Source organism: Sciurus vulgaris, assembly GCF_902686455.1.
Source record: "Sciurus vulgaris genome assembly, chromosome: 1".
Classification (NCBI taxonomy): Eukaryota; Metazoa; Chordata; class Mammalia; order Rodentia; family Sciuridae; genus Sciurus; species Sciurus vulgaris.
This window is the reverse complement of record NC_136461.1, coordinates 3,657,125-4,191,522: the sequence shown is the minus strand read 5'-3', so window position 1 is coordinate 4,191,522 and position 534,398 is coordinate 3,657,125. Positions and strand designations below refer to the sequence as shown.

At 57.6% G+C, this 534,398-nt stretch overlaps 13 protein-coding genes and 2 long non-coding RNA genes across 69 annotated transcripts; 11 read left to right on the top strand and 4 right to left on the bottom strand.

Moving 5' to 3' along the window:
- Positions 1 to 4,291: 4,291 nt before the first annotated feature.
- On the top strand, positions 4,292 to 38,045 carry PLEKHG5 (pleckstrin homology and RhoGEF domain containing G5). Of its 7 annotated transcripts, none has more exons than XM_079121127.1 (22): positions 4,292 to 4,505; positions 14,788 to 14,861; positions 28,501 to 28,630; positions 29,354 to 29,456; positions 29,765 to 29,825; positions 30,167 to 30,258; positions 30,595 to 30,731; positions 31,008 to 31,153; positions 31,692 to 31,901; positions 31,979 to 32,170; positions 32,740 to 32,835; positions 33,499 to 33,549; positions 33,707 to 33,856; positions 34,221 to 34,331; positions 34,422 to 34,571; positions 34,655 to 34,792; positions 34,920 to 35,039; positions 35,567 to 35,699; positions 35,792 to 35,907; positions 36,002 to 36,177; positions 36,626 to 37,312; positions 37,585 to 38,045. In XM_079121127.1, exons 1-22 carry the CDS (start codon positions 4,307 to 4,309, stop codon positions 37,592 to 37,594), a joined length of 3,282 nt encoding a protein of 1,093 aa, XP_078977253.1. In that variant the 5' UTR covers positions 4,292 to 4,306; the 3' UTR covers positions 37,595 to 38,045. The 7 variants fall into 7 exon arrangements, with proteins under 7 accessions (XP_078977253.1, XP_078977250.1, XP_078977251.1 ...); XM_079121124.1 differs by having other exon boundaries at positions 36,536 to 37,312; XM_079121126.1 differs by lacking the exon at positions 4,292 to 4,505 and adding an exon at positions 6,427 to 7,165 and having other exon boundaries at positions 36,536 to 37,312.
- Positions 38,046 to 38,109: 64 nt separating this feature from the next.
- On the top strand, positions 38,110 to 43,576 carry TNFRSF25 (TNF receptor superfamily member 25). 7 transcript variants are annotated; one of them, XM_079121776.1, is made up of 10 exons: positions 38,110 to 38,383; positions 39,228 to 39,345; positions 39,538 to 39,672; positions 40,017 to 40,178; positions 40,272 to 40,350; positions 41,489 to 41,544; positions 41,626 to 41,733; positions 41,866 to 41,981; positions 42,592 to 42,772; positions 42,973 to 43,576. In XM_079121776.1, the coding sequence occupies exons 1-10, from the start codon at positions 38,183 to 38,185 to the stop codon at positions 43,302 to 43,304; spliced, it is 1,488 nt and encodes a 495-aa protein (XP_078977902.1). In that variant the 5' UTR covers positions 38,110 to 38,182; the 3' UTR covers positions 43,305 to 43,576. The 7 variants fall into 7 exon arrangements, with proteins under 7 accessions (XP_078977902.1, XP_078977904.1, XP_078977901.1 ...); XM_079121778.1 differs by having other exon boundaries at positions 38,111 to 38,383; positions 41,947 to 41,981; positions 42,973 to 43,574; XM_079121777.1 differs by having other exon boundaries at positions 38,112 to 38,383; positions 41,944 to 41,981; positions 42,973 to 43,571.
- Positions 43,577 to 43,786: 210 nt separating this feature from the next.
- On the bottom strand, positions 43,787 to 73,633 carry ESPN (espin). 14 transcript variants are annotated; one of them, XM_079119990.1, is made up of 17 exons: positions 73,193 to 73,633; positions 70,246 to 70,439; positions 60,745 to 60,931; positions 60,471 to 60,653; positions 60,180 to 60,311; positions 57,385 to 57,586; positions 56,228 to 56,499; positions 55,804 to 55,899; positions 53,531 to 53,692; positions 53,251 to 53,443; positions 51,812 to 51,838; positions 50,541 to 50,686; positions 50,202 to 50,465; positions 45,924 to 46,003; positions 45,814 to 45,825; positions 44,513 to 44,699; positions 43,787 to 44,393 (listed from the first exon to the last, which is right to left on the bottom strand). In XM_079119990.1, the coding sequence occupies exons 1-16, from the start codon at positions 73,484 to 73,486 to the stop codon at positions 44,555 to 44,557; spliced, it is 2,589 nt and encodes an 862-aa protein (XP_078976116.1). In that variant the 5' UTR covers positions 73,487 to 73,633; the 3' UTR covers positions 43,787 to 44,393; positions 44,513 to 44,554. The 14 variants fall into 14 exon arrangements, with proteins under 14 accessions (XP_078976116.1, XP_078976117.1, XP_078976119.1 ...); XM_079119991.1 differs by lacking the exon at positions 45,814 to 45,825 and having other exon boundaries at positions 43,788 to 44,393; XM_079119992.1 differs by lacking the exon at positions 51,812 to 51,838 and having other exon boundaries at positions 43,789 to 44,393.
- Positions 73,634 to 77,128: 3,495 nt separating this feature from the next.
- On the top strand, positions 77,129 to 79,094 carry HES2 (hes family bHLH transcription factor 2). Its single transcript, XM_079136252.1, has 4 exons — positions 77,129 to 77,901; positions 77,992 to 78,087; positions 78,349 to 78,448; positions 78,542 to 79,094. Exons 1-4 carry the CDS (start codon positions 77,857 to 77,859, stop codon positions 78,802 to 78,804), a joined length of 504 nt encoding a protein of 167 aa, XP_078992378.1. The 5' UTR covers positions 77,129 to 77,856; the 3' UTR covers positions 78,805 to 79,094.
- Positions 79,095 to 81,366: 2,272 nt separating this feature from the next.
- On the top strand, positions 81,367 to 87,860 carry LOC306648206. The gene is made up of 3 exons (XR_013760330.1): positions 81,367 to 81,747; positions 84,999 to 85,080; positions 87,733 to 87,860. It is a non-coding gene; the product is annotated as an uncharacterized lncRNA (long non-coding RNA).
- A 3,915-nt stretch (positions 87,861 to 91,775) lies between these two features.
- Positions 91,776 to 170,354, top strand: ACOT7 (acyl-CoA thioesterase 7). 5 transcript variants are annotated; one of them, XM_079118043.1, is made up of 9 exons: positions 91,776 to 91,834; positions 115,530 to 115,647; positions 125,477 to 125,633; positions 129,541 to 129,632; positions 130,368 to 130,482; positions 133,453 to 133,539; positions 146,773 to 146,889; positions 157,361 to 157,545; positions 169,942 to 170,354. In XM_079118043.1, the coding sequence occupies exons 1-9, from the start codon at positions 91,791 to 91,793 to the stop codon at positions 170,038 to 170,040; spliced, it is 1,014 nt and encodes a 337-aa protein (XP_078974169.1). In that variant the 5' UTR covers positions 91,776 to 91,790; the 3' UTR covers positions 170,041 to 170,354. The 5 variants fall into 5 exon arrangements, with proteins under 5 accessions (XP_078974169.1, XP_078974167.1, XP_078974168.1 ...); XM_079118041.1 differs by lacking the exon at positions 91,776 to 91,834 and adding an exon at positions 93,722 to 94,202; XM_079118042.1 differs by lacking the exon at positions 91,776 to 91,834 and adding an exon at positions 98,819 to 99,187.
- Positions 170,355 to 172,944: 2,590 nt separating this feature from the next.
- GPR153 (G protein-coupled receptor 153) lies at positions 172,945 to 181,931 on the top strand. 2 transcript variants are annotated; one of them, XM_079138397.1, is made up of 6 exons: positions 172,945 to 173,277; positions 176,926 to 177,392; positions 177,765 to 178,194; positions 179,693 to 179,885; positions 180,465 to 180,649; positions 180,736 to 181,213. In XM_079138397.1, exons 1-6 carry the CDS (start codon positions 173,005 to 173,007, stop codon positions 181,006 to 181,008), a joined length of 1,821 nt encoding a protein of 606 aa, XP_078994523.1. In that variant the 5' UTR covers positions 172,945 to 173,004; the 3' UTR covers positions 181,009 to 181,213. The 2 variants fall into 2 exon arrangements, with proteins under 2 accessions (XP_078994523.1, XP_078994522.1); XM_079138396.1 differs by having other exon boundaries at positions 172,979 to 173,277; positions 181,090 to 181,931.
- A 1,970-nt stretch (positions 181,932 to 183,901) lies between these two features.
- HES3 (hes family bHLH transcription factor 3) lies at positions 183,902 to 194,274 on the bottom strand. Of its 7 annotated transcripts, none has more exons than XR_013763593.1 (5): positions 186,390 to 186,929; positions 186,191 to 186,286; positions 186,014 to 186,095; positions 184,661 to 185,663; positions 183,902 to 184,591 (listed from the first exon to the last, which is right to left on the bottom strand). XR_013763593.1 is itself a non-coding variant. In XM_079138420.1 (5 exons), exons 1-4 carry the CDS (start codon positions 186,447 to 186,449, stop codon positions 185,293 to 185,295), a joined length of 609 nt encoding a protein of 202 aa, XP_078994546.1. In that variant the 5' UTR covers positions 186,450 to 186,931; the 3' UTR covers positions 183,906 to 184,592; positions 185,259 to 185,292. The 7 variants fall into 7 exon arrangements, 6 of the variants coding, with proteins under 6 accessions (XP_078994546.1, XP_078994549.1, XP_078994550.1 ...); XM_079138420.1 differs by having other exon boundaries at positions 183,906 to 184,592; positions 185,259 to 185,663; positions 186,390 to 186,931; XM_079138423.1 differs by lacking the exon at positions 186,390 to 186,929 and adding an exon at positions 194,146 to 194,274 and having other exon boundaries at positions 183,907 to 184,591; positions 185,297 to 185,663.
- A 63-nt stretch (positions 194,275 to 194,337) lies between these two features.
- On the top strand, positions 194,338 to 203,044 carry ICMT (isoprenylcysteine carboxyl methyltransferase). 2 transcript variants are annotated; one of them, XR_013763591.1, is made up of 6 exons: positions 194,338 to 194,640; positions 195,377 to 195,465; positions 196,603 to 196,772; positions 197,734 to 197,951; positions 198,092 to 198,191; positions 199,750 to 199,885. XR_013763591.1 is itself a non-coding variant. In XM_079138409.1 (5 exons), the coding sequence occupies exons 1-5, from the start codon at positions 194,446 to 194,448 to the stop codon at positions 199,930 to 199,932; spliced, it is 855 nt and encodes a 284-aa protein (XP_078994535.1). In that variant the 5' UTR covers positions 194,345 to 194,445; the 3' UTR covers positions 199,933 to 203,044. The 2 variants fall into 2 exon arrangements, 1 of the variants encoding a protein (XP_078994535.1); XM_079138409.1 differs by lacking the exon at positions 198,092 to 198,191 and having other exon boundaries at positions 194,345 to 194,640; positions 199,750 to 203,044.
- A 522-nt stretch (positions 203,045 to 203,566) lies between these two features.
- RNF207 (ring finger protein 207) lies at positions 203,567 to 220,736 on the bottom strand. Of its 5 annotated transcripts, none has more exons than XM_079138402.1 (18): positions 220,489 to 220,736; positions 214,940 to 215,772; positions 214,204 to 214,336; positions 212,945 to 213,089; positions 212,766 to 212,847; positions 212,605 to 212,680; positions 212,399 to 212,524; positions 211,951 to 211,997; positions 211,647 to 211,719; positions 211,491 to 211,559; positions 210,633 to 210,701; positions 210,459 to 210,547; positions 209,446 to 209,632; positions 209,163 to 209,348; positions 208,866 to 208,917; positions 208,459 to 208,576; positions 204,928 to 205,005; positions 203,567 to 204,153 (listed from the first exon to the last, which is right to left on the bottom strand). In XM_079138402.1, the coding sequence occupies exons 2-18, from the start codon at positions 215,128 to 215,130 to the stop codon at positions 203,982 to 203,984; spliced, it is 1,893 nt and encodes a 630-aa protein (XP_078994528.1). In that variant the 5' UTR covers positions 215,131 to 215,772; positions 220,489 to 220,736; the 3' UTR covers positions 203,567 to 203,981. The 5 variants fall into 5 exon arrangements, 3 of the variants coding, with proteins under 3 accessions (XP_078994528.1, XP_078994529.1, XP_078994530.1); XR_013763589.1 differs by having other exon boundaries at positions 204,017 to 204,153; positions 208,459 to 208,553; XM_079138403.1 differs by lacking the exon at positions 211,647 to 211,719 and having other exon boundaries at positions 211,491 to 211,527.
- RPL22 (ribosomal protein L22) lies at positions 219,982 to 229,463 on the top strand. 3 transcript variants are annotated; one of them, XM_079138477.1, is made up of 5 exons: positions 219,982 to 220,123; positions 222,692 to 222,796; positions 223,835 to 223,885; positions 224,865 to 224,989; positions 227,546 to 229,463. In XM_079138477.1, the coding sequence occupies exons 1-5, from the start codon at positions 220,073 to 220,075 to the stop codon at positions 227,688 to 227,690; spliced, it is 477 nt and encodes a 158-aa protein (XP_078994603.1). In that variant the 5' UTR covers positions 219,982 to 220,072; the 3' UTR covers positions 227,691 to 229,463. The 3 variants fall into 3 exon arrangements, with proteins under 3 accessions (XP_078994603.1, XP_078994601.1, XP_078994602.1); XM_079138475.1 differs by lacking the exon at positions 219,982 to 220,123 and adding an exon at positions 220,895 to 221,031; XM_079138476.1 differs by lacking the exons at positions 219,982 to 220,123; positions 223,835 to 223,885 and adding an exon at positions 220,903 to 221,031.
- Positions 229,464 to 233,890: 4,427 nt separating this feature from the next.
- Positions 233,891 to 292,944, top strand: CHD5 (chromodomain helicase DNA binding protein 5). The gene is made up of 41 exons (XM_079147942.1): positions 233,891 to 234,085; positions 243,502 to 243,629; positions 250,769 to 250,948; positions 253,301 to 253,419; positions 253,863 to 254,101; positions 255,868 to 255,992; positions 257,286 to 257,409; positions 258,040 to 258,206; positions 258,371 to 258,592; positions 260,570 to 260,776; positions 261,015 to 261,226; positions 263,600 to 263,731; positions 263,823 to 263,931; positions 264,616 to 264,807; positions 264,887 to 265,087; positions 268,209 to 268,346; positions 268,430 to 268,551; positions 269,291 to 269,464; positions 269,828 to 269,969; positions 271,184 to 271,315; positions 273,335 to 273,452; positions 274,399 to 274,523; positions 275,074 to 275,305; positions 275,528 to 275,638; positions 275,909 to 276,081; positions 276,898 to 277,072; positions 277,495 to 277,587; positions 277,763 to 277,851; positions 278,077 to 278,210; positions 278,631 to 278,775; positions 279,161 to 279,320; positions 281,113 to 281,192; positions 281,425 to 281,557; positions 286,706 to 286,795; positions 287,281 to 287,418; positions 287,676 to 287,784; positions 288,339 to 288,471; positions 288,853 to 289,048; positions 289,804 to 289,967; positions 290,076 to 290,190; positions 291,115 to 292,944. The coding sequence occupies exons 1-41, from the start codon at positions 234,007 to 234,009 to the stop codon at positions 291,138 to 291,140; spliced, it is 5,883 nt and encodes a 1,960-aa protein (XP_079004068.1). The 5' UTR covers positions 233,891 to 234,006; the 3' UTR covers positions 291,141 to 292,944.
- A 6-nt stretch (positions 292,945 to 292,950) lies between these two features.
- LOC306666160 lies at positions 292,951 to 294,629 on the top strand. Its single transcript, XR_013765220.1, has 2 exons — positions 292,951 to 293,697; positions 293,730 to 294,629. It is a non-coding gene; the product is annotated as an uncharacterized lncRNA (long non-coding RNA).
- A 1,179-nt stretch (positions 294,630 to 295,808) lies between these two features.
- KCNAB2 (potassium voltage-gated channel subfamily A regulatory beta subunit 2) lies at positions 295,809 to 376,738 on the bottom strand. Of its 8 annotated transcripts, none has more exons than XM_079148005.1 (16): positions 376,602 to 376,738; positions 342,049 to 342,177; positions 340,972 to 341,013; positions 317,635 to 317,678; positions 316,886 to 316,923; positions 310,998 to 311,077; positions 308,419 to 308,463; positions 307,425 to 307,469; positions 306,727 to 306,770; positions 305,837 to 305,923; positions 301,899 to 301,984; positions 300,130 to 300,250; positions 299,957 to 300,051; positions 299,282 to 299,402; positions 298,696 to 298,784; positions 295,809 to 297,696 (listed from the first exon to the last, which is right to left on the bottom strand). In XM_079148005.1, the coding sequence occupies exons 2-16, from the start codon at positions 342,123 to 342,125 to the stop codon at positions 297,607 to 297,609; spliced, it is 1,104 nt and encodes a 367-aa protein (XP_079004131.1). In that variant the 5' UTR covers positions 342,126 to 342,177; positions 376,602 to 376,738; the 3' UTR covers positions 295,809 to 297,606. The 8 variants fall into 8 exon arrangements, with proteins under 8 accessions (XP_079004131.1, XP_079004132.1, XP_079004130.1 ...); XM_079148006.1 differs by lacking the exon at positions 376,602 to 376,738 and adding an exon at positions 352,673 to 352,989 and having other exon boundaries at positions 340,972 to 341,007; XM_079148004.1 differs by lacking the exon at positions 376,602 to 376,738 and adding an exon at positions 352,673 to 352,986.
- A 329-nt stretch (positions 376,739 to 377,067) lies between these two features.
- Positions 377,068 to 480,856, top strand: NPHP4 (nephrocystin 4). 5 transcript variants are annotated; one of them, XM_079147958.1, is made up of 31 exons: positions 377,068 to 377,129; positions 381,320 to 381,396; positions 381,829 to 381,997; positions 387,883 to 388,035; positions 394,930 to 395,102; positions 396,130 to 396,194; positions 397,802 to 397,957; positions 404,574 to 404,710; positions 407,800 to 407,981; positions 408,662 to 408,788; positions 424,306 to 424,488; positions 428,475 to 428,613; positions 440,848 to 440,909; positions 442,660 to 442,758; positions 443,956 to 444,104; positions 444,239 to 444,430; positions 445,032 to 445,219; positions 459,574 to 459,734; positions 462,685 to 462,865; positions 467,639 to 467,764; positions 469,829 to 470,037; positions 473,563 to 473,789; positions 473,929 to 474,115; positions 474,650 to 474,733; positions 476,190 to 476,346; positions 476,888 to 476,973; positions 477,463 to 477,548; positions 478,466 to 478,637; positions 479,064 to 479,243; positions 479,427 to 479,570; positions 480,244 to 480,855. In XM_079147958.1, the coding sequence occupies exons 3-31, from the start codon at positions 381,863 to 381,865 to the stop codon at positions 480,382 to 480,384; spliced, it is 4,281 nt and encodes a 1,426-aa protein (XP_079004084.1). In that variant the 5' UTR covers positions 377,068 to 377,129; positions 381,320 to 381,396; positions 381,829 to 381,862; the 3' UTR covers positions 480,385 to 480,855. The 5 variants fall into 5 exon arrangements, with proteins under 5 accessions (XP_079004084.1, XP_079004083.1, XP_079004085.1 ...); XM_079147957.1 differs by having other exon boundaries at positions 443,953 to 444,104; XM_079147959.1 differs by lacking the exons at positions 377,068 to 377,129; positions 381,320 to 381,396; positions 381,829 to 381,997; positions 396,130 to 396,194 and having other exon boundaries at positions 387,918 to 388,035; positions 443,953 to 444,104; positions 480,244 to 480,856.
- The last annotated feature ends 53,542 nt before the right edge of the window (positions 480,857 to 534,398 follow it).

The following is a 534,398-nucleotide window of genomic DNA, read 5'->3' as shown; positions in this document are numbered from 1 at the left end:
CTCCGTTAACTCAGGATAGAGGTCAAAGTCCTCACAGGCCCTGGTGCCATCACCTCTTTGTCCTTGCTTATTCTACTCCAGTCACTTGGGCCTCCTGGTGTTTCTCTCGTTAGGGTGACCAACTCACCCTGATTTTCTATCTGAGGTCCTGTGTTCTGGAACCCCTGTCAGTCCGGGGCAGACTGCAACAGTGGTCACCTTCATTCAAACACAACATACAGCTCTGCCTCAGGGCCTTTGCACACACTCTTTTTGCAGTCTGAGGTGCTTTTCCCAGATATATGCATTGCTGGCTCCCTCATGTCATTTCAGGCTCTGCCAAAGTCACCGCCCAGAGAAGGAGTATGTAGAATAATATGCAAGTACACATGCACACAAGCTCATTCTGTCCTGCTAACCTGCTTTATATCTCTTGAGGTATAAATGAAAAGCACCCAGGCAGAACCTCTCAGAATCTGGCCTGAGGCCATCAGGGGCCAGACTGCATTGCAATGCCAAGACAGGCTGAGGCCCAGCAGCTGCCCTGCCCAGAAACTACCTCAAAAGCCAGACCTGGGCTTGGGGCAAGGAGAGGCCTTTGACTTCCGTGGGCCAACGGGAAGACAAGGCCTACCTGAGGCAGTGTCGTGAGCAGTGAGTAAGAGAGGAATCAAGTTCCTCTCTTGGTTCCAACAAGTGGATTTTATTCACGCAATGCATGCTCAACATTCCTAATAATATCAAGTCACAAATACACTGAAGACTCACTCCCGTGTTCACCTAGAGTCCAGTCCCCATGGACTTACTCAATGCAACGTCTCTTAGCAAAGAAGTCAGTCAACAAGACCGAGGGGATTCTTCTCAGCCGTAGCCTCTCTCAGCTCCTTGGATGTCTTTGGATGTCCTCGGGGGTCCCATAAGCCAGAGGCTGGGTGGCAGTCATCGCGGGAGAAGTGGTTAGTCATTTGGTCTCGGTGACAGTGGTCAATCAGCAATCAGCGATAGAGTGGACAGCAGCCAGGGCAGTCAAGAGACAGAATGACGCGGAGTCCTCTGGTCACGGTGCTGCTGACAGTTTTCTCCAAAAGTCCAGGGGTTTAAGTAGTGATTTTCACTGATAAAGACCAGAGCACGACTAGACCGGGAGCCACCAATCAAATCATAGATAAAGGTTCATGTCAGCTTTGTTCCGGAGTGTCATCCTGCCACACAGCAAGTTTGTCACCAGGCGCCTTTTATGATTTTAGTTTTACAAGTTCAGACAAATACCAAATACAGCTTATTATTACTGTATGACACAAACTATAGCAATTCCTATTATTTCCTTCTCTCATTACAGGCAGCCTGGGTCTCTACTGGGCAAATCCAGGGGGACAGTAGTGATGGTTTCCAACCAATGAGACCGGTACTCCAACAGCGGGTGGATGCTTTGAAATCCCAGCTGTCCTAAGGTCTGGCCTGTCTTTTCTGTGGTTGGGAGCCTGGCCCAGAAGCCTTTGTTCCTTGGACTGACTTGGCCTCCCGAGGTCCCAGCCTCTCAGTCTGTCTGGCCAGGTTTTAGTCTGCGTGGCTAGAAGCCGGCAGCAAGACTGGAATGAGGCCCTCCCGCGTGCGCCACAGACAGCCCGGGGGCAGGGTCAGTGGCCTCCTCTCCTCCACTCAAGCTGAGAAAATTCCTGGCGCCCCAAGGATTTCTCCCCGATGCTGGGTCTTGGCTCTCCCTCAGGGAGTTGCCAGACCTGGGCCAGGCTGGGTGTCTTAGGCCCACAAGATGCCCTCTGCCCAGGGTCGTCCCTGGAGGTCAGAGAGCCCTGCCACCTTCACCCACAAGGGTGGGGCAGAGCCCAGTTGGACCAAGCCTTGAGGAATTTGGAAGTCAGCCCAGCGAGACTTGATTGTGAACAGATTCAAGTGCAAGTCAACTCGCATCTGCTCCAGGCCAGACGACCTGGGCCCTACTTCCAGGGGAGCAGGAAGCCAGGAGGTGCCTTCATGGGGCCCCAGACCAGATGGAGCCAGCATGACCCTCTTCACTGTTTTATCCTCTGTAGCAGAGGGACCAGGGGCTTCCCAGTGACTGGCGGGAGCAGCCATCGCCTCCACTCAGGGGCCCTCCACCTCTACCCCAAACTTTTTTTTTTTTTGAGACAGCATCTTGTTAAGTTGTAGAGGCTGACCTCAAACTTGTGATCCTCTTGTCTCAGCCTCTTGAGTAGCTATGATTGCCAGTGTGCGCCACCACACCTGGCAAGGAGCAGGTTCTAAACCAAAGCTCTGGTGTTCTCAGATTTGCATTCTGCCCTTGCTCTGATTATTGTCTTGTCCCTGGAGCCTCCATCATGAGTGTCCATGAGTATGGAGGTCACTCTTCTGTATTAAATCACTCACTTCCCAGCATCATTCTGAAGTGGCATTGTGAGTACCTCCACTGAACAGATGAGGAAACTGAGGCCCAGGGAAGTTAAGCTGTTTGCCCAACGTGGCGTAGTCAGTGGGAGGTGGGGGTTGAGCCCAGGTGATCGGGCTGGTTCTGGAGGCTGTGGGGAGAAGATGGGAGTGAGGCAGTGGTATCCTGAACCTGGGCCAGGGCCAGCCAGCAGCTGGAGTGGAGGCATTGTGGAAGCAGAGCTCAGCATGCGTGGGCAGCTGGTGCCCAGCCAGCCTGCCCCAGGCTATACTTGTCCCCAGGCTGTGGTGGGTGGATGGGTGGGTGACGATGGTCAGGCCAGCTGCTGGGCCGTGACTGGACTGCCTGCCCTACTGCCTCTGGGGAGCCCCCAGGGTCTGAGGGATCTGTTGTATGGCTGCCCTACCCTCACGCCCATTCGGGGGTCCAGAGAGGGGTCTGCCTTCCTTGAAGCGCTTGGCCAGTGGACTCAAAGTTCAGGAAGTTTCTTGAAGCCTACAGTGTTCCCAGAATCCAAGGCAGCAGTGCACCCAGGGAAGGAAGGAGCCATCTGAGCCTCAGGCCTCTGGGCACAGGGAGCCCAGCAGGGAGGGGCAGGAAGGGCCATTGACTGAGCCTGGGAGGGACCCCGCAGGTCTGTAGGACTCCAGTATCTCAGCTATGGAGGGCACTGGAGGGGCCACCCACTGTGGTCCCAGCTGTACCCCACTCCCAGCTGACCTGGTCCCTCAGCCTCAGCTTCCTGCTCTGTAGGATGGGGTGATAGTCTCACAAGTAAAGGAACATCAGTAACTTAAAGAGATGCCCCTCAAAGGCTTTAGGTCCAGGGCCTGACTTGGAAGGTATTAGTGTCCCTGGCATGTGCCCAGCTAGGAGTCAAGAAAGAGGACACACAGGGCCCCTGGCTGAGCAGGAACCCCTGCTTTTGAGGGAACACACGGGCAGCACTGTCAAGGAGCAGAAGGCTGGCCTGTCCCCCCGGCCTGCACTCCCTGCCAGCAGGACCCCCACCTGCTCCTCTCCTATGGGTGCCAAGCCTGGGCACACTGCCAGCTGGATGGGGTTGGCCTCTACCCACCGACCCTCCCCAGGCCTCCAGAAGGTGGAGGTGGAGTTGTCTTTTACCTGGAGCTGGGGGTCTGTGTGGGGGCTTGAGGAGGCCTGGCCAAGGGGCAGGAGCAGAGCGCCAGAGGTGGGTGGCTAGCACCCGTTCTTGCCAGATTACATAAGAGGGCTCTGGGGTGGGGGGCGTGATCCCTAACACTGGGCCGCCAGCCTGGAGCCGCGCCGAGGCCGCCCACTGACGCTTGCGCAGCTGGCTTGTCTCAGCTGCCCTGGGGGTCCAGACGGGCCTCCTCAGACACTGAGAGGGGAGGAAGACACATGGTCGCCTGCCCCCCCGGGTTTGGGGGACCACGAACCGTAGGTGGGCCTTACTTAGGAAGGTGGGGCCACTCGGAAAGACGCAGGGATCCCCAAGTCTCCACCCCTTATAGTGAGCCATCGCCTCCTGCCAGGCTGCCTGCACGCCCTGTGCAGCGTCTCGCAGAGCTGACGTCAGGGGCCCCAACCATTTCACAGGTGCGGAATCTGTGGCTCCAAGACACGAGGCTCCCAGTTAGTGGGACGGAGGCAGAACTCTGAGCCAATTCTTACCCCGAGTGGAACTCCTTCAGGGGGCCTGGGGCCACCCATATGGCGGAGGGGAGAAAGAAGGTCCCAGGTGCCCAAGCCCGTGAACTCAGGCAGGACGGGTAGTTTCCGTCAGCCGAAGCTTTCTGGGGGACGGCGGGTGTGTCATGGGCCAGCTCCTGCCACCTGCTCCTCTTCCTCCTTTGGCTCCTTACTCAGCAGGACCTTGCAGTGGCACTGGGCGGGGGCCTGCTCGGGCCACAAGCACTTCTGCTCTCCAGGAAACAGATGTGGTTGGCAGAGGACTCGACCCCTCCCCATGTCCAGAAACGCTGCCAGGCACCAAGTGGGGCCACCCATCTCCAACTCCCCAGGCTGGCAGGTGTCACTGGAGCACCAGCGGCTCCAGAAGTGGAAACGAGGCAAACCTTTGGGGTCTCTGCCAGGGCCAAGGCTTCCGGCCCCAGAAGGGCAGCCCAAGGGGAAGGCATGAGCCAGCTGGTCTCTGCTCCCCTGGAATCTTCCCTCCCAGTGACTGTGGAGAACGGGCTTCCAGCTCAGGGCTGCCTGCCTGCCTCTGCCCCCACTTCCCCATCTGTGTTCTTGTTGGGTGAGGGTGTGGGACCTGGGCCAGTCTCAGAGTGTAGCAGGTCACCTGGATTCAGCCGGGCTCCCCCTCTTCCCAGCACTGCATGGCCTGGGACAAGTCACAACTCTGTGCCCTTCTTGTCTCTGTCTCTGTCATGGGGATGACGGAGGCGAGTGGTCAGTGTGCCCTCTGACCCTGCTGTCCTCGTTGCCCTTCCCCGTGCCTGCCCAGGCCTGGGACGGCAGAGGCAAGACAGACAAGCCCAGCCCAGCCGTCAGAAGGATGTGGAGCTTCCCCATGTCTGTCGGCAGCAAGCCTGGGCTCCATGGCTGCTGAGACTTTGCCCTTGAGCATTGCTGGGGGAGCCAGCCTGCTGCCCTCCTGGGTGGGGAGACTTTTTTGGACAGAATGAAAGTGGGAGAGGGAGGAGGCAGCAGGGAGGTGGGAACAGGAGGCACATTTGGGGACAGAAGGCTACACGTAGGGTGAGGTCAGGGCCCTCTGAGTCGGAAGTGTGGCCTGCCTGCTCCGAGCCCCCGGGGAGGCCTGCTCTCAGGGGCCCAGGATCCAGGCCCCAGACAGGCCCTGGGAGTTGGGTCTTCTGAGGGGAGCTCCTGGCGTTCACCCCAAAGCTGAGAAGTAGAAAGAAACCTTTGGCCTCTCAGGTGGAGCTGCTCTGGGACTGGCTGTCCTTGGCTTCTGCCAGATGAGGAGGGGTCCGGTTGGGTCATGCCCCCCATTCTGCAGCCCTGGCCTCTGCTGGCAGTGGATGGTCTCATTCCCCAAGCCTCAGTCTGACACCCACGCTGGACACAAGCCTGGGCACCCCTCCCATCCCATGGGCTCGGGCCCATGGAGCCTGTGCTTATCCTCCCAGCCCCGTGCCGCTGGAGGTGGGGTGGCGGGCATGTGTTCCAGTGACTCCAGACGCTGCTTAGCATCCCATCCTGCCACCGGAGCCCCCACCACAGCCCTGGGGTGACCCAGGTGTCTGGCGGGAGGTGCTGGCTGCGCCCTGCCCTGCCCCTATCCAGGCCAGCTCCTTCAGCCTCAAAGGCTGCGGATGCTCCCACCGGGTCATACGGAGGAGCTGGCCACAGGGCGGAGGCTGGCAGGGAGCTCATGGCAGGGCGCCCTCAGGCCCATTCAAGTCTGAATTTCCAAGGGGCCACCTCCGCGCCCTCTGATCCCCTGGCCCTCCTCTGCAGGTGGCATTCCGGGTCTTCTAGTCAGCTTGAAGTGAGATGGTCCTGGGTCCAAACATGAGCTCTACCCTGAAGCTGAGCCTCAGCATCCTCCTCTGAATCTCCAGAACACTGTCCCCCTCCCCGGGGAGAGTCACAATAACTGGGCAGGGCAAAGGTCACTTGGATGCAGAAGTGCCTGCACCCCAGACCTGCTGGAGGCTCTTGGTTGTTATTTTCAGCTTGAAAAATGTGTAATTTCCCCAAGGCCCCAGGATAGATGTGCCAGCCGTGCTGGCTTCCATTTTTCTCAGTTTTTTATTCATGTTTAGTTGTGGAGGGCATCGTGCCTCTATTTTCTTTCTTTCTGTGGTGCTGAGGATCGAACCCAGTGCCTCACGCATGCGAGGCGAGCACTCCACGGCTTCGCCCCGACCCCAGCCCTTCCTGGCCTCCTGTCCCCTGTGCAGAACACAGGGAGGCTCCCTAACAAGGCCAGAGGCCCTTTGCCCAGGCTCAGCCCACTCAGGGGTTGGTGCACGACACTGCCATTGGTGCGGGTGACAGTCAGAGGAGGGAGGCAGAGGGTGAGCGACCTGGTGAAGAGGGACCAGCCCAGGGAGGGTGAGTCCAGAGCAAGCCTCCCAGGCAGCTGGAAGGCAAGACCTGGCCAGCAGTTCTTGCCCTCTGACCCCCTGAAGGCCCTCGTGGGGACTTGGCCCAGCAGAGCTGGGGGACCTGCCTGAGCTTCCTGGGGAGGAGCTGGAAGCTGCCCGGGGGCCTTCCCTACAGGTGCTTCCATTCTCCGAGGGACCTGCGGGCCCAGCTGGACTGGCAGGTCAGAGGTCAGGTAGGAGCTGGAATTGCTCCTGGGGCAGCACATTTTTCTCCTCTGAAAACTTATCTTAGCAAAGTGACCACCAAACAATTGCACTCTTTTCCTGGCTTGCGCTGTCCCCAGACAGCCAGCCCATCTCCCCGGTGGGGGCTCTGAGGGGGCCGGGAAGGCGAAATTTATAAAATGTCTGTGGGAGGGGAAGAAAGGCGCTTTGTGTGGGGCAGGGGCCCTGGCCATTGGTCAGCTGCAAGGCCCCCGGCTGCTCCCAGCATGCTCCCCTCCCTGGGGAGGGCCGCGCTTGCCTGCCCGAGGCCAGCTCCGGTGGTCCCAGCGGCCCCTCTGTGCCCCAGCACTTGCTGCTTCCGGGCCTCAGGCAGGTCAGGCCAGGAGCCCCCGCCTCAGCATGTTTCTCTACTGGAGGAAGCGGGGCGCCTACGAGCTGGAGGCCCTGCCCAGCGACCTGGCCCAGCTGGAGCTGGGTGCTGTGGAGCGTTTCTCCTGGAGCTCCAGCCTGGACATCATCGAGGACCTCGGGGGTAAGTGTGGGTCACGTCCGGGAGGCCTTCCAAGAGGTTGGCAGTCCCCCGGCCACAGCCTGCAGCCCACTCGCATGTCACCATGGCGACATGGGGCCAGGGCCCTCCTGAAAGCTGCTGCTGAGGGGAGAGGGGCCCCCAAGTGCAGACCCCGCGTGCGGAGGGCGGTGAGGGCAGCCCGGGAGCTGTCCCTCCTCAAGATGGTCTGCCGGGCTCCTGGCCCTGCCCAGGCTTGAGACTAGCGGGACTAGCAGCTGGAGGCCAGCGGCAGCAGCGGCCAGCTCTGGGCTTGGGGCCTGGACTCTGCCTCTGCCCGCCCCACCTCCGAGATCAGACCACAGGGTTCCCTCAGGGCTCGGTGGTGGGAAGAGCCCTTCTGGAATGTTCATGTTCCAGCCCCAGGGCGTGGGGCATTTCTGCTATTATCTGCATTTTACAGACGAGGGACTCGTGGTGGCAGCCAGCCCCTGTGAGGAAGGCAGGACAAGGCTGTGGGGCCGTTTCCAGCAGAGTGGAGTAAACGGGAATGACTCCCCAGAGGGGCCAAGACACCTCCTCCAGGGCTCCCTGGGAGTCAGACCCCCTATCTGACCAGACGGGCGGAGAGGGAGAGCCCTGCCCATGCCAGCTCTGCTGCTGATCCTGGCTCAGCTGAGCTGCGCTGGGCCCAGCTGTTGGCATTGCTCTGGTGCAGTGAGGGCAACCAAGCCTGGCCTGCATGGGCCGAGCGGAGTGCAGATCACAGGTCACAGCGCCTCAGGGCCCTGTGCCGCCGGGCCTGGCCTCCTCTCCCTTCTCTGAGGCTCATGCTAAGGCCGGTGCTGGCCTTCCCAGGGCTGCCAGCCCAGGGGAGCAGCAGCCTCTCCGGATGGAGCTTCCCCAGCCTGACATAGGCCCTTCCCCCAACCCCTCCTGTGGCCACCCTGAGAGGGAGTGGCCTGGAGTCCCCAGACTAAAGGGGGCTGTTCTGGGAAGGGAGATGGGAAACGCTGTTTCCAGCAAGGAGAATGGTTTCTGGGGCATGAACAGCAGGTGCCTCTGTTGGACGCACCCCTGGCTGTGGTGGACTGGGGATGTGGCTGCTGGCAGGGAGGGACAGGCACGGTGCCCACTTGTTGGCCTTGAGCTTTGGGCACTGTTCTAGGTGCGGGCAGGGGAGCAGGGCTCTGTGAGGAAGTGGCCCAATTGCCGGCCCACATGAAGCCTGGCCCGGGGAGAGGTAGCGTGTCACAGGAGTCCTGCCTGCTTCTGCCACTTCAACTGGCAGCTTCCTGCCTGCCCGAGGCAGGTGAAGTGGCAGAGGTTCCAGCAGGGTCAGAGACTTGCCTCAGTTCATTTAGCCAGTCCCAGCTAAAGCTGGAGAGGCCCACTGGGAGCCGTGTCCCTTCGTGCCTGGAGTGCTGCCCTCCCCTGGGGTGTGTGCAAGACGGCTATCTGCAGAGCCCCCTCCTCAGGGCTGCCCTGTTTATTTCCTACCTGGGAATCCTCGCCAGTCCCTGTGGAGCTACCTCTGAGAAGCGCCGTCCCTTCTGCCTCTGGGGTTCCACAGTGACTGGCCAGCTTTGGCTCTGGGGCCTTGGGTTACACAGGCCCAGCAGCCAACATGCAGAGTGGACCCTACGCCCTGGCTCCTGGAACCTTCATGTCCCCCGTCTGAGGCAGGGCCTTTCTTGTGTCCCCTTTATTCTAGCAAGGCTTGGTGGGAGGGTGAATGGAGGCACTCAGATACAGCTTCTGTCTGAGGCTCCGCCCACTTTCATGTGCCCATGCCTAGCTCTCCCCAGGCTGGCGGAGAGGCCCTGGGGTGGCACAGGGCCTTTGGGAAACAGCACGTGAGCAGATCCCAGAGGAGCTGAGGCGGCCAGTGGGTGAGCCAGAGGACGCAGCTGTCTGTGTGGGCTCGGTCCTCTGCTGCCGGCCAGCCCCTGGCCTGGGCCCATGCAGGGGGGGTGTTGGGCCACCCCACCAGCCTAACCCACGGTGGGAGTGGGCTCCTGTGGAGAGTGTGACCGGCCAGAGTTGGATTCTCAAACCCACTTCTGCTCTTCCCTTGGCCACTCTCGGTTCCTCTGAGGAGCCCTGGGAGGAAGCCATGGCAGGCAGATAGACAGATGGGCAGGCGCCCACGGTGGCCTCCGTCAGAGGAAGTGGCTGACTGGCCCCAGGCTGTGCGCAGGAACTGTGTGGACAGTTTCTCTGGCCCCAGGAAGGAATTCTGAATGTGTCCTCCCACCTCTTCTCACTGAGCCTGAGGGGCGTGGGTAGGCAGGGCAGGGTCAGGATCTCTAGGCCCCAAGGAACAATATGGGCGATGGTTCTGGGGGGCAGCAAGAGCAGCGTTCGGGGCCAAGGCTCATGGCCTTTCTCCGGCCAGGGCTCCTCTTAACTGTCCTGCCCTAGAGTGCCCCTTTTCTGTCCCAGGTCTCCTGGGTGCTCCAGCCAGTGTCTGGTACAGGGAGTGGCAAACGTCCCAGGACCAGCAGCCATTTGACTAGGATGTGCCCCTCTGGTTCGTGGCCAGGTTTGGACCAAATTTTGCCCTTCCTCAGGCCACCCGTGAGGGGGTCCAGCCCCAGCAGAGCGTAGGGCAGCTGCCCAAGGTTGGACAGGCTCCCAGGAGGGCTGGGCTCACGTGGGAGGGGGCCTCCAAGGCTACAGCTGCTTCCTGGGAGGGGCAGCATTTCTGTGGCCAGGCCCGGGGCTGGGAGGCAGTGAGCAGGAAGGCCCCAGAGGGGGTCATCTGAGTGGGACATTCTCAGGTGAAGGGCACCCCTGGGAAGTGTGAGGGCAGGCGGTTTCCCATCACTCATATCTGTCAGGCCTGCTGGGAAAGGGCGCACTTATATTACGATGGGCAGGATTGATTCATGTTATTGTGCCAGGCACCATGGGGGTGCTGTAGCCTGGTGGTTAGGGACACAGCCTTGGAGCCTGATGGATCTGGGATCCTGTTCCGGTCCTGTCCCTCACTATCTGTGTGCCTCTCTCCTCCGAGACTCAGCTTCCTTAGCTATAAAATGTGGACAGTGGTGGTGGGAAGGGTGGAGTGTGCCTGTAATCCAGGTACACAGGAGGATCCCAAGTTCAAGGCCAGTTGCAGCACCTGAGCCAGACCCTGTCTCAAAAGAAACAATAAAAAGGGCCGGGATGTAGATCAGCGGTAGAGCTTTCCAGGCCCACAAGGTAAAATAAGAGAATAAAACAGGAACAAGAATTGTTTAGAACGGTTCTGCTTATAGATCTTTTGTTATTCCTTTTTTTTTTTTAATATTTTTAATTATCAATGGACCTTTATTTAATTTATTTATATGTGGTGCCAAGAGTCAAACCCAGTGCCTCACACATGCCAGGCAAGTGTCCTAACACCCCAGCTCCGGTCTTTTATTTTAGCTTTTCTAAGTAGCCACATTAAGCAAAAAACTAAAACAAGCAGGTGAAATGAATTTAATAATTATTTTATTAAACCCAACATTTCACATGTTCCCATTTCAACTTGTGATTAGTGTAAAAAATAAATATATATGTCAGTGAGGACGGGGGGTGGATAGCTCGTGGTACGGCACTTGCCTAGCATTCATGAGGCCCTGGGCTCAAGTCGGTTAAAAAAAAAATCACTGAGTTATTTTACGCTGTTTTCCCCACACTAAGTCCCTGGGGTCAGGTGTGAATGCTACTCACACAGCATCCGGCACACTCGGGATCAGCCACCTTGCCAGGGTTCTAGTGGCAGTGACCAGTGACGGCCGTCTGGGGTTGGACACTGCTGCCCAGGGTGTGGAGGTGACATGAGACCAGCTGTGGAAAGCAGAGTTCTCAGCAAGTGAGAGCTCTGGTTATCACCTGTCCCTGAAGCCATCTGCACTGAAAATGATAGGTCAGTTCAAAGGCCTGTCCCAGGATGAGGGGGTGGAGCAGGCGGTGCATCTGGGATCTGGACATGTTGCAACAGGGAGGCCTTTCAGAAGGAAGCAGCATCTGAACTTGGGACTGGAAGAGAGGGTAAGATGGGGAGGGTGTCTTCAGGAACAGATCCTGGAAGGGCTGGGTTGGTGTTAGAGACTCAACCGTTTCTGGGGTTGGTGCGAGACGGTAGGGAGTGGTGGAGACTGTGGCTTTGTGCTGCTCTAAGGCAGACACTGCTCAGAAGCGGGAACTTTCAGGAACACAGTTCCAGAGCCCCCGGCTCCTCTGGTTTGTTAAGAGAAGCCAGAAATCTGGATTTTTATGTAAAATCTCCTAACTTTCCAAAGTTGGCAACCCATTCAAATTCTTTTAAACACTGTGCTCAGCCAAACAAAACATGTGTGCGGGCTCCTGCCGCCGAGTTTGGTAGAAAGGGTGTTGGGGAGGAAGCCAAAGGGAGTCCAGCGACTACGATGGGGGCGGGACAGCCCTGGTCAGGGGGCTCCACCTGGCTAAGGACCCCAGCCTTCCCCAGCAGTGGAGGCCAGGGAACCAGGCCAGCTGGGCCGTCTCAGACCCAGGGAGACGGCCTGTGGCACGGGGCTGGGTAGCGGGAGGGCCAGCTCAGGCTGTGGGTCTGCCTGGCCTGGCTGAGGTGGAGCAGCAGACAGAGCAGAGGGAAGATCCAGGGGGAACCCAGGCAGGCAGGGGAGCCCTTCACATGGGGTGCTGCCTGCTCCTGCCCTCCTGCTCTGCTCTGGGGTCCTCTCCAGCGACTGGTTGCTTCTGCAGGTCCCCTTGTCCCTGTGCCCCAACGAGCTCGAGGCTTTGCATCCACTCACTGACTCTCCATGACCTCAGGCCCCATAGGTGCTGCTGCCTCGATCCAAACTCTCAGGACAGCAAATCTGATTGGCGAAGCTGGGCTGGGTGGCCACCTCCGGCCCAGCTGGCTACATCCAGAGTGTGACACCACCTGAATGTACGTCCCCCACACCAGGCCCACCCTTTCTGTGAGGGCTGTGGGCAGATTGCCTGGAGGGGAGCTCATGACTGGCTGTGGTGGGGGTCAACTGTGCTGGAACCTGTCCCCACACCCTGGTCCTGAACCCTGAGATCTGCCAGGGTCCCCACCAACTCTTCTGGATTTGCAGTCTCCAGGAGACAGGGGCTCTCTCGCGAGACCCAGGAAGTCATAGCCGTGGAGCAGAGCTCGGAGAGATGTCCTCTGGGGAGTGAGGACCAAGCAGCCAGGAGCCTGGATCAGGCTTGTGGACACAAGCATGCCGAAGTTAAGGGCCGAGAGACCACAGGGTTCAGACCGGTAGACCTCAGCACCTGGAAGGACTGTGATAAAGAACTCCAGGGCCAGTGTCCGTAGCCCTGGGGCCACTGAGAACAATCTGGTCTTCTGGTGGCTGTGGATCCAGAGGGCTGCTGTTCCAGGTGGACCCCAGTGCGGAGGAATCTCCTGGAGCCTGCAGAATATGGAGCCAGAACTCTGAGGTCTTGGGGCAGAGGAGCTAGGACCTGAGTTTTGAGGACTCAGGGACCTGGCACGTTCTTGGAGCCAAGAGCAGACATTTCCAGGTGAAGGCCATGGGAAACTCCCCCAAAGGCAGCTAAGGGTTCCAGATCCCCGTGGAGACTCAGATGGCAGAGGAGGGGGCTGCTGGCGTTGAGGAGAACGAGAGCCCATCCACCCTCCTGTCACCTACCTCCTGGCAGGCAGGACCAGCAGGACCACTGAACCCAGGAACCTGGCCAGGTCCTTGCAGGGCTGTCTCCCCGCTTGGCCATCCCTGCCTCTGCTGTCCCTCCTGTTGGCTTGTTGGACAGCTGAGGAACAGAGATCCGAGAGGGAAGTCCGTCCTGTTGGGGGTGAGGCTGGAGCAGGCTGAGCAGTGTCCTGCAGGTGCCCACGGGTAGGTGCTAGCCTCATCTCTGGCTATGTCACAGTGTCACAGTGAAAGACAGCTGCACAAAGGTCCTGCCAAGGGACACTGTGCAACCGCTTGCCTCCTAGCCCAAAACCTCCGGATGCCTGTGCCAGCCCTGGTGCAGACACTCCAGAACAGCCCCTTCCCCTCAAGACCCTCCTCGGGGAGCACAGATGTGCTGCTCCGAAGGGCCGTCTTGCTGTGCCGGCCCATTGCAAGCTCCCCAAGGTGTCAGGGTCACCCTCGGCTTCTTGCACCCAGCCCAGGGGTTGGCACACGGGAGCCTTTCGTCGGATCTTCCATGTGTGATCCCTGAAGCCAGGGAGCCCAGAAGGCCCAGGACCCACCCCAGTTCCCTCTGCCAAGAGTCTCAGGGACAGGGCCTGGGCTCTGGTCATCCCTGAGGGCTCAGCCCACATAAGGAATCCATGCAGGCATCCTGCTCCAGGTGAGAGGTCTCCAGGGGAAGGGCCGGGAAGCCCACCCTCTGCCTTTGGGGGCTGGATGCTGAGGTCTGTTTCCTGGAGCCTCCTGGCACCCCCGCGCAGGGTGGGGTGGGCTAAAGGCAGGCAGGCTCAGGAGCAGAGTCCCTTGGGGAGTCCTGGCCACCCCTCCTAGGCGATTTCTGTATTGCAAAGGTTCCAAGTACTGAGAGACCAGGCAAAACTCAGCCCTGCCGTGAGAAGTCAGGGCAGGGCACCCCTGGGGCAGCAGCTGGCAGGCGGGGCCTCCTGGGGGTCTGGGGATGCTGGGTGCTGATTATTTTGTGAAAATGAGGTTTGTGGGAACGGGCTGAGCTGTGTGCCCAGCCCGCTGCGGAGCAGCCAGCCCTGGCGCGCCGACCTCCGCCAGTCGCTGGACTCCAGCGGCGGCTGGCGGCGCCCGAGTGGGGGTGGGGCAGCGGCAGCGGGCGGGGGTCCCTGACCTGCAGCCGGGGTCCGGGGGGCTCCCGCCCCGCGAGGCCGCTCCGGGCCTGGGGCGGCCGCGCGGGAACGGCCTGCGCCGCTGTGCGGCGGCGGCCGGGAGGGGTGGGAGGGACGGCACCTGGACACACCCCGTGGTTCCGGGGAGGCGCGGCGCGGGTCCCCGCGGCTCCTCCCGCCGCCACCTGCCCCGCCCCGCCTCCGCCAGCGCCGCCGAGGCGCTCGGCCTCCGCTCCCGCCGCGCTCGGCTCGGGCTCCCGGCGCCCCGGCGCGGCGCCTGCTCAATGGGTGAGTGCGGGGCGCGGAGGCGCTGGGCCCGCGCGCAGGCCGGCGAGGGGCGGGCGCGGGCGGCCTGCTCCACGGCGGCGGCCCGCGCGGCCCGGCGCCCGCGGTCCCTCCCCCGGCGCCCCGCCGCCCGGCCCGGAGGAGCGGCGCTGGCGGGCCAAGTTCAGGGCAGAGATGGAGCGGGGAGAGGGCCGAGCCCGGGCTCCGGGGGTGGCCGGCCGAGCGAGCGGCGCGGGGCGGGGCGAGAGGGCATCTCGGACCCCTGGCGCCCCCTCCCCAGGCTGCTGGCTCCCTTAGGGCGCCTGGGGGCCCCGAGGTCACTGAGCCGCCCCCAGCGGTGGGACGGGGGGCGCTTCCTTCCAAAGACATCTCTCCCCGTGGAATCTGGACAGTTTCCCTGGGGAGCCGCGGCAAGAGCCGGGCGGCAGCAGATTCCAGGCAGATAAGTTGGCATTTAAAAGAGAAAAGGACACTGACCTCCTTTGAAGGGAGGAGAGGAGACCGCCCCTCCCGTCCCCTGGAGCGCCTGGGTGTCCCCTCCTGACCGATGCCCTCTGCTCCTCCTCCCCAGACGACCAGAGCCCATCCGAGAAGGGACTGCGCTGCCAGAACCCGGCCTGCATGGACAAGGGGCGGGCCGCCAAGGTAGGGAGGCTGGACGCTGCGGGGCCTGGGGCCGAGGGGACGGGGCTCTCGCGGCCCTCCTTATCAAAGGCCCGGATGTCCGTGGAGCCCTTGCAAGGGCATGGCTGGCGGGGCAGCAGTGTCCTCTGGATTCAGAGGCGGGTAGGGCCACAGGGCCCGCTAGGAGGGCAGAGGGGCGGCCAGGGAGGAACAGCAGAGTGGGGTTCTCCTGCCACAGCAGAGCAGCTGTGGGCAACCCCCTAGCACAGATGAAGAAGCCGAGGCTCAGGAGGGGACGTGGTCCCCAAGGTTTGGTTCCAGTGACCACTGTGGGGCTTGAGGAGCCTGACTGTGGCCATGGGAGGAGGCAAGGAAGAGGGGCCAACTAGGCTCGGAGTTTGAGGGCTCAGGAGGGGTGCATCAGGGAGAAGGGGGCCAGGAAGAGGGTGAACAGCGAGAACATTGCCTGGGTATTTCTGCTTATGACATACTAGGCTCTGTGCCACGTGCTTTCTGTGCCTTATGCACTGCTGGGGCAGCTCTGCAGGGAAGGTATTGTCACCCCCTTTTGCAGATGAAGATACCAAGGTTCAGAGAGGTCCTGTGGCTTGGCTCAAGCCCCACAGCTCATGAGAGATGGAACCAGGGTTTGAACCGTGTTGTACGCACCCCCTCCCCCACACGTTTTGATGACAATCAATACTAATAATTGCTGCAACTCACTGTGCTGGGCCCGGGCTCTAAGGACGCACTGAATTTTCTCTTCTGAGATGGGTTCTAACCGTATCCCACATATAGATGGGGAGACTGAGGCTCGGGGGACAAAGTGGCTACCCATGGTCAGCAAGCAAGAATGTGGGATTTGAACCCAGTGCCTAGTCGAGCCCATGTGCCTAACTACTCTGCAGCTTAGCCCTGCCAGCTGCAGGAAGTTTAAAATGCCACCCCTGCCCCCAGCTCCCCCTCCCCCCAGACACATGCAGAGGAGGACCATGGTTTGGAGGACTGTTCTGGGGGCGGGAGAGGAGGGGGCTGCTTCAGTTGCCGTGGTCACCAGGCATGGGGGCGGCTGTGATGTCAGATACAATCTGCTGGCTGGGATGGTGCCTGGCATTGGGCTCTGGTGCTGGCTGGCTGCCTCTCCCCCAGATGGGGGCTCCTGGCAACAGACTAGCCCCTGCTCCCCACAGCAGACCTCCTGCCAGGGGCTCCAAAGCCCTGAGGCCTCTGCCGGACCTGAGCGTGGGGCCAAGGCACAATGCCCCAGTCCCTCCCCAGGGCCCCTGCTTCCAGGGCAGGTCCCCACGCTGCCATGCACAGGGTAAGGGTGGGAGGCCCAGGCTCGGAAGAGATGAGTCCTGAGAGAAGAGAGCTGATCTGAGAAGCTCAGGAGGTGCTCTGCAGCCTCTAGACCCCAGCCTTAGGACATGGGTCATCCAGCCTGCCGCGGGGAGTCAGAGCCCTGCCACTGCGGGGACCCCCACGAGGCAAGTGGAACAGACTTACTTCGAGGACAGAGATGCCTGAGCGATCAGAATCAGGGGGCCAGTCAGGGAGGACATCTTGGAGGAGGTGGCCTCTGGTGGTAGTGGAAACACGGGTAGGCAGAGCAGAATGAGGGGAGGGGAGCTGCCGCAGAATGCAGAGGTGCAGGGTGAGAGGAGGCGAGGTCGCAGGTTTTGTGGCGAGCAAAGAACAATAATAATTGTGAGTTCAAGGCCAGTCTCAGCAACCTAGTGAGACCTCGTAAATGAAGGAGGGAAGGGACTGGGGACGTGGCTCAGTGGTAGAACATTCCTGGGCCCAATCCCCAGTACAAAAAATAAACATATACATCAGTGTCATTGTTAACAGAAGCCGTTACCGATCCCGCGCGTTTCCACGCCAGGCAGGGTGGTGGGCCCTTGCGCGGGTCTCAGTGAACCTCACGACAGCCTTATTGCCTCCTACGTGTGAGGAAACCAAGGCCCAGAGAAGGGAAGGGACTCGCCCACCCCTCACAGCATGGCTGGCAGGGCCCACCCCTGTGAGACTGTCAATCATCAACTTCTTAATGCCCTCCGGTCACTCCAGGAATGGTTAGTGGGAAGGCCGTCTGCAAGCAGGGTGGGACTGGAGAGGTTCTGTTGGACCCTCTTGGGTGTCTGCACTTCTCTGATGAATTAGCTGTCATACCCCTTCCTGAGGTTCACATGGGGGTGGGACGGACAACCAGGATGGGCTTCCAGGATGGAGGCGGCTAGATTCCTGGGGAAAAGGAGGTAAAGAGGCGGAGGAAAGCAGAATGAGCAGGGGAGGGGGACTGGAAGCCATGGGGAGCAGGGGGGGCGGGGTCTTGGAGAGAGGGAGGCAGGCTGGACCAGGAGCACTCTGTATGTCCAGGTGAGGGGTCTGAACTGCATGCTACAGAGACCCCAGGAGAAAAGTGGTGTCCCTACCCCTCTCCAGGATGCAGATGTGTACAGCAAGTCACACCTGTGAACTCCAGGATCAAATCTATACCTTTGCAGCTGTGTGACCCTAGGCAAGTCACTATACCTCTCTGAGCCTCAGTTTCATCTGGAAAAGGGCATCTAAAGTTTGTGTTGAGGATTAAAAGAGACCCGTATATAAAGTGCTTTGCACAGAGCTCATCATGCCATAGCTATTCACAGAGCGCCAACCATGAGTAAGAGTTCATCTTCAGCATGGGAGAGAGTTGCCCCTAGACTTCGGGGGTGCCCTGTGTACCTCCCTGAGAACTGAGTTCTCCTGGGACTCCATTCCAGACCCTACGCAACACCCCCATTCAGCCTGTCCTGTTCCCAGGGCAGGTGGAGCTCAGAGTGTGGGGGAGTCACACAATGCCAGGGTGTGACTGAGGCAGGTGACAGTGTGCCAGGTGTCCCCTGGCCTGCAAAGTAGCTCGAGTGTCTGGACTCCCCGTCTCCTTCCTGGGCTCCTTTGTGCTGCTCACTCTGATTAAAGTCTCCTCAGGGTACCCCAGACCACAAAGGGACCTGGGTGAGGGCTGACACAGGTCACGGGAACCCTGGGCCACCACATTTGAGGGGACAAGAGACTTGAGGGTGTCGGTCCTGGCAGGGCTTAGTCCTCCAACAGAGGTGAGGGTCCGAGCAGCCATGGTTTGTTCAGTGCTCGCCATGAGCCACTGGAGGAGTGCCTCCAGTCCTCCACGCCCCAGGCGGGAGGCACCGTGCCACCACCACATTATCAGGGGCACCCCAGCAGCAGAGGTGGGCTGCCCCACTGCCAGGCCTTCTGTGTTCCCCTTTCCAAGGAGCGGTGGGGGAAAGGGAGGTGGCTTCCTACTTGGCTCCCGAAGGCGCAGACAGGGAGGCCAGTTTTGGCTGGCTTAGGGAGAGTCCCCAGCATCTGGCGCTGCCGCCGAGGCCCAGGCACGGTCAAGCCTGTGGAACCCAGGCTGGGCGTTGCCTTGACAGTGCAGTGGCAGACTGAGCGGGGTCCATGGGAAGTCAGACGAAGGCCAGCGGGCTCCGGCAGAGGGAGGAGCGGGCAGGTGGCACCAAGTAACAGAACTGGCCTCTTGTCCTGGCAGTGCTTTGCCGGGAGAAGCCAGAGCTTGCCCTGGGGATGGCCAGGTGTGGGAGCATTGGGGGTGCCCGGTCCCACAGACGCCCAGGCTGTGGGCTTCTCTGCATCCGAAGGGGCAGGACCGAGAAGCAGTGGAGCAGACTGCCTGGGCTTTGCCTATGTAATTTTGGGGACTAGGGAACAAAGGAAGGCCTGGGGCACCTGGCTCAGCAAGTGGGACAGAGGAGAGGCGCTGCCCTTCTGGGGTCCAGCCTGAGGTCCTGAACTGGGAAGGGGCCGGAGGGACGGCTGCGCAGAGGCTGCAAAGCGCAGGAAAAAGGGGACCTGAGCCCCGGCCCTCTCCAGGATGGGGAGCAGTGTGGGGAGAGCCTGCACCCCAGTCCTGAGCCCAGTTATTCTGAACTCTGGCTGCTGGGAGGGTGGAGCTTCGAAGGACAGACTGGCCCCCTTGCCAGCCATGCCAGGGAGGGTCGTTAAAAAGGAAGGGCCCAGAGGAAGACGCATTTCTGGGGCATCCCGAGGGCCAGTTCAGAGTGTAGCTCTTGATGATGGAGCAGAAGGAGCCCGGCCTGGCCTGCAGGTTCCTTCCCTGACCAGCTGGGGACTCCTCGTCGCTGGCCCTCATCCCTGGCCTTCGCTCCTGCACGGGTGACCACCTGTCTTCAAGTCCAGTGATGACCAGGGACCTCACGTTTTGGAGTTCTGTGAAGGGCCGGCCCCCTCAGGGACAGCGGTGCCTCCTGCCACTCCCCTAAGCCTGGACCCCAGATCACCTGCCCAATCCACAGCTGGCCTCCTGCCACCGTGGCGAGGTTCAGGCCCCTGGCCTTCCAGGGGCCCCATGCTCCCCTAGCCCCACCTGTGGGTGCGGGGTACCACCGCCAACCCAGGTGGCAGCCCCGCGCAGCCCGCCTCCTGTGCCAGCGCCCCCAGCCCTGCAGCCCCTCCGGCCCCCTCGCCCGGCCCCAGCCCCAGGGATGTGACCCGTGGCTCTAGGTGAATCTCCCCGGCAGTTGGAGGAGTCTGGACACCACGACCCCCGAGTTAATAGTCAGAATCCCGCGTGGAGGGCCCCACGGGGCACAGGCTGCCCGGGGTAAAGGGGGGCTGCGGGCTCCACCTCCATTTACCTGAGTTCCCAAGAGGCTCCAGTGCCACTCCTGCCCCACTGACTCTAGGGCTCTGCCTAGCGGTGTGGACTTGAGTTGCGGTGGGACTGTGGCCCTGGGCCGTCTTTTCTGGGGTCTAGTCCCACCCGCCCAGCTCCATCAGGAGTCCCCGGCCGTCTGCTCGAGGCCAGCAGGGGGCGCAAGAGCCTGCGCCTCAGACAGTTTGGGGAAGGGAGGGGCATCCATGACTCAAGGCTGGTGGAAGATGGGGAAATGGGGGCCAGAAGGGTCCCTGGCCCTACAATGCCCAATAACCTTTCTCCTCTTTGGGGTGGCGGTTCCCTGGTGTGCAGTTCTAGTCCCTGTCCTTTGGCCAGGCACATCCTAGGATCTGTCAGTCATCCTTAGGTGTACATTCTGGAAAAATGGCCAGTGTTCTGGTGGAGATTGTTGCCCAGTGTGGAAGGGCAGGGTAGGGGGGCCCCAGAACCCCTCTTCAGTTCCCTCCCAAGAAGCCTTCTATGTGGCGCTGGGGAAACGGTACCAAGAGTTCAGGGGCTCCCTTGTTGCTATGTGGGGTCTGGCACAGTCGTGCAGGGCTCAGCAGAAGGCAGGTTCACAGCCCCTTCCTCTCCCCTTGCGCCCAGGTCCACACTGGGACCTCCCCAGAAGACAGGCCCAAGTGCCACCCAAGTGCAGAAGACAGGCCTATCTTGCAGAGAGGTCTTCGGGACCCCCGCCTCCCACCTCTGCCTCCCAGTGGGTATTGGGACCCAAAGGACAGAGGCCCCGGCTGAGGGGAAGGGAGGAGCCCCCTGTGCCTTCTGCAGTGAAGAGAGCTGCCTGGCAGGATTGCCCCGCCCTGCTTGGCCTGCCCATGCATGCGAGCTCCACCCTTGGATTTCTGAGGTGCTGGGTGGGCCTTGGGGCCAGCTGGCTCCCAGGGGAGTTTAGCGCTGCTGGAGAACCCCTGGACAGGGGCAGTCCTCCACCCAGGGAGCCCCAGCTCCTGCTCGTAGGCCCGTTTTCTGTGGGCAGTGAGGAGCTGGTGTGGGCCTCCACCCATGGACCAGGCTCCAATCCCGACAATGTGGGGTAGGGGTGCCCTGGGGCGCCCTTTGCTTTTTTGGGGCTGGGGAGGTGGTGCTATGGGAGAGTGGCCTGGGGCGAGGGGTGCCTTGGAGACCAGCATCCATCAGCTTCAGCATCTGGTTTCTGAGTATCAGTTTCAGCAAGCCAGCCCTGACTTCTGAGCATGGAGCTGGCCTGGGCCGGGCTGGGGGGACCCTCCCCAGGGAGTCGGGGCCTGGACTTCTTGGGTCTGCTCAGGCACCCATTTCCCTGCGTAGGTGCTGCTGACCTTGGGGCAGGTCACATACCCTCTCCCTAGCTGTTAAGTAACAGTGTCTTCTTGGAGTCTGCCCAAATTCTGCACGGGCGTGGTGGCACTTGGGAGCGTTCAGTGGAAGGTACCCGTCTGCCTGTGAGGCAGGGGCAGGAGGCTGGGGCAAGAGCACCCGAATTTGAAGTGGAATTTGCCTGCCAGGCCCAGCAGGCCAAGGTCCCAGATCCTAGGAGGGAGAGACCCTTTGGTCTAGCAGTGGGGATGCTCTGTTGACTCTTGGTCAGAAAGTGATGTCCTGGTTGAGATGTCCCCTGTCCCCAGGTTCTGCTGTGGCTGAAGACACCGCCTCTGCCTTCATTTATCCATTCACTGATCTCATCTACATGGAGAACACCACTGTGAACCAGTGCCACTGTAAGGGCTGAGGACACAGTGAGCCATACAGCCTCTGTCAAGGACATCCTAGTGTGCAGTGGTACATGCCTGTAATCCCATTGATTTAGGAGGCTGAGGCAGGAGGATGCAAGTTTGGGGCCAGCCTCAGCAATTTAACAAGGCCCTGTGCAACTTAGGGAGACCCTGTGTCAAAACAAAATAGAAAGGGCTAGGGATGTGGTTCAGTGGTGAAGCACCTCTGGGTTCAATCCCTGGTATAGGGAAAAAAATAAAGTAAAAGGCTAGGAAGGAAGGAATTCAACTTCAGGTGACAGGGAGAAGGAAGGTGACAATGTTTTTTAAATTTATTTTTATTGTAAACAAATGGGATCCATGTCGTTTCTGTTTGTACATGGAGTAACAGCATACCGTTTGCGGAATCATACCTTTACATAGGGTAATGATGTTTGATTCATTCTGTTATTTTTTCCTTCCCCCCCACCCCTCCCACCCCTCTTTTCCCTCTATACAGTCCCTCCTTCCTCCATTCTTTCCCCCCTCCCATCCCCCATTATCTATCATCATCCACTTATCAGCGAGATCATTCGTCCTTTGGTTTTTTGAGATTGGCTTATCTCACTTAGCATGATATTCTCCAATTTCATCCATTTGCCTGCAAATGCCATAATTTTATTATCTTTATAGCTGAGTAATATTCCATTGTATTTACATATACCACAGTTTCTTTATCCATCCATTCATCAATCGAAGGACATCTAGATTGGTTCCACAGTCTGGCTATTGTGAATTGAGCAGCTATGAACATTGATGTGGCTGTGTCACTGTAGTGTGTTGATTTTAAGTCCTTTGGGTATAGGCCGAGGAGTGGGATAGATGGGTCAAATGGTGGGTCCATTCCAAGTTTTCTAAGGAATCTCCACACTGCTTTCCAGAGTGGCTGCACTAATTTGCAGCCTGGAAGATGACAATTTTTTTTGTGTGTGTGTGTGTGGAAGAGCCACCTTGGGGAGGTAGCATTTAAGTTGGAGCCCAGTGCCAGCCATTCAAGGACCAGGGGTGCCTGGAGTTCTAATCAGAGCATGCAGGGGCAGAGGCCCTGAGTTTGGTGAGTTATTAGGGCCCAGCAGCAGGAAGGCCAGCCAGCGGGCTGTCCCCTGGGCTCACCTGGGAGGCAAGGTGGGAGACAAGCCATGGTGGGATTTTATTCTAAGCAATTCAAAAGCTCTGCCTGGCTGGGCACAGTGGCACATGCCTGTAATCCCAGCTAGCTGGGAAGCTGAGGCAGGAGGGTTGCGAGTTCTAGTCCAGCCCCGACACCTTAGCAAGACCCTGCCTCAAACTACAATTTTTAAAAAGGCTGAGGATGCAGCTCAGAGGTAGGCCACTTGCCTAGCATGTGCAGGGGCCTAGGTTCAACCCACAGGAAGAAACCCTCACGCACACAGACCTGCCTGTGGTGTGCGCCGTGGATGACGGCCTTTCGGAGTGGGGGTGGCTCTTGAAGCCCCCGGCCCCTGATCAACTGCTGCCCCTGAAAGCCACCTCAAAGACCCCAGCTCCCCACTGCATGCAGCCAGATGGAGGAGCTGTCTCGGTGGCGGGTGGGCTGAGGAAAGATCGCAGGTGGCCCTGCCGGGTCCTGAGGCCTCCTAGGCGGCCATGCCAGGAGCGGAGTCGGAAGGCAGGTTTAGGTGCACTTTCAGGTCTCTTTAGGTCACCTTCTCCCCGTGCGATGATCCGCGATAATGGTGCCCACGCGCGCTCCTGACTGAGCGTAAAAGCGCCCTGGCAGCCACCCCGTGCAGACCCCTGCACCCCAGTCCGCGGCGCTGCCCCGCGCCCCCTGGCGGTGGGGAGCCAGCCTGGAGCGGCAGGGACCTCGCGCTGGGCTGTGGGTTTCCTGACCGTGCGGCCGGCGACCCGCCCGCCCCTCGGCGCCCTCCCTCCGCCAGCCGGCCTGCCACCCGCAGCGGTGGCCGGGGCGCCGGGGCGGGGGTCCCCGGGCTCGGGCCCGGGGGGCGGTGGGCAGCAGCGGGCGCAGGGCCGGGGCGACCCTCGCGCAGGCCTCTGGGCGCGGGCGTGTGGCCGCGGGGGGACGCTGGAGTCGGAGCGCGCATTCCCGGAGCCGCTGGCGGACGGGGGCGGCGACTCGGGGACAAAGGCGGGAGGCGGAGGTGGCCGTGCGCGGGGCGCGTCCCGGGCGGGGCGGGGGCCGCGGGGGCGTCACCGGCCCGGGTCCCCGCGTCCCGCGCTCGGCCGGGGGCGGGCGCGGCCGCACAATGGCAGGAAGCGGGGCCCGGCGCTTTGTCCGGCGGGCGGCGCAGACCGCCGCTTCCTCCGGCCGCCATGGGGACCGGACCCGGCGTCTCCGGGCGCCGAGCGGCCTCCGGGCCGGGCCCCGCGCTGCCCTCTCGGGACCCCGAGCCCCCGTGCGCCGGGGGTCGCGCCCGCGCCAGCGCAGGCCAGGTAGGGGCGCCCGGGCGCCGAGCGCGGCCCCCACCCTGCGGCCCGGGGTCGCCGTGGCCGTGGCCCCTGGCCCGTCCTGCGTGCGGACACCCCTGCGCCCCGGGCCCTGGCGGGCCGCCGTCCCCCTTCTGCCCCCGGCCCGGCCTCCCACGCCTCCTCGGCCACAGGCCTCCCCTCGGCGGGGCCGCGTCCTGTGTGGCGAGGAAGCCTGGCTTCCGGTGCCCACGCGCCTGGGCGGCCTTGGCCGTGCGCCCAGCGCCCCCCACCCACCTCCGCTTGCTAGTTGTAAGGTCTTCGGAGGGGTGTGTGACCTGCCGGTCCCGTGGGTTCCAAGGGCTGCGCTCGCCCCTCCCTGGCACTAGTGCTGGGGATGTCTGGCACCCCACCTGGGGCTCCTCCTGGGCTGGCACGGGTGCCTGGCCTCAGAGGTGTTGGTGGGCAGGCAGGAAGGCTGGGGAGGGGCGCCCAGGTCTGAGAGAAGCGTCCAAGAATCTCGCTTTGGAACAAGGCCACTCTACTTAAGTTTTGGGGAGACCCCTGCCCCTTATGGAGCTGGGGAGACCCTGTGGTGTGGGCATGGGCTTGAGAAGTGGGGAGGGTAAATGACCAAGGGGACTCCGCCCACCCCGCCCCTCGGCTGTGCTCCTCATTCTCCCTGGGGGGTTTCTACAACTTGCAACTTCATCCTCAGCCAGACCTGCTTGGTTAAGTCGGGGCGCACCTGGTTCAGATCCCGGTCCTGACCTTCCTGGTGAGGCTGGTGTTTATTAGCCTGGGGACACCAGCAGGACCAGAGGGGGTGAGGTTTTGGTCAGCTGTAGCTCCAGTTTACCAAACTGGTGGTGTTTACCAAAGCTGGTCGTAGCAGGGCTGGGGAGTGAATCTCCAGGCCCTCAAGGGAGCCCAGTGTTTCAACAGGGTGGGCACATAGTAGGTGCTCAATAAACATTTGTTGATCACTGAATCTGCTGTAAGGAGTGAATCTTTGCGTGCAAGCTGCTTTTGTTGGATTGCTTTAAAACCCTGATTGTGGCACAGAATCAGAGACGTGGGCTGGAAGGACCGGGACCCTCCTCAGGACTCTACAGCCTAGCAAGGGACTTGCCAAGCCATCCCCTACCCCCGCACGGTCACTGTGGGACCCGGGCCTGGTTGGTCTGGAGCGCCATCCACACTGGCTAACTGAGCTGCCAGGGTTGGGAGAGGTTAGAGGGGGCACCTGTGCCAGGCTAGCTGCCCAGGCTGGAGGCAGTGCAGGGGCTGCTGACCTGGGAGGCTGGGGCCTCCTGGGGAGAGGAGACACTGGGAGCCTGGCTCTTCCCAGCAGTGCCCCGATGCTGGGGCGGGTGGGTGGAGGTGGAGCCCTGGCTGTGGGTAGTGTCGCGGTTTTCTTTTCTTTTTTCAGCAATGGGTTACACACAGGAGCCAGGAACAGCCGTAGAGTTGAGGGGAGACCCTCTCTCCTGCCTCAGGCCCTGACAACCACTGGTGAGGGGCCTGGGAGTGGGGGGCATCTGGCGCTTGGGCTGCCAGCAGCAGTCTGAGTCAGTGTCCCGCTGCCTGCCCAGGACCCAGCTCCACAAAAGGTGGACCCTTAAGCAGGACCACCCAGTGACTCCTGTTTCCGTGCCCTGTACCCTTTCCTGTCTGATGGAGGAGTGGAGGAACGTGGGGTGAAACAATGAGCTTCAAATGAGGATTAATTTCCTCTTGTCCCCAAACCCTAGGGCTAACATGTGTCCTGTTTCCCCCACTCATTTCTCCAATCAAATACCTGAGATAGTGTGAGTGCGTCTAAAATCTGGGATCTGGAGTCACATACATTGGCTTCAAGTCCTGACTCCATTGGCTGTGTGACTTAAGGTAAATTACTTAACTTCTCTGAACCTTACTCTTCTCTTATGTAAAATAGGTCCATAAAAACCTGTCTCCCAGGATGAGAGAATGACACATGTAAGACCCTCCATGCAGACCCAGGCACATGAGGACCGAATTACCAGTGGACCTCAGCCTCCCCTCACGTCGCCTCCTCCTGACCTCCCCACTCTTTCCTGGGGTCAGTCTCTCTGCTGTCCAGGCCACCTTTGCCCTGTCTGTTGTCTTGGAAATCTCTGATCTGGCTCCCCCCAGCCAAAACCTCCTCAGTGCCTCTCCGCTGTCCTAATTAATAAAGTAAACAGGGTTCGGTGAGGCTGGGGGCAGGACTCTGACCCACACAGGTTAGAACTTGAGAGCTGAGTGGGTGTGGAGGCAACAGAGGGGACGATGGAGATTGTCAGGTGGCAGGAAGTGCCAGGGAGAGAAGGGGAGCAGCGTCAGGCAGAAGGGCAAGAGGTGGCTTTGCGGTGGAGACGTGCAGCAGGGGAGGCAGGGGTGGGCGCTTTGCCATCTGCGGGGACAGCATCTCAGGCCAGGGACCAGCAGATGCCAGGTCAGAGGACAGGCAGGAGGGGCAAGGTAGGTCAGGACGGAAGAGCAGGACTGGGCACGTCTGGCTTTTGGCGGCCGTGGGATGGGAGCCATCGGGCGGTTTGCAGTGGACGGAACGGGACTCCTCTGTGCAGCGTCCACTCTGGCTGCCCGTGGAGAATTGGTGGGCCAGGCTGGGGAGATCAGTTAGGGGGCCACTGATGCCATCTGGCTAAGTGACAGGGGCCTGGGTGGGTGTCGAGGCTACGGAAACTAAGAATACAGCCAACAGAGTTTTCAGACTGACGCGGTGGGGGTGGGAGAGAGTCGAGTAACCCCAGGGCTTTTGGCCCAATGCATTAGTTTCCTGCAGCTGCTGTAACAGACTAGCACAGCTGGTTTAGAACAAGAGAAGTTCATTTAGTGGTTGTTTTTGTACTTTGAGACAGGGTCTGGCTGCGTCACCCAGGCTGGCCGTGAGCTTACGGTCATCCTGCCTTGGCCTCCCAAGTGGCTGGGGTCGAAAGTGTGTACCAACATGTCCGGCAGGGAAAGGGACTTGAGGGATCAGCAAGATTCCCGTGATCAGTTCCCAGGGCACATTGAGCAGTACTGCCCCAGTCCCGATGCTCAGCCTGAAACCTGCTAGGGACAGCCAGCAGCGACCAGCTGGACACTGCCAAAATGTCAGGGTCATGAAGACCCCTTCTCCCCCCAAAACCCCCTGGAGAATTCACTGGTAAGGGAGCGAACAGACACAACCAGGCCCTGTGCGAACCTCAGCTGGATTCTGGTGGGGAAAGCCCCATAAAGGACTGCCTTAGACAGCTGGGAACGTGAGGACAGGACTCAGAAGGAACATCCCTACCAGGCTTGGCTGTTTATTTGTTTTTTTAAATTTAAAAAAAAATTTTTTTTTAGTTGTCAATGGACCTTTGTTTATTTACATGCAGTTCTGAGAATTGAACCCAGTGCCTCACGCGTGCTAGGCAAGCGCTGTGCCACTGAGCCCCAGCCCCAGCCCCGAGGGCTGGGCTTTCCAGTGTGACCACCATGTGGGGTTTTGCAGGAAGATGCCCTTGGCAGGCCCGGTAGTGGATCACTGTAGTCCCAGCTACTTGGGAGGCCGAGGCAGGAGGATTACTTGAGTGCAGGGTTCAAGACCATCAGGGGCAGCATACTGAGGGCCTGTTTTTAAAAAAAATCTTATTCTCAGACCAGAGCAGGGGGTGATGAGTGAGCAGGCAGATGTGACAGTGACTGACACTTGTGTGGACTTGTGTTCTTATGACTTTTAGGAGGCTTGAGAAAAAAATGTCTTTCATCCCGGGGACTGAACCCAGGGCGCTTTACCACAGGGCCACGTCCCCAGCCCTTTTTATTTTTTATTTTGAGACAGGGACTCACTTAAGTTGCTTAGGACCTCACTAAGTTGCTGAGGCTGGCCTTGATCTGTGATCCTCCTGCCTCAGCCTCCCTTGGCACTGGATTACAGGCCTGAGCCATTGCGCCCTACAAGGTTCGAAATGTCTAAAAATGAAAACTGGGACCCAGAGTGGGATGCAGGGACCCGGCAGTGGCCGGTGCGGACGAAGATACCGTGTGTGGCTTTGGTGTGCCCGGGGCGAGCCCATGACGGTGGAGGAGAGAGGACGATCCGAGCGGCATCCCTGCGTCCGGCTGGGGGCGGGCCCGGAGGACAGGCTGCCTGAGATGGGAGAGGATCAGTCCCCACAGAACGCCCTGCTACTGCCGGCAGGTGACCGGACACGTGGGGCCTCCTGCTGGCTTCCGTTTCCCTGGAAAGGCAGGAAGCATAGTGACCACCTACCCAGTAGGTTAGGGCTGGGCCTTTGGAGGTTAGAGGGCAGAGACATGGCGGAGTCATCTGGAGGATGGGGGCAGGCACAGTAAATCCCGGCGCACGTTGGCAGCACGTTGGCAGCACGTTGGCAGCAGGCGGTGTGTGTGCCCCAGGCGATACCCACAGCACCCCCGGGACTCCTGCACAGCTCTGCCCTGCGCCCTTAGGGACCTGGGTGGGGTCTGCTCCTCAGAATGAAGAGCCGAAGGCGGATAGGCAGAGGGCTTTGCCAGCACCAAAGAGCTGGCCAAACCAGAGAGCAGCTCCGCTCCCTCTTGGGGGGCTTCCTGCCTGTGCCCCAGGGGGAGGCCGGGCCTCAGCCTCGGTTGCTGACTGGAAGTCTCCCCCACGGCGGCTTGCTGTTCTCTGCCCTCCTAGGAATGGCACCCGGTGGGGCTCAGGAAAGGTCCTCCCGATGAACCAGCGCAGGCGGAGCAGCAGGCGCCTGTGGAAATGGCTGGCTGGTGGGAGGGACGGCGGCCCTGGAGCCCCATCCATCCCTGTCATCCCCTGCAGGTGTGCCATCATGCAGACTGCCAGCAGCTGCACCGCCGGGGGCCCCTCCGCCTCTGCGAGGCCTGCGACAGCGAGTTCCACAGCGCCCTGCACTATGACGGGCATGTCCGCTTCGACCTGCCCCTCCAAGGTCAGCAGGACAGGGCCCATGCTGGCCCCTAGAGTTTTGGACAGCTCTGAAACCCCGGCTGGGGTGGGGACAGTGTCTTGGAAACCATTAGGAGGGGTGTCGTCTGTGGGTAATGGAGCCCCCTAGGAGGCAGTTCCTTTTGTTTGACAAGTGTTTTAGCAGGCACCCTCGGACCGGCCTGTGCGGGCCCCCTTTCTCCTTCTGCCACCCTCGGGGGAGGGGACTTCTGGGCAGATCCTCCAGGCAGAAGCGGGTGAGGTGGGAGCAGGTCGGAAGAAACCCCTCCAGGCCTGCTGGGCAGTGCTACCCTGCTCATTGGCCCCAGTGACCACAGGGCCAAGAGAGATCCCCGGGACCACAGGTGCTGTTGACGCAGTGGGGTGAGGGGAGGCCTGGAAGGAGGAGCCGTGGACTTTGGTCCCTGCCTGCAAAACCCCCAGAGTCGGGGCTTCATTACCCTTATTTTATGGAAGGATAAACTGAGGCCACAGGTGGTTGTATTTGGGGTGGGACAGCACTGGGGTGTCATCCTGGGGTACATGCTTTGTGTCCAAGGGATAGATGATAATGAGCGCTCCATCTTCTCGAAGACCTGAAGGGGCCTAGCAACTTGGTGGGGATTCCAGGGGTCACAGACTGTCCCTCTGAGGTGGCCACTTTCAAGGGCTCAGGAGGTCAGGGAGGGAGAAGGCATAACCCTCTACCTACCCCTTTTCTTCAAAGGCTCTGTCCTCGCCCGGAATGTGTCCACCCGGTCGTGCCCCCCACGGACCAGCCCTGCGGTGGACCTGGACGAGGAGGAGGAAAGCTCTGTGGATGGCAGGGGGTAGGCGAGGGGCAGGTGGGCAGAGCAGAGGCCATGCAGGAGAGCCCAGGCCCCAGCTGCTTTGGCACCTTTCCCCAGGAGGGCTGAGTAGCGAACTCCTCCTGCTGCTGTGGATGCCCTGGTCCCAGCTTGGGCCAGCCTGCAGGGTGTCCGGGAGCCTATTCCCATGCTCACTGGGTACCATTGTGTGAGCCTGTGTTGACCACCAGAGGGCGCACGATCCCACGTGGTACCTGCCCCGGCCGCTCACATCCCATCCTGGTGAGGGCCTGCTGCACCCCCAATCTGCCCTCACTTTTTCCCTGAAGGGACCGGAAGAGCACAGGACTGAAACTCTCTAAGAAGAAAGCAAGGCGGAGACACACAGATGTAAGGAGCCCCCAGGGCTGGCAGATGAGGGTTCCCAGACAGCCTTGGCTGCTCCCAGGCCCTGTCCTTTCACCTTGGCTGGGCCTCCCCGCTGTGAACCCAGGATGAGGGATGGGGTCTGGAGTTAGCGTGTCCCTCCCTTGTCACTGTACCCTAGCTCTGGCTGGGGTTTCCAGGAGCTCCTTGGGCGGGAGGGCACTTGTGGCCTCCCAGGGACAGAGGAGGCCAGGAGACCCCTGCTCTTCACTTGCCTACTGGGGTTTCCATCTTGGACCATGGGATGGGACTGGTGGGAGATGAAGGCTGGCTGTGGAGAAGCTGACAGACCCTTGTCATCTCAGGACCCGAGCAAGGAGTGCTTCACCTTGAAATTTGACCTGAACGTGGACATTGAGACAGAGATCGTACCTGCTCTGAAGAAGAAGTCGCTGGGGTAGGCTCAGTGGGGCTGGGGGCAGCTGAGGCCTCCCTAGCTGGAGGCTCCAGGTCTGTGTGTGTGTGTGTGAGATGGCCTGTGAGTCTCCACCTCTGGGTGGTCCTGTGTGGATGTACACACCTGTGCAAGAGACCAGGACAGGGCCCGCGCCTCTGTGCCTTCCAGTCCTGGTGCAGGGCCTGGCCAGAGCGCAGCGTGCCTGTGAAGGCACGGGTGAGCTGGCCTGCGGGCCAACTGGGCCAGGAGTCTGCACGTGCCCCCTTTTCCACCGGGGAGATGGGTGGAGTGGGGCTTTCGGGATGGTCCCGACACACACCTCCTTTCTGGGGACAGGGAGGTGCTGCTGCCCGTGTTTGAAAGAAAGGGCATCGCGCTGGGCAAAGTGGATATCTACCTCGACCAGTCCAACACTGCCCTGTCCCTCACCTTCGAGGCCTACAGGTTCGGTGGACACTACCTGCGGGTCAAAGGTGAGCAGCGGGCTTCACAGGCAGCAGGGTTGCTAGGGACCCGCGGTGCCTCCTCCTGGAGATGGGAGCCCTTCCCAGGCTCAGGTTCCCATTGGCCATGGCCCTGAGTGGCTCATTACCATACAGGTGTCTCTGCGGCCTGGTGGCGGGAGCTGGCAGGGTGGGGCTGTGGGGGGAGGGCAGCCAGGCCTGGGCTCAGAGCCTCTGGGCATAGAGGACCGGGGCTCCACCTCCCCCAGACCCAGGCACTGCAGACCTCTTTTTGCCCCCACACAGCCAAGCCCGGGGATGAGGGCAAGGTGGAGCAGGGCGTGAAGGACTCCAAGTCCCTGAGCCTGCCGATCCTGCGGCCAGCTGGGGCTGGGTCCCCTGCACTGGAGCGTGTGGACCCCCAGAGTCGCCGGGAGAGCCTTGACATTTTGGTGAGGAGGGGCTGTCAGCGCTGGGAGCAGGGCAGGCTGGCCGTGGGGGCTCCTGCTTAGGGGGAAGTCACCTGCCTCCCTCACCATCCACTCTTGGGGTTTAACTTCCCCTTCTGGAAAATGGAGCTGGTTGTGAGCATGGGGCACCCTCTCTAAATCTAGCCATATCCCAAGGTGCTAGGTCTGATCTCTGAGTCTTCTGTTGCCCAGCGTGTCAGAGTGCACATGTGCGTGTGTTCACAAACCCACCTGTGCTCAGGAGTGAGACTGTGCTTTGTGGAGCTGTATGTGTTGATGTCTTTGAGTGTGTCTGTTTCTCCCCACCTGCTCTCTGCTTGTGGCTGGGCAATGACAGTTCAGGACAATCCATCTGGACCTTCCAGCCCTCTGAGCACATCCAGGTCTCAGGAGAGTTGACACCCCAGGGCTGGGTGTAGAGACCCTCCCACCTCCCGAGCTGGCTGGAGGTCCTGGAAATCCTCATGAGATGGGGTCATGGGGCTGGTTGAGCTGGCTTTGACCTCTGCACTCTCCTCAGGCACCTGGACGCCGACGCAAGAACATGTCAGAGTTCCTGGGGGAGTCCAGCATCCCGGGGCAGGAGCCCCCCACGCCCTCCAGCTGCTCTCTACCCAGTAGCCACAGTAGTGGCACGAGCAGTGGGGGCAGCGACAGCTGGAAGAATCGGGCAGCCAGCCGCTTCAGTGGCTTCTTCAGCTCAGGCCCTAGCACCAGTGCCTTCGGCCGGGTACGTGGCCCCGTGGGCTCCAGGGACAGGGCAGCTGCTGGCCCTGACCCTGACCCTGGGTCTGGGTCTCCTCCTAGGAGGTGGACAAGATGGAGCAGCTGGAGGGCAAGCTGCATGCCTATGGCCTCTTTGGGCTGCCCCGGCTGCCCCGGAGGCTGCGCTTTGACCACGACTCCTGGGAGGAGGAAGAGGAGGACGAGGATGAGGACGAGGGCACCGCCTGCCTCAGGCTGGAGGACAGCTGGCGGGAGCTCATCGATGGGCATGAGGTGGGGGCAGCGCAGCCTCCCCGTCCCTCCCAGTGTGAGAAACGGGGATAGTCCTTGTGAGGACCCAGTGACAGGGTCTTCTGTGGGATGGCCCCAAGAGGCTCTCCCCACTTTGGGGGACATAAGCGGTGTGAAAACAGTGTGTTGCATGGCTGTGTAGCTGCAGAGGAAGACCCAGATCTGGGGTGCCTTTTTTCATAGTTGTAGTTGGACAGATGCCCTTGTTTTGTTTTTGTGGTGCTGGGGATCGAACCCAGGGCCTTGTGCTTGTAAGGCAAGCACTCTGCCGACTGAGCTATCTCCCAGCCCCATTGTTTTATTTTCGTGTGGCGCTAAGGATGGAACCCTGTGCCTCACACGTACCAGGCAAGCACTCTACTGCGGAGCCACAACTCCCATCCCCTTGGGTATCTTGATTGTGATAATCCATGGGATGGTGGGGGCGGCCTGCCTCCTCCAAGGTCTCTGGGTCCTCGTCAGGAAGTTGAGGACATGCCATGCACGTGGCCCACCCCACCTTCCCGTGCCTGTCCTGGGGCTCCTGGCTGACTTGCCTGCCTTCTCTGCAGAAGCTGACCCGGCGGCAGTGCCACCAGCAGGAGGCGGTGTGGGAGCTTCTGCACACAGAGGCCTCCTATATCAGGAAGCTGCGAGTGATCACCAATGTACGAGTGGGGCCCCCTCCTACTGTCTACCCTCTCACCTGGCCCCCTCATCTCTTTCTGGGTGGGCTTTCAGCTGAATCTGGGTCTGTGCAGAAAGAGCAGGTACCCAACAACCAGGGGCTGCGTCCCCCAGGAAGGGCTGCGTCCCCCAGGAACAGGTGATTCCACAGCACCTGGGGGGGCTTCAGGCAAGTTGGCGGGTTAAGCTCCGTGAACACAGGCGAGGCCCCATTCTCTCATTCAACACTGCCTCTGAACGCTGGTGTGTGCCAGGAGCCAGGAGCCCACACCCTACATGAGACGGGTGCGTAGGCGCTGTGGGGATTTCAACTCAGGGAGGGGAGCAGTTGCCCAGTGCCTGGAGGTTCGAGAAGTCTCCCTGGAGGGAGGATTCATACCTGAATACCTGAGGCTGAGCCAGCACAGAGGCAGAGGCAGAGGAGAGGATTCCAGGAGATGCTGTAGGGCGTGTCCCGCCCCCCCCCCCCCGCTTTCCTCCAGGTGGGGCCAGGGCAGGTTGACCCCCAGGTGGCCCTTGGGGGCTTGGAGCTCCCAAGTGTGAAGACCACTGACTGATCTGGCCTCTGTGGAAGGGGAAGAGGTGGAGGGAGCCTGAGTCTGGGTGGGGCTTCACGTCCGCTGCAGTGTCCCCTGTCCCCACAGTTGTTCCTGTGCTGCCTGCTGAACCTGCAAGAGTCAGGGCTGCTGTGCGAGGTATGGCCGGATCTGGGAGTGGCGGGGGCGGTACTAAGAAGGAGGGGGGCGGCCCTGGGGGCGGGGCCCGGGAGAGGGGCGGGGCCTTCCGGGAGTAGTGGGCGGGCGAGGCCGACCCACGTCCGCCCCACGTCCGCCCCGCGCCCACCCCGCGCAGGTGGAGGCCGAGCGTCTGTTCAGCAACATCCCGGAGATCGCGCGGCTGCACCGCGTGCTGTGGGGCAGCGTGATGGCGCCCGTGCTGGAGAAGGCGCGGCGCACGCGAGCCCTGCTGCAGCCCGGGGACTTCCTCAAAGGCTTCAAGATGGTACGCAGGGCCAGACGCAGGCGAGGCCACCAGGGCAGGGTTGGGGCGTCGAGAAGACCCCGAGGCCTAGTCCCGCCTGCTTGTCGCCCTCCATTCCCTAACCAGTGACCCCAGCTGACCCCTGGGCCACAGCCGAGGAAGTACGTGTCGGGCGCCCGGGTTTGAACCCCCCTTGGCCATCCACCCGTGCGCCTGGCCGCGGGAGTCACTCAGTAGTCAGTCTCGCCGAAGCTCCGGGGCTAATACGCTTGCCATCCCCCCGGGTGGTCCCGAAAGCCCTGTAAGGAATGATGTGAGGCCTGGGGCGACTGGTCTGCGGGGAGCACGGGGTCACCTGTGCTGTGGTCGTTCTTCCCTGGGCCAGTTCGGCTCGCTCTTCAAGCCATACATCCGATACTGCATGGAGGAGGAAGGCTGCATGGAGTACATGCGCGGTCTGCTCCGTGACAACGACCTGTTCCGTGCCTACGTCACGGTGAGGCAGGCGAGGGAGCAGGGCTCGGGCCTTGGGCCGCCGACTGGCTGGGCGGGGCCTGATTTGAGCCCCTCTGGTCTCCCCCTGCAGTGGGCGGAGAAGCACCAGCAGTGCCAGCGGCTGAAACTGAGTGACATGCTTGCCAAGCCCCACCAACGGCTCACCAAGTACCCACTGCTGCTCAAGTCGGTGCTGCGAAAAACGGAAGAGCCCCGCGACAGGGAGGCCATCGCCACCATGGTAACCTGGACAGTGGGTGGGGTCTCCTCCAGCTGTCTGTCCCTCCCTGTCTCGGGGCCTGAAGCCCCCCTGCCTGTCCCCAGATCAGCTCGGTGGAGCACTTCATCCACCACGTGAACACATGCATGCGGCAGCGACAGGAGCAGCAGCGGCTGGCGGCAGTGGTGAGCCGCATCGATGCCTATGAGGTGGTGGAGGGCAGTAACGACGAGGTGGACAAGGTGGGCACCTGTGTCTTTGGGGAGGGACCTCAGCCCTGCCGGGAAGGAGGAAGGGCCAAATGGCAGACTGGGGCAAAGCTGGCCTCCTGGACCCTGACCTTCCCTGCACCCATGCCCCCATCCCCAGCTGCTGAAGGAGTTTCTGCATCTGGACCTGACAGCACCCATCCCCGGCGCTTCCCCGGAGGAGACTCGGCAGCTGCTGCTGGAGGGCAGCCTAAAGATGAAGGAGGGGAAGGACAGCAAGGTGACTCGGGGCCACCCAGACCCAGGGCTCTGTCCCACCCACTCTTGCCCTTTGGTTTGGATCACCCTTCTTGGGGACCTCCTAGGTCTCAGCCAGTGGTTTTCAGCCGCATGGTCAGTTCAGTGGTGACTCAAGAACTAGTGACTTGTAGTTAACAGTGATGGCTGGTTGTCTGCTAGCAGTTTACTGTTCACAAATCCAGCGGCAGGGTCAAGCTGTGGAGGTGGCAGGAGGGGTGTGGTCTGTAAAGGTCAGGAAATGCCCTGGCCTTGACCACCATGCTGCTTAGGCTTCAGGCACTGGGTAGCTGAGCTGCCATTGTGATTTAAAAATCATCTTCCTTTTCTTCACTTTAGTGAAAACTGGTTGAAATCATTCACACTGTATCTCAGAGAAAATCGTCTTCCTCTGAATTTTAGTTTTAAAGATTTGGGGCTGGGGTGTGCAGAGGTATTTGAGAAAAACTGAGTGCTCCCAGTGCACCACAGTAGCCAGGGACCCTGACCCTCCCCTGTCCCCCACCCCAGATGGACGTGTACTGCTTCCTCTTCACTGATCTGCTCTTAGTGACCAAGGCAGTGAAGAAGGCTGAGAGGACCAAGGTCATCAGGCCACCACTGCTGGTGGACAAGATCGTGTGCCGTGAGCTGCGGGACCCTGGTGAGGAGCGCTGGCCCCTGCTCCTGGGCTGGGGCTGCAGTGCGCAGGGGCTCTGGCCTTGACCAGCACTGACATGGGCCTTCCCTGACCAGGCTCCTTCCTCCTCATCTACCTGAACGAGTTCCACAGTGCCGTGGGGGCCTACACGTTCCAGGCCAGTGGCCAGGCCCTGTGCCGTGGCTGGGTGGATGCCATTTACAATGCTCAGGTGAGGGCAAAGTGGTGCTGGGGTGGGCGGGGCAGGCTGGAGCTTGTCGATCACAGTTCTTTCTGCCCCTGTGCCTACCCACTCCCACCTGTAGAACCAGCTGCAGCAGTTGCGTGCGCAGGAGCACCCAGGCAACCAGCAACCCCTGCAAAGACTGGAAGAGGAGGAAGAGGAGGAGGAGGAGGAGGAGGAAGATGAGAGCAGCACCTCGGCTGCCAGCTCCCCCACCATCCTGCGCAAGAGCAGCAACAGCCTCAACTCCCAGCACTGGTATGTTTGCCCAAGACCACGCAGCAGGTCGTGTGCCCCAGCCGAGGACTCCTGCTCTCAGGCCACTGACACTGAGCAGGGCCCAGCCCTGTCCCCTTCTGAAGAGCCTCATGTTGTAAACGTGGTGGGGGGTGGGTGGAGGCAGCTCTCTTCCACCAGGGTCCAGGCAGGGTGTCAGCTTTGATTTGTTGGTGGCTGCCGGGAGCCCTGTGCTGAAGATTCTTAGACCAGGAAAGAGTGTTGGGATCCATTACTGTCTGTTGTGGGCACAGGAGCTTGAAGATCTCTGAGCCTGGAGATCTGTCCCAGGCCTTCTAGGCTTCCTCTGGTTGGGCTGACACTCCTTCTGGCCCTATAGTGCCTCGGATGGCTCCACCGAGACTCTGGCCATGGTTGTGGTGGAACCTGGGGAGACGCTCTCCTCCGAGTTTGATGGCGGCCCCTTTAGCTCCCTGTCAGACGAGGCCTCTCTCAGCACCACTGCTTCATCGATCACGCCCACCAGCGAACTGCTGCCCCTGGGCCCAGTGGACGGCCGCTCCTGCTCCATGGACTCCGCCTATGGCACCCTGTCCCCCACCTCCCTGCAAGACTTTTCAGCTCCAGCCCCTGTGCTCCAGCCAATGTCCCAGCCCCCAGAGTTACCACAAACCCCTTCGCCCCCACCCTCGCCCCGCCTCCGCCGCCGCACCCCTGTCCAGCTGCTGCCCCGCCTGCCTCACCTGCTCAAGTCTAAATCTGAGGCCAGCCTCTTCCAGCTGCTGTCAGGGGCTGCCACCTGTGGAGGACCCCCCGCTCCCAGCCGCAGCCTGTCAGAGCTCTGCCTGGCCACTGTAGCCCCTGGCACTAGGACTCAAGGCTCTGCTCAGAAAGCTGGACCTGGCTGGGATTGCCAGGAGGCATGCATACCTGGTAGCAGCCGGGAGCCTCCAGAGCCTGGGGACAGAGCCAGTTGTCTGCTTGGGGAGCCTGCAGGCCCTGCCCGCAGGAGGTCCAGAGAACTTCCCTCTGGGGCTTCTCCCAGGGTCCAACCTGAGCCCCCCCCAGGGATCTCTGTCCAGCACAGGAAGTTGACTCTGGCCCAGCTCTACCGGATCAGGACCACCTTGCTGCTTAATTCCACGCTCACTGCCTCGTGAGTGGCCTGGCTGGGGTATGGGACAGGTGGCTTAGTGTGCTGATGTTGGTGGTACCGAGTTCTGGAGGTGGGAAGGGGCATGGTGATGATGGGGAGCATCAGCATTTGGGGATGGAATGGAGGGAAGGCTTAGACTTAACCTGTTGCCTGGGTGCAGGTGCCTACGGCAGGCAGCAGTGAAGGAATGGAAGGATCACGCTGGGAAGAGAGGGTGGCCAGAGCCACTCCAAATGGCAGCAGCCAAGCAAATTGTCTCCCCACCCTTGCAGGGAGGTCTGAGCAGAGGGAGGCTCCCAAGGGTGCCACTGACCAAGGGACAGCAGACGGCATGCTTCTGGGGTTGCGGTACCTGCTTCAGCTGCTGCCTCGTGTGTGCATGAGCCAGAGTGCTGGATAGGACCCCAGCCACAACCCCAGGGCCGACTTGCACTTTGCCAGACCGGATGAAGTGGAGGAGGGCTCAGCAGAGCCTCAGGCCTGGGCTCCAGGACCCTCTCCACACACCTGCCCAGGAAATCCCTTGTCCCTTATTCCCAAAGTTACCAACTCTGGGCTCCTAGGCGGCCCTTCCCATGGCCACCCTCATCTGGCCTCAAATGGGATGCACCCCAGCCCCCACCCCCTCTCTGCCTCCTTCCCAGTCCTGCTGGCCACCACAGGCTTGGGCTGACTCTGTAAAGCTGCGTATTTATTGAGCTTTGTTCTTTTATAAAGACTTGTATATACTCCCTGGGAAGAGTCCTGTGCTTCTGGAGCCCACTTCCTCCTGCCGTGAGCTCTGGGGTGGGTCCTCTGTGTTCTGGGCCAGTGGGGGCCCTATGGAAGTCACTGTGGGAAGCAGCCTTGCAGTAATGGGGTGGGGGTGTCATGAGGCAACCCTGGAGACAAGGCCTGTTCCCTGCCACAGCCAGGAAGCCTACCATTACAGTCCTCCTGAGATGTTTCAGGGCCTTGCCCTCCGCCCTGCCTGTGAGCTTACGTCAGGGCAGGTGGCCCACCTCAGGCTCAGTTCCCTGGGACTCAGGACTGAGTCATCACCTAGACCCACACCCAGGTGCTCTGGGAAAGGTGGGTCTCCCGTCTGTGTCCCTTCAGGTGCTTTTGGCCCAACCCCTGCCATGGCCCAGAGGCTCAGAGAGGGGAAGTCGGTTCTGGGGGCGGGTGGGGTGCGGCCTGTCGAGGCGCGCAGCTCAGGTGAGCGCAGGTGCGCCGGCCCGAGGGCGCCCAGCCCGCTGCGCTTCCCGGGAACCGCGGCCCCGCCCCAGGCGGGCTCCTCGCCGGGCGCGGGGCGGGCTTTGCCGGCTGCGCTGAGCGCCCCACGCCGGCGCGGGCGGAGCGGGGAAGCCCCGGGCCGCGTACGCCCGTCGGAGGGCCCAGCGCGGCGCGACCGCCATGGAGCCGCGGCCTGGGGGCTGCGTGGCAGCGGTGGCTGCGGTGAGTGGGGACGCCGGAGGCCGGGGACAGCCGAGACGCCCTGCAGCCCCGGCGGGCGCCGAGTGCCTCGAGCGAGGGGCCGCAGGGCGTCTCCTCCCGCCTCGCCGGGCGGCCCCTCTGACCTAGTTAGCGCTCGGGCGGGGCCGGGCCCTTCCGCCGGGAGGAAGCACCCCGCCCCGGGCCGCAGGGGTCTGGGGGCCCGCAGGCGACGATCGGCGACCCACCGCACCGAAAGCACCGGTGGGGCGGCCGATTCCCGCCCTGGTGGAGGGAAGTGTGTAAGGCAGGGCCCCGTCTCACCCCTCCCAAGCTTGGCCCTGCACGGGGGGAAGGAAGCTAGTCCCACCGCCACCCATGGGCACCCCTTCTGCCCAGGAGCCTGAGAAGCGGGCCGCTCTCAGGGCAAATGCTGGGGCCTCTGAAATGGAGGAGCCTGGGCAAGGAGGGGCCTCCTCATGGGACAACCACAATCCTCCAGGCTGTCCTGCTGCTGCTGGGTGTCCCGGGCCAGGGCAGCATTCCTGGCCCCAGGTGTGACTGCACTAGTGACTTCCAGAGGAGGAATGGTCCCCCTTGTTGCAGGGGCTGTCCTGTGGGTAAGTGGTGGCAGGAGGAGGGGGAGTGAAGGGAGGAGAGGGTCAGGCAGGCTGGGAATGTGGTGGGGGTCTGGGGTGGCAGCTAAGGGTGGGCCAGGAGGCAAGTAGGGAGCTGGGAAGGGAGGGAGGGAATGGCAGGAGCAAGCTGCGAGGTGCCAGGCTGTGCCTTGACGGACCCTCTGGGTTCCACAGGGCACTACATGAAGGCCAGCTGCACAGAGCCCTGCGGGAACGCCACCTGCCTTCCCTGTCCCCGGGGCTCCTTCTTGGCCAGGGACGACCACTTTAAGGATCAGTGCACCCGTTGCCAGGCCTGCGATGAGGAGGGTGAGGGCTGCCAGGTGCTCAGTGGGCGGGGTGACAAGCCATGGCCAGGGTCTTTCTGAAGGAAAGTGGCTGGCCTGGGCCCAACCTTTGGGTGTGAGGATCCTGTGCCCACCCTCCCCACCCCTCCAACCTGATCCTGCCTCAGGATGCCTCTGCTTCTCTCTCTTCCTGGTGATCTTGTTGCCATGACCATTGGCCTCCAGTCTGCTGTGATGGGCCAACTTGTCTCCCTTTGGGGACAGCCCCCCTTCTCTCTGGCCTATCCCTGTCTCTATTCTGGGGGTCTCTGACTTCTCTCTGGGGGTCCCTAACCATCTCTGTCCTATCTCCCTGCACCCTGCCAGCCTTCCAAGTGGCCTTGGAGAACTGCTCGGCAGTGGCAGACACCCGCTGTGGCTGCAAGCCCGGCTGGCTGATGGACTGCTCCGTCAAGCCTTGTAGGGAAAGTTCACCCTTCCACTGCCGCCCCTGCTCGGACTGCGAGGACTTGTACACAGAGCTGCCCTGTGAGTATCCCCCTCCTGGGCTCTCTCCCCCAAGTCCCCTTCGTCCAGCCCCCTCCTCTCCCATACTGACCCGTGCCATCTCTTGGACTGCAGGTTCCAGCAGAGACACTGACTGTGGGCCCTGCCTGCCTGGCTTCTATGAATATGGCGATGGCTGCATATCCTGCCCCACGTAACTTCCTAGCTGTCCTGGGCCAGAGGGGTAGACTGGGAGCAGGGTGGAGGCTTTGGGGGCAGGTGCTGCTGGTTTAGAGATAGGAAAGGACAGGAAGGGGGGAGCGTGGCCCCCACTTTAGGCAAAGAGGACAGTAAAGGAGTCTAGATTCACCTTATGCCAGATAAATAAGGGAATATGTCTTCACTTTCTGCCCGAATTTTTCTTAGTAATTCCTCCATTTGAGTATGAAGTGTGAATCTGTTTTGGGGCTGGAGTTGTGGCTCAGCAGTAGAGCACTTACCTGGCATGTGTGAGGCCCTGGGTTCGATTCTCAGCACCACATATAAATAAATAAAAGATCCACTGACAACTAAAAAAAATATCTAAAAATATGAATCTGTTACAAGGTCAGGTGCAGTGGCACAGGCCTGTAATCCCAGCAGCTTGGGAGGCTGAGGCAGGAGGATCATGAGTTCAGAGCCAGCCTCTGCAACAGTGAGGTGCTAAGCAACTCAATGAGATCCTGTCTCTAAGTAAAATACAAAAAAGGGGCTGGGGATGTGGCTCAGTGCTTAAGTACCCTGAGTTCAATCCCTGGTACAAAAAAAAAAAAAAAAAAAAAATCTTTTACTTTGAGAGAGCCCCATGAGCCCCATGGCTAGAGCTTAAGAACTTGGTCTTCAATTCAATTCAGGATTTGCTGCTAGTTCTTGGGCAAGTCAGAGAAACAGCCTCTCTGATCTGGGGTTTTCCATCTGATCTGGGGGGTGCAGTAGATTCTTTTCAGGGCTGGGATCAGGGGAAAGGCGCCTTCATTTATCCACCAAGTCTTTCCATTGAGCATCTACCAGTTCCCAGATATTGTTCTAGGGGCCAGGGCCACACAAGGAATCAAAGAGGCAAAAATCCCTGTCCTTATGGAATTGACCTTCTAGTGACCCTTCATCTAGTCTAAAGGCTTAAAAAACAGTAGTGCTTGTTATTGCTTTGGGGGACACAGGTGACATTTCAGCAGTACTTTGGGAACTTTCTTGAGATGAGTGTGGCTCGTAGGAGGGAGGCTAGGGAAGGGAGGTCTCCGGGGTGGGCAGGTCGTTGGGCAGCCGGTGGCCCCTGCTGGTGTGTGCTCCCTCAGCCCATTCCCTCCTTACAGGAGCATCCTGGGGACCTGTCCTGAGCCCTGTGCTGCTGTTTGTGGCTGGAGGCAGAGTACGCACGTGGGGGAGTGGGGAGGGGACGAGGGGTGCTGTGAAGTGGCTGCCACCCAGTACCCACCAGCTGTTCTTTCAGTGTTCTGGGCGCAGGTGCTGATGGCTGGCCTGGTGGTCCTGTTCCTACTCGGGGCCACCCTGATCTACACGTATCGCCGCTGCCAGACTCGCACACCAGTGGTTCCTGGTAAGTCTACACATACAACACACACACACGCACACACACACACACAATTTCCAGGGCCTGGGGTCAGGACGGGTATTCTAGATGCTTCTCAACCCTGTAGAGAAAATGAGGCAGGGAATATGGGGTGTGTAGGAACTCAAGAGGAGCTGGAGCAGCACCCAGGCAGGGGCCCTATTTGGTTGCTGACCAGATCCTCTGTGTCTCCATCAGCAGAAAAAGCTGGGACTGAGGCCCTGACCCCACCGCAGGTAAGCATCACCTCCCAGCATGCGCTGGGAGGAAGGTTGCCTTCTGGAACTGGGAGGATAAGTCCTGATCTCTGGCACTGGGCATCATGGGCACGGCACCCAGCACAGACTGGAATCAATGGACAAATGTGCTGATAGTAGCCAGGTGTGGTGGGACACATGTGTAATCCCAGGAGGCTCACAGGTTCAAAGCCAGCCTCAGCAACTTAGTGAGGCCCTAAGCAACTTAGCAACCCTGTCTCTAAAAAAAATATAAAAAGGGCTCAGTGGTTAAGCGTCCCTGGGTTCAATCCTTGATACCAAGAATAAAAAGTGCTGAGAGCTGTTATCAGTGGGTGAGGCCAGCACAGTGCCCACTTTCCAGTGGCTGTCTGCTGAGGTCTGGAGGCGTGCATGTGGGCACGGTGCTGGGGGAACAAGAAGATGGCAGCAGGGCAAGGTATTCCAGGCAGCGGCCATAGCTCTTCTGCTGGGCTATACCGAAAGGTCAGGGGCTCTGGGGCAGGCAGCACTGCTAATGGCAGGGAATGTCTGCTCTCAACCAGAGATGGCAGTAAAGAGGGCATTTCCAGGCAGGCAGGACTGACCTAGGTCCTTTCTTGATTTCCAGGCCACCCACCTCTCCTCCTGTGAAAGCGCCCACACCCTTCTGGTGCTCCCTGGCAGCAGTGGGAAGGTCTGCCCCGTCCAGTTGGTAGGCAACAGCTGGACCCCTGATGCCCCTCAGACCCAGGAGGTACCCTACCAGCAGATGCCACAGTCCTGGGCCCAGCAGCCCGGCAGAGAGCTTGGTAAGTGGCCTTAGACTTGAATGCATTCTTCTAAGTCCAAGATGGGAATTTTGGGGTTTCACTTGACCATTTCCACTTTCCTAACTGACTGGGATGGGTCAGTGAGATGCAGCAAGCCTGGGGGGGAGGTCTGAAAGCACCTGACCCCATCTCCTGGCCAGAGCTTTATTCCGCCTTGTCTCTCTCTGGCTCCACCCCAGGCCCTCCTCTGGCGCCTCCGCTTTCGCCAGCGCCCTATGCAGGTTCGCCTGCTGCAGTGCTCCAGCCTGGCCCACAACTATACGACGTGATGGACGCTGTCCCAGCACGGCGCTGGAAGGAGTTTGTGCGTACTTTGGGGCTGCGCGAGGCAGAGATTGAGGCTGTGGAGGTGGAGATTGGCCGCTTCCGGGACCAGCAGTATGAGATGCTCAAGCGCTGGCGCCAGCAGCAGCCTGCGGGTCTGGGCGCAGTCTACGCGGCCCTAGAGCGCATGGGGCTGGACGGCTGCGCCGAGGACCTACGCAGCCGCCTGCAGCAGCGAGGCTCATGACACAGGGCCCACCGGCCACTTTAACATTCTGGTGACCCTTGCAGAAGCCTTAAGTACGGTTACTTATGCGTGTAGACATTTTATGTCACTTACTAAGCCCTTGGCATGGCCCTGTATAGCAGCGCCAGCCGGCCTCCCCCCCTGTTCACCGGCAGAGCTTGGGTTAAGGTGAAGAAGGGTGAACGACGGTCAGGAGGGGGAAGCGTTTCTTGGTCTGAGTTTGGCTGGGGCCTTCGTATTAAATCCCTAAGAAAAGCAGCTTCTGGATAATTCCGTGGGGCTGGGGATGTTAAATGGCTTGGGCTTCGTTTCCTGGGGGTGTCAAAGGCTCTGGGAGTCTCGCCACTCGGCAGTGCAGGCACCTATGGTGGAGACCAGTGCAGCTCTGAGCTCCCAAGCCTGCCCCTCCCATGTCCGCTCTGGCCCAGTGACTCGCAGAAAGAGAGAAAGTCGCGGCGTCGGCGGCGAGTGAGAGTAAACGGGAGCCCCAGGCGGCGGAGAGAGCTTTAATGGGCCAGCGAGCGGCGGGACGGGTCGGGAGCAGTTGGAGCCAGCAGTACAGGGCTCCTCGCCCTCCACTCACTCCACCAGGGCGGTGAAAGGGTCTGGGGGGCGAGGGGCCTGGCTGGGGACCGGGCGCAGACTTAACTGGAGGGAGGTGGGGCCCCGGGAAGCGGCAACTCCGCCCCCAGCTCTGCCCCGACGGGCAGTTTTCACCGGATTCTGGTAAACACATGACTGTGAGGAAACCCTGGGGAGGGGGGTGATGAGAAATGCGGCCTGGGCCCCGCCGATCTGGGTCGAGGAGGGAGGAAAACCCCTTCCCCGAGCTCGGGGCCTGCCTCCGCCCAGGATGCGCCAGCGGCCCAGGTTCCGGGGTGCGGGGGAGGGGGCTGCATCTGAGCGCGCGCCCCGCAGGAAAACAGGAGCCACCCACGGGGCTGGGGAGAGCTCTGCACACGTTGACGTTCAACGAACATGCAAATATATGTAAGTCGGCATGCAAATAAGCAGCATCTTTTTGCGTCAGCAGCTTGGGCACTTTTTCCCGGCGACTGTGGCGGCGCGCGCGCTCCAGCGTTGGCGGGGCTGGGGATGCGGGACCAGGGTGGGGGTTAGGGAGGATTCTGGCGCGGAAGGGGAGGGCTGCGGCGCCCAGCCCTTCCGCACCCGCAGGCCAAGTAGGGCAGGGGCTAGGGGACCCCCACCTCTCGGAGCTCCGGAGGCTGCGGGCAGGGGCCCGCAACGTATTACTTAGGGATGTCCCCCTTCTTCAGGATGACCTGTCGCTGCCAGGGCGCCAGCTTGCTCTCATCATAGCCCAGTGTCCGCAGCTTCTCCGACTGCTCTTTTTCCCGCTGTATCTCCTCCTGCTTTTGCCGTTCCTCCTCTTTTCTGCAGATGGGGTGAGGGCAGAACCCAGTGAAGCCTGGGGCCAGAAACTAGGGCGAACCAGGCGCCACGACGGGTGTGGAAGAGTGGGCTATTAAGGACACGGACTAGACTTGGGGCAGTTGGGGGTCGTTGGGCCACACAGAGAAGCTGGATGAGTGGGAGGCTGAGGTTGGGTTATTGTGGGCTTCCGTGTTACTGGAAACAGGTGCTGGGTCAGGTGTGGCACTGTGTGAAGAGGGGAGTTACAGGGTCCAAAAGGGAGATTATTGGGGGCCAGGACTTGGTTGTCCAGAACTGTCAATGTGAATTATTGAAGAATGGGGTTGGGCAGCTAGACACCCCATTACTGAGAGACAGAGGCTGGGGAATTAGGAACAGGTGATTAGAACAGGGGTAGGGGCTGCAGATGCAGTTCAGTGGTAGAAGGCTTGCCTAGCATGCTCAGGCCTCTGGGTTCAACCTCCAGGACCACATGTGTAAGGGTGGGTCTGATCTGCTGACCAGTGGGCCTTAAGCATGGGGGGCTGTGGTGCATTTGAAATGGGGCTGATCCATACTGGTCTGAATTATAGGTGTAAAATGCACCTATTTTGAAAACTTTTTTAAAAGAGGAGTATAAAACACTTCATTAATAACATCAATTATATGTTGACATATTTTTGATATATTGGGTTACATTTTATTAAAATGAATTTCACCTGTACCTTTTTATTTTCTCAAGGTGACTACTAGAAAAACTTAAAGTACATGTATAGCTCAAATTATATGTCTAATGGACAGCACTGGCTAGATTACTAGGGGAAGAAACTTAAGTTTTGAGGGACATATGATCAAGGTATTGATCGTGGGGTTGGGCTAACTGTAGGTTGGAAAGGCTGGGTGAGTGGGAGATGGGGCCTGGGTTATTTCAGAACAAGGTTATCAGGACATGAGAGCTAGACATTAGGGGACAGGTGTGCAGTTATTGGGAGAGGGGTCTGGCGGCATTATCAGAAGCAAAGAAGTCATGCTATAAGAACTGAATGACAGGGTATGTGCTAGATGAAGAGGCAAAAGACTAAACCACTGTAACTGGGTAGAAAGGGTGGCAGGTCCAGGCCAGCCTTGCACTTACCGCTTCTGCTCCCTGAAAGGAGAAAGAGACAGTGTTAGTTGATGCCACCACCACAAAAGGACAGTCAAGACACCCAGCCAGGTCGGCCTCCTCCATGACCCCTGGCTCACCTCTCCTCTTCCATCTTCTTCCGCAGGAGGTCTCGCCTCCAGGCAGGCAAGCTGGCCAGCCGGGCCTCCTCCTCCTCCTCCTGAAACAACCACAAAGCTTCAGGATCAGAGTGGCTAGGAGAGATGGGTCAGGGGGGTTCACCCCCAACCCAGGGCACCTGAAGGGATCCAGGGACAACAGAACACAGATGTGGATGCCCGTCTAAGGGATGAATGAAGGAGGGTGCCTCCTGCCCCGTTCTCTACACGACCCACCCCCGCCCCACTGGGACTCAGCCCAGTGAACTAAAGGTGTGGTGCCAGAGAGATCAAAGTTGAGTGAAGGAGAACAGAACAGAGGGCCTGAGCCTGATTCCCAGGGGGGCAGGTGGACACATGGTACCCGGTCCATCTTCCAGAATCTCTGTACAAAAGACTTGCCCCGCTCCAACCACTACCACCTGGCTAGCTCCGGGACTCAGATTGTCCTGGTGTCCCTGTGAGGTACCTTCTGACTCACGCTTGCCCTTTCCCCAAAGGAGTAGACACTGGCTCCACATTGTGGGGCTGCAATGACATTGTATGTGAGGGGCGTCCAACACAGGCAGCTTACAGCAAAGTGTTTTATTCCTTCATGTCACAGGGGAGAGTCTGTACACATCACACATCACACAGAACACCACAGGCGTCCAAGGAGGTAGCTGTAAACCCTATTGAAAAGCCAGAGACAGAGCCACAGTGCCCCAGGGAGGCCGTGGTCCCTCCCTGGAGGGACTGATTCTGCTGCTTGGCTCCCCACAGAGCTCAGTGAGGCCATGGGCTACAGGGGAACACCCGGTTTGCCATGTGCCATGCCCTGCCTACATAGGCAAATGCCCATGTCCCCTTTGAGGGGACCTCAAAGGTTGAGGCAGCCTGGTCCTGAGCACAGGGGTCCTGGGTTCTTCCTGCCCCTGCTGGCTTCTGGACGGCATCAAGCAGGCCTCCAGACCCAGGTTAAGATCCTTGAGAGTAAATTCTGGATTCACTGCTCAGATGTCAAACATCTCTGCCTCCTTCTCTTTCCAGAAGGAGAAGCTCCGGTCGATGTAGCGACAGATGTCCTCATTGCTGAACTCGCCCATTTCAGACACCAGTTCCAAAGGGTCTTCGGCAGGGGCTTGGAGACAAGCAGGGTCCGAGGCGGGGGGAGGCGTGGCAGAAGGGGACTGTGGCGCAGGGGCCGGGGCCTCCGGCTGCTCCTCTGTAAGGTCCTCCGTGTCAGCTGCCACGGCCTCTTCCAGGGACTCCTCCTCCTCCTCCTCCTTTTCTTTCTCTTTCTCTTCTTCCTTCTCTTCTTCCCTGGCCGGTTCACCTTCTGGGCTGTCTCCAAAGAACTGGCGCCTTAGGTCCTCAAAGCCGTCACTCCAGCTGCGCCGGCCGGCCTCCACCTCCTCGAGCACAACGCGGTGGAAGAGTCGGATGAGCTCCCACGGGTGGCTGCCCAGCCGGTCGAACATCTCGTAGCACAGCAGGTGGCGGAACTTGCGCTCCTCGCGGCTGAGGCCCATCTCCAGCAGCTGGAAGTAGCCAAGCATGAAGAGGTCGAGCGTGAGGCTGTCGTAGCGCCGAGGGGCACCTCCGTCGAGGGGTGGCAGGAAGTGCTGCGGCCAGTAGAGGCCATGCGCCAGGCCCTGCCTTCGCGGTTGCCGCGCGGGTACCTGCTGTAGCAGACTCCGCCAGTGACCCAGCAACTTGCCCACCACTTGCCGCTGTTTCAGCAGGTGCAGCAGCCGCTCGTCCGGGCTGTGGTTCTCGCTGTCGCTCGCCAGGGGCTGGGGCGCGCCGGCTTCGTCCGGGACATCGCCAGCGCCAGCGGCCACAACGCGAGGCAGAAGTCTGCGCAGGCGCGCCTGGGCGTGGCGCCCAGGGCCCCGGAAGGTCCACTTGCGCCAATGCTCCAGGAAAAGGTAGACGATGCGCTCTTTGCGCATGTCGATGTAGTCCTGGACGCCGGGCAGCTCGGTGGAGAGCGGCGGCCTGCGCGCCAGCTGCTCGGGCTCTGGCAGTGTTACCTGAGGGTCCCGTGCCTCGGGCAGGCCCAAGGTACCCAAGGGCTCCTCAGAGGCCAGTCGTCCGTTTGCCACCGCTGCGCACGGCTCTTCGGAGCCGGCTGCCACGTAGTCCTCCTCCAGGATGGGCTCACGGCCCGGGGTGCTGGTCGGCTGCAGGAGCTTGCGGTGCTGGCAGCTTGCGGGCGCCGCGCCCTGGGCACGCAGCTCATAGATGGCTCGGAGTTGCTGCACCGAAACTCCGCACTCGAGGATCTCGCGGGCCACCGCCTCCCGACACCAGCTGAGCGAGTGCGAGCGGCCCAGGCAGAGCGGCCCGGGCCGTGAGGGCGCATCGGGCAGCGGCTCCAGCGGCTGGCCAGTCTCAGCGGTCAGCAGCTCCGCCAGGTGTGCCGGCCGGCCGCCCAGCGCTGCCAGCAGAGTGGCCATGCTCTTGAGCAGCGTGGAGATCTTGCTGCACCAAGCGGGCAGGCTGGCGGCGCGGCCGTGCACGCGGCGCGGGTCAATGGTGAAACGCGGGGCCGACAGGGCGGCTGAGATGGGCAGCAGCTGCTCCAGCTCCAGCTCCAGCTGCTCCAGGCGCGCTTCCAGCTTCTGCGCCTTGTGTAGGACTTGCAGGTTCTCGATTTGCTGCTCGATGCGGAGGATGTCGGCCTCGGTCATGAGCTCGCCGAAGGGCCCGAGGATGGCGTTGTGCTCGCGGGAGTACCTCCAGCCCTCCGGGGGGTAGCAGCACGAGCTGGCAGATGTCAGCTAAGGCGGGGAAGACAAGAGAGGGGAGGGAGGCGCGTCTCCCTCTGGCCCAGCTCCCGCAGCGGCGGCGCCGGGGGAACCTTTTGCATGTCCCGGGTGGTGTAATGGCTTCGCGGGGCTCTGTGTGCAGGAACAGGCCGCGCCTGGCTGGCGGAGAGGCTTCGGCTCCTGGCTCTGGACAGTGTCCACTTTGGTTGCTGGAGGGGGGCACAGCCGGTCGCAGGGCGCTGTTGCAAGGTGGGGAGGGCAGGCGGGCAGAGGGGATCTCCATGCCTGGCTTGGCTGCTCATTACACCACTCAGGGAACATGCGAAAGGCTTCGAGGCTGAGAGGCAAGGTGGCGCTTCACGCCCCATCCAAACCCTAGTTTCAAGCTAGATCCCAGAGAAGCCTCTCATGCCAGACGGCTGATGCATCTCAGGCTCTCCTTTGTCCCAAGCTCTCTCTGTCCTGGTGGCAGAGTTTTCCATGCTCAATGGCAGGCCACACCACTCTACCCAGCTCCTACAGAGGTTAACGCTGCAGCTCCCCCTGTGGCTCCCACCCCTTCCCTCACCCCACTGGACTAACACGATATTTGGGACTCTTCCCATTCACTCCTCCCTTTCCTCTACCTCTTGGTCAGCCCTCTGGTGGCCAGCTTTTCCATGCTGGGGGCTGACCTTACCTCTCACAGGCCTCCTGATCCTCCTGAGCCACCAGTTTCCCTCACACTGGCATGATGGGCAGTTGCCCAATTAACCAGCCCAGGCCCCCACTGCTCCAGGAGAATGCCCGTTCTCTTCCAGGTAGTGGCCCGGCCTCACAGTGCCGGGTGCCATCACTGCTCTGTATCCCCAGTAGTCACTGTATCACACCATCCTGTTTTGTCTCCTTGGGGACATTTATTTATTTGCTTGTTGATTCACACATGCACATGCACACACCCACACCCATAGCTCCCTGGGAAGCAGGCCTTGGCATATTTGCCATGAACTTCCAGAGTTCACGTGACACTGTCTGTGGGCCATGTAGTTGGCACTCGGGGAACATTCGTTGTGTGAATGATGGTAACTATCAGCTAGTGCTAATTAACCCACCCCACAGGTGTCACACTGAGACTGGGCAAAGCTAAGTGTCAGCAGCTGGAGAGTGGCAGTGCTGAGCAGAGCTGGAGTCAGCTTGGCTGGGCCCAGAGCCTTCTACACCCCACAGCGTGACCTTGCACAATCAGACCTAGTTGCTTGTTAGAAATGCAGAATCTCAATACCCCCAAGATGTCCGGAAGCAGAATATCAAGGTCCCAAGTGACTGGAGGGCACATGGGAGTTTGGTAAACACTGCCATCTTTCTTCAAAGAACAGGCTGCCAGGGTGGGGAGACTGGGATAGGTTCTGGGAGTCCTGCAACCTCATTCTTCTCCAAAGGCCTTGGGCATTGCCCGAGGCTGAAGGGCCCCTGCAGGTGGAGGGGTGGCATGGGGAATGGGTTGTAGGCTCAGCGCTGCCCCACCCACCTTCCGCTTCTGCTCCTCCTCCTCCTGCATCTTCACCAGCAGCTTGCGCACCATCACCTGGCGCTTCCACTCGGGGATGGGCCGGCCCTGCTCGTCATGCGTGGGAACAAGTGTCTCCACATTGAGCTGCACACCTGGCGCAGGGATGGCGGGTGGTGCGGGCACTATGCTGCCATTGAGCAGTGGTTGAGGTCCCACGGCTGGTGGAGTGGGGCTCCGGGCCCGAGATGGGGCAGGTGACACGGGCGGCACCTGAGTGTCAGGCTGCAAGGAGAAGCAGTGGGGCTGAGTGTTGGGTAGGCAAGGGGATCCAGGACCGGGCACCTGTCAGTCTCCTACCTGGGTTGCTGGCTGCCGGCTGCCTGAGAAAACTGTGGTGAGGCCCTTGCTCTGCGGTGTTGGCTTCAGGCTCTTGCCTGCCTTGATCTCAGCCAGTAGCTCCGAGTTGTCACCCGTTGGGGACATCATGTTGAAAGACTTGGTGCCTGCCCACAGGAGGAGAATCACTGATTGGGGGCAGGACTATGACCCCACCATCCTCCACCTTTCCCTCTGCAGCCCCCAGCTCCAAACTAGGACAGGTGGGGCCCTCCCTGGGGCCGAGCAGGAGCTCTCTAGATCCCAGGGTACCTCAGGCAGCTGTCAGGCCACCCAGAAGTGGGCCCTCAGTCCCCAGCCCCGGTGGCCCCACCATTCTCCCAGTCCTACTCACGGGGCGTAGAGGCCCCACCTGGAGGCCCCTGGGAGTTCATGGTGGCTGTTGGCTGGCCCTGGAGACTCTGGTGTATGTCTCCGCCCAGCCACCGCCTTCCCAGTTCCAAAACACTACCTAGGGCCAGCTACCTGACCTTTGTCCCGGGTTCCCTAGCTCAGCCCCACCAGGGTGGAGTCTCTCTCTGGCCCTCTCCCTGCATCAGCAAAGCCCAGTGACCCTTGGACTGAGCCGGCTGGGCTTCCATAGCCATAAGAACTCGGGACCCTGCAGTGCCAGCACCCAGCCAGTCCATCCTCCCTGTCCCCACACCCACAGACAGATGAGCAGATATACTGATTGCAAGCAGGGAGCACACTGATGACAATATACTGCTCAGCTCTGGGGGACCCTGGAAGGAGGTGCTTCCTGAGGACATGGGAGAGGGCACCGAGGAAGAAGGCCAGGCAGATGGCATGCAAATGCTTGGGCAGAGTTTGCATTTTCCAGCGTGGCTGGCAGAGGTGAATGGGGATTTTGGAGCCCTGAGGAAGGGGTCAGATCTGGGGGTGCGGGTGAACAAAACAGGCCAGAAGCTCTCGGCTGCCTGGGTCGGGGATCCCAGAGTGCATCACAAGCAGAGGAAAAGAGAGACGAGCTTACAGCCTGCTTTTTTTTTTTTTTTTTTTTTTTTTTTTCAAAACTGTTAGCCAGGCACAGAATGCTTGGACCCATATGTGGGTGTGGTGGGGTGCCAGGGTAGGCATGGGGTGCAAGGGCCCCTGTGACATGGAGGTCCCCGTTGCCTACTGGCCCCTGGTCTGCCCTTTCCTCAAGTCCCAGCCCGTCTGTCTCGTTTCTCCTGGGTGAGCCTCCTCCCCACCCTCGCCTCGGCCAGGAACCGCGCGCAGCTACTCACTCTTCCTGTGCCTCAGGACTGTCACTTCTAGGAACCGAGAGAAGAGAAGTGACAGCGAAGTTAGGAGGGAGAGGGGGCAGGGCAAGAGGGAACAGCAAGAGGACCAGGCAGGGCAGGAGGGGCGAGAAGAGAGGAGGAGCTTTCCTGTCCTTGTGACCCTGGCTCAGTCCACTATGGGGCCCCACCAGGGTGGTATGTCCAGTTCCCTGAGTGCTGCACAGGTCACCACTGGTCCTGGTCCCTTCACAAGGCCTCCACCTTGGCATTGGCCTGGGCTAGGGCACCCAGCCCAGGCTCTGCTAGGAGGGGTGTCTGGGGCAGCCCCAAGTCCATTTCTCTGGTATTTTTTCTAAATATTTTTTTGGTTGTCAAAGGACCTTATTTACTTATTTTTATGTGGTGCTGAGAGTTGAACCCAGTGCCTCACACATGCCAGGCAAGCACTCTACCACTGAGCCACAACCCCAGCCCCCTTTTCTCTTTTATTCCTAGATGTGTCCTTGCTGCAGGATGCAGAGGGATGGAGAAGCTGACTGTAGAGCTAGGGTGGACTGGGGATGTTCCGGAGGCTCAGCCAGTAGTGACATGTTCCCCTGGGGCATGCTGCACGGACTGGGGCTCCATATGAGCCACACTCCTAGTCAAAGAGATGAAGCTTAGGATGGGGCCACAGACCATGGTCTCTGCCTTGAGTAAGTGGGTGAGGAAGCCACCTGCTGGTCTGTGGTGGGGGCACCTCCCAGGAAGTCTGTCAGGCAGAGCAGTGCCCCATCCTATAGGACAGAGGACCTGGAATCCTGGTCATCAGTCTAGCTCTTGATAAAGGATGCCCGGGAGCTGGTGTAGCTCAGTGCAGAGTATGTGCTTAGCACACACGATGCCCAGGGGGCAGCCAGAGGGAGAAGGGGAAACATGATGGTCACTGATTTTGTGCCCCTAGCCAGGTCCTGAGTGGCCCAGGGCTCCTGGAGGAATCTGGTTAGGAAGAATTCCTGTAGTATGTGAGAGGGCGCAAGTCTGTGCTAGTTTGGAAGAACCAGAGGAAGAGGTGGAGGGGAACTGAGGATGGACAGGGGCAGGAAGAAGGCCTGTGAGCGGTGCTGCCTCCTTGAAACTAGTCCACTCATAGCTACCCGCGGGCCGGGTTCATCAGAAACAGCAGCCACCGAGCTGAGAGACCTTCTTAGCCGAAGGGAGAGGGTCTAGAGAAGAGAGGCGACTTGCCTGAGGCCACCTAGCCCAGACCCGCCCTGGCAGGAACGAAGGCAACTCGGAGCCTTCGCTTTGCGTCGAGTCTTCAGTGGGACAGGGGCCTTCGGGAAGAAGCAGGCGGAAAGGAGGGCGGCCGGGCAGTCGCAGCTGGGGAGGGGGCGGTGTCTAGCTCTCCCTCCCCGCGTGGGGCTGGCGCCGCCCCCACCCCGCAACCCGCCCCTACTCACTGCCGGTGGACGACGAGGAGCGGCGCTGCCCGGAGCCCGCGCCCTCCAGGGGCAGAGGCGGGGCAGGCGGCAGCGAGCTCTGGGCCTCGGGCAGGGGCGGCGGCGGCGGAGGCGGCGGCGGGGGCAGCTCCCTGGACGCTTTGGGGTCCGCGGCGCAGCCGTTCTGCACGTGGTTCCCCGGGAGCAGCGCCGCCTGCGGGGGAGCGGAGGGGCCAGCGAGTGAGGCGCGGGCCGCAGGGCGGGTTCCCGGGCGGCCGGCGGGTGCCGGCTGGGCACGCACCTCCTCGCTGTGCGCCATGCCCGGGCGTGCTGCCAGCGGCTCCCCGGGGCAGCGGCCCAGCTGGCGGTAGTAGTCCCCCGTGCTGGGCTGCTTGCTGAAGGTGCGGGGCTTGCGGCCGGAGTCCTGTCTCCGCAGCCCGTTGTGGTGGTCGCGGGAGCTCGGCTGCGGGAAGACCGATGCGCTTTGGCCACTTGCCCCCAACGTCCCCCAAGCCCCTCCCCAGCCCTTCGCCTCCCCGGGGCTCGCGGCCAGCGGCCGTCGAGTGGCGCAGCCGGCCGCGTCCCTAGGTCCCCCTGTTCTCAGGGCAGCATGGGGTCAAGGGGCCTCGGCGGCAGGGCAGTCTCGACCGCCCTACAGGGAGGGGTTCTGGGCGGAGGCCAAGGGCACAGGGGCCCCCACTGAGGCCAGAAGGGGCGGGTCCAGGGGCGGGGTGGCCCAGCCCTGACGCCAGGGGGAGCCGGCGAAGGGTAGCTCTCAGCTTAGCCGGCCCTGCGGCCCGGGCCGCACCCTGCAGCCCGCTGTCCGGCCAACCGCGCGTCCCCAAGGCTCTGCGGAACTTTTTCTAGGGGTCTTGGCCCCTAGGGAGCCCTGTCCAGAGCCGGTGCCCTGTTAGACTCCTGCTTGCCCAGGGTTCCCGGCCGAGCGGCCCCGGGTCTGTTCCTACCTGCGACTGTGCCGGTGGCCCCCGCTGTGCACCTGGCGGCGGGGGCGGCACGGATCCGACACCTGCGTTACCTGATCCTTCCTCTCAGGTTACAGCCCGGCCTGCCGCCCGGTCGCGGCCGGCCTATGGGCTCTGTCGGCCTGACATCACCTAGGACCCGCCAATCCCAGGCCGAACCCCCGCAGCAGTCAGGGATGCTACCGGGGCCCAACTGCTCCTCCACACCTGGCGGGTGTGCTGCGCCTGTCGCACCCGCCAGGCAGGGCCCCGCCCCCTGGGCCTCTCTTCGTGAACACGGTGCTGGCACCCCGACCTTCATGTCCCTACTCATTTGCCAGAGACAGGTTATGGGTCTGAACGCTGGTGGTCTCATATTTGGCTCCCGGGTTCTGGGTCGCGCCCCCACCTTCCCCTCCTGCATCTGGAAACCATTGCCATCCTCGTAAGTGACACCCACACCCGCGCACAAGTCTCGGGTTTCAGGGGCAGCAAGGCGGGCTCAGGTGACAACGCAGGATGCCGCCGGTCACGGCTGCCCCCCGCTAAGCCCAGATCAGGGAGAAGGGCATGAGGTGGTGGGGCCAAAGACTGAATGGTCAGGCGGGGGCTGTCCCCTGCCCCACCCTCCCAGCCTGTGCGTCCCTGAGGTGGCCTCGGACCCTCTGTACCCCGCCCATCCAGGCTCACGTTGCAGGAAACGCGACACGCTGGATTTGTTTTCTGGGCCAGCCAGCCCCCTCCACACCCCCTGCAGCCCCAGAGGCACGACCCTGTTCCCTCCGGCAGCTTGGGCACCCGTGCAGGGCGCAGCGGCGCACAAAGGTTTCTTTGTGGAGCAGACCCAGTGCCTGCAGCTCTGCACGCACACACCCCAGAGGAGTGTGGGGAAGACTCCGATCCTGGCCCTTGGCTCAGGCCTGGGGAGTGGGTGCTGGTCAGACCACCTGTCCCAGGCTTTGGGCAGGGCCCCCATGCCAGGCCAGCCTGTGAAAGTTGACTGGGCCCAGGTCCCTTGCAGTGCCCCCTAGAACTCCCTCCAGAGTCGGAAGGGGGATCTGGTGTTCTAGCTTGGTCTGGGGCGGCATGAAGGGGTGGCAGTTGGAGTCCTTGTGGAGGCTCAATGTCCCTCCCATGCCTCTCTGACAGTGGCCTTGTGACCCGTTTCACCAGTGCAAACTGACTGTCCAGCTTCGTCCTGGAGTGGCCTGCCTTGGGTTGGGGAGAGAACGGCAAGGTGGGCCCTGACAGGACCCTGGGGAGCTGCCACCGCACACCTGGCCCCCTGCTGTCTCATGTTGTTCTGTTTTGTTTTTGCTTTTCACCTCTCAGAGCAGCTTTGCTGGTCTGCATTCCAGGGCCCCCTCAACCTCTGTGCCAGGACCCCCAGAGCCGCCCAGGCAGGACCTCTGCCCGCTTCCCTGCAGGCCCTGGTGACACAATCATTGTGTCCTCCCTCACCCCCACTCCTGAGATCACATGCTTGCTTCTCCACCAGGGCACCCACCTGGGTACTGGCTGCTCCCCCCACGGAAGCTCGAGCCCCAGCAGGAGCCAGCCTCAGCTTCTTGGCCACTCGGACAGCCAGTGCTGGGCCCTGCTGGTCACTCACCTGCCACACCCTCCTCCTGGCCCTCACCTCAAGCTGTGACATGGCATCTACCACCTGGAAGACATCTAGGGTTCTATTCTTCACTTGAGCCCATGACTGTGGGTGTGGGCATGTCAGTGGAGAGACCATCTGTACATGTCCTCTGCCCACTCAGTGAAAACCCTGCCACTCCATGCAAGAGGCAGCACAGAACCAGCTCCTGGTGAGGCGCAGCCATCTGGGTCTGAAGTTTTTCACCCCAACTTGGCATGGAGGGAGATATCTTTGTCTAATTCACCTCCCTGTCCCCAGGGCAGCCTTGAGCCCTCGCGGAACTGATCAAGAGCTTTGACTCCTGAACACGCCTTGGACCCAGGGACCCCAACTGGGTCTACCAGCGAGGCCAGTCCCACCCCTGGGAGGCAGCGGGGGGAGGGCTCACTACCTCCTTCTTGAGTGGCTCTGTCTCCACGTGGCGGAGCTTGTTCTTGGTCTGCATGTAGATGTCAGCTGCATGTAGCCCCACAGGGGGGGTGGGGGCTGGGTAGCCCGGTGGAGGTGGGGGCAGCTGGGTGCCTGGGGGTGGGGGTGGTGGAGGGAAGCTGGGTGGCGGTGGCGGAGGCACGGGTCTCCCCATCTTGCCCTGAGGCAGGCCCAGCTCCGGGTTCAGCATATCCATGTAGTTCTGTATGTCTGCAGCTCTCGTGCTGGAGAGCCCTGCGGAGGTAGCAGGGAAGGCCGGGTTTGGGGTTTTGCAGAGGGGCTGTTCCCCAGAACTCACCCGACTTCCCACCACCTAGAAACAGCTTGCTGAGAGGCAAGTTCTGGGGTGCTGTTCTGTGTGGCCCAGTGTGGCCTCTGGCAGTGCTGGATGGTTCCTGCTCCCCAGCCCTGCACTAAGGTTGGAAGACAGTGTGCTCAGGTTTGGAGGGGAAGCAGCAGGGGGCTTTGGGCTCCAGGTGTGCCTGCAGGGCTGGGCCACCTGGACAGGGGAGGGGCAGCTCTTCACAGAAGACCTGGCAGGGCAGGTGGCAGAAGTCTGGGTGGCCACGCCCAACCTTTGCAGGGCACCCAGTCCACCACCTGGTGACGGGAAGCAGGCATTGCAGGTGGACCACGTTCATGCAGAGGGCGTGGCCAGTGTGTGTACACAGGCCTGGCATGGCCCAAGGTGTGTGCAATTGTGTGTGTGTGAGCCTGTCACCTGTGTGCACACAACTCTATTTGGGAATGTGTCTGCGTTGGTCCATAGGCACTGTGTGTGTGCGTGTGTCTCTCCAGTGGAAACTGAGGCTTGAGTCCTTGTGTTACATAGGTGTGTGCATACACCTGCACCTGCCTGTGTGCCTGTGTGTTCCTGCATGTGTGCTGTGTGTACAGACATAAATGTGCACTTTTGAGTGAACCATGGTGGGGTGCATGTGAGTTTTGGGGGGAATCCATGTGGCTGTACATGGGGTTGTGTGGTGGGCACACAGGACCCTGGGAGTCCCCTCTGGGTGTTAGGACTGTGAGTGAAGAGGGCAGCCTCTGGCGGACCGTGGGCAGGGTGCCCTGAGCAATCTGCTCTCCCTCTTCCCTCTTCCCACCCGGCCCACTCACCGCGAGTAGGGCGCTGGCCTTTGATGCTGGAGTGGCTGGAAGAGCAGGAGTCGTAATTGGAGAGGGTGCTGGTAGGTGAGCTGAGGTCAAAGTTCGGTGGCTGGACTGACATGGTGGTGTTGGGTGAGGACATGCCCGAGTCTGGTTGCTTTGCCTCCAGCTCAGCAGACGAATCCTGGGCCAGTACTCGGTGCTCCACACTCTGAGGAGAAGGCGGTGCCGCTGTGAGGGCAAGCCCACTCCACAGACCTGCGCTTTCTGGGCCAGGGTCCTGTTCAGGCATGCCCTTGCTGTGTGACTTCAGTCAAGCCACATCCCTCTCTGAGATCCTTTCCCCATTGCAAAAGGGTCTTGGGTTTGTCTGAGGCTAAGATTCGAGTCCAGCCTCCTAACAGGACCTGGCGTTCCAAAGAAACTCCCACCCTGGCCCTTGCCTGCTCAGGAGAGTGGAAGCCAGCCGAGAAGGGGCCCTGGGCTGCACCCCAGGGAGAGTTGCCAGGCACCAGCCTTCCCTTGTCAGTGGGCAGAGGGCCTGGGCTCTCGTGTGTCTGCAGGAGGGGGCTTGGGCTAGGGCTACAGGGAGAGCCACCCCGCTTATCTGGATGAAAACCCCTGTTCTCCTTTCCCAACCTGTCAACTCCCAACACCAGCCCAGCCAGTCTCCTGATGGGGCTCTGGGGGTGGGGAAGGGTGGGGCCTTGGTGGCCCAGCTGAGCTGGGATGGGCAGCCCCAGCTCAGGCTCCCAAGCCTGTCACCGTCCCTCCCTGGTCAGTGCCTCTGATCTCAGGCTGGGATTGGGCAGGGGTGGGGGTCCCGCTTACATTGCCCATGCTGTCCCTGCTGCCGTCAAGCCCGCTCTCTCTGCCGCCTCCTGCCCAGACCTACTCCTCCCTGCCCCATGCCCCCTCCCTGCCTGAGAAGTGTCACAGGCCCCCTGGGAGAGGGAGGCAGCCTGGCACCAGGTAACAGCTCAGCAGCCACGCTCATTGGCCCTGTAATTAGGGGCTCTTCGGGAGTGTTTGTCTTTTCTGGGCCAGTATCCTTGGTGGCTTGGAGCTGTCACTGCTGCAGCTGGGCCTGCCTGGGTGAGAGGGTCAGGCCCTGCTACCCATATTCAGAGGGTCCAGCCGCTGCTGCCTATCCTAAGAGCCAAAGCAGAGCCCCAGATACTGGCTTTGAGGGATGGCCTGAAGTTGCTCTTCTTTTAAAAAACATTTTTAGTTGTAGGCAGACACATGCTTTATTTATTTATTCAGGTATTTATGTATGTGGTGGTGAGAATTGAACCCAGGGCCTCACCTGTGCTAGACAAGCGCTCTACCACTGAGCCACAACCCCAGCCCTGAGGTGCTCTTCTCTTGGCCGGCAATAGTGCGTACCAAGGGCACCAAGGGTTGCAGAACTCAGAGGCTGGGACACAGGCTCTGCAGCCTGAGAGGATGGCCTTCAAGAGCCCCTCCCCCACCCCACTTACTAGCTGTGTGAAGTTGGGCACATCCCCTGACCTTTCGGTGCCAGTTTCTTCATCTGTAAATGGACTCCCTCCCTAGTAGGTGGCCAAAAAGCCTTTAAAAGTTAGAGAAGTGCCATGCATGATATCTAGTAGATGCCATATGTGCCAACTACTACTATGACTGTAAGATGAACTGAGATGACACCTGCCAAGCACTCAGCAGGGTCACCTGTCAGAGTCAAAATTCAATAAATTGTGTACTATCAGCAGCACAGCAGCAGCAGGGCAGGCTCTCAGGAGGACTGGAGGGTCCTGGGCTCTGCCGCTACACCCACAGCCCCACAACAGACAGACTGTCGCGGCTGGAAGGAATGACCTTTGATGCAGAAAGGCACTTGACAGTGTCTACCCCTGCTCTATGCCCCCATGATAGGGTTCTCAGCAGCTTCAGGGCCACCTGCACTCTGGGAGGGCCTTTCCAGGGAGGAGTTTATCCCCTTGTCTACCTGCAGTCTGACCCTGGGCCTTGCTGCTCTTTGCAGACTCCAGGACTGGGGAAGACCGGGCCAGGGGCCATCCACTGTCCCTCTTCCAGGCTTCCTTTGGAAACCCCTGTCATGGCCTGGCTATCCTCTGGAACTGGTCAGTATATTTCTGCAGACGTCAGTGAGGCCCACCCTCTTTCCGACCTCATTTTTCCAATGAAGCAGGTGGGCAGGGCCATAGAGTTGGTGACATCCACACCTGAGCCCAAGCCCTAGAGGGTAACTTCATGGCTGAGCAACCATAATAAAATAATTTACAAGAGTCACATGAGCAGCCCACTATGAATTAACTAGGAATGCACAAACATGTGGTATTGTGGTCAAGAAAAAGAGAGTCCTCCGCCACCTACTGTCTGCTGACCTTGGGTCTCCAGGAGACTCAGTTTACTCATCTGTGACAAGGAGACACTAGCATTACCTACCTCAGAGCTGGCTGTGCTTACATGAGCTGATACACTTGGGCGTGTACACGTGGGCTTGCGAATGAACTCGGCTGGCCCCTGCTCTGTGTTTTCTGACCTTTCCTAGCCCTACCTCTTGTTAGGATGACTCTCGGTCCCCCTTCCCTTGACCTTTTGTCCTCTTGCATCTCACTGTCCCTTTCTCCCCAATGGGCAGTGCATCTGGGCTCAGAGGTAGTTCTGACAGCGGACAAGGGCACTTACTCCTTGTGTCACCTTGGGCAAGGGACTTCATGTCCCTGAACCTCAGCTCCCTCCTTAGTAGAAGGAGGAAGACCTCTAGCCCTGGGGTGGGGCCCGGATGAGATGACAGGAGAGCTGCGAGCCGGTCATACCAGGTTCTCCACCGTGCGCAGGTAGCGGGTGCAGTGGCTGTGGCCGTTGTAGTCCGACAGGTCGGCGGCCGTGTACCCGTCACGGTCGCGGACGTCCAGCTCCGCGCCGTTCACTACCAGGATCTGGCAGCACTGCAGGGGCATGGGGTGAGCACCCGGCGGCGAGGGGCGCCCCGCGCCCGGGCGGGGCTGTGCTGAGAGCGCGGCGCCAGCAGAGGGCGCGCGCCCCGCCCGGGCCCCGCCCCGGGCCCCGCCCGCCCCTAGGCCCCGCCCCGCTCGGGCCGCCCTGACCTCCAGCTCGCCGTTCTCGGCGGCGTCGTGCAGCGGGGTCCCGCCCCACAGGTCGGCCGAGATCTCGCCGCCGTGCAGCAGGAGCCAGCTGAGCACTTTGGCGTGGCCGCGGCTTGCGGCGAAGTGCATGGCTGTGGCGCCGTCTTTGTCCTGCTCCGACAGGCTCACGTCGGTGCAGCTCACCTGGAGAGAGGGGCGGAGAAAAGGGCGGGACTGGGCACAAGGCCCCTCCTGGCTGGGCTCCGGGCCCCCTCCCTCCCTGTGTCCAGCTCACCAGCCACACGATGACCGAGCTGTGGCCCATCTGCGCTGCGGCGTGCAGCGGAGTCATGCCATCGTGGGCGCGCGCGTGCGGGTCCGCGCCGCACTCCTGCACCAGGTACTGCGTCACCTCCAGGTGGCCCTCCTGGCACGCCAGGTACAGGGGCGTGGCACCGTTCTTGGTTTGGGCATTCACTCCCCTGTGAATAGGCAACACCCACCATGGACTTTCAGTCCCTGCCGTCCTCCAAAACCTTCTTAGAGTCCTTGCCTCAATCTTGGGGGCCCTGGAGGGCGGGGAGAGTAGGTTGGACAAGGCCCCGGCCCCCTCAAGACTCGGTCCTACGGCACCTTCCCTCAGGGAGCCCCTCAGCTGTGATTCCACCAACAGCAGCCTGGTTTTTATAAAGAATCTGACAGCACATCCTGCTCTTAGTAAACAGTCCTGCCTTTACCAATGTCCACTAGGACATGCCTGTTCTGCCACACTCCCTGTCACGGCATGTCCCCAAACGTTGTCTGACCTCTGTGCCTTTGATCGTATCCTCCTCCACCTGGAATGCCCTTCAGTTTCCTCCCTCTTTAAGACTGGGGACAGACCTCTCCTCCATCAGGCCTGCCATTTACCTGGACAGAGTGGCCCTTGCTCGTCTCTGTGCCTCTGGACCCCTCCTGCCATGATGGACTGTCATGCGCGGTTAGCCATAACTACTTCTGGCCTAGGCCTGCCCCAGAGGAGTGAGTTCCCAGAGGTCAGGGAGGTAGGGTTGCCACATAAAACACAAGATGTCCCTGAAATCTGAATTTCAGATAAACACCAATAATGTTTTAGCATGTTCCAAATATTGTATGGAACATACTTATACTAAAAGTATTTATTTGAAGTGAGTTGACATCTGGGTTTTGTTGTTCTTTTTAACCTGAAAACCTTATGGAATGGCCACCATAGACTGAGCACTTCCTGTGTTAGGCTATTAGCACTAAGGTGCTTATTGTTATTCTCCCTTTTTTTGTTATTTCTTAAGCCCAGGGGTACTCTATACTGATCTACATTCCCAGCCATTTTTATTATTTTATTGAGTCAGGGACTCATCAAGTTGCCTAAGATGGCCTTGAACCTGGAATGCTCCTGCCTGGGGCTCCCAAGCAGCTGGGATTACAGGGGTGCACCACCATACTCTGCTAGGAAGCTTCATCTTAAGTCCTACTGTCATTCTCATCTTGCAGAGGGGCAACTGAGGCTGGGTCCAAGTGTTGCCACAGGCCACTCAGCTGGTGAGTGGCACGGGAACACCTGTCTGTCTGGGATGCAGGGCCTCCCCCCAAGTAGACGTGCAGGTACTGAAGAGACAGTGGGGGAGGGGCCCCATGCCCCAGGAGCTTCCTTCCACTACAGCTTGCCTTTCAGCTGTCACTGCCCTTCATCCTTGCTACTCCACCCAGCTCACTGTCCTAACTGGGGAACATGAGTCAGCCCCATTGGTGAGGGGCTACTAGGGAACACAAGCCAGCCTGGCCACTAGGGCTGATGGTGAATACAGTCCAGAGTGCAGTTACCACAATGGGGCACTAGGTGGAGCTACAACCTACCCTCAGAGCCCCCTTCTCCCCAACAAGTCTGGAAGCTCAAGGTGGGGGCTCTGTCCTGTTGTGCTCTGATCAGACCTTGGTGCCCTAGGAACATAATTCTTCACATCCTTACCTCAACTGCCTCCCCATATCTATACACCCACAGTGCCAATCACATGCACAGTCTGCACCCCTCCAGCCTCTCACTCATCCAATCACCTGTCCATCTGCCCATCAGCTCCTGCCCCAAGCCCTTCCCACCTCCTCCATCTGCTCATTCACCCACCTTCTGGTCACCCCAACATGATTCAGCCCCTCCTCTGACCTAGCCATGCGTGCTGTCTCCTCCTCCTCACACATGCCTCTCAGTAGACTTCCTGTCCCCAGAGCCCTGGTTCTCTGTCTGCTTGCTTCCCTGTCCCTGGAGTCCCCCAGGTCATCTCAGCCTGCACTGGGCACCACTGTCTGGTTTCTCCTTCTGCCGTGGCCTGTGCAGCCCCCTTCCCTGACAGCTCGGTCAGTGCTGGGGCTGAAGCACAGCTTGCTGCTTTGTGAGGTAGAGAGGACAGGTGCTATGCCTGCTGTCCTCCAGCAGAGTGGGTCCTGCCGGTCCAGCACAGGGCAGGCAGCGGCCTAGCCACTCACCTCTCCTCAGAAACACGCTGGCCAGCTGCCCTGGCCTCTACGCCCCAGTGCCAGCGTCGCCCCCACACATATGCACGCTGGTGCGCCAGGAACAGCCTGTTGAATATTTCATGACTGACACTCAGCAGCCTGAATTATTCACCCTGTCACCAAGGCATGGCAAGTGCTGGGGTCGTGGGGCTCCGGGCCTTCTCTGGGGTGGGGGGAAGCACAAGGCAGTGTACACAACCGAGGGGACCAGGTCTGTGTTGACCTCTGCTCTCCCAGGACCCCCATGTGGCAGGTGGCCATTGCCCAAGGGTGCCCAACCAGCCTGAGGAGGAGCTGGACAGCAGGGGGCAGTGGTGCCCACTGGCTGCCACTCCCAGCAGAGTCCCTGGCACTCCATAGACTACAGCCTGTCCCTATTACTAGTAGCATTTTAGCCATGATCCCCATTCTGCAGTCAGAGCCTCCTGCCCAGGAACCCCAGGACATGGGGTACGTATGCTTGATGGACCACAGTGGAGCCTTGGGGACCAGCCTAATTCTCTTCTTGCTTGACCTGGAGGCAAAAGGAAATAGGGGCTCCCTCCCATTCACTGGGGAGAGTTACAAAAATATGGATTGGCATAAGGAACAAGAGAACTCCCCACCTGGGGAGACAAATGAATAATTGTAGTAATAAAAAGAGGAATAATAAAAGGAAGAATTAGTAACAGCGACAGCAGCTACTGTTTATTGAGTGATTGCTTGCTCCAAGCACTGCGACACGCACATTCTCTTCTCTAGTCCTCATAACTGTCTTATGGGGTGGTCGTTAGCGTTGTTCCCCTTCTACAGATGAGAAAACGAGGCCTGGAGAGCTAAGATCACTTAATGTGGAAAGGCAGAGCCACCCACGTGAGTCTGGCCCAACGGGGAGCCTGAGGTGGGACTCCAGTTGAGCTGTGTGCCCAGCACTCCTGTCTCTGTCTGTCTGTCTGTCTCCCTCGTTCTGCACAAACAACTGTCCTCTGCAGAGCTCACTGCTGGGAACTCGAGAATCTCTTTGCCAGTGGGCTCGCCCTACGTGGGACTGGGACACGATGAGAACGCCACAGGAAGGCCCAGGCTCTGGCAGGAAGAGGACCTGGTGTGAGGCCTATACCCGCAAACTGTGCTGCAGTGTCACCTCCTCCTTCTTGGCATTCCAGAACCCATCCAGGAAGTGGTAGCCACTATGTGCCAGGACTTCTTGTACCAGGAGCATCAGCCACCAAGGGCCCTCACAGCTGTCCTGGGGTATCCAGGTCAAGCACAGGTTGGGCTAGACGTCATTTCTTTTCCCTTTTCTTCTCTTCCTCCTCCTCCTCTTCTTCTTCCTCTTCCTCTTCCTCTCCCCCACCTCTCCTCCTAGGAAATTGAACTCAGGGGTACTCTATGTCCCCAGTCTTGCCCAGTGTTTTTTAAAGAGTTGAGACAGCATCTTGCTAAGTTTCTGAGGCTGGCCTTGAATTTGCAATCCTTCTGTCGCAGCCTCCCAAGTCACTGGGATTACAGGCATATCACATCTGGTTCCACCCTCCTTCTTGATCCCAAACTTTGGAGTCTTCAAAGACCCTGAGCCAAGCCCTCTTCATAGGTTTGAAGCTTCCTGGTAGTGATCATGTAAATCATGTTTTCCTTTTTTCTTGGGGGAAAAAAGCTGATCTGGACAAACTGTAACTATTAAGCAAGCCACCTTCTGACCACTAAAGCAATGTGGAATGCTCGTAAGGGTCTGTTGGAACCTCTGTCCACATTCGTGCCGGCTTGCTGTTCATGCTGGCCCAGGGAACAAGGAGTGATCAGTCCCCCACAGATTCAGACTCAGGTCAAAGTGCAAAACTTCCAGTGGCCTTCCCAGCTGCTGGGAGAATTCTGCTCCGAGAGAATCAGAAAGGGGCTGAGACCCCAAGGACCAGAACTTGCTGAGGCTGGGGCTGTTCTGAATAGTCACTCAGCCTTCTGGGCTCTACATTTCTTGGTGTTCACCAATCATACTTCCTGCTTATGGTAAAGGATCCTAAATCAGGCTTGGCTCAGGGAAGAAACACAGCACTGCTTTTTGTCCCCACCCTGTCTGAAGGTCTCTGGGGATTCGAACCATGGTCCTTGTGCATGCTAGGTGAGCGGTCTCCAAGAGGAGCTATCTCTTCAGCTTCCACAGTGCTGTTTTGAGGAAGGTTTTAGAACAGTCCATCGGTGCCTGAATTCCTAGCAAGCCTGGAATATTTCCGGAGGCCAGCACTTCCCTGCCATTCTTCTAGCCTTCCAGACCTTCTTTCTGACCTGCCATTTAGCCAGACTGGACTCTGCCTCTGGCCTCTGCACCTGCCAGGACTCTGGCAAGGCCCCCAGGGCAGAGCTCGGCATGGCTGACCGCCTCTAGCTCAGGTGCTCACTCTCAGTGCCTGGCAAAGGCCTTCCCAGCCCCTCAACTTGGAGACCTTCTCCCCAACTCTCCTGTCACTCTATTTCATTCTTCTCCCAGACACAGACTTCAGGGCACCACACGCTGGGCAGGCGGAGCCACCAACACCACAGATCCCTTGCCTTCTGGGAGCCCTGTCCTGGGACAGCCAGCTGGGAACAGAAAACGCACACATCTGAACGGGCTGCCTGCTCCCAGCCACCAGGACTGTGTCCCCAGGGCAGATGAGCTGGAAGGTCAGATAGCTTGTTCGGTCGTTGTTGAAAAAGTAGGTGCGTCAGTGAGCAAGACGGGCGGTGGGTCAGGTGCGGCATGACGCCTGCTCACTGCAGCAGCCTGGTAGGGCAGAGACGGGCCGCCTGCCAGAGGGGCACATGGAGGCTCGGCAAGGGTGTTCCACCTAGGTCACAGGTGGTGCCTTAGGCTGAGGATTCCAGACCCCTCCATTCGACAAGCGTGCACTGCCTGTCAGGCGCGGGGCAGAGTGAGCCTCGTTAGTTAAGGGGGCAGAGAGGAGGAAAACAGGCACCTGGCATACAATGCCAGCTCACAGCAAGGGTCACAGGGAAAAAGAGCCAGGCGGCGATGCGTTGTGGGGGCGGGTAACCATCTGAACAGGCTCAGTGCTGGCCTTGCGGAGAAGGTGACAACGGAGCCACGATTGAAGGAGGGATGGGCAGGCGTGGGCTCTCTGGGGAGGAGCTCCAGGCAGAGGGACCCGCCCGCACACAGCAGAGGTTGCTGGTCCCCAGGAGGGGCAGTGAGGCCAGGGAGGAGCACGGCGAGTTACGGGGAGGGGGCAGCTGAGGTGAGAGGGGACCAGAGCCAGGTGGGAGGGCCACTCTCAGAGGGCCGGGAGCCTGTCAGCAGCCTCCCAGTTTGATCTGCATCTTCAACGGCTGCAGATGGAGCTGGCCTGGTAGGGGTCAGGATCAAGGTGGGGAGACCAGTCAGGGGGCTGCTGGTGGAGCCCCAGTTAGGTAAGAGGCCAGGGCCAGGAGCTGGGGGCGCCTCCCTCTCCACTGCCACCAGGCCCCTCCTTTCTCAGAGCCTCTACCTGGCTTGGGGTGAGGCTGGCTGCTACCCTTCCTAGTCGGGACCAGCCAGCACAAGCACTGCCCCCGGCCCTGCTGCCCAGGTGACCTCACCGAATACCAGGAGCAGGTCTGGGGGGGTGATTAAGAATGAGAGTCCATGCTGCCTGTGGCAGAAACAGGTGCCCAGCAGGTAGGGGGCAGCCTCATCCCAGTGGCCTCGCAAAGGGGAGGAGCACCCTAAGAGGTAAGTCCCAGGGAAGCCCCTCTCAGGAAGCCTCTTTCTACTCACCCCCGTGGGGGCTGCCTGAAGCTTTGAGAGCAGCCAGACTCCATGAGGTTTTTCACTAAAGAAGGAGCAAAGGGAAGTCCTTGGCAAACTTGGAAGGCACTGAGAGATTAGGACCTGGACCAGGAGTGGAGATAGATCCAGAGAGGGGATATAGTTTGCCCAAGGCCACAGCAAACCAGTGGTGCCACAATTGGTCAATAAGCCTCTCTGAAGCACCCTGTCTACCAGCTCCATGAGGCAGAGAGGTCTGCCTGGTTCACTAACGTATCACTGGCACTTAGAATTTTGCCCATAGTAGATGCTCAATAAACATTAGTCAAAACTGGGGGCGATGCCACATGCCTATAATCCCAGCAACTTGGGAAGCTGAGACAGGAGGATCAAAAGTTTTGGCCCAGCCTGGGTAACTTAGTGAGATCCTATCTCACAATAAAAAATAAAAAGGGGCTGGGGATGTAGCCCAGTAGAAGAACACCCTTGCATTCAATCGCCAGTACCCAAAATAAATAAATGAACATTACTTATTTGAATGAGTTGAATGAGTCCATCTATAAAATGAACTGATTACAGAGCTACTGTCTAGGGTGGTTGTGAAGCTCAGACAATGCCACCTGGTGCCATGCCCCAGGAGGCACTCAGCAGGCAGGAGCTGTTTCGGGTTTACTCTGACTCCTGGCCAGGACACTTGTCAATCCCCGCCCAGTGTCAGGTCTGAGAGGCCTCAAGGCAGGAGGCACCTGCAGGGAGCTGGAGTAGATGAGAATCTTTGGGCCAAATGATGTTTCAGTTTGCCCTGACTGTAGAGCCCAGGAGCCCAAGGGGAAGAACCTGGATCCTCCCCCGTCTCCTGGGTCTCAGAGCTCAGGCCTCAAGTTCTGGGCTGAGCCTGGAGTGTCCCTCCAGCTGGTCAGTCCCTAGGGAAGCCAAAGCAGACATGGTGGAGGCAGAGAGAGCAGCAGGTGGTTCCTGGGGGTCAGAGGAGGTGAGGTCTACCTGCTCCCTGCCCCTTCCCAGGCAGCCCCAACTGGGGATGTAGACACCTCATCCCCCTCACCAGCCACTCATGTTCCTGCCCAGGAGGGTCTGCAGCTCTCTCCATGTCCCTCAGACTCAGGGCCTGGGACAGCCCTAGTCAGCTCTGCCAGGCCCCAGGTCTCCCAGATCAGGGGCTCCCTGTCAGCCGGCGCTCAGAGGGAGGCTTGGCAGCCTGCCCTGAGGTCGCTGTGGCCCACTTTCTGCTTCTGGTAAGATTCAGCTCAATGAACTGGGCTAGACTGGAGGAAGAGGCGTAGGTGCAGGATGTCCCTACAGTCGCAAGCCCTTTCTAATGTCCCCAGCATCAGTGGGGCCCTCCCACAGGCTGTCACCGTCACAGCCCAGAGCTGCCTCCCCCGGCAGTATCGGGTTTCCACTGCTGGTTCTGGGCGTCCTTCCTCCCTCACGGGCTCATGGGCCCAGGAAGAGAGCTGAGCCCTCGTGAATAATTCAGAGCCCTTCACAGCAGGCCCAGGAGACTCACGAGAGTACAGAGCCACCGCCTTCAGATCCATGCTACCTGGGTCCTGGATTGGGCCTGTGGTCAGGGGCACCTCAGTCTCTGCCCTCCCCAGCCCTGGTGTCCACAGTCCTGGGCAGCAAGAGTCTCCAGCACCAAGACAGGAGCCTACATGGGCACACCGGCCCCCAATCCCAGTCCCCAGCCATCCCCTCCTGCCTGAGCCCAGCCTGGCAACCACACAAAGGCGCCTCCTTATCAGCCAGGTCACACACCGCTGCAGGGAACAGAGCCCAAGCCCTGTGTCCACCTCCCTGAGATTCATGGTGACACCTGGGGCTGCTGGCAGCTTATCAGCCCAAGGCATCTGGCTACAGAGTTGGGCACCGCAGCCCAATCATGCCCAGACCTGGAGTGGCCTGGGAGAGGGTCAGGGTCCCCAAGGCCTGGAGCCCACAAGGGTATTCTGTGGCTCAGCCAAAGTCTCCCCAACACCTGGGATCCCAGCCCCCAGAGGGCCCAGGAGACCGCAGGTCTCATCAGTTCTTGCAGAGACAGGCTTGGCACCCTCTCAGTTCACACTGCTGGGTTCAGTGGCCCCACTGTCACCTGGCTCTCTGGGCACCTCAGGTGTGACTGGCAGGCTGGCAGGTGTGGCAGTGCTTCCTTGCTGCACGACCTTCCTCCTTGGGACCTGAGGGTCACCTGCTTGAAGCAAGGGGGTGGGAGACGCATGGGAAGTGTAGCTGTGGAGGTGGAGCATCACTTCACAGGTATGGCTGGCTCCCCAGGGCCCCAGCCTGGAGGGTCTAACAGGAGTCTGGGCCAAAACCCAGTGAGGACACCAGGTGGGACCCTGCCTGTGAGGTCTCTGGGGTCTCCTACTCTAAATTCCACTGACTTCGACATGACCCAAGCCTTCACTTTTCAGGACACAGATTTGCCACCAAATGGCTGTGAGGAGAAAGTCTATCCCAGGTAGAGCCTGCTGGTCTCCCACTAGCCGGACAAGAAGCCCCTGCCTAGGATGATGGAAGCAGGCTTGACCTGCCTGTCCTGGGTTGAGGGGACCACTAGAGCCCAGCCACCCTCCAGCCAGGTCAGTGTGCCTGGGCCTGACAGGCTGCCAGCTTTGGATACCTTGCAGTGTTGTCCCATGGCCTGCTCCCTGCTGGCCAGTGGCCCTGAAGTCACCCTCAGGCATGGGCAGACCCTTTTACCTCACAGCTGCTCTCCTCCTGAGTTTGGGTCCACTTTTTGTTTCCTACACCAGGCACCCATCAGAGGACAAGAGTCATTGGCCAGAATCACCACCCCTGGCTCAGGTCACCATGGCCACTGCTATTCCGCCCCTGCAGGGCCTGTGACTTTCGCCAGGACCCCTGCCCCTCCGGCACACCTAAGACCTGGCTCCTGCCCTCCGCCAGCTTCTCCTATGACTGGCTCTGCAGTGCACCCCCTTTCTTCCACACGCCCTGCCCCACCTCGGGGCCCCCAGCTCAACACCAGCTGCGTTCTCAGACCAGCCACCCAAGCCTGGGACCCTGGGAGGTTTGGGAGTCTCGTGCCCTTGGTAGTGGGAACGGGTAAGGGGCCACGGTGAAGGTGCCCTCTGGATAACTGGGCCGCGGGACGGGGCGAGGAGGGGGCTGGTTCCCTGAGATGCCGACTGACGAGGTCCAGGAGGCGCTCCTGCCTCCCGCCACCCCGTTTATAAACAGTCTGCCGAATGAAGGCAGGCCAGCGCTGAGGAGCCACCTGCTGCGGGCTGGTACCACTCTGGAGCGGAGCAGGGGGCCTCGGGCCGCACGCCCAGCTCCCCAGGTCCAGTTGCTGCCCGGGGCTGAGGAGGGTGGGAGGTGAAGAGGAGGAAGAGGAGTAGAGCAGACCTGGGACGTGCCCTGGAGCCATGGCTGCCCCAGCACAGGCCCCGGTAAGAGGGAGGACCTGGCCTGGGGGCGCAGCTCAGAGGAGAGCACTTGCCTGACATGCAAGGCCATGGGTTCCATCCCTAGCACCACAAGAAAAAAAAGGGGGGTCCTTACTCAGGGTAGTGGCCGACAAGAAGCCTCAGGGAGGGGAAGTCTCCTTTGGCGGCGGCATAGTGGACAGGCAAGGCGCCTGTGTCTGTGGCCACGGTGGGTTCCCCACCGCCATAACGCAGCAGCCAGTTCACCACCTCAGGGTGGCCGAAGCGGGCGGCCAGATGCAGGACTGTGGCACCAGAATTGTCTTTGTCCTGTGGGAGGAGAGGTGGTTAAAGTTCTCCGGCCTGGCACCGCCCCCGCCGCAGCTTGGGTCACGGCCAGCCTCCCACTGGCCCCGGGGCAGTGCAGCCTCTCCGCTCTCCCTGGCATGGGGTCGGGCCTCCCTCAGCATGGGGAGGTGGGGTAGAGCTGATCCCAAGAGTCCGAATCCTGCTTCTGTCTTTGGAAAACTAAATGGCCTGCTTTGACCACAGTAGCAGCACCGTGGTCTTCAGAGGCCTGCAGGATGTGACTGAGACGCCTGCACGCGGGTTCGCAGGACATGGCCCCTGGCAGGACGGCAGGAGCCTGGCTGCAGGGCCGCAGCACTGACACCCACCTAAGGCCTGAACGAGCTCGTGTGTGGCTCGGCTGAGGCAGGGCCAGGAAGGGAGGGCTGTTGGGTTGCGCCCGCTGGCACTGCGATTGGGGGCCACCCCTGCAGCCACCCTCTCCCCCCGCTTCTCGCTGCTTCACAGGTCTTACACAGAACAGAGGCCCCACTTGGCACACCTCTGACAGCCCAACCTCAGGGCAGGAAGTGCCTCCTGCAGACTCCCCTGGGCTGGGCCATAGGAACGGGCTGCGTTCTTGGTCCCGTGGGGCAGTCAGCCAGCAGCGTACGTGTGAGCAATGGTGACTCCTAGGAGGGACCGGGCAAGACCCCCACAGGAGCCCCAGAACCTCCACACGTACCCACTGTGTGTCTGTTGGGAAGGGGCTGCTCACAGCCCCTGGACTCAGAGGTTGACACACTGGGAAGAGCAGGCACCATACTAGGATCAACACATCAGGCACATGTGACAATGGGGAGGTGGGCTGGACAGGGAAGGGTTGGGACGCAGTGACAGGTGAGTACAGTCCACTAGGAGCAGGAAAGTGAGGCCTCTCTGCCACTCCTTGCCCAGGGAGAGGGCACTGTGGGGATAGATGTGGCCAAGGTAGGAGGAATTGGCCAGAGACCCTGAGGAAGGCGAATCTCAGTGGGAAGAGGACCGCTGAGGCTTCCGTAAGGCAAGGAGCGCGTGGGCACTGGGGAGCATGGGTACTGCCAAGTCCTTGGTCAGGTCATGGGGTGGGAGGGACAGACTGGCCGTCCCACTGAGGAGGTGGCGAGGGTTGTGGGGCAGGGAATGAATGGCCTGCAGGAAGCCGAGGAAGATGCTGAGGCCCCTCTGGTCCGCTGTGGGTGTGAGGAGACTGGTCCAGTCTGTCCCCCTGAGCCCAGAGGACGGGGCCGGCTAGAGGTGACCCGAGTAGGACCATGGTGAAGGATGTCCTGATATCAAATCTTGAGAAAGGCCATCCCTGTCCACTGCCCTGGGAACTAAAGGTCTGGTGCTCCAGGGGGTCCTGATGGCGCAGGGTTTCTGGGTGGTGGTGGCAGTACAGAGACAGTACAGAGTGCCACCAACTGCCCGGCCTCGGGACTCTCCTGTGCTGTGGCCCACGCCCTAAGCTGCTTATCTTCTGGGGTGGACAGGACCAGGGATCGAGGTCATCCCCTCCTCCCACTTCCACCCCTAGCACTGCAGTCTGCTGGGGCTGGGGGGCAGGAGACTTGATAAGCTGGGCACAAGGCCACTCGCTCCTTCCACCTCCTCTGCAGTGGTAAGGGAGGCTTCCGGCCAAGGCTGGACCCTGGGATCAGGGAGGAGAGGGAGGCTTCCAGCAAAGCCTGGACACCAGGATCAGGGAGGCAGGCACCTCCCAAAAGAGTGGGCATGGGCCACATGGCCAGGAACCCTTGATAGCAGGGCCAGTCAGGAGATAAGGGGCTGGCCACCTCCCAGGAAGGACGGGAAGGGGGGCCTTGCCCTCTGAGGACATGAGACCGGGTGGGTTTGGCCTTCATTAGGGCACAACAAACCAGCTTGGAGTTGCCCCCGCCCCTTCCTCCACAGCTCACCCAGTGTTCTATGTAAGTGGAATATCAGTACTGTCCCGTCCACTGGCTGTCCCCAACCAGAGCACCATCCACACCCCACACTCCAGCCCAGAGACCCTCCGGCCTGCTGGGTGGCCTCTGCCCTCTTCCCACCCCAGCACTCCACTCCCTGCTGTTCCGCCAGCAGAAGAATGTGCACACCTGAGAGCTTTGCACTTCCTGTCCCCTCTGCTCAGAACTCCCTGATCCTCACCCAGCTAGTTTCTTCTCACCAGCCAGGACTCCCCTGGGAGGTCACTCTGAGGAGTGACCAGTGGGGCCTGGGGACAAGAAGACCCAGACTGGGCTGAGAAGTGACTTAGAGCTGGGAGGCCCAAACGCACTGATGTTGTCGGCCCTGCCGAGGCCCTGGGGAGACCCCATTCTCATGTCCCACACCCTAGCCCCACGCCCTGTCCTAGGGACGTCTGCATCTCAACCTGAAGTGGGCTGTGGGACTTTGCCCACCCCCACTTCCAAATCGGATCCTGGAGGGCAAGGGCTTCTGGTTCTGCCACCCAAGCCCTTTGTCCCCACCCCCAGGACTCCAGGATCAGTGCTTTGTCTCTCCCAGGAAACACCAGTCCCACTGAGCCCAATTCCCCTGTGGTGCTGATACTACTACAAGGAGGGGCCAGGGCTAGACAGGACACCTGCCCAAGGACTCCATCTGGGAGCCCGCCTCACCCTAAGCCCTCTGGAAGGAGCGTTCTGCTGGACCTGGAGGATCCAATCCCTCCTACCCTCTGGCCAGGGGGCCTGGGAGGGAACCTCTCCTGGGGAGGAAGCCCCAGTGTGCTCTGCGAGCAGCGGACCCACCTGCACCCTGCAGCCGCCCTGCGAGAGCAGCCATTGCAGGCAGGCGAGGTGGCCGGTGGCTGCGGCGTCGTGGGCCGGTGTGGCGCCGTTGCGTGCGCGGGCCGCGGCAGGCAGGGCTGCCTCCTCCACCAAGAAGCGCAGACAGTGCAGCTTTCCCGCACGGGCCGCGTGGTGCACAGGCAAGGCGTCCAGAGGGTCGCGCAGCGAGGGCCCCAGCAGGTTGGTGGCATGCAGGGACCTTAGCACATCCAGATCTCCCTGCCGGGCCGCCTGCAGCGCCTGCTCCAGGGCCATGGTACAGCCCGCGGCGCTGCGACCCCGCGCTCAGTGCGTTTCCCGGGGTGCCATGCGCGTGGCTGGGCCGTCGGGGCTGCGGGGACCCGGAAGGCGGAGCGGCTTCTGCCTGGCCTTGGCTCCGCACCGCTTAACGCTCCGCTCCGCCTCGGCCGACTCTGGGGCGGGGACCCCGCGGGCGCCCAGCTTAAGCCTCGGGCCCGCCCCCGTCCCGCCCCCTTTTCGCCCCGCCTCCGCCGCCCAGAGTCGCCCGCGGGGACCACTCAGGCGACAGGGACAAGTGCATCCAGGGGCTTCTTTCCTAATTTGCCCCACGTAAAAATCGAGGACCCAAAGGACCGCAAAACGGCTAGAATTCGAGAGCGGTCCGGGCACAGACGAATTCATTCCGCTACCCACCTGGCCACTAGCTGTTCCGGGCGCTGGGAACACAAGCCAGCAATGATTACAGTTCCAGGCGATGACACGTGTCTTTAGAACAGGAAAATGGGGGCAATAGGAAGTGATTTGTCGGGGCTACTTGGGCGGCCAGGGAAAGAGGCATCTGAAGGAGCCGTCAGAGTTCGGGGTGCTAAGAAGGGGCATTCATTCCAGGCGGAGGGGAGAGGTCCGAAAGAGCAAAGGCCCTGAAGCAGGGCCCTCGAGGGCTCTGGGTCCATGTCCCCGGGGAGTGCCGAGAGTGCTAGGCCTTCAGACCTACGAACTGCCCTCAGATCCTCTTGCAGGGAGAAAGGGAAGGAGGAAAGGCCCCGCGGGACCAGTGCGCTCGGAACTGTGGGTCTAGACCCCGCGGATTCAGATCTCCCAGGGCCGCTGTCCCGAGTGGGGGGAGTCCACCACGGGCTTGAAGGCCTGGGGCTGCCAAGCCAGACGAGAAAGTGGGGATGGGAGGGCTGGGGCCAGTGGGGAGACGCACCAGCGCCGTCACCTGGAAGGAAGATGCCGCGACCCCGCGCTAGGACGCAGGAAGGCGCCCCAGGGCGGGCGGCTAAGCGCATGTGCGCCAAACCACCCTGCGGGCGTGGCTAGAAACCGGTTGTGGGAGCTGGAGGAGGCAAGGACCTCTAGACCCGAGCAGAAATGCCAGAAAGTGGGGGCTGCGGAGCCGTAGGAGCGCAATGAGCATATCGAGCGACCTTGATACAGCCTGTGCCCTTCCTTTCTCTTCGCACCCCACCCACCCCATTGGAGACCAGTGAGAGCCCGCCCCTGTCGGCCGCTTTCACCCAGGGCCAAGCACCTGCCCGCCCAAGGCGGCTCTGGATATGCTGTAGAATGAAGCTGCTTCCAGGAACACTGGGAGTCTTGGTGCTGACGTCTGCGGTTGCCTCCGATACCATTCCCCGGAGCCACCACCTGATGGCACCATGCGTGGTGGCTTTTAGAGGCTCCCTGGTGCCCTAAACCCCAGAGCCACTGTGCCCTGCATGACCAGGCGGCTTTCTAACGACTTCAACCCAGTCGGACCTGCCTCACTCTCTCCGTGGGACCTGGGTCGTTGGGATCTGGGACATTTTCCCAGCAGTTTCCGGATTCCTGACAGCCTCACTTCTGTCTGTCATGGCAAGAGCAGTGAGCTCGCTGCCTAGGCACTGCCACCTCCAGCATACCCAGAGAGGCAGGGACACCCTCGGCCAGCAAGTAGCAGGAGTGAGGCAACTAAAATGACTTGTCTTGGGCTCTGTTCCCCTGGGACTCCTTCATGACTACAAATCCCTGCAGTTCATGTCCTCCACCCCCTACGTGCCCTTCCCCAGCCATGGACACCTCATCTATTACACGCACTGCTACTATTCCTCTGAGTAAGGCAGATGCCCCTGGGCCCTTCCCACTGCTGCTAGTGACATCTACACAAAAGCCAGCCATGAGCACCCCCACCCTCCCTGACCAGTTTCTCAGATTCCCTTGAAGACACTGCCTTAACCCAGACAGGGAGCCTGGCTCTTTCTGCCAAGTCTTTTTGTCCTCTCTGGGCTCTTTTCCAGCAGTAAGATGTGACCCATGCACGGACCTCTTACCACTTATCAGGCTCTGTTCCAAGCCTCACCTGGATATTAATTCACACAGGGAAGCTGAGGGAGGTATAGCTATTATCCCCATTTCACAGCAGGGGAAACTGAGGCATGGGGCGCTTGTTTCATTTTAAAGCATCTCTCCCAAGGTGATGCATATGGGAAGTGGCAAAGCACACTCTCCACTCCCCACTGTGCTCTTCTTCCCTCTGTACTGAAGTTCTCTGGCCAGAGCACCCCACTGTCTCCCACCCTCAAGATGTCAGCTTAGGGACTCCCTCCTCTCACCTCTCTGCTGGGATCACCCATCCCACCTACCCCTATTGGGTGGGAAGAAACTGTTCAGGCACCTCTCCCACCCAAGGGCCAATGGACTTCCCAAGAGCGTGTCCCCATGGTACTGTAGGTGGCCCCAGCTCACCTAAAGCCTGCACCCTACATTCTGCCCACCCAGCTGTCTCACCTAAGTTCCTCTGATTCTAAAGGACTCCTTCCAATAAGCAACAAGATCCCACAATCCTTTGAAGCAAACTTTGGGGCAATCCTTTGAAGCAAACTTTGGGGACCTGGTCAAAGTCCTTTATAGTCATGGGGGAGGGGGAGGGAGAGATTTAAATTCAGGGGTAACTGACATTGCAAAAGGGTTTTTGTTCCTCTGTGGCCCCACCCCAATCTTCAAGTGATGTCCCTAGTCCTGGAGGGGGATGTCCCAGAGGAACTGCCTTCCCCCGCCCCTTCCCCTCAGTATGCGTCTCTCAGGTTCTGGTGCAGGGTGAGACAGCGTATGCAGCCTCGGGTGTGTGAGTGGAAAGGCCTGCAAAGCTCTTAAATAATAATTAATTCCCTCGGAGGGGACTGGCTCATAGGCATCTGGACTCAACCATGAGTGAGGGACAGGGGTTCAGGCACCGCCAAGCCTTGCAAGGTCACAGGTGATGAATGCTTTGTTCTCATAATTGGAGCTGTATGAGGGTTAGTGGAAGTTAGGGTCAAAAAGGGTTTGGCCCTGAGCTTAGCACACAGGAAGTCCTCCTGGAAGCCCTGAGCTTAGCACACAGGAAGTCCACCAGTGGTCCTCTGTGCGGCAAAGACAGGAGTGGCCTAGCTCCCTTTGTCCAGGCTCCGGTCCCCTTTCTGATGGGGAGCTGGTCTTCTTGCACCCTGTTGGAGGAGCACTGCAGGGGGTGGGGGGGGAACCTGGGCTAGAAGTGGGGGTTGGGCTCCGCTGGAGAAAGGAGGGGTCCGTGCAGCACCCTGGACAGAGTCTGCCTTGATTGAACCCCGTGGCACTTCCTCCTGGCTTTGGTTTGGTAAGTCCAACAATCTGCCCCGCAGTTTGCAGTGTGGTCCGCGGGGGTGGCCGTTGCCCCACCAGCCCATCAGGGGAAGGGAGCCCGCAGCAGATGGGCGGGGGACGCCTGCCAGTTTGCAGCAGCAACGGCCACGCGTCGCGGAGGCGTGCCCTGGCGCGCCGCTGGGCCCCCACACTCCCAGAGGAGGGCGGCGGAGAACCGGCACCTAGGACGCTCCGCCTGCGGGTCACGTGAGCTCCGACTGTCCCGCGGGTGGAGAATCTGGAGCCCAGAGTCTGGTGAAATAAAATGAGCTCTAGGTGGTCCTGGGTTGCCTCCTTTGAGGTTCAATGTCCCATCCAAAACCGCGGGTGGGGGAACCAGCTGATCCCTGGTTCGGTGAGCCTCGGAGGAGCTTACGGAGGAGTCTAATCCCCGGGCCCTGTCCTGACTCGTAGCCTGTGCCAACGGCTAGGGCAGGACCAGACGCGACCTCTCTCCCTCTCTCCGGGCCTCAGGTTCCCCGCCCAGGTCGGAGCAGCTGGTGGCAGGAGTCTCTCTAGTAATCCTCATGGGATCTCCCCGAGACCCTGGCCTTGGCACTCCTGCAGCCTCTGGGTCCCGGCCCGGGCTCGTCGAACGCGGGGTCCTCACGCAGGGGATGAATGGAGAAGGGCTGCTGGAGACGAGGGAGGCAGCCAGAGTCAGGGCGGGCCTGCTCCACCCGCCCTCTCTTCCGCCGGGTCGGCGGTGCTAGGAGCCCAATGACGCCCACGGATTCCGTGCGACCCCCCGCGGCCCTGTTGGAAGGCTGGGAGCGAGATCCCTGGGGACACCACGGTCTCCTCCTTTAGCCCCATCCTCAGCGGGAACAAAGACCAGAGTGGGAGGGGCGGGGCGGGGCGGCGACGCCGCCTACTTAAAGCCGGGCTGCCGGCGCCGCTCACTTCTTTGGCGCGGGCTCCCGCCGCGCCCCGGACTTGGCCCCTGGTCTCCGCCTCTGCTCCTCCTGCAGACGCAGGTCACCCCCGCGCCGGACCGCAGCGACCGCCGCTTTCCTCCGAGCATGGGACTGCCTCGCAGGGCAGGGGACGCGGCGGAGCTGCGCAAGGTAGGAACTGGGAACTAGGGACTGGAGGCGGGAGGGATCCGGCACCGCCACCCGCCTAACCGCAGCCTCTGCCTCAACCCTGCGCCGCAGACCCTGAAGCCGCTGCTGGAGAAGCGCAGGCGCGCGCGCATCAACGAGAGCCTGAGCCAGCTCAAGGGGCTCATCCTGCCTCTGCTGGGCAGGGAGGTGAGTCCCCAGCGGTTCGTGCGGCTCGGCGAACCGGGAGGCGGAGGCGGAGGGCCATGGGGCGCCGAGGGCGGGCAGTGCTCCAGCCTGAGGAACAGGCGAGGGGGATCCCAAGGCCAAGCTGCGGGACAGGCATCGAGGAGCCGAGCCACCGAGGACCTGGCGCTCCTGTCATGGCAAGAGCGCGGCGCTCTCGGTGGCTGCTGTCAGAGGTCTGTTTTGTTTGTTGGTCTCTGTTCCCCGCTTCGCGGCCTGGTGCAGAACTCGCGCTTCTCAAAGTTGGAGAAGGCCGACATTCTGGAAATGACCGTGCGCTTCCTGCAGGAGTTGCCTGCGTCCCCCTATCCCCCCGAAGTGCCACGTGAGTGACTCTGCTCCCACTCCCCGCCCACCCCGCCCTGCGCCCTGAACCGCTCACCCTGCCCGGTTGTCTCACACCTCTCTCCTCCCGCAGCGCCACGCGACAGCTATCTAGAGGGCTATAGAGCCTGTGTGGCGCGCCTGACTAGTGTTCTGCCGGCCTGTCGCGTCCTGGAGCCCGCCGTGAGCTCGCGCCTGCTGGAGCACCTGCGGCGGAGGGCTTGCTGCGTCAGCCCTGACCGCCGGCGGGCTGGGGACTCCGGTGGTGCCACCTCGCCAGCAACACCACCTGAGCCGGCTCCCATGCCCTCTCCACCTGCACCTCCCAGTGGCCCTGGCCTCTGGCGGCCATGGTAGCACCTGGTAGGTCCATGGACCATGGTGACTGCAAGGGACCTGGAAGGCCCCAGGCAGACCAAGGAAGCTCTCGGTGGTGGCCACTGTTCCCAAAATGAAGGACCAGCCAAGTACCCACGTGGGGTCTGGAAATGGATGTTTGAAACCCGTGTGGAAGACTGAAGACCTCAAGGGCTCAGCTGGAACAAATAAGGGGAGCTGCCCTGCCTCACCCCCAGGACAGAGGCGTCTAGGCAGAAGGAAAGGGGGCAAGTGGCTGCAGGGCGAAGAACAAGCCCCCATCCCAGCCAGCTCTGAATGCACATATATATATATATATATATATATATATATATTTTTTTTTTTTTTTTTTTTTTTTTTTTTGGGGGGGGGGGTGCTGGGGATCGAACCCAGGGCCTTGTGCTTACAAGGCAAGCACTCTACGGACTGAGCTATCTCCCCAGCATTTTTCTATCTCCCCAGCCCAGCCGGCTCTGGAACTGGGCGAGCCACAAACTACCTAGGCAATGACACACCTGCCATGGGGCTGGCGTCAGACCAAGACCTGGGCTAGGCACTCACCTGGCCAGATGAAGCCATCTGTTCTGATTGAGCACTGCCTGCCCAGTCCTGCTTGGCTACTTCCTGCCCAGCTGGGCTTGGGGCCTTTGGGGCTTTGGCCACTGCTATGGCACTACAGAGCATCAAAGAAGGATAACAGGACATGTAGGGCCAGAGAGCCCTTACCTCCACTCCCAGGCTGTCCTGCCCGATGGCCTGTGTTGCTGGCCATGGGGGCTTCATAAGGTGGTCTTGAGAAGGTTTTATTTCTCCAAGCATAAGGTGCTCTTGGGGTGTGCGGAAGGGGTGGCCTGAGAAGGAAGTGTGTCTCTGAGCCCAGCACAGCTGGAAGCCAGCGTGAGCGGAGCAGGGTCCACGCCACAGGACAACAGGAATTCAAGAGACGGCAGCGTTAGGGGACGGACGGGAGACACCCCTGCCTGCTTTCTCTTGCAAACCGCTCCCTACAGCTCATGGGGACTGGTTACTGGCATTGACTTAATCTTAAGAACAGGTTTCTTTCTTTCTTCCCTGAGAAAGGCAGGAGGCTCCCTGGGAGGACTCCGGCTGGGGCCTGTGGATCCCCAGAGTGGTGCCTGGAGGGGGTGGGAGGACTTGCTGCCCACTCTCAGTCGTCCTCATCATTTCCTGGGGACTTGCTGGGCACTGCTGGGAGACAGGGAATTCTCCCCAGCCCCCAGACGGACAGCCTGTGCTAGAGACCCAGGCACAAGAGGAAGACTGAACTGATGGGAAGGGACAGTCCTAAATCAGCCTATGCCACACAACCCTTGATGATCTAGGTACCGGTTTGGGCGAGAGGATGTGGGGGAAGCTGTGGGCATTACTGAAAGAAGAAATAAACATCAAGACAACAGGGCGAGGTGCCCCCAAAGGCTGAGATGGGCCCAACTGGCTAGATTGTAAACCCCCAGAGGGCAGGGCTGGGGCTGAGTGTCCCCGTGTCCCCAAGGCACCGGGTGCACAGTGGGTGCTCAATAAACTTGGTGAACTAGAGAAGAGGGTGTGAGTGAACACAGTGTGCTGGACCCCGCCCAGCTGGGTGGACTTCACTCCCACCCCAGGCCCCTGGGTTCACTTTTGAATATTTATTCCATGACAGCCGGTGCTTCTCAGAAAGACAAATGTGGCCGGCGTTCCAGAGCGGCCAGGAGCAGGCAGAGGAGGAGAGGCAGGAAGCCCCCGGCTCATGCCCACCCTGTCAGCTCCAGGTTCCTCCTCGTCTCCAGAGCTTGGCATCAGACACAGAGGACAGGTTTCTTGTTCCCACAAACAAGGACTTTCAGGACAGGTTTAAACCAGGTGGGAAATGGCAGAGGCCCCTCTCTTGCCTCTTCTTGCATCTGAACACCATCTTGGTCCCCAGGTCTATGACATGTGCTGGACTGGTCCCCATCCAGTTGCAGGGCAAGCAGTTGGGAAGAAGGGTGAGGAGTGGACAGACCAGTGACTCACAGGGGCAGGTGCTCTGGGGGACCTGATTTGGGCGGTCAGCTGGGAGCTGGCATGCTAAGGCACGAGCGCCTCTGGGCCTGAGGCAGAAGCCAGAGGTTCTCAGCTGGGATGAGTAGGAGGTGCCAGGGGCTTGGCTGGGGCCTTGGCTAGGGCTCCCCACGGCCTCCTCCATAAGCCGCGCAGGCACCTCCTCCTGGCAGCTCAGGACCCTCCCATGGCCCAAAGTGAGCAGGCAGTGGCTCTGTGTGGGAGGAAGGCCTTTTTCCTTCCAGGACTGGGGGTTGAGCCACCGCCTCGAGCGTGGTAGGCAAGGGCCCTCTGGAGCTCACATGGGGGCATTTTATGGTCCCTAACAAGTCCCACATGTCGCTCAACAGTCAGCCTTAAGATGTCTGTTCCAAGGTGGTTCCATGACTGGATCTAGTTCCTGATCTGAAGGAAAGGCCCCCATGTCTTCCTCACATAAAACCAGTGGGTGAAACGATTCTGTGACCCAAGGACCAACAGAGCACCGAGCTGTCTGGGAACCATCTTTGCTGGAACGTGCACTTCTGAGGAGACAGGCCCCCACCTGTTCCTCTGGCACTAGGTAACTGGGAGAGGTCAAGTCCCATCTCCACAGGCATGAGGACAAACAGTGGGTTGCTGAGAAGAACTCCTCCCACAGGCATTGACAAGCTTGGCTGCCAATCCGTGCATGGAGGCTCCTGCCGGAGAGTCTCCCGGTGGTTCACCTGGGACCAGAGCAGAGTGAACCTCGTCCGCTGGAAAATCTGGAAGAAACTAAGACCTTGTGGCATACCTAAGCCCTACCTGTGCATTGGGATGTCCCCTCTGGAGGTGACGGTGGCAGAGAGTGGGCCGTCTCATCTCATGTGCAGCATCTGTAGCACCTGTGGCCATGGCTAGATTGGCAGAGTGGGAAAGGTCAGTGGTCTCGGTCAGGGAGGGTCCAGGGGTGGCCTTGCCATTCTCAGGGGTCTGGAGGCCTCTGCCCAGGCACACCCCCAACATCAAGGCCGCTTTTATTTTGTTACGTTGTCACTTGTCGGAAGCACACCAGGCTGGCAGAGCTATTCTAGAGAACTAATCCCGCCATGCCATTACTTCCCTGGTGCTGGGGATGGAATTCGGGCCTGGCACAGGCTAGGCAAGAGCTCTGCCCCTGAGCTGCATCCTCTGCCCCCTGGCTTTAGTTCTGAAGTGGGTCCCTAGGCTGTGGCTGTGTGTCTGGGAGCAGAGTGTGCCTGGGTGAGCGCGTCCCTCAGGCTGGAACGGCCTTTCCGAAAGCTGCCCGGGCATGCGGTGTGGGAAGAAGGCCGCCACCCGCCGGGGTTCCCGGTGAGTAACAGTTTCGCTCAGGGTTTCAGAGGCCCTGGCAAGGCCCCAGGCGCTTAGAGTAGCTCCAATAAAACAGGAAGAATGGTTTCAGGAGCGTGAGAAATGCGCCCGGGGACGCGCCCTGTGCGCAGTGTCTTGTCACCAGAGTCCCACTGGGAGGCAGCAGGGAGCAGGGGCCTGATCACTGGTGGCGTGAATGAGGGGTCCCCTGGCCCAGGAACTCGGCGGTAAAGCAAGAAAATTCCAAACTGAACTACAGAGCTGCCCTCTTGCTGTTGGGTATGTTAGGATTTTTGAGGAAGCTCCGGGAGCATAGGACAGGGTGATCTTAGAGAACGAAGAAGCAGCCCGTGCTGGTGGCGCCCACCCGCAGTCCTGACTGCTCGCGAGGCTGAGGCAGGAGGCTGAGAGCCCAGGAGCTCTAGGCCAGACTTAAAGAAAACAAATCTAGAACCATCCCAGGCCCCAAAACTCAAAGGCAGCTCCAGGTTTTGTGGGAACTAAATTGTGAAGTCCTCTGTAAGGAAATCTAACATAAAACGATGGCTATAAACTCCTAAGTGTGAAAATGAATATTCAGAATGAAAGGAATGTGTCACATGAAATGGGCAGTGCTTGGCGATGCACGTCCCATCCGCTTGGTTTCCCTTTGAGCAACTGACCAGGCTCCTTTCCACGGGAATTCTTCCTGGTGACATGCCTGGTCTCCCCTCTGCCCCAGAACATTCTGTACTCTACGTCTGTGCTCCTGGGTGGCCCCGGCTCTTCATCAACAGCCACAGGATAAGGGCCTTCCGGCGGCCTCCCCTCAGGCTGTGACCACATGTTCACAAACGTCCCCATCCTGGGCAGTGATGTTTTGGTTTGTGTTATTCCTTGTCCTTTCTATCTGGTCAGCTTGATAAATTCAGGTTTCCAGAACTGCCGGGGGTTCTCCTGTCCTGCATCTGAGTCAATAGGGGGATCTACACACCTGAGGCCAGGTGAGCCTGCTTAGCGAAGATCCACCTGGGAACCAGGGTTGCAGGGTCCGGGGCTGCGGGCAGGGGGAGCTTGCTGCTAACAGGAACTGAGTTTCCCTTTTGCAAAAGGAAGAGTTCTGGAGATGGGTGGATGTGATGGCAGCACAAGGAGGCGGGTGCGCTCAATGCCACAGTACCAGACACTTTAAGGTGCCATGACGAGCTGGGCGTGGTGTGTACCCTGTCATCCCAGCAGTGCGGGAGGCTGAGGCAGGAGGATTGCGAGTTCAAAGCCAGCCTCTGCAACAGTGAGGCCCTAAGCAACTCAGAGAGACCCTGTCTCTAAATAAAATACATAGGGAGGGGGGCAAGTATGGAGGAAGGAAGTACTGTATAGAGGGTAAAGAGGGGTGGGAGGGGTGGGGGGAAGGGAAAAAATAACAGAATGAATCAAACAACATTACTGTATGTAAATTTATGATTACACAAATGGCATGCCTTTATGCCATGTACAAGCAGAGAAACAACATGTATCCCATTTGTTTACAATAAAAAAAAAATCTATCACAAAAAATAAATAAATAAATAAATAAATAAATAAAATACAAAACAGGGCTGGGGAATGTGGCTCAGTTGAATGCCCCACTTAAAAAAGTAGATGAAGAAAACTTGCCTAGTATAGTTGAGAAAGGAAGGGATGTTTTAAGAATCTTTTTCAGTGAACTTCAGATATTTTTCTTGGCTACCACCGTGAGCTCAGTTAGTCCTAGTTCCTCACCTTTGCTTTTTGCAGCACTGGAGCTTGAGCCCAGGACCTTGGCCCTGGTGGGTAAGGACCCTACCTCGGAGCTACATCCCCCGCCCTTTATTTTATTCTTTTTATTTTACTTTGAGACAGAGTCTTGTAAGTTTCTGTGGCTGACCTTGAACTTGTGATCCTCCTTCCTGGCCCCAAGTCTCTGGGATTACAGCACCCAGCAAGAACTAGTTTGTCAAAGATTAGCAACAGAGCGGAATAGGACACTGTATTGGTGCATTTTTATGCGCTATTACATTAAACTCCATTGATCTACCTTGCCTTTTTGTTTTCTTTGGGGTGCCGGGGATCAAATCCAGGGCCGGGAACCCAGGGCCTCATGCACACTAGGCAGATGCTCTATCCCCCAATCCCTACCTGGCATTTCGCATTGTCATTTAACCCACACGTGACTGCACTGTAACAGCCTACACCGATCATCTGGAAGAGACTGGCTCACAACATTTTATATTACACAGATCTTCCAAACATCATTATTTCATCTTATACGTTTGCCATACATCAGGTCGCAGCTGGTAAGCCACTGTATGCTGAATGAAAAAGGAAAATGGCATTTTAGTGTAATTAGAAAACCATTTTGACCCCACGGACCCCTGAAAGGTTGTCTGGAACTCCACTGGTCCATGGAGGACATGTTGGGAACCACAGACACAGTACAGGTATAGCTAAGGTGCCAGAATGTACACACAAGCCAAAAAAAGGGAGCAGAAGAGGAAAAAGGAACAGAGGATGGAGTGGGGTGCCATGACACTTGTGATCCCAGCAACTCAGGAGGCTGAGGCAGGAGGATCACAAGTTGGAGGCCAGCCTCAGAACTTAGGGACACCTTGTCTTGAAATAAAAAGGGCTGGGGGTGGAGCTCGGATGTAGAGTGCCCAGGGTTCCATCCCCAGTACACACACACACAAGTACATGTAATATGATTCCATTTACAAAAAGTTTTTGAAAGCAGACAACGTGAGTAGCACTGGAGGTCTGAGGGCTGCCTCTTGGTCAGGGAGACAGGCATGAAGCCAAGCGGTGCTGGCAACGTTCTGAATTTCTTTTCTCTTTTGCAGAGCTGGAGATGGAGCCCAGAGACCTGCACAGGCGAGCAGGCGCCTGCCACTGAGCTGCCCCTCCAGCCTGGCTCTTCCTAAGGTGGGAGCTCCTTACATGTGTCGGCTCGCTTCCTGAAACCCTCGAGCGCCTGCGAGAGGCGCCCTTCCCTGTGTGAATGCTGTACTTCAGGAAAAGGGTTTAAAACGAGTCTGCGCAGACTCCCCTGCACCGCGTTCTGGGGCTGGAGCCCTGGGCCTCGTGCCTGCTGGGCAAGCCCCTACCTTGGAGCCGCAGCGCATGCGGTGTTGGTGCCTCTCTCCACTTGGGTCAGCGCAGAGCTGCAGGCACGGCTTCAACCGGGCTGGCCTTTCATGGAGCCAATAGTGCCAAGCGGGAGGGGACGGGGACTTGAGGGTGTATGTCCAGGAACGCGGGGTGACTGTCGTGGAGCTGGGCGGGGGAGAGAAGAGAGCATGGGGGGCGCTGGGCCGGTGGGAGGGGCGGGCTCAGACAGCCACCTGGCCACTGGCTTCGGAGAGGCTGCAGTTACTGGCAATGACAGGGTCGAGGAGATGCGGGACACAGGGCTCTGGCGATGTCGATGACCGCAGCCAGGCGCGGGAACATGCACCACGACGTCGGGCGGGCTCCCTGGACTGAGCAGCCAACTGGTCGGGAATGTTGGTGGCGCTCGGCTCAGGCCCTTCCCGGCTGGAGCTTAGTTACCGCAGCTGCCCAAGAGCAGGCGGGCAGGGCCCCAGCAGCTGACCCGGTGGAGGGCGGCGCTCACCCAGCTCCCGGGGCCGCTGACAGCGTGAGCCAGAGCCCCGAGGTGAAGTGCATTCGCCTCTGTCCCCAAGCTGAGACCAAGGGCGTGCCCAGGAGATCAACCGGAGAAGCCCCGCGGCGGGAGGGTCCTCGGGTGGACACCAGCCGGCCAGGAGGGCCGCGTGAGCCGGAGCGTGCTTCCACCAGGGTCTCGGCCTCGGGCACAAGACTGAACCCAGCAGAATAACGGGGCATTCTGCGGCAGGAGACTGAAGCTGGGCTTGCGCTGGGACAGGGGTCAGGGGTCAGGTGCGGAGAGCGCCTCCTCCTGGAGGCGCCTGGAAAGGGGCCGCCCTCGCCCACGCAAAGGACGTGCGTGGGGAACCTGGCGCTGACCCACTCGCAGACCGCCTGCTTGTGGGTGGGGGTTTCCTGTGCAGCAGAACAGCTCCCTCGCAGGGTTTGTAAAGAAGGAAGAAAACAAAGCAGAGAGAGGTGCAAAATGCTCTAGAAGATTAAGGAAGAATGAGGACACCGTTTCTGGGAAAAAAACTGGTTAGAAATGCAAAGAATGGGCTGGGGAGATAGCTCAGCTGGTAGAGTGCTTGCCTTGCAAGCACAAGGCCCTGAGTTCGATTCCCCAGTACCGAAAAAAAAAAATATATATATATATGGGCCGAAGAGTGTAGCTAAGTGGTGACACATGAGCTTAGTATGCATGAGGTTCTGGTTCACTCTCCACCACCAAGGAAAAAAAGAAAAGAAAGGCAGAGAGTCTCATATTCCTACAGTGGAATACTATACAGCAATAAACATAAACAAATAACAGCTGTCTGCCACACCACTAACATGGCTAGTGAGTGGTCAGCTTTAGGGAGGAGGAGGCTGTGTCCAGGAGGGGCAGCAGGGGCACGTGGAGTGATGCTGTTTTTCTTCATTTGGGGAGGTAATTTTATTTTTTTTATTTATTTACTTTTTGGTACTGGGGATTGGACCCAGGGGTGCTTAACACTTAGCCACATCCCCAGCCCTTTTTTATATTTTATTTTGAGACAATGTCTTGCTACGTTGCTTAGGGCCTTGCTAAGTTCCTGAGGCTGGCTTTGAACTCAGAATCCTCCTGCCTCAGCCTGCAGAGCAAGTAGGATTACAGGCAGGAGCACTGGGTCCAGCATAAGGCAGTCATTTGAATGAATGAATTCATTTTCTGGTAACTGATTGAATCATGATTTGCACAGTTTTTTTGCTTGTTTGCTTCACTACAAATACTGTGTGTAGTTAAGATGCTAGCGCCTAGCACAGGACATGGTCTAGAAGATGCTCAGCAGCATGTGCACAGGAGTGTTAGCCATTCAGTGGTCACAGGTCAGCTGCCGTTTGCACTGGGGATTGAACTCAGGGGCACTTGACCAGTGAGCCACATCCCCAGTCCTATTTTGTATTTTATTTAGAGACAGGGTATCACTGAGTTGCTTAGCACCTTGCTTTTGCTGAGGCTGGCTTTGAACTCGCCATCCCCCTGCCTCCTGAGCCGTGCACCACTGTGCCCGGCTAAAGTGTTAACTTATTTAATCCCCATGAAAACCCTGTGAGGAGCACCTGTAAGCCTAGCTACTTGGGAGGCTGAGGCAGGAGGACTGCAAACTTGAGGCCAGCCTCAGCAACTTAGTGAGACCCTTTTACAAAAATAAGAATAGTAATAATAACAATAAAAAGCCGGGGATGTAACTCAGTGGTAGAGCAATCTGCAAACTAGACTAGACTGCAAACAAAACAAAACAAAACAAAACTACTTCTGTGAAGTAGTTACTATACTGATCCTCATTTTGCATATGAGGAAACTGAAGCCCAGAGCAGTCAAGGCACTTACCTAAGGACACAAAGCTTGGAGGTGGGTTTGTGCTACCCTACTGCTGAGGGAGAGGGTAGCTGGGCGAGCCTGACCGTGGGATGGACACCTGAGGTCTCACCCCAATCACGCAGGATTCTGGCTAGAAAGGAGACCTTCCTTCCCAGGGCTCCCTGGGCTGCGGGACCGGTGGCTCAGGCTCCCGCCCCTGCGTGGGGCTTGCTCTGCACACCAAGCTCTCAGCACCTGGGCGGACTCAGTGAAGCCTCTGGCAAACCCGGCCCTTAACGAGGAGCTGCGTGGAGCCCGGTCCTCCAGTCCTTGAGCAACAGCCGCACCCCGCGGTCTGTCATCTGATGTGGTCTCTGTGGTTTTTGTCGTGATCGCGGAGTTCCCGCTGGAATGCCAGCAAGGCGGGCGGGAGCGCGGCTGGAGCCCGGCTGCGCCAGGCCCTGGGTCGACCACCAGCTCCGCCCCCGCCCAAACCAGCAAGGCGGGAACCATCCCGCTCGGGAACAAGCCGGAGCCCCGAAGGTGGAGCGGGTGGACATTTACTTCGCCCCTAGGTGGCGCCACAGGGCCACAGTCTCGGCCCAGCGCCCGGCAGCTCACAGGAGAGAAGCCCAGTGTGCAGGGCAAGGGGCGCCCTGAGGCTCTCCTCCCACCACCCCATTACCCTGCAGGTGCCAGGGCGTGGCTGTAATTCCAGACTTAGAGTCTGACCTGCTCAAAGTCAAGCCGTGCTTTCTAAACGCCTCTTCCGGAGAATGGAAGAGCCTCTACCCCTGCCCTCCACTCCTGGCGTTTTCCTCCCCCACGGAACGACCCGGTTATCCTTGGCCTTTCCTCTTGGGTTACAGGTCCTGCTTTCAAGTGGATCTTTTATTAGTTTTAGATTTCTTTGAGGTGGTTCCTGCTGGGGGCAGAGCACGTGACTCTGAACGTCAAGGTCGGAACCAGCCAGGTAACAGGAGGTCAGGGTTCCTTCTCCAAGCAGTGCTTGTGTTGGGCCCTGAAATGTCCTTCATCCCTTTGGAATGGAGGGCTACCCTGCTGCATTCACACAGGTTTCCAGCAGGCAACCGACTCAGGGTTTGGTGCATTGGGTTCTATGGACGGGGGCCATCATTGCCAGCATCCGCCAACTCTGGAGTGGAAGAGTGCCGTGTTAAAGACGAGCTATGTGAACGGAGGGACCGGCCCCTCCTGCTGGCTGCATCCTCTGCCTGGCCTTTGGGGGCACTGGGCAGGCCCTGTGGAACCCTGCAGTGTCCTTCTCTCCCGTGACTCTGGGCTTGAACTCCTCCGTCTTCCAGGGTTGAGGCCATCTGAATTCCTTGATCAACCCTTCCCTGCAGCCTCCAGACCCCAAGGCAGCCAGGACTCACTCCTGGGATCACAAAGTCTTTTCTCTGTGCTGGGTCCTGTTCCAAATGTGCTCATTTGTTCATTCTTTTGTACGATATCATTTTTTTGGCAAGATTTTCGTGAGCTCTAATTCACATACCACATGGTCCACCCTCCGAGCACTCTAGAACATCAGCCTACTTACTCCTTAAGCCCAGCCATGGACAGGTGCTAGGGGCTCCCCATTTCTCCCAGCAAGGGAACCAAGGTACAGACAATTGAGTGCTAACCTGGGGCCACACTGCCCTGTGTGGGGCTCTAGTCCAGCACTGGGCCACCCCTCTCTCTGGTTAGCACACCTCAGTCTAGAAGGACTCCTGACCCCACAGGCTGGCTGAGGCTGCCCAAGGCTGCCCAACGGATGACCTTGAAGGGATGTTGATGTAGGTGGCTGGATGTCCCTCTCTGTGCTCAGAGGCCCTGCTCTCCATGACAGAGCAGCAGCAAGCCCTGAGATAGGCTCTGTACCTGGGAGCCCTGCTCAGCACCTGGAGCTCTCCTGTCACCTACCTTCTGCCTCACCCCATGCCCGGGCCTGGGTCACCCTGACAGTGCTCAACTCCAGGCTGACCATTCTTGGGGCACATGCCCCAGGTTCATTAGGCCTTTTCTCTCTCTTTTTTTGGTACCTGGGATTGTACCCAGGGGAGCTTAACCACTGAGCTGCATCCCCAGTCCTTTTTTATATTTTTAAATTTAGAGACATGGTCTCGCTGAGTTCCTTAGGGCCTTGCTAAATTGCTGAGGCTGGCTTTGAACTTGCGATCCTCCTGCCCCAGCCTCCTGAGTCACTGGGATTATAGGCCTGGGCCACAGTGCCCAGGTTATTACAGTATTTTGCGAAACCCTTTTGAAAGCATATCTGGGTGTATCTATACAATATACACTACACATACCTAATTGTGGAATTGCAGATCAAATGGAGTGACCATTATTCACTTTAGTAATTCTTTTCAACTGTTTCGCAAAGAGGATATGCTGGCATTTTAAATCTGCTCATGATATTTTATTATGTTCAAGACAAAAGTACGTACTTTTAAGCACTGCCCAACTAACACGCCCAATTATAAACGTATGCATTCTATCTCCTTGATTTTTTTTTTTTTTTGTACCAGGGATTGAACTCAGGGGCACTCGACCACTTAGCCACATCCCCAGCCCTATTTTGTATTTTATTTAGAGACAGGGGCTTGCTGAGTGGCTTAGCTCCTCACTTTTGCTGAGGCTGGCTTTGAACTCTCGATCCTCCTGCCTCAGCCTCCCGAGCCCCTGGGTTTACAGGTGTGCCACTGCGCTCAGCCTCTTTCTTTCCCGCATTTTTATTGGTGCTTTACAGTTGTATGAATTGATGGGACTTGTTCCATATCTGTACATGCAGACCATATAACAATATCATCTGGCCAATATCCCTCCCCAGCACTTCCCCCTCCCTCCCTCCCTCCCTCTCATCCCTTGGTCCCTTTTCTTTACTGCTCTCCCTTTGATTTTTAGGAGATCCACCCATCTCTCTTTTTCTTTTCCCTCTCCGGCTTCACATATGGGAGAAAACATACAAGCCCTAACCTGAGTTTGACTCATTTCGCTTAACGTGATTGTCCTAGGTCCATCAATTTTCCCGCAAATGTCATAATTTCATTTTTCGTGACTGAATAAAACTCCATTGTGGATATGCCGACTTTTATTCCCACCATCTGTGCACGAGTTCCCATTGCTTCATATTCTATACTCAATACTGACATGAAAAAAATACTAAAATAAATGACCAGATGATAATGGTACAAAAGTATACAAAGTGAAAGTAAAAACCTTTTCCCCGAAGTTTACCATTATCAACAATTTTATAAGTATCCTTTCATAAAAAATTAGAAAAGATTATTTAAACAATACATTCAAAGTGTTTTCTAAATTTTAATTTAGTTTTATTTATATAACTTTTTTGAGATGGGATCTTGCTGTGTTGCCCAAGCTGGTCCTAAACTCATGGGCTTGAGATCCTCCTGTGTCAGCCTCCTGGATAGCTGGGACTACAGGAGCACTCTCTCTTTCTCCATTAGGCTGTTCATAACATTTTTATTGAGCACCATGAGCGAGACACTCTTCTGGGAGCCTAGAGGGGCAGGAGCAAAGGTCCTGAGGCATGCCTGGCATACTCAAGGGAGGCCAGAGTGGCTGAGCAGTAGGTGAAGTGGGCAGGGACAGTCTTGAACCCCGCAGTGAGAAGCCATCAGTTCTAGATGTATTTTGAACGTAGAGCTTGCAGGATTTACTGATGGTTTGCACGAGGGACAGGCAAGAAGGGAGTCTGGGAGGGCTCCTGGGCTCTTGGCCTCAGCAAGTGGAAAGAAGGAGCTGCGAGGCTTGGAGCTGGAGAAGACCAGAGGGGAGCCAGCTCTGGGGCAGGTCAGGACCCGAGGAGGAGCTGGGGGAAGACCAGAGGGGAGCCAGCTCTGGGGCAGGTCAGGACCCGAGGAGGAGCTGGGGGAAGACCAGAGGGGAGCCAGCTCTGGGGCAGCTCAGGACCCGAGGAGGAGCTGGGGGAAGGCCAGGGGGAGCCAGCTCTGGGGCAGGCAGGACCCGAGGAGCAGGAAGTGGCGATTACAAGGCTGGAGTGGGAACCGGTGCAGGCAGAGTACGTGCATCTGAGCTCAGGCCCAGGCTGGGCTGCCCGAGCTAATTATTGTGTAGATGGGAATTAAATCACGAGACAGGGTGGGACCTGGAGAGTCCAGGCACTGCTGGGCCTTTCCAAAGTCCTGAGAGAAGAGGGCAGGGGAGAGAGGCAGCCATGCAGAGCAGACTGAGCAGCACGGTCAGCAAGAGGGAGGAAAAGTGAGTGGGGGGTCCTGGAAGCAAGGGAGAAGTGCTTCCAACAGAGGGGGCAATGTGGCTGAAGGCTGCCAATCAAGGAAGGTGACTAGTCTCTAACAAGGGATTACTGGGTTGAGCAACTGGGAAGGAATTAGAGACCTTGTTAAGTGGAGCAGTAGAGACAGAAATCAAGATGGCACCGGATCAGAGGGGCCTGGGAGGAAAGGAGGACAGGAGGTGTGGGCACAAGCAGCTTTTTTGAGAAGTGTTGCTCAAAGTGAGGGACAGACATGACCCAGTACCTTAGGGAGAGAGCAGAAAACAATCCGAAGGTGCAGGTGAGAGACTGTGGGAAGAGAAATCAGGGTAAACCCATTAGTACTGTAGCTAAAATGACTCACAGAGTTTTAGCTGAGGGACCCCCCCCACCATGCTATCCTTGAAGGCAGGGCAATCTCAGAAATAATCGTCCCAGGGCATGGTTTTCTCTCTGTGCAATCAATTCCTGGGGCTGAACTGATTTAAAAAAACAAACAAACAAACAAACAAAATACCAAAAAAACTTCTTTTTTGTAGTTCTAGATGGACAGAATGCCTTTGTTTATTTTTATGTGGTGCTGGGGATGGAACCCTCGACTACCTGCTATCTGTAAAATGAATAGGGTAGAAGTACTGTCATGGGCCAAAGGATAGCAGCACCCTTCCCTAAATGCACAGGGGTTGTTTGTTTGAGATCTTTTTTGCCCTCTGATGAGGGCCAGGCTCTTTAATCCTGAACCACACAACCCATCACTCTGATCTAGGAATTGCTCTAGTCCAGTGTGTGGCCAAGTCAGGCTTTTGTCTCTCAATAAAGCGTTTAACTTTCTGAGGAATTCTCTCCTGGCCTGCACACCTGCATTAACAGGGTAGGGCTTCAGTACATCCCTGCTACTTTGCATTTATTGCCTGGGAAGGGCGGGGGAGTTAAGAGAAGTTAGAGAAGGGAAGAGAACCAAGAGGAGGAAGATCCTAGTTTCGCCTGCTATGTGCAGTGCACGAATCACATTTAATGCTCATGAAGGTCAGGGAGGCGCATGTTATTACTCCCAGATGTCAGATAAGGAAAGTGCCTTCTGACTCAGGGCTCTTAATGGGAAGTGGTATTTAAACAGGTTGATGGCCCTTGATGTTTGAGTCACCTTAACTCACCCTGGAACAGATGTGTTTCCGGCATGCCAGGCAAGGCTTCTACTACTGAGCTACATTTCCAGCCCTGAAGTGTACTCTTCGGGACTGGGAGCTCAGTCCCTGGGAGTTGCCGATCATGCCCATGGGCTGCCTTCACGCTCTGGAACTGCTGGAGCCACCAGGATGAGGCACATCTCTTCCAGAGCTCCTGGTTTGGCATATATGGGCTGTTCAACTCGTTCTTGGGAGCTTGAGTTTTGTGGGCTTTGTTTTCTTAACTATGACTACAAATCTATGTTCAGCGTAAACGTGGAGGAAGGCAGCTGCACAGGAAGTAAAGGCGCTATGCTAGTATAAAGGGGTGACCGCCTTTCCCTCCTTCGGTATCGGTCCACAAGCTGCGGGCTGCTCAGTGCAGCACGTGCATCCCAAGTTGTTGCTGGGAGCCTCCAGGATGCCTTTCTGGAGTCCGGCCGGGCGTGGGGTCCGCCGCGCCCTCGGGTCGGTGGCCCGGCGGGACACTCCGTGCTGCTGCAGCAAAGGCCCGTCCCGGCTAGGAAAAGGCCTTCCGCGACCTCACGCTCTTCTGGGGGCACCGTGGGGCGCGGGGGCAGGGCAGGCAGCTCTCGGCCGCGTGCCGGCGCTCCGGGCCCTCCCCGCTGACCTCACCCGGAGCCCGGCCCGGCGCGGGCAGCGAATCGCCGCGAGGCGCAGGGAACGCCCCGCACTCGCTCGGCCGCTGCGCAGGCAGGCAGCGCCCGCGCCCGCGGGGCTCCGCGACTTGCCTACCGGCCGGCGCGCTCGAGCCGCCTGCCGCTCGCGTGCCCGCCCCGCACCGGCGCCGCGCAACCGCCCCCGAACCTTCTGGAAGCGGCGCCCCCCGGCCGCCCCCGCCGCCGCCGGAACCGCCGCCTGCGCCGGCGCCAGCGGCCTTGGCGGCCCGCGGGGCGGGGCCAGCGCGGGGGCGGGGCCCGCGCGGGGCGGTGGCGCGCGATTCGCCCCCGGCGCGCAGGGCCCGCCTCGCCGGCCCCATGGCTCCGCCCCCGCCCTCCCCCTCCATGGCGCCGCCCGGGCTCATTCATTCAGCGCCCGGCCCGCCGGACACCTGCGCTCTGCTCCCGCTGCCTCCGGCCGCCCCCGCCGCCGCTCTCGCCGCCGCCGCCGCCGCCGGCATGTCGGGCCCCGCCGCCGAGACGCCGTCCGCCATCCAGATCTGCCGGTAAGACGGCGGCGCGCGGCCCACCCGCCGCGGCCGCCCCCAGCCCGGCCCGGCCCCCGCCCGCCGCTGCCGCCCTGCCCCGCCGGCCACCGGCCCTCGCCCCCGACGCCCCCACCCACACCCGGTGCGGGCCGGGCGGTGGTCAGCCCTCGCCTCCCGCGCCGCCGCCCGGAACCCCCTCCCAGGCGGGGATGCTCTTCGCGATGCTGCGGAACCGGGCGGCGCCGTCGGCTCCTCCCACCGGCCTCCGGGCCGCATCCCAAGGGCGGCGTCCGCGGTCACCCGGCTGTAGGGTGGAGGAAGCGGGACAGGACCGGCCGGCGGCCGGCGAGGGCGGCGGCAGCCCTGGGGCCCGGCCCGTCTCGCCGCGCCCTGGGCCCGGCGCCTCAGCCCGGGCTCCTGCAGGATTCGGGAACTTCCCCGGCCGTGGTGCAGTGCCGAGCGAACCTAAGCCCTCAGAGGTGCATGCAGGTGCTCGGCCGTTCGAGCCCCTGTGGGAGGGGGCTGCAGATCTACCGTTTCTCAAGTGCACTGCCTTGGTTGTGGGGAGAGCAGGTGTTAAAAGGAAGAACAGATAATGCTCTTTATTTCCAACAGTTCACTGCTCAGGAAGGAATGAGTGGTGCATGGGCCTGGAAGCATCTTACACAATAGGGGCAAGGATTGTTGGCATAATGCTCCATTCCCCATCCTTCCCCCACGGGGTCCAGCGGAGACAAATGCTGAGCCCCCAGAGGAAGTTGGAGATCATGAACGAGCTGGTTTTCCCATAGGAGGTGGGGAGGGCAGCTTCAAGGTTACTCTGCGCCTGGCGGAATTGAAGCAGAGGAAAGCTGGCATTTGTGCGTTAGCTAAGTAAGAACCAGGAGTCTCGGCACTGTGGCGTCCTGCATGCACCACCTAGTGAGAATTTTGGGGGTGAGTGCCTCAAATGCAGAGGTTGGGCATTGCACTGACCTTGGGCCCAAGTGGTGCCCACGTGGGGCAGGTTACTTTCCCTGTGAATGTTACTATTTCCCTGGAAGCTGGGCATACAGCAAGTGCTAGGTAAGTGGAGCTTCTTGCTCCCAGTTGGGTCTTCTGTCCTGGCTGAGGTTCTTTTCTGATCTCAAGGTTAGTTTTTTGATTTTTCTAGAGGGGGGAGATATTTGGGGGAGCCCTGATTAATTTTCTTTGTTATGGGCTATGTGACTGTCCTGGTCCCACTCACTCCAGCCCTCTGGGGCAAAGGTGATAGCAATTACTGATATTTGGACGTCCTGGACCTGGAATCAGGTCTTCTTATCAGACTGACGATTGGGGACGAGGGGGACCTTGGGCTTCATTGTTTACAGAGCGCCTTTAGCTGTCTCTTCTCACTTAGTTTGCCCAGCTTCTCTGGGAGGTAGGGTGGTAGGGATCTCCACCCCTCCTGCTGTGTAGAGGAGGAAATTGAGTAACTCAATAAAGTCATCCAGCTCCACAGCTCTGGAGGCAGGTCCCACCCAGGTCTTCTGATTGCAGATCAGTGTTCTTTCCACTACTCTCTCAAATAAAATACTGATCTAAATCTACCCAAGAAGGGCTGGGCTTTTATTTACTTCATCAGGGTGATGACTCGCAGACAATGGTACTTTTTTTCAACTAGCTTCTAACAGCTGATGGGTTTTTCTGTAGCATTAGACGCTTGCATAAATTGACAGGCATATGCGTGTACCTTTTCTTACCCATTGCTCCTACAAAGTTGCCTTTTACTGCCTCAGAATGACAGATGCATATTGTCCCTAAGTGGCAGCCTTGGTGGAGGGATATAGGAACAGGATCCCGGCTGAGGTGAGCCTCAGGCAAAGAACATGAATGCCAAGGGAAGGGAGCTGTGGAAAGGGTGGCGATCACTGACTTGACCCATCGAGACCCCAGGACACTGGAGAGTGGGTATAGCTGGGTAGGGAGCCCTTTAAGGACATCTGAGCTGGTACCTGAGTTGAAAGAGGAGCCACCTGGCCTAGCTCATTCAAGCCATGAATTTTAACAAGACTTCACTGGACACCATGAGGACAAAGCCCTGGGACGGAAGCCGAGGAGTGGAAAATTTAGTCTGCCTGCCTTGCACGTGGTCATGGCCCAGAAGGGCAGGATGCCAGAGTCCCCACCAGCCTAGAAACCGGGTTGATTATGTGCTCTCAGAAACTGTTGAAGGAATGGGGGCCTCAAAGGCAGGTGCGGGCAGGGGTTGTAGGCAGTTCTGCACCCTAGACCTGAAGGAGGGGTGGATTTGGCCTCTGCCCCATGGAAGCCAAGTGGCCGGAAGCTTGCTGCTTAACCTTTGAGCCCCCGACTCCTTGTGAGTAGTTTTGAGTGCCTGCTGCTGGCACCTTGCAAATCAGTGCAAGCTCTTTATGTGAAAGGAGGGATACTAGCTCAGGAGGCTGATGGTGAGTTCCGTGCCCACCTTTACCTCTAGCAGGCACACTCTGAACCTCATTGGACATCAGTGTTCTTATCTATAAATTGGAAATCGAGTAGTGCCTATCTTGTAAGTATTGTGAGAAGTGATTTCTGGTCCTTACAAACATGAACTCACGCAGGAGAGAACCACAGCTTTGTCCCCTCCTCATTTTGAGCCAGCCCAGAGAGATGACAGTCAGCCCTCCCACAGCCATGCCAGAGGAGAGGCGCTTGGTACAAGGGCCCAGCAGGCACTTCACCTCGGAGCCTGTTTGTGGGGAGGGGCGTGACTCTGCGGGTTGTTTTGCTTATCCTACTCTCATGAAGATCTACAGGCAGCACCCAAGAGCGACTGAGTACCTGCCCTGGAGCCTGGGTGTCTCAGACATGCCCATGGACGTAGTTGAGTGGTCACTTTCAATGTGTTGTGGGGTTGGAATATTTCCTCTTGGGCTCTGTCTTTGGCTTTACAGTGGAATTAGTGAAAACAGAATGTGATTTACAGAGATCACACTCAGCTAATATATTCTGGAACATTCCATAAAATAGTGCACAGAACTGGCTCCCTTCCTGTCAGGAAGTGGGGACCCTGGCGAAGATGCAGTCTTTTGTCTGCAATCCCAGGACTCTGGAGGCCAGCCTGGGCAACTTAGCACGACCCTGCCTCAAAAAAAACAAAAACAAAAAAAATTCTGGAGCTGAAGCTCAGTATAGAGTGATTATCTGGCATCATGGGCCCTTGAGTTCAGTCCCCGGCACTGCACAGACACCACCACCACTGCCGCCAACCGTGAGGTGTAATGTGCCTGCATTAAAACAGCCATTTTAAACAGGCAGTTCTCTGAACTGGGACATGTGTACACCTGTATGATAGCCACCTGCTTGTAATAATATTTCCATTACCCTGGAAAGTCCCTGTCTGCCCCATGGCAGTCAGTTCCTTCCCCATCACTGGCCCCTGCAAACAGATCCGTTTTCTCTCCCTCCAGTTTTGTCTTTTCTAGAATTTCATATTGGCGGGCTCATGCTGAGCACCGTGTCTGTGACCTCACCTGTGTGCATGTAGCTCTTTCTCTGTGTTCCCGGTAGCCTTCCATTCCCTGGGTGTTGAAGCTGATTGCTCTCCTCCCCAGGCAAGGAGCATTTGGGCTTTCTCAGCTTTCAATGGTGAATGAGGTTCACAAATTAGACTTCAGAAAGTTTAGGACATAATGGAGAAAGTATGAAGCGTTCCTGGATGGTGGATGATATTAGGGACTTTGCATTATGTATTTTAGGTGGGATCATTCTTTTGCGCTGTGTGCATGTATGTATGTATGTATGTATTTTTAAGACATGGTCTCACTGTGTTTCCCAGGTTGGCCTCTAACTCCTGAGCCCAAGAGACCTTCCTACCTCAGGCTTCTGAGTAGCCGGGACTGCAGGTGTGCACCTGCAGCCTGTCTGTGAGCGCAGGCACGCCTGTAATCCCAGCCACTTGGCAGGCTGAAGCAGAAGGATCACGAGTTTGAGGCCAGGCTGGGCCGTCTTAAAATAAAAAATGGAAAGGACTGGGGGTACAGTTTGGTGGCAGAGCCTCCTGGGTCCAGTGTCATTGTTTAGAGGGAATGCTGAGATGTTTACAGATGCCAAGCTCTGAGGTCGGGGGTCTGCCATGCAATTCCTGCGTGGAAGAGTGAGTGGGAGCAGAGAGGAAACCAGGGGGACTGGTCGGTTGTTTTAGGAGTGTAGGATGGGGACACAGCTCGCTCCCCCCTCCCCCTCTCCTATAAGCCTTTGATGCTTTCTACAATAAAGGGTTAAAAAAAAAGAACAGATTCTGAGTCCTCACCCCAGACTAGAATGGGATGGGTTGGAGGGTGGACTCTGCCTTTCCCCCACCCTCCAGGACCTGCCACACTTTCTCAGCTTCCCTGCCAGACCAGGACCTCTGCACTACTTGGCAGCATGCCAGGCCTGCTGTCACCTGTGGTACCCATGCACTGAGGGCTTTTGACCCAGGTGGAACCTGTACTTCTGCTTGACAGAGGCCAGGCCAGGCCAGGTGGAGTCTGGAAGATGGAGCTGTGGAGGGTGACTCCCCTGTCCTGTCCCGCAGATGGGCGGTGCCCTCTCCCTGTCTCCTCCTCCTCATTTGCTCATGACAGAGCCTGGGCTGTGTGACTTCAGGCCGAGTCACAAATTCCTTGTATCACTGGGCTCTGGAAGCTGATCCGCCAGTTGGGCCACCTACCGGTGGTGGAGGAAGAGGGAGCCCAGCCAGATTTCCTTTGGGAGCCCTGTGGGATCAGGGCGCTCACTACTAAGCCGGCCGGTGGACGAGGAGCTAAGCTCTGCCCAGGGGATGCTGGGTAAACCGTGGAGCCTACTCACTGCAAAATGAAGCTGCTGGCTAGGGCCCTTTACCTCCGGCAGCTTGGGAGGCAGGCTTCCTTCTGGAGACTGGTGACAGGCCAGAAGTGTGTGTGGCCTAGGGAAAGATGCTGGGCTTCTGTCCCGGCTTTTGGAACCAGGATTGATTTTCTGCGGTCCCGACCTTGCATCACCAGAATGGGAAGGTAGGATGACTGGCAATATTTCATGTCCAGGAAGTGTCCTGTGCCCACCCACCCCATCCCCGCAGAGATGGAGAGTCTGATCCCTGGGAGTGAACGGCCCGGACTGGGTGTTGGTGAGTTGCCTGCTTTGTGTCTTAGGCTGTCATCCTTAGTTGAGACCTGACCTGCTCTTCCTCCAGGGACCAGTGGAGGTCCCTGGGCTCCAGACCCAGCAGCCCCGAGGCTGAAGGAAGCTGGACCTTTCCCCCTGCGCTGGTGTCCACATCTGCACTCTTCAAGCAGCTGGCCCAGGCGTCTGGGCCGCCTGTGTCTGCTCCCCCTGCCCCCAGGTGGCCCCAGAGGTTGAGCTGTGACTGAGGCCAGAGGCCGTGGGAGCAGGGGCGCTGTTCTTGCCTCCAGGCTGATCCTCAGTAGCATACCAGCGGCTTACAAAGGGCTTTTGCATGTTTTATTTCTCTTAAGCTTTGCAAAACTTTGCCCAGTCGCGTGTGGATGCTCTGGGGTCAGCCGCTGCTGAGCAGCTGAGGTGGTGTTTCTGTGTGAACATGCCCTCAGTCAAGTTTGCACGGGGGTGATAGTCTTTTGTTCTCTGGCATGGAGCATCTGTGACCCCCACACCCCAGTCTCCAGAGTGACAAGCGTGTCTTTGTATGCTAATGAACGACAGTGGCCGTGCCCTAGGCAGGGTTAGAGGATTGGAACTCCCCCTCCCCCCGAGGTCGGGCCTAGGGTTGAGTTAGTCACCCGTGGTCAGTGATTTGGTCATGAAATCTTCATTCATAAGAAGCCCTAAACTGGGACTGGGGTCAGGCAGGCTCAGAGAGGCAGGAAGCTCTGTGCCCTTACCTTGCCTCTGAGTCTTCCCTTTGTCTGGTTTCTGGGTTTTGTCCTTTTTAATAAACCTGAGATAGGAAAGCGCTGTCCTCATCTGTGAGCTGGAAAACACCGTGGTGCTCTCAGGCAGCAATGCTAGCAAAACAGCTCCAAGAGCACGGTCGAGCCTGAGGACGTGCTCCTGGGAACCCCTCGGAACAAAGGGTGTCACCCTGGACTTGGGACAGGTGTCCGGGGGTCTGCACTGACTCTGGGATTTAGTGTTGGCAGTGAACTAACTTGTAGGATCCTGGAGTCCCTGACCCACTTCTGGTGTTTGTTATCAGAAGTGTGGTGGCTTGGAACAGCTGTCCTAGGAGTGGCCGTGCCGGGTGACACTGGCTATTCACCTTTCCACGTGCCCGCTGGTCATTTTCTTTTCTTTGGGAATGTTCTAGTCAGGCCGTTGCCTGCTTTCCCACTGGCTGATTTGTTTGTAAGAGTTCGTTACATATTCTAGGTACAAGTCCCCTTCCCACATACGACATTTTTCAGTTTTTTCCAGTTTTTAAAAATTGCACTGGGTTGATATTAGAGCCCTGCCCAGCATGTGAAGATGCTGGGTTCCGTCCTCAGCACCTTCACTTGGTGAGGGTGCTTCTGTCCCTGTCTTGCTCCCCAGGTCCTGGTGGCCCCCATGCTGCTTTTGACTCTGAATTGACTAGACTAGGGATTTCATGTAGGTGGGACCATGTGGTACCTGTCAGTCGGTGAGGGCTCATCTCACCGTGCATGATGTCCCCGAGGTTCACCTGTGTGTAGCATGTCGAGTGTCCTTACCTGGGAAGGCTGAAGAGCATCCACACGGACTGCCTTTCACTCATCGTCGCGAGCAGTAAGAGAGGAATTGAGTTTGGTTCCAACAAGTGGATTTTATTCATGCAATGCACACACAACATTCCTTAAAATAGCAAATCACAAATGCGTTGAAGACTCACTCCCGTGTTCACCTAGAGTCCAGTCCCCATGGACTTACTCAATGCAACGTCTCTTAGCCAAGAAGTCAGTCAACAAGACCGAGGGGACTCTTCTCAGCCGTAGCCTCTCTCAGCTCCTCAGATGTCTTTGGATGGCCTCGGGTGTCCCAAAAGCCAGAGCCTGGGTGGCAGTCGTGTGACGGGAGAGGTGGTCAGTCGTCTGGCCTCGGTGACAAAGGTCCATCAGCAATCAGTGATAGAGTGGACGGCAGCCGGGCAGTCAGACAGAGCAACATGGAGTCCTCTGGTCACAGTGCTGCTGACAGTTTTCTCCAAAAGTCCAGGGGTTTAAGTAGTGGCTTTTCAGCTGAGTCGTGCTCTGGTCTTCACTGATAAAGACCAGAACAGGACTGTACTAGGAGCCCCAGCTCACATCATAGATAAAGGTTCATGTCGGCGTCGTTCAGGAGCGTCATCCTGCCTCACAGCAAGTTTGTCACCAGGCGCCTTTGTTCTAGTTTTACAAGTCCAGGCAAATACCAAATACAGCTTTTTATTACTACATGACACAATTACAGCAGTTCCTGTTATTTCCTTGTCTCATTATGCTCATCCCCTCCTGTGGCTGGACATGTGCGTTGCCCCCGTTTTAGCCACTGTGAACTTGAACACTCATCGGGACCTCTCTGCTGAGACCCAGTTCGGTTCTTTAGGGTGTACACCCAGGAAAGAAATCCTGTGGCCAGGGCTGGGCTGGGCTCAGTGGTGGAGCACTTGCCTGTCACGTGTGAGGCCCTGCTCTTGAGCCTGCCCCATGGCCCTGCAGTCTGGATGGGCATCTGAGGCCTTGGCAGATCAGTTTGAAACCAGCTGGAGAGTTAGCTCTCAGAGGGGAGTGAATGATCCGGGAGAAAGAATTTTTTTTTAATTCCCAGTGCTGGGATGGAACCCCATGGTAGGCAGGCGCTCTACTTCTGAGCTATACTCAAGTCTCTTTTTATTTTTTATCTTGAGACAAGGTCTTGCTAAGTTCTGGAGGCTGGACTTGAATTTGCCATCCTCCTTCCTCAGCCTCCTGAGTCTCCTGCAAGAATATGTGCCTGGCTAATATGTTTTGTGTTTGCAAAACAAATCTCCCACCCTCTCTATGGGCTGTGAAGCCAGGTGCCCTGGTGCCCTGGGGGGCTGCAGCCCGGCCCACCTTCCCACAGTGCTCATCTCCAGGATGCACAGCGATCGCACCTTTTTTTTTGGTCCTGGGGTTTGACTCCAGTGGTGCTTAACCACTGAGCCACATCCCAAGCCCTTTTTAAATTTTGAGACAGGATCTTACCAAGTTGCTCAGGGCCTCACTAAATTGCTGAGCCTGGCTTTGAACTCGATATCCTCCTGTGTCAGCCTCCGGAGACATGGGGATCACAGGTGTGTGTAGTCGCCCACCTTTTACAGATGGGGAAACTGAAGCAGAAGTAGCCAGCCCGGGTCAGTAAGATGACCGGAGCCCAGCTCCCTGGAGCTGAACTCTCTGGGCCTCGGCGCCTGTCTTGACCCCGGGCAGAGGCAGCCCAGGTCTCTGCGCGGATGAAGGGTGAAGAAAGCGGGGCACATGCACACAGCGGAGTTTTGTTCAGTCACGACAGTGAGATTGTCATTTGCAGGAAAATGGAACTAGAGACCATCACGTTAAGTGGAATACGCCAACTCCGAAGGTCACAGGTCGTGTTTTCTGTCAGGGGTGGAAACTGGAAAGGAAAAGAAGGGGGCGTGGAGCTCATGAAAATCAAAGGGGAGTCACGGCGGCCGGCCTGGCGGGGTGTGGGCCGCCTTGCCTTGCTCTGGTGTGCAGGCCTGGCTGTGCAGGAACAGGTCCCATCCTGCGCACAACTGCAGGGCACCTGTAAACGTGGGAAGAGGAAGAAAAGAATTATGAGAAGAAAACATAAAGGGGACAGGTGGTGGCGAGTTCTGGCCCTCCGGGCGCAGCGAGGAAGGGTCCAGGGCTGGGAAGAGACTGGACACCCAGCTCTGGCTCTCAGTGGCCGGGCTTGGTCAGAGGTGTCATGTGGCCTCTCCACTGGGTGTCAGCCTGAAGCAAGCGCAGCCCTGGCCTGGGGGAGGCCCTGCGGTACCTGTACCCCCAGAACCAGTCTCCTGGAGCCGGGGGAGGCGCGCTGTGTGCCCTGCTGTCCGCCCTGCTGTCCCCAGGGAGAGGCCTGGACTTCCACCTTGTCCTGGTGCGTGTCATGGGGGAATGTTGACAGAAGACGCTCCATCTGTTGACAGTGCCCAGACTTCATTTTCTTTCTTATTTTTAGTTGTAGATGTACGATATCTTTATTTTTATGTGGTGCCAAGAATCGAACTCAGTGCCTCACACACACTAGCCAAGAGCTCCGCCACTCAGCTCAGCCCCAGCCCCAATCTTCTTTCTTTTAAAAGACACGTGCACAGGGTCTCACCATATGGCCCAGGCTGACCTTGAACTCCTGGCACAGGAGTTTGGGATTCTCCTGCCTCAGCTTTCCAAGGAGCTGGGACTCTAGGTGCCTGCCACCGTGTTCAGCCTGTCCCCAGGCCGAAGATTTCATTGCCTCTTGGGTCCCCAGGCGCTGCATGGGCAGACTTTGGCCCGCGGGGAGGGGGAGTGCTGTAGCTGGTGGCCCTCGCCCCCGCAGGACCCAGGCTCTGCGTGTTCCTGTGCGACCTCGCTGCTCTGCTGGCCAGGTGTAGCTGTGTGGATCTCGGCTCTGGTGCCGAGTGGCCCTTGATGCCCAGTGCCCCAGGAGGCCAGGCCCCGGTGGCTGATGCTCTGTGCTTGGGTGACAACAGGCCCCGCCGACTCATAAAAGCCAGCCCCTTAGAAGTGGCGGCACTCAACCGCCGCGGGAAGAGTGGAGCCCTTGGGAGCTGGCTGCCGCTGCTGTGACTCAGCACGTCCTCCCAGAACTTTTTACTAGACTCTGCTATAGTGGCTTCCACGAACTACTGAGTTTGGCATGTGTTTTTATGTATTTAATAGAACATAGAATGGAGCTAATGAAAGAGTGTGTGTAGTTTTGTAGAAAGTGCCGGGCTGCCTTCCCGGGTGGCGGTACCATTTTGCATTCCCATCCGTAGAGGTAGAATTCCTGTGGCCCACACCGCCAGCGTTTGGTGCTGACCCTGGGTTTAGACCTTCCTAACAGGCGTGCTGTGGCGTCTGTTGATTGCGCCATCCGGTGACATAAGACGCGGGACCTCTTATATGTGCTTAACCACCTGTGTACTTTCTTTCCTGAGGTGTTCCTTCAGGTCTTCAGCTAAATATTGTTTTTTTGGTACTGGGGGTTGAGCCCAGAGGCCCTTTACTGCTGAGCCACATCCCCAGTCCTTTTTTTTTTTTTTTTTGAGACAGGGTCTTGCTAAGTTGGTGAGGCTGACCTTAAACTTGATCTGCCTGGGGCTGGGACTGTAGCTCAGTTGGTAGAGTGCTTGCCTAGCATGCACAAGGCCCTGAGTTCAATTCCCAGGACCACCAAAAAAACAAACAAACTTACTTGATCTGCCTGCCTCAGCCTCCCAAGTCACTGGGATGACACGTGTGCATCTGGCTCTGACCAGATTTTAACGGGCTATTGGTTTTCTTTTCCTTTCTTCGCATGCTGGGGATGGTACCGGGGGCCTGAGCAGCCTAGGCAAGTGCTCTGCCACTGTGCTACATCCCCACCCTGGCTTATTCATTTTTTTATTGCTCAGCTTTAAGAGTGCTTTGTAACTGGGTTCAGTGACACACCCTTGTGATCCCAGAGACTGAGGAGACTGGGGCAGGAGCGCCGAAAGTTTGAGGCCAGCCTCAGCAACTTTGGTGAGGCCCTCAGCCACTTAGCCAGGCCCTGTCTCAAAATGATGTGGCCCAGGGGTAAAGTGCCCTGGGTTCAATCCCCAGTACTAAAAGAGGGGAGGGCAGAGGGCAGAGGGCAGAGGCGAGAGCTTTATGTGTCTTATATATTCTATATCTTTTGGATGCAGGGTGTTTATTGGACGTGTTTTGCCGGTGTTTTCTCCCGGTCCCTGGCTTGACTCTCCTCTTACCAGCGTCCTTCTCAGGGTCGAAGCTCTAACCTGGGCAATGTTGACACGTGGGCCTTGCGCCTGATGGGGACCAGTGAGGAGAAGCTACCCTTCTTGGCCCGTGTCACACTCAGTTCTGGAAGGGCTGCTCTGGCTGCGGTGGCCCCTAAGGGCAGCGGTGGGAGTGGCGGGGAGGCTAGGGTTCAGCTGCCTTATTGGGGTGTAGTTTATCTACAGAGATAAGGTGCCGTCTCATCAACTGTCCTGTGCCTGTGAATGTGAAGCCATCGCCCCATCAAGATAAGCCTGGGCCTGGGACCCCAGCGGGCTCCTCCTAGTCCTCCGCCCCTCCCGCCTTCCTGCCCCCACCCGGCAGCTGCTGTCTGCCGTCCTTGGCGCTAGTTTGCATTTTCTAGGGTTCTGTAACCACAGGCTGGACGCGGGGCAGCCTGGCCTCTAGCACTCAGTCCTTTGCCTCAGCCCTGGGGGAGGCAGCTGCTGCTGTTGGTGCGTGTGGGTCACCGCGAGGAGCGCGGGGCCGTGTGTGGCAGGTGTGTGCCGAACCAGTTAGGAACTGCCTGCTGTTTCTGCAGTGCTTGTGCCATTTTGTATTTCCGGCCTCCAGGGAGGAGAGCCCGGTCCTCACTGGCTCTTGGTTCAGTCCTTGGCTTTGTCCGTTCAGATGGGGGTGCAGGGTCTCTCTGGGGTTTGTGTGTTCCTATCGTCTAATGGTGGTGGGTCCTCACATGCACATTTGCTACCTATGTTTTCCCATCTGAGTCTTTTGACCATTTTAGAAAATTGCGTGATTTGTTCTCTTTGGGTTTTGGTGCTTGTTTGGCACCAGGGATTGAACCTGCGTCACTTAACCATGGAGCCACATCCCCTTTTTATTTTTTATTCTGAGACACACTCGTATAAGTTGCTCAGGGCCTTGCTAAGTCGCCGAGGCTGGCTTTGAACTCGCAATCCTCCTGCCTCAGCCTCCTGAGCTGCTGGGATGCCGGGCGTGCGCCCCCACCGCTCCTGGCCATCATTCGTTTTCCCTATTGAGTTCCGAGAGGTCTTCATGGAGCTGGACCTAAGTTGCCGCCCTGTCAGCTTCCTCAGGGATGAGGGGCGTTTCCGAGGAGGAATGTGGCCTCCACTTCCAGCGGGACTTGGTTGCAGAATCGCCCTGGAACCCCCAGTGCCCTCTGCCAGCCTGGCTCCGGGTCTCTGGAGTTGAGCTGCCTGTCCCCATTTCCTGCCTCTCCCTGGGCTCTAATCCCTGGTACTCAGGTGAGATCTCCTGCTCTTTGGCCAGGTGTGGGGGACGGGAAGAGCTGTTGCCATCTCTGGTGTGTTGAGTGCTACAGGAACTGGTGCCCGTGCCCAGCAGTGCGCTTCTCTAGGTGGTGTTGGGAACGCCTTTCGGGGACAAGGGCGTGGTGTTTCGTGGGCTGCCACGTGGGACCGACGCAGCCTCCTCCGGAGCCCGGGGAGCCTGCCGTTGCCCGCAGCTTCCTGCATCCAGCCGCTCTGTGTGGCGCCTGAGTTGGGCTGTGACTCCCAGACAGATGGACACCCTCTGGGCTGCAGGACTCAGTGGTGGCTAGGAGATGCCCAAGGTGGTGCGGCTGCCACCACCGTTGATTCCAGAACATTCTCTCCACCCCACAGCAAACCTGCAACCTCAGCAATCGCTGCCATGCCCCTGGCCAGCCCCAGCGCCACCCTGGCCTGCCTCTGCCTCTGCCTCTGCAGATCGGCCTCTTCCGTATCTTGTGTGCACGGCATCATTCAGTGTGCGATGCACGTTTTCAGGGCCCATCCATGTTCTCAGAGGCACTGGCAGCCACGTCAGTCCTTCTCACTGTCCAGCCATATTCCGATGTGGATCCACCATAATTGCTTCTTTCCCTGTCAGTGATGAAACAGGGTTGCTTCCTCCTCCTGGTGGCTGCAAAGCACTGCAGTGGACATCTCAGTCTGTTGCTCGAAATGGCTTTTGTTCAACTTAGAAGGGAAACAGCACCGCATGGTCATGATATGACAGGCCGTCCTGTGCTGATGGCTTGGGCCTCCGCCTCCGTTACCATGGAGGCCCATTTGGGGTGCGCTGGGGCCAGGGGAGGGAAGCCAGGGTTGCTTAGGGAGGTGGCAATGCCCGTTTGGATGGATGGGGCCAAGTCCAAAGGGCATAGCACGGGGGGCCTCAGCCTGTCCCTGTGTTCTGCTTGGCTGCAGCTTGGGGAAGAGCAGCAGCGGCCTGGGAAGACCATGCTCACGCTGTGCCGAGCCTTGTCCCTCCAGGTCCTCAGGAAGGGAGGCAGTGAAGCCTGTCTCGGGGAGAAGGTCAAGCAGTGAGTTGGCTGTCGAGAGGGTCCTTGGGATTGCTGGGGTGGTGGAGGCGTGTTTGGGTAAGACATGCTCTGTGCACCGGGCGGGCAGAGCTGTGGTTTCTAGGCCCTGGGCCTGGGGACTCTGGTCACTAAAGGCCCCAGGGCCTTAGGGACCTTTTGTCTGTCTTGAAGAAGGAGATAGACTGGCTGGACCCAGCATGGGACCTTGGGTACCTAGAGTTGTGGACAAAACGCTTCAGGGTTCTTGGACCAGGGAAGGGGCAGTGGCCTGCACCTGGATTTCTGGAGCCTGCAGCTAGGAGGCTGAGGCAAGAGGATCGCACGTTTGAGGCCAGCCTCAGTAATTTATTGAGACCCTGTCTCAAAATAAAAAATAAAAGGACTGGGGATGTGGCTCAGTGGTAAAGCACCTCTGGGTTCACCAGTAGCAAAACCAAAATAAAATAACAAAGTGACCTGGTGGGCAGCTGAGGGCAGTGACCCCTGTCAGGATGGACCAGGCTCTCGGGGAAGGCCAAGGTGCCCTGAATCTCCTCTGCCCAGTTCCAGGCATGCAGCATCCCTGGACTGGTGGGGCTGAGGACAGTCAGGGCAGCCTGGCACTTCCCACTGTGACCAGGGAGGGCTGGGGGCCTGGGAAGCCCCCGCCCTGTAGGACCCAGTGCGGATGCCGCTCATGTCTAGAGCTTCCTCTTCCCTCGTTTCGCGAACAGGTGAGAGGGGCTGCTGGCAGCATCGCTCGTGCCGCTAGAATAACTCACCTGGACTGCTTCCACGGGAGTGGCCCCAGTTGGGAAGGCCTCCAGGGCTGTTGGCACTGAGTGGCAGCGGAAGCCACGCCTCGATAAGAGGCTGTCAGCTTGTCTGGCCTTGGGCCCTCCCTGCCTCCCGTTCCCTTGTGACAGCAGGCCTGGGAGACTGACCCAGAGGTGTCAGGGGCCGAGCGGAAGCCTGCTCAGGAGGGACACCTCCGAGTCACCTGGCTGGACTGACTGTCTGGCATGGCCCCATCTGGTGGCACCTCTCCGTGCCGCCGCCCCTCTGCCTGGGGGTTCCATCCCAGTCGCTGGTTGCAGGATTCCTGGGAAAGCTGCCCTGCACAGGGTGGCTCCAGGGCAAGGTCCTGGGGTGAGGTCGTGGTGGCGACACAGCGGGCCCTCCCCTGGGCCCAGCCACTGCACCTGCCGGGCCACTGTGACTGACTTCTCCTCCTAACACCCAGCGAACCGGGGAGGCGGAGTGGGGAAATGCAGGCCAGGTGGGCGGCGGAGCCCTCGGGGTGCTTGGCAGTGGGAGGGCGCAGGGCGGAGGGCAGGGGTGGGATTGCGCCTTCTACGGCCAGCTCCAGGCCCTGGCACACAGGGAGGTGGCCCAGGGGCGGGTTTGGAGCCCCAGGAGGTGGGCTCGGGTCTGGCGTGCCCTGGCAGCAGCCTGTGACTCCCCTCTCCTGCCTGCTTGCCGGAGCTTCGGAAGGCTGGCCTGGGCCTAGGAGGCGGTGGGCAGCCTCCCCGGGCACACAGAGGCTCCAGAGGTTGCCCTGAGGCTGCCCCCTGCCTTCCTGCCCTCCTGCCTCCTGGCAGGGCAGCCAGGAGGGCTTGCAGAATCACGTCAGTCGTGGCGGCTTCTGTGACCACTGGCTTTTGGGGACGCAGCCTCTTCCTGTTTAGGTTGGGCAGCCCAGGAAGCCAGCCGGTGCTCCCACCAGGCTGGCCCAGGTCAGGCAGGCTGACCTCACCCTGCATGGTGGGGAGGGTGAGTGGCCACGTGACCACTGCCGCTGCCGCCTGGCCTTGCTCTGGACCTGAGCCCGGGGTGTCCCGGCTGCCATGGCTTCCCAGCTGAGCAGGTGCTGCCAGTCACAGCCCCACCCAGGCTGTGGGGCCCACTGTGGGAAGATGGTGTGTCTGGGAGACCCTGGGGTGGGAGGGATGTGACCCCTGTGCCTGGCAGACTGACTGGCTTCATGCGGCCAGGAGGGTCAGCAGTGCACCTACCTGGCCCTGTGCTTGTGGCTTCTGGACGTACAGATGGTCACCCAAAGCTGGGACAGGAAGTCCAGCCCCTGTGGCCTGGGGGGGTCAAGTCCCTGGGACATGGCGGCTGCCTGTCCTTGCAGCCTCTAGGTGCTCCTTTCCCTGCTGGCTTGCGCAGTGTCCCAAGGTCTGCAGAGCCCTGCTGCGCTTCCCACACGTGACCCCTGTCCCTGAGAGCTCTGGGTCCTGGGGTTAGGGTGCTGGTCCCTCCTCCCCTGCCCTGACCAAAGTGTGAGGCTGGAAAAAAAAACCGTGGTGAGTTGTCTACCCCTGTTCTTCCCTGGGCCCTAAAACTTCTTTCCTCTCCTCCCTCCCCTCCCCACTCTTTCCCCTCCCCTCCCTTCTTCCAGGAATTGAACCCAGGGGTGTTTAACTGCTGAGCCACATCCCCAGCCCTTTTTATGTTTTATTTAGAGACAGTGTCTCACTGAGTTGCTTAGGGCCTTGCTTTTGCTGAGGCTGACTTTGAACTCCATCCTCCTGCCTCAGCCTCCCGTGCTGCGGGGATTACAGACTGCGCCAGGCTGGAAATTTGCTTAACTCGTCTGTTTCTCTTGCCCCTGTCCTATTCTGGGGCTTGGAGTAAGTCTCTGAGGGTTGGAGGAACATTGCAGAAACTTCTTAGGCAATCTGTTGAAGCAGAGTCCCATAGAAGATGAGGTGTTCACCTGTGTCCGACTGGCCCTCCAGGTCCAGCAGTTGGCCACATGCTGCTTTGTCCCTCCTGCTGCGAAGCCCTAGCCCTTCTTCCAGGAGTGGCCACCCTGCCTCCCAGGCCTGGGCAGCTGCCCTGGAACCGCAGGTTCTGCAGCCCCCAGAGCGTGGGCACAGCCTCTGCGGCCATCACCCTGACAGCCACCTGCAGCGCCACAAGGGGGGACAGTCATCAAGATTTGTCCAGAAACCTCCATCCTGACCGTGGCTCTGTTTGCAGGAGGTCAGAGCCCAGCACCCGCTTGTCCTCAGGCCACCTGCTGGGGCCTGTGGGTGTCCGTGTAGCTGGTTGCCGGCCGGCACGGGCAGCGGCCAGTCCTGCCTGTCTGGTGCCACAGAGCCCTGGAGCGGATGTTGTCCTGGTAAAGCCGCTTGCTTGGCTGCCCTTCCTGCTTCAGAGCAGAGGAAGCCGCGCTGTTCCGCCCCGGTTGCCATGGTTTTCAGGCAGCCGTGTTGTAATTTTAGCACTGACATTTTGGAGGCAGAGTCAGAGACCCTGGCCACACTCCCAGCATGCTGTGGGAGGGGCGGGCAAGGGGTCAGCCACCTCGGAGCTCAGCTGTGTGGCCACCGTGGCCATGTGGGCCTACCTGTGCCACTCATTGCTGCCTCCGTGGGAGGAGCAGGGACCTCTGGGCAGGGGCTCCCATGAGCAGTGACCACAAACAGGTGGCTTAAACCAGCAGGGATGGCTGGGTCGGGGCTCGGTGGTGGAGCACTTGCCTGGCGTGCAAGCACCGCTGAAAATGAATCAATGAGATAAAAGTATTATGTGCATCTACAGCAAAACAACCAAGCAGCAGGGGCTTGTCTTCTCTGCTGGAGGGTAAGTCTGGAGGCTGGAGTCTAGCTGGCATCCTCAGGGCCACGCTCCCTCTAGGGACTTTAGGGAGGTGTCTTAGCTTCTGGTGACTTTGGACTATCCCTGGAGGTCCTTGGCTGGTGGCCATGTCATTTCAGTCTCTGCCTGTTTGCACAGCCTCCTCCCTGTGGGTCTCGGGTCAGTTTCCCTGTAAGGACGTCAGTCACTGCATTGGGCCACCCTGGCAGAGTGGCTGCCTCGTACCTGAGCCACATCAGCAAGGACAATTCGAAACAAGATCATTTGTAGTCACGGGGTTTAGGCCACCGGCTCCACCTTGAGGGGCTCAGCCGCTAGGACTCCTGCATGAGCCGGGGACAAGTGGCTCCTCCTGGTGTTCCACGGTCTCGTTGCTTGTCCTGGCCTCTACCCTTTCCCCCTGGAGAAAGGGACAGGCATGAGAGCGCCACTGCTGCAGGGCACTCCTGGGATGGGCTGGCCAGTCCGTGTATAACGACGAGGTGGCCAAGGCCACACAGAGGATGAGTGTCTCGAGCTGTGCCTTCGTTTTAGGTTGCAAGCTCCCTGAGCCCTCGTCCAGGTGCTGTTCCCTCCCCAGGAGCAGCAGAAGCTTCCCGAGGTACTCCCAGGCCACTGTCCCCACTGGTCTGTGCCTGGCCGTGTTGTACCTGACAGTGCACCTCAGTCCTCCCTGCCTCCTGCTCAAGCTGAGCGTGACTCCGCCATGCAAAGACGGCTGCGGTGCCTTGGTGGGGACATCGGGGAGTGGCCAGCCTCCACATCACAGATGGCTTTGCATCAGCTGCTGGGTCCGCACTTGGTTTATGTCAGGCAGAGGTACCTGTGGGGCAGCTGCCTGCGGTGGAACTGCTGGGCTCTCGAGGGCTGAGGCCGTCTCCCTCCGAGGCGGCATCTGAATCACCCCATTCTTAGGTGGTCCTTTTCCTTCAGCTGAGTGAGGTGAGCAGTGGGGAAGCTGGGTGTGCCGGTCATAGCAGGGGTTTGGCAGGGGTAGCTAGGAAGCTCCCCAGGGCAGATGGCGATGAGGTGAAAGTGCTGGATGTCTCAGGGCTTCAAGTGCCTTACGAGGGAGCCGAGTCTGTTCTGCAGACAGGATGGGCCCTGGAGAGTCTCAGCAGACCTCCCAGATGTCCTTGGGGGTAGCCAGGTGAGGGGTGAGTCGGGACCTGGGCAGATACCAGGGCCATCTTCCCAGACACCCATCTGAGTGTGAGTCCCCTACTTGAGTGTCCCCTGAGGGCCCCTCCTTCCAGAGGGGAGTCCAGCCTGTCCCCAGCCTTGTGTGGCACCATGGGTCTGTGACTGCAGCCCGTCTTGTCCTCACCCCCATGTGGGCCTCATGTCAGCTTCCTGGGGTTGCTTTGTTTCCGGAACACATTGCTGGTCTTGGGGTGGGGCCCCTCTTGAAGCCCCCCTTCTCCCTGGAATGTTGCTCTATCCCTGCCCCTGGCTCCGCCTCCTGGTCTAGGAAGTTTCCCGGAGCCTGGGGTGGCTCCTTGACCTGTGTTTGCTCAGCTTCCTGAGGGTTCTTGTCATCGGCCTGCTGCTCACGTCAGAGGGGACACTGCTAAGGGGGGTGGCCGTGGGGCTAGCCTTGGGCCCTGCCTGGCCTGTTCATCCCACGCCAATTGGACAGATGCTCTGACCTGGAGAGGAGCAGCTGGGACAAGGGGGGGGGGCGGAGTGAGTCAGCAGCCCCGCCAGGCTGGCTTCCAGGGCAGCGGCCAGGCCTGGTGGAGGGGAGGTGGCTGTGCGGGAGCCTGTCCCTGGGGTTCTGGGCTCAGTAGAGGGCAGGGAGTGCAGGGTTGGCATGGGCTGGCTGGGCCCCAGCAGCCCCAGGCCTGGGTGGGCATGTCAGGTAGGCGGTGCACCTGGGACCTGGAGCCTCGGGGGACGTGTGGAAGCCTGGCCTCCCTGATGTGTCTGTGGGCCGCCCCAGTGTGCATCTCCAGACCCTGGCCTGGAGCCCTGCCTGCCCACGCTGGCACTGGTCTGCCAGGACCTCTTGTCTTCCCTTTGCTGAGAGCGCAGAGAACACGGGGCCCTTCTCCTGCCGTATCTTTACTAAAACTGAGAGCCGAGAGCTGGATGGGGGCCGTGGGTCTGGGCTCCCTCGTGCCCCCCGCACCTGCCTGCAGGAGGGGAGGCACTTCCTGGTCAGCCAGGGTGGAGGCTCAGGAGGGAGGGAGGGCAGATGCTGGAGCAGGCCTGGAGTGGGTGAAGGAAGGCCTGGCGTCCAGGCTGCGCTGTGGGGAGTCCGTTGGGGGCAGGGGCGTGAGCTGGGTTTCAGGCCTCGTGGAGGAGGCGATAGCAGAGTCCTCAGTCAGGAACAAGGTGTTTTGTGCCTGGCCTGGCCCGGGAGGCCAGTTCATCTGGAGAGTTAGGACAGCCTTTGATGCAGGACCCAGGGCCAGAGGGAAGGCGGCCAGGCTGGGGGTGGGCCAGTTCTGACATTTGGCATCCCCAGTGCTTATTCTTATGGGGTAGCACCAAGGGCCAGAGTCCCTGGGGTGGGCAGCGGGGCGGTGGTGGCTCAGTGTCCCTCAGCAGGCAGCCAGTCCCTCCCTTTGAACCTCTGTTTCTCAGGGCTGGGCAACTCCAGGCCCTGTTTTGGTCCCTGTGCTGTCCTTGGCCACCTGTCTGAAAGGCTCCCCCTGACTGCCTCTTTCCTGGTTGCTGGCTGGGTTCCTTTCCTCCTTGGCTCTGCGGCCCCTGGTCTGTCCTTCCTCTTTGGCCAGCAGCATTGCTTTTGGCCAGCCGGCATCGTCGGCCTCCCTGTACAGGCAGGCTAAGCGTGGCTTGCAGCAACGGACCAGGTTGCCCTGGGCGCAGGTGCTCCTGTGGAGAAATGGGCGGTTTTCCTCCCTGCCCTGCTCAGGAGGGTTCTGTTTCCCCAGCCAGTCTCAGCTGTCCTGTGCCTGAAGCAGTGCAGGCTGGGTGTGGAAAGGGACCACCTGCCTGGTGCAGCCAGAGGCGGGAGGCCCCTCCTGCTGAGTTAGAAACAGAATCAGGTTGGGGATTTAGCTCTGCAGCAGAGCATCTGCCTAGCGCGGGCAAGGCCCTGGAAAAAAAACCCCAAAAGACAAAACAAACAAACAAAAAAAACAGAATCAAAGGAGATCAGTTGTGGACTGCTTTTTAACTCAGACTTTAAAAATCTCAAAAACCCTTACTAGCAGAAACTCAGTTTTTAAAAATACGAAATACTTCCAGGTGAACATTAGAAGCAGGTGAAGTTGCTTTGTGCTCTGGGGTTCTCTGGTGCCCATTACACACGTCACTGCCTTTTGCACACCATGCACTGCCTTGACCCTTGGTAGCCTTTGGGTCCTACCTGGTACCAAGGCCAGAAGTTGCTGAGTGGACCCTGGTTCCCACCCTGACATCTCACCCAGGGTGAAGGGTGACTTGGTGGGGGCGGATGCAGGCAGCTGCCGGTCGCTCGAGGGGATCTGCCTTCATTTGCTCTAGAAAGTGGGCCCTTCTAGATTCTCGCAGTAGAGAGAATGTGCTGCTGGTTCCATTTATAGAACTTCTCCTGTGCGCAGGCCGTGGCTGAGGGCGTGCTTTACCTTGCCGTGGTCAGGTGAGGCCAGACTGTTGTAGTGCCTGGTTTATAGTGAGAAATGAGGGACATGCCTGGCAGCTGGCCCGGGACACCCAGCTGCTGGGGAGGGGCTGGGGGTGCTTGGAGCGTGCTGATCTGAGGCCCCTGGCCAGGTCAGAGCCCCTCAGCACGCGCCCACTGCCCACCCCGACTCCGGGTCCCAGAGACGGGTGTCGTTGGCCTGCAGTTGTCTGAGGCGCACAGGCTCCTTGAGAGGTGCCCGTGGTGGGTCTGTCACACTGGCATGTTGGGTGCCTGGACATTTCGTGATACCCCTGCTGCTGGGCACAGCAGGGATGGTCTTCACCGACCTTGGGAAGCTGCAGCTCTCAGCTGGCCTGGACCCCACCTCGGGCTCCCTCAGGAGCCCCTCACCCCATGGCAGGTGAGGAGCAGCAGTCCCCTGCTGACGGGCCCCAGGGGGCTTGAAGGTGTGGCTTGTGTCCAGTTCTCAGGTTAGTCATGGCTACCTAGCGGCTCTGGGACTGCTAACTGGGGCGGTGGCCCCTGGATAAGCTTTGGAGTGCAGGTCTTTGTCCTGGATGCCTGACATGGGCTCTTTGGGCACATCAGCCATTGAGCTGCCACCTGCTTCTGGCTCAGCTGAAGGTCCCCGCTGATACTGCTGTTTAAGGAGCACCACCTATGTGCACGCCAGGCCCAGCGCTGGCGCTGCCCGCCCTGCCTCGTGGGTTACCTTCCAGTCAGGGCCAATAGGGCTTTTGTGGTACCCAGTTGGCAGGGTGGGGTTCTCCTCGAGGCAGGCTGGGTGCCCTGGCTCCCAAAAGTAAAGAGGACGTAGAGCCACCTCCGCGGCCTCTCAGTTTGGCACTCGGCTCTGACGAGCATGGCGTGGGGGAGACCCTAGACCCGCAGGGAGTTCCTCTCCGTCCTTGGGGAGCCTTTGAGCCCTCTGCAGGGCCTCCTGCACTCACCTCACGTCTTCTCTCCCGTCCTAGGATCATGCGGCCAGATGATGCCAATGTGGCCGGCAACGTCCACGGAGGAACCATCCTGAAGATGATTGAGGAGGCCGGGGCCATCATCAGCACCCGGCACTGCAACAGCCAGAATGGGGTAGGTGCCGTCTGGGCCGTGGCCAGGCCCCTGCTCTGCACCCCGAAGGCCACGCCAGTGTGGAACCCGAGTCTGAAGCCTTCCCTGTCCTTTGCCAGCAGGCCTGGTGGGACCCCTTGGGATCATGTTTGGCTTGGGAAGTGCTGGAGACAAGCTTCCATGCAGCTGGCAGGATGTTGTAGGTCAGCGTTTTCATCGCTGTGAGGACAGTGCAGAGGAGGAAGGTGTTTTGGGCTTCCTGGTTTCGGAGGTCTCCGTCCATAGGTGGCTGACTCCCTTGCGCTGGGCCCAGGCGCGGCAGCACGTCCTGGCAGAAGGGCCCATCGGAGGGAAGCTGTTCCCCTCCTGGCACGAAGGAAGCAGAGAGAGAGGTGTAGGGAAGACACCTGCCCAGGGCAGCCCCAGTGACCCTGCAGGTAGCAGCCGTCCATTCTGATGGGGATGGGCCGACGCGGTCACACTCAGTCCAGTCGTCGCACCTCTGAACGTCCCTGCATTAGCGGGGGAGCTGGGACTCGAGGGCTCTCACCACCTTGCCTCCTTCGCCAGGAGGCGTGTCTCTAGCCCCATTGGCTCAATTCTGTCTGAAGCCCAGCGGGCCCTGTGGGTGGGAGTTTGTCGCAGCCGTCAAGGGCCGAAATGCCGGATCTCACCTTGGCTGGTGACCAGCCCTGGTGGCCCTGGGCAGTGCTGTGGCTCTCTGGGCCTCAGCCACTTCCTATTGCCCTGAAGCTCAACAGGTCTACACAGCTGTGCCCATGACAGGACCAGCCCATGTCCACCCCTGCAGCGGCACAGCGAGAGACACGTGTGGCCAGGACTGGATGGGCAGGCTCTGCAGCTGGGTATCCCTCACCTCGGGGACCTGACGTTTTCTCTGAAGACTGGCCAGGGGGAGAGAGACAGGGAGCAAAGGAGAAGATTGTCCTAGCCTTGGGGCCAGGCAGAAAGGTGGCACCACGGGGAGCCCATGGCCACAGGCTTGGGCCTTGCCAGCACTCCTGGGCAGAAGGGGAGAGACCATAGGACCCGCTGGGGCCTGGCTTGGGCTCGTGATCAGTCCGCCCCACCACGGGCTGAGTGGAGGTGAGGTCGAGGCCTGGGGCCCACAGGGGCACTGCTAGTTCTGTGGGGGCAGGTGGCATGATGGAGGGAGGACATGCTGGCCGAGCCCATCCGGCTGTGCAGAGCTGGGCCTCTGCGCCCCACAGGTGCCCTGCTCGGCGACTCCGTGGAGCTCGCCTGAGGATCCTTTGTTTGGACGGAACGTACGCACTGTGTCACGTTGTGGTGGTTCTTGAAATATTTCAAGTTTTTATTCTTTTATCTGCTCTTGTGATCTGTGGTCAGTGATCAGTGGCCTTTTTTTTTTTCTGAGTGGGGCGGTGCTGGGGATGGAACCCCGGGCTCGTGTGTGCCAGGCAAGTGCTCTGCTGCCGAGCCACAGCCCGGCGCTGGTCAGTGACACACACACACACACACACACACACACACACACGTATGTACGTGCATGTACGTGTTCGGTACCAGGATTGAACCTGTTCGCACAAGAAGACCGGGCAGGATGCAGCCCTCACAGTCCTCTCAGCTGTTTATTTGGGGTGCAGGAGGGATAAAATGGTGCCTGTGGACCCACTTCCCTAAGAATGAGCCACTGAACAAAGAAAGGGACTGGGTGTATGCAGGTCATGCTGAGGAGCGGTCTAGGGCGCCTTCAGTTTTCTTGGGCGCTCAGGAATTTGAGGTCTGTGGGCAGCGACAGGAGAGGATTTACCCTGGGAGAGACGAACGCCTCCTAGGGACTGTTTCTTTTAAAGATGATAAAATGCCTCCTCCCTGCCTGCGCCGGCACCTGGAAGACGAAGGCTGTCAGTGCATGACCTTCATTTTTACTTCTTTTTCTCAGGCCTCATTATCCTGGGAATTTCTCCTTCTCCATATCTATGAGGACCCATGTATGCTTAACCACTGAGCCATATCCCCAGACCTTTCTGTAGCCCAGCCCGATCAGCACCTGCTCTTTGGTGTCATTTTGCAGTTGTTTTGGGGCGCCATGAACTGCACCCCTATAAGTGGGTAAGCTTAATCAGAAATGGTGTGTGTGCTGACTGTTCTACCGGCTCTGTTTCCCTGTCGTGGGCTTTCCTGGTTCCTGAGACATAATGACCCTGAAATCAGGACATCTGATACCTCTACGGTGGCCCCTGCAAGTTCACCTGAGAGAAAGAGCCATACACCTCTCACTTTAAATCAAGCTAGAAATGGCTAAGCTTGGTGAGGACGGTGTGGCGAGCCTGCCAGAGAGCCTGAGAGCTGAGCCTGGCAGTGCCGGTGGGAGTAAAGGGGATGCCATGCTCTGCTCTCGAGAGCTCCCTTGTGAGAGGTGACATGGCCTGTCCTAGCTGTCCCTGTGGCAGACACTTGAGAAAAGCATCTTAGAGGAGGACAGGTTCATGTTGGCTCAGTTTCAGAGGTTCCAGCCCAAAGTCGGCTGGCTCAGTCACTTTGGGCCTCAGGTGAGGCAGAACATCATAGGGACTGGAGGGTGTGGTGGGGGCTGCTCAGCCCACGGCAGTCAGGAAGCAGAGAGAGAGTGGGAGGACCCAGGGGCAGGATAGGCCGCTTGGAGGACCAGCCACAAACGTTCCCTTCAGCCAGGCGTAATCCAGAGCCAGGCCCTCACTCTCCTCCCTCCTAGGAGGGCCCCGAGGGGAGGCCCCTGCAGGAGGAAAGGGGAGGCCGGCAGGGGTCGCTCAGGAGGTTGAAGGGCAGATGCCAGCCCCACCGGTTGCAGTGCAGGTGAAGCAGCAAGGGCCGCGTGGAAGCTGCAGCGCTGTCCCCGAGGTCCAGCTGGGATGGCCACGGAGCTGCTGCCCTCAGCAGCAGTTTCCAGCGTGGACCCGACGGCCTTCTGTTGGAAGAAGACGGGCCTCCATGGCAACGCCTGACCAGACGCCCTTGTTCGGGCTAAGGCGGCGGTGACTTCAAGGTGACGGTGAAGCTCGCTGGGCTTTCTGCGAACGCCAGGGCCCTTCAGACGACACTACCCTGCGGTGCCTGTGCTCTGCCAACGGGGCAGCGCAGGCTGGTGGCACCGCGGGTTGGAACAGGGCCTGCTGACGCGTCCACGGTCAGGGCGCTGCTCACCTCCCGCGCCTGCTTTCCCAGGAGCTCCGCGGGCCGCAGCGAGATTCGCGTCGCTCTCACCCTGCCAGCCGCCTCCACTGCGCGGCCTCTGGATTAGGAGTGACTTAGACTTCCGAGCCCTGTTGTCAGGCTGCGGCGATTCACGGAGGAGGTCAGAACAGCCACACGTAGGCAGGCGTTTGGACGGAGTTGACCTGGTGGCGGGGACCACCCTGAGGGTTCAGGGCCTCTGTGGAGGAGGAGCTGCGGGTGTGGGGGAGCAGGACTGGAAGAGGAGCCGGGAGTGGGGCCCGGTGGCTGCCCTCCCAAGGGACAAGAAGCTGCCTTGCACGGATGTGCCCAGAAAGTGGAGTCTGGAGATGGAATCTACTCCCCAGGGCGCCCTGGACACTGCTGAGTGGCCACAGAGGCTGTGGAGTATCACATAAACGAAGCTGATAAAGTGGCTGCAGGGATTCAGATGATCGACGCCTACTTTAAAAGTTCTGTGAGTGAGTGCCATCAACAGCGTCCAGTGCTGCAGAGATCCGTGGAAGGCAGCCGGCTGATGTGGTGAATTTCAGTCTTGTTTTAAGAAATTGCTGGGTTGGGGCGGAGCTCAGTGGGAGAGCCTGTGCATAGGAGTGGTTTCATCCCCAGGACCGCCCAAAAAACAGTGAAGACGAAATTGCCACACCCTCCCCAGCCAGCACCACCCTGACGGTCCGCAGCCAGCAACCACAGGCAGGACCCTCCACCAGCAAAAAGGTTCTGACTGCCCAGGCTCAGATGGTCATGAGCACTCTTGAGCATTAAAGTTTGTTTGCGGTGCTGTGGGTGGAGCCTCGGGCCTCACGCATGCTGGGCAGGTGCTCTACCCTGACTGCAGCCCCAGTCGCACGATAAGGTATCTTTTAATAAGGTGTATACATTGATCTTAAGACACGATGCTGTTGCACTTAATATGTACAAGGTAGGGCAAGCAGTTTTTCTAAAAAAATGTTTTAGATATTGATAGACCTTTATTTTATTTGTTTATTTATATGCAGTGTTAAGAATCAAATCTGGTGCCTCACACATGCCAAGCAAGCGCTCCACCACTGAGCCACAGCCTCAGGCCCTGCAGGCAGCTTCCTGTGCCCTAGGAAACCTACTCTCATGTCCCTTGCCTGATTGTGACATTTGCCTTGGGCAGTAGTCTGGGGCCATACCTGCCTCACCCCCTCCTCTGCCTAGATGGACAGGCCTAGAAACCAGAGAGGGCTCTCCCACCTCTCCACTGCCTTTCCTGGTGGACGCTGTGCACAACCTCTCTGGGGTTGCTTTTAACTTCATTCCCGAGGGCTCCACCCTCAGGATCTGATCCCGCCCCCAGAGCCCCACTTCCTAAAACATGGATTTCAACACATGCATTGTGGGACACAGACATGGAGACCACAGTGGACTCATTCAGCCCTCTGCCGTGAGCCAAGGAGGGTGGAGGAGGCGCCTGCCCGGCCACTTGGCTTTGTTCTATCCAGGGGGCCAGGAGAAGCTCAGCTGCCACCCATCACATCAGAGCGCCCTCTGGTGGCTGCGGGAGGATGGGCCTGAGCCTCGGAGGCCAGGAGTTGAGTGGGCGGAGGCCCTGATAGACCTTGCAGAGAAAGACCCAGAAAGGGTCCCGGGTAGGCCTGGCAAGAGGGGGTGACAAGGGAAAGGAAAGCCCTCCGGACTGGGGTGGCGTGGCTTGGGAGACCAGGGGCAGCGTGCTGCTGAGGACTGTGGAAGCCACGTGGCCAGCTGTACCCGCAAGATTGGAAGTGCTTCAGCTTGTGCTCCTCAGGGCACCGGAGGCATGGTGGCTTTGCTGTTCCTGTCACCCTGTTGCCTCACAGATGAGGCAACTGAGCTCCCGGGAGAGGTGGAGGCCCCCCAAGGGGCCTTGGGATAGGTCTGGGCCAAGAGTCCAGGCCTGGAACTCCTGCTTTGAGTCCCTGTTCCCCTGGGCCTGAGCTGTGGAAGGGACAGTTCAGGCACCTGGGCAGGTGGACCCCTAGAGGCTCCAGGCTCAGGAGGGGTCTCAGTTCAGGCAGCCCCTGCACCTGAGGTGCTGGTCACAGGTGGCAGATGCTGACCACTGGGGACCTTCACTGGGCCTTGGTGGTGTTATCGCCTGCGACTTTAATACCACAGTGCCAGCCCTCTGAGCCCCTCCCCAGGCTTCATTGGCTCTGGGCCTCCATGCCTTCCTGTGTCCCAGGCTCATGTCTCTGCAGGCTCCTTCCCTCGTGAATGACCCTTGTAAGCCCTTGTTGCTCAGGCCAAACCCGGGGTCCCCTTGACCCCTCCCTTCTCACTCTCATGACACTGGAGGCACATCCTGCTGGCTGGCCTTCCTGGTGTCACCTGATCTGAGCACTCCAGCCCGCTCCAAGTCACTGCCTCCCTGAGCCGCCCTGGCTGGTCCAGTTGGTACGAGCCTCCTGACAGGTCACCCCAACAGTCCGTGCCCACCTCCCCCTTATCTGTGCTCCAACAGTAGCCAGTCCCTTTACCTGTGGAGTCAGAGGACACACTGCAGGGCGGGTCCCTTCTCACTCCGAGTCAAGCCCAAGTCCCTGTCCCTGCCTCGCCCAGCTCTGGGACCTCACCTGCAGCTCTCCTGCCTCAGGGCCTTTGCTCTGGCCCTCTCTGCCTGAGGTCCTCTTCCGCAGGTACTCTCAGGGCTCTTCCCACCGCCGTCTCCAGTCTCTGGGGCGACCCAGCCTGCAGTCTGGCCTCCCATGACCTGGTCCCCTGGGAGGGCAGGCATGCGCCTCCTGCGCCTCTGGGTTCCCACTGGATGCTCGGCCCAGAGGCTGAGGTGGCAATGGATGCCCTGGGCTCCTGGCCTGGAAGGCGTCTGCAGGAAGCCAGTTTCTAATGTTCCTTCGTGACGTGCCGCTGCCCTCCTGTGCTTGTCCTTCCTCACCCTGCGTGCCTGTTCCAGCTGTCAACTGAGAGAGGCTCGGTCCTATTATTTCTTTATCGTTGTAGATGGACTCAATACCTTTATTCTATTTATTTATGTTTTGTGGCACTGAGACTCAAACCCACGCCTCGCGGGTGCTAGGCAAGCTCGCCCACGGAGCCCAGCCCCAGCCTGAGGCTTGGTTCTTAACCCCAGTTTACCAGTGAGAACGCCAAGGCCTAGAAAAGTCCCGGGCCTTCCCGGCAGGCACACAGCCACAGGGACGCAGGGGCAGGAGAGACAAACGGTAGCGGTGGTAGGAACCAGCCCTTCTGGGCGCAGAGCTGGTACCGTGTGGCCAGCGCCCCCACATCTGGGCCTTTCATTAGCACTGCGTCCTCCCACCCAGTATCCACTGGAACCTGTGCAGCGGCCTGTGAAGAGGCCAAGGCTCAGACGTCCCGGAGCTGGTAGGCAGCGGAGCCGGGACTTGAACCCGGGGCCCTGGGCTGTTCTTTTGGGCTCTGTCTCCGAAGCTGCTGCCCTCTTGCAGCCCTGAGACAGATCAGAACTCCGTCCAGAGCTTCCCAGTGGACACTGAGGCACGGATTGACTTCTGGAGTGCCGCGAGGGTCCTTCTGGGGCAGATGCTGATCAGACTGCCCAGGGCTCCTTCCCGGGGCCGGGCTGCCCTTGCCCGGAGGTCCTGGAGCCGCGAGGCACGGGCACATCTGACACCAGCTCGAGGGCTCCGTGCTGAGTGTGAAGGGGCACGTGTCCAATTTGTGGGTCTCCTCGTCTGGAAGTCTGGACTGGCCCGGCCCCCTGCTAGGTCCTGGGAGACCGCCCCTCAGCCACGTCAGGGCTGTCCTGAAACCTCTCCTGCCACCTGCACCCATCAGATGCAGTCATAGCAGCCCAACTGCTAAACAGAACAGCCGCCCCATCCCAGGGTCTCATGAGAAAGGAGGTGTGGCGAGGCTCCACGTGGCCCTCGAGCGCCTTCCGGCTGCTCTTCAGTCCAGAGAGAAGAAAGGCCAAGGTTCACAGGTGGCCTCCCAACCTGGGGAGACCAGGCCCCAGGCGTCCCCACACCCGGGCCTGGTGTAGCTGTGTGGAAGACTCGCAGGGGCCCATCCCTGGGGACAGTGCAGAGGAGCTCTGGGTTTTCCTCCTGCCACAAGTCACTCCATCTGCACCCTGGCTTCTGGAGGGATCCTGGACCTCCTTGCTGAGAGTTCTTGCAGCTGACGGAGGAGGACTACCCAGAGCAGCAGCCCTTGCTTCTCTGCCCCTCCCAGGTGCCCTGGCCCTGCTCCCTGGAATCCCTCCATCTCCCTGCCGACGCCTGGTCGTTTGGATCTCAGCATCTCCTCATCTGATGTCCTCTCCCACTGTGTCCCCGTGGGGTTTCCTGAGCCCTTTACCCAACTGGACTTGTGTGGTGTTGGCTGGGTGGCCACCCTCACCCTGGAGCCCAGGTGCTCTGATGCTCGCCCCAGGGGCCCGCAGAGGGCAGTGGCTGGCTCTGACCACTGCTGACGGAGGCTGCAGCCCACCCAGGTTCAGGTGTGCAGAAGGCTGCAGTGTCTACAGGTCATCCAGCCATGTAGAGCGGGAGGCGCGAGGCCTGTCACCAGGCCCACGCGTATGCATGCATGTCATCCATGTGAGCAAGTCTGTGCCGCCATCTAGTTCCACACTGCTGGTAAAGGCCACTCACTTCTGGTTCGCCAGCTTGGGTTGTTGAAGAGGCAGAGCTCCCAGGCCCAGAGGTGGGGCCGCCCTGCGGGGTCAGGCAGCCCTTGTCTTTTCAGCTTTTGGCCAGCGGGTGGCGCCACAGCCACGCGGATGTTCCAGGCCCAGTCTGACTCCTGCCACTGCATTCGCTTGCGGGGCTGTGGGAGGGTGTCAGGTGCCCCTGCTGTCAGAGTCTGGAGGCCTCTCTCCCTGCCAGCCTGGCTCAGGACTTCATCCCGTTAGCCTTGGTTGCCTTGCGAGAGCAGTCTTGGCGATGTTTATAGCGTCTGCAGCAGCAGACACGGTCACGGACTGCCCCCGAGTGCGAGGAGTCACCTGGCAGAGGGTTCCGTTCAGGGTTCCCTGACGCGGTGGGCCTTGGGCAGGCGAGAGAGCTGCGCCTCCTGCTGCGGGTGCTGGCAGGCAGCTGGGTGACACGTTGTGACTACCTGCTCCTCACCTGTGACCATGGCAGCTTGCGGGGTCTCAGCCTTGGAAAGGGGTGCTGTGGTGATCGCTTGGCCTGTCCCACCCGCTCCGCCGACAGCGTCCTGAGGAAGGCGGTAGCTTCCCGCAGGAGGTGGGGCAGCGCCGAGTAACCCCCTGGAAGATGAAGGCCCACAGTGCCACAACTCAGACACAGACCCCCTGTGTTGTTCCACTAGCAGAGCTGAACATAAGCTGATTCTTGGTGCCTGCGAGGACGTGCTGTGGTGCCAGAGGCCAGTGGATCACTGCTGGCATTTTTTGGTGGGAAGGGTACCAGGGATTGAACTCAGGGATACTTGACCACTGAGCCACATCCCCAGCCTTATTTTGTGTTTTATTTAGAGACAGGGTCTCACTGAGTTGCTTAGTGCCTCACTTTCTCTGAGGCCGGCTTTGAACTTGTGATCTTCCCGGGTCAGCCTCCCACGCTGCTGGGATTACAGGTGTGCCTCACTGTGCCCAGCCCGCTACTGGCCTTTTGAAAAGGCTTTGGGAATGGCTCTTAAGATCTGGGTTCACTGGGCCCAGAAGATAATTGCAAGCACAGACACTGTTTTAGGTGAAATGAGTCTATCACAGCATCATTTATAGTGGGTCAACTGAGGCCCTCTCTGATCTCTAGTAAAAGAGGTCCCCTCAGTTTGGCCATGACAGATCATTTTGCAGTGGGGTGTCAGATAGGCTTAGGAAGCCTGTCAGGTTCTGCTGTGGGCTGAATGTTTGTGTCCCCCAAAGCTCCTCTACTGGCATCCCAGCCTTCAAGGTGATGGTCCCAGAAGGTGGAGCTGCTGGAAGTGATCAGGTCATGAGGGCAGCGCTTTCGTGAAGATCAATGTCCCTGGAATAAGACACCCTGAATGGACCGTGACGGGTACCCATGGGACCACCCTCAAAGCAGATGAAGAAAGAGGTGCAGGGGCTCGGGGATCCACCATGTGGTGTAGAGGCTGCGTCTGTTCCGACACATGAGATCTGACAGCACAGGCTCCTCAGGGCCCCCAGGGGGCTAGGACAGGTGGCACTGGGGTGCCCTTTAATTCCTTCCGAATTTTGAATTGTGAGAAGGGGCCACCTGTTTGAAAAAATAGAATGTAAATGAGATAAGAGTAGTGATTGCAAAGAGCTGCCAGGGCAGGGCGGAGTGGCCACTCCGAGTCGAGCGAGAAAGACCATGTGAAAGGGACGCTGGGTTTCCCACAGACACTGAGGCTGAGGGTGTGGAGCCAGAGCCCAGCCCGGCCAGCGAGGCCCTGTTTGTAGGGGGAGCCTTGGGAAGGGGGGCAGGTCCCCCATTTTCTGCTTTTTCCATTTTCCAAATCTCCTGGGAGTATGTCTGCTTTGTGTTACCAAGTGATGTGCGTTTATGGTAGAGCAGTCAGACGTGGCTGGCCATCACCTGCTCTGGCCAGCAGCTGCTCTGGGTGTCCTGGGTGGCCTTCCCACGGTCCTGTGCTGTGGGGACGTGTGCTCCAGCGCCTCCCACGGTACGGCAGGCTACAGTCCCGGTTGGGCTGGCTGACGGGCTGTCTCTGGTCTCCGCAGGAGCGCTGTGTGGCCGCGCTGGCCCGCGTGGAGCGCACCGACTTCCTGTCGCCCATGTGCATTGGAGAGGTGGCACACGTCAGTGCGGAGATCACCTACACCTCCAAGCACTCCGTGGAGGTCCAGGTCAACGTGATGTCTGAGAACATCCTCACAGGTAATGCGCGGTGTTTCTCGCCAAGCCACCTGGATGGGCACGGTTGACAATGCCTCCAGCCATGGCCACGATGGCTCAGGAGGCTGGCCACTCTCCCTAAATGACTCCCAGGTCCCATGTTCCCATTATGCAGATGGGGGTTCAGACCACAAAGCCAGAGCAGGATGCAAACCCTGGTCCCTGCCTTCCCGTGCCAGCTTGTCTGGCCTGGGCGCTGGAGTGGTCTGGGGGCCTTTACCTGCCCTGCATCCTACTTGTCCTTCTGGGACGTGGAGGACTGGCTCTGTGGAGGGTGTTACTTGCCCCTGGGAGGGTCAGCCCAGCCTGGGTGGAAATCAGGCCTAGAGAGGAGCTCATGGTGTGAACCTTTGCCTCGGGTTCAGCAGAGCATTCTCTTGGCCTTGGTAACCATGGAAACCCCTTTCCTCTTCTCTCAGCCCTCCACAGCCCTCACATGCTCTCATGCTTCCTTTTATAACTGGCTGGTGATGGGGAGGGCAGCCTCTTCATCCCCTCTGGCCTGTGTGCTGGCACTGTGTGGCCTCTGGCCACCTCAAGGTTCCCTGAGGGTTAGAGGCCCCACCCCTGTTTCCTGGCAGCAGAGGCCCTGCAGAATGTGGTGTGGGGTTGTCTCAGGATCTCCAGTGCCCTTCCTTCAAAGGTCCAGGAGCTACTGACCTCAGCAGGGCTGGCCATCAGAACAGGGTGCGTCAGAGCAGCGATCGCACAGCAAGGGCTAGCAGAGCAGGGCCTGGGGAGGAGCAGAGTCCTCCAGCCTGATCCACACTTGGGCAGAGCCCTGCTGCAGTGGGCACCTCTGGCCTCTGGGGCCCTGGGGTGCTGGTCTCGGGCTGTGGCACAGGAAGGCCTGTGCAGGGTGGGGCCCTGTCTTCCCCACTGGGTGGCCCAGCCCTTGCTCGCCTGGACCCATCCTACAGAGGGGTCGGCCACCCTCACCTGAGCCTCTGGGTCCTCAGGCTTCCTCATGGGTGGTGGTGGGAATCCCTGGCTCAGAAATGGAGGGCAGGGCAAGGCTGTCTCGGAAACGTCAGCAGCCCAGCCCTGGGCCTGTGAACAGGACGGTCCCTATTTGGGATGGGGAGCGGGGCAGGTGAGGACTGTCCCCTGCTGAGAATGGTCCTGCTCCAGGTCAGTGGTGCTGAGGCTGGGCATCTGCCCTGGGTGATGAACTCCTGGCAGCTCTGCTGGCTCAGCATGGAGGGCACCTGACCTGACATGTACCTAAGGATCAGGGGTGAGAATGGACAGAGAGCAGGGGGCTCTTGCCAAGAGCCCACGTTGGTGAGTTCAGCCCACCCTCTGTCCCCAGCCCTGTACGGATGCTTCTCCTTTTCCCTTCCCTGGTGTCCCCACCATCCTGCCCCTGGACTTCTCCTGCCTTGAGGCATGGGCACAGAGAGCCAGGGCTGGCCTTGGGAACAGGAGGGGTGCTGGGCACTGCTGCGGAGTTCTCCCTTTGGGACGGGCAGGCGAGAAAATGAGGCTTGGAGGAGGCTGGCCACACTTGGGAGCTTTTCTGGATGGGTGGCCGTGACCTCAGTGCCCCTTCCCAAGCTCATCTTCCCTGCACCACAGGACCGGGGCAGTGTGGCCCCGCAGCTGGAGGGGCTTGCCTTCCCTCCACACCTTGGTCGTCTTGCCCTGGGGCCCTGGCAGACTGGGCCCCTCCTATTCTGTGACATGGAGCCCCTCCCTCCCTCTCCAGGCCTCTCCACCTTTGGACCCCAAGCGGGCCCCTCTTGTCCCTCTAGACCTTTTTCTCTGTCCTTATGTGTTTCTGCCCAAGTGTCCACTGGAAGGTGAGCCTGTGAGCCCTTGCCTGGGCTGCCTGGTCTGCACTGTCCTCCAACACCACCCAGAACACTCGGGGCACATGGCAGCATTCCTGGCTGCGTGGGCAAGTGGCCCTGAGGAATGGGGACACCGAGGCCGGGGGGCAGGGCTGCACATGAGTGGTGCCTGGCAAGGCTGACACCCTGTCAGCGTGACCTTTGTGGCCTTCCTCACCCTGGAGGGAGAACCTTGTGTTCCAGCCCCAGACCTCTGCCTTGGGACACCCACTCGTTCCTTCCCAGCACCTGTCAAAATATTAAGCTCACAGGGACCTGATGGCTGCAGATTGCTCCGAGAGTGGCTGAGGGCTGTTACGGTTTAGAAAGGGATGTTTGCAAGCCCTGGATCTGGCGGTGGTTCTGTTATGTGGTGGCAAATGTACAATTAGCGGATTTGCCTCCTTTTGCTCTGTGGTGTTCATTTAGGTTTATCGGGCCGCTCGGGTTTCCATGGCAACCAGCTCAGCAGGCTGGCTCTGGCAAGACCAACAGGAAATCTTTATTCCCAAAAGCAGGTTGTCAGATTCATTCTCAGTCAGAGCGTGATGGAAATATTTTCCCATAGCATTTGCCTGGTTCCAGGCCTGGGGAGTGCTTGTCCCGTGTGTGGGTGTGTCGGGGCGCTGGGGATGCGATGGCTGTGTGGAGCAGGGCTGGCCTTGGGCCTGACTTGGAGCCTAGCGGAGCCTTGGAAGCCCCGGTTCCTGCTGGGGAGGCGGTCAGAGGGCAGGGGCAGGCTGTGAGCTCCTGCGCGCCTTCTCCCGGTCCTGCCCTCCACCAGAGCCTCCAGAACCTCCTTTTTACTCTGTTTTGAGGTGCTGGGGATGGGACCTGGGGTCTCACGTGTGCTCGGCAAGCGCTCCGCCTCTGAGCCCAGCCCCAGCCCCAGCCCAGCCGCTACTTTTTTTTTTTTGGCAGTGCTGGGCATTGAACCCAGGGCCTGTGCTTGTGAGGAAAGCACTCTACCAACTGAGCTATATCCCCAGCCCAGGAGCTACTTTTTCAAAAGGCATCCTTACAAATACTGAGATAGCTGGACCTGGGAGCCCTGGGTTTGCACTCAGACACCCAGTCGCCTTGTGACCCTGGCTCAGCTGCTTAACATCTCTGGGTTTCTTTTGTATAAATGAGGGACGTGGACCAGTGGTCTCCAAACTCGACATCAGCAGGCCACGAGCCACAGTGTTCGGCTCAGCTGGGCTGCCTGCCCTGGGGCTTTTCTGCTCCATGGCTGGCCTCAGTGCCCTGAGGGCGTCCACAGCCCACAGTCATGTTGGGCACCAGGAAGCTCTGGATTGGAGCGTTGAGTCGGCCAGCAGCAATGCCAGGTCAGCATGCAGGAGAGCGTTGGGGGCGCCCTGGGGTGGCAGCGTCAGGCGAGCTGCCTACTGGCCTCTGGGCTCCCCGCCTGCCCCTCCGTGGGGCACTTGGCCTGCTGCAGGGTCCTTCCCAAGCCTTGCAGCACGCCTGAGTGAGCCACCTGTCTTTCTGGGCTCCCTGGCTGGCAGGAGTCCTCAGCGTGTTGGGACAGGTGGACAGTGTTCAGAAGATGCAGCTTATTCAGGCATTGGGACGTTGAGCTCCTCAATGGGCTTTGACACTTCGTGTCGGCAGTGTCCCCTGGTGGGTGAGTCAGCCCAGCCTGGCTCCTCTGCCTCCGTGCTGGTGGAAGGCGGGGCCCACCTACACCCGGCAGGCCCTTCCTTCGCTGGGGGGCTCCCGGCAGCTCCTGACAAGTCTTTGTAACGGACTCCCTTTCTCCAAAACACCAGCGTGACCCTGTGTAGAAAGCTGGCAGCCCCGGGACCGCCCAGGTTTAAGCACGTGGGCGGACGTCCCGCCAGCAGCCTCTGGAGAGGAGGCTCCCAGAGGGGGTGCGAGGCAGGGGCTGAGGTTATGGCTCGTGATGGCGTGGCCAGCCAGGAGGCTCAGAAAGAGCGCGGGGACTGGGGCAGCGAGGTGGCCTTGTGGCTCCTGCATGCCCAGTGCTGGTGGCGGCACCTGTCCACGAAGCCCCCTCCCGGGCGTCACTCACGTGCTTCTCTTCTCTTAAGGTACCAAAAAGCTGACCAATAAGGCCACCCTGTGGTATGTGCCCCTGTCGCTGAAGAACGTGGACAAGGTCCTCGAGGTGCCGCCTGTCGTGGTAGGTGGGGTGCTGCAGAGTGAGGCCCTCGTGTGATGGGGAGGGCTACAGCAGCCAGGGCCTGGGCCTGGGGGACGCCAGGCTCTTACTCAGGCAGCGGCGTGGGGAGGAGGCCAGGGTGCGGGCGCTGGTGTTTCCCTCACCTGGGAACGTGGGTGCCAGTGTCCCCGTCCCTCAAGCCACACTTGCTACCAGAGAAGAGGCTGGTGATGGGACAGGAGGAGCTGTGTGTCCTGCCAAGAGTCAGGACCTGCGGGCAGCCCTCTATGCGTGGCCATCGTGTCCTGCACACTTGAATTTTTACTTCAGGGTCAGAACCCATGATCCATTAAGAGCCTGGGGTCTGTCAGCCCGGTGCCCTGCGGGAGTCGGCCACAGGAGCTGCCCGGGCCGGGCACAGTCCTGGAGCACGGCAGGGGGAGGGCGAGGCGTGGCGAGGGGGCTTGGCCGAGCACAGTAGCCCCGCTACAAAACCGTGGCACCGCTGCAGCGGGGTGATGCCACCTGCCATGACTGCTTTTTCCAGGAGAGACCTCAGCCGCGCGTCTCTGGGGTGGGGGCTGGTGGGGGCTGCTTAAGATTCACACCTGTTCGTTGTTCCTTATCAAATACGTGTTATCAGAAAACACAAAAGGCCAGGTAACCCTCAGCCCCGAGCCTGGAGGCTGTGGCTGTGCCAGAGAGGCAGAAAGGCCCCTGTCCCCTCCCCAGGCCTGACCTCCCTGTTTCCCACAGTATTCCCGGCAGGAGCAGGAGGAGGAAGGCCGGAAGCGGTATGAAGCCCAGAAATTGGAGCGCATGGAGACCAAGTGGAGGAATGGGGACATCGTCCAGCCTGTCCTTAACCCGGGTAGGAGCTGGGGAGGGGTGGCATCTCGGGAAAATTCAGCACAATAGACAGTGAGTTTCTCCACAGCAGAGATGCCCAGACTCTGTCTCTGCTCCTGGGAGGGGGACCAGCAGGCAGCTCAGACAGGCCCTGGGGACCGAAAGAGGCAGCCTGGTGTGCAGGATGTTCCTGGGGCAGGAAGCTGGCAAGGGATGGGTGGTGTTCCAGAAGGTGTGTGCACACCCACGCCCCTGGATCCTGGGAGCAGGAGCTCACGTGGGGGACGCCTTGGCCAGTGGGGTCGAGTTAAGGTCGAGATGAGCACATCCTGAGTTACCCAGAGGAGATAGTGGCTGGCCCTGGTGGCTCAAGCCTGTAATTCTAGCCACTCTGGAGGCTGAGGCAGGATTGCAAGACCCCGTCTCAGAATCGCAAACAAAACAGGGCTGGGGATGTAGCTCCCTGACAGAGCGCCCCTGGGTTCGATCCCAGTACCAAATAAAAGAACAGAAGACTGCCTGGCCTGCCAGCCGGCGGACAGGGGAGGATGGGCAGGGCTGGGGGTTCTGGACCACCTCTCCTTCTGGGGAGAGCTTGGAGTGGGAACCAGACCCCCAGTGGGGAGTGGGCAGCAGGACAGCCTGTCTCCATGACAACCATGGGAGTAGATCCTCGCTCCATACACTGACGTCTGGGCAGCTAAAATCAGGGTTTTCAGTGGATTTCAACATTTCACTCATGAGATCCTTTTCCACTCACTGTCCTCTAATAGTAAACCTACTGTGTGGCATTTTCCGGAATCTGTTATTCTCTTGCTGTATTAGTCAAAGGTGGCATTCTGAGTCTCAGGATTTCTTGGTAGATTTTTTTTCCCCTGTGGTGCTGGGGAGTGGACCCAGGACCTTGTGCATGCGAGGCCAGCACTCCACCAACTGAGCTTCATCCCCAGCCCATTTTTGATAGATTTTTACCTGCCTTTGGTTTGCTATTCTGTCCCACGAGAGCCAGAGGCTGGGCTCTGGCCTCCTCAGAGCCTGACTTCTCGTCTCAGGAGTGTTTCCGGGTGTGAAGGTACCCTGAAGCCTCAGGTGGTCCTGGATCCGGGTGTGAAGGTACCCTGAAGCCTCAGGTGGTCCTGGATCTGGGTGTGAAGGTACCCTGAAGCCCCAGGTGGTCCTGGATCTGGGTGTGAAGGTACCCTGAAGCCCCAGGTGGTCCTGGAGGCCGCCAGGTCCCGGAGGCCAACTCGGGTAGCATCAGGAGAGGCACCTCCTCCTCAGATCAAAGCTGCAGGTCACCTGAAGTGAGTGTGACCCAGCGGACACGTGGGACACCGAGGAGCTCCTGGCTAGGAGTTTTCTGTTGGTGGTCAGGGCAGGACTGAGGGGCCTCATGTGGAGGGGTGGTCTTCGGAGACCCTGGACGTCAGAGACTGACTCAGGGAACTCGGATCTGTCCCAGAGCTGGAGCTGAGAGGTTCCTAAGTGTGGAAGTACATCTCTAAGGCCCAGCTCGCCTGCCTTCTGGTTTGGGCCCTTGGCAGCTTCCGGCAGTGAAAGGCAGAGCACATTTGCTCCAGCCCCGCGAGGAGGCGCCCCAGCCCTGGAGCAGCACAGCAGCAGCGTGGACAGGGCAGTTCCTTCTGGGCTCTCTGGGCTCTGGGTGTCTCTCCGCTGTGTCTTCACGTGCCTTCCCTCTGTGTGATCTCTTTTATTTTTTGTGTTCTGGTAGTGGGGATTGAACTGGGGGTGCTTTACTCCTATAACACATCCCCAGACCTTTTTGTTTTTTTCTTTTGATACAAAGTCTCACTAGGTTGCTTAGGGGCTCGTTAACTTACCGAGGCTGACCTTGAACTTGCCATCCTCCTGCCTCAGCCTCCTGATTCTCTGGGATTAGAGATGTGCACACCATGCCTGGGTTTAACTTTATCTCCTTAAAGACCCTGCCTCTGAGTGGGTCTCAGGACTGAGCATCAGGACGCAGGAGTTGTGAATAGGCATAGTTCTGTCCATGGCCTGGAGGACCATCAACCCAGCGGTGAAGGTCGACACCTAGGTCAGAAGTGTCACGGGCCTGAGGTCAGCCATGGCAGGTGCCATTCTGTGTCTGGCATGTGCCAGGCCTTGGTGGCTCAGCGGCCCCTTCAGCAGTGGAGGCCTCGTGGGGCAGGAGTGGGCTCCCTCCTGAGCCTGGCTGGATGGAGGAGGCTGGTCCCTGTGCAGAGGGTCATGCGCGGAGCTGTGTTGGTCTTCTCTACCCTCCTGAGGAAGAGCGTGGAGGACTGACGTCTCCCTCTGGGAGATAGGACTTCGTTTTGATTTTTCAAAACAATCACAGCTCTGGTTACACGTAGCGGTTGGGCTCATCCCAGCAAACATGGGAGCCGGTTTCGGTTCATGATCCCCCTTCCCTCCCGCTGTTGACTGTTTTTTGTGTGGTCCCTTAGGGGTACTTCAGTAGCAGCGCTGAATGACTGAAGTTTTGCCAAGGCATTTGCTACTCTCTGAGGTGTTTTGGTGACGGGGCCAGGCATGGTGGAGGACAGGAGGGTGGCAGGGCTGGCCTGGCAGATGGGACTGCATCTTCCTGGGCCAGTTCTGGGTCTGGGGCTGGCAAAGTAGATTACAGGTACTGCTGTTGGCGCTTTTTATAAAATTGGAAATGACAGGTGACTGCATCCCAGGCGAGGCCCACGTGCAACCCAGGACCTTACAGCCAAGGCATTTGGTGGCTGTGTGTGGACAGGGCCACGTGGGGCTCTGCCATCCCCAGAGATGTCTTATGAGCCACTGACAAGGTGGCTGCTTGGTCCTGGAGAGCCTTCCCTCCCACAGATGTGGCCTGTTGGGGACCCCACTTCCCCTTGGAGAAATCGCATCTGGGTTGATGCAGTTGGGTGCCTTCAGTGACATGCAGATGTTGGGCAGCTGCAGAATTGGGATGGGGGGTCATTCCCCCCACTGTTAATCTCCATCTTTGCTGTTTCAGAGCCAAACACCGTGAGCTACAGCCAGTCCAGCCTGATCCACTTGGTGGGGCCTTCGGATTGCACCCTGCATGGCTTCGTGCACGGAGGTAGGAGAGTCACTCTGGTTGCACCCCCTCTTCCCCACCGCAGCCCCGGAGAGTCCCCTGGGTGGCTGGGCTGCCGTCTGACCCATTTTAGGCTCTTGTGTTTAGTGAAGTGTGAATTTAAACTTCTAGGAGGTTGCATAAGAGATCACTGAAATACCGTGGTGCCTGTTTTAGAATTGGAAATGAAGGACGGTTGTCTAGAGCCCAGCAGTCGGTCGCACACCCTGCGACGTCAGAGTCGCGAAGTATTTTTAATGGTGCTTGTTGGCTGGGGCAGGGCCTTGCAGGTTTGTGACGTCCCCAAGAAGAGTGCTGTGACAGCAGGTAAAAATGCTTTTGCCTCTGATGTCCATGTTTGTTTCAAGTGAGTGCAGATTCCCCCCCACGATGCAGGGCCCAGGTCCTCGCCCAGGTTTCCCCAAGAGTAGGAACCACCGCTGGAACCCCAGCAGGGAACCCCAGCAGACTTGGCTCCAGGTCTGTGGAGGGACATTTTTTCACTTCATAGTGTGTATGTGTGTGATTTTAAGCAAATGTCGTAACACATCAGCCTCAGAAATGGACGTTGTCATTTTGGCTGGGACTAAAGTGAACTTTAAAAAACAAGTTGATCTGGAAAACTCGGGGAAAGCCGTGGTCAGGTGGTACAGGCGGCGGCAGCAGTCGAAGGACAGGTGTGGGGACCCGGTGGGCGCGGCCGTCCTGGGTGTGCGAGGGTCCACGTCCTCGGGCTTTGCAGGCTCCGCAGCTCTCCATGCTCTTCTGCGGCTTTCTTCTTTCTTGCTGCCCACGACACCAAGTTCTCCTTTCTTTTCTCAGAGAACTCCTGTTCATCCTGCAAAACCCAGTTCCCGTGGCCCCGCTCTATGCAGGTTTACACTGGTGTTTCGGCCAAGAATTCCCAGGAGCCGGGGGCGGGGTGTGGGGGCCTTTGCATTGGCTCTGGTGCCCACTCTGAGGCGGGAGGCACTTGGCAGGTCCTCCTTCCATGAACAAGCAGCACAGGTTCCTTTCAGGTTGAGGGGTAAGGGTCCTAGGCCTGTCGGAGAGTGGGCCTGGGTTTGAGAGAATTTTTCAAGTTTCTTTTCTTTTTTTTTTTTTGCTGATCTTACTCTTTTGTGTTCTTTTTCTCAGTTTTGTGGTGCTTGCCTCTTGCCACACTTGGGTGGCAGTCTGTAGGTCTGATTAGCGGGCCTTGCCCCGGAGCTCAGTGAGCAGGTGTGCGCCAGGCCTGCGTGCTCTGCCTGGAGACACGCCCTGGCCTCGTGGGCCTCCTTAGCCTCGGTCCTCACACCCCGCCTCCCTCCCCTTCTGCACCACGTGGGCAGCCATCCTGGCCCCAGCTTGTCCCTGAGTTCCTGTCCTGTGTCGTACCTGAGGTTCGCGAGCCTCGGGCCAAGACGCTGGCTTGCCTTGTGTGGTGTTGGCCTTTTCACTGAGGGTGACGTCCACCCTCACCATCCGGTCAGGGCCTGCGTCCTGAGCCAGTCTCTGCCTCCCATGCCCCGTAGCACTGGTGTTCCTTCCTGGCCAGTGGGTGGCCTGGTGGGGCTGGCCTGGGCTCCTCCTCACGGTGTCCTGCAGGCCTGGGGTTTGCGCTGTGTGGTGCATAAAGGCCCCTGGTCACCACCAAAGGGAAGACTCACCCAGGACGTCCTCTGAGCTTTGCATGTCTGGCAGTGTCTGGCTGAGTGTGGCATTTTAGGGAGCCCTTCTCCCCACAGGGCTGCATTGCCCTGTCTGTGTCCTGTGACTGCCACAGTTTCTGCTGGGAAGTCCGGGGACTAGATTCAGCTCTGAGCTTTCTGGCCTCTGCCTCTGCCAGCTGGGCCTCTCTCACTCGAGCCTGTCACCCCAGTCCAGCACTCTTGTTACTTCATGTGACATCCGTGCCTTGGGCGCACTGCTGCCGCCTGAGGTGTGCTCACCTGGAGGGCCACGGCGGCTCACCAGGCCTCACCAGTGGTCAGCAGGGCCAAGGGCCCCGGAGCTGTGCAGCGCTCCTGCTGCTGTCCAGAGACTTCCTGGGGGACTGCTGCCCTGGAGGACTGTCCCCCGCATTCGTCACGGATCCCTCTGAAGTTGTTCAGGTCTGGTGGCCAGGCTCACCTGTTCACCGTGAGGAAACTCCTGACTGCGCCCTCACTCGGGTTCCTTCCTCCTCACCTCTGCTCAGGGTGGAGTGTCCCTCCTCTGTGTGGAGCTGGCCCTTCCTCTGCCCTCCTCGCCCCTTGTGTTTTGTGTCCTCCGGTCCCTCAGATCCGTCGCGTCTCTGTTGACTCGGGTGGAGGTTGTGTGTGTCTCTCCCAGACGGTCGGAATCTGCAGCCTCCTCCAGGCCTGCTGGGGAACTCGGGCCTGGAGCCCTTGGCCCGGGTGTTGGGGTGCTGGTCGTGAACCAGCGCTCTGGAGACCTCAGCCCAGGGAGCAGGGAATGGAGGACTCCTGTTGGGTCAGTGTTTCCTGATTCTGGACCTTCATCCTGCTGACAGCTGACGGTGCCCTTCTCATGTGAACTGTTTGGAAGGGGCTGGAAGGGTGGGAACCGGGTCCCTACAGCTGCCCATTGTGGCCTTCCCTTAACGACACTAAGAAGGACCCTGAAACTAGGGCAGGAGAGGAGTTTAGAGTTTTAGTTGGGAATAAACTGGGCATGGCGGCCCTGTTCCTAATGTGGATGCTGCTGCCCCCAGGACCACCCTGGTGGGGCCTGGGCCCAGCCATTGCACTCCTGTGGGGGCTTCGACCACGTCTGTTTCAGCCAGGATGAGGACAGTCGATCCTCATCCCAGGGACCATCTGGGTCCTTCTGGTGGTACCTGGCTCTGGTCCTGGTCTTAGAGTGTGGGAGGATGCAGGGGTCCTTCCTGGTCTTAGGGAGGATCCTCAGCGTTACTGGTCACCTTGGGTCCCGGGTCAGACCGGCTGTGCTCAGAGATGCACACCCAGCCAGAGCCTCCTGGGGAGCGGTCTGCTCTGCCCCGTGGGGCTGGGACGCACGGGGGGCTTGTGGCAGTGATCTGGGGCCCCAGCGGCTTCCAGTGTCCTCTGCCCTCGGCGTCGCCTCCTGCTTTGGGAACACAGGCTCCAGCCCTTGCATCTTCAGTCTGGAGCGTCCTGCTGGCCCTGATGACTTGGGCCTTGGACGCCCACAGGTCAAACCAGCGATGCTGTCCTCACCCTTTTGCCCTGTCTCTTGAGAGTGCTGGACGCCCACCTGGAGGTCCTCCACAGTTATCTGCCACCACACTGCAGATCTGCTGCCCTCCACTCAGGCGGGCATCAGATGGCCCAGCAGGGAGAAGCTGGGCACCTGTGCGTGGCATGTGTTCAAATGGTACTGCCCCCACGTGAAGGACGAGGACCTCAGCCTCTCTGTCCCCAGCCCTCTTCGCTCCCATTCCCACCCTTCGCCCCTGGGCTCTCCCAGCACAGCACTCCAGTCACCTCCTTCCAGTGGCAGCTGGTGGTGTCCCCAGCTTGGATGTCTGTCCCCAGCTCTGGCAACGCGAGGGCCCCTCGGCCGTCTCCGCATCTCCTTGCCTGCCCATTCCTCTCCTGACCTCCGAAGCGGCTGTGCACAGGCACATGTGTCCTGGCTTCCTGCTCCCTGGGCCTCCATTTCCTTTTCTGTAAGGGAGCTCTGCGGGGGCCAAGAGGGTGATGCAGGGAAATGGAGACAGGGTCTCCCTGCATTGCCAAGCTCTAATCCTAGGCTCTGGGGATCCTCCTGTCTCAGCCTGGATGCCTGGGACTGCGGGTGGCACTGCTGAGGGCCTCAGAGAGCCTTGGGTCGCTGTGTCCCCCGGTGGGACCTTCGAAGCTTGAGCACCCAGCAAGAAGCAGCACCTAGGATCGAGAGACCCTCCTCGCAGCCACTGGTCCAGGAGAAAGTAGGAGCTGGACTCGGGGTGTTCTGGAAACAAGGACATCTGGGAGGACGGCTGAGATGTTCCCAGAGGAAAAGTGGGAGGCGTTCAGCTGTTCACTTAAAAGGGAAAATTAAAAATACCCAAGCGTTGGAACCCGGAAAAGATTTAAAAAGTCCACCCACAGGAGGGACAAGGGAGGACGGGGCCTGGGAAGCTGCCTTTCCACCTGCCTTGCCACTCAGGTCCCTGCTGTCCCGCGCCCTGGCCTGTGCTGGGTCCCCACCTCCTCCATGCCATCGTGGATGGGTGCGTGCTCCCCCACTGTGATGCCACCTCTGGGGCTCCCCTCCCTGTAGCAGCCCAGCGGGCGCCCAGTCCAGAAGATGTGTGCAAGGTTGTCCCTGACCCCATAAAGGGGTGAGTCCGCCTGCACCACCGAGCCTCAGGACGCAGTCCGTTTAGATCGCCTGTGTCTCCAGCCCAGAATCACCCCGGGGACCTCGTCAGGAGAGTAAATGAGGACGCTCACGTGGAGAGTGGTCTCTGACCAGCCCCTGGGTCTGCAGAATGGGGCGCTGGCTTGAGGCCACAGCATGTATGGGCAGAGGACAGCCCAGCTCTCCTGGTAGGCAGTGCCCAGGTGGTCCTGCTGACCCAAGGGGCTCTTGGCTCTGCAGCTAACTTGCTTTCGCAGGAGTGATGGGACAGTGACTGTCACAAAGCCTTTCATCAAGCAGGGTCCTGGAGCTCTGTCTGTGGAACTGTCCTTGATCTGTGCCAACCAGCAGGGCCCTGCCCAGGTGGACACAGGCCCTGAAGGGCAGCAGTGGAAGGCTGGTCTGCTTTTCACCAATAGGGTGGGTCAGACGTTTAATGTCGGGGTCGCCTCTGGCCATCTCCAGCAGCCAAAGCTGGGGCAGGTGCAGGGCCTGTGTTCACAGCCCCTGCCTCCGAACTTCCCCACCTCCCCACCTACCCCTTGGCCTGCTGTGGCCCTTCAGTCCCCTGCCCGTTCCTCCACTTCCCAGCCGCGTCAGGGCTGCAGGGCCCCGTCCTCCACCCTTTCCCTCCCTCCTCCTGATTGCATGCGACAGCCCTAGCCCCTTCCCTGGACTCCACGGGCCTCGTCAGGGCCTCCCTGGGGTAATGGTGGACACAGCTCCTTGGCCCCTACCCCTTGCCTCCAGGGGTGATGGTGATGGTCACCATCCTTACTGGTGTTGGACAGGGTCCTATGGGCCTCACTGGCTCGGCTCTTTCCTGGGGCCCTCCTCTCACCTGTCCTTCTGCCTTGGCTTCCCCTCACAACAGGTCGGAATCTTACCTCATGCCCTGTTGCCTCCTGTTCCAGACCGCAAGGCAACTGCCCTGTGCTCCTTCTGGTCTCCCCTCTCCCCTGGCTGGAAGTCTCTGAACCAGGTGACCTGTGCCACCTTGCCTGTGGACTCAGCTCCAGACCCCAGCCAGAGTCACAAGTCCTTCGTTGGGGCCACTTTTGCTCGGGAACCCTCGGGAGCCTGTCTGGGATAACGTCCACCATCCTGGGGCACAGAGACCTGTAGACTGTGCCTGCGGTCCCTCTGCCGCCAGACCTCTGCACAGCTGTCTCTTCCTTCAGAACTGAGGAAAAGAAAGGAGTCTGAAATTACCTGACACTGCAATAGACTGACCCCTCGCCACTCCCTGGCCCTCTTACTTTTGTTCAGGGCACGTGGCACAGAAGGGATGCCCACGTGGGTGGGGCTCCTGTCTTGTTCGCTGCTGTGTCCCACTTAGAGCAGGCCTGGCATGGAGCAGGCCCCATTGGCTGAATGAGGATAGGACTAACCTGTGACAGCCCTGCTGGTTGGTCCCGCAGAGGAGCGTGCCCGCTGTGCCCAGCCTGTGTAGCCCAGTCTCGGAGGAGCCAGCCCCAGGGCATCAGGAGCAGGCTTTCCCAGCCAGGGGCAGAGGTCCCCAGCCCTGGAACCTGAGGCGAGGAGCAGCGGCCCCTCGGAAGAGGGCAGTACCAGGGCAGGGCATGCGCGAGGGGGCCTCCTGCGGAGCAGCTGCCAGCGGGACTCTGACTCGGGCAGTTGCGTGGACCGAAAGTGCCTTTCCCTGGGAAGGATAGGGCGCTGATTTGTCCAGTTCTGTGCCTCCTTGAACCGGAGCCCGTGTGGAAGACCACGCGTGAGCCTCGGCTGCGGGAGGAGGAGGGAGCCGGCGGGTGGGCGTGCCGTCTGCTCTTCTGGTCTGGGGGTCCAGAGGCGATTGGCAGACGCTGGCCTGGGCATCACTTTCCTCGAGGTGTGACCAGAGCGACGATGGCAAGAGCAGCGTCCCAGGTTCCCGCTGACCCTTGGATTCTGAAAACATGTCTGCACTGGAGCTCTGACGAGCAGCTTCGGGGCCGTTCGGACCAGGGGCGGGAGGGGGACCCCCGAGCTGGGCCCTCCACCCTCTGGCTGGGTTGGGCCGAGGCTCCCGCCCAGGAACTGCTCCTCCCTGCTCTGAGGCCTCCCAGCAGGTCCCTGTGGACCAGCAAGCGCGTCCTCCCTCTGTAGTCATGGCACAGACTGGCCTCCGGACAGGCAGAGTGCGCTGAGGTCCGGGCCAGGCCTGCAGCCAGCACGGCCTCCAGTGCTGGTACTGGCTGTGTTCCTCAGGGACTGGGGCAAGTGCCCTTTCCTAACACACCTGTCCAGCCTGGCCAACAGTCACTCTGAAACGTCAGCTTTGCCCACCTAGCCTAGGCTCCAGAGGGAAGTTGGCACCCCACCAAGACGGTTCCTGGCCTTTGGAGAAGTGCCCTTGCCTTGTGGGCTCCAGGCTGAGGCCACAGTGCCCTGCTGGCCCATCCTTCCCAGGACTGGGCATGGGGCTCAAGCATACCTGCTGCCCGTCTCGCCCAGGCCTCTGGCCGTGGGGAGCCAGCTGTCCTCTCTGCTGCCTTGTTGTGGCCTCTCCAGTTCAGAACGTGTGCAAGGCCAGGAGAGAAGCGTGCCTGGCAGCCCTTCGCCCCTCTCTCCAGGCCTGCCATGCTCCTGGGCGTGTGGAACGCAGTTCACCTCCACTGGGAACTTTGCCTGTGTTCCCACTTCCTGACGTTTTGGTTCTGTCTTCATGAACGCTTCATCTTTACTACGCTGTGCATTAATTGCCAAAAGTAGTTTTTATTAATGACCTTAATTAAGATTGCTGTGCCAGGACTTGCTTGGTCCCAGTTCAGACATGCTGGTGGTTGGACCGAGCGGGAAGCCAGAGCTGTCTGGGAGCGCACACTCACCTGGGTCTTTTAATAACCCTTGTCGTCACCACGGGGTGGGATGTGTCAGTAAGATGAAGTTACTACCGTTTCTTAATATAGGAGGCCGGCCCCCGGCTCCGACAGTCGAGGTTAAATATAGAAATGGGGGCATCTCGGTCCCCGCCCACGGAGCAGGCCGGCTCTGGGCTCTGCGCTGCTGCTGTTGCTGGGGTGTAGGCAGGCCTGGCCCAGCCAGCCAGCAGGCTTCGAGAAAATAAAGCAAAACCTCTATTTTTAAGCCAGTGAGCATGTTGTCAATACTTAAAACAAAAATCTGTAAGCAGTTAAATGTTAGATTCAAAAATATCTCTGGTGCCCAGTATTTGTATATCGCAGCCAAGCAAGTCCGTTTTTTTTCCCTCTGTAGTTCCTGAAACGATGCAGTCTCCAAGGACAGCAGATCCTACAATCTTGTTGTCATCTCTTAAATTACAAATCTTGGGAAATAAGAACAGCCACAACAGACTTTGTGATTGCCCAAGTCACTTCCCCGTGTTGGAAGCAGTCGTGCCTGAGTGGGAGCACGGCGACCAGGCCTCCGGGGCTTGGAGGAGCGCTGTGGGGAGGCTCAGCCCCGCTTACGTTAGTGGGATGCGGCCTCCCCTGGGAGAGGGCGCCCCGCGGGGCAGCACTGGCAGCACCGGCAGCTACAGCTTTTGTGGCTCCAGGGACATGCTGTAACGTGTCCTGTGTACCATGTCACATGAGGGTGTCCTGAGGGGATGAGACTAGCTCTGCGGTGACCTCCTTCCTGCACAGCCACTTGACCTCATCATCCACGGGTGGCAGGCAGGCAGACGCACCGCAGCACGCCAGGGCTGTTGCCCACCAGGCAGAGGGCAGAGAGCGCTGTGCTCAGCACGTGGTGGTCCTCTCGACAGTTCAGAAACCAGCTCCCTTCTGCCCAGGTGGCCTCCAGATCTCAGCTCTGCCCAGGACTCCAGAGCACCAGACCTGTCCTCCGTTCTTCTCCCAGACTCGGGGGTGGGCAGGTTCCGCTTTTCCCTCTGATCTCTACTTCTGCTTGAGCGCTGGCAGGGCCAGGACCCCGCCTTTGTGAAGCCCAGCGTGTTTCTTGGATGGTCTGACTTTTCCCCCAAGACACATTTCTACCTAGTGAGCCCTAGAAGGTTCTGCCTCCTCTTCTGCCCGTGGATCCCTCCCCGGCTTCCTGAGGCGTGCCTGTTAACTGAAGTGGACAGATTCGTCCAGCTGAGAGCCCCCGGAAGCCCAGAGCTCTGTCTGCTGCCCAGGCTGTTGCCTGTGAGGCAGACCCATTTTGAAGACTCCTCATCTGGCAGAATGGGGACACCTCGCTGTTCTGGTCACCCACCTGGCTCCTGCAGTCAAGCCCCGGATTTGGGGTGTGACCTGACGATCGACACGCAGCGGGAGTGTGCCCAGGGCCCTGAGGCCGAGCGGTGGGACTGCATGACCTCAGCCGCCCGCCTTGGCCATTTGTCTCACATTTTCCTCTGACCTCGGTTCTCCCGCCGGAGTCCCAGCTCCGGTACCGGTGCTGGCATTAGGGTTGGGAGGGGGCTGTCCCTGATGTCTTTGTCCGTGGTGGCAGAGTGTTCTCTTGGTCTTCTGACACCCACCTGGCCCAGTGCTTCAGGTTTCTGTGGACCGGATGAGCGTGCCCTGTTGGCTTAGTGGGACTAATTGGTGGACCAAGCTGGGTGCCACGTTTGGAGCCCCACACCTGACTCCTGGGCTGCTGCCTGGGTTGACTTGTGGGCAGTCTCTCCGTTTGTTCTTATGCCCTGCTGTCTCCCCCTACCCCTGCCAGCCATCTTGGCTGTGTGTGCCTTGGATCCTGTGGCCTTTAGTGACAGCAGAGCCCTGTGGGATCTGTACTGGCAAGGTGGCATTTTGGACATTTGAAGGAGCTGATGTCAGCACTTTGCACTTTGTTCTTCTGTTCTTAACAAGTCCTGCTTTCCAGGACATACAGGCCGGGGCTAGCTGTCAGTACTTCTGAACGTCGATCCCAGCGCACAGCTTCCTTTCCCTTCGTTTCCCACCTGAACCACCCTGTGGCCAGCATGGGTGCTGTGGGCCGTAACCTGCCACCCAAGTACACCCCTTGATTTTGCCATCTGCCCACCTCTCACCATGATCTTGGGTTTTCATTTCCATACTGGTCTGAAATTCCGCTCTGAACTCTTGAGTCTTACAGCCTAGGCCAAAAGGCAGTGAAGCTGTCCCTCCTGTGCCCTTGGGCAGGTGCTGGACCCACACCCAGTCACATGACTGACCAGTGACTCCCTGCGTCTCCACGTCCACCGGCCTCATGGGATTGCTTCCAGGGAGGTTCCACATGCTGAGAGGAGCCGGCAGGGGGCTCTGAGTCCCTCTTGTGATGTGCCACTGAGTCTCAGTTCCCTGGTCACTGAGTGTCCCTGTGCCCACCTCCTCCCAGCTGCTGATGCTGGGCTTTGGCATCTCCTTGCTTTTCTTTCTCCCGCACCCTGTGTGTCGGCTGTTCTCAGCAGGACCCTGACTGGCTGGTGTGCTGGTGGGCTGGCGACTTGCCTCCCTTCGGAGGAGAGACCCCTGAGCGTGCGTCGCCCCAGCCATTGGCTTGGCTCCTGGTCCTGTCTCGGTCACCCTGTGCTGTCATCGTGTGTGTTCTAAATGCCGATGGGCACTTTCTTAGTGTGGACCATCAGCCATCTGCACAGGAACCCCAGTTGCCGAGGACCTTGCCTGTGGAGCTGAGAGTCCGCAGGAAGTGCTTCTGCTCCCCGCCACCTCCCACCAGCCCTTCTTGAGCAGGACCACGCGTCCAGCTGCTGTTGTGACCAGGTTCTGTGAGGATAATCAACCTGGAAGACCCTGGCCCTCGGGCTCCCCCTCCCTCCCGCCTCTGAACTGCATAAATAAGTGCAGGAGCACATGCATGTGTACGCACACTCAGGCCACAGCCCAGGCAGAGGTGGCAGTGTGACCGGGGCCTGCCTCACGCCACGTTTGCCAGTTGAGGTGACAGACCTGTGTACTGCCGTGGCCCATGGGCACCCAGAGCTCGGGTTTGTTTTCATTTCATAGAGTAGGGTCTTGGCTAGACAGGCCTTCTCCAAGCCTGGGCTGGCTGCAGCCTTCTTGGGGCAGCTCCTCACAGGCCAGGTGAGGAGCACGCAGCTTTTGGACCCTGATCCGTCGTCAGACCTGGCCCTCCATGTGCCTTTGGGCCCCACTGTTGGTTTGAGAAGTGGGGCTCCTGACCCTGCCCATGCGGGTGAGCAGAGCTGACGCTGTCCATCCAGGTACTCTTGACGAGGTGTGTTGGCCTACTGTACCCACCCCTGCTCCTTGCTCATGTTGTGGCTTCCTTGGGAAGCGGCTCATTCCCTCTGGAGCAGTTCAGAGCCACCCACAATATCATTATCACCCTCCCAAATGAGTTTACAAAAAAGTCCTTAGTGGCCAGTAGCCACTTGGTGTTCTGATTCCGCTGTTGCTCATATATATATTTATTGATATATTCATACACATATTTAATCAAAAAAATTATACGTATATATGTATATATGATATGTATATACATATGTATATATATATATATATGTGTATGATTTTTTTGATTGAATGAGTCAGAAACCAGACCAGACATGGATTATATGTGACTGCTGTGCTTCCTGAAGAAATGGGGACCCTCACGTGTCACAGGGAACAGTAGCTGAGACCCAGAGAGCCTTGGCCGACCACTTGCCCACTTTCCAGCATCATCTACTGACCCTACAGGTATCTGAGTTTGCAGCTTCTACCTTAAGAGAGAGCCTGACTCGCGGGTGCGATGGAGTCTCTGAAGTTTTAGAAATCATTCTGTGTCCTAAGGCAAATGTGCACATAGCTTTCTAAAAGTCCTGATAGCTACTGGATTGATCAGTGTCACGTTGATGCTTTTATAGGTCAGAATGGTTGAACGCAGGCAATTTCACATTGTTCAAGTGAAAGACGTGGTTTAATTTTTACAAGCGGGTTGTGTGTGTGTGTCATACTAAGGAATGAGACCGGTGGTGAGGGGCTGGTGCAACCCAAGCCAGCGTCTGCAGCCTGAGGCTCAGGCGCTCCACGCCCTCACTGTGTTCTGTGCGGAAACATTGAGATAGAACTTGATTGCATACAGCTCACCTGTGCAAAGTATGCGTGCTCTTGGGTTTCAGGACAATCCCAGAGGTGTGCATCTGCCACCATGGTTGGAGCAGCCCTTATCCAAAATGCATGTGATGGAAGGTTGCAGCCTGAGTTTTCTGGGTTTGGAGATATTTGCCTATTCTTAATGAGTGTCCTGGACATGGGACCCAAGTCTCCAGAGGACATTGACTTGTCTCCTACATGGCTCACACACACGGCTGCGAGTTACACTTCATACAGTGTTGCTCAAGAAGTATTTTTTGTTTTTCTGTTGTAGTTGTAGGTAGACACAATACCTTTTTTTTTTTTTTTTTTTTAATTTTTATGTGGTGCTGAGGATGGAACCCAGCGCCCCACCTGTGCTAGGCAAGTGCTCTGCCACTGAGTCACACCCCAGCCCGTCAAGACCTATCTCTGCACTGATGTGTAGCAGTGCGTGTGTGTGGTGTGCTGAGGTGGTGACAGCACGTCTCCACCCCGCCATGTGTCTTGTGTCACAGCCTCTCCAGCTCCCCCCAGGTTCTGCATGGACTACAGAAGGGGTGCTGTGAACCCCGGGTGAGGACGCAGGCCAGTTGTCTTTCCTTGCCTGGCTTATTCCGGCACGGGTCCTCCGGTTCTAGCCAAGCTGCTACCCATGGCAGGGTTCTATTCTTGTCTGTTGTGTGGATGCTGCATTTCCTCTGTCCATGTGCCTGATGGTGGACGTCTCTCTTGATTCCACCCCGTGGCTCTCTGAATGGTGCTGCGGGCTCTGCAGACTGACTGGTTCCTGGGCTGTCCGCCGGCAGTGGGTGCTGAGTCACATGGCGGCTTTTTCAACTGGTGGTTTGGTTTGGTTTGGTTTGGTTTCTACACCGTGTTCCACAGTGGTGGAACTAATGTATATCTCGTCATGTAGCAGTCTTAGTAATTTTGTGAATGAAACAAAAACTTCTTGGTGTGGAATTTTCTTCCTGTGGCATCATCAGGGCTCAGAAAGTGTTGGATTTTGGAGCGTGTCAGATTTTAGACTCTTGGATTGGGAAACCTGCTCGGCCCGTCCAGTCCATTTTGAAACATTTTCATTACCCTCAGCTTGCCCTCCCACGTCCCCGACCCTCCTGGGGACCCACCAGCCTGCCGCCCTCTCCCCACAGTGGCCTCTTCTGGAGAGCTCACGTGGATGTGCTGGAGAACCAGTGCCTGGTTCTCCCACTGGGCGGTGTTCGATGGTGCGTGGACCTCTGGGGCAGGTGACAAGGACACAGACAACGCGGTTGTTTCCAGTTTAGGGCTGTTACGTGAAACACTGCTGTGAAATGCACACGGGTTTCCGAATGTGTTTACGTTTCTGTGCTCTTGGGTGTTTGTGTACGTAGGTGGGGCTTTGCTCAGTCACATGTTTCCTTCCAAGAAACTCCAGTGGCCGCACTTCACTGCCCACTGGGGTGCATGAGGATCTGAGGTCTCTACATCTTTACCAGCTTGTTCTTACCTGACTTTGGATATTGTAATAAAGCTTTGGCAGGATGAGACATCTCTGAGGAATAGGAAGAGGGCTGTCATTCTGTCAGTGGTCTAGAATGGCACCTGGGATTGTTTTAATGACATACCTGTGATCCCAGCAACTCAGGAGGTTGAGGCAGGAGGATCGCAAGTTCAAGGCCAGCCTCAGCACCTTAGCAAGACCGTGTTTCGAAATTTAAAAAAAAAAAAGGGAGTGGAGATGTGGCTTGGTGGCAGAGTGGTCCTGGGTTCAATCACTAAAAGCAGCAGTGCCTGGAGAAGCCAGGTTTAAAATGGAGCTACAGCAGACGGCCTCTGAGCGTCCCTGCACCCCTGGCCGACTGCACCCCTTGCTGGTGGTGGTGGTGGGTGGGGTCAGATCAGGATGTGCAGTGATCCCGCTCTCCATGTCTCACCTGCCATGTGCCCCTTCTCTGCACAGGCGTCACCATGAAGCTCATGGACGAGGTGGCTGGGATTGTAGCTGCACGCCACTGCAAGACCAACATAGTCACTGCCTCCGTGGATGCCATTAATTTTCACGACAAGATCCGGAAAGGTAACAGAACCCTTCTGATGCAGCTAAGCGGGGAGCAGCCCTCGGGCCCCTGATCCCATTATGCTTAGTGTTCACACCCGATGTCTGCCCGTGTGCCCCCAGAAACAGGAGGGCCACACTGTGCTTTTGCCTTCGGTGCATCCATGAGGTTACTGTTGACAGGTTTGATGCTTCAACCTGGCAAAATCTGAAATTCAGATGTGGTGGGGTTCTTTATCCTCCTGGAGACCAGCACGGATACATCTTTCAGTGCCCCTCGAACAGAGCACAGTGGCCCTGACTGTGCCAGCAGACCTCGTGGCAGTCATGTTGGATTGTGAGAGGAATGACTCATCTGTGACCTAGGTAGTGGCAGGGTCACCTCAGGGGCCCACAGGTGCCACCGCCTCGGCCAGGGCAGCCTCACTGTTAGGGGTTTTTCCATGACAGAAGTCCAGTCCCAGGGATGTGCGCCCACCAGGAACGTGGCCTGCAGTGGGTGCAGGAGGCTGGGCCTCTGCAGCTGCGGAGCACAGCACACAGCCTGCCTCAGGTTACTGATCCTTGGTAGACGCAGTCCGACACCCTCCCAGCACGCGACAGTTTCTGTCTGCGACCTGGCTCCTGAGATGAGCCGCGGCCTGAGAGCAACCCTGCTGTGCCCACTGCAGTGCCTGGGTCCGAGTCTCTGGGAGCAGCCCTGCTGTGCCCACTGCAGTGCCTGGGTCCGAGTCTCTGGGAGCAGCCCTGCTGTGCCCACTGTAGTGCCTGGGTCCGAGTCTCTGGGAGCAGCCCTGCTGTGCCCGCTGTAGTGCCTGGGTCTGAGTCGGTTCTGGAGATGCCATGCCACTGAGGCAGCTCCGTGGAAGACTGGGAGGAGGCCTGGCCTGGCCACGGAAGTGACCAGACAGGAGAAGCGCAGCTTGCTCCTCTGCGCTGCAGACCCTGCTGCAGACCCTCCGCGCTGTGCAGCCCAGCCCTGGGGCTTCCGAAGCCTCTGCCACGTGCTGTCAGAAGCAGCCTGAGACTTGGAGGGTGCGGTGCTGCCGCCGATCACGGGCACGGAGGGCAGACGGTCTGTGGCAGGCTCCCCTCTCCTGGCATTCTCCTCAGAGCTGGGGGGTGCTTTCCACAAATGTTGACTCCAGGGTCATTGTTAGAATTTGCCCAAAACAAGTGGGTCTCGTCTGCTTCGGCTTGTCCTCCAGGGCCGTGCTTGTCCCCTGCTGGGAGTATCGTGCCCGGCGGTGGCATGAACCGTGAGAAAGCCAGGACCCCACTGAGGCGTGGTGTCACACCTCTCTTCCTTGGGGAAGTCACTACGATGAGGGCCACCTTGTTAAAACAGCGTCAGAATCCATAGAGGAGGACGTGCCTCTGTCCCGTGGAGCTTGCTCTGTGGCGTGTCCCTGAGTGTCATGGAGAAGACCAGGATTCTCCCAGCCAGCAGCCCCCGATGGCCAGGCAGGCTGCGCGGCTCGGCTCCTGGGATGGACAGCCAGCCTTGAGGAGCACGGGAGCGTCGGAGGCCCCACGCTGCTGCTCGGCCGCTCACACGGTGGGGAGTTGCTATGGCGGAGGTGCAGGGGCCGCGTGGGGCTCCTGGTCAGGAGGACGCACCCTATGGCTGGAGTAGGTGGTCTCCCTGGGTTTGCCGCTGCCAGTCGTTGGCAGCCTGGCCAGGCTTTCCTTTCTCAATGTTGCTTTTAGCTGGAATGCAGGGAAGCTGCGGGGGCTGGGCGTGTCACACAGCTCTGAGGCTGCCTGGCTGCACCTGTGAGGAGCCACGCCAGCTGACACAGCACTCCCTCCGGCCCCGGCCTGTCCCACGTGCTGCCGCAGCCTTGGGCTTGGGCCTCGTGTCCTCCTGGCCTGGGGACCCCTGAGAAGAATGCAGGGTTCCTGGGGCAGCCAAGTGTTGCTGCTTCTTAGGTGACATCCTGTTTATGGAGTCTGGCCTACTTCTCAGGCGGCGTCCTCAGGGCCATTGGACGCTGTCACATCAAGTCTCGTGTTCCAGAAGAGTGTCCCCAGTGAGGTGGTGGGTGCGCTTCCTTCTGCTCAGGACCTCGGGTGTTTCTGGGAGGCTGAGGCTGCCGTCCAGACAGAGGGCACGGGCACTGCCACCGAGGCTGGCGTTGCCCTCCCGTTGTGGTCCTTCGCGGGGCAGTGCGGAGTGGGCCTGGCGAGTCCCCGCTGGCCCTGGGTTCCTGAGGACACACTCGCAGTGTGTCGGACGCTGTCGGGAGGGGTTCTGCCTTCCCCTGGCCTCGGCTTTGGCTCTGACACACATCTCACTGCACAGATGAGGCAGTGTCAGCAGCCAGGAGCCACTGGTGGCTCTGGAACCTGCCTGAGAGACGTCAGGCGCCTGGCGGGGTCCGAACCGCGGGTGGCTTGTTCCTGGGGCCGCTGCTCTAAGTAGCCACAAACTGGGGCCTCGCAGCAGCAGAAACGTGTTCTCTCCCAGCCCCGGGGGTGTGGACAGCCCCAGCCCCCTCGTCCAGCTCCCAGCGCGTCCGGTTCCCCTGGCGTGTGGCCTGTGGCCGCATCGCTCCCACCCCCGCCTTCCTGGTCAGAGCTGTCCCCTCACAGGCGTGTCTCTGGTAAGAACTCCTGGAGAATCCAGCAGGTCTTATCCCGAGACTCTAAATGAGTCCCCCTGCTCGTGAGGACTGAGTTCAGAGCAGGCTGGGGCTGCGGACCCACTGCGCTGCCTCCTCCCACCACGTTCTTCCTCACAGACCAGAGCTCCCTTCCAGCTTCGTCAAATCGGCAGGGTGGTAGAACCTTCGGTGCCCCGAGTCCTCTCCTGTGCCCTCTGTCCACACGAGGTGGACGTCCAGCCTGGGGAAGGAGCTGCTCCTTGGGGCTCCTGTTTTGAGAAGTGCTGTCATCGAGCACTGATGGGGGACCAGCCCTGGTGACAGGCCCCGCGGAGGCCTCACAGACCTGGGTGCTGATGAGGAGCCAGGTCTTTCCTCTGAGTGGCAGAGAGAACTAACTGGTCAGCGTCAGAGAGGAGCTGGTCAGGATTGTCACAGACGGACTGGTGCAGCTCTTGCTGGGACTTGGTGGTCGATCATCTTGTGTGAACTTTAATAAGCGTAAGGGTTATTTTTCATAGAAGGGGGCGGGGAACATCCAGGTAGATGGTGCCCGCGGTGCTACCCATGGCCAGCACCTGCAGCATGCTACCCTGACTGTGTCCCCAGCCACATCCCACCCCTCAGGCCCGGCTGGGAGGGGAGCCCCTCCAGAGGCTGATCTGTCACCGGGGTCCCCTGACACAGGACACGTTGTGGCCACGCAGGCCACGCAGGCTGGCTCTGTCACTTCAGATAAGCTTCCTCCTCTTCCCTGTGCAGGGATCAGAGTCCAGTGGGTCCGTGGGGCTGGTTCTCCCTGGAGGCCCCCTGCCCTCGCCAGCTTCTGCCTCAGCCTGCGGCTCTGTCCATCCTCCACCTTTAAAGCTCAGCCCCTTCCTCCAGCCTCTCCTCCATTACTCCAGCTCCTCCTCACTCTGCCCCTCCTGTGTCCATCTTACAAGGACCCTAGTTGATGACCTCAGGACCCCTCACTTGATCCAGGGCACGCCCACCTCAAGGTCCTTCCCTCCATCCATCTGCAAGGTCCTTTTTGCCACGTGAGGTTACACATGCACAGGGCCCAGGATAGAGGATGAAGCATCTTCAGGAGTCATTACTCTGCCTCAGCAGATGGTGACAGGCTTTGTGTTGCCGGTTTGGGTCTCCGAGCGTTTTGTCACGGCCCAGCTTCGAGCAGGCCGTTGTGCAGCAGTGCCTGTCAGGATGTCCGTCAGAGTCACACCACGTGCTCACGCTATCGGCGCTGCCCCAGAAGGTTGAAGTCCTGGAGTTGTAGCTGGAGCTGCTGGTGCTGAGCAGCACCCACGCTCACCCAGCGGGCCAGGACGGCCTCCCATGGTCACTGCAGCTGCTGGTCACCCTGGCTCTAGCAGGGTAGCACATTTACTGTGTACCAATGCCCCCTTGCCTAGACCACAGACGGCCACCTGTGTTAAACCCTTGCCCTGCCAGCCCATCCTAGCACCGCCAACACGGTCACTAGGCACCAGTGACCTGCTGCTTCTCAACTCACAGCCCCCTTGACTGCCTCCATGTCCCACGCTCCGAGCCCCTTGCCTGGTTTTCCAAGCCCACGAGGGCAGGCTGTCACCTGTCAGGGCCTGCAGGTAGGGGGCTGCCGGCCCAGGAACACCGCACGCCTGGGGCACGCCACAAAGTTCCACGAGCTTCCCCTTTCCCAGTCACTTGTGCCCTTGTTTTCCTCGCTTGAGACGTTAAAGTGCCCTGAGACTGAGGAGGTAGGGGATAAGGGGTCACCTTGAGTGTGGTTTTGGAAGCATTAGGCAGGAAAACCTCAAGCGAAAGTTTTCTCATGGAGGAATGATCTCCCAGACATTAGGACGGAAACGGGAACCTGCTGGAAGAGACTCAGGTGTTACCTCAGAAGTAGCAGCGTTGACTCACCATCTGCACTGCTCTTCAGGGCGCCAATGCCGAGCTGCTGGTAAACTTCGAACACTTGGCAACCTTCAGGCTTGGTGACAGCTCCTTTTCGTTATCTTTTCTTTTCCAAATCCTGGCTGCTGCTGGATTCTGGCTGTTACCATCCCGGGAAAGACACCATCTGTGGGGGAGTCAGGCCGTGCCACCCCAGGCGGGCTGGCAGCTGTTTAAAGCAGGAGCTGCACTTCACAGTTGGCTGGCGGACGTGCCCAGCTCTGCCTGCGGTGCTCCCACCACCCAGCAAGATATCTCCAGGGGCCGAGGGAGCACCCGGCCACAGAGCTCCCTGGTGCTGGTATCACCTGTGACCCGGCCATCCCTGTGACATCTAGGGCTGCACAGGTGATGAGACAGGCCTGTCCTTGATGCTCGTGCTGCGCTGTGGATGGGCAAGACCAGCAGCCCGTGTCTAGTCCCACAGCTGCTGGGGCAGCTGTGGCAGAGGCTCGTGTGAGCCCTGAAGTCTTGAGTCCAGCCTGTGCACCTGGCAAGAGCCCGTTCTCAAAAAGCAACAGCAAGTGTTGTTCCAGGACCTTTGTGAAATCATAGTTAAGTATGAAAACAATGAACTAGGTTGGACTTACCCGCTTAGCCTCCACGAAGGCGTCTGTTTGTTCTCTGGCTGCTGTAACCAGTTACCACGATCTTAGTGACTTGGAACAGCACAAACCGATGGTAGTTTGGGAGGGCAGAAGTCCGACATGGTTCTCAGGGTATGGCAAGACGGGTCCCTTCTGCAGGCTCCAGGGGGAGAATCCATTCCTCTGACTTGTCCGCTCTCTAGAGGCTCCAGTGTCCCTTAGCAGGTGGCCTGCCCAGCATCTCTCTGGTCATCCTTCTGTCTTCCCTTCCCTGACTGTCCTCTGCTTCTCCCTTCTGCTGGCACAACCCTTCCAGCAACTTCAGGCAGGCCTGGAGAGTCCAGGCCCACCGCCCATCTTGATCACATCTGCTGAGTCCCTGTTGCCATGTAAGACCACATTTCCCAGGATCCAGGGGTCGGGACGTGGATGTCTTTGGGGGCCATTCTGCTGACCAGTTGTTCGTTCCCCCTCCCCACACAGAAGCAGCCTGAACATGGGCTCTGCTTTTTCCTGACTTTCCCACCCCAACAAGCCTTATCCACTGGGTGCTGGCAGAGGCCTGGGAGAGAGGACGTCTCCTTGGCCCTTGGTGGCTCCCTGGCTCTGTCCTCGGCCTCTTCAGCTGTGGATTTGGGTTCTGTGAGGCCTGGGGGATTAGCAACACTGCAATAGAGGCCATGAGCCTTCTTGGCTTGTCCCGGCCTCCTGGGCGGTGCTTGTTGGGACTCGGGCCTGGGAGTGCCATTAGGATGGGGTCCCTGTGAGCATTCCAGGCTCATGTATCTGGTGTGCTGAGCTGTGGCCCAGCTTGAGACTTCCCCGGGCCCCCACAGATGCACTCACGCCCCAGTGTCACGCTTGGTGTGGCTGCTGATCTCTGGGGCCCAGGGGGAGAGGCCGGTTTTCGTCTTTGTGACGCCACGTTCTTCACAGGCTGGGACATGAGAAAGCCCTTGAGATGCGACAGTTCGTTTGAAGGGTGGAGGAGCCACTTCCTGCTTGCAGCGTGTCTGCTGCAGGAAGAGCTCAGGGAGGGAGTGCTGCAGTGCCACTGGGTGCCACCTTGCTCTGGCTCTGCACCTGCAGGCCCTGCACAGGGCTCAGGGACACACTGTCCCCAGAGGAGTGCTATGCAGAGAGGCTCTTGGGCCCCACCCCAGTGTCACTGTTCTGGGCCTGTATGGCATCAGGTGGCCTCAGAGCAAGGGTAGAACCACTTGGGGTGACAGTGTCTCCTTTGAAACTGTGGAGGAAGTCCCCCCACCATGCCAGGGACAACTGGAGCCCTCGATGGAGATCATAGTCACGCCGCTCCCCCCCATGGAGGCCACCCTTATGCTCATTTGCACATAGGAAACGTAGGCACGGTCTCCAGAGCAGCGGACAGGCTCGGACAGGAACCGCGGGCTCCCTGCAGGGCAGCGCAGCCTGAGGAAGCCTGCACCTGGCTGCGCGCCAGCCCAGGAGCCCTGCCTGCCTGTCCGCCTCTCGAGGCGATTTCTTGATTCTAGTCCCATTTAAGAGGTTCAGAGAGCACTGGGCACCCTCTCCAGACCTCCTTCCCGGGCAATGCTCCATGCCAGCTTTGAGTGCCCCCAACCCCTGCATCTGTCTCTAGTGGCCCCCTGCCCAGCGCAGTGGGAGATGATGTTCTCCAGGGGGCTGTTTTCTTGCGACCCCTCCTGCCTTTAAAAAAAAGGGTGCTGGTCCTTGGATGCATGGGAATGGTGGCCTGGTGGAAACCTCTGGCAGTGCCTCTGCTCTGGGCATCAGGACAGGTGTCCATCTGCTACCCATGGGCCCACGATGCTTTCCGCTGCCTGGTCGCGGCAGGGCCTAGCTTCGTCTGGGGTGTTGCTTTTCTGTTGCTGAGGCAGCCACATTGAAATGGACTCAGGTTCTTGCTTCTCAGAAGGGCCTCCTGATACCAAGGACACAGCAAGACGTAGACAGCCAGCACTAGGGCTGAAAGTGGCATATGAACCACGCTTGCTACTGCCTGGGCCTTGAGGGAGGGAGGCTGGGAGATCCTTGCACATCCTGGCCTTGCATGATGACCAGGTCGGCAGGCTGTGCTTAGACTCCCCTGGCCCTTGGGGCAGGCCCAGCATACAAGCCATGTGGACATGATAGCCTTCAGCTCTGCATGACTCTAGGCTGGCCTCCCTGGCCTCCACACATGGTGATGGGGTCTGCAGACACCTGGTACCAACACAGCTGGCAGGCTGGACAATCAAGGCTCTGGACCGCAGGCGCTCACCACCACCCAGACACCCTTTGGGGGTGGGCATCGAGCTTGGTGGCACCTCAGGCAGAGTAGAAGAGCTGGAGAGCTCCTCCCTGGGCAGGTGGGGGTGGGGCTGGCCTCGGACCCCATGGCCCTCCTGCTGTTCCTGCTGTCCCCAGCCCAGGCCCAGGGTGCGCTCCTCGGCCTGAGCTGACTCTCCATTTGTCCCCTGCCTTGCCACAGCACTGCAGGACCTCAGGTCACAGGTAGAGCAGTTGGCCGGAGGCCCTGGGAGGATGTGGCACGGCCAGGCAGCCACAGCAGGGCTTGCTCAAGCCGCACCGCTTGCACTGCTGTGGACACTGAGGCCCGCCTGGCTCCTCCTCTTCAGAATGTGCCCACGGAGTTACCAGAAACCTTTTCCTTTGAGCACCAGCCTTCCACAGGGCTGGGGCTGAGGCCTGTTTGCCAACAAGCATGTCCACTCTCGCCAGCAATGTGGGCCACTCTGAACCCAACGTTTACCCATCCACGTGTTTGGCATTGTAGGCACTTGGGCATGGTGTGGGGCAAAGAAAGGTCCTGTTCTGGTGCCCTTCCCTCTTCCCGGCAGAGGCAGGAGGGTGGGCAGGTGAAGGGTGGTAGGGCTGCAGGGCAGTTGCTCCGAGCGCAGCATTTAAGTGACAGCTAGCGAGGCTTTGGAGGCCAGCAGGGTGCTGGGTTCCTGTGGGCTGGGGATGTCCACATGTGAGCTGCCCCCTTCCCCAAGCCCTTGGAAGCCATGTGTTGGTTCAGCACACCTGAGGGACACCTACCCTGCCCTTGTGGGGCCTTCAGACTGGGAGGGCATGGATGTCAGTCAAACAGAATATGGGTACAGACAGGACAGAAGACTGTTCTAGAAAGTCTTAGAGAAGGGATGCTTGTGCTGAGGAGGAAAGGGTGAGCCAGACCGGGGTGGAGGGGGCACATCCAGAGCCACAGGGAGGCCCTGTGGCCAAGTGAGGGTCAGGATGGGGGCATCTGGAGCTGAGCCCCATTAACCCCACCCACCGCAATGCACCTGGGTCCCCAGGGAGACCTTGGTACTACGGGGCCCAGAAGCATTGGGTTCTCTGCTGACAACTGGGACTCGGGATTCGTCTTTCAACCCTGGGTTTCAAGTTTTCTCAGCCTGTTGGGGACCAGATGGGGCCTGATTCCTGTCTGTGCTTGTCTGTGTCCAGCCTGCCAGAGTCAAGCTTCCATCCTGTGCAGCATGGTGACATTGCTCTCACCAAGTGGGGACCATGAGGTGCCATTAGTGCCTCTGGGCACTGCTCTCTGCTCTCCTTGTCTGGTCCAGTGCACACACAGGCAGCCCCCTGTGCCCTTTTGAACTTGTTTCTTCAGGCTTCTAGCACAGAAATGAACCCACCAGCAGGCGGGAGGTGCCTTGGCAGGAGCTGGTAGGAAGGGATTTTCGTGGGCAGAATCCACAGTTGGTGCTCAGGGGCCCCAAGAATTCACCGTCGCCATAGGTGATCTGTCTTGGGCCTTTGACGAAGTTCTTGCTGGTTTCCGCTCCTGGAGGGGCATCCCTGTTTCTTGGCCCCACCCTCTTATCTTACCTGCGGTCACTGGTATGAAGGTCACTGGTTGGCTGGGCACTTGGGGAGGTGGCAAGGAGGCTGCCTGGATTCCAGGATGACCTGCTTAACTTTCTAGCCCCTCCCCTGACAGGGGTGTTCCAGGGGTGTGCTGGGGACTGTGGTGGGCTGCTTGCATGGGACTGCACCTCACAGCCACATCCTGCCCTCTCTCACTGACCTGGTGGCTCCTTCCCTCTCTCCCAGAATTGGCCACATCCAGCATGAAGCGCCCCTGTAAGTATGAGGTGAACGTGGCATGGAGTGATCTGGGACTTTTTAACATAGAATAGCCCGTGCTGTCCCTACTGTCTCTCTTGGTCTCTAAACATTTCTTGTGGGCCTGTCTCAGTGAAGCCAGGACACCAGGGATGTGTGGAAGGGCCCCACAGACAGCGCTGGTTCCTGTGGAGCAGGACCCGGTAATCCACGTGGTCAGGACTTCCTGGAGCCTGGCTCAGGGTGTGCACCATGGCGGGTCAGTGAGAAGCAGCAGCAGCCAGGTGCTAGCCTCCCCTTGAAGCCCCCACAAGTCAGTGCAGCCTGTGGCCAGAAGGAGCGTGGGCCAGGCCCCAGGCTCAACACTTCTTTCCGTTCCTCTCGTAGGAGCCCGGCAGACAGGTTCTCTTGTGCCCATCAGAGGAAAGCTGGGCTCTGTGAGACGGAGGGGCAGGTGGAGGGGCTGTGCCCAAGAGGGCAGGGGGCAGAAGAGAAGCTCCCAGTCCAGAAGCAGCTGCCAGGAGGAACACCATGAGCCCAAGGGAATAGAAGTTCAGAGAGGTTGGCTTAGGGTTAGCGGGTGGGGGACACCAGGGATGATGTCACAGCAGTGGTGACTCTGAACTTGTCATGGTCACAGACACTGCTGGTGTGGGGAAGCAGTGGGTCTCTGGAGGGGCCCTGGCGGGCAGCTCAGGACAGCAGCTCAGGGTTAAGGAGGAAGGCCGCCTGCAGTCACAGTGGTGGGGGTGGCCTGGGCTGCTTGGACTGGAGCACAGAGGTGGAGGTAGCTCACGAGGGACCTAGGACCAGTGGCCTGGGTTAGTACAGCATAAAGATACAAGGCTCTGGAAAGTTCTCCTGGTGCTCAGAGCGTGTGGTGGGGCACCTGTGGTCCATGGGCACTAGCAAGGCCTCAGCATAGGCAGGCCATGCACAGGCTTGATGGATCTCAAACTGACTGGAGCCAGCCCACACCAGAGCCTGGAGCAGGGTGGCTCAGAAGCGTCCGGGCAGCTCTTCCCCTCCTGGTGGGGGCTGTCTGGTGGCCACCAAGATCCTTAAGCGCAGCAGTAAAGCCTGCTCGAGAGACAGATAACAAACATGGGCTACTAATGGCATGTCCTAATAGTTGTCATTTTCCTGACCCTGTAGCTGTCGCCGCTCCTGTCGCCTAACCATGTCTTTTAACTGTTCTTGGTAACACGGTTTCTCCTGGCCCTGCCCTGCCGGCCCCTGCCACCCAGTGTCCGCTCCCCTGACTGTGTCCCCACTCCACAGGCTGTGTCATCACCATCTCTGGGCGCATGACCTTTACGAGCAATAAGTCCATGGAAATCGAGGTGCTGGTGGACGCCGACCCCGTGGTGGACAACTCCCAGAAGCACTACCGGGCAGCCAGTGCCTTCTTCACCTACGTGTCCCTGAGCCAGGAGGGCAAGTCGCTGCCTGTGCCGCAGCTCGTGGTGAGTGTGTGTCCGGGGGGCTATCCCACCCCAGGCCTGGCCACTCTCTGGACCTGCCATGGTACCCATCAGGTTGTGGGAACAAAGGCCTTATAAGCTGCAGGAAGTCCTTCTGGCTCTGCCCTGCAGGCTGTGGGGATGAGCCTGGGCAGACAGGATAGACCCCTTGAGCACGTGGGCAGCCTGGGGTACAGGTCACCTGGAGCGCAGAGCGGGGGTCCTTGGTGGTGTGTTCCGTGGGTTGGAGTGGGGATGAGGGCAGTGCTCAGACCTGCTGGAACTGGAGGGTGGGCTCTCCCAAGGTGGCTCTGCCCGCATGTCCTGCCTGATATGGATTGAGCCAGACCCTTGGACTGCAGAGTGGGGGTCCAGACACCTAGGCCTTTCTCTGCCTCTGGTCCTCAGACTTGGTTCTGCCCTTGGCGTGCAGAGGTGGGTGCAGGGCCAGTGGGTTGGTGTGCACCTGTCCACACACCCCCTTGTCTCACCTGCAGCCCACGCCCTCTGAGCTCTGCCCATCTTGAGAGCTGTGGGGCTCAGCCCCAGGCACATGGCCTGGAGGGTCACAAGCAGGGCAGGTTTAGCATGGCCCAGAGGCAGCTTCTGTCTCTTCGTGGGAGTGGAGGTTTCCATCCTGCCCTGCACCCGGGGCTGCCTTCAGGCCAGTCCTGATTCTTCTGTGAACAGATCTCGTGCAGGTCTCTAAGTGGACTGATCTTCTGCAACCAAGAGGAAACCAATTGGTGTTTCCTGCCCCCCACAGGGCAAAGGCCTGGGACAGGGGAACCTGGGCAGGGCGGGCCTGGCCTCCAGGCAACAGGGCCCCCTGCCAGTCTGAGCCATTTCCAGAAGTGCTGGCAAGCCCCCAGCACCCCCTGGTGTCTGTCCCCAGCTGTCCTGCATGTGCTCGCTGCTCGCCTGGGAGGACAGTATGGGCTGAGTCAGCATGGTCTTCTTCCCTCCCAGAGGCCACGAGGGGGCTGGTTGCTTCTTCCTGTGACAGGAGGGGGTCTTGGCTGGTGGGCCATGCCCTAGGATAGCTCTTGTCTTGGTTGAGGCTGAGACCCCACCACCCACCTGCTCCTTCCTGGATGCTCAGGTCCAGCGAGGCCACTGTGGTAATGAGTGGTAGCCAGAGTCTCAACTATCCACAGATTCCCCATCTTCCCACCTTCCTCCTCCTCTCTGCTGAGATCAGGTTGTGGGTGCTCTGGTGAGTCAAGCAGGTCATGAGTCCCCTCGGGGCAGTGTGGTCTCCATGAGGTAGGTAGGGGTAGGGGGGTGAGATGGCAAGCCTGGACTTGCTGGGTGAGTTCCCAGTCGGGTCGAGAGAAAGGAAAGCAAGGGCTGGGCCAGAGCCTTCCTAGGGCAGGAGGCCCCTGTGCAGTATTGACCAGGTGCCTGTGACCTCCCGTGACCACTCAAGGCCGAGCCCTGTGACCAGGCCAGCTGGGGCAGCACCTGTCCTACTTGACTCACCTGTCAGGCTGGGATGTCCCCTCAGCCCCCTTCCCTTTGGTGGACAACCTGCCCCCTTCTGGCAGAGGCTGCTGGCTGTCCCCAGGGGCCACCTTGCCAGAGCTGCTGCTTTGCTGCTGGCATTCGTAGAAGTAACACAAGCTGACAGTGCGAAGCGGGGAGGGGCATCCCGTCCCTGTCTCTACCCACGAGCCCAGCCTCCAGAACCCACGCCTGGGTCTTCTTTCCCCATACTGGGGATTGAGCCCAGGGATCTCTACCTCTGAGCTGCATCCACAACCCTTTTTGAGACAAGGGTCTCACTAATTTGCTGAGGGTCTCGCTAAGTTTCTGAGCTTGGCTGGGAACTTGTGATCCTCCTGCGCCAACCTCCTGTGGGGGCTTGTGTGGATGGGGAGCAGCGCCTGCTACCTGGAGTCCTAGTCAGGGTCCTAAAACGGACAAGGTGCACTAGTGACCTTGAGCACGTGCTTCCTGTGCACCTCAGGCGGGCCATCGAGTGAGGCAGGTGAGGAACCGACCACTTCTGGGTCGCCTGCTGCTGTTCCCCTGCTCCTCAGGAGCCTCCTCACCAGCACTTACCCACTTGAAGGGGTCTAGCCTGGGAATATCTGGGCCTGACGGTGGGGGGGTTCTGCAGGACTTACCCAAATGGGCATGTGACCAGGGGACCAAGGGGTATGACAGTTTGCATCTTGAAAAGGCTTTGATGCAAATTGGCAGGGTGCTCTGGCCTGCTGTGCCAGCTGTCACCAGTCCTGCTGCGGGCATGGCCAGTGCGTACCCCCTGAGGCGTGTGTCCTCCTTCACCAGCCGCTAGTCAAGCACACCCCCATGGCCCCTCCTCTCGGCTTCTTGTGGAGACCAGCACTGACCAGGAGGGGCTCTGGCGGAGGACTTTGGCGCCCCGTGTCCTCTACACCCTGTGGAGTCCAACCCTGAGGGGGTCTGAGACAGGGAGGGGCCTGCAGTCGAGGAGGCCTTTGGGGCTGAACCTGTGACCTTCAGAAGCAGGCCTGGGTGTCCTTTTCTAGAAACCCGGATCCGGGTCATAGGGGAGGAGGAGCCCGTCCCAGGAGAGGAGGCCCTGAGCTGTCACGGGCTGCGCGGGGTGAGGGAGGGACCCCTGCCTGGATGGAGGGCCGTGATGACCTCCCTAACCTTGGGGACTGCACATGGCTGATGTCACGTGGACCTGGACTGATTCGCTGAGTGAAGGTGGTCTCCGGCTCTTCGGTGCGGTTTCCACAGTGTTGATGAATAGTCGCTGGAGGGGCGGGCAGGGCAGACTCCCGAGGGGGACCGTGAGCTCTCACCAGGCCTCCGCGGTGCTCACCCGGGCACCTCCGATGTGGGAGTGAGTCCTGGGCCTGGGCCCTCACGTGTGCTGCCCACGGCTCCCTGCGTGCGGCGCCCTCCCCCGCCGCCTCCCCGCCCCCCTTGCCAGCGCCGCTTCAGCCTCCCGTCTATTTTTATCTCCCTTCCCCAGGGCCCTGCTGACACAGGCGCAGCCTCTGCCCGCAGTTGTTTCTGGGTGGTGCTTGGTGCTGGGGAGGGCCTGCGCGCCCCAGCAGCTGTCGCCCTCGTGCTGGGAGTCCTGCAGTTGGTCTAGATGCCAGGCCTCCCTGTGGCAGTGCCCTCTGACCTTGGGGAGTAGAGGACAACTCCAGACCCTGGGCCAGAACCGGGAAAGTGGCCTGTGGGAAGGGGCAGCAGGGAAACCACCTCCTGCACTCGGCCGGTTGCTTCTGGGGACCAGCACTGTGGCGGCTTGGTGCTGCCAATGGGCGGGTTTTTTCCGGGCAGGGTGTAGGAAGCATATTCCATCTCGAGGAGGAAGAGGACCAAATTCTGTGTTGGAGCCAGAGAAGGCTCCTGATTTCTGTGCGTAGACAGCACTTGCCACCAGTTCTTTGTCCCCATGTGTCGTCTGCCAAAGAACTTGGCCATGCCAACCCTTGAGGAGGCAGAGTCCCTGCAGAGCAGACTTGGTGTCTCGCAGAAAGCCCAGAGCCAGAGCTCGGATGCCGGAGCCCGCTGCCCCTGCGGCGGAGGGTCTGGGCCGGGCTGTGGATGCTCATCTGCAGCCTCACACCCGAGAACTGCGGAGGGCAGGCGGGCCCAAGTGGGGTTCAGTGGTCAGCCTTGAGTGTCTGGTAGGTTAGAAGGGGGTTAGGAGGCCCAGGACTCGGCCACCTCCTCCTGGAGCAGGGCTCTCGGCGGGTCTTCTCCACTGTCACGTGCCCCACCCAGGGGCCCCTTAGCAAGGTGAGGCCAGCATGATGCTGCGGCCATTCCCTGCCCCTGGGGAAGGTGGGAATGGAGGGGCAGGTCCTTCTTGGGGCTGGCCATGGGGAGCTGGGGCCTGCAGCAAGCGCCAGCCGCTTTCGTGTGACTGATCGCATCCCATCCGTGTGGCACATCTGGAGTTGGGGCGGGTCGTGCCCTCGTGACAGGAGAACTGTGAGGAAGGGGGACTGCCAGGACCCAGCCCCTGCCGGCGTGGCTCTGGGAGTGGCCCTTCTCAGCTCAGGCCCGTGAGGAGGGTCAGCGCAGGGCCTGCGTCATCCCAGGTGACCTCGGGAAGCCGGCTCTGTGTTCAGGAAGCACTGCCATGTCCAGGCAGCCTGCTGGGCCTGGCCAGGCTGCTTGCTGAGCAGGCCTCCGTGATTCCACAGGGTCAGGTGCTTTTAGGTCCCATAGCTGAGTCTTCGTTCTCTCCTAAGGCCTCACCTCTGTCACTGCCCTGAGACTCATTCTGCCTCTTCGTCTCCCAGCCTCAGTGGACACACCCGTGCAGGGGATGCAGAGCCCTAGGGCCACTCGGTCCACCACAGCTGGTCAGGAAGATGGCGCAGTGGGCACAGGAGCATCTGGCCCTGGGCACCATCTGACGTGCTGCCCCAGCCTTAGCGCAGGATACCAGCCTGAGGGCGGCTGGAGAGCCCCCCAGTGGTCAGGGCTGTGGCTCCCCCTCCAGGAGCCTTGCTTTCCTGGCTTGAGCCCACAGGCTGGCCACTCTGCAGGAGCTGCCTCTGCAGTTTCAGGGATGATCTCACTGGAAGGCCCTTGAGGAGGCGGCACAGTGCCGAGCTTTCCATGCTCCTGTGGGCCCTTCCCCTGGAGGACAGCAGCGGTACAGGTGGCCGCCACCTTTCCTGCTTGGGAAGAAGAGGGGGACTGCTCTCTGTGACCTGGCGTGGCAGGAGGGACGCCCCCGAATATGGGAAGCAGAGGTCCTCACATGGGTGGGTCCCTGGTTATGGAGCAGGGGCCCAGGGGTTCCAGTTTGGTGGACACTTTGGTGTCATGGACACCACAGGGCCACAAGCTCCTGCAGGCTGAGGGACCACACCTAGTCCTAGGGAATTCCACAACCAGAGGAGCCCTCCAGCACTCTGGCCTTCTGTCAGCCCCTGTGACCCTGCCGGGAATGGACAGTTCCACGCTGGTCACTGGGCAGTCCTTACCTCTTCCATTGTCCTTGCCTGTTTAGCCAGGCGTAAACTCGGGGGCACCTTTAGTTGTTGGCCAGGCTGGGAGTGCAGCAGGCTTGGTGTCAGTCTCAGCAGGCGCAGGCGCCGTTTGCCTCCGAGGGAACCTGTCCCCAGCTGGCTGCCAACGCACAGGTGGGTGTCCCAGACTGGAGCCCATGGAGCCCTGGTGTAGTGGCATGTTCGCCAGCTTCCTGCCGGGTATCAGGACAGCGACAGGTCATGAAGCCACCCCTGCTGCCTGACTGGCCAGTGCTCGGGAACTTGGTGAGCCCCCTCCCCCAGAACCAGCACTGGGCGCCACACACGAGGTCAGCAGGGGTGAGGGCGCCATGCCCCTGCCAGCCCCGCCTCAAGCCTGGCTCTTCTCCTGCCACCTTTGGTTCTGCATTCTACATGGGGCTATCCGTGACCCGGCAGCCGTGTCCCTGCCTCTTTGCCAGCACTGGCCACAGGTCTGGGGGGGACATAGCAGTGAGGGTGCCTCTCCGCCCGCTCCACTCACAGTCCACGAGAGGACTGGCCACTGAGACAGTGGCACAAGGATGCCATGCTGTTGCAGGGTGTGGGCTGGGAGGGAACCGAGAGGCCCATGGCAGGGTTCCACAGGGCACGTGGGATGGCCAGCGTGCCCCAGGTTCCGCCAAGGCTGCTGTGGAAGGCAGGAGAGGCCAGGAGAGGTCTTTGGACCCAGATGAGACCAGGGCACCGGGTCCAAGGTTTCCTAGGTGTCACTCCTGGTGTGTCCTAGGGCAGGGTAAGGCCCACCTGACCCAAGCACCGAGAACCGTGCTGTTACTGGATGACCCACTGCTCTGTCCTCAAGGGGCACAAGGGCCCTGGTGGAGGCCAGATGCACTTCACAGAGATGCCAGGAAGGACAGGCCCTGGGACCCCTCCGTGGAGAAGGCAGAGGCTACAGTGAGGACGTGGCCTGGCCGGGCCTGGCTGGTACCGAGCACTTGGCAGCTGGCAGTTGTGGTCTGTTGTTGCTGGTGAGGACAGTGGTGTCCAGGAACCCAACTGCAGGGCTACCCAGCCCCCACCCCCAGAGACAAGGCCTGAGCCGACTGCTCTTCCCCCTCTGCACCCCCCACCTCTGCCTGTGACCTTCCATTAGCCTCTGCATGGGGGTTTCTCAGCCACACATGGGACCAGCGTTTACAGGGTCTGAGTGGAGGCTGCAGGTGAGGCAGCCCGGGAGGTGTTCAGGACTCCCTCGTGCCATCTTCGTTGGAGACTTAGGCGCAGGGGCAGAGAGGTCAGCCCAGGTGTGCAGGGGCAGTGGGTGCGTCCTGCTGCCTGGTACCTGACTCTGCCCTGCCCAGGTGGGGTCCTCGGTGGAGCCGGACCCTGGGAGGCAGGGATCTGGGAGGGCAGTGGGTGCCGGTACAGAGGTCGCCCTTGCCTGGTCTCTTCTCCACACAGTGGCCCTTGGCAGGCCATGCTGAGTGTCCCTAATAACCAGAAGATGTTTTCATTGCTTTTGGGACTGTCCTAAGACCCCTCTGGTCTCCATCAGATCGTGGCAGAGGCTGCCACGTGGCTGCCTAGTTGAGGAGGTCTGTGTCCCTCAGGCTTGCGGGAAGCAATTCTGGCGCCCTGGAGCCCTCCTCGCACCAGACGCTTGCTGGTTGCAGAAAGGACAAGCTATTGATCGTACCGAGGGTAGTCACTCGACCTCTGTGCCACGTTCCCAATGTGTGTTCTCGAAGCACAGAAAATGCAAAGTGGAAAACATTTGGTTTGCAACACTAGGCTGGAAAGCCACAGGCTTCCCCTCCGGTGGAAATGCGCCCAGAAGACAGCACTTGGCAGGAGACGCAGAGGAGAGGGAAAGACACAGGTCCCGGCCCAGGAGACACCAGGCAGGCACAGCTGGGGCCCGGCACTTAGTGCTGGGCAGAGACCTTGGCACAGAGGAGGCAGTGTGCCTTTGACCTGCTGCAGAGGGACCCTCCCTCAGCCCCTGTTCCCGTGGGTGGGCACAGTGCCCTAAAGGCCTGGCTGCCGTGATGTCCCTGGGGCCATCTGGCTCTCCTCCCAGGCAGTGCCTCAAGTGGGCAGATGTACAGCAGCAGGGCATGTCCTTGGAGCTGCTGCCAGCTCCTCACAAGATGGTCTCCAAGGTCATGTGCCTGCACCCCAGCAAGCACGCCCGTGTCACCTCCTCGCATCCTTCCCTGTTCCGCAGGTGAGAGAAACGGACCCCTCTGGTGAACAGTGCACCTCATGCCTCCAGCCAGGTCCACCTGGCCCAGGGTCATGCCCTCTCTCCCTTCCACTAGCCAGGTGCCCTGGGTTCACAGGGTCACCATGTCCCAATTTGCCCAAAGTTCCCTTTGCCTCCACCTTTTTCCTCTGGCATGTGCAGAGAGGCCTGGAAGGAGGCTGCAAGTAGGTGCTGTGGCCTAAGGTCACCAGCCCCCGTCCCACAGCCTCGGATTTGTGAAGGAGACTTGGATTGCCCTGGAGAAGCCTTTTCCTCCCTCCCTTCTGAGGGACACAAAGCCCTGTGTATTTATTTGCTTTGTTTATGGAAGGGGCCCGCTGTGAAGAGGTGGTAGCTGTCGGGGACGGGGGCTGTGCTCAGTGAGCCATCTGTCTCTTTATGCCAGCCCCACACCTACCAGGGACATGGCAGTCCCCTTAGTCACTTGTGTGGGGGAGCTGTTGATTGGAGCTCGTGGCCTGGGGTGGCTGAATACCCACAGCCGGGCCCAGGGACCCTGCTCCCACACAGGGCAGATGCCGCACTGCCCCCCTGGCTGGGTGCCTGGGACCTCGCTGTCTCTGTGGACCTCTGCCCGGGCGGGACACCCCTCCAGGGGCCTAGGTTGTCGGTGGGTCAGTGCTCATAGGTGGCTGCTCGATGCAGAGGTTTGAGGCTAACGAGACAAGCTCAGCTCTTAGGCCTGCCCTGGACCGTCGCAGAACTGGGACATCCAGCACTTGCCACTGGCCAGAGATAGCAGAGTGCTGAGGCCGTCCTCCAGCCTCATCCTCCCAGGCTCCTGCGGAGTCTTGGCCACATTCCCTGGCAGCTTTCTGCACGTCCATCAGCAGACATCGGTTTCCACGGAGGGCAGATCCTGGCTGATGAGTTTGCTCTGAGAATTCAACATGGAAGAGACGCTGGAGCAGCGCTGGCTTCACCCTGCACCCTGGCTGGCTGCTAGGATTCCTGCACCTCAGCCTGTGCCCTCCTCAGGACCCACGCTGAAGGACTAGTGAGTTAGGTGTCCGGAGCCTTTGATATACGCCTTCTGGAACCACCTAATGGGCTGATGGCTGCCGAGATCATAGGCGTCTGCCACCGTTTGGAGTGATAGGCTGGAGGGTGTCCACAGGTCTGAGAGAGGTCAACTGAGGAAAGCTCCCCCGGCTGCGCTGTCACCGCTGCAGGAGAGCTGGGGAGGGACTAGGGAAGGTGAGCAAGGCCTGTCCTGAATGTGTGGGACCTACGCCCCCTTAGGGCGGGCATCAGGGCACCTTACCCGCCTCCCGGTCCCCGCCCTGATGAGGACCCAACCCAGTGTTGCCACGCACTCGTTCCGGGCACGTGCAGTGCTCCCATATGAGTGCTCGTCCTCCTCACCCCAGACCCGGTCATCCGGGTTGACCCCTCTGGCAGCCCCTGCACACGCCAGCCTAGGAGGAGGCTGAGGAGGAGCTGGCCTGAGGGCCCACCCCGGCTCCCTCTGTGGCAGACCAGGCCACTCTCTGTTGCCCGGTGCTCTGCAGTCCAATGGGATGACCTTCAGTGGCGGAGCTGACTCTGCCATTTAGTAGGTCTGCCCAGGGGGCTAGTGGCAGCTGTTGGCAGATGGTCTGGGTGCCTTGTAGGTTGGGGGGGGGTCCATGCCAGGCTTCTTCCACCGCGGCTGGCCTCCCCAAATCATCTGCCCCTGCTCAGTGCCACTCAGCTGCTCCCTGGCCCTCCCCAGGCCTGCTGTCCCCAGGGTGCAGCTTGCCCCTCGCGGCACCCAGCAGCGCCCTCTCCCTGCTCTGCCATTCTTTTGCCACACAGTTGTCACTTGTCTGCGAACTACATTATTTTCCTACTTTTCTGTATATTATCAGTTCCCGAGGACAGGGTCCCCAGCTCCTAGCAGAACTCAGGGGGACCGAATGAAAGGAGACTTCGTCACTGCTGCAGAGAAGGCATTTGGTTCTAACAGCGAGTGTCTCCTCCACCCTTGCCCCTGATGTGCCAGGATCTGGGTGGGGCGCCTGCCTCACTGACCTGTGATCCCCGTGCTGGCTTTCCACGCGCCCAGGGTGCACAGCCTCGCCACTGTCCTTTTTAGGACGTCCCCAGCCCCTCTGTCATCCCGCCCCTGGTCACTTTGCCTCTGTATTGTTTATTGTGAGTGTTTCATACAAACAGGCTCCGTTGACAAGGCCGCCGTGAGGGACCTCTGCGGGGTTGAACGTGGACTGTTGGGGGCCTGGAGCTTGGCCTGTGTCATGGGGAGCAGTGCTGGGAGGTTCACAGGGCTAGTGACGCCAAGGCCGGGATTAGAGCAAGCAGCCGCCTGCCTGCCCTCCCCCGTCCGTGGGGGAGGTGGTGCTGGCTTCTGGGCGCAGGAAGAGGCCTGCAGGAGCCTGAGAGCCTGCATGCAGTGGGGTGGGCCTGAGGTGGCAGCCTGCGTCCTCACAGGGAGCACCTGGATGCAGGCTGTCAGGCCAGCTCTGAGGGCACTCGGGGCAAGCTGATGGCAGCAGAGTGGAGGCCAAACCCAGGCTGCGGGGTGGTCCTTAGCAAGGGCCTGGCCAAACGAGCTGGGAGAAACAAACGGATATTTTTTAGTTGCAGATGGACACAATACCTTTATTTTATTGACTGGTTTTTATGTGGTGCCAAGGCTCGAACCCAGTGCCTCACGTGGGCTAGGCAAGCACTCCTCCACCAAGCTACAGCCCCAGCGCAACAAACCAGTCGTACTTTGGGATCTCACAGGCTTGGTGCCAGTGTGCATCATTCAAGGGTGCAGGCTCCCAAATCCGTCCGGCCCAGGCCAAGGGGGCAGGAACAGGCATCATCCAGGAGAGGACCAGGGTCCCAGTGTGCACAGCCCAGGGGAATCCACAGACAGGCCTCTCCTGGGCCCAGCAGCCTCCTTCACCTACCCCAGCCTTGGGTGGGCCAATCCTGGTGGCCTTCAGGGATGCCTGTGGTAGCCCCTGAGCTCGTGCTCTCAATTCTGCAGAGTCATTTGCTCCTTCCTGGCTCCTTGAGCTGTAAGAGCACTTGGCTGGCGACCCAGGCACTTGGGGACCAGGTGCCTGGCCAGTGTGGTACATGGCAGCACTTCCCAGGAGTACCAGGGAAACAGCAGGAAGTCCCCCCCACATCAGGCAGGCCCATTTTCAGCAGCAGAGGGCCCAGGCGAACGTGCCCTGGTCCAGCCATCTTTCACAGGCACTGCACACGCTCTGGAAGGTTTCCTCATGTCCAAGCCTCCTGCTCCTTTCCTCTCTCAGGCGGGGGGCAGGGGCAGGTGTTCCTCCAGGTAGAGGGGAGGGCCGCTGCAAAGAGTGGGGCTTTTACGCTAGAAGCAGCTTATGTGTGTGGTCCAGCATACCTGGCCCCTTCGGCTCTCCTGCCAACCCAGGAGGCACCCCCATGCTCCACCTTGTCTCCCAGCTCCAGGACACCCACGAACTCCATGGTACTCGTTCTGCCCGCAACGAGGTCCCCTGAGAGGTAGACCAGAAGCTCCCCGCATTGGGCAGGCCTCAGCCACACCAAGAGACTCCATGGGCAGGGGATGGAAAGGCCCCACTATTCTAGCCTGACCTTGCATTTTTGCCACTTCAGATGTCAGTGGCTCTGACCTTGCATTTTTGGCCACTTCAGATGTCTCCCATTTGAGGCAGGACTGGATGAAGATGGGACCATACAAAACGAGGTCCCTGCCCAGCAGCATCACGCCACTTAGGAGCCTGCAAGAACTGAGTCTCAGCCTCAGTCCTAGACCCACCCCATCAGACCCTGCATGGATGAGATCCCCAGATGATTCTTAAATACATTAAAGTGTGGGAAGCCCATGCACATCCCTGTGGGGCCCACCAGCCCCCAGGAAGCTCAGGGGTCTTGCCCTCTTAGAACTTGTGCTAACCTGAGAAAGAACTTTTTCTCTTCCCTGGGCTGTTTCAAGTCACATTGTATAGCTTGGAGTTTTCTTTTCCTAAGTCAACCAGAGACCAAACCAGAACAGCAGAGGGATTTCTTCTATAAAACATCCTAGAGAAGCCACCATTGTCGTGTGTGTCCAAGACTCCTCAAACGGGACTCAGCCCCCGTGGGGGCCTGCGCCTGGGTCTTTCAACTCCCTTGTGTCCCACCGACATCACACTGGCAGGGTTTGGACAGTGTACACCTGGTGACATTTTGGGAGCAATTTTGGAGAAGGCTGAGGGGAGAAAGTATTTGGTGTGACTTGACGTTACGTCCTCTGCCCGTAGTTCTCTCTTCTGCCAATATACCATTTGTCTGTAAAGCACCGAGGCCTAAAAATAGCTCCTGGGCTTGGAGTCACAGTGGATGAAGGACAGCAGCCCCGTTTCCTTGGCTTTCAGACACCCTCAAAATGTTGCCATGAAATGGCATCCCAGGGGAATTAGCACGGCTCATTAAACCTGAATCCTAGCCAGGGCAATGCCAGATGGAACCTGGTGGTGGCACGGATGAGGCCTCAGAAGTGACCACCTAATGCTTCTGCCATGCATCTTCCCCGGGTTCATGGCAAGTCAGATGGTGCCAGCCCCCCAGCAGGCATAAACCGTCCTGGGCAGAACCCAGCCTTAACCAAAGAATCCCACAGTCAGCCTGCTGTACCCACTAAGGACGCGGGTGCAGCCTCTTAAGTTGTTCAGAGGAAGGAACAAGTACAAGGGGTGCCTTAGGTCCAATAGGCCGCTTTCTAAGCATCTGCTTGGCCAGAGCAGGTGACAGGGTCATCTCCCCACAAAGCAGGCACTGTTGCACCTGGGTCAGAGCAGTGGCCTTCTCAAGGTCACAGCTAGATCAGTGTCCCTGCCTTCCCTTAGGAGCACACGCCACAGGCTGCTGGCTTTCCGTGGCAGTGGGATAAACGCAGGGTTCCTCTTTCCTTGCTCTCTGCTCACACTCGGCTCTAGTGTCACCTGCCCACCTTTCATTTTCAAGTGCGTTTTCAGCTGAAGCGCATTACCAAAGGGACACTTGGGCTTGGAATTCCACCCATGTGAAAGGTAAGGGAGGCATGTCTGTGGGGCTCAGCCAGTCTGTGACAGGTTGGGAGGATGTGGCAGGAGCCCTTGCCTGGGACAGTGCAGACACAGGTGGGGGAAGGGCAGGCCCCAGCACCAGGTCACCTCGCCTGCCTTGGCGGTTCTACATCCGGTCTAACCTCTGCTCTTTCTGTGTGGCCCACAGCCCGAGACTGAGGATGAGAAAAAGCGCTTTGAAGAAGGCAAAGGACGGTACCTCCAGATGAAGGCAAAGCGACAGGGCCACACAGAGTCACAGCCCTAGACCCTCTTCTGCCACTGGGGCCTGAGCATCTGCAGTGAAAGCCCCAGTTCCAGTCACTTAGAAGTTATCCCCTTGGCCAAAACCCCCACTCCTGTTGAAAGCTGGTGCTGTGTGACGTATCCACGTGGCAGTGTTAACCTGCGCCCTGTCCCGAGAGCCTGTGCACCAAAGCTTTATTTATATCCTTCCAGTATAAATGCTACACAGTATTGTCCCAAATGCTGGAGGCATCCACAGGCACCCTAGGGATGCTTCCGAGCACATTAAGGTATGTGAAGAATTCAGTGCCCTAATAAAGCTGCTGTTTGGCTGGACCTGTGAAGCCTGGGTGGTCTTTTGTCAAGAGTCTGCTCTCCCACTGGACTGTGGCACGGGGGCTCCTATGTGCAGCCTCAGCCTTCTGTTCCTCTGAGCTTGCGTCTTCCTCCTGGGCTCCACCCCTCCTGGCCCCAGCACCTGCGTGTGCCCCAGGCCTCAGGCATAGCAGCACCCACCCATTCCTGTCCGGCTGTAGAGGATTTGCAGCCTGGCTCCAGAGGTCACATCCTGGCAGGAACCTGGGAGGGAGTTGACTCAGGGCCACATCCTTCATGTTGCTGTCTCCAAGTGTACGTGTGTGGTGCATGAGCATCTGTGTCTGGGTTTGTGTGTGCATCGGGTCCGCCGCCCCAGAGAGTAGATAAACCACCAAGGCCTCTGCAGAGGGCCAGACCCCACCCTCCACCACAGTCCACCAGACACCCTTGGGGGTGGCGCCTGACCTTGTCCCTGAAGCCCATGGAATCTGTCCCACTGCCTGGAGAAGAGACTGGCCCACCAACAGTTGCAGCCTCGCATGAGGCTCCCTTGGGCCCCTAGAGAGAGAACCCAGCTCCAGATGGAGAAACACCCGCCAAGAGATTTGGAATCTGTCTCAGGCCTGAGTCCCGACTGAGGGGGTTATTTCCTGCTGGGAGCAAAGGGAGAGAACAAACTCAAACCTTGTGAAGCCACAGCAACCCTGCCCTACCCCTCAGCCCCTGGAGGGTGCTCAGGCCACATTGACTCACCTGTCCCCCTGCAGCCCACCCACAACCCATGCCATGAGGCTCTGAGCTCAGGGTGATGAGAAGCCACCAAGGGCAAGCAGAAAGCTAGCTGAGGCCAGCAAGCTGTGCTCCAAGCCAGAGCCGGACACACTGGGCTCACTGAGGGGGCAGGACCTAGGCATCTGCATCCTTCCCAATAAGGTGGGCCAGGCTTCAGACTCCCGAGTCTGTCCCACCTTGGGCACTAACACCTGACTTTGCACAAGTCAGGTACCTAAAACCTGCCACACAGGTGCACAAAGCACTAAGTATCAGGCACAAGACAGCATGGAATAAGTAAAGCCAGGGCAGCCATTAGGGTCCCATCTGCCACATGCCCCAAACCCAGCTAAGGTGGACAGAGGCATCCATAACTGAGCGAGCCTGGCGGTGGAAGGGAGTCAGGCCCATGGGCAGAGGCATGGCTCAGAATCTGAGAAATGCCATGCTTGGGGCTGGGGGTGTAGCTCAGTTGTGGAACCTGCTTAGCATGCTCAAGGGGCTGAGTTCAATCCCAGCACCCCCCCCCCAAAAAAAAAAGAAAGAAATGCCACATTTGATTACAGCTGTCCTGTCCCTGCCTTCCACTGCTGGCAATCTGTTTATAACCAGGGCCTCCTGGATGGGAAGCCAGCCTGTCCATGGAGGATTCCCAGGGGATACTTAGGCTCTGAGCACCCCAGAAGTCACAGGGAGTGTGGGAGAGGGCATGGCCCAGTTCCCCACTCCCCAAGGGCCCCTGCATGATATTGTGGAGACTTTCTTTACAAATACCTTAACTTCTGTCCAGACTGGCCCTAAGGCCTACCATGGCCCCCAAAAGTTGCTCAGGGACCTGGGTTGTATGGGTTAAAGTGGGCACAAAAGCCATGCTGCCCAGTTCTAGGCAGACCTGCCTGACCAGGCAGTTGCCAGGTGGCTCTATGCTGCAGTTGGTTTGGGTCTCATCCTGGCCAGGTGCCTGCCCACCCTGCAGACACAGGGTTGCCTGCCCAGGGAGGCTTCCCCTGTGCCCAGAAAGGACAGTACTGTGCCAGGCAGCCGTGGGCCTGGTACCCACTATGTGTGGTCAATGGGTTTCTTAGAAGGTAACACAGGTACCACGCTCACCTACATAGGAGGCTAAGATACCAGCTCTACTCTTTGGAGGGGTCTTCAGACATCCCCACTGAGGAGTGGGACGGTTTCCAGCAGATGAAATAAACTTAGGCTGTCAGTCTATAGGTGACCGACTGTATCCTACCAGGCTAACAGCAGGAGGACATGAGAGAGAAGGAAGGAGATGTGGGGATCAGGCTGCTGACCTGGACATGTCCCAGCTGCAAGGGGAGGAGCATGGCTTGACAGGTCATTTCTGAGCCCACGTGGAAAGGGCTGGTCACGGGGACCATTATTCCTTTAATGGGTCCACAGGGCCCAGGGATAAATTGGAATCCTCAGCTGGCATAACCTCAACTTTGGCTGCTCTGGCTCTGGACCAAGCAACTCCGGGTTCCTAGAAACCGCCGATCCTCAGGCGGGCCGGTCCTGTCCACACCCCGCCACGCTTGCTCACCTTAGACGTGGCTGCCCCTGGGAAGGCCTCCCTGGGCCTCCCACCCCAGCCCCAGGTTCTCACTGTCCTCCCGGTCCCAGCTCCCTCTGGCCCGCGGGCCCCGCCAGCCCCAGGCCTGGGTCTTTCCAGGCGGCTCGGAGGCGGCCGCGGCGTGTGGACTGACCCCGGACCTAGCGCGGGGCTCGGGCGTGGGCGGGATGCGCCGCTCGCCGCGCTGGCCTGAAGCCCCACTGCGGGGGAGGGGCAGACGGCGGACGGACAGACCGACCGCGCTGCGGGCCGCGCCTGGGAGCAGGCGGGGCGGGGCGGGCCGAGGGGCGGCGCGGAGGCCCCGGCGGAGGCATGCGCCCTGGTCCGCCCCCCGCCCCCGGGCCCAGCGCAGCCAGGCGAGCGGCGGGAGCACCGCGCGGCCGCGGCGGAGGCGGCGCCGAGGGAGGGCGGCGGGCCGAGCGGAGCGCCCCGGCCATCCGTGTCCGCCGCCAGGATGCCCCGGCCGGCGGGCCGCTCCGCCGCCAGCTGCCCCCGGCGGCCCGCGCTGGGTCCCGGGGCGTGGGCACCGCAGCCCGAGCCGGAGGCGGGAACGGCGAGCAGGAGCCCCGGGAGCCCCCAAACAGGGTGAGCGTCGCCGCCCTGACCCGGGGGCGGCCGGGCGGGAAATTCCCGCGGGAGGATTCGGAGGGGAGGGGACCGTCGGCGCTCCGTCGTCGTAGGGGTGGGTCGGAGGGGCAGCCGGCACCGCTTAGGGCTGGAACCTCCCCAACTTGGGGACCTTCAGGGTAACTTCCCCGGAGCTTCGGTTCCCCCATCCTCAGGCCTGGCAGCTCCGCCCCAGTGGCCCGCGGAGGGCGAGGGTGGCCACTCTGGGGGTCCAGGGCCCGCCCCTTCCCCCGCGCAACCCTGAGAGTGCCCGGGAGCCGCGGTCCGGCCAGCTTTCGACTCCCCAGGCGGTCGCCCGGACGCGCCCTCGGGGCTGGGCAGGACAAGAGGGACCTATTGGGGACGAGCAGGAGGGGGAGCGCCTGTTGGAGACGTGGAGGGGTGACCCGAGCCCCGGGGCTGGGATCGCAGGGGTGGGGCCTTGGGGGGAGGTGTGAACTGCGTGCCCCGCCCCCGAGCGGCTGCAGGGCCGGGCTCTGCAGGACCATTGGCGCAGCACCCGCGGAAGCCAACGTGGGGGCAGGAGCCCGGGGAGCAGGCCCGCGCGATCCGGGCGGGAGCAGCTAGAGCCCGGGCAATCCTTTCAAGTTCTGGGTTCTCTTTGTTGCGCAATAGAGCCCTGGGGCCGCGCGGCCTCATTGGCCCGGGTCTGTGACGTCACTCCCGGGCCCCGCCCGCAGACCCTGCTGAGGGAGGCTTCAGGGTCTGGGGTCCTTGGACCGAGCTGTGGCACCTGCAGTCTGCCCTGAGCTGGGGAGGGTGTAGGAAGCCTAGTCCTGGAAATGCTTGGGGATGCTGAGTGCAGTGCAGGAGGAGCTTGCTAGCAGGGCGGCGACACGCCTCAGGACCTCATCCTGGGGTTTGGACCCCAGTGGCCGCTGCTCCCTGTGAAGAATTGTAGGTCTGTGATCAGTGGATCTGCGGTCATCAGTATGGAGGGAGGACACGCTGTTCTCACAGCCAGTCCCCTGTCACTCTTCTCCTGAAGACCTGTCTACCCCCATCACCACCCCAGGACATTACTCCCCCACACCAGACCACGGTGTCCAGGAATGCAGGGCTCCAACGCAGCCCTGCCACTTTCCTCCGTTGCTCCCAGCTCAGAGCAGTGGTGTTCCCACAGGAGGCTCTGCCCTATGAGGACAGGCGGCAATAACAGTAACAGCACAAATGCCCGGCTCCCAGGCATTTTAGGGTTTGAGAGGTCGAGACTTTGGTACATGGAGTTTGGATCTTGACTCTGGCATATAATGGCATGGGTACATAGTTTTGCTTCTCTCTGCCTCTACTGGTCATCTTTAAAGTGGGGTTGGCAGCATTGTTCACCACACAAAATTGCTGGGGATACTAAGTGGGAGGAGTGTAGCGGTTTGCAGTAGGACACTTCCTTCCTTGCCCAGCGGACACTGTTCCCTGCCCACAGACCTAAAGCTTTCCCTTCAGCAAGGCACTATTAGGCTAGATAAGGGAAAGAACGGGCACTGTGAAGCGTGCAACTGGCAGTCTGTGGTGCCTTCCTCACTACTGTACCAGTCATCAACACATGGGCAGGGTAGACCACACAGGCCAAAGTCACAAGGGTCAGACAGAGCATACTTGGGCATCTGACAGCCAAGGCAGAAAATAGTTAGAAATAGATCCTGGCCCACCACGTGCATGCCGAGTCCGCTTACCTATTTGATACCCTAGAGGTGGCTGGTGTCTGCAGTCTCTGGCCCACAGTGGTGGTCCACCACCACTGCCAGGCGAACCAAAGGCTGGATGCAGTCCTGTGGCCGCCTCATCCCCAGGCTGGTCTGGGTGAATGTATGTCTGCCTGCAGGTCTGAGGCTTACCGACACCAACCTCAGTGTCTTGGCCCTTGGCAGGCATTTACTAAGCACTTGCTACGTGCCTAGCTCCACTCCTGGCACCCCCTCCCCCAGCATAGGTCACCCTCAACACTTCAAGATAGGCACTGTCTTATCTGATGATAAAAGGGAGGCACAGAGGCATCAGGTAACAAGCTGGGAGCTGGGGCTGTGTCCAGCGGTCTGCCAAACCTACACTTACTCCCTCACCTTGGGGCCTCTGCACCATGGCCAGAGAGCTTTGCTGGACACAAGAATGGAGGAGGAGGGTCACACTGCCTCCCACACTAGTCTGGGTGCTGGAGGGAAGGCTGCCGTGTTTGGGAAGGAATTTCCTGGCCGTAGCTGCCTCGTCTCGTGGGTCCAGGGTCTCAGCAGATCTGGGGCAAGGACCCAGAAATGAATGAGACACATTGCTTGGGGTTCCCTGAGTGTCCTGGGAGTGGGCCACAGACATACCAAAGAGCTTCACACAACTTCTGGGGGCCTGTGACTCCAGCAGCCTGGAAGGCTAAGGCAAGAGAATCACAAGTTCAAGGCCAGCCTGGGTAACTAAGTGTCCCTGTCTCAAATTTTAACAAATAAGGTCTGGGGATATAGCTCAGTGGTAGAGTGCCTCTGGGTTCAGTCCCTAATACAGAAAAAAAATGCTGACCAGGACAACATTGCTTTCCCTGCCTGAGAGCCAGGTGATTTGGCTAAGGCTTCAGTGGCCCCTCCATCCCAGCTGCAGACACGCCATTCCCGGGGAATGGTGGCTGGTGCTGGTGCCTAGCAGTGCTCTGCACAGGGAGGTGGCCCAGGGCTGCCAGGCTGGGAAGGGGGAGGGAGGGACCTGTCACCCAGCCCTCTGGCAGGATGGGGCACCTCCCTGATACACAGCCCCTGCCCAACATCCTGTGTCCCTGGCTCACATCCAAAGGCAGTTGGCAGTTCCTCTGCAGAGTCAAGGTCTGGCTCTGGGCTGTCCCCAGGCCAATGCTGCCCATGTCATCGGAACATAATACTGACCGCCACCACATAGCATTTATTATATGTAAGACCCAGGTTTAGGGCTTTAGAGGTGCAATGTCTGTCCACTGTAGCTCCCATGGAAGAAGCAGGGCAGTCCTTGTCAGAGGAGGACATGGCTCAGGGACCTTTCCTGAGCCAGACGCCAAGGGTGCTGGAGCTTTATCCCCTGCCTGCAGTTGGACTGGGACCACCCTCAACCCTCAAGTGATGGGCATCACCCGTGGAAGGCCAACTGGGGTGTGACCGGTGAAGCAGCTGCCCGTTCCAGGGTGGGCTGAAAGTGGTCGCCAGTTCACCCCTGCCCCACGGGTCACTGGGTGAACCGGGAAGGGACGGGCATCACTGGGCCAACCGAGGTGGGAACCCTGAGCTCTGGGGAGACCAAGGGGGCCGTGGGAGGTCTTTGGAACACTGACGGAGAGAGGGTTTGTTCTGGGACAGGACCAGGATGCACTTGGGGCAAGAATGTCTATTGGCCTGTGGATGCAGATGACCTGAAAGAAAGCCCAGGTGCTAAGCCTTGATCAGGAGTGGGCAGCAGTGAGGACACATGCAGTGACTGGGCACCCCTGTGTACAGTCCTTGGGTGCCCAGCTCATGGGCAAAAGGCCAGGGGTAGTGAGCAGGGCCTGGAATCCTGGTGTGAGACAGGACCAGACAGATGGGACTCCCCTCTCCCACAGCCCAGAACTCCAATGCTGTGGTCAGAGGGGAGTCACTGAGTGCTTGCCCCTCCCCCCAGCTGCTCGCGGTTCCTGGTGTCCCTGAGCCACCGCCTGTGAGGGCTGCTGCCCATGCCAAGGTCTGGCTCCAAGGAGGATGCCTCGGCCGCTTGCCAGCTCCCGTTTGCACCATGAGTGATGAGCGGCGACTGCCTGGCAGTGCGGTAGGCTGGTTGGCATGTGGAGGCCTCTCCCTGCTGGCCAATGCCTGGGGCATCCTCAGTGTGGGTGCCAAGCAGAAGAAGTGGAAGCCCCTGGAGTTCCTGCTGTGCACTCTCGCGGCCACCCACATGCTCAACGTGGCCGTGCCCATCACCACCTACGCCGTGGTGCAGCTGCGACGGCAGCGCCCCGACTACGAGTGGAACGAGGGCCTCTGCAAGGTCTTCGTGTCCACCTTCTACACCCTCACCCTGGCCACCTGCTTCTCCGTCACCTCCCTCTCCTATCACCGCATGTGGATGGTCCGCTGGCCTGTCAACTACCGGTGAGTGTGTGGGCGTTGTGCCTCCACCAGGGGCTGCGCGCGACCGACGCGCCTAGTGTATCTGGGCACACCTGCGAGGTTCCTGGGTGGCTGTGCCACACGCGCCTGTGCTGGAGTGGGCGGGGAAGTCGGGAAGGTGGCTCGGGGCTGCTGGGGACACGCACCTATGGCGTGAGTGTGCAGGTGCCCAGTGGAGGAACCCCTGGCGAGAGGGATGTGGGCAGTGTGCACAGGCCCCTCCCATGAGGGACAAGGCCCCACACTGCCTGAGCCATGACTGTGACACAGGCGGGGCAGCCAGGCGCGGTCAGGACCCTCTGCAGGTCCTGTGAGTGACGCTGGTTTCCTTTGTCCTGCCCTGCCCCACGCCAGGCTGAGCAATGCCAAGAAGCAGGCTGTGCACACCGTCATGGGCATCTGGATGGTGTCCTTCATCCTGTCAGCTCTGCCCGCTGTCGGCTGGCACGACACCAGTGAACGCTTCTATACCCACGGCTGCCGCTTCATTGTGGCCGAGATCGGCCTGGGCTTCGGCGTCTGCTTCTTGCTGCTGGTGGGCGGCAGTGTGGCCATGGGGGTGGTCTGCACGGCCATTGCCCTTTTCCAGACGCTGGCTGTGCAGGGGGGACGCCAGGTTGACCACCGTACCTTCACTGTGCCCACCATCGTAGTGGAGGATGCACAGGGCAAACGCCGCTCTTCCATCGATGGCTCAGAGCCAGCCAAAACCTCGCTGCAGATCACAGGCCTGGTGGCCACCATCGTGGTCATCTACGACTGCCTCATGGGTGTCCCCGTACTGGTGGGTGAGGGTGTTAGGTGGGGAGCCTGTCAGGGGCCGTGGGCTTGGGGCAGTGGGAGGCTGGGCATCAGGTGGTTGAAGCCTCAGACCCCACCCTTTGAGACGCACATTATCGTACCCATTTACAGGTTTGAAAAGCATGGTTCAGAGAGGTATAGAACTTCTTCCAAAAATCAGGGCAGCCTTGATGGGACTTGACCCATCTCTTCTGCCACACTGCAGAGGAAATTCCTCCCTCACCAGAGGCCACTTAGATGCAGAGGGTAAGGAAGGTGAGGTGACATGCCCACAGGCTTCCAGTAGGCCCAGGGCCCAAGATGTGGCAGGTCAGTAACCAGGAGTTAGACTGGGACAGGGCTAGGCCAGGGCAGGCCACGCGTGTGCTGGGAAGTCATGCTGATCCTAAGGGCTCAGGAAGGTCAAGGTGAGGGCTGGTCTAGGGAAGGCCTTGATAATGAGGGTCTGAGATCCAGTGGGACTGCCTGGACCCTCTGCAGCTGGTCGCCAAACCCTCCAGCCATGGAGCTGCAGCCTCAGAGTGTGTGGAATGGCACAGGGAAGGGAATCGCAGCCAGGCCCCTGAGAGCCTTCATCCAAGCAGCCCCTGGAGTCATGGTGGGACAGGTCCAGAAAGGGGGTGGGCAGCTTCAGGGTTGGGGGCTTGCTTGGGATGCAGCCCCTGCTCACCTGCTGCTACACCCAGCTGCAGGGTCCTTAGGTGTCAATGGGCCTGGCATCCAGTCCCCATGCTGAGGGCAGGAAGGAGCCATGAAACTGTAAATCGCCGTAGGAACAGAGTGGGGCCTGGCAGGAGGAAGGGGTCCGTTCTGGCTTCTCTTCAGAACAGGGAAGTTCCACTTACGGAAACCGTCTCTGGCCTGTTACAGACAGTATCTGAAACCTATACCTCATCCTCGGTAGTGTGGGGTGCTCTTAGCCCATTTCACTGACGAAGGAATCAAGCTCCAGAGAGGTTGAGTGGTTTTCAGAGGGTCACACAGCTCATAAATGGCAGAATTCCCATGAGGTCTGCAGTATGCACACTTCCACTCTGTTGTGGAAATTGTTAAATGTCATTCTTTCCAGATGGGGAGGACAATGAGGGCTCTCCTGGGACAGGAGAAATGAGGGGGGCCCTGGGAACTGACCCAGAGGCCACTGGGGGTGTGAGCCCTAGATGCCTGCCATAGGGGCAGCATTGAGGAGGCCACTGGCCAAGAAGGAGCAGGGGACGGGGGTTAGCAGAAAAGTGCAGGCTGGCTCCCAGGCCTGCTCCTCACCTGCAATGACTGCGGCAAGCCATGGGCACATGGGGACAGTGAGCAGTGCTTGGTGGGCAGGACACCCTTGCCCTTTCCTCCCCAAGGGCCTAGAATTCTGTTTGTGACCACCACCTCCTTCTCTGGCCAGTGGGTTATGGGACCTGCTATATGAAGGGGCAGCAGAGGCTGGGAGGGAGGCTGGGGTCCTGCCGTCAGGCCTAGCCCTGTGCCCACAGGTGGTGAGCTTCAGCAGCCTGCGGGCTGACGCCTCGGCACCCTGGATGGCGCTCTGTGTACTGTGGTGCTCTGTGGCCCAGGCCCTGCTGCTGCCTGTCTTCCTCTGGGCCTGTGACCGCTACCGGGCAGACCTCAAGGCCGTCTGGGAGAAGTGCATGGCCCTCATGGCCAACGATGCAGACTCAGATGATGGTAAGGGTGACCTGTGAGTTGTCCCTGGGAAGGGTGACGTGGGTGAGGTCCCTGGGGTCAGTGGGAAAACAGCTGCCTTGCAGACTCCCCATGGCACTCAGGTGACCCCATTCTCAACTGCAGATACTCCCTGTGTCAGCCCCAAGCTGAGCACCCCGCGGGCAGTGTTCCTGTCTTGCTCTGCTGCCCTGGGGTTCCAATGAATCAACACTCTGCTTAACCGAGTGGTTGTGGACCCCGGGCTGGATGTTCCACTGAGTTCATAGGCTCACCCCCACCCACAACCTTAGAGTGAACTGCCCCGAGGGCTCTTGCAGCAATCCTGTGACACCTTAGGCTGCGCCCTCGTTATGTGCAGGCACTCCAGTAACCTTAGGTCCCCCCCATATCCTAGGTGAGGAAAGTTCCAGATTCAACTGAGGGCTGGCATAGCCAGGATTTGGACCAGGACCTCACTCAGCCTTGCTCTTTTCAGCTAACCAGTCCCTGCCTTGTGTGTGTGAGAGGTGGGGGATCCCCTGGACTCCCTCCCATAGGTCCCACAGTTTCTATGGCCCATGCCTCCGTCCTCCTCTGTAGAGAGCAGCCTGGAAGGCAGCACCCCTCCAGACCTGGAGTTGGAGCGCCCCCTTGACTACAGCTGTGGAGGTGACTCTGTGGACCTGGACAGGATGGCCAAGTGTGAGCTCTCTGCTCTGGAGGAGGGTCTGCCCCAGCTCTACCCACTGCGGCCCTTGCAGGAAGACAAGATGCAGTACCTCCAGGTAGGGGGGCGGGGTGGGAGGTGGGCCAGTCCGACCCCACGCCCCTCCCTTTTCTCTGAGCTCATCTCAGGCTCATGGCACCTCAGGGGAATAGCATCACCCTCTGGGCTGGCCTGAGGTCACAGAGCCTGTGTGCATGGGCTCAGGAGAGGCACCCTGTCCCCTACCCCGTGTTTCCTGTGTTTTGGAAGAATGGTCCACCTGATGTCTGCTGTTTGCTTCCGGCTCACTGCTCCGTTCAGGAGCCTTCTCCCCAACCCATCCAAGCTACAGAGGACAACACTGAGGTTCAGAGAGGCTGTCATTTGCTCCAAAACTCACAGCTCCAAACCAGGCAGCCCTGGTCTCCGACCCACTGACTGCCCTGCCTGAGCGCAGGGAGGTGTCGATCCAGGTTTTCCAGGAGGGCAATTCCTGGTTAAATCCCGCCCCGTCCTCAGGTCCCACCCACACGGCGCTTCTCCCATGATGACTCCGATGTGTGGGCTGCCGTCCCCCTGTCCTCCTTCCTGCCACGCTGGGGCTCCGGCGAGGACCTGGCCGCCCTGGCACACCTGGTGCTGCCCTCGGGGCCCGACCGGCGCCGCGGCAGCTTGCTGGCCTTCGCTGAGGACGCACCCCGCTTCCGCCCTCGCCGCTGCTCGGCTGAGAGCTTGCTGTCGCTGCGCCCCCCGGCCCTGGACTGCAGCCTGCGCCGCGCCCACGACTCGTCCCCCGGCAGCCCTCGCCGCCGGCCTGGGCCTGGCGCCCGCTCCGCCTCGGCCTCACTGTTGCCCGAGGCCTTCGCCCTGACCGCCTTCGAGCATGAGCCGCAGGCCCTGCGCCGCCCACCGGCCCCGGCCCTGCCCTTCCCCACTTTGCGCTCAGAGTTGGGTGAAGCCCCGACGCCCCCTGGCGGCGCGCGGAGGAGCCCAGGGCCGCGCGGGGCTGCACGTGCGCACACCGGGCACCTGCAGACCAGCCTGAGTGTGTCGTGGGGCGAGCCCGGCGGCCTGCACGCTGTGGGCGGCGGTGGCGGCAGCGGTGGCAGTACCAGCAGCTTCCTGAGTTCGCCCTCTGAGTCCTCGGGCTACGTTACACTGCACTCGGACTCGCTGGGCTCAGCATCCTAGGGTTCGCAGGTGCCTCCTAAGAACACTTGGCGGGCAGAGTCGCCTGCGAGGACCCCAGCACCAAAGATGCCACTTGTGTCCCGCGTAGACAACGTGCCACCCCTCTCGGTGGTAAGGAAGTACCCGCCACAGCACCTCTGTTCTGGCTCCTCCCTGCTGGTGTTACCTGGGGGCACCTGCGCTGGGCATGGCATCTCCTGGGACCAGTGAGGCTAGGCTTGGGTAGTGAGCAACGTCTGCACATGGACTGCACCAGCCCTCTGCATCTGGACTAGGTGCAGGGACCCTGAGACAGGGCCACCATCAGAACAAAGTCCCAGTCTTGGAAAAGCTGGAACCAGAAACACTGAATTGCAGACCACCCTCCAGTCTGCACTGCAACTGCCACACCTCAGGGGCATGGATTGCAGAGGGTCTCTCTAAGCACAGGGGTCTTCAGAGCCCACATAAGCTCTCTGAGCAGGTCTCCCAGTCTGTGACCTGTTCTGCCTCAGTTTTCCTATCTATGATGAACAGGTGACCATGTTCTCTCTCAGGGCTGTTTGAAGTCTCCTGGTCAGTGTGCCCTGGCCACTCAGTGGACCAGGTGTGAGAAGAAGTCAGGGCCCTCTTGGGGTCCTTTGTGAGGGTCAGGCTTCAGCATGTGGCCCCCAGGCCTGAGGCCTCCCACTCTCAGTGCCCCCGCCCTCTTGGAAACTGACATTCCACCCTAGCTAAGCACAACACTTCTGCACCATCACCATTAGCACCACAGCCACCTTAGCCACCATTAGTGTCCCCGTGCTCATTATTCCACCATAGTTACCTGTCCCCCACCACGTTGGCCACCTCTGACTCCCACCATGAAAGATGTGGACTCATGGTTCAAAGGACTGAAGCAAAGGGGAAGTGGGCTTCTTACCCAGTGCCCATCCCCAGCCTCACCCCTACCTACCCTGAAAAGGACCCTCCCCCACCCTGGGACAGGGCTTCTCTTTGCTCTCCTTCCTTGCAGGCCAGGGCTCTGCCAGAGCCCAGGTCTTCCTAGGTGAAGGAGAGGCTCAGGAATAGCTGTGACCTCGTGGAGGGATATCACTGACATCACGCAGTGACCCCTCAAAGTGGAGACCTGAAGCCTGTTTCAAGGCCAGCACAGAGCCAGCCTGTGTCCTGTTTCCTCTGCCTCTTAGGTGGCTAGGCCCATTTCCTAACCTTCCAGACAGGGTTCCAGCTCCAGAAGGGCCACTGAGGGTAGGGGCAGATGACTGCCCGACTTGACTTCAGAGGCCTCTCTTGTCCCTAGCATAGGATAATGGGCATGGGCCAGACACAGGTGAGCAAGGGTCAGGGGGGACGGCAGCTCAGCCCCAGCCACAAGAGGAGTCATCTCTGGCCTGCTGCTGTGCCTTCAAGAACAGATGTGTCACCTGGGGACAGAGGCCACCAGCTAGCCACTGTCCCCCCAAAAACTTACCTATCTTTCACCTTGTGGTTTCACTGAAAAATTTCATATCCAATGGCAATACTTGCAGTGGGGACATGGTCCTCCCAAATCACTCCAGTCCTGGTTGTTGCAAAATTTCAGGAAGGACCCCCAAGCGGAGGACCCTGGGGCTCTCTCCCGCACGTTGTCTAGCCTCCGGGCCTGTTTACTGTGTTTGAGCTGGACCCTGGGCTTGGCTGGGGAGGGAGCTCTGTCTACGGACCACATCCATCCCAGAGCCAGGACTCCGTTTGTAGTTTTTTTGTTTTGTTTTGACAACTGAGCATTTCTCTTCTGTACAGGACCCAATAAAAACTTCTGTATGATTTGCATCTGGGAGTCCAAATCTGGTTACATGGAAACACCCTTTCAGAACCTAATGGCAGGGCTGACCAGCAGCCCCCAAACGTCTCTGCCTCTGAAACTTGAATTCCTTCGCTAATGTGCCCTTTTGTGGGGTTGGACTTGCGCCTTTTCTCTAAGAGCTCTCTGGTCCCGCCCATCAAGGGAGAGGGACATGGAGCAGCAACAGCATGAAGCAATGGGTGGGCACTAAAACCCGCCAGTCACTGAGCTTTTCAGGAGAGCGTGCAGGACAGGGCCGTCAGAGGCTAGTTTGGGGCTTTTGAACATGTTCTGCCTGGCTTCACTGCCGCAGAACCCCCGCTGGAATTTGGAGGCCGCCCCTTTGGGTCCGTGGTGAGAGGCCGCCCCCTGGTGACCAATAGAGGGATTCGTCCCGGCCCCTCTCCCACCCAGCAGTAGGAAGCCGAGACTAAAGAGAGGCTCCTACCTCCGCCCACGTCCTCGCACCAGTGAGCTCGCTGGATGCGTAGGGAGAACCCGGCCGTCCAGGCACCGTGAGTCCTTCTTTCCGAGATCGGACAGGACGAGGTGGAGCACGGGCAGGACAGGAGCAGTCCCCGGAAGAAATGAGTCTATAGAAGCTGATACTTGCAGTTCAGAAAGCACACCCAAATAGGCATCGGGGAAGATGTTGCAATCCTGGCCTCTTTATACCCATGACAGGGGTTCGCCTTATCTTTATTACGAATTACAACCTGGGAGGAGAAGGTGCCAGATCTCTGACCCCACCCCCAGGAAGTCCCTCGCTAGAAGCCCAGGGGAAGAAAAACTGACTTGGAAGTCTCCCACCACCCAAGTCCGAGCGCAACAATGACCTCATTATAGACCAGCAAACTGGCACAGACCTCCGAGGGCCGTGGAGGGTTGTGGGCTCTGTGAACGTCCTAGAGGTCGGGAGGTACGGTCTCTGCAGGATCTGGGTCCAGAATGCTGCCCTTGGGTCTTTGCCCAGTGCACCGCTCCCACGAGAGACATTCGGGTTAGCTCTTGCCAGTCTTCACGCTGGCGAGAAAAAGCAATGGGTCCCTCCCAGGACTGGAGCAGGGCGGGGCGTCTGGGTGGGCGGCGCACCATAGGGGCCGGGCCAGGGTTCAGAGTCTGCGGCCCGCAGGCAGTTGGGGGGGTTCCGAGATCCGCTGGCCTTGGCTGGAGCGCCTGCCGGGTGGTGCGGAAGGGGTGGGGATCGGTGATAGCGGAGAGGGTCCCGGGTGGGGGTGGGTCGGGAGCCCCTTGCCGGCGGGGCGGGGCTCAGCGTGCTTTGTGCCGGTGGGAACTTGGCGCCCGCAGCAGGCTGAATGGGCCGGGGCGGGGCAGCGATTCTCCTCGCTGCGAGGGGTCCGCTCTGCGCCACTGCGGACTGCGACCTTCCCACCACGGAGCGGCCGTGGGGTGGGGGTGGGGGCGGCCTCCCTGTCCGAAGTCCCTGGGAAAGGGGCGCAGACCCACTAGAGGGTGGGAGGAGAGAGCGGTTCCGGCCTAAGTAGATGGGGCTGGAGTGAGGGTGGATTCTGCCTAGATGTGCAGACCTGGTCCGCACGTGACTGTGTATTTCCCCGCGTTCACGGGGGCACCGCGCCCACTAGGTCACCCCCACCCCAGGACCAGAACGGGCGTCTGAGGTGTCCCTTCAGTCATTATGGGTGCATCCAAAATATTGTCTCTGCGTCCCCAGACCAGACGGGGCCCCCTTTGAGTCCAAGGCCTCACCAGGGCCGCCACACGCGCAGCCCAGGCCCCGGGTTCTCGGCCCGGCGGCACGACGCTGGCAGAGGCGCTGAGACGCTGGTGGAGGAGCTAGGGACACCTCCGGGGAAGAGGAGCCTGGGTGGTGGGGACCGCCGGCCACCGGCAGTCGGAGCAGGAGCCCAGACAGCAGGACCACTGGGGCCGCCCAGAGCGGGAGCCTCCGGGCCAGAGGTGGTGCTGTCCGTGGTGCTGCCACCTGCGAGCTCCCGCACCAGGGGGCAGCGCAGGCAGCAGCCCTCCTCTCCGCGCCGTAGGAGTTGGCTCACGCCGGGTAGGCAGCCCCGGAAGCTCGTCGGGTACTCGGCTCCGCTGCCTACCGGCCAGAGCCCTGCAAAAAGGGGAGCAAAAGATAGAGAAATGGGGGGGGGGATAGTAGAGGGGAAAGCAGAGGCATGGAGAGAGAAGAGGAGGGAGGGAAAGTGAGACGCCCGGAATGTCTGTCCCCGGGTGCAGACCTCTGCCCACACAGATTAGAACCCCACGACCAGCCAGATCTTTGTTGCCTGCCCCTCCCCAGTCCCCAAGTCGAACTGGGGCCAGGGCGTCCTCCCCTAAGCAGCCCACCTGCTGCCCACCTTCCCCTGAGCTCTGCTCTCCAACCATTCCTTCTTTTCCTGGCTTTGTCTATTCACGGCTCAGATCCCACTCCAGTCCCTTCAAAGCCTCCCCTCTCTGTACCTTGCAAGGAGTTCTGAAGGCTTTTCATGTACTTGACGCTCAACTCCAGAATGTCGGCCTTTTCCAGCTTGCGTTTCCGGATCTGCCGATCAGGAGAAAGGGCTCTAAGCCAGGCAGGTGGAGGTGGAATAGTAAGGGTAGGGAGCGGTCGTTCTCCTCCTCCTCCCCGGGTCTCACCTGGTGCGAGTAGTGTTTCTCCAGCAACGACTTGAGCTGCTCTAAGGACACGTTGATGCGCGCACGGCGCTTCTTCTCCATCAGCGGTTTGGATATCTGTGGATCAGCAGTCTTTAGAGGGCAGGGCTAGGCCTTCCCGCCCTCTGCTCCCGCCAGTAGGGGGAAGGGCCCCCACCCCGCACCCTTCAGGACCCCAGACCTTGCGGAAGCTGCTAGCAGGTACTCCAGGGCTGCCCCGGGTGGCAGGTTCTGTGCCCATGTTGTGGTATCCGTGCCAGCAGAGCAATGCACTGCCTTTATAGGGGACCCTCGTTTACATGTCAATGAGACACTTGGAACTCAAGAAACCCCAAGGGGGAGGGGATAGAAGGGGAGCATAGAGTGGTAAACCCCCACCTCCCTTCTTGAAGCCCCCTTCAATAGCCCAGGCTGCCTCTCTCCTTCAGGACACCTCCTCCCTCCCTGGGGATCCCCTTTCTTTCTTTTTTCTTTTTTTCTCTTTGCTGAGGATTGAACCCAGGACCTTGGGCAAGTTAGTGGGGCAAGCCTCTACCATTGAGCTACACACCCCCAGCCCTCTTTTTTGTTTGTTGGTTGGTTGGTTGGTTTTTAATTTTGAGACAGGGTCTGACTAAGTTGCCAGGCTGGCTTCAGATTTGGAATCCTGCCTCAGTCTTCAGAGTAGCTGGGATTACAGTCATGCAATGCAGCACTGAACCTGGCTTGTCTTTATCTCCCCCACCCCTACCACTTCTGGACTCTGGGGACCCTTCCCAGGTCCATTTTGTTCATGCCATATTGGTCCCAGTCACCATAGGTTCTAGACCTCACCACTGGGTCAGTCTGACAAGTTCTCACTGCCTTGTGTCCCCAAGCATTCTAGGTGTGGCTCACAGGGAAGGGAGGTCTGTGTGCTGCAGGCCACACAATGCCTGAGAGAGTCCTGGGCTTCCTCCAGCCTGATGAAGACGCTGAAGCAAGGAATGCGGGCCAGTGACGCCTTTCTGCTCACTTCACGCTCTGGCCACACGGCGACGCCGCATTAGTTGCCCTAATGTCGGGACAATGCAGCAATTTTCTGCCTGTGGCTGCTCAAAGCCAGTCGCAGGCAGGGCCCGCTGGGGCCATGCAGCAACATGTGTCCCATTAAAGCGTGCAGCCCGCCCGCAGGGCCACAGCAGGCCTCCCCCTTGCTGGGGTCCAACACTCTTAGGACCCAACTGAGATGTGAGATGTTTCCAGTTGGGAGACGACAGGCAGGGTGAGCCAAACTGCCACCCTCTCCCCCAGCCCTGGGCTTCCAGCCTGGGCAAGTCAGGTGGAGGACCATTCCCCCCACAGGGAAGGATGGATTCTACCCAGGTGGGCCTTCTCAAAGATCCAAGAATGGGCAAAGGATATGGAAAAGATCTCTGATATTCTGGGGAGTGTTCTAGCCTGCACTTGAAGAGGTCCAGGTCCCTGAACCCCTTTCCATTATTCAGGTTACTGGGGACCCAGGGAGCCCAGTGGAGGAGGGACCTGGGAGGCTCGGCCCTAGAGGAGGCTCTGGAGCACCCGGCCAAGTTGGTCCTTGGAAGCTAAACTCCTGTAACTGTAGCCCACAGTAAGGCTGACCTCGGGAGAACTTCCTGGATCCAGACCTACACACTATCTTTTATTGGGCTCTTCTGACCTTAAGTTTTGGGGTTTGTTAAGTGAGGATCGGGCCAAGGCATCCCTCATGGCTGCTTGTGAGGCCAAGAACGAAGTCGTAGCAATTAAGGGGTTAAGCCCTGTGGCTGGGAAATGGACAAACTTGCCTCTGTGGGGCCTCAGTGTGGGGCAGGGGAAATTGCTGGGTCGCGAGTGCCCCCCCCCCAACAGCTCCATCGCGCCGGGGCATCTTCCCCTCCAATCGGTCTGCACCCAGGGTATTGATGGGCCTCGCCGGAGCAGCAGCGTTCCCAGGCGCCAAGCAGCGTGGAGAATCGCGCCCCGCCCTCCCCCTTTCAGGCTGAGGCAGCGGCGACAGCAGTTCTGGAGCGCTGTCCTGCCCGGGCCATAGCGCCCGCGGGCCAGATCCGGGCCCATCTGGGCCCCGGGAGGGCGGCGGGGCCCAGGTCCTGCCGCGGGCGCTGGCACGCGCCCGGCAGCTTTGAAGCGCCTGGGCCAGCCTGGCCCGGGTTGCCTTCGTGCGACTCACTCTGGGCTTGGGGAGGTGGCGGCTGGTACAAAGGCGCCGCGGGGCGGGAGTGCTGCGCAGCCGGGCACAAAGGGGGCAGCCGAGTGTTAAGGGCATTGTGTAGGCCCCACAAAGAGGCGTCCGCGCCCGCCCCCTCGGGGCCAAACTCCGGGCGCCCCGCCGCGCTCGGGCTTCCAGCTGCTGCACATCTGCACTGAGACCCGGCGCGCGCCTCACCCCGGAGGATCCCCAGCCCCCTCGACACGCCCAGTCCTCGAGCCGCGCGGGTAGCGGGGCAATTTGTCTTCTAATTACAATCCTTCTCCATAAACCGCCGCCCCAGCCTTTCAAACCGTCGCATTAGCAAACCAATGGTCCTGTGCGCAGCTCTCGCGGCCCGCTGCGGGGCGCCTGGCCCGCCCCCTCTCCAAAGTTAGGGCCGCCATAAAGCTGCCAGGCCCTCCCCTCCCGCACCCGGGACCCCGCCGTTCCGGGGGCCACCACCCTTCCCAAGCCGGTGCCCAGGAATCCCAGCAGCGTTGGGTGGGGCCGTTCACGTGGGCGGCTTAGTGTCTCTCGGGCAGTGGAAAATTGACCGCAAAATGCGCTAATTCGCAATGTTCTGCTTTGGCTGCGCGAGGCTGGGCGGGATTCTCAGCGGTCGCGCTCCGCCCGAGTCCACTTAATGGGCTTTCACCTTTGCAGCCCCACCTCCACCCCAGCACCTCCCGCTGCACCCTCTCCTCTGTGGGAGAGGTCTCCCCGCCTGGGCCAATGTCCTCTACTACCCGAACCTCCCCGTCCCACCATAAGCAGCAGCCCCCTTGCCCGACTCCTCCACCCGGAGAGGGCTGAAGGCTGTGCAGGAGCAAGTCCAGAAAGTCCCTCCCCGCCCCCAATGTAATTTTATCCTTGCTTTTCCTGGAACTCTGAGACAGCTTCTTTCCTACCACCTCCCTTTAAACCCCAGTTCCAGGTCCTCCTTCTGGGTAGCTGCTTCCCCCAATAAATTAAAGCCAGATCTTTGCATGGGCAAGGTCACTAGAAAAGCCCCTTCCCAGAGACCCAGACTGAGGACTCATGTTCCATCTCCCCACTCTGCAAGTCCTGCTTCTGGACATCCTACCTACACCCTCAGGCAGGCCCGGCTCCAAACGGATGTGGAGACAGAACAGGCATTTTCAGAGACGGGGAATGAGGCAGCGGTTCACCCTTGTCCTCTCAGAGCAAGCAGGACGAAATGCTCTCTCGGGCTGCTGGGAAGGTCATGGACCAACTTAGAAACCAGACTTACGCAAACCAGGATGTAGGCCACTAACTACCTTTCCATCTTTAGCACCCAGCGTCCCCAAGGTGCCTGGAAAGGAGCACAATCCAAGAGGAGCTTGGAGAAAACCCAGGTCCCCCTGCTCAACCAAGGAGAAAAGTTCCTTCTATAACTCCTGAGGGTTCTCAGGGCCTCAGTGGATTCTGGGGGACCCTTCTTTTCTCAAGCTGGGGAATTCTAGGCAAAAAGTAGCTTGTGTCTTTGTGCCCTCCTGAATTTGGTTTTCTTGAGTTTGCCAAGTCTGGAAACCCAGGAAGAAGGGGGTTTGCAGACTACAGGACAAGAATCCTAGTAGACATCCCACCTCCCAACCCAGTGACAGCCCCACATAGCCTCTGAACCTGGGTAGGAAGCCTTTCCTTCCTGCACTTCCAGGTATTTAAACCAATATTAATCAACTGGTGAGTCCTGTGCAGGCACTGTGGGTGCTGGTAACTGGAGGGAGAAATGTGTTGTTCTCCTCTGCAGATGCATTTCAAAGCAGAATAAAGTGATTGCGCCATGTAATTAACTATTGGGACACAGCAGAGCCCTGCAATGATGCAGCCAATTGTCTCCAGATGGAGTTGGAGAGGCTGCGATTGTTTAACTCTCTTTAGCTGTATTGGAACTCGGAATAGCCCAGCAGTCAAAGGCCCTTCAGGAGACAAAGCCTGGGACTCCAGTGAGTACATCAGCGCTGACCGGGCTGGCCCAGCTCAGGAAGAGTGAATTCAGAGAGACCCCCATTGTCCCAGTCTTTTATGTGTTCTCCCAGCTGGCTCTAATCTTTAAATATTTACCCGGTCCCTTTGTGCACATATGACTTATGCACTTCGGGCTGATGTGCTCATAAATCACGCATCATTTACCCGTTTCCAGACCAGAGAGAAGGGGCTTTCATTCCTCATGCTGGGAATGGCCAGAGGAGGGGAGAGAAAACTTTTGGAAGACCAGGGCCGTCTCCTGGGGAGAGCGACAGCCACACTGGACAGGCCCCTCCCTGATGCCCTTCTGGCCTCCACGTGGACACTGGACAGACCAGAGGCCTGTGAATGACTAGGAGCTGCAGGAGGCCTGCTCTCTAAAAATGACTGTTGAGGCACCCATCTGCAAGCAAGAAAGAGAGAACCTCCTGGACTATTTTCCTCCTTGGTTTGGGGCTTGGATAACCCTTAGGGCAGGAGTGAACTTTCATCCTGGGAAGTTTGTAAATGGGTGAGGTGTTTGTTGTCCACCTCTGAGAACAAAAATGCTTTGCTTCGTCGTGTACCTGTCTCCTGCTTGCTCTGGACCATCCTCCCTTCTATATTCTTTCTTGCTCAAAAAAGCAACCCTGTCTAACAAACAGAAGCTGCTCTCTCCTCTGTTCTTTCTCTTTTCTCTCCTTCTTCCCTCTCTCTCTTCTTTATTCTTTCTCCTTTCTTTTTCTTTCCCTTCTTTCTCCTCTTTGTCTTTCTGAAAAACAGAAAGGAGGAAAGAAAGAAAAAGAAACAGAAACCTAATTTCATCACAATCTGTGGTTTAACTTGGAAATGTAAAGGTAATTCTTAGGGTTGTCTAAATCAAGAGGGATCCCAACTTGGGCGGGGGGTGAGAGGGAAGCCACTTTGTGGTGGGATCAGAGAAAGGGGGGCGCTGCAAAGAGACCCTCCTGTTGCATGAGAAAGAACTCCCTTTGTGCTTGACTAGGGGCTTCTAGAACAAAACACATTCAAATGCTTATTTACAAGGAAAAAAAAAAAAAAAAAAAAAAAAAACACACCAGCAATGCACCCCAGGGTTAGCCTTCCCTTTCTTTATTTCTGTGTGTTTGTCAGCCTTTTTAATCTTATATATATTTTTTGTAGGTTTGTCTGGAGAGCAGGGTGCACAGTGGGTTGGATCAGATTGCTTTCCTCTGGAGTAGGAAAGCAGTTGTGTGTGTTTGCATACGTCTGTGTGACCTAGGCAAGCATAGGTGTGTACAGATTTGTTTACTTGAGCCTTCCTCATTCCTTCCCCATGAGCCCTAGGTCCTGACAGATCCAGCAACTTCTAAAAATTCCCTTCTTGCTGGGCATGGCGGTGGCACATGCCTCTGATTCTAGCTATTCAGGAGGCGGAGGCAGGAAGTTCTCAAGTTTGAGGCCAGTCTTAGCAACTTAGTGAGACTATCCAAAAAAAAAAAAAAAAAAAAAAAAAAAAGGACTGGTGATGTAGCTGAATAGTACAGCACCCCTGGAATCAATCTCCAATACCAGGAAAAAATTTCCCTTCCCTGTTCCCACCTGCAAGGGGATTGCCTCCCTTTTCTTTCTTTCATCTCCAAGTTGGGACTGATGAAGGCTCAGTCTGAGGAGAGGTGATGGGCAGAGTGTTGCTGAGGCTTTCTTTAAGTTGCAAGTTGCTCTAAGCACCCAGAGTGACAACAGTAAGTCCTTGGGGATAAATCAGCCCCCTTAGACAGAGTGGAGAGCAAATGCCCAGAGCCAGAGGAGGAGCTTCCCCAGCCTGAGAGATGTTTCCCAGGGGACCCAGTTCCTTCCCTCAAGGGAAGGTGCTGTGAGCACCCTCTAGTGGCCCCTAGGTGTCCTGGCACAGAGGAGAGGTTCTGAGTCTGGGGGAGACCATGAGAAACAGGACAACAGTGGCAGTTCCCACTCAGTCTCCAGTAACTGTAGCACACAGCTCTCCTTCCCATATGACACAGCAACTCCGTGACTTTAGTTTTTAAAGCACTGTTATCTCTTTCCAATTCCCATCAACCAGCAAATGTCTCCTGAGCATCATTTCAACGTGGTACTACTGAGCTTTAATAGAATTAAGATCAATCAATGACAGTGAAATCAGGAAACTGAATTCATAGGATTGTCTTGCACAAGATCAGAGTGCTGGGGCCTGGGATGCTGGCCCAGGCTCTCCATCCACATGCCCCAACCCCAGGGCTCTTACCAGGATCTGTAGGGACAGAGGAGAGGTAGAGGGCTCAGAGGCAGGGTTCACTGCCCGCTGACCTTGATGCTTTCTTACCACCACCCTGGGCTCCAGCCTCCCCGAGGGCCTGTCCCCAGTCTGCCTCAGGCTATCTCCTGCCTCTGCCATTCCTCCCTCCCTCCCTGCCTGGTTGCTCTCATTTTCAGCAGCAGGCAGGCACTGCCAGTTCCTGAGGGCCATAAGGCTTAACCCCAGCACCTTTTCCTTGTGGCTTCCCCATCCCGCAGCCCTCCCACCAACAGGTCTCCCCCAGGGCTCACTCTCTCTCCATCCTTACCTTGCTTCTATCTCACGCCCACCCCTGCACTGTTTATCCTAACCATTTACTTGCTTGCCTTTCTCCTCCATTGCCACTCTCTGAGCTCCCCAGGGACAAAAGCATTTAGTCTTTTAAAAAATGAAGTGCAAGCCAGGCCACAATGGTGCCTTTCTGTAATCCCAACTATCTCCGAGGCTGAGGCAGAAGAATGAAAAGTATAAGGCCAGCTGGGTGTTACGTCTTTAGGCCAAAGTAACTCCATTTTGAAAATCAGCACCTGCCCACCCAGGCATGACCTTCCCAGCAGGCCCACCCCAAAGAGTCCCTAACTACTGATACCACAGCAAAGATGTCAAGTGACAGTCACAGGGCCAGATCGGTTATTTTTAACTACTCCATTGTACATGACTATATAGTTTAGAAGTTTTTTCTGCAGTCTGCTGCTCCTTGCAGAGGGGTAGCCTGGTAGACTGTGTCAATAAACCTTTGCTTGAACTTAGAGCTGCATCTCGTGGATTTTTGCGCCATTTACCCTAACGCTGGGCAACTCAGTGAGACCCCTGTGAAAATAAAAAGGCCTCAGTGGTAGAGTGCTTGCTTAGCACACCTGAGAGCCTGAGTTCACCCCCCACTCCAAAGGGGAGGTGGTCGATGGGTATTGCCACTGTTGGAGAGGAGTAATTCCTGTGTTCTATGGCATAGCAGGGTGAATGTACTGAACACACCACATAACCTCAAAATGGAAGAGAGGAATTGGAATCGATAAAAGTTTAGGCACGGATATGCTAATCACCTTGAGTCGCTCGCTACCAAGGGTGGACAAGAACTGAAACACTGCACCCAATCTCAAACATGTGCAAGTATGATGTGTCGATCAAACGTAACAAAACGTGAAGGGCAATTGCGGACTACAGCAGTAACTTAGGGTCATCGTGGACAGGATCGAAGCTAGGAAAACCTACAAAGGCAAGAGAAACAGCCCAGAGCGCGAGCACGTGAGGGCGTTTGCTGTCACAGGAGGCTAGCTTCCCCTCCATCGCGCCCCCAGGCTCCCGCACGTGCTGCTCTTTTCCCCAGGTGAGTCAGGATCACACGGTCAGGTTTTGCACTGTGCTTCCTAAACTCCTAGGCACACGCTGAGCGTCCCCACCACCGCAGGGTGGAGCGGGCGCCGCGCCGAGGTGGGTCTGGGGACCACGCGGGCGGGCGGGCTACTTTCCAATTACAAGTTGGCTTTGGGGGCGGACTACCTTCTAGCAGACTCTGCGGCACCTGCGACCCGCTCCGCAGCCGCTCGGCCAGGGCCACGAAGGCCTTGTGGGGCCGGCAGGGCGGGGCCGGCGGGGCGGGGTGCTCCCGCCAAATTCGGGCCACGGGCCGCTCGGGGCGGTGTTCTCGCGAGAACTCGCGGCAGGCGCGCAGCTCCGGGCAGTGCCCTTCCCGGGCCGGCGTCGGCGGCGCAGTGCGCAGGCGCGGCCGGCGGGTTTCCCCGGCTACTGTCGGCGCCGCTGCCCGCTCGACCGCCGCCGGCTCGTCCGCCGCCCTGCGCCATGGCGGGCTGCGCGGCGCGGGCTCCGCCGGGCTCCGAGGCGCGCCTCAGCCTCGCCACCTTCCTGCTGGGCGCCTCGGTGCTCGCGCTGCCGCTGCTCACGCGCGCCGGCCTGCAGGGCCGCACCGGGCTGGCGCTCTACGTGGCCGGGCTCAACGCGCTGCTGCTGCTGCTCTACCGGCCGCCGCGGTACCAGGTGCGGCTGGGTCGGGGCCGGGGCCGGCGGGCGGTGGTCTGGGCGGGGCCGGGTCGCGGCACGGCGACAGGGCCCGGGCACCGGCTCCCGGTGGGGCCTGCCTCCCGCGGGCGTGTTCCTCGGCAGCGCCTTCAGGTCACCCCTCCTCGCCCGGCCGTGGGTGTTAAATTGCAGTTCCTGCCATTCGCACCTGCCGCGGCTGCACGCGGGGTGGGGAGCGAGCGAGCCCACGGTTCTTTTATGTAATGCGAGGTGTGGAGTCTTCCCTGCTGCCAAGTCTGAGGTCAAAGGACCCCGAAGGGGCTAGGCTCAGGGTCCCGCTGGCCTGACCAGAGTGAGACTTGGAAACATCGGCCGATAAACTAGGTTTTAAGCACTTTTCCAGGAGTCCAGAATAATAGTAGCAGTAATAGAAATAGTAACGGTAGCTAAACTGTGTGTACCAGTTACGCTAAGGTAGGTAAGCTCACTGTAGTCCTCCGTGGCAGGTACTAGTGCCATCCCTTTGATATAAAGAGGGAAACTGAGGTCCAGAGACCACATTGGTTGCTCAAAGCCACATAGCCAGAGGGGACAGGTGCGGGATTTGAACCCAGGTGGCCCCACTTCGCCCCCTTAACCTCTGAGCAAGTGGGCCCTCCATCTCACTGGTGGCTTGCTTATCTCAGGAAGGTGGGCAGCCTGGGTCTGGGCTCTGAGACAGCCAGTGACTGAGCTTCTTTTGGGTCCTTTTCAGATAGCCATCCGAGCTTGTTTCCTTGGCTTTGTGTTTGGCTGCGGTGTGCTGCTAAGTTTTAGCCAGTCTTCCTGGAATCACTTTGGCTGGTAAGAAGTACTTTGGGAATGGTGGTGTTGAGGCAAGGATCAACAGAATACAGGGTCAGTAGTGGCCTTTCCTCAGCCATGCCTCACCTCTGGAAGAAGGCTATTTGGAGTTCTTGAAAATGAAGCCTCTGGCTTCCACCTAGATCCCCAGGTTTCAGACCTCAGAAGCAGCACACATTGGTTGATTCTGCTGCAGCAGAAACAGGTACCCTGGCACCCTCCCCAGAACTGTCTTCACCCACACTTGCTGCTGCTGGGAGGACACTGAGTGAGGCAACAAGCCCTTCCTGGAAGAGGTACAGGTCCTTGGTGATGGAAGGGGCAGGGCTCCAGCTGGACTTCCTAAGCCTTTTCCAGCTCAGTTTCTGTTAGGTCACATCTAATGCATCCTATAGCCAGTGTTCTCTCTTTCCCTACACTATCAGTCCCTTGAGCCTTCTAGTCTCTGACCTGGATATGAACCCTAGCTTCAGGGTAAAAAGCTTTATCTCCTCTTACCACTATGCTGATCCATCTAATCCTTCTTTGCTGGAATTAATTTAGTTTTGTTGAATTTAATTTCCAGTATACATAACTACTTTCTGTTGATATTTCCCTTTTTCATTTTAAAATGGGTATTGTCATTTTGAAAGAACAGAAGGGCCCATAATACCTCCTTCACCTATGGATTTCTTGTTTGATATTCCAAAACAACAGCAGGTATGGTGGCCACACTGTAATCCCAGCTATTCAGGAGGCTGAGGCCAGCCTCAGCTACTTAGTGAGCTCCTAAGCAATTTAGTTAGACCCTGTGTCAAAATAAAAAATAGAAAGGATAGGGAATGTGACTCAGTGGTAAAGCACCCCTGGGTTCAATCCCTAGTACCCAAACAAACAAAAAACATCTAGATTTGGTGGTTACACCTGTAATCCCAGTGACTCAGGAGGCTAAGGCAGGAGGATCACAAATTCAAGGCCAGCCTCAGCAATTTAGCAAGACCCTGTCCAAAAAATGAAAAAATAAAGGGGGGGTGGGACGCAGATGTAGCTCAATGATAGAATTAGGGACAGCTTAGCAGAACCAAATCTGTACTTTTACTTAATGCTAACTTAGTTCTCTTGCCCCAATTTCCTCTTTTTTTTTTTTTTTTTAAATAGGTACGTGTGCTCGCTGTCATTATTCCACTATTCTGAATACTTAGTGACAGCTGTCAATAATCCCAAAAGTCTGTCGTTGGATTCCTTTCTCCTGAATCACAGTCTGGAGTACACAGTGGCTGCTCTTTCTTCTTGGATAGAGTTCACACTTGAAAATATCTTTTGGCCAGGTTAGTGTGCCCTACTTTCCCTGCTGGAGGGGAGAAGGTTAGCTTCTCTGTGGGCCAAGGACAGTGACATTGGTTCACCTTTCAGGTCTAATCTCCCCTGAGCGATTCTCCCCAGCCCTCTGTCCTCACTAAGCTATTTATAAGGACAAGCTCTGCTTGTGAATTCTGCTTCTGGATTTTGAATCGGGTTGTGCTGACCTTTTGCTTTAAACCTTGCATAACGTAGTGCGCCATCTAAAACGACATTCCCCACCTTAATGACTTAATCCTAACTTTGCAGTCAGGTGAGATTTGGATCTGTTCATTTTCTGTGGCATGAGAAGTTTCACACGGACACTGTGTTAGCAAAACCTCCCCATCCAGAGCCGCCTCTGAAACTGAAATCCCGCAGCTGATGGAGGGAACTGTGTGTGATTCTCAAAGTCAGGCTGTGTACTGGACCCTTCTCTGCTTCTCCCAGCTGTACTTGTCCCCAAGAGAGGATAGGAGCAAGTGAGAGCCCCCATAGTTTATTAACCTAGGAGGGGAGAACTGCCTCACAACTCATTTGTTGGCACGCCAAACAGGTGAATAGTAGTTTAGGGGCGCGCGTTTTCTTATCACTCACTCACCCATTCATTCATTGCTGTACTATAGCTTGCACCCAGGGGTGTGCTACTATTGAGCTACGTTTATAGCCCCTTTTAAAAATTTTTTCATGTTGAGGCAGGGTCTTGCTGAGTTGTGGAGGCTTGAACCTGCAATCCCGCTGCCTCAGCTTCCCAAGGAGCTGGGCTACAGATGGGTGCCACCAGGCCAACTCATTCACTTTTACTGTGATGACAAGTGCTAGTTGCCCAAGGGCGTATTTTCCAGTGTGTCTGTCTTTAGGAAATAGGTTGATTTTAAGCAGCAAAAAGAGCTCAGCACCGTCTCAGCACCACCGTCTCATTCCCAGTTGGTACCCCATGTCTCCCTGCAGAACTGAAGCAGATCACCTGGCTCAGTGCCACAGGGCTGCTGATGGTGGTCTTTGGAGAATGCCTGAGGAAAGCTGCCATGTTTACAGCTGGCTCCAACTTCAACCACGTGGTGCAGAACGAGAAGTCGGATACCCATACTCTGGTGACAAGTGGCGTGTATGCTTGGTTCCGGCACCCTTCCTATGTGGGATGGTTTTATTGGAGTATTGGAACCCAGGTAGGTATAGTATCAAATATGAGACTGATTTCCTTCAATTTACTTTTTTTTTTTTCTTTTTGGTACTGAGAATTGAACTGAGGGGCACTTTACCACTGAACTATATATATTTCCAGCCCTTTTTATTTTCTTATTTTCAGATAGGATCTCAAGAAGTTGCTTGGGTCTTACTAAGTTGCTGAGGCTGGCTTTGAACTTGCAATCCTCCTGCCTTGGCCTCCTGAGTTGCTGGAATTACAGGTGTGGGCCAGCACGCCCCGCCTTTAATTACGTTTTTACATTTAAATGTTAAAATATAATTGACGTTCTATAAAACCCATCATTCAGAAGCATAGAGCTCACTGTTTAGTGTATTCACAAGGTGGTCTGTCTCCTTTAACATGTGCTCCCTGACTTGTTATAAGTGGTAATAAATAAAAGTCAAGAGAACTAATTTAGTCCATAGTAGGGCTTTTAACCATGTACTAAAATCTGAGCATTATAAACCCTTCCTGACTCTTGATCCCCCCTGACCACCACCACCATAACCCCTTCTCTGTCTCTGTAACCTAGATTTGGAGTCCCCAGGGGGTGAGAAGAAGAGGGATTTGTGGAGGGAGTGACCTCGGCCATTCATGGCAGCTCAGAGGGTTTTCACCAGAAGTAGGTCTTAATGAGGCCAAGGTCCTGTGTTACACTGATGAGAGCCAGGGAGGTTTATTCCATCTCAGGATGCAGACTGAGTGCCCTGCCAGCTTTCTCTTGATTCTGCACTTTTGGTTCTAGAAAAACTTGGCCAGATGAAGAGAACAGCGCTTGGACCATCATTCTGTCTGGGGAATTGCAGTCAGGGCCCCCAGGCGTCTCCTTGGCAACGTGTGGTCAAAGGGAGCTCTGGTGGCTCCCGGGGTACAGATAGTAGGGGCAGGTAGCCCTGCAGCATTTCTCTTAAAAATTTGTATTTCTGGCCAGGTGTGGTATGATATCCATCATCGTGGCTTGAGTATCAAAATCCAAGAGGTTGATCTTTCCTTGTAACTTTTAGATTTCATCATCTAAGAGAAGCAATAGAAAAGCGTGTGTAGAACACTGCAGTGAGGAGTGTTGGATTTATTTTGTGTGTTTGTGTGTGGTGTGGGGATTGAACTCAGGACACTCTACGATTGAGCTATATCCTCAGCCTTTTTATTTTATTTGGAGACAGGGCCTTGCTAAGTTACCCAGGCTGGCCTCAAACTTGGAATCCTCCTCCTTCAGCCTCCTGAGTAGTTGGCATGTGTCACCATGTTCACCTAATGACTGTCAGTTCTAATGTGAAAGTATGCTTAATTTCTGTTAACAATACCCTGACTCTCTGAGACCCTAACAGTATTTAAAGAGTCTCCTGGGGTGAAAGTAGAAAGTTTGGAAGCTGGAACCTGCCCCTTACCCAGTCATTCAATAGATAAGATCACTACTGCAAAAGGGTCTATTTCTTTACCTTTGTGCTATAACAACAGAGTTTTGTTAGCAGGGAGCTAGTTAACAAGACTACCTAGGGGGCGGCTCCTGTAATCCCAACTACTCAGGAGGCTGACACAGGAGGATCGGAAGTTCAAAGCTACCTGGGCAACTTAGATCCTGTCTCAAAAAATAGAAATGGCGTGGGATGTAGCTCAGTGGCAGAACACTTGCCTAGCAGTTGCCAGGTCCTGGGTTCAAACCTCAGTACCACCAAAATAAAAACACGAGTTTCCTGGGCCCTTGGTGAGAGATTCTGTGGGTATTATCTGGGGTGTAGGACCGCTAACCCTGAACACATTGGTGTTTCCTCTACCAGGTGATGCTGTGTAACCCCATCTGTGGTGTTGTCTACGCCCTGACAGTGTGGCGATTCTTCCGCGATCGAACAGAGGAAGAAGAAATATCCCTGATTCACTTCTTTGGAGAGGAGTACCTGGAGTATAAGAAGAGGGTGCCTACAGGTCTGCCTTTCATAAAGGGAGTCAAGGTGGAGCTATGATGGGCGGGGGCCTCAAGGGACCCAGGGCCTCTGGCCCCATGTAGCCCAGGACAAAACTGCTTTCAGTTGGCCACTGAGGAATGAATTTTCTTAGTCATTTTATATGTCACTAATTACTCTTCTGGAATGTCACCCCAAGACCAAATGGTCAGAAGGCCTTAGGACCAAAGGACCCACGGGAGCAATCTGTTCTCGTGCTGAATCAAGGTAGACGTAGATTAACAATGAACAAGAAACAAACTACAGCAATATTCATCAGTGCCCCTTCTACAGTGACCTGGTGAGAATCCAGGCCACAGTTCAGTGCCCCTGAGGCCACAGTGTATTTGCATTGTCCCAGGACTCCTCAGGAGAGGTAGACGCTGCTTGCAGCAGAGCTTCTGCCGCAGCCACAGTGGTGGGTGTTGCCGCATTAAAAAATGCATTGAAAATCTTTAACTGAAAAACAACAGCACAGCTTTAACCTCTTTATTCTGTCCTTAATGCATGAACATCTACTAATTCTAAGGATACTTCCTTATATGACACTTTGGCTTAGTCGTATTTACACAGCTATTTTTTATAAATAGCAGCATAAATTTAAAGGCGCTCACTTGGTATTTTGAGCTCCAGCTTTGATTTGGCAGCAAGTAAGCACAGCCCCCTCTGATTTGGCTGTGTAGCATTGTGTGACCATGGGCACCCCAGGCCAGGGGACTGTGGGCCCTTGGCTCTCCTGGGGTTTTGTTCCTGCTCTCCTGTTATCGTGGCAGGCAAGTCAAAGATGTGTTTATTTTTCCCTTCTCCAGGAAGTGCTTACTGAATGCCTGCTCCATGCAAGGCATCATGAAACACTGAGAAATATTGGTCCATTTATTTGGGGTTTTATTCTCATTTTAATAGCTTATATATTTTTGTGTTTCAATGTAAATCTATGAAGCAATTTTTTTTTTTTTTTTTTTCTCTCCCAAAATTACGTTCTCCCCCTGTGCTGCGTCAGGCAATCTTTTCTAAAGGGGTTGCAGCACGTACAACTGCAAGTTCAGGCAAAGCAACTCAAACATCTTCCGTAAAGCATATCCTCACAACTGAGGTTCAGTCAGCATTTTTGTTTTGCATTCTGGGGAGAGCAGTTGGCTTTTTGAGTCAAGCCTCAAAGCCTTAAGAGGCGAGGCCTTTGCCTGGTCCTGGGCTGGACAGGAACTTGGTCTCCTTGTGAAATCCTTCCTGGCAGTTTGTAGTGGCACAAATGAAGCACGAATGTGAAGGTGGCCTTGGTGTGTGCCCAGAGCACTGCTCGGTCACTACCATGCCTCGTGGCTTTGGAGGAGCCACTGAACCCATGCTCAGAACTCCCCATCTGCAGAATGGGGTCGATACCACCTACCTCACAGGGCTGGTGTGAGGACGTAGACAAAGGTGTTGAACATTCTTCATACTTGATGAGAGGGATGACACGATGAACTCACACAGTGAGCTACACGGAGGTGGACTGAACCTGGTTAGCTGTGCACATGCCTAAAGTGTATGTTTGACAGAGCATTTTCCCAGCTCAGAAATATGGCTTATTTCTAGATCTCATGGCTTAATATTTTGTTGTTATGTATACCAAAGAGGCTTATGGGTTTGTCGACTACCAGCACAATGCTTGCTGGTCTGAGAGCCGTGTACCTCACAAGGGGCTTGCAGGGCGTTCTGGCAAGTCCATGGCTGCAGCAGCACTGAGTTCCTGTGGCAGGAACCGTGTCTGCTGGGACACAGCTCAAACGCACTCACTCTGGGACCGAGTCAGGTCAGTCAGTGTTTCCAGACCTCACTTACCTGAAGCGAACTTCCCTTACCAGGACTGCAGACTGACAGAGGGCGTGGTTGGGTTTTTGGCAGCCATCCCCAGCTTTTTGAGGTAAAATTGTTTCTCACTGTATCTAAGCAAGACTGGACCCAGCCTCCATTCCCCCTGGGGGCCATGAAGTTGTTTTTGATGGATGGAGAGCAGCTAATGATGGCCCCTGGTATATGGGTGGTAAGGCTGGGTGTTGGCATTTGATGTCAACATCCATCTGCTGCAGGCCAATAAGCTTACCTTCTTTCCAGGCCCAGGAGCAAAGGATCCTGTCTTGAGGTTTCACAGTGATGCTGCTTCATACCACTGAAGGCTGACATTGCATTGTTTTAAAAAGTAATTCCCACGGCGTGGTAGTGAGAACGTTCCTATCCTCATTGTAGTCCCAGGGCAGGAGACTGCCATGGCTTAGGGATGAAAGGTGAACTGTGGATTGACCTCGCTTGCTGCTGTTGAGATTATTTTTTAATTTACAAACGTAGCAGTGACAGGCCCAGGGCAGAAAATCAGGTCAGTGAGCAAAGGCTTTTTGGGTACTCACTGTAAAGGCCACATTACCAGTTTCCTCACGTTGAGAAACTGTCAGATTTCTTTGCAAGTGTGAAAGTGGAGATTCTTAAATAAAGAATGGATATTGTACAGAAAGCAAGCTACTTTGAAACAGCATAAAATGAAACATTTCATGAAGATCTGCAGGCCACTGCTGAGCAAAGTAGTGTTGGCAAAGCAGTAGAAGGTGAGCCTCTGGGGTAGAAAACAAAGGGCACATCCCTGGTGTCCCTCCTTGGTGTGAGCTGCTTCTTGAGCCTAGAAAGTAGGCTTTATTGATCGTTCCCACTTGCTTACCAACTGGGGATTGGTATGACAGGGAAGACGTTCTTAGACCACTAAGCTGTGCCAGTGTCAGACTTGGTGAGGTCTCAGCCAGAGCTCTTTGGTCATATCCTGCGACGGGCACAGTGAGCCCCCGTTCCCTCTGCACTTTCTCACTGCCTTAGGTAGTCGCGCCCACCGTAGTTGGCTTTCCTAGCGGCTCAGCAGGGCTAGAGACCTCAGCCTCTCTGATGTGGTGGGAAGCGCTCACTCTGGCTGCTTGTCCTGGGCCCAGAAGACCCCGCCAGCCTGAGTGGAGGCAGCCCATCCCGTCGCAAGGAGAGGGACTTACAGAGTAATTATTCTACTCTTTTTACATACAGAAATGTTTATTTAAATATTTTCAATTGGATTTTCTTTCACAGATACTGATTATTCTTTCCAATTCTTAAATAAACTGTACTTGATTTCACTACAGATGACAGTGTGACTGTGTGGAATGTGGAAGCCCTGAGGTGATCACATGCCTTTGATGGCCTGGACAAGGAAGGTCCATAGCTGCCGGCATCAGATCAGGGATGCTGCACCTCCTTGGCCCTCTCTGAGTTCCTGCCTCTGCCCAATTCCTAATGATGTGTTCCTTTTTCCTTAAGCGGCCACACAGGTTTGTGCCGCTTTGGGATGTGGACTTCAGTATTTTTGTATTGACGTCCGTAAAGGCCATTTGCTGTAGAGACCACCGAGTGGAGCTGGATATTTGCCTAAAATGTGACTATCGTTCAGCCTCCACACTTAAATGTCCCCTCTCGGGTTGTTTTGTTGAGCACTTGTTAAGAGGGTGCTGTGTCGGAGTGCAAAGTGACAGGGGAGAATGCCTGGAGAAGGGCCCCGCGAATCACTCCTGGCAGCGAGGGAGCGAGTCAAGGTAGCTGGGGAAAGCCCCAACAGGGTTGCAGAGATCTGCCAAGGGCTGGCCAGAGGCTGGCCCTGGGCTTCGTGAGTCACTGCTCAGATTACTGGGTGGGACTTCCTGGTGGCACCGGGTCCACAGTGGGGCAGAAGCTGGCTTCCTTGGCGTCAGAGCAGGTGCTGTGCTGTGGGGGAGTCTTGCTGCCCACAGGGGCAGCAGGACCTGACGGCTTCAGTGAACACGGCTCAGCCCGTGGACACCAGCGTGGTGCTGAGCAGGCCGGCTGCGGTCAGCACAGTGCTGTGGGAATGGGAAATCGCCCTCGTGAGCTCGTGTGCTGGGAACACAGAAGCGTAGCAGCCTGGCTTTGCTTTTCTGAGGTTTACTTTTGATCGAGTGTCACCTTTGAAAGAAGAGACCATAATGAGAACAATCTTTTCTTAAGTATCCCAGTCTCCGTGTGCCCGTCGCGAAAGCCCAGCTAGTTGGTTCAGGGCCTGTTTGCTAAGTTGGCTGCTCTTGGTATGTGGAAATATCATCCCCATTTTTCTGCTTGGGTCTCAGGTGGTCTCTGTTCTTCAGTGGAGGATCTTCAGAGGCACCACTCAGAGCCCTGCTGTTTCCTTTGGACTCTGAGGTCTTCTCTCCCTTCTCCATGACACTTCCTGGATCATTCCTAAAGGAACAGTTGTTAACATAACCTCATCCACCACTCTGCTCCCCTTACTTCACTGGTGTCCAGCCTAACACTGACGGTGGAAGTCCCCAGTAGGGGAGTGCGTCTTCACAACCAGAAGTGTGCGACTTATCAGGGATTCTTAGAGAGCCATTCCCCAGGAGACGGTGGTTAGCTGCCCAAATATGAGCCAAGCAGTTTTAGCAGCTTCGGTGGCAGTGAACTTTGAGTCAAAGGTCCCCTGAAGTCTTGCAGGGGAGGGTGGGACTGGTCTCTGCACTGCCCCCAAGCACACTGTGGTTCTAGACAGTTCAGCCAACTGCTAGACTTTCTCTGCCCTTGACCAAGACCAGCCTGTGACCTGTCTTACTGCCCATTCTTCTCTGCCTCTGCAAGTATTCAGGCAAACACTGGCTCCAAGGATAGTGAGGCTGGCACATCACAAAGTGCTCAGCCACTTTTCCTCAGTCGAGGGAATTTGAGTTGCTTGTAAGGCTTGCAACCCTTGGTGGTGTAAAGGAATGCAGGCAGCCACCTTGGCCATTTATAATTGTGAAATGGCTCTATCAGAGTCCCCTGTATCATCTAGGAAAGCACTTGTTTAGGCACTTGTCCAAATTTGAAGCTTTCCTGATGCAAACTGAAGCCCGGTTGAGACCACAGAGCTACTGGGCGGCAAATTGGGCCCAGGAGGCAATGAAACCCATTAGCTCTGGCCTTGCATTGGCCTCTGGAACCAGACTGCTTGCCCACCATTGGGAAGACTCGCTTTACCTGGCCAGGATCTCGCCATTCCTGTCCTCACACACGCTTTGTGGAGCCTCTGACTGTTCATCCACAGGCAGCTGGAACCTGGGTGAGAAAGCAGGCACAGGGGACTGGCAGGCAGCAGAGCCAGCCCACTGCGTGGCCTTAGGCTTTCACTGCACCAAAACCAACAGAAGCAAACGCTCCACGTAACACTTCCCTCTTTTAACCCTGGAATAGTTACCAAGACCCAGTGGTTTTCCAGGGCCAAATAAGCCACAGGTGGCAGTAGAGGACAGGAGAAGTAAGGCCTGGTCCCTGTGGAAGCTACCTGCTATTCAGGGAGGTACCTCAAGGTGAGATGGAAGCGGAGTGGGGCCAGGCAGTGCAGTGACAGTGAGCAAGACCTGCTCTAGTCAGGTGGTTTGGGGAGGGCTCTGCTGACATTCCAGCTGAGACCTGAGTGAGGAGAACCGCCGCACAACCTGAGTCAGCCCCTTCCAGCAGGGTCTAGAAGTGAGAGCCAGTCTAGCTTTGGGGGCTCTGAAAGGCCACTGTGATCGATGTGAGGGACCAGCATGGTCACAGATGGACAGGAAAGGGTCCCCGGGAGAGCTGTCCGGCCTGGTGGTGGTGGGACTAATAGACATTCAAAAGATCATTGGCTGGGCACAGTGACACACACCTGTAATCCCAGCCACCTGGGAGGTCAAGGCAGGAGCCTTGCAAGTGTGAGACCAGCCTCAGCAACTTAGCAAGACCCTATCTCAAAATAAAAAAATTTAAAAGGACCAGGGATATAGCTCAGTGGTAAAGTGTTCCTAGGTGTAATTCCTAGTACTGCCCCCACCTTCCAACCGCTGCCAAAAAAGCTAGGACCAAAAGATCACTGACTGAATGGCATGCTGAAGGGATGCCTGGCCGTGGTGGTTAGATTTGGTCAGTAGAGACCACAGTGGGTGGTTCGCAGTGGAGAGCTTAGTCCATAAGACTTGGAGACGGGTGAGAAGTGGAGTGAGTGAGGAGTCAGGAAGGACATCTCCCAGCCTCCTTGACTGAGTTCCTGCCATTGCTTGAGCGTGGGTGATACCACTGACCAAGATAAAGAGACAGGCGTGGTGCGTGTGGGGAGGACGCCAAGAGCTCTGCTGGCCACCGTTTTGAACTGAGATGCCTCTCTGACATCCAGGCCAAGACGCCAGGGAGGAGCCAGTTGGAGGTGGGCCCAGCACAGGAGAGCTGTATGCTGGGGAGGGACCTGGGGACGGGGTGGGATGTCATCTGCATGGTGAAGGCTTGAAAGCCAGGGAACTGCGACTACACTCAGCTCAGCACTACAGCTCAAGCTTGGCTTACTCGAGATCCTGCGCTCAGTCGGGGAAGGACAGCAGCGTGGCAGAAACCAGGGACCAGACCCGGGGCCAGCTGTGCACTGCCAGCCCATGACCAGAGCCCCAGGAACCTCTGCAACAGCAAGGGTGGGACCCGAACAGGAGGTGCTGGCGACAGTCGAGCTCTCTCCCGCTGCCACAGAAGTCCGAAGGGCTAGTTCTGAGAGGCACAAACCACTACGGACAAGTACACAGAAAGCCAGGACTAAATGACACACAGACAAGGCCTTCCAGGAAGGCAGTTGGAAAAGAACCTATATCTGACATTGGGGCACTCCAGAAATGCAAGCACGCACCCCCAGGTCCCCGAGCCCACCCGTGAAATCCCTTCCAGCGAGGCACCGGCCGCAGCGTGCTCAGAGCTATCTGTTGCTTCGCCTCCAGCCCCACTCACTCCTGAACTGAGCCCACAGTCGAGGAGTATCTGACATTTGAGGACAGCCTTGACCATGGAAGACAGGAACCTAAACAAACAAAAAGTAACTTGGAGAAGATATTAGGGAGAAGACTTCCAAAAGAGAAAACAAACAAACAAACCCAACAACTGTCTGTCTCAGAGAAGTAAGATAGGGTCTCCACAAAGCAACAGGATACCATGAAAACAGTAGGAAAAGCCCTCTTAGAAATTAAAACCAAGGGCTGGGGTTGTGGCCCAGTGGTAGAGCAGTCGCCTAGCATGTTTGAGACACTGGGTTCAATTCTCAGCACCAGATATAAATAAATAAATAAATAAATAAATAAATAAATAAATAAATAAATAAATAAATAAATAAAAATGTCCATCAACAACTAAAAAAGTTAAAAAGAAATTAAAACCAAGATAGAAATGATCAGCTTGATAAGGGCTGAAAGATAAGAGGAAATCCTGTAAAAGCATAAGACAGAATGTAAAATGAAGGGCTGATATCCAACAATAGGAATTCCAAAAAGAGAAAAAGTAGAGAAATCAACTAATGAAAACATTATGGGTAGCTGGGGTTGTGACTCAGTGGTAAAGAACTTGCCTGGCATGTGTGAGGCACTGGGTTTGATTCTCAGCACCACATATACATAAATGAATAAAGGTCTATCAACATCTAAAAAAGTTTTTAAAAAATATGGCAGGGTGTAGTGGCACACACCTGTAATCTCTGACTCCGGAGGCTGAGGTGGGAGGATATCATGTTTGAGGCCAGCCTTGGCCATTTAGCAAGACCCTGTCTTGAAATAAAAAATGAAAAGGGCTGGGGATGTAGCTCCGTGGTAGAGTGCTCCTGGGTTCAATTCCCAGGACCAGAAGGAAGGAAGAAAGAAGTCAAACAGAAGGACGTGAATTTCCAGAATAAGTACACCAAGTGTACCAGCACCTGACCCAATAGATGGAAGTAGACTAGCCAATGTGAAATTTCAGGACATGGGAGCCAGAGAAGATTCTACAAGCCAAAGAGAGGAAGCGGGTCACCCTACAAGGATTAGGAATCAATGCCTTCAGACTTCTCAAGGACATCCTTAGAAATTAAAAGACAATAGAGCAATGTCTTCAAAGGAGAATTCTTCCCGGCTGAAATTTCCAATCTAGAATTCAAGACCGGGTGAAACCATCAGCCCCGTGTGAGGTGGAAAGAGACACTCTAAGACCTGTGCTGTCCAGTGTCCGTTCTCCAGAAGCTGCTGGGGGAAGGAACTGGGCACATGAGACAAGGGCAGGGCAGATGGGATCAGGAAGGCGATGCAGAGATCCCAGGCTCCAGCCACACACCTGTGTACCTGGGGCTGCGTGAAGGAGAGACGGGCACATTAAAGATCCTCTGCTACTCCCCCACCCCAGGACTGGGGATAGATCCAGGGCACTCTACCACTGAGCTGCATCTCCAGCCCTTTAAATTTTTACTCAAAGACAGGGTCTCACTAGATTGCCCAGGCTGGTTTCAAACTTTCAATCCTCCTGCCTCAGCCTCCCAAGTCACTGGGATCACAGGTGTGCGCCACTGCGCTTGGCTGTTCCTTCTGCTTCCACCTGCTTCTGAGGGCTGCAAGGAGCCATCCTGCAGTGACCACATTTTTTGCAGATATCTAGCACTTGGTCTGTTTGTGCAGAACCATTATGACCTGCCTTTGGGGCCCTTCTGAATGTGTGTCCCCTTATCCACACATCCTGAAGTGCCCTGGTAACACCCTCTGGCCTCACCTGGGCTCCAGCCTCTCCTTCACCTTGGCAATGGAGCGGACGTAGGGTGTGATCTGCTTGGTGATGGTGGTCAGGTAGGCATTCTCCTGCTTGAGCTGCAGAAGGTCATGGAGCTGGGCTGTGGAGCCCAAGGCCAGAGTGTTGGGTCTTGTTGAATCAGACTAAATCTCAAGCCCAGCACCATCTAAATATCTCAACTGTTTGAATGGTCATCTCTAAGGAACGGGTGGTGCATTTGGTGAGATAGCCTGCTTATTGCCTCCTGACCTACATGCACACGTGGGCCATTAGCAGGTGTGACACCAAGCCAAGCCCCAAGGGGAAAAGCATGGGGTGTAAATCTGGCTAGTGGCTGACTAGCTTCCTGCTAGCATGTGGGTTAGCTGCAGCACAGGGCCTCCTGGGACCTTCATAAATCTCCTGCTCGTTGGCTACTCTCTGGTAGGAGTCCTCCCAGATCTGAAAGAGAAGAGGGATGCTGGATGTGGCAGCGAGTAGGAATTTCCATTGGTGGCATTCTACTCTAGCTACTCAGCCATATAGTCCCCAGCGGGGCCTGTGTCATCCTGCAGCAAAGACTCCAGGCTCCAGAACCTGCCAGTGGGAATCAGAGAGTCCCAGGCAGGCACTCTCTCCCCTTCCTGGCTTGGGTAGCCGTGTCTCCTGGCAGGCAGGGCTGAGCTGTGTGCTCTGGGAGGAGCTACCTCCTGGAAGACTGCTCTCATGGCCTCTGCAGAGCTGTACTCAGAGGCGATCCGTGCATCCAGCTGCAGGGACCTGCTCAGGATGTCACCCATGATCTCGGCCTTGATGAGTGAGTGGTGCTTGGTGAGGTCGCGGTGCAGCTCCTGCACCTGGTCCTTCAGGTTCTGCACCTCCGCCTGCAGATCCTGCATGAGAGGCCCAGGAGGGTGTAGAGTCACTGCCAGGTGCCCCTTCGGGGGGATGCCAACCAGCCAGAGCCCTGCTGGTCCCCAGCCCCCTCACCTGGTAGGAGTCCTCATAGTGGCGGCAGTGCTCTGTGAAGGGCGTGTCTTCCCCCTCAGCCAACAGCACCTTGGTGCTGATGGACCGGTGCAGCGTGGGCTTTTGGACCGGTGACCCTGGCATCTTTCTCATTGGGGAGGAGCAGCTGGGTCCCATCAGCACCTTGGGTCCTGAGCTCCCTGGCAGCCTGGGGGGAGAGCAGCGTGGATGCAGGACAGGTAGCACAGGTCTTCCCTTCCCCCTGCCTCCCAGGCTGCTGTGCTGCACTGCCCTGTCAACCCCACCACAGGGCAGAACCACTCAGAGCTCCGGAAAGACCTGCTGCACAGCCACACCTGATGACTGACCGCTGACATCTATTTTTTTCCCCTGATACCAGGGATTGGGCCAGAGGTGCTTTATCACTGAGCCACATCCACAGTCTTTTTTTACTTTTAATTTTGAGACAGTATCTCCATTAGTTGCTTAGGGCCTGGCTAAATTGCTGAGTCTGGCTGGACCTTATGATCTGCCTGCCTCAGCCTCCCGAGCTACTGGGATTACAGGTTTGTGCTGCCACCACCACCAGATTGCTGGTGGGTTTTAAAGGTCCTCCCCAGGTCGTTTTAGTGTGGGAGGAGGGTCAGTCCATCTGCATTCCCAGGGCATGGGGTACCATTGTGTTCACTCCCAGGCTGGACACAGGAAGTTTGGGCCCACACCAGTTCCTCCCAGTCTCTGGCTTTTAGGCCACACATGCCAGTTCCAACGTTGTTTCTTCTATCTCCTCCGTGGTCTCTGACCCTTGCCTGGTCCCCAGGCAGTATCCAGCCCAGCCCCAGTGGCTCCAGCCGGGTGGGGAGGCTGCCAATAGGACCGGAAGGGGCAGTCCCTGCTATTCTAATAGCCTTCCTGCGTGGAGGGTTCATAGCACACAGACACCCAGTGGGGAACTGAAGGAGCTGAGGACTGAGGAGGCAGGGGGGGGCACAAGCCTTCCCCCGACGATCCCCCCTCTTGGCCTGGGCGCTCACGTATTGGCGGCAGTCTCAGCCCGATGTGGCCCCAGCAGCAGCAGCGGCTCCAGACAGCGTGCAAACTCCGCGCGGTGGTCGCTGGTGATCTGAATGGCAGAACCCAGTCGTGAAGCGACCTCCCCTGCCCCGTGGGACACCCCCTGCCCAGACCCAGTAGGAACACACGCCCACCTTGCTGCTCTGCTCTGGCCTTAGCCGATGCGGCCCTGTGACAATGCCCTGCAGCCTCTCCATCAGCTCCTAGCAGGGAGGGTGGGAGCAGGTGTGCGGGGCAGGTGGCCACCAGCAGGCAGGAAGAGCGGAGGGGGAGGTAGGGACTATTTAGCATATTACCTGCTGCCCTACCAGGGCCCAACCCTCTTCTGAGGCTGGCCCAGACAACTCTTCCAGGGAGTGGAAGGGGGTGGCAGCGCCCCAGTGGATATTTTTATTGAGTGATTGATTGCAGATGCTGGGGGTTGAACCCAGGGTGCCCTTATCACCAAGCTACCCCTTCAGTCCTTTTTTGTTTTCTTTTTTTGGTGGTGCTGGGGATTGAACCCAGGGCTTTGTGCTTGCAAGGCAAGCACTTTACCAACTGAGCTATAGCCCCAGCCCCCTTCAGTCCTCTTTTTATTATTATTATTACTACTTATTTATTTATTTATTTTGGCGGTGTTGGGGATCGAACCCAGGGCCCTGTGCTTGCAAGGCAAGCATTCTACCAACTGAGCTATCTTCCCCAGCCCAAGGGAGAGTGTTTCTTTAAATCGCATAGGCTGGCCTGGAATTTGCCATCCTCCTGCCTCAGCCTCCTGAGTTGCTGGGATTACAGGTGGGTACCACTGCACCCAGCATCACTACCCTTTTAAAAGAGACTCACCTGAACCCTAAAGGGTTGGTGAATGATGGAGTAGAGGGGGGAAAGGCAAGCCCAGAGCCCTCTGGTCCAGCCTGCAGGTGGCAGTCTGCCAAGCTCTGAGGGGCAGCCTCTGACAGCAGGACTGGCTGTGGTGGGGAAGGGGAGACAGGGGAGCCAGGGAGACTCACGTAGCCCAGGTCCAGGAACTCAGCCTTGTTGGCCAAGCTGCGGAAGGAAGAGCAGATGACCAGGTGAACCTGTCAAAGGGGAAGATGCTTGGTAGCTGGCCAAAGGAGGAGGGGCCCTCCTCGCCCCAGTGCCAACCCTGCACCCCCTTCCCTCACCTGTAGAGTGGGCAGCAGGGCAGCCAAGCGGGAGAGTTGCTCCTTGAAGGCCTTGTCTTTCTCATCATATTGGCTGGGGAAGAACACGCTGCCTGGTTTCTGAGGGGACAGCTGACCACCCGCCTCAAGGGTCCCGTAACCCGCAGCATCCTCACCCCTCCTGCTGTGAGGTGCCCTGAACCACCCACTCTCCTTTGCTGGTGGACACCTGGATGTCTTGCTCTCCAGTTGGGGTAAAGCCTGCCTAGGCCCCAGCTTGGAGCTGGGTATGTGGGGGCCTGGGGGAGGAGACCACCCCACTCACCTCTGCACGGTCTGTAACAGCAGTGCTTTCCTCTCTGCCAGTTTGTCCTGGGGGAAACAGCCCACCACTGACCTAGCACACCGGGCTGGCCACCAACTCCTGACACACTGCCCTGTGTCCTGGGCATTGAAGGCTGGTTCTCTCTCCAACCTGCTGGCTGAAGGCCTTCCCTCCTGCCTGAGAGCCTGGCATGTCACCTTGCATGTCACCTCCTGGGTGCCATCTTCCTAGACCACCCCCACCACTACCACCAGCCTAGGGCAGATCCTGGTGTCCTGGAACTTTCCAGGCAACTGTGATTAGCTCCTAGAAAAGAAGGTCAAGGCCTGCTGCCCTGCTTCACTGGCAACTCTACAAGGGAATTCAGGTCCTCTCAGTGTTGTGGACAACTGCTCGGGGCTGAAGGGGCTGTACGTCTGGTAGCTGCCAGTCCTCCTCCATCTCTTACCTGCATGCTGCCGAAGAGGACATGGATGGCGGCATCTTCCTCTGCTGCGCTGCGCCGCACCTCCTCCACCATGGCCTGCAGCAGCGCAATGGCCTCCCGGGTGGCCGTCTGCAGGGCCTTCACGGCCTGGGGAGGTGGGGGGCTCAGCCTCGTAACAGCCCCACGTTCCCACTCCCACCCTCGTTCAGGCCACTGAGCCAGCTCACCAGCACGGCCTGCTCCAGCCGCTCGCAGCCCTGCACGTAAGCCGACTCCAGGTCCACGCAGTGGGCGCGACTCTCCCTGCGGCGGGGGCAGCGAATAACACCCGCTCCGGCCACCCTGGGCCCATGAGGGCAGACCTCCCGCTCCCGCTCCCGCTACCCACCCCTGCAGGTCCCGGAAACAGCGGATGCACAAGAGCGACTTCTTGTCGGTGGAGAACATGATGTAGGGCTCCCCGTGCAGCGCTGCGGGGCGGGGAGAGGCGGGGAGAGCTCTGGGCGGTGTCCGTCCTTCTCCCGCCCGCTCCTGCCCGGGGTCCGCAGTCCCGCGAGCCTCACTCACTGCACTTCTGGATCACGTCGCGGCTGCGCTGGCCTAGGGCCACAATGTCGTGGCGCGTGAACATGCGTGCCCGGTGCGTCTCGTCGCGGCAGCGCGCGCACAGGGGCTGCTGGCAGGTGTTGCAGAAGTACGTGGTCTCCGCGTCCTGCGGGCAGAGCGCTGGTTCAGACCGACGCCCTAGCCGGACTGCGGGGTGGGAACCACAGCGGCAGCGTGTCACTGCTAGCGTTTGTCCCAGCCTGGGGCAGGTGCCCGGCTAAATGCAGCGCTTTGCTGTGGTTCCCACACAGCAGTCTACCTAACACACTCAGATGAGGGCACTGAGGCTCGGAGGCTAGGCGAGCAGGTAGGAGAAGAGGCTTCCAGGGGCGGTTCTATGGGAGGGTGGGTGTGGGGGAGTGCAAAACCGCATTGCAAAACATTCTACAAGGTGTGTGTGTGTGTGTGTGTCCCCTTGACTCCCTCAATGGTGGCCAAGTGGTGGAGTACACCCTGGCCACCTGGAGTTACAAGTCAGTGGGGGAGACAAGGGCAGGGACCCCACCCAACCCCAGGGCTGTGTCCAGGGTTTGGGTTGCACCCCTGGCTGTGGACTCAAGGGTGGCATGCAGAACAAACCCAACTCCTTTCCTTGGCATTCAAGGCCATGTCCTCCTAAGCTCTGCCTTTCCCCACTCCCTCTCCTCCAGCCCATCACCTGCACTTCTGGGTCACACAGTTCCCAGCACTTGCCCAGATGCCCTGGGATTTTACACCCTATCAGGGCTGTCCAGCCTCCACCGGCCAGTCTCACAGACCCTTCTCAGTCCTGCTAGAAGCCTTGCCTCCAGCTGGGGAGTTGGGGGGCGCGCAAAACTTCCCTCCCCAACTGTCCCTCCCAAACTGCTTACTGTCCTCACTTCCTCTGCAGCTTTAGTGATCTGTAAGAGCTTAGGTAGCAGAGGGTCCTCAGGGTACCACAGGCCTGTGAACTGGACCACCCTTCTGTGCCAGTTCACAACTCCACTGATTTGGGGACCAGTAAGCTCTCCAAAAATTGACCTCAACCTTTGCCACTATCTGGCTATTCATTCAGGTCACTTGTTCTGGACCTCAGTCTCCCCACTGATTAAATGGACCCACATTCCAGTCCGAGGTGCCAAGGGAGGTGTTGGAGCACACACAGGTGGTCTGTACTCTGAGGATGTGTTGGGTATATGCTTCAAGGACCATGCAACCTGGCACCCACTGCTCCAGCCCCCAACCCCCTTGGCCCCTGCCTGCTTGCTGCACTCCAGGTCACAGTTGGCACAATGCACCGTCTCCACGCCATCCCTGGAGCTGTCCACCAGGAACTGCAGCAGCCGGTCCACCGGTGGGAGCCAAGTGGGACCCTTCACCACGGTCTGGTGTCTGTGGAAAGGCTGCAGCCAAGACCCAGATACCCCTTCCAGGATGCTCTCCACCCTCATCCCTCACATTCCAGGCTGGAGCTAAAAACAGCAGCATCAGGGAGGGGGGGTATACTGCAGGCCTGAGGTTTGCTATAAATATAGCAGGTAGCACTTACCCTCATCCAGCCGCTACCCTTGGGGCCATCCTGCAAATACCATGGAGTCCCCACCACCGTGAAGGTATTGGGCAAATTTAGGGCACAGCACAGTAACCTGAGCCAACTTCAGGGTCATGTTGATCTAAGACTTGCGGGATCTCTAAGATAGTTGCTGGAGGTGTCCTGACCCCTCCTCCAGCCCTGGCCTTGCTCCCTGACTTTTTAGGGGAACCCTGGGGCCAGAAAGGATCTCTCCCTGCCTCAAGTATCCTTATTTCTAAAATGTGTCCTGATTTCTAAAATGTGGGGAGGGGAGCCTGCAAGTTCTGGCCGGAAAGCCACCAGGGCCGGGTGTGACCTCTCCCAGCCATTGCTGTCTGGATTCACACCTTTGCCCTCCTTCGCCTGGGTTCCCCTCCAGGAAGAGCCAACCTCTCCGTTCCCGGGCGATTCGGGGAACTCACTGACACAGCGGGCAGGTCAGGCGGCCGTCCACAGCCCGGCCACGCAGGCAGCCGGCGCAGAAGTCGTGGAAGCAGTCCAGCAGGCACGGGCACTCGTACTGCGCCTGGCACAGAGGGCACACAAGCGGGTGGCCGCTCGCGGCGTCCAGGGCGCCTGGGCCCTCCAGGGGCCCGAAGATAGCTCCCGACATCTGCAGGGACAGCGCAGGGCTACGGCTCTCGGGGTGCGGGACCGGTCCTCGAAGTCCCGAGAGAGCCCTTGAGGCCCCTCCGCAGCCGCGTGGCCACCCTCCTACCCTGGACCCTACCCGGCGTCCAGGAGTTTTGGAAAGGGAAGCCACTAGGGCCCCGGGGTGGGCCTGAGTGCCCGACGCGGGGACAAGCAACAGGAAGAGCTAGCACCGGGTCCAGCTATGTGCCGGGAGCCAGGAGCCTCACAGCCGCAGCCCAGCGGCTCCGAGCCCCGCTGTGGCCCTTCCGAGCGTCGCGGGCCCTGGAAGGACAAGCCTCCACCCTGGGTTTTGCTTCCGACGCAGTCCCCGCTGTCTTCACTTCTCCCACCTCCCTCACTCCCTGCAATTCCACGCCCGGTGTCCTTCGGGTGACCTGCTGGCGATGCCCTTTCTGCGCAGCGCTGAGCGTCGCTCCGGCGCGGTGCTCCAGTTCACCTCCCCCAGGGTGGCGCTACCTCGTGGTGCAGCAGGAGCCTGGACCTCACTTGGGCTTGTATGCAGCTCTGCTCCCCGGGACCATTCCGCCTGGATGAGAGAGGAGGACGCAGAGGCTGGAAAGGACGGTGACCGGCGAGGGTACGAGACTCCACTAGACCCGGCCTGAAATGACAAAATCCAGTGAGGCAGAAGCGGGGCGCAGGGCCGGCGTGAGGACACCTTGGCGGGGTTTTCAGGGGTGCAGGGGACCCCTGGCTAGGTGCCCATAGAGTAGATCCTTGCAGATCCATTTCCTCGATGACCTATTGGGGGCGCCAGAGAGCAGCGAAGGCCTCTCCATAGGCATTCCAGCGCTTGGGACGGGTAGCAAGAGGCTTTGGAATCCCAGGCTCACTTTTGGCCAAGTTAGTGACCTCTCAGAGCCTCAGAACTGCACAAAATGGGGCTGGTCCCGTTAGATCTGCGCGGCGATGCACGCCTGTAATCCCAGAGACTGGGGAGGCTGAGGTAGGAGGATCGAAAGTTCCAGGCCACCCTCAGCAACTTAGACCTTCAGTAACTTAGGAAGACCTTGTCTCAAAACAAAATGGGCTGGGTAGGTAGCTCAATGGTAAAGCTCCCTTGGACTTAATTCCTAGAACAGGAAAAAATAAAAAATAAAAGGCTGGTCCCCATATCAAGCGAATAATACACGTGAAATGCACCTGTGGGGCTTCCAAATGATGAAGGCCCTATCCCCATTGTCAGCCAAGTGCCCAAAAGATGGGTGGGTTCATCTGGGTGGGAGGGTGGGAAGAGAACTTCCAGCCTTTTCAGCAGAGCCCCCTCTGCTCCACTTGCTGGCCTGGCCAATGCTTGTTTACCCCATTACCTCCCTTTCACATTCTCATCTTGTGTTATCCCTGAAAGCAGCCCCTGTTGCTGTCCCTCTTGCAATCAGCCTGACCACAGAAGGTGCTCAATAAAGGGTCACTAAATAGGGAAACAAACAAACACACAAAAACTATGAGATAATATTCCAGCTGGGTTTCAAAAGATGAGTTTGACAGCAGATGAAAGTCAATTTTAGATTGAAATCACCTCTTCTTTAAGGGCCTTCCCTAACCCTGGCTCAATTTGTGCTGGTAGTCATAACAACAATAGTAACAATGGCTAATGTTTGCTGGCCAAGGTACTTTCTATTGTATTAACTGATTTAATCCCCATAACTTTCAAGAGTAGAAGCTGGTATACAAAGGAGGTGGAGGTGGGTGCTTTGTAAATAAATGACACATCAGTTTCCCAGTAGGAAGTGGTGTTCTTTTTTTTTTTTTTTTTTTTTTTGTGGTGAGGGGTTACTGGGGATTGAACCCAGGGGTGCTTAACCACTGAGTTACACCCCAGCTGCTTTAACTTTTATTTATTTATTTTTATTGTTTTGGGTACTGGGGATTGAACACAAGGGCACTTTACCACTGAGCCACATCTCCAGTCCTCTTTTGTATTTTATGTAGAGACAGGTTCTCACTGAGTTGCTTAGCACCTCACCATTGCTGAGGCTGGCTTTGAACTCGCAATCCTCCTGTCTCAGACTCCCTAGCCACTGGGATTACAGGTGTGCGCCACCACGCCCGGCTTTAACTTTTGAGAGAGGGGCTTGCTAAGTTGCTGAGGCTGGCTTTCAACTTGCTATCCTCCTGCCTCAGCCTCCTGAGTTGCTGGGATTACAGGCATGTGCACCCAAGTCTGCCTTACTTTTTACTTTGATACAGAGTCTAATTTAATTGCAGAGGTGGGCCTTGAATATGCCATCCTCCTGCCTCAGTCTCCTGAGTTCCTGGGATCACAGGCATGTGCCACCGCAATTGGTGGAAATGATGTTCTTGAAACTCAGGTTTCTTTAGTCTGTCCATTCTTGTCTTCATCTATTCAACTAGCATTTATTGAATATCTACCATGAACCAGATCTGTAGCCGGCACTGGGACATAGAAAGGAACATACCAGCCATGATTATCAAAACACACAAATAGACATACACAAGTACATACACACACACACACACACACACACACACACACACACACACACACATGCTACAATAATGACAGACTGTTAAATACTCTGAAGAAAATAATAAGGATGTGTGACAGAGGGTAGGTGGCAGGGGTAGAGCTGAGGGCCACGTTAGAGAACCATAGGCACTGACATTGGAACTCCCACTGAGCTACGCCCCAGGCCTTTTTATGATTTACTTTGAGTAGGTCTCACTAAATTGTCCAGGCTGGGCTTGAACTTGTGATCCTCCTGCCTCAGCCTCCTGAGTTCCCTGGGATTACAGGTGTGCTCCACCATGCCTGGCTGCATCAGGCTTTCAAGTCTCCACCCTGTAAAGGGGTCTCTTGGGCCCATGCTGACTGATTCTAATTGGAACCTGTTCTTACAGATTTTGTGACTAGGAGGAATTATCCTTATCTCCCAGAGTTCTGGGAACTGGACTGTGTGAGGGTCACAAAAGTCTCCCCTGTTCCCAGGGTAACTTGTGTTCTTATCAGCATTTCAGGCTTGGGTTTCCTCTGCAGATAACAGGTTGCTGAGGAATGTAACATGTCCTGTTGACTTCAGCCAGGCAGGGTTGCAGGCAAACTGCTTTTTTTTTTTTTTTTTTTTTTATATTGGGAATTGAACTCAGAGGTGTTTAACCACTGAGCCATATCCTACCCTTTTTATTGAGAGACAGGGTCTCACTAAGTTGCTTAGGGCCTTGCTAAATTGCTGAGACTGGTCTCAAACTTGAGATCCTCCTGCTTCAACCTCCTGAGTCACTGGGCTTACAGGTGTGTACCACTGCACTAGCAGCAAAGTGCTTTTTTAAAGAAATCATGTGGGGGTCAGTGCAGTGGACCCAGTTTATAGAATTATCCCCTTAAACCCATGTTGCCACCACTCATGCTGATTACCTGTCACCTCTCCCAAGAAGCCTCGTGTAGAGGGAGAGAAAAGGGGTGATGAGCAAAGGGGAAGGTTGATGAGGTCCAGGGATTGCTTTTGCTTTTTTAAGGTGAGAGGTACTGAAGACCGGTTAGATGGTGATAGGATTCAGAAGGAAGGATAAAGGGCTGATTTCTTGGGAGGGTGAGAGGTGTTGGAGTGATACCCTCTTACAGGCAGCAGTGCAAGAGATAATGCCCAAGTTTAGGGTTGGCACCATATGGGGGTAAGGGCATTTTTAAACCTTTTTTTAGTTGTCGATTGACCTTCATTTTATTTACTTATATGCAGTGCTCAGCATTACACCCAGTGCCTCACACATGCTAGGCAAGCACTCTACCACTGAGCCCCAGCCCCAGCCTGAGTAAGGACATTTTTCCAAAGGAACAGGCGGGGAGACAGAGTATGGGGGTGTAGATGTTGCTGGATGGTCAGATGTGGACACAGGAGTGTCTGTCAGAGGAAGAGCAATGGAATCAGTAGTTTTGAGGGAGGTTTGGGGAGGAGGGGCTGGCATCCCAACCTGAGGGGTAATATAGCCACTTAGGAGAGTGTTTTAGGCTCAGTATCCTATCAGTCAAGGTTTAATCAGGAGACATTATGCTACCAATGCTCTCTGACTTGCAGTGGGGTCACCTATAAGCTGAAAATATCCTAAGTCTAAAATGCATGGAACACATCTAACCTGCTCAAGATCCTAGCTGAGCAACACAGTCCAGAGTATGGGTTACCTACCCTTCCAATTCTGTGGCTGACGGAGATCCTGCCCAGCATTGCTAGAGATTATACCTCATCTCACTAGCCCAGGGAACTATGGAAAGTCAAAAGTACAGTTTCTACTGAATGTATACTGCTTTCTCACAGTCTATAAAGTTAAAAAAAAATTAGTAGAACCGTCCTAAGTTGGTTGTCGGTAGTTTTAAACATAATTTAATATAGAGAATTGCTTTTTTCTCTTTTCGGTTATGCTGGGGGCTCAAGCATGCTAGGTAAGCACTCTACCACTAAGCTACGCCCCAACCTGAGGACTGTTGACTAGGCCTGAAGACTTAACTGCCTAGGTAATTGAAGGAGTAAATAAGAAAAGGAGCAACTGAAGAAAGCTGCTACCACTCCTTCTGGGTATAATGTTGCATCTCTGGGGACTGAACCTCAGACATCTAAGGAGCAGTGCTGCACTACTGGGGCTCTGAGGGAAAAAAAAAAGAAAAAAAAAAAAAAAAAGAGGCTGCTTCCCTAAGTGTTGGAATAACTGCAAACTGTATTCCACTGATGCTCTGGAATGTTCCAACCACCACTGCTGAGAGACAGGAGTGGGAGACACCAACAGAACAAGCAGGAAACAAATGGCTTATTATAGAGCTTAACTGGGAACAGATGCCAAAGCAGGAGTGTTTGCAGAACCCAGCCTCAGCACTGCAGAGTCAAGAATAGCAGGCTGCTTTGGAGCCCGGTCTACTGGTACCGGAGGCCAGTTGACCTAGACCAGTCAGCATGGTGTGTGTTTCTTCCAATGATTATAAGCCAGGATTGGGGTTTTGCTGGGTGAGTACACAAGCAACTGAGTGATCACAGTTCAGGATCCTGGACTCTAAAAGGTCACAAGGGGGTCAGAGTGGATGAAAAGTGGTCCAATCAATGGGCTGGAGGCCTAGGGATGAAGGCCCTGCTTTTCCACGTGTGGTCCGTGGACCAGGAGTACTAGCATCCTCTGGGAGTTTTCCAGAAATGCAGATCTCAGGCCACAGAAACCCACTGAATTGTAACTTCACCTTGACCAGACCCCCTGGTGGTCGTTTGGGTAGTACTGGCAGAAGACTTTGGAACTGGGAGACTAGAAGGCTAGGAGTGGAGCCTGGAGGATGGAGGCTTGAATTGGAGACTGTGGAGGGGTCAGACTGGAGACGTACCTGGCTACAGCAAGGTGGGCCAGTGCGGAAGGGACGGCCCTTGGGCACGAGCTTTCAAGCTGGGCTTTTTAGACAGGATGTAGAAATAGTGTCCCGGGCATTGGGACTTCTGATCTCGTTTTCCCCATGTCCAGAGGGATTTCCTTACATTCCCAAGTTGGTGGGTTCGGTTCCCATCCCCCTAGCTGGCTATTTTCGGTTTAGTGAATTTCCTTATTAATTTTTTTCTTTCAAAGTAGAACCGGCCCCCTTGTTTCTCTTTGGGCTCGCCCAGTGAGGCTCCCCCCTCCGATCCTTCGTAGTGGGACAGACCGCCCGGCCCCCTTCCTCTCCCTGCAACCCAGGGGGAGCACAAAACTTTGCATTCAGGGAAAACCAATCGCTTCCCGATCGTGCTCAGCCTGGCGAGCCGCAGCGATCGGGGGGCGGGACAGAGCGATGCACGCTGCCTGTGCCCTGCGTGCCCTGCGCGCCGCGGGCTCTTTGCGTCTGCGTAGAGCGCCCACCTCCCTTTCTGCCTCCGCTGCCGCCATGGCGCCCGTGGTTAGTATGGCTCCGCGTGAGGCCTCGGCTCCGGGCGCGGCACGTGGGCCCCGCCGGGCTGGCTCCTTCCTGCCCAGGCTCGCGGGGGACGGCGTTCTGCGGCGTCCGGCCGGGGCGGCCCGGCAGCCGGTCGGAGCGGGCCGGAGCAGCCGCTGGGCCCGGCACGTTGTGGGCGGAGGAGGCCTCGGTCCGAGGCCGTGCGGCAGAACCGGGAGCTTCGGGGCCGCGGCGCGGGCCCTGGGCCCCGTGTGGGGCCGGTGGCGGCTGGAGCTTGGAGGTCGTGGGCTGGCGGGGCCCCGGCCCCGGCCCTGGGCCCGGCTGCCTGGGCGAGGGGCGGGGACCAGGGGCCGGACCTGCCGCCCTGTGGAGCTGGGCGTTCGGCTGTCCGGGTTCCAGGCCGGTGGACGGGGTCCGCGGAGGGCCGGCCTGGCCCCAGGGGCACCTTCAGGCGCGCCGGGGAAAAGGAGCTTGTCAGGGCGCCGCTGTGCGACCCTTCTGGTGGAGGGCGAAGGCCGCAGTTCATTACTGTGGCCAGGCCGGGGCTGGGCTCTGCGGTGTCTTCGTGCTGTTCGGCAGGTCGCTCGCCCTCCTCCTGGGTCACTTGTGGAAAGTTGTTTTTCCTTGGTCCTCACTTCCGGTTCCCTAGGTCTTTCTGCCTGGGTGGGCTTTTAAATGCCATGCATTCGTATGCGTTCGTTTAAAACCTGATGGGAGCTCGGGCCCATTGTGGGTAGGTGTGCTTGCTGATTAGTGCGTGTCCGGGGCTGGATTTTAAAGCATCCCATCCCCCTTGTTTGTTACTGGGAAGAGACATTTTTAGAGTGGGTTTTGTGGTAACCGTTTGAAAAGTTGGCCCAATTAATACAAGTTTTAGACGTTTCAAACGTAAAGGGAGGAAGGTTAGATGTGTTCTTGGAACGGTCAATTTAGAGTCTGCAAAGCTTTTGAAAGTAGAAATACAGGTAACAGTGGTTTGTAGAGGGAGAAGATGGAGCTCCTTCTTAAGAGTAAAGAAACTGGAACCTCAGAGGATGTGTTTTGCCTGATGACTTGAAAGTACTGATTCATAGTTTAAACCAATCAAAAGACCTCCGATTGTTGGCAGTACTATTGTACCAAGATCCTAAGTTTTACCTTTAAACGGTTGTCAGAGCACACCACTGGTCAGGATTCTGTGCGGTTCCCTTTTGCTGTCCTGAGGGAGACAGAGTTAAGGGAGAAGAGCTAAAATGAATGAGAGCTGTGTGTGGAACATGGAACAGGGTTGATTTCTCATTCACATTGTTTTGGGTATGCAAGACATTTGCCGATTGTGCTGATCCTGGAGTAAAATAAAGGAGCAGTTCTTGAAATTGTATTTGGAAATTTTACAGCAAGAAAAAGGAAATGTTTAATTATAGGCTTCCTGCTTGTAAGGACTGGGGAGACTGGAAAGGTTAAATGGGTCAAGACTTGGTTTCCTTGTTCCAAAGATCATGACACCCAGTCCCCTGAGTTTATGGAGCAGCACCTTTTGTTATCCCTCTGCTGCTCTTGGTTAAAGCATGACTCTTGGTGTTCTTGCAAGGGAACCCATCTCCATGGGTTTTGTGTTTGTATGGGCTTACTTATTTTTTTAACCAGTTGAGGCTTCATCTGTGTTATTTGTGTACTTTCTCAGAAAAAGCTTGTGGCGAAGGGGGGCAAAAAAAAGAAGCAGGTTCTGAAGTTCACCCTTGATTGCACCCACCCTGTAGAAGATGGAATCATGGACGCTGCCAATTTCGTAAGTTCCATCTTGCTTGCCACTGTGGCCATGGAAAGTAATGAGCTTTTGAGGTGCCGTTGAGAAAGCCTACTGGAATACATTTCTGTATTCAGGCATGTAGGTACTCCATACATAACTTGTGAGGAGCACAGGAAAGTTACTTGTTTCTAAGTTCTGCTTTCTCTGCATCAGTTATGAGGAATAAATGAGATGAACTTAACAATAAATAAGATGGTTTTAGAGCACAGTAGAGTATGATCTTACTTTCCTCCTCCCCATTAGTTATTAAATGCTTTTATTTAAGAGTTACCACTGGGCCTCCACTGGGACCAGCATTGCCCTTGCACCTTGGTGAGTTGAAGCATGAGTGATGGGCCCTGATCCTTACTATGGGCAGCCTCATCCTCATCTCACCATGGCTGTGGATCCTCAGACAGATGGCAGCAGCTCCTGAGCTTTAGTGTTTACTTTAAAATGTACTGTCTGCTGAATTGTCATTGACATTTTTTCCTCTTGTACCTTACTGATTTTTGCCTTTATATTTGTTGCTATTCCCCAACCTTCTTGTATTCTACTTCCATCTAGAATTGTGAAATAATCTCATTGGTGCATTTTGACTGCCACTTGGTTTTGGCTCTCATAGCCTAGCCCCTCTTGGGGAATTTGAACTTAGTACTTTAATGTGTAGAAGTTGCCTGAATTTACATTTTACTCTTCAAACTCCAGGTCAACTATTACGAAGATCATTACAACAAAAATACTTTTCAAATTAAAAAAAGTCAAAAACTTGGCTTACATTTACTGATAACACAGGATGGAGTTCTGTTGACGCCTCATGGCTTATTCCCTTTACAAGAGTGCCTGTTGTGCCCTTGTTCTTCCAGAAATCGCTCAGTTGACGTATTCGTTCTTCTGTCCCTGACTTCCTGCTTTTTACTCTTTTCCCTCCTAACCCTGTTGGCATTTTCCTGTTGGGTATCCCAGTCGTGGCCTCCTCTGGCTCCTTTGCAAGCTGATTCCTTAGCACACTCATGTATGAATGTCTTTTCCTTCTAGAATCCTCAGGGTGGAAAACTGGAGTCATTTATGAATCTTAGGATGCAAAAGGCAAGATTTCTGACATAATCAGTTGGTGACATCTGCAGTTAACATTTTGTGTTGGAGTGTTTAAAAAGAAAACTTATAGCCTTTTTTTTTTTTTTTTTTTTTAAATGTGGTATTGAGGATTAAACTCAGGCCTAACACATGCTAAGCAAGCACTCTACCACTGAGCTATATCCCCACCCCCAGATCCAAGGCCTCTGTTACTGCTAGGCAAGCACTCTACTACTGAAAACCTTTAGTCCTGAAAATTTTGAAGTTTTGGGCTGAAAGGAACTTTATCTTATTGCTGTAGTCAAAAAACCAAAAAAGTCCTTTTTGGATCAGGATCTCTGAAGCCAGAAGTACATGACTTGCACACTCGCACTGAGTGGTTTGTAGAGAGTGTATCCCTGGGCTCCTGGGCCGCTGCTCCTTGTGCTGTACCATGCACATGGCCCCAGGCAGATCTGGAGTGATTTGGTCACTGTGTCTGTGCTCATCTTCTCTGGTAGTGTTGAGAATGGCGCTGTGTGCTCCTTGGATTCTGAAGTGCTTGCAGCCTTACCTGTGTGTTCCTTGTAAAAGTCTGGCCTTGGGTTTTCCCTCTACTTTTTGTCCTGTGACCTGAGAGTGAGTTGTTGACCAAGACTTCCATGAGGAGGCATATTTGATTTTCTATGGAGGCAGTCACGCATGTTCATGAGGGGACAGTATGTTTACAGTGCATGTAAGTAAAGCTGAATAGTTTCAACTCTTTGTGAATAGCTGAAGATTTGCTGTCGTTTAAATAAATTTAAAAAGGCACTGAGGATGTAGCTCAGTGCTAGAAAGAGCACTTGCCTAGCCTGAGTGAGGTCTTGAATTCAATCTCCAGTACTGCAAAAAAAAAAAAAAGGCATGGCAACTATGTGGTTTAGTATTGGGAGAACAAGCAAAATATTCTGTGACACAGGTGAACCTGTCACTTCACTAATTGGTCAATTCAATGATTTCATTTCTACAGGAGCAGTTTCTCCAAGAGAGAATCAAAGTGAATGGAAAAGCTGGGAATCTTGGTGGAGGGGTTGTGACCATCGAAAGGAGCAAAAGCAAGATCACTGTAACATCTGAGGTGCCTTTTTCCAAAAGGTATGGGAGGCGGGTGTCGGCACTCTGGCCCGCTCCAGTGCATGAGAACGTGGCTACCTGTGGTTTGTTTTGTGGTTGCATCTGCTAATCACTGGAACAGTGCTTAGTGCAAGAGGACAGTGTGTCAGCATAGTAGTTAACAGTATGCAACTTGTTTTTCACAGGCTGAAGTATCTCAGATAGTAAAAGTGCTTAGACTTGCTTAGACTGTATTAAAAATGAAGTTCTTGCTCCCTCTGCTTTTAGATCTCAGTGAGTAGCTTTCATTTTGTTAATTCCATCTTTATTCTCAGTGTTACTGTGGCACTGGATGGGGAATCTGGAGCTCAGGACTGAAGCCATTCCAGTTCATTCCTGTGGGCCTTTTCAAGATGGAGGGAGGCTACCTTTCATGAGGCTGAGGTTGGGACTTCACATTGTTTTACAAGAGTTGGGCTTGTTTATACCCACCTCCTAGCAAAGGCCTGGGGTATTCTCAGGAGCCTTCCTCGTAGTCTATCAAGTAGAGGGATATTTTAGGGTGTGCCAACATATACTGGTTGCAGTGAAGCCTTTCCTTTTTTTTTTTTTTTTGGGGTGCTGGGGATTGAACCCAGGGCCTTATGCTTGCAAGGCAAGCACTCTACCAACTGAGCTATGTCCCCAGCCCAGTTAAGCCTTTCAGTGAAGAGAAGACAGTAAGCTTCCGTGAGGTCTGGAGGCCTTCCTGGCTGAGTTCTTCTATATGCTGGAAGGAGATTTGGAGGAGGAAGAGATAGGGCAGCTGTGGGGCCTGCATGGTGCACAAAACCTTCAGCCTGTAGGGCTTTAGCAGTAGCGACCTCTGGGAAGGTTCTACCATTTTCCTCAGACCTCTTCAGCAGCTGTTATGAGGATTACCCTGACATATCTTCCTTTACTGTTAAGAGATTTTTCTCTTCTTTGCCCCATGGTGGGAAGATACCTTAATCTGCTATGGTTTTTCCTTGCTGATTATAGTTTTCCTGAAACATTCTAAGGGTATCCCCTAATCTAGAATTTTTTCCCCTTGTCTCTGAACTTCTGCCCCTCCATTCTATCATGAGAATATATTTATTTAGTACTGGGGATTGAACCCAGGAGTGCTGTACCTTTTGTACCCTCTTTATTTTTCATTTTTAAAATTTTGAGACAGGGTCTTGTCATGTTGCTTAGTGCCTCAGCCTCCCAACTTGCTGGATTACAGGTGTGGGATACCATGCCACCTTCTGGAGAGTTTCTTTTTTTTTAACTACTTGAAATTTTAAACATCTCATTTGAATACAGTATGTTAGAAATAATAAATGACAAAAGAATACATTTTAAATGGAATGGCCCAATTGATTCTTTTTATGTAGGAAAGAGTGGGTAGGTTTGAGCTGAATCTTCAGCCCTACGGATTGCTTTTGGCTGCTAACCAGTGCTCCTTTCTTGGTTCATTTCTTGATTTGGGTCCTTGCTGATAGGGCAAGATTTACCTTTGCATTTCATGTCCTTGCAGTAGTCTGAAGAACTGGTAGGTATTTTGAGGTCCATTTTGTAGTATGAGAAACTAAGGCATGGAGAGGTTAATTTGCCTGGGAGGTGGTTTGTGCTGCATTGTGGTCCCTCTTCCCTGTGTGATTTTGTGAGGATGTGGAACCTCAGGGCTTCAAAAGCAAACAGATAGGGAAGAAACACTTTCAGGCTTATATCATCGTGTCACAAGGTTATTGGGCACAGAAGTTGACCACTGCCTTTATATAGAGTGCACATTTTCTAGTCTCTGATAAGCTCCCACCCAGGCTAACACTGCAGTTGGGTAGATGAATTGAAAATAACCTGAGCACGGCAGCTCAGCTGAGGGTGCAGCTCAGTGGCAGGGTGCTTGCCTGGCCTGTGCTAGGGCCTGGGTTCATCCCCGGGACAAACCATACCTTTATGCCATGTGCTGTGCCAACACCCATAGTCCCAGTACTCAGGTGTTGAGATAGGAGAATTCATCAGCCGAAGAGTTCAAGGCTAACCTGGGCACAGCAAGACCTGTCTCAAAAACATCTGAGCACTCTGCTGGAATGAGGACAGTGGCAGGGTGCACTCTGACTACTGCATTGGACAGTGATTATCGAATCGTAGAAGTGAGCAACCTTAGGAGTTGATCCTGCCACCCTAAACCACCTCGAGGAGTTCTACCTGTGAGGTGTGTCGAGTCCCGGGAGCTCCTAGGAAACGCAGTGTTCCTAGTGCTGGTGTTAAGGTTTTGTGCTTAACTGTTGGTTCACTCCAGCATCTCTTTCGCCAGTGGTCACTGCAAACCGTTTGGTAGGTGTTTGCTGCTGTTTATTGGACAACTGTTATATCTGCTTATCTGTTTTCATTTTTATTATCAAGTAACATGTGTCTGACATTTTTGTTAAAGCATTGACTGGGTGTATTTGCTTTAGTGTTTTGGTTTTGGAAGGGTGGGAAAGCATTTTCAACCGTAATGATTTTGAATGTGATTTGTGTAAAGGTTAAAATGTTTCACAATGCAAGAAGGCCATCTGTCTAGTGTAGTTCTTAAGTGTCCTTTCTCTGCAGGTATTTGAAATATCTCACCAAAAAGTATTTGAAGAAGAATAATCTACGTGACTGGTTGCGTGTAGTCGCTAACAGCAAAGAGAGTTATGAATTACGTTACTTCCAGATTAACCAGGATGAAGAGGAGGAGGAAGATGAGGATTAAAACTCTTTTATCTGGAATATTTTGTATGAGTTCTTGAATAAAACTTGGGAACCAAAATGGTGGTTTATCCGTGTATCTCTGCAGTGTGGCTCAAACAGAAAATGGGAACCATGGCAGATGGGCTTCGTGGGGCTGCCACTGGCTTGTTTGTAATTACCTTTTCTTTTCTGCTTGGAAATTTCATTTCTCGCAATAGTAACCAAAGTAGGAGGAGAAGGCTGTTAGGTCCTCACTGAGGAGCGTCCAGTGCTGAGCAATTGATTGAGGGTGTGGAGATTCGAGCTTCACTCGGTCTCTCTTTTTTATTTTTTCAAAGTATTAATTGTATTTGGTTCTTTTCTCAAAGGAAGATTGAGGTGTGGGATTCCTCATGCATTAAAAGCAAAACCGGTGGTATTGTTCTAAGACTGCCTTGTGGGAAATGGCAGTGTCAACTACATGCAGATTTCTAGGCTTCATCTTCATTTTAAATTACAAATTACTTTTGAGCTCACAACTATGTATGCTAATCCTTTTTCTTCCAATGCCAATAAAATGTGATCCTTTAGCATTGTTATGGTCTACCCTTCACAGAAGAGTTTGGAGAGCAATTGTAAAAGTCTAAGGTTTTAAATTAAGTGTACAAAAATGAATTTGTAAATAATTATTTCTACAAGTTTTTGCAAGAGACTGTCACGCTGGCCTCCAGCAGAGGGAGCTGGAGACATCAATAGAGATTCCAGATGTGACAATCTGCGAGTCCCCATTGGGGAGAGCCCCTTGATACCCAGGGCTCTGGAGGCTTTCCTGGAATGGGGCTTGAGAAGCCACTGGGAAATAGTTCTTGCTGAGGATTTGGGAATTGCTCAGGAAATAGTTGCTTCTGCACCACTTAAGGCCACTACTGGACTTCATGTCAAGAAAGTCCTACTGACAGTGGGTGGCATAGTTTAGTGATAGAACTCTTGATTGACATGCATAAAACCCTGGGTTCCATCCCCAGTACCACACAAAAACTGAAGTGGGTGTCTGCAGGGTACTGTTGCAGAGAACCAGGCTTCAGCATGGGATTTTTGGTCAGTGTGTGCAGAGGCTAGAGGGCTGACAGTGGGGAGGGTTTGAGTGGCCACATCATTGTCCATTGACTTCGAAAGAGCCCCTGGTAACAGTGCAACCTTCTGAAATCCAAACAATTTCGCAAAAGTGTCTGCCTTGTTTTATAATTGTGCTGTATAAAAATTCATATTTTAAAGTGCTAGCCTCCAACTGACAATCTGTACCTGAGATGACTGCTCTGTGAGCTGCACAGCTGGAAATGTCCAGGTCCCACCATGGCTCCAATTTAACATTTGGTACTTCCTGGATTGAGCTTAACATGGAGGTTTTGCAATTTCACTTGTGGCAAGGGCTCTAGGATTTTCTATTTCTATGCAAATTTCTTAAGGCAGAATTGTTTGCATATTTCTCATCTGCCCTCACAGAAGGTAGGATTTCTTTGAAACCTGAGGCATCAGTTGCTCTTTGGCTGTGTTCCTTACCATGATTCAACTTTATAAGTGTCACTGGGGTTTGCAAATTGGTTTGTTGCATAGGTGTTCCCATGTAGTGATTAAATTTTAGTTTGGCTGTTAAAAATTAATCCTGGACTAAAATTAGCATGTTTTTTTTTAAATAGTCCTCTGCAATTTAAAAATGTAATAAAACTGAAACTCACTGGTTTTTCTATGCCTTTTTGAACTCTTGTAATTGAGTTTGATTACATTTTATATTAAAGAGGCTAACACATGGCTACTATTATTGTGCAAGCCCTTTTTTTTTTTTAAGGACTGATCTGTTAACCTGTTAAACTTTATCCTCAGTGTTGACAGTTACCTTGGTGTAAAGGAAAACATGTCTTTTATCTGCATTTTCTTTACTCTGTGCTGTTTGCTTCCGTGAGATTCTGGAGTTGGCTGTGGCTGAGCTTCATAGTCTGGAGGAGAGCTTTGCAAACATGCCTTTTCGGATGGGGAATATACAGCGTAGGCTTGAATCACATTGCTCATGTCATAGCAGCTTTGCTTAGGGCACCTCTTAGTCCAGCTCCCTCTGTCCGTCTGCTCCTGTGCCTCACTTGCCTGATCTGACATGTCAGGGCTCAGAAACATTGGGATTGCCGAGTTTTAAGCTGTGATGTAAGTTCACCTAAGTTAAAAAATAGGACATTGCCACAGATGCTCTCCTCCCGAGTGCAGCTGAGGGTCTGCGGTGTCCCCATGTGTCAGGGTCTCACTATTTCTGAAAGTTCAAGATGTTCTCTTTTCTAGAAGCCTTTGTAGCCCCCTTCTGTGACTTCACTGAATAGTGTCATGGTCCTCAGCAATAGCCAGGTGTTGAGGCACAGGGTCCCAGGTTGCTTACCCGTGCCTTGAGCACAGTGTTGAGCAACGTGGGGTGAGGGGAGTTGTCATGCCAGATTCCTTCACGGCAGTTGCTGCTATCTGGGGATGTTTAAACTTCATTCTTTCTAGGGGACCCCTGGTTTGTTGGTGAGGAGGACCCCTGTGAAGGGGCAGCGGCTCCTCTTGGTAACTTCAGGAGGTCTTGGAAGCTGGCGTGGGTACTTGCTTTCTTGTGCTAAGTACTTGTTGCCCAAACTCATGAGTGTGAGTGGGAAGAAGAGACAAACCTAGATGTTGGGCCATTTACAAGAAGCAGCTGCAGGCCTGGCAGTACCAAGGTCACACTCTTGAGTACCCTTGGATGAGGCTGCTGGGGCCAGAAACCCTGGAGGGAGGTCCTTTGGCTGAGTCATGGTAATGGGCCTGTACTTGGGGGAGTAAGCTTTTGAGGGAGTTTCTCTGAAGAGAGGAAGGTAGGAAAGAAGCTTGCTGTGCGGGGCTCTCCCATCCCAGCAAGAAGGAGCTGAAGGAAGCAGGTGGCGGGCAGCCTTTGAAATGATACTGTAATGGTGCTTATTTCTGGGAATAAAACCCAGTGATTTCTAATCCAGCCATTTTCCTGCTCTGGGGATGGATTTGAGAATCATGTTGGTTTTCTCCAGGCTCTTTCAGGCCAAGCTGGAGCTTTGTTTTGTAAGGCTATGCTGCCCTGCTGAGGGAGTTAGCTGCTGACCTTAGCTGGATTCCAGGCAGCTCCACCCTGTGCCTTAGGCTTAAGCCTTGTGTCAGGTTCAGGGCTGTGACCCAGAACTCCCTTTCTGAGAACCTCCCGCCTCCCCTATGACCCCAAGTGGTTTGTGCAAGGTCCATACGTGGAGAAAAGGGCCTCAAGTAGAAGCCAGGTCTTGGTGCTGCAGACGGACACTGGTCCCTCCATCCAGAGGACACTGCAATTCCAGGTGATGAAGTTCCCCACTGGTGAGTAGGAGGTGCCCAGCAGAGGCTTGATCTTTGTAGGTATAAGCACTCACTGTGCTCAAGAAGCCTGATGTCAGTAAAGCATCCATCAATGGTGGGAGACAGGTTTTTGAAGGAACTGTTCCCAGGTAGGACTTGGGTTGTCCATGTGAAAAATTCACGTGGATGAGTACTGTTTGTGCGAAAGGTGATTACCTAATTTCAACTGTATTCCTGGGAAAAAAAGTTTTCCTTGATGCTTTTAACACCAATATATTTTAAAAATATTTTGATTTTTGAATTGTCGCTGCAGTGTAATTACAAGCTCTGTGATCAGCAAACATGAATGTCTTGTCTACTGAAACTGCAACCTTAATGATAGGCTTGTTCTAGCAACTGCAGTTTATTGAATGTTCACCTTTTTGGGAATTGCTTTTAACATCAGGCATTTAGGTCCATTGTCATGAAAGTCACATTTAATAGTTTAACAATAATAAGAGCTCTCCTTTTAAAATTACTAAAGATTTGTAGTAAAAACCCTATTTATTTCCCCTATCCCAGGTTTCATCTTCCTTTCCCTCTGGTATTAGCTAATGTTACCTAGCAGCAGCCGTGGGGAAGAACAGGGTAGGGAGGGGAGAGCATCCTGAGTGATGAGCATCTCAGTCTAATTTGTTGCAAATTAAGCAGTTGGAGCTTTTCCATGTTGAACGCTATCTTGACTTTCTCAGCCTTGCTTTGGGAATTGGAGCCAAGGTTAATGGGGTGTGTGTGTGTGTGTGTGTATGCAGGTACACACACGGGGACTTTCTAGTATTAAGAAATAGTGTAAGTCAAAGTTCCCTGAGGTGGGTTGGGGGTCACCATTAGCTGTTGGGGGGCTGGTGATGGAGGGTGTGCATGTTTGGTGAAGCTTAGGTTTTTTCCTGGACAGTTATGAGTCAGAGAAACAGGTGGACTGGAAAGAGCCAGGAAGCCTTCCAGGCTGGCTCAAGCCTCAGTGACCCGAGGCTTCCCTTGGCTAGCTGCTCATTGGTGAAGACGGCTTTGTGGAGGGAGGCCCTTTGGTTCCTCAACCCACTTGCTGCTTGCTGTCCTTTTCCCCTTATAGGTGGCCTGCGCTATGCTGATCCAGCATTTCTATGTACAGTGTGCTTTAAACTGCTCTGAGAGTCAGGCATGGTGGCACACACCTGTAATCCCAGTGACTCAGGAGGCCAAGGCAGGAGGGTCACAAGTGTGTGGCCAGGCTCAGCAATTTAGTAAGCCCCTGTCTCAAAAAAGGACTGGGGATGTAGTTGAGTAATAAAGCGCTTATGGGTTCAATCCCCAGAGCCAAAAAAGAAAGACTTGAGGGATGAAGTCGTTTCTCAGCACCCTGCACTTTGGTCCTGGAAGGCTGGACAGATCTGCCCTTGCCCAGGAGTGAAAGACTTTTGGGCTTGCTGTTAATTAAGTTGGGTTGCACCAGGAGAAAGCTTTGCCATAGATCTTTACAACCCTTCCTGGGCCATGCATGTAACGTCCAGAGAGTTGGGTTGTGGCAACCTCCCCAAGAGGTCTTGCCCTGGGGTCCTTCAGCCAAGTGGACACAATGTTCTTGATTCTCCAAAAGTGCCAGGACAGGGAAAGTCCTCCTGGTGATGGCTGTCTGGGTGGGGCAGGTGCTCAGCCAAGACCTGAGGATTTGTGCTAGATTCCTCTTCAACGGCCTTGAGCTTCCCAAGTCAGGCAGAGCCTGCCTTCCGCGGCAGCCGCGAGTCTCCAGTGGACCTCCCACGTGTCTGGCTGCATGCAGTGAGATGGAGTTGCCTTCCCTTACTGGTCCTTCTGGGATAAGAGTTGGTGATCCTGCCGGTCACTGAAACTTCTGCGCGATCTTAAAGTACCTTTAAGACTTGCTGCAGCGAGACTGAATGCACTCACTTAAAATTCCAGTCCTATTCCCCAGGTCTTCGGCCTCCTTCCTCACCTTTAACAACCGAGGGTTGGCAGCGGAGGCTCCTTCGCGTTTCGCGACAGGTGTTGCTTCTGAGTGGGAGTTTGGGGCGCAGACCACGCAGAACCGCACCACCCCCAGGGGTCTGGATGTTTTGGAATTGGAGTCAGTCTGGAAGGGTGTTTGGGAAGAGGGCACGTGAGAGGTGGGCGCAGTCACCTCACGGATTTTCCTGAAGGAATCAGCCCCACAGTCTCCAGAACGTCCCTTCCCCAAGTGCGGAGCACATTTTTCTTTAGTTTTCATTCGAAATGGGTTGAGAGAGGGGGTTAGAAGCATGTCGAAGACGGAACCGGGAGCGGGGCGGGTCCTGGCGAGTGTGACCCTAGTGGGGCGCTTCCTCCCGGCTGCCCTGGAGACCCCGCCTCCGCGCCCTTGGGGACCCGGGCCGGCGCCTTCGTGGGCGGGGCCGCTGTGACTGGCTCTGCCCTGGGCGCGCGGGGGCGGCGTTTCCTCGCCTGCTCCTGCGCCTGGGCCGCTGAGTCCCCGCAACCCGCTCCGCCGTCGGGTCCCCGGGCGCGCTGGCGCCTCGACGGCTCCCCCTGTCGGAGCGCCCCTGTCCCCCAAGCTCTCCCGGCGGCGCAGGACTAGTCTCCCCAACTTGTTCTGTGCTGTTAACTAGTCCCGCTGCCGGAACGATGGGATGGGGTTGCCACAGCAACCAGACTGGACGTCACAATCCGGGCATGTGTGCCGCCCCCCCGCCTGCCGCCGTGCCGCCGGCGCTGCCGCCGCCACCCTCGGCCGGCTGCGGGACTCGGGCTGCCGGGCGCGGTGGGCGGAGCGGCCCGGGCTGTGCGGGTGCGGGCTGAGGCGGCCGGAGGAAGGGGGGTCGAGACGGGGGGGTGGAGGTTTGGGGGGTGGGGGGGCCGGCGGCCGCCATCTTCTCGCCGAGGCCGCCTCGCCCGCCGCGCGCGCCCGTCCGGCAGCGCACGGGTTAAGGCTGGCACCGCGCCCGGCGGGAGGGGGGCGCCCACCTCCCCTCCCCCCCGCGCCGGGCATGCGGGGCCCGCTGGGCACCGAGGAGGAGCTGCCGCGGCTGTTCGCCGAGGAGATGGAGAACGAGGACGAGATGTCAGGTGAGGGGGCGCGGGGGCGCCCCGGGGCCGGGGCGATGGGGGCGCCGGGACCCGCGGGCCCCGGGCCGGAGCGGGCGGCGGGGGAGGCGCGGCGCGGGAGGAGCGCCCGGGCTGCGGGCTGTGCTCCCGCCCTGTTGGCGCCGCGCGGCCAAGGGCGCGGGGCAGGGCGAGCGCCGGGGCGCAGCGCGCGGGCGACCCCGGGCGGGGTGCGACCCGGACCCCGGGCTGCGGCGCGGGCCGGCGGGCGGCGGGCGGGAGCCTGCGCCGGGCGTCCGGGCGGGGAGGGGGCGCGGCGCGCCGGGGTCAGCCCGCGTGCCCTTGAAGGGGGCGGGAATCGCGCCGGCTGCTGGCGCGGCGCACCCGCCTCTCGCCCCGCCGCCGCGCGCCCCTGGCCTCGCCGCGGGCAGGCGGGACCCGGCCCCCCGCGCGCCTCGCCCCGGGGTGGCCTGGGTGGGGCCGGCCGCGGGGCGAGGACCGGCTGGGCTTGGGGATTCGGCAGGCGCCGAGCAGGGAGGCTCCCCACGGGCCCGCGAGGACTGCGAGCCGGGGCGCGCGGGATGGGACTCCCGCTCCCTTTGCCCGGCCGCTGGGCGCTGTGACCGCCGCTCCCCTGCACTTTGCCTGGGCCGCCGGCGTCCTCCTGGCGCGCCCTAGCGCCCGCGCTGTGTTCAGCCCCAGCCGCCCGGCGCAGCGGCGTTCCAGCCCACCCTGCTGCCTTGGCTCCGGGCCCGATGCCCCCGGGCCGCCGCCCCTGCCCTTGCAGCCTCTCTCCTTTCCTCTCGCAGAATTTAGGATTTCAGCGTGAGTGGGTTGGCTGCCGAGGGTTACCCTGCAGGGTAACCGTTCAGTTAGCTGCCCGCCATTTGTTCCGATGTTTGATGTTTTCCCACCTGGCCCGAATGGGCAGGGCCTCGCCGGTCGCCCTCCGCCCTCCTCAGCTGCTCAGCGCCCCTCCTGAGGCTGAGAGGCCGGAGGACCCGCCCGGCCCGGGAATGTGCATCTGGCCCCAAGGGATGTTTTATGTCATCTCCAGGCGTGAGAAGATGCCACTATACAGTGGCACCCCAACTCCTGTTGGGGTACAGCAGCCTCCAGGCTATTTGGCACCTTCTCACTGCTGTGGGGAGTACCCCCAGGTGGCCACGCCCCCTCGATTTCTGTTCGCTTAATGACTGGGGCCTCTGCAGGAGTCTGTCCCTCATCTTTCGGTCAGGCCAAGTTAGCAAAGAGGCTGCTGGGGTGTCCCCACAGGAGGTGGGGTTGCCTGGACAGTGGCTGTTACCTTCCCAGGCTGGTAGAATCAGACCCATTCCCCGGAGGGGAACACAGAGGCCCAGCACAGCGGGTACCTGTGTTTGTTTTCTACCTGGGAGCCTGGCTCCTCAGTAAGCTAGGTCACCGTTTCCTTCGGTGAGACTCCCTGTGGTGTTTGGGGTGTGGCCCTTTGTGGCACGGATGGGATGGTGGACAGCTGAGCAGGCATGGTCAGGCTCATTCCCATTTCTGGGACTGCAGAACCCCTTGATGGAGTCCCCTGTCCCTTTCTTGCCTTACTATGACTCTCTGGTTGTATGGGGGTACAGAGTTTTTGGAGGAAAGGAGGCAGGGTTGGGGGCCATAGTGCCAGGCTGGTGGCCACCCAGCTCATCTTAGGGCCACAGGGGTTGGTCTTGGTCATAATCTCCCGTCTGCCCCTCATTCTCCCTTTTTCTCCAGGGCAGGGAGATGTTGTCCCCAGGGCCTCTGAGAGTAATCCCCAGAGGCTGGCAGAGAAGACACGCTGCTCTTGCCCCTTTGCCTGGGGATTCCAGCCGTGCACCAGATGAGCTGCTCTGTCCCCAGGCTCAGGCTCCTTTCCACGTCCCAGAACCTCCCAGCCAGTTCTCACTGACCACCCCCACTTGGAGCCAGGGTCACCTCTGAACACAAGTCAGAGCTTGGAACCTTGGTCCATCCTTTCCTTCTCCATGCCCCTTCATCTGCACAAAGCAGCCATGCCGGTCTCCTTGTGGATTCTGGAACACCTCGGGCTCTGTCTTGTCCTTGGGCCCTGGCTGTGACCTCTTCTTGACTTCCTCTTTCCTTTGCTCAAAGGTTTGTCTTGGCCATTTGGGTTTCAACTCCAATGCTACCACGGAAGGCCCTCTTTGATCCTCTCGCTTAAGTGTGGCCCCATTGCAGACTCAGACTCATTTTAATGCTCGAGTGTCTTGGCAGCATTTCTTGCTCTCTGGAGTGTTACTGTCTGCTGGGCCAGTGGGCTCCCCTTCGAGTGGAAGTCCCTTGACCACCTGCTGTGTTCGGCACCCAGAACCAAGGGTGCCCAGAGATCATGATGGTCTTAGTGTCTGAGGGTGGAGGAAGCCTAGATCCCCCCTGGGCCCCCTAGACGTGATGCTGGCTCCAGCCTTACATCCCTCCTGCAGTGTGGACTGGCCTGCCTATTAGCCCTCTGTTGTGGCCCTTCTGCAGCCTGTGTCCCAGGTCCATGGCAGTGACCTAAGTCAGCTGGCTCTGAAACATTGCAGTTTGAGGCTGGAGGAGTTAGTATTTTGGGGCTGTCAAACTATTTTTTTTTTTTTTTAATCCAAAGCAGTTGCTCTCTTGTCATTTTTTTGTTGGGGGCGGGGCTTGTCTCTATTCCGCATCTCCTGCTCAGAGTGGCCCTTGCAGTTTTACTCAACAGTAGTCTTGCTTCCTGCCAACCCCGGCTAACTCTCTGACTTTGTGGCAGGTGGATGAGTCTGCTTCCAGGAGGAAGGTGGGGTGGGTGCCCACCTCTTTTGGCTCAGGGACCAGCAGCTGCCAAATCTTCCTGGCAGTGGGGAGGACAGGTCGGAGTGAGGGCTTGAGAATTGGATGGAGATGGTCTCAAATCTCAGCTGTGCTCTCGTTAGCTGAGTGGCCTTGGGCAAGCTCACCAGCCTTCTGCCTCAGTGTCCCTGCTTCCAGAATGGACATACCACCCACTACGTCATAGAGGGCTATTATGAGGCCTAATGAGATGGTACATGTGGAACATTTAGGTCATAGTGCCTGGCATATAGTGGGTGCCAGTAAACCGTGGCTGGCATAATTAGCACCATCCAGGGGGGAAGCTATCCTGGCTTCTGAGAAATGCTTCTGAGACTTGCACTTTCATCCAGTAAGCTGGAGGGAGTGGGACCCTGGGCAGGAGGAGGGCTGGGGGTGAGAAGCCCCCAACGGGGCTGGAGGGGTGGGGGACAGGGGCCTGGCACCTCCAGCCTTTTCCTCGGATGTGCACTGATTCCTCCTGGGGCCACTGGTGGGTTGGCAAGCTCCCTGCATAGTTGACCTGGCCCTTTCTTAATCACAGCCAAGCTGGTGAGCCCAAGTTCTTCCCTGGACGGGCACTGTGATCACTTTGTCCCCAGGGACATGACTGGCCTTGCTTCCCATGACCACAAGACTGGCTCCATCTTTCATGAGCATCTCTGGCTTTCTGAGTTTCAGGGGCCATCTGAGAGTGACCATCATAACTTCTAAAGGCCCATGCTATCTTAGCTTGTTTGTATTCTTGAGAAGTGTGTATGTGTGGGGGTTTCAAGCATCCTGATTCTATTATTACATTTAATATTCTTTCTGGGCGAAGGGAGGCAAAGGGAGCACAGTGTTCCCAGTGATATAAGTGGCCAGTGGGCTATTCATTCTCATTCCAAGTTGATGAAGGACTAAGATTCAGGTGTCATTCCATCAATTTTCCACCCAACTGTTCATACGTCCATCCATCCATCTATGTAGCCCCTTGCCCACCCAGACATCTGCCTATTCATGCATAAAACCAACCAACTAACCATTCACTCACCGTCCATCTATTCATCTACCATTCATATATTTATTATCCACCCAGCCCATTCATCTACCATCCATCCATTCATCTATCCATACATACAGCCACCATCTATTTGTCTACCCACCATTCATCCATCCACCCATCTACTCACCATTCATCCATCGATACATTCATCCACCATCTATCCATTCATCTACCATCTGTACACTTAACCATCCATCTGTCCATCCAGAATCCTTCCATCAATCATCTACTTATCTTTCTATACATACACATCCATCTGTCCATCCAGAATCTGTCTACTACTTATCCATCCATCCCTCTATCCATACATATACTCAACATCCACCCACCCATCCTTCATCCATCCATCTACCCACCCACCATCCCTCTATCCATCCACCACCATCTATCTGTCCATATGCCTGCCTTACTGCCTTCTTGCCATCAGTTCATCCCTCCCCATCTATCCATCCATCTATCCATCCATCTATCCATCCATCCATCCATCCATCCATCCATCCATCCATCCATCTATCCATTCATCCATCCAACACAGATTTAGTGAGTATCTTCTCTGAGACTTCAGGCACTGTGTCTGATGTTTTCTTGGGGCTCTTGCAGTGAAACTCAGATTCTCTGCCTCATCTTTGTGTCTTTGTCTCTGTCTCCCCCTCCCTTTCTCTCTCCCCCGTCCCCCTTCTGTCTCGATGTCCATCAGCCTTGCCCTGTTTCTTTCTGTCTGGTGCCTCTGTCTTTTCTCCCTGCCTCTCCTTTTGCCTCTGTGGTTGTCTCCCCGTGCCCCCTTCTCCTGTCTTTTTCCTGCCCACACTGATTCCTTGGGCCTGGCGGCCTCTTCCTGCCTGTCTCGGGCCCTCACTTTCCCCACTCCTTGGTAAAAGCCTTGCCTCCTCCCCTTTAGTCCCCTTTCAGGACTGGCGCTTTCTTTTGATGAGACGCCAATGAGGTGATGTCTGGGTTTTGTTAAATGTCATAAATAAATTATTAATCACTTCTTGGGCGTGAGTACTGCCCCCCACATCATCTTAGGTCCTGTGTCTTGCAGGGAGGCCCAGGGACTAATGGGAATTTTCGTCTGGGCTCCTCCTTGGCCAGAATGCCTGGCCCCTTAGGCACCCAAAAAGAACTGGGCAGCCCTCACTCTGCCACCACCCTCCCTGTCTTTGCCTGCGTTGCTGAGCCCCTCCTGGGTATTACGTCCCCACTCTTCACTCACAGTTCCTAATTCCTTCATCACCTGGGAGGAAGGGCACTGGAATAGGCTACTTTACAGAAGCTAGAGCCAGCCAGGCAGGGACGTCGGCCACCCCCAGGAGGGGTGGTGGCTTGAAGCCAGAGTACTGCCCTGTCCCTCCCTCGTCCTGACCACCAGGTGGCCTTGTTCCCTGATTGGAGCTGGGTTGCAGGCCTGGGGAACAGGAGTCCCCATCTTTAGACCCTGGGAAGGATGGTGGGTGCTGAGTTGGGTCCCCATCATTCCCAGATTTGGTGGTCCGGACCGTGGCTTGAGGGTCTTTGTGAGGGTCTTTGCCCAGTTCCTGACGCTGTTCTTCACACCCTTGGCCCACCTAGAACCTTTATCCTGAGAGGCTTGTTTCCAAAGCTCCCTGCAGCCCCTCCGCCCTGACGCTGCCCCTCCCAGAAGGAGCGGGGCTTGCTCCAGGTGTGTGCAGGGACCAGCCCTGACCTCCCAGAGGGCCCCTGTTACTTTCCAGACCTGCTTTCCTTGGCCTCCGTCACCTCATGGTCCCCACGGTGCTGATCCCGCTTGCCACACCAGACATGCTGTTGAAATGCTGAATTCTGGGAGGATCTGATGACTGGAGGGGCCTGGGAAGGGACCACTGTGGTGGCGGGACCCCCTGTCTGGGTTCAGATGTGGCTGTCCCACCTGCTGGCTGTGGGCAACTGATGGATCCTCTGGGACCCAGTTTCTACATCTAGTGAGACTGGTAATTCATATCTCCCAGGGTAGCTTTGTGCCATCGCAGTGAAGATGACACTGTCGGGTACTTGGAGCCTAGTGCAGGTGGGTGTGGGCATTAGCCACCATGGTGCCATGGCCTGGGAAGAGCCACCCAGCTGTGAGTGTCAGCTCGAGGCCCCTTGGGGCTGACCTAGAGTGTGTACAGGGAGCTAACGAAGGGCTGAACGCTGAAGAAGGTCCCTGTCTTCACCCTAGCAGGCTCCGCCCCCTCCCGTCCGTCCATCGTTCCTTGTCTCTGAAGCAGCCTCCCCACCCCTCCCAGGCCTGCTCCGCCTGGGTACCTCAGGAGGTGAGAGATAACCAGGCTAATGGTCCTAATTATAGCTGGCTTGGATCGATGGAACCTCAGGCCCTGGAGGGGCACGGCTGGTGTGGGAGGGCACAGCCAGGCGGGCCAGAGGGTGGGGGCAGCTCTGACAGGCCAAGATCTGGCAGGACAAGGAGTCCTGAAGCCCCTCACCCCAGCCGTGGGAGCCCACCACCCCTGTTTGCACCCTCAACGCCTCTGCGCTGTCCTTGCCAGATGGGGCTGCAGGGAGAAGGGACTGGGGCTCAGGGAATGGCTGACGTTGGCTGCTAAACGGTGATTCCCAGACCTCAGGGCCTGAGAAGACTCATGGCCTGTTGCAGAGGAGGGAGAGAGGCCTTGTGGGATGAGGGACTGGGGCTCCAGTGAAGGCAGGGTGCATGCGGGGCAGCGTCACAGAGGGTCAGACTTGAGGTGTCCCTGGGTCCCCAGAAGCCTGTGGGAACAGGAAGGGCCTGTCAGAGATGGGGGTGGGCAGCGCTGGGTGCCCATCTCCCATGCCAACTCCGAATCTTCCTGGAGGAGGATTTTATCAGGCAGATGGCCCTGGGCTGCGAGGTCTTCTGGGAGGGGAGCAGGAGTCTGGTGGGCAGGGTCTAGGAGGATTCTCCAAGACTCGTCCTGGGTGTGGTCAGCATTACCCCTGGGCCGTCTCTTGCCTTTCTTCCCACTACAGGCAGATTCAAGCTTCCTTCCACCACTTCCCCAGCCACCTGTTCATCCTGTCCACTCTGGTCAGTCAGAGACCATGTGCTGGTCTGACATTCCTAAGTCTGGGGACTGCCCTGCTGGAAGGAGACGGGACAGCCCAGAGGAGGGGGGAGCCCCCGCCCCCGAGATTGCATCAGCCTCGAGCGGGTTACATAATCATGTCGAGCACTGCTAGGGGGTGGGGTGGCTCTGCCTAGGCGGTCTCTGTGGGGCGAGGGGAGTGGGCAAGTTATGGGTGGGCATCCCATTGACCACCTTAGCCAAGCTGCGTGCCAGCCTGGACATGCTGGCCAATCTCCTCCACTCCAGGATGACTCCGGGGGTCACCATGCACATTTTCAACTGGTTTAAAAATTCCTGCCCTGCCAAGTTGGGACTTGGAGGGACAGATGGGGTCAGCTCTAGTAGCCCCTGGCCTTGTCCTGGCTGTCCCCAGGGCCTGGTCCCCACTGTCCACGCCTCTGTGAGCTGGAGCTCATCTAAGGCCACAACATCTGCACCTCCACGTGGGCGTGTCCTCAGCGGTGCCCCTCGGTGGGTCAGGCCACGTTCTGCTGGTCCCTCGGGAATGGCCTGCACTCAGGACACATTCAGGCCACCCCTGCCGAGACCAGCTCCCTGCGGCAGCTTCCTGGAGCCTTCCTCCTCTTGTTCTGCTCCGCGCTCTGCTGCTCCTCCGGGTCGCTGCACCTGGGCACGCTCTGCCTCTGCCTGTGGACTCCTGGGGGCTGTGCAGCCAGAGCAGGACTTGCTGCCTGGTTGGGGGCCAGGCAGTGGTGCAGCCCCACCTGGTGGGGGTTACCTGTGCCATCTAGCCCTGCAGGGTCAGTGGTAGGAAGGTTGTCTGCTCAGCCACCAAAGCCACCAGGGCCCTCTGAGGGCTGGGTGCGTGTGGTGGAAGCCTCCCCCTCCTCCCTTGGGACAGGGAATGGGCAGGGTTCCCAGGCTGGGGGCTGGACCTGTGAGGAGCATGGGAGGGGATGTTGGTTGAGTCCTCTGTGTGTGTGTGTGTGTGTGTCCATGCACACGTATGTGACTGTTGTGTCTGTTGCATGTGGTCTGCACACAGCTGGCTGGCAGAAGAACTTCTGAGGACGCCTTCTCCTGGGTGACTGTCCCCTGGACAGCCGCGCCCTCCTCAGGTGGGGTCGTGCAAGGTGGCCCTTGGACTCTGAGCTGTTCACCCTGCTGTGTCTCCCACTGGGTGTCCCAGCCGGCTCTGCTCATAGCTCCCCCAGCCACTCATGGCACACGGGGTGGGGCAGGATGAGCTGGCAAGGGGAACTGGCCCTGGTGGGTCCCTTCCCTGGCCTCTTGGAGATTTTCCTTCTAGATGGCCCTTTGCCTTGTGTGTGGGCATTTTTCTACTCTGGGTGACTTATTTCTTGCGCTGTATCTCCTGGGGGACCCTCTTCTCCTCCCCTCCCTTCGTGACCCATGCCTGGGGTCCTGGAACCCTGGGCTCACCTGTGGTTTCCTGGGTGGGAGTCAGGCCCCGTCCCACCGTGTCCCATGGCAGGGGCACACATCATGCCCCCAGTGCACGTGGGAGCCCCCTCCTCTAGGTTGGAGGTGGGGGAGGGGCAACGGCACCCTCTGCCCTTTAAGGGAGCAGGGTGGAGCTCCGAGCCAGTGTCTTACTTTTTTGAACCGAGGGTCCTGGGCATGCTAGGCACGTACTCCACCACTGAGCCACATCCCAGCCCTTTCTATTTTTCATCTGAAGACAGGGTCTTATTAAACTTCCATCTGCTGCTCAGCCTCCCCAGTGGCTGGGATTACAGGTGTGGCCACCACTCCCAGCTATAGCCAGTTTCTTCTTCAAAGATTCTCCACCCCCAAGCCCACTGTGCCCCTCACAGCCTGTAAGGTGTTGGAACAAGCAAGGGGTTCAGGATCTGGTGGCTCCTGGGAAGCCCAGGTGTGGAGAATGTGGTCGTTCTCTGTGGGGTGCCACATCGTTCTGGGTGCCCAGATGGCATGAGCTGGGCACACTGTCTGGTGTGTGTGTGTGTGCGTGTGCAGGGTGAGGAGTACGCACCTGTGTGTGCAGCTGTGGGGTCAGGGCGGGGGTGCAGTGAACGTCCTGCAGGGTCCTGGCAAACCCACAGTGTCCTGGCACCCTTCTGGGTGGGTCCCTCCGCTAGCACCCCCTGGCTCTTGCTGTGCTAGTGTCACAGGGTCCTTGGTTGATGGGACCCGAGTGTCCCCGTTGTTCTGTGTTCACAGGACAAGATGGACCTCACCCAGGTTGGCCTCTCTGTCTGGCCTGACCCTCCCTGGGGTGATTCCTTGGGGCTGCTTCCTCCCTGGGCACCTTGTCCACAGTGTCCACTGATAGTCACTTGCTTTTATTCCTGGAGTTCAGCTTCCATGTTCCCATCCTACCAGGGGTTGGTGGTTATTGTCCCATTTTAGAGGAGGGAAGGAAAGACCCAGAAAGGGAACCTGGCACCATCCACCACAGCTCATATTCCTGCCCTGCCCTGGCTGGGTCTGGGGAGGGGCACGTTGGCTTGGCAGGTGGAGTCCCTAGGGGAGCAGAGGATAACCGCTCCCCACTTCGCCTCTTCCAGAAGAAGAAGATGGTGGTCTTGAAGGTTTCCATGGCTTCTTCCCTGCGGAGCCCGTGAGCCTTCCTAAGAAGAAGAAATCCAAGAAGCTCAAGGAGAGCAAGTCCAAAGGGAAGCGGAAGAAGAAAGAGGTGAGAGTTCAAGGGCGGGGCAGTGTGGCCGCTGGGAGACCTGGGCCTGCACCCAGGAGCCCCAGGTTCCCAGAGACCCCGTGTTTGCCTGGGAAACACCAAAACCAGTTTGCCCTGGAAGCATGGTGTACACCAGCCTTTCTGGGGTGTTAAAGACGTGTCCTGTTTTCTGAGAGAACGTCAGAGGGTATCTTTCCTTTCTCTAGTCCTGGCTGCCCTGTGTGGGGACAGTAGGACGCTCACAGTCACCCTCCCTCCCTCACAGCTGGTGGTCACTCCCTGGCTCTTGGCACTCTCTCCTGGCTGCCATAGCAGGCCTCTGTCCCTCTAAGCAGACCTCCTGGACATACAGAGGCCGAGAGGTGCGGTGAGTCCTGGTGAGGGGCTTGCTGCCCTTGGACCTGGGCTTTGGTCTCTTTCTGGTTCCCAGCAGCTCTGGATAGGAGAGTCTGGTGAGGCGGACGGAGAGCACATGCGCCTGGACTCACTGTATCCCCCGGGTCCACCTTGTCTGTCTCTCCCTCTGGAGAGATGGCTGCATTTTCCCTTGAATATGTGTGCTTTCTTAAACAACCTCTGCAAAAAAAGAAAGAAGGAAGGAAAGCAAGAAAAATCGTTGCAATGGGGATGGTGATTCATCCTTGTCACGTGGAGAAACAGAGGCAGATAGGTAGCGTAAGGTCCCTCCCACTTGGAACAGGACCCTGGGTGCCCCTGTGCATGCCGACTGTGAGGCTTTTGGGCATTGTCTCCAGTCCTCCAGGCAGCCCTGGGGAGAGGGTGGTGTCATGCATCTAGCTTCACAGGCAAGCGATTAGTGGCTCAGGGGCGACCATGCCCCTGGTCGCACGTGGTGTGCCGAGGTCTGAACCTGGGACTGCAGCGTCAGCTTTCCCCCTACAGGCGTGTCCTCTCCTAGCCACCCGGAGACATGTGGCTAGGGCTCTGCCCTTTTTTGGTCCAGTGTTGGCAGGGGAGAGGCCCAGGAAGGCAGCTGGTGAGGAGCCCTGGGCAGAGCCAGATAGAGAGGAGGGCCGCAGGAAGGCCCAGACCAGGGCCCATGTGCCTGCTGAGTGCCTGGGAGTCCACCCAAGGCAGGGGCAGACCACGACCACTGTGGCCGCTTGCCTACCTCTTGAGTGAGGTGGGGTTGGTGGAGGGCTTCGGGCAACGTGGCACAGGATGTGACAGCTCTGGCCGGCTGCTCTGGAGGCACCAGGGTGAGGGCCAGAGGCAGAGCAAAGAGACCCCTGTGGAGGGAGAGAGGATGGTGGTGGGCGTGAGACCCGCTGCCTGTGCCTCTCAGGGCCTCGATGCTCTGACCCCTTTCCACCTCCTGCTTGTTTGGGCAACACATTAGGCGCCTTCCCATGCGAAGTGGCTGTGCAGGGGGCCCGGCATTTGAGGGCCCAAAACTGCCTGTGGCCTGTTTCCTCCTGTCACGCCGGGGCTGTGATCCTGAGCCCTGGTGTTCATGCATGGCCTGGCTGGGGGTGGCTGCAGCTGGTTGGTTTTCTTTGCTTGGTGCTCTGCACTGAGGTTGGCAGTCAGCATTTCTCACCCGGCAGAACCTGACCCTCTGGGAAGCTTCTTCAAGGGCCCACCTGGCCACGCCCCTCAGCCTCTTGTCCAAGCTACCAAGCTGTGACCCCAAAGCTACTCCTCCAGATTTATCAGCTGCACCAGGCCCTTCTCTTCCTCCACTGCGGGTGCATGCGCGTGCACCCCTTCTTCTCCTGGAGAGGTCTGGGTCCTCCCCACCTAGACTTTAGCCCCTCCCACATTTGCTGACCTAAGCTCTGTCTTCATTCTGGTGTGATGGCCAGGATTGATGTGTGTCTGTTCCCTCCCAGGACACTCCACCCTTACCCCTGGGCCAACATGCAGGCTGTCCACTGGTGAGGGAAGGACGCAGGTCAGGGTTGCCTTGGTGGGTAGGGGGTAGGGAGGCCCCTGGGATATGTAGGCCTGTGCTCTGAGTCTGGCTTCTTCTAAGGGTCATGAAGGGGGTGACGAAGCTGGTGAAGCTTCCTGTTCCCAGTACCCAACTGGAGCTGTGGAGGGAGAAGGAGGACCCGGGGCCTGGAGGCTCCCCCACTGGAGGAGACACTGTGAACTCGCTCTTTTGACGAGGAAGGCCCCTAAATTCCTGGCTGTCGTTTCTTCTCCTCCTCCACTGCTGGTACCTGCCCCAGCCCTGCAGGTCTGCCCCTGTGCTGGGCAGAGGGTGGTCTAGATTTTGAGGCTCTGGGATGACTTACTGGTGGAGACCATAGATACCTCTTCTGCTGCCCCATTGCCTTCTCCCCTGAGCCCCAGCTCTGTGGTTCTCCTGTCCTGGGCCGCACAGCCAAGGGCAGGGGCTTCCTGCATGTGACCCCTGCCCAGCGCCAGTTTCCTCCTTAACAGATTCCAGGAGGCTGGGACCAGGGACAGCACCACCTGGGCAGACCCAGCCCCATTCGGGTCCCAGCAGGGGAGTGGCAGGCTCCTGTGAGCCACCACCCCAGGCAGGGCTGGCTTCTTTCTCCCTCCCTCCTGGACATGATGACCCTGACCAGGAAGGAGGCAGTGTCTGGATAGAGGCCAGGAGTGGGAGGGTGCCGGCCGTGCTGCAGCTCCAGAGCCTGGAAGGGCTGGTCTCTGCCTCTCTCCCCAGGGTCCTGGCCTCAACATCTCCGTTTTCGAGCTGTTGGGCTCTCTCCCTTTCTCTGAGGCATGGTTGGGTTTGTCTTTACCACCGCCTTCTGGCTCTTGACTGCCATCTCTCTCTGGGTCCCTCGGAGCCTCCCTCTGGCCTCTGCTTGGTCTCTGCCTCCTGAACCTCTTGCTATTTCTTCCTCTGTCCCCCTCTCTCATCTCTCCATGTCTTCCTCCTCCTCCTGCCTCGTTTCCTCCCCACTCTCCCTCATACTCCCTGCTTCCTCTGTGCCAAGATGCTGTAGTGCTTCCTGAAAAGGGTGGAGGGTTGGGGTGGACTGGAGGACCCCAGGGGACAGGTCCCTCGAGGTGACCATTGGGCCCGGGCTGCCCCCTTCCCTGCATTCCTGAGACCCTGGCTCTGACCAGCTGTGGATCATAGGGGATCTGGAGCACACTGTGTCCAGAGAGGAGGGTCCCAGCTGCCCGCTTGCCCGGTAGACCCTGGACCTGGATCGCAGGCAGGGGGATCGTATCCTTTTGCCCCACTTTGCCTCTAGCCAGGTGACCCCAAGAGGAGGTGCCAGGGTGGGTGGGCCCCAAACAGCAGTTTGGGTGGGGGCAGGCAGCAAGTCAAGGATTCTGATTTACATAAAATAACCAGGCTGCAGCCGGAACCTGAGCATATGTAGATGAAGCTCCTTGTCAGACCGGAGCGCAGGAGGGAGAAATGATTTCAACCTGTACTGCAGCGGTTACCATAGCAACCAATTATTCAGTGCTAAATTATAACTGTTTATAACAGTCGTGAATGGGAAGGCTCATATTTCATTCTTTCTTTTTCCCTCTCAATCTTGAAGGACCCCAAATTGAGAATGACCGACTCTCTCAGTCCTTCCTTTGAGTTTAAATGCGTCCTTTCTTGGGAGATGCGGTGTGTGCGCTGGGCATACGGGGAGGAGAGGGGGAGATGAGAGGCCTCCATCCAGAAACAGCTGCGCAGCCGGGAAGGAGGCAGGGTGGCGGGGACTGCCCACTCGGGGTCCCCAGGGCCGAGGCTGGTGTGCTGTGCCCTCTGTGGGAAACTGGGCTCAGAGCAGAGGCTCTTCCCTCCTCCCAGCACAGCAAGGCTCTGCAGGTGGCCTCTGAGTCCTCTAAGATTCTTCCTCCAGCCAGTGGAGCGTCTCCCACAGTCACGTCCGGGGCTGCTGCAGCGGAAGGACAGTGCCAAGGTCAAAGTCCCGACCGTCATCCTGATTTTCACACCCCACTGTGTGTTTCAGCTGCTTGCCAGCTCTGGGCGGAACTCTTTACAGGTCTGTGCAGGGGTCTCCTCCCTGAGCTGGGTGTGGCCCACAGACCCCATGTAGGTTCAGGGTGTCGACTGGCCTCCCCTCTGCTCTTTGGTCTTCCTTTCTTGCCACTGAGGCCCCCCTAGTGCCTGGGTCTCTCTGCAAGTTGTTTCAGAACCAGTTCAACCTCCCCTACCCACTTCCTCTGCAAGTCAAGATTTTTTGGGGTGGGGGGCATAAAAAGGAGGCCCAGTTCTGACGTGTTGAAGCAGCTGGTGCTGAGTTCTGCTGGAAGAGACTTGTTCTGTAACTCATCCGGGTGGGGAGCAGAGCTCGGGCGAGAGCCGGGTGAAGGTGGGGTGGCCCAGGCTGTGTGGGTTCCCTGGGCTGGAAGTCCAGGGAAGGCAGGTGGGCTGGGGACTCTGGGCCTCAGAGCCTTCCCTTTGGCTGCTTCCTCCCCCTCTGTGAAGTGAGAGGTTGACCTCTTGCTTGAGCCTCAGGTTGGGGACCGTGGTGGCCCTAACTCGTTCCTCTGCCCTGCCACTCAGCTCAGGTGGAATCTGGGCGAGCCTGTCAGGGCCTGGCTTTGGCCTTTTGCCAGGCCTGCTCCCCCTGAGCTGTGCATGCGCTGCTGCTGCTGCCAGACAGAGAGTCTGCGGGAGATGCCGCCCCTCCTCCCTGCTGCCCTGCTCCCTTCTTTCCACACCCCCTGGGCCTTGCTGCCGAGCTGTGCTGGCCACTCCTCTCCCGCTCACCCTGGTGCTTCCCAACACATGCCTGGGCTGGCTCCTCTGGAGCTGTTGCCACAACAGCCCCTTCCGAGTCATGTCGTCTGTCCATGTTGACTGCAGGCCAGCTGCAGGCTCGCCCTGTGCGGAGGCTGCAGCCCAGTCCTGATGCACAGACGAGGGAGAGGAGGCTGGTTTGTTTCCTCACCCTGCCTTCCAAGTAGCATCGGGGTCATCAGAGTCATCTGGGCATCTCTGGGCCTTACCAGGGGAGGACGCGTCCCTGGTGCCTGGGGGTGGTCTGGCGCTTTCAGAGTAAAGGGTGTGGATGGCGTTGAACGCACGGCTCTGCCCTTGCTTGCCGCTCTTCTCGGAGCGTGGCTTCTGTGCCTGGCTGGCCTCTGTGTCAGAAACATCCAAGGCCTTTCTTCCAGCTCTCCTTGGTTCCTCTGACCATCCTTTGTGGCATCGCCTTTGCGCTGATGAGGAGGCTTAGGTTCAGCTTTGTGCACTGACTTGCCCAAGGCCCTGGCTAGCAAGGTGCAGTGCCTCCCAGGGAGCCCCAGGACCCACTGGCAGGACTCTGGGTCCTCTGGCCTCATCCCTGGCCAGTGTGTGGGGTCCACCCTGGGGCAGCTGAGGGCTGGGTGGATTTCTGCCCTTGGCTTGACCCGCAGCAGCTGTCCATGGTGCTGAAGCCCAGGGCGGCCTCTCTCCGCCTTCCTTACCTTTGCTGGGGTGGAGCCTATGTCTCAAGTCTCTTGATGGTGGCTGAACTCTGACGCCTGTGAGGAAAATGGATGTCCCTGTCTGACACCCGACTCCTCCAAGGGCTCTGGCAGAGCCTGAGAGCTGTGGCCAGGCTCAGGCAGCAGCCAGGGCAGGGAGCTGCCCCTGCTCCCAGGGTGGTCAAGTCGGTATTCCCAGAAACACTGTGGTTCCAGAAAAGCAAGGAGGCCCTGTTTCTTCCGACCGCTGGTGGTGCTGACCTGGGGATTAACGGAGGTCAGAGGTTTGAGAGCAGGGAGCCTGGTGGCGAGTCGGGAAGTAGGGAGCTTGTGAAGATAGGGGTCCTTCCCGGCCAGATCTCAGGGAGAGCCCCGCCAGTGGCCTTTGCCATCCTCGCCTCGCCAGTGGGGTGAGCCTGTTCCGAGCCTCTCTCCTGGGAAAAGGTTAGGTCATGACTCTGTAAGGGCAGAGTTGGCCTGGGGGCCTCCTAAGATTCTCCGGGCAGACCCCGCCGCCTCTGCCACCCTCCTCTGTCTCCTGTACTCTCCTCCCTCCTCCACTCTCTTATGGCTCCCTCTGCCCTGCTGCTATTTCGTGAGCTCATGTTTTATCTCTCCAGTTTTCTCTCCAGCTCTTCCCATGGCCCCCATTTTTTGTGGGGGGAGGACTGGGGATTGGACCCAGGGGGGCTTAGCCACTGAGCTACTTCCCCAGCCCTTTTTATTTTTTATTTTGAGACAGGGTCTCACTGAAGTTGCTTAGGGCCTTGCTAAGTTGCCGAGGCTGGCTTTGAACTTGCGATCCTCCTCCCTCTGCCTCCTGAGCTGCTTGGATTATAGGCACCACCGTGCCCGACCCCTGCCTCTCTTTGCTCACTTTGAAAACAGTTCATTTCAGCCATGAGGGTGACAGGCTGTGTGCTGTGATTGTAGCCACAGAGCCTGCCTCTCCCCACAGACCCCAGCCCAAGGGGACTGAGAAGGACTCTGCCTGACTTCCTTTCCTCAAGGCCAGGAAGAAACTGCTTTCTGCTGGGGCAGTACCTTTCTGGTGGGGATGCTCTGGCTGTAAACACTCTTATCTCCATACAAATGGGCCATTTTCTGCCTGTTCAGAGAAGAAACTAAATCACTGGAGCCAGGCTTAAGAGCTGCCTAAATTACCTTGCCTCGTGTTGAGAGAAGCGGCCAGTGCGGAGTGGTGGGGAAGGTGGGCTGTGCCCTGGCAGCTCTGGAGAGCTGGCCTGCAGAGCCATGTGGATCACAGGTTTTACTTGATAGGCGTGGTTCAGTGGCACATAGCAGTCAGCCGGGCTTCAGGACTGGAGCCTGGGTGGGCACCAGTAGGGACACTGTTTCCTGGGTGGGTCTTTTTCTGTACACCTTGATGTTTGACTCTGGGCATGGTGTCCTCTACCATGAGCTCCTGGTTCCAGTACTCTTGTGCAAAACTAGTCACAGTCCTGGAGTCCACAGAAGCCTCGCTGTGCCCGAAGCAGAACCTGAGTTGCTCAGGACTGGCCTGGGCTGGTCCAAGCAGGCCTCGTTTCGCTTGGGAGAGGGTCTGGTTTAAGGGGAATTGAGACCCTTGCTCATACTGGCTCCGGGGTGGCCCCTCTGGCCAGGCTTTGGGGCTGAGCTGTGAGTGGTGGATGTGGGTGAGGGACGGGTGGGCTGACTGACTTGGCCAGGTCACTTGCAGGGCCACACTTCTGCCTCTGATGCCCTCCCTGTCTCCCTGCCGCTTCCAGGGGAGCAATGATGAGCTTTCAGAAAATGAGGAGGATCTGGAAGAGAAGTCGGAGAGCGAAGGTAGCGACTACTCCCCTAACAAAAAGAAGAAGAAGAAACTCAAGGACAGGAAGGAGAAAAAGGCCAAGCGGAAGAAGCAGGACGAGGACGAGGAGGACAATGATGATGGGTGCTTAAAGGTGACAGTTCCTTGCCCTCTAACCCGGGTCCCTCACCAGTTTTCCCGTGGTCGTTGGACACAGTGTACGAGAAGCACGGTGGCCAGACGTCCTGGAGGCGTATTTGAAATAACGATCGGCAAAGTCTGGGGCTTGGAGGAGATTGCGCGTCTTGCTGATGTGTCGCTGCTCTTGGCGGTGGCTCGCCCGCGTGCACCTGCCGCTGTTTCTGAGAGAGTGATGGCGTGAGTTCGGTTGAGTGTCAGGAACCTTTAGCTTGGGGCCGTTCAGGAAAATAAAAGGACAAATGGAGACTTTGCTGTGAACAATAGCCCTGCTTAGGGTGGGCAGGGAGCCTTGTTCCTGGCTCACTCTGCAGGTCTGCCGAGCGAGTGGGCACTCCCCAAGTCTCCCCCTGAACTTGGAGCAGAGCAGCTGCAGAGATGGGTCAAGCGGCTTCCCCACCAATGTGGGGAACGATGTGAAACAAGCCACAGCTTTCGGCTCAGCCTGACTCCCCTGGGACTCGGGTGTGCCGTGGGGGCCCTGGACCCCCACTCTTGGTGGTGGCGGATCACCTGGGATCACCAGGTGGGCTTTGTTCCTGGAGCCCCACAGCATAAAGATAAACGCATAGATGTTAGTGCAGCTGCTTTGGGCGGACACACCCGTGGGAATGAGTGCAGCTGGGAGGCACCGCCGAGGGGCCGTTCTTACCGGGGCGTCCCCACACCCAGTGCCCTCCTGAGTCATGGGTGTGTTGCGTGCCGTCTGCGACGGGTGATAACCGAGGGACTGATAGTTCTGCCCTCAGGTCCCCGATGGGGTCCTCCACTGCCTGGCTTCTGCAGGGCCTAGGTGCTTTCAGGGATGGCTGGGGTGTCTGGAGGGGCAGGTTGGTCATGGGAGGTGTCCCTCTGAGAACACCTCTCAACTCTCTTGGAGCCAAGTTCCCAAGCTGCCCTGTAGTGCTGGTCAGGCAGGCTGGTCCTCGGCTCCAGGGGGCCAGGGAGACTGTGTACTACCTGGGCGACTTTCCATTGTGAGAGTAGAAAGCACAGCTCTCTGGGCGGAGGCAGCACAGGGGTGTGTGGGGTCAGGGCCCTGAGCCTGAGAGGCAGGGGATTTCTGGGGCGTGGGCCCCAGTGGTGGGTTCGTGCACCCCTTTCTGCCTCTGTGGGGTCAACAGAGCTCAGGCTAGGCGTCCTCGTTGCTGACGGTGGGTGCAGAGCAGTTTAGGACTCCTCAGCCCCATTCTGCAGGAGGGAGAGTGGGACTTCTTTGCCCAGATGTCAAGCAAGACACTCAGCATTCCAGATGGGACTAACTTATGTCACACGACCACCTGACCAGGGACTGCTGCCTAGGAATGTGTGCTGATTGACTTAAGGGACCAGTGGCTGGGGCTGGGGCAGCTCAGAGGTACCTGGAGGGAGCGGGCTGTAGGGAGGAGGAAGGTAGTCTGGGCTGCGTGCTAACAGCTGTTGACATGTTTGACCTGTCCTCGTCCAGGCATCTCTGCTAAGTTGCTCTTGCCTGTGAGGCAGGTGCTGCCGTTACCCCGTTTACAGAGGGGGAGGCCAAGGCAGAGAGGGGAAGTAACATGTCCACCTCCCACTGCCAGTGTGAGTCGGAGCCAGATTAGACCCAGCCCAAGCCCACAGCCAGCACTCCCGGTCCAATCACAGCCTGCATGGAATCGCTTGACCTTCTGGTCATCTGAGCCCTGGAATGGGTCTCCAGAGCTGGTTGGGTGCCTCCATATGTTACATACCCTCCCTGGCCTCAGTGCCCCATCTAGAAAGTGAAGCACTGGCTAAGGGACCCTCTCCATTCTGCCCTGGATAGGCAGTGGACCCATGCCCTACCCTGGCCAGGACATACGTGTCCTCAGAACCTGACCTGTCCTTTCAGGGGCCAAACAGGACCGCACTGAGGGAATCTGGGGGTCCCAGTCCTCCCCATGCCCCACACAGCCCCTCAGCCCTGCTTCTTCCCCAGGGACATCTTCCCTCCCAAACCCACCTTCAGGCCACTGTGCGGTCCCATGGCCTACGTTTCCCGGAGCACACTCCTCCCTGGAGTACGTCCTGTCCTGCCCCAGGGTCATAAGGCTGTTGGGGAGCCCTCGTGCCAGAGGGGCCTGGTCCCACCAGCTTCTCCCACAGCTGCCTTCCCTTTCTGGAAGCTCTGGGCACATGTGGCCTGCGAGCCTGCTTCTGAGACGCCCCACGGGTCAGGGGCTGGTGGGGTGCCGAGGGAGTCCCAGCGCTGGGTGGGAATTGCTCTTAAGTTGTAGACCTCTTTCCCATTCCAGGGCCTCCTAGGTGAGGGGCCCCGCCTCTGACTCCACGTTTGGCCCATGTCTCCCAGGAGCCCAAGTCCTCAGGGCAGCTCATGGCCGAGTGGGGCCTGGATGACGTGGACTACCTGTTCTCGGAGGAGGACTACCACACGCTAACCAACTACAAGGCCTTCAGTCAGTTCCTCCGGTGGGTTGGGGCCCAGGCTGCTGTAGCAGGGTGTCTTGGGGTCTGCCCTCAGGGCCTGTCCTTCCCTGGGGCGGGGAGCATGAGGGCTGTCAGGCCAACCACTGACCTGCAGGCTGGCAGGGGAGGGGTAGGACCCCTTTGTCTTAACAGATGGCCAGGCCTTCCCTCGCCAGCCCTGCCCTGGGTCCTCAGGTCTCTTCCCCTAGGGTGCGACCTGCTGCAGCGCCCCCTCTCCCCTCAGACCTTGCACGGTCTGCACACCAGTTGGAAACTCTCCAGCTGAAGAGGGAACAGGAGTGTGTGGGGCGATTCTTTGCTCGACTCTGTGCACCCCTGCTCTCCTCCCGTTTCTCTGCCCAGGAGTGGGGGCGGGTGCTGCATGCTGCGGGGCGGGAGAAGGGACGGCTCTACCCTCACCATCCTGGCCATTTCTCCCACCACAGGCCGCTCATTGCCAAGAGGAACCCGAAGATCCCCATGTCCAAAATGATGACCGTCCTAGGTGCCAAGTGGCGGGAATTCAGTGCCAACAACCCCTTCAAGGGCAGCTCTGCAGCAGCAGCTGCAGCGGCTGTGGCCGCAGCCGTAGAGACAGTCACCATCGCCCCACCACTGGCCATCAGCCCCCAGCAGATGCCCCAGCCAGTACCCATCCGCAAGGCCAAGACCAAAGAGGGCAAGGGTGAGGCTGCTGGGCGCTTGTCACTCCTTATCAGGGACCTTGGGCTGACCCACCTTTTTGCAGCAGCCACGTGACCTTGGAGCTTTGGTCCTATCTGTGGGATGGTGGGGGCGGGAACCATGGGCCAGAGCTTCGGAGGTTGTGCCTGGCCACCCAGCAGCCCCTCTGCTTAGGATGCAGCGAGGGGAGGCCTGCACGCCCTGGGCTGGCAGGCTCGTGTTTGAGGTGGCCAGGGTTAGACTGTTGACCTCTCTCATCTGGGCACCCACTGTGGGCACAGTCCTTCTCCAGGCCCTTGGGCAGCCTGGAAGATCATGTCGCTGCCTCCTCTGGCTTTAGGATCCAGGGAGATGCAGGAGTTGGGAATAAGGGGTGTGTGTGGTCAGACTGGTTCTGAGGGCACCCAGGAAGGATGCCCAGGTCGTCTGACTCAGGGCTGGGGGCTGCAGATGGGAGAGGAGGGCAGCAGGACCCTGTGGGACTTGAAGTGCCCCCGGGAGGGAGCATCCTGGGTAGAGATTTCTGGCTTCCTGGGGTTTGGGGACATTGGTCTCCCACGGTGATCCCTGGTGCAATCTCCAACAACTCAGCCTTCCTGGATATTAATTTGGTTTTTGATGGGGGGGGTCACCCTGTTTTTCAGCCCCGAGGAGCATTGGTAGCTGGGTGAGGTGGTATACTTCTGTAATCTCAGTGCCTTGAGAGGCTGGGATAGGAGGATCACAAGTTTGAGACCAGCCTCAGCAAGTTAGCAAGGCCGTCAGCAACTTAATGAGACTGTTTCAATATTAAAATACATAAATAAAAAGGACTGGGGATATAGTTCAGTGGTGAAGGACCCCTGGGTTAGATCCCTGGTACCAAAAAAAAAAAGCAGCATCGATTTCTGGGATGATGCTGTGGTGCTGTGCCCAGCATCCCTTTGCCAGGTCGTGGAGGGCACCTGGTAGGCAAGTGACCCTGTACCTGTCCTGCCCCACCCTGGTCACCAGGACCTCAGGGAGGGCCTGGCCTCTCTGCCGTCTGCCCGCCTCCTTACTTGTTTCCTCTTGGGCTCCAGCTGCTGAGCCCTTGATCCCCTGGGCTGCCGCTTCACAGCTTGAAGTGTTGAAATAGGTTTTCTGTAGGACCATCCAGGGTGCAGCCGGGCTCCTGGCTCCCTGTCCCCACGTGTGGTGAGGCCAGAGGAAAGCCTCGACCGAGGCCACCTGGGTGTGAATCCTGGGTGTGGACCCCTCCTTCCCTTCTTATCCTGGGAGTGGGTCGGGCTGCTGGGGGGTCATTACTCCCTAGGTGGCTAATTGCCCTGTGGCTACCTCCACACACGGGGCCTTGCCCACAGGGGACTGGCCGAGTTGGGGGCAGCTGTGGGTGATGCCTGCCCTGCCTTGCCAGGGAGGCTAGCAGCTGGAGAAAGGGCTTTTGGCTTCAGGATGTTGCTCTCGGGGCCCAAGCATGGACCACAGGCAGATGGGTGTGCCTTTGGTGGCTCTGCTGAAGGGGCAAGGGGCTTCCTTGGGGGCAGCTCCTTTGTGGGGGTGGGGACAGTGTAGGGGCAGGTGCTCATGGCAGAGGGCCAGTGTGTTGGCCTGGCACACAGATGTGGATCAGGTCAGCCTCTGGCTTTCCTTTCCTTGCTGTGTGACCCAAGCAGGGATATCCTGTCTCTGCCCTCGTGCCTCGTGAAAAGGGTGAGGGTAAAAGCCACCTGTTCCTTGTTGGCTCCCTGCATGAAGTGGAAGTTGGTCTTCATGACCCATTTTCAGGGCCTGGAGTGAGGAAGAAGATTAAAGGCTCCAAAGATGGGAAGAAGAAGGGCAAGGGGAAGAAAGTGGCTGGGCTCAAGTTCCGCTTTGGAGGGATCAGTGGCAAGAGGAAGAAGGGCTCTTCGGTGAGTGTGTGTGGGGTTGTGTGCATGTGTGCATGTGTGCCTACATGTGTGCATGTGGGCCTACGTGTGTGGGCGTGTGTGTGCCTATGGGCATGTGTGCCTACATGTTTGTGTGTGTGTGCAGGTGGACATGTGTGTCTATGCATGTGAGAATGTGTGCATGCGTGCCTACATGTATGTGTGTGCATGTGGGCACATGTGCCTGTATGTGTACCAGTGTGAATGTGGGCATGTGTGCCTATATGTGTATGTGCGTGTGCATAGACTACGTGCATTCTTGCTGGGGAGGGCCTGGGTGACAGGACAGTGGGCTTTCCTTTCATTCTCCTAAGCCAGCTGGGGCGGGGCCTCCCTCTCCTCCCCTCCATTCTATGTGCATGCCTGCTGGGCTTTCCCTGTGGGTCTTGGGGGTATAGACTAGATCTTTCCAAGGGCCCCTCTAGCTTGGGCTCTGGGCAGGAACTTTCCGCAGCCACACTCTCTGACTCCTGCTTGCCCACAGCTGTGACTCCATCTGGGCAGCAGGGTGCACTGGGAGGGTGGTGCCCAGTGGGGTGGCATGTAACAGGTTGGCTGGAGCCCAGGCTATCCCTCCACCCCCAGGGCCAGCTCTGACCCCACGTTGAGAGTGTAGGCCAGGGTCTCAGCCTTGCCCACTGCCTTCTGTGTGTGTGTGTGGCTTTCTCCCTGCCACCTCAGCCCTGCAAGCTGAAAGGAAGTTGGAAGCTCTGTCTCTTGGTGGGCAGGAGTGCCACATCTTGTTTGGCTGCTCTGAAGGGAAATATGGAGCAGAGGGATGACCTATCCCAGACCTGGTGGTCCAGGTCAGCTTAGCACACATGTGCTGCAGCCACTGTGTCGGGCCCCACTCCTAAGGTGCGCTCTGCCCAGTAGGCACTTCCAGGGAGGGGCCGATAGTGAGCCGTGCAGACAGGCCAGACCTGGCACCGTACTGGCCTATGGGCACAGTCAAGGAGAGGCCTGGGGAGACTCCTCGGGTGGGGGGTTCCTGAGCTCTGCCCCTTGAAGTGAGTTTGGCAGGATGGAGGGTCAGCCTGGGGAGTGGAGTGGAGGTGGGAATGTGGGCGTGCCTGGGCGCTGGAGAGCAGGGCTTGGTGGGTGGTGGGACATCAGGCTTGGCCAGTGGCCTGGGCTGTGGCATGAGGTTTCTCTCTGGATTCGGGGGAAATGAACCCCAGGGAGCACAGTCTCCAAAGCCTCCTCCAGCCCTGCACTGCCCCACACCCCCATCCAGGCCAGCCCTGGCCCAGAGACCTCTTCCTTCCTCTGCAGAGTGAGGAAGATGAGCGGGAGGAGTCGGACTTGGACAGTGCCAGCATCCACAGCTCCTCCGTGCGCTCTGAGTGCTCCGCAGCCCTGGGCAAGAAGAGCAAGAGGCGGCGCAAGAAGAGGAGGAGTGAGTCGGGCTTCCTGCTGCAGGGCTGTGGGCCTTCCTGGTGGATGGGGCGGGGGCTGCAGAGCCTCCCCTGGGACGCGGGGGAGAGCCTCCTCAGGCCGCAGCCCCTCCTGGTCTTGGCCAGGCTGTTCTTCCTCTGCTGCCTTGGTCTCTGCTATCACGAGAAGGGTGTCCTAAGGAAGAAATAGGACCCTTGGGTGTGAGCCACCAGGGCATCTGCACTAGCAGGGTGGGGACTGGAAGCTCATCCACCATCTGCCCTGTCACCACCCCTTTCCCCAACCCGACACCCATTTATCCCTTCACCCCCTAGGTTCATCCCTCTCTGCCCCACCTTCCCTCCCTCCCTCCCTTTTGCTCATTTCTCTCTGTTCTTTTTCTGCTCCTCCATCCACCTTTCCCTCCTTTTCCTTCACTTTTACTACCTAAGACGTCCCAACATTGTTCACCCCATGGGTCCATCCCTCCCTCCACCCCCGCCCACCCATTCACCCCATCCTGTCCACACATTCACCAATTCAGCCACCCAACATCTGTTAAGCACCTACTGTATACCTGTCAGGCAAGGGTGGTGGAGGTGGTCGTGCATCACCAGTGGGGATGAGACCCTCACCACTGCCCCTTCCCCAGTTGACGATGGTGATGGCTATGAGACTGACCACCAGGACTACTGCGAGGTGTGCCAGCAGGGAGGGGAGATCATCCTGTGTGACACCTGCCCGCGGGCCTACCACCTCGTCTGCCTGGATCCGGAGCTGGAGAAGGCGCCCGAGGGCAAGTGGAGCTGTCCGCACTGTGTAAGCCCTGCAGAGGCCCCCACCGGGAGGGCAGGGATGCACTGGCTCCTGGGACCCCACGCCATCACCTGGTGGCAGTGTGCAGAAGGGCCTGTGGGAAGGTGAGCCGGGCCTGGGTGTCCAGGGACCCGGCCCAAGGTGCCTCCACCTGTACGCCCCTCTAGGAGAAGGAGGGGATCCAGTGGGAGCCGAAGGATGACGACGACGAAGAGGAGGAGGGCGGCTGTGAGGAGGAGGAGGACGACCACATGGAGTTCTGCCGAGTGTGCAAGGACGGCGGCGAGCTGCTCTGCTGCGACGCCTGCCCCTCCTCCTACCACCTGCACTGCCTCAACCCGCCGCTGCCCGAGATCCCAAACGGTGAATGGCTCTGCCCGCGCTGTACTGTGAGTGTTACGCCGCCCCGCCCCGCCCCGCCCCGCCCCGCCTGCCCGGCCCCGCCCCTCCCGCTCGAGGCCCCGCCCAGGCCAGCCCCTCCCCTCGAGGCCCCGCCCCCAGGCCTGCGCCGCTGCTGAATGCTTTCTTTGCAGCTGCCCTTTGCTCTGACCCAAGTGTTTGGCACAGAGCGCATTCCTTTAGCCTTACTGAGCGTTCAAGACAGGCTTTTGTTATTCCCGTTTTTAGATGAGAAAAATTGAGGCTCAGAGAAGGAAGTAAAGTGACTTGCTTAGAGCCACACAGCTGTAGAACTGTCCACACAGACCCAGGTCTCTAAAGCCACCCTGGACCTGGCTCTATCCCAAGACTGGGGTAGTGGGAGGCTTGAACTTCAGTTTCTGCAGGGAGGTGGGAGTGCTTCCCCCCACTCCCACTCCTTGCCCCCCAGTAACTGTAGGATTGTGAAGGCCTTATGCTCTGAGTTGGCCCCCACTCGCTTGCCACCCCAAGTGATGAACTCCCCTGCCCTCTGGTCCTGGCCTGTGCCCTGGCTAGCTCTAGCCATTGTGTACCTGGGCTTGTGTGGCGTGTGTCTGTGCCCGTGCACAGTGTGCATGTGCGTCTCTTGTGTAGGGGCCCAGGGAGGCCTATTTGACAAGTGTAGCCATCTTAGCTTTTCCACAAACACCCCTGTGATGTGGGGTGGCAGGTGCTTAGTTCTGTCCAGGTCCTTCCATGTAGGGTAGGGATGGAGGTGGTGCACAGTAGGGGCCCATGACCTGGGAAGGAAGTGTCCCTTCTACCCACCAGAGCCAGTGGAGGAGACCGGTCCTACCTGACCTCCCCATCTCTCTTCTTCTTCCTCTGCTCTTTGCTCTCACTGAGGCCAGAGCAAGGCTGACTCTGGGGCTTTATGGCATACAGTGTATTCCTTTGTGTGTGGTTTGACACCACAGTAGTCCTAGAAGTGGAGGAAGGTGAGGCCCTATTTTGAAGATGAGAAAACAGACTCAGGGCTGTGTTTAACTCCATGTGGCTTGTACGAAGATACATGGACAGGTTGTGGCAGAGGTGGGACCTGTCTTCTCCAGCAGAACTGTCTGCTGATATGCACAGTCCCTGCCCCAGTCCAGCTGCAGCTCAGAACTGCCTCCTGCCAGGGCCAGGGATTCTCAGAGCCATTTCAGGGTAGTGTGCTGGTGCACAGGTGGTGGATCTGTGGCCACTGCATTTCTCACCTTTGTCAGCCAGCAATTCCATGGAGCCCTGGCGTCCAGCAGGGCACCACTGAATTTCTGGGTTGATGGAGACTGGGTTTCTTTCTTTTTCTTTTTCTTTTTTTTTTTTTTTTTTTTGTGGCGCTGGGGATCGAACCCAGGGCCTTGTGCTTGCAAGGCAAGCACTCTACCGACTGAGCTATCTCCCCAGCCCTGGAGACTGGGTTTCTGACCAGCTAGCTCAGATGCACAGAGCTGGGTGGATGCAGTCCCGCCTGGGGTGAGGCAGGGGTCAGAGCTGCATTGTCTTTCAGTGCCAGGCGGGAGTTGTGCCCCCCGGGTGCTTGTGGTCAGGATGTGGCATGTTCTCAGGGGGTTTAGTCAGGGGATGGGCAGTGGGAGGACCCATAGATGCAGTCCTAGGCTCTTCTCCCTGCTGTGCTGTCCCTTGCTGAGTGGGCCTTGTTCTCTATCTGTCCTGTGTGTATGGCCATCTCCCCACCCAACTCAGGTTTGCCAGGTGTGAGGAGGCTCACTGTCAAGTGCACAGGGCCCAAGTGGACTTGCTGGTGCCCATCTCCTGCATGCACAGCATGCACAGGCTCCCCTGGACAGGGGGTGGGTGCCCTGAAGTCACAGTGGTACTCATCTAACTTGGGGACTGTGCACCTGGTTGGAGGGAGCCTGTGTGGCAGCCTGAGGTCGTGGGAGCCCTGGGGTGCAGCCTTGTGCCTAAGCCCTGAACTTGGGGACCTCCTGTGTCCACAGTGTCCCCCACTGAAGGGCAAAGTCCAGCGGATCCTACACTGGAGGTGGACAGAGCCCCCAGCTCCCTTCATGGTGGGGCTGCCAGGACCGGATGTGGAACCAGGAATGCCCCCACCCAAGCCCCTGGAGGGTATCCCAGAGAGAGAGTTCTTTGTCAAGTGGGCCGGGCTCTCCTACTGGCACTGCTCATGGGTGAAGGAGCTACAGGTGAGGCATGCAGCAGGTGTGGCCATACTAGGTGTGGCTGGGGTGAGCCTTGGGCCCTCCTGGATTGTCAGGAAGGTGCTGATGCAGTGCCCACCTCCTGGGGCAGGGGCATCACTGGGAGTGGGCAGCTGCGGGGAGGATGTCCTGCCTGGGACAGGGCTGGGGCTGGGGGACCTGGGACGAGGGACACAGGGACACAGCCCATCCGCCTCTGGTAACCTCTGTGCCCTGCGAGCAGCTGGAGCTGTACCACACAGTGATGTACCGCAACTACCAAAGAAAGAACGACATGGACGAGCCGCCACCCTTTGACTATGGCTCCGGTGACGAGGACGGCAAGAGCGAGAAGAGGAAGAACAAGGACCCTTTGTACGCCAAGATGGAGGAGCGCTTTTACCGCTATGGCATCAAGCCCGAATGGATGATGATCCATCGCATCCTGAATCACAGGTGTGTGCCCTGGGCGGTGACAACCCTGAGCCTCCCTGGAGGTGGACACTTTGGGCCAGGACTGGTGGTCCATTCATTCTGTAAAATGGGCTGGGAGCCTGGGCCCTTTGGGGCTGCTGTTGGGAGCCATGTGTGGGTGCAGCGGGGCAGGGGAGCAGCCATGGGCTCCCCGCTGCTGGATCCGACTGTCCAGCTAGAAGGTATCTGCCCCAGGACACCCTCAGACACGCTTGTGGAGGCCAGTAGCAAAGTCATATGGAGAAAAAAGGAACTTGACGACCCGCCTCTGAACTTGGCATGGAGTGGAAACGATGGGGGCCCTGGCACTCCCGGGTTCCTGCTGAGTTAGCTCGATGCCTGCAGGAGGGTTTTGAGGACCAGAGAGTCGAGGTGCGGGGGTTCAGCGTTCTCCACGGTTATCACAGCAGCTGGCTTGGGCAGTGTGGAGGCCCAGCAAGGTTAGGTCAGTCTCCCGAAGCCACAGGACAGGTGGCAGAGCTGGAGGGCAGCTGGTGCTTTCTGAGGGTAGGACTACTCTCTTGGCCACTGGACCAACCTCCAGTGCCCCTGTGGCAGCTTAGTTGGGCATTCTGCAGGTGACTTAGTGACCACAGACTGCAGGAGGCCAGGATGAGGCGGCTGAGGGTCCCGAGAGCAGTTGGCTTCTGCAGGGTGGGCAGGGGCAGCACCTGATAATTCTCTGGCTCTAGTGCTAGAAAGCAGGTGGTGACCACCAGGGGGCCCTGGAGGGGGACCCAGGGTGCTTGCTCTCGGGCGGCAGCTTGGAACCCTGTACTCCCCACCTGTGCCCTGGCTTCCTGGCTCCGGCCTTGAGTGGCTCAGGTGGCTGTTCCTGCCCTGCGTGCCTTGGCCAGCGTCTTGTTAGGCAGTTGCTGGGCGATGCTCCGATCGCCACTCTGACTCCCCGTTTTCTGGGCTTCATGACTGTGAGCTCCCGGTGCCTGTCTGCTGTGAAGTGGCTGCTGTCAGGCTGAAGGAGCTCGCCAAGGCCTGAGGGGTAGCCCTCAGGGCGGAGAGGCTGCCCCTTTTGACCTCTTTGATGCCCCCTGCCCATCCCCAGACCTTGCTGAGAGTGGCCCTTTCTGAGGGTCAGTATCTAGGGAAGCCTGAGCCCCACGCTTCTACCTTTATTAAATTACATGTTTTTTAAAAAAAATTTTATAGTTGTAGATGGACAGAATGCCTTTATTTTATGTTTATTTTTATGTGGTGCTAAGGATCGAACCCAGTGCCTCACACATGCTAGGCAAGTGCTCTGCCACTGAGTCACAACCCTAGCCTCTAAATTACATGTTCAAAGCAGTTTTTCCCCATGCTTCCAAGGTGGAACAGGTAATGCTACCCTGGACTTCTTCCCTAGAGTTGAATGTAACCACCAATTATTTACTGAAAAAAAAAATTCACTGGTTTCCATGGCGATCGGGGATTGGTCTTGCTTCTTGAAGGTGCCCAGGCTAGTTGCAACCACTGCTCCCCTACCTATTGGCTCGGCCACTGCCCTTTAGGGGAGCCTGGCTCCCCAGCCCAGCTGTGTTCCACTCAGGTGGGTGGGAGTTCCCGAGGGTCCTCCTGTTGGCCAGAATCAAGCTGTGTGCTGCTGGGCCTGCGCATCAGGTCCAGTACCCCTGGGACTCTTTGGAAGGGCCCATCCCACCTATGGGAATTGCATCTTTGCCTGCTTCGTAGAGAAAGGCCCCTCACCTGGGACGGACACTACTCTAGTCCTTTGGATTTTTTTTTTTTTTTTTTTTTTTTGGTACCAGGTATTGAACCCAGGGTCTCTTAACCACTGAGCCACATCCCCAGCCCTTTTTGTATTTTACTTAGAGACGGGGTCTCACTAAGTTGTTCAGGACCTTGCTAAAAATTGCTGGAGGCTGGCTTTTGAACTTGTGATCCTTCTGCCTCAGGCTCCCAGCCGCTGGGATTATAGGCATGCGCCACTGTGCCTGGGGAGTCCTTTGGATTTTTAAAGTTAGAAAACAAAGGCCAGGACAGGGGAGAGAACTTTCTAGTACAGAGATTCAGAGTTCCTGTGGCCAGCCTGTAACAGGATGTGACTCATCCGTGCAGCAGAGGCTTGGAAGAATTCTGGATGCTGGCTTCTGACTCCTCTTTCTGCCATTCAGTCACTTCTTGGAGATCCCTCTTCCTGTGTGTCCTTGGGCAAGCTGCTGTACCTCTCTGGAGCCACCACCCTAGCACCCTCCTCCTGGGTGGGCCCAGAATCCCACGGGTCTGCTGGCACGAGTGGTTGTGCCTCATATGAGCCACCCTGTATCGTCAGACACGTGCCGAGGCTGCTGCCTGGCGTGGCTGCCCCTCCCCCACCATCTGTTTACTGTGTTGCAGCTTTGACAAAAAGGGGGACGTCCACTACCTGATCAAGTGGAAAGATCTGCCCTATGACCAGTGCACCTGGGAGATTGACGACATTGACATCCCCTATTATGACAACCTGAAGCAGGCCTACTGGGGCCACAGGTGGGCTGCGGGATCCAGCCACGAGGCGTGGGCCACTGGGTCCCCCACCTGACCTGAACTCAGCTCACTGGCACCCCATGCCCTTCCCCAGGGAGCTGATGCTGGGGGAGGACGCCAGACTGCCCAAGCGGCTGATCAAGAAGGGCAAGAAGCTGAAGGACGATAAGCAGGAGAAGCCCCCAGACACACCCATTGTGGACGTGAGTTGAGAGAGCTGGGGGAGCAGGGTAGGATGGACAGGGCTCCCCGGCTGCAGAAGGGGGGCCTGGACAGTGCATTTAGCAGCGCTCCCTGGGGGGCTAACAGTTCCTGGCCTTGGGGTGGCACCGGGGGGTTAAAGAACCCTGGGCCCTGTCCCCAAAGTGCATCATCTCCCAGGGGCCTGGGCAGGGACACAGCAGGGTGTCAGCTGCTGGGGAAAGGCAGTGGGTCTGGAGAACTTTTATCAGTGGCGCCTGGAGCCGCGGCAGGGACCCAGGTGAAGTTCTGGGTCACGTGGAGATTGTGGTTCCGGCAGGCATTAGAGGGCCCAGATACACGTTCACCCAGCAGCATTGATTAGCGCCCCAGCGTTCGGGGCACTGTGCGGGGTTTAGAGGAAGCGGGACAGGACCCTGGTGGTCATGACAACCTGGGTCAAAGGCAGAGAACGCAACAATCAGAGCCCCTGACGGGAGAAGTTCGGGGTCAGTAGGGGAACACCTTGTGGAAGCACCCAAGCCAGGCCGGGAATTGGGGGCCTTCTAGCCGAAAACTGAAGAAGGATTCGGAAGGCAGGGAGGAGCAGGAGAGTTGCAGGCAGAGGAAACCACACATGCAGAGCCCGGAGGGTGGATTCTGGTGGCCCAGGATTCAGCGTGTCTGCACCTCTGCCTTCCCCACAGCCCACGGTCAAGTTCGACAAGCAGCCATGGTACATCGACTCCACAGGTGGCACGCTGCACCCCTACCAGCTGGAGGGCCTCAACTGGCTGCGCTTCTCCTGGGCACAGGGCACCGACACCATCCTGGCCGATGAGATGGGTCTGGGCAAGACTGTGCAGACCATCGTGTTCCTCTACTCCCTGTACAAAGAGGTGGGCGCACGGGGGGCATGGGCCGGGGCTGGCGCCCGCTCTGGACAGACAGGCTCACCGCCTCAGTCTCTCTTGGCAGGGCCACTCCAAGGGGCCCTACCTGGTCAGCGCGCCCCTTTCTACCATCATCAACTGGGAACGCGAGTTCGAGATGTGGGCGCCCGACTTCTACGTGGTCACCTACACAGGGGACAAGGAGAGCCGCTCGGTGATCCGCGAGAACGAGTTTTCTTTCGAGGATAATGCCATTCGGAGCGGGAAAAAAGTGTTCCGCATGAAGGTGAGCGCCCTCGTGCCCAGGCGCCTGGTCTGCCGGGGGCCTCGAGGCCCTGCAGTGTGCACTGCCTGCTTCCCCGCCCCACGGAGGTGAGGCGCAGGCAGCACAGGGCTTCTGCAGAGGTGACGTCACAAGCCGGAAACTGCCTGGAACCTGTTCTGTCTGGCACCAGAATCTTAAAGAAGGTGCTGGTAGGACCGAGCTCCCTGCAGATTCTAGGGGAGGAGCCGGCCTTGCTGCTGCTTCCTACTTCTGGTGGTGTTCCCTGGCTTGGGGCTGCATCCCTTGTCTTGGTCTGGTCACCTGCTCTTCTCCCCTTTGTGTCTGATTTCTGTGTTCTTGTAAAGACACCACTTAGAGTGGACACAGAGTGACCCCAGTCCAGTATGACCTCAACTAATGTTATCTGCAAAGACCCCATTTGCAGGAAAGCTTCCAGGTGGATGCGAGTTTAGGGGGGACATTGTTCAACCCAGTATACCATCTGTGTACCTCTGGCAAGTCACTGGATCTCTCTGTGCCTTAGAGTTTCCTCAGCAAAATGGGGCTAGCAGACCCGCTTTTCAGAGCTGTTGGGAGGGCCATGGTCAGGAAGAGCTGGTCAGGGCCCCTGCCTTCATTATGCTGCTGATCCCCAGGAGGTCTTGTCTTGTGGCGGGTGCTGATCCAACAACTCCTGGGAGCAGGGGGCCGAGATTCTGCATTTGATTTATTAGGACTTTGGTTTATTTATTTATTTATTTTGCAGCCCTGGGGATTGAACCCAGGGCCTTGCAGTTGCTAGGCAAGTGCTCTATCACTGAGCTAAATTCCCAGCGCGATCCTGCATTTGAAACAAAGTCACAGCTGAACCGGACACACGGATACTTCTGGTGCCACGGCCACACTCTGATCGGAAGGTGGTCATCAGCAGACCCTGCTAAACATTAGTGCTCATGTTAGCTATTGTGGGGGTCAGTGGTGTCTCCCAGACTCTCCAGAATGTGTGGCCTTGGCTTCGTTCTCTGAGCAGCTGTCTCTGGTCTCTTCCTAGAAGAGGCTCTGAAACTATCTGCTGAAGGAACAAATGGATCAGTGACAGATGGGCATATGGGCCAGGGAATCACAAAAAGAATTCCACGTTAGCTCACATTGGGGTCTTGCTATAGCTAGGCACTTTACAGACTTCCCTCCCCTGTGTATTTTTTCTTTTCTTTTCTTTTTGTGGTACCAGAGATTGAACAGAGACTCTTGACCACTGAGCCACATCCCCAGCCTGTTTTATTTTATTTTTTTTTTTTGAGACTGGTTCTCAATAAGTTGCTTAGAACCTCACTAAGTCGCTGAGGCTGGCCTTGAACTTGCAATCCCCCTGCCTCAGCTTCCTGAGCTGTTTGGCATTGTAGGCACGGCCACTGCCCCCACTCCTCCCTTATTTCTTTTAAATAATTGTGGTAAAATGCACATAAATATACCTTTTTAACCATTTAAGAGTGTGCAGTGTAGTTCAGGAGTGTTAAGGACTTTCACATTATCATGCCCAATCTCCTGAACCCTTTTCTTCTGGCAGAATGGAAACCGTCCCCATTAAACACTAACTCCCCATCCCACGCCCGCCAGCCCCTGGCAACCACCTCCTCCTTTTCGCGTCTGTGAATCTGACTTCTGCAGTGCGGTCAGGTCAGAGGAGTCGTAGTGTTGCTCCCTTAGCAGAAGGCCTGCAGAGTTCACCACATTGGGGCCTGGGTCAGAAATTGCATCTCTTTCAAGGCTGAGTATCTTCTCTGTATGGATGGACACCTGGCTCCTTCTCCCTCTGATTGTCATGAGTAGTGCTGAGGAAGACTGTGCCTCCCTCTTCACGTCTCCACCCTCGCTGCCTTTGGGGTGCACCCAGACCTGGGGTTGCAGGACTTTGGGTCATTCTGTTTCTGACCTTGTGAGGGATTGGATTAGCTCTCCAAATGCCCTTGAAAGGTCCCAGCTCGAGTGGCTGTGATGAACTCTCCCCCACCCCTCTCTGATGCCCTCACATGGGGCTTGTCACTGGGAGAGGCAGGTGTGGACTGGCCAGGATGGAGCACGTCGTTTGCAAAGTGCAGGGCCCTTCGTTTAAATGTGTGAGAGCTGCTTCTTCCTTTCTTCTCTGGACCCGTTGTTACGTGTTTTAGGTATTTAATGTCCCATTCACTTGGTATGGAAATTCTGGGTCAATGCAGACCCTCGAGGTGCCAGGGGCCCTACCTGCCAGCACTCAGGCCCGGGCCAAGTGTGACCGTGGTCACTGAGCAGAGGCAATGGAGCAGAGGCCTGTCCCAGGGATGTGGGACCTCAAATGAGCAGAGGCTCCCAGCATCCCACGGGACTTTTCTTGCAAGTTACAAATTCAATACTAAAATGGTTGAGAATGTCAACATCAGCAAACACAAGGCATGAAACCCCCAGTGCGGGGTCCCTTTGTTCTGTTTGAGACCTGACTCTGCCACTTATTACCTGGAAGAGTTCTCCAGCCTGAGGTCCCATGAACTTCAAATAGGGACAATGACAGTTCAGCGCATAGAGTTCCCGAGGGTGAGGTGAGAGTCTGAGAAAGCAGCACAGAGCTGGCCCCATACCACCTATTAGTAAGCGGCCGCTGGTCCTGTTGTTAGTAACAGTCATCCTGCACCACCGTCCACGGTATCCCTGGGACTAGTTTTAGGACCCACCGATACTGAATCCTCAGAGGCTTAAGTCCCTCATATAAAATACGAGGTATGCCCACCCTCCCATTTAACACTGTCAACTCTAGTCCCAGTGCTAACTTAGCAGAATGCTTATGCATACTGCTCACGATGTAAGTGCTGTTACGCTGCATTGTTTGGGGATAAGGATAAGGAAACACCTGTCCACATTCCGTACAGGTGCAGGTTTCTTCTAAATATTTTCCATCCAGGGTTGGTTGCATCTGTGGATGTGGAAGCTGTGAAACGGAATTGTCCTTGTCTGTAACACTCCCCTCGTTAGGGTCCTGTCTGCTGGGCCTCAGTTGACTCCCTCTGCCTCCCCTCCTGTCCCGGGCTGGCCGGGCTCCAGAGCTACAGGTTCCTGTTCTTCTTGACTCAGCCCCCAGGTGCCTCCTTCCCAATGTCCCTCTTCCTTGCAGAAAGAAGTGCAGATCAAGTTCCACGTGCTGCTCACCTCCTACGAGCTCATCACCATCGACCAGGCCATCCTGGGCTCCATCGAGTGGGCCTGCCTCGTGGTGGACGAGGCCCACCGGCTCAAGAACAACCAGTCCAAGGTAGGCAGTGCTGCTGTGGGGCTGGGGCCGCTCTGGATCGGGACCATCTCTGCCCCAGATGACTGCTGCTCGGCTTCCCGCAGTTCTTTAGGGTCCTGAACAGCTACAAGATCGATTACAAGCTGCTGCTGACGGGGACGCCCCTTCAGAACAACCTGGAGGAACTCTTCCATCTCCTCAACTTCCTGACTCCAGAGAGGTTCAAGTGCGTCCCCTGCGTCTGGCAGGTGGGGTGGTGGGCCTGGGGCCCAGTGAAGCCGGGAGTGTGAGCAGAGCTTCCTGGTGCAGGAGGGGGCGTGGCACAGGCACCTGCAATGCTTGGTGAATCCCAGCTGCTGCTAATCCTGTGATGTCCCCTCGGCTCTGCCCAAGGCACCTCCTGGGCTCCTGTCTCTGTCCCCTGCCCTCTTCCCTTCCCTCCTGAGACCCAAGTGACCCACGTGAGCAACAGTGATGGGAGTCGAGTCCAGGGCCTCTGGGGGGACTGGAACCCTGCCCGCTCAGCCTCCTCCTTGTCAGGCCCACCACATTCCCGCTCACTGAGGGCTCAGGGCTCAGGGTGCCGATTTTGGAATCAGGAGCTGTTGAGCTGGGAGCAGGTTTTGGCTGGGAGCAGGTTCCCGCATAACCTGGGGAACCCCTCGGCCTCGGTACCTAGTTTGTCATCTGGTTGATGGTCCTGGAGGGCTCCCATCCAGGATGCCTTCCAGGATGGAAAGAGCTTGTGTGGCAGGAAGAGGGCGCTGTGGCATGTGGGTGACACAGGCTTTGGCAGAGACTGACAGCTACTCAGGGCAGTGCCTGGGCTCCCTGTCCTGCCAGCTGCCAGCCTGTGCTGACCGAGCCCCCTGCACCTGCCCCCTTTCCCTAATCCTGATTCCCTCTGCAGAGGCCTGTGTGCCCTGGGCCTCTGCTGCTGGCTCTCACCCCAGTCTGTGTTGCAGCAACCTGGAGGGTTTCCTGGAGGAGTTTGCCGACATCTCTAAGGAGGACCAGATCAAGAAGCTGCATGACCTGCTGGGACCCCACATGCTCCGGCGGCTCAAGGCTGATGTTTTCAAGAACATGCCGGCCAAGACGGAGCTGATCGTCCGTGTGGAGCTGAGTCAGATGCAGAAGTGCGTGGCTAGGCTCAGCCACCTTGAAGTCGCCTGCCTCTACCCACTGCCCTGTCTCCTCTTCCTCTGCCCACAGGCCCCCTGCTGGCCATCCTGGGCTCCTTCCTGGGGTGGCGGGAGGCCTGGGGTCATCTTCACCTACCCTTCTTTCTTGGGCCCCTTCTTAGATCACAGTGGCCAGAGTCTAGGGTCGCCTGAGTCCTAGCAGTCTCCCAATAATTTACTGGGCGATTCCCCACTGGTGGCGCCACCTCTGGGGTCTCTGCAAATGCTGCCTGGCCGTGGCCCCCAGTCTCCCTGAAGGGTGGAGTGAGCGCCTTGGAGGCTGGAGGCCAGGTGCACACTTGCCTGTGCTCACTGCAGGAAGTACTACAAGTTCATCCTCACGCGGAACTTCGAGGCGCTGAACTCCAAGGGGGGCGGGAACCAGGTGTCCCTGCTCAACATCATGATGGACCTGAAGAAGTGCTGCAACCACCCCTACCTCTTCCCTGTGGCCGCTGTGGTAGGTGCCTGCGGCCAGGCACTCAGGCCCTTGGCTCCCCCTTCCCAGCGCCATCCTCCCCAACAATGAGGACCTGGAGGTGACGTGGGTCCCCGCGATGCCAGAAATTTCTGAAACCTGCCTTTGTGCACTGTTTGGCCAGGTCTTCTCCTTCCCTCTGGCCTTCCTTGTGATCCACAGAGCAAGGGGGCCACTGAGTCACCCCAAACACTCCTCCATTCCTAGTACCAGGACTCCAGGGCTGGATTTGAGAGCTGGCCTGGCTGTGCCCAGTCCCTAAGGGAGTTTGCCATCAGTTCCCAGGGGGAGTCCCAGCAGCTGTGGGTGAGACGCTAAACCCTGGAATCATGCACCCCAGCCCTCGCACTGTGTTGTCAGGAAAGTTAATGCTCCTCTTTGGGCCTCAGTACCTTCCTCTGTAAAATAGGGACAGTAGCAGCACCGACCTGGAAGGGATCTGGGAAGGTCGAGCAGAATGTGCATGTGGCACGCCCTTGCAGAGCTTGGCGCCTGCAGTTCTCAGTGGATTTCAGCCATCACCATCCCAGTATCCCTGCCAGCCAGGTTCTAGTTTGAGCCCTCTGTGGTTCTTTCTCCTTGTCCAACTCTGCAGAGATGGACAGGGATGTGTGTCCTGGGGTTGTCCCAGCCTTGGTCAACCCAGGATCTTTGTTTGTTTTTTTGTTGTTGTTTGTTTGTTTGTGGTGCTGGGGATTGAACCTGGGGCCTTGTGCATGCGAGGCAAACACTCTACCAACTGACCTATATCCCCAGCCCTGGATCCTTGTCGTGAGACTCATGTGGCAGGCTATTTTGCTGGGACTTAACCTTCTGATTAACCTGCCTGGTTGGGGTCAGAGGTTGCTTTGCTGGACGTACCCAGTGAACCCAGGAACAAGGCCAAGTTCCTGCTGGGAAGGCTGGCTTGGCTTCACCATCTCTTGGCCTGACATGCCCGGTCTCAGGTCTCAGATGGCAATTAGGGAGCAAGTCCGAGGACAGGGCTGGCAGGTCTATGCCCCACCTAGGACCATGGAGCCAATGCCCATGTGACCCACAGCCCATCCCATGCTGTCGATCCTCCTCTGGTCTGGGCTTTGTGCTCAGCAGGACAGACGGGTTGGCCCACGGCTAGACCCTTATCCATCCCCTGCAGCTTCTTCGGTGCCAGGCCAGAGAGGGGAGCTCACCACAGCCCCCTGCTGTGTCCACAGGAGGCCCCTGTCTTGCCCAACGGCTCCTATGACGGCAGCTCCCTGGTGAAGTCTTCGGGGAAGCTCATGCTGCTGCAGAAGATGCTCAAGAAGTTGCGTGACGAGGGGCACCGCGTGCTGATCTTTTCTCAGGTGGGCCACTCCATGCGGTTAGGTGTCAAGGATCGTTCCCCTGTGCCCTGGCATGAAGCGGCCAAGTGGCTGGCTGGGGGCAAAGTTCAAGGAGCTCAGGGCATGTCTGCTGCATCAGCATCTCCCCCTGCCCTCCCCGTCTGCCTGCATGTCTAGGCTGGTATGAGAGTCGCTCCTCCTCTGTTCCGCCCTCACCCCTGCAGCCAGGCCTGTCACTCGGGGGCGGCCCTGGGGTTGGTTTGGGAGAACTGCCACAGTGGGGGAAGCTCCAGGAGCCCCTCTCCAGCTTGATCCTGAGGGTCACGGGCAGCATTCCTTTTTGCACAGAGAGGCAGGGCCGGTCAGCCTCAAAGGTTTGCTCCCCTGTCCTCCATTTCTTCATTTGGGTCCATTGTATACTAGGCTCTGTACTAGGCCCATGGGTATAGAGAAAAGGACCTGGTTCCTCCTCTCAGTCTGCTTGGTTTAGAGAGGAAGAGCTTATGAGACAGTTGCCTGAGTCTAGTCAGCTCTGTGTTGGAGGCCATAGTATGGGCCGGCAGGATCGTAAGGTTAAAATGTCCCTGGAGGTCAGACCGAGCCAAGCTACTGCTCACAGCCTGAGTGTGGAATCCAGTTCCAATTCTGCACAGAAGTCAAGCAAGAACAAATGCTGGTGTCTGCAGCCCCTCATCCCACCCCAGGTGGGCAGTGGGCTGGATTCCCAAGGAAGCAGACAGCCTATGCCTGGAGTTGAGCCAGGCAGCATCTGCAAGATGAATCCACAGTTCCCCCAACACCACTGCCAACATAAGACATGAGTCTGCAGAGTGCTCCTGGGACCAAGTGGAGGGATCTGTCAGAGGTCTAGAAATGTGAGGGAACATGACAGAGACAGCCTTCTCCTGTCCAAATGAGCCAGCAAACCCAAATTCCCAAAGTCACAACGGAACTGGCTGCTCAGACATACCACACCACCATAATTAGAATTTACATCAAAACAACAATAGAATTGCCTGAAAAGGACTTTAAACATGTTTAGGGTCCTCAAAAAATAACGGATTAACCAACACTCATAAATGAAGAAGAAATTATTTAGGGAAAAGTAGGATATAATGAAACAAGAGCAGATAGATAATTCTGCAGAGGGAGTTAGTCACTGAAATAGAACACTTCACCAGACTGGATAAATCTGACATCGATGAAGAGAAAAGCGATGAATTAGAACCTGGTACTGAGGAACTTCCCAAGATGTAGCACAGACAAAGACAGAGATGAGAAGGAGCCCCGAGGAGGTAGCTTATGAGCCCCAGCAATCATCTGATATGAGTTGCAGTATAAAACCAACATGAAAAGCAAGACTTGATGAGTTTTTGGACTTGGAGAAAAACACGAGGTCTCAGCTCTTAAGTGCTCTCTAGAGCACCAAGCAAGATCAGTATCCATAAACCAACTCCTAGGCATCTGGTAGGGAAACTCGCACTTTAGACCTGAAGCTTATAAAGGAGAGAGGACCAGACTGTCCATCATTAACAGGTGGCAGAGAGGATGGCAGAATTTCCATGCACTGAGCGAAAGTGTCTGCTGACAGTTTTATATCCAGCGAAACTATCTCAAGATTGCTGGGTGCTCGGCAAAAACTGCCTTTCTTCTGGGGAAGAGTGACATCAGGAAAAAGATCACAGGAGGCCATATATGAGTTCCCTGGGCAGTCAGAGGGTGGGAAGAGTTCAACTGGGAACAGCTGTGGTGGGAGGGAGGCTTGGACCCCCGAGCCTTGACTGCAGGCTGGGGAGCTGGGACTCCATTCTGAGAGGCCTGAGCAGGCAAGGCTGCTGCTCAGGCTTATGTTGTGGGGCTGGTGTGGAGGGTGGATTGGCTGCCGGTGGGTGAGATCGGAAGCCGTACTCTCCAGAGTCCTGTCTTAGGCCTGCCTGGGTCCCCCTTGCTCCCCACTCAGTGGGCTGCTCTCTCCTCCCCATCCATGGCCCTGTGGGCTCCTGCTCCATGGCCACTGCTCATGCATCACTTTCCCTGCAGATGACCAAGATGCTGGACCTTCTGGAGGATTTCCTGGAATATGAGGGCTACAAGTATGAGCGGATTGATGGTGGCATCACCGGGGGCCTCCGGCAAGAGGCAATCGACAGATTCAATGGTACCCATCACACCTGAGGGTTCTGGCTGGGACCCCACTTCAGCCTCTTCTCCAAGCCAGGGCCTTAGTTGGAACCAGACTAATGTTCCATGAACTCCACAAGTGACTGAAGAAAGCTGACTAGTCCTTAGGTCATGGCAGCGTCCTCTTAGGGTCACTGGGGATTGAACCCCATGCTAGCACATGATAGGAAGACCTCTACCACTGAGCTACATCCCCAGCCTTTTCACTTGTTTTTCTTAAATTTGGAGACACGGTCTTGCTCAGTGGCCCAGGCTGACTTTGAACTTGTGATCCTCTTTCCTTAGCCTCCTGAGTAGCGGGATCATGGGTGTGCACCACTGTGCCTAGCTTAGTTTTATCTTTCAAGCACTCTACCGACTGAGCTACTTCCCCAGCCCCTCTAGCTTAGTTTTAAATGTTAAAAGGATTCGCCCCAGGGGACCTTCTTTGGGTCTATTGGGGTCCTGGGAGTCCATGTGGTAAGACCTACTTTGAACAGAGTTAGAAAAGGACAAGAAGAAAGGCAGATGGGGGAGGAAAATGTCACTTTTGTCAACAAATGAAACTGGAGCTGAAGGTCTGGCTGGACCTCTACTGTTGACGCCAGATGACCCCGGTTACAAGCCGTGCTGGGCAGAGCCCGCCACTAATGCACGCGGAGGGCCTCACTCTGCTGGACTCATTAGGGCTCTGACCATGTTTGCTGGGTGCCTGTTTGGGTTTTGCCCACCTGGGCTTTAAAAATTGGCTTCCCTCTCGTTCTGGCTTCCTCCCCTTGGACCAGGGCCTGAGTGGGCCCGGGTGGGCTCCATCCTCCCTGAGCAGGTCAGCTGCCCATCTGTGAAGGTGTTAGTCGTGTCCTGCTTCTTTGCCAGGGACCTTTGCTGCAGTTTCTGCCCATGGTACCTCCTCCCACCCTCACCTGCTGTCCTCTCTTTCTCAGCCCCTGGGGCCCAGCAGTTCTGCTTCCTCCTCTCAACTCGGGCCGGCGGCCTGGGCATCAACCTGGCCACGGCAGACACGGTCATCATCTACGACTCGGACTGGAACCCGCATAACGACATCCAGGTCTATGGTCCCCTGCTGCTCCATCACTCCTGCCCTCCTCACTGAGCTCCTTTTACCTCCCAGTTCTGGGGTCCCCTCTGTGGAGGAGGCTGTGCCCCATCCTCCCTCAGTGCACAGAGGAGGAGCAGACCCAGAGAAGGCGGGGGTGTCCAAGGCACAGAGCAATCTGGCTGCTGACCCCGGTCCGTCCTGTCGCCCTCAGGACCAAGCCGTGCTGCCCTTGAAAGGTGGCCATTTGTTTCTAACGTGTGCTCTGTGGTCCGGTTGGTAGCTTGCTCACAGGGAGGCACAGCCCTGTCTCCCCTGACCCACTATTCCGTCGGGCACGCAGACTACTCTCCCTCGCACACCTGCTATCCACCCGCACTCATGCCTAGTTCCACCTGCCCAGGCACATTTTCATTCCAGTCCCCGCCTGGCTGACCCACACAGGCTGGGCAGTCAGGTGACTCTCCCGTGGTTATGAACTCCTGTGCAAGCCCCCACCCCATGGCACCCTGCCCTGTACCCAGTTCCTCAGTCCCTGGTACTGAACATCAGGTCTCCCCAGGCCTTCAGCCGTGCCCACCGCATTGGGCAGAACAAGAAGGTGATGATCTACCGCTTCGTGACCCGGGCCTCTGTGGAGGAGCGCATCACGCAGGTGGCCAAGCGCAAGATGATGCTCACCCACCTGGTGGTGCGCCCGGGCCTGGGCTCCAAGTCGGGCTCCATGACCAAGCAGGAGTTGGACGACATCCTCAAGTTCGGCACTGAGGAACTCTTCAAGGACGACGTGGAGGGTGGGCCTCCCTTCCACAGGAGTCTGGTGGGGGCTCTAGGGTGACCCTGTGTGAGACACCCCTGTCCAGGATCCCTGCCAGTCCCACCATGCACAGCTGCCCCCTCCTCAGCTCCGGCCTGTGTCTCCTTCCTCAGCGGGCCAGGGTGGCATCTGTCCACTGCCCACCAACCCTGCAGCCCCTCTGCCACCGCACCAGCGCCCCTCCTCCTCTGCCCTCCAGGCATGATGTCCCAGGGCCAGAGGCCTGTAACGCCCATCCCTGATGTGCAGTCCTCCAAGGGGGGAGCCCTGGCTGCCAGCGCAAAGAAAAAACATGGCAGCACCCCACCAGGTAGGGAGGCCCACCTGAGCCCGGCCCGGAGCTCCTCCTGTGTCTGGGTGGCTGCTGCTAGAGCGGAAGGGGTTCCCCTGCTGCTCCTACCTGTCCCTCCCTGGGGTGTTCTGGGCCAGGGGTGGGCAGGGAGTGGGGCTGTTGCGCCCGTGCAGGTTACAGCACAGTTTTTCTCCCTGTGGGTTATTCTCCTTGGCCCAGCCTGGAAGAGACCAGAGGTTGCCCTGGTCACTCCCTGGGTCCCCATACTCCACCCTGTGTGCACCTCAGGTGACAACAAGGACGTGGAGGACAGCAGTGTGATCCACTATGATGATGCGGCCATCTCCAAGCTGCTGGACCGGAACCAGGACGCCACAGACGACACGGAGCTACAGAACATGAATGAGTACCTGAGCTCCTTCAAGGTGGCGCAGTACGTGGTGCGCGAAGAGGACGGCGTGGTAAGGGTGCGGGACTGCCACTGCACTGCCTTGGATCCTTGGCTGTGGCCCCGCCCCCAGCAGGCCCCGCCCCGGCAGGCCCCGCCCCACAGCCTTCCTCCTTCCTCCAACCGCACTGCCCACCCGCATCAGGCTCCGCCCTGCAGCCTCGCTCCACCCACCAGGACCTGCCCTCCCTCCAGTGCTCTGCCCATTAGGCCCGGCCCTGCCAGACCCCACCCTGCAGCTGTAGTTGGGGGTGGCCTCCAGGCTGAGCTGGTGCAGCGGGAAGGAGCTTAAAGCCCGCTACATCCTTGCATGGGTCCTCATCCACCTTCCAGCACCCACGTTTCAGATGTGCATGCACAACTGCCACCTACTGTAGAGAGGCCTGTTCTCGGGTCCGGTGGGCCCTTCCTGCCTTGCCTCCACCCTGCAAACCTCCTTCTCCCCCCGGAGTTTCTCCTGGGTCTCTTCTTGTGGCACCTTCTCTTCTTCCTGAGCGCCCCAGCCACTGTGTGCTAACTAATTGTGCTTCCCTTCAAAACCAGGAGCCTCCTGAGGGCAGGGCTGGGCTCAGTTCAACCCTGTAATCCCCCCTGAGCTCGCACAGGACCGGGAAATCCCTGTGTAGCGAATGAGTGGCTGCAGGGGGGCAGGGAGAGGAAGAGCTAGTGGGCTGGGGGACTGGGAAAGCTTCCTGGAATAGGCAGGGCTTCTAGTTGCCCCTTGGGCCCCACAAGGGTGGTGAGGTAAGAGGCGGGTGAGGCTTCCCAGAGAGGGCAGGGATGCCTGTGCAGCCAGCTGTCCTGCTAGCCCCTGCGCCTGTGTCCCCAGGAGGAGGTGGAGCGGGAGGTGATCAAGCAGGAGGAGAACGTGGACCCTGACTACTGGGAGAAGCTGCTGCGGCACCACTACGAGCAGCAGCAGGAGGACCTGGCCCGCAACCTGGGCAAGGGCAAGCGCATCCGCAAGCAGGTCAACTACAATGACGCCTCCCAAGAGGACCAGGGTGCGTGCTGCGGCTGGGGACCCCAGGGCGTTCCGGCTGTCCGAGGGGCCATCTCTGCAGGAGCCCCTGGTCTGGTGCAGTACTGCCGGCCGGGAGGTGGTCGGGGAAGGCTTCCAAGAGAGTAGGAGCTGGGGCTGGGTGGGGGTGTGAGGAGCTGGGGTATGTACGGTGACTCCTCTGCAAGTGGTGTGAGGTTGGCACAGCCTCCTGAGGCTCAGTCTCCTGTCTGTAACGTCGGGTGGGAGCGGTGTTATTCTTAGTGTATTCCAGAGTATGATTCCTGGGTAGTGGCGTTGGGGTATTAGTGAGCTCACACGAAGTACCCGGTGGCTGCGTCAGTGTCACTGTCCTCCCTGGGCTGGGGGCGCCAGGGTTGGAGGTGGGCTTCTGCTTGCACTCATGTTGCTCTGCCCACCCTGCAGAGTGGCAGGATGAACTCTCGGATAACCAGTCTGAGTATTCCATCGGCTCCGAGGACGAGGACGAGGACTTTGAGGAAAGGCCGGAGGGGCAGAGTGAGTTTCAGAGCCGACTGCCTGGTCTGCCTGTGCCTGTGTCAGGGGGCTGATGGTGGCTGGCGAGGTGTGGCTGGGATCCTACTGGGGTAGCTGCAGGAGGATTCCTGAGGCCAGCTGGAGGATGGGGGGCCCTTGGCCTCTACCTGAGGGTTTGTGGTGGGCTTCTCCCCAGGTGGACGGCGGCAGTCCAGGAGGCAGCTGAAGAGTGATAGGGACAAGCCCCTGCCCCCTCTTCTTGCTCGAGTTGGTGGCAACATTGAGGTGGGGCCTGCCTGCTCCCCGTCTCTCCCAGTCCCCACTTCTTGCCACCCCTGGGGTCTGAAGGAGGGGCTGGGGGCTTGTCCAGGGTCACATGCCAGGTTGAGGTGAGGCTGGGGTGGACCCTCCGGTCTGCCTCGGTGCAGGTTCCTCTCCTCCTTCTCCCCCTTCTCTGAGTTCCTGCACCCACAGTCTGACCTGACCCACACCCGCTCTCTGCCCGCCCAGGTCCTGGGCTTCAACGCCCGACAGCGGAAAGCCTTTCTGAATGCCATCATGCGCTGGGGCATGCCGCCCCAGGACGCCTTCAACTCCCACTGGCTGGTGCGAGACCTCCGTGGAAAGAGTGAGAAGGAATTTAGGTAAAGGGACCAGAGTGGTGGCCCAGGGCATGGCCTCACACCCCGGCCCCTGTGTGCAGGGTCCGCTCCCGCCAGGCCCAGGGCACCTGGAGAATTCACTGTCATGCGGTCTTGGGGTGGAGGGGGTACAGGGCGGGGCTGATTTGCAGAGCACACCAGCCAGCCATGTCTGCCCAACCCAGCTGGCGTGCACCACCATGGGGACTGTCTGGACCTTCCAGGGCGGGGGCCATCCTAGGAGGGTCCCCCGCCAGGGAGGCTGGCTCTGTCTTCCCCCAGAGCCTGGCCCAGCCGGCCTGATTGGGAGGCGAGCTGTGGTTCACATTTCCATCCAAGTGGTCCCCTGGGGTCCTGCCAGCACCCTCAGAGGGTTCTTGCTGGCCCCCCACTCCCTGAGCCCCAGTCCCCCCACCACCCCAGAGCCTATGTGTCCCTCTTCATGCGGCACCTGTGTGAGCCGGGGGCAGACGGCGCAGAGACCTTTGCGGACGGCGTGCCCCGGGAGGGCCTCTCCAGGCAGCATGTGCTCACGCGCATCGGGGTCATGTCACTGGTTAGGAAGAAGGTGGGTGAGTAAAGCCTCCACGGGGCCCTTCCTGGTGGCTTCCTGGGGCCCGGCATTGTCACTGGGGGTCAGCAGTAGAGGGCGAGGCGAGTGCCAGGCACAGGTCACACGGCTGCCCAGGGTCTGAGCCAGTCCAGAGGAATCCCAGAAGCCTTTCCTGGTGAGCGGCCTGGGTGGTGAAGGCCAGGATGGCAGGTCACAGGGCAGAAGACACACAGGGTGACGGGGTGCAGGGGGGCGCTGGCTGACAAGTTTGTGCTCAGGAGTGTGTCTGCCTTGGCCAGCACCCACCCAAGCCTGTGACAGTCCAGTCCCGTGACTGCCCCTGGGCTCTCAGGGCTGAGCTGTGACCACCACCCTCCCTGCTTCTCTGCTTCTGCCCCAGGTTCAGGAGTTTGAGCACGTCAATGGGAAGCACAGCACCCCCGACTTGGTCCCTGAGGGACCTGAGGGCAAGAAGCCAGGCGAGGTCGTCTCCTCAGATCCCAACACGCCAGTGCCTGCCAGCCCTGCTCATCTCCCGCCTGCCCCACTGGGCCTGCCAGGTCTGGGGTCTGGGCGAGCAGGGGAGGGCATCTGGGTTACAGGAAGTGGCAAGACCACAGCAACCTCGAGTCCTTTGCACATTCTACAAAGGACAGACTCTCCACCCAGAAGCACGTACCTGCAGAAGTGTCTCTCCGGGGGGGTTTCTTCTTTTTTCCTTTTATTTTTTTCTGTGGTACTGGGATTGAACCCAGGGGCACTCTTACCACTGAGCTATACCCCCAGCCCTTTTTATTTTTTGAGACAGTCTCAGTAAGTTGCCCAGGCTCAGCCTCCCAAGTAGCTGGATTACAGGCCTGGGGCACCACACGCTGGTGAGGGTTCTTCTTTTTAATAATGGCTTTGAGATTTATTTGCACGTGTACTGCACAACTCACTCTTTGAAGCATGCTGGCCAGTGGCTTCTGTTACAGTCACAGGGCCGGCACACTTTCATCAACCAAAAAGAAGCCCGTGTTCACCAGCAGTCCCTGCCTGTCTCCCTCCACAGCCCTGGCAGCAGCTGGTGTGCTTTCTCTCTGTGGATTTGTCTGTTCTGGACATCTCACATCAACAGAGTCGCACGCTCTGTGGCCTTTGGTGTCTGGCTCCTTTCACATTATAAGGGCCGTCCACCTCACGGCACAGATGGCTTCTTCAGTACTTGTGGCCAGATAGCATTCCCTCGTAGGGGTCTGCCACACCTGCCTGTCGGTCCATTGAGGGGCGGCTGGGTTATCTGCCTTTTGGCTGGTGTGGATGATGCTGCAGTGCGCCTGCGTCCACGTGTTTGTTTGTGTCACGGTGTTTCACTTCTCTCCTTTCTCTCTTCATTCGCTCTTGGGTAGACACCTGGGAGTGGATGCTGGGTCATACGGTCACGTTCACTGGGGAGCTGCCAGCCTGTTTTCCAGAGTGACCGTGAAGGTTCCCATTTCTCCCCGTTCTCCCTAAACTTAGGAAACTGGTGGTCTGACGTGATTCCTGTCCCCCAGTGGTGAAGTGCTGGCTCAGTGTGGTGTGATCTGTGTTTTCCTGATGGCTGAGCGGGTTGAGCGTCTTTTCATGTGCTTTTGGCTGTTTTAATGTCTATTTCGAAGAAATGTCTTTTCAAGCTGAACTCAGTGGTGCACACCCAGCAGCTCAGCAGGCTGAGGCAGGAGGGTCGCACATTGAAGGCCAGCCTCAGCAACTTGACGAGACCCTGCCTCAAAATAAAAATTGGAAAGGACTGGGATGTAGCTCAGTGGTACAGTGCCCTTGGGTTCAATCCCTAGTACTGAAAAAAAAGTCTTTTCAGATTCTTTACCCATTTTTATGGGTTATTTGTCTCCAGGTGTCCTGCTTGACAGGCCTGGGGCAGACGTGTATCCCCAGGTGGTAGGTGGGGCCCAGCACCTCTGTCCTGTAGCCCCTGACTGTGGCCTCACTGGGCCCAGCATCCTACAGGGGTCTCTGAGTTAGAGGCCTGGGCTGTGCTGTGGTGTGCCTGGGAGCCCTGCCCTCCTCCCTGGAGGCTGGTGCCCACAGAGCCTCCTGAGGTCCTGACCTGTGTGGCATCCACTCTGCCCTTCTTCTGCTTTTCACCTTAGTGCCCCGTCTCATGTCTTTTCTCTCTATTTTTTCGATACTGGGGATGAAACCCAGCGGTGCTTTGCCACTGAGCCACATCCATGGCCCTTTTTATTTTTTGAGATGGGGGCCCACTGAGGTCGGCCTTGAACTTGTGATCCTCCTGCCTCAGCCGCCTGAGTCCCTGGGATTGCAGGCGTGGCCACTGCACCTGCTCACTTCTTTCCTTTAATCTTTCAGACAAAATGGAAACGCAGCTGGGCTACTTGGATGAGAAAGAACCAGGGGTGCAGAAGCCAAAGCAGCCCCTAGATGTCCAGGTACAGAGGTGGCTGGTGTCTGGGCCCGAAGCCAGTGTTGGGTGGAGGTGGGTCTAGGGACCCTCTCCGGCCTCGCCCAGCCCTGTGAACTCAGGCGCCCTGGCTCCCAGGTGGGGGCTCTGAGTCGGAGGGGAGCAGGCTGGGAGCAGGCGGTGGGGTGTGGGGTCATGGGCCCCAGCCCAGCACATCCCGCCCTCCTTTCCCACTGAGGCCCCTTGCCTGTCCTCTCTAGGCCCTGCCAACTGCCCTGGACAGAGGGGAGGGTGAGGACAAGCACGAGAGCTCAGACAGCAAGGAGAGAGCCCGCGAGGAGCGGCCGGAGGAGGTGGAGAAGGCCCAGCCTTCCCCGGAGCAGCTGCCCAAAGGTAGGGCCCTCCCAGGGACCCTCCCAGCGTGGCCTCCGAGAAGGGCAGTGAGTGGACTGTTCCTCTCTGCTGAGCGTAGGCTTGGTGGGCAGCATGAAGCAGGGCAGGGACTCAGGTCTCCGCACGTGGACTTGAACCTTTCCTGCCTTACGGGGGTGTTGGATGGGTGACTTGTAACTCAGGGGCTTTCTGGTTTGGAAACGTGAGTCTGTTGGGTACTATTGAAGACTGCTTTCTGGCTTTACGTGGTCAGACTTCGGTGAACGTTTTGTGTGTGCTGGAAAAGAGTGTCCGCCTGTTTCTAACTGCTGGGGTGAGGGTCTCAGTATAGGCAGGGCGGGAGTCGTTAGATGAGGCTTGCTCAAAAGGTTTTCTGCGTCCTTACTAGTACGTAGTTGGCTGGTTGCTTTCTGAGAGACTTGTTGACCTTCCCCCGTGATGAGAGGTTCCGCTCTCTCTTGTAGTGCCGGGCTCTGGGTTCTGCTTCTTGTTCGAGGCTGGGAGTTAGGTGGAGGTCTGTCCCGCTGTTTCCTGTTTTTCTGGTGAAGTGGGCCTCTAATTCTCCTGTAATGATTCCCCCTCCTGATGCATTTTGCTTGAAAGTTTGTTGTGGCTGATTTGTATTGATCTTCTGTTGAATATGTATTTGTATGACTTTTTCTGTCTCTGGTTTTAAAAAACGAAACAGCCTTGTGATTCACATGCTCGGAGTTCATGCATTTCAAGTGTTTCTTCCGTCCACGGGTCCTGGGTGTGTTCACAGACTTGAGTGACCATCACCACGACATTCCCAATCCTGGTGGAAAGAAGCTGCTCGCCCCTTCCCAGCCCTGCCCCCTTCTTCCTCCCCCAGTTCCCGGCAATCACTAATCTCTTCTCCATCGCCACAGGTTTGCCTACTCTGGACGATTCGTGTCTTTTGTGTCTGGCTTCTTTTGTTCTCTCACGGTGTTTTTCAAGCTCTTCCATGTCCTAGTACGCAGTGGTGCTGATTTCTGTGGCCTTGTGCTTTTCCGACGGGGTTGACGGTTTTGTTTATCCTCCCATAGTGGATGCACTGGGGTTGTTCCCACCTTCAGCTGTGGTGAACGATGCTAGTGTGAACATGCGCGCCCACATTTTTGTGCCAGCGTGGGTTTTCATTTCTCCTGGGTGTCCACCCGGGAGGAGCGTTGCTGGGTCCTGCGGCTGCTGTTTGACGTTTTGAGGAGTGCTGGATTGCTCTCACGCGAGCTGACGGGGTCACATTCACACCAGCCAGGTGTGAGGGTCTCTCCGTGTGCTAGCACTTGTTCCTGCCTGTCATTGATTATAGCCATCCTAGGGGTGAGGATGTCTCTTACTGTGGTTCTGGCTTGTACTTCCTTTGTGCCTAGAGATGTTACGGACTAGTTCAGGTGCTTATGGCCCATGTTTATGTATGTTGGAGAAATGTCTTTTCGGATCCTTTGTCCATTCTAAAATTTTGATTTGCCTTTTCATCATTGACTTGTAAGAGTTCTTCCCCTGCCCTACCCCTGGTGCTGGGAATTGAACCCAGGGATTCTCTACCATCAAGAGTACCCTGAGCCCTTTCTATTTTTTATTTTGAGACAGGACCCTTGCTCAGTTGCTGAGGTTAGCCTTGAACTTGTGCTCCTCCTGCCTCAGCCTCCCAGGTTGCTGGGATGATAGGTCTGCACCACCAAGCCCAGCAAGAGTTCTTTATAGATTCATGCTTCCTTAGCTGTATGATTTGCGGGTGTTTCCTTTTGTTGCTTTTGTACATTTCCGTTCCTCTCTGTGCATTTGTGTTTTAGGCATCTCTAATAATAATAGAGAGGATTCTTTAGTTTAAATCTCTGTCTTTTGGCTGGGAAGTTTAATCTCTTTACATTTATTGTAAACACTAGCTATTTGGATGAATTTCCATCTTGTTTTTATGTTATTCTTACCTTTTCTTCTTTTTTCTCCTCTCTTGCCATCTCTTGAGTTGATCACATTTTCTTAAGAGTTCCCTTTCCTCCCTGCTCATTTGGAAAGTTGATGGTAAATTCTGTTCTCTAATGTCACATTTTTACCATGCAGTCCTGCATGGCGTCAGGACTGTGGCCACGTTAGCTGCAGTTCACTTCCCTCCATCTGCCCTGTGGCTCTTGCCCAGGATTTTACTTTGACCTTGCTTTGACGCCCTCACGTTTGCTGGTGTGTTGAGGTGTTCATGGCGTGACTGCTTGTGTGTTTGCTTACCTGTCCATCACTGCTGCACTGAAGTCCTCTTCCTAACACACCTTTTAATGGTGCTTTCAGCAAATTCCAGTGGATTGCTTTCCCTTTCCCCTTGAATAATGGAAAGGCCGAGGTGGGCCAGGGATTTCCCCTTAGCGCTTTGAGATATTTCTTTTTTATTCTGACTGTGTGCTGCTGAGAAGGATGCCACCAGTGTAACTGAGGAGCCTTTGTAGGAAATCTGTCTTTACTCTATTTTCTACCATTCAAAGACTTTTTTTGTGTGGTGCTGGGGATTGAACCTGGGGCCTTGTGTGTGCTCGGCAAGTGCTCTACCACTGAGCCACATCCCCAGCCTCAGAAGGCTGCTTTTAAGATCTTCTCTGTCTTTTGGTGATGTGTGGTTTCAATACAACAAAATCCCTACCCTGCTTGAGATTTACTGGTATGTCCTTGATCCAGGGTGGGAAATTCTCAGTCATTCCCTCTGTGAATACCACCTTTGCTCCTTGACAGTTATTTCCTCCTCTGGAATTCCTATTACTCATGGATCTATTCACTTATCCAGCACAGATATACGTAGAGAGAGCTTGTCAGTCTCTGTCCCAGGTGGTGGGACACAACCAGTGAACCAGAATAGCTTCCAGCTCATCTCTTGCCATTTGTGCCCTGGTACGGGACATGGGCCACACCAACATACCGGATAGACTTTTGCTCTGAAGAGCACAGGGGGCCAGGCCGTGGGCAGCGAAGGGGTGTGGCCAGTCCTTCGCATCTGGCTGCTCTCCTCTCTCTTTGCAAGTTTCTGACTAACTCTCAGACTCCATTCATCCTGCCTTTGCCCGGCCATTTTCTCACTCCCCAGTTGTAACGTGTCACTGCACACTCAGGGTTAGAGCGGCGCTTGTCTGCTAGCCCACAGCTCTCTGGTCAGAAGTCAGGCGGGGTGCATGGCTGAGGTCTCTTCCAGAGGTCTTGGAGGCTGAGATCCAGGTTTTGGCTGGGCTGAGTTCCACCTGAAGGTTCTGGGGAGAAAGCACTTCCAAACTTGTCAGCTGATGGTGGTCTCTTGAGGTTGGAAGACTGGGGTCCCATCTCCTTGATGGCGCCAGGTGGGGCCACCCATGGCCCGAAGCCACCACATTCCTTTATGTGTCAAGACAGCTCCGTCCTCGAGCCAGCAAGATGCAGCAGGTCCTCTGTGGTGTTGAGCCTCTGGCTGCCTGTCCTGTGGCCAGCCAGAGAAAGCTTCCTGCTTTTACAGGGCTTTGTGCTGGGGTCGGGCCCACCCTGGCCACCTTCTATTTTAAGGTCACTGTGCCCTGTGGCATACCCTATTCATGGGAGTAGAATTCGGTCCTGGGGACTTTGGGGAAAGTCTTAGAATTCTGCAGCTAAGATGTTACTGATTGTGAATTTCATCTCTAGAAGGTCTCAGGCTTTTCCCAGCTTGTATGTCTTGTTTTGTTTTTGATGGGGGATTGAACCTAAAGGTGCTCAGCTTCTGAGCCATACCCCTAGCCCTTTTATTTTTTACTTAGAGACAGGGTCTCACTGAGTTGCTTCAGGCTTCTCTGTGTTGCTGAGGGCAGCCTTGTACTCACGATCCTCCTGCCTCATCCTCCTGAGCCTCTGGGATTACAGGTGTGTGCCACCGCACCTGGCTCCTGTTTGTGTTGGTCTTACTCTTTCCCTGTGGATTCTGTTCCTGCTGTTCATTTCCCTGCCTTTGACCATTCCAGACAGACTTGCTTTAGACCCCTCTGATCTGGTTTCGTTACCTCCAGACATGGCTGCTCGCCGAGTGCCTGCTGGCTCTCTCCCTGGGCGGGTGGATGGAGGTTTCCAGGTTCTGGTTGGCTGCCTCTCTGCCAGCGGTGGTTTTATCCGTGGGAGTCCCATCACCTGGGCAGTGTCATGTCCCTCACCCTTTATTTCCAGATGCTTGGGGCCCAGTGGTCCTCCTGGTAGATTTGCTGGTCTGGGACCAGTTTATATGATGCTCTTCCTACTGGGGCACGACAGTTCTGATCCTGCACCCACGGTCCTGGGCTCTGGGTTTGGATTCCTTACTGCAGACCCTCTTCCCCTGGGTCTGTGCTGGAGGTGGGCTTCCGCTGCTTGCCTGTGGCCAGCAGATGGAACTTCCGCTCACAGAACAGACTGGTGGGATGGTGGGAGGGCAGTGGCTTAGCTCCAGTGCTCTGTATCCTTGGGCTGAGACATCGTCCTGCTGGGGTGTTGAGACCCAGCCCCAGCACGGCCATTCCTGGTGGTTAATGACCCCCTATTGGGGCCACCAAATGTCAGTTTATGTGTCTCTGGCTTTAATTTCTTCTTTATTTCTGGCACCTGATGACTTTCTTTTCTTCTACTGAACTTTTTTTTTTTTTTTTTTTTTTTTTTTTTGAGGAGACAGGGTCTCGCTGTGTTGTCCAAGCTGGCCTTGAATTAGTGCCTCCCTGGGACCATCCCACTCAGATCTCCTGCATTTATTGCGCATATATGTGTGAGTGTGTGTGTGTGTGTGTGTGTGTGTGCGCGCGTGCGCGCATCATCTGATGTCTGTGCTGCTGGAGAACTAGCTCTGAGCCACGGGCCTGTGTGTGCCAGGCAAGCAGCGCTCTGCTGCGGAGCTGCCCATGGCCCCCGATGCAGCATGTTCTGCCTGGTATCTCTGGGTGTTTCAAGAGGCGCTCCTCGCACTGTGGCCTGCCCTGTGTTGGACTTCGTTCGCATCCTCTGGTTAGCAGTGCAGGAGGGCGATTCCAGCCTGCGGCTTGGAGACGGGGGCTGGGCAAGCCTCTGGAGTGGGTGTCTAGGCTCTGGCTCGGCCTCCCAGAGCCCACGGAGGCTCCTGTTGGACTTCGGGTGGCGGTGTTGATCCGTGGGGTCCTCGACCTCCCGAGCCTTCACCTGCGAGCCCTCTTTGTCTTGCAGAGGAAGTGCCTCCTGAGAAGGAGCGAGCTCTTGACAAGCTGGAGCTAAGCTTGAGTCACAGCAGAGGGGACGGCAGCGACTGCAGGCCAGGTTTGGGGCTTTTACGCATCTGCCTGTGCCCTTTGGTCCCTGGTGGTCCCACTGGGCCCTAGTCAGTCATCTGACTGGAGCTGGGGATGGGAGGCTGGGCCTGTCAGCCCCTGATAGCTACTCCCTGGGAATGGGCTCTCCCTGCTCTCTCCTGGCCCCTCCATGGCCCCTAGGGAGGAGGAGAGCTGGTCACAGAGCTTGGTCTGGAGGATTTGGGGTTCAGCTTTGCATATGTAGGTGCTGGAATAGCCCAGCGCAGACTCCTCAGGACTCCTGAGGCCGCTCGCTCTGCTATCTTTGAACTTGAGCTGGCCCTTCACTGTGCTCTCCTGTACTGTTCTGGGCTGGTCCTGATGTGGGGGACATGGGCTGCTCAGGTTCTTTCTTGGTGGTGGTGAGCTCCTGTGCACAGAGATGTGTCCTGCTTGCCTTTGGGCCCTGGCCAGTCCCTTGATGGAAGGTTAATGTGACCTTTCTGCTCACAGATGACCCCAAAGCCGAGGAGAAGGAGCCTGCTGAGACACAGCAAAACGGTGACAGAGAGGAGGACGATGAGGGGAAGAAGGAGGAGAAGAATGGGAAGTTCAAATTCATGTTCAACATTGCTGACGGGGGCTTCACAGGTATGGGTGGGCGTGGGCAGAGAGCTGGGGCTGTTGGTGTCCTCGACTGTGGGTCCCAGGGGTCTGGCCAGATAGATGGTTACTTATGCTAGAGTGAACGGTTGATTAAAGTCCATCTCATGTCCTTTCTTAGCGACTTTGGAGCCTTGAGCCCCTCGGCGGGGGGAAGGGTCAGTGTTGGGAGAGAGGCCTTTCCCGCCCACCACTGGGCCAGCGGGTGGGGCACCTCTCATTCTGTTCCTTGGCTGTGTTCCCAGAGCTGCACACTCTGTGGCAGAACGAGGAACGTGCCGCCGTGTCCTCGGGAAAGATCTATGACATCTGGCACCGGCGCCACGACTACTGGCTGCTGGCAGGCATCGTGACGTATCCTTGGGCAGAGCAGGGCAGTGGGCGCTGGCCCCTGGCTCCGGGGACCTCGCGGAGCCCTCCGATGGCTCTGCAGGGATCCTCTTGCACCTCTCCCAGCGTCCGGGACGCCCCAGGCACTCCTGCTCTGTGGGTCTGTGGCCAGAGTCCCTCTGAGACAGACGCGGTTTGTGTGGCCCCCTCTCAGCCCCCTCTCGCTCACCTCTCGGTCCCCTCTCGGCCCCCTCTCGGTCACCTCTTGGTCACCTCTCAGACTGCTTCCCACTAGGCCCATGCATAGGCCCCAAGTGCTGGCACTTGGGCCTACTCCTGGGTTCATGGGGGTGGAGGAGGAAGCCCGTGGCAGTCTCTGCACCGTGTCTGGCACACTGAGGGCACCTGCCACTGCCTGACCAGATCCCCATGGTCCGCATCAACGTGCTCTTCCGTCACTGAGACTGACTTGCCTGAGGGTACAGAGCTGGGATGCCAAGCCCCAGGCCGTTCCCTCCACCCCAGCTGCCAGCCTCGCCTCTCCCTGTGGTCAGCGCTATCCTTAACAGTGCCTGCAGGCATGGCTACGCCCGCTGGCAGGACATCCAGAATGACCCGAGGTACATGATCCTCAACGAGCCCTTCAAGTCTGAGATCCACAAGGGCAACTACCTGGAGATGAAGAACAAGTTCCTGGCCCGCAGGTTCAAGGTCAGTCCTCAGCAGGGCCAGAAGTTGGGAGGATGGGAGCCGAGGAGGGGGGCAGGTGTCCTGAGGGCCGAGGTGCAGTCCTGAGGCAGTGGCAACCCGCTCCTAGTACACCTCCCCCGGGGCTGCCCTCAGCGGGGCCCTCAGCCCGTCAGTGACCAGAGCTGGGTCCTTGCTCTGGGCTGGCCCCTGCTGTGCAGTCCCTAGGGCAGTGGGGGTGAGGAACCTGGCCGGGGTGAGCTCTGATGGGCAGCCAGCTCCGGCAAGGGGACAGCAGGTCGAGGGCAGCTTGCTTCCTCCTTTCTGCCTGGGCCTGCGGGGTGCTGGTGGAGGGGTGGGCACGACCGTCCAGGAGGAGGGGCCTAGCCGCACTGTCCTCCCCAGCTGCTGGAGCAGGCGCTGGTCATTGAGGAGCAGCTCCGCAGGGCCGCGTACCTCAACATGACCCAGGACCCCAACCACCCAGCCATGGCCCTCAACGCCCGTCTGGCCGAGGTGGAGTGCCTTGCTGAGAGCCATCAGCACCTGTCCAAGGAGTCCCTTGCCGGGAACAAGCCTGCCAATGCTGTTCTGCACAAGGGTGAGCCGGCCCGCCTCCTGCTCAGGGAGCAGTCCTGGGCAAGGGCGTCCTGGGGGCTGGGGGCAGGTCAGCCCCGGGCCCGGCCTCCTGGGTCAGCACGGGCAGTCATGTTGTCTAGTCCCTCACCTGAGGGGAAACCGAGGCTCCTTTCTCTGGCCTGCGAGCAGGCCCTGTGCTGGGACTAGGTGATGAAACCACAGGATTGTAAAGGCTCATGTTTTTGGAGCCTGATGACACCTCCCTCCAACTCTCATGAACCTGGGAGGTGAAGTCATGTGTCCAGGGTCTCCTGGGATCCAGACCTGTGGCCCTTGCTGCAGATCTCTGTAATCCTTGGGAGCCCCCAGGCTGAGTGGGGGTGCCAGAGAGGAGAGGGAGGTGACCAAGGCCTCGCTCACTGACAAGAGTCCTGGACTCTGACTGTTTGCTCTGTGCGGTGGCAGCCCTGCCCTGTGGGCCCTGCGCCCGGTGACGGCCAGGCCTGCGGGCCTCCTAGGGAGGCGCTTTGAAGGGAAACCCAGTGTTTCTGGCTTCTTCTCTGCCAGAGAAGGGGCCCTGGAGTTGTTTGGAAAGCCCGCTGTTCCTCTAGTTGGCCACACTGCTTCCTGGCCTTGGAGGGCCTGGCGAGAGGCGCCCCCTGGTGTCAGTTGCTGGGGTGCCGTAACGCAGTCTTGTAAATAAGGCCTGCCTGGCTGCTGGGTGCGCTGCCGCTGGCAGGCAGACCCCTCCATTCCCTGGGCCCTCCTGCCCTGCAGTCTTGAACCAGCTGGAGGAGCTGCTGAGTGACATGAAGGCGGATGTGACGCGCCTGCCCTCCATGTTGTCGCGCATCCCCCCCGTGGCCGCCCGCTTGCAGATGTCGGAGCGCAGCATCTTGAGCCGCCTGACCAACCGTGCTGGGGACCCCACCATCCAGCAGGTCAGGTTCGGAGGGCGTGCGGTGGGGCTTGGTCCCGCGTCACCCGGGTGCCTGGCGGGGCTGGCCGGGTGCTGAGCGGCATCTGTAAAGCTGAGTCCTTGCCTCCAGGGCACTTTCGGCTCTTCTCAGATGTACAACAGCAACTTCGGGCCCAACTTCCGGGGCCCTGGACCGGGAGGGATCGTCAACTACAACCAGATGCCCCTGGGGCCCTATGTGACCGGTAGGTGCCCACCTGCTTCCAGGCAGCATGCACACGGGTGCCCTGCCAGGGCCCCAGCCTGCTGCCTGCTGTGGATGCCCGGCGAGCCACGGTGTTCTCTCTCTTTGGCAGATATCTAGCCGTCCCCGTGACTTCCCCCTGTTGCAGCGCTCATGTCCAGCTGAGGTGAGGCCCCTGCTGGCTGCTCCCCTATCCTGTGCCCACCCTGCCAGTGTGGCAAGTCTGGCCTGGCTGGAACTAGCCCATCCGTATGCTTGATTCAGGTCCCTAAGCCTCGGCGTCTTCACTGCCTCTGGGGCTTTGAGGGTCTCCCACTGGCCTGGAGCCCCTCTGCCCCAGCCCTCCTTTGCCCTGGGACCACTTTGGGCCAGGCTGTCTGCCATGGGAGACTGGATTGCAGGACACGCAGGGCCCGGCGAATGTACGCCTTTGTACATCTTTGTACACCTGTGTTCCTGCTGGTGAATCAGGCACCATTGCCCCAGCCCAGCGCCCCATCCTGCCTCAGTGGGGTACCCCAGGAAGTTAGGTCTTGTCTCACCCTCACCGAGGGCTGGGGAGTGCTACTGGCATTGAGATGGGGCCTATTCCAGACTAACTGCCAGTTTTCCCTGACTTCTTCATTGGGACACCAGCTTCCCCTGAGTCCTGTCTGTCCCCATAAGAACAGACAGGACAGTCTGAGGCTGGAGGTGATAGACTTCCAGGCTGGTTGCCCCTCTGGAAAGGGGGATCTGTCCAGCCCTCTGGGTGCAGCTCAATGGTCTGTGCTGGGAGAACTTGGGGTGGGACCTGGATGGGACTCCCCAGGGGATCACCCCCCAACTGCAGTCGTCCATGGTCAGCTGTGATCAGCTATAGGCTCTGGGGTGTGTCTGGCCACCTGGCCACCTAAGCACTTAACCCACTGACCTGCTTTTCCAGCCACGCTTACCAGGCCACCTGCCTGACCCCCACGGGAGAGGAAAGCTGCTGCCTTTTTAGAACCGGTGCCACCTTGTGACAGAAAGGGAAATGGAGTAGTGCCATCATCGCATGGAGGACGAGGCCCAGCCTGGCTGGGCCGGAGCCCAGAAGTGCCACCTCGTCGAGATTCAGTGTTCTTCCACACAGCGTCACACCCGCCACCAGGCCGGACACGCCCCTCGCCACCTTCTCCAGAACGACTTCTTAGAGAGATTTCATTTATCTTTTGCACATTCCTGTTGAAGATTCGGACGTGTTTGTCTTGATAAAAGTTGGATGACGTACGGAAGATTCTGACCCTCAGCACTCACGCCTGTCACCGGGCTCCAGTCCTAAGGGGAAGCTTCCTGGAGGCCCTGGCGCCACCCTGCAGGCTCAGCCCAGCTGGGGAGAGCTCAGTGTGTCTGCTCTGGTGTGACTGCCCCCCTGCTCCAACCCCTGCCTGCCCGGTACCCCCGGAACCAGATGGGCCAGGTGGGAGTGTGGCCACCTCGCTCCAGTGGAGGAGATGCTGGCTGACGCCTGATCAGACAGGGTGTTTCCTGTCTCCTTCCTGCCAGGGCTCGTAGACCACCAGGGAGATGCCGTCTACTGGGGGTTACCTGTCTGTCCCGGGCCCAGCACGTCCTGAAGGCCTGGGCTCTGGCTACCGGCAGAGAGGCCCAGGAAGTCATGGCAAGCTTCAGCATGTGCACCCAGGGAGGAGGGTGCCCCAATCTGTCAGAGCCACTGCAGGAGGGGAATGGGAGGCATGTCATCTGCTGGGGGTGTGGTTATGGGCAGGCGAGAGCTAGTGCCCTGGTAAGGAGGGACATGGTCACTGGATGGCCCAGGAGACCCTGCCCTGTCCTGTGCCCTGGGAGGCCTGTCCCGCCCACCTTTGGGTACAGACTTCTGTGCACAGTCTTCTGGGCTGCCCTCTGAGGCCTGGACTCATCCTTTATTCTGTCCCTGGGTAGTCCTCCATCGGGACTTGCCGCATGAGGCAGGGGACACAGCTGCCCTTGCTGAGTTCTTGGAGGGTGTGGGGAGAGCTCTGCTGTGAGGGGGGACTGGTCCAGTGGCCTCTGGAGGCCCTTCCTAGCAGGAGCCTCCCAGCTCCTGCGTCTTCTGCAGGAATGCCTTGGAGCCTGCACCCTCTTCCCAGGCGTCCACTGTTGGAATCCCACCCCCTGCTCCATCCCACCTTGTACCGGCCCGATGTGGGATGGGGGCATGAGAGCTGGCCAGGCCTGGGCCTGTGGTCCAATCCTCCCACTGGCTGCAGCTCAGCCTGGAGGGGTTGTGCAGCCTTGAGCTGGGCGCCTCCTAGGGTGAGTGTCCCGGGAGAGTCCTCTGAGTGTGCAGTGAGGAACGGGCTGGGCAGCAAGAGGGGCCAGACTGCTCCCTGGGAGAGGCATGAGGAGCACAGTCTCTGGGCTGCCTGGGGCGGAAGGGAGGCCAGGAGCGGTAGCAAGCCTCGGGCTCGTCTCCTGGGCACTCGGGCAAATGCCTGGCTCTCCCAAAGCTCTGGGTGTGCTCACCGCTAACATGGCTCTTTCTGACTCCCCAGAGGGCCAGACCCCAAGGTCCCCTCCATCTTGGCAGTCCCCTGCTCCAGTCTTGATCCAGATCTTCAAGTCTGGCCCAGCTCTGGTTGGGGGGTGGGCAGCGTGAGGTGGAGAGGACTGGAGCGTCAGTGGGCTTGAGCACCGCAGAGTCCAGGTGTGCTTGGCCCCGTCCCCTGGCGGGCGGCCCTTGAAGCAGGCAGGGTCCTCAGCAAGCCTTTGTGGTCCATCTGCACCACCGGCCTCCTGGCTCAGGCCAGGTGAGATGGCCTGCCTTGAGCTAACTCCCCAGCCTGTGCTGTCGTCCCTAAATGGGCAGGCAGTCACCCCTGGGTGGCCCCTGGGAGCAGCCCTACCGTGCCCCACGGAGCAGGGTCCTGAGCGTTGGGCCTGGAGGAATGTGCCAGGCAGGGCAAGGGTCTGTCTCCCTGGCCCCACCTGAGGGCTGGTGGTCTCTCCTGGTTGTGCCTCCTCCCTGGAAACCTCGCTCTGTTCCTCCCTCTGCTTCTTCCCAGGCCTGTCCCGGGCCCCCTTTCCCCTTCACTGCTAGGCTGGGTGGCACCCACTGCCTGCCTGGCCCTCGGAAGAGCTGTGTTCTCCATGAACAGCACCCAGGAAACGTAGGAGGTGGGCTGCAGAGTGGGGGTGGTTTCCTGCTTGGTCAGTTTGGGCTGGGGAGAGAAGAGGTTTTCCAGAACATTTATCTTTGCTCCTGGGTCATTTCCTGCCACAGCTGTGGTGGGGAGCAGGGGGCTGGGGTGAGGCCTGCCTTGGCATCTTCAGGCTGTTTGGATTTGCCGCTCACGGCCTCCAACCCTCGGGCCCCGGCCAGGCAACCTGCCCTCCTGCGTCCCCACTTCCCAGCCGATTTTCGTCCAGTGTGAGGAGGGTTTCTGCTGAACTCCTTTGGGCCAAAGTCTCAGAAGGCTGCCAGGTGACACGGTGCTTGGGTTGGAGAGGTCACATCTGAGGGCGCCCCTCACACACCCTGCCAGTAGCCGCCTCTGTCTCCCTGAGACCTGATAGGGAGTCCCCTGAGAGGCACCAGGAGACTCCCCTGTTTCCTGCAGATCTGGCTTATTTCAGAGGCCGCCTGGACTTCCCTTGTCCCACATGCCTGAGGTGGTCCTGCGTGCCGCGGCTTCCTTCCCAGAGTCCTCTGGGTGCTCTCCACCAGGTCTGGGGTTGACCAGGACTTGGCCTACTGCCCTCACTTCCGTCTCGGTTCCCAGGGCCATCGAGGGCCTGAGAGGGTGGCGTAGAGGGTGAGCTTGGGACCTGTGGCTGCCAGTGTGTGCCGGGGCAGGGAGGGGCGAGGCTGACACATCCCGCTGCCTCTGCTGTTCTGGTGGCCTGGCTGTAGCTGTGGGTGGACGGAGCCTGGGCCCTTGGCACAGCCTCCGCACCAGTGGGGAACCGCTGTGCCCGCGGGTCCCACGGAGTTTACAGGTTGTGGCTGTCGGCCCAAGGCGTGGGGGTTGTGGTGTCTACGGATTTTTTTCCCTTAATTTTCAGATTTTTTTTTAAACAAAGTATTTTTTTAGGTGCGATAACCCAGAAAGGGCCTGTTGGGTGTGTGTGTGTGTCCTGGCTCTTCACACGGAGGTCGGCGCCCACCTGGCAGCTCCTGGCTCGGCCTGGAGAGGAGGGAAGGCCGCCCGAGCAGCTGAGGGGACCTTGCCTGCCCAGGCACAGTCGCAGGCTGGCCAAAGGAGGGGCCTGGCGCTCTGGGCCGCTTGAGAGGGTCTCAGCCACGGGGTCCCCAGTGGGGCAGGGGTCGGACCTTGGACTGAGTTCCCTGGGGGTTGCGACTCCCCGTCTCCCACGGGAGGCTGGCAGAGACCACAGGCAACACAGTCACCTTTACTTTGTACTCTGTGTGTATGTTTTGGTTTCTGTGTTTTAATAAACCCTTTGGGAAGGGACTGAGTCAGATTCTTAGTGATTTTCCACAGGGCAGGGGGTGGGGGGACCTCTCCAAGCCTGGTCCCACCTAAGAAGTCACACTTGCGGGGCGGGGTCACAGCGAACGAGGGGCAGCGAGCCGCAGGGTGCTGGGGTGGTGTCCCTCCCACCTGCGCCCCGATCGCATGGGCTTCCCCAGACCCTGACCCCTCATGGTGAGACTCACAGCCAGTCAGTGCCCAGAGCTTACCAGCCCTCGGCTGTAGGAGGCGGTGACGGGCCTGTGTCAGGGTGAGGGGAGGCCCCCACACCTCCACCCTCGTGTCCCCCCCATAAATCTGACACTGGCCTTTGCCTCCCTCAAGGTCCCTTCCTCCCAACGCGCCCTTGGCCATGGGGTCCCATTTGGGGAGGCCCCAGTCCTTGGGTCCCTGCACTTGGCAGCCCCCGGCCCAGCCCTGCCCCTGAGGAAATGAGGACAGAAGGCACCGAGACCCACAGGCTTGGGTTTTATTTGTCATTCCATAAATACGCGGCTGTGTCCCGGTCTGAGTCTGGTTGGGAAGCTTGAGGCGCGGCAGTCTGCCTGGTGGGGAACGCAGTAGCCGGGGACCACGGTCATTAGAAAAGGGATTTACACGACTGGCTGAGAACAGGGTGGCCGGCTGCCCCGCCCTTCCTCGGGACCTCGGATCTGACCATGTGTCTTCCGTGAGCAGTAGTGGCGTTCTGCTGCCCCCAGGGAAGGCTGATCCCCCAAACTGGGCCCTCTTCCTATGTCGAGCCCGCCTGGCGGGGCCCCTGCCTGGGCAAACTGCTTCCAGGAGAGGCGGGGGGTGCTGGAGGCTGGCCAGGTGGGGCTGGCCGGCAGCCAGGCCCAGGGGGCGAAGCCTGGCACCCAGGGACAGAGCCGCTGGTCCTGGACCCATTGCTGGTGCCCAAGAGGCCAGGCCAGCTCTCCCGCTCCGCGCTCAGTCTGCCCTCGGTCCTCTGCTCCTTCTGCACAAGCCCTGCCGACCTCCTGCCTCACTCCAACCCCCTACTGGGGGCCACCCCCAGGAAGCAGCGGCCTCCCTGCAAGAGGTGCCAGGGGAAGAGACTTCAGGCCACGTTGCTGGAGGTGCCACTGGGCTCTGGGCAGGGTGTGCACCCGAGGGCCGCGGCCTGCCCACCAGCCCCTGCCTCCCCTTCTGTGGCACCACTGCACACTGTAGTCCACCTTCCCAGGACCTCCCTGCCCGTGAGGGGTGGCTACCTGACCCTGCAGGCCACCCTCTGGCCCACTGCCAGACGTACCCTCGGAGCAGCACAGAGGGCAGTGGGCTCAGCCCAGTGGCCTTAGATGAGAGGGACAGTAACCTCTCCATACCCAGAGGCTGCTTCTGGTGAAGCAGGTCTTGGAGGAAGAGCCCCCAGGGCCTGTCTGTGGGCAGGGGTAAAGGCTCTAGACTCCAGGGCCATCAGGAGGGTCAGTAGTGGATGGAGGACCCTGTGTGCCCTGCCCTCCCCCTCCTCTGTGGTTTTCCTACAGCTGGTTTCCCAGACCTTCACTCAGCCAGGACTGGACAGCAGCTCTTGGAGGTGGCAGGGAGGAGCCTTCTCGGAACAGCAGCTCCTCTGAAGGGCAAAGCAGGAGCAGATGTGCCCACGCTGGAGGGCGTGGGGCCAGCCCGGCTTGCCCAGGGCCTCTGTGGAGCCAGCCGGCCTGGATGGGCACCCGTTCCCACAGAGCCGGCAAAGGCTGGGTACCACTTAGGGCCATGGGGCCACAGGACGGGGCCTCCAGGCGTCACGTCCCCCCAAGTCTGTAGGCTTTCTGGCCATCATCTCCCAACCTCTCCCCCGCTTGCAAAGGGGCTGACGCTCTCCTTTTCCCTGCCTTTCACCAGCCTTTCTCCCGGGCAGGGGCGTGTGGAGGGGAATAACAAGCCCCGACCATTGCTGCAGGGAGAGGGTCCCTGGGGTCTTTTCCTGTGTTGTGGGGACTGTTGCTGTGGCACAGCCCTTAGTCCTTGGGCCTGCAGCATGGACTCCCCAGGGACCCTCCCTGGGTCTAAGCACGTTCTTTGTTTAGAACCCACGACCCTGGGACGGACAGAGGTGTTAGAGAAGGGTCTCATGGAGCGAGAGGAATGCAGCCTTGTGCACATGGGCCCTGCCGACGGTGCCTGCCCGCGGGGTGGTCAGAGCCACTGTGTGGCTAACTGCTTGACCACAGGCCTTCTGTGGCTCGGACAGAGGGGCCCATTCCACTGGGACCCTTCCGTGTACTCCGGGCCTCTGTGGCATGGGGCTTATCAATTGTGGGCAGAGTGGAAGACGGTGGGAGGGACAATTATCTAGATGTGAACCCCCCAAACTTTTATGGGTCCCAAGCCAATCCCCCTGGGGTCCCTGCCCCTGCCAGCAAGGGTGGGGTGGGGGCCAAGGGCCAGGTGAGTAGGGCCTGCAGGGCAGGGCGGGGAGGGTTCTGAGGTTGGGCCCAGCACAAAGTACCTGGAGCCCACAGAAAGAGGGAGGCTGAAGACGTCCCCAGTAGAGAGCCCCAGCCCAGCCACCAGAGCCCTGGCAGAGGGGGCTCCGGGAAGTGCCGGACCTCTTCCCAGATGGGGGTTCTTGGCAGAGGAGAGGCCAACCCTGCCTGCCCTGAGGACCCAACCAGGTCTCTGCCTGGCTGTGACTTTGGGAATCGTCATGAAGGGTCATGGCTGGGAGAAAGCTTGGTTTCCTCTCCCAGGATGAGCAGAGGCGGCAGGCTTGGGTGGGACTGCTCGAATGTCCTTCCTAACCAATGCCATCTCCCTGGCTCAAGCCGGACGTCGTCTGGGGAAGCAGCGGGTGGCATCTGGCAGCGACTGGAGATCATCTCCCGGTGCCGTCTGGGCGTGGCGTTTTCTCTTGGATACAAACCCCACTCTGTGCTTGGCGTCGAAACAGCATAAGCGAGCGAACAGACGAGGAGGGAACCGGAAACTGTCCGAGCAGGTGGTGGGGAGACTTAGGATCTGTAGTCCTTTTTGCTGTAGGGTTTATTGCCCAAAATGCTATCGATCTCGTGGATGATGGAAGACGACAGTTTTGGAAGGACCTGCATGTGAGGACAAGAGCTAGTCAGAATTCCACCCACGAGTCTGGCCTGGCCTGTGGAGTAGGCAGGCGACCTTCCATTGCCATGGACTGGCTGTTGTGCCCATCCCATCTGGGCTCCGTCTGAAGCAGAAGGGGCCATGCTGCTTTTGCGCTGCAGATGGTTTGGGGCAGGGAGGAGCATGCCTGGCCTCTCCTCTGCCCCTCGGACTCCAGGGTGCACCGGAGCCTTCAGGAAGGGGGCTGGTCGTGGCAGGGCGCAGGCCTCAAACGCCTGCCTTCTGTGCCCCCTGACTGCTCTCCCAGCTGCCTCTGCCTCAGGTGACAGCAATACCAGCCTTCCAGGTGACAAAATTCCCCAGGAGAACTGACTGCTGTCTTGTGCCATATCCAGTTTCTCAACCAATTCCGTGAGCCCACCTTCCCAAGCACCCAAAATCCAATCTCAGATCCAACCTCAGATCCAACCTCACCGACCTCAGAGACTGCTGCTACCTCCTGTTAGCCGTCTCAGCCTTGGTCTTGGCCTTGAAGTCACCCCATGAGCTGCCAGAGAGCAGGACCCTTTTAACAGCTCATTGGAGCATGCCCGCCTCTGCTCCCAGCTGAGCCCAATCCTTGGAAGCATGGAACGCCCTCGGGGGCCTCTGCTCTGCCCGGCAGCCTCCTCAACCTTCCAGGACTGCTCCTGCCCCTGGAAGCTTCTCTGTGCCTCTGCACGACTCTCTGGCACTTTTTCAGGACTTTGCGCCAAAGCCCCTTTCTCCACAAGCCCACCTGGCCCCTGAGGCCCGGGACTGTGGCTCCTCCCTACTCAGGCTCTCCTGCCCTACCTGCCCGGCTTCTGTGGCACTGGTCACCCCTGACATTCGCTACTTCCTTCTTGCATTCAGCGTTCACTTCTGCTCCTGTTGGTCAGACGCGTCTTGGGAGCAGGCACCGCAGGCTGTGGCGCTCAGCGCCCCGGGCTTGACGAAGAGCTGGCTGGGCCCCCACTCACCTGTATTGCTCCAATGTTCTCCATGAGCTGTTCTGCATTGGAAGCACCCAGGAGCACAGAGCTGACCCCCTCGTTCCTCAGGCACCAGGCTGTAGGCAAGACGGGAGGTGAGGGAGGCAAGTCTTCCCACGGCGGGCCACTGGCTCTGCCTTGCCCCCGACGGGCCAGAGAAACTCGTCTCCTGGTCTGGGGGCTGAAGGTGTCAGGTGGGGACAGTGCCCAAGGGGTGGTGGAGGAGGTGTTGGGGAGCTCTGGCCCCACTGCCCTAGCGGAGACAGGTCTGAGTGCTCGGTCTCAGGGGTCCCCTCTGTTCCCTATGCCACATGACTGGCCGATGGAGGGGGTGGCCCAGGCTCTCAAGGACCCCCTTTCAGGGACATGGATCCTAACCCTATCCCTTGAAGCCCTGATACCTATGGCCATGCTATATAGGAGTCCCTCACCCTCCTCCCCAGGGACACTGGCCCACTGTGGCTCGAGCCCCCATGACTTATGGCCAGCTGGGAGATAGCACAGTCTAGGCCCTCAGGAACCCCTGTCGCTACCCCAAGGTCATGAGCCCCATTCCTGTGCCAGGGCCCGTTACCTATGGCCAGCTGGGGGAGGGTGCACCCCAGGCGCTCGGCGATGGCCTGCAGCTCCTTCAGCTTGGCCTGCTGGCGCCGGCCCTCCTCACTTAGGATCTTGTCTTTCAGCCACTGGTAGCCCTGGGGGGCGGACACAGCTACAGTGAGGGGTCACCTGGACCTCCCACTACAGAAGGCCGATGATCTGGCTCCTTTCAGAGTCTCCTGCACAGCAGCCTCGCCTCCCCCGCCCCAGGACCCAGGCCCACCCATATCAAAGGCTATGGGCCAGACTGAGGCAGCGCAAGGTCAGGACCTGTCCTCACTGTGGAGGGCTTGGTGTGGGGGAGCCAACTGACCCCAGCAAGGGGAAGGGCCAGGGTTGGCCTTCCCTTCCCCCAGGACACCTGGTGGCCCAGGAAAACCAGAGATTGGGGCGGACCTCAAAATACCAGCCCCCAGCCCCAAGCTTAGCCTCGGAGGTCTCAGTGATGGTGGAGAGTGGGGAGTTCTTGGGGGGAGGCTCCCACAAAGAGCCTAAGTGGGCCCTGCCCACATGGTGAGTCAAGGCCCGGTGGGCGCAGGCCTGGGGCCAGGAGGAAGGCGCTCCGTCCGGGTTCTCCCGGTGACGGTGGCTGGGACGGCTGCGGCCCGGAGGCCCCCAGGGCCCCACTGCCCCCCGGCCACTCCTTCACCTTCAGCGACGCTCTGGAGTAGGGCGGAATGCCACTGTCATACTTTCCGGAAACGATGCCGCAGGCCAGAGGGGACCAGGTCATGGCGCCCACTCCTGAGAGAGGAAAAGCAGGTGAGAGCCAGCCACGCCGAGGGCGGAGGGCCGAGGGCCGGCAGCGGGGTGGGCGCCCACCTATCTTGTGGAACAGCTCCGGCAGCTGCACCTCCACCTTCTCGCGCTGGAACATGTGGTACTCCGCCTGCTCGCAGATGGGCGGGATCAGGTTGAACTGCCGGGCCACCGAGTAGGCCTCCTGCGGATGCAAGAGGGGCGCAGGCAGCCCCGCGTCAGCAGGCCTGGGGCAGCAGCTGGAGAACACAGGGCACCCCTGGGAAACGGCTGGCCCTGCCTGCTTCCCCAGCCCGGGAGTCTGCGAGGTCCCCATGAGCCAGGAAAGGGGGTGAGCTGTGGGACCCCAGGGTGAAGGTGTTTGGGGAAAACACAATGCCAGAGTGAGACTGGACTTCTGACACTTGCAGTGCCTCAGTTTCCCCATCTGTCGTGAGGCCTAGGAGCCAAGGTGTCTGTGGTGCCCACAGCGCGCCTGGCTCGTGGCAGGCAGCAGAGACTGCTGGCTGTGCTGTTCTCACCATGGTGGCTGCCCTGGGGCCGGCCTGGGGTGAGAGCGGTGGCAGCAAACACCTTACCAGGAGGGGCGGCAGCCACGCCAGCCCACGCCCACTGGGAGTGCAGGCCTCACCCTGCAGGGCCTCCTCCTCCCCACCTGTGGGGCGAGCCCTGGCCCGTGCCTCGAGACAGCCTGGTGAGGACGCGGCCACCCCAAGTGGCCCTGTCTCTGGTTTGAGGCTCATCCAGCCTTCTCATCTGCAAGACCGGTTTCTGACACCCCTCCTGGAGCCCAGTGCCAGCTGCGGGAAGACTCTGGGCAGCGTCCCAGGCACGCTCGTCAATGTCAGGCACCAAAGGCCACGTTGTGTCCCATTTGGATGGAAATCCTGCTGGACTTGTTAAATGAAGCCGGCTTCTGGGACTCGAGGGTGACAGGCTGGGAGTTCTGGGGGGCCAGCCTGGAAGGACTGGGGACAGGTCAGTCCCAGGAAGACGCAGCCCCTGGGCCTCTGCCCTCACTCTACAAGAATGGAGGCAACCTCTCCCTCTTTGGGCCTCTTCCCTACAGGCTTGGAGAACAGGGACACCCTGCTGACCTTCCCTGGGAGGCCCCAGAAATACTAAACAACCTCTGCTGCCCTCAGCCTCTGATGGCTCCCGTGGAGGGAAACAATTAGTGAGATGCTTTCCTGAGGAAAGGGTGAGGGGAAACATCATGGATGAAGGGATGGAAGTCCAGGGTCCTAACAGCCAAGTCACATTCTAGGCCTGAGCGACACGGCCTCGGCACCAATCACAGCCGGAGCTGTGTGACCTTGAGCACGTTACTTAGTCTTTCTGTGCCTTTGTTTTTCCCATCTGCGAGATGAGACGGCAGCAGCATCGACTCCAATCTGTGTGGTCTTATGAGGAGTAAAGGGACTTAGTTCCCAGAAGCCCTTAAATCAAACAGCACCCAGAACAGTGTCAGAGCCCAAGGCAGGTGGCTGGTGGTGCCATGATGGGGGACTTGGTGGGATCTAAGACCTCTGCTAAGACTGTCCCACGGGCTCTCTCGGGGTCCTCAGAACAGGCGCGTGAGGGACAGGCCATGCCAACAGGCTTGTCCAACAGGTGGGGAAACTGAAGTCAGGGGTCGGCCATGTGCAATCATGCCACGCTGTGATTCAAGCTGAGGCCCCTGTCAACAAGGGCCATGGGCACAACCCCCGCCCTTCTCCATACTGTCCCCTTCCTCAGGGGTCAAAGGCACAGAATGGGCCAGAGCCTCCGACCCTCTTCTACGGCACGGGAGGAGCCCCGCCCCACGGACACCCCGAGAGCCCCCATACCATGATCTCCATGGAGCTCCAGCGCGACGTGCCCCAGTACATGGCCATCCCCTGGTTGATGACATGGGTCATAGCCCGCACGGTCTCTGTCACAAGAGAGGGAGGACATATGGGGGGCAGCTGAGGGCTCAGCCCAGCCTGGGGACATTCTGCAGATGCAGGCGGGGAGCTGGGGTGGGGGCTGCAGAGACGTCTTGCAAGCAGTGCGCTTCCTGGCTCCGAGGCTGGGGGCAGCCAGGAGGGACAAGAAGTGAGTCACCATCCAAGAAGTTGGGAACAATCTCTCCAGCTAGCCACTGGCCTCCCGGTGCCTTAGAAACAGGGGTCATGGGTGGAATGCGACAGGTCTTAGGCAGAGGGGTGGGATGAGGGGAGAGGGGCCAAAGCACGTGGCGCCAGACTCTGGAAGTCTGGGGAGAACTGGAGACCCTCGGTGCCCAGGAAGGGTCAGGCGATCGGCTTAGCGTGTGATCAGAGGGGCAAGAGGCACAGGAAGCAGTGCGTCCTGCCTGTTTATGGCCTCACGGGAATCAAGAGCGTCCCCTGGAGAGGGGATGATGGCGCTTGCAGGGACCAGGACAGTTTGGAGCCCTGCATGGTCCCAGGAGGGCTGCAGGGTCGAGCTCCTCCTGTGCCCGAGGAACCAGGGCAGATGCAGGGCCTTGCTTGGACCAGCCCAGGCTCTCGGCCCAGGGGACCCCTGTGCTGGTGGTCCCAGGGCAACGGGGGTCTGGAAGCCCCTCCTGTGAGGGGCCCAGGCCTGGAGTGGGACAGTTAGGAAGCTCCAGGAGCTCTGGGGACCACTGAATCCTTGCCGGCTGAGACTCGGGGTCCTAAGGAGTGAGCTGCTGAGGCCCTGGCTGCCCTTGTGAATGGGAGGGAAGGGGAGGTCCCCCGACAGCGCGACTCTGCCCACGATTCAAAAAAGTCTTTGAGACGTAAGAATCTGCCGTGGGGCCCCTTCAGCATTCTGGCCTCCTGGGGATGTTGTGGTCTTTACACCAGAATTAGGCCTCGAGAGTTCAGCTTCCAGACACCCCTGGCCGGGCCACTCCCGGGCTTCTCACTGGTCTATACAGTGCTTCCAAGTTCAACTGCCAAAGGCAGTGTGGGGACGGGGCACACGTGTTTCTAAACACACAGCCACAACATCTCCCCGGTGACTTGCTCCTCATCGGCCACTGGGAGGGGAAAGCCCAGGTCCTTGAGAATGCCCAGAGGCACGAGAGGTGGACGGAAGGGAGGGAGGGTGGGAGGGAGGAAGGAATAGAGGGAGGGAGGGAGGGAGGAAGGGAGGGAGGGAGGGAAGAGGGAGGGAGGGAGGAAGGAAGAAGGAAAGGAGGAAGGGAGGGAGGGAGGAAGGAAGAAGGAAAGGAGGGAGGGAGGAAGGAATGGAGGGAGGGAGGAGGGAGGGAGGAGGGAGGGAGGAATGAATGGAGGGAGGGAAGGAGGAATGGAGGAAGGAAGAGAGGAGGGAGGGAGGAGGGAGGGAGGGAGGGAGGAAGGAAGAGAGGAGGGAGGGAGGACAGTCTCCAGGTGGGCTCAGACAGCTCTGCCTCAGAGTGGCCAGGGGCCCATAGGCCCCCTCCCCAGCACAGGGTGGCAGTACCACTTCCTGTCCATCCTGGGTCCCTAAGTACTCCTTTGGCTGAGCTCTCGTCTTGGTGGAACCCTGGGCATCCTCAGGGCTGGCACTAAAGCAGCTGTGGCTCCTGGGTTGGGGTCCCAGCAGGTTTACCTCTAGCCAGGCAGGCCCAGCCCTGCCTTCTCTTTCCTTCCAAGATCAGGGACTGTGGCTCCTGGGAATCCTCTTGGCCCCATACTGGGGGGTGAGGTTGGGAGGGGGGTCTGAACCTTCCTGGGGCCCTCCCAGGGCCACCTGCATGTTAGACCCAGGAGGACAGTGCTTGGTCAGAGAGCTCAGAGGAGATCCAGATGGTCCCAGGGGACCTTTCTGGCGAGCCCGGGCTCCTGGCCTGGCTGTCCTGCTCAGATTTTTAGAAACACTCTCAGGGTACCTGTGACCATGCTCTTCAGCCAAGGCTTAGGTTCACATGCCAGAGAGAGGGAAGCTGAAGGGTCCTGCCAGCCTCGCCCTGGCCTTCCCTCCCCCACAGCTCTCTCCAATCACGAAGATCCCAACCAGTGAGGCTGTGAGGTGCCCAGGGAGGCCCTTTCCATGCAGATTCACCCAGGGAGGCATCTGTGTGAGACTGGCTGTCCTCAGAGGCCCTGGGCTCCCCCGAGGATCTGGGCAGAGGCAGGCTGATGTGGAACTCACACTCGGAGCACAGGCACACTGTATCTGCTCAGGCGTGATGTCAGTGGCCCAGAAATGGACGATTGGGCATGACTTCCTTCACCTCAATATTTAATGCTATCAGACAGAAGCAGGTTCCAGACCCAGGTTCCAGAAGCTGCTGCCAGAACCCAGGGCATTGCTGCTGCATCACAAATAATACATGGGAGGGGTCAGGTGGTGTGCCAGGTGGCAGGCAGGAGCCTTTCAGGGTGGAACACTGCCCAGTCCCCAGGGAGACCAAGGCCTGTGCTCAGGGCCAGGGCCCTTAGTTGAGGTGGGGCAGAGACCAAGCTGCCCTGGGCCTCAGAATTCCACCTGCTCAAGCAGGTATTTCTTTAAGGAAGAAAAATGGCTCCATCCCCATGAGAGGTCTGGCCAGAGGTGAGAGGGCGACTGGCTCAGCCCACCAAGGGGACACAGGTGTCCACAGGCAGCCAGCATGCTCACAAGGAGCCAGAGTGCTGCAGAGAGGGCCAACGCAGGAGCTTAGCACATATGAGCTCTGAGATAGGATTTCCTGGGCCTTACGTCTGGGGTCTCTGATGGATTTGCTCCTGTGGAGGCCTGGTGTCCCCAACCCTTCCCATTGCACCACCCACAGTTAAGTTCCCAGGTGGGGAATGCAGACCCTCAGACTGGGAGGAGGCCCCGGCAGAAAGACAGCCGGCCGCTGCAGACCACAGCAGTGCAAGCAGGGAGCTGCGCGGGGCTGGGGCCATGCACGGAGGGAACGGGCCAAGTGACAGGTGGATGGGGGGGACTCCGACACCGCTTCGCTTTTCCATCACTTGCAAGATGTCCTCATAGGGCACTCCCCCTCCCCCTGATGCATTTTATGGAGAAGTTTGTCATCGGGGACGAGAGCTGTGTAAATAAGAACACTGTCTCATAAAATGCAGCTCGGACACAGGAGTCAACGGCCGGCTGAGGGCACTGTGTACCTTCTATGATGAATGTCCTTGACTTGGAGGAACTAAATGGGTCCCCTGGTGATAAAAGAAAGATTTAAAGAGACCAAGTTTATAGCTGTGGGAACACGGGAGGCGTGGTGTGACAAAGGGCACAGGAGGGGACCACAAATCACTTTGTGCAGAACCCTTGTTCTGTCGAAAGAAAAAAATCACACACACACACATGCGTGCTGCACCCTCACACGTGGAGAGAAACAACCCAGCACCACTCGATTCTCCGAGTCCCTGAAGCAGCAGCGCACAAACCAGAAGATGCCAGAGCAGAAGTGGGAGCGGGAAGGGCCCAGAGTGCGGGAGTCCAGGGAACAAATAAATGCGAAGAAACCCACACCGCCGTCCAAAGCTGAGTGCGCTGCCTCCCCAGAGCAGAAGACCCAGGACCTCCCAGCCGAACCAGGTTGAAAGGAGGCAGCAGCTGCCAGAGGCAAAACGCCCACAGCAGAGGAGAGGACGTGCTGCGCGGCTCCCACATGGCCAGGCAGGGTCAGGTGTGGACCCGGCACAGGGCCGGACCAGCCTGAGGTTCCAGTGTGTACGTGGTGGCTGGGAAGGCCTGCCCCTCCCCCGCCCACGGGCCTGGTGCCCTGTGGGTCCACATGGGTGGCCCTCAGAGCCTTGGTGCAGACCCTTGCGCAGCCCAGCTCCTGTCCCCGTGGAGCGCGTACCTTCCATGGGCGTGTTGGGGTCCGGGCGGTTGGCGAATACCACATCCACGTACTCCAGCTGCAGCCGCTCCAGAGAAGCCTTCAGACCTGCGGGAGGACCAGATGGTCATCACTGCTGCCACCATGGAAGTGGGGGCACACCCCAAAGGGAGTGGGGGTCTACCGCTCAGGAGGACGTGGGGCAGGAAACACAGGCCCCACATCCAGGGTGAGCGGAGGCCTGCTCCTCGGCCCTGCTCCTTGGCCCGTGGGGTTCCTGTGATGACAGGCAGGGCTGGGGAGAGCACCTGCCATCTTCACCACAAAGGCCTGTGGTGTCCCACCTGCCCGACCCCAGCTCGTCCTTCAGAAGGCTCACACGCTGGGCCGGCGGTGCACGGGCTGGCTCGGGGACTGTGGTTTCTAAGGGAGGGGGAATGTCAGCTCGGTGGAAACGCGAGTGACTGGGGATGCACGCAGACGCACGCATGCACGCACGCACAGCTCAGCCTCCACCCTGGGCCCTTGCTCTGGGTGCCCTGTGAGCGGAGCCCTGGCTACGAGTCTCGTGCAACCCCTGGGCCCTTCCGGATTCCCAGGAAGGCCCAGCACTCCCAGGAGCCCTGTCGCAGACCCTGCTTTGCAGACACAGACAGGGGCTTGGGGAAGCGATGGCCCCTGCTAGAGGCCACTGGCTTGAAACTGGCCCACCTGTGCCCAGCCCCAGGCTGCCATCATTCCATGGAGGGTCCACCTGTGCTGCCTGGGGTGGAGGACAGGGTCCGCCCGAGCTCTGGGTGCCCGGGGCTGGGCCCTCTGCAGGATAACAGGGGCCAGGGCACTGTGTATCTCAGCTCTTCCCCGACGGAGGGTCCCACAGGGGTGGGAGCCGTGGCAGAGCCTCTCCTCACCTTCTATGATGTGCTTCCTGGAGAGGCCCCGCTCAGTCTCCGCTCTGAAAAACAGGCAACAGTACGGGTGACGTCACAGCCATTCAGGGAAGAAGCTTAGAATGCAGTGTCAGGCCGGGAAAGCAGGTCTGCAAGTGCCAGCGTCTGGGGCCCTGTGGGCAGCGCTGGAGGCCGCCAGACAGTGCCTGTGGGCTCAGGTGGAATCCTGGGCGGTGGCTTGGGGAGAGGCAGCGTGGCTCGGGAGGCCTTTGGTGTTCAATTTTACCCTCGGTTTGCTTTTGACTTTTAAAAATGAGGAGTGAATTCCATTCCTAATTCCTATGGAGTTTGCCCAGCCGCAGGGAGAATACAGAGCCAGACGCCCGAGAATGGCGGGGGTGGCAGGTGGCCCAGGGAATTTGGGGTGGACAGGACACCTCATGAATTTTCCAGAAATTTTATGATATTACCTTTGTAATCAGAAAGGATAAAAATAAAACCAAAACCCCATGGAAGTAAATTAAAGAAGATTCGAGCAAATGACAGAGAGCCGAAGCTGCTCTTCTGGGCTTGGTGTCCCTTGGCAGGCCAGTCGCACATCCTCCCTCCTCAAGGTGACCGTCTGTCCCCTCCCTCTCAGCCTCCCAGGGGGTTTCCGCTCGCAGGGGGGCTGTGGCTGCTGGACCCCGACAGGAAGCCTCATGCGCGGTGGCACCTACTTTCCGCCCCAGAAGATCTTGGTGGTGATGACCAGGCTGGACCGCCTGCGGGACAGGAGAGAGAAGGCGTTACTGGACCCTGCCCCTTAGAGTCCTCCCTTGCCCCTGCTGCCCCCAGAGCCCCGCAGGGGTCCTCAAAAGCCTTCCCGCCTCTACACCTGGTGTGAAATGGGCGTCCCTGCGTGGCTGGCTTGGCGTCTCAGGACTCGCCCTAGAGCCAGGAGGCAGTCCCTGCTGCCAGTCACCACCCAGAACTATATCCAGACAGTGGGGCCAGGCGGTGGGGGCCCAGTGTGACCAGGCCTCCAGGTGGAGGCTGAGAACGGAACTCCTTCCTTCTCTCTCTCAGGGGACTCAGGACTTCGAGGTTTTGGTCAGGGTGGAGGGAGAGCAAAGATCCCTTCCTGAAGTGGGACATGATCCCTCTGGAGGGTCACCAAGGCAGGCAGCTGCTCCCAGCCGCATCAGGGACCTCCTCTGAACCAGGGGCATCGGTCGCTGCAGACGCTGGCATACAGCCAGGGGGTGATGACTTGCCATCACCTGTGTGCGACCCCCTGGGACACCATTGGGACAGTTAATACATGAGATTTTCTTGAATTACTGGGTCAGGAGAATTTATTTGGGATCAGCCAGAGCTGAGGGATGGATGAGAGGCGTCCGAAACCCACGTGGGGTGGGGTGGGGTGGGGTGGGGGCTGCCTGTCAAACGGCGCTGGCATCCTGAGTGGCAGTTGGGGAGGGGGGGCAGGAGGGAGGGCCCCATTTCAAAACTGCTGAAGTTTCTAAAATCGAAATAGGCAGCAAGGCCCAGAGTGTGGACCTGGGGTGGCGGGGGGCGCTCCTGGAAGGGCCTCAGCCCTGAGCTGTCCCCCGGGCTCTGTCGCCTCTCAGGCACCAGCCCCAGGGCAGCGTGCCCAGCTGGGCCCAAGGCTGGCCTCTCCAGGCGCTGCCCCACCTCCCTTTCCCGGGTGCCCGAGGACACAGTAGTTACCTCCATCCTTTCTTCTTGATGATGCTTCCTAGCACCACTTCAGCCCTGCAGAGCGAGAGAGACCGGGCGGTTCAGCCCTGCAGCATGCGGAGGTCCAGCCCAGCCCTGCTGGGAAATGGCCACTGGTCCCCCCGTGAGACGGCCACAAGGGCTAGAGAGCCAATTCTGAAAGCAGCCTTGGCTTGGCAGCTCGCTCCAGATAGAGGCAGCGCCTGGGCTGGCTGGGGCTGGCTGGGAGCAGCTCTGCTCCTCCCCACAGGCCTGTGCTTCTGCAGGCGCCAGTCCAGGAGGCAGTAGCCCCAGATCTCGCGGAGAAGGAAGGAGCCGTTATCCGGCTCAGCAAAACCAGCGTCCCATTTCCCCGGCCGACTGGAATTCACTGGGAAAAAAGCCTGGCCACATTACATGGGCCAAATGTGCAGACACATATTCTTAAAGGTGAATTTTCCATCAGCTGCATCCTCTGCTTTCAGAGACAATTCACGTGACTTTGGTGGTGGTGGGTTTTCTAACAGATGCTGGGCATGTGCGTGTGAGCACGTGTGTGTTTGCGTGTGTCCTTGTTTTTTGATTTTGAACAACAGAGAAATGGCACGCCAAGCACTCTGTTCTGCTTGGTGTCACTCCTGGTCCCGCACCAAACTTGGGCCAGCTGGGGTCATGAGCAGGCTGTTCCAGCTTCGCTTGGCACAGCAGTGCTGGATTAACTTTTAAGAACTTCCTGCTTGTAGCCAAATGTTTCTGAGCAAAAGCAACAGACGGAGAATGATCCATATCCCGTGCTACATTCCAATTATCAAAGCGCCTGAGTCATCCACTCAGAAACAATGGGCTCTAATTTGCAAGCTGTTTAGCATACATTCTGAATGCTCTTCATTTATGGTCAGGATGCATGGAAAATTCACTCATCCCTGGGCCTCTTCCTGGTATTCCTCAGCCCCTGATTGTTGGACAAAGGACTACCAAGGGCAGGCGTGGTGGCAGAGCTGTGTTGTAGACAGTGGACTAACCAAGGTCTGCTGTTTGTGTCTTGCCTGCAAGTTGCCAATCTGGTGACACGTGCGTCTGTTGGGAGTGGTGGTGCAGAAATCGCATAGCTCTCGGATGTGTCCAAATTAGTGTCGGCATGAGAAGCCAGATGGGTGCGTGTCCACCCTGTCTGGCCTACCAGGAGGGACGGCTCTGGCCTGCTACCTGCTGGAGCTCCCCGTTGAGGGCAGCTGCTCCCCCGAGCATTGATGGGGGCGGGCAGGCAGGTTCTGCACCGTGCTAGGCAGAGAAGGAGCTGCAGGGCTGGCAGAGGAGGGGGGCAGGGGATCCGGGGGCAGGGGTTCTGGGGACAGTGGCACCTGAGTGGAAGCTGCTCCAGTCCTCAGTTTCCAGCAAAGGGCTCCCAGGCTCTGGATGCTGGGCCCAGCGTGCTAGCCCTGGGTGTCCAGTTAACCAGGGGAGTGAAGACAGCCCACGGCAGTGGCTGCTGCGAAATGGAGCGAGCTGGGCCATGCACAGGGCCCAGGCCATCTGGAGCTGGAGGAGGCTGCATGGAGCTGCCTCCCGTGCACTCTCTGTGGGCAGAAACCCGGCTGGAGCTGGGCCAGCGAAGAGGCGCAGGACTGGATGCCCCGGGCCGGGCATCTGCACTGGGCGTTTTGACCCTCGGCTTGGCTCATCTCCTGTCTGGAAAGCATTTCACTGTGATAGGAGCTGCTGCTGGCTTATGGGGGCGTGCTGTGGCACGAGGGGAAAGGGGGGCTGCTGATGGGGCTGGAGGATGCTTGGGGGTCCCAGCTGTCAGTTCCCCAGTCCTGGGTCAGGACTCGAGCACAGGCCCAGCTGGGTTTCTTGATGCTTGTTGCTGCGGGCCCCACTGCAGGCAGCACGCAGCAACCTGAGCCCCGTGAGGCAGGTGCTGGCCCCCTGGCCATGGTGCGCAGCAGGCCAGGGCTGCAGCCAGCACAGCCAAGAGCCCAGGCAGGAGGGGCTGCAGCAGAGAGCCAACAAATGATTTCACAAACAAAAGCTGACTTTTGGAAACCCGATGCAGGGGAGTGGATGATTTGATTACAGCCAGTCTTTAAAATTGAAGCCAACAGCTCTGGCTGAAGAGGGCTGAGCTTTTACATAATTGAGTAGGAAAGTTCTCTGCCAAGACAGCAGTGCTTCCCACAGCACTGGGGCCAGCCCTGCTCTCTCCGCTCCGGAGAGGCCGGCGCCCTAATTGCATCATTAAGACATGAAAATGTCAGGCGTGTGGGGCTGGCTGCAGGTCACCAGCACATCAAGAGCGCCCAGGACAACAGCTTAATCACAGCTCTGGCCCAGCACATTATCTTTGGCACCAGAAAGACTTTGCCCACCTCAGCGCTTGGGCACCAGGGAATTTAGTAAGTGAACAGTGCCCAGGTGCTTTGTGATTTGGGGCCCATATAAGTACCCCCAAGGTCATTTGGAGTTTAAAAAGGAAGGCAGGGTGGACAGCATGGTGTGAACACTCTTGGGGATGAGAGTGACAGGAATACCAGAGTGCCGGATCCTCCCAGGCATCCTGGGCCATCTTTCTTGGAAAAAAAGACACGTACTTGCCAGCTGCGTAGACTTCGGCAGTATCGAAGAGGTTGATGCCGTTGTCGTAGGCCAAGGTCACGAGCTGCTCTGCCATCTGAAAAGAGAAAACAGAGTCTTCATGTCCAGCACTGTCCTGCCAGCTCAGGGGAGGGCTCAGAGGCTCCAGAGCATGACCCCAGTAGCCTGGGAGGCCTCCCCGGAGCCCAGGCCCTCGTGCCTGGGATCTGGACAGGCTACCCGCCCCCTCCCATCCCCACCCTCTCCATCCTCCTCTGCCAGTTACAAACCATTCAAGATGAAGGTAAAGTGGATGGAGATGCAGCCTGTGGACTGTGAATTTCCTGTGGGGGTTGTCACAGGGTGCAGACCTATGCTGGGTTCAATAGGTGCCTAGAACCTCAGAATGTGACCTTATTTGGAAATAGGGTCTTTGTGACTGCAATTAGTTATGCTGGCTTCATACTGCCCCAAGGTGGGCCCTAAATTCAGTATGCCTGTTATACTCATAGGAAGAGATGATGCGGCGCAGAGAAGGACGACAGAGCAGAGATTGGCACAGTGCTTCTACAAGCCAGGGCACCCCAAGGTGGCAAGCAACAACCGGGGGCTGGAAAAGGCACAGGACGGATTCCCCCTCAGCACCCCCAGAAGACCAGGGCTCACTGACACCTCGACTTCAGGCTTCTGGCTTCCAGAACTGTCTGAGAATGAGTTTCTGCTGTTCTAAGCCACCAGGCTCTGGTGGCTCCAGGATACTAATGTTGCCCCTGACAGGAGGACCACAGGTCTTGGTAGGATGACTTCTTTGCTTACAGACCCGGCTGTGTGTCCAGCTGTCTCAGGGAGTCTCCTGCCCAAGGGCCATGCTGCTGTGCGCTGCAGCTGGAGCAACAGAAGCCCCCAGCTACTATGTGGGGGAGGGCCAAGAGCCACGTGGCCTTGGCTGGCGTTTCTCCAACGTGGCACAGCCCTGCCCTTTGTGGTGCAGGACGGACAAATGGCGGCACAATCCAACCTTGCTGCAGACAGAGCTTGCTCCTCAGGCCACCGGTGGGATGAGCCTGTGCTGCGCAAGCAGACCCCGCGGCTGCGTGGCCGGGATCAAGGAGCTGGGAGCCCCCTGCAAAGGACGGGCAGCCCCCTCTGAGCGCAGGAGAGAAGCGTCCCCTGAACTCTGCTGTCCCACTTCCCCGAGCTCAGCTCGGAGGACTAGGCGGCCCGTGATGGGGCAGAGAATTCCTGGTGGCCCTCAACCCCTGTAGGCCAGGGAGCCGGCCAGGGCTGGCGACACAGGGCTTCCTTCAATACTCAGCTCAGAGTTGCGGGTGTGGGCAGCAAGGACAGAGGGCTGGTGGAACCGCTGGGTGGACACCGCTTGAAGGAACCACAGGGCAGGATCGGTGGTCAGTGCTGCCCTTGGGAGGTGGGTCTGGCACTACTAGATACCCTGATTTTTCAAGGACTCAAAAAATACAGATATATGGGGGGGGGGGTGTTGGGGGTGAAATCTACTGTTTTTCAAATGTTGGCATTGAGCCAAAAACATTTCAGATGGTGTGCAGCCTAAAGCTGAACCCATCAGCCAGCAGCTGGGGTTGGGGTCAGGAAGCCCACAGGCGTGTGGCCACCAGGGGAGCTGCGGTGGAGTCGTCCGGATCTGCCTACTGGGCTGGCTTCCTCTCTTCTGCTGTAGGTCAAGGGCATCTGTGTGTCGGATGCCTCACTGATACAGCACCCCGGCTCTGCCTCGGACGTGCCATTTCAGGGTCTTCCATCCAAGCCCATCCCCAGGCTACTCGCGTGCACATTACAACTCGAGAAGTCCCGCCTGCCGGCCGCTCCCTGGGCAGCAGAGGGGGCCTTCAGGCCCGGGTCAGGTCACATTTCCTTGCTGCCAAAACCCTCCATGGGTTCTGTCTCACAGATGATCAAAGCCAGCTCTCTGCCCCTACCTGCTGGCACTGCCCTCCAGGCTGACCTCGGACCCCTGCGGGCCATCCACCATCCTCTGGGGCACTCTTTCCACCGCCGCACCTTGTGCTCCCTGCGGGAGCCCCACAGCGCTCTTCTGGGGTCTACTGCGCAGCGGCTCTTGGGAGGTGTCAGGTGTGCAGCCTGTTAGTTCAGGTGGGAAAGCGGACTTTCAAGGGGATTTCGTTCGGTTTTGAGATGGGGTGGTTACCTGGACTATCCAGAGGCCACCGTGGGTGCTCTTATGTGGGGGAGGCAGAGATGTGACACGCACCAGGAGGAGGCAAGGTGCCACGGGACAGAGGTGGGAGCGACGTGGCAGCAAACTGAGGAACATCTGCGGCCAGCAGAAGCTGGAGGTGGGAGTGGGCCCTCCCCCAGGTGAGTTCCCAGAGGGAGCACAGCTCCGCTGTCCCCTGGTTTTAGCTCAGCAACACTGACCCCCCAGAACTGAGAGAATCAACTTCTGCTGCTCTAAGCTGCCCAGCTGGTGGTCCTTCATTACCACAGCCGTGGGAGACTCGGACACTGCCCATGGACGGTGCCTTCCACCGTCAGAGGCGAGGATGTGCCCACTTCCTTACGGCGTCTCTCCCCTTTCCAGAGAGCCACCAGAGAGTGGCAGGTGCTCAGGGAGTGTGAGCTGTGGGGCATCTTTCTCCAGCTGCCTTGGGTGGCTTCCAGAGTGGCCGCTCCCACCACCTTCTCACTGTCCTGGCGGCTCCTGGCGCTGCTGTGCCCAGCACAGGGCAGTCTCCCTCTCTCGCGCCTGGACCAAGAACAAAGGCCGGAAGGTCTAGACTCCAGACCACTGACCACAAACATGCGTGGTCCCCTCCTCCTCGGAGGAAACCCGGCCACCTGCTGCCACTGGCTGCTGGGCAAGCGATCTAAGCAGCGGGCAGTGTGCTGGGCACAGGGGCACCACCTGAACTTCACCCATCCCAGCACAAGGAAAGACATGAACCTGATCTACTGGCCCCAGGACACCGCCTTGGGCGACTACCCACAGGAAGAGGACGAGGAACCCAGGGCTCCTCCGGGCTGTGCTGTGATCGGGGGTCCCGCGTGGATGCGCTTCCCCACGGAGCCGCCGCGCCATCGAGCGGGCGGCAGACGCCGGGCCTTTTGTTCTCGCTGGTCGGTCCTTCATCCCACTTCACTTAACAGAGCGTCTGCTTTGTGACTTTTAAGTTCTTCCCAGGGTCCAAGTCCAAGAAGTTGAAGTCAGGAGGACATGTAGGCCACCTCCCTGCCACCCTCCCTCACAGGGGGACAAGGAATCATCCCGCCCCAGTGCAGTGACCCCAGGGCTGAGGCCGGGCAAGGGTTTTGAGGCCAAGAGCCCACGGCGACTTCTGGCACTGGTGTGCATCAGGCTTCCGGTAGGACTGGAGTAGTGACAAGGCCTCCCTGGGCCACCGGGCAGCTCGTGGGGCCAGAAACGAGACGTTCTCGGCCGCCATCTGGTTAGGTCCTTGCTGCCCAGCCTGTGTGGAACACATGCGTCTCACGGATGCTGTTGCCCTGCGGGGCAGGCAGGGATGCAGACAGGCCTGGAAGCCTGGTACCGCCCGCGTGGCTTCCTGGTGACGCGGACGTCGGGCTCACAGACACCGTCTGCTTCTGCTCTGACTTCTGTTGAGGATCTACTAAGAGCAGCCGTGTCCTGCAGACTGTGGGCTCTGTACATGCTGTGTGAGGGTTGTCACTCCTGCCTGATGGGGAGGGACAATGTTCGCATTCCTCCCGGTGGGGCACGGGTCAGGCCAGAACGTCTGTCTGCACAAGAGCCCCGCAGATGCTGGCACACAGCTGCTGAGACCTCATGAAACGAGGGACATCAAACCTCTCTACGAAGGGCCAGAGAGTGAACGATTCGGGCTTTTCAGGCCAGACTGTCTCTGTGGCAGGTACTTGGCTCTGCTCTTGTGGCGAGGAGTAGGCCAGACAACTCATGAACAGATGGGCATGGCTATGGGTCAATAAAACTTTATTTAAAAATAGGCTGAGAGGCTGAGGATGTGACTCAGTGGCAGAGCACTTGCCTAGCACATGCAAGACCCTGAGTTCAATCCCCAACACTGGAGGAGGAGGAGGAGGAGGAGGAGGAGGAGGAGGAGGAGGAGGAGGAGGAGGAGGAGAAGGAGAAGGAGAAGGAGAAGAAGAAGAAGAAGCAGCAGCAACCTGAGGCTTCAGAGACAGGAAGTAGAGCAAGAGGTCGACGGGTCTGGGTATAGCAGCTTAAAGGTACAGAGCTTTTGTCTGGGGTGATGAAAAAAAATTTTGGAAATAGTGGTGAGATTTGCGTAGCAATGTGAATGTCTTAGTGCCACCAAACTTTATCCTTAGAAAGGGTTAAAATGGTAAACTTCAAGTTTCATCTATTTAATTAAAAATTAAATACACACATACAAAAATAATCGTCAGTCCAGGATGGTGTTCACCTCCTGCTTGGCTCTGACAGAGCAGGCAGCAGCCTAAAGAATAAAGACTGGGCCTTCCTCATCAGGACCAGAGCCAGGGGACCTCTCATACTTGACATATTGATTTTTTTGACACTAACTGTAGGATTTAATACAAAATTCTTCTTATTCTTTACTCTGTCATTTTCACCTGCCACAATCTTCCAGGTCCCTGACTCCATCATCTATTCTATCCCCTGTCCTCCCAGCATGGACATCTAGGGATGACCTCCAATATCTTCACCCATGTCACTATGTCCCTGACACAGCCAGCCGGGGCTGCCACCACATCATTCATCAATGTTCCTCATGCAACTGATCACTTGGTAAGAGTCACTCAGGGGATGGTCCATGTCTGTCCACAGGGAAGCCACAGGCAGGTAGCTTGTGCCATCTAGGAATGAATCACACCCCTCTACAGAATAATTCTTCCATCCACTGTTTCAGTGACCATGTCAAAAGGAACCCAAGGCCGAATCAGGCAGGACTAACTGGGAGCAGGAACCAATCTGACAGGCTCAGGCCAGCCCCTTGGTCTTAGAGACTCCTGGCTTGGCCCTGAGGGCCTGTGCCCAGCAACCTCAGAGCAGAGGCAAATGGTTTCAAAACCATCTACCGTCACAAGCACACAAACAAACAAAACAAACTATGCACTTGGATTTCAATGGAAGCAAAGTTTTCCCTTTGAAGTCCCAGTGAACGAGGTCTCAGATCAACTAATCTTTAAACATGGCCTTCCCACGGGTAAGGAGGGCAAAGGTGACAGATGCATCTGGTGCAGAGGCCCAGAGCTCCCTGAGCGAGCACCACTGTGGTGTCCAGGTACCCCTGCCTGCCAGAAGCGCACCCCTCTGGAAGTGTATCATCCTCCTTCCAAGGGACCTCACGATGCTCTCAGCCCTGGGAGAGCTCCCTCGGTGTCCCTCCTGGACCCGTGGTGGAGACACAAGCTCTAACAGGTGCATTTGAGTGTGACATGCAGCTATGGGAAACGTGTCAGGATCTCGGTAAAGATCCTTCAGCCTGCAGGGAGTTGCAGAAGGTGGTTTTTAAGTGACTGCAACGAGCACCTTCTGATGTTTCAAGCTCACGCAGGCGCACTCTGAAGGGGCAGCTCAGACTCTCGACCGACCTTGTAATTCGGAAGACGTGCATGCTCTCTCTGGATTCTCAGGGTTAACTGCGGCGCGTGTCATGCACGTGCGGACCTGGAGTTCCTGGGGGCTGAGGGCTTGCTCAAGGCCCCCAGGCTCCCAGCTGCCAGGTGGTGCCACCAGATGTGGCGTCTTCCCTGGCTCCTGCCACCTGGCTCAACTTTTCACTGCCTCACGAGGTAGGGCCCCTCTACCCCAGAAACAGGGAAGCTGCTGTGGTGGCTGCGTGAGCTACGCGCATGTTCATGCAGGGACCTGGCCCTGGGCTCTGCCAGCTCCTGCTGGGCTCTGGGCCAAGGAACCCCGTCTTACCTCGTCAGTGATCTGGCCTCCGAAGGTCACCCATGTTCCTAGAAGGAAGTACAGGCTAGGTTAGACAGCCTGCCAGGGAGCCGGACACCGTCCAGTGGGGCTGACCTCAGACTGCAGGGCTGGGTGGGGGCAGCACAGGTGCCATGCTGCTCTGCATGAGCACGTCCTTTGTGTGTGGACACCTGGTCTTCAGGGCAGGCATTCAAACTGGGGACAACAGTCTCCAGGGTAGACAGCAGCTGCGAGCCCAGGAGGCCTGGGGCTTTTGGAACGTTCACCAGTCTGGGGCCGGTGCTGATGTGTCCCCTGTGCCAGGGACACGCTGCTGTGGGAGTTGAATGAGGGGTCTCCTGACAATAGGCAGGTCTCTGCTTTTGCTGGGAAAGGGGGTTGGGGCAGAAGGGGGGGGGCAGCATGGCGGTGAAGGACGGCCCATTCTGGAGGACAGAGCTCCCATGTGGACACAGGGCAAAATGGCGGCGCCTTGCGAGGTCGCTCAGTGAGCGGGCCCGAGGAAGGACGCCTGGGGCCAGGAACTGCTCTGATTTTCTGGTGCAGGGGGGAGTGTGGGTGCAAAGGGGCCCTGGTCCTCCTGGTCTCCTGTGCTATGTCTGTCTCTCTGTCCCCCTTCCTTCTGGTTGGTGAGGAGCCCTGTCCGGCGCCTGGGTTCTGTGTCTATCTCCCCCAAGGGGCGGGGCCAGCCCTCCCACAGCCCTGTCCCTTGGCAGTGAGGTGTCCCCCACACTCACCGAGCCCCAAGCAGGAGACCCGCAGGCCAGACTTGCCCAGGTTTCTGAAAAACAAGCACCGTGTGAGTCCAGGGTGTAGGGCAGGGTGCCACCAGCCAGGCTCGCTGGCCAATGCCCACCCCATGCACTCCCAGCCCAGCTGACAAGTGTTCTGAGGCCCGAAAGGTATGGGGGCCTTCAGAGAGAGGCCTCTGCTCACTCGGCCCCGGGTAGGGGAGTGCTAGCTGTCCCCTGGGCCCACAGGGGGCTTGCCACGAGGCTGGCGTGGCGTTGCTGGAGGCAGTGGGCCAGCTGCAGTGCTGTCTCAGGAGCAGATGACGATGGCGCCATGTCTTGTTTTGTTTCACGGTCATGCTGTGACCTGGACACCCACAGAGTCCCCCCGGGATTTGGTGCAACTTGGGCTTCCCTTCTGAGAAGCTGGCCACATTTGTGACGTTGTGGGTTCTTACTTCCTTTCTCCAGGGACAGGATAAGAGATGTTAGTCCCTCCTGGCTGGGGCCACTCGGCTCTGTCCCTGTTTCCTTGGGGTAGGTGCCTGGGGAGAGTGTGGTTTCCTAGCAAGGCTGGTTCCACCTTCGTTGCCACCACACCAGATCCTGTGGTCCTTGCAGCACAGTCCTCCCCAGGCACGGCCCTGGGCTCTGCCATGGTCACCCAGAACCCACAGGATGGGCCTCGGGCTGGCATTACATCTGCAGGAGGTTGTGGAGGTGGCAGCCCTCTGCCCTGGTGGCCGGGAGCCCCAGGGGCAGCTGCAGCTTGGGTAGCCCTCAAGCAAACGGTCACCAGGTCTTCCCCCAGTTCTGCGTTGGCAGTTGCCTTGCTTGTGAGCCATTGTGATCCCCTCGGTACAGATCTCACCCGGACCTGGCCACCCCACCCTGTCCACAGGAGACCCTGGTGGGCAGCGCGGGCTCAGGGCTGACTGGCTGTGGGGGAATGCCCACTCCCATTTCCGGGCCAGGTGACAGCCAGCGCCTGCTGTTCTCATGTGCAGCCTGGGCTCAGATGCTGTCGAGAGGGGGAATGTCGGCAGTGCATGTGCCTGGGGCAGGGGACACAGGACACTGACCTTGTGTCTCCTTTCCCAAAGGGGCAGATACCCAAGAGAGAGAGTACCACCCACGGGAAGAGGGTGGCCCTTTCCTCGTACAACCCACAGTGGAAAAATCAAAGAGGGTTAGTAGCCGAGTATTTAACCATGTTGAAAAGAGAGATGCAGTTTTCGGGTTTCCCCTTGTGAAACAGTCTCGTTGTCTAACAGTGCCCTCCGTGTTGGGCACACGAGCTAACCCAGGCGACGTGTGTCTGGGGCCGTGGCAAAGAGGCCTGGCCGTATCGCACATTCTGCAGGAGCCAGGTCCGCAGAGTCATATCCCAAGGCATATCCCAAGTCATGCCCAAGTGGTGGGCATGACGAGGTTGCGGGGAGGAGCAGGATGACCAGGTGACAGGCTCCTGACTGACTGGGATCCAGACCCCTGGGGAAATGGACAAAGGCTGCGGACTCCTTCCCTGGCACTGGGCACAGGTGCTCACAGCGTTGGGGCGTTTCCTAGAACTCGGGACACCACTGGTACCTGGCCCAGGTCAGCCTGGGCATGTGGAGAAGGTGGGGTCCCCACCTTGCAAACCTGCCCAGGTGACCATAGGGAGAATTCCTAACCAGGCTGGGTGGACAGTCACGTTTGTCACCTTCTCCTGCTACTTCCCTCTCGACAGCAAAGTGCTGGGCTCCAAATCCAGGTCCTAAACGCCAGAGTACGCTGTGTATCAGGAGGATGGAGCAGCCTTAGCGGCAGACAGGTGGGGACAGGGAACATGAGGCTGAGCCCGCTGGACCTGCGGCTGGAGAGCTAAGACACCGTGGCCCCAGCCTTGGGGTGTGTGGAGGAAGCTGCCCCAGCTCCCGAGTCTCAGTTCCTGGTTTGTTTGGCATGAGAGGGACCAGCCTCCCTGACAGGCCGAGTGTCCTCCTGTGCCCCTGTGGGGACCCAGGGAGTCTGGCTCTTCCGTGGCCTCCGCCCCCAGGCGTGACGGAGCAAAACTAGGACATTGCGGGATGCCGCTGTCCCCCTCAGCTGGTCTCCCGTTGACATGATGGTATTGGTTCTGCCATCCGCTGCCAGGCCTCCAGAGAGGGAATGAGAAGGGACAGGGACCTCCGGCTGAAAGCCTTTCACGCGCAGCTGCTGCATGGGGTGGAGCCCACTGTGCAGCGCGGCCTGGATGGGGCTGGGCCTGGCTGCCACTCCAAACTTGAGACCCGAGCATCACGTACTACGGGTTTCTTTTCCTAACGAAAGCTCCACGGAATGATAAGAGAGTTGGTCAAAACCTCCAAACCCAGTACTGCTGGATTTCACTTATTTGGCTTAGGTCTCTCCCAAGACCTGGAAAGGTGGCTGATGAGCACGTGACGGGGGAAGCGCCGGCGCGGATCACCGAGCCTCTTGCCCCAACACGGCCCCCCAGGCACCTGAAGGGCCAGCGCTGGAACGCGCCAGGGAATACAGATCTTTTGGAAAGAGGCGCTCAAGACCTGCCATGTTAGCTTCAGTGTGGAGGACAGAATTTGATCAGGTGGAAGGCAGGCGACAGGGCCTTGATGGCTGGTTCCAGGTGGGAGGCAGACAGGTGTTTCCTGTTGGTGCCTTGCTTGCCTGTCGGTCATATAGTGCTGAACAGTGAGGCACTGTCTGCTTAGAGGTCTGCTCAGCTCACCAGGTCCCCTGAGGACAGGCCTGGGCCTCAGGGCCTTTATCCTCCAATTGGAGCGGGCAGCGGCAGGGCTCCAGGGAAGGTTTGCAGAAAGATGTTGGTGTGAGGCAGGGGCGAGAAGCCCAGGCCCTGGGGCAAGCCCCTCAGGACAGGGCTGCTCTCTCTCCTCCAGGGCTTGGCCTCCCCACTGCTCCACTGAGTACCTCTTGGCCCTCTGGGGAGAGTGTGGCACCTGGCACTAGTCACCTCTGGTTCCCTTAACACCTGCGGGCTGTGCTCGTTCACAAACAGGTGTGCCTGGAGTAGCCATGGAGTGGCCTGGGGTGCCCAGGGAGGTGGTGCGGAGTCCTGGGGTCAGGCCCACCCGTAGTCCCTGCAGCCCCCACCTGTACCCAGGCGGTGGCCTGGTGGGGTACCCAGGAGGCTGCATGGCTGCATAGAAAGGGGCTCAGCAGGGCCCAGGCGGCACGGCGTGGATTCCCAGTCCCATTCCAGCTGCTAGGAAGCCACGCATCCTGCAGGGCTGACCCTACCTCCTTCCACCAATGCCACCACACAAAGCGCACCAGGCCCTGCTGTGCAGAGGGCCGTTTGCTCCGCCCCTGGAGACATGGGTCTAGAAAGAGCAAGTGCTGGGGCTGGGGTTAGAGCCCAGGTCCCCAGGCCGGTCTGGCCTCCCTGCTTCTGGCATGTACATGCATGGACACATGTGTACACGGACACACATGCAGTGTCATGCGTGCACACAGGGTCGCTCGGGCCCTTGGAGAGCTGCTCGTCCTTGCGTCTGAGAAGCCACACCTGGCCGTACGTGGTGTTGCAGAAATGCAAAACGTTAGCACGAGTCGACTCCTCTGCTGACCCTTCCATCTTCACTAGAATATGTGTATCCCACTTATTCCTAGTTTTGATCTCCACTTAGGGGAAGGCACAAACCCTAGAGCTTCTAGAGTAAAGGATCCCATTCTGGAAGGTTCTTAGTTACCCATCAGGTCCACTACAGAACCCCAGCCTCCCCAGGACCGAGAAGGCAGGGGCAAGAGCTCAGACTCTGCCACCCTTGGACTCCTCCTGAGGACACGTGTTGGGCTCAGGCGACACCCTTCCTGAGCATCCAGTCCGCCTTCCAGGTGCTGGTTCTGGGCAGGGCTGGACTGCACATCTCACTGGGAGGGACACTCACTATTTTCCAAGTTGGCACAAATACCAGCACGAGCCTAGATTATTGTCCTCCGAGACAGCTAGACCCGTCAGTCAGTGTCTGGTCACTGAGAAGCAGAATTGACCCTGGTTCCTATTTTGGAAAACCTTCCCCAGGAAGCCCAGGAACCAGAGCCCTTGCTTGGCCTCTCTAGTCTGTGCGGTGCCAGAGACCCCCCCCCCCCTTGCCCGGGGGCACCTTCTACAGGCCCTGAGGACCCTGGACTCAGGGTCTCACAGAGGAAGCGAGAAGAGCCAGACCTCAGAAGCTGCCCCCACCCCAGGGCTCTTCCTACAAAGCTGGAAACCTGTCTATCCCAGGAGCAAGGGGGTGCAGGGAAGGGGAGGGAGTCCCTGTCCTGGGTACTTGGACCCTCTCCACGTACCAGTCACAGGACTGGGAGCCAGGTGGGGGTCTGAGTCCCCAGGGAGGGAACCAAGGCAGCCTGGGCTGACCAGCATGGGCAAGCTTGGGTGCTGCTGGCTACCCTGTGCCCACTCCAGCCAGAGTCCCCACTCGAAACCAGGCCCGAGTCTGGTTCGAGCCAGGGAAGGAAGAGTCCTTCCACTGCAGGGTTCCCCCGAGAGCCCCCTTCCCGACTCAGGCTTGTCATGGTGGCCTGCTGCAAAGGCCTCAGGAAAGGACAGGAGGGTGCAGGGGGCCGTGGCCAACGCCTGGGGTCCCCGAGAGAACAGGCGACATGGCTATTGTAAGGGACCTCCAGGAAGGAAACAGAGGCAGGAGGAAGGAGGGGGTGATGGCAGCCATCTCCCAGCACAGCCTTGAGGAGGAACCCTGGGGCTGAGGGGAGCCTCGGCTTTGCCGCTCACCGGTCCGCCCAGCGCTGGAGCGCCCCCCTGGCCTCAGGGCAAAGACCAAGACTGACCACCGAGTCTTGCTGACCTTATGGCTCGCGCAGTGGGGAGGCTGGAGGGGAGCCCCCACCCGGCAGAGCCTCCCGTCCTCCTACCTATGTTTCATCCCGGGCTGCTTCGCGCTGGTGTCACCAGTGCTTGGTGTGCTCTGCACCGACAGCTGCCCCAGGCTCCGGGCCACCATGGCCACAGCGCGGAATCTTCCATGGGTGCCTGGGCTGGGGCTGCCAGCCAGTGGCCGGCCCAGCCGCTCCTCGGGGCCCCGGGCCTTGAGGCTGTGCTCGGAGCACACGAAGGACACCTGCATGTTGAGGCCGCTCAGCTCCTGGCTGCCTGTCCCCTCCTGCTGGGCTCAGCGGGCATCTGTCCTTGCGAGCCCTCCTCTGCCTGGGACAGGACTGTGTCCTGTGAGGTGTTCGTTCAGGAGCGAGGGTTTCTGACAGCAGCGAGGGCTGGAGGCACTGCCCGCGCAGGCTGTGGGGAGGGCATGCGACGTGCAGACGGCGCTAGAGACCTCTCAGGAGCGCCCAGCGCGGCGTGGGAGGGCCATCCCCTGCCGCTCGCCTTCCCCTCCCTCTGGGGCTTCCTGGTCTTGGCCGCGCTCTGGCTCTCCTGCCTGGGTGCCCGGAGTCGGGCTGGGGTGAGAGGGGTCGCCTGCCTCTGGCAGGGGCACAGAGGCCCCCTCCCTGCGCCCTCCCTCGTCCTCGATGCCAACTGAGTCCTGGGGTGGTGGCCTCGGGGCTAAGCTGGGCCGCTGTGACTGCCCGCTGAGACTGTGCTGGGGCAGCGGCTCAGGGGGTCTCGGGAGCAGCTGCTTCCCTGGCTTCCCTGAGTCGCGCTGGCTCGTGGCTCTGGCTCTGCGCACAGGGCTGCTGAGGCTCTTGTGTGTCAACGAGGTGGCCAGCAAGAGGCGCAGGCGGCCGCTGGAGATTCATTATTAATGACGCAGGATGCACAGCCGCCTGCCCTGCTGGTCCCTGGAGGCCAGCACAGGCTGACCTGCCAGCCCAGCCCGGGGCAGGGGAGGCCGGTGTAGTCGGAGCCTCCTAGATCAAGCAGCGACTCCACCTGCCCCAGGCAGCCCCCTGCGGAGGGCGGGGGCGAGCCCCCAGGCCCAGTGCAGGGAGCAGTCAGATCACCGGGGCCGAGAGGAGCCTGGGGTCCTGATGACAATGATGCAGATGGCCAAGGGAAGAGGACCAAGGGACGGAGACGCACCAGCCCTTGGAAGAGCGCTCATCTTGCTGCAGACGTCAGCAGGTACTTCCAGGAGGAGCAGGGACTAAACGGGGAGGCCCCCACGCCACGCCATCCTCCTCGGCATCAGAGGGGCTCGCCTCGCCCTCTGGGGCGAGCACCCCAACGCCAGGCAGGGTGGGCCCTGCCACACTGCCTTTAGGGTCCCCTCTCGCCCTGCCAGGTGTGGCTGCGAGAGTAGGGGTGCCAAAGTGCCAGACAGGTCCTGGTACGTGCTCACCAATTAAAGCCAACCGGCCGGCAGCAGCACGCACTCTAATGACCCGCAACACCAAGGAACGGCCTCCAACAGCAGAGGTGCTCCCCTCCCCCACGTCTCCCCATGGGTCAGCGCAGCCCGTGGGTCCTCCCCATGAGCAAGCAGCAGCCAGCTCGAGGGGGGCCTGGGCCCCGGCACAAGGGCCTGGGAGGGAGGAGCTCATGCCTTTGGCAAGGCAGGTCCAGAGGCCAGCAGTGGCCTCTCAGGACAACACACAGGCCTGGCTCTGCCTTCCTCCTGCTGGTTGCCACAGGTTAGGCTGTCCTGGGTCCCTGTGCTCTGGGTGGGCCGGAGCCCTTTCCAAGCCCCTTGGGTAGGGGTGGTGGGGGGAGAAGGGCAGTGCCAACCCCGCGTGCGGCTGAGCCTCTTCTCCAGGCTGGACCACAGCACCCAAAGACAATGGGCTCACGGGCCTGCCAAAGAGGCCACACACGGCAATGATCCTGCCGTGGTCCCTCTCCAGGGCTCGGGCAGCCCCTCCGATTGCAACATCCAGCTCCCCTGATTCTGCAAAACCAGAGCCCAGATGGAACTCGCTCGGCCTAACCTCTCGCAGCCCTTCCAACACCTGCCCGGTCCCTGCTGTGAGAATCATCCCGTTTATTCACTCCCAGAGCACTTGAGCGCCTGCCTGCGCCTGGCGCCCTGGGCACTCACCCTCCAGGTCACCTGATGAGCACCTCAGGAGAGCCTGTCACCAGTGCAGAGTCCCAGGCCTCCCAACGTAGCAACCCTGGGTCTGGGCCCCGGGGCTGCAATTTTGATAAGAGCCTGAAGTGATGCTGTTCGAGGTGGGAAAGCCCCCTTCATCTTCCTCACACCACCCTCTGGGCACCAGCAAGCCGGGGTCTCACAAGGGCTGGGGCTTCACTACCCTCAAGGGTTGCTCTGAATCAGATGGGCCGTCATAAGCAGCACGCGGTGACGTGTGATCATGAGAATGTGTCACCACAGTGTCAAAGGCCATCTGTGTCACCACATAACCAGCAGTTCCTGTCCTGGGTCTGCACCAGGGAACTGAAAAACATATGCCCATTCAAAATCACAAACGTCCATAACAGCATCGTTGACAATAGCCGCCACATAGAGACAACCCACATGCCCAACAGCTGAAAGGCGGATAAAAAAAATGTGGCCTATCCAATGGAATATTATTCAGCCATAAAAAGGAAAAAAGTTCTGGCACATGCTCCAACGTGGAGGCACCTGGAAAACACACTGAACAAAAGAAGCCAGTTATAAGTGACTGCAACGCACGACTTCATGTATACAAAATGCCAAGAACAAGTAAATCCACAGAGACAGAAAGCAGACGAATGTTGCTGGGTGGCTGGGCATGGGATTTCTTTTTTTGGGGGGTGATGAAAAAGTTCTAAAATTGTGGTGATTTTCGCACAAGTCAGTGAGATCACAGAAACTGGTGAAGGGTACACCTTACGTGAATTGTGTGGTGTGGGAAGGACATCTCAATAAAGTTGTCCCCCCGGGTGACCACAGAAGCCTCTGGGCTTTGTTCCTCATGTTCCCTGTGGTGGTGCTCTTCCTGCCTCTCTGCTGTGAACTCCGGTCATCTTGGGCATCAGGTCAGAGGGTTTGGGGTGAAGCACAGGTGATTCCTTCCTTCTCTGAGTGCCACTGACCCTCGACTTTCCCAGGGCACCAGGAGGTTGGGAGTTGTTCCTCACAGCATCATGTCTCCCCTGCCCAGAGCCATGGGCCCGGCAGCCTCTCAAGACATTGGGCCAGTGACCCAAGGAAAGACTCAGCAATGTTCCTGACCACCCGGGGACATAAGCAGCTGTTGGACAAAGGCCTCTCGTGGAGGGAATGGCTTACTAGTGCACACTGCGGTTCTCATTCGAGAGAGAATCCAGAGAAGGCATCTCCGGAGCACTGGGCTCCTCCTGAGCAGCCAGAGAGTTTCCCTCTGTGCAGGAAACAAGAAAACCTGCCATCCCTGCCAGTCTCTGCCAGGTCCTCCAGCAGGTGACCTGGGGTACGAGAAACCAACCTGCCCTACTTCCTGCTTGCCGTTTCCCCACATTTGCTATTTGAAAAACTCCACTGTAGCAGCTTAATTTAAGGAAGCCACCCACAATCCTTTTAGGAATTGGGTGGGGTACGGGGAAAAGTGATTTTTTAAAAATAATTCAATACAACTTCCGAATGCATAATGTTAATATTATAGTCTTATAATCCCTGAAAATTGAAGGCATGTATGAAGTTGTGGATTAGTGGGTGTAACGGGGAGTGTTCTTTTCCCCAGGGACACGAGGCAGCCACAGAGGTATTTTGGCATGTCACAACTAGGTGAGGCTTGCTGCCCCCAACAGGAAACCATCCAGCCCAAATGTTAACAGTGCCGGTGCCGAGAGAGCCTGCTCAGTGCTAACCAGTCCTGCGCTGCCCCTCGTTGACCACCTTGTTCTGAACTAAGGGTGCTGGGGACGTCCACGTGCAGGGGCTAGGTACTGGGAGACCAGAGGGGACTTTCCAGTCAAAAGCTCACAGCCCGGCACGTGGCTCTTGGGCATTTAAGGCCTTCCCTGTGCAGGACAGAGGTGAAGGGGAAAGACCCTTCAGCAGCGGGTGGTGGGGAGATTTCCATTTCTAGGTACTTTTCTCAATTTTCAAGCCAAAACAAAGCAAGGAAGGAAGGGCTGGGGCCCCGTGTGTGCCCAGCCCCCAGGTCATAGCGCCCACAGGGCAGGATGAACGGAGCACCCCATCTGCCTGACTCTCTTCACTCCTGCTGTGGGGACTGCCTGTGCTCTAGCACAGAGCTCCCTGTTTGGGGCCCTGGTTCCACACGACACTCAGGACACTGGGGACAGCGTCACTTGGAGAGGGGCTTCTCTCTCCCATGTGCAGGATCCCAGGTGCCAGCCTCTTGCTCACCTGGCTTCCCGAGGCCTGTACCTGAGAAGGAAGATTCTGGAAGTCCCAGATTTTCTACTTGGATGAAAAGGGCCCCCTCCCCAACCCTGCTCTGGGCTCTGGGTTGTGGGTGGCAGGTGAAGCATGGCATGGGGGACCTCAGGGAAGGTGTGCAAACACAGGCAGGGCTGCCCAGGTGATGCACCGGCAGTCACAGCAGGCCGCATCCCCCGAATGGCAGCAGCTCTGCGGGGGCAATGCCCTGAACACACGGCACACGCCCCAACGGTCTGAAGGTGGTAGCGGCATGCCAGCTGTGGGCCTTTACCCCTAACTCCCTGTGGGCCCCTCTGGGCGCCTTGAGCTCCAAGTCTGGAGACCGGGCCCAACAAGCACTCCTAGTGCAGAAGAGGACGCGCTGTGGGCTGCAGCCCCCTGGGCTGGGGCTGGGGCCTCAGAAGCTCTTCAGGACCTGCTTGGCAGGAGCCCAGGCATGCAGAGGACCTCAGCAGCCACCACGCTCCAGCATGAGTCAGCCCTGCCTCTTGACCCACTGCTACCAACCGTCTAGGAAGCCACAGCCCTGAACCTCCTCGGCTGGGTGCCTTCTCCACTGAGATCGTGCAGAGTGGCAGTGACAGCAGCAAGTGCTCCAGGCCGAGAACCGCTAAGCAGAGGAGGAGGCCCGCCTGGCGTCCATGGCTTCCATTTGTCCAAAACAGGTCAAGACTGGTAATATTCTCAGGAAGTCCCAAGGATCAGGTGGGATGGAGGGTTAAACGTGTGACACCGGCCCCTCCTTTCAGATGTGTCCAGGAGGATGGGGGTGAGCCCAGGACGTGTTCTGGTCACCTTTAAGCTGGCCTGGGCAGAAGTTCTGTGTGGACAGATGGCTTAGATCCAGGTGGGAAGATGCCAGGCTCTTCCTACCTCTTGTACCTGCGACCATCTGAGCCAAGTAGTCAGTTCTGGCCAATAATCCAGTGGTTTGGCTCCCTCACATAAAAGCTCCGCTGTGTCCATGCGATGCACCCCAGACGGCAGCCCTGGGTGCTGAGCTTCCAGTTCAGCTGCTGGGGTCCAGGTCCCCACCTCAGGAGGCTTGGAGGGATGGGGATGTGGGGGCTGAGCCAGGGTCTCCCCCAAGAGGAGACAGGCCCCGTGGAAGGGGGCAGAGGCCCTACCCTGTGGGAAACGAAGCCTGGGCGGCTCAAGGCCTGGAGTAGACATTTCAGGGATGGGCTTCAGAGAGCCCCACGCCAGCCACTCCTCCAGGGAGGGGCAGAGGCGGTGTCCGAGGGGCTCCCCGTCCTCTCCTTGCTGAGTGAAGCACAGCCTGCACCCAAAGGTGACTTCCTGCCAGGGAGGCAGATGCTGAGGCGCTGGGGGCCACCCAGTGGAGCCGTTTCTCAGAGCAAAGGACAGCAGGACTGATGGCCCTCCTGGGGAGGATGGACTGGCAGGTAAGAGCTGAAGCCCCTGGGTGTCAAGTAACGTGGAACAGGCCTCCCCAGGACATCCTGAGCCAAGTGCTCATGAGGGCCAGTGCTGCAGGCCCAGTCCTCCCCAGGAAGTGGGAGTTGAGGAACATGGGAAGTTCTGGGCAGGGCGAGGGCTGGGTCTGGAACACGGGGTGTGTCCTGCTCAGGCCTCTGGGCCTGGGGCAAGCTGGCCAGCCACGTCAAGAGTGGGAGACTGTGGAAGGCTTGGTGTGGAAGGAAGGTGGGGAGCCAGGGAGCAGAGAGGCCCGAGGACCTGTGGTCAGGTGCTGCCCCCTGGGGGACTTGCCCAGGGCCTGTTATGTGGCTGGGCTGGGTGGATGGTGCTGGTCGCACTGGCAAGCTGCAGGTGGCCCTTGGACAGGACACCTCCTGGTGTGTGTGGGTCCCCAGGAGACAGCTTTCCTGGGCACCTTCTCCCTCTCCTCCTGCTGGCTGCAGTGGGAGCAGCCCCCAAAGAGGAGGAGGTGAGTTGGAGCGCTGCTTCCTCATTGCCCCTGTTGGCCAGGCAGCTGTGCAGAGCCCGGTGGCCCTCAGAAGCACCCTTTGAGGTGTGACGAGGCCATCAGTCACCACCATGGTGCCCAGGGTTCCAGGGGACGGGCCACGTGGGTCCGCTGTAAGGCGACGACCGCTGTGCATGTCAGGATCCCGGCCCTCGCGCCTCTCCTCGTCCTGAGAGCCCCGCAAGGGAGGGCAGGGCAGGGAGAGCAGCTGGGGCTGGAGAGGCCCAGGGACAGTCAGCCCACGTCTGGATGGCCACTGGGGCTCCCCTGCTGGTTACTGCCAGCAGAGGCGGTCTCCCTGGCCACACGGCTGCCAGCCGAGGTCCCGGGCAGGCCCTCGCTGAGATCCTGAGCCAGCCGGCCCACTCCCAACCTGTTCCTGTCTTGGTGGCTCTTCCGGAATGCCTGGCTGGCCTTGCTGCTGCCTCCACCCCATCTCTTCCTGTGGCATCTGCTTCTTTTCCCCATGGCACTGACCTGCATCCTCAAGTGCGACTGTCCCCACCCGTGAGATTCCAGCTGGTGGGCAGTGTGGGGTTCAGACACCTGGACGACCACTGAGGGCAGGAAGGTCCCTTCCAGTGTGGGACTGGCCTGTGTTTCCCTCTCAGAAGGAGCCAGTTCTGGAGCTCTGAGTCACATCCCTCCTTACTGAGTTCTCAGGACAATTCCCAGAGGTGGTGACTCTGCTGAGACATGGAGAGGCCAGGGGACCTGCCTCAGTCTATAGGTAGCCAGTGGGGAAGCTGGGCTCCTCCCAGGACAGTCAGTGATGTCCCCATAGGCTCAAGGACTTCACTTAGCCCTTGGGACCCGTGGTTGGTTGGAATGTATCCCCCAAAAGACACATTTAGGTTCTAAGTCCTGGCACTTGTCACTGTGATCTTATTTGGAAACAGGCTCTGTGCAGATGGAATCAGGTTAAGATGAGATCATTCTAGATTACAGTGGGCCCTAAAGCCAGTGACTGGTGACCTCATAAGGAGGGGGAGATTTGGAGACAGAGGGAATGGCCACAGGAAAATGGAGGCCAAGATCAGAGTAACACATCTACGAAGGGCTGGCCAGGGACAGCTGGCAGCCAGCAGAAGCTGGAAGACACCTGGATTTTAGACACCTGGCTTCCTGCACTGTGAGAGAATAAGTTTCTGTTGTTTTAAACCAGGTTGTTATGGAAACCTTAGGAGAAAAAGACAGGATCTTCCTTAAGGTGGTCGCCCTCCACCTAGCCCCTGGCTCTCCTTCCCATGGTGCCCTCCTTCCCACCTGTCCTTTAAGACACACCTGGTTCCCCAGCTCCTCCAGGTAGCCTTCTCTAGCTGGCAGGGATCTGTGGCTAATGGGTAAGCTTAGCTCCAATAGGTTAACTCAGCAAACAACCAAGCACTTCTTGGATAGTCTTCCTGCTGGTAGTCACTACCAGGGATCTGGTGTCGATAAATGCAGCACTCAGGGCTCCTGCCCTCCGGGGAAGTCAAGGGTCCCTGCCCAGGGCTGCAGGCCTGGGCTGCCTTATCTGGGCTGCAGAGAGAGGCTCTGACCCGGCATCCCCTCTTGCCTGGCTGCCGCGTGAAGTTGCAGGAACCAGACGCTGCTGAGGGCTTTGTGGGCGATGGATTAAGACCACGACCACACAACCTATAGAGGCTTGGAATGTTCTAGGTGAGGCTTTGGCGCTCAGAGGGGTGCAGATGGGCAAAAGCAGGCAACCGAGATAGCAGGGGTGAGAGTGCAGCGAGGTGTGGGTGCGAGGGGCGGAGGGGTGCGAGGTCCTCGCCGGCGCTGGTGTAGGCGGACTGCGGGCAGGAGGCAGCCAGGAAACATCTGGGGCTGGACGTGCATTTTAATGCAGTTAGACTGCCAGTTTTCTTAAATGATAAAAATTGAGGATGCGTTTAGGTAAGTGGGAAGCTGAAAGCCCTGGGGTCCGCTGCCGGCTCTGCTCAGCGATGCAACGTCCAGGCGGGAGCTGCCTCCGGGCGGCTCCGCAGCGCTCACCGTCAGGTGCTGCCTGCTTTACATTACATTTAAGAACGAGTTTGACTGAGTCCCCGTCCAGTCACCAACTGGGAAGGCTCCACCCCAGAACAGCATTTAGCTTCTGGGATCTGTAAGAGCTGGTGGCACCAGTCAGCCACCCAGCATCAGGGCAGCAAGATGGAATTCTCCAGAACAGCAGGGGCCCCACGGGCTGCTGAGCCCTCGGCCACCAATGACCGAAGGTGTGAGTTACTTTCTGGACTCTTATGCCCCTTGGGAAGAGTGCTTCCCTGGGCATTTTGACCCTGCAGTCAGTCCAGCAGTGCTATGGACTTGGATGTGACGTGGACATTGGGTTTCCAGGGTCTGCCAGAGCTAAGCACCACAAACTGGATGGCAGTAATTTTATCTAATTACATCTGCAAAGACCCTATTCCCAAATAAGGTCACATTCTGAGGTTCATCATGGATATAAAGCTTGTGGGGCATGATTCACACTATACCCACCATCACAAATCCTGCCAACACCGGAGGAGCTGAGATCTTCCAGGATTGGGAGGACCAGGTCAGGTCCCTCCTGCCTCCGGACCTGCAGCTCTGTCTGTGTCTGGCCCAGCACCTGGCCTCCTCCCATCTCCTTCGCTGTGCCCCAAAGGTTTCCCTCAGTGGTGCCTCTCAGATGGCTCATGTCACCTCCTCAGATCAGCCTCCCCGCCACCAGGGCCCACCGCGTTGTCTGCTTTGCAGCCTTGGGACGGCTCATACTACCTGAACTTGCTTTTCTCTGCCTCCCCACACCAGGGCGCAGTGGCCCTGTGGGTGGGGACCTGGTTGGTCTTGTTCATGCAGCTTCTCCAGGGTCTAGCCCACTGCCTGGTCCTAAATAGCTTCTCAATAAACATTTGCTCAATAAACGAAAGTTATCAAAACAGAACAATGCACAGTCTCCCTCTGGAAGAATTCTGTCGGAATTAGGAGCTCAGTGGTGGCCAAACCAGCTGGCCACTTGTGCCCTCCTTACTGCTGGCTTTAGAATACAAAGCCTGAAAAATTCTGCCATCTAATGGACTCCCAGAAGAAGTGCTTTCTTAAAACTACAACCACATGTTCAGACAATGGGCTATAGGACCAGACATACAGCTCATAGGAGCAAAGGATAAAGGAAAAGTCCTGGCCCCAGCTTACTCTCCAAAGAGCAGCCAGAAAACACCTGTGGCATGTGTTCGACGGGAGCCAAAGCTTTAGGGCTGCCGGATAAAATTCAGGAAGCCCAGTTCAGTTCAACTTCAGATAAATAATGAGCAACTTTTCAGGATAAGTATGTCCTCAATATTGCATGGGACATATTTATACTTAAAAAAATTATTTGACATTTACCTGAAATTCCGGTTTACCGGGCATCTTGCACTTCATTTGCCACATTTGGCGACCCTGCCAGGCCTGGGTGGGTAGGGCCCTCTTTAGCCAGCTGGCTCTGACGAGGAAGCAGAGCTGCGTATCTATAACCAACGAGGATTTATAAATAAAAACCTGGCAGCTCTCAGTTCTTTGACCAGCTAGGAGAAAGTTGGTTGGCTGGAGAGCTGTCCCAGGTGCTGAATTCAAAGATGAATGAGTTAAACAGAATAGCCTTTTCAGGTTCCAAGAAAATTTAGACCTACATGCCTGTCATTCACACACGTAGGACATTTAATTCACAGCCTTTGCTATCATAGTTACAGTCTGATGCCACCAATTCAGAGGTCACCTGCTAAAACCACTTCCCATAACAACAGCCCTGTTTAAAGACATAAAGGAGAACACTTTGTTTCCAGAATCCAACCCAGGTCTGTGTTGCCACATCTGGATTTGTCGTTAGAGATGGTGAGTTGATGTGTTTTCACTAACTCATGTTTAGTCAATCCCCAATGCTGAATTAGTCCTGATGGAGTTGCTATAGACCCCTGAAACAGTGCACTCACCCCTCCTGCAAAGCCCACCCCCCGAAACCACATTCTCTCGCCCCAGAGAACACACCAAGATCTTAGTGCTCATCTTTGGATAGCTAGGACCATGGAAGGCTTTTGGTTTCTTCTTTGGTACATTTCCATGTGGTTGAAAAGGTTGAAACAGGATATATTTACCCCACTCCACAATAAAACGATTGTTAGCGTTTCCTGGGCTGTGTCCCTTGCTCCTGCAGTGCTGGCCCACCACAGGCCTCCTCTGATGTCCCCAGGACTCCCTGCCCTTGCCCCCTGCCCGGCCCTTACCGATACTTCATGCCCGTGCGCTGGGCGGTGCAGCTGTCCAGGGACAGGCCGTGCATGCGGAGGAAGCTCTCCATGTTTCTGGCCTGGGCAGCCGCCCGCACCTCCCGCAGCCGCTGCAGCTCCAGTGTGTCCGTCTGGCGGACAGGGTGCAGGGCCCAGTCCGAGTGGCACCTGCTGCTCACGCTCCGCAGACTCTCGCTGTATGTCATGGACAACATGGTGCCGCCTGACCCAGGAGCTGCCACTGTCCAGACGGGAAATGCCGAGTGGTGGAGGGTTAGAGGGTGTGCCAATGGCCCAGTGCCCCAGGCTGGCTGGTCTGCCCAGGAGAGGGAACAGCAACAGTGAGACAGCTCCCAAAGAGAGCTGCCGCCATGGGGTCGTGGCACCTGGGGATGGGGTCGGGATCCTGGATACAAACACCCTTTGGAAGAAGAGATTCTCTGTCCTCAAGCTGGTACTTGCCAGGAACTGAGCTGCCCCCTGTCTCTCTGCATCCACGAGACAAGCACAGGCCAAGCTGCATTCCAGGCGGGCGTGCGGCACTCTAAGTGTCTGGTGGAAACGGGTACAGGAGCATGCAGAGCCTGAGCCCCAAACACTGAGGGCCAATTTCTCGCCCCACAGCGCCCTCCTGAGGTGGCTCTGGGGCAAAGCCAGGCAGGGGCTGTCCCTGGGGAAGCAGCACAGGGCACACCTGCCAGCTGGGCCCTCAACTCCGCCAGGGGCCCACCCAGGAAGGCCCTGTTCGTTCATGAAGCCTGTGAAGCTCAGTGCTATCCACACAGCACCTTCCTGCCTGTGCCCAGCAGAACTCTTTGGGCCCCATGCTCCCTGATATTAAGGATGTCACAAGCCACAACTTTGCAATAGAAAGAGGAGGGAGGTACTGGCCGGGGGAAACAGGTTGGGGTAGGAGGAGTCCAAAGCAATGGTTCTAGACTCTCATCCTGAAGATGAACGCACACTCTCAGAAACCGCAAACAGAGTAAGTGTCCATCAATAGGCAATGGCTAACGATTGGCAGTGCATCCACAGGGTGGAAGTTTGTCTAGCCATCCAGACTGAGGTGTCCTCGCATGACTGACACGTGTGAGCCCTGAGAGAGGGTGCGAATTAGAAAATAGGCAGGGGGAAAGGATGCTGCTGGGGCTAACTAGGAACATCAATGTGAGCACTTCAAGGGAGAGGGTGTTGTGGCTGGGTGTCCACGCCATGCTGACCTGTGACTGGTGATGAAAAGGCCAGGACAGGGCAGAGGAGGGCTGCTATCCAGTCTTTCCCAACCCACCAGACCCAAGCCTCCCCCTCTGCCCAGCTGCCTGCACACCGTCTGTCATGGTCACCAGAAGGAAGTCCCTATGTCAGCTGGCCCAGCTGCCCGGGCCTGGCCTTGGGAGCTCCCAGAGAGAACAAGTTTGATGATCTCTGGGAAGAATCTAGGAAGGCTGTCCTGAGAGCAGAGGCAGCTGCAGAGGTTCTGGTGTGGCCCTTGGAGGCAGGTGAAGTCACCCTGGGGTCCCTCTCCCTTGGGCAAGCTCAAGGGGTCAGCCTGCTTAATTTCTCCAGGGCCAGAGGAAAGGGCAGGAAGCTGGGATGAGTTTTGAGTACTGGGTCCTTCCAGGAGGGGGTACCAGCCTGGCTGACCCCTAACTGCGTGGCCGACCTGAGTAAGCATGCAGGGAGGGGCCGTTCCAGGAGCCCCGCAGCCCCTTTCGGGGGTTTCCCTGCAAGGACCTGCTGTCTCCCTCACTGTGGGGACTGCCACGTCTGGTCTGCTCCCCCAGCCCCGGCCTGGCTCAGAGCAGGTGCCTAGAAATGCTCATTGAATGTGCAGTGGAGGCAGGGAAGGGGCTCAGAGAGGAGCTGGAGGGACAGACAAGTAAGGGGCTGGGGGCCCTGCAGGGAGTGAGGGGACCAGCATCCATGCAGGTCCCAGACCCCCTGCCCAGGATGGCGGGGTGGTGCCTCCTGCAGCGTGGCCTGCAGCATGGGCCCCTGGGTGCCCTGCATCTCCACTGGACCCTTGGCAGGCCCGACCGTGTCACCCCTGGCACTTGTCAGGAGCTGCTGCACAGACTCTTGCTTGACTGTTTCATTCCCACCCCTGAGGCCGGCTCTGGCAGGTAGGGACTCTGTCTGCTCTCATGGCCGCCCCCAGCAGCACCCTGTCTTTGGCAATGCTCTGTCCCCAGCAGTGCCCTGAGTGAGCACAGTAGGGACTCTGGACTGTGAAAAGCCAAACTGGCCTCCAGCGGGGCTCTAGCAGTGGCACTGAGCCACCTCAGCCACTAGGGCCTGGCCCAGTCCTACAGCTCTTCGTAGCTAGTTGGCCCCTCAGGTGGGATGAGGTTCCTACTCCAGGACTTGCGCTCGCCAGGGCTGGTATTCTTGGGGAGGGCCCTGCAGACCTCTGACACTAAAGCCCCCCTTCCAGAAGAATCAGTCTGGAGGCAGTGAGGGGCCCGCCTCAGAACGGGGCTGATCCTAGGAAGTGGGGCTCGGAAACCTACAGGGCAGCACGGCCCCGCTTCCTGCCTGCTGGCCAGCCTCTCCCTCCCTATGGCACATGCCCAGTGGCATCGGGCATCTGCTCGTGGCCATCGGGCATCTGAGGTGGCCTTGTAGCTCGCTGCCAGCCCTGTGTGGGGCTTGCCTTACCTCCCCGAGGCCCCGTTCAGAGGGAAGGCCAGACGGGCAGGCTGCAGCAGCCAACCCTTCCCGAAAGCAGGGCCCATCTCAGATGCACACATTCCCAGCCAAGCCCAGCCAGGCCCCGATCAATAGACATTAGCTTTCAAGACATTACCACAAAAAGCAACCGGGGTCTGGCTGGCCCTGGAAGTAGGCCCAGGCTCACTTGACAGCGTGGCCCAGGACCAGGGTTGCCCTGGCTATCACTCACTCTGCCGCCCAGGCAGGCCCTCGACATCTCCAGCATCCATGTCTGACATGGGAGGAGCAGAGGTCTCTCCAGTCTGCCTTGGGCTGCGGGATGGGAGGCTGGGCAGCTGGGCAGGGGCTGGGGTGTAGCAGGGCACACCTGAGCGGGAGAGGGCTTCATCAGAGTCCCTGCCTCTGGTGACAACAGGCACCAGGGGAGATGAGCTCCAATTTGGCTGGCGGATGGGTGGGTGGGTCCCTCTGAGAGGGGGCATGTGACCAGAGGCTGGAATGAGCCTCAAGACCCCTGCAGACACCAGTTATCATTGGAAGGTGTATGAAGACGCTAATGAAGGCCCTTTGTCACAGGTGTGCCTGTTCCTGAGCAGACGGTGCGAGTGGGTGTGGAGCTGGGTGAGAAGGAGGCGGGCAGGAGAGAATGAGCCTCAGCCATGGCTGTGACCCGCCATGCCGCCAGGTCCCAGAGGCACCCCTGTGGGGCCATGGTCTCCCTGCTTGTGATCTTCCCCTGTAGCAAGTCTCCCCGCCTGGGAGCAGGCCTGTGGGTGCAGACCCTGTGACATGAGGGAGGCTGGAGTCTCCTGCTGCAAGTGTGGGGCCGGGGATTTGTGGGCAGAGAATTGGGAGAGCGTGGGGGCCCCAGTGCCGGGCGGAGGGGTGAGGAGCAGAGGCCTGTGCCCACGAGGTGGTCCACGTGGGAGGGGCCCTGGGGAGGGGCACGACTCTGGGAAGGAGCTGGGGGCTGTGCTGGGGAAGGAGAGACAGGTGTGCACAGATGGCACAGCAGGGCTGCCGTGCTCGCCATGCTGCCTGGACTGGCATGTGGAGGGCGGAGTCCATCCCCCGGGACCCTCATGCTGGGGCTCTTCTCTGGGCTTCTTCTGGGTCCTAGCATAAAGGGCCCAGGTGAGACATTGCCAGGGAGGACAGAGGACTTCAGCTTCGGGTCCCCCGTCTCCTGAGATCAAATGTTCAGTGACCCCGACTTCTGATCCGCAGCACCCCTGCTGCTTTCCAGGGTAGGGTTCTCCAAGCTCTGACGCTGTCTGGAAAAATCAGCCCCTCCTCAGTCGCCACTGCCAAGTACTCAAGTCCTTTCCTGCCTTCTGCAAATCTATTCTTGTCGGCCGGGGGCTCGGGGGAATTCACGTGAATCAACGCAGTGACACGGAAAAATGAAGCGTGCTCTTAACCTCGTTAAGTCACGGGAGTCGTTACCTAGCCGCCAAGCCTCCTTCCTCCTGGAATTCTGAATTGGGGTCTGTTTACCGACAGCCAGCACAGCAGGACACGTGAGATGGAGGGGGAGCCTGGGTGTCCCTGTGTTGATGACATCTGTCTAGAAACCAGAGGCCCCGCCAGAGGCCTGGAGACGGGACGGAGCGGACGGCCACCATTCCCGACACAGCCAGGCAGCGCAGGCGCAGCTCCACCCCAGCCCAGAAACGAATCGTCTTCGCTGGAGAACAATCAGTACACAGGCCCCGACAAGCACCCCCAGCTCCCTCGGCACGGGCTCCCTAAACAGACTGCAGACGGCACCAAACCTCCCGACAGCGTTCACAGCCAAGTGCAAACATGCTGACTGACCGAGGGCGAGCCCAGGGAGGCGGCCGCTCCCCCCGCGCCTCCGGCAGATGGAGGACCAGGCAGTGCAGGGCAGGGCGCAGCCCGGCAGGCTCAAGCGCGGGAACGCCAGGGCGGCGGGCGCTGCCAGGCTGGAGCTGCCCACCCTCCTCCCTCCAGCGCAGCCCCTTTCCAGAGGTCGTCCGCTTAGCGACAATGTCCAGGGTCTCACTGCAGATCTGCCCAAAGCATCCTGAAACACCACCACCCTCTTGTTATCCTGGTTCCTGGGGATGCCTGCCCCCGAGCGCATCCCCCTACTCGGGCGGCGGCCAGGTCCGTTCCTGGCTAAAGGTCCGACTCACCTGCCTCCGTGGGCGGCCACAGGCTAGTTAGTAGGGATCTAAGGATCTGGTGCAGTGCGTGTTCATTAGGGAGTGTCGCTGCGGAACGTCAGAAGCAGCCGGTGCATGAGGCAGTCCCACAAGGGTCCGCTTGAGGCGGCCAGTGCATTAGTTCTATTAGGGCGTTCTCGTCTCGGTGGAAGCAGCTGAATTATTCACGAGCGCTGCTTCCCCTAAAAGCTCGGGAAGTGAGTTTCCGCGCTGCAGCCTGGCACGGCGACTCCTGCAGGCAGGGTCGGGGTGCAGCCCATGTGGGGTCCTAGCCTCCTTCCCTTCACTCGGCCCCGGGCCGCCTCCACCACCTGTGTGCCAGAGGCGCGGGCTCTCGGAGCCACGGGTGGGGGGACGAAGGCGTTGCTACTTGCTGTCTCAGCACGGGACACACCGCTCACTACTCCTGTCTCATCCAACTCAGAACTGCTTGCAGCAGGGGAGCTGGATCCCCGTGGCCTGGGACCACCACCCACAGTGAAGGGCTGCGTGTGGTGAGGCCTCCCCTCGGCACGTTAGGACGTCCCCCGCCACCTGTGCCACGCCTGGTGTGTCCTCCACTGCCAGCACTCACAGCGGCTGGAGGCCTGGACACCCCACGGCCACTGCCTCCAGGTGGGCAGGGCAGCCTTTCTTCACAGAACATGTCCTGGCCCTGACCAGTCACTGCGCCCACTCCTCTGCCCCTCAGCATCCATGACCTTTGCCATGTGACTCCTGGTCTTTGACTCTGAGAAGGGCCGTGGGCATGAGTCTTGCTTTGGCCAGAAGCACATGAGCCGAAGAGCCGGTGCTCCGGTTCCACGTCTCTGAGAGACAGGGCACACCCTGCTTGTCCTCCAGCGCTCCCGCCACAGGATACTGTGCCTGGGCCAGGCTTGTTAGAAAGGACAAGAGAATAGAGGACACCGGTCCACCTGGGTCCACCCAGCCCAGCTCAGCCTAGAGCAGTGGCCGGCTGGCAACCCACAGATACACAAGCAACAGGTTGGCATGGTAACACGCTCCGTGATCCCAGCGCCTCAGGAGGCTGAGGCGGGATTTCTATTGAGATCACCCTGGGCAACCGAGTGAGATTTGGTCTCAAAACTAAAAAAAATAATAATAACGGGGGCTCAGGAATGTAGTTTAGTAACAGAGCATCCCTGGGTTTAATCCTAATACTGCAAATAAATAAAATAAAAAGATAAAAAGCCTAACCTGACGGACACACAGGCAAGAAAGGAATGGGAATCACTGCCTGGTGCTGAGCTGGGAGGTTGTCCTGGAGCAGCTTGTGGGTGCTGCCTGCTGCGGGGTCTTACTCCCTGCCAGTCTGGGGGCTGCTTGGGGCAGGGCCCCTGCCTTGAACACCTCTCCCATCGGAGGACCAGTCTTAAATAGCTTCGGTAGCTCTCTGATGGTCATGCTTAGTGCCACGTGACAGGGGTACCCCACTTGGAGTGGCACCTAGTCTGTTAAATGAAGACCCCACCCTCTGAGGTCATCACCAGAGGCCCCCCCTGAGTGTCCATGTAAAGAACAGCATTGGAGACCCAGAGAATAGGGTGGCCCGGACCTGCGGGCACGGGAATGTGGACTGAGAGGCTGCGAGGGAAGTCTTCAGTGCTTCCTTGGGAGGGAAGGCTCCAGGGGATGAGTGTGCTCCGGGTGGAGGACCGACAGGCCATGTGGGCCTTGTTCTGAGGGCCAGCGAGTGGTGTGCAAGACTTCGTTCACCGACAGTCTCCTGGCCCCTGTCACGGTGGGCCCTGTGGCCGGCCGGTGTGCAGCTGGCTGTTTTTCTGCTGCTGCTCTGACTCCTGCCTCCCTTCCGGGCTGTGGAGGTCACCTGAGGTGCAGCTCGGGTGTGAGCACAGCCTCCCTGGTCAAACCCCCGGGACCGACACCATGCGTTCATCAAGGTATCATGCCGTGCAGACACATTACCTATAAGCATCTATCCAAGAAAAGCATTTGCAAGCCCCAATTCAGATATAGTTATTTCAGGGAAAATCTTATCTAACCAAAATTTCAGATTCAGTCAGCCATCTCTTTGGAGCTCCCTGCAAGGAATGAGACCTCATAGGAGCACTGTGCCCAGGTCCATGTCATATTCAGAGGCACTGAGGTCACTTGGGGTGGCGGGGAAGGTCGTATGGAAATCCCCCAGAGACCCTGGCACCTACTGCCCAAGACTCTCATGCACCCCTGTCGTGACAGTAAGACACCCCCTGGCTGCATGTCTGGCGAGTGTGCTCAACACTAGGAGCTGGTTCTGGACAGAGAGACTTTCCAGGCCTGCATGCCAAGAAGCAGGAACACACAGGAACTAGCCACCAAGACCCAGCCTTCCTTCTCCACAGTGCCAAGGCTGGCAGACCCCGCTGACATGTGGCTTCAGCTCAGCACCCCCCCCCCCCGACATCTTACTTCCTGGACTTGGAGACTCTCCAGGAAGTAGGAAGCTTCTTGGTGTGTCCCCTGCTTACTGGTGAGGGAGAGGCAGCCCAGAGGGAGGGACAGGCAGGACCCTGCTGGGCCACAAGTCTGGACTTCTTGATGCCACATCCTGCTGAGCACAGCCTCTTGCCAGGCAGACATCTGGTTTCTCATTTGCCAGTGGGGAAGCACACAGGAGAACAGCACTGTCCACCCTGACCCTGACCCTGACCCAAGCCACAGTGGTACTGCACACCCTGGGTGGCACTGAACTCAAGGGACCCACGAGCTCTGTAGGTGTTACCAGCCCAGATCCTCAGGCGGAGGGAGAAGGCATGGGCACGGCTCTCCAGGGAGAATTAGCCCGGCTCTGCTGGTGAGTGCGGGGCTGACTGGAGGTCTGGCTGAGCCCATCTGTCAAACCACAGCAAACTTCCCGTAGACTCCCTCACACGCACGATCACAGCTACTGCACACTTTTTGTCAGGCATTACAAATGCTCCGTGGGTGGGCACCGAGAGAGGCAGAGTCTGGGTGTCACCTGCGCGTGGGTGCACTCCTCCCACCCACTCCCCGGCTTTCAGCTCGCTGTGTTTGGGGGAAAACAAAGAACTCATTACCTGTAAAACTGGAGCTGTCTTTTGGGGCTCCCATACCTAGTACTTCGGACAGCAATGGAGAAAAGAGAAAAAAAAGAAAGGAGAGAAGATAGTCCAGGGTTGGCATCAACCACAGGCAGGTGCCAGCACAGAATGTATCACGGACACTCCGCAGGTCCTGCCCACCCCCCTCCGCCTGCTCAGGATGTGGCCGCGTACCAAACGCTCTGCAGCAGTGCCACCCAGTGGCCACAGAGGCAAGGCCGGAGCCCCGTTGGTCTGAACATGGAGGGGTCCTGTGCCTGCCTTCATTTCCCATGGTAAACCTCTGGGCAAGAGTCTGGATTTCAATGTGCTTTAAAATAGAGGTTGAAACCCTCAGCTGGGAGGTCAGCCCACCCTGGGGTGGCTGCCTGTGACTCCTGAGTCCTTTTTAGGACAGACATCACTTTCCCTGCGGCTTCCACGGACTCAGACACTGGCTCAGGCCCTAACAACTGTCTAGAAGGCCCAACTGCCCAAAGGCCCACAGGCTGCTGGACCCAGGGACACTGCCGTGGAGTGCCCTGCCCCCCACAAGCCGGCATCTCTCGTCCAGCGCCCTCTGCTGTTCAGGGCTGCCTGGTGCGCAGACCACACCAGGAGCTGGATTTGGAAGTGACCTCCACAAGGAGGAAGCCGAGGATGCCCTGGGAGCATCTGGCTGCCCACAGCCTCTCCAGGCGTTGGAAACAGGCAGATGCGGCTTCCAAATTCTCATGAGTTGTGAGTGCAAGGGGAGGTCTGGGACCACTGGGGCCACGTGAGCAGTGGCTTGTGAGAAATGGAAGCCGAGAAGGCCCTCCATTCACCCTCAGGCCTCTCTGTTGTCCTCCAGCGGAACATTTTGGAAGGTGGGGACCAGAAGGGAATCTGGCTCAGTGCCACCTGGAAAGCCTTCGCTTTTCCTTCCCATTTTGGTTGTTGAAAGCCTCCCTCCCTTCCTTGGAGAGCGTGCGTGTGCTTCACATCCCTCGGGCCCTGCTCAGTCTTCCCTCCTCCCAAGGACGGTCGTGGCCTTGAGGATCCCTGCCCAGGGAGGGGTGGGGTGGGAGTCACCTGTAGACCATCCCGGGGGAGCCCGTCTGCCGCAAGGAATGCCGAGCTGGGGAGACCGTGGTTGATTCTGGATACATGGAGCCGGCCTCAGTGGTCCAGACCTGCTTGCTTTTTCACAGAGGGAAAGTTCTGGAATAAAAGCAAAGTGGGGTGAGGGGTAGTTGCAAAAGATCAACCATATTTGACCAGGAGCTCCTAGAGGCCCAGAGGCTGCCTGTGCTCGCTGTGCATCTGTATGGGCCGACGACCAGGCGCCATGACTCTGAAAGATCCCATCCGCCATTCCCACCTGACCTTCCACGGGACCCACCTTCTCTGAGATGATAAGTTTCCCCGTCCTGCAGGAACAGGAGGATCTGTGCTTCTCAGCCTGTCCCCGCCCTGCCCCTGGCTCCCAGGAAGGGCACTGCTGCCACCCAGAGTCACCCACACACCATGGCCCCGACTCCAGCCCACGCCAGCCTCCTGCTCTGCCCTTGAGTGTGACTGGTCCTGGTGACTTGCTTCTCACCGGCACACGGAGCTATGGCAATATAGGGCTGTCACTTCTGTGACTGGGCGGCATAGATTGTGACTTCTAGCTTGCTAGCTGACTCTCCCTCGATGGCTCTGATAAGCAAGTAGCCATGTGGGTGAGGCCCATGTGGCAGGAACTAAGGGTGGCCTCTGGCCTGCAGCCAGAGGAGCCAAGGCCTCGGGCCCACCGTCCACAAGACAGTGAATCCTTCCCCAGCTGGGCCTTCCCATGACTGTCCCGTGTGAGGTTATCTGTTACAGCACCGGCAGGGAGTGAATGGGCCGTCCCCAGCAGGCCACCCTCCTGCCCCTCAGGGCCTTTGCACTGGCAGTTCCTTCTGCCTGGCTGTCACGTGCTGGGGTCCCCTTCCAGCTCCCTGGTGCTCTGGCTCTCTCTGGACAGGGGAAGTCTCCTCGCTGCTGCACCCCTGTGTCTATTACAGACCCTGGCTTCTGAAAGGGTGAGGTCCCTGACCCAAATTCACATGGTCCCTCTCCCATCAGCAAAGGGATCGACACACAGCACTGTCCACTGCTATAGGCCCCTGAAATTGGCAGTGCGAGGCAGCCCATCTGGAGGACTGTGTCCATGCCACACTTCCTTTCTCGGAGCAGAGACCTCCTGTCCCCAGGAAGCGTCCTCCTTGGAACACTCTCCACCTGCTCGGGTTTGTGTTGTGCTCGTAAGTGAGGTTGGCTCTGAGTAAGGGGTGTGGCTGGAGCGCATGCTCCTGCTCTGAACACGCGGCAGAAGAAGCAAGGAGGACGCACCACTGAAGCTACTGCAGGAAAGGTGACAGGCTGGTGATGGTTTCCTGCGATGTTTCTTAAGGAACCTCATTTGGAATGCAACGATGAAATGAAATAAAAATGCACTTCCATCTTTTCGGTCAGTGCAGTAGATGCTTGGCTGGTACCCGCTCCCCAGCTGCCACGTGTAACCTGGGCAAACCTCTCCCTGGCCCTCCACGTGCTCTTCTCGAACAACCCTGGCCAGGGGACGCCAGAGGCCTCCTGTTGCCTCTCCCTTTTGGTCTGAGGGTCCTTCAGGGCCACCAGCACTCAGAGGATCTAGCTGGATTCCCATCTGCCCAGGTCTATGCAAGAAGCTGCTCACCAGCCAGGAGCAGGACGTGATGCAGAGCCCAAAGTTGCTGCGCGGTGCTGCTCCCTGGGCCCAAGCTGGCTAGAGTTTCATCAGCGCCGATGCCCTCCTTGGAGAGTGGCTGCTCACCTGGCCTTGGGGCAGTCGAGTCCCCGTGGATGGGGCTGCAGGGCCTCGAGGGCAGCTCTCCTTTGAGCTGACCGGCTCTCACACATTTCACTCCCTTAGATGACTCAGGCAGGAAATCACATCATCTCGCCGCAGTCGTTACAAAGCTGCCGCTAAACCCCCAGGGACGCTGAGCTTGACAGAATGCTGCCCGAGCCTGTTGGGGGCAGGTGCTGGGGCTGCCAGGCCCTGGAGCACACCTGGTGGGGTAGGGTCATGGCCAGGAAACCATGGCCACAGAGCCGAGGGCGCTGCAAAGGGCCAGCCACAGACTGTCCCCAAGGACCACATGGAGGATTGTCACAAGGGAGCACATGAAGCAGGATGAATACCTGGAGACCTGCACCCTTAACAAAGTGCATGTCCTGCCTCACACTCCATCCTCCTTGGTTTCCTTGGGTCCAGCTGCCCAGTGGTGCCACTCGAGGGTGGTTAACTTTCAGCATTCTAGAATCACAAACCCAGCTGCGTTTGAACCCGTACTGATTCCACAGATGTAGGTGGACCAAGAATTTGCAATTTCTACTGAGTTTCCAGGCAGCACAGATACTACTACCCAGGGACTATGCTTTGAGAGCCCCTGGCCTGGAGGCTAGGTCCTATACCAGGCGCCAGAGGGTCAAATCCAGCCTGCTGCCCATTTTTGAAAGTGAAGTCTTACTGGAACATCTCTGTGCCCAGTTGGTGAGGGAGCATGCTGCCTTGTGCAGGGCTGAGTAGGTGTAGCAGAGATGTAGCCAGCAAAGCATGCGACACTCACCCTCCAGCCCTTTAGAGGGTAGGGTGTCCCAGTGTGGGGATGCCTGTGCTGGGCAGCTGTCTTCCCCACTCAAGGGACCCCCACTCGCTCCACCTGTCCTGATCTCCCCAAAGTCTCCTCGCCCTCAGCTCTGACCTGGGTGCTCCTTATTTCATTAAAGGAACAGAATCGAGAGAGGCTGTGCTTCCCAGATCCACGTGCAGCCTCAGCACCCAGAGCGTCCTGCCCCTGCCGTGGATGGCAAAAGGGCCTCCCTGCCGCCCGTCAGCCCACTCAGGGAGGCAGCCATCTGCATGGGATGAACTCCTCCCATCTGAGAAGCAGTTTCCAGGATCCACTTCCTTCTCCACTCTTGGAGAGAATGCCCTCTTCACAGGGAATTTCCTCAGAAACGTATCTTCACTCGTCCGCGGCTCCTCTCCTCCTTCTGGCTCTGGCAGACTCCAGCAGTCCTGGGCTCTCCCTCCTGGGCCTCCAGGCTTCTCCTGCTCTCAGGCCGCTCCGTCTGCCCCCAGGCTGCTTCTTGCTCATCTCTCTGACCTCTGACTTTGGTGGCTGCCTGGGTTCTGGCGGACCCCGTGTTTCTACCTCCGCCCCATCCCCCGCTGCACCCAGGTTGTTTGTTCAGCTGCCGAAGCATCTTCCCTCCGTGCAGATGCGGACTGAGACCCTCAGATTCAGCTCCTGATGGCTCCCCCTGCTGCCCTGTTCTTCCTGCGACCAGAGGACCGACTGAGTCAAGAGCACACTCCTCCTGGGAGCTCAGTCAAGGTCCTGGAGTCACTGGATTTCCTTCTTGTCCTCACATACCTGCTTCATCCACCCTTGGACTGGAATCCCCAGGCTTCACCCCGCACGTCCCTCCTCCCCAGCTCAGGCCTCGCCATGGCTTCCTGCCTGGTCTCCTGCTTGCCTCAGGAGCAAGGCTGACCCTTTCAGATCAGAGGGTCACCTTGCACACAACTTCCAGTGGCTTTCATTCTATCCAGAGAAAACCCAAATCTCAGCCCTGGCCTCTGGGGCAGCCCCGTCTGCCCCGGCCTCTCTGGCTCCACCTGAGCTGTGGCCTCACTCCCTCTGCCAGCCACGCTCCCTGGGGATCCTCCAGCCTGGCAGATGTTCCTCCTCAGGGATCCCCGACTCCTCTTCCTCTCGCCTGGCTCAGCCTCTGACCCCTGAGATCCACCACAGATCTTTGCCTCTGTATACCAAGGTCACCCTTTCACAGAGGTCCCCATGGACACCTTGTCTTACATCACCAGCCCCGTCTTCCTGTGTTATTTTTCTCCCTCAAGCTTGTCCCTGCTGTGTGCTCACAGTTCACTCACTCGCCCGGTTTACCATCCCTCGCCCATCCAGGTGCCGGCTGGGGCAAAGCAGGGGCTTTGGTCTGTGGTGCTTCCATGGGCGACACTCAAGAGGAGTTTGCTGAATGAGTGAGTCAACGACCGACCGTGACTCGGCCTGCTGAAGGCCATGAGAGTGTGCAGAAGGGGATCTCCGGGCGGGGAGGTCTGCGTTCCTGCAGGGGGCACGCCACGCCCATGCTCGGTGTGGAGGATCAGGGCAGCCTCCTTGGGAGGGCGCAGTGCCAGCTCTGTCCAGCGGGGGCACGCAGCGCAGCTGCAGGTCAGAGGCTCCCTCTGAGCCAGTGGCCAGCTCCTCAGTCCACAGTCACAGGGGGGTGCTTCCCTGTGGGGTCACTCTGAAGACTACTTCATAAGGAACGGCCTGTCCTGTCCATTTGAGGGTGGGGCATAGCACAGCCCACCCGCTTGGCCACCTCACAGGAAGGGAGTGGCTGATCAGATTCCCACGCCTCTGCTTTGCATCCAGGATGCAGGATGCACAGCCAGCCAGTCTGCCCAGAGCCCACCTCCGGGCTCTGCACCTGCCACCATCCAATCAGGAACGACTGCACCCACCACGCAGCCAATCCCACAAAGCCAACTTCCTGGCAGGGACGCTGCGAATACCAGCTTGGCACAGTGGCTCCCACACCACCACAGAGGGAGGCAGGCAGAGCTAAGCTGGGTGTCCCTGGGTCCCCTCGACCCCTAGGGCTCAGGAGGACAGGCTTTGGAAACTGTCTAACAATCCACCAGGCCAGGAGTGACAGAAGGGGAGCTGGGTTCCAGATCCAGGCTGGGGGCTGAAGTCTAGGTTCTGCCCATCTCCAATGCTTCTACTTGGTCTCTGTGTGACCTTGAGCAGCTCTCCCCGATTTATATTTGGAGGAACCAAAGCTTGGAGTTTTACAAAGGTTTGCTCAAACTTTTTGCACAGAATCAAAGAGAAGTGGGATGTGAAAATGCTTTGAGCCCAGGAGGAAAGATATTGAATGAACCCCTGCTCCTACCCTGTGCATGGTCAACTAGAGTGACAACAGGAGAGGGAAGAAGGTGGGGCTCCTCCTAAGGCATTTTCTTCCTTCTCTCCACCTTATTTCAAGAACTTCCAAACTTCAGAAAAGTTGAAAACAATCAGAATAGTAATAACACCCATGCACTCTTTGCCCTAAACACCAAGGGTTTACATTTTGCCTACGTGCACGCACTCTCTCCTCCCTCTGCTTTGCCACCCTCCGCGTGCGCGCGCACGCACACACACACACACACACGCGCACACACACACACACACACACACACTTTCTCAACCATTTGATAAACTGCCGTACCCAGAGCTTCATCTGTGAGTCTGGCACACTTCTGAGAACTTTGTCTTACACAACCACAACATCACGGTCATACTTAGGATAAGTAACTCACTATTGCCCGACGTATGACTTCTGTTCCATTTCCCCAGTGATTCCATCTTCTCTCTGACTTAAAAAGTCCGGGTCCCACCAGGACTCCCCATGGCCCTGCTCCCTTCTAGCCTCTCCTAACCTGTAAGCAGCGCCCTTCCCACGTGACAACCTTTTCATTTATACTTTTCGGGACACTGAGAGTTTTTGGAAGGTTCTGCCCACTTGTCTTGCTGACTGCCCCTCTGCTTTTGATTGGTCTCTTTGTTCCCCAATGAGTAGATTTAGCAACTCTTTAGTGTGGTTCCTCTTACGCATCCAAGCAGCAGGCATGTGATGAGTTTGCCCCCGGGGGTGAGGCCAGGTCGGGTCACTCATCAGGGGGCATTCCCAGGACGTGATTCCTGCCTCCATTAACCAGGAATTGACCAGGAGTCAGGGAGGGTGCTCTGAGGGTGTGTGGATGTCTGGGTTCTCTTTTCTCAACTGCTGCTTTTCTCGAAAGGCCAAATGTGTTGTCGGTTTCGGCCCTGAGTGTCGAGTTGGCAGGAGGACAGAAGGTCTAGTTCAAATGGAAAGAAAAGACCAAGACGGATTCCTAGAGGCCTCAGTCTCTCATCTCGCTGTTCAGACTCCATGCGGGCTTGACTGAAGGCCCCGGATCCCTCCCCAGATGTGTTGCTCTGGGTCCTGGACCCCGGGGGGCAGGCCTGGGATTGGCTGTGAGACTCGGGGTTAGCAGTCTTCAGAGGAAGTTGGGCCTGCCACGTGATTTAAGCAAGGATGAGAAACTTACATGCACAAGGAGGGAAGGCAGCAGACTGGACAGCACAAAAGACCAAGGGTCACAGAAGACCAGGATATGTGGGCATTCGTATTCTCTCTGAGCCTCAGTTTCCTCATCTGCAGAATAGGGGGTCTGTCCTACAGGACCCCAATTTCTCTAGTGGAAAAATGACTGCATTATTCTGGAGGCAAATGCCCCAGGTGTTAGGGCAGGGGCTGTGAGGGGCTCCCTCTCCATCCCTTAACCTGGGCGTTGGGATGGGGTCTGCAGCCTGGGGGAGGTGACAGGAACGATGCCTGAGATGGGAAGAATTCAGGGTGCCCAGGAGGGAGAGTGCAAGGGTGGGCAGAGTGAGCCAGGAAACCACGGGGAAGGTCAGGCCTGAGTCCAGGAATCAAGGCAGAGATTCAGGATGGCACCAGATTACTTTCTGATTTGGCCTGGTTGGTGACTAAGCTGTTCTGGGTACTCTGATGTCCTGGCTGGTGGTGCCGTATGGGAGGAAGGTATAGGTTGAATTACTGACCCCAATCCCTCCCTTTTCCTGGGGTCCACGTTCTTTGCTGTGTGACACACACTCAGTTGGTGGAGTACACCCCCATCCCTGCCCTGGTATGGCCCTGTGACTCACTTGGGCAACAGGAGAGCAGGAGGACAGTTCACCAGCTTGCCTTTGTTGGAGACTTGTTTCTCATCCCTGACATTATCGTGGGACACACATGCTGCAGGACACCTGCCACTTGGCCTGGACTGGGTCCCTTGTGACATGGAGCCAGTGCCCCGGTACCCAAAGGTGTGGTGGACGAGTGCCCCCTGTGAAGGGGTCACTCACGGAATAAGTCAGAGAGCTTCCCCTGATTCTCCAGGGAGCCAGTGCTGCTGAGCGACCCCCGCAGGGTCATCCTGGCTAGCATGACATTGGCCATGGGAAAGCAGGGAACCTGCTTCGGGTGCTGGCGGAGGCCACAGATTGCCTCATTGTGATAAGCTCTGGAGGACGAGAGAATGGAGGCTGGCTGGACCCTGCTTTGGCATGGGCTCTTTGATTTTTTAAATATTTTTTTAGTTGTCGATGGACACAATGCCTTTATTTATTTATCTTTATGTGGTGCTGGGGAGCAAATCCAGGGCCTCAATGCACTAGGCAAGTGCTCTACCACTGAGCTACAACTGCAGCCCCTTGGCATGGGATCTTGATTCAGGGTCAGGCCTCTGAGCGCTGGAGAGGGAAACTTTCTAAATCAAAATCCTGCCTGAGCTATCACACATTTCTGTCCTCTTCCAGGGTTCCATTCTCTTTGGGTGACCCAGGAGGACCACTCCAGGTGGTGGGGAAGGAGGCAGGGTGGCCAGTGGGTCAGATCTGGGCTTTGGTGCTGGCTCTGGGCTTGAGTCCCAACTCAGTCGCCCGTTGAAGCTTGACTCTCTCAACCTCCCCAGTGCAGGTTCTTCACACAGGAAAAGGGCTCAGTGTGCCAATGGGTCGGGAGAGTGCACAGCGGGACCCAGGAGCTGGGACGGTCTGGCTCTGGCCAGGCCTGGGTGTGCCTCCGGAGTCTCGACCACAGCTCCTTCCTAGATACGTGCGCCTTTCCTGAGGCACAGGTGCCTCGCAGGCGCTGTTCTGCTCTCCGAAGGCCTTTCTTCTCGGGTTCTCGTGTTTGCTCTGACACCCGCCCTTCTGGCTGCCCTCTACTTCCTGTCAGAAGGCCTGCCCTCCCTTCTGCTTTCCCAGAGAAAGGCTCATCTTGTAAACGTGAGCAGCCACACACAGGAATGACCACCCTGCTTGTGGTCATGTGGGCCTCTGGTCTTGGGCTCTGTAGCTGCCTCCCAGTTCTGAATCATCCGGAAGCTCAGAGTCTCAAGACCAATCCCTCGGCCTCTGAGGACTTCAGAGCAATGACCGTATGCACTATTGTTGCCATGTGGAAGCCCCATAGCTGGAAAAAGACCAGCCCTAGGACCAAGAGGGAGGCGGCCCTGGGAGGGAGTGGATACCAGGAGGCCATCTTGGATGTCGGCCAGGGCAGCACAGTGATGGACCATTCCCCACACTGACCTCTGTCTTCACATCCCCTGTGAGCCCGGAGGGCCTGTCTGCTCTGACAGGCAGGGAACCTTGTCTCTGCTGATGTGCGTCCTGGAGCCCAGAGCAGCCCCAGTGCGAGGTGACACTCTGAATGTGGACTCAAGGACCAAGAGGAGAAGGCGCATAACTTCAGGGCAGGCCACTGGCTGGCTTCCGGAAAGCCTCAGGGCCTGGCTAGGACTCCAGCTCCGGAGTTGAGCTGAGGTCCTCGGTGAACACGGTGCCTCTCAGGGGCTGGGAAACCGCCCTGCCAGCCTCCCGAAGCGTCTGCTGTGCAGTCCCATGGCCAGAGCCTGGAGGAACCACGGTGCTGACAGCGGGCCTCAGGGAGGGACAGGAAGAGGTGTAACCGCGGCAAACCACAAGTCACGGAAGGGCGCTTGTGTGACACACCCTTCCTCTCTGGAGAGGTCAGGGCCCCTCTGACTGGAGCCCACTCCTCTCTCCTGAGCTGGAGCACGGGCTCTTGCTGGAGTGGGTGTGCTGGGGTCAGTTCTGCCCATGGGCAATGAGCAGAGAGCCCAATGCCGTAAGGAGGCCTGTAGCCAGTGCCCACCTGCACCCAGACCTTGCCCAGACGCAGCCTGGAGGGGGGGCGGCGAGTGGTGGAGCTGTGACCAGGGGCCAAGGTCACATCCAGACCCCTTGTTTTCGTCACAGAAAAGCCTCAAAACTCCTGGAGCCCAAGCCAGGGGCCTGCTAATCTGACTCTGAACACATGGGTGTCACGTGATTCAGGCAACAGAAGAAGCATCCGGACCCAACCACAGAGCTCAACGTTGGGACCACTGGATGGGGCATCTGATAACACATCTCATCGATGCCTCGCCAAAACCGTTCAGAACGGTCATAAACTAAACCTCAACCTGACCTTCTCGAAAACATCCGAATGCTGGTTTCCTGGTGACAACCCACCAAGCAAGCCCGCACAGGCCCTGGGCTCGCCAGGTCCAGCCTGCTGCTGGGACAGCCCCATTCACGTCCAATCGATGCCACAGTGATTGGCGCCAACGTTCCCGACACAACGTCAGTTGAAATGCCTCTCGTTGGACAGCAAAGGCCCCCAGGCCCTCGCGGCCTCCCAGGCCTTCGAGCCCGCAGCTGCGCCTCCTGGCGGGACTGTGAGCCCTGTTGCTCGGCACCGGCTCATTAGCTGGGTCAGGGACAAAGGTCCCCGGGCTCGGGGTCCCTACTTCCTCCCTGAGAGGGCGCGGAGGCCTGGACCCCAGCCAGCTCAGCACTCCTGTCCTGGAGGAAGGGCCGGACCGCCTCGGCTGCCCGCTGCTGCCCCACATCTGCCCTGCCAGTACTTTTCTCAGAACCCAGAGCACGTCCAGGATGTCGCCTGAGGGTCTGGTCCCCGTGCGTCAAGGTGCAGGGCTGGCCGTGGGAGGAAGGCCTTGCCTCCCAGCCATAGCTCCCGGCTCCATCCTGCCTCCTCGCCACCACAGGTGGCAGTGTGTGGTGCCATGCAGGCGTCACCTGGCACCTGGCAGGGGGACCCTAGCTCTGTGTGGCCGTGTGTGCTGCAGCAATTAGGGATGAGCTGCAGCATTCTCGCGCACAGGCCCCATCTGAGCTGGGAAGCAGCAGACACTCTGCCTGCTCCGGACCCCTAAAAGCACACTCTTAGGGCTCACAGCCCCCTTCAGTCACCGCTCAGTACACACAGGTGGTACCGTGCCTCCCCCCGTGGATGGCGGGTGAGCAGCCTGCTCCCTGCTTCTCCCCCAGACCCAGACCCACACCCCACACCCATATCCTGCTGGGGGAAGTGGAGGAGCGAGCAGGCGGGGAGGAGGAAGCCATGTTCACCGGAGATTCCTGCCCTCCTGCCTCTCTTCTGCGGGCAGCTATGGGCAGAACCACTGGCACTGGGGCCGCAGGCGTCTTCAGGGTGGAACTGCAGTGGAGCAGGCCCTCGAGGGGTCCTCCACCCTCTACCCACCCCATGCTCACCCCAAAGGCAGAGGGGAGACGGGGACAAGCGCCCCATCTCGTCTGTGGTCAGGGGAGGCCCTTGCTCTTCCCTGGCCAGGGCTTCCTGGGACGGAACAGATGGGCAGGCTTCTCCACGAGCCACTGGGGACTGCTCGGCAGTTCTCGCCCATGGAGGGCCGGGGTGGCCCAGGGGTGAAAGCAGCAGCACGGAGAACCGTGTCACGGTCAGACACCTCTGCAGTGCAGCGCCGCCGTGCCTGCCCTCCTGAGCAGCTGCTGGGGTGTGCGCGCGTGTGTCCGCCGTGGGTCCTGGTAGGTCGGGCAGGAAGCCACAGAGGGCCACAGAGGGCCTGGGTCGGACAGGGTGTCTGCAGGGGCAGCTTTCCTCCAGGCTGTGCCCCATCCTGTGGGGGTGCGGGCATTGGCATGGACATGTGGGGGCACCCCAGCCTGGCTAGGGAGAACACAAGCCTATCCTGAGAGCACAGTCCCCGAAGCACCCTGGGTACCTGCTCCTGAACCGGAATGCCAGTCGAGACCATGTTCCATGTGTCTGTGGCGGAAGGCGAAGTCACTCCTCTGCTGTACAGCAAACTGCCTGGGACCACAGGCCCAACAGGAAGTTGGTGCGGCCCATGCCAGGGCCCCACAGCACTGACTCTGCACAGTGAAGGAGCCTGGTAAACCAGGGCCCATGGTGTGCCGGGGTGTGGCCTCTGGTTCCAGCATCCTGACTCAGACGGGAGGGCCCCAGACACCACCAACCTTCCTGGCAGTGTAGCCGCGCTGGGGTAGGAGAAGGAAGGGGCAGGGAGCACAGCCGGGCGGGAGAGGGGAGTGCTCTGTCCTGTCCCCACCTCCTGCCCATGATGGCAGACCTGCCCTGTCAGTCTGGGAGCCCCTTTCCCAGGGCAGGGAGGAAGGGGCAGCAAGCAGCTACCAGCAGCCCTGGGAAGGGGCGCTGCTACCATCTAAGCCACAGGTGAGCACACTGAGAGTCCAGGGACTCAGGTGGGTGGCTGGGATTTGAACCCAGGCCTGGCTGACCCCGAAGCTCTGCTCTGACCTATGAATGCCTAAGACGCTGGGCAGGGCCGCCTCTCCTCTCCCATCCCCTGCCCACATCAGGAGCAGCAGCTGCAGAGGACTATGTGGAGGGCGGGTGGTCCAGGAGAACAGGTTGGGGGCGTTTCTCACCCCCTAGTGGGCATTCAGTAGAAAGCAGAGGTGTTGGGAGAGCAAGAGGAAGAGAAGGAAAAAGGAGGAAATCGGAGAGAGAGGGAGACACCAGAGGGAGAGTGGAGGAGGAGGGCCCAGGTTGAGTCCAGCCTCACCGTGACATGCACTTCACAGAACATCAGGGTCCACAAATACTAGATGGCCTCCCAGGCCACTCCACCCATCAGTGGCAAGGCAGGCGCCAGAGCTAAGGCTCCCCTGCTCCAGACTGGGGCTCTGTACCCACAAACATCAAGCATCACTGCCCCGGAGGCCCCTGAACCTCTGACCCTGGACAGGTGACCCCAGATTGGTAGGAGTGGGGCCACTGTTATACTCTCGTCCCAGCACAGAACATGTCTGTGAAAACAGTCTTGATCCATGGTTATCACAGACCACGGCTGCAACTGTGGAGTCTCAGGGGCAGAAGAACAAAGTCCAGCTTTGCAGAGTGGACGCCTTAGGCTCAGCAGCTGCTCTGCGGTTTCAGACACACGGAATAGCCCCGTACCTCAGCTGCATTCCTGGCCCTTAAAGGTGAATTGTTATTCTTCAGACACTTGCCAACTCTTTTTAGTTAAAGTTAGTTTGAACCAGGAAGGCAGGTGACTGTTCAGTGCTGGGTGGCAAAGTCAGAAATACCTAATTTAAAAGACACTGTCAACAGTAAGAAAGGTGCCGGGCATGGTGGCCCATGCATATAATCCCAGCAGTTTGGGAGGCTAAAGCAGGAGGATTGCAAGTTCAAGGTCAGCCTTAGCAACTCAGCCAGGCTCTGAGGAACTTAGTGAGACCCTGTCTCAAAATAAAAAATAAAAAGAACTGGGGATGTAGCTTAGTGGTAAAATGCCCCTGGGTTAAATCCCTGGCACCAAAAATAAGTAAATATATAAATAAATGCATAAATAAAATAAATAAATAAAAAGAGCTGGGGATGTGGCTCAGTGGCTAAGTGCCCGTGGATTCCATGCCTGGTACTGGAAAACAAAACAAAAACAAATAAACAAAATAGTAAGAAAGGAGAAGACACTTAGAGATCCTATGTCGGAGAAGGGGTTAACATCCAGACTACGTGGAGAAGTCCTGAAGCTCAACACGAGAAATCGAAGAACTTGATTAGAAAATGGGCAAAGGACTAGAACTTTCTCCCAAAGCCAGTTTGCTAATCTGTAAGCACATGCACGAGAAGATGCTCAACGTCACAGGTCACTAGGGAACTGCGAAATCCAACCACGATGAGACACAGTCTCACTCCCACCAGGAGGGCGACTCTCCAAAAAACTCAGAAAACAGAAAGTGTCGGCGAGGTGTGGGAAGGCCAGAATCCCTGTGCGCTGGCGGTTGGAATGAAAGATGGCGCAGCCGCCGTGGCAAAGAGTTCCTCAGAGTTCCTCAGGAACGTGAGCGCAGAACCACCCCGTGACCCAGCAATTCCACCTCTGCGCTCTAACCTGACGCTGCTGTATACCCGGCTCCTGGAAATGTCATCCAGAAGAGCCCAACAAGACAGCCTGAGTGTCCCTCAGCGACGTACAATCACTGCTGCAGTAAGCTGCTGCGGTATGGCCATCCAAAGGAATGTCACTCACCCTTCAAAGAGGCGGGGGACTGTGACACAGGCCACCAGGTGGGGGGCCTTGAGGACACGAGCTGAGGAAGCCACTCCAGAGACAAACACTGAATGATGCTGCAGATAAGAGGTCCTTAGAGACACCAGTGGAACAGGTGGCCAGAGGTGGGGTGGGGAAGCGGGGAGGTGCTCTTACGTGGGACCGAGTTTCAGGTTTACAAGATGAAAAGAGGTATGGAGATGGGAGGTGGGGATATGGAGATGGGAGGTGGAGATGTGTGCACGTCACCTGTGAATTTCACGCCACTCGGTGGTCCCTTAAAACAGCTGAAGTGTTATGTTTATGATACATCTTTTATGATGTGCCTTTTACCACAGTAAAAACAATTGGAAAATAAGAGGAAATACGTCATTTAGTCAACAGGCAGCTCTCCCTCTATACTCACGGAGACATATATTTAAGCGAGATAACAAACCTGGCAGATACGTTTGCTGGCAGGCCCAGCTGACCCCTATGACCTATTTTCCAGATTATTTCCCAGCTGGGGTGACCTGGGACACAGGGTGGATGGGGATTCTGGAAAGTTCTATGTTCCTGGTGCACGGAGACAGTCTCTCCTGGCAAGTTCCTCTTATGGACAAGGCTGTGCACCAACTTCTGCTTCCACTTCCAGCAGGGGGGCGGGCATCTCTGCTGGATTGGGACCACACACATGCCACCTCATGGATCAACCTTGGGTGCTGCAGTGTCCTGCCCCATCAAGTCAACCACAGAATAAGATCATGTGCCAGGCTGATCTTGGGATCATCAGAAATCTCCTGCTAAGTGGGGACTGCCCAGCAGTTCTGGCTTCCAGGTATTTCTACGTAAGGAGCAGGTCCTGAATAAATCCACTTTGGTGTAACTCACATTCCTCTGGGCCAGCACTACGGAGGGGCCACGTCCCCCAACAGTTCTAAGAGAACTTGGTTCCCCAGGACCGACTCGAGCATGTGAGGCAGGGGCCCGGGCACAGGGCTCCAGAGAATGCGCGTTCCTCGGCAAGGTCCCCAAGCTGGCGGGTCTCGATGCCTCCAGCCTCGCAGACGGTAAGCAGACTGTCCCACTGGGGACAACTGGGATGTTGACAAGGTCCTTGGGTGTTGATGTGAGATGGGCCTCCCGCTTCTGCTGAGTGGGGACGAGTAACAATCAGGTGCCTCTGCGGTACGGCAGGCCTTCGCGTGTCTGAGGACACCTGGCCTGTTCCTGCTGCCCCACAGTCAGACGCTATTCTTAAGGGTCTCCTTCTCATTGTCCCATCTCAGCTTCTCCTTAAGCTGACCCGGTCTCAGTGGCCGATGCCTCAGACCACACTTCATGGATGTAGCCGTCACACCCAAGCCTTAGGAAACCTTGCAGGCTGGCTCGGTGACTGCCCACTGCACGTGGAAGCGGAGGAAGGGTCAGTTAGTTAGCCAGTGGCTGGGAAGCAGGAATCCAGTGCTCCAGCGAGAGTCCAGAGCCCCAGTGACTCAGCCAGCATTCAGCGGCCTCTCTGTTGAACATCAACCCGAGACCACCCTCTTCCAAGGGTGTTTTTGTTTGTCCACATCCTTCCTAAAACGACGGAGGTGCGAGGACCCAGGCTGATTGTCAGGTCGGTGCGGAGTGGAGGGAGGAGGCCTCTGTCCCTGCTCTGGGCTGGGGCCAGCAAACTCCCGCGGCCAATGACCAAGCCCAGCCTGTTGCCTGTGGAGACACAGCCCCCGAGCTGAGAGACGTTCCTACATTTTAAAGTGGGTGGAAGAAAACCAAAAGGTACTATTTCATGATTTATAAACATTATATGAAGTCCAAATCTCAGTGTCCACAGATGACGCCTTGTTGGCAAACAGCCAGGCTTGCTGGTCTTAGTGGCGGCCATGACCCAACACCAGGGATGGGGTGGCGCCGACACACTTCTCACGGCTCTGGAGGCTGGAAACGCAAGGTCAAGATGGAGGTACTGTCCGCTCTGGCCTCCCATGTGGGGTCCACCCTCCTGACCCCAGGAATCCGAATCACCTCCCAAAGCCCCGTCCCTCAGGGCCATCATGGGGAGTTGGGGCTTCATCCAGGGCTGGGGGCAGGGAAATTCAGCACGGAGCCCCGCCTCGCACGGTCCCTGGCTGCTGGCCTCTCACGCCACGATGGCACAGCTGGGTTCAGATGCCCCTCGGCTGACGATGGGGTTGCAAAGCGTCCCACGTGGAAAAGGCTCCCAGGACTCCATTGAGCCCATCGTGACGCTGAAGAACAGAATCCTATGGCGAGCACCCGTGAATCCTATGGTGGGCAGTTTGAAGGTGTCCCGAGGTTGCGAGTCCAAGACGAGAAGTACCTGGTCTTCTGTAGGGAAGACCTCGGATCCCGGTCAGGATGGGCCTCCATCCTCAGCCTGCTGCCGGGTTGCCGCTTCCCTGCTTCACACCCCCTTCCCAGGACACACCCCTCCTCTCCTGTACCCCAGGCCCCAGGTCCCGGCCCCACGTACCGTCCTTGCTTCCTGGGTCCGACTCCAGAACTTCCCCGTCTGTGTGGTGTTTTGTGACCCAGGATGACCCGTCGCAAGCCCCTGGCCCTGTCCCGTGTGTCCTGCTGGTTACTGGTGTCTTGTTCGTCCTGTGTTGTTGACTTTCCAGCCAGCTCCGGGATTCTGCTGAGTTTTTCTTTGACGGGATCATAACCTCCTCCACTGGGGATTTGACACACTAATCCACTCTAATAACTGATACCCAGAAGGCAGACCCATTTGGGCGGCAGAGTGATTGGTAGCATTTAGTCTGTCCCCATTCAAATCCTGGCCCTGGGGGAGGAAGTCAAATGTAGAAGACCCATTGGACACTGGGTAGCCTCTGCCTGGGGCGGGGGAATCCCATGGCAGAGCCTGGGGGAGTTACTGTTGGTGTGTGCTCAGCAGTGACATCACTGCTGTGCCCTACTGCCCCCAACAGAGAAGCGTTGGGTGTGAGTGGCCCCCAAAGCCTTCATGGAAATGCAGAACTTCAGTTTAAAAAACTCCTTGTGTCATTCTGTGGGCGACACATGCCCAGTGGCACGTTAAGTGACGTTTTCAAATGCTCGAGGTGGGCCAAGTAGAAAGGCCAAAGCTAATTTTGTGCCTGGCTCTGCAGTCTGTGGAAAGGACCCCCTCCCTTGAGAGCACTGCCGTCCCAGAGGGGCGGACGCGTTGCCATGGCCTGAGGTTTGAAATAGCTCATCATGATTCATGAAAGCCCAGGGACAGCTGGGGCAACGTCAGTGCACCCCAGGGAGAAGGACCCCCAGGAGCAAGTTTCTTTCCTGCCCAGTCCCGCGGAGTCTGGCCTGCTCCCCACTGCCAGACTGATGGGGAACGGAACTGTGCGGGTGGCCCAGCAGGTGGTCCAGAGGACCCTGCCCGGTCCATGTGGCTGCGGGAGGACCCTCCCCTGAGAGCTGAGTGTCTGCAGGCAGCGGGTGAGCGCTCCTGGCTGAAGTGCATGCGTTTCCCTGTCGGGTGGGGCTTTAAGCTCATTATGTGACTAAATATTCTGGCCAGCACATGTTCTATACATAAGAGAAACCAAATTATTGCAGAATCATTTTTTTTTAAACGATGCCTCTAAAGTCCCAAATCAATATCAGCAAACTAAAACAACACCAGTCCCAAACCCATCATTAGTCGCCCTTGTTCCTGGATAGATGCTTCCCTAGGATCTTAAGCATATGATAAGAACCAGAGAATGTTTTAGGCTTCATGGCTGGTCTGTCCCTATTGCAATTACTCAACTGTGGGGTGCAAAAGCAGCCACATGTAAATGAAAGAATGTGGCTGTGTTCCAATAAAACTTTATTTACAAAAATGAGAGTGGGGCCAGATTTGGCTCTCAGGTATAATTTACACACCACTGATCACATTTTTAAAAAAAGCTGACATCCGTCCTAATGAAATGAAGACCCAAGTGCAAATCCTCACAACCGCCCACGGCACTTGCAGCTCGGTTCCTCATGGATTTGGGACCCCACCTGTGCCCAGCCGCAGCCCTGTCCTCCAGCGGGGCATTCTGAGTGATGGAGGGCAAGCTTCCTGGCCAGGTGGCCCCCATGTTCCCTGCTGGCCAAGAGAGGTCCTGGAGCTCATTCCTCATCCCCCGGGTGCCCTCGGCATCCTCGTTGCTGGCTTTTGCTTTGCTCGCGATTCTGGTTCATCTTCCGATTGTGGGCCTGATTAATCTCTTCCGGAGTAAATACTGTAAAGCCGCCTTGCCAGCCGCTCTCCATGATGCTGCTCGTCAGCAGAGAGGCAGAGCTGAGGACAGCTGCTGCGTGGCCCAGGCTGCTGCCTCTAAAGCAGCGCTATTTTTGGAGACTCCTGTGCCTCATTTGTTTCTGTTTGGAGTTGCTCACACAGACTGTGTTCCCTTTCTCTCTCCTGTGCTGATTAAACGAAGGCAGCATTTTAAACGCCCCTGGTTACCTCATCATGAGTGCCAATGAGCACCTGGAGAGCTTGCCGAGGGGGGCCCCTTGGCCTCTGCTCCAGCCCTAGCTCTGTGTGAAACTGGCCTGCATGCTGCAGGACAGGGAGGTGGCCTTGCTCTGCTGGGGGTGGTGATGGGTCCGGGCCTGGGAAAAAGGCTGGGCCTTCACAGCCCCCGGCCCACACTGAAGAGAGACTGAGTGGCTGGGGTTCAGGGCCTCCAGGAAGGGCCCTCCCAGTGTGGAGTGCCATGGTGGAGGAGCAGAAGGACAGCCTCTGACTCAACCTCCCCTGTGGCACTGTGCCGGGATCAGGCCTTGGGTATGCACTGTGCCCTTAAGTCTTGCCCCCAATCCTGCAAGGCTGTCATCACCAGCCACAGAGGACAACTGTGGAAGGGAGGCCTGGAGAGGTACAGTGAGCCTGCATGGTCGCCTGGTGAGAGGCAGTTCTGGTCCATCCTCTGAACTGTCCTGTGCCGTCACTAGTGGAAAAGTCAAGGGACAGACAAAGGAGCGGTCCTCGTGAGGAATCGGGTGCAATCTGGCCGTGAGCGGGCAGCCTGGGAAGATGGAGGAGGTGGAGGAGACAGGGGACTGGCGAATCCGAGATGCTGGGGCCTCACGGATGGCTGGTGGCCCATGCAGGGCTAGAGAAGACAGAAGTACAGGATGGCCAGTACTCCTGTTTCCCAGACAAAGCTGGTAGTGGCTGTATGCAGCCTGAGGGCTTGTTGGACAGCTTCAGGCGGGAAGGCTGTTGGTGTCCTCTGGAGTCCTCTTCAGCCCCTGTGCTACAGAGCCTGTGCAGCTCCTTCTGTCTGGATGCTCTTCCTTGAGGTCTCTACTCAACTGTCACCTCTCCAGAGAGGCCACCCTGGAGAGCTTTGTCCATTCTGACATTGTGTGTTTCCTGCCAAAAGCGTACCTCAGTCTGCGAAGGATGCTCATATGACGGTCCTTCACCAGATGGTGAGCCCCAGAGGATGGCGCCAGAGTCTGTCCCATTTCCTGCTGAGCCTCTTGTGCCTGGGACAGGGCCTGACAGCTTGTCAGTGCCCAAGTGCCTTTGCTGAAGGCACAGGTGTGCCAGCCTGCTGTGGACAAGCAGCTTTTGGCTTACGGATAACTGACTCAGCGAGGACGAAGCCCAGCACAGTGGAGGAAGTGGAGCCAAGGGAGGTCATGTTCTGACTGCCCTCCTGGGGAGACCGCGGGCATCCTGCAGAACCTCCAAGGGTTTCTTGGCAAGCTGTGGCCGCACAGGCCCCTGGGTTCTCAGGCTAAGAGTCAGCTCGACAGTCTCTGCCAGGTCTGCCGTTTCCCCTCCCAAGATGATGCTGGTTCAGGCAGCACATGAGCCACCACTAGCCTGCCTCTTCCACCTCCACCTCCTCCACCTCATCACCTCACGTCATCACCTCCAGCCACATCTACCACCTCCATGTCCACTTCCATCACTACATCTCCATCTCCACCATCTCTACCACTACCCTGCCTCTTCCACCTCCACTACCTGTACCGGCACCACCTCACCTCATCCCCTCCACCTCCTCCGCCATCCCAAGACCAGCTCCTCTTCCTCCAAGCACTCTCCTTTCAGCCTTCTGCTTTTGGAATCTTCTCCCCAGATGGACCCCCAGGGCAACTCTTTGGCCCCTCAGGTGATGGTTCTTTCTCCACACTCAAGGGTCCCTGGCTATAAGTTTGGCCCATCGTTCCCCCCTGCATTCCAGGTGTTGGCTTAGTCCACAGGGATGCCTGAATGCTTCCTTCTCTTCTCACCCCTGCTTGCCTTTGCAGCTCCTGCCTGGACTATGGCTGTGCACCTGTCACCAGAGTTTGTCTAGTGTGCAGGAGCCCTGCATTCCAGCTCCAGCACAGCCAGAAAAAAAGGTCTGTTTCTCAATAGATCTCTCTTGTGCCTTCCTCTAAGGTCCCTAATGGCTACCCAGTGCCTTTGGCATCAAGCTCCTGAGTCCCTTAAAGCTGGTCCTGTGGTCCTGTCTTCCTCCCTTGCTCTCTATCCCCTCACTGCCCCTCCTGCACACCTACCTGCCTCTTTCTCTGAAGACCTGGCCTTGGACACATCTGGCCTTGGGCATACCTGCCTGCCTCTTCTCCTGTACACCTGGCCCTGGACACACCTGCATACCAGTCCTCCCTCTTGCTCCCACACCTGTGAGAGCACCTGCCCTTGCTTCTGCTGCTCTCTGGGAAGTGATCGTGTCTTCCAGCCCAGAGTCCACTGCAGTGGCCATGCCCCAGGTCTGGATGGGTCACCCCACTCTAATTATAGTGGTCCCTGGGGTGGGCATCAGCAGGAAGGAGCTTTCCATTTCTAACACCTCATCCATTTGCATGTTTTGGAAGACAGGTCCAAAGACAGGCAGCCCTGAGAAGCAAAGGGCTGGGAAATGTCCTAGCCTGACTGCAAGTCAACACTCCTAATGAACCACCTGCCTTTCTCCTAGACTCCCACGGCGATTTTTGGAGAACACTCTCCATGGCTCTTGGCTTTAGATCTTGGACACTAGAATGCTAGCTTAGTCCCTGGGCACTGGATTCACAGTGAAACCTTTCCCTGCCTGACCAACTGGGGGTGTATGAGCTGAGTTGCTCACCTTGGGCTGTCCCATCTCTGGTAAGCACCTGTTCCCCAGCTTGCCCTTGACCTGCACCTGACCTTTGACCACCTGTGGGGTAAGGGAACTGGGGACGACTGGAGGTGATTAGCTGGTGGCCTACAACCGAATTCCTGGAAAATGAGCTCATGGTTTGTGGGACTCCCCAGGCAGGGGTTGTCCGAGCATACTCAGTGCACCCTGGGTCTCGCTGAGACAGGTTTCCAGGTAAACTTTTAACGATGGCGAGTAATGCTGGGTTTCCCCCCTATTGCAGAAACTGCAAATTTAAGTGTAGCCAGGCATGGTGGCACATACCTGTAATCCCAGTGGCTCAGGAGACTGAGGCAGAAGGATTGCAAGTTCAAAGCCAGCCTTGGAACTTAACAAGACCCTGTCTCAAAAGAAAAAGGGCTAGGGGGTCTGGTTCAGTGGTTAAGCATCCCTGGGTTAAATCCCTGGTTTTAAAAAAAAAAAGTGCAAATGACTAAAAGGAAAACATGAACTAAGAAACAGGATTGGTAGTGTGCACCTATGACCCAAATCACAAGAGGAAAGGCCAGTGAACGAAGTGTGAGAGATACTTGCCAGAGGCAGATGGAGACAGAGTGATGGAGAAAGAGGACCAGACAGAGAGACAGAGAGAGGGAGAGCAGTGGGTTGCCAGAGAAGGCTCCATGCTCTCCCACAGCCCCGCGACCCCATTCCCAGCAACCCCAGGAGAAGGCGTTTGGCTGCATAGCAGAACCATAGGGCAGAAGGTGGATTCCAGGGCACACTGCTATTCTTATTTCCTTAAAACTAAATTTCTATCCCCTTTTTGTGACAGTGTGCTGGAGTTCCTCCATTATAGGAAGTTGACCAAGAGAATCAAGGGAGAGGCCAGAACCCAGGCATGACGGCGTGTTCTGGGCCAGCCCTGCCTAGAAGTCTGGCCGGGGCAGGGGTTTCCTAGGCTGGGGCTGTGTCTGATCACAGATGGGCATCTGCACACACACATGGACATGTGCAGGCGTGTGTGCACAAACACAGGTCCACTCTACTCACCAGCCAAGCCGGATGCCTGCTCACCTACCAGGGATGCATGCCCAGAACTTCACCCCAGGCCAGGCACCACCTCTGTGCTTCCTGCCTATGGAAGGGGCTGAATCTCAAGGTGTAGTGGGCCCTGGGCAGCCACCTGCTACTCTGAAAAGCAGATGCTCCAAAGGGTGGGTGAAGATCAAGGGCCAGGACCCCACAGTTGCACAAGGCCATCTGGGTGACCCTGGATCATCTCAAGAGACATGAACATCTAGGCAGGGTCCATTCCAAACATGAATGCAGAGAGCATGCCCATAGCTGGCTGGGGTGGAGCACACCAAGGACACTCAGGCTTTGTGCCACAGGGCGTGCCTGGTGTCTTGCCATCACAGCTCTCCTGTGGCTCCTCTTGGAAGATCTGGGCAGGGCTGCCCAGGGCCTCCTCTGGGGCCCAGGCCACAGTAACAGTGGTAGACACCTTCCCCAGGTGGCCCAAAGCCTGCCTTTCCTGCAGAATAGGCTGCCAGGGGCAGCCCCTCCGCCTGGTTGGGGGGTAGATGAGGGTTAAAGGCAGAGTGAACCCTGGGGGCTGGTGGGCAGGAACAGGCCTTAGGGCAGCGAGTGCCACCCGCCGGCCACTTCCTTTACACGTGTTTTGCCGTTAGTTCTGAGGACACCAAGAGCAGTTCTCAGTCCCTCTGGGGTTGGGGACAGCAGGTCTCGTCCTGCAAGGTTCTCAGAGAGGATAAGTAGAAGGTCCAGGGTGTCCTGTCCTCGGGAGCAGGTGAGCCACTAGCAGGGTGAGGGGACTTGGTGCATTGTCTTTCTGGTGAAACCCAAGTCCTGCCCTTCACACCAGGCAGGAATCATGTGAGGGCGGATGGACACCTCCAGAAATCCCTTGCCACTGGTGACACAGTGGGGATCCCTAGGAGGCAGCACCCACACCCCCCACTTGCCAGCTCCCTCGGCAGGGGCATGCAAACCCAGAAGACTCCGGGGGGTACCGGTAGCCTCACTGGATGCGGGGACTCTGCTGCCCCTGCTGCAGTACCTCCTGCCCACTCTGTGGTGGCGCCTACCTGGCTGCAGCATCAGACAGAGCCTCCGTGTGTCGCCAGATAATCAATGAGGGAGGGGAGGACGTGGGGGCTGGGGGGTCCAGAGGACACGCTGCGCCCCCTTGCAGGGGCGAGAGCAGCACGGTGCATGGGCAATGCTGCAGAGCCTGGTTCTGCTCCATGCTTCTGGCGCACCCACCATAAAGGGGATGAAAATGCCGAGCCTCCTCTCCTGGCCAGATTGAGAATCTAAGTGAGCCAAGCAGGAAAAACCCAGCTGGGGGTGGGCAGGAAACAAGAACCCTTCGCAGGGAGGGCTGTGTCCCAGAACCTGACTCAGCAGGGATGGGAGGGAGGGGACGTCCAGCCCCTGCAGACCAAGGGAGGGAGGATAGATGGAGCCATTGCCAGCTGCTGCCTTGGCTTCCTGGGCAGACGGGGTGGGTCTTAACTGCTTGCACCCTGGGGTGGGGCAGGAGGGAGAAGCTGGTTTCTGGGTATCTCTCAGATGGGCAATTTTGGAAGGAGGGTCACTTTACATGGATGGCCACGCTGGCCTTCTCTTTGCGACCAAAGTACCCTGGATTCAACTCCTAGTGCTTAGCCCCAGTTCCAGGCCCCGTGGCTGACTTTATACGGGTTGTGATCCAATGTGACCCTGCTTGATGCCCACATCCTGCCTTTCTACCCTCGCCCCTTGGCTAATGACACTTGGTATCCAATCCCTGTCGAGGGGGAAGAGTCATCAGACTAGAAAGAGAGCCATAGAAGCTTCTGAAGGGAATGTGGGGTGGGGTGGAAATCAGCAGCAGAAACCTGCTGAAGTCGGTTGAAATGTGTCTTTGGATGTGGCAAAGCCCTGCTGCCTGTGAAGGTGACCGTATCTGGCAAAAGGGTTTTAGTATATTTTTAAGATAAGAATCCTGTGATGAGATCATCCTGCTCTATGGTGGCCCCATGTCCAATGACAAGTGTCCTTACAAGAGGTAGTGACAGAATGTGTGTGACAATGGAGGCTGAGCCCGAGATGGACAAGGGGCACCAAGGGTTACGGTAGCCTCCAGAAACAGGACCTGCAGGAGACTCCCCAAGGTTCCAGAAGGTCCCGGCCCTGCCCACATCTTGATGTTGGAAGACTGTCCTCCTGAACTGTGAGAGAGTGAATTTGGCTGTTCTGAGCCTGGTCATTTGTGGTACCAGGAAACTGTCCAGAGGGCATGCATTCCAAGCTCCCCAGAGGATGCCTGGAAACCTGGACAGAACTGAACCTTGTGCAAACCACGCTTTCTCCTATACTCCTGCCTACAATAGGGTTTAATTCACAAATTGGGCACAGGAAGAGATTAACCACAATAATAAGATAAAACAATCACAACAATGTACTGTACTAGGAGTCACTTAAGCTTATGAATTGTTTATTTCTGGCAACTTTCATTTAATATTTTCAGACCAAGTCTGCAACCTCAGGAAGGGAAACCATGGGTAACAGGGAACTGCCGTGTACCCGCCTCGCCTTTACAGCCCTCTTGCCCTAGCAGGATGGAGGGAAGCAGGGAAGACACCTTCTGTGAGGGAAGCCACTCTCTATGGGGCTCTGCTACCAGCCTGGGCAGGAAGGGGACTCTGGAGAAGTTGCTGCGGCTCCTAGTTGCCTCGGTATTTGTGCCCCAAGCATGGGGCTCCTCCCTGCTCTCCAGGGGACGGTAAGAATAAATAACAAAGGGTTTCAAAGAGGATTACTGGCCCGTCACCACGTGACATGAAGAGGCATGAAAGATTAATATGGTACCCATGCAGCACACCAGCAGTTTGAAAGCCAGCTTTACCTCACCACGTCCATTAAAGCCTCTGCTGAGTAAAAAGATCCACAGAAGCAAACCATCAGGCCTGTGCCTTCACAGTCACACAACTAAGGAAAGTGCGCTTTCAAATGCTGGTGAAGCCGCAGCGAGGCGACTCCAGGGAGGGGTGGGTTCTGGCTCACACAGAACCCCACTTGCCCCACCAGGTCAAGAGAGGAAGTAAGGTGAGATGCCCAGGAATGTTCATGAAGCCCTGTTTGGAAGAGTGAAAAGATGAAAAAGTGTTTATACAACGTAGTGGGGGCCGGGGGCACCAGAGTTTCTAGTGGCTGACAGGTGACGGGGAGGGGCCCTTTCTTGTGGAACATCTGTATGTGCAAAAGCCAGGAAAGAAAGATGGGGTGGGGGGTTTGGGGGCATCCCACAGGAGGGCTTGCTGCCAACAGCCAGAGCAAGTAGGGCCAGCTCAGGCCAGGCCGTACCTTCTGCTTCTTGGTGACCCTGGCTCTGAAGCAAGGTCAAGGGTGAACACCTGCCTCATCAATGGGGTGGTCTAGGACTTGGTATCTAGGATTGGCACAAGAGTCCACCATGGTCCCGTTCTAGCTCTGTCCATTGCTAGTTGTGGAACTGCAGGTTTGTTCTGCTTGTAAAGCAGAGAGGGTCAGTATGTGCCTCGACGTAGCTGGAGATTAAGCGGAAAGGAACGTAAGATATGAAGCGGGTGCCTTACGAGAGCTAGCCCGCAACAGGGGCCCACTGCCAGCGCAAGTGATGACGGACAGCGATCAGTGCTGCCGCCTGGCCCTGAGCACCTCCCAGAGTCAGATGCGGCTGCCTCCACTTCCTGCAGCAAGGGCAAAGGCTGCCAGCGGCCCAGCCCCTCCCTTGAGGCCTGGAGGCCTGGACCTAGGCTCTCAGGACCTCAGCCTTCTTTGCCTGCTCCTGGGAACCCTGGATCTGGACCCCCTGAGAAGGCTTCTGCAGTTCAAAGGAATTAACTGCACATAATTAAGGGCCTAGGTACAATCAAGAGTAGTGTCCTCCTTTCTGGATGGGCAGCACCCAGGGCTGAGGCTGCTGAGTGGGAAGGCTGAGGGGCCAAGAGAAGAAGCCCCTCTGTCCAGACGCAGGAGGCAGGCAGCCTGTGGCCCTCAGAGGAGGATCCAGCCACAGGACCACTGCTGCCTCTGCGCGCAGGCCCCACACCTGGCTTTGGCTCGCCCTCAACACAGAGGCACCTCCTAACTCCTGCCATGTCTGGCTGGGTGCTACTGCTGCCCTCCCCTGGCACTGCCGGGTGTTCAGGCCCTGGGTGGGGGAAGGACCTTGTGGGGGTCCCTCAGTGGTGTGGTCAACCTCAGGCAGGCCAGGACCCTCCAGTCCTTCTAAAGGATCTGAAGGCTTCTCCCTGGCCCTAGGGAGCCTGTGCTTGGTCCCCAGGCTTCAGGAGGCGGCAGATGCATTACACATCAGCTTCTTGGGGTAGAGCAGACACAGAGGAGGCCAGAGGGCAGGGCCAGGCTGTGGCTTGCCTTGTTCCCTGAACAGACTCAGTAGGAACTGTGTGTTCAGCTCTCTGCAGCTTGGAGCTCCCGACATCAACACAAGGGCAAGGAGGGTTGCGGCTATAGCTCAGGGGTGGAGTGCTTGCCTAGCAGGCACAAGGCCCTGGGTTCAGTTCCAGCACCCCAAAATATAGCTCAGTGGAAGAGCAATTGACTAGCATGCGTCAGGCCCTGGGTTTGATACTTGACACCACAAAATCAACCAACCCACCTACCATTTAACCAACTAACCAACCAATCACACGTGGGCACCAGGAGGGGTCCTAGGAGGTGAGTGCACTGGCCCAAAGGGCCTGGGCACTTTTAAGTCTGTGGACTCAGCCTGGGTCCAGTGAGTGTTCGCTTGGCCTGATGGGGGTGGTGCATTTGCATGCATTCATGGTGGGATGCCCTTCACTGATAAAAGTCATCATCATGTATGAGGGTCCCCTGGAGGACTCGCCCAGGCCATCCGGCCTTGAAACGGGGAGCCAGGGTTGAGGGATGTATCTGGGGCACAGAGCAGGGGATGGGGAGATCTGGCACAGGACTGGTTTCTGCCCTGATCTGTGGGCTTCACAGCTCCTCAGGGGGTGATGGGACAGGCATGACCCATCCTCACTGGATCTGCCATCTGGGAGGGGCTGGACATCCGCAGAAATGGCTGCTATGGAGAAAGCTTCTTGAGACCTATGGGATGCTGGTGAGGCGCCGGTCAGAGAGCTGCTGGGAGTCAGCACGGGTCCCCCAGCCTCAGTTGCCCTCTTTCCAAAACAAGGAGGCTGGGTTATAAGCACTGCAGACTTGACAAGCCTTAAGGGACTCTCCTGAGGGTGCTGGCTACAGGAGTCCAGGCCCAGCCTTGCAGTGCCCAAAGAATAAGCTGGATCTGGGCTGCATGAGGGACCAGAGATTCTCGAGCCTGGGGCCAGGTGCCCTCTTGGACGGAAGGACCCCTGGCCTGGGGCTCCCCCAACTCATTGCTCCCCACGGGACCACATGACATACCCTGGGGCCCAGCCAGGCCTCAGCACCCACACAGCCCAGCAGGTGGCTGGACCACTCCAGGGCTCCCCATGGTTGCTATGGTTACCAGCTGCTAAAGAGTAGGGAGAAACCCTCTCCTCAGCATCTTTCCAGCAGTACCCAGTGGGCTTTGCCAGAATCTTCTAGCCATGGGTAAGGTAAGGGGTGAGTGCCCAGTGGGGCACAGGGCTCTGTGTGCATGTTTTGGGGGGGCATCATGGGCAGCCTAGGATTCTCTTAGGGTGTCACGGGTAGACTTGGGACTTCAAGGAGGGGGACCTGGGCAGCTCTACACCTGGCCCCATGCTGGGTGAGTGACCCAGTACAGCCACAGGGGAGGTTGGCCATCTTCCAAAGGTGTCCAGGCCGCAAGACCTTCTCACACACAGGGTGCCCCTCCCTAGTGCACTCACGTCACTTCTCTCTCCCAGTGCCCGGCTCTCCCGGCCTCACCTCGAGGCCACCTCCCAGCTCCTGGATTCAGGCCTGGCTCCCTCTCGCCTCCCCCTTTCCTGACCATGCTGCATGGACACTGTCCCATCATGCCTACCAGGCTGCAGACTCTTCTGGGGTGGCCCCAGGGCACCTCTGTGGTCTGGACCATAGCCCCCTTCTCCAGCACCACAGCCTGAGGCAGCAAGTTTATTCACGCTTCTGATCTGCTGGTCCCCGAGGAGCCAGTGGCTTCCTGACACAGGCCTGGGGAGGGCGTGGGAGAGGGCGGTCCGCCCGAGTGTCACCGTGGCTCCCAGGGCATCATCAGGCCCAGCGGCCAGCCTTGGGCCTCATCTCAACAGGCCCTTCTTGACGACTGCTGTGTACACCACGAGGGTGGTGGTCCACGCCCCACAGAAGCTGGCTCCAAGTGGCTCCTCCCAAACCTGTCTTTCAGCATAAGGAGCGAGCATGGCAGCACCCTGAGTCCCCAAGGTGCCTAGCACAGGACAGCTGATGTCCCCTGAGCACTGCTGCCTCGCCAATGAGCAGGAGGTAAACAAGGAGGCCTGCGGTCCTCTGGTGAGGTGCAATGCACACTGGGCTCCCCAGGAAAGGGCGACTCTGAGTCTGAGTTGGGATCTGCACTTCCTGCTCCAAGTGCCTTGTGTCCCTTGCAGGGCAGAGGGGGAGGATGGCTCTGGGCCTCCTGTCGGTGACACCTGAATACCTCCTGGCCTGGGTGACTAAAATACCATCTATTCATTGCCAGGGAAAGACAATACCCCCGGGGGGCGAGGCGCATGATCAGAGGTGGGAGAGCAGGCAGCAGGGAGGGGTGCCACAGGAGGCGCCTTTACGGAGCATTTGGTGTAGGTGGGTACGGACGGGTGCCCACAGTGCGGGCAGAGTGCACACGGGCACAGACAGGGTAGGTTCACGGTGACAAGGGTCTGCTCCTGCACACAGCTCTGGCCTCTGACAGTGGACAAGAGCTTGGGTGATCTGCATCCCTGAACAAACCTCATTCCACGGGCCTGAAAGCTAACAATAGCCTCCCCGTAAGCACGCACCAGGATAGATGCACAATTTTAGATTCGAGGCTGACAAAAGCTAGCAGGTCATTCCAGCAGAACATGGGCTTCACATGTTCCTCAGAATTAAAGATCTGAAGGTCTTCCCACCAGAGCTTTCAACCTTCAAAGAGTGTTTTCCATGTGCTGCTTTAAGAGGCAGAGGCGGGAAAGTTCACCAACAGACCAAAATAGCCAGGAAGTGTTTCTCAAAGTGTAGTCTTGGAACCCCTGAATCTGGGTCACAAGGAACTGTGAATGATGAGTGCCCAGCTGCCCAGGACCTTCTGGGGGCTGTCCAGGTGCTGGGCCCGGGGGCGTGACGGGTATGATAACTTGGCCTGTTCTCACTGCTCTGAGGTTGCCCTCTGCAGAGCCACTGGAGGATGAGAGGCTGAGCTGGGGTCTGACAGTTCACAAGTGTCCCACATAAGGCAGGAAACAGAATAATGCACTGCAGAGAGAATCTATAAGAGGTAGGCATGAGGGTGCTGCTGTGGACTTGGGGACCAAGCAGTGGCCTTCCTTCTCTGCAGCCTGCCCACCCCTAGGGCACGGCTCTTTCTAACCATTCTTCACTGTTAATTTTCTCAAGGGTCATTCAGGTAGCAGAGTGAATCCTGGCTTCAAATGGCCTGGCTTTGGGTTCTGTCTCCCTGAGTCCCAGCTCAGAGACCTCAGGAAAGTTATGTTGACCGTCAAGGCCTGTCTGCATCAGACAGATGGGGACAAGGACCTTTAGTTGTCACTCTTGGAGGCTGGCTTCGCTCCCCTCTTAGTGAAGACTGCCTCCTCTGTAGCAGACTCTGCTCCCAGCCAGTCCCTCCTCCTGGGCTCTGGAGTAAGCCAATGTTCCTCCTTCTTGAGCTTTATCTCCTCCTTCAAATTCGGCAGCCACACCCTCTTCCTGGGCTCTGTCTTCTACTCTCTTCCCTCTTGACACTAAGCCCCAGGTGACCCTCTCCACTGTAGGGTTGACCCAGGGAGACTGGCAATGACTTCCAGGTCCCACGTATGTGAACCCTAGCCTTCCCTTCCTGGTGCCATGGGCAAAACAGGTGGGCACAGGACCCAGCCTGGTGCTTGCCATCGGGGGTCTCTCTTCCTGCCTGCCCTGCTTCTTTCCACCTGTGCAGCCCACTGGATCCAGTGAGGAAAGCCTGAGGCTCTGGGGCTCATCTTCTCTCCCCCGTCCCGTCATGGTGCCGCTCCACGGGGGCTCTGGCCTCCATAGTGCCCTTTTCCTCCAGGTTCATGCTCTGCCTTCAGTCTCTGTGGGCCTTGGCCAGCACCCAGCTTGAGGCTCCTGCAGGGACCCCCCAGCTCTGCCCATCACAGGGTGTATATCAGATGGCTGCTGCCCGCCTCACCCTCCCCGTTAGCAGGGGAGCCTCGGGTCTGGACATGAGGTTATTGCTGGCCCTTAGCCCCCAGAGGCTAGAGCTGGGTGGGTCTTGCTCACTGCCAGCCCTTTACTGTCTGCTGCACAGGCCTTCACCAGTTCTGAGGGTCACAGGTTTTAAATTTATTTTCTAATTAATGGATTCATCAGAATCTCTATGTCCCTGCATCCTAGTTTTTTCTGACTCTCCCACATCTCTAAGGGATGGATAGGAAAGACACCACTTCCAGGGAGCCCTTGCTACACGGAGAGTTCAGAAGGGCAGTGCTCCGAGGCAGGGCGCGAGATCCTTCCACCAGGGCTGTGGCTGACAGCTTGCGGACATCAGGGCCTGAGCTCACTCTGAAAGATCATGAACCGGCCAGCGGATGGATGATGACACCTCTGTGAAGGGGAGAGGGGTGCTGGTGAGCTGCTGGGTCAGACGGCGGGTGTGCACGCCGATGCCTGGCAGGCTCAGAGGAAACCCAGGTCCCTTGCTCTGGTTTTCCTGGGGCTTGGTCGGGCTCCAGGTAGGGCTGAGGTTGGGACATAGTTTCTGCTTGGAAGGGGAGCAGCTTGACATTTACTGATCCTGCTCTGTGCCAGGGGCCTGTTCTCCAATGCAGATTAAGGGAGGCAGGAGAAGGAAGCCAGGCAGTTTACAGGGTATGGTGGTGAGCCTGCCGTGATAGCAAGAACTAGCTCTCCACTGGGGCAAAGGGCCAAGGCAGGCTGGTGACAGAGGACCCCATGGACACGACTCCTGAGTCTACAGCACCCAGGAAGTGGCTCGCTCACTGGGAGGTCACCTGTGTGTTCAGTGGCCAGCTGGTTTGCCTTGATCTGGTGCAGGGACCTGGTGAGGAACACGTCCTGGTACCACAGTTACAATGTGTCCCCCAAGTTTCATGCCTTGGAAACTTGATCCCCAAATTCATATTTAATGGGCTTGGAGGTGGGGCATTTGGGAGGTACTTAAGATTAGATGGGGCTGAGAGGATGGGGCCTGTGATAGGGCTGGTGGGTTACAAAGCAAAGAGGCCTAAGCTGACATAGGCTTGTCATCTTGTCATCTGATGCCTGCCGCCATGTTGCAGTGCAGCAGGAAGGCCCTGGCCAGATGCTAGCACTGTGCTCTTGGCCTTCCCAGCCTCCAGGACTGTGAGTTTTTTAAATCGCCTGGCCTCAGGTGTCTTGTTATAGCCACAGAACATAGACTGAGGCACCTGACTTTTAGCTACTGAGTTGAGTGATGCTCAGCAAGATCAGTGAAGAAAGTCCTTTTAACTGGGTCTGGAGATCAAGTGGGAAGTGTGGGAGGTGGTCTCCACCCTTTCTCCACATTTTCCCCTTTTCCCAATTCTACTTGATCTGTAAACAGCATGGCTTCAAGGCAGCCAACCTGCAGCTGCTGGTGTGCACAGAGGGGACAAGTGCCAGTGAAGCAGGCGAGACAGGGAGGAATGCTGGCTCTATGACATGTGACACACACAACACCACACCTTCCACTCCCCAGCCACTGGGGCTAACCACGTGGTCATTGGCAGAGCAGGGAGTGGCCTCCTGAGACCCTGTCCAGCAGGATGAGGTGGGAGTTAGGAGCCGGGGGACACTGGTGGCAGGACCCTCAAGCTGGGCCCAGGCCCAGAGCTCATCCTGTGCTGTACAGGAAGAGGAACAGAGTGCCACTTGTCTGGGTTTCCCAAGATATGGTGTAGTGTGTGGAGGCCCTGCAGCTGCTCAGGTCCAGCTGGGCAGGGACCCTGACCAAATGGAAAGACTGAAGCCAGCTCAGAGTGGCTGTCTGAAGACCAGGTGTGTGAAGCTCCCTTCGGGTGTGTTCTCTCTTGTTCCCTTCTCCTCCTCATTACTGGCTGAGCTGAGAGCCTCTCTCAGGGGCACCAAGGGCCCCTCTCTTAACAGACACGCTCTGAGGACAGGCCAGAGCATGGGGTACGGTGGGTCACTCAGTTTTGGACTTCCACAAGAAAGAAGTTCATACCCCTTGAGGCCTGACTGAATCCTGACTCCTGAGCATCGAGGGAGACTCGGCCACACAGAGGTGAGGGCTTTTGGCATCTGCTGCAGCTTGGCTGGAAGGCAGAGGATCACTTGCCAGAGTCCTGGCATAGAAGAAACAGATTCAAGGTTTCTTCACTAGCTGGGAGGCTGGGGTCTGGCTTGCTGCTACCTGTGCCTCAATTGCCCCATGAGGGCAGACGAGGCCCAGAGAGGAAGTGGCGTTGGAAGTGCAGTTCCAGTGCGGGGAGTCCCTTCCCCACTCAGCCTACCCAGGGCCTCGGCGTCCCGCCTCCTCTGTAACCACACAGTCATCTCTTTGATGGTCATGAACGACAGACAGACAGTACACTTGCAATGGGGACCTCCCAGGTCAGGCAGGATTGGAGTCCCCGAGAACTTCCTTTGGTAAGTGGCACCTTCCCGCTCCTAAAAGCACTTCCAGGGACATGGACATACTAGATGATACTGGCTTTTCCATGAATGTCAGAGGCCTTCCCAAAGGGCAGCTGGTCATCTCTTGGAGTGCTGGCCTCCTCCAGTTTGGACAGCCATGGAGGTGAACTGGGCCCAAATAAGTGGTAAACAGAGTTTAACCCAGCTCCATCATGGCCTCTGTGTGACCTTGGGGAAGCAGCTGCTCTCTGGGCTTCCATTTACTCCTCTGAGACAAGAGATGATTGACTGTTGGCTGGCCAAGACCCGTGCAGTTTTAGGGTCTTCACCCCTATGAGGTGGGACCTCCTGGCTGCTAGGAGAGGAGTTGAAGGGAAGCGTGGGGTCTCTGGCCCTGGACACCTCCTGACTCAGCCCTTCACAAATGCTGCCTGCTGTCCTGCCTCCTTATTCAGGGACCCTGGGAAAAGGCTTTTACTTTGGGGCTTTTGGCCATGTGGAGATCATTGAAATTTAGCCAACAATCCAACACACACTGTTCTGGCTAGGGTCCCCAGAAACCGACACATGGTCCCCAAGCTTCTAAGAGTACTCCTGCCTTTGACACAGACTGTGACCAGTTGCCATGAAGAGCACCAACAAACACCAGGAGCCCCTCCCTCTATGCCCTTACCGGAAACTGCCAATCAAACTCTGCCACTCATTTCCTCCTGAATCATTTGGGTTTAGAAGTTGATTGAAAAAGGGAAGCCAGTCCCGTGTATGGAAGCCCACCTGAGCTGTCCCACCCTCAGAGCCCTCTGCCCTCCTGCTCGCCAGCACCCATGCCTGTGTCCCACTCACCCATCCCCTGTGGGTAACCAGTTTTGGGCATGCTTCCTCCCGTCTAGGCTCTGTATCCAGACCTGCAAAGGTCTGTACGCTAGAAACACATGAAGAGGGTTTCAGGCTTTTTCATGACACCCCTCCACCCCATTGCCTGGCATAGTCCCTGGGTGCTGATCAGTGCCCACAAGGCATTGTGTAGCAAAGAATAGGATGGATTTGTTTTATAAGCAAAGCCTCCCCCAGGCTGCTTTTGGGGCAGGGATGTGCTGCAGAGCAAGCCCTGTCAGTGACACTGAGGCTGGTGTGTACCTGGACAGCGTTCCTGGGGAAGGCTGCAGCTTGGGCCTGATGGACAGGACCTGGGGAGCCAGGTGCACTCTGAGGACCCCACATTGCAAAAGCCAGGAGGCCGGCAGCTGCACATGAGCCTGGGCTCTGCAGCACACAAGTCTGCCAAGTGTGAATCAGGTGGACAGATGCGACTCTCCACACACAATTCCCTAAAGCCTGCAAAGCAGGGCCTGACTGCAGCTTCATGAGCAGAGTGGGAGCTGCTCTTGGCTTTGGAAAAGGGGCTGGCGGTTTTTGAGGGGGAGGAGAAGTTGCAGAGAAAGAAGAAATCCTGAAGCGACAGACAGTGGGACAGCTGGGGCCTGAACTTGGTGTTCTTGCTCCTGGGATGTGGATGTATTAATTTCCATAAATGCTCACAGTCCATTTCCCCAAGAGCTATCACTTATGTCATCTCCCCTTGGATCCAGTTCAACACACAGGGCAGACAAATGAAAGGGAAGGAAAAGGCAACCCCCACTGGTGGGTCCCATCTCCAGCTCCTCTATCAACCAGGCAGCTCAAATCTGGTTTCTAAGGTGGCCCTGTTAACCTCAGAGTCCAGACCACCTGCCTTCAACCAGGTCCCTATCATTTCAGAAAGCAAAGAAAGTTACCAATCCCAAAAATGCTGAATCACAAAGTGAGGCTGAGCAGGAAAGTGGGGGTGGGGTGGGGAGGGAGATGGTGGCCAGGAAGACAGAAAAGGGTGCTCGGGGACTCCCTACCTGGAGCCACCCCAGGATGCTGTAGGCAAAGTGTAGTTCCTTGGCAGCAGCCCCCGGGGGCAAATGCCAGGAAGAGCAAGCAGGATGTGCCTAGATGGGAGGGTGGGCAGGTGGGCAGGTGTACTGGCTGCTGATACTGCAGTAGGCAGCAGTGCAGCAGTGGAGGCTCTGCATCCTGCAGGAGCAGCAGCAGGTAGGGAGGTGGAAAAGTGCTTGGTGCCTTCTCCTGGCAGGGCCTGGACAAGGGGAAAAAGCTGCTAATGGGAGTAGGGGTCCAAGGATATGGGCGGGGGATTGCAGGTGTACATAGACAGAGGAACTGGTGCAGAAAGGGAGTGTCAAGGTCCTGCAGAGCAGGGCAAGGTGGAGAGAGACAGCGTCTGAGGGAAAAGATTGAATGGGCTGGGAGCAGAATAGGTGAAAGGATGGGGTCAGGGACAGGAGGGACACGGAGGCAGGCGGCGAGGACGGAGGGATGAGCCTTGAAGAGCAACAAGGAGTGAGATGGGGAGGATCGGGACTAGGAGGACTCAGATTCGGCTGCGCAGAGGCCGAGAGAGGGGATGAGAAGGATGGAGCGTAGGGGGAGGTGATCCTGCGGAACGGGAAGGGGCAGAGATGGGGATTCAGGAGAGGGATGAAGTTTGGGGCAGGGGTCGGGGATGCCCGCTAAAAGGTCAGGCGGATGAGAGGGAAGCAGAGAGGAGGAAATGGGGGAAGGGAGATGATGGGGAAGGAGGTGAGGAGGCTGGAAAGGAGGTGAGAACGGCGCAGGGGCAGGGACACAGGGCCGAGAAGGAGGAGATGGAGAGGGACCACGGTGCCCGCCGCTGCCCTCCCGGCGCAAGTCCTTGAAAAGCGCGGCCGGCCGGGGTCTCCCCCTGAACTCACCTGGGGGCTCCAGCTCCGGATCCTGTGCCCCGCTCCGGATCTTCCTTCCCGCCCTGCCCCTGCGACTTTAGCTCCCCCGAATCCCGCTCGCTCCTGCAGGTTCCGCCCGCAGCATCTTCACCTCGTGGGACGCCCGCAGCCACGCCCCCGACAGAATCTCGTTGGTTGTGGTTCACGCCAGTCACATTCCGATTCGCTGAGAATCGCCGTCCATGCAAATCAGGACGGGCCCACCACCACGCCGATTGGCTAGTGCACGCGGAGCGGAGCCCTCAACGTGGGCTCTGATTGGCTCCGCGATCCTGACGAAGAAAGTGACGCGGGCGGGTTCTCGGTCTGAGCTCTGGGCGCGTTGCCGACCAGGGCTCCTCGAGGGTGGCAGCGGGAGCGGGCGCGCCCCTCGGCCGTTGCAGGCCTGCGGCTCCGTTGGGCACCGGCCGCCGGACCTTCCGGTCCGTGGTGCTGGAACTTCCTCGAAAGAGTGGGCCAGGTGGCCCTCGGCGCGGCCGCGGGAGCCCCGTCTCCTAGGTAACGCTGCCCGAGGCGGGCGGAACCAAGTGGGCCGGCGCCGCGGGGTAGGCTGGACGTGACCTGGAGTCACCGGTGGCCGTAGAGCCGGCCGGGCCTCCGCGCCTTGCGGTGAGGGGCTGCGCCCGGCCCCGGCGTGGAAGCGTGGCACCTCGGGGGTGCGGAGGCCGAGCGCCGGGCGCGGCCGAGCCCGCGTCGGTCGCAGCCTCCCCCCGGCCTCGACGGTTGGTGCGGGCCGGGCGCCGTTGGGCACCGGGGGCTCCTCCGGGCTGGCTCTCCGGCCCGGCCCTGCCCTGGCCCGCGGCACGCCGCAGTCCGCAGCCGAGGCGGCTGCCTCTGTCCTTCCCGGGCCTGGCCCTGCTGACCGCGGTGCGCCGCCAGGCCCGGGCCCCGGCCCGCCGCCCGCCGCTGGGGCCCCGCCTACCGGCTCAGACTTGCCGCCCGCAGCCGCCGCGCCGGGTGTCCGGTCGGGGTGATGCGCGCGAGGCTCAGGTGCAAGTGAGCGAAGTGGGCCTCCCGCGCGTGCAGGCGGCAGGGCGGGGGCCCCGGGTCAACCCCGGCCCGTGCTCTCTCGGGGCCATCTGCCTGCGCGCCCAGCGGTGACCGGCCTCGGCCCGCTCCCCTGCGCATCGTGGGGACGAGCCTGTCGGCGGTGTTGACCGTGTGAACCGGGGAACCGAGCAGCCCTTAACCGGACCTCGCCGTCCTCCCTCCCCTTCGCCTCCTGCTCCTCCCTGGAGGATCGCAAGCCCAGACCGCCTGGTGCCCGGGTCCATTTCCTGTGGCGAGCTCCTCACGCTGGACCTGTCAGGATTTTTAGATTCTTGGCGACAGCGCCTGTTTTAGTCACAGCTTTTTCACCACTGTGACCTAAAGGCCTGACAAGAACAATTTTAGAGAAGGAAAAGTTTATTTGGCACTCAGTGTTTCCTAGGTCTCAGTCACTAGGTGGCTGGCTCCATAGCTCTGCGTCCCAGGTGAGGCAGAACGTCATGTCGGAAGGACGCGGAGGAGGAAAGCCAAGCAGGACGTGGCAACCAGGAAGCAGAGAGCGCTCACTCCTCAGAACAAAACGCACACCTCCAAAGCCTGACCCCAGTGACCCACCTCCTCCAGCCACTCCCTGCCAACTACAGTCGCCACCCAACCCAGTTAATCCATTCAAGTGGATTGATGCACTGATTAGGTTAGCAACCAGTCAGTTCACCTCTGGACTTTCTGGCACGCTCTTGGGGACACCTCATATCTAAGCCATAACAGGGCCTTTGGCTCTTCTTGGTCTAGAGCACAGTAGGTGGGTGGTAAACCATTGAATAGTAGATCTGCAGAAGCCAAAAGCTTAAAAAGACTCCACAGCCTTTGTTTTGTAGATTGGAAACAGGCCTGTGGGCGAGGGTCTTTCCTGAAGTTGGAAAGAAGACTGGTGTCTGGGCCCCTCCACCAGTTCTCTCCTGTCACCTGTGTCATCTTGGTTTCTCCTGACTTCCTGACTAGGACAGAGAGGGGCGGCCTGGCTACGATGACTTTAGGGTGGGCACCACAGGTCCTGTGGCTTTGGACTGGCCATTTAACCTCAATCTCTTCTTTTTTTTTTTTTTTTTTTGTGGCCCTGGGGATTGAACCCAGGGCCTTGTGCACGTGAGGCAGGCACTCTACCCACCCAGCTACATCCCAGCCCTCTTCATTTTCATACTAGGGATGATGATAGTACTCATCTTACAGTTGAAATAAGAAATGTGGACATGTTCGTGAGGGGCACTTGGGTTCAGAGGATGGAACCCTCCCAGTTTTTCTCATGTTCATTTGACCCCAGTGTCCCTTCTGCCTTTTTCCAGAGCATTCCTGTTTAATCACTAAAAGATTCTTGCTGGGGACCCAGTGCCGACCTCAGTCTTGGTCGCAGCTCTGATGCACGCAGACTTCTGTAGTGTGTGAGGAGCAGGTGGAAGTGAGGCCAGGGTGCCCTCTGAGGAGGTGGGCCAAGTAGGGGTGCGGAAGTGAGAGCTGCTGCGGCTGCCTGGGCCCCTGCCCTCAGGGGTCCCACGTGCCACATGTCCTTAGACTGTTGCTGTCTTGCCTCCCCCACCCATCTTCAGCCATGTTTGTGCAAGTCCTCTCAGGTGGACTCCTCTCTCCCCAGCCTGGGCCCGTGGGGCAGTGGGGACAGCGAGGGTAAGACAGTCTCCCATGTGGGTGGCTGGCACTTGTGTGGCACTGTCCTGCTGTCACCAGGGAAGGGAGGAGGTGCAAGTGAGGCCACTCAGTGCCTTCCTCTCCACCAGGTCTGCCTTGTGACGAGTGCTCACCTCCATTTCGGCAGGGAAGGCAACTAGAAAACAGCATTTTTCCAGGAAAAAAAAAAAAAAAGGCGTAAAGGTCACCTTCCCTGAAGCTGTTTTATTTTGATTGTTAGTGTTAACTGCGTTCTGCTGGGGTGCCAAGGACAGGGTAGGGGGGTGAGAAGGTGGGGGGGGGGAGGGGGGAAGGGCTCCCTCCAGCCAGGAGCTGGCCTGGGAGCAGGCAGTGCCAGACAGGTGAGGTCTGTGACCAGCAAAGGCCTTGTGAGCTGAGGGACCCGCCAGGGAGCATCCAGGAGGCCCTGGCATGGCCGGTGGCTCTCCAGCTGGCAGTGGTGGGCCTCTTGTGTATGGGTTGTAGGCGATTGTATGAGTCTTCTGTGGCTGCTGTCACACAGTGCCACAAATTCAGAGGCTTAGAACGACACAGATTTATTCTTTTCTGGTTCTGGAAGTTAGTCCAAAATCAACCTCCTGGCTAAGGTAAGGCATCCTGGGGCAGATCCTTGTGAGGCTGGGGAGGGGGGCGAGCCTGGCCCCTTCCTTTACTGGCTCCTCAAGGACACTGCATTTCTTGGCTTCTGGCCCCGCCCTCCAGCTTCAGATCTCACCCTGCTTCCACCCTGATACATGGATACAGCGTTCCCTTGGAAAACACTGGTTTGCTGGGTGTTGCAGACCTTCCAAATACTGACATGTTTAACTGCAATTTATGAAGGTCACATTTCTTCTGTCATTCCCTTCTCATCAGAAAAGTCTTGAAGTACGAAGTTGTCAGGCCTGTGGTGCGGGGTACAAATGTTTCCAGTTTTGGTTTGCTTGGAAACTCCATTTTTATTGCCACTGTTTTTCCTGAAGTGACAGGCTCACTTCCTTCACGTTAGAAAAGTGTCTGAATAGCGCAGCTCTACTCTCATTCTACTTAGTGAAGTGGTGTTAATGAATGGGAATGGCAAGCCGGGCTGGCTGCCTAGCCAGCAGGGCCTCCCCTGGGAGGACCAGGGCCTGCGTCTGCAGCAGAAGCGCTTCCCTGTATTTCTCTTTTGTCACACAGAATCTCGACGCATACACCCAACTGTCAAGAAGTGGTAAAATTAATAACCTCCACAGCTTCCCCTGGAATGTTCTCTAATGGAGCTGATGTTTTCCTGTGTGTGGGGACAGATTCAACCAGGACAGAGCCTGGTGCCATGTGCTGGTGGTGCTGGGCCTTGTAGCTGAATCCCATTGCCTTTGCTTCATCAGCACATATGTCAGCCTGGTGGAAGTGATCAGGGACAGCTGGGTGTTAGGAAGATCCTGTGACCTCAGTGCCCCAGGACCATGCTTGGGGAACTGCTATCTTAGAAGGCTAAGCCTGCCGCTTTTCCTCCTGCTTGATGTTTCAGTTTCAGAATCCAGCCTCTTGCCAAGGCTAAGCTCTTGATTCTGGCTTAGTTGAAGGACACCTGGAGAAGGTAGGATCCTTCCTGGCTGGAAGGGCCAGGAATTACCTAACGGGCCAGGCCCCTCGGAAGTTGGCAGCACTTGAAACCCATCCCAGACTCTCTTTGGTGGGAAGAGACGTGGTTCTTGTAGCTGAACTGTTGAGAGATGGCTGGTTTTAGGTGCTCTTAAGCTAGGGCTTCGGTGACATCTGGCCCTGGCCTTGGCTTCTGCTTTGTTCTCTCCATTTTTTTTTGGCTACTGGGGACTGAACCCAGCGGTGCTTTACCACTGAGCTATATCCCTCAGCTCTTTTTTTTTTTTTTTTTTTTTTTTTTTTAATTGTTTGAGACAGGGTTCTGCTAGAATTTGCAGGCCTCCTGTCTCAGCCTCCTGAGTTGCTGGGATTGTAAGCCAGCTTGTATCCCTGGCCCTTTTATTGATTTTAATTTTCTCTTTTTGAGACAGGGTGTTGCTGCACTGCCTAGCCTGTCCTGTAACTTGCTATCCTCCAGCCTCAGCATCCTGAGCTGCTGGCGTTTCAGGTGTGTGCCACGGTGCCCCTCCTTTCTTCCTCTTGATGAGTGTCCCGGTTGGGCCCTGGCAACTTGAGACCGACAGTCCCTGCTCCCAGGGCTGAGCTTCCGCTGCTTGGGTTGTGCTCCCTGGGCTCCCTTTAACACAGCCCACACTAGGGTGGCACTTCGCCCTGCTGCTCTTGTGCCTTGCTCAGCTCCCACCGCTGCACAGCAGCCTCGCACATGCCGTCCCTAAATGGTCACGAGGCAAGGGTGGTTGTGCTTTCATGTGTCCATGGGGGGGTCAAGGGCCTCTGGGTCAGGATGGGCACGTTTCCTGGGGGCAGCAGGCTACTGTGCTGGGGTGTGGAGGGCTTCAGGGATGGAGGTTCCTCTGGGAAACTGATTTGCTGTGAGCACTGTGGCCCTGATAACTTTCTTCTCACATGAATGGAGCAGGTCATGCTGGAGGCCCAAGTGTCCAGCGGGCAGAATGAACGACTGGCACAGGGTCTTTGCCCAGAGCACACTCGTCCCTCCCCACCCACAGAGAGCACGGCAGCTTTTGAAGGAATCGACAGCCTTTCAGTGTGTCCTGAAGTGGCTCGACGGTCCCCCGGTTAAGCAGGTAATGTCATTTGCTCTGTGTCGTCAGGTGCGCAGCCAAGTGAGGTTTTCAGTTAATGTGTTGATTTTCACTTACCTGCTGAGTCTCATCACCACACCCATGACCCTGGCCATGGCAGTCTTGGAAGGTGAAGAGGCCCATCAGCAAAGAGCATATCCATCCAGTGATCTCTGATACTGGGTGAGATTTCTTCCTGCCTGTGGTGGAACAGTTGAAAACCCAGGTAGTCTGATTTCCTGGGATATTTCTGAGCCAACTTATTTGCAAGGAGTGGCTTCACTCATGGCTCAGCATGGCCTGATTTCAGCCTGGCAGTCGGGCACAGGGGCAAAGCCTGGTGTCTGGTGCCGTGGGAGGGTACATGGACGTATGATAGGTGTTAGCACATTCAGGCCCGCGTGCTGTGGGCTCCACAGCCATTCTGTGCACTCAGCTGCTGGGGAACCTGCTCGGTAAGTCAGTGCTCCTGTGCTGCTACCTGCAGGACCTCCTGTCTTGGTGCGCCGCAGCCTGGCGACCTGCGGTGGGCGTGAGAAGGATCCAGCCTGCAGTGCAAGCGCCTGCTTTCTGAGTGTGGCCTGGCAAGGCTGCTGTCTTTTGCAGCTGGTAGAGTGATGTTCACACAGTATTCAGAGTGCAGGGCCTGTGGATCCGTGGCCAAGTCACTGTGTCCTCTCTTGTTCATTCCAAGCCCTTAATTGAGCCTGACATCTGTGCTGTCAGGTACTTGGTGGCTGCTGGGCTCACAACTTCTTTCTTCACACTTTCCTTGGGTGAATTCACTCAGCCCCCAGCAGCCCTGGGAAGCAGGTGCCGGGGATACCTTGTTCCCAGAAGAGGAGTAGGACCCAAGAGCAGCCAGGTCAGCTGCCCCGATGACAGTTCTGGCGGGCCCTGGATTCAACCTGACTGGATGCCCCTGCTGCCCTGCTTCCCAGGGCTCATGACAGCCATGGTTTCCTGTTTCTGGGAATTTTTGGAAGGAAATTTTATTTCCCCACTTTATTTTTTTAAAGTTCAAAAATTCACAAGGATACACAAGCAAAGTGAGTCATCCTATGGTGTCCCTACCCCAGAACATAGCCAGTGTGACCTGTTTTTGGTACAACTTTCCAGAAATTGTAAGCAAATACAAAAAATAAATAACTTTTATAAATGTTTTATTCCATAAAAATATATTTATGGAAGTATGTATTTTTCCATTTTTAAAGCTAAATGATAGCTTACTGTATTCTGCCCTTACTGTATTCTGCCCTGTATTGTACCTTGGTATTTTAAAAATTATTCATAATCTATTTTATAGATTGTTCATGTTATTTTGTGAAAGTTCTCTTACTCTTTTGTAGAACTGCATAGTATTTCTCTGAGGGATGAACCACTGTTCATATAGCAAGGCTCACTCTTATGAGCATCTGAACTTTTCAGTCATTTTGTTACAGATGATGCTTCACTGAATAACTTTAGTTTTGTCACTTTTTAGCATACACATACATCTGTAGAATAACTTCTGCAAGTGGAATAACTGATCCTAAGTCACATGTAACAAGATGTGATTTAAGACCACATTATATATTGTTTACAAAGAAGTCTGTTTAAACACCAAGACAAAAACGCGCTGAAAGCAGTAAGTGGAGGAGGCGCATAGGCCATGTCAGTGTTGAGCAGGAGAAAACTTGTGGCCCTGCTGACGTCCGACCCCAGGTGTCACGGGGAAGAGCAGCTGCCAGAGGTGAATTTCAAGGCTTTTTTCCCCCCTTCAGTTCTCAAGTAGAACCCAGGGCCTCATGTACACTAGGCAAGGGCTCTTCCAGTGAGCCCCAACCCCAGCCCATAAAAAGGGGCATTTCATCAGATCATGATATTAAGAAGATGCAGCAGCCCTAAATGTGTATGTACTTGTTTTGGGGCCCTCAGACCACCCCTTGACGGGATGACCCTCAGAGGACCCACAGCCAAGACTTGTTACAATAGAGGACACAGGAAAATCTGTGGCAGAAGGGCACGGACTTAGGAAGTGCCCCCAGTGACTTCAACAGGATGCTTTTAGTTCCCCCAGTGGCGAGACGTGGCCACAGACAGGAATGTTGCCTGGCACGTTGAGGACGCCAGACCCCGAGGCAGGAAGCAGGTGCTCAGCGTACACCCGAGTTTTGACACAGAGATACAGTGAGCCCCTTTCAGTCGGCTGGTGGGAGCCCCCCTTGTCTCTCCTCCCAGGGTCCAGCCAAGCCCAGCTCTGCAGGCTGACCTTTCAGCATGTGCTGTTGGGCTGGCTGGGACAGCTCGCCTGCGTGGCACCAGAAGCATAGCTTCCACATGCCCAAGCTAGGGTAGAAGAAGTAAAGGGGCAGTGTGACAGGTGCACAGTCACACCAGAGAAGTGAAGGGCCGTGTGCACAGTCGTGCCGGAGGAGTGAAGGGCTGTGTGCAGTCTTGCTGGAGGAGTTGAGGACATTACAAAAATTATTTGAGCTGAATAATTGGAGACTATATAAAACTTGAGGTATTGCTTCTATCAACCCTTTAAAGGAAATTTGTAGCTCTGTACAGCTGTCTTAGAAAAGAAAGGTATAAGATCATGGTTTTCCTTTTAAGAACTTAGATAAAAAGACCAAATTAAAGATAACATAAAAAGAATTAAAGAAATAGTAAATATTTGATGCAGAAATCAAGTAAGGGACCAATAATAGAGAAAATGAGCAGAAGAGGTAGAAGTTGTTTCTTTGAAATGATTTTTAAAATTGAGGACTCTGTAAAAAGAGTTCAAAAAGGGTAAAAAAAAGAAAACACAGATTCCCAGTGATAGGAATGAGGGGAGCTCAATGTGACATGCAGCAGACATGTGTGTCATGTTGGATTCCATCCTGCATTAAGGGAGGAAGTGATGGCAGTTTCTGATGGATTCTTTTTTTTTTTTTGCGGTGCTGGGGATTGAACCCAGGGCCTTGTGCTTACGAAGCAAGCACTCTACCAACTGAGCTATCTCCCCAGCCCAACTGATGGATTCTTGCAGGGAAGAGGGTAGCAGGGGCTGCTTTCTACCTCATTTCTAAGGGCACAGCAAGTGACACCCAGATTAGAGAAACTCCCAGAAAAATACAGACTGACACGCTCAAGAGTAGTAAATCAAAATCCTAATGTGTGGGGATGTCAAATCCATTGCATGTGTGTGTGTGCGCGCTAGAGAGAGACAGACAGACAGATGGACATCGTGATCCTGTGGAGTTCATGCAGGAACGCAAAGTTGGTTCTACATTACAAAAGCAAATAGAGCAGTTAGAAGATGAAATTGGAAGTAGGTGCAAGGTCGAAGGTCTTACTAGGTTGCACCGTTGCATTTCTGAGGACTGGTGGCTTTGGGTGGCAGCAACCCTCCCTGTGACTGGAACTGAGTTGGTTTTGAGCTCAGGGCACTTTGTGGATGATTTTAGTATGTTTTTCTGATTTCCCCACTTTTCTGTTTGGTTTATTTTTTATCCTGAACATTATTTCTTTACTTGGGAGGCTATTTAATTCGGTTTAGTATTTATTGGACACCTGTTTGGAACTGTGCAGGGGACATAGAGATGATGCTCAGGTCCTAAAGTCAAAGCCAGTAGCGGTGGTGATGACCTTCCCAGAAGGTGGCAGGAGGGCGAGGGAGTGGGGGAGACTGGCCGCAGCTTCCACCAGGCGGTGCAGGAGCTGAGCACCCGCGTGGGAGGCCTTCCCGGCCATCCCCACAGCTTGCTCTCTGCTTGGGGTAACAGACAGTCAACCTGCAGAGACAGCCACTGGGGAAGTGCAAGGCAGGGCCGGGAGAGGCTGGGCGTGGTGGGGAGGAGGGTGGTGCAGGGGCAGTGGTCAAGGCCTCTGCGGAGCAGCAGTGACTCTGGGCAACAGGAGGACGGCGCCGAGCTGGGCACCTCCCACAGACCTCACCCTGGCTTCCCATTCCCGAAATTGACGTCACCCTCTTCCAATTGCCCCAGACAGAAAGCGTGCTGACGTCCTTCACAGGGATGTGGGACGCCACGCTGGACCTGGGAATGTGGGCCAGCTGCCACCCCTCCATCCTGCTCTCCCCCTCATGTTCTGCATCCTTCCCGCCTGCTCCTGCCCCTTCAGGACAGCGCCCTAGAGGGCCACTTCCCGCCTGCCAGTGCACTGCCTGCTGCCTCCTGTTTGTAGGGACTGTGGCCTCTGCTTCTGCCCCTCGTGGCAGCAGCCATGTTCTGAAAATCCTGAATCAGGTGGGGCCCTTTCTGTGGGATCTTTCTGTGGCTTCTGGCCTCATTGGAGGCAAGGCCAGCTTCTCCAGGCTCCACGAGGCCTGCTCCTGTGGCCTCCCAGCTGTCCTCCTTCCTCCCCTGCTCCATCTGCTGCAGCCTGCAGGGTTGTCCTGGAGTGTACCCAGGATTTTGTTTCCCTTCAGGCTTGGTGAGGCCCGAGATCAGGAGACAACAGCCATTGAAAAGAGGGCGTGTTAGGGGTCCTAGCAGGGCAGGTAGGTGACCCCATGCACTGGGTCAGTCTGGAGGTGGAGGGGCTCTGACTGGCCCGGGCAGAGCCAGTACTGAGGTTCCTGCAGGAAGGCGTGTGGGGAAGAGGAAGCAGGCCGAGGATTGGCCGGTTTGAGTGATTGCAGTGGCCTCAGAGTAGCGACTGCCCCTAGCTGCCTGTTCCCTGGTCCCTGGGACCAGGAGGCCGAGGGCAGTCTCCTGGGGGTGAGAGCCAGGGGGTGCAGGGCAGGAAGGCTCTACATGGTGGCTTTGCCCGTCAGAGATGTGCTCATGGGCAGCCTGGGGCCCAGCCCTGGGAGGGAGGCCCTGAGGCCAGAGCATCAGGAGTGTAAAAACTAGGAAAATGGGGTTCATAAAGCCAGACAGAGCCCCCGCCCATTTTTTTCCTGCCCAGGGCCTTGGGTGTCACCACTCCTCTACCTGGTTCTCCCAGGTGCCTCTTGTCTTTGGCTCAGGCGCATCTTCCTGGCTGGACAGAGACGTCTCTCCCCTCCCTCCTTTCTTCATGTAGACCTGTGAGGGCAGTGGTTTTGTCCCTTTACTGTCTCATGTGTCCCTGTTGCCTGGAACAGTGCCTGGCACAGAGTAGATGTCTAACAAGTGTTCAGTGAATGAAAGAAAAGCAGAGACTGTCACAGGTAGGAGCTGAGCCACTGCTGTCTTACCAGGAGCAGAAGTGCTGGAGGCTAAGCCAGCACTGCTGTAAGTCAAGCTGTGAAAGGGAGTTTGTTTGTTTGTTTGTTTTTTTTCCTTGTTGCTTTGTTCTGTATTTGTAGCCATGATTTCTTAATCATTGAAGATTTGATTATTTTTGCTAATCCCACCCCAAAATAATTGGGACAAGTCGAGGATTTGGAGCTTCTGGCTCTGGGAGGACAGACTCAGTTGGTTGCAACTGACTAACCAAATCCATCTAAAATGTTTAGCTTACGCTAGAGATGATTTATTAACTCATCACAGACAAATCCTCAGATAAACTTCAGGTGTGGTTTGATCCAGGGTCCTTGTGCTGTCATCTGGACTCTTGGCTCCCTCTTGTGGCAGAGTGACTGCCAGCAGCTCCAAGCCTGCATCCTGGCAGACATCTGCATCTGCAGCCCTGACTCGTGTCTTCTTGGCTGTGGGTGCCTCTAAAGTCAGACCTGTTCCAGGGACTTCAGTGCCCTAATTGGCCAGGGAGAGAGCTGGACACTAGGATTTACAGTTCCCTCCAAGACCAGCGGCTGTAGGGGAGGGGCAGCTCCTGAACGGAAGTCCTACTGCTGATGGCTAAGCAGGTGGTACAGACGCTCAGTGCTCAGTGCCTGCCAGAGGGGTCTGCCAGCGAGTGCGGGGTGGCGTGTGACCTTCAGGGTCCTCAGGCTCCTTCCTGGTTTCTCCTAGGGAGTGCTGGAGGTGCTGTCTGAGGCTGAGTGCCACCTGCGAGTGTCTCTCTTCGACGTTACCTACCGACACTTCTTTGGGAGGACATGGAAAACCTCAGCGAGGCCGACCCAGCAGCTCTCCAGACAGCCAGCCAGGATCGTCTTCAATGAGGTGGGCCGGGACCTGGCGGGGCTGCTCTGTGGCGGGGTGCAGGTGTGCGTGGTCTTGGGACGCGCAGCCCAGAGTGGGGCCTCGGCCCGCAGGAAGGACGGGCGGCAGGCTCAGCGTGGGAGTGCGTGGGGGATGCTGTGTCTCCACACAACAGCTCACGTGGAAGGCGCTGTCCTAGAGAGCTCGGGGCCTGCAGAGGGACCGGGGTCCCTTCACTGTGAGCAACCTCAGGTTCTTGGAACGAAGTAAGGAAATGGGCGGTTTCCTCTGCTGCTCCACCTCCTCCTCCTCCCGTCCTTTGAGTTTTCTTGTTGTTTTTAGGTGGTGACATGGAGACTTAGTGGAGGGTCGTGCCTGGCGGAGGGTGGCATGGTGTGGGGTGGACCTGTGCTCCCGCTCCAGCCCGGGTGGGAGAGTGCACACTGCTCGGGCGCCCTGAGCCCAGCTGGCTCTTAGATTGGCCGTCTGCACAGGTCTGTGGTCATGGCCCCCAGGTGCTGGTGTCGGGCGCCCGCCTGTCACCGTTGGGGCAGCAGTGAGGTAGGTAGCACAGCGATTGAAACCACGATGGGTTCTCGGGACATGCAGGGTGCTGTAGACAGGCCCTGGGACGAGCAGGCAGGGGAGGGTGGGAGCTAGGGTGGGAGCTAGGATGTGCGGTCACTGCCAGGGCAGTGTGGCAGTCGGTGGCCCTGGTTAGATGACTTCCTTGGTAGGGTCCTGCAGGTCCTTCTCAGGGACACTGAGATTTTACTCAGAAAGCAGCGTGGGACCCAGGCCTTTCCCACCAGGGTGCAGAGCGAGGCTAGGGAAGCCTGGTGTGGTGACGATTGTGCAGGGGGTGATGTGGCAGTGGCCATGGCTGTCCTTGTCCTTCCTCTGGGCCCCCAGCCCTGAGGCCAGTCAGGCATGCCTGGGTGGCTGTGCACATGCTGCTCTCTGTGCTTAGCTGTCACCAGCCTTAGGACTGTGTGCATCTTGGCTGAATGGTTTCCAGGGTCACCTTGACTGTGCAGGGTAGTCGAGGGGATGGCCCCAGAGGTCAGGAGGATGAAGCAGGGCCCTGGCAGAGCAGATGTCCTGGGGCCTGGAGATACATCTGGTGCTGAGGCGGCCAGCTCATGCGAGTCCACTCTTGTTCTCTCTGGCCAGCATGTCAGAGAGGATCTTGTTGTGAACCTGTATGTGACTCTCTGTAACCCTGAGCACTGTCTGCACAGCCAGCGAATCTCCTGGTGCCTTTGACACGCGGACAGAGCTTATCCAAGCCTCTGTGGACAGTGCTGCTGCTGACCTGGCCTGTGTGCCATCTCTGCAGCCTTGGGGCAGCCTTGTGGGGTCAGGCTGTTGGGTTTTCTCATTCTTGGTGTGCAGCGAGAGGACCCAGGAAGGCTGTTTGTACAAAGGATAATGATGATGGTGGGACGCTGGCCATCTCTCCTGAGTGGGGACTTCTGTGGGCAGGTGTTGGCTTTGGAGCACATTATGTCCTTCATCCTTGCCCGCCTCCTGAGGAGGTCCGTAATTTTGTGTTCCCATTTTAAAGAGGAGGAAAGTGAGGCGTATGGAGGTGGACTTGCCCTGGTGCTGAGGCGGACCAGTGGCGGTGCCAGCATTTGACCCTGGGGAGGCTGCCCCGTGTCTGTCCTGCCTCCCTTGTGGTCTCAGGCTTCAGCGTGCCCTGTGCTGTGATTCAGGAGGTGTCTGTAAGATGTGGAGGATGGCATTGTGCTCTGAAGCCAGCAGTGTGTCCTCATGGAGGCTCCCTCTCATTCCTTCCTCCTCCCTCTCTGTCCCTGTGGCCTCTGTACAGTGCTCCCCACTGGTGATCCTGACCCAAGTGGGTTTGGGCCCCAGGTCAGAAGTGGGGGCCTTTCCTGTCCCTGACTCTCAGTCCTAGAGTCACTGTCCTTGCAGAACACCAGGCCCTGTGTGAGAGATGGTCCTGAGAGCGGAGGCTTCCGTCCTTGTTGGGGTTTGCTACCCATGCCTCCGAGAGGCCTTTGCTGCCTACAGGCTGCACCCTTGAGGGCTCACTGCCTGGGGACGGTCCACTTTCAGTTCACCACTCAGGCCTGAGCTGGGAAAACTTGTGTTCCTAGTTTGTGCTGGTGGCTCTGCTGGTGCTGTGTGTCAGAGCTGCCCACCTCGATTTGCCTTCCATTGAGGCCAGGGGCTGGGGCAAGAGGATCATGGTCCCTAGGAGCCTTGGCATCCCTGAATGGAGTTCCACAGATCAGCGAGGTGGGCAGGGCGTGCTTAGGCAGGGTGGGGTGACGGAGCTGCAGACTCATCCCTGGCTGCTGTGCCCACTGTGGGCAGCAGAGGCCAGTGGTGGCCCAGGAAGCATCCTGCCCGACAGCTGCTCTAAGCTTTCCTCTGACCTCCTTTTCACGCAGAATGCAGAGGACAGGCGCTGCAAGTTTAGGTAATGGGAGGATGGCCCTCCGCCTTGGGAGCATATGCCGTGGTGCATGCCGGTTGGAGCTATGCAAAGTCCTCTTGGCTTCGTGAGAGGTGGTTCTGAGATTTGGCCCAGACCTTTCCCGGTTCCTCCCTTCTGCAGTGGCCCTGGTGACCTGGAGTGAAGTTAGTGAGCTGCCAATAGTATGTGCCACCCTGGCTGTCGACCTTCTGTGTGGGTGGGGGGACTGGCCTCGCGTGCTCTGGGTTTGTTGAGCCATCGCTGCACGCAGCCCTGGAAAAGAGGCTTTTATGACAGCTCTGTCTCCCCTGAACGAAGAAGTCTTGCCTTGAACCTGAGAGGGGTGTCTTTCCTGTAAAGGGTGATTCTTTGCTCTGAGCCCGTGTTCTCTTCGTGGGCCCTGCCAGTGGGCCAGGCGAGCAGCCCCAGTCCTGTCAGCTCCAGGCTCAGCTCCGTGTTCTCCGAGACCTTCCCTGGTGGAGAAGAATTGCCTTCCCTTCCCCGGAGACAGCTCATAATTCATTCAGCCTCTGTAGAAGTGCCTTAAAACCCACCCAGGCCAGGGTGCCGTGCAATTCCCACATTCTCTCTTTGAGATGACAATTCTCCCTCAGATTCATGGGGCAGCTGACTGTGGTCCCACCTCCTGGGCAGGCTTATTTTCTCCCTGTTTGAGGAGCGTCACTGGGCGGGGACTCTGGGGCTTCTCCTCCAGTTTGCACTGGTCCAGGGCCCCTTCGGGGGTGGGCTGTCCCTGTACTTGCCACAAGGCTCAGGGACTGCGTTGTCTGCCCTTCCCATGACAGTGAGGGGAAAGCAGGTGTGGGTGGCTCCTATTCGCTAGGGTCATGAGAGCCATGTAATTCTCCTTCAGAAGTAGGTGCTGTCAGGGAACGTGAGTGTCATCCCACCCAGGCTCCCGGAAGCCCTTCTGCACCGGCTGACGTGAGGCTTACCCCGCCAGGGTCCCCCAGCAGGCACTGCCTCTCGGGCGTTTCTCCTGCGGCCAGTGGGGGAAGGCCACGTCCTGATGTGAGTGGTCACAGCACAGTAGCTGCAGCTTTGCTTCTGAGGGAACCGTGTCCATGAGGAGCCTCCCCTGGCTTGCCCATTCGCCGACAGTGCTGTCCTCCAGAAGGGCCACCGTCCTCTCTGGCTCAGCAGGAACACTCCGGGGGCTCTGAACCTCCAGCACGGCCCCAGAGGATGGTTTCCAGAGGAGAGTGCCCTCTCCGTGTTTCCAGTGCCGGGCCTGGTTGGATGGCGATGGCACTGCCACTCGTTTGGAGACATGGAACGCTTTCAGGGTGGTTTTGTTGTGTGTGCCCGTGATGGCAGGCTCTGGGCACGTCCTTGCTCTGGCTCTCCTCCCCTGCGTTTTCTGAGCTTCGCTGTGAGCATTGGATCTGCTGTAGCCCGCACGTGGGCCAGCCCTGCCTGCCACTCGGCCCCTGTGGGGTGCCGTCATGTTACCTGCACTCTCAGGTCCTGAGTCCCCTCCTCTGTAGCTGGGAGAGGACAGGGGCTGCTGAGGGTGCAGGAGTGTGTTTCCCACACAGGCCCCAGGAAGTAGTCGGTGTTCTGCGGCAGATGTTGGTTGGGCGCCTTCTGTGTGCCTGGCCGCCCTTAGGAGCTGGGTGTGCGCCTAATGATGAGGTCACGTGTGGCGCTTTCAGCAGGCTTAGAGTTCCCATTTGTGTAGACCAGGATTTCTCCCCCGTGGCACCCCTGACATCCAGGTGGGTCCTCCTCTGCTCGGGAATGGGTGGTGAGGGCCTGAGCCGTCACTGGTGGGATTTTCTGGCTTTTGGACTTGAGATTGTGTGTCCTGGAGGAGGGCTGGTTCAGCCACGCTGGCTGGGCTCGGGCTGTCAGTGTTGGATGTCTGACTGGGAAGCAGGCCTGTCCTGAGGCTGCGCTGGTGGGCGGAAGCTGGGGAGGATGATTGGCCCTCCCGAAGGTGTTCTGCTCAAGGTGCATCTTAAGCAAGTTCTTTGGAAGTGCTGGTTTAATTTCTGCTCAGTTTTTCCTTAACCTTCAGGCACATGTCAGCAGTGGGTGGGTCACCTAGCAGGCACTGGGGACACCTGTCTGGTGCAGCCTCTTCCTGAAGACACATCAGCAGAGCCCGATTTCAGTCTTGTCATTGTGGGTGAGAAATGGAAACCCGGCCTGAGGCGAATGGTGTCCATGTTTTTGAAGATGAAGGCATTAGGACAGGCGCATTTAGATGATTTATGGATCTGTTTATCCTGTCAGGGAGGAAGCTTGTCAATGCAGATGAGTGGGAGGTGAGGCAGGGTGAACCCGAGCCTGTCTCTCCTGTCTCGAGTGGCCTTCTCCCGCGGGTGATTGGATGGGCTCGACTTGAACACTTAATCATGCAGTTTCAGTGGATGCATAGAATATTCCTCTCAAAATGTGTGGCGTTGGTGTTAATCAAATTCCTCATGACTACAGGGCCCATTTACAGGTATGGCTCAGTGGGGTGCTTTTGGGTTCTGGCTGAGCCTGCTTTCCAGGAAGGCAGGGGCTGTAAGGTACAGGTGACCCAGTAAGGGTGACTTCGTGGTGATGGTGGGGGTGGGGGGTGGTGGTTCAAGCTGTGCAGAGGTTTCCACGTTTCTGCCCCTGGAGGTTCCTGCCTTGTGTGTCAGAGCTGCTGGGTCTTGAGCAGTATCTGCAGTGGGTATCTGCTCAGTCCATCATTTATAAAGCTGGTGAACCTTGAACTCGGCTAAGGCTGGGTTGTGTTTTCCAGGTTCCTCGTGAGTTCTTTCTCACGGAAGCATTCCCACACTGGATGGTCAGTAAATGACTTTTGGAAGAGTGTGCCTCCTTGTCAGTCAGCGGTGGTACTGACAGGACTATCTGAACCTGACCTGCCTTTCAGTGAGCCGGCTGCCTCTTCTCAGGAAAGACACACTTGTAGGTTGTAGGCTGGCCTGCTGAGATGTGGGGGCCCTGTCCTCCCTGCTGTTCCAGCCTCCCAGTGATGGTTGCTGGAGGTGAGCGAAGGGGAGAGAGCAGCCGCCACCGGAGCCCTCCGCTGCTCAGGTGGAGCAATTGATTGCAGGGTGACCTCTAAGCTGGGAGACGACTTTTGCTTCATATTGGAGTTTAAAAGGTTTGTTTTACTGCAGTGTTCATGGAACTGATGTGCACAGGTGTAAATGTACAGGTGGTAGTGTCAGACCTGGCTGTGTAGAGGGGCTTCTTAAACCTTGCTGAGTCTTTGAAGCAGAAACATGACTCTCCCAGTCCAACTACCTGTCAGCTATGAGTGGTCATCATTTCATTGTTTTGCAATAAAAGATAATAGAACGGCGATTTATATCTCATGGTGGATATTTTAATGTGTCTCTCTGTTATCCTGGGCTGACAGTCTGTGATTACAGTAAACGTTCTCTCGGTGACACTGTGGTAATGACTCGTTAATAGGGGAGTCAGTGCAGCAGGCTGGCCTCTGCCTTGCCTCTGGAGGGTGGCTCTGCATCCAGCCTTGCACCCGCTCAGTCTGGAAGCCAGCTCAATGCCGCTTGTGAGTGCCGTGCACTAGATACTGACGCCTATGGCTGGCAGATGCAACCAGCAGCTCCGCCTCCGCCTTCTGAGCCTGCACCTGGGTCAGTGTTAACTGGAAGTAACTGCACTGAATTGACTGAGGCAGGAAACAGCAGGAGTGAAGGGAGTGTGAGCAGGAGGCGTGTGCCTCACCCAGTTCCCCTCCGCCCAGAGGCCCCACTGAGTGTTGGGATGAAGAGGTTCAAAGGGAGCATCTGTTAAGATGGGGTTGAATATCCTCTACTTGGTTTAGGCCCCCACATCTTTTAATAAGATCACTGGGTCATCATAAAAGATGTTGGTCAGGCTCTGAACTGGGATTCTTACTTAGCACCTGGCAAAATCCAAGGGTCCTTCTGGTGTACACACAGTGAGTTCAGGTGGACCATCACGAAACCTCCACGTGAAACAGGGTCAGTTTGGTCTCAGCAGTCAGGATGGAAGTTCTACTGACCGTTGGCTGGGCCTGGGGCAGGAGGGGGCCAGCAGATGTGTTTGCTACTTGTTCTCTCCTGGGCTAAGGTAACCAGTCCTTCCTGGAGTCACCTGCCTCTGCTGCAGGTGCACAGCTGGCCAGCTTTTCTTCCCCAGGGGCCCCAAGGCCTGCTGGCATCTGTGAGATGGAGTTCCCAGGGCTGAAAGCTCCCAAGCAGAGGCAAAGTATCTGGGGCCTGGGCATGGGCCCCAGGAGGAGAAGTCCTGACATGTCTTTAGACTCTGAGGAGTGGCTTCCTGTGCGTATTCTTTCACGTGCAGGGCTGCACGTGAGAGCATGGCACAGTCCCGGTGCTTGAGGCATCCGCAGCAGGTCTGGTGCCTGCATCCCCTGGCTGCCTCTCCCTCTGCTGGCCGGGAACACGCCCGTCGCCCGGCTCTGCCTAGAGGCCCTCTGATCTGTTTTGCAGCCTTTCTACCTCCATACGTCCTTAAACCACCCGGATATAGTGGCCGTGGTGGAGGTGGTCACTGAAGGCAGGACGCAGGATGGGACCCTCCAGTCACTGTCCTGTGGGTTTGGAATTCTTCGGATCTTCAGCAGCAAGCCTGAATCTCCGACCTCTGCTTCCCAGGACAAGCGGTATCTGCTTCGTTTTCCACTTCTGGGGTCCTCATTCTCTTTCATGGTGGCCTAGCTGCTGCACCTGTGATCATAGGGCTTTAAGTTTGTGTTCACGACAGTATACTGTAGGAGATTTTTACTTGTTTTATTTATCATTATTATTGTTAGTTTTGCCACTTCTGAGCAAGCTGAGAAGTCGTGCTGTGGCCATGAGCGATGGATCTGATGTAGCACGCACGTGGGCCAGCCCTGCCTGCCACTTGGCCCCTGTGGGGTGCAGGCATGTTACCTGCACTCTCAGGTCCTGAGTCCCCTCCTCTGTAGCTGGGAGAGGACAGTGTGTGTCTCGCAGGGGCTGCTGAGGGTGCAGGAGTGTGTTTCCCACACAGGCCCCAGGAGGCAGTCGGTGTTCTGCGGCAGATGTTGGTTGGGTGCCTTCTGTGTGCCCAGCCGCCCTTAGGAGCTGGGTGTGCTCCTAATGATGAGGTCACGTGTGGCGCTTTCAGCAGGCTTAGAGTTCCCATTTGTATAGACCAGGATTTCTCCCCCGTGGCACCCCTGACGTCCAGGTGGGTCCTCCTCTGCTGGGGGAGCTGCCTGTGCATTCCGATGCTTGGCAGCATCCCTGGCCTCCCTCTGCTAGATGCCAGTAGCACCTGCACCCAGTTGTGACAACTCACAGCCTCTCCAGACACGGCCAAATGTGCCTGGGGTGAAGTCTTCCCTGAAGGAGTGTGCTGCTCTGGCGACAGGCCACGCAGTCCCTCAGACCTTGTTTTTCTTGGGATGCTTGGGTTTGGTGATTTTTCCCTTGGTGGTGTTTTCTTGCTTCTTGGGCCTGGGGCTTCAGGTATGCCCAGTGTGCTTGGCATGTTGTGGAGCTCCGGGCATGGGCTACTGACGCCGTCCTCAGCTGCCTGTGTTTCTGCAGAGGCCGTGGCTGGCAGCGCTGGAAGGCTTTAGAGGAGTGGCGAGAAGCAGAGCTGGCCTGCGGTGACCAGTGCACACTGGCTGGTTGACGTGGTTCCCTGGTCCTGTTTTCCAGGTTGAGGCTGTACCATGGCACCCCCAGAGCCCTGCTGCACCCACTTCTCCAGGACCCCATGGAGCGTAAGAACCGGCCTGGCCTTGGTGGCACAGGCTGAGCCTGTGACTTTCCTGAGCACATTGCTGCCTTCAGCATGTGCTGCTGTTTCTGAGTGTTAGCTGGCTTCAACTTTGCTCAGTTATTTAATAGTTTCTGGCAAATGTGTCATGGACTTGCTTTTTGCATCATTTAAAAAACTGAAATGCACCAGCCCAAAAGAAAGGCATTGCTTTGCTAGGAGAGCTGGGGGTGTGTCCGGTGGCAGCCACCTAGAGTGGGGAGGCTTCCTGGCCTCTGATGACATCTTGCCTATAGATGAAGCAGATGACTGGCCACTGGCTGTGCAGCAAGACCTCTGATTGTGAAGTTGTTGGTTATCACTAACAGCGAAGCCTTCCAGCTGTGCTGACCTGATGGGGATATCTGTGGGAACTAAGTGGCCCTGCAGGGAGGCCTGCCCCAGAGCAGGGGGGCTTCCTGCTGGGTTTCTGTTGGGATGTGTGGCCCCCTTTGATGGGCAGGAGAGGCTCCTGCAGTGGGGACTATCTGGAAGGACATCCTGGAGGCTGAAAGTAGATGCCGAACTTGGCCCCAGGGAGAGTGGAGGGGAGAGTGGCGGGAGGTGACTCTGCTGGGGAAGGGTGGCTTTGTCCTTGGAGATGTGGTCCTGACTCCCTGAAAACTCTTGTGTGTGCACACTGTGGCCTGTGGCAAAATGTCCAGCAGCATCCCCCCTGCCCCAAATTTGATGAAAATCTTGAGATAGAGGAGCAATCAGTTGGAAAGTTAATTTTATTTATAAAGATTGCTTTTTGGTATTTTTCAATTGAATTTAATTATTTTTTGCTAGGATTTTTCTCTCCTGAAATATCCAGGGTGGCCAGGGTTCTACCCCCACAGTTCCATGAAAAACTCTCGAGTGGGAATGGGGACGGGGCCAGCCTCCAGCCAGCAGCCTCCATCCGTTCCATTGGCATTTCCAGAAATTTGCTGGTAATGGTGATGGCTTCACACAGTCAGAGTTCAAAAGCTTTGAAGAAGTGTAGAAACCGAGAGTGAACTCTCTTCTGCCTGCCTGCCTCACCTCTGCAGCTAGCCTCCCTCTGGGAGCTGGTGGGGACCCTGGTGGCTCTTTTTTGCGACACTGAGCAGACATCTGTCTGAAGCCTTGCTTTTTTCTTAAAGTTCACCTTGGAGGGCGTTTCTTATCAGCACCTAGAAAGCACCTCCTCTCTCTGGCTGCAGGGCATTTCCTCCCATTGACGTCCCACAGTCAGATCCTTCCCGGTGGACCCCTGGGCAGCTCTGTGAGAGCTGGGCCAGCCTTGCCATAGGGGCAGCTGGGCCCAGCGCATAGAAGACTAGCCTGAGGCTGAGTGCTTGCCCAGCACGCAGAGGCCCTGGTTGTGTCGCCAGCACCACAAAAGCGACAAAATTCACAAAAGCCAAAAAGCAAATTCAAAAGCCCCAAGCAAAAAATGGTCCCTGCGCTTTCCATCTCTAGGCCGACTGGGCAGGACTCCCCAGCCTCAGACAAGATGTCCTCTCTGTGTGGTGGTGACTCTGAGTCTGTTTCCTGCTGAGGATCGAAGCGCCTTGGCTTCAGCCCACGCTGTTGCTCTTCCCCCAGAAAACAAGCACATGACCCTCATCGAGAGCTGCAGCCTGCTCTACACCCTGAGGCCACACCCGCCGCTGGAGCCTGCCTTCCACCTCGTGCCCCCGAACCTCCTGGTGTCGGGGCTGCAGCGGATCCCCGGCCTCCTCCCAGCTCACAGTGAAACCGGTGAGGTCCCTTTGGTCTGTTGGTTTAAGGTCGAGCCTCAGAGGACCAGCCTTCTGCGGGTGGGTGAGTGGCCACAGTCCCGCCCTCGTTCCGCATGCAGCCGGAGAGCGGGCAGCACGGCCATCCCCATCCCTTCTGAGGAGCGAGCTGCGATCCTTCTGTCACCCTTACCTTCTGTTCTGGGAAATACTTTCGTAAAACACATCATCCATCTCCCTGCGACCGTGGCCAGCAAAGCCGCTATCACTGGATCTCACCCTTACTATGCCATGGCTTTAGGGACTTCATTGTCATTATAACTTCTCAGTTGTGGTAAAGTATACGTGAAGTGAAACGTGCACCTGAGCCATCTTTCAGGGGACACACCACTGTGCAGCCGCTGCCTCCACGATCTCCAGAATGTTCTCTTGTCCTCCAGCTGAAGCTTGAGCCTCTAACCCTGAGATGCCCACTCCCCTCCCAGCCCCGCAGGCCCATTCTGCTGTCGGTCTCTGTGGTTGTGACTACTCTGGGGACCTCCTGTGAGTGGAATCAGGCAGCATCTGTCCCTTGTGACTGGTTCATCTCGCTGCATGGTGTCTTTGAGGTGTCTGGTGGCCATGGGTGTCTGTTTCTTTCTTTTTAAAGGCTGAGTAGCATTTCACTGTGTGGATGGGTCACGTTTTGTTTATCCATTCTCCTTGGGCACCTTGGGCTACTCTGTGCTTGACTCCTGGTGGAGTACTGCACGTGCTAAGGGCTCCCGGCCCCTCCTTGGTGTGACTTAGCAGCTGGCTCCAGAGAGGAGCTGGTCAGCTCAAGAGGCTGGGGCGCACTCAGGGTGCTGCTGTGCTCCGGCCTCCTTGGAGGCTGGGGTGCACTCAGGGTGCTGCTGTGCTCTGGGATCCTGCCTCACGGTCCTCATGTGCCCTCGTGTGGAAACTCTGTTCCTAGTCTGGGGCGCAGTTGGGAGGTGGTGGAAGTTTTAATGGGTGGTGCCTGGGAGGAAGGTAGGTGGTTGGGGTGTGCTCTCAAGGGGTTTCGGGACCCCAGCCCCTTCCTGCCTCTGCACTGCTTCAGGGCCACCACTGCTCCTGTCCTGACGTGCTGTGCTGCCTCAGGCCCAGAGCGATAGGCCAGGTGATCATTAACAGAACCCTCTGAAACCATGGCCCAGATAGATCTCACCTTCTTGTGGTTGATTGACCTCAGGATCTGTCTGTGAGGGAAGCAGGCCAGTGCACTGGCCTCGTGCTCCTTCTGGTTATTTCTGGAGGCTTTTCCTGTGGCTGTGCTGGGGAACCCAGAAGGAACCACACTGGCCTTTTCCCTCAACCCTGCATGGGGCTTTCCTGGCTCTGCTGGAGCCTGCCGTGCCCCTCTTCTGCTCCAGGAAGCCTGCTTGGCCTCGCTGGGGTGGCTGACACGAGAGCGATGGCCTGTGGGGCTTGGCTCACAGAAACATTCAAGGTCCTGGACAGAGGATGCAGCTTGGTGCGGTGTGGGGGAGCAGTGGAGCGAGTGCCAGGTCTGGCCTGCGCCACAGGGGGTTCGCTGCTGTCTGAGTGGATGCGTCCTGGGGGCTGGGCGGTCACGAGATCATCCTGAACCCACTCTCTGTCTAGCCTCCCTGAGAAGGGTGAAGGATGAAAGACGGTCACCTGCAAGTAGGGAGGAGCTGCACGCCCAGCCTTGGGTCTGCTTACAGAGTCTGCTTGGGTCCCTCAACTTACAGAGCCCTCCACAGCTGCCTGTGACTCCCGAGAGGGAGGCTGGACAGGGTGCCTCATTGCCCCTGCTTTGAGTGAAGGGTGGAAACCTGTGCCTGGCTCTGCCTGCCAGCTGTGGCCCATCTCACTGGCCTGAGCGTGTCCTGGGCCCTGGCCAGGGGGACCCTGAGCTCTGCTGTGGCACGTTGTCCTGCTCTGTGCTGATGCTGAGAACCTTGTTGCATGTGGATTTTAGGGTCACTGTGACGGGCTTCCTGACCTGTGTTCTTGGGCCCAGCTGTGTATCCATCCCTCTGTGACTTGCCAACAGGTGTCCCTGGAACTGCTGCCAGGACAGGAAGCACCTGCAGATCCCTGTGGAGTTGCTGCTTCCTTGTTGGATGGGGTAGTGACAGAAGCCCAGGTGCCCAGACAGGCCTGTTTTGCTCTCAGTGTCTTGTGGGGAGCTGGGGCTGGCAGGGGGCTGGTGGCAGAAAGTGGGCTTCTGGGAAGTTTTCAGCCGATGATGGTGTGCAGCTGGAGGGCCAGACCTGGCTGGGGCTTTCTTAGTGGTGGTCTTCCTTGTTCACTTGCAGGGGCTTGATCTTATCTCCATGCCGTCTGGTGGTTCACTTGTAAAATGCTGCAGCAAGGAGGACTGGGTTGCAATTTTTGTTGAGGTCATTTTCAGGTCACACAAAGTCATGATTCCCAATGCGGAGAGTCCCTTGTGTGGTGGTGTCACGGCCACGATGCTGATGAGGCCACAGGCTACTGAGTGAGGACTCCTGCTCAGGATAGTCTGGCTGGTTCCAGAGCTGGACCCACAGCTGCGTGGGTGCTCAGAACTGGAACCCACGGCCATGTGGGGTGCTCAGGGGGAGTGGTCCAGTTTTCATGGCGACCTTAGCTCTGGAGGAAGGAGCCCTTCCCTTAGCAGGGAGGACCCGTGATTCCCAAGGTGGCTGAGGACAGCCCCTGGTCGCTTTCAGGAGGTTGTTGGAGAGTGAGCAGTGCATGGGTGAAGTGGCAGCCGGGCCCAGTGACCTAACCAGAGGGCTGTGCCGGGCAGAGCTGGTGCCTCTTGGTTGTGGCTGGTGCTTGGCTGTTGGGCTGTCATGATTTCCGATGGAGGAATGACCCTGTTGCTGGAGAGCTCAGGCCAGCCTGTGGCCCCCACCTGCTCTGCTCCCAGCATTCCTAGCCTCCCCCAGCCTCTGTTTCCTCTGTAAAATGGGGACAGAACTATGATGGGTGGAAAATGAGATGGACTGGCAAAGCACCAGCAAGCGTGAGTTGCTGCTCTTGCCTTGGGTCCCTTTGTCTGAAGTTCACCTGAAATGCTCACTGCCCTTGGGGTGTGTCCTGGAAGCCCTGCTCTTTTCCAGTTAAGTCCTTTAACACAGGGCGAGGAGACTCTGCTCCTGTCCAGCTGCGTTTCCTCCAGTCTTGGCTTCCTGAAGGCCACAGAGCAACAGGTGATGGAGCCAGGCATTTTGCTCTGGAGTCTGCGAGTCTCATGGGAGGCCCAGCCCTGTGCTGGCATCACTGGACCTCCAGACCTAGAAGGTTCTGAGCACTGCAGCGGGGGCTCCTCCGTCTGGATGTCTTCCTCCTGTGTGGTTTCCTTGCCTCCGTGCAGACCCGGGTTGCAGCTGTGGGCATGGCCCTTGGGGATGGCCATGGGAGTTTGCCTGTCCATGTGTGGGCCACTCAGGGAACAGTGGGCTCTGCCACCGTTCAGCTCCCCAGTGGCTTCACTCCTTCTGTTGCATTGCTGCCCTTTGAGGTTGGACACTGGGCACTAAGGTGGTCCTCCCTAAAGGGTGGTCCTTGTCCACTGTTGTTCAGTTTTCTTGGGAAAAAAAAAGCAGCACGTAACTGGTGGTGGGTGCGCCCGACACACCCTTCAGAGCCGCCAGGATGGCCCCGCAGTGGAGCTGGCGCCCGCCTGTCGGGACTCATCTTAGACATGCCGGTGTGTCACCAGGCACTCACCAAGCTCTGCACCACATTTCCGTTCTCAGTGGCTTCTGGTCCTCCTTGTGGATTCTGTGCATGTGACGTCACCTGCTCCCATAGCTGGTCGTCACCCCCGGTCGTGACTCAGCCCTTCCCTGCCTCTCGTGGAGTCCTGTGGAGCCACGGACAGCCAAGAGTCTGCTGCACCCCTCCTGGAACAGGGGTGCTCTGCCTTTGTCTCAGGGCTCAGCAGAGAGGGCGACCAGATGGGGATGGTGCCTGTTAGTGGGGCGGCCCCTGGAGTCACGGCTGAGCCCCGGCTGCTCTTTTGCTCAGTACGGTGTGCAATGCAGCGCAGGCTGTTCTGGGATTTAGGGTCAGTATCTCCACGGCCCCTGCGTGTGCACGCACGTCTCCCCTGGGAGCCGAGACTCACGTGCCCTAATTTAGGTTCACCGGGACTCTGGAGCAACTCCGTGAGTTGCAAGGCCCACGGGTGAACCAGCCCCACGCTGTGCGGTGGGCACCGCCTCCTCCCTCATTCAGCTGTGGAAAGGGGTCTGCAGAGTGCCAGTGCCTGGCCAGGGGACAGGAGCAGAGTAGGAGTCCGCACTAGGCCCGGCACCCGAGCCCTTCTGCATTCCGGTGACGCCCGCCCCCAGAGAAGCCCCTCGGCCCTCCTGAGCAGGGGGTACCGTGGGACTCAGTTGGCTGCCCTGACCTCTCCCTGCTGACTGGCCTGCTCTGGTGATACCCTGGCAGTCATGGGTAGGACAGCAGGACGTGCAGGGGTGGCCCCTGGCCCTGTCAAGACTGCAGCATCTCCATACGACTCCCTCCTGACTCCAGGCCACTCAGCTCTCTCACTGTAGCCTGTCCGTCCCCTGCTCTGTCATCTGTGCTGCTGGTAGCTGGGTTGTGTCTGTCCCTGTTTTTCCCCCCTGCAGTCCAGCCTGTGCTTAGCTTCTTATGTAGCTGTGGCCCCAGGCGAGGGTCAGTTCTTGACACTGGGCTTCCCTGTGTGTGTTGCAGCTGGTTGTCTGTCACTGTCACACCTGCCTTGTGAACATGCAGAGACCCGTGGGCCAGGGTCCTGCAGCAGCAGCCAGGAGCAGTGTGCCACCCCGTGTATGGGTGAGGAGGGCTCCGAGTTTCCTTTTCTGTTTCTGTTGAAGTTAAGACATGGCAGAGTCGAGGTCAGTGCTGTGTAAAGGTGGCCTATTGTCACTGCCACTAGCAGAGGGTGGTGTCTGCCTGGGGTGGCAACGCCTTTGCTGTCCAGTGACAGGGAGGTCATGTTGGAGTGTGCTGGAGTGGTCCAGCAGTGTCCACAGGGGCTGCTCTGTATGCTAGGGCCTCCAGGCATTGACAGGGTAAAGCAGTGGTGTCCTGGGAGACAGCTCTCTGTGGTGGCTTATAGAAGTCCCCAGGCGGGGCACTCTGAATGGTGCCAATGGTGTGAAGGCTGAGAGCGGGGGCCTCAGCACGGGAGGTGGTGCCAGACTCACAGGTGCACGTGGGCATGACCACTTCCCTTCTGTTGGTGAGGTTCAGTTGGAGTCCTCATGTCTGCTGACAGCACCCTTGCCCCTGTGTCCAGCTGGCTCTGTGGCCAGTGGCCATTCTGGTCTAGAGCAGGTTCTGGGTGAAACAGCTGTGCTGCTGGCCAACATGGTGCAGGTCTTCAGTGGGCTCGCTGAGATGGCACCCTTGGAGTGCTCCAGGCCCACCGTCTTGGGGACACGTGAGTTAAGGAGGACAGAGCCTGCCTAGTGGGGAGTGGAGTCTGCAGGCCTGGCCTTCGTGTTCCTCTCTTGCTCTTCTTCCTGGCCCTGCTCGCCTCCTCTGCCTCCTCTCGCCTGCATTCTCCTCTGGCTTGCTTTGCTGAGATGCTCTCTGCTCGCCTGGACTGACCTGAGCACTGGACAGCATCCAGGGCCCTGCTGGCTGTCTCAGGGCCCAGGGGCCTTGCTGCTTGCCTTCCCAGAAGAAGCGTAGGAGCCCTTGTGCACTGCTGGGCCTCCTGCCTCCCTGCACGGGCGCCATGCCTGTTGAGAGCCTTGCTCCCTCTCTCTGCTTCCTGTTTTCTGGCTGGGTGCAGGGAGAGCCCCAGCTCAGGTCATGCCTAGGATGCTCGCTCGCCACCATGCAAATGGTGGACTTCAGGCCATCCCACAACACAAAAGTGGCCATTTCCCCGTTTCTCAGTGGGCAGTGCAGGGCTGTTAAGCACGTTCACGTTGTGTTGCATCTGTCCCTGTTGTCTGATCCCGGGCTCTCGCCGACACAAAGGCGAAGATGAGTTCGCCTTCTTCCCTGCTGGCTTGTCCTCCCTTCTGACAGCAGTCTCCTCAGCACCAAGTGTTTATTTAACTTTGGAATTGTCTTTTAAAAACCTGAGACCCAGTGCCTAAGATGCAAATGATCACAAACTCCTAGGAAGAGTCGGAGGTGGAGAGTGCGGGGTCGGCAGAGGAGGCGCAGACGGCTGTGTAGTTGGGGCAGCTGCTTTGCCTGGTTCTGCAGGGTGGACCAGACCTGCTCCTTGCCTCGGCCGACCTGTGCGGGGTGCTGACCTCCGGAGTCAAGGTGGGGCTTCTGGCTCAGGACCAGGACTCGTTTTCTGGGGCGCCACCCTGTCTGTGTCTGTTTGCTGCGAAGCCCGTGCGTACGTGGCCCTGTCTCAGCCCCTTGCCTGCCTCCTTGCTGAGGAGGAGGAAGCGGCCGCTCCCAGCCAGCGGGCAGTGAAGTGCTTTGCCTTCTGCACCTGCGTTCTCCGAACTGCCCAGTTGTAAAATCTGCCTCTGGAGGCGGGTCCTGCACTGTGAGTGGCAGGGCCTGGGGCGCTCTGTCGGAGTGGCTCCTGTGCTCCTCCTCGCCCCGAGGTGCCAATGCCTGTGGTCTGAGGGCTGGGGGCCCTCTGCCTGCTTGCCCATTGCCATCTCACACGAGCCCTCTTGCTACAGGCGACACCCTCCGGAAGCCTCGCCTCCAGAAGCCCATCACGTGGCACCTGGACGACCTGTTCTTCACCCTGTACCCCTCCCTTGAGAAGTTCGAGGAGGGGCTTGTGGAGCTCCTCACCTGCGACCACCTCCAGGAGGTACTGTTGGCCGCTGTGAGGAGGGCGTTGGGGGGCTGCGCCAGCTGCTGGCATCTAGGGCTGCTGGGGCGGACAGTGTGCCAGGTGATGGTCCCGTCTCTCCCAACTTGGTAGCTGAAGTGGGACACTGTTTTTGTCCCTGAGTTGGTGTAAAGCAGGTCTCATGGGACCCATCTCCTCCAGCAGCCAGGCCCTGGAGGTCTTCCAGCACCCGTCATGGAAGGTGACAAAGGTGCTGTTGGTTGGAGACACTGACTCTCATCTCAGTGGATCACAAAACAGCCCTCATTTAAAGCAAATCATGACCCCAAGTGCACACAGGTGACCCAGGCTCTGTGGCTCATTCAAGAGAGTTTGTTGCTCAACCTCTCAAAGCAGCTGAGAAGGTCTCGCCCTGCTGTCCACGTGGACATGTGCCTGGAAGCCCCTACCTGGAAGCCCATGGGCACACTCACCTGTTCCTGGTCCTTGCCCTGGCAGGTGTTTCCTGTCCCTGATTGGGGGATCTGCCCACCCATGGGGCAGGGACGTGCATGTGGCCACAGTGAGACACAACACACTGTGCCCCCGTGTGCATGTCTGCTCACGCGTGCTGCGCAGGTGGCCCCTGTGCTGAGGGCTCCTTTTCCCATCCCACTGATGACAGCTTGCAGGCGGTGAGATCCGAGTGTGAGGGCAGCTCAAGTTCTGGCGCCTCGCGACCAGGCTTCTCTAGGGTATTCTGCACACAGCTCATTTGTGCACCGGAAGGTCCTTTGCAGGTTTGGGGGACTTCTTGTTTCATCCTTTGTCCCAGATGCCCATCCCTGGCCTCTGTTTCTCTGTGCATGGCCCAGGAACAGGAGATGTGCTGTGCAGTGCTTCAGTTCTGCCTGGGCCTGGTACTGGCTGTTCCTTGGCTGAAGCCACCTGCAGGGAGGAGGGTGGCCCTGTCCCATCTCTTAGCTCTAAAGGATGGGAGGAGAGGCAGCAAGCTTGACTGGGAGAACTGCTTCTTGCCCCTCTGGGTCACAGAGAGCCTTCACTTTTGACTTTCCCACAAGCACCTTTGCCACAGAGGACCAAAAGACCCATGTGGCACCTTCTCCCACTGCAGTAGGGCAAGGGGCTTGGCACATGGAGGAGAGGAGAAAGGAGCCCGGGCTCCTCCTCGTCTCTCGGGCTCCCAGGCCCTCCTGCTCCCCGCGTGTGTGCTTTTTGTCAGGCTGTCACCCGAGGCGCCTCGAGGCTGGCTGGGCTTTGCCTGCATCTTACCTTGATTTCAACAGAGCCTTGTTTTCGGTGTGCTCCTGCCATTTGTTGGAGCAGCTGGTGCCGCTGTCTTCCTGTGTGGCGTTTCTGAGTGCCCCGCCGTGTGTCTGTCCATCAGCAGGGTGGACTTCCGTGCTGCTTCCAGGCTGGGCTGTTGGGACCCTGCTGTGTGTGCTCCTGTGCGTGGATCCTGGCTCTTGGTGGGATCTTGAGCAGGAAGTAACACATCCTTGGTTGTCTTCAAGTAGCTGGCAGGTCAGCTGGAGGCTGGCTGCCAGTGTCTCTCTGAGACCACAGCCTCCGCCCAGAGCCACCGTGGTCTTTTAGAAACACGGACACAGTGCCTTTCCTCCTGTTAAGACCTCCTGCTGGCTTTGGCTTCTCACTGCCCTTGGACTGACACTGGGCACCTGGCCCTTGTTGGATTTGGCTCTGCCGGCTTCCTGACCCCATCAGAACTGCTCCCTGGGCTCACCTGTGGACGTGTGCTGGCCGCTGGGCTTTTGGAATGAGGCTCACTTTCCTGGGCATTCTTTCTACAGACCTTCCTGTGGCCCCTGGGCAAACCTGCAGGGCGTGTCCTTCCCTCCAGCTGACCCTGCACTTCCCCAGTGTGCCACGCCTCGGGGACCACCTGGCTTTCCTCTCTGCCCAGGGTCGTCCTCCCTCCCCTCCAGGGAGTGTTCGTGCCCGGGGACAGTCTGCCGGTGCACCACATGGTGCCAGGGGGCTTGTGGCAGGGCTGCAGTCTCCAGCCGTGTGAGGAGGGGTGGTCCCATTGTCTGGTTCCCATTCCAGTGGTCTGCGCGGTCATCAAGGTTTTAATCGCGTGGGAGCACGCGGGCCTTTGCTCCTCCCATTCTTAAAACCTAGCTCTGCCTAATGTGGTCTTGCACGGGCGTGGAGCAGAAGCCGTCTGCGTGGCAGCCATTTTCTTGGGAGTTCCAGTTGTTTTCTTGTTTTTCAGTGGGTTGTTTGAAGGGAAAGATGTTTTAAGAGTGTCGTGTTTGAATTTTACCTGGTTCTCTAAAATAACTTTATTGTGTGTTTTTTTGTTGTTTATTTTGTTTGTATATTTGTTCCTGTCCAACTGGCAGATATTCGGTTGTCTCTGTAGTTTAATTTTCATTATCCAGAGACTAATAGGCTGAATTTAGGTCCATTCAGCTTGATTAATGGACACTGGAAAATTCAGAGTAACTTTGCAAAGATTAAATAATTTAATAAACGCAAGTGACCTGGAGGAACACCACTGTTCATTGGTTGGAGCGCCTGTTCATTTTTTGTTAAGATGAAGCACTTTAATATCCAGTGGTCACTTTGGGACAGACTCCATTTCTGTTGGTTCATGACTTCCTGCCTGAGCATACGCCTTTGTCTTTCCCCTTCCTCCTGAGCCTCAGGTCTGTGTGGGCACAGAGTTGAAACCTGGTGTGCTCTGCCTGTGGGCGCCTATCATGTGTCGCCTTGTCTCGGGACTGGGCTCCCAGTCCTTGGGGACCGGAGTCTTGCTGAGGGAGCTGAGGTCTGTGTGTAGGAGGTTGCTGCATCTTAGGAATTGTCAGCCACGCCCTGGAAAGCTAGAGTGAGCCTGGTGATCAGGCAGTGCAGGGCGTGCTGCCTGGATAAGATGACGCTGTCCGCAAGGCCAGGCTCACTAGGAGACACTGGCCAGCAGTCTCTGTTGGGTTAGACACCTGTCCTTTGCTTGAACTCATTGCACGTGTCCCTTTGTCTGGAAGCATCTGTCCTTCTGCTTGCCTGACTGCTGGAGCTTTTCTGGCCACCCCTCTTCCTGGTGGCGTGGGACCCATTCCATATCCCTGTGCCTCTTGCAGGGGGGTGGCCTGCTGGACGGTGGGACCCTGGAGGTCCTGGAGCGGCGCCTGCATGTGGGTGTGCACAACGGCCTGGGCTTCGTGCGGAGGCCACAGGTGGTCGTGCTGGTGCCTGAGGTCGACGTGGCCATGACGCGTTCGGCCAGCTTCAGCAGGAGAGTGGGCTCCTCCTCCAGGACCAGGTAGTCTCCCTGGGGTCCCCGGGTGGGTGGGGATGCACGAGGAGTCAACGATGCAAGTGATGAAGCTGTGAAGCAGGCCGGGTGTGGCGCCACCAGGACTCTTCCCTGTCACCTCTCCTCTTCTTGCTCAGTTATGCCCATTTGTGCACTTGGGAAAAGCCTGTTCTTGTGCCCTGACACTTCGGAGTATGTAGCCTGGACACCTCCTGCGATGGCTGCGGAGGGTCTGGGGCGCCCCGAGCATGCTGAATCTAGGTGTGTCCTGGTTTGGGATCTCAAATGATGGAGAACCAGAGGCAGCAAGTGCTTCCTAAACCCATGCCCCGCCATCGCTGCGGGCATCTCCTGATGCAGCAGAGGCTGCTGTCCTCCACAGCAGTCAGTCCCAGAGAATGTGGCCCTCCTCCATGTGGTGCTTCTTGGGGACTTGCCTGAGGCTGCTCTTGCAGTTTGGAGAGGTGCTGACTGTGGCACTTGGGAGAAGAAAGCACTGGCTGGGGCCTACCTGGGGCCAAGCACGTGCAGGGCAGCTCTGCATGGGCGCCCTGGCTGTGTCGGCTGTGCTCCTGTGTCCCAGGCCCCTGGGTGCTCCCCTCGCTCTTACTCATGGGGTGGGGATGGGCACTGGGCAGGGCAGGAGTGACACTCTAACGTGCCCCTGGTTTGTGTTTGTGCCCCAGGTCTGGAAACCAGGCCCTGGTTTTGAGAAGCCGCCTGCGACTGCCCGAGATGGTCCAGCACCCAGCCTTCGCGGTTGTCTTCCAGCTGGAGTATGTGTTCAGCAGCCTCGTGGCGGCAGATGGCAGTGTGAGCATTGCCCTTCGTGCCCAGGCCTCGCCTGCTGATGAGGGCGCCGTGTTTCTCACTCAGAGCTGGGTGTGAGCAGCGGTAGGGCACAAGTGCAGCTCCTGAGTCCCGAGAGCCTTTCCCTGTGCTGGCCAGTCCCGTCCCTGGCAGGAGCATGTTCCGTTGGCCACTTAGTGCCCAGTTCAGGATGCTTCATGTGTCGCGATGGCATCTATCTGTAATCTTAGAGCTGATGGCACCATTGTCGTGTGTGTTCCATGTGGTCCTAAGTGTAGTGAAGCTCCATCTGCACAAGTAACGAAGGGCTTCCTGCGGTGGATGTGTGTATCCACATCATGGTCAGGAGGAGGAATTCGCAGATGCAGGTGAAGCACTGTGGGCCACAGACATCACGTTCATCATTGGTGTAGACTTCCAAACCAGCTCTTCTGAAGATTCAGTTTTCCGTCTGAGAAAGCCATCTTAGCGAGAAGCCGGTACTGCTGACGGCGCCTTCTGCATTTGGGGGCTGCCCGAGTCGCTGGGCAGCACTCTGTGTGAAGCACAGTGCCCGTTTGCTGCTGACCTCCTCTGCAGTTGCACGCTGGCTTCCATGTCCATCCCAGGCCTGTGATTCGGAGTCCACATTAGGGGGAAATTCCAGCCTACCAGGTGTTGGAGCCAATCCAAGGTCACAGTTGCTTTGATGAAGCTGTCCTTCCCAGCTCTGCTTTAATTTGTCACCCGAAATTTCAGCTGTGTGCATATACCCTGGAGGGGGTGGGTGGGTGTGGCTCCCTGAGGGGTGGGGCTTCAGGGCTGGGAAGCCAGTTGGGAGACTGGTCTGCAGGGTCCACCCCAGGCTCCATGGTGCCTTGGGTACTGCTGCCCTGTGTGGGAGTGGGGCGGCGTGCCACCTCGGTGGGGCTCCCTGTTGCTCTGGACTCTTTCCTCCAGTTAGACCGTGTCCCCTGGGCAGTCTATGCTGAACTGAGGCATCTGGCGCTTCACCAGTGGCAAGTGGCCTCAGCCCTGCTGCCGGCGGAGCTCTCAGGATGTATTGTAGCTCATCCCTTCTTTTCCAGCTGCAGTCTGTGTGAGGCCCCGGAGGGGCACGTCCCTCTGCAGCACCCTCCTGCTTCCCCGTTCTTTAGGAATGCTGGCTCCAGCGGGGTCGAGGCCTTGCAGATATTTATGCATCCAGGCTGCAGCCTCCTGATTCCTTCTTCCTTTCCTTTTCTTCTTTCTCTTTTTTTGGCAGTGCTGAGGTTGAACCTAGGGCTTCACATATGCTAGGCAAGTGCTCTACCACTGAGCTGCACCCCAGCCCCCTTTTCTTTTTTAAAGGCTTTATAAAATGGACACTTCGAGCACCAGCAGAAGTGGAGTGGGTGGCAAATGGACGGTGGTCATGTTTGGGTCCTTTGCTGGGCCTCCCATGCTGAGTTCTCTCTGAGGCAGGTCTGGGCATAGTGTCATTTCATTGGTAAAGATTTTGCCAATGGATGTTTTTATAAATACTTTTTTTTTTTTATGGGGGAAAATGTCGGACATAAGCAGAAGTAGAGGGAAGCATCTGATGACTCCTGTCCCATCACTGGGCTGAGGTTTGTTAGCGGGTGGCCAGTCTGTCTCCGTTCTCTCTCCCAGGTTGTTAGAGAGCATGTCATATACCTCATGACATCTCACCCATAAAAGACCTACTAGGTGTCTCCAGAGGGAATATTGCAAACACCATGGTCACACTCGGAAATGGAAAGGAATTTCTGCGTGTCATCCATGTCCAGTCAGCCTGGAAGGAGGCTTCCCAGGTCTGCTGCTTCACTGGGAGGGGCCACCTGCTTTCCTCTGGAAGCAGGTTCCTGAGCAGCGTCTCCCTGCACAGGCGGATTCCTGGTGTGGTGCTCATACGACCCTCCCCACGTGCTGTGCTGTCTCCTCACTAGGCCTTTCCTCGTTGCTAACCTTGGAGAGCAAGTTCCCAGACTTGGAGTGATTTTTCAGTAGACTCAGGGCTACAGACCAGGAGCTAGAGCCCAGCGCCCAAGGCCCTTCACGGATGCCTCGTCTTTAATGGTACATCTGGCAGGTGGGCCTTCCGGGCCAGGTGAGCGCTGGCTGGAAATTGAGTGCAGTTCAGGCTCAGTCACCTGAGTTGAGTGACTTGTTTTGGCCCTGAATATTTTGTAATCACGAAGAAGCAACTAGCTGCGTGGGGCCCTGGGCGCCATCCTCGGTGCTGCGAACCACGACAAACGTCGACAGACGGGAAGCAGAACCTGGTGCTTACCTGCTGTCTGCGCCTGCGTTCTGTGGTTGGCTCAGGCATTGGGAACCTCTTTGTTGTGGTTTGTCTTTGAACAACAGCCAAAGAAGCGGCCCCTTGCCTGGGTGCTGGGGCCGCTGTGCCTCTTCAGGCTGGCAGCTGAGGCCTGCAGAGCAGGACCGCGGAGTGTGCCAGCTCCCTCAGGCACGGCGTGGAGAGCTGCACCTCGTCCTGATCTGCTCTGTGCCACCGAGGGACCGCGGCTCCCCTGGCAGTAACCCCGCCCTGACCACTAAGCCGTGGAGCGCTAACTGGAGTTGCTTGTGCGTGGGTTCACGCTGCTTGAGCAGAATGAGTTGGCTGCTCACGTTTGGGTTTGCCACGTGCAGGGCGCTCGGAGGTGCCTGTGAGGCGGCAGCAGCGCAGTGCTCGAACATCCTGCGTTGGAGCTTGAGTACCAGGGATTTGTTCGATTTGTTCTGAAACTGTTCAATCTGAATTCCCCAAAATTTAGAAATATACACATTACAGGATTATCCTACCCCTGTCCCCTGTAGTGAAGGTCCCAGTGAGGTCACCATGCACAATGCTGATGAAGGAGGTAATGCCTTACGCAGGGGGCAGTGCTCAGATGGGGCGATGCCTGCTGTGGAGGGGATCCCTCTGTGGAGGGGATCCTTAATGAACAGGTGATTCCTCTGTGGAGAGGGTCCTTATGTACAGGGGATCCTTATATGGGGTGGTTTTAATGTGCAGGTGACCCCTCATGTGGAGGTGATCCTTATGTGGAGGGGTTCCCTATGTGGAGGGGATCCTCATGTGGGGGTGACCCCTCATGTGGAGGTGATGCCTGACCCAGGGGACGATGCCCAGCCCAGGGTGCCATGGCTCATGCAGGGGCTATGTCTGTCTACTGCAGCCTGAGGCTTTGCTTCTAGACCCCACAGGGCTGCTGGGGCCGCTGGCTTGCCGAGCGGGAGCAGCTTGCCCTTGATCTGGCTGCAGGAGGACCTGTGCCGAATCTTCCCAGGCTTCCCAGGGTGTGGGAAAGGAGTGAGGTAGGTTTTGAGCCTTGTTTTGGATTCTTTTTGAACGTGATTTTGTTGTGTTACAGCATGATGCTGTGTTGAAGGCTTTCTTTGTTACTGTCCCTGCTTGGAGTTAGCTAGTGTCTGGGGTCTCGGGGCCCACTGCCGAGTCCTGCTAACCCTCTCTGTGGTGGTGGGCTAGGCGCTGGCCTGCGTCACAGGCGTGGCCTTGCTTCCTGGCCGCTGAGCTGCTCCCTGTCTCTGAGTTTTCTCTGGGGGACGGGCTGTGGTGGCCCTGCTCTGCTGGTTTTCTGGGTGTTGGGTGCTTTGTTTCCTCTGGAGACCAGGCGTGCCGTGGGGATGGCCCTGTCCCTCAGAGGCTGGGCTGGTTTTCACCTTGGCCGAACGTCTCTTGCCTGTGGTGATTCCAGGCCCTTGTGGGCTTGGGAGCCACCTGGTGGGGTCATCCAGCCCTGTCCCCGCTGTGTGCCTTGAGTGCCTTCAGGTCAGTGTGTGCTTTGCCCCCGTTTCCAGCCAGGCTGCTCCGCGGGGAGTCGTAAGAGAGTGGTTCTGGGAGTGTGCGGACGCAGCAAGTGTGAGTTGACTCTTAGGGTCCTGCAGAGGCCACGAGGGGGTCTGCTGGTTCTCAAACCCTGCACGTCAAGGCGGGGCCTGGCCTCGGGAGCTTCAGGGGCTCGCGGGATGAGCTTGTGCGCTCACAGTGAAATTCCCACCCGTAAGCGTGCAGAGCTGGGCGGCCTTGTGTGAGTTTGGGTCAGTGGGCACACCTGCAGCCCCGCACCCCCTCCGGCTCCCTTCAGCAGTCTCCGGATTGGTGTCTGTCAGCACTTCATCAGCTTCTGGTGGCTGCTGTGATGCATTGCCACAGACCTGACGGCTTAGAGCAGTGAAAGCTGCTGTCTCCGTCCTGGGGCAGAAGCTGGCCACTGGGCTGGAGTTGGGTTAGGGCTGTGCCTCCTGCTGGGGAGGATCCTTCTGGCTCCTCTGGCTTCTGGTGGCTGCTGGCCCCCTCAGCTCATGGCCACGTCGCTGCAGTCCCCTCCAGCCTAGGCAGACGTTGTCTAGTCTCTCCGTTTTGCCTCTGTGTTGCCTTCCCCTGTGCCTAGGTCTCTCTGTGCTTCTCCTGAGAGGACGGTTGTGACGCCCAGGCCCCCGGTGGTAATAGCTCCTTCTCAAGACGCCTGTCACACCTGAAATGATCTTTTTCCTTAGAAGAGGCTATTTATAGGTCCCAGGGACGAGGCCCCTGTGTCTTCAAGAGCTGTCGCAAGCCTGGTCTTGCCCATTGGTGACCTCTCTGGGTGGACTATTGTGGGAGGTGCTGTCTGGCCTCTTCCCTGGCACCCTGGGTGGACACACACCTGTATGGTTCACCGTGGGCTGCTGTGTTATAGGGGGCACTTGCTGCCCTGTGCTGGCAGTGGGCTGTCCTGGTTTGAGCAGGGCCTCTGTCGAGCTTCCTGGGTGATTTCCTAGAGACATGTTTCCGTTTCTCTGAGTGGGAGTTGTGGTGCAGAGCTGGGTTGGGGGCATCTTTGGGGGCCTGCTGAGCAGCCAGCTGCCCTCCTGACCCACTGGTTTGCTCAGCCTGCCTTTTCTGTGCTCGAGTGGGAGGTGGTGCTGATTGTGATTGTGATTCGCACCCCACAGAGACCGGAGGTCTCTTTCCCTTTATGTGTGCAGCTGTGGGTCCCTTTCCTCTGTGAGCACGTCGGGTTGTTCTCTGTGAGTAGTCCCTGTGTGGGGCTGCTGTCCCCTTTCTGTGGAGCAGGGTGCGGCGTCTGCTGTGCGCTCTGTGTGCAGCTCCGTGGCAGATGCGCGTTCTCTGTTTTCAGCCTGTGGCCTTCCTCTCTCAACATAGTGCTTATTTGACAATGGCACAGGGAGACTTTATTTCTTTAAAAACCTTTTATTTGGAAATAATGTTAAACTTACAGATATTTGCAGAACTGCGAAGGGTGTTGGGTTTCTTGAAGCTCCTTCGCTCCTGTGGCCGTGGCTTTCTCTGTCACTCTGGTGCTCTCGCCCTCCTCTTCTGCGTAGCGTGTGTGTGTGTGTGTGTGTGTGGTGTGTGTGTGTGTGTACGTACGTACCCACAGGAGGGTGCCATGGCCCTGGACCTGAAAGCTCAGCGAGTGACCCTGAGGCTGAGGTCCTGGCCTTCTGCGACCACAGTGCTGCTGTCACCGTGGCTCGTTGAACACTTGGGTCCGTCTGGTCATTGGTCAGCCCTTGATGTGTCCCCTCCTCCAGGAGTGCCCAGGGTCATGTACTATATCCAGCTTCCTTGTCTCTTGCCTCCTTTAATCCGGGGCAGTCTTCAACTTCCTTTGCCTTTTATGATTTTATTTTTCAACGTAGCCTCCTTCCTGGTAGAGAATGTTCCCTGTTTGGCTTCCCTGATGCTTCCTCACGATGGCGTCAGATACGGCGTCCTGGGAGAACACTCAAGTGAGGTCGTCCTTCCCAGGGCCCTTGCCTGGAGGGTCATGATGTCCATCAGAGGCCATCTGTTGTGAGGTCCTAATGAGCGGTCATGGGACCTTTTGGGACCACACAGGGCCTGCCTTCACGTGGGCATCCCCCGGGTCATCCTTGATGCCTGGTGCTGACGGAGCATCCCTGCCTTAGTCTTCTCTGCATGCCCCAGGACACGGGGTTCTGCCAGCAGAGCCTCCCTGGCCCGGCTGATGGCCTGGAGCCTGTCCACTGGGTGCTGTGGGTGTGGACTGGTGGAACATGCTTTACAGCGCTGCGCCTGGGTGCCTTGGTGCTCGGTTGTCCCAGGCTTGGCTGGAGGGAGTCCCTCGGCTGGCCTGTGTGGCTGCCTCTGTGAGTCGGACACTTTGGGGAGTCTTCCCTGTTCCGGCCTAGTACCAGCCATGTCTGGAGGAACCATGGTTTCCTGTTGTGAAGAGTCTTGTTTTTATAGGTTTTAGGTTTACAGAAAAGCTGTAGTGATCGTGTGGACAGCTCCCAAGTGGCCCACGCCTGGTTTCCCGTTATTAATGTCATTAGCATGGGACATTGGTCGTGACTAATGGACCGGTATCGATACATTATTACAACTGTGTTGGGGTGTCCTTACCTGATGCCCTTTTCTATTCCAAGATCTCCAGGAGGTCACCCACATCTGACTGTCACTCTCCTTAAGCCCTAGGAGCCTGTGAGTGCTTCAGACCTTGTTCTTGATGAGTCCTGGTTCTGTTGATTGATCGGAACTGGGGATTGAACCCAGGGGTGCTTAACCACTGGTCCACAGCCCCAGGCTTTTTTATGTTTCATCTTAAGACAGGGTTTTTGCTTAGGGCCTTGCTAAGTTGCTGAGGCTGACTTTGAACTGGTTCCTGCCTCAGCCTCTTGAGTTGCTGGGATGACAGGCATGAGCCACGTGCCTAGCCCTGTGGTTCTTTTTAAAGGAGAATGTGTTAGAAATCATGATCTGGTGCCGGGCGTCTGTTTCTAAGCCCTCTCTGTGGACAGAGCTAGGACATATGTGTGTCAGCACACGGGAACCCAGACACAGCTGTACGCGCTTGTGTGAGTGAGCTTGTACACGTGTGTGCTGAAGCACATGCACTCTTACCTATTCCCTACACACACAGCTTAGAAGTTCCTGTGGCCCGTCGACCCTGGTCCCTTCCTGGGCTTTGCCTTGCTGCTCCCAGGGCTGTCTGCGTGAGCCGTTTGCCCAGCCCAGGAGCACCGGAGTGGACTCCCGCAGCCGTTCCCTCTGCCGAGGCGTGTCCCCTATCTCCAGCTTCGCCCTGGGTGTGGTGAAGGTGCTCGTTTAAGGTGCACCGGGCCCTGTGTTGTTTGCCTTCAGTTCTGGTTATCTCCTGTCCTGTCCTCACTGATGGGAGTTTGCTTTTTGAATGCATAGAACACTAATGTGTTTAAAAGCTGTTTTAAGTCAAGATTCTACGAAAGGCAGTCTTGGGCAGGCATCTCACTCCTTCGTCTTTTCCTCCCCATGGCCCCAGCCCTTGGTGGCAGCCAACTTGGCATTTCCTGGCTCTTCCTTCCTGGGTTGCCTTGTGTGAACATAATTGGACGCTTGTGTTTTCTCAGTGCCCCCAGCACACAGGGCCTGGCGGGCTGCATGCACGCACCTGTGCGCGGGTGTGTGCGGTGGTGGGAGTGGCAGCGGGCTCCGCGTCCTTGTTCTGGCTGTGTAGTGCTCTGTCCTGTGACCAGGCTGCTCCCGAGTGCAGCTGTGGGTGCTGGAGGGAGCACTTTCACATGCGGGAGGTGCTCTGCGGGGCCGAGAGGAGCTCGCCAGGCTCAGGTGATGCGTGTTTGCACGTTGTCCAGATCCCCTCTGTAGGGCGGGTGGGCTCTGTTACCACGGCGATGCCCTGGTCAGGGGCCGCTTCATTGTCTGCGTTGCGGCGTGATTTCTGAGTTCTGCTGAGAGACGAAGCACAGTTGGTGTCTTCCTAACGGTGGCGAACCTGGGCCTGTTTGCACATGGTCGTGAGTGGCCTGCTCACGTTCCTACCTGTTTTCTATGCAGTGCATCTTTGTTCTCTGCATTCGGTGTGTTTGCTCTTTACCTGTGATAAGCATTACAGGTGTTCTCTCCCAGTTTTGTCTTCCCTCCCCACTTTTTGCCACATAAATATTAAAAACTTTGTGTGTATGTGTGTGTGTGGGTGTGTGGTGTGTGTGTGTGTGTGTGTGTGTGTGGTGTGGTGTGTGTGTGTCTGTGTGTGGGGGGTGTATGTGTGTGGTGTGGTGTGCGTGTGCGTGTGTGTGTGGTGTGTGCGTGTGCGTGTGTGTGTGTGTGGTGTGGTGCGTGTGTGTCTGTGTGGTGTGTGTGTGGTGTGTGTGTGTGCATGCGCGTGCGCGCGCTCCTGGGGTGGAACCCAGGGCCTTGCCCTCCTGTCAGGTGAGTGCTCCACCACTGAGCAACACCCAGCTCTAGGACGGTTTCCACATCAGCTTTGGTCCCCGCTGCTTTGGGCGTGTGCCCTGGCCTGTAGCCCTCGCTCCCTAGTGGGGGACCCTTGTGCTCTCCCCTCCCCAAGCCTAGCTGGCCTCCCACCCCCCCAGCAGTGCCACTGGCTCTCCGAGCCTTCTTTGCACAGCAGCTCGGGATGGTCCTTGTCGCATGCTCGGCTGTGTGCCGCCGTCCCCCTTTGGGCCCGTCTGTTTCCGGGTGCCATGAGCCCTAGTGTTGGAGCTGCTGTGTGTTGGCAGGTCTGACCAAGTGAGTGTGGCTGCGTGCCTGCCTGTGCCTCCTTTTCTGCTGATTCTCGCACATTCGTCTCTCCAGACGATCTTTTGGGCAGGAGGGTCTTGCTCCATAAAGATGCTGTTGACATACATTTTTGTTGGGGCAAAAACAAATGAGCTTACAGAGGGTTTACATCTTGAGGCTGTTGGGCTGGTGCAGCCAAAAACAGGGTGCCTCTTTTGTGTGTTGTCGTCTGTTCTGGCACCTTCGAAGTGCTTCTTACGGTTTGGGGAGTAGACGGCCCGCCTCATGCCACAGTGACCCACAGGCGCCCGATCCCGGTGCAATGGATGAGTGGATGTTTTCTTCTGCCTTCTGACTTACCACTGTGTTTGTTTTGTTCTTGTGGATAGTCATTATTATTTTAAAATTGGACCAGCAGTCTATAGCACTGTCATCGTGCGACACCGCTTTTTGAATTGACTTTGACTTTTGGATCAACTTTCTTCCCTTGCTTTTTCATGTTATTCACAGATCTTCCTCTCTCGCAGTGCAGATGTGGGGTGCTGCAGTTTCCCCCCTTTAGGCTTATAGTGATCCTGTAGGTTGCCAAAACCTCTTCTTTAACAGGGAGGTCAATATTAGCAGCGCCCAGTACAGGTAATATGCAGGCCTAAACCAAATAGCCCCTATGAAGATGTTAATAATATTGTCATAATAAACAGAGAGGATGAGTTCAATTATTATCTACGTGATAACAAATAGATTTGCAATAAGGTCTGCAGTTTCTAATGGAGGACAAAGAGGATGGGGCGGGGTGTAGGATATAGCTGTTAATGGGATAAGAAAAGAGTATATAGAAGTTCTAGATCGTAGAAAGAGTGAAAGTGTAATCAAAAGAACTTGGTTGTTAGCATGAGAAAAGGGAGAAAGAGACTGAAGAAACAGGTAAACAAAAGGAAAATAGAGCAAGAAAAGTAAAAAAAAAAAAATCTTAAAACTTTCCAAAAAGGAAAGAAAATAAAAGAAAAAAAACTATACTATAAGTCATATAGTATTCAAACCTCACAGCAGTCTTCAGTCACCTGATGCAGGAGAGGTTCCTGACAATGAGCTTAGTGTCCAGGCGTCTCAGGATGGGATCTGCCCCACTTAAAGATGGGAACTTCCACTTCCAGGATAATCCAAGATGGCCACTCTGGCTTCCAACTGTGTTGGCAAATGGGGAGCTGCAGCTGGGGCATGGGCGTGGTTCTCCAGGGGTCCTGGAGGCAGGGTGCGATCAGACAGTCTGGAGGTCCTGGCGATGGCGATGGGGTGCGATCAGGCGGTCTGGGGGTCTTGGCGGCAGGGTGAGGTTGGTCAGGCTGAGAGGTCCTGGAGATGGGGCTCAGTCAGTCCAGCCAGGGGTCCTGCAGGTCCTGGCTGTTGTCTCAAAATGGCAGCAGCCATGTGTAACCAAACCTACAGGTACTGTGTCAGTTTACTTCCAGGCAGCTGCAGGCAGCTGGCTATCCACTGGCAGTCTGCAGGCTACCGGCAGACGATCGGCAGGTGGACCTCAGGTGGTGGGTGATGGGTGGGTGAAAGGCAGGCGATGGGCAGGCAGAAGGCAGGCAAACGGGCAAATGGTGGATGATAGGTGCCAGTCAGTGAGCAATCTGCACTCAAAAAGTAGTCAATATGCTGGCAGACTGCAGGTGATTGTAGTGGACAAATGGGGTAAACAGCAGGGGATCCATGAGCAGCAAAGACTGCCTCACCGAGAAACAGATATCCTCTGCTTGAAACCCGAGTTATGGAGCCACAAGGAACGCAGCCTCCCTCTAGTCTGCCATCCTGAGCATCTGACTTTGACTTTTGAGGTTATTAAGGGTGCATGTGCAGTTGTGAGGAATAGAACAGAGCAAGCCTGTGTCCCCATCTCCCAGGGCTAACACTGACCTTGGTGAGTGGGTGTTCAGTCTTAGGTCCAGCTGGTCAGCATGGTCTTTCTTGGCTGGTGCCTTGTGTGCCCTCCCCAGGAACTCCTCCTGTCCCAGGGTGTTCTTCTGCCCTGCTTGCCTTGGCCAGCACCTGTGCCTTCTGTGGGCCCTTCTGCTGCTGCCCTGGCTTGGATGGGTGTATCTGTGGACAGCTCTCCTTGCTCAGCTGGCTTCCTTCCCAGCTGGGTCTCTTCCTCCAAGGTCCCTGGAGCCAGCTCACTGGGAGTCCCTTTCTTGGAGTAGTCACTGGCACAGGGGTGGAGTTCCCTTTTGCCCTATTCTGTGCCCAGAAGGGGTGCTGCTCTGAGCCAGGCCTGTGGGGGGCAGTGCCCACAGGAGTGGATGTCAGGCCTCCCACCTGAGCCCAGCAGCCATGGGACTGTAGGACCCCGTGGGGTGGGGTGTGGTGGGGAGGGAGCAGGGACCAAGCAGGGTGCACTCTTCAAGGCAAGCAGAATCAGGCCCTGTGGTGGTCTCGTGTGGCCTCTGCTGACTCTGTCCCTCTGAGTGGGAGGCCGTGGCCTGCTCACCTCCCAGGTCCCTACTCAGGACAGTTTCAGTGTTGCTTCTTCCAACCACAATTGGCTTGACACCTGTGTTGCAAGGAGGCCACGGTTTTGCGAATCCCTTGGCTAGTCGGAAGAGTGGCGCTGGGTCGTAGAGCTTTCACGTACTTTGCACGGGTAACTGCCCTGCTGAGTGAACGGGAAATGCTGCCTGTTAAATGATGGCTGTGCCTTCCCCTGGCACTGCATGTGCCATGCCACACAGGGAGACCAAAGGGTGCCAGCCATGTGTCACCGGGTCTCCCTTTCCACCAAAAGATGGCCTTAGGGATGTTAGCCAGTGCAGCAGCCATGTTCATATCCCTCTGACTTGGAGGAGACTTCAGCTGTCCCTCTGCCGCTTGTCCCGTGGCCTCTGCTGGAGGACCAGCAGGGAGGCAGAGGTGCAGGTACAGGCGTACCCCCTTTCCCTCTGCACACTCCCCTGGGGTAGGTTTCACCTCAGTGGCCAAGAACCTGGTGTCCTTTTTGGAGAATGCTGGAGAGTAAGTTGTGAGGAGGTGCTTGGACTCAGCTGACTGTCTCTGTGAGCTGGGTCCCCAAGCCCTTTGTGCTCTGGAGGCCCAGCATCCTGCGGTGGTAGGCACTGGGCTCCACCTCCTGCCTCTGCTCCTGGTTTGTGTCTCTGAGTGCAGCCATCCTCTGGGTGTGGCCGATAACTCTGGGTTATGGGAACTTGTGGGTGCAGAGGACAGTGCTGATGGCCAGCTGGGACACCTGTCCTCTTCCATCGAGAGCTGGAGTGTGTTAGCTGGGGTCTGTCATGACCTCACGGCACTCATGCCGTCTGCTGCCCCATCTGTGTTACGAGCACGTTCATCTCTCCTCTTTGTTCCGTCTCCCTTCTGTGGTCTGCGTGCTGCTAGGAACATTCAGAGACACTTTGAAACAGCAGTTTCTCTTCTGAATCTGTGTTCAGCCAGGTGCCCTGTGTGCTCAGTTTGTCAAGGTTTGACGGCCCAGCGCTGTGTCCGGAAGTGGCCTCAGCAGCCATGAGTGAGCACTGCATGGACAGGTCCTCCCCCTCTGCCTAGGCAGGCTGCCACCATCCCCTCTGCTGTGCATTTTCTGTGCCCAGCAGGACCGTGCCCATACTCAGTGGTACGGTGACCGGGCAGGAGTAGAAAGCCCTTGCTAGAAATCTAAAGAAAGTGAAGCTCGTGAAGGGGCTCGAAGGCCTAGCCTGTTGCCATAGTGAATGAGTTCCCCAGGGCTGCCCTGCACAGGACCCCAGATGGCTGGCGGAGAGCCACAGTTTATTCTCTCCTAGTTCTGGAGGCTGTAGACCCAAAGTCAGTCTCTTGGGCCCGAATCGAGGTGCTGCAGATCACTTCCTCCAGAGCCGTGGGGTGAGGCCTGTCGCTGTTGGCCCGTCTCCGCACCGTCAGCACATGGCTCTCTTCTCCGCATGTCGCCCTCTGGCTCTGCTTCAATCCTCTGCCCTGCTCTGTCTTGCCATTGGGTTTAGGGCCAGCCTTGGTTTTCAGGGATGATCTCATCCTGTGATGATTAATTGCTTCTGCAGAGACCCTCGTTCCAAGTAAGGTCACAGGCACAGGTTCCAGCCCGTCACAGGAACTTTGGACTATGGCACTTCCAAAGGCCAGTGTCTGTGTCCTGTCTATGACTTCGCTGGCATTTCTGCTCTATTGACAAGACCTGGCTCATAACACAAGTATATTTTCTATCATCTTTAGTATAGTTAAAAGTCTAAATGGGGATGATTCAATGTATTTTGGACTTTTTTTTTTTTCTTTTTTAGTTTGCATAGATTCAAATCTAAGTTTGGCAGGACAAGAAATGATCAAGTAGCTGACTTAATCAGCTGTGGGCTGTGTTGCCCAGGCTGGCCTCAGGTCCTGGGCTTAAATGATCCTCCTGCCTCGCCTCCTGAGTATCAGGGACCACAGGTGTGCATCGCACACCAGGCTAGCTGATCTAATCCTGACCCCAGAACTCACCGATAGGAGGGGCCTGTTGGGTTACTGCTCTTGCGCTGCCCCTGACCTCCCCTCTACAGTGCCTCTGTGGGCCACGTGTGGGCTAATCTGTGGCAGGTGCATTGCCACCAGCCCAGGTGTCCCCATCAAGGTCCTCGAGAGTGACAGTGGCTCACTAGCCATCTCTTTGTTAAACCTGTTAAAGATAAAAATGAAGAAAAATGGGTATTTATGTAGCCAACAGACACTGCACACAGAAAAGATTTATGTTGGTTGAGAACAAAGAAAAACAAAACAAAACAACCCGAGTAAACCATGAAATTGTAAAATTAAATCTCAGAACGGCCTTTTTTTGGAAAGGGAAGTGGAAGGAGTCGCAAAACAGCATGGAAACCTGGCTGTGGGTTTTATTTTGATCCTGCCGTAAACTGCTGTTTTTTGCAGTTGACTGTTTATGAGAGCAACTTGGACGTCATTGGGTCCTGGGAGTGTTTAATGACCGTTTTCCTAATGTGTTTATAGTAATTTTGATTTTAAAAGGCAATAGATCGATGCCAGCTTTGTTGACACACTGCAGCTGCTTGAGACCCTTTGGTGATCTGTCACTACACCTGATGGGGCAGACAGTCACTGTGTTTACTTGACAGAGGTTGAGAGTGGCAGAGTCACGTGCTTTGGCTTCTTAGTTTTCTGACTCTCTAACGGTACTTTCAGGATGTGTGTTTTAACTCCTCGAATTGCCAGGGACTCAAGTCCCCCTCACCCACCATAGGGGCATGAATGTGGCCGTGTCCTGCCTGGTGAGGGACGAGCCTGGGCTTTGCTGGAGTGGGCAGTTTGAAGGCCAGCTACATGGGAAGAAAGAGCAATAAAGCAAGAGGCTGGTTCTGGATTTTTTCCATCGTGGATGTAAAGGATTGTTTTAGTCAGCTTTTTTGTTGCTGTGACTAAGAGGACCCGACCTGAGCAACCATAGAGGATGAATTTTATTTAAGGGCTCATGATTTCAGAGGTCCCAGTCCATGTACAACCAGTTCCATCATGGAGAAGAGTGTGGCAGAGGGAAGCAGCTCACATGATGATCAGAAGCAGCAGAGACTCCACTCTCCAGACACAAAATATGTGCCCCATAGCCAGGCCCGCTGTGAGCCACCTCCTCCAGCCGCACCCCACCTGCCCCCAGTCAATCCCACCAGGATCAGTGTCCGCCGGTTAGGTCAGGGCTACAACCCCATTATTTCTCCTTCAGACCTTCTGGCATTGTCTCACATGTGAGCTTCTGCGGAACACCTCAGGCCCAAACCATAACATGGGCTTAGTAGGATGGGATCTTACCTGGCAAGGGATAGTTGGAAGAGACTGCGGTGGATGCGGCCAGGACCGTTTCCTTGTCCGTTCAGGCTGGCGGTGGTTTGACCCATGGAGGCCAGGATTCCCGCCACAGGCCTTTTGGTGTGAGTGTGGGACCCTGTGGACCCAGGGTGGTGACAGTGGCTCAGCGGCTTTCCCTCTGCACTTAGACTTGCCAGGACCCCAGTCACTGTGGCTCACATCAGCAGGCCCCGTGCGCCTGCTCTCTTGTGGCTGGTGCTCTGCACACCCCAGGCTTCCCTTCCTCACCAAGAGAGGGAGGCCCCTCCTAGCTGCCCGCTCCCCGTGGCCCTGCCGTGGCTGGGTGCCTGCACCTGGCCGTGGTTAAGAAGCTCATCTGAGGGCACCTCGGAGCTCCTGGCAGGACATATGAATGCTCCACCTGCCAAGGGAGCCTGCAGAATCCCCAGCCAGAGCCTCAGGTGCTAGCTGTGCACCCCAAGGCTCAGAGCTGGGACCCGGCAAAGACCTGGAGCTCAGCTGTACTCTTATTTAAAAAAAAAAAAAAAAAAAAAAAAAAAGGATAAAAGTGGGAACTTAAAAGCATTTTGCTGAGCCAAGCCCTGAAACCACATTTGTGAAGGTGACTTTCTTATTTGTTGGATTGACCTTGAATTTCCTCAGGGCCCTCCCTCCTTTCTTTCATCTGGCCAAGGACAGTGAGAGTAAAAGAAGAATCAATGCATAAAATTTGACCTGACCGATTTTCCAGTTTCATATCAAGTCACATCTGTAAAATGTGCCATTTTAAGCTAAAACTTTGCTGAAGAATGTGTGCTGATAATGGTGACTCGAACAGGCACATGCATCCTGTAGTACTGCAGAGTTTCTTATCACTAACACCAAGTGCCAGGCTTATTTGTTGGATTTGAGGAGAATCTGGCACAGTAGTGAGGGTCTCAAACCTGCAGGAGGGTCCTCAGGGGAACGGTGCTGATCTTTAGGAGGGAAGTCTATGTTGCATCGAGTCAGAAAAGGAGAGTCACATGGGTGGTGGTCCCTGGGTGGGTGCTGGCGCTGTGTGTGCTGTGTCCACCTGTGCAGTTCCTTCTTTTCTAGAATGGAATGGGTGGTCCTGCTGCGTGCTGCATGCAGCTCGGTCGATCCTGCGCGAGGCAGCAGTGTGGCTGTCCCCACCGGGACTCTGTGCTAACCCTGCCTGTGTGCCCTGTTCCCTTCCAGGCAGCTGCAGTCTCTTCCTCCTCCAGCTTGGCATGCATGCGTATGGTTCGCTGGGCTGTTTGGAGCCCAGTGCCGGATGCCCACACCGGAAGGGTGACTTTGCCTCTGCAGGGCGGGACCCTGCACAACCCCTTGCACTGCCTGGTCTATCGGGTGCCCTCCGCCAGCATGAGCTCTGAAGAGGTAAGCCACTGTGTAGTTCTTATGTATGAGTCTTCTCTAGCCAGCTTCTAGCAGGTTCTTTCACTTTCAAACCCAGAAGTGGACAACACTGCAGATGTTTCAGGAACAGTATTTTTTCACATCATGGATATACCCTGGGTATATTACAGGCCTGCGACTGTAATCCCAGTGGCTCGGGAGGCTGGGGCAGGAGGATTGTGAGTTCAAAGCCAGCCTTAGCAACTTAGGCCCATAGCAACCCTGTCTACATAAAATAGGAACAAGGGTTGGGGATGTGGCCTCTAGGTCCCAAAAAAAAAAGGGCAAAGATGATGGTGAGCCAAGTCAGGTGCCTCGGTGGGGCCAGCGTGGGTCCCTCATCCTGCTCAGGTGTCCACCTCTTGAGTTGCCTTGGGCCCTCTGTGCTGCTGTGCCTGGCGCACCTTTGTGGGGGGCTGCGCTTCTGCACCTCACTCCTGTTTGGTGCCTTGCAGGGTGGCCTGTGTCACCTGTCAGGAAGGCGAGTGCCGACCCAGCGTCTGGCCCAGCCCTCTCGTCCTGCAGCGTGGCACTCCGTCTCTGGACCGCGGCTCCCCAGCCGTGTGCTGCGTGGCAGGCCCACGGGCAGGGTCAGCTTCTCAGATGCTCTTCTGGAATGGAACTTTCTCTGGACTCCAGTCTGGAAAGCGGGTGAACGTCAGGTGGTGGGTTGAAGTGCGTGTGGGTCTCATGCCTGGCGCCAGCTCCGCGGGTCTTGGAGCATCACGAGGCTGCGTGGCCTGGCACTGCCCTCTCTGCTGGCGGCTCCTGACCCTGAGTGTGTGGGCCACGTGGTTCTTGCACTCAGGACCCTGCACTGCTTGTTTCCGCAGTGCCCTGGGGGCCCCTTGTCGTCTCGTCCTGAGGTGGAGGGTGCGCCTGCTGTCCCAGTGTGTCACTTCTGTGCTGGCTCTGCCACACTGTCTTGTCACTGTCCTCTGATTTGGAAGATGCTGTGGGCCTGAGCAAGGGAAGCCGAGCCCACAGCTAAGCCTGCGTGGGCCTGCCTCTGGCCACGCGGCACGCTCTGCAGCTTTCCCCCTGGTCTGGCTCCAGCCTTGCGAAAGAGTGGCCAGAAATCCTGAAGCTGTGTGTGAGTGCAGGTGTGCGCAGGTGTGCGCATTCACTCTGTGTGCCTCAGTGCCTTCGTTCTTCAGGTGTGGAATGTCCCCAGGTTTGGCCGTCTTAGGGACGCAGTGATCACACACTGCCATTTTCCAGGAGGAATGCCGTCTCTGAATCTTGGCTTCTCAGCCTCTGTACTGGTGACGTGGGGCCAGGTGATTCCTTGTCGGGCTGATCTGTGCCCTGGAGGGTGTTCAGCAGCAGCCCTGGCCTCCGCCAGTAGCACCCAACCCCCCAGTTGCTGCGGCCCAGAACGTCTGCAGATGCTGCTGACCGTCTCTTGGGGGACAGAATTGCCCCTGGGTGAGGACTGCTGCCCTAAGCCACAGGGTGGACAAGAACCATGAGCTGCCCGGGGCAAGGTGACTCCCTGTTCTGTTCCTTCAGCACCTGTGAAGACACCAAGAAAACTGTCCCTGATTTCATGGAATTTGCTGTGAGTAGGGACATTCGCAAGGAGAAAGGCAAACAGTGTAGATAGTCCATGACATCCAGGGAAGCGGGATTGAGGCTGTGTGGTCAGCATCACTTTACTGTTGTTACTATGAAACAGTGAAGTAGCGGTGGCGTGTCCTTTCTTCCACAACTCCTGTTTCCCCTGAGCACATAAGTGTCCTTTTTTAAAAAAAGACCTCCAGAAGCCGCCACTCTCAGTTCTTAGCAGAGACTTAGACTGTTCACCTGTGTTTTCCTGATTATGTAGTTCTAGTGCTGTTTCCCAGTGTGCCGGCTTCTAGTCCTGATGGATGGGGCATTGGCTCTTTTCAGTCCTGAGAAACCCCACTTGGCCTTGGATTCACATGGGTCCAGAAGTGTGCCGCACAGCACAGCTGGGCTAGTTGGAGAGTCGGAGGGGCTGGGAACTGGAAATCACCAGGGGAGCACAGAGTGGGAAGCAGCCCACGGAGTTACTGGCCTTGAGCTGCACATGGGGTTTGACCCGAGCAGCCTGGGGGGAGTTGAGAGCTGACTGTGGGTGGACGACCATCCAGCCCCAGCATTGCCCACTGGCAGGAACACGTGCCGGAGAGATTGATGGGCATGGCTCAGGCCTAGGGACTTTGGGAGTGGTGCTGACGTGGGAACCAGGGCCCGCAGGAGGCGGGTCACAGACTGTGACCTGCCCTCACTGGGTTTGCTTCTGCCAAGCAAAAATCCTAACAGCCTTTTTTATGGGGTGTGGACCAGCCTTGGAATCTGACAGTACGCTTTCAAATGTCCGTGAGACAGCCTGAAGTTAATCGGCACACAGAGCCTGGAGAAGGTCCACTTGTGGGGAATAGACATCACAGGCGTGATCACAGAGATGATGTGGACGTGGAGTCATCAGACAGACTTTAAAGGAGCACTGCGACTGAGCGGAGGCTCACCCAGAAATGGAAGTCTCTCTATCTGGAAGCCAGTGGAGGTGGTTCACTAGAGTAACAGTCTAAAGAAGGAAAACTGTAGGGCAGAGACAGTTCTAGACAGGATTCAGCGCCTGTTGGTGACGAACCCTCTGAGCAGCTGGCAGGGGCAAGAAGTGTCCCCATGGTGGTGAAGAGCTGCGTGCTGTCCCCCAGGGTTGAGATTGGGGGAGGGACACCCACTCGCACCTTGAACTCCTCCCCAGCCCCGCGTGGGAAGTTCCAGCTGGTACAGGCGTCAAGGAAGAGGGCATTTGCCAGAGGGGAAGAAATGCATCCTATTTGTAGACAATGTGTTCCTCTGTGTTAAAGGTCCCAAGGAGTCTGCAGCAGATTTTCCAGAGTGGACTGAGTGAGGAGGCTGGTCAGCATGGAAAGTCGTCCTGTTTGTGGATATAGCAAGGAGCTGTCGAAAAGCAAAGTGTGAAAAGTCTGTTTCTGGAGCCTCCCCTCTATGACGTAAACACAGCAGGTGTGAGCAGCATTGTTGCTGAAAACCAGGACACGTGCCTTTTGCAGATGTCATTCTTGTTTTGGTTCTGCTCAGGTGAAGTCAGAGAAGACCTGCATATAAGGGAGACGCAGCGCCTTATGCCTGGAAGATTCCAGGTGGCCAAGGCGGCAGCTCCCTCCAAAACCAGCGTGCAGGTGGGGTCAGCTTCAGGCTAAGTCCTAGCTGGCTGTGTTTTGTAGATGCAGACAGGCTGATTCTGAAATTTCTACAAGAAGGCAGATGAGTTAGAAGAGTTAGTTTTGAAGATGGACATGCAGTCAGAGGAAGTCATGCTGCGTGATTTTCAGACTCACTGGAAAACAGCTGGGCAGGCGTGGAGCTGGGCAGGCGTGGAGGGTGGCCTGCTTCACACAGAGGTCTGTGCAGCCCCGCAGCTGCCATGGCCCTGGCTGTCCTCACACTGCCCTTCTCAGTCAGCACGGGGCAGCGCCTGTCCAGGCCTGGGTTGCAACACGCAGTCTCACCTGTGTTGCGGTAAGAGCCGGCCTCAGAGGCGCATGCCGTGTGATCTTGTTCCCACGACGTTCTCAGGACAGCTGCACTTGGCTGCTGAAGAAGTTGGCAGTGGCAGCCAGGGTGAGGTGACGACAACACGGCTGTCAGATCCTGACCGCGCTGCTGGCTGTGGACCTGTGCGGGTGTGCCACCCTGGGAGTGTGCACAAAGTAAAAGCCAGTTGTACATGTTAATTGAAAAATAAAAATATGGTGATTTATGAAGTATTTTGACTCCTACTTGCATAAATGCCATTCTGTGATGAGGTCTCCTGGGAATCAGTGTCACAGCTGGTTGTTTTCTACTCTGAAATTGCCCGACTGTATGCTAAGAACGTGTGGCTTCAGCTAACTTTGGTCTTACTGAGGCTTTGTTTTGGGGTGATGTGCTGACCAAGAGGGTGGCTGTCCTCCCTCTCTCCACCCTAGGTGAAGAAGGTAGAATCGGGGACAGTCCAGTTCCAGTTCTCCCTGAACTGGGAAGAGCCTCTAGACGCGCCCACGGAGCATGCCAGCAGCCCCAAGGCAGCGCGGCGGTCCTGCAGAAGGCCTCTCTCGTCCCCCTCAGGTGAGTGAGTGTGGAGAGCCGAGTCTTCAAGCCCAGGTTGGCTTCCCTCAGTTCCCAAGCAGCATACTCAGTCCCACACAGCCATTGTCACCTTATAGGCTAATCACTAGAGATGGCGTTTGTCCGAGTCAGTTGGTTTTTTGCTTGAGATGATGGTGTAGCAGGGACAGTGTGACGAAGTGTGGCCTGTGGGACACCTTCACATGGCTGTCCTGCAGGCCTGGGGCCGCCAGCTCTGTGTGACTGTTGGTGCAGCTCTCCTGCTCCTGAAAGCACTGTCTCAGACTTGGGGGTCAGCGACGTCAGGACGTGCGTAAGGAGGGGAGTCACAGTGGGGCGTGAGCAGCAAGGGCCCTGGCAATGGTCAGTCCTTGCCCCTGGGTAGAGGAGCTAGTGAGGACTGTCAGCTTGGCCTCGATGGGCTCACCTTCTGCTGGCAATTGGCCTGTGGCGAAATGCAGTGGCCTTGAGAGGGGGTCAGCAGAGTCCTCAGAACACATGCAGGGCCCTGGCTCCAGGCTTTGGCACTCTTGCCGGCTGAAGGAACCCATTGCCACTCTCTTCTTCCAGATGGAAAGGTAGGAAAAGAGCACGTGTAAGCCCCTGGAGTGGAGTGCCGTGTTCCCCATCCCCGGCAGGCTCTCTGCAGGCCAGTGGGGCCTCGCGCCCAGGAGGACACGCCTGTCTTGTCCTGGCACAGGGGTGCTCTTGATTCTGTCACTTGGGAATGGTTTTCTTTAGGGGTAGAGATTGTGGTTTGCAGACACTGGTCTCACTGAATTTAATCTTCCAATGGGTGGGGCAGCTCATTTATTTCTTTGGTCTGGAGCTGGACATACTAGCCTCTGTGGCCATGGTCTTCTGGGTCTGATGGGATGCTGGGGACCACCTGCAGTGTGCGTGCCTCCCTCCTTTCCACAGAGGGAGTGCTTTGGAAGCCTTTGCTCTGCTTTCTCCATTTTCGAGTGTGTTCTCTGCAGCTGGCTCACAGGAGTAGGTTCACCTCCACAGGCACTCGGCTGTCCCCCGCGCCTCAGTGGTGCGCCCCGGTGGCAGAGGCAGTCGTGTGCTCTATTCCTGTCGCTTCAGGATGAGTTTTTAATCTGAATGAGTTTGGCTGTTTTCATGTCCTCGTTTGCTAATTCTAAGACCTTCGTCAGATCGTGGCGCCTTATGCTGACGGGTGCATGGCGGCTCCACGTATGTGGGTCTCTGTGCACTCCTCTACACGCTGGCTCACGGCGCACAGCATTCAGATGGGGCAGACGGCTGGCGCATCACTTCCAGCTTATTGTTCTTGCAGTTAGAACGTGGAAAAGCCTCCTTCTCGCCCCTGTTAACTGAGTCCGTCCTCCTGTGAGATGGAACGTGAACCGCCAGTAGCCTCCCACCTCACTGCGACCTCCCTGCTGTGCCTGACTCCACCCCCAGCCTCTGTAACCTGGATCAGTTTGGATTGGTTGGTTTTTGACCTGATTTGGGTTGTATTTTCCTTCTCTTTGCATGCCTGATAATTTTTGAGTGGAGTCCCAGATATTGTAGATTTTCTCTTTTCGTGTGTTGGATATTTTGTGTTTGATAAGCATCCTTAGGCTTTGGGAAGGAATAGCTCCTTTTTGGCTTTGCTCTTAAGATTTGTTAGTGGGATCAGGTCAGCATTAGTCCAGGGCTGAGTGTTCCCCTGAGATGACGCGCTCTCCCAGCTGGCTGCTGGACTGGCCCTGTCTGGCCCTGTGGTCACCAGAGCTGCTCACTCCTTTCTGGCGGCTCTTATCCCAGCTGGCACTGAGTGCCGGCAGGTGCTTCTGGGAACCGCAGCCCCCTGTGCACCCACCCTGTGGGCTTCCTTGGTCTCCAGGACTGAGCTCCATCTTCTCAAGGGCCCCTGTGCTCTGACCGGGCCCCGCCTCCTGACCTGCCAGCTGGCTGGGCCCAGGAGGGGATAGTCGGGGGGCTCCCTCCTTTCCTCCCTCAGGATAGCTCTTCTCTGTTACCGAGGCCCAGCGTCTGCAAGACCTTTGTTTTACATATTTTCAGTCTCTCTCTCTCTTTTTCTCTCTCTCTTTTTTTTTTTTTTTTGTACCAGGGATTGAACTCTGGGGCCCCTGACCACTGAGCCACATCCCCAGCCCTGTATCTAGAGACAGGGTCTCACTGGGTTGCTTAGCGCCTCGCTGCTGCTGAGGCTGGCTATGAACTGCGATCCTCCTGCCTCAGCCTCCCGAGCTGCTGGGATGACAGGCGTGGCCACCATGCCCGGCTCTCTATATTTTTTCTAAATTTTAGAAAATGTGTTTCAGATAGGGTGCGTCTGGTCACCATTGCCCCACCTGCCTGGAGCAGAAGTCTCAGGCCCTGAATTTGCATCCAGGCTGAGGCCAGTGACTTTGGAATGTTCCAGGCCACTGAGTTGCAACAGTGCAGTGTTTTCCATGACTCTCGAGTCTTGGCTCATGCTTCTTGCCCATGGTGGATTGTTCCCATGTGCTACATTTATTTGCTTTTGAGATATATTCTACTCCTTAAACTGAAAAATTCATAGTGAAGAATAGCCATGGCAGTTTTGAAGGAGGGAGACTTTATCTTTCTTAGTTTGCTGACTTTACCATGGAGTTTTAGTATCTAGAACAGTGTGTCATTGACACAGAGAGATGAACAGACACGGGTGTGTGAGTGTCCTCTTGCTGCTGTAACAAATTTCCACGAGTGACTTGAAACAGTGCAGCCTTGTCATCATGTAGTTCTAGAAGTCAGAGTCCAGAGTGGGTCTCGTGGCTCAAATTCAGGCCTCAGCAGGACAGGCTCCTCCTGGAGGTGGTAGGGGGATCCTTTTCTCGCCCTCTAGCTTCTAAAGGTGCCTGTGTCCCATGGCCCCTCCTCTCTCTGCAAGAAGCAGCTGGCCTCTTCAGTCCTCACCTTGAGTCTGACCCTCTGACTTCCTTTTCCTTAACAAGAATGGTTGTGTGTGCATTGGGCCCACCTCAGGGTCAGCTAATAGCAGCCTTACTTCCTTTGACAATGCTGCAGGACATACTGGAAGGTGTGGGGTTAAGACATGGGCATCCTGGGTGTGGGGAGCACTTACTATGACCACTGAAAGGACAGCCAGTCTGTGGTGCGGCATGATTAGTCATCCACATGGAAAACATAAAATTCAGTCCTAACTTCATACAATACAAAAATAAATCCCCCCCCCCAAAGTAAATTCCAGATGGAATAGAAACAGAACTTTAGAAACTTTAGGAAAAATTAGAAGAGTAGAATTAAAAGAATTAAAAATTAGAATTAGAAGAAAAAGTATAAAAAGATTTCCTCTGTGTCAGGCGTAGTGGCACATGCCTGTAATCCCAGTGGCTTGGGAGGCTAAGGCAGGAGGATGGTGAATTCAAAGTTAGCCTCAGCAACTTTGCAAGACCCTAAGCAACTCAGTGAGACCCTGTCTCAAAATAAAATATTAAAAAGGGTTGGGAGGTGGTTCAGTGGTTAAGGACCCTTGGGTCCAATCCCTGGCACCAAAAAAAAAAAAAAAAAAAAAAAAAAATTTCCTCTAACTCAATAAGATATAGATAAACAAGAAAAAAAAAAAATGGACAGAGGACATGAGGAGGGATTTCTCAGAGAAGAAATCAGGGTGAGTGATAAATGTATGAAAGATGCTTAGTTTCATTAGTGATCAGAGATGTTCGTGATAAAAAACAAATCGTTTCTCCTCTTGTGGAAAGTCCAGTTGCCTAATAGCGTGAAGATCAACAGGGATGCGGTTAAGGGGGCTCCTACCACCTGGGGGAAGGAGGTGTGCATGGTGCTTCCTAGAGCAGCTTCCTGATGTTTACCGACACCCACTAATGCCTTCTCAGGCGTCTGTTAGAACAGGAAGTTCACGTGTGGCAGAACTGGGGTCAAGGCTGCTCCGCAGTTGGCAGTAGCAGGCCGTGGCCTCCGCACTCCAGTTAAGCCAAGGGAGCTCTTCTCATGCTCACTTGCCTCCTGCACGATGGCCCACGTCTTGCCTGTCCTCAGGGTCCTCAGCTGTAAAATGGGGATGGATTAAAGGTAAAAATATGAAGAAAGCAGCCTGAGGACTCTTAGAACAGAGAATTGGGGTGCTTTTGTGACCTTGGGGTGGGAAGGCTTCCATGAACCACAGAGAGGGTCGAAACGTGAGGGCGGTAAAACAGGAAAACCCTTTTCTAGGAGAGCGGATCTCAGCCTGGAAGACTTTTGCAAAGCACACAGCCACTGAGCTGATTGAAGGCGGCCGCAGGAGGCGCTTCTCAGAGCCATCCTAGGTGAGCAGCAGGACGGGAAGGGGACTCGGGCCTCAGAGGGGCGAGGAGGGCGCGGTACTTGGACTGGCGCAGGGCAGTGGCTGTCTAGTATCACCCTGCCCTGCTGTGGCAGTGGGTAGTGACGACATGGAAGGACCCCTTTCAACCATGGGTTTACTGAAACAGAGACTCAGTCCTGCTGGAACCAGGCGGCCAGCAGGGCCCCCTCCGTGGCGCTTCTCCTGGCCCGAGGTCCTGATGCCCAGATGTGGTCTGGCTCTTCCTGGCTGCCGTCCTCCCTCTCCCCATCCACTCGGCAAATGCTGACTCGGGGTCTGTGAGCGCAGGCGCTCTGAGAGGCTGTGTGCAAACCGTCCAGCCACCACGTGTATTAGGTGGCGCAGGGAGGGTGGTCAGGAGGGCACAGGGTCGGGTCAGGGAGTGGGGGAGACGTCGCACCTTATGCTGAGTCTTGCTGTGAACCTAGAACTGCTCAAAAGATAAAGTCTATTAAAAAACAGGACAAGGATGGATGGAGGGGTAGAGAGTGACTTGTCTGTCATCCTGGATTCCATTGACTTGTAGACAGGATTTCTGCCTCTAGAATTGAGGCTCACTCATGGCAAAGGCCAGCAGCTTTTTTCTGTAGAGGCCACGTAGTACACACTTAAGGCTCCGTGGGCTGGGCGGCCTCCACCACAGCAGCTCATCCTGCTGGTGTGCCCATCACGACAGGAAGGCAAACGGGCATGGCTGCGTTCCAGTAAGCCTTCATCTGCACACACAGCTTGGTCTGGGCCTGCCCACGCCGGGTCTGCAGCTTTCCTTTTCTCTGTCTTCATCAGGAGGCAGTTTCCCATCTTTTCCTGCTGTAAAGTCGTTCCCCAGAAGGCGGGCCTGTGCTTAAAGGTCTGCGAGACCCACCTCTGACCAGGAATCTGATGCCTTCTGAAGGGGCTTTTGGCAACCATTTATGTTTCTTCAGAGAAATTGCTGACCTCAGCTAGTTTGCAGAGCTGTTGGCATGAAGTTGTCCCCAGTTCTAGAATTCTGACGAGTGTCTGGGATGAGATTCCTTTCTGGTGTCTTCCTGACATTGGGCTCTTCCTTTTTGGTCAAGTGGATCCATAGTTGACCATGTCACTAGTCTCTTAGAGAACCAGCGCTTGGTTTTACTGATTGATTCCCTTGTTCTTTAAGTTTTAATTTTTATCCTTATTTCTAATCAATTTAATTTTAATTTTATGTGCCTCTGTATTAATTCCATGCTTTCAATTTCTTCAAGTTTTTAGAAAATTGAAAGCTTAATTATTTCCCATCTATCATGTTTAATAGTAAAATCATTTAAAGTTCTGCAGTTTTTCTCCAAATATTAGTTGGGCCCCTGTTCCAGGGTTTCTCTTTGGTGCTGGGTTGGAGCCCAGGGCTAAGCACGTGCTCTTCCACTGAGCTGCATGCCAGCCCTGCTTTCCTTTCACCCGGGATTTGGAAGTGTCTTCAGTATCTCCACATTGAAACGTGTATGTATCTACTGAACCCTTCTTGCCTTTTCTTGGGGAAATGTCTCCTGGTCTTTAATGCCCAGCTTGGGGTCTTGTCCACGGCAAGCTTTCTCTTCAGCATCCCACGGCCTTTGGAGATACTGCTGTTTATCTTTTGCAATTGTGTGTTTCCTGCAGTTCTTTCTTGCCTGCTGGTTTTGGAGTATGTTTAGCAGGTTTGCTTGGTAACAAATAGTCCCCAGATCTTGGTGGTTTAAAAGGAAAGGCTGTATCTTCTGCTATCACTCTGTGCTGGTTGCTGCTGGGGGTGGCTCTGCTTGTCATGGATGCATGTGGCACTTTCCATCTTGAATATTGCTGTTCACTGGCCAGAGAGAAAGGAAGGCCTTGAGAGGACCTTGTTCCACCAGCGAGGGCCCTGGCCCAGAGGTGATATAGGTAGGCTCTCTTCCCACCTTGCTGGCTGCAAGTAGCCATGTGCCCACCCAGGCACAGGGACTGGGAAACCTCGCTCGTGCACAGAGGGGATGAGAGGCAATTGTTTGTTGAGCCCTAGATGCCATGGAGCATCTCCCTGGGGGTGCTGTCCTGTCCATTTCACACTGCCCCGTGGAGTCTTGCAAGGGCAGCCCCACAGAGTGGCTTGCAGTTCATTCCCATGCTGGTGGCCATCAGGGCGAGTGGTCCAGGGTTATTCCTTGTGGGCACACTGGGCCACAGTGAGACTTCCTGTGGTGCAGAGCTGTTGGGGATACACTTCTAGGTCCTTATCTAAAGATTTATCATCCTGTCCTCTGCAGAGAGGAGCCCACTTTGGTAACTGGAGGGATCAGAAATGGAGCCTTTGTGCAAATGTACCATAGCAGCATGACGTGTACTTCAGCTACTGTGGGACCTGCCGGTCCACACGGATGGAACCTGATTTCATCTTGCTTATTTAATTTGGATTTATCGCTGCATTGGCGTCGTGTTAATATGATCGCCTCCAGCCCAGGTTCCAGGCGTTTGAAGACATTGCCTCCCAAGACCCAATCTGAGAGGCTTAAACAGCCACGAGTGCTTAACTGATGATGGAGACTTTCCCTACTTCAATATTTTACCGACTTATATGGCTCCTTTGGAAGTCTTAACGATATGTGGCTGTCATTTTAAGTGAGGTACTTTGGCTTTGCGTTATGAATAATCCTTTTTATTTTTCCTATAAAATTGCCAGGGAGCAGAGGTCTATTCATCACCTCCAGGGAGCGTGTGCACAGAGCCACCAGAGGGTGCTCAGGCTTCATGTTTTGTGAACTTTGGAATTTCTTGACCCACATTTTGCTTTTGAATGTTCCAGTGGTACCAGAATTTGGATCGTTTGCTTAATAGCTTTGAAAATAGCCCTGTAGCAGGGTCGTTAGACATGTGCAGCCATGGAGTTGCCCCGCACCCCAGCCTGCCTGCCGTGCCGTGGCTGGCACAGCATCCTCCCTGACGGCAGGGTGACCCTGCATCGGGGAGTCCAGTCAGTCGAGCAGCAGCAGGGCGAGCTTCAGCCACCCTTTCCCAGTGTGGGAGCTGAGCGTGCAGGGCTGGCTGCGTGTCGCTGAAGGATGGCCAGGGTGTGGTCAGAGCCTGTGTGGCTTAGGTGAGGGCAGTGAGGCTGTGACACTGGCCCTGAAGGTGCCCAGGCTCTGGCAGGCTGTGGGACCGCCCCTCCATCTGGGTCTGGTCAGTAGCATGGGCCGCAGCTGTTCCCTGTCCTGTTCCCGGTGGGCCTCGCATGTCTAGCACGGAGACCCACACCGTCACTGCATTCCCCTTGTCTCGCCTTAGATTTTGCCTGTTTTCCATTCCTATGATCAGAGTCTGAGGAAGAATGACTTTTTACCCAGAAAGAGGGGTAAAGGCCCCTCGGTTGGGTTTGCCTTAGGAATTCCTAGTATCTGGGGTCCTGCTAAAGACGGATTCACCCCATAGCCCTTGGGCGTCTTTCTTTAGATCCCTGGGACTGCGTCTAGGATAGTGGTGCCGCCCCTCCACCCCTCTGCTGTGTGGCCCCAGGCTCCTCTGTGGCCCAGGTGGCCTTTTCCTGCCATTGCTAGACAGGGGGCTCCTGCTGCCGCCCTGCTACTCCTTCAGGACCGGCACCCTCCCCTGGGGTAGCTGGTAACTGGAGGTAACTGTTGGGAACCTGGGCAGTGGTTCCCCCATCAAGTCCCCGGCCCGCCTGCCTGCCAGTTCTCTTTCCCTCGGCTGTTGGCGTCCCAGGAAGGCAGCTTGGATTTGGGGGTAAAGAGCCCAGTGTGGCCCCCTACCAGGGCCCTCAGTGGGCGGATGCCTGGGGGCCACACCCACATCACCAGAAAGGGCACCACCACCTCTGCATGCTTCCTGCTGTGTCGAGGGCTGTGCACCCCCAGGCTGGGAGGCCTCCTTGGTGGAGGCTGCTGCCCTGTCCTCCTTAGCTGTTGGTCTTTGTGTCCTTCTGTAGCCTGGTGCGTTGCAGGCAGATGATGAAATGTACCTCAGACAAAGTGGTTGGTGAATATAGCAGGTGAGGGTGGGTAGCACTCTCCTTCCTTTTGCCTTATTTCTGTTTTACTCTTTTATGGTTTTGTAACTTGCATGCCGAGAAAGGCCTAGCGTGAGGGGACAAATGGCTGCTCAGTGGTTCCCTAGTTCGGAGGGTAGGCGCCAAGCCCCTCTCTCCTGGAGTCCCCCTCCTGTGCTTAACCCAAAAATGAGAGGGTTGCTGGAGCCACTCCGTGCTCCTGTCCTGAACCCCGTGTGCTGCTGACCCGGCTTGTTTCCTGTGGGGCGCCATGAGCAGGCCGATGGGCACGGCTGGAGAGCGTCTCCGTCTGGCTGTGCTTCAGTGTGTTCTTTTCAGTTCTATGTCCAACGTGCACAATCAGGACGACCCCTATGAGGACGGGCCAGGGCACGGGAAGGGACTCAGGTGCATTCTGGGAAATCTCATCACCTGGGACCAAGTTTGATCACGATCTCTCATGGTGTAGCCTTTGCTGTTGGGTCTGTCCACGGTGCTGCCAGAGAGCACCGACCGAGGAGCATTCTTCTCTGGAGGAGAAGGCAGAAGCTGCATTAAGCCTGGGTCTTTGTGTGACTCGGTGGGACGTGTACCGGTCCAGCCTGGAGTCAGAGTGCACACTCTGCCTGGCCTCCTGAGGCCGGCATTCAGTCAAGTGTGGGCCTGGGCTTCTCAGGGCTAACCTGACAGGCCTGGAGTGGCTAATCAAGATCTTGTTGACAGCGGTTTGCGGCATGCGGAGACTGAATGGAGAGTAATGGAGTGTCGGGGAAAATTAGTGTTCCGACAGGAGGCAGGACCTGTGGTGGCACCAGAGTCTGCCTCGTCCCAGCCATTGGCAGGGCTGTTCTGGTGGCAGTCTAGGCCAGTGTCGTAGGAGCCGCTGATTTAGTCCTCCTTGCCCCTTCTTGGTGAGGTGTGTGCAGCTGAGGGTGCTGCTGGCCCCCAGCTGCTCAGTGTGACTGTGGAAAAGCGTCTCTGGGTCCCTGTGCTCCTCTTAGTGTCTAGCTCGCGAACCCGAACCGAGCCTGTGCTGGGCCAGACGCTGACTTTGCCCCTGGGGAAGGGGCCTAGCCTTCATGCGCTCTGGGGAGAAGCACTGCTAACTGGTGGTGTTGGTTTAGCCAGGGTGTCTCCTGGCTCCGATGGCCCCTGAACTGTCATCCTTCCGGTACTGTATGAAGACGCGCTGACAGACAGGTGCAGGGGTAGCTCCTTGCAGGTCACCCAGTGCCCGTGGGTTCACGGCCGCCTGCCACGCGATTCCTCTCCCTTTAATGTGGATGGGGTCACACAACCTAAGTGGCCAGCCTCTGGCTCTTTTCACTTTAACCCGGTCCTGGCTGCGCCCCTTCCCCACTGGTCTGCCCACCTCCTCCACCAGCCACCTCTGTCCTACATGGGGATGTGCCAGCTTTTATTTAGGGGCCTGTTTTCAGGAGCCCTTGGTGTACTTGCAAGGCTTTGCTCTTTGGCTCTGGGCATATGCTCCCTGGGCATGCGCATGGACCATGCACACGTGTCCTTGTGCACACACATGTTGCCCTGGGTCCGGTTTGCTGGTGCAGGGGTTCCCAGCATATGCTGGCCCTGCGGTGCACTGGGTGGAGGTGGGCTTCCCTGCCAGGCTTGCCGTTGTGTAGGAGGTCACAGGGTCACTCTGGGCAGGAAGCAGCAGCTTAATTGATGACCACTCTGTCAGTGTTAAGGTGACAAGATTGAAAACCAGGCACTCTGTGGTCTTGGGGTATTCCTTCTCAGCCCGTGTTATCCTAGGGGGTGTGGATTTGGACCCTCTTGCCTGGGGCTTTTAGCTGGTGTCTTTTAAAAAGGCTGCCAGAGCCTCTTTTGGGCTGTTTTGCTCTCTTGAAGATAAAATTGCATAAGAAGTCACAATATAAAGAACCACTTGAACATACACAGCACACAATGCCCGGATTTGGGACTGGGGGTGCACATGAGGTTTGGTGTGCTTCCGGGGGTAACCTCCCCAGCATCAGGTTTTCCTCGCCTGGAGGATGCTTGGAGCCCAGCTCCTAAGTGCCGGCTTTCTCTTAGCTGAAGATAATGGAACCATTTCCTGCAATTTTTCCTTGTTACCAAAATCAGCCTGCAGAGTTTTCTGAGTCCCCATTTCATGGGGAACAAAGTAGAGGTGCTCTGGCGGCTGTCCTGTTTCAGCAGGTGGGGGCTGCTGCGTGGAGCCCTGACTTTGTCTGCAGCAGATGCCCAGGACCCTGGGGATAGGTGCAGCTGGAGGCTGGTGGGACAGCAGAGCCCCTACGTTGCTCCTGGAAACCAGGCCTGCTGGCTGATCTGCCTGCTCCTTCTGAAGCTGCAGGCTCTGCTGACAAGACTGTTTGAGGACTCCTGAAACCATGTTAACCTGACTTGTCAGAGGGTGGGGCCAGTGAGCAGGCACTGCCTCAGAGCTGGCTGGGTGGTCGGGTCACCTGGGCTGCGGAGCGCCCTCTGGCCCATCCCCACAGCAAGCACTCCCGGGGCCTCCAGCAGGTCCCTCAGCCTGCACCGCCTCCACAGGTGGAGTCAGGGGGCCTAGCTTGAGTGCTGCTTCTCGTGTCTGTCCTCCTGGTAGATGGTCTTTTGTTGTTGTTCTGCTGTGGTCCAGACTGGGACAGGAAGTTGTTAGCTGTCTCTGTGCAGAGGCGTCTGTGTTGTGAACGTGTGCCTGCCTGAGCTATGTGCCACTATGTGCCATGGACATTGGGGTTCCAGGAAGGTCTGAAGGAGCCACTCCCTGACACTTCATGCAGATGTGGGCCCTGGGGGAACTTGGGTAGCAGAGGCCGCAGGGAAGGAAGGGGAGCTAAGAGAATGCCTGGTGGCCACAGCAGGTGACATGTGGCTGGGTGAAACCCTGGTGAGAGGGCTCAATTGCTCAGGAGGTTCAGGTGATTCTGGGAGTTCATTGGGTGGGCAGAGTCCTGTCACTGTGAAGAGGAGTACAGTGAACCAGGCAGGGCACAACACAAAGACAGGCTATGCCTCTAGGGTAGCAAGAGGGTTACCCTGTAGGCCAGCGCCCAGGGCTCACATCCCGTGCTGGCTAAAACCTGGCCTTTGGGGTCAGGGGGCAGAGGTGCCTAATCAGACTAGGCTCCACTGTCAACTGGAGGTGGTGACCACAGCGGGTGAAGGCCGAGGGTTGGCATGTGTGAAATGAGCGTAAGGTGGTAAATGGCAGTGGTTGGATTTGCATGGAAAAACCCCTGCTGGCCCTTTGTCCAGTCCCTGTGCTGTAGCAGGCGGCAGGTGCCTTGGCTCCATGAGAGGATGCTGGCTCTGCAGGTGGGCCCCCAGGCCCCTGGGAAGCAGCCTTGACCTCTCCAGTGTCAAAGGTGTTGTCAGTTGCTTGTTTGAGGGGGATGACGTGAAAGGCTGGCCTCCACCCTTCCTGGTAGGCCTCCTGAAGTCCAGCCTGCTTCCATCTAGAATAAGCAGGACCCAGGGACCAGGAGGTGTCCTGCGGGCACTAGTGGGGCCACCAGCTGGGCTATAGCCTCTGCCTTGTTTGCTCTGAAGAGTCTCTTCTATAACAGTGGCGGGTCGTACCAGGGAGCCGAGAGCCCCACTCTCCCAAGACAGTGGTGTATGACCCTTGAACCTACTCACGGGGTGCCGAGCAGACATGTTGAGAGAGCTCGATGTCCAAGAGCTGTCATGTGTCATGGCTCATATGAGACCTTGCAGCCCAGGAGGGTGGAGCTGGTCCCGCGTGCCCTTGGCACCCTTGCTCAAGTCCGATCTCCAGCGGAGACTTGGCAGAGCTGTCTGCCACGTTCTGTGCAGATGCTGAGCCTTGGGACGGCACACAGCTGCTGCTGAACTCCAGCCTAGACAGGCGGAGAGAGGCATCGAGACCAGCTGCACTGGACACATAGAGGCTCATGGCTCCTGTGCTTCTTCCCAGGTCCTCCTGTGCCCGTGCCCCAGGGTCTTGCAGCCACCCAGGACTCGCCCGTGGGACCAGGGGTAAGTCCAGGCCTGACGGGGCCACTTCAGAATTCCAGAGTAAGGCCCTGACTGGACTCCCGAAGGCACTCCTTGCCTCTTCAACAGTAGTCAGTCCCTGTTTGCATCCCTGACGTGGAGGCCCGTGGACTGGGGGCGTCTTTGGTCCTTCCCACCCGTCATGGAGCTTGATCCTGACGTGCTGCCTGTTGGTGGTGTCCACTGTGCTGGCAGAGGCCTCTGCAGGGCCTCCAGGCCTTGCCCTGCTCTCCTGGCAGTCACGTCTGCTGGCGGAGACGCCCTCAGGACTGATCGCCTTCTGTATTTTTCTATACCTCTTCCCTCTCCCAGACCCGCTCTGCCAGGAGGGGGTGCCAGGGGCTACAGGCTGGTGCACTCAGGGCCACAGCTCCAGATGTGGCCTGTGGACACTGTGTCAGGCAGCACACACCTGCGTGGGGCTGCACTTCTCTGTGTGGGGAGAAGGGCTCTTCCTGGCTTGGCCATGGCGCTTGGTGGCTGTGGAGCCCCTACGTGGCTGTGCTTCTGGGATACCAAGCTGCCCCAGGTGCCCCCCTGTGGCCTGGGGTGGCTCCGGCTGCATGATTTTTGACTGAGGTCAGAGTTGGCTTGTCCTTCCCGGTGACTTTGTCTGCTAGTGCCACCCTGGAAGTTGATGTCTAGGAAAGTCGAGTGATTCAGTGACCCAGGCTGCTCCAGAAAGCAGCTCTGGTGTGGGGCACGCAGCTTGGAAGCTGGGTCCCAGCGGAGCATCTGTGCCTGGAGACGCATGGCTGTGGATGGCCTCCTGGCCCCCCGCTGGCCTAACTTGGCATGTTCCCTGGTTTCCATGTCACCCCGAGTGCGGGGCAGGGAGAGCTGACAGTGCCTCCTGGTCTTGGGGGCCAAACAGACCTGCGTGGTCTTCCTGGCTCCCTGCAAAAGCTGCCAGGATACCTGCTGTCCTCTCATCGTCCCTTCCCTATCTCCTCACCCACTGACTTCTCTGTGCTGGCACCTCCTTTGGGCCTCTGTACCAGCTGTCCCTGCTTAAAGCGAGCATCCCACGGCAGCGTGTGCTGGAAATAGCGTCTCAGTAGTGTGCAGGCCCCCTACTGCCTTTTTATGGGGCATTCATTTTCCAAATATAAACATAAACCTTTTTAGAAAGCCTGCCACATGCCAGGTACATGCCCAGCCCTCGCCGTGATTCTCGTTGAGTCCCCACAGTAGTCCTGCAGGTCAGGTGCCATTATCATCATTTTCTTACAGGTAAAGGGACTGAGGTAAGGAGGCTGGCCGACCTTCACAAGGTCACATGATAAAGAGGTGGTGGGATGGTCTGTCTTCTGTGGCGGCTGCCTTGTAGTCACTGCCTTGGTGGGAAGCTCACTGGACAGGGATACCAGTGACTGGATCAGAGGGGACCTTGGGAGTGTCCAGTCCAGGGGTGGGAGCAGAGCCCAAGGGTCTCACCTTGTCCACCCTGGATGGACGCTCTTCCCTCAACTGCTTGCTTTTCCTCGTTGGTGTATTTTTATTCAAATTGTCATCTGGGAGAGACCCCAGAGCCATGGCTCTGTGGGGAGTGGGAGCTGGGGAGAGGCCCTCGGTCGCATGCAGCCGCTGACCAGGAGACTGCAGAGTCGTTCCCTTCTGTGGCTGGATCCCAGTGTCCTCTGTTCCCCTGGGTTTGTGCCGCGTGTGTGTGTGCAGGGTTGTGTGTGTGTTGGGGGCTTCGTTAGGTGATAGGGGTTCTCTTGCCTTCCAGTTGTCACTTTCCCAGCTGGTGACTTCCCCGCAGTCCCCGGCTCCTTGCCGCTCAGCCAGAGCCACTCCACGATCACCAGAAGACTCCCAGCCCCAGGCAGTAAGTGCCCCACCCTGCCTCCTGCCTCACCTTGCACATGGGCCTCTGTGCCCCCTGACTGCTGGCAAGCCTTGGATTTTTGAGCCTTGCTGGTCCTTGGTTAGGTGATGAGGACCTTAGGCTCTGACGTGGGCTGTGGGCTGTGGGATGGGTGGAGTGGGCCCCTGTGTCCCTCTGCTTCTTGTGGCCACCATTCTGTCCTGGAGACTGGAAAGGTGTGTTCTCACCACAGTGCTTGATGCAGGCTGGGTTTTCCTGAGCCAGTGGAGCCCAGTTGCTGGTGGCCTGTGTGTGGAAGGAGCAGGGAGGGTGGGACATGAGGGCCGGGGTGGGGGATGGGCGGGCCTCACGCATGCACAGCCCCTTCTTGCTGCTAAGGGAGGGTTTAGGTTGAGTAGAAATAGCCTGTGCTGCCCTGACCTTGGGGATTCCTGTAGACCTGGTCTAGAGGTGACCAGCCGCCTGCAGACTGCACCTGTGGTCTCTCACTGGTGGCACAGAGGAAGAACAGTCCCTTCTGGTCACCTGTGAGCAGACACTCTGTGCTGAGCATCTGTGCTGCCCCGCAGCCCACCTACTTGTGAAGTGATTGCTGTCTTTTTAGTCCCCTCCAAGATGTGGTGCGCGGGCTGTCCCTGCTCAGTGGAAGCCTCGAGTGTGACCCAGCGGAGAGGGTGCTTGGGGGCCCACCACCTCTCCACCCAGATACCCTGCCTCAGAGTGAGAAACTGGAAAATTCAGGACACACAGGGGCCAGAGCAATGCCCAGGCACTCTGGCCAGCTCTGAGGTTTGAAGGAAGCCTCTTTCTGTCCCATAAGCATCTTTGACTTAACTTGCCATCTAAGGTATCAGATGCCCCCGTAGTATGACTTGTTCATGAACTTGATGGTCCTTCCTTGCAGCTTCTTGACTCACAGATTACCACGTGGAATGGAGGAGGCACAGTTAAGGTTTTGGTTAAAAAGCAGTGTTTTTGCATAAATATGTCCCAAGGATTAGATGGAGCATCCTTATACTGAAGTCATTCATTGTTTACCTGCAGCTGCAGTGTAGCTGAGCCTCCTGTACTTGTGCTGGTGAAGGCTGACAACCCTGCGGAGGCCATGCGGTCATCGACCCCTTAGAGCTGAGCAGTCTTGGTGGCTGCAGGTTGGGGTTCCTCTGGCCTCACCTAGAGGCCCATTTTGTTCAGCAGGAGTTCCCCTTGGAGGGCAGGATCTCTCATCTGGAAGCCGACCTGAGTCAGACTCCCCTGGTCCTGGAAAGGCCTGTGGCTGAGCACTTACAGGAGCTGCCGTTCACTCCTCTGCACGCCCCCATTGTCGTGGGAGCCCAGCCCAGGAGGTGAGGCGTGGTGCCAGGGGGATAGGGCCAAGCAAGTGCCGCCTGTCACCAGCCTCGGAGCAGCAGCTCTCTGCAGAGATGAATGCATCTCTTCCCCTTCTCCCGGGGCTGGTTGAGGACCCTGTCTGTTTCAGTCTTGGAAGCCAGCTCTCCAGAGCCACCATGGTTCTCCTGCAGTCCTCTGGCTTTCCTGAGATTCTGGATGCCAGCAAGCGGCCTGCTGAAGCTGTCAGTCCAGCCGATCCTGTGCACTTCAGCCCTCAGAAGGAAGACGCAGATTGTCTACAGAGCAATGAGATAGTGCTCCAATTTCTTGCCTTCAGCAGGTAGCTGCCGAGTGTCCTGTCCTTCACACCCCTGCTTCCTTGTGCTGAAGAGCAGCTCTGATGTGGCTCTGACCTGGCAGACACTGTGTTCAGGTCTTGTTGGATCAAGCAGTGTTGTTTTTCAAATTAATTAGTTAATTTGCTCTTTAAAAATTTTTAATTAGCACATACTTGTATGTATTTATGGGTATAGTGTGATAATTTGATATATGTATGCAATGTGTAATGATCAAATCAGGTAATTAGCATTTCCATCTCCTTAAAGCTTTATCCTTTTTTTGTGCTGGGATCCTTTGACCTGCCATCTGGTTTTACTTTATTTTGGCTAAGACCCATCAGAACCATTCTGAATGCCAGGAAGCCTGCTTCGCCCGGGCTTGTCTCCTTGATTAAAATGTGCATGACGTCTGCCTGATTCTCGGGTTAGAGGAGCTCTGAGTTCAGCATCCTTGAGCCAGGAGGGTCACTGTGCCTGATGTGGCTGCTGCCCTCCTGGCTCCTGAGATCACTGTGACCAAGGCAGCTCCTACACCAGTCCTGGAGACTGTCCCAGGCTCTCTGCTGTGGATGCCTGATTAATCAGAGCTGTTGTTGGATTCAGAGTGGCCCAGAACCACCGAGGAACTCCGTGGCCAAAGGCTGTGTACTTCACATTCCAGTTCTACCGCTTCCCACCTGCCACGACGCCACGGCTGCAGCTGGTGGAGCTGGCTGGGCCAGGGAAGACGGGCCCTGACGCCCTGTCCCATGTCCTCGTTCCCATTAGTGAAGGTGGCTCCTTTGATACTGGTGAGTGCTCATGAGTGTGACTGCTGGGGCCCGTGTGCATGTCATTGTTAGACAGTCCACAGGCGCAGCTAGTGTCTCAACACTGACCCACAGCATGACCCCGGGCCTCCCCCACCCAGACGTTGCAAGTTCATTTGTAAATATTTTCTTATGTTTCACCACAAAACTAAGAAGTCTTTTGAAAAACACAAACTTATGCTGTTGTAGTAAAAAATAATTCCTTAATACCATCAAATATCTAGCCAATGTTAAAAGATTTCCTCAATGACTTCATAATATTTAAAATAACTAATCAAAACTCCTGTCTGCATGTTGCAATGGGTGGACGCTGTGCCCTACCCTGTGGGTTGTGTCTGCAGAGGCTGCCACTGTCCCTGTCTCTGTCTTGTTACTTTCTTTGTGGAAGAGTTGTCCTGCAGTGCATCCATCGCACAGTCCGGATCTTGTTTAGGACTAAAATGAAATGTGTCTCTTTGTCCCTTCTTTTCCCAAGTTAGAACTCGACATGTGATTGGGTGCACGGCTTTGTTTTGCCAAGGGTTCTTAGTAGTGGGTGACTTGGACTCTGTCACTGCAGCACTGTGACCTCTGGCTGCTTCTTCCTCTGGTACAGCAGCAGCCACCACAACTGTCGCATGCTATCAGTCATTGCGCTGGAGGGTGCACATGGCTACATCTTTCTTTAGAACACCTCTGCGGGCCAGCTGGGTGCTTCCTGTCAGCCTTCCATCAGTGTGACAAAATACCTGAGAAGAACAACTTAGAAGAGGAAAGGTTTATTTTGGCTCACAGTTTCAGGGATTTCTGAGCATGGCTGGCTGCTCCATTGGTTTGGGCCTGCCTGCTTCCTCCAGCTAGGCCCCACGTCCTGCCACTCCCAGAAGTGGGTTCAGTCATGAACCAATGAATGAACTGCCTGCTGATGAGGTCAGAGTCCTCCTGATCCAGACACTCCTCCAAACCCTGCCTCTGAATGCTGCTGCGCTGGGGACCGAGCCTGAACATCGGAGCTTCTCGGGGCATTCCAGATCCAGACTGGGGCCCTTCTGTAACCGAGGCTTCTCCTCGTCAGCTGTCACCTGGAGGTGTAGTTGGCCCAGGAAAGGCAGGATATCATAATGGCATGTTCCCTTGTGTGTTCCAAGGGTGGAGATCAGTGGCTTTTTCCCTTCTGGTTTTATTGCAGACTAGTGGATTTAAAACATGGTGGATGGAACATGCCTGACATGATCTGTTTATTGATGGTCAGTTTTTCCATCTTTGGTTGATGCCATGTCTCATAAGGGACCAAACTGGGCTCTGACCACCACTGTATCTTGAGGTGGGCAGTAGAAGGTGGGAAAAGCCATGTTCAGATTCTGATGGCACAGGAAGTAGTTTAACAGCATCAGCATCGACAGGAGACAAAGGGCAAATGCAAGGCTGGAGGTCCAGGAGGCTCTTGGATGATAACCAGGCAGACAGTTTACCAGGACAGTGACTGGATCCCTGAGCTTCTCATGTAGCCTCCAGGAAAGGCAGGTGAATGGCTCTTTGTGGAGGTGACCGACAAACCCACAATCGTAAGTGATTTGGCACAGTTCTCAGTAAAGGGATAGATCAAACAGAAGCACAGTCATGAGTATGTTATAAAATGTAGTTTAGAAGATGATCTGAGAACTTGCGTATCCTGTTTGGAGGGTGTGTGTTATTTGCATACCTTGAAACTGGAAAAGAACTGATATGTGTGTGTTTTAGGCCACCAAGCAGGTGTCACTCTCTCCCAAGAGAATCACTTTCAAATCTTGTTTTATGGTGTCTTCTGACCACAGTGCCCCAAGTTCAGGAATTTGCCCCCCATACAGTCTGAACTATTAACTTCTAACTCTAAACACACTTCTTATGATGGGTTAATGAAGAAATCAAAATAGAAGTGACTTATTATCTGAGATTAAGTGAGAAGCTAATATTGTGAGATCAAGTGGCCCTTGCTGCAAAGGCACAGTTCTGGAAGCCTGTGCTGGGGAGAAGGAGAGTCAGCATTAACCGTTCAACTCTGGGAGCTTTGGGGAGGAAAACAAACTCAATAGAAGTGGAAGGAAAGGAGTTTGGAGTTGAGGTAAATAGGTAGGAAGCAAGTAGTCAGAAGGGCTGGCAGGCGGTGGGCACCGTGCGGGGTTTGCAGTTGCAGTGGGCAGCGCTCCCCAGGTCCTGTCCGAGGTCAGCATCAGCTGAGTGGATGGGGAAGCTCACGTTGCACTTCTCTTTATATGGTGTTTATCTATGGTACCGTGCTTGTGGGAACAGGAGAGCCCACTGCACTGTCGGGCCTGTCCCTGAGTCGTCCTGACTTTGATGCTGATGCACAGCAGTGGCACACCCTGGGCTGGGCACGGCCTCCCGCGTGCCTGTCAGTGCCTCAGACCCCAGCCTGCTGCAGACCTGAAGGCAGGAGGTGGAGGGGGGCCATTCACCGGGCCGTCCCTCTCCCTCACCCATGTGGGTGAACCTGGGCTGGCCGAGGGGCCCGGGGAGGCACAGGCAGCGAGGAGGTTCTCAGTGCGCTCCCACATTGGTTCCCAGCTCGCTGACCTTAACCGTTAAGTTTACAACCATGCCTCTGGTTGGCTGTTATCCTTGAGGCAGAGACCTGCCACCACCAGTCACCACCTCCCGGGATCCCTTCTCCCAAATCAACCACTTTTCCTTGGTTGATCCTCAGTGATCCATGGCGGATGGCACAGCTATATTCCCAGATGGCTGGAAAACAGATCAAAATCATGCTTTGGTTTCAGGGCTCCTCTGCCCCCTGCCGAAGCCTTGTCCCTGGTCCATTCTCATTCCTGATCTGACCCATCTTTTGATCCAGTGTAGCTCATCAGATATTCTGCGTTGAGGGTAAATGGTAGCATTGAGATCACCCTATAAAAAAGGCCAGTCACTTAGAGATGCTCCTGATTTGAGTGAATTTCCATGTTGAATTTCTCAGACAAATCGAAGTCCCCAAATTTAAATGTCTTTGCAAGTTGATGTCCAAGGAAATAAAAATCCAAAGTCAAGTTTTCTTGTCATTTTGAATTAAAATTCAAAGTTCAAAATTCTTAAGTTTTAAGTCCAAAAAAAAAAAAAAATTAGAAATGTTTTCCAGTTTGCTACATAGCTGAGTCTCAGCCTCAAGTGGCTTCTGCCTGTGCAGGTGTGGACTTCCTTGGGCAGGTCTGTGCATAGAGCTACCCCTAGCCGACAGGTTGGTTGGGGCTCTTGTGGTCACTCTCAAGCCGATTCCTGCTGTTGAAGTACAGCTCGAGCTCAGAGAAGCTTGCCGGGCTCCAGAACCACGACGTGAGACCAAAGGATGAGCCGTGCAGTGGTACGCCTGGGATCAGCCTCTGGGGGCTGAGTCAGGACGCTCACAGGTTCAAGGCCAGCCTCGGCAACTCAGACCTTGTCTAAAAATAAAAAAGAAAGGGCTGGGGATGTGACTCAGTGGTTAGGCACCCTCGGGTTCGATCTCCAGTACCAGAAGGAAGGGGAAAAAAAAAAAAAGAAAAGAAAAAGAAAAAGAAAGCAAATGGGTGGATTTTATTTTTCAGAGCAGTTTTGGGTCTAATAGAGGTGGAGCAGATGGTGCAGAGCCCCCTCAGTCCGCAGCCCCCTCCTTCCCCTGCTTTCAGGTCTCATGTTGGTGTGCCGTGTGTGCCGTGCTTGTTAGGGTGGAACACAGGTGGATTTGTAGCATTTACTGGAGCTCATGGTTCATGCTAAGGGAGCCTTAGGTCTGGCAAACACAGAATGATTTCACTGCCTTCAGTGTTCCACTTGTGGCTCTTGTCCCTTCCCACTCTGCCCTGGTGACCACTGGTCTTTTTCCTGTCTCTAAGGTTCTGCCCTTTCCAGAATCTCCTGCAGCTGGAATCAGGCTGTACGAAGACTTTGCAGACCGGCCTCTGACTGGCCTTGTGTGGTCAGGTTCCTCTGTGTCTGCTCCTATGTTGACAGCGTGATCGTCCTTCCCTTCCTCCCTTCCTTCCCTTCCTCCTGTCCTTCCTGTCCTTGCTGAAAGTATCCATCCTGTGGATACACCCGTTTGTTTATTCATTCACCCGTTGAAGGGCATCTTGGTTGCTTCTAGCTTTTGCCAGTGGTGAATCAAGTTGTCACAAACATTTGCACAGGTTTGTGATGGAGGTCAATCTCTAACTCATTGGGAAAGTACCAAGGTGTGTGCTTGTGGGGCTCTTTATGGCAGCAGTGTGTTTATTTGGTAAGGAGGACCTTGCACTTTGCCTTCTTGCCAGCGACAGCTCCAGAGCCTGTGGACATCCGGTTGGCAGTGCTTTGGGTGGAGCCGATCCAGCAGGTGTGTGGTGGTACGGCGTTTGAATTCGCAGTTCCCCAGTGATGTCATGCTGAACATCTCTCCGAGTGCTTCTTCCATGAGGCGTCTGTTCAGACATCTGAACAGGTGCACCTTTGCTTTGGATGCAAGTCTTTGATCTGATGTGTGTTTGGCAAATATTTTCTCTTCGTCGGTGGCTATTCTTTTCATCTCGTAGTGGTGGGCTTTTCAGAGCAGAAGTTTTTGTTTTTGATGCGGTCTAGTCCACCAGTTATTTCTCTCATGAATTGTGCCTGGTGTTGTGTAAAATGTCACTTTGACACCCGAGCGAGGTCACCTGATTTAGTCCCATGTTGTCTCCTAGTCTTCATAGGGCTCGTCAGTCTGCACGTCCCCAGCTGTGGATGGAAGCCAGAGCCACACCCCAGCCTTGCCAGCTATAGAGTGGCTGCTGGCCTGCTGGGTAGGCGGGCACCTCTCCCTGGTCTTCCTTCCCAGTGGAGGACCCTGTGTCCCCATGCTCACTGGCCTGAAGGAGCTTTTCCCTGTGACGTGCTTGCTCCTGTCCTTGCCCTCTTCTGTGGTCTGCTGTGCATGGTGTCATTTGTAGGTGTCCTTCAGACATGCTGGTGTCTTCTCCCTCTGGGGGCGACATGCCTTCCTGCTCTTTTGATGTGTCTTTTGCTTAACATCAATTTTTCATTAAGATTAAGTCTATGTATCAGCCTTCAACAGATGCACTTCTTACGCTGGACATACAAGGAGTTTGTCTCTGTGGAGTGTTGAGGAGTCCCTCCTGTGTTATCTTTTAGAAGTTTCATTTATTTATTTTACTTTTTATATTCTGACCAGGATTTCATGTGGAGCTCATTTTCTTGTGAGTGACTATCATTTGCAGCACCCAGAGAGCTAATAGGACACGCTCACCAGTGTAGTGACCAGCCAGTCCCAGACCTGTTAGTTTTTCTAAGGAAAGTTTGTTCCTAGTCCAGACTGGCATCTGAGCAAGCGAGGGTAGATGGGAGAATGCCCTGGTTTTAGCTTCACCAGGCCATGCCCCTTTTGATGACAGGGACCCCTTTTGATGGATGGTAGAAAGTGGCCCTTGAGATATTGGGGTCCTGGCCATCTTGGTTCATCCAGAGGTTCACAGTGTTCTAGAACCTGTGTGTGGTGGCAGGCTCTTGCAGACAGCGGTATCTGTGTTGTTCAGGGTGGTGTGTGGGCAGCATTTCTTCCTGTCGCCTCTTTTCCCTCAGAATGGGATGTCCCTCTGGCATTTCCTCAGCTGTCCTCCCTACTCCTTTGGAAGCTTCTACTGGATTTGTGGTGCGTCTGTCGGCTCACAGGAGTCCCTGTTCTTTCCTACGTATTCTTTGCTTCTGGCCTGGATTGTGCTTTTCTAACATGTTCCTTGTGTGGGGTCTTCCCAGTGTGAGCACCCAGGCCCTTGGCTCCTGGATTGCCTGGGAGCCTTCCTTATCAGGCCATCCCTGGCCCAGCTGGCATAGCCCGCTTCTTGGTCTCCCTCTACCTTAGCATGCCTTCTCCTTCCGGGGCCTTCCACAGAGCCCCAGCCCGTCCTCGCCTCCGCCTGTGGCCTGTGGTGCCTTCGGCTCCGTTCATCTCCCCCATGTGGAGCCATTAGAAAGCAGATTGTGGACACGGTGACGCTTTACCTCCAGTCTGTAGCATGCACGTCCTTGGAACGCGGATGCCCTTTCACCGGCCACAGCTGTGTTGTCACATTCCAGGCCACCCGTAGCCTTCCAGGTGAACTTACCCTGTGAGCCCGTGTGCGACTTTCGATCAGTTTCAGTCTCGTGTTTGTACTCCTTTTAATCTCTCCTGTCTTTTAATCTCTTCCGTCTTTTAATCTCTTCCGTCTGGAGTAGTAGCTCTGTCTTTCTCACAAGGATGGCTTCTGGCAGATGAAGTGAGTCTGTCCGGCTGCCCCGCCATGTTGTGCAGCTGTTGCTCCTCCCTGGCGGTTCTCCCTGCAGGATGGTAGGGCTGACGGCGCAGGTAGATTCTGGATTTTGTTGTGAGCTTCTCATGGCTGCGAGCTTTGCGTCCCACCTGCCAAGAGTCACGGATGTCGGGTGCCCCAGCTGGCATGTTACCCCATGTCTGCAGTGCTCAAGGCTGGCTCCCTGGGCTCCTGGGGAAGAGCTCTCGGCCACTCTGGCTGCATGTGAGCATTTGTTCCCACAGCTGCCCTCCTGGGTCCCCCCTTGGCTGGGCTGTGCTGTGTTGGGTTGCTGCACTGAGTTTTTGGAATGGTGGCTTTTTGGTGTTCTCGTCTGATGCCTTATCACCCGCATGCTTCTATTAAAAAAGCACTTTTCCTTGGTAACGGGTGAACCACACGGACGCCCCAGAGGGCGCGGGTAGAGGTTCAGAACGCCCCCTTTACTTGCCACTCTGGAGCAGGAGTTTGGTGCGGTGGTTCCTCCAGGGTGGTGGGGTCTGAGGCGTCGGGCTTCTGTCTGAGTGTGTCACTTGATCTCTTGGGGTTCTGCTCACTTCTGCCAGTTCTGATGCTCTCATCCCCACACTGGCCCTTCCGGTGGCCTAGTGGCTCCTTCCTCCTGCTCTTCCTGGAGCACACCTCCTGTACTGGGCTGCCCCTGTCCTGAGCATGTCTGGCCAGCTGTTCCTGAGGAGCCTGGCCCCTGGATGGGTTTCAGCACTTCAAAGCCTTTTGCTGGGAAGAGGTGGGGGGCCCCGTTCAAGCACGGGTTCATATTGGTTTCTAATCCAGACTTGGGTCTAAACATTTCCTTACTTTATCTGTATTTCTCTTGTACAGAAACCATAGATCTTGGTAAGTTTGACTCGCTCGCTTGCCTCACAGCCTGCACCCTGAGCTTCCAGAACCACACTGTTGACGCTAATGTGAGGGCCCATCCTGACGGGGTCAGGGCCTTGCAGCTCCCTCGTGGGCTCTGTCCCCCTGGGGTGTGGCTTGATGCATGACCTGGAGGGAGCCCTGGAAATACCTCTTTCCTCGATGGAGTTACGTTACCAATTTGATATTCGGTAGGATTCATTTGTTTCAATTTTTTTTTTTATATTTGCAGTTTTATATTTGCTTTCCTTCCTTTTTTGATTCAATTTTTAAGAACATTTCCACAGCGTAAAATACAAAACCACGACCAAGTGTACGCTTGAGGCTCTTGCTCATCCTGCCCCCTCCTGCTCATCTCTGTCCTCAGCCTCCTGGAGGATTTTGGTTTCTTGTTTATCCTTCTAGTATTTTTGTTTGTTTTTCAAAAATAAGTGAGTGTATATCTTTGCTATTTCCCCTTGTCCTCTCTTCAGTTGGTAGCACAGCAAATACATCCTTCTGCACCCTGCATTTCAGTAGACACTGTCCCGAGTGCCAGTCCACGTGGGTGTGCTCTCTGTTCCTTCCGAGAGCTGCGTGGTGTTCTGTAGTTCATTCTACCAGTCTCCTCTTGGTGGGCCTTTGGGTTATTTCTGGTATTTCGCTACCCCAAGTAATGCAGCTGTGAGTGGCCTGTATGTCTGGTTCTAGAAGTGGGATTACAAGCTGTTTCTGTATGGCAACTCACTGCCGTGAGCACTCAGCCCGGAATTAGTTCATTTCCAGGCTGCTGCCCTCTAACCCATCACCTTGCTCCAGCCCCACCTCTCAAAGGCTCCAGCACCTCGGCACTGCACCCTGGGGGCCAGGCACATGGACCTTTAGGGACACACTCAATCACATCCACACTATGGCAGTGATGTTGGCAGGCATTGTGCCAGTGTCTGTCAGGATGCTTCCCCTCTGGGTCCTGCCAGCACTGATGAGGACCTGTGTCCCCATGAGCTCACCTGCAAGATGAGTCATCCAACTTCGGGGGTCTTATAGTCAGGGAGATGTGAAATGGATGGTTAGTAAGGTTTTTAAAACACAGTGACTCAAATTCCTGACTAGAACAACTTAAGAGGAGAAATTTATTTGAGCTCATGGTTTCAGAGGTTCTTTCCATGATACCAGACTCCATGCTGTGGACCTTATGGTGGAAGGGTGTAGTGGAGAGAAGCTGTTCAACTCATGGTAACCGGAAAGCAGAGAAAGAGAGATGGAGGAGCCAGGGGAACAAGATAATCCCCAAAGGTATGTCCCCAGTGACCCACCTTCTCTAGCCGTACCCCACCTGCCCACAGTTGCTACCCAGGACAATAGTCCTTTCAAATTGATAATTAATCAAATTGATTAATCCACTGATGAGGTCACAACTCTCAATCTAATCATCTCATCTCTGAACATTCCTGCATTAACACAGATTTTGGGGACTAGCTCATATCCAAACCATAATATTCTGCCCCTGGCACCCAAAAAGCTCATGTCCATCTCATAATACAAAATATACTTAGTCCATCTGAGAGTCCCATGGTCTTAACAGTTTCAGCATTGCCCAAAACTTTTAAGTCTACATTCTCCTCTGAGACTTAAGGCCAGCTCTTGGTTGTGAGCCCCTGTAATGATGAAAAGCAAGTTACCTATGTCTAATATTTAATGGCACAGAGTAAACATTTCCATTCCAAAATGGAGGAATAGGGGCATACAAAGAAGGAATGGCACTATAGCAAGACAAAGCCAGCTGGGCAAACAAGTCCTGTAGCTTACCACCAGGTAAGATGTGATCTCCAAAGGACTTGAGCAATACTGCCCCTATGGCCTTGCCAGTTGCAGCCCAGATGACCTCTCTCTCAGGCTGACTCTGTTTGCAATCAACAGCTTTCCATAGCAGACTTTCCATATTAGTGGCATCTCTTAATCCTAGGGGGTCTCTATTGCAGCTTTGGCTTCTCACATCTTCATACTTGGCCCTCTCAGGGACTGCCTGCAGGGATTCCTACCCTGCAACTCTTTGCCTGGCTTCCCAGGGCTTCCTTTGAAATATCTGCAGAAGCCTCCATGACCCCTTAAATCATGTGTTCCTGGAGAACCAGCCCCTGGTGGACATTGCCACAATCTTCCACCAACTTGGGCTGTAGCTGGGCCCCTGGGATCATGGCTGCTGGGTGGCTGAGCCTGGTGAAACAAAATCCCAGGGAAACAATCTCCTAGCACTCCTGTGTGAGCAGAGTGCCCCATTGTCTCTTAAAGAAGTTTCCAATTCTATACCCTTGAGTCTGCATTGGGTGTGGTCTTACTAATTTCTTAGTTACCATCCTTAAGGCATCTTTCCTGTTATTTCTGTGCAAAGTACCTAGCTTCTCCTTAGTGGTGGTAATCTCTTCAACAGCCACACCTTCCTCAGCCCCAGTATTACCTGTGCTGCTTCTCGGGCCAAACTATAAGTTTTAAAAATCTATTCTTTCTGCTTTTTGCTTCTGATTCTCGCAAGTAGACCTGGATGAAAGTTGCCAGCAACACTGGTGTCACTGCCTGAATTAGCGTTGTGCTGTCTTGAAATTTACTCTGCCAGGTTGCCAGGTCAATTATTTCATCACTTTAAATTCAGCCTCATAGAAAGTCTCAGAACATGGAGAAAATGTAGAGAAGTTTTTTTTTTTTTTTTTGCCAGAATGTAGCATGAATGGCCTCTAGTCCAGTTTCCTAAAGAGTCCCCATTCCTCTCTGAAACCCCATGAGCACAGGCCACATTTCTGTTGGCCTGATGGTCTTCTGAATTACAACCAGAATCACTCTTAATCTCTGCTTACACATTCTAAGGCTTCTCCAGCCTACATCTCCAAGCTTTTCCAAATTCTATCTATGAACCAGTTCTAGAGGCTTCTGAATCACATGGTCAGGTTAATCACAGTAATGATCCCCTTTTAGTACCAATGTCTGTGTTAGTTAGTTTCATCACTGACCAAAATACCTGACAAGGACAGCTTAGGGGAGGTCTTGGTCCATGATTGGCCCACTCCATTGCTCTGGACCTGAGTTAAAGCAGAACATCATGACAGAAGGGTGTGGCAGAGGGAACCTGTTCAGTTTATGGAAGCTGGGGGTGGGGGGCGCGGGGAGGAGAGGGAGGGAAGAAGGAAGGAATAGAAAGGGCACATGCATACACAGAGCCCAGGGGACAAGATATGATCCCCAAGTACATACCCTGCAGTGGCCCCCTCTTCCTGCCACATCACACCCGCATACAGTTAGCACCCAGTACCGTAGTGCTTTCAGATTACTGATCTGTCAGATGGATCACCCCACTGATTAGGTCACAGCTCTCATAATCTCATTATTGTACTTGAACACAGGAGCTTTTGGGGACATTTCATATGCAAACAGTAACATCAACCTCAGTGAACTTTTGCTTTATTTTATTTTCATTAATTAATTTATTTTTTGTATTGGGGATTGAGCCCAGGGGTGCTTTTCCACTGAACTACATCCGCAGTCCTTTTTATTTTGAGACAGCCTCTTGCTAGTTGCTGAGGCTGGCCTTGAACTTGTGATCCTCCTCTGCCTCCCAAGTCACAGGATGACCAGTATGTGCCCCCATGCCGGCCTCAGTGGGTTTTAGTGAATGAAGTTGAGCGTATTTTAAGTTCATCCTTTGTTGTGTGCGAACTACTGCTACGTCTTTCCCAGGTTCCTCTCAGGCCTCCTCTGTTTTGTCCTGTTGTCCTCGATGTAAATTGCAAGTGGGTTCTGCTGTGTCCTTTGTTGTTTTCCTTTAGTGCTGGTGGGGTTGCTCTGTAGAAGTTCTGCTGCTCGGGGTCTGGTGTGTCTGTCCCTCCGTCCCTCATTCTGGGTGCATGAGTCTTGCTGGGAGGGCTCCCTGCTCTCCCGCTCTCAGAGAGTCAGGCACGTTTTCCCCCACGACTTGTCAGTTCCTTATTTTATGTTAGACTTCTGATCAGCTTGCAGTTTATCCCGCTGCATGATGGCAGGTGTGAATCCTACTCTGTCATTTCCAGGTGTCTTATCTGGTTGACCCAAGATAATTTATTAAAATGTCCCTATTTCCCCCAATGTCCTGAGAACCACTCTTATCACATATCAACCTAAGTTTTTGGGTATATTTCTGCATTTTCTGTTTTGCTCCATTAGACCAGAGATTGGCAAAATCTTTCTGTTACGGTCTGGATAATAAACAGTTCAGGCTTTCTGGGCCACATGTCACATTTTTGTCCCTGTATTTCTTCCAACAGCCCGTTAAGTTGTGAAGGCCGTTCTTTAGCCACATCAGCCTGTGCCTCTTGGTCACTCGCCCAGCCTCGCGGGCGTTTGCTTTCTGTCGAGCCCAGCTCCCCCCTGCTGCCCTTCCTCACAGGGTGTCCTGGTCATTCTTGCCTGTTCTGTCTCGTGTGCACACTTGGTGTCTGTGTGAAGACGGCAATTTGTGGATTGATACTGGCAGAATCCACGAGTGATGGCAGGGGTCCTCCCCAAGACAGGGACGCCTCTGTCCAGCATTCGACTTCTGTGCCTCTCCAGAGTTTTAAGGTCTGCCTCCTGTGGGTTTGCTGTTTTCTGATTGGTTTTGTGTTCGTTTTTACTGTTTCCTCCATCCTCCTCCCTTTCTGGTATCGTTGTTGCTGTTCCCCTGCGTGGCTAGCTCGCTCGTCTCCTCCGTGTCTCTGTGGACCGCAGTGGTGAGAACTCCTCGGGTGACGACTGCGCGCTTACTGTGGCTGTTTCCGAGGGTCCTCCTTGCCTGTGTGTTCCTTTGACATAGTTATAAGGAAGTTATGAATCTAAAAACTTGGTTACTCCTTCTAGCTGTTCATGGTGATCGGAGAACCTCTTCGTGTTGCTTCTGCCTTGCGGAGTGTAGCTCGGCGTTCTTTGGGGCCTGTGTGCTGAGGTTTCCGGTGCATCTGAGAAGGTGTGCTCCGTGCTGGGTGCGTGCCGGCTGCCTCGTGCAGGAGTCCTGTGGAACAGCGGGCTGCCTTCTGTGGCCTTCCCTACTTGCTGTCCCCCCGGGTCTGCCTGTGAGTGGCGAGTGCTTCGCCTCCATCACGGTTGCATTCCATCTATTCCCCGTCCTCTCCGACTTTCTGCTTTCCTTGCTGTGTGTCTACTGTGGCTGCTCCACGGTCCTCTGATTGTGGAGACTGGTGTTGGAAGGTACCCATGATCCGAGGGAACTGTGCCTACTGGGCAAAGGAGGTACTTGTGGATCTTAACGGGAAGGTGGAGATTGAACCAGGGCACAGAGCAGCCACCCAGCCCTGGTCCTGGCGTGGGGCTGGCTGAGGAGCTGGCAAGGGTCCAGCTGGGGAGCAAGGAGTGCGCTGTGGGCGTGGGGAGGCAGGTGGTCCTGTGCCTGGAGCCTGCTCTCAGTGCAGGCGTCGGTTGGCACCATCACAACTGCTGATGGGGTGGGATGGCCTGGGTTTCTCACTGGGGGCTTTGTCAGTGCTGTTGGATGGACTTTGGGCAGCTGGGCCTCAGAAACGGCTTCTGAGGAGCTGGACAGGGAGCACAGCACCTGCACCTGCAGTGGGGGGAGCTGGGAATCCCGTCCTGAGGGGCGACCTCACCTGTGTGTGTCCCCAGGGGCACTCGGCAGCTCAGACAGTGGCTGAGTGCCACTTGGGCGGGGACCCCAAGTCCTGTTCTCTGTGCCGCCTGTGCTTGTGTGCCGAGGCAGTGACTTGGTGGTCGTACAGGGGTTGGCAACTGATGGGCTGGTGCTGTGGAGTGGGGGAGCCCCGGCGGGTGGGGAGAAGGGAGGGTTCAGCTGGGCCTTGCTGGGTCAGGGGCACCTGGGACCCCACGTGGGTCTGTGCCTGGGAGAGGTGGAAGATGGAGAGGCCTGCGCAGGGTGAGGCCACCCACAGAGGTCCGGCCTGAGTGCAGGAGGGCCCATGCTGCCCTTGCGTAGTTCGGGTCTGCAGCAGATGGGGTAGGTGACCTAGTGCTGTGAGCCTGGGCTTCGGTGCTCACCGGTCCGTGACACGGGGATCCCACCTGCGCCTGGCCTGCCCTGAGCTCCAGCCAGGCGCTGCGAGCCGTGAGTCCTCAGAGCAGTGCAGGCTGAGCTTGGGGTGGGGGTCTGCCACCTCTTAGATGCCGTGCTGGGAGCGCCTGCCCCCCGCATGGAGTTGGTGACCAGCTCCTGCTTGCCCTTTGTCCTGGGTCCTTGCGAGCCTTTTCCCTCTGCGAGGTGTCTAAGCAGCTGTCCTCACTCTGCTTCCCTGGCTGGCCTGGGGCCGAAGCCCAAGGTCTCGGGCTGTGCCCTCCCTCCACTGACAGCCCTGCTACCTGGTCTTGAGGACAGGTGGTCTGGGATGGAGTCACAGAGGGACCCTGTGGCCCAGCTGTATCAAACCTCCACACAGCGGAGGATCGAGCAGGCTCCTGCCCCTTCTTCCCAGAGGCCAGGGCTTCGTGAGCGCCGTCACCGTGCGGGCAGACCAGGGGGTCGCTGGAGCTTGCCGGCACTGCTGGCCCTGCACCTCACCTAACGGTGTTTCCCTGGCATTTCGTCCATTTAGAACTGACGATCGTGCCACTTCAGGACGAAGGCCGACTGCAGCCTGGCTCCGTCTTAGCTCATAGGCAGCAGGTCTCTGAGAGGAGCCCGTGTGCCCCCAGGGTGCTGCCCAGCCCGTGTTAGGGCCGCCCCGTTCCTGGTCCCGAGTTCCCACACAGCAGGCCTGTCTCCGCCTGAGGGGGTGTGTGTGTGTGTGTGTGTGTGTGTGTGTGTGTGTGTGTGTGTGTGTGTGTGTGTGTGTGTGTGTGTGTGTGTGTGTGTGTGTGTGTGTGGCTGTACCGTATTGACAGCAGATGTCGGCTGCATTTTTCCTTAAATTCTGTGTGCACAGAATAATAAGCTTCCCGGCGAGCCTCATCAGGCCCCTGTTCCCATCCATCATAGATGTTTTACAAGGACTTGGTGAAAACCATAAATCTTATTTTGGGAGTTTACTGTGTATATTGAAAAGAAGTGTAGTCTTCTGAACATGACTCTTGGCTTTGTTAATTGGGGCATTTTATGATGTTTTTGATTAATGTGTTTATTAACTGTCAATCTGACCAGAGCAGAGAGCTCTTCAAAGTATAAAGATGACAAATGACTCCAGTTACTTCTGGGCCCCATGGGCCTCCCTGGCACAGGGTCTCCTGGCTTCCAACTGAGGTACATGGTGGACCCTGGGTTCCTGAAGCCGGGTGAGCAGCGCTGGTTCCTCCACTACCTGGCCGTGCAGACTCTGCAGATCGACGTCTGGGACGGTGACTCCTTGCTCCTCGTTGGATCTGCTGCTGTCCAGATGAAGGTATGGCCTTGCCCAGGCCAGCTGTGGCTTACAGGACAGTCCACTGGGGGGCTTGTCTGTCCAGCACTGGACTGTGGTTCAACTTCCTTGCTAAGAACGCGCCAAGCCCCTGTCCTCTGAACAGAAGGCGTGGCGTGCGTGGTGAGCTCTTCTGTAAGCTGGCTGCCGGGGCCTGTCGCCTTCTGCTCCTTTGAGGGCTACGACGTAAGTTTCCTGAGGGCAGGTGCCAGGTAGCTGGCCGTGAAGGTGGAAGGAACAAGTGACAAGGTGTGACGACGTGGCATGACCCATTCCAGTCATCAGTGAACAAATTCTGGCTAGAAGTAAAATTCCTCCAATCGTGCCTTTCCGTTCTCCCTGTCCCGTCCTCTCTCTGCAGACCTTCTCCGTTGCATGCAGGGCACCAGGGGGACAGAGGAAGATGACCATGACAACTGCTGGGTGCGGGACAGGCCTTTTCTACTGCTGGGTGTCCTGGGTCATATTCCCACAGCCCACGGGTGAGGATGGGGAGGAGCGCCATAACCATGGTGCCTGGGTCTCTCCTGTCCTGCCTTGACCCCATGTGGCCACATCCTCCTGCCCTCCAGCCAGCTGCCTCCTGGACTCCTGTATTGATGTGGCCCCCCAGTGGCCACTGAGCGTGAGATGCAGAGCTGGCCTTCGCTCTGTCCCTGCACCGCCACAGGCTCGTAGACGCCTGTCCTCCCACGTGTGGGACCAGGGGTCCCTGACTACACGCTGCTGTTCCCGGGGGCTCTGCTGGCCCTTCCTCCTCTGATTCTGACTCTGTCCACCTTGTGACTCAGGCCCTGCTGCAGTGTCTTCAGAGAGGAGGACGATGCTCCCGGGGGTGCGGGTGGGCTTGTGTGTGCAGGTGCCTGAGGCAGGGTCTGGTGGTGAGGACGCAGCTGCTCTGACCCTCCTGGTCCTCTGGGTCATGGTGAGGACCCTGGAGGGTCATCATGGCCCTGATGCCCGAGGGCAGGGGGCTGCTGTTGCCCTGCGTCCCTGGCACAGGCTTTGCTGGAGGAGGGTGGGGAGGTGGAGGGCTGCGTGGGCCAGGGAGGCCCCACCATAGGCCTTGGCCCAGGCGAGCCCTGTGTCCTTCGGTGCCCTTGCTCCTGGAGACAGAGCCATTTGATCTGCTCCCACGTGAGGAGCCCGGAAGCCAGCGCTGGGGTGTTCACTGACACAGAGTTGGATCAACTAAAACTGAGTTTTACTTGAAGTGAAAAAGTCTTCTAGATTTAAAAGTGAAGAAGCAAAGGCGGAAAATGAAAGTGTGGAGGGATGGCCTCCTGTGGCCAGTCCTGTGGCCTCTTGAGTGCTTAGTGCCCACACGCTGTGCCTGGCCCTGGCCTGGTCTTCACTGAGCCGATTTTCCTCCCGCAAAGGCTGCCTGTGGCTCACCTCGCCTCTGCCTGCTGTTGGGCATGCAGACGACTGTTCTAGCGTCCTGAGGCTCAGTTTTGCACATCTCTTCCTGTGTTGTTGTGGCAGCTGGAAGAGCTGCCACCAGGAATTGATGGCCACATGCTTCGTTTGGTGTGCATCTGAAGCCCACTGGTGACAACAGGGCAGTTTTTCAGCCTGATTCCCACTCAAGATTCTGAGTCAACACCTGTGCTTGTTCCATTGTCCCCAGATGACAGGGCCTAGGCAGCAGGATCCCTTGCAGAGTGAGGGCCGCAGGGGCACAGAGCCTGGAGGGTGGCAAGGCTGCAGAGGAGAGGGTGCTGGCCGCGGCTCTCGTGTCCTTTAAGGGGCTTGGCTGGCGAGGGTACTCGTGAGGCTGAGCGTTGTTTCTCATGTCACTGCCCATTCTCCAGAGGACACTCCCATGCCCCTGTTCCCTAGGGCCCTGACCCGTGGACCTGCATGCTGTTAGCTGGGCGGTGGGCACGAGCAGCGCCAGGCCAACAGGTGCTGAGTGACGGGGAGCCCAGGCCCAGGGCAGGCTCAGGTCTGCCTCCCCACGCCAGAGACAGGTGCTCTGCTGCTGCAGGAATTGGAGAACCTCTCCAGAGCCTGCTTTGCATGAGGGCAGGCGGGGGACTCCTGGAGCCACACAGGGAAGGGGCGGGCGGGGGACTCCTGGAGCCACACAGGGGAGAAGGGGCGGGCGGGGGACTCCTGGAGCCACACAGGGAAGGGGCGGGCGGGGGACTCCTGGAGCCACACAGGGGAGAAGGGGCAGGTGGGGGACTCCTGGAGCCACACGGGAGAGGGGGCAAGCTGGCCTGGAGTGTGGTTCCAGCGCAGACCCAGTCTGTCAGCAAGCTTGTGGCCTCAGCCGAGGCCTGAGGATGGAACATGCTGAGCAGACCCGTGGTGGAGGAGGTCTTGCCGACCGTCCTGCTCTGGTGTTTCCCTTCCCACTCTGCCTGACCTCCGATGTGCCTCAGCTCCAGCTGACCCCCTGTGCCCGGTGGCCCCTACCCTGGCCTTCCAGGCTCCTCCAGCTGCACTGAAACCCCCCCGGGCTTGTGGGCTCTGCTGTGCACCCCGACCTGGCTGGCTCCCCAGCTGTGCCCGCGCTCCTCAGTTCAGACTTCTTCCTGGAGCACTCCCGCGTGCCCGGAGTTGGGCTCGGTGGAGGGTCCCTGTCTTGTTCTGCTGCCCACCTCTGGTCTTTCTCCCCACAGAGGGCAGGTGCCAGGCCACCATGCATGCCCAGGGGCAGTGTTTTCAGTGGGCAAGTTGGGTGCACTTCCAGAGTGTGTACGAAAGCCGCCGATGCTGAGAACTCATGTTTTAAGAAGTTGGTCTCTGCTGTCTGCCCAGTGTGGTACATGCTTAGGGCTCTGGGCTCCTGCCCTTTCACACATGCTCTGCTCCAGTTCAGTGGCCCTTCTTGGTGGGTCTGGAGTGGCTTCCACCCAGAGGGATACCTGGAAGGGGGCAGTGGTCGAACCCCAGCTCCTGAGTGCCTGTCTTTCCTTTGCAGCACCTCCTCCGCCAGGGGCGGCCAGCTGTGCAGGTGTCACATGAACTGGAGGTTGTGGTGACCGAGTATGAGCAGGACATGTCGGTGGTGAGCGGAGATGTAACCAGGTTTGGCAGCATCAAGCCCATTGGCGTCCACACGGTGGTGAAGGGTCGGCTGCACCTGACCTTGGCCAACGTGGGTGAGTCCTGGCAGCTTTGCCTGGGCTTGTGCCATTTCCAGGGACTGCTTGTTTCCCTGCTGGAGTGTGAGGGGCAGGGGCAGCGTGGGCACTATGCACTTGGTAGGAATCAGTGAGAGGCAGATCTGCTTGGCTCAAGAGTCAGCCTCATCTCTGGAGCCCCTCCTGACGTTCTTGGTTACCCACCCGGATTGGGATCATTGGCCACCTCAGGCTGGCCTGCATGGTGTCTCTCAGTGCTCTCCTTGGGTCATCCCAGGGACTTCGTGACAGTCCTCAAGCGGCTGGGGTCTGGGAGGCTCTCTCCTTTGGACGTGCCGCCCACACACCAGCCCTTCAGAGAGGAGAGATGCTCTGCACCCTCACAGCAGCTCAGGAGGCTGAGTGGAGAGCACCTGTGACCTTGAACAGGTGGTGTCCCCTGGGCTGCTGACAGACTGCAGAGCCCTGTTCCCCTTCCCATGTCTGTGCCGGGTGGAGTGGCTCGGGAGGGCCCCACCTGGGCTTCTGATTTCCAACAGAGGGCAGTAGTGGGCCCGGGGCTGCTGAGTGCTGGTTGGTAGAGGTCTGAAGAGGACAGATGCCTGCCCGTGGCCACCCCCGATGGCCAACAGGGACCCTGCTGGTCCTGTGGCACTCCCACTGACCTTCCCCTTGGGGTTCTCTGACAGGGCTGGGCTTTTCTGGGCAAAGTGGAAAGCACAGTGAGACTAGCTGTTGCAAAGTTGTTTCCAAGTCCGTTAGGATGGCACACAGACCCCCATCATTTTATTAGGGAATTTTCCATTACTTGAAACCTGGTCTGACTTTGCGTTCTGGCGCCCCACGTGGGGCTCAGTACAGGGTGTCAGGGCTGCGGTGGCGACAGGAGGGAGCACACAGCCCATTAAGTCTGGGAGGTTCTGCCTGCCTCTTTACAAACGTAGACTCCGAGGCAGCCTGGAGAGCAGACAGTGTGGACGCAGCGAAACTTGGTTCTGGGCAGGAAATGAGCCCCACATGAGAAGCCAGGCGCTGTTCAAGTGCCCTGCCAAGGGGGCCGCCCAGGCCTCTGCCTCGGGCCCCTGGCTGAGTTTGCATTTAGGCTCAGCCCACGGTGTGCAGTGGCTCTGGGCCTTAAATCTTATCTTCAGAAGAAAGATGGGCTCCGTTGTGTGTTATCTCAAATTGTCATTTTCATACTTTGCCTGCAAGAGAGAGATAAGCCCAGGGGAAGGAGAGTCACGGCCTGCGGGACGGACTCTGCGCGGGGGGAGCTGCTGGTAGGGGACCGCGCTCACGCAGCTCCGCACGTCCCTGTAGCTGCGCTTGGGTTTCCTCTATGAACTTTGTGGGGTTTTTTTGAGAAAAAAGTGGCGTGGCCTTCATTCTTTATAAAACTGGTTATTGAGCGTGGCACAGTGGGCTCGCGCCAGCACACTGATGGCGGCTGCGGGAGCCTTCAGAGGGCGCGTGTGGGGTGGAGCCGGGCGGTGCTTGGTGTGCTCACAGCCTTGTTCCAGTCTGAGGCCAAGCAAGGATGCAGGATTGCCATGGAGACACAGGCATCTGCCAGGCCACCCAGGGCTCCTGGGGTCTTGTGGTGGGCAGAGGATGGTGCCTGGCTTGGTGCTTCTCCTCCCAGGCCCCTTGACTCCTCAGCAGCCTCTTCCACACTGTCTTTCGATTGGTGGCCTGATCTTGACCTTGAAACAACTTCCTCGGTCGCTAGTCTGCAGAGATTGCCAGACTGCGTTGCTTTCTTTCCCTGGTGATCATGGTTGTGAAATAGGCCAGCGGGTCAGCTGAGAGATTGGTCGTCACTTCCACAGCCTCCTGGAGGGGCCTCCCAGGGAGGCAGCTGTCAGAGCAGATAGCCCCATAGGTCAAGTGCCTGTGTCCTCCAGGGACGTATGGCAGTAAAGTGTGCACTTTGAGGAGAGCAGGGATGTGGACGCTGACGAGCGACCGAGGTGTGGAGCCAGACAGCTGGTGGGGCGAGCCGTGCCCCACTGCAGGGCCTGCCTGCGCGTGTGAGTTCCCCCTGCATGGGCACCTCCTCCCCAGCATCACCCTGTCTTGACGAAGGCAGGGGGACCAGTGTGACACGCACAGGTGCTTGCCCGTCTCCCCAGTGTGACACGCACAGGTGCTTGCCCGTCTCCCCAGTGTGACACGCACAGGTGCTTACCCATCTCCTCCCACCTTTCTAGTCAGCGCTGCTGGTGTGAGTGCCCTTGGGTGGAGTGGGGCCTGGCTGTGCCTTCTCTGTGGGTCCGCGTGATCTTGCTGGTCTCCAGCTGTGGCAATTGCCTCACCCACCCTCCTGGAGGCCATGCCCCAAGAATGAGGGTTGCCCACCCGCGAGTGATGTGGACTGAGTCCCGACCTTGAAATAACTTCCTGGGTCCCTGTCTCCCGAGTGGCTCCTGTCACCAGGCTTGAAATAGACCAGGGCTCATCACAGTCAGATGCGGGTGGACCAGAGGCCTCATCTGTGATTCAGGGACCCCCTAGCCATCAGATGGAGATGGCTGAGAAAACTGCAGGAATTCTGGGCTCCCCCAGATGTGGGATGCACCCCCTGTAGACCCACAGTGGGTGGAGGTGCTTGGATCAGGTCCTCAGGATGTGGCAGAGAAGCCACCAAGTCCTGTCTGCCCAGTACCCTCTGCCCCCACAGAGAACTCTCCTGAAGAGACACCAGTCACACAGAGGAACCCAGACCAACTCAGCTGTGGTCAGGAACCTGAAGGACTCAGGGCCAGTGGGGCTGGGGTTCTGGGCTGGGACCATGATGCTGGCCCCGAGCCCTGGAGGAGGCTGCTGTCCCTGGCTGCCTCTGCCTGCTGTGGCTGCCTGCGCCCTTGCTCGGCCCGGGAGCTCCTGGAGGGCCTGTGCTTGCCTGTTGTGCCCCTGCCCTGGTGCCTAGCACCGGGTGGGGTGACTGTCCAGGGCAGGGGCACACTGGCCCATCTGGTGCCTGTTGCGCCTTGGAAGCAGTCAGGTCAGGAGCCGCGAGCCTTTGGTGACGCCAGGAGGCACTGTTGCCAGACTCCCCTTCTCAGTGCGTGCATTAGATCCTGGATGACAAGCTGCTGTCCGGGGCCAGAGGATCCCAGGGAGGAGAGGGTGTCGGCGAGAGGCCAGGGATCCTGGGAACAGTGCAGCAGCAGAGGCAGGTGGTGGCGAGCAGGGGCCTGGCTCTAGATGCTGGTTCCCAAGCCACGGGCTCCGCAAACCTGGCGGAGGGAGGCGCGGAGGCACCTGTGGGGAGCAGGCGGGCTTCGCGCAGAAGCGGCGAGGCGGTCACCCCGCCACGCACTATGGAGTGGCGTCGAGATCCAGGAGAAAGAACCGGGGGTCAGCCTCTGGGACTTTGCCAGACGGCTCCCTGGGAAGAGGTGGCCCCTGCAGGGCTGCACCTCAGCCTCAGCTGGAGCAGTAGCCAGCACTGACACAGAGCCTGGCAGTGACAGCAGATTTCTTAGGCTCCGAGCAGGCGGCCTGGCCCCACATTTGAGCAGACGGCGAGCTTTGGAAGCTCCTCTGGGAAAAGCCTGTGTGGGTGTCAGTGTCCAGCCTGGAGAAGGCAGCTTTTTGAGCTCTGGTTTTGAGGAACCCGAGAAGGAGACGGTGGCAGGGGTACAAGGTAGAGCTGCAGGCCAGCAGCCGTGGTGGGTAGGCGGCAACAGGAGCAGAGGGTTGCGGGAATACTCCAGATGAGGACAGGTGTGGGCTGCTGGAGGAGGCGGGGCAGAGCTTGGCTGCAGGCTGCCTGCTGCTGCCACAGCTGCCTTCTCCAACCCCACTGGGGTTGCCAGTGCAGGCCACTCAGGCCCCTCGGGCCTGGTCTGACCTCTGCTGGCATTCAGTGTGCGAATGCACTCAGCACTTTCCAGGGTAGCAGGAGGAACCCAGGGTGGCAGGTGATCAGAGGAGGGGCAAAGGCCCCCTTCCCTCGGACCGAGGAAGCAGGCATTACGTGACCCAGCAGAGTGGAGTGGTTCCTGTGCCAGCCGCTCCTAGGAGGGTGGCCAGGGTGCCTGGTCTGTGGGTATTCGTCGCTGCCCTGCCAGGGCTGGGAGTCAACAACCAGGTGCTGTGTGCAAGTTGGGCGGCTCATTTGGGAATGGGACTTTGTTAGCTGTGCTTGCTTCTCCCCGAGGGGAAGTCAACTCTGGGGGGAAGCTGTGGGTGCTGCCCTCACAGGAGGGTGGCCCAGGGAAGCCCTGCTTCCCTCGGGGCTTGGGTCCTTGGCAGGCTCTGGGGCACTGCGCTGTTCAGCTGTAGGGAGTGTGGCCCAGTGACTGTAGAGGCCTTCATCTGGAATCACCCAGTGCCCTGCAGGCACACTTGCAGCACGAAGCCTTGTCCTCCAACAGTGCCCTTCTGAAGACTGAGGTTGCAGGACATGTTCCCTGTGGAGGTCCAGAGATTCAGGAGGCAGAACCGTGTTGATTGGCAGGTGTGGTGGCTTAGGAGGCTGAGGCAGGAGGTTTGCAAGTTGGGACCAGCCTGGGAAACCTAGTGAGACCCTGTGTCAAAAAAAAAAAAGTGCACGAGAGTCCATAAGAGCTGCATGGCTCCCACCTCCGGGCCGGAGGGCTCACACCGGAGTGGAGGGCGAGGAGCCCCACCTGCCGAAGCGCATCTAGAACTGAGGCAGGCGCTGGGGGAGCTGGCAGCCGGAGGGCACAGGTGGCACCTGAAGACTGAACTCCTCAGGGCAAGGCTGCGGGTTCGTCAGCCTCCCCCTTGGTGTCTGTCTCATGCTGGATACTTTCTATTCAGGCCACACCTGTGAACGGACAGTGCGAGGTTCCAGCTTGCTGCCACCATCCAGGTCTCGGGTCATCTCCAACGATGGAGCCAGTTGCTTCTTCGGGGGCAGCCTCCTCCCAGGGGGAGGCCCAAGACGTGAGTTGAGGCCGTGGGGCTCGCGGGTGGTGAACGGCACACGCAGGCAGGGTGGAATGAGAGGCGGAGGCTGTGGGTGTGAGCATGTCATGTCGGTGGTGTCCTGGGGCCTCTGTGTCCAGGTCAAGTGGCGGCTGTGACCAGCTTCCGGCCCTAATGAGGGTCCTTAGGATCCACCCTCCCCACCACGTTCCTCCAGGCTGGACTCTGGCCCGCGGTGTGGTTTTATGGGAGATGGTGATCCTAAGGCGTGATGGTGTCTGGTCCGCTGCTCAGTGCAGGGAAAGAGGAGATGGGAAAAGGTGGGGTGAACCTCAACTGATTTTAAAAAGCAAATTTGAAACTCCCCATTGGTTTCCTAGCCAATTACAGAGGTTGGGAAAGAAACACCTGGGTCTAGAGGACAAGATCTGGGTTTGGTGAAAGTGCTGTTCATGGCAGTGAAGCGCTGGGGTTTTTGTATCCCCTTCGAATTAAAAGCCCCACAGATCTGAATATAAATGTGCCATTTGAACTAAAAATGGGAAGTGCTTTTTTAAAAAAAATTTTTAGATGTTGATAGACCTTTATTTTTATTCATTTATTTATATGCAGTGCTGAGAATTGAATCTAGTGCCTCATACATGCTAGGCAAGCCCTCTGCCACTGAGCTACAGCCCCAGGCCCGGGAAGTGCTTTTTAAGTAGGCTTTTCCCTACATGTTGCAGATGGTCTTGTGTGAACCCCAAACTGCCATGAGCCATCTTGTGTGGCTAATCCTCTGACTTCATTGACCTTGAATGGCAACCTCAGGAGGGAATCCAGAGCTGTGGCTTGTTGGGGCTGATTGGGACTCTGGGGAGGCCACTGGTCCATCCCTGGACCTTGCAGCACAACCGACTCTTCCAGGGAGGGGCCCACATGTTGGCAGCAGCTCAGAGGGACTCACGACCCAGGGGAGCCACGAATACGTTCTGGGTCCTCTTCTCATTTTAATGTGGAATGTTAGATTGTAGGCAGCTCCGCCCTGATTCCGGGCTGGCTTTCCTTTGTCTGTCTGCACCCTTACACACACAAATGCTCTTTTGGGGTGGTGAGACATCAGAACCAACACCCAGCATCTAAAAAGCAATTATATGGCTTTAAAATAGAATGGTGGTGAGGGACCTGGAAGTGGCACTCATGGGGGGTAGATGCTTGGGAGGACACCCTTCACGTCTGACACAGGTGGGACCTGGCCAGGGGGGTCCCTGCAGGCCTCGGATCCTGCGAGGAAACTTCTATGGTTCCTGTGTGCCAGGAGCATCCGGCTCCGAGGTTGGGGTGCACTCACCTGCCCTTCCTGGGCCAGCAGCTGGTTGTCAGGGAGTCTCCTGTCAGTTTGTGAGGTGGCCTGGTCCCTGAAGACAGTGCCACCACCACCTGTAGCCCTACCTCCGTGGGCTACAGTCACCTGCTGGTGGCTCTCCCTGTGCTCAGGGTGGGAGTAGCCCACCCTCCAAGGACACAGGCTGCTCTTGGGCTCAGGGGCATTTGGAGCAGCTTTGGAGCCAGACTGAATCTGAGCTCCATCTGCCTCTGACACACGGGGAGGCTTCCAGCCAAGGGGCACAGCCCCTCAGAGCCCCTGTTCTGAGATGAGCTTGGCTGGTGGCAGCGCACATGGGCTTGGGGTGAGGACGCCCTGAGAGCACAGGATGGTGCCTGTCAGTGGGACGCTTCCTCTGGGCCTTCCTCAGGGGCAGCCTCTGAGCTGAGGCCACGTCCTGGTGGTGTTAGTGCCCTTTAGATCCCAAGCTTGTGAGCTTTCCCTTGTGAAGTCACCTAGTGGTGTACAGGGCACGGTGTACCCAGGGACCAGAATCCAAGCTCCTTTTCTGAGAGGCTGGTGAAGGAAGAGTGCCGTAGGCTTGCCCCTGGGGTTGCCGTGGGCCGGCACCCTAGAACTGTGCTCACTGGACCTGCAGGAGACTCAGACTCGCTTGGAGCTTCCTCCTGGACAGTGGTTCTGGGCAGCCTGCCACCGACTGCTTGTAGAGGGCGGACTGCTCACAGCCACCCCTGACTCCTTTTCTGATCCTTCAGCAGGAAAAAATGTGGTCCAAGCGCAGAAGCTGGCCGATGTGGACAGCGAGCTGGCTGCGATGCTGCTGACCCACATGAGGGGCAGCCAAGGGCTCCAGGGTGCCGGCTGCGAGGCAGATGCTGTCCGCAGGCGCAAGCTGGAGAGGATGCGGTCCGTGCGCCTGCAGGAATCCAGAGGCGAGCCAGGTGGCCGCAGGACACGCGTACCGGTGAGGCCTGCCTGCTGTACACGTCTGTCTCCTCCTCCCACGGCCTCTGCCAGCTTTCTCTCAAGTCCTGGTTGCAGGAGACAGGAGAATGGGACTTTTCAGCCACCAGGGGCAATTTTCAGGTTGGAATTTTCTGGACACCTTTTAAGTAAAGCTGATTCTTGGGCTTCACTCCTGGAAGTTGCTTCCATTTAGCGTGGCCATGCCTTGGAGCCTGGGTTTTTAAGAGAGCCGTGGGTGATTCTCAGGTCCCCCAGATTTGAGGGCCAAGAGCTTAAATGTCTGGGACTGTCACTTGAGTCAACCTGACAAAAGAATTCCCTTTTCTGGCTGAACATCTAAATAGACCTGTAAGGTTTTGCAATGAAGAAATAGGGGGAGGGAACGGCCATCCCTCATGGTATCTGAATCGATGCTGTGTCACCCCCTCGGGGATCTCCAGGGAGCGTGGCAGCATGCACCCGCTTAGCTCCTGCTGGGGCCCTGTGCATGGGGGGTGGAGAAGCCTTGGTCCTTGCCAGCAGCCTGGGGAAGACGAACAACCAGCTTGTGCAGTCTGTGGGGAAAGGAGGCGGCCTAGCGAGGGAGGACACTGGAAGGGGAGAGGCGGGCACATGAGTGGTCTCTGGTCGTTTTGGACCTCTGGACCTCCGCCTGGCCTCCATGCCCACCAGTCCTCCATTGACAGGCTCTGCCAGCTGTCAGGTGGGCCCCTTGGAGTGGTGGGCCTGGCACAGAGTGGGTCCTCAGGGGCAGTGGCTGTGCGGCAGCATCCTTCTCAGCCTGGCCAGCTGGCTGCCACGTGGGGGAGAAGCGAGCTGGCCAGGCGTGCTGGCAGTCCAGTCACCAGTGCCCTCCAGTTCCCTGGGTGTTCTGAGCTGTGACCTGCAGGGTGTTGGTGGAAGGGACGCAAGTGTCACTTGCAGAGACTTCACAGCTCCTCTGAAGGACAGATCAGAGCCCTTGAAGCAGTTGGTGCTGGCAGAGTCACAGCTGCTTTTTGGGGCTGGCTTGCTTGGCCTCGCTTGGTCCTCTGTGTGGTGAGTTTGCTGCATCCGGGACAAGCTTGGCCCCGAGGGCTGTGCCCGGGCAGGCAGAAGACACTGGGTCGGTTTTTCCCTCCAGCGTCCCACCTGCAGCAGGTGGAAGACTCAAGGGAGCCAGAACTGGGCAGAGGCCATATGTCACAGGACTTCTCGACCAGAGGGTCCTGGGGCCTGTGGACTGGGAGCAAGCACCAGGAACCCGATACCCCATCCTGCAGTACCAAGGGACACTCTGTCCCTTGTGCCTTCTCTTCCTTGTGAGGGTCACAGCTTACTGTGTCCAGTGCCCAGGACAGCAGCTGGCCCCTAGTGACTGGCGATCAGTGGTGGCCACTGCACATGTGCAGCTCTGAAGGAGCTGTCACCTCTTGTGTGGGGGTGGGGTGCTGTGCATTGCAGGTGACGCAAACTGGCATGCAGTGCCTGCAGCCCAGGCCTCGGGCCCTCACCCTGGTCTCTGGCCCTGCTGCCCTGCTCAGCAGCTGTCCCGCGCAGTGGCCAGCCCCACAAGTCTGTCGATGCAGTGACTGTGCAGCCCCGGGCAGAGCCAGCTGCAGCTGCACACCAGGGTCAGGTTCCCCAGCTCTGCCCTCCATGTAGCAGCCTCACCCTCCGCCTCCCCAGGTGGAGTCCCCACAGCCCAGGCATGCCACCTCAGTGGCAGAGTTAGGGTGTACGCCCAAGATTCACGTTGTTGCGTCAGGCCAAGTGCCATGGAGGAGAAAGCTTTGCTTCCATGGATGCAGTGAGCAAATGGCCCGTTGTCTCACACTCTGCCTGTGCGACGTGCCTATCCCTGGGCCAGTGTCGAGGAGCACACTGGGAGTGCTAAGACTGGGGACCGAGGGACCCAGTGGATACACCATCACTATTTCCTGCCTTGGCCTTGACTTGCTTGAGAAGCAAGACGGGAGTATGGCGGCTGGCAGTTCGTGTCACCGCTTTGTCAGGGATGACTCTTTATTGACGACCCTGGCCCTGGAGCCCTGGCTCACGTTGGCAGGCAGGCAGCTTCCTGACACTGAGCCTGGGGTTTGAGGACAAACCCACAGGACTTGGGTGCTGCCAAGCCTTCTCCACATCAGGCTCCGCACCCCTAAACTTGTTGCCTAGCCAGGAGCTGTGTGAGCACCCAAGCTGTCGCGAGGGAGGAGAGGCAGGTAGCACCATGCGGGCCAGATGGTGCCCTGGGACTCTGATCAGGAGTTACCCTGTCTCCCGTGGGCCGACAGAGGTGGGGTGTTAGGCTAACAGGGTCCTTTCTGGCATGGAAGGGGAGAGGGACAGGCACAAAGGCCCCCTGTCATGGCCCCCAGGTTCCATCATGTCCACATTGTACCAAGAAATGTCCCTCCATACCCTGCCTGGGACAGCTGCTCTAACAGGAGTCTTGCACTTGTCTTCGAGTGGCCACTTCTGAAAGCCTGCCGTATTGTCCTGGGACTCCTTCATTGGTGGGCAGAGGACGTATGGTCCCCTTACTGGACAGATGTCAGGAGGGTGCACTGCTCACGTCTCAGGGATGAGTGGCCATTCCTGGTCCCTTCCTATTCTAACTCGTGTCCGGCTCTATGACCCAGCACCACCGGCCAGAGGCTTCGCTGCTTGGACAGGGTCTCCTGGCCAGATGCCCACCGGAGGCTTCCACTTGCCACTCCCACCCCTGCAAGGCAAAGGCCAGGGCTTTGGACATTGGCATGTGGGTATCAAAGTCCTCTACATCAGAGGTTCGGGGTCCCCTCACCTGCTGGGTTCAGTCAAGTCTGCAGGTGCTGCAGGCAGCCTACCCTCCTGCCGTCTCAGCCCCTCAGCCTGGGTAGGAGGTTCTCTGTGCCTGGCCAGGCAAATCTTGGAGCAGCTGCAGCCTGGGACACCCTGGAGTGGGGAAGGCCCTGTCTAGACCTCGAGGAGCCTCCCTTTTTAACGTGAGGCCGAGTATACCTGCTGTGGACGCACCTGGGCTGCAGCTCTGTGTCCTGGCCAGGGAGCAGCGGGACTGAGCCTCGTGACTTGGAGCCAAGAGAGGCTGCTGGGAGCACAGGGGTCAACCCGTGGGGGACACGCCTCCTGCAGACTGTGGTCGCAAGCTGTCAACCCCACACGGGGACCTGTGGGCCAGCCTGTCACCAGGCTTAGTTTTGAGGCCATTGTTAACTCCTCTGCTGTGCCTGGGTGCCCACCTTGCCACCGTGAGGGGTCTCGGGAACAGGCCGGGTGGCCCCTGCCATGAGGGGAGAAGCTGGGTGCCATGTGGACCTCCACGCAGAGGGAGAGGCATGCCCTTCTCTGTTCTACTGCTGGCGGAGACCCTCTGGGGTGGAGGCGGGCTAGTCCCCCCAAGCCACAGGCCAAGGAAGGGACAGTGGTAGTGATTTGCCAGGAGAAATGTGAGGTTCTGGCGTGGGGCAGCCAACCAGGCCCCCTCCCCAGGAGGAGCACCCGCCCGGCCTGTCCACCCAGCTGGTTCCATGTTTGGCAGGCCCAGCAGAGCGTCCGAACACAGCACTCGCGGGACCTGCAGGTCATCGACGCCTACCGGGAGCGCACCAAGGCGGAGAGCATTGCCAGCGTGCTGAGCCTGGCCATCACCACGCAGCACACGCTCTACGCCACCCTGGGGACAGCTGAGTTCTTCGAGTTTGCGCTTAAGAACCCCCACAACACCCAGCACACGGTGACCATCGAGATCGACAACCCTGAGCTCAGGTGACAGCTCTTGCCGGGCCCCTCACTGGGTCTGTGCTTCGCTGATTGCTGCCCCTCGGCCAGGGAGGGGGCTCTGGTGCTGGGTGGCCTCTCCTGGTAGCCGCAGCCTCACCACGGCCTCACCTCTGGCTGCCCCCAGTGTCATCCTGGACAGCCAGGAGTGGAGGTATTTCAAGGATGCCGCCGGCCTGCACACACCGCTGGAAGAGGACATGTTCCACCTGCGCAGCGGCCTGGCCCCCCAGCTCTACCTGCGCCCCCGGGAGACCACCCATGTTCCCTTCAAGTACCAGAGCTTCTCTGCAGGCCCGCCGGCCCCGGCGCAGGTGGGGCCAGGCCAGCAGGGGTGTTCCCTTGCTCACCCTGGGAAGGGAGGGCGCTGTCATCCCTGCAGGGTCCCCATGTCTGGCAAGTGGGATCAGCCCTCCACCCTCATCTGCCCCGCTTGTCTCTCAGCGCACCCTGTACCCGTGCCATGTGGGCAGCCCAGGCCCTCCTCTCTTCCCGCCGGCGTGTGTCTGGCACGTGTGCAAACCTGGCAAGAGTAGGCGGGCCCCAGCCCCACCCTTCTCTGCTGTTGGCCTTCACACGGTGACAGCATGTGTGTTTCAGTGTCTCAGCGACCTCTGGGGGTCAGTTCCCTAGTGTGAGGGTCATCACTCAGGGCGGGCTTGCGGACCCTAGGCTGGCTCTGTGGATGGGCCTGGGACCGAATGGGCCTTGGCTTCAGGCAGTGCGGGGCCGCTGCGGGGTCAGCACCTGGGGGCTGGTTAGCAGCTGTGGGAGGCTGGCTGGAACGAGCAGGTGGCGCTTGGGAGCTGCGACTGCCTGCCACCTGCTCCTCCCTGGGTTTCTCACAGGCCTCTGCTGAGCGGAGCTCTGAGAGGGGCACCAGCGCCGGATTGCCTTGGAAGTCCACTGCCACATCCACCAAGCACGCCAAGGTAGAGGCGGAAGACATCTTGGCCATCCCACGGCCCTGCAGTGGCCAGGCGTCCTCGCGTCCTCAGAGGCTGGGTGAAGCACCTGACCCTCCGGCTTTCTCTGCCCTCCTGGAGGGAAGAGATCTGGGCCGACGGGGCCGGGGAGGGGTGGGCAGGGGTGAGGTGGGCTTCCAGCAGGGCAGGGCAGTGTGTCCAGACAGCCTGCTTTATTTACTTACTGTTTGCCTTTGCGGACAGCATGTGTCTGCTCTGTGTCGGTGCCGTAGACTGCACTGGGGCTGGGACCTCCGCCTGTGTCAAGTCCCCGTCACCCACCTCGCTCCCACGACTTGGGAGGAAGGTCTCCTGGGCCGCTGCCTCTGCTGGGGGTCTGAGTGGTCAGGCTGCAGGTCAGCCCTCGGCAGGCAGATGCCCGCGGGTCCCAGCCAGGGCGAGGTGGGCTCAGTGGGAGAGCGTGGGAGGTTCTGTGGGGTTTGGTGCCCAGGGATTGGGCAGAATGACTCCTGAGAACTTCTGAGACCCTCCTTTGGAGGGGGAGAGGTTAATGGCAGCTGTATTTGGGAGGCATCAGATACAGGAATTTAACATTAGATTTCAAATGTTTTCACTTTAAGATAATTTTTATATCAAAATGATGGTCTTTTTGCATGAATTTGGAGTTTTAAGGAAAACCTCAGAAATTTTAATGAGTTTACCCACAATTGCTGCAGGGTGTACCTCTGACAGATAAGAACTTTTATCCTGACCCTGTGCCATGGTCACGACCCCTGAACTAACCAGGTCCTGAGCGTGTCTGATATCGGGTGCTCACTGGTGTTTACCTCTGTCCTTGGATTCCCCATCTCTGAGCCGCAGGGTGTGGGTGACTGTGTCACCTGCAGAGGCCTGTGGCTGATTGTCCTGGGGGCTCGGGTGCCATCATCTGCTGTGAATCCCCACTCCCTGGCCCGAGGACTCATGGCCACCCTGTCATTGCCCTGGGTGCAGAACGGGGACATTCCTGTTCAGTCACTCCTGCTGTGGGTCGCCTGTGAACAGAAGCTCCCCAGCAGCACTGGGCTCCCCTGAAGCATGCTAGCCGTGTGAAGTCAGGCAAGTGTTAGATTCATCCCCTTATTTATCAAGTTTCAAAATGAAGAGCCGTGGCCCCGGAACTCCACGAACAGTGAGGCGCGTGGGAAGGCGGGCCACAGGGGCACAGCTTTGAAGGGGCGTGCTTTACTTTAGAGAAGTAGTGGGCACTGTGTGTCCATGCTGGGCACCGTCGCAGGCCCTGGCCCGGGGTCCCCTCAGGGTGTGCCCTGTGCTGTGGCTCCTGTCCTTGCATCTCTGGCGACGCCTGTCTTCCGGCCTCTCTTGGTGAGGGACTCAGTGAAATCTCGGTGCTGCCTTGGAGGGACCGGAAGCTGCCCTGAGCCTGTCCCTGTCCTGAGGCCCAGCTGCCGCTCTCCTGCAGGTGCTGTTCCGTGCCAGCAGCGGGAAGCTCATTGCTGTGCTCCGCCTGACCGTGGAGCCCCAGCCCCACGTGGTGGACCAGATCTTCCGTTTCTACCACCCGGAGCTCACCTTCCTGAAGAAGGCCATCCGCCTGCCTCCCTGGCACACGCTTCCAGGCAGGTCCCCTGCCGTCCCTGTGGCCGGCCTCTTGCAGTTCAGTTGATTGGAAGAGGCCTCTGCCCAAGGTGGCAAGTGGCATCGCGGTGTGCCCCACGGTGTGTGGTAAACCCTGCCGCCGCCTTCCTGCCTCCTCTGAGGCGGTAGGGTGTGTGCTTGGCTGAGGCCACCCGTCCAAACCCAGGAGCGCCCGCACTGGCGTCTGTGCCCTCGGACGTGAGGGCAGCCTGGGAGGCCTGCTCCTCCCGAGCGCAGCACGTTCTGGCGGCTGCCCTCACAGCCAGGGAGCTTTCTGTGCCCCATGATACTTTTGTTTGCCTCTTGGTCACTCCCTTTGGTGAGTCCTCGAGGAAGGGTCCTGGAGGTGAGCCCAAGATGGTGGTCAGGCGCCCTTTATTTCCCTCATCCTGTTGAATGACCCTGGTCCCTCTGCTGTCTCCTCCTGGGTCTGTTTCTCAACCTGTGCCCATGACCCTGCAGCCTGCACTGCCCACAGGCCACACTAGGCAGGTGGCAGCATTGTCCCCTCCTGCGTTGCAGGTGCTCCTGTGGGAATGCCTGGCGAGGACCTCCCCATCCACGTGCGGTGCAGCGACCCCAACGTCCTCTGTGAGGCCCAGAGCGTGGTAAGTTGTGGGACGCTGTCCTCGCCCTCCGTCTTTCTGCTGGGTTTAGGCTGAGTGGCTTCTTTCCAAGGTGGCGTAGGGCTCTACTGACACCCTGCTGGGAGCTTCGTGAGCAGCTTTCATTTTTCTGCTAGCAGATGAGCTCTCTGATCATCTGAATTTAAATTTTAAGAAAAGGCACGAAGCAAAGAGAATAAAACGGTGGGCAATCAAGGCACTTGCTAATCACCACCGTGGAGGGATGGCAGCAGTGACTGCGTGGCCGGCCAGGAGGCTGGTGCGGTCTGTGCAGCGTGATCACTGAAGTCAGTAACAGCACCGAGGAGCTGCTGACAGCGCCGGGAGGATGCACCTTGGGAGCGGCTCCCACCTGCCTGGCTTCCCACCTGCCTGGCTTCACAGGCCTCAGGCAGCTGTAGGGGCTGGGCTGGGGTGCGAGCAGGGAGGCAGGTGGTGCTGGCACCCATGTGCCCCACGTCTGCTTGGCAGGGCCCCGGGGAGCCCCGGGATGTGTTTCTGAAGGTGGCTAGTGGTCCAAGCCCAGAGATCAAAGACTTCTTTGTCGTCATTTATGCGTAAGTATTCAAGACAGCAGATCTGGAGAGGACGGGCCAGCCAGGAGGGGCAGGTCCGGGGCTACTGGGGGTGGGGGCTGCTGAGTCCGGGCCTACTAGGGCCATGCTGAGGACATCCTCTGCTGGAGTACACAGGTGATCAGAGAGACTTGGGATGCGCCTGTGCCCACCCAGGGAAGGGTCCAGCCCAGGAAGCTTGGCAGCTCTCTCCTCCCCAGTTTCTGGGCTGAACCCCTGGAGGGATTGGAGCTGGGAGTGGCCGTCATTACCCCAAGACCACGATCAAGTTGCCCAGTTAAATAACCCCAGTCCCTTCTCTCTCTCTCCACCTGGGTCCTATCTCCAGTCATTTGGGAACCCTTTACAATTGGTACAAGCTGGGAGATTTCCTGCAGGGCTTCCAAGAACAGGCCAGGGTGGGGGTTAGCTGTGTCCAGGGGTGAAGGGCTGCAGCACTGTCCGATGCCGTGGGAACATCTCAGCCTGAACTCCTAACAACCCACAGAGATGGGCCACTGGCCCTGCTTTCCAACGTGGTCATGAAGTTTCAGACGAGATGTAGGCACAGCCCAGTGCTCAGACCTGTGACCTCCAACCCCTCCTCTTCCTGCGTGCAGCCCACCACCCTCCGCAGCTCTCCGGAGGCGTCTGGGCAAGCTCAGGCAGTCCTCATGCCATGGGTACTCCCTGGGCCACAGTCGTGGGTGTAGGGAAGGCGATGCCTCAGCCCCACCTCAGAGCTTACCGTGGGCGGGCAGGTGGGCAGGCAGCCGGGGTGGGAGCAGCTGGCCCAGCGCTGGCTCCCCTGGTCCGGCCCTCCCGGCCCCGCCCTCCTGCAGCACACTGCCTCTCAGCCCCTGGGGCTTTGCTGTCTTCCTGAGGACACTTGCTGACGCCCCTGTCCCTGTCCCTCGCAGGGATCGCTGGCTGGCAGCGCCCGTGCAGACGTGGCAGGTCTTCCTCCACTCCCTGCAGCGTGTCGACGTCTCCTGTGTCGCAGGCCAGCTGAGCCGCCTGTCCCTCGTTCTCCGGGGGACGCAGACAGTGAGGAAAGTGAGAGCTTTTGCCTCGCACCCGCAGGAGCTGCAGGTGGGCCTCCTCGGTGCCAGGCTACTCATGGGTCCTCACGGCCCTTAGGCCGGCTTCCTGAGGCATGTCAGTGAGGGCAGGGAACAATCACCCCCCCGAAGGCCTAGCTCTGGAGTCTGGGAAGGACTCTGGAACTGGAGAAGCCCTGGGACACACTGGATGAGGCCATGCAGATTCCCACCTGCAGCCTGTGTCCTGAACCCACAGTATTTAGGGAAGGCTCACCTTCCCTGGGAGGGATTTGCCCACTGCAGGCCCAAAGTGTGGGAACAGGGGCCAGGCCCCAGATCTGAGCAGCCCCTGGGCCTGTTGAGAAGTCACCTGAACAACCTGGCGACTCCGAGTTGCCCTGGTCAGTGGGCTTGGGTGCCTGTCTGTGTCTGCAAACCGGAGGCTGCGCCCTGACTCCCCCTCTCGCTCTTGAAGACGGACCCCACAGGTACCTTCGTGCTGCCGCCTCATGGGGTACAGGATCTGCATGTAGCTGTGAGGCCCAGGCGGGCCGGCAGCCGCTTCATCCACCTCAACCTGGTGGACGTGGACTACCACCAGCTGGTGGCCTCCTGGCTCCTGTGCCTCTCCTGCCGCCAGCCGCTCATCTCCAAGGTCTGTGTGAGCTGGGGAGAAGGCACCGCAGGGCCGTGTGCCGTGTGGGGTGGGGGCGGGGGGCGTGCTCCTGCACAGTCTGTCCCTCATCTATGTGGAGATCTCCGCGTCTGGGGCTGGGCTCTGGACGTTCTTGGAGAAGGAGCCCAGGGTCATGACTGGGACCTGGCTCACCCTCCCCAGGCCTTTGAGATCACGATGGCGGTGGGTGACGGGAAGGGTACCAACAAGCGGATCACCTACACCAATCCCTACCCCTCCCGGAGGACCTACCGCCTGTACAGCGACCACCCTGACCTGCTGCAGTTCAAGGAGGACACCTTCCAGGTGCCGCGGGGGCTGCACGGGGGCCTTGGGAGGCTTGTGGGAGGGATGGCACTGAGTGGTCAGTGCTGCACCCAAGAGCAGCGAGTCTGGGGTGGTGACAGGCGCTCCACACCCCTGGTGAGGTGCTTCAGGAGGCAGGAGACTTGCCGAAGACTCTTCAGCCCCTAGTTTGAGACCCTGACTCGTAGCACTGTGGAGGACCTGATGGCTGCTGCGCCTACAGTTCCTCAGCTGTTGGGTCCACCTGAGTCTTCTCCATCGGGCAGGTGGAGGGCAGGCCCTGCAGTGGTCATACGGCAGCAGCTCATAGCTCGCCAACTTCTGTGGGGCCGGCTGGTGGGTGGGGTCTCCACAGCAAAGCTGGGAGGGCACTAAGGAGAGGAGCAGCCTCTAGCCCGAGGAGTGCTGCCTGTGTAGCACTGGAGGCTGTCCCTCCAGGCATTGGGTCCCGGGCTGGCCGTGGATGCCCTTTGTCAGCCGTGTCACCTGCCTGTCTATCAGGAGCATACCTGACTCTGAGTTGCACCTCTAGAGCTGCTGGCAAGGCTGGGTGTAGCTCAGTGTGAGGCCTGCCTAGCACGCCTGAGCCTGGGGTTCCATGCCCAGCACGGAGAAGGTGCTAGTAAGTGGGGGCCATGCAGAGTGGGCACTGGGAACTCCATGCTTCTTGCAGGTGGGAGGAGGCGAGACCTACACCATCGGCCTGTGGTTCGCACCAGGGACAAGAGCAGGGCAGGAGGAGATCTTGATTTACATCAATGACCACGAAGACAAGAATGAAGAGACCTTCTGCGTGAAGGTCATCTACCAGTGAGGGGCCGGCGGCACCTTCCACCTGCCCTGCAGACCCGTCCCTCCTCTCCGCAGCATGTGGCCTTGCTCTGTGGCCTGGGCCTTGGCTGAGGGAGCAACATGTGTGCCCTGGTCATTTCTGTAACACCTGTGTCCAGCCCAGGGCTGCCGACACCGACCAAGGCTTCAGGGCAGGTTCTCCATATGACCGGGAATCTCTAGCCGCCACCATCACTGGCTCTGCCTGAGGTGCATGTGCGACCACTCGTCCATCTGCAGCCCACGGAGGGGTCACCATACGTGACTTAGGTTTTTTTTTTTTTTTTTTTTTAGCAAAACATATTTTATGAATCATCCTAAATGGTAAAATTATGTTTTTCGTAACTGGATTTTGTATGAACATATAATGTATTGTTTGTTACACAATGTTTTATACTGATATTATTTTGTATTTGTCCTTTAAACTGTATTGTCTGAAGTACAATACTTGGGCATGTTTTTGTTATTTTCCTGCTGACTCGACATCAGGCTTTTCCTGTCTGCCCCATAAGCCTGGATTGCCCTGGAGGAAGACATGGCTGAGGCCAGCAGGGCCAAGCCCTGTGCCCTCATGGAGAGTCCCCGCGGGCCTGGCCCCAGGGCAGAGCCGAGGAGGCCACGAGGGTGGCCCCCAGGGCTCTGTGGGGGGGGTGCGAGGGCTGCCACCACTGAGTGGAGGTGACCTGTGTGCCCGGCGCCTCGAGGAGCAACGTGGCCTGGACATGTGCAGTGATGAGCGTCCCTGGAGCCAGTCCCTGTGGCGGGGCGCGGGCCTCCGCACTCATGCTCTGGGGGCCTGACGGCAGGAGTGTGGCTCCCTCCTGCTCCCTCTCTGGTCCTGTACCCAGTGCTGCTCTGCTGGGGCTGAGTCGGCCTCCTGCCTCTCGAACGGCCTGGCAGGCAGCAGTGATACGGCTCCTTTGGGGGTGGGCTTTTGTGGGCAGGCCCACTGTTGAGTCCTGCTCAGGCGGAGGCTTGGGGCCGTGCAGTCCCCATGGAAGAGGCTCCTGGAGTCCTAAGGAGCTGGATGTGGATGCCGTGAGGCCCGTGGGCAGGGCTTGGTGCTGAGCTCCTGTCACAGAGCGTCCACAGTGGGGCAGGAACCCCACTGCCACTGTAGGACGTGGGCCCGTGGCCTGCCCTCTCAGCTCGGGGAGGTGGGGAGGCCATGGGCAGGCAGAGCAGGCAGGGCCCGGGGCAGGCCAGCTGCAGCCTCCGCTGAGGACACACAGCTCTGGAGGGTGAGGTGGGCTCTAGGGCACAGGAGGGCCTCCCAGGCAGAGGGACAGAGGAGGGTGAGGCACTGGGGTGCATGGCGTCAAGGTCCCACCCAGGAAGTGGACACTGGGCACAACAAGACCCTGTAGTCCAGGACGGGGCTCTTGTCTTTATCAGGAAGTGACAGCAAACTTCTCAGAGATTCAAAGCAAGGGGCAGGTGGGGGTCGGGTCACCTTGGAATTCTGGGAGAAGGTGGTGTGAGGGGCACAGGGAGTGTCGCCGATGCAGGTGCAGCAGAGGCCGTTGCAGTGCCGAGAGTGGAGACGGTAGGGTGGGTGCCGTGTTTGGCTGGGCTGTGAGTGACGGAAACCCAGCCCTGCTGTCCTGGGCAACGAGTGCTTTGTCCCTGTGCTGTGGTGTTCTCCTCCAGTTGCTTCCTGACTCAGTGGGTGGAGGGTGGCTGGCAGGCTGGCCCCTCAAGCATGGACACAGACACCAGTCCTGTTGGGTCCTGGTCCTCAGAGGCCCAGTTGGGTTGTTCTTCATAGAGATAAACCTGGGGATGGGCTGGGTGATTGACGGAGCCACCTCTACTCCCTGAGGGCTGCTTTAATCCGATGGCTGAGACGATGGCAGGGCTGCTTCCTGCGTTGGCTGCAGGCCTGCCGCAGTGCCCTGCAGCTGGGGAGAAGCAGCCCGGCCTGGTAGCACTCTGGAAGATGGCTCGTGCAGTCTGCACCTTTGGAAGGAGCAGCAAGCTGACGGCCTGGCTGCTCCCCTCCTGGCAGAGTGGAGGGAGCGGGGCCTCTGCCAGTCCTCTCCCAGGTGTTCCAGAGCTGGAGGCCCACCCTCCCTGCAGACGGTTCCTTCCAGGTGCATGTTCCTGCTGAAAGGCAAGGGCTGCTGCTTTGCTAGAGAGCTGGATCTACTGGGATCCTCTTTATCCTTGGAAATGGTGGTGTCCCAGGAGCTCCCAGCCCTGTCCAGTCTGTAAACCTGAACTGAGATGGGTGGCCACTGGGCCTTTGGCTCAGCTCTGGATGCCCAAGGTATGGTACTGTGGCCTGCGCATGGCCACCTCCCCTGCCACCTCGGGGCTTGCAGTGCACTGTGTCCCTCCCTGTGCAGAGGAAGCCGCAACACCTGGGGAAGACCAGGCTGGAGCAGGTGGCAGGTGCCCCTCCTGGGTGGGAGGGGCTGGCCCCTGACAGCAGTGAGCTCCTTTTGGGCTCGAGAATGCCTGGCCATCCTGAGCTCAGGCCCACGAAGAGGAAGTGACCCCTCCTCCAGGGAGAGAAAAGAGCCAGGTGCCTCACCCCTGGGCACGCACCTGCTCACACCCTCGTCCCACCTGCCTAGTGTGCAGAGGGGTCCTCCCTGAGACAGACAGTGTTCCCCGCCCTGAGAGCTGGCCTTTGGTGGGGCCCAGGGGGACTTGGGCAGGCAGAGAGGAGCCTGGCTGCAGGTGGGCTCCTGGGCTGGCAGATAGGTGTGCTGGCACCTGTCTGACCCACCCGCCCTGGCCCCATGCCTGGTCAGCATGGAGCGCAGTCCTCACGGAGGCCTGCTCGCTCCATAGCCTGCCTCCTGGCGGTGCCTCCTGCTGCCACCCGCCTGCAGCAGAGCCTCCATCAGGTTCTTTGAAAGGAAGACATGAAGTTTGTATTTTTAATGGATTTTTTTTAATAGTGGGCCACATGAGAGTGGCTTATTGTCCACATGTGGGGAGTTCAGCTTGATGTAACCACAGCGTCTTGATCATGTCGCCATGAGGGCCCCAGAGGAACCCAGGCTGGTTCCCCTGTGTGTTTTCCAGCTATAAATAAGCACTTCCATTAGTGTGTGTGGGGGGGTTTGCCTCTGGGCCCTGTGCCAGGGATGTGCCCGACACTGATTTTATCCCAAGACAAATGAGGGGCATTCCAGCGAACCAGGATGTAGTCACCGTCCTGACCCATAAATATGCCCCACTCTCTCCCAATTTGTGGGGATCTGATGGTCCTGCTGCCCCAGGACCACACTTCCATCAGGAAGTTGTGGGTATGTCCTTCTGTCTGGCCTTGGACTCCAGGGGCTGGCTGTTCTGGGCAAGTGTGTGTTTATTACAAACCTCAGATTCACTGCTGTGTCCACATCGCTATCCCTTCTAGAAGTTTTCTGGAGGAGAGGGCTGCACTCTTAGGCTGTCATCTGTTTCAGGTTGGGGTCCCCAGAAACAGGTTACCCCAGAAGAACAGTAGAGAGGGGCTGGGAGGGGAAGGTGCCCGCAGAGGCGGATTCACCTGCAGCTCCCTCCTCCCTTTCTCTGGTCAGCCTCTGCCCAGGTCTTCTGTTTCCTTTTCAGTTCATGGCTGAGGGAGGAGCAGGAGGAATGTCCTGAAGCCATGGCTGGGCCTGCTGGCATCCACGTGGCCTGGGGGTCACTGTGCTCACGGGCACCACATCAGGGTTCCTGAGGCACGCTCAGGCTGACCTTCGCCTGACCTCTGCCAGGGTCTTGCCACAGTGATAAAAGTTCCTCTAAACCCCTGAGCAGGCTGTTCCCAACATGCCAGCTCATGGAGCACATGGAGTCGTTAAGCCAGGGACTGAGCGGCTGGAGCAGGTTTCCTTCTGCAGCCGCAGGCCCCTTGCTGATTCAGCAGGTCTCCATTAGTGTCCAGTGGGGGAGATGCAGGAAGGAGCCCCATCCGCCTTCTGTGGCTGGGCTGCTGTGACGGTGCAGGAGACCGGGTGATGGGTTGACAGGCATCTAGTGCTCATGTTCTGGAGGCTGGAGGTTCAAGGTCAAGTGCCAGCAGGCGTTGGCTTCTTGCTGTGTCCTCACCTGGTGCTCGCAGGCAGGTCACCAACCCCACTCCTCACCATTGCCTGGACGGTTAGGAGTCCCCCTACAAGTTCTGGGGACACAGGCTTCAGGCCCCAGCGTTCAGCACCCTCCGAAGGATCCTCAGGACTCTGCCTTCCAGCCCCACCTCGGCCTGACCAGACTCCACTCAGGAGCTTAGGGTGGGCCAGGCGGGAGGCCTGGGCTGCGGGAGTCGGGGTTGGAGGCTGCAGACGGCTCTCTCTGAGGCCTGGAAATCCTGGGGCAGTAGCGAGGGGACTGTTCGCTGAAGGCCTGCAGGGGGCCAGGGCTGATCCCAGGCACTGTGCAGACGTCACTTGGGCTGGCTCCTCAGCCTCAGTGCGAGGCAGCTGCTGTGGGTGTGCGAATGCATTCGACCTGGCTTTGGGGAGACGGTGTGGGGCTCCGAGGGCCCCAGAGGAAGAAACGGGAATGGGGGCCTCACTGTCCAGCAGAGCCAAGCACTCCTGAGTGGGCTGTGTCCTGGGCCCGGGAAGGGTAAAGCCTGGAGAGCTGAGGCCTAGATGGGCGGCGCGCAGCCTGTAAAGACCCCCACTCCAGACTGCAGGGGCCACTGCCCTGGGGGACTGTGCTCCCTGCTGGATCTGGGCAGCAGGAGTCTGGCCCGAGGGGCTGTCCAGTACCCAGCTCCAGACAAGCTTAGCTGAAGAGTCAACAGAGGCCCTGGCTGGGGTGGGCCTGGGCGAGGCGTGTGGAGCTGTCTGTGGCAGCTTTAGTGGCAGAGGGCTCTTTGACATCAGTCCATATCACAATAAGCCACAGGGTCAGAGGCTGAATTAGAGCCACTGCCAGCAGCGCCTCTGTGCAGGAGGCCACGCGGCTCCCGTGGCTGTCTTCCCACCAGCAGTCCCATCGCTGGTGTGTGCCGGGGGTCTGCAGGCACTTTGGTGTCCAGCCTTTGGGGATCCTTTGCCAAGGCCTGATTCTGGCTGCCCCCTGGGTCCCTCTGGGGCAGAGACCCAACCGCAGCCTGGGGGCTCCTACTACTAGGGGGATGAATGAGTGGGCCTGCTGGGAAGGGCGGCCACACTCACCTGCCCCTTTCAGAGCCTCCTTTGGCGGTCTCCAGGGGCCACTTGTGTACTCCTCCCCCGGCCTCCCCAGCCTATGTGCGGCCGGGGCAGAGCCCCCTTGCTCCGAGGCCCTGCCGTGCTGCCCCACCGCAGAGCAGTAAAGGCTGGTGCGGCTGAATTCGCCAGTCCAGGAGCAAGGACACTGCATGGCCGGCAGACCCCTTCTCTCCTGAGCGTCAAGCCCAGAGCCCCGCAGGCCCCCACCTGGGGGTAGGCGGAGCGGCCCGTCCTGCCTGCTGTGGCTGTTGGAGTTCCCGGCACAGCAGTGCAGTGACCCATGGCTTCTCCTGGAGCTCCCCAAAGGCAGCTCAGCCGAGATATGTCTTCGGGAGCCCCCATCAGTGGACGTGGAAGGGACAACCCGGGCTTCAGAGCGTGCCTGAGACCCAGCTGCAGGAAGAATGGGCCCAGGGACATGTACCCTGGTGTGGATGACCTGAAAGCAGGACACTGAGTGAAACTAGCCAGACACCGGCCACAGGCCGTGGTCTGTTTATAGGAAACGTCCAGAGTAGGCAAGTGCGTAGGGACGGGAAGCCCACTGGTGGCCGCCCAGTGGAAGTGTCCGGAGACTCGTGTGTCAGTCCAGACGACAGAGCCTCCGTCTCTACCTGGGTGAACTGGGAGGTGCCCTCTGGAGGAAGCTGTGGGTTGTCTGGCTATGGTATGTGCGTGCACAGGTGGGCTCTGGTGTGTGTGGGGACAAGCGTGATTTGTAGGCATGTGTGTGTGTGAGCATGTGTCCTTCAGGTTAAATGCCACGGTCCTAGGTCGCTGGGAGCAGAGGCTGGTGCCGAAACATTCTAACAATCTTCAGGCCTCTCGTCAGGTGGAGCAGGGTGAAGCCGAGAGGGGCCAGCAGGCTCAGGTTCCAGCTGGCCTTGTCCTGGCTTTTCTGTGACTCCTCCTGAGAGTCAGGTTCAGCAGGTGTGTAATGCCCTAGTCCTGGCCTCAGGGGTGCCCGCCATTTCTTGTAGGCCCTCGACTCTGAGCTGCTGCTGGAGGTGTGGGGTGAGGACATGCTGGGTCAGCCCGGGGCAGCTTTTTGGTAAGACGCACTATGACAGGTGCCCTTGCAGCTTTGGGTCTGCTGTGGTTGGAACCCCAAAGACTCATGCGTTGGAGCCTTGATTCCTGATACAGCCATGCTCAGAGGTGGGGTTCAGGGAAGCCATTGGCCCAGGAAGGTTCTGACCTCTCCAGTGGGTTAATCCAGTGCAGGATGCATATTTGATGGCATTATTGGGAGTGGTGGACACTGAAGGAGGTGGGCGGAATTGAAGGAAGCAGGTCACCATGAAAGGTCTCTCGGTCCCCACCCTTCCTCTCTGAGCCCAGCAGCATTCCTCTACCACGTCCTTCTGCCACCATGTTGTGCTTTACCTCGGGCTGTGGCCATGGAGCCGTGGTTGTGGCCATGGACTGAACCTCTGAAACAGCCGGAGTAAATCCTTCCTCCTCTGAAATGTCTCTCAGGCACGTTGTGGTTCCAACAAGAAGCTGACCAGTGGCTTCTTCTAGCTGCTGCCCCTGGATAAGATTTTGGGAAAGTGATTCAAGGCAGTGACCTTGGGGTCCTGCAGCCTTCCTATCTCCCTGGTGCCAAAGCCAGAGCAGGGAGATGGGCCACCTGCAGTGGCAAGGGGCAGCCAGCCCACCTGGGAAGACAGGCCCGATCTTTCCCGCCCAGGCATCCTGCTCTCGCCCCTCCCTGCCACTCCCTGCCTGGCGCTTCCTTCCACCATTTCCTCCACACCAGGAGGAACGTCAGATTCCAGGAGGAGCAGACATGTTGAGAGTAGGAAGTGCAGCCCTCTCTTCTTTAGGATGGGGGCTCAGGCACCATGCAACGAGGGCCTGGCCTGCTCCCCAGTGTCTCTTCCAGGGGCACAGCCTGCACTGTCTCAGCCATTGGAGTCTGGGATGAGCATTGCGTGATGCCCCTCTTGGCCTCACAGCATCCATCTCCTCCCTTGTAAGGCTGGAGTGTGGTCGGGGCACATAAGCCCATTAGCAGCTCCAACTTAGTAAGACATAATGGTGTGTTTGATTCTTGCTTGCCTCTGAAGAGAATTCTTCTAATTTTATTTTTATTACTTGAAGATGGGCTCGGCTCATGGAAATTATAAATGGAAGCTGATGTCTGCCCTGTATACAGGTGGAGGGCATTGTCCTGGTCCTGCCCTGGGGTGCTCCGTACTGGCCAGTGCTAACAAGGTAGAGTGTGGGCTGGCACCTGGGAGCTCCCACTGGGCCAATCCTGGGTGCATGATTCACCCCTTGGCTGGTGACTTGTGGGTTTCATGAGTCGGTACACTTTTTTTTTTTTTGAGTCAGAGAACCAGAGCAGAATTGCCAATGTTTTATTTGCTGAGATAGACGTTAAAAGAGTCCCTTCTAAATGTAACCTACCACTATCGCCATCAGATCATAAAAGAAGAAACATTTAAGCCCCAAACGTGGGAAGGACGCAGGTCAGAGGGGAGCCCCGTGCTGTGCCTGGAATACATCGTGGAAATGGGAATGGAGCCCACTCTCTGCAGCTCCTTCCCCGTTTCTTGGTGGGTGTGGAGACCTCATTAGTGATGGGTCCTGGGGCTCTCCCCAGGTAATGGACCCTGGCCCTAAGCCTCTGTTTTGTGGTGGGTAGGGTGTTCTGGAAGGATCTAGAAAGAAATAGGGGGTGTGGAGCCTGAGGAGATGTGGATTCAGGCACAGTCCTGCTTCCAGCTTGGCAGGGCTCAAGCTGAGCCAGCCTTGGGTCTGGGCAGGACAAGGAGGGCAGAGGGCTATGCAGGGTGCTTCCCCCAGAACCTGTGCTGGGGGGCAGGTGGGACAGGGCTGTCGTCTGCAGTTCAGAAAGCAAACTGCTGTCCTGGTGGCCTTAGCCATCTGGGCCGTGGTGGAAAGGCAGCCCCAGGCAGGCTGCAGTCGCTGGAAAGCATGGTGCAGCAAGCGCTGCCTGGGAGAGGCGGCCTCCCGGGGCCAAACTCCTGGCCAGGGAGCCCCTGGTCCTCCAAGCTCCACTTTCTCTAAGATATAGCATCCTGAGTGTGCCGTGGCGCTGGGCATCTGCCTGAATGGCACAGCCCTGGGGCCTCATCAATGCTGCAAGGTCTCAGCAGCGTCCTCCTCGGCGGCTGGGCGGTCTGGTGGAGGTGGTTAGCCATTCTCTCTTTAGTGGCGGGGGGAGCACGGATAAGACCCCCAGGAAAGAGACTTCACAGTCGACACCAAACCCATCTGTGTGCCTCCAGAGCCCCAGAGGTTTTGTACAACCAGAAGAAGGGCTCCAAGCCGGCTTGCGGGAAGACACCCTGGCCCCAAAAGTATGCCGAGGCTTTGCTTGAAGATGTGTTTTGGAGGAGGGGCGGACAGGACGTGGCGGGCACTGGAGCCCAGCGGGGAGCTGGCTTGGGAGCGGCTGCGCTGGTGTCGCGGTGACTGGGACTGTTTGTGGGCGTGGGCTGCCCTTCAGGAGGACGCCTCTGGCGTCTGGGGGCATGTGCAGTGACCAGCCAGGCCACGCCTCCTTTCCAGCCTCCACCAGAGCTGGCTCCAGCGTCCTTCCATGAGCCGAGGTCAGGAAATGGATGGTCAGAAAGCCTCAGGGCTGGCTCTGGACGGGGCGGGCACAGGCCTGGTCCTCCCAGCTCAACTGTGGTCCTCCCTGCCCAGCTCCCCGGACTGGGAAAGGTCCCCGAGGCAAGCTCTCTGACCTGGGTGCCACTCCTCGGGAGTGCTCCTGGCGACGCTGGGGGAGTGACTTCGAAACTTGGTTTCCAGCCTTGTCGTTCAGAATCCAGTGACAGGAGCGCCTGCCCAGCTGCTTCACCTGGAGTCGAGGCCACCGAGGCTCGTTCGCGGTGGTAGCAAGAGGCTTCGTGAGGCTTCCTGTGTTGGGCCCATGACCCCTGGGGCTCCGGACACGCCGCGTGTGTCATGGCCAGTGCCGCTGCGAGCGTGGATGAGGGTGGACGTCTCCCAGGGAAAGGCCAGTGGCTGCCCTGGTTCCAGCGGGTCTCTGAAGTAATGACGAGCTACCTGGGCGCCAGAGGCCTGCAGAACGCTCCCTCTGGGCTGCGTCACGGCTCAGCAGACGTCCTCAGGGAGCTGCTGACCAGACTTACCGAGAAGTCTGAGTCGGGAGGAGTGTGAGCGCCAGGAACGGGAAATCAAGTGCCTACTGTGTGCTGCCGGCATGGCCAGCCTGGGTCTGGGGCCAGTTCTAGGCCCGCCTTGCTCACTGTGCCTCCCTCACGTGTTCTGGAGCCAGGTGGGAGTCGCTGTCCCTCTGGCCAGTCTTGCCACCCTCCTCCAGGGCCGGCCGCTCGGGGTGCTGCCGGCGGGGCTCCTGTGCTCCTGGAGGGGCTCTGGTGTCGGGGCAGCGTGGCCACCCCAGCCCTCAGCCATGCGCAGCTGGCCCAGGAAGCCAAGAGGGCAGCCCGTGTGTTGGGGAGACAGGGAGCCTCCTCCTCCTTGGGGGGACACGGTGCCGTCTGACCATTTGTCAGTCCATTTTGCCAGCCGAGCGGGCTCCGTGCTGTGCCTTGGAGTCTTGCGTCCTGCGCCCACTTGCAGTTTTGTCCAAAGCCAAGCTGCCAAGGTGGACCCGCAGCTTGGAGGAGCCCCCGCCTGGCTTGCTCTCTAGGACTGGCCACCCCACTCCCCTCTCTGCTTCCCTGGCTTTCCGCGGTCCTTCTGCAGCAGCGCAGGTCAGCACGCCAGCCCGGGCTCGCCTCTTCTGGATCTGTGCACTTTCTGGAAAGAGCAACTCAGGTCCTTTTGTCTAGTAGGGGAGGCCTCCTCCTCCATCTCAGGTGGGTCGGGGGGGACAGTGCCTTCCTGCCTTGCCACCTGCTCGGAGGGAGTAGGTATGGTGTCCAGAACTGACCAACTGGGTTCCCTTGGGCTTCTCCAGCTAATTGGAGGCATGACTCCAGCTGACCCAAGGGACTCCCATCCTGCATTGCTTGGAAAGAGGAAATCTCTTTTTCCCCAACTCAAAGCTGGTGGAACCTGGGTCTGCTGCCTGGAGCGGGGCGCTGGACACCACTGCCCCATTTACTTCCCAATAGAACCTTTGGTCTGGCTTGTGAATCTGATGTCCAAAGAACATGTTGTTCGGGGACTTTGGGCTTTTCCTTTTTGTTTCTGGTACTGGGGATTGAACTTGGGGTGTTTACCACTGAGCCACAGACCGTTTTATTCCTAGTCCTTTTTATTTTGAGATAGGGTCTTGCTAAGTTGCTGAGGCTGACCTCCAACTTATAATCCTCCTGCTTTAGCCTCCCGAGTCACTGAAATTACAAGCGTGCACTATTGTGCTAAACTCTCAGAGGCCTACGTAAAGCTCACATTAAAAACAAACAAAATAACAACAACAAAAACACCTGATGATATGTGTACAGAATGCAAAAGAAGGAACCTGAGTAGTGAACTGGGAATTAAACTGATATCTGAGTCCCTTTCTATTGCCCTGTCACCACCACTACATCAAGTACCTCCCCAAACTGAGCCCAACCTGGAAATTTCCAAGCTGTGAAATAAAGTGAAAAGATCTCAACAGATGTGGCAGGCCACTCAGAGGGCAGAGTTGACTTTGGGAGTTCCTGAGAAAGGAGTTTATTATAGGGCACTTAATGGCTTACAAGACCTCTGGGGGGTGGAAGGAGGGATTCTAGACGGAGCCTTTAGGGATGATCAGGAGGAGGTGTCTCTGTTGAAGGCGGGTTCCCCTTTCTGACTGTAGCCTCCAGAAACAGAAAGTCCTCTGTTCTGAGCAGAGTGGATGCCTGCCACCTGTCCTCTAAACTCAGGCCTTGAAGGCGTGTGGGCCACTGACCTAGACCCTGGGCACAGCAGGGCCTGGGCTGCCAGGGGCAGAGGGGCTAGTAGCCTGTGGTGGCCCAGGCTGGTCTCCAGGAAGCAGTCTCCTCTTTAATCAGAGGGCTCAGTGTCCACGAACTGACTCAGGTCTGGGAGTCAGATGAGGGACTGAGACTTTATTATGGTGTCTCCAGTCAGGACTCTGCTCTCTAGGACTAGAGAATTGTCTATCAATCAATCAATCATCATCATCATCATATCCATCCATCCGTTTACATTTCTGTTTTGTTGTATAGATCAAACAGGACCACCACAGACCATCCCCCTGTTTGCATCCCAGGGCCCTGAGCTGCTGACCGCTGTTGAAGATCCCTGTGAGTTAAACCTCTTGGATTAGTATTTGGGCCAAGCAGTCCCACCAGCCACGGCCGGGCGGGCAGCTCTGGAATCCCAGGTCTCTGCTCCACCTTGTGTAAGAGTGAACCCTCGGGTCCACCCCGGGTGTCTGTGGACTCCTTGCTCCCTTTGGACTGGGCCAGAAGACCAGGCCCAGGTTTAGTGCCCAGCGTGCTACCCACAGCCTCTGTAGGTGCTTCCAGGTTCCAGTGGAAGAGAAGGGAGCCCAGGCTTGCTGGGTTAGGCGGACCGGGTTTCACAAGAGGGTGCTGAATGGCCTAAGGGGTCACTGGTGAGTCTTAAGGCAGAGTTTCCAGGAAAGACTTGAAGTGACCCCACAGAATTGGCCTGGAGGGGCTGCTGCCCTTTGAAGTTCAGGAGGCTGCCGGGGGAGCCTGGTGCTCTGCTCAGTTCCTGCAGGAGGGCGATGATAGGTGGGTCCCACGTCACTCCCTGAAACACAGCTGCCACAGCTTCTGGGCAGTGTGGTTTTTAGCTTCCCAGCTTCCATGGTCCAGGACAGGACACTCAGACAGGCAGAAGAGAGGGCCAGGAAAATCCCCATGTCCCCAAACCCAGTGCACTTCCTGTGATTTGCCATGAACTAGACGGTCCTGGGAGAGAATGTCTGAGGTCTTTTTTTTTTTTTTTTTTTTTTTTAAACAAAGGAGAGTGTGGCATGTGCCTGATTTTGAATTCTAGCCTGTCCCCCCTTGGGCAAGTGACTTCATTTCTGGGCCTTGATTTTCATCTGTAAAATGGGCCTCATTGTGACACACTTCACAGAGCTGTCGGGAGGTTAGCGTTGTACAGCCCCCAGCGCACTGCCTGGCACAGACTGTGCATGTCGTAAATGTGGATCGTTGTTATTAAGTACTATTGCTAACGCTAGGGTACCATCCTGCACAAATGGTCCACATGCCTATGTTGCTTAAACAAAAAAATCTCCTACAAACCGTGTTAGCTTTCCTGGCTGTGCTCAAAACACCTGACGAGATCCTCTAGGGAGGGAAAGTTTATGTGGGGGCTCACAGTTTTGGAGGTTCAGTCCATAGGCGGCTGGCTCCTTGCCCTGGGCCCAGGGTGAGGCAGCTGGTCACAGGGGCAGGGCACGGTAGAGGAAAGCTGCTCTGCTCATGGTGGCCAGGAAGCAGAGTGAGCAGGAGGGGTGGGCAGCCTTCCAGGGCACCCAGGGGACCTCTTCCTCCAGCCAGGCCCTTCCCAGTGGCTCCTGCCCAGGGAGCCCATTCTAGCTAGGGTGGACGGTCAGATCACTGCTCTCATGACTTATCACCTCACCTCCAGACATTCCGGCATGAGCACAAGAGCGTGGGGGACACCTGGCATTCAAACCTTAACAGGTGAGAGTTTAGCTCCTTAATGAATGAACGATGAACCAGCAGCAATGAAAAGCAGCTGGTATGAAGAGCAAGTCAGGAGCAGCGGCTCCACCAGCCGGGACAGGCAGGCTGGCGTGAGCTGGCTGAGACGGGAGACGGGTTAATGGCCCAAAGGGCAATACACCTATGACCTTTGGGGCCATCTTCTCCATGGTAGAAAACCAATTCCCCTTACCAGTTGCTAAAGGACAAAGCGCTCCCCTCTCCGTCTGCAGAACGCCCGAGGTCTTGGCCACTGGGCCCTGTGGGGATCTTCTCTGAGGGATGCGGCATGGAGGCGGGCTTACCTGCAAAGCAGGAAAACCCCAAAGCTCCTTTCTCCAAACTTGGGGTACATTACCCCATAAACTGACTGCTGATTTCGCTACCTTCAAAGAGAGCCTCTGCCAGGAGGCAGCTGGGAGAGAAGGGAGAAGCTCCCGGGAGGAACGGTCTGTGGCAGCGGGCGTCCTGAGCTGCTCGCCCTGGCAGAGTTCACAGCCTCTGGTTCTCTGGAAGCCCCGGGTCTGAGTGGTCAGGGAGCAGGTGGTGGCAGCAGCGGCGCTGGCCACATCTTGGGTGAGAGGACGTCCTGGCAGAAGATGGAGGCATGTTGCCAACTGTCTTCTTCCTGATTAATTTCCCAACCAAGTGGACGCTTCTCAGCACACCAAGGCCACCTGAATGCATTTTGGAGAATTTAGACTTGTTTACCTGAGACGTGCACCAGATCAACCAATGCAGGGTGGGCCACACGGTGTGGAGAGGGGGGCACTTCTCAGATGCGCTGGTCAAGGGGCACTGAGTATCGCCTCTGCCTTGGCCCCATCCCCTCCTCCCAGCAAAGCCCCCAGGAAGATGGAAAAGCAGGCAGAGGAAGCAGAGGTGTGGCATCAGCCACTCGGGGGCTTACACGCCTGCTGGTGTCTGGCTAGCTGGGTCGACCTGGGGGCGTCTCCCCAAAGCCTATGCTGCAAAGCTGGGTGGCAGGTCTTAGCACCTGTGTGGGATCAAGGCCACATTGGCCCCCTCCTGCCAGCGTGAGTGCAGAGGAGGCTGGGCTGCATGCTTACAGGGACTTTATACCCAAGGCATCGAACCTGGAGCAGAGGCGAGGTCACCAGGTGTTCAGGCTCTGGCTGACCCCCTGCCCTTCTCGTACGGGGTGAAGGAGACCCCCTTTCCCCAAGCAACCTGGTCAGAATCAGTCATTTCTTACCTCGCCAAGCTTTTTGCCTGAGTTTCTTTTTACTCTTTTTATTTTATTTATGCTTTTATTTTTTGCCGTGCTGGAGGGAATTCAGGGCCTCTGGCATGCTAGGCAAGTGCTCTGCCACTGAGCCACCGCCACGGCCCCTGCCTTAAGCTCGTAGTTCCTATACCCTTATTGTTAACTATTCTTTAAATAGACCCAGTTTTAGCCAAGTAAATTCATTTCAAAAGGGGTGTGTGTGTGTGTGTGTGTGTGTGTGTTTGCTGTAAATGAAACAGCAGAGCTCTTCTCCAGAAATAGAAGGTGACTGTAAAAAGACACTTGACAAAGATGAAGCAAAGCCTTTCACTGTAGCAAATGCTGACTCTTACCTGAGAGCAAACTTTGCTTCCAAAGGCTGTTTTTTCCCACAGCTATAGGTGCTCAGACTCCTTGCGCTCTGGAGACGCTGGTAGAGTGTGCTCATCGATGGCAGCCCTGGTCCCGTTTCCAGACTGTAGAGACAAGGGAGAGATCCGCCACTGGGTGAGCCACACAGGGGTTCTAAACCAGCCGCTAAATCACGTGCCTCCCTCCAGGACATACCTGGTGGCCTCTGGGACCTGAGCCCGTCTAGCTTCTGGTTAGCCTTCTGAGTAAAATGAGCTCCTGGTGAGGCTTATTTCTAAATGAGAGTTCTAGAAGAAATTGGAGCAAAATAACACGTGTTGATCCGATCCCCTCCCTTTTGAAAATAAGCAATGTTTCTATCATGATCTTAAGAAAAAACTTCCCATAGGAAACTCTGATTGTTAATATTCACAGACCAGATCCCACACATCTTCATGGATGCTTTGAACTGTGACCTTTAGTTGTTGAAGGAAGCCTGGACCGTATTCAGAAACGTCTACTCACTGACGTCAAAGTGTATGCAGAATGAAGGGAGGAAAGAGGGAGGAGGGAGGAAATCCCAACTTTTAAAGGCAGTGGTTGACACCTCTGGTGACCTAGCTGGAGGACCCTCAGTTCCATTTCTTCTTGCTGGGAGGACGTTGTGCTCCCAGATGCCCCTGGGGTTGGATTAGGCCACTGGGTTGTCAAGCGCTGATTTCACACTCAGCCATGACCAGCCACGGCCAGTCGTGGCCACCGGTGCTTGCTTTGATCCTGGCAACCTCAAAGTCCAGGCGTTAAGCTGATCTCACCCCAAGATCCAGGGCACAAGGAGCCCGGAGTCCTGAGCTGGGTCCTGGAGGAGGACTGGAGGGGCTGCCCGCCATTCTCTCGGTGATGACATCAGAGGGCGTGGACAGCTAACAAGGTAAAGCCCCAAGATTCTGATCTTGTTTGAGAAGTTAGTGTTGATTATCTTAACTCGTCCCCATAGCTGGTGACCCCTTCCACCAGAAGACACCCTCTTTGCTAATCATGGTTAGTGAAGATCGCGAGGCAGCAGGCGGTGCTACTGCCTTTAAATAACGAACATGGATCAGCGCTCACTCGGTCAGGGCCTGCGGGCAGCGCAGGCTAACCCGGCTCTTGACTTGGTCTCCTCCGTGGTCAGAAGCAGTGCTGCCCTGTGTCAGTGGGGGCAGCACAAAGCTCCCCCACGGGCGAGGTCACCTGGAGTCCCGTCCTCCTCAGCCCATCTCAAGCTGGGCAGGCCTCAGCTCGTGCCGAAAGCCGCCCTCTCTCCTTGCTGCCTTTTCAACCTGCTGCCTTGGAATCAGGGAGGCCCAGCTTCAGGTCTGGGGTTGCTCAGGTCCACGCTGCCCCGCACCCACCTCAGTCTACAGCTGGCTTCCGAGGCAGTGTCAGGGAATGTCCTCCAGGTTCATCTGTCCAGATCGCTGGCAGTGGGCGTCGGCTCAGAGTTGGGCAGGTCGAGCTTCTCTTCTGGGTTGTTCTGACTTAAACACTATCCCTCCCCACACTCGAACTCGAGAAGATGTCCTGTTCCCTGGGACAGGAGCCACCTGGATGCAGCTTCCTCACAGGGCGTGGGCGGGGCCCGTCGTTACGGAGTGCCCAGGATCACAAGCCACCACGCGTGTTGAGCCAACTTGAAAGGGAAAGAAGGGTTCTTTACTGCAGCTGGGAACAGGCTAGCACCTCATAGAGCACCCAGCCCCTCAACTTTGGAAGCACAGAGTTTATAAAGGCAAACGCCGCAAGAGCAACGGAAGCACATGTAGGTCAGAAAGTCCCTGTTGAGGCAGATGTTTTGGGCACATGAGAGAATTGTTTTGGTCACATGAGAGAATTTTTTGATGACACATTTCAGAGTCATTTGGTTAGACACCAGGGCCACAGTCAGGGACACGGGAAGGTCCTGCTCTACGGTCAACCCAGACACAGCTTCAGGAGGCTGAAAGGAAAACAGGACAAGCAAGCACTCAGTGGAGTCCGGTCAGAGCAAAATGGTGCTCCTCTGGTTCTTCTTCATGTCACTGTGTCCCTCCAGCCCCTTGGAAGAGGCACTGAGCAACTGCAGAGCCCAGGAGGGCAGACGCTGGAAGTGACATCCCGGCAAACAGAGCAGTGGCCCCCACTTCTGCCCACTTGAGGGGGTCCCACACAGGGAGGGTCCCACGGTGCCACTGGGGCGAGGCAGCTTCACGTTTGGAAAGTGGCCTCAGCTCAGACGCAGCTACGTGGCAGCCTGGGACGGAGCCCTAGGCCCCGGGCCTGTGGTGCTGTGCGCTGCGCCTGCTGGAGGAGCGGCCCTGGCTGGCACTCTGGTCCCAGTTGGCTGCTTGGAGTGTCCTGGAGCCAGTGGCAGAAGGGACCCAGGGCTGGACGTGCCGTAGCTGTGACCCTCCAGATTTCTAGCTGGCTCCTGTGCCCCTGCGCCTGCGGGGCCAGAGCCCGGGTTGTTTATCTGAAGGTCTCTGTGCCAGGGGTGGGGGACTCTTTGCAAATGGGGCAAACTCAGAAGGCAGTCTGGCTCTCTGGGAGCCCTCCTCCGGCAGAGCCACCTGGTGGGTGTGTGGGGCGAATCTCCCACCTGCCTGGTGCAGGTGCCCTGTCTGAGAGGCGTGTGGTGTGATGCTGGTAACAGCGAGTGTCTGGATGTGTGGGTGTGTGTGGGGGGGTGGGCACGGGTGTGTGTGGGCCTATGGGTGTGTGCTATAGGGGTGAGTGAGCGCACACGCACGTGTGTGTGCAGGGGACCATGCTGCAGAGCCAGCCCAGGAAAGCGGCCTGAGACTGGAACTGGGCTCTGCAAGGAGAGGCTACAGGCACAGCGAGGGACTGGTCCACCCCGGGCACCTGGGCGGGGACTGTGTCCATGTGAGTCTCCCCAGAGCCTTGAACTAGCAGAGGAATTCTTTACAGGAGGCTCAGAGAGGTTGGGGAGGTGCCCGAAGCCGCAGGGCAGTTAAACGAAGGTGCTGTCTGAGGGGTCCTGCTGGAGAATCTATGGGTCCCTGCGGGGCAAGAGCAGTTAGGCAGAATCAAGTGAAAAGAAGGTGCAAGAGGCCCAGGAAGGACTTCTGGCCTCAAGATGCTTTCCCGGGGGTATTGTCCTCAGCGCTTCAGGAACAGAGGAGATGGCCTTTCTTGGTAGGGGAAGTGCCCCGCCCTGCCTCAGTCCTCCCTGTGCTGCCCTGGTGGCCTACAGAGTCCAGGACCCCCTCTCACCTCCAGGTCCCAGGTAAATCAGCCCATGTTACAGTAAAATTCAGGATTCCTGCCTCCTGGATTCAGGGTGTTGTTCTTTGAGCTCATTTGGATCTTTAGACAGCACCCTTGGAGCCTGCGTGCGGCCAAGGGTGGGGAGGGTGCAGCGTTCCCCAGCGTTAGGTGCCTGTTTTGCTGAATGCACCTCACTGTGCTTCTGATTCCCAGCTTGCCATCTGGCCAGCCACGTGGAGACGGGGTCAGTGTGTCCCCATAACTGCATCCACAGCAAACCAGAGTCCTGGTTTTGGCTCTTGGTTCTGCTACTTGGTGAGTTGTGCAGCCCCAGCCCAGGCGGCGAAATGGGCAGAACCACCTCCCGGGGTTGCTTGGAAAACAGAGCATTCCGGGCAGACAGGGCATCCTGCGCCTCCTTCCCGGCCTCTTGGTTCCTGGAAAGTCCGAGACTGGCACAGTATGACTTATGCAGCAGAGTGTAAGTGCCATTGTCATGGAAAAAGCAGAGCCTGGGGCCTCGGTCCTGGTGGGGGTGGCTTTGCTGGGCTCCACGAGGAGATGGCGTCTGAGGCAGTCCTTGAAAGTGATGTGGGACCCAACCATGCAGGCATTTGGGGAAGAACATACCAGGCAGAGGGAGCAGCTGGGGCAATGACCCAGGGAAGAGGAAGAGGCCCATGCAGCTGGAGTGAGACCAGAGGGCATGGCGGATGAATGGGTGGGGCCTCTGGGACAGAGAACTGGTGCTGGGTTCCCTCAGTGGGGATGGGCAGACCTACTGGGCATTTTAAACACGGCACCCTGTGGATGAGTTGGGTTGGCTGCTGGGGCCAGGGCACAGCAGGGAGCTCAAGCAGCTTCCCTGAGATTATGCAGCTGCGGGTGGGGGTGTAGTTGAGATTGTAGCTCAGAGCCACCTCCTTTGTCTGCCTCTGCAGAAAGACACCTGAGATCAGGGGTCACCTGCAAGGGGTGTTCCACTCAGAGGGCACCCCAAGTGCCCCGAGCCCGGGAGGGCGGGAGGGCATGGAGCCGGAGCCTCAGGTTGCTTGGGTTTCCGATGCAGACTTGCAGAGAAGGCTTGCGTTTTGCACGACACACACTGAGTACCTCCTGTGGGTCAGGGCCGTGCTGAGTGCTGGTGATGCACAAGCAGCCCGCGTCCTAAGAGCGCAGGTCTCAGCAGGGTGGGCACGGAGCTGCCTCTTCTGCTTGACTGTTTCCTGATCACCTGAGATGCGTCCTTGAGGCTGCACTTGCACCTGGAGGCACATTTTTGTCTTCAGCCGAGTGTCCTCTCTGTGTTGTGTGATGTCATGTGAAGATGTGTATGTGTGTGTTTTGGAAGGTGCATTTGCCTGTTCCGTGTGTCTGTGTTGGCCTGTGTGTGCATGTGTATCTAGCTGTGAGGTATGTGTCGCCTATGGTTTGTAACTGGAATGTCCCCCAAAAGCTTGTGGGTGGGAAGCGTGGTCCCCAGAACAGCAAGGTTCAGAGCTGTTAGTCCATTGTCAGGGCTCCGATCTCCTCAGGGGTCCATCTGTCTGCTGGATTAATCCTTTGACAGCTGCATGGACTACTGGAAGGCGGGCCTAGTTGGAGGAAGCAGGTCACTGTGCGTGTCCCGGAAGGCTGGTCTCGTTCCCGGCCCCTTCCTCTCTGCTGCCCAGTCGCCATGAGCCTGATGTTCTCCACCACACCCTTCCTCAGTGATGTTCGGCCTCACCTCAGGTCAGAGCAACGAGTTGGCCCGATGTGGACTGAGAAGTCTGAAGCCATGAGCCCAAATTGATCTTCCTCTAAGTTGTTCTTGTTGGTATTTTGGCCACAGCGGTGAAAGCTGGCTGACAGAGTCCGTATTGGTGTCTGCGTGCCTGTGTGGCATTTGTGTGCATGCACCCCGCCTGTGTTCGCTTTCTGTTACCTTATCAAAGTGCCCGAGGTAGTCAGCTTAAAAGGGACAGATTTATTTTGGTTCGTGGTTTCAGAAGGTGCAGTCCACCGTCACTTGGCCCTGTTGCTGTGGCCTGGGCAGCACGGTACACCACAGTGGGATGTGTGGTGGAGATGCTCACCTCCTGGCAACTGGGAAGCAAAGAAAGAGGAGCAGCAGGGTCCCCATACTCCCTTCCAGGGTGTGTGCCCAGTGACTCACCTCCTCCTGTTAGGACCCGCCCAGTAAAGGTTCCACCCCTTCCCGACAGCACCGTAGGCTGGGGACCGCGTCTTCACCGCTGGCCGCATGGCATTGCAGACCCAGACCTTAACAGTGTCCTGCCCTGTGCATCTGAGTCCCGGTGTGCGGGTGTGTCCTGCCTCTACGTGCACACAGTGGTTGTGACTGTGCTGCTGTGGGTGTGTCTCCGTCCGTGGGGAGCAGGTGTCTGTGTGTATGTGTGAGGTGTGTGTCTGTATCTGTGTCTCTGGGTGTGAGTTGTGCGTGCGCGGTGTGTTCGCCCACTTGCACTAGCAACAAAGGCCTACCTGAGTGGGGATTGCTCACCCATGCTGTCTCCCTCCAGTGCTTTTCCTAGGTCTTCTCTCACCTCCCTTACGCCTCTTCTGGAAGCTCCTACTTCGACCTTGCCCTTGAATCCGCATGTCCCGGTCATTATCGCCCTCTTTGCTCCTACCAGGGACTGCCACTCCCCTCCCTCTTCCCATGGTGGCGTCTTCTGCCCGGGTCCTGCGCGCCTCCGGCCAAGCAGAGCCAGTGCAGGCGGGCACCCCTGGAGCTGGTGACATTGCTGTGTTTCCTGGGACTCGTCGGGAAGACGCCCACCCGGCAGAGCGGCGCTCTTCATCGGTCCCAGGTGCCAACTGGAGGAGCCACTGAATCAATCATGCCAGCTTTCATCTTATTAAGTGTGGCATTCCTTTTGATTTAGGAGTATTTTCACCTCTCTAAGTGCTTTTCAGGAGGGCCACCGCAAGGGAAAGTGCATTCATCGCTGCAGTATATTTAGTTTCTTTTCATAAATTGTCTAGATTGCACTTTAAGGGAGTGGAAATTGAATCTAGTCTTTTTTAAATTGCCGAAGCCAATTAGCTGCAAAAGTGTTTAATTATGGGAGAAGGACTCAGATCTACAATCAAGTTGAGCCCTCCTCAAGGAGCTTGGCAGCCAGTCTGCGGCTCTTTCTTGTTCATCCCCACGGGGCTGCCCCGCTGTGTGGAGCCCCGGGCTGCTTCCCAGGTGAGCGGGCCGCGGGCTGTGGGGGCCCTGGCTGCTCCCGCAGGAGCTCCTTGTCTGAGCTGAGTCGGACTCGCTGTCGCCCCGGGGCTCTCTGCACGTGGCCTTTAGAGGACAGCTGACTGGATCTCAGAAGCTTTTCTTTCCAGTTCCTGCTTCTAGTCTCTGAGGTTGTGAAGCACAAAGTTTGAGGGGGTCAAACTGCAGGGGCACCGAGTCGTTACTGCCGGGCCCTCCCAAGTCTGTGCAGAAACAAAGCTGATGTCTTAGTGGAAGGGAAGTCCCAGTGGGGCCTTTCTGAAGTCACCGGCACCCTAGAGTGCTCATCCCTCTGACAGCACCCACCCACGTCTCTGCACCTCTGCTACTGTTTCTAGGCAGGGGCTGGTAAGCCGCAGCCCGCACCTGCCTCTTCTGTGAGTAAAGTTTTATTGCAACACAGATAGCATGCTTGTTTCCACTCCGGCCGAGGCTCCCACGGCAGAGGGGAGCAGTCTTCACAGAATCCGTACCGTCTGTGAAGTCTAAAATATGCACATCTGGTCCTTTAAGAACAAGTGTGCTGACTTCCCGTTTCCCAGCCTTGAACGTGAACAAATAGCTCATTCACTCTGAACTCACGCCCCCCCCCCCTTTTTTTTTTTCTGGAAGAAAATGGACAGACCGTTGCAAGTTTTCTCCCGTTAGCAGACTTGATGAACGGCGAACCCAGTGCTCTGCGTGGGACTGGACATGCTTGACTGTCACTCATTAAAAGCCTTGCTTGTTCCAAGAGAGAGAACAGGATTTCTAGGTGGGCGGAGAGCAGCCCGCGTGGCCTTCAACTTGTAGGAGGACACTCCGCTGATGCTGGCTGTCCCCCACGCTTCTTGGAGTGATGCAGTGGAGGTGGCTCTGGTCAAGGGAGGGTTCTATATGTCTTTGCTCGTGCATGAAGAGAGATGCTCTTGCCTGTGTTTGCATAGCTGGAGGCCAGGGCGTCCGCAATGACAGGTCCCAGCCTGCCTGGGAATGACGTTGCTGTAAGTGTCTGAAGGTCAGCTAGAAATATGCTTTCACCCCCTTGTTCCACTGTGGCAGTGAGGTATAATATTTAGACCGCATGGCTGCGCTTCTGTTCTAAGTGTGGATGGAAACTTCTGGTTTTACACAGAAGCTGACATCGATAATGAAGTCAAGCTTCATGGCATCAATCAATTCTGGAAGGCTCTTGACGTCAAGCCAAGTTGCAGAAAGAGAGATGAAGGGAGTCAAAATATTTAGGCCAGTTAATTTTGCCATGTTTGAGGGAGGGTGTAACTCAGGGAAACTAAGGCTGCTTGGGACAGTTATGCTTCTTCCAAGGGCTGCTCTTTTTCTGGGGTAGAACTTGGAAGGTGTCCTCTTCGATGTTCTCCCCCAAAGTCTCCACCTGCTCAGTGGGAAGCGGCCACCTGGGATCCTCTGTTGTGTGATCACTAACAGCTGTGTTAAAGCTCGGTTACCTGGCTTCAGAATTAGAGAGAGAGAGAAAGAGAGAGAGAGGGAGAGAAGAATCCATATAGAACAACAGCTGCCTCCCTCTAACTGGCTTGAATGACTGCCGTGTGCTCCTCAACACCAGTCAGTCGACTGCTGTGCCCTGTCAGGTGGACCCATGAGGTCGCTGGTCAGAGGGCCCCATCTGAAGGAATGACGTGGTGTGGTCTGCAGTCCAGGCTTGGCCGGGGTCATGTGCAGAGGGATAGGATGGGACTGCAGGGAAGGCGAGGTCAGCATCCACTCCTGGACACAGGAGAAGGATTCGGAGCAGATCTTGGCTGGCTGTCTGAATGAGAGGGAAGGATGGGTGGGTGGCTGGATAGATGGAAAGATGGCGGGCAGATGGGGAATGGAAGGAGCGACTTCTTCCTGAGATCTTCTGTCCATGGTGCTGTAGTCACCGTACTACAACCCCAAGCTCTGGAGAAGGATCTGGAGCTCCCTGACTCCCGCCTGTCCCTTCATTCTGCTCTTGCTCTGAGAAAGGGCTCGGTGGGGTGGGGGAGGCTCAGCACCAAGTGTCTTGATAAGCACTGACCTCTGTCCGAGGACGGATGGCTGTCATTTTCTCTCTCTGCTCACTGGAGGCTCCAGCAGGGAACAGAGGCTTTTGAATGAGACTCTCTCAGCGTTTCTTAAATTGCTCTGTCTGAGCTGATGGGCTTGACATTTTCAGGAGTATCATGTGATGCTGCAGATGTCTAAATGCACAGTACTGATGACAGAGGCTCGCTGGGGAGGGGCCAGAGACCTAGGTGGCGGGACTGCAGCAGGTGAGAGGGAGGGCGAAGCGTTACAGCAGTTTGGGAAGGGCGTCCCTTCGGTCATTGTCCTCATTATTCCTGTATCACTCTGGGTTTCTTGTACATGTGTGTGGGTGTGAGCATGTGTGTGGAGTGACAGGGGCAGGGGGTGAAGGAGACCAAGAGCTAAGCATCAGGGGCTCCCTTGGTGAGGGGGGTGTATCCTAGTGGGGCTTGGTTCTGGCTGGGTGGGGTTTGGAGCATCTGCCTGGTCCCGGTCCTGCCTGGCATCCTGCCAGGTCAACGGGAGTGACCCCCGGGTGGAGGAAGCCGTGAGATTTCTGGATTTCAGCTGAGACCCAAAGAGCGAATACCCCAGTAACTGTAAGGCGGCACTTGGCATCTGCTGGTGACAGGAAGTGTTCAGAGGATAGAGGAGCACAGCTCAGCTTCTCTGGATCAGGATCAACAGAAACCACGCGTCTGTGGGCATTGTGCACCCGCATTGCCGTCCTCCGCCTGCCCTGCTCCCTGCTGTCTCCTCTGCGCCTTCTCTTCCATTTTTATAAGGACCCTTGTTACTGGTGCACCTGGATGATCCGGGATGATCTCACCTTGAGACCCTTGACTTCAAACCACATCTGCAAAGACCCCGTTTCCAAACAAGTAACATTTACAGGCTCTGGGGTTGGGATGTGGACGGATCCTTTGGGGCCACATCCAGCCCTGCGCACCCTCCACCTGCTCCCTGGGCTGGGGACCAGGGCTGTGATTTCTCCACTGGGTCTGCTGCAATGCATGGGGAAGCCAGGCAAGGGGCAGGGTGTCAGCAGGAGGCCTTGGGTACCCGGCCTGTGCCACCCCTGCAGCTGCTCAGGGTGGCTCCTTTCCCTCTGAAGCTGGTCTCTGGCCATCTCTAGCCACCTCGCAACCTCGCCTGCCTTCAGCATCCTCCATTTTAAGAGGGTGCCCTCTCGCTGTGTCTCCTGTCCGGCCCAGGCTGGAACAAATGAGCCCATCTTCAGACACGGGAGAGCGTGCTGGCCCCTCGCTCCCCACCATCTCGGGAGGGAGATGGCGGGACCCCAGGGGCCCCAGCTCCTCCACGGCTTCAGAGCAGAAGTCCTCAGGCTCCCAGGGAGAGATGGGCAGGGAGGAGGCCCGGCTCAGTTCCCACAGGCAAGGTCTCCTTGTGTCCTGCCCCTGAGATGCCAGGGGCAGTGTCCTCTTACCAGGACGTCTCGGAAGCCTCCTTTGCTGAGTCACAGGTTACCTACCATCGGCAGAGTCAGGCCTGGCAGGCGATGGCAGCGTGTTCTCCCAGGGTCTCGGGAAGGGACACCACAAGAGCTGACCAGTCTCCATATCGCTTCTCATGTAGGACAAGAGTCCCTGGAATGGTGCTTAGTTCCAGATGCCCCCCAACCCCTGGACGCCCCCCACCCGGACTGCACCTGGGATTGGGCAAACGTGGCTGCCAGAGCCACCTTGGGCCGTCACGGGGACAGGCGGCGGGTGACCCTGCTTTGCGGTTTGCCTGGGCAGTCCTGGCACTCTCTCCTGGCAGCACCTGTCACACCTGGACACACACTTGTCTTTCGAGTGAGATCTGTATGACGTAGGAGTAGTCTTTCCAGAGCGTGTCACTCAGTGGCACTTAGCACTTCACAGTGTCACAAAGTCACACGTTCTCTACTCCCAGAGCACCTCCCTCACCCCCAACGAAACCCTGTACCCACCGTCCCCCATTTGGACCCTGGCAACTTCTAGTCTGCTTTCTGACCGTGGATTTTCCTGTTCTGGATATTTCCTGTAAATGAATGTAGATGTTTTCTAACTGGAGTATTTTACGGAGCAGACGTCTTGGCGACTCCTCCGGGTGGCCACAGGTGTTAGAATTCCCTCCCTCCTCGGGGCTGGAGGATGCTCCCTTGTGCGGATACACTGCGCTCTGCTGGTTGATGGGGACTTGGGCTGCTCCGCTCTGGCTGTCCTGCACATGCTGCTGTGAACACTCACACGTGGGTGTCTGTGTAAACGCTTGCTTTCCGGCTCTGAGTCTTAGGGGTAGTGGTCTTGGTGACAATCACACGGCCAGCTGTGGGCCAAGGCTCCCTCAGTCCTTGGGTCCTGTGCCCTCAGGCTGGCTGAACACGCTGTTGGTTCAGTTGCCGCAGGGTCAGAGCTGTGTGGCTGGGTGTTTGTCTCCAGCAGTGGGAGTGAGTGCAACAGAGCATGTAGCCAGAGGGCCTCTGTGACTGCTGGCTCTTCTCCCCGAATCCTGGGGCTTGGAGGGGCCCGTCCAGGATTGCTGGGACCCGCCGGAGGGTGGGTATCTGCATATCAGGACTCTGCAAACACCAGGGTCTTGATGCTCTGAGGCAACACAGCCATGGAAATCTGTTTCTGTGGGCTTCCAGCTGCTGTGGGGCTCCTGGACAGCGGACCACAGCCTCCAGGATCTGTGGTGGCTGCAAGGAGAGGGGGGCCCTGGCCCACATCTCCTGGTGTGCCCCACTGACACAGCATCTGCAGAGAGACTGGACCCCTCGGGCTCTGGAGAACACAGAGCTTGTGTCCAGTTTCTGGGGAGGTATGGCTGGGCCCTCATTTTGGGCCTGGGTGGCTTCTACTTGCTGAAGGTCAGTTCCAGCTCTGGATCCCCTGGGGATTCCCTGGTTTTCTGTCTGTCCACAGCTGCCAGATGTGGGTGTGTTGTTCTGCCTCTGTAAAGGGATGTGTGTCCCTTTTGACCCCATTCTGTACCCGGAAGGCCAGGAATCTTCCCATCAGCTGTGCCCCCACTGGACCTTCTTCCTAAACTCTTGGTTTAGATTTTGTCCATTTATTGGTGGAGAAAGAGGCACATTCCTGTTTTTGCCATGTCACTGCCTGCTAACTGCACATAGAAATTCACAGCTGCTGTGGCCTGAGTTTTTCAGTAGAAGTCATGCCCTGGCCCTACGTGGACCTGCCAGCTGGGGCAGGAGGACTCAGTGCCGTGGGAGAACTGGGGGAAGATGTCCGCCCACGTTGGGGCCACTCGGAGGCGGCAGTGGGAATTGGAGGCGTATTCAGCTAACTCTAGAGGTGAGTTCCAGTCACACTTTCCTTCCAGACTTGCGATGTGCTTCAGGGAACCAGGGTCCTGTTTGTCAAGTGCTGTGCTGGAGGGCTCTCGCCATCCTCCAGGGCTGGCAGCCACACTAAACACTCACCTGCAATGATGCCAACCCTCCCTGCACTTCCTGGGGCTCTGCCTGGGCAGTTGCTAATTTACTGAAATGTCCGATACACTCGCCGCACTGCACCGTGGGGTTTGGCTGGCTGAGCCCACCTTTGCTGGTGCTGGGGGCCTGAGCGTCAGCCCCACACGCCCATGTGCTGTGTTCCTGGCCGAGCATCAGGACTCCCTCAGGTAAAGAGGTGTCTTAAAGTCAGCACAATAATGTGCCCCCCGCCCCTCCCTCGATTTGGACATGTTCTGGGCCAGGGCTGGCTCTACTCTGGGTGTGTTAATTAGCTTTTGTGTTGCTGTGACCAAAATACCTGATGCGAACAATTTAGAGGAGGGAAAGTTTATTTCGGGCTCATGGTTTCAGAGGTCTCTGTCTACAGGTGGCCGATTCCATGGCTCTGGGCCCACGGCAGGGCAGCACGTCATGGCGGGAGGGACAGGTGGAGGGAAGCTTCTCAGCTCATGGCAGGGTCTGGCTGGGGGAGAGGGGAAGGGGCTGCAGGAGGAGCACGCTCCATCCACCCCTCCAGCAGGCTCCTCCTGCCAGGTTACCACCCAGTCTGTCCCCTTGAACTAAGATGGACTCATCAAGCCACAGAGCCTAACCTCTGAACTTTCCTGCATTAGCACAGGAGCTGTTGGGGGACACTTCACGTCCAAACCATGGCACTGGGCTTCAGAGTGAGCAGCCAGCGGATCTGAGGGTGCAGCTTTCAGGACGGTCACCCTCCTGCAGCACCTAGGGCTGGCGGGCAGGCTTGGTGTCACGTTGGGAGAGGTGCAGGCGATGGCAGCTCTGGCGATAGGAGTCTGCCGCCTTGAACCTGGTGGCAGGTGCCTGTGAGGGAGAAGCGGGCGTCCCGAGGACTGTGGGCACCCCTGGGCAAGTCCTGAGGGCCGAGGGCCTGCCCAGCTCACGCTGCTACACAGGGACAGAGAAGAGAGGGTGTCCCGGAGCCCCAGCAGCGCTGCCTCCCTGCTGCCTCGTGCTGCTGGCAGCTGACGTGAGACCCAGTGGGTAGGGAAGGCAGTTGAGCAGACCCCAGTCCCCCGACCCGACGGGAATAAAAACGCCTCCAGGTCTTGAGGGAAACAGCCACATGTTTTCCTGCTCAGCCCACATTTCTCCCATTTTTGCAGGAATATTGCCAGGGGGCCTGGGGGCCTTGGACGGAGCCTGTGGACTGCTGGGGGACCCTGAGCCATTCCTGGGACAGGTGAGGTGGTGGGCAGGAGGCTAGGTGTGGTGGATGGAGGATTCTGATTAAGCCTGGAATCTCCCTGGAGCCCCCTGGCCTGGCTGGGCCCCCGTACCTCGCCTGCCTTACCCTCCCTGCTGGCCGGGGACTCAGGCTGCCCCTCGCCAGTAGATGACCACCCAGTGAGGGGAGCGTGGGCTCGTCCTCGCTGTTCCATACCGAACCCTCTGAGTGCGCCTCCCTCCCTTCCCCCACAGTCCCGCAGAGGCCATGCACACCCTCCCCGTCCACCCCTCAGGATGGGCCACGGGAATCAAATGAGCCGACTCTATGAACCGCAGGCAAATTCCATTTATTTCCTCTCTGCCTCGGGTTGAGCTTCAGGCTTATGCCTTCTCTTTGTTCAATTTCATTTCTCCACTAAAAAGAAAAATTCTCAATCTTGATGGATTTGATTTTCTTGACACTAGGAAATGAAACTTCTTGAAGGAAGAAATGGGGTTCTAGATTCTTTTGCTCTGAGTTAAGCAAGAGGCTGGGCACAGTTTTCAAAATTGTGTGGGGATCCTGAGAACCCTGGGCAGAGGACTTCTTAGGTGGATGTGGAAATTCAGAGTCTGCCGGTGGGGAAAGGGCACGTCCAGCAAGCGGCCCAGGAGATCCTCACACAGGTTTGCATGCTTGGGCAGGGAGGTAGACGGGCTGGCGGGGAGGCTGAAGGTCAAGGAAAACCCTGTTAAAGCAACTCTGCGACTCTGTGGGTGACAGACGGCAGTGTGCCAGGTGTCCCCCTGCCTGTGTCTTACAGGAAATCTCCAATGCCCTGTCACCCTGTGTCCCATGCCTTTTCCTCTCAGCCACTTGACTACCCCTACAAGCTGCCAGTCTCCAGGCCCAGGGAGACGCTTGAAGGCAGACAGTCTCAGAGGGACAGGTGGCCTGGGTCAACCTTGCAGAGGGGCCATGCTGGAGGGGTGTCAGAAAGGTCCCACAGGGTGGCCTGTGGCTGCGTCCCCATTGCAGGGTGTCTTAACGTCCTAGCAGCCTGTGGGCTTGCCAGGCGTAGCACCTGAGAGGGTGCGGAGCCCTGAGGTGGGCAGGGCGAGGCTGCACCCTGTTCTTGATTAACGGGTTGTGCCGGATGTCAGTCTTGGGTTCCCTCAGGGACGTTAAGCAGCTCTGGACTGTGCCGACATCCTTGAGGACCAGCTTCTCACTGTCACCAGCATGCGGGGCTCTTCTCTCTGTCTGCTGCCACCAGCCAGCCCTATCAGACATGTGCCAGAGACTTCTGGCTCCTACCACTTTGGTCTTGGGTGATTTGATATCCTTTATAAAAGGTTGGGGTGCAGAGTCCTGGGGGCTGACCTCTGGCTGAGGGGGAGCAGGACACTTGGACAGATATGTCCCTCCCCATTCTCCTCCGCACAGAATCACGGGGAGGCCGGTTTCTCCTGGAGGACTGGTCAGCGTCTGCGAGCCATAGAGATGCGGGGCAGCCCCGTGGCAGCGCCTGGCTTCATGCCTCCCTCGCCCTCTCCCGTGCTCACCCTCTGGCCTGGGTTTGTACTTACACCTTAATCCTCACCTCAGGCTTGGTCTGCTAGCAAACCCAGGCGAAGGCCTGCTGCAGTAGTCTGCTTGGGCTGCTTCGTTCTCGCTTCTGGAATCTGCTGATCCCGAACCCCAGTCTGGCCCACACCAGAGTGCTCAAGGCGCTGTGGAGGGCGAGTAGCCGCCTGTCCTTCTCTGACTTTCTGCTGGTGGTGGGCGGGTCCCCTAGAGTCCTGGTGATGATCAGGAAGGTGGAGGGCTGCCTTCCCTGTGACTGACGAGTACAGGAGCACTGTGTGTGTGTGAATGCGTGTGCACAAGTGCCGGTACGTGCGTACGTGCATGTGTGTGCAAATAGTGCTGCATAAATCTGCACATTGCACCGCAAGCTCTTGTATGGGCACGTGTGGGTATGTGTAGGCACACGTGTGTGCGTGAGTGTGCATGTGTATGTGTGTGCTGGCATGAGTGCTTGTGCACAACTGACCTGCCCTCAGGCAGGCGTGCTGGGGCTGGAGAGGGCTCTTGCTGCCTGGCGTCTCTTAGGACCACCCCCTCATCCTTGCCCCACCTGGCACCCCGGGGGGGGACATGCCAGGCCCGATGGCCACCTCCTCGCTGCTCTCGCCTCTGCTCTGCCTGCTCAGCTCCTGGTGATATATTCTTTTTCCACAGATGTGATGACTCTCTCCTTCCGTTTAGCTTTAATTAGGTACCATAAAACATCTCCTGCTGTGAGTTCTGGTTCAGTAATTACTGTATCTTTCAGGTTCAAAGAAGCCTGAATCTTTCCTTTTAGTGATTTAACAGAACATATCGCGCTGGAAGGGCTAAACGCCCTCCAGATTCCTCAGCCTTGGCTGAAGCAACTCTGCGTGGTATGTTTCTGCCCCTGGAAAGGCTTCTCTATTTCTCTCCCGGAAGTCGAGTCAGATGCTGCACGCGGCCCTGGCCGCCTGTGTGTGGGACAAAGATCTCAGTGAGACAAGCGGAGAGATTCCTCTCTGGCCCTGCCAGCCTGGGAAGAGGCCCCTGTCTCTTCTGTCCTTAGACGCCTGCTCTGGACACCTGTGCTGGGGCGGTGGCCACAGAGGTGGGATGTGGAGCTGCCCCCGGGAGCAAGTGGCCTGGCTTGTTCCAGCCTGGCGTCCTCGGCTCCTCTTGTCATCACCTCTGTGGCCACTGCTGTCCTGGTGTTTGAGCAAAGTCTCCAAGTGACTCCCCTGTTGCTGCTTGTCCCCGTCCATCCAGCTCCATACACGCCAGCAAGGTGCGGCTTTGGGGACTGTAAGCAGGAGGAGGTCCCCCTGCCTTAAAGTTGCGGGGACCCCGGGCTCCTGGGAGGAACCTGGAGCTCCCCAGCCAACTCCAGCTTCATGCCTTCCCTGCTGGCTCTCGGCCTCTCCCTGCTGTGGGACCTGGCTTCTTTCACCTCTGGACGCTGGGCTCACCTGCCTGCCTTGGTGTGCCAGGAGGTGGGCGCGGCAGCTGCAGCCCTGAGCTCCTGCTGTGGTCTTTCCAGGGGGCTGGGCACTCCAGACAGTCCAGACAGCCCTGCCCGTGGGTATGTGTGCTCACCCCTGCCTCCACCCGCCTGCATGTGACCCATCCAGGGGTTTGGAAGGAGGGCTGGAGCAGCCTTCTCCTCCCTCCTTCCTCCTGTCTCTGCTCATGCTCCACCCAGGGCTGATGTGCCCACCGGAGGAGGTGACGTTCCTGTCTGGAGTCCCGTCCCTTGGTCACTTCTTCGTCCCGGACTCTATAGGCCTGAGGGTGACAGTGCTGTCCCTATTGCCTGTTCTTTGTCTTGCTTTCAGGTGGTCCAGAGCTCCTGCAGGGAAAGGGAATCCCTGTAGCCTCTCTAGTGTGTGCCGTGTCCCTGCTGGGCCAGTCCTGATCCAGCCCCAGCCCTCCACGGCCACAGTCTACAAGTTGGCTCCTCGAGGACCCCGTCTTCCCCTTCAGGGCGCTCACTGATGTCTGCAGGGATGGATGCACTCAGGGTTTCTGCTGAACGTGACTCCCGGGCGTCACAACGGGCAGCTTCCACCTGGATAGCTGAGCGCCTCTCCCTGTTGAGATTTTAGTCTAGTTTCTTCCCTGTAATAAACCATAATTGTCTGTACATCGGCTCTTCTGAGTTCCGTGAGTTCTTGCAGATCAGTGCACGGGAACCCCTGCATGCAGTAAGCCTCTGGAGGGTGGAAAGAGACCAATTAGATTTTGTGTAGCTATACTGACGTTGCCAGAATAAGCAGGGAATTCCCGTGTTCTTCCTGCTCAGATTTAACCGTTGTTTGCACTTTTCCCAGTCTGCTTGATTATTCTCTCCCTCTCTCTTCAGATTTCTTCAACAGCCCCATAATGTCCTTTACATCTGTACTTGTTATGGTTCAAATCTGAAATGTTCCCTGAGATGCTCATGTTTTGATTCCCACTGCAGCAAGTTTCAGAGGTCAGGTTTCTCAGGCAGTGATTAGTGCCCTCACCTTACTAGTAGACTAATCCACTTGATGGATTAATCATTTAAATGGACTATGGGATGGTAACTGTGGGCAGGGGCGTGTGGCTGGAGGGAGTAGGCCATTGGGGGCGTGCTTTGGGGGACTATATCCTGTCCCTGGCTTCTCTCTCTTTCTCTGCTTCCTGACTGCCATGAGCTGAGCAGCTTTCCTCCACAAAGCCCTTCCATCAGGAGCAGCAGAGCTGGCTGACCACGGGCTCAAACCTCTGAAACTGTGAGCCCCGATAAACTTGTATTCCTCTACGTCGTTCTTGCCATGTGTTCTGGTAGTAGTGATGAATGCTGATTGACATGGTACTTTTCATTGTTCAGGATTTTTGTTGCTCTGTGGTTTCCTCAAATCTGGAATAGTTCCTCAACCATTCTCTGGAATTCTAACCTTGGTGTTTTTAAGCTCATTGGCCCATGGCTTTGTCAAATCCCTTGAGTTTCTGTCACTCCCCTGTGCATAGCTGCAGGTGGTGCCATTTGGCTGGCCGGTGGTTCAGTGACTCTCTGTCCTCTCAGCACACCATGGTGGGAGATACTAATGGCCTTGTCCCAGTGTTGTGGTAACGCTGACCACTGGTGGGTGGTGTTCATGGAGTTTCTGTACCTACTGTGAGCAGCGCTTTCCTCTTGTAACCAGTAGGCAATTTTCAGGGAGATGGCTGAGGATCTGTGGACTCTCAGATGCAGCAGTGGCCCTTCCATGTTCGTGAACAGCATCTGCCAGAAGGAGGAGCTTCTGATCTCTCTGGTTCATTATTAAATTTACCATATTAGTGTTATTGCATTTGTTTATTCCACCAATTAAATTTTACTTACTTAATAGACTTATAAATGACAATGTTTGCATAAGTACTTACCATACTATAAATGATGTTACTATTGTTATATGTGTTCATTAAGATTATTAATTATAACTCATATTACACATGTGCGGACTCATGCTTCCTATTTTCTCAACGGGGCAGCATGCATTACTATCATTATTTGTTTTTTCTTCATTGTCCCAGGCTTGGCTCCTGGGTCCTCCTGACAGATCTGCACCTTCCTTCTACAGCTGGCCTTGCCGGGCACATGCTTTTCTCTGGTGCTGACTTGCCTCTTTCCCCTGCATTCTCAGGGCCTAGTCATGCTGCAGGGCCTGGGGGCCTCATGCAGGCCTTTCCTCGGTGGACATGGTGCCTCCCAACTCTCCCATGTCGTAGGATGGAGGAGGATGACATCATCGTTTCCGTGCCTGTGTCCTGGTTTAGGGTTGATTGAGTTAAACGCCACATGCCCTCTGGTGATGGGGTCTGGTGATGCAGGTGGACGTGCAAGCACACTTGCTGGCCACTGCCCTGATGCCCGACTTGACTGTTCTTCACGGAACAAGTGCTTTTCAAACCAAGCCTGTAGGGTTTCCAGCAGGGCAGTGCTGTGCACAGTTCTCTCCCTGCCTGCTCTCCTGCCCCGGGGCAGGGACTCTGGTTTTCTGCAGACTCCTGTGTCCCTGCAGTCTCCTGCCCAGCAGGAGCCCCACAGACATTTGCTCATCCTTGTTTTTCTTTTCAAGGGACATTATTGTGTGTGGTCTATGCATGCATGTGCAAGTGCCGACACATGCAAATGTACACAAGTATACACGCACATGTGTGGACATGCATTTGTGGCTAGGAGTGTGGGTGGGTGCTTATACATGTGGGTGGAGAGTGGTGACAGAGGGTGGGAGAGCAGTCACTGAGAATGGGTCTCTGATGACCTTGTGGCTACGGCAGGCCTGGTGCCTGGGAATGTTCTTGTGTGAGGGCACAGGATGCTCAGCTGCTGTGGTAACACCCTGCATGAGGACGCTTTGTGCAAGAGTCCTATCAGCTCTGACCTAGAGTTCAGGCGCATATTCCCCTGGGAATAGAGGAATTCTTATGCTGGACAGCCACAGTGTTTCACCAGCTCTGCTTCTCCTGAGCTTGCCTGTTTGACAGTAACTTTAAACAAGGACTTTCTTGAGAGCTACACAAAGCTCCAAACATTGCACTTTGCAACTGTGGATTGCAACTGCAGAAGAGCTACATAGAAGTCCTAGTTTCTGTAACTTTCCTGAATACAAAGAACCACGCTTGCACAGTCTTAACCTGATAATGACACATATATGAATAAAGATTGCCGGCCTAACTCTTTAGATCTCCATCAGAGGGCAGAGCTCCGCCCGATCCCAGCTGTTTATCTTCAAAATCTGTGTTTGTGAGTCTTTATTTTTCTAATCCCCCATCACCCCTTGCCAGAACCTGAAAGTTTGGCCATGTTGGTTGCAGCACATGTGAGCACACATGTGCACACGTGTGTCTGCATGCACATGTGTGTGTGCCCATGCATCTGAATAGGAGCCTGTGTGAAGAAACAGTTGAGCAGATGGCGAGAAGGACACCCAGGTAGCCATGAGGCACAGTTCGGTGCCCTTTGCCCCGCCTGCAGGAGCAGTAATTTATTAGGGTTTGAAAAAGAAGGTGCCATCTCAGTGCCAGGAAGTGGGCCCTCCTGAGCAAACCTGCCAGTGCCTTGATTGTCCTTCCAGCCTCAAGAACTGTGGGAAATAAACTCTGCTCTTTTATCTTCTCAGCTGACGATGTTTTCGTTATAGCAGCCAGAGTAGACCGAGGCCACATTTCCATCACCCCAAGCCCTGTGCCCATTAGGCAGCTACTCCCCACCCACCTCCGGCCCCAGCGACCTCTGCGGATGTGCCAGTTTTCTGAGCATTTCACATACATGGAGCCACGTGGCATGTGACCTCCAGCATCTGGCTTCTCATGCTCAGCAGTTTTCTGAGGTCTGTTTGCATTGTAGCACGTCATGGACTTGCCACGCTTCTTTTATCCACTCCCAAGCCTCTGGATGCTGAGGGCGTGTAAGGAATGGGTTTCTAATGTGAACTGTCTGGCGCTGGGTTTAGGGGCTGGCCTTTGAAATGCTCCTTCCCCTGGCTTTCCCTCCTGCCTTTCCTGTGCATCTGGGGCCTGATGCAGGTCACAGACGGGCGGATGCAGGCAGTACAGGCTGTGGCTTCCTGGCTTCTCCCACTGCTGGCTCAGTATGTGATGGCAGTAGGGGCCACAGGTGGCTCTGGCAGTTGCAAACCTGAGATGCTGACTCGTACGTGGAACTTTGTAGCCCAGGCTCAACCTCTGCTTCATTAAGTTAGAAAGTGCCTTACAAGACCCGGGGGAGCCTGGTGGTGGGGTGGGGGACGGCAGCCTGAGTGGCCACTGAGGCCAAGCCACTGATTTGCTCCCAAGCTATGGTGGCCCCATTCAGAGGCATCCCAAAGGCTGCAGAGGGCAAGGAGCAGAGTTATTCTCAGGGGCCTTGAAGGGTCCTGCTGATGGGGGAGCTGAGATCCACGAGGAGTCTCTATGAAGATCACCCAGTTCAGCACTCGAGATTTGAGGGCTTGAGTGTGGGAGGAATGCCAGGGACCTTGGGACAGGAAGGCCACTTGCAGGCAGCAGAGGCTGCTGTTCTGGCCCAAGCCTCCTCCTCCAGGGAGGCAGGCTCAATCCCTCCCTTCACAGGGAGACCTGCAGCAGGGCACGTGAGCAACACGGGATCTGAGCCTCTCACGGATGAAGCCTGCCCAAGACCATCCCTGCCCACTTGCTTGACACCTGTGGAAAGCAGGGTGCCTTCACAGGTGGCCACAGAGAGGTCTGGCTGGTGACCAATGGGACCCAGTGCCCAGAGAGGGAAGCAGGCAGGCCCTGCTTTTAGTGGGAAGTGGGTTAGCCCCTGCCTGCCCCTCCCCATCCTCACCCAGAGCTCAGCCCCTCTGCAGAGCTGTGGGTGCAGGTCACAAAGGGAAGAGGGGCTAGGCCTGCCTCTGGGGCCTCTCGGGACAGCCAAACACCTGTTTGCCGTTTCCTTGGAAGAAGTGGAGAGAGAAGAAGGCTTGCAGAGGCTTCGTGCCTCCTCCGAGGCTCCATCCTCCCAGTGGCAGGGGGAAGGACTTGAAGCTGGCTGAGAGCCTGTGCTTTACTGGCCAGGAGCTGCTCATGCTAGCCATGTGGTGTTGGGCAAGCTACTGTCCCTCTCTGACCCTCAGCATCATCGTCTGTGCAAGGGAGAGTAATGCACCTCCCGGGGCTCTCTGAGGAGCGAATGCCTCTCAGTTCCCATCCCAGCTCCTGGGAGGTGGTGCGTGCTGGTCACATGGGCTGATCCAGATTTGAGAAACTCTTTGTCAGGTGGGGTCCTTGCCCCTTGAGATCTGGGGAAGGTCTGCTTCTCCCGCCTCCTTCGGGAGTGTCTGAGTGCCAGGGGAGCTTGAGCGACCCTGGGTCCTGCTCCTTGCTTTGCCCAGTCCTCCTCCTGCTCCTCCCCCTCCTCTGCATCTGCAGCCCTGCCCCCCTCCCCAGCAGGAAAGCCCAGGCAGCTGTCCAGGACGCAGAGCGCCTTCCTGAGCACGGCTGGCCCTCGCTGCTTCTCTGTGAGCAGCCGCGTGTTATCATCCCATCAGAAGGGGGTAAACTGAGGCCCAGGGGTGCCAACATCCAGCTCGGGGGTGGTGGGTGGGACGTGCCTGTTCACTTCCCGACTGCTCAGGGGCTGCGTTTTACCACTGAGGATGCAGACATCCCATGGGCCCCGCACAGCCGACCTTGCCCGGCGACGGTGACCGTGTCCGGCTGCCTCCTCCCTGACCTGCTCTCGCCTGTTCCTGGCCCCTCCCTCCACCTCCAGGACACTCAGGTCTGCTCACTATTCCAGCAGATTGGCTTCCTCTCTGCTCTGCTCCAGCAGCGCCCAGCCAAGAGCAGTTTCGTCCACTCCAGGCCCTGCCCTCGGCCAGCCAGGAGAGCCTTCGAGACACTGGCCACTTTTTTCCAGCCTTGCTACCAGCGTCTATAGAGAGTTTTATCCTGGCTGATTGTCATTAGAAGAATTCTGAGCTATCCTGTGGTTGGTTGAACTGGCTCCCCCAAAAGACATGCCCGCATGCTGGGAATGTGACCTTATTTGAAAAAGGGTCTTGGCAGGGTAATTAAGGATCTTGAGATAAGATCATCCTGGCTTATCCAGGTGGCCCTAAATCCAGTGACAAGTGTCCTCACAGGAGACTCACAGGGGAGAGAGCTGGAGCTGAGGAGAGACCTCGTGAGGCGGGAGATGGAGTGAATGATGTGGCCACCAGCTGAGGACGCCTGCGGCCACCAGGAATGGAAGAGGCTAGACCTTCAGAGAGCAGAGAGTCCTGACCTTGGCCTTCTGGCCTCCAAACGTGAGAGAATAGATTTCTGGCATGTTAAGCTGCCAAATTTCCAAGTTTATAATTTGCTGAGTAAGCCATTTGCTAAGGAGCCGCAGGGAAGTGACCGGCCTCTGTGTTTGTTTCCAGTGGCCCCGTGGCAGCTGCCATCTTAGTGAGTTATGGCAGCACACATGTTCTGGGGTCGGAGGCCTGAAACGGATCTCCTGGGCTGGAACCCAGGGGCCTGGGCCTGTTCCTTCTGAGGCAGCAGGGGAGACCCCATTCTTCCCCTTCCAGCTTTCAGAGGAGCCTGCGTCTACTAGCTCGTGGTCCCACCCTCTACCTTCAAAGTCAGCACCAGCATCTCCGGCCATTCTTTGCAGCCACATGTCCCTCCGATCACAGCTGGAAAGAGTCTCTGTATCAAAATACCTTGAATCATTGATTTCTTCAGGTCGGCCTGGATGATCCAGTTGGCCTTGCCATCTCAAGATCCTTGATGCCAATGGTGCAATGTCCTTTGTGCCATGTGAGGTCACACATTCCTAGGTTCCAGCGTGTGTTATCGGCTTTCCATCTCTCTGACGAAATACCTGAGAAAAACAACTTAAAGGAGGGAAGGTTTCTTCTGGCTCACAGTTGCAGAGGTTTCAGTGCATGGTCAGCTGGCTCCATCGCTCTGGGCCTGTGGTGAGGCAGAGCTTCGTGGTGCAGGGGGCCTGGCAGGGCAGGGCTGTCTCCTCGTGGCAGCTGGAGTGGGGGGAGGGAGAGGGAGGGAGGGAGGGAGGGAGGGAGGGAGGGAAGGGCTGGGGACGGATCTCACCAATGGCACGTCCCAAGGACTCACTCCTTCAACGACCCCACCTCCTAAGTTTCCAGCGCCGCCCAGGAACCCACTTGGCTATGAACCCACCAATGGATCACCCACTGATGAGTCTGGAGACTTTGGGATCCAAACTCTTCCTAAAAGTCCACCCTGGACATGCTAAATTGGGGACTGGGACTCTAACACATGGAACTTTGGGGGACACTGCAGATGCAGACCGTAGCATGGGGATTAGGGTGCGGATGTCTGTGGGGGCCGCCGCGGCACCTGCCACGGCACCTGCCATACTCCCAGCCCCGGGCGTGCACGTCATCTCCGCTGCTTGAGTGTGGGGGTGCCAAGAATGTTGCGTCTGTGACTGGGCCACTTATGGAACCAAGGTGAAGACTTTTGTTTTTGTTTTTGTACCCAGGATTGAACCCAGTGGTGATTAACCAGTAAGCTGCATCCCCAGCCCTTTTTAATGTTTTATTTAGAGACAGGGTCTTGCCGAGTTGCTTTAGGACCTCCCTAAGTAGCTGAGGCTGGCTTTGAACTTATGATCCTCCTGCCTCAACCTCCCAAGGCACTGGGATTACAGGCCTGATTAAAGGACTTTTAGTGATACAATTAAGATCCCAAATCAGTAGACCTTGAATTAATTAAAAAAGAGATCATCCTGGGTGGGCCTGGTCGAAGCAGGTGAATCCTTGAACGATATGGGCCCTCCCTGAAGTCAGGTTCAAGGTGCGTGAGATTCTCTTCTTGGCCTGCAGGAGGCGAGGACCTGAGTGTGGCCCTTGGGATCCAAAAGTGACGGGGACCTCAGTCCTTGCCTGCTGGGGGCTGGATTCTGCTGACAAGCTGGGTTGGTGGAGAAGCTGGTTTGCACTTGAGCATACCACCTGCCAGCACCACGATCGGCCTGAGAAGCCCGGAGCAGAGGAGCCAGGCAAGGTGCCCTCTGTGCCCACCCTGAACGCCCGAGGGTCAAGTCTGCATTAGTAATCTGTGCAGCCCTGGGAAACTGATGCAGGGTGCAAGTCTACTGTCTCATTCGGAAGGCGAAAGTGGCTATGGTCAGGTTAGGGAAGGCGAAAGTGGCTATGGTCAGGTTAGGTTTCAAATAATTTATCCTATTTTTTAATAAAATATTTTTTAGATGTTGACAGACTTTTATTTTAGTCATTTATTTAAAATAAATGTGGTGCTGAGAATCGAACCCAGCACCTTACACTGAGCCACAGCCCCTAATCTATTTTTTTTTTTTAAATAAAAGTCCTATTCTTAAAGAACTGAACTGTATTCCTGTGTCCCCGCTCTGGGCTCTCTGGATTCCCGGACCTCCTCCCGGCCATTTGTGGGTCTTGCAGCTTCAAAGGCTTTTGGTGAGTTCTGAGGGAGTCAGAGATCAAAGGCCCGTTTGCGTCGGCTTCAGGAGACTTATGAGCAAATTCATGAATCCAGGTTCTGCAGGACTTTGAGGTGGCCGGCAACGTCAGCTACTTACCTGGCCAAACAAGGTGTTCTTCATTCAGACCAGCAGCATTCATGATAGAATGAAAATCTGTTTGCTTTACACCAAGTGGGTTGGAAATTCAGGCACTCGGTATGTGGAAAGTGGGATTTGGACTCACTGGATGCTTCCTGTGGCCAGAGAAGCCCTGTCCCACATTTAAGGCCCAGATTCCTGCTCCCTGGAGTGGGGAGGGTGGGACAGGACAGGGGGCTGCTGAGCACGTGTCGGGGTGTTTCAGGGGATCAGGGTGGGGTGTGGGCAGCCTCAGCGAAGCTCTTGTGTCTGCTGCTTGCTGTTTCTGCTCTTCTTTCTCCCCTGTCTTTGTGGCCCAGGTGTGTCCATCCAGGTGGCTCTGATGGCACCTGAGCTTGTGGGTTACTGGCCAGCCCCTGTGACAGTCATCTCCTCTTGGCTACAACTCAGTGTCCCCAGGAGAAGAGATCTGTCCGGGCAGAGACAGCAGTGGCGTGGGAAGGAATAGGCACGGCTGCTGGGCCGCCTCTCAGGGAAGGGCCATCGTGGGCTGTGGGCCACAGCGTTGACGGCAGAGGGGTCACCAGATTCCATCACCCAAGACGCCCGGGTCTGCCTTCTGCTGCACCCAGCCTGAAGTCATGCCCTGCCTCCACTTGAAACCCTCCAGGACCTGTGCGCCCTTTGCGACGTTGGAGCTGTGTGTGTGGATCAGCCTGGGACAGTCCAGGTTGCAGCCCTCCGGGAGGGCCTGCTGGGTCCACTTGGAGAGAGGCAGTGCGGATTCGTGACACACGTTGCTGGAAGCTGCGGCCCTCACAGGGCAGCTGTCACAGGCAGAGTGAGGCCATCCTCACTGGAGGGCCTGGGGGACCACCCCCCTTGCCTGGTCACTGTCCCCTGCTGGGTGCTGAGAGTGGACCCGCCCCACCCAGGCGAATCCTGCTGGCCCAGAAGTACCCGTGGTCTGGCCCAGGTGCCGTTGCTGTGGGGTGTGGCGTGCTCCCTTGAGGGATTCGGTTTAGATGAAAGCTGTCGCCATCACAGACAAACCTCCATGGAACGCCTGTAGCTCCTCCGTGTGCCCTCCATCGTGGGCTGACCGAGTGGCTCCAGGTGAAGCAATGGCTTGACCAAAGCCACCTTCGGCACCGCCGAAGCCAAACGCAGGCCTCAGCGAGGGAAATGAGGAAGACCTCAAGCAGACGTCGGGAGGTGGTCCAGCAGATGCCAACCAGGGCAGAAGCCAACCTGGGCGCGAGTCCCCTTGCGGTGAGCCGGGTGGTGAGTGGCTGTCCAGCACTCCTTCCTGTCCCTGTGGACGGAGTACCAACCGCCAGGGAGGCTCAGAGGCGGCAGGATGACCTTCGCTTCCTGGGGGCGCGGTCAGGTTCACGCTGAGGCTGACGCTGACCCAAACCTCGGGGTGACCTGGGGGTGGGCAGGAGACTCCACACGGCCCTGGTTCCTCCTTGTGGCCTGGAGGGTTCTGGGGGGAACGGCAGCAAACCTTGCTGGCCGAGCCCCAGGTTTCACATCTGCAGCGGCCTGAGCAAGCCCTCTGCTGGCACACAGCCCCTCCTGGGTGGAGGACGCCGCCCCTGCCGCTCGTCCCTGGGCACCCCCGCCCCCACCCGGCACCCCATCCTACGTGCAGGGAGCAGCCGGGCTCTGGCCCAGTCGCCCTCGCTGGGCTTCAGGCCTCTCCAGGGGAGGAGCCTTCTTCTGTCCCTGGCCCTGGGACCCAGCAGAACATCCAGCTTATAGTAGATGCCAAGGAGGTGACCCATGAGGGATGGTGAGGGTTGCCCATCAGGCTCTGAAGTGCTCACTGTGTGTGGTAAATAAAGCATAGTCACATGACACTCTCACGGGGATGCCTGCTGGAGAATGAGCTGTCAGCCAATTTTGTCCTGGTGTGGGTGACGAAGGCTGTGCTTACACAGAGCAAGACTGCTTGGCCACCACCGAGTGACGTAGCCTCAGCGGACACTCGTACAGGTGGCCAGTTGCTGAACAGAAAGCTCAGTGACACAGGACTGTATACATTACACAACACTCGCCATGGTGGCCACAGGGAGTGGACAGTCCTCACCTCGGCATCTCCAGAATGTATTCCTCTACCTCGATCCAAGTTCTGCCCCGTAAGCTCTCGCTCCCGCCCTCCCCAGCCCCCGACAGCCTCTAGTCCAGGTTCAGTCTGTGAACCCCCACTCCAGGTGCCACAGAGGGGGCGTCCTGCCTACTCACCCTGGTGACTGGAGAATCCAGGCAGCAGGACGTCCTCCAGGTTCCTCCACCATGAGCGCGTCGGGATGCCCCCTTTCCAAGGTGCCCTCCTGCAGCCCGAAAGGCCTCTTCTAAACTGAGACTGGCTGAGAAGCTGGGAGGTGGTGGCTCTGGAGTGACCGAGCTGGAGGGCACTGGCTTGGATTCAGGCGCGCCTGGGCATGGGCTTCGGCTCTGGTGCTCATCCTGGGCAAGCTGTGGTGCCGAGATAGGTGGACTAAGTGGGCCCGTGGGGAGACCCTAAGTAAATGAAGACCTCAAAAAACGTGACAAGTGTCCAAGCTTGCTTCCCTTTTAAAGGCGAACAGGACGTTCAGTGTGTGTCTAGGAGATTAGACACAGTATAAATTAAAGTGCCAGCCACCTGAGAAAATCTCACAAAGTGCCCACAAGTGATTAATGGCTGGACTGTTTGACCAAAAGGGACCATTCTGACCTCCAAGTATAGGGCAGTCACTGTGGGACTTAGTCGCCATGACTTAATCTCCAAGGGAGTTTGCAAACTTCTCCCAAATCCGCAAAATCCGATGATGCCTCGCGGCTTAGCGCCACCCGCCCCGTGTCTGATCAGAGAGCTCAAACCTGGGCACGCCACATCTTCTGGGGCGAGGGTCCCCGACACTCCCTCTCAGTGTGAATTCCTTTGCTGTCCTTAAGCCAGTCTTCGCCTGGGCCTCGCTTGCCGCCTCCTTCTGTGACGAGCATCGAGAAGCTTGACGGTTCCAGGTAGGGGCCCCCTCTCTCTCGGGGCCTCCTCGGGCCTCCTGGGCCACAGTGCTCTCTGCAGCCTGCCGCCTTGGGGGGCCACCGTGAAGCCCCCGCAGTGCTGGCAGGGAACACACTCACAGCAGCGGTTTTTATATGAAGGGAGGGAGCACCAGGGTCGCCCGGCCAGTCGGGGCTTCGCTGGTCAGGGATGAAGGCAACGGAGAACAAATAGGAACCTGTCCCCACGTTCCAGCTGCAGGTGGGCCTCCAGCCTCGCAGGCTGCCTCAGAGCCTGTCCTCCTGGGTCCCTGGCTTTCCCAGTGGCTGTGGCCTGGCTCAGCCTGGCCCTCCAGGAGTGCCCGGGGCCTGCCATTCTTTGTCCGTGGCCAAACATGGCAATTCCTAGTGATGGGGCTCGTGGGCTAAATTAAAACCAGTGACCTGCAAATTAAGGGCCCCAAATCCCATTACCCGCTCCGCAGCCAGCTCACCCTCATTCTCCGTCGTAGGCCGGGGCCTGTCAGCTGCTGTCAGAGCGGCGCGGTTGTGAATCTGTCACTTGGCTGGAAACTGGCTCCACTTTCAGCAGACTGAATTCATCTTCACATTTGTGCAAGTTATTTTTTTTTAAGTAATTGCCCGTTTTACCCCCCATTCTTCTTGTCTGTGTTGTGAATGTTCTTATTTAAAGTGAAGCTGGGGAGCTATTGTTAGCCTGGGGATGGATCAAGGGACCACACAAAAGTGTCAAAATGTGCCATGACAAATCTAGGTTATTTTTCTGCAAAGATAGTTTGCAGGCCAAACGAAGCTTCAAAGTGTACGGTGTTCAAAGTGTTTCCATGGTCTTTGATAAGAAGCTGCGAATCCATCCCATCTGACGGGTGGCCTTGGGCAGGCGAGGGAGACTCATGCCGTGAGCCTCTCGGAGGAGTCCAGGTGTTTCCCTGGGGGGGCAAGGGCCACTTCCCGGGGCAGCCCAAGCTGCGGACAAAGTCCAGGTGAGCAGGCCCCCAAGATGCAGAGTGCTGGGCCCTAGGCCTGCTCTGTGATCCTGGCATTACTTTGGGCAAACGCCTTCCCTCCCTGGGCCTAGGTTCCCCTCTGAGTTCTAGAACCCTCCTGCTGCAGTCTCCTCAGGGTGGAGGGTTACCTGCTTCCCAGTGAGGTGCCCTGGGCTGGTGAGACGCAGTAGGCTCCAAGGCCCATCCTCCTGTCCAGAACATCATGCCAAGTTTGCATCTTCCTGTCAGGAAAAATGGCTTCCTGCAGAGATGAGGTCCTCAGAAAGGCTTAGGGACAAAACCATGTGCCCTGTGTAGACCTGATGAGGCACTGGGGTTCCTGGGTACCTCTCCCACCTGCAGGGCCTCCAAGCTTGCAACTGCAGGCTGGGTCTGTCTCCTAACGGAGTCTAAAATGCATTTCTCCGTGTGCCTACATCACATCAAGTCTATGGGACGTGTACGTGTGCACACCTATGGAGCCATTCTGTGTTCAAGAAAATTTTAAATAATTTGCCAACTTGTAAAAAACCAAATCAACATCTATATCTTTTTGGAAAGTGAGAAGGCCTGGCCCTGGCCTGAGCCCCCCAGGGGCTCCATCACCGGGACTGAGAAGCCCCTGGGCCCTCTAAGCCCGACGTTGCTCCTGTCTGCTGCAAGTCACTGCTTCCCGTGGCCTCCCCAGCATGCAGCCTACATGTCCTGCGCTGTTTCTGGGTCAACCCTTGGCTGGTTATTTACCTGTGTGCCTGGCTCCGTGGTCATTTGAGTTTCCAACCCTGGGTGGTGGAGTGGAGCTCAAGGTCACGGCCCCCTCAGACCGACGGCCTGGATCTAGAGTCCAGGTCCCTGAGAGCCAACCAGGGGGCTGTGGACCAGTTACCTGGTCTCTAGAGTCCCAGATCCTCATGTGCACCATGGCTAGGCTGTGCCCACCCCAGGGAGTTATCAGGGGCCCTGGGAGAGATGGCGGAGCCCCCTCAGCATCCCAACCCTGCCATGCTGAAATCCGTGATGCCCAAGGCCCTTACATAAAGAGGTACCAAGTAAGTGCCTCCTTTCGTGTGCGTCCAAGCGTCTCTAGATCACGTGCAATACGTAATGCAACATGAACACCATGAAAATAGCTGTCACACCGTGTGGTTTAGGAAATAATGGTTAGGAAAAATGTCGGCATACGTGCAGTTCACATGTGATTTTTTAATTTATTTTTAAAATTATAGTTAAACTTATACGTATTTATGACCAGATCAGGGTAGTCGGCACTTCCATCTCCTCGCCATTTCTTTAAGTTGGAGGCCGTGAGCCCCCTTGTCTCGTTCTTCATAAATGTGTGATAGGCTGGGGTGACCTGGGGTCCCCAACCTGCTGGAGGGCCCGAGGCCTTGCTCTCCTGTCTGGCTGTGTTTGGAGCCATGATCCAACCTCGTCCAGCCACAGAACCCATGGGTGCCGAGGGCCGGCTGTCATTCGTGTGGGGAACCTCAGTTTGTCACATGGTACTCATAACATCCGTGTGCACCCTACGGTCGCAGCACAATACACTGATGACAATACCAATGCTCATAGGGGCCGGCCAGCCCCGCGCGGGCAGTGTGCTTCCGAGGCTGGCGTGCCCTGCCCTCTCCACGCACCCCCGCAGCCGCCCCCATGTGTGGCCCATTGTCAAGACCCCCCCACGTTCCAGAGGATGGAAACAAGGCCCAGAGCGGTCCCGGAGCCGACTGCCGGCTGGCAGCCAGTGGTGGGGTGGGATCAGAACGTGGCAGTCGGGTCCTCAGCTGGTCCCTCCCCTCGGCTCACCTCACCCCCTGCCCAGGCCCAGGGCCCTGCAGGCTCAGCTCCTGACTCTGGCCCTTGCTGCTCATCTGAGCCTCTACTGGCCCTGGGCCGAGACCGCTGTCCCGCAGCTCTGGACGCCGTGGAGCTGGGTCTTTCTGAACAAAACTGAGTGAGCTGGGCTGGGGCCGAGCGGGGTCAGAATGCTGGAGACACCCAGATGCGGGGGTCACTGCCGGCATAGAGCCTGGACATCTGTGGTCCTCTGCAGAAGCCCCCGCTCTCAGTCCCCACGGCCCCCGATCAGGCTCTCCTCTGCGGAGCTTCTGGGGCGCTGCCGGAGCCCTTGGGTCTCAAGCTGGCTTTGCAGCCTCCCGTCAGCTCGCCTTGCCAGGGACAAAGTGACAGCGGAGTGCTTGCGGGCTGGATTCATCCTGTTAAGCAATTCGCAGATCTGAGGCCAGACACACTTTTTGAAACCCGAGGCTGTGTCGGTAAGTCGCGCGCAAGTCTCACTTCGCTTCCAGTGACTCGTCACCCCCAGAGCTGAGGACAGGCGAGGAGCCCGCAGCCGACAGTTTCCCGCAGCTTCACTGGCCCGTTCCTGTTACTGCGAGCAGACTCCCTCCTGCGACTGATGTGCAGAAAAGAGGCTGCTCATGAAAGGAGGGGTCGCCTCCCGCCTCTCATGCCAGCACCCCTGGGAGGCTAGCCCCGGAGAAGTGAGGTCCAGTGGTCAGACAGCCAGCAGGCCAGCCCCTCTTCACAACTTAGAGGCTGAGTGTCTTTGCGGGCCTCAGTTTCTTCATCTGTCGAATGGGACGGCCATGGTGCTGCTCTGGTGGGAGCTGAGGAAGCTTGCCGTGTCAGGAGCTGCCCAGCAGAAGACACCAAGCCTCAGGGCGAGCAGGGCGGAGGGTCCCCGTGCCCTGAGGGGGGTGGGACAGCAGCAGGCACCAGGCAGGACTGCCTCTTCCTGGGAGGAATGGGGTCCTGAGACCCTGGGGGTCCCTTTCTGAGGGAGGGTGCTGGACAGAGACATGCAGTTCTGACTTATAGGAGCCCCATGTGGGCTAAGAACCCTTCTCAATGCCTGGGGCGATGTCCTGATGCCTGGGCCTTCCCTGTGCCTCTCCCTGGCTCCTCAGGGCCTGCACTGAGTGCCCTTGGTTCTCCAGAGAGAACCCCGACCTTGTGGGTCCACAGGCCGCCCCACTGGGAACGCCCGCTCCCCTCTCCTCTATACACAGAGCTGCTCGTCCCCAGCCCCGGGGATGCCTCGTGGGCTGCGCTGGGCAGTGGGCAGGAGACGGGCCAGAGCAGGGCCAGGGCAAGGCCCTGGAGACAGAGGGCCTGGGCCTGGATTCCAGTGTGGAGTGAGGTGGTCAGGGTCACTCAGCAAATGTCAGAAGGGCGCTGGCCTCCAAGCGCTTCAGTGTGAGCGCGAGCAGACAGGTCCTGCACGGGCTGGCTCTATGGTGTCAGTGGCTCCACCCAGCCCTGTGGTCTGAGTGTGTCCCCAGGGTTCGGGTGCTGGAAGCGTGGTCCCTGGTGTGGTGAAGCTGGGAGATGGTGGAAGGTTAAGAGGTGGGGGTGCTGCAGGTGACCAGGGCCCTGGGACGCCGCCCTCTGGGGGTGACGTGGGCCCTCCCCACACTCTGGCTTCCTGTCTCACCAGGCTACCCTCCTGCCTGGCATGAGCCTCACTGGAACTGAAGCCACACCAAGCTCAAGGTCTGGGACTGTGAGGGAACAAGCTTCTTCCTGTGCTCCCCGCATAGGGCACAGAGACGAGCCAAAGCAGCCCCATTACACGGAGGCTGAGACTGAGGCCCGCGGAACTTGAGCCTGTGCAGGAATGTTGGCGAGGCACCTGGGACTGAGGGAGCTGGCGGCTGTGGCCCGGCACCGGCAGCCTCTCTTCTGGTGGAGAGCACAGGCTCCTTCTGTGGTGTCTTTGCTGGCCTTGCCACAGCTGGTCCTCCCTCTGACCGCTATCTGTCCCTCAGGCCAGACCCTCAGCCTGAGCCTTGGATGAGGTTCTCCGGGTACCTGGGGCCCCGGTGCATTGAGCCCAGGCTTCAGGGGTGGCGAGCTTCCAGGGCTGTGCTGTCCACAGCGAGTCCCCAGAGCCTTATCTGCCAGTGGTCAAGTGTCTCTGGCCTCACCAACCAGCCCCTGTCCTCCCAGCAGCTGAAGCCAGTGCTCAGGGCTGACAGCAAGACTGCTGTCCCCAGCCATGCCCAGGGTAGATGGGTGAGGCGCATTCACCAGGGATTGGGAGGGCAGGCGGCTCTGGGGTTAGGGGCCATCTTGACAACTTGTTGATAGTCCCATAGCACAAGGGGAGTGAGGTTGCCATACTCCATGTGACCAGGACACGGTGGGGCAGGGACACAGGGCCTGGTTTGTACACAGCACAAGTCCCCACCCTGCCTCATTCATCTCTGAGCAATGACAAAAGAACAACTAACATTTGCTGAGGTGACACTGCAGTGGGAATGGATTCCTATTGGCTGATGGTGTATCATGTGACCTAGGTTGGCCAATCACAGAGCTCCTTCCCTCAGCTATGGTGGTTGGCTCAGGGATGGGCACATGACCCAGGCAAGGCCAATCGGATACACTCCTGGGACTTTTGCTGGAGTAATCACGTTTGAGGTCTTCCCGCTGTGTCTCTGTCTCTCTCTTTTCCTTTCCTGGTCCGATGGTGGCCATCTGGCTGCCATGTGGGGAGAACCCCACTGAAGACGAAGCCAGTGCTGGGCAAGGGGAGCTGAAGAGGCGGGGAGGGGGCTGATGGCATCTTGGGAACCACCATGGCCTGTCCCACCCTTTTCATGTCCCAGACTTGGAATCCGTGTGTCTCTTTTTCAGTCCAGACTATCTGTGCAGGGTTTGGTTCTCATCCCCAGGCACCGTGCTAAGCACAGGTGTGCGTCATGAGTTCATGGAGCCCTGTGGAACGTCACTCCTGCTCTCAGACCAGCAGACCCGGACTGAGAGGCCACAGAATGGCAGAGACGGATTCCTGAAGCCAGGGTGGCTCTGGCTTCTCACTCACAGCCCACCTGGGTGAACACCACTGAACACTGCCTTCCAGGCCGGCAGGTTGTCACTCGTGCGTCACAGCCATGGGAAAAGTGTGTGTCAGCAGAGCTCATGCTGTGGGTGGAGCTGAACTCAGCCCTCCCCATCCTCTGGGGGTTCACCTTCACACTGAGGGCCTGAGCGCTTTGCCTCTGACTGCTGGCAGCTGCGGGCGTCACCTGGCTATGGGCTTGGAGCACCTCAGGGCTGGCCGGCAAGATGGACCTGTGCACCTGTGGCCAAGCCCTAGTGCCAAGCATTGTGGCTTCTCTGGCTGTTCAATCACATTCCCAGAATAATTCCTGTGAACTTTTCCAGAGTTTGAAATGGGCTGGACCATCATAAAATTAGTTCAGACAGAAAACATTTTGTACAGGGCCTTTAAACCTCTCCTGCCCCCTGAGAAGAGAGTTCCTTGTTTGAAGGGTGCAGGCAGCTCTGCCTGTTCTTTGGGAAGTTTTAAAGGCTGGAGTCATGCTCTGAAGAAAACATCAGATCTGAGTTCCTGACCCCAGGGGGGAGACTCCCAGCCAGCTGGGGAGGATCAGAGGCTGCGGCAGTGGCTCCTCAGCCAGAGACCAAAGCCAAGGTGGGCCAGGGTGACCTCATCTCCAGAACGCCCTTCAAAAGTCAGGGTGGGGCTGGGCAGGCTGCGGGAGGTGGGGAGCGGGTCTGGTGGCACTTTAGGGGGAACTCGCTCTGCTTCCCTCCAAGATGGGGGCCCTCTTCCTCTTAATTGTGCTCTGGGGCCTGGGCCAGCGAGGCAGAGGTGTGGGCAGGGCAGGACATCAGGGGCATGCCATAAGGAGGCGGTGGCTCTCTAGTGTCTAATGGCCTGCCCTCCTTCCCTCACCAAGCCTGTGTCTGTCCTGGGGTCGGCTGTCTTCATGCTGGGCTGAAGGGGCCTTTGGGCCCAAGCCCTGTCTCTTAGCTTCTTTCTCTTCACCCGTGCTGCCTGGATGTGGGGCTTTCATGGCCTGGGTGTCGGCTGCCTTGGAGAGCTGGCACCATGGACCATGGATTCTAGAAGGGAACAGGTGCTCTGGACAGACAGTCAGGGGCCCTCCCTCCTGTCTCAAGAAGGAGATGTGAAGCCGGGATGAGTGTGAGCTGTTGGTGCGGCTGCTGATCCCGGCAGGTGGGGACAGGAGCGTGAGACAGGGCCAGGAGGGACATAACAAAGGGTGACAGGAACTGAGGCCACCAGGGCTCAGCCCTCGGGTCATGCAGAATGGTGTGGGAGATGCCTGGACCCCCACCCTCTGCCCCTGCGGAGCGCAGGCCCTGCCTAGCAGGTCTGGGTGGCCAGAGGTCTGTGTCCACGTCTGACAGAGCCCCGTCTCGCCCCCGGCCACCGAAGCCCGACCACCAGGAGAGCTGCAGCTCTTAGGAGTGGAAATGTGTCCCCTGAAGATGTGCCAAAGTCCTGTCTTCCAGCACCGGGAGTGGGACCTCACTTGGAAATCGGGTCTTTGCAGATGTGCCTGTGTTAGGGTGCGGTGATACCCAGTTGGGCTGAGAGGCCAGAGCACTGCCGCTCAAGCCCAGGACGCCTGGAGCTAGAAGAAGCCGGAAGAGGCCAGAGGGACCTTCCCGGGCTGCAGAAGGCGCAGAGCTCTGCCAAGCCCTGGCTGCTGGCTTCTGCACCTGTGACGGAGTAACTTTCTGTCTGTGTCGTCTCTTACTGCAGCCCCAGGAGGCTAATGCTCAGCCGGGGCCCAGGGAGCTGTGTCCTTGGGAGTCAGCGTGCCAGCACTTACAGCTGGTGAGTGGAGAAAGCCTTGGGCAGAGGAGGCAGGTGTGGACAGGTGAGAGCCACTGGGGCTCCTGTCTTGCAGGGTGAGGGGCTGGGTGCCCCGGAGAGGGGGGGACAGTGCCCACAACCTGCCCTGCGCACAGACACGCTGCCCACCCTTCCACGGCTGAGGTGGGGCTGGCTGGGGAGGATCTGGGGGCAGTACTGGATCCCAGAAGAGGGAGGGACTTGAACCGAAGGGCCCGAGTGGACTCCTGCTGCCCTGCCAGCTGGTGTCTCTGAGCCTTGGGGTCCTCGCATCACAGAGCTTGATGACAGCCTGCAGCTCCTCTCGCAGGACAGGGCCTGGCAGGAAGTGGGGCTCTGCGAACGGAACCGAAGGTGGAGCCGGGGTGGGCAGAGGCCACGCCCAGGGGCCACAGCCCATCCCTTTGGGGAAGTCAGATTCCTAGGGGCAGCCAGCAGTGACCGTGACAGCCGAGGGCTTCCTCTCTTTCCCCGGGCCCCAGGGAATCTCCTTCCTTCCCCCAGCTTCCCTTCTCCTGTTGTTTTAGCCCCAGATTCTGGACGCAGTGTGAGAGGCAGGTGTTTGGAGTTCCGGCCCTATTGATTCACGCCTCAGCAAGCCTAGCCTGTCGGATGATTAATATTTGATTTACACCCCGGGTTGGTCCTGCTTCCCATCTCTCTATCTCATTAGGTTTCCTTGAGCAGAGCCTCGAAGTTTCTCCTCTGGAACGTCCCCTCCAGCGGCAGCTTCTGCACCCTCTCCTTGGCTTCTGACCCATTTATTTGCCTTTTGAAAAAACAAGAACACATTTGGCTGGATTGTCCTGGTGGTGGCTGCCCGGAGGAGCCTTGTTGAACCCAGCTGCCGTCGGACTCCCCGGAAGCTCCCTGCTCTGCTTTTGCCTGTGCTGACAGGGGGCCCTGATGCCAAAGGATGGGCAGACTCCTGGAGCTGCCCTTGTCGGCGGCTGCTGCTGGGCTGGTGATGGACAGGTCGGGGTCCTGGAGACGGGCAGGCGCCTCGCTGAGCATCCGTGCCCATGGCTGGCCCACTTTCCCACGGTTCTGGGCAGGAGCTTGGTTGGAAATGTGGGCCCCTCTGTCGAAGTCACTGCTGCTGAGAGTTGGCTTCCGGGTGCAGCGAGCCTGCCCTGGGCCCTTCGCCACGAACTTCATACTCATTTGCACATCCGGCCCTCGCCATGTTCCCTGTGGTGGAGGCCCTGGTGTGTAAATGGCAAAGTGAGGGCTGAGCACTATGCTCAGGAGACTCGGCAGAGCTGGGACTTGAACCAGCTGGTCTCAGCCAGAGCCCTGCTCTGCTGCTCCTTCCAGAGCCTCTAGCTCCCACCTCCCAGGGTGGAGCCCGGATATGAGGAACAGCCTGAGGTACAGGACAGGAGTTGTCGCCCGCATCCTCAGTGGCCGGGGAGAACCCTGCAGGACTGCTCTTCTTCCTCCTGGGGTTCCAGACGTCCCATTCTGCTGCATTCGCTACTTATGTTTCTATGAGGGTGTTAAAATGATCAGCGTCCCCCCGCCTCTGGCTACGTTTTCTGATTTTGCATTTATGACGCCATGAGGGGTCTCATTAAAGGAGCCTCGCAGGCCGTCTGCCAATCAGCAGACAAAGGCAGAGCAGAGGGGCGCTGCTGGATTCTCAGCCCCCAAGTGGCTCTTGCCTGGGGTGGAGAGGGCGTTGCAGGGTGCTTTGTTGGAGTGGGTGTGGGGACAGAGCAATAGCCACTGACCCTACCTGCTCTTCCCTCCCCCAAGCCTCTTCTGTGGATGGGGTGCGAGATGGGGGAAGGGCATGCCATAGCCTCCAAGCCCGAGCATGGCCGCCTCATCTGGGCCATCCTCCTGCTCAGCGGACGCTAGCTGACCTCGAGGCTGTGTCCTTCTCACGGAAGGACAAAGCCACTCACTGGCCCAGTCCTCTCACAAGGAGCCTGAGGCTGTGATTCAGAGGATGGGAAGCAGGAGGGAGTGTGGGTTTGATCTGAGCCCTTTGTTCTGACCGGGCTATTTCTGCTGGTCTGCGTTTGGGTCCTGCCCGGGTCAGGAGGGTGCATGGGCTGGTCCAGGGACCTTAGCACCTCAGCTGGAGTGTCTGCTACTGCCCCTGCTGCACATGTGGGACACAGGGCCCCCTTTCTGTTCCCAGGACAGTGTCGGAGGGAAAGCAAGGCAGAGGCAGGAGAGAGGGAGCAGGCAGGCTTAGCCTGTAGTGCAGCAGCTGCTCAATGAGCCGACGTTAGCAGAGGCATGGGCTGGAGGGACGTGGCCAGGGTGAACTTCATGGCAGCATGAACAGGCAGCGGGGTCGTCCTGATGCCTGAACAGATTAGGAGCTTGTGGCTCAGGCTGAGGCCCACTGGAGTCCACAGGGTGAAGTCCTGCAGCTGCCAGCCCAGTCCGCTGGCCACTCCTGCCTGGGTCCCTGAGACTAAAGTTCCTAGGAATGGGGAAGGTGGGGGGCTAGGCTCTCTGCCCCTCCTCCACACTGGCTGCTCCCTGCAGGAGGAGAGAAGCCTTGCCGGGGGTCCCTGGCAGCGCGCTTTCCTTATGAAAAGGGCTGGCAGATCCTGTGGTCGGCCCCTTGGAGAATCCCACGCACTGTTCCTCTTCCCTCCCTCCTCTTGCAGGCCTCGACATGGATCTCAAGCCCCAGGGATGAAGGAGTAGACAAGGAGGGGGCCTGTGGGGTCCTCTCCAGGACTGGGGGCTGCCCTGTGATGGGCGGACACCAGGCCATTTTGTGCCTGCCTTCCATGTGTTAAAACACATTGATTTAAAAGCGAACAGCAGATTTTCTGGGCCCACAGGAGGGACGCTGTTTTGTCAATGAGGATTCATAGTAATAGTTAGAGAGATGCTCTTGTCCACTGTCCAATAAGCATGAAGCTTCTCCAGCTTAGGTTCCGCCCCTTCGTTTTTTCATTGATAAAGGTGCCAGTCCTGATTAGTTTCAGCTCTCCTGCGAATCTCGCTCAGGGTGTGCAGGAAGGTGGGAGCAGAAGCTGGCTCTGGGGTTCTCGTGCTAGGTTTCTATTCTCTGTAGTTGTACAGCACATGCCTAGAACAACTCCTCTCCCTACCCTGCTTGCTCTTGAATCTTTGGGCCTTATTTCCTACACAATTAGAATGAAATCTTCTATAGATTGCATCTCCCTAGCCCATCAGACACACATATAAGTTGAAGGGTGGGGAAGGATCACTGTTTACACAAGAAGTGTGCATCTGTCCTTGGGCACAGCTCAAGACTGACCTGGGAAAACGCCGGCCTCCATGTGATTGCAGGCAAGAGAGGACACTGAGCCTGCCTTGAAGAGCATGCCTTAAAAGATCATGGCAGAGGCTCCAGCCCTGGCCAGGTGGTACTGGGGGAGGCCTTGTAGAGAGGTAGTCATCCAGGTCAGCTGGAAATGAGGTCCTTTCCTGCAGCATCAGTGGGACCATGTGGGGACTTCCATCCCCACCTGGAAGTGTCAAGATGCCCTTCCTCTCTTCTCCAGGGTGGATCTGAGGAGGCCTAATGTAGAGGCCAGCCCAACAGTGTCATTGTGGAGACCACAGGAAGAGCTGGAGCTTTCTCTCCTGCCTGCAGTGTGTCAGGGGAGGTGACTGGGGAATGCCCACTTGGCAGGGATGAGGCACATCCACCCCCTGATGCTGCTGGAGCAGGCCAGAGAGCCACCTGAAACAGGAGGCTCACATAAAACCACAATGTCCAGGTTCCAACAAAAAGATCACCCATGCACCAAGAACCAGGAACATCTCAAACTGAATGAAAAACTACGATCAATAAACAGCAACGTGGAGGCGACAGAGGTGTTAGAATGAATGACAGTGATTTTAAAGTGGCCCTGACAAAAATGCTTCATGGGCAGCCATGGACACCCTTGAAAAACGTGACAATAGAAATCCTCAGCAAAGGAATGGAAGATAGGAGAGGAACCAGGTGGAAAATTTAGGACAAAAATAAATACATTAACTGAAATAAAAGGCTTAGCGGGCTCCTTGGAACATTGGAAAGGGAAAAAGAACAAGGTATGCAGAAATAGGGTCATTATGGTAGACTTCCTTCCTTCTCTTGAGGTTTCTAAATTATGCTTGATGGATCAATGCAACACAGACTGCTGTAAGTCTAATTGTACACAGAGGAAATTTTAAGATAACCGGGTAAAGAGGGCGAGCAGGGAACGCAGAGAAGGCAGCCTGGTGAGACAATGACAGCAGTGCCCTGTCATTCACTCATATCTTACATGCAGTGTG

Coding starts and splice junctions, on each gene's coding strand:
- PLEKHG5 (XM_079121124.1), top strand. CDS start 4,307: ATGTGGTTGGCAGAGGACTCGACCCCTCCCCATGTCCAGAAACGCTGC. Junction 34,793..34,919: donor GTAACGACGAGGTGGACAAG/GTGGGCACCTGT, acceptor CCCCATCCCCAG/CTGCTGAAGGAGTTTCTGCA. Junction 35,700..35,791: donor CCGTGAGCTGCGGGACCCTG/GTGAGGAGCGCT, acceptor TTCCCTGACCAG/GCTCCTTCCTCCTCATCTAC.
- TNFRSF25 (XM_079121775.1), top strand. CDS start 38,183: ATGAGGCAACCCTGGAGACAAGGCCTGTTCCCTGCCACAGCCAGGAAG. Junction 38,384..39,227: donor ACCCAGGTGCTCTGGGAAAG/GTGGGTCTCCCG, acceptor ACAATCCTCCAG/GCTGTCCTGCTGCTGCTGGG. Junction 40,351..41,488: donor GGCTGCATATCCTGCCCCAC/GTAACTTCCTAG, acceptor CCCTCCTTACAG/GAGCATCCTGGGGACCTGTC.
- ESPN (XM_079119981.1), bottom strand. CDS start 73,486: ATGGCCCTGGAGCAGGCGCTGCAGGCGGCCCGGCAGGGAGATCTGGAT. Junction 51,839..53,250: donor CTCCTCGTCGTCCACCGGCA/GTGAGTAGGGGC, acceptor CTCGGTTCCTAG/AAGTGACAGTCCTGAGGCAC. Junction 48,707..50,201: donor AGGAGGAGCAGAAGCGGAAG/GTGGGTGGGGCA, acceptor TCCCCGCCTTAG/CTGACATCTGCCAGCTCGTG.
- HES2 (XM_079136252.1), top strand. CDS start 77,857: ATGGGACTGCCTCGCAGGGCAGGGGACGCGGCGGAGCTGCGCAAG. Junction 77,902..77,991: donor ACGCGGCGGAGCTGCGCAAG/GTAGGAACTGGG, acceptor CCTGCGCCGCAG/ACCCTGAAGCCGCTGCTGGA. Junction 78,088..78,348: donor TGCCTCTGCTGGGCAGGGAG/GTGAGTCCCCAG, acceptor GGCCTGGTGCAG/AACTCGCGCTTCTCAAAGTT.
- ACOT7 (XM_079118041.1), top strand. CDS start 94,015: ATGGCTCCGCCCCCGCCCTCCCCCTCCATGGCGCCGCCCGGGCTCATT. Junction 94,203..115,529: donor TCCGCCATCCAGATCTGCCG/GTAAGACGGCGG, acceptor CTCCCGTCCTAG/GATCATGCGGCCAGATGATG. Junction 130,483..133,452: donor CCAGCCTGTCCTTAACCCGG/GTAGGAGCTGGG, acceptor TTGCTGTTTCAG/AGCCAAACACCGTGAGCTAC.
- GPR153 (XM_079138396.1), top strand. CDS start 173,005: ATGCGCCCTGGTCCGCCCCCCGCCCCCGGGCCCAGCGCAGCCAGGCGA. Junction 178,195..179,692: donor TCATGGGTGTCCCCGTACTG/GTGGGTGAGGGT, acceptor CTGTGCCCACAG/GTGGTGAGCTTCAGCAGCCT. Junction 179,886..180,464: donor CGATGCAGACTCAGATGATG/GTAAGGGTGACC, acceptor CCTCCTCTGTAG/AGAGCAGCCTGGAAGGCAGC.
- HES3 (XM_079138419.1), bottom strand. CDS start 186,449: ATGGGCACAGAACCTGCCACCCGGGGCAGCCCTGGAGTACCTGCTAGC. Junction 186,287..186,389: donor CTGCTAGCAGCTTCCGCAAG/GTCTGGGGTCCT, acceptor GCTGATCCACAG/ATATCCAAACCGCTGATGGA. Junction 185,664..186,013: donor CCTTCAGAACTCCTTGCAAG/GTACAGAGAGGG, acceptor CCCTTTTTGCAG/GGCTCTGGCCGGTAGGCAGC.
- ICMT (XM_079138409.1), top strand. CDS start 194,446: ATGGCGGGCTGCGCGGCGCGGGCTCCGCCGGGCTCCGAGGCGCGCCTC. Junction 194,641..195,376: donor ACCGGCCGCCGCGGTACCAG/GTGCGGCTGGGT, acceptor GGTCCTTTTCAG/ATAGCCATCCGAGCTTGTTT. Junction 196,773..197,733: donor TGAAAATATCTTTTGGCCAG/GTTAGTGTGCCC, acceptor GTCTCCCTGCAG/AACTGAAGCAGATCACCTGG.
- RNF207 (XM_079138402.1), bottom strand. CDS start 215,130: ATGTCGGGAGCTATCTTCGGGCCCCTGGAGGGCCCAGGCGCCCTGGAC. Junction 212,681..212,765: donor TGTTTCCGGGACCTGCAGGG/GTGGGTAGCGGG, acceptor CCCCCGCCGCAG/GGAGAGTCGCGCCCACTGCG. Junction 211,560..211,646: donor CCCTGCTGCCCACTCTACAG/GTGAGGGAAGGG, acceptor CCCCTTTGACAG/GTTCACCTGGTCATCTGCTC.
- RPL22 (XM_079138475.1), top strand. CDS start 220,927: ATGCACGCTGCCTGTGCCCTGCGTGCCCTGCGCGCCGCGGGCTCTTTG. Junction 221,032..222,691: donor CTGCCGCCATGGCGCCCGTG/GTTAGTATGGCT, acceptor GTACTTTCTCAG/AAAAAGCTTGTGGCGAAGGG. Junction 224,990..227,545: donor GAGGTGCCTTTTTCCAAAAG/GTATGGGAGGCG, acceptor CTTTCTCTGCAG/GTATTTGAAATATCTCACCA.
- CHD5 (XM_079147942.1), top strand. CDS start 234,007: ATGCGGGGCCCGCTGGGCACCGAGGAGGAGCTGCCGCGGCTGTTCGCC. Junction 271,316..273,334: donor GCGTGCTGATCTTTTCTCAG/GTGGGCCACTCC, acceptor CTTTCCCTGCAG/ATGACCAAGATGCTGGACCT. Junction 287,419..287,675: donor TGCTGACGGGGGCTTCACAG/GTATGGGTGGGC, acceptor CTGTGTTCCCAG/AGCTGCACACTCTGTGGCAG.
- KCNAB2 (XM_079148008.1), bottom strand. CDS start 333,283: ATGTTGTCCATGACATACAGCGAGAGTCTGCGGAGCGTGAGCAGCAGG. Junction 317,679..333,065: donor CGCACGGGCATGAAGTATCG/GTAAGGGCCGGG, acceptor CTTGTTTTTCAG/AAACCTGGGCAAGTCTGGCC. Junction 307,470..308,418: donor ATCAAGAAGAAAGGATGGAG/GTAACTACTGTG, acceptor CCTGTCCCGCAG/GCGGTCCAGCCTGGTCATCA.
- NPHP4 (XM_079147957.1), top strand. CDS start 381,863: ATGAACGACTGGCACAGGGTCTTTGCCCAGAGCACACTCGTCCCTCCC. Junction 424,489..428,474: donor CCAGCATGAGCTCTGAAGAG/GTAAGCCACTGT, acceptor TCTCCACCCTAG/GTGAAGAAGGTAGAATCGGG. Junction 474,116..474,649: donor GCCCGCCGGCCCCGGCGCAG/GTGGGGCCAGGC, acceptor GGTTTCTCACAG/GCCTCTGCTGAGCGGAGCTC.